The 524,832-nt window shown below is 32.3% G+C and overlaps 16 protein-coding genes, 1 long non-coding RNA gene and 2 pseudogenes across 41 annotated transcripts; 12 read left to right on the forward strand and 7 right to left on the reverse strand.

The window, feature by feature from the left end:
• The first annotated feature begins 923 nt into the window (after positions 1-923).
• LOC148629082 (ankyrin repeat domain-containing protein 13C-like) lies at positions 924-23,889 on the forward strand. The gene is made up of 13 exons (XM_088543511.1): positions 924-1,054; positions 4,350-4,391; positions 5,221-5,325; positions 5,826-5,957; positions 7,537-7,603; positions 8,776-8,920; positions 12,915-13,046; positions 13,759-13,826; positions 14,543-14,627; positions 15,288-15,437; positions 15,922-15,950; positions 17,170-17,270; positions 18,902-23,889. Exons 1-13 carry the CDS (start codon positions 925-927, stop codon positions 19,033-19,035), a joined length of 1,320 nt encoding a protein of 439 aa, XP_088399637.1. The 5' UTR covers position 924; the 3' UTR covers positions 19,036-23,889.
• Positions 23,890-25,531: 1,642 nt separating this feature from the next.
• Positions 25,532-54,427, reverse strand: LOC148629083 (uncharacterized). 3 transcript variants are annotated; one of them, XM_088543530.1, is made up of 28 exons: positions 54,325-54,427; positions 50,917-50,967; positions 50,299-50,393; positions 49,713-49,802; positions 47,436-47,554; positions 45,611-45,721; positions 45,301-45,385; positions 44,544-44,611; positions 44,119-44,172; positions 43,385-43,515; positions 42,872-43,004; positions 42,463-42,582; positions 41,201-41,356; positions 40,713-40,779; positions 39,919-40,029; positions 39,389-39,566; positions 39,143-39,257; positions 38,067-38,426; positions 33,817-37,755; positions 32,826-33,470; positions 32,478-32,531; positions 31,827-31,916; positions 30,314-30,608; positions 29,693-29,813; positions 29,226-29,329; positions 28,564-28,798; positions 28,229-28,287; positions 25,532-27,326 (listed from the first exon to the last, which is right to left on the reverse strand). In XM_088543530.1, exons 2-28 carry the CDS (start codon positions 50,961-50,963, stop codon positions 27,205-27,207), a joined length of 7,704 nt encoding a protein of 2,567 aa, XP_088399656.1. In that variant the 5' UTR covers positions 50,964-50,967; positions 54,325-54,427; the 3' UTR covers positions 25,532-27,204. The 3 variants fall into 3 exon arrangements, with proteins under 3 accessions (XP_088399656.1, XP_088399644.1, XP_088399649.1); XM_088543518.1 differs by having other exon boundaries at positions 40,710-40,779; XM_088543523.1 differs by lacking the exon at positions 54,325-54,427 and adding an exon at positions 52,550-52,628 and having other exon boundaries at positions 40,710-40,779.
• A 4,430-nt stretch (positions 54,428-58,857) lies between these two features.
• On the forward strand, positions 58,858-76,519 carry LOC148629084 (uncharacterized). Its single transcript, XM_088543535.1, has 11 exons — positions 58,858-59,202; positions 60,653-60,778; positions 61,060-61,248; positions 65,391-65,705; positions 66,006-66,219; positions 66,664-66,749; positions 67,465-67,678; positions 67,880-67,971; positions 68,311-68,601; positions 73,375-73,584; positions 75,181-76,519. The coding sequence occupies exons 1-11, from the start codon at positions 58,863-58,865 to the stop codon at positions 76,416-76,418; spliced, it is 3,315 nt and encodes a 1,104-aa protein (XP_088399661.1). The 5' UTR covers positions 58,858-58,862; the 3' UTR covers positions 76,419-76,519.
• On the reverse strand, positions 63,091-65,073 carry LOC148629085 (uncharacterized; annotated as a pseudogene).
• On the reverse strand, positions 69,711-73,313 carry LOC148629086 (uncharacterized; annotated as a pseudogene).
• A 262-nt stretch (positions 76,520-76,781) lies between the features above and the next one.
• On the reverse strand, positions 76,782-78,040 carry LOC148629087 (vesicular inhibitory amino acid transporter-like). The gene has a single exon (XM_088572732.1). It carries the CDS (start codon positions 77,991-77,993, stop codon positions 76,782-76,784), a length of 1,212 nt encoding a protein of 403 aa, XP_088428858.1. The 5' UTR covers positions 77,994-78,040.
• Positions 78,041-91,315: 13,275 nt separating this feature from the next.
• On the forward strand, positions 91,316-93,873 carry LOC148629088 (homeobox protein TGIF2LX-like). The gene is made up of 2 exons (XM_088543543.1): positions 91,316-91,480; positions 92,577-93,873. The coding sequence occupies exons 1-2, from the start codon at positions 91,453-91,455 to the stop codon at positions 93,323-93,325; spliced, it is 777 nt and encodes a 258-aa protein (XP_088399669.1). The 5' UTR covers positions 91,316-91,452; the 3' UTR covers positions 93,326-93,873.
• Positions 93,874-98,260: 4,387 nt separating this feature from the next.
• Positions 98,261-112,620, forward strand: LOC148629089 (GPI ethanolamine phosphate transferase 2, catalytic subunit-like). The gene is made up of 12 exons (XM_088543549.1): positions 98,261-98,664; positions 100,773-100,982; positions 102,126-102,311; positions 102,763-102,910; positions 103,912-104,115; positions 106,563-106,771; positions 107,146-107,403; positions 108,856-109,352; positions 109,881-110,060; positions 110,454-110,751; positions 111,827-112,023; positions 112,396-112,620. The coding sequence occupies exons 1-12, from the start codon at positions 98,314-98,316 to the stop codon at positions 112,601-112,603; spliced, it is 2,946 nt and encodes a 981-aa protein (XP_088399675.1). The 5' UTR covers positions 98,261-98,313; the 3' UTR covers positions 112,604-112,620.
• Positions 112,621-113,507: 887 nt separating this feature from the next.
• LOC148629090 (dynein axonemal heavy chain 3-like) lies at positions 113,508-210,163 on the reverse strand. Of its 10 annotated transcripts, none has more exons than XM_088543565.1 (85): positions 209,125-210,157; positions 206,109-206,204; positions 190,795-190,963; positions 186,406-186,511; positions 185,995-186,170; positions 178,527-178,685; positions 177,765-177,945; positions 177,277-177,415; positions 176,434-176,538; positions 175,859-175,989; positions 175,485-175,683; positions 174,639-174,845; positions 172,918-173,168; positions 172,401-172,605; positions 171,155-171,358; positions 170,601-170,731; positions 169,895-170,090; positions 169,312-169,506; positions 168,487-168,675; positions 167,836-167,964; positions 166,704-166,904; positions 166,224-166,363; positions 165,959-166,049; positions 165,193-165,642; positions 164,220-164,358; positions 163,532-163,730; positions 163,147-163,255; positions 162,599-162,889; positions 162,082-162,363; positions 161,125-161,289; positions 160,755-160,889; positions 160,219-160,306; positions 159,441-159,571; positions 158,692-158,792; positions 158,422-158,536; positions 157,458-157,591; positions 156,675-156,938; positions 155,683-155,700; positions 154,188-154,332; positions 149,363-149,386; positions 148,484-148,722; positions 148,006-148,155; positions 147,459-147,675; positions 146,965-147,078; positions 146,017-146,166; positions 145,496-145,675; positions 144,478-144,619; positions 143,953-144,143; positions 143,463-143,558; positions 143,022-143,213; positions 142,044-142,195; positions 141,261-141,423; positions 140,594-140,776; positions 140,156-140,314; positions 139,946-140,017; positions 139,360-139,560; positions 138,812-138,967; positions 138,367-138,462; positions 137,820-137,924; positions 137,219-137,352; positions 136,464-136,635; positions 136,130-136,216; positions 135,586-135,702; positions 135,147-135,332; positions 134,364-134,501; positions 134,035-134,139; positions 133,409-133,569; positions 132,492-132,663; positions 131,933-132,055; positions 131,452-131,629; positions 130,105-130,212; positions 127,665-127,741; positions 127,047-127,133; positions 126,541-126,747; positions 126,174-126,311; positions 125,598-125,858; positions 124,718-124,810; positions 120,360-120,458; positions 119,634-119,816; positions 119,003-119,095; positions 118,640-118,813; positions 117,298-117,312; positions 116,459-116,569; positions 115,970-116,030; positions 113,508-115,452 (listed from the first exon to the last, which is right to left on the reverse strand). In XM_088543565.1, the coding sequence occupies exons 1-85, from the start codon at positions 209,137-209,139 to the stop codon at positions 115,307-115,309; spliced, it is 12,789 nt and encodes a 4,262-aa protein (XP_088399691.1). In that variant the 5' UTR covers positions 209,140-210,157; the 3' UTR covers positions 113,508-115,306. The 10 variants fall into 10 exon arrangements, with proteins under 10 accessions (XP_088399691.1, XP_088399687.1, XP_088399683.1 ...); XM_088543561.1 differs by lacking the exon at positions 149,363-149,386 and adding an exon at positions 151,287-151,322 and having other exon boundaries at positions 130,111-130,212; XM_088543557.1 differs by lacking the exon at positions 149,363-149,386 and adding an exon at positions 151,287-151,322.
• Positions 210,164-210,400: 237 nt separating this feature from the next.
• On the reverse strand, positions 210,401-222,327 carry LOC148629091 (caspase-3-like). Its single transcript, XM_088543607.1, has 6 exons — positions 222,170-222,327; positions 221,246-221,297; positions 220,041-220,288; positions 218,707-218,885; positions 218,322-218,499; positions 210,401-216,496 (listed from the first exon to the last, which is right to left on the reverse strand). Exons 1-6 carry the CDS (start codon positions 222,183-222,185, stop codon positions 216,261-216,263), a joined length of 909 nt encoding a protein of 302 aa, XP_088399733.1. The 5' UTR covers positions 222,186-222,327; the 3' UTR covers positions 210,401-216,260.
• Positions 222,328-234,518: 12,191 nt separating this feature from the next.
• Positions 234,519-300,989, forward strand: LOC148629092 (high affinity 3',5'-cyclic-AMP phosphodiesterase 7A-like). 6 transcript variants are annotated; one of them, XM_088543613.1, is made up of 13 exons: positions 234,519-234,717; positions 249,629-249,689; positions 274,133-274,222; positions 280,357-280,499; positions 281,720-281,783; positions 283,416-283,511; positions 285,266-285,366; positions 291,480-291,611; positions 292,712-292,885; positions 293,525-293,590; positions 294,695-294,791; positions 295,882-295,962; positions 296,927-300,989. In XM_088543613.1, the coding sequence occupies exons 1-13, from the start codon at positions 234,559-234,561 to the stop codon at positions 298,045-298,047; spliced, it is 2,385 nt and encodes a 794-aa protein (XP_088399739.1). In that variant the 5' UTR covers positions 234,519-234,558; the 3' UTR covers positions 298,048-300,989. The 6 variants fall into 6 exon arrangements, with proteins under 6 accessions (XP_088399739.1, XP_088399747.1, XP_088399767.1 ...); XM_088543621.1 differs by lacking the exon at positions 234,519-234,717 and adding an exon at positions 242,244-242,840; XM_088543641.1 differs by lacking the exons at positions 234,519-234,717; positions 249,629-249,689 and adding an exon at positions 256,292-256,410.
• A 3,563-nt stretch (positions 300,990-304,552) lies between these two features.
• On the reverse strand, positions 304,553-311,414 carry LOC148629093 (myosin regulatory light polypeptide 9). 4 transcript variants are annotated; one of them, XM_088543665.1, is made up of 5 exons: positions 311,301-311,414; positions 308,575-308,765; positions 308,103-308,264; positions 307,357-307,424; positions 304,553-306,529 (listed from the first exon to the last, which is right to left on the reverse strand). In XM_088543665.1, exons 2-5 carry the CDS (start codon positions 308,756-308,758, stop codon positions 306,434-306,436), a joined length of 510 nt encoding a protein of 169 aa, XP_088399791.1. In that variant the 5' UTR covers positions 308,759-308,765; positions 311,301-311,414; the 3' UTR covers positions 304,553-306,433. The 4 variants fall into 4 exon arrangements, with proteins under 4 accessions (XP_088399791.1, XP_088399800.1, XP_088399813.1 ...); XM_088543674.1 differs by lacking the exon at positions 311,301-311,414 and adding an exon at positions 311,070-311,200; XM_088543687.1 differs by lacking the exon at positions 311,301-311,414 and adding an exon at positions 311,082-311,162.
• A 1,387-nt stretch (positions 311,415-312,801) lies between these two features.
• Positions 312,802-317,786, forward strand: LOC148629094 (mitochondrial substrate carrier family protein ucpB-like). Of its 2 annotated transcripts, none has more exons than XM_088543710.1 (6): positions 312,802-313,990; positions 314,871-315,015; positions 315,425-315,564; positions 315,824-316,035; positions 316,274-316,439; positions 316,833-317,786. In XM_088543710.1, exons 1-6 carry the CDS (start codon positions 313,927-313,929, stop codon positions 317,012-317,014), a joined length of 909 nt encoding a protein of 302 aa, XP_088399836.1. In that variant the 5' UTR covers positions 312,802-313,926; the 3' UTR covers positions 317,015-317,786. The 2 variants fall into 2 exon arrangements, with proteins under 2 accessions (XP_088399836.1, XP_088399827.1); XM_088543701.1 differs by having other exon boundaries at positions 312,810-313,990; positions 314,856-315,015.
• Positions 317,787-324,311: 6,525 nt separating this feature from the next.
• Positions 324,312-324,782, forward strand: LOC148629095 (uncharacterized). Its single transcript, XM_088572870.1, has one exon. The coding sequence runs from the start codon at positions 324,312-324,314 to the stop codon at positions 324,780-324,782; it is 471 nt and encodes a 156-aa protein (XP_088428996.1).
• Positions 324,783-328,702: 3,920 nt separating this feature from the next.
• Positions 328,703-354,156, forward strand: LOC148629096 (lipoamide acyltransferase component of branched-chain alpha-keto acid dehydrogenase complex, mitochondrial-like). The gene is made up of 11 exons (XM_088543722.1): positions 328,703-328,849; positions 335,207-335,321; positions 336,982-337,054; positions 339,601-339,782; positions 341,091-341,224; positions 341,726-341,822; positions 343,032-343,342; positions 347,935-348,012; positions 348,649-348,840; positions 349,601-349,672; positions 351,081-354,156. The coding sequence occupies exons 1-11, from the start codon at positions 328,796-328,798 to the stop codon at positions 351,246-351,248; spliced, it is 1,476 nt and encodes a 491-aa protein (XP_088399848.1). The 5' UTR covers positions 328,703-328,795; the 3' UTR covers positions 351,249-354,156.
• Positions 354,157-360,306: 6,150 nt separating this feature from the next.
• LOC148629097 (uncharacterized) lies at positions 360,307-364,765 on the forward strand. The gene is made up of 4 exons (XM_088543788.1): positions 360,307-360,357; positions 360,657-360,849; positions 361,141-361,715; positions 362,636-364,765. Exons 1-3 carry the CDS (start codon positions 360,340-360,342, stop codon positions 361,605-361,607), a joined length of 678 nt encoding a protein of 225 aa, XP_088399914.1. The 5' UTR covers positions 360,307-360,339; the 3' UTR covers positions 361,608-361,715; positions 362,636-364,765.
• A 1,380-nt stretch (positions 364,766-366,145) lies between these two features.
• On the forward strand, positions 366,146-382,002 carry LOC148629098 (low-density lipoprotein receptor-like). 3 transcript variants are annotated; one of them, XM_088543752.1, is made up of 20 exons: positions 366,146-366,522; positions 366,870-366,995; positions 368,221-368,346; positions 368,723-368,836; positions 369,042-369,158; positions 370,985-371,227; positions 371,470-371,586; positions 371,812-371,949; positions 372,355-372,375; positions 373,606-373,725; positions 374,059-374,205; positions 374,816-374,984; positions 375,231-375,455; positions 375,668-375,783; positions 375,975-376,256; positions 376,696-376,851; positions 377,426-377,515; positions 378,254-378,510; positions 379,352-379,504; positions 379,775-382,002. In XM_088543752.1, the coding sequence occupies exons 1-20, from the start codon at positions 366,450-366,452 to the stop codon at positions 379,802-379,804; spliced, it is 2,820 nt and encodes a 939-aa protein (XP_088399878.1). In that variant the 5' UTR covers positions 366,146-366,449; the 3' UTR covers positions 379,805-382,002. The 3 variants fall into 3 exon arrangements, with proteins under 3 accessions (XP_088399878.1, XP_088399859.1, XP_088399867.1); XM_088543733.1 differs by lacking the exon at positions 377,426-377,515 and having other exon boundaries at positions 366,147-366,522; XM_088543741.1 differs by lacking the exons at positions 372,355-372,375; positions 377,426-377,515 and having other exon boundaries at positions 366,147-366,522.
• Positions 382,003-382,372: 370 nt separating this feature from the next.
• LOC148629099 (uncharacterized) lies at positions 382,373-385,356 on the forward strand. The gene is made up of 2 exons (XR_015914922.1): positions 382,373-382,509; positions 383,267-385,356. It is a non-coding gene; the product is annotated as an uncharacterized LOC148629099 (long non-coding RNA).
• A 6,838-nt stretch (positions 385,357-392,194) lies between these two features.
• Positions 392,195-405,191, forward strand: LOC148629100 (phospholipid phosphatase-related protein type 5-like). 3 transcript variants are annotated; one of them, XM_088543779.1, is made up of 10 exons: positions 392,195-392,399; positions 393,539-393,750; positions 394,617-394,789; positions 395,326-395,473; positions 399,024-399,117; positions 399,713-399,899; positions 400,164-400,221; positions 400,517-400,693; positions 400,942-401,037; positions 404,901-405,191. In XM_088543779.1, the coding sequence occupies exons 3-10, from the start codon at positions 394,623-394,625 to the stop codon at positions 405,117-405,119; spliced, it is 1,146 nt and encodes a 381-aa protein (XP_088399905.1). In that variant the 5' UTR covers positions 392,195-392,399; positions 393,539-393,750; positions 394,617-394,622; the 3' UTR covers positions 405,120-405,191. The 3 variants fall into 3 exon arrangements, with proteins under 3 accessions (XP_088399905.1, XP_088399896.1, XP_088399889.1); XM_088543770.1 differs by lacking the exon at positions 393,539-393,750; XM_088543763.1 differs by lacking the exons at positions 392,195-392,399; positions 393,539-393,750 and adding an exon at positions 392,410-392,616.
• Positions 405,192-524,832: the final 119,641 nt, after the last annotated feature.

Below are 524,832 nucleotides of genomic sequence, written 5' to 3' on the forward strand. Positions count from 1 at the left end.
AAGAGGAAATCTAGCTTCAACGAAATAATCTGGAGAAATACACCCCAAAAAATGTGTTGTTAGATTATTGTGTATGAAGAGATTAAGAGTTGTTTTACAGAGTCATGAGAATTTTCAGCGGCTAAGTATATAACATAAACTTCAGAGCTTTGTTTATAAATTAGGTTTTCCGATTCCAGCTTTTGTTTTATGTGTTCACGTTTGGATTTCGACGTATTTGAATCAACTCACTGCTTGACGCTTTGGTATTTTTTTTGCCGGTATTTAGTATCTGTTAAACGAAAATCATTTAATTCTCTGAAAGTGATAAGGAAACTGCTATTAGTGGGTTATGAAAAGTTAACTAAATTTATATGCTTTCTTTATATTTTTTCTGAGGGAAACATTGTGTGGACAAACAGAGAAGAAATGTCGCCTTTGAATTCTCATATTTCAAATGATGAGCAGAATTGAACTTGAGTAACGGTCATTTTCTATAACTAAGGAATATGCACGGAGTCGACATTTGCTTAACTTGCCATAGCTCCGACTTTTTCAATGTTTACAGATATCAATATAGAATTAAGGTCTTTCAGTCAATTTACTTATTTCTCTACTTCAGTAAAAACTAGATTTGATTTTTCAAACTCTTTGATCAATCTATTGATATTCGACTATGAAATATAAAAATGGCAATTATGTTTCATAAAATACAATTTTAAATAAAATATTGTAAATTTGCCTTTTGTGCAGTTTTTTAGGGGGTGTTTAGTAACTTTAACAAGATAACAAAAAATGCCTTTAGTGTTGTAGAGTTTATGTACGACCTTAGAAGGTGTTTTCTTAAATCATCTATATCAATATGTACCACTGTATATGGCAGGTTTAGTCCACATACTATATCCGGATCTACATAGCTCTCCGACTGGACTTTGATTATTATTTATGCACTTAGTAAAGATGGCCGACTCGGAGTTCGACGGGTTTCCTTTGCATGAAAGTGTTTTTAAAGACGATATCCGACGGCTGTCGCAATTATTACGGGTCCATGATGTAGCTTTGAAAGATATTCATGGTATATAGTTGTAATATACCCTGAATCAGCTTCAGTAATGCAAGAAATGGACCGAAAAATATTTTGTTTACATCATCGTCAGCATCAGACTTGCTCTGTACTCTTTCAGTTTCATTGATTTTTTAATCATTTAAATAGTTGCATTGTTATGCCATGTTACATACAAAGTTTGATAATATTGAAAAAAATGCCTATACCATAATTTCAATTAAATGATTTTAATTCATTTTATGCATATGAAATATCATCTATATACTGCCTTACTGGTGTCTCTGTATCACGGTAGGTAATTGTTTTCAAGACTAAGGAAAAACTGGTTTCTGGATAGTGGAATTCTATTTTTTCTGAAAAAAATATTATCTTTCATTGCATTAAACTTACTATTCTGCTACAGCATCTTTAAATCTGGGTAATTGCCTGCAAAAAAAATAAGGTAAATTTATCTGCTTAAATAGATGTTCCCATTGTATCACTATATTGAAAAGAAAATTCTCTAAAATCATTTCTAAGAAAAATCTTGCAAAGACACGCTATAGGGACCCACTTCAATAATTTTTCAATGGATCATGATAACTTTGTAATCCCAATATCATCTACATTCATATAATTGATAACAATTTTCCGTACATGACCATAGAAAGATTTGAAAATGGCCAAAAATATTGCTTGGTTGCCTCCGTTCAAGGCATAAATATCAGATAAAAAAAATGCTTCAGTGCACATGATTATCTGGACTAACCAAGTTACAGTAATTGTGCATATATACCACTTTCTAGTTAATGTTTTGACCAACAGTGATGTGTGAGACTTTTTATGATATCCACTCAGCATCTGCATTATAAATTTATACTTCCTTCCAAATTGTAAATGTCGTTTCTGACAAAACAATATTTTGATTTTCATGTTTAAGACGCCCTAATATACTGTTGCTCTGTTCCTCTATACTTACTGAATTTTATCTAACACATTTTACACCTTGAATTGTTTCATAGTGTATTCCGTAAAACTTTTTGCAGACATTTCTATTTTTGTACTATGAGTCAGGTGCTTTAGTCTGAATTTCCTTAGAGCCACCTGACCTCCTGACTACCTCGTTTTTATTTGGGTACTTACACCCAAGGGCTTCTCTGGCTTCCAAAATTCTGTTGCCAGATAAATTGTCAAATTTTTTTCACCAATTTTCAGATATTGGAGCCAACATGGGTGTCCAAAAAATTATTCTTTTTTAAAAATATGACAGTAAGTTCACTGATGAGTAATCTTTGTCCATAGTTCAAAATAACTTCATTCATAACATATATGTACCCCAAATTCACCCTTGATGCATGTAAAAGCAGGTTTTCAAATCAAGAATTAGACAGGATCTAATATCATTAGTCACTTTACATGTATATAGTAAGTACTACTCCAGAAATGAGTGTTTTATTTTATCAGGGACATTATATTACTTAATTTATATAGTCCATGATTTTTAAACATGTTGACCTTTGTCCTTTGTGGTCTTTTTAAATTTATCTTAAGATATAATTATATTTTTTAGTGTTCTATAATCTTAATTCTGTTTATCTAAGGAACAAAATTTCAAGAAAACTAAAAATGAACCATGGTCTATTAATTGTGTCCCTTTTTAGCTTGCCTTGCCAAAGGCCATGTGAGCTATTGCCAACAATTGGACTCCGTCGTATATGTATGTCATCTGTCATTGTCATTAACAATTTTTCAAAACTCTTCTCTGACACTGCTTGATCAATTATAACCAAACTTTGTATGAATGTTCCTTAGGGTATTCTGTATAGAACTGTTTTGGGGATTTTTGATCTGTCAAATAACATGGCTGCCATTACTAAAAATAGACAGTAGGGGTCAGACAGAAGTTTTTCTTATATATCTCAAATAATGTTAGGTTTAGCCAAATTCTGAATAAAAGTGTTCAGGTTGATAAGATTTGTCTGTGGTCAAATTTTTGTTTTAATCCATCAAGCCATGTTGGAGTTATTGCCCTTTTTCGACATTTTTTTTCTATTTTTGATGTTATTTCTTTCAAAACTCTTCTCCTCTGACACTACTTGATCAATTATAACCAAACTTTGTATGAATGTTCCTTGGGATATTCTACATAGAACTGTAGTAGGGATTTTTGATCTGTCAAATAACATAGCTGCCATTACTAAAAATAGAACATAGGGGTCAGACAGTAGTTTTTTGCATGTATCCCAAAAAACATTAGGTTTAGCCAAATTCTGAATAAAAGTGTTCAGCATGTTGAGATCTGTCTGTGGTTAAATTTTTGTTGTAATCCATCAAGCCATGTTGGAGTTATTGCCCTTTTTCAACGTTTTTTTGCCATTTTTAATGTTATTTCTTTCAAAAATCTTCTTCTCTGACACCACTTGACCAATTGGAACCAAACTTGGTATGAATGTTCCTTGGTGTATCCTGCATAGAACTGATGTGGGGATTTTGAATCCATTGAAGAATATGGCCACCAATATCTTGAAAACTATAATAGATAGAAAGAATCTTTCAATCGCTGAAATGAACTACTAAAGTCTTGTTGAGTCAAAGTTGTTGGACAACTCCTTGTTAAATTTATTGCTCTTTTACATTCTGATTGAGTTCCAGTACTTTATTATCAAACAACTGTTACATGTAATCCCATTTAGATACATGAACAGTTCTAAAATTGATTTTTCTTTTAAATAAAATTTATCATTGCTTGATGTTGGTAGACAGGTGTTGATAGGTGTTATAATTTGTTTATCTTTATCTAAAAGGTTATTACTTGGGATTGGATTAAATGTTGATCAATGGAATAATTAATGATGATACAATGTAAGAGCAATCAAAATTATTCTTAAAGGTGTTATCAACACAGTTCTAAATAATAATAGGGATGACACAAAATTGTGTTGTATTGGCCTGGTTAAAATCCATATTGGCCTAGGCCAGTATGACATATTGGACTAGTTAGTCCATATTGGCTGAGTTATTTGTCCTTGGCTAGCCATATTGGACTTTGGCATAATGCTATAATTTTGATCGAACTTTTCTTAACTGTTGGTCATGTTGATTCATTGTCCAGGTGTGCTGTATACATTGTATGTAATGAATTCTGAATGAAAAGTTATTGATCAAACATTTTAATTGTAAATTTCACTAGTAGATTTGAATGAAACTAACATTTTCTGATTATGTAAATTCAGTTCAATAGAATTAAAAAACAGAGTCCTTACAATGATACAAACATGTATATACTACATACTGATGTATTGTTATGTTTTTTTTTTTTTTTTAGGGAACACTCCTTTACACCTTGCTGTTATGTTAGGACATAGAGGTATGTCACAATAGATTAGTCCTACGTACATGTAGTTGCTTAGTTTTATGTTATTTCCCAGAGGCAAATTTGAGATATGTTTCGTCATAAGTAGAAAATAAGGCTGTCGAAAATTGTCCTTCAGCTGTAGGGAATAAGTCTTAAAATTTCATTCTCAATGGCCCAACTGAAAAAGGGGATGTAGACCAATTCTCTAAAATTTAGGAACTCAACCAGACATTTACAAAGCTTATTCCCTGGGCTTTTGATAGCATATTCTAAAGTCACATGGATCAATAAAACTTTTAAAATCAAGCACAGGAAGAGATAGATGGTGCTGTAGTGAGTTATTCACTTTCCAGGCAATTCACTGATTATGGTTAAATTAATTTGTTTTTTTTTTTTTGAAGAATCACAATATTCATATCTGTGTTGTGCATTATTCCTGTAGCTAAAATTTCGACTATTTACATTTACAAGTAGTTTCTGATATGATACATTGTTTTAAAAAAAGTTTTGGCTATCTACATGTGTATGTAATTTTATTAAATGATACTTTTGATGTCATACTCTTTAGAGTTAAATTCATGTTGAAGTTAGTGAAAAAGTTCACAGATTGATTCAGTGATATAAATGAATTATTCACATGTATAACAGTTTCACAGTTTATATTGGTAACATTCCTTATAATTTATTTGCAATTATTTGAATCACAGATTTGGATCACTAAGTCTGGTTGTACCAAATAACCTGGTTTGCTCAAACAGAACCAACCAATAAGAAAGCTTGTTAATGATCAAATTAAATTATTTTTATTTGAAATGACTCTTTATCTTGAATTCCTCCTCAGAATGTATACACTTGTTAATTGCTCATGGAGCACCAGTTAGAGTAAAGAACACTCAAGGATGGACACCATTAGCTGAAGCTATAAGTTATGGGGATAGAAGAACAAGTAAGTTGTAATTACGATCAACATTTGTAACTGTCAGTTGTTATCACAACATTTGTAACTGTCAATAGTTATCACAATATTTGTATTAAACCGTTAGTAGTTATCACCTTATAACTGTCAGTTGTAATCACAACATTTGTAACCATCAGTAGTTATCACAGCATTTGTTACTTCAAACTAATTTATACCCCAACCCAAATAGATGCAGCTTATGTTGTCAGTGATTTTGGGTGCTGTCCGATATCAACTTGCTTCATATGATTTTGCTTTTTTTCACTTAATCAAATTTTGATCACAGAAACCTCAGCTCCCAATGGATGGATTGATTTCAAATTTGGTGTATGGCAGGCTTTTTGTAGATGGGGCATACAATGTAAGCAATTTTTAGTGCTTCCTGGTATCAACTTCCTGTATGTGTTGGGGTTTGCCTAGCACAACTTCCTGTATGTGTTAGGGTATGCCTAGCACAACTTTATGTTTTAATGTCATTTTCTTTTTAGTTGTATCTCTGTTGAGGAAGTTAAAGCAACAATCTAAAGAATCCCTAGAGGAGAGAAGGCCTGCTCTTATACAGGCTCTCAAAGATATAGGAGACTTTTATCTAGAACTTAAATGGGATTTCCATAGTTGGGGTAAGACATCCTGATTGAAACAAGTACCAAATTTTAAAAAATTGTACAGTATTTTTATACGGCAGTCTAAGACAGGACATATTATGGTGTACCATTGTACATCCAACCGTTGTCCACACTTCAGACAATAACTCAAAAACGCTTTCACCAACTGTAATGAAACTGTGGTGAATTGTTTATATCTATTGACTTAAGCTCCCTTTAGTTTTTTATAAATTTCAGATTTTTTGTTTCCATGTTATGAACTTTTTTCCTTAAAAAAAGGGGGATTTTCAAGTTTTCGGACAATAACTCAAAAACACTTTCACCAACTTTTATGAAACTTTGGTGAATTCTGCATATCTATTGACATAAGTTCGCTTTCAATTTTTATAAATTTCAGATTTTTCGTTTCCGTGTTATGAATTTTTATACTTAAAAAAGGAGAGTTTCATGTTTTCGCACAATTACTCTGAAATACTTTCACAAACTTTTATGAAACGTGAATTGTTCATGTCTATTTGAATTAAGCTCCCTTCCGATTTGTATAAAGGTCAAATTTTACGTTTCCATGTTATGAAGTTTTGTTCTTTAAAAAAGGCGGAAACGGCCAAGGAAATTTTATTCGTTGAAAAATTGTTTAAAACAGACCATTTGTAAAGATGATCGACTAATAAATTTTAAAGGTACTTGGTGACCTTGTCAGAAAAGTGTGCTTTAAAGAAGATAGAAATGTATGGGTGAAAAATCAAGACAACAAACTTAGTTAAACTTGAGGTAGCCTTGATAGTGCCAAATTTTTTGTGCATTTTTTATTTACTTTTTTTGGGGGGAGGGTATTTGACAGGGCTCACAGTATTTCTAGTTGACCATATAAATTCTATAAAAGTATAAGGACAAGTAAAAAGGGCAACAGGCGTATCATGCGCTTGAAGCGCAGCTCTTTAATTACCTGTATTTTTATCAGTAAGATTATCTTATCATTACAGTTGAATCCAACAGCTACTTCAAAAATGATAAAAGTAGGTTGTTTTTTTTTGGGAGGGGGGGGGGTCATTTATTCAACTTTTTAGCCCACCTGGCCAAAGGCCATGTGAGCTATTGCCATCACTTGGCATCCGTCGTTGTCGTCATCGTTGTTAACAATTATACAAAACTCTTGTCCTCTGAAGCTACTTCACAAATTAGAACCAAACTTGGTATAAATGTTCCTTGGGGTATCCTGCATAGAACTGATGTTCCTTATTGTAAAGCCTAAAAAAGTCTCCAGGGATAAAAGTTGTCAGATGACTCCTAATAAGAGTTACTGCCCTTGAATGGTGAAAAATTACTTGGTGAGCAATTTAGGCTCCTGGGAGCCTCTTGTTTAGTTTACATTTGAGAGTTGCCTCATTGTTCTTTTAACAGAAAGATAATAAGATAAATATGACTGTTAACTTGTTATTTCTCCAAATAGTTATTCTATTATTTAATTCAATTAATCTTTTATGTACAATATCAGGTTTTTGAAATGCATAAGTTCATTCAATGAAAATACAGAATTTTCTTAAAAGCTTTTATAAAAATACTTATTTTACTAATGTTGTATGTATGTTTGTAGTGCCTCTTGTATCAAGAATATTACCATCTGATGTGTGTAAAATACACAAGTCAGGAGCATGTCTACGGTGAGTGTAAAGTCTCTAAGAAAATATTACATTTCTTTAGGTAGATCATAATACTGAATAGTTTAGTAGATAGATTTTCCAATTTTTTCTCAAAGATGACCTTGAATTATATGTATATATTTTAAGAAATTTTATATACATGTACCAGTTTTTTAATAGTTAGCAAAACAGTGAAAATGTTAGTTTAGGTTCAGTCATCTTGAAATTAAATTTGGTTTCTCATATATATATAAAAATTTGTATAAAGAACACTCATTTGACATTCTTTCATATTTCAAAAAGAAAATTGGGGCATCATACTTGTTTTTCTTGTAATACTGAAGAACTAAAATTCCCATTTCACTCTTACAGAACATTTTCTCCCCCTGGAAAAAGGTTTTTGAAAATAATGTTCGTAATTTTACCATATATGGGTTAATGCCAAAAATCTTTTTAATCATTTAAAGATATTACTTTTACAGTATTTCAAACACTATTTGCTCAGTGAAAATACACACTTCAGTATGATTTTGCAAGATGACAGGAAAGAATGCTCTGTGTAATAGTTTTGATCTACCATAATATCCTCTGTGTACAGAATAGTGCTTTATTTTTTCCCAAAAAAATATTTTCATTTGTGCCATAAACATTATTACAGTTGTGAAAAAAAACTGTTGTACATAAAATTTGCAGATGAAGAGGGAGCTTTATCTGTTGAAAGAAATTTAAGAAACATTAAACATATTTTTGTTTCTGAGTTATTGAACTTCAACACTTTCAAATTGGGTGGTTTGTAGCACTATATTGAGAGAACACCTTATTTGAGTTGCTTTAAACTGTACTGTGTTGTTATTCATGATTGATGATCTCAAAGTCTCTATATAAATGAACATACAAATGAATTTTTTTGTTTACCTGTTAATGACAGTTCAGTTTACCTCTATGTTAGGGAAGTTCTAACGTGGGCTCTGGTTGCTGCTGTTTATTTTGAACATTTGATACTCAGTACATGTTTCTATCATTTATCTCAGACAATTATATTGCTATATATGAAAATTGAAGAGGACCTCCCAGAACTACTTATAAATACAAATGTATATATAAAATTCAAAGCTCACTAATAATGTCCAGCTCTTTATCACAGTAACCATACAGTTATAATAGGATATAAGTTAGAAAAATATGTTTTGTAGGTTAGACACAACACTAGTTGATTTTAATGGTATGCATTGGGAGAGGGGTGATATCACATTTGTATTTAATGGTGACATGCCTCCAGAGAAATGTCTAACTGTGATGGACAACAAACTTAAAGTGTATCAAAGAATAGAGTATGAGGTAAGTAATAGATCAATAAAGGTGTAGGGGCACTAGGCTATGAAGATTGCCCCAAAACATTGACTGTTCTCATAACTTAGTAAAAGATATTGATAGTAGGAAAAAGAATGTTTATGGCATTAGCTCATTGGAATGATGTTATAATGGTTCACAGTTCATATGTTGTTTAACAAAAACTGCTGAAAATTGTAAATTTTGATGTTTTTTCATGCATATTTATATCCAGCAAATTATGTCCACACCCAAGAAACAACTTCATACTTTAAGTATGATCAACTGTGTAATAATGAATGTATTCACTAAATATAAAGTTGTTTCTTGCATGTAGACACAATTTCCATGCCAAAATATGACCAGAAAATGACCAAAAAGTACAAAATTGACAATATCAGAATTTTTTATACACTTCAGGCAATTCTTTTGTAATTTTAATGCAGGAATTATCAGGAATCTTTTTGTTTTCTAATTTGTTATGGATTCAAGTCTCCAAATTCACAGTCATACAGTACAAGTAGAGTCTTATGATGATAATTGTCCGAATCCGTCATTACGTCTGTCCTGTCGCTCAATTAAGGATAATAAATATCTGTAATTTTTATCGCCCTGTTTCCTGTGGGGAGGTACCTGGCTGATCACTTCTGGTAATTAAATCTTACCTGTCTACTTCAGATTTTGGTTAATTTAATCCAGTTGTGAATAGTTCTTAAATCAATAAATCTTAACATATATGTATATATAAAGCATATGTATGCATTTTGGGTTTTTTCTTTGCACAAAATACATGATTCTATAATGTCTATGTAATTATTTTTGAATAAATACATGTAGAACGTCCAGTAATGAAACAACAATGTATTGTTTGTAAACTTTAAATTACTTCCTCATTGCTATAAATAGCTTGAAATGCACATGTGAAGTATATCATTACGTTTTTTATTCTATCTATGAGGGTATACTTACTGACTTAGGCACGGTCGCCACTGGCGAATTATAGGATATTATGTAAGTAAATAATACTGTATAATCGCCATGACAAAGGTGGAAGAATACAGAAACAAATGTTGTATAATCAAAATAAAATGTTTAAGAATTGTGTTTGTTAAATGAATAGCTAGACCTCTGCAGGCGACCGACAGTTTAAATACAGCAGCCAACTTTTTTTTTTTCAAGGATATTACTAAAATACTTAAATGCAGTTATTTCAAAAGTAAATGAGAAAAAATATCGATTTTTTTATACTATGAGCATGTAAATCAACTAGTACAAGTTATTAAGTATTATACGCTCAACCTGCAAGTGTTTCAAAAGATATTTTAGGACAAGGGGGTGAGAATGAAACTAATAGTTAAGAAAAACATGTTCTATTAAATTGTGGTAAAACCAACCTATAGAGTGATCGAGACTGCTAGGAAGAAATATTGGCCGTGCATATGAATAGAAGCTGAATTATTTTTAATGTTCATAAATTAAGAATCTTTTTGAAAAATATAATAAGCCCTTAAAAGGGCTGTTTTTGTTGCTACATTTGGTCTTCTTTAACTTAGGTCAGCTTTAGACTGGCAACTTTGAGTTGGTATTCCGGAGTTTTCAGCTTATTGTTGAAATACAGAAGGGACTGTAACATGTTATTGTTGTTGAAAGACAAATGCTCTTTTTTTAATTTATTGCTTAATTTAAAAAAATGTACATGTATTTCTTAAATTATTTATGATTAACATACTAAGTGAAATTGTCGATATTTCTAATTTTAAAAGTTGCATATAATATCAAGTAATTTCTCCGGTGAGATTATATTAATTAATTATTTATTGAATTATGGACGCTTTCATTCAGAAGTTAAAAGATATAAATTACTTTGTTGTTCTTTGATGTACGTCATTAGGCTTGTGATGTTTTTGGCTTGTTGTTTTTGCCGTAGATAATTAAAATTAATAATATTTCTAAGCTTGTTGAAGATAATAAGAAAAAAAACATCCACAATTACTTCAATGATATCTTTAAAAGAATTTAATTATATTGAACTGTTTGTAATTATCGGTCACTTTCTTATAAAAAAAGCCACAAATATCATAGATATATTAGTGTAACAATGACATCCAGAGCAGCAACACAAGAGTACAGTCACCTCCTTGTGAAGTATGATGATGCATATGGTACTTTATACACCTACAAGACTTCAACCACCACATGTACCTCCGACTCCACGAAGACTTGTAGATTCACTACCAACAACATTAACAGGAAGACCAAACCAGACACCCAGTTTGCCAGACCCAATATCAACAGTACCTGATTCACCACCCACACCAACCACTTTCAGCCGTTTTCCTATGCACCTGTTCAACGATATTCCAGCACCCATCTGTCTGACAAAAGACGACCTAAACAGATATGTATGCAGTGCCAAAAACCCTAGAGCACTCGCAATTCTTCTTCTAAAGCACTTCTTCCCAGAACTATTCACACCAGACCAGTTAAGGGTTTACTACTCCTAACGCGGGGAGGTAAACTCAGTAAAAAAACACTAGATAACACAAGAAAGGACTTTATAAGAAGATATGTGACAGCGTTCTACCCGTCAGTGAAAGAAGAAACAGCCTACTACGCCATGGTAATTGAAAAGATAAACCAGTACCTTTGCTGACCTGTGCATAAGAATTGAACAATCTTTGACCCGTTAATTGTGTATTGTAAAACCTGATGAAATAAAAAATGTTTAATTATCATGTGTTTAATGTAATACAATATTATATTCGAAACATACAAGTTTTATTTTAATTTATAGTGTATTCATTTTTCACGATAGCCCCTGTACAAATATCACATGAAACTGAAATTTTGACAGCAAATACACACAACAGATTTATATGTAGCTATATTAAATAATATTTATTATTGAAATAAGAAAAAAAAACAACAAAAAGCAAAAACAAAAAAAAACGTTTTCATGCAATAAACAATCTAGGTGACAGATAAATAAAAGTATTTATAGATTTGTATTTATAAACGTAAAAAATAAATAGAACTGGCATAATTTGCACAAGGTTGTTTTAAATTTACAAATCCAAATAAAACACATGCAGTATGTTAAAAATAGTTTCAAAAATGTCATAACAATGCGTAGGATGAACATGCTGTACTGGGAATATGTATTTAATGTAGTAACAAAAGAAAATGAACTCATACATTTAATGACAAGAACAGCATAAAAAAGAAGGTGTTAATAATCAATAAAAAGAGGTTAAACTTTTGAACATGTAAAAATGATTTGCTTCATACATGTACCTGAAAAAGAAACAAAATACATAGTATATATATATATTACAGATATTTAAACCTGGAAGCACTCAAGGGTTAATTATTCAGGTATCATCGGTAATGATTAAAGAACTATTTTATGACTATCCATACCATTGTCTGATGACCCTCCAGCTACTTACTGGCCATAAAATTGTCGGAATTTAATTTTGGACATGTCCGAATGGGACAATTGTCATCATAAGACTCTAACTATACTGTATCTTTTAACACTTCATCTTTAATTTTCAGTTGTATTTTAGACCAATGATAACCTTTTTTGCCCCTTCTCCTTTATGTTTATCATGTAATATGATATGTTTGATACATCCAAATATCGTCGCAATCATCTCATCTCCCAATGGATGGATTGATTCCTAATTTTATATAGATGGGCATAATTATGTTGTTAGCAATTTTGAGTGTTGTTCAGTATCAACTTCCTGTTTCTTGGGACTTTGCCATTCCACACTATATTGAATGATAGATTTTCGTCACAGAAATCTCGGCTCTAGATGGATTTTGGGTGTTGTCTAATATCAACTTCCTGTACAACTGGGGTATGCCTAGCACGACGTGTGCCACTTAATGTTTTTATAGGTACAGTAATGAGAATATACAGGTCTGTGTGTGGTTTCCATTGAATATTGCCATTTTTTCTGGGTAATAAAATTGTTTTCCTTGTTTTTTTTTAAAGGAATCAGAGCAGGAAATTGAGGATGAAGTAGATATACTAATGAGTAGTGATATAATGGCAGCTCAGATGTCTACCAAAAACATTACCTTTTCCAGAGCTCAGAGTGGTTGGCTGTTCAGGGAAGACAAAACTGTAAGTAGTTCAAAAGTTATCTTGAGTCCAAAGCTGTGGATGGTTTAATACTTAAAGAATGTTAAAATGGATACATGTAATAGAAATACAGTCAAATCAAATAGATACATGTAATAGATGTACAGTCAAACCAAATAGATACATGTAATAGAAATACAGGCAAACCAAATAGATACATGTAATAGAAATACAGTCAAACCAAATAGATGCATGTAATAGAAATACAGTCAAACTTGTCTAAATGACTATGATCACATAATCCCTATGTGGTGCATTCTGTGTAAAATAAACCTACATATAAAACCCACCTATCTTATATGACCTTGATTTTGCTCTCCCTTAGAAGGTGGCTTTAGATAGGTTTGTCTGTATGTTATCACCTAGATATTACTCTGCTTTGGAAGGTTGCTTTAGACAGGTTTGTGTATGTAATCAGACATATCTAGTTTTCCAGAGTATCAAATTGTTAGGTAAATGAAAAGGACAAAATGGGTAAATATAAGTTTGTAAGTAACATTATATGGTATTACTTTAGGGAAAAGAATATGGATATTTTGATGATTCCATATGAAAAAGCACAATATTTAATAAGAATCTGCATTAACAAAGATGTTATTATCAAGGGTAGTTTAATTTCATTAAAATATAATAAGTTAGATATAATTCTGAAGGGTAATACGCTATTATGAATATAGCTGAATTTTTATTACAGCAAATGATTGGAGAGTTTGAAGCTGATTTTTTCACTGTACATGGGCTTAATTTGGAGTCGAAGAAAAGGTATGCTGTTTAAATAAAATCCATTTTTTTGCTGGTTAGTATAGTCTACAATGTACATCTAGTTAACTTCCTGTGATTGTTTATTTGACATAAAGTTGTTATTAATAAAGTCACTTTGATTCAGCAAGCCATTTATTTCGCTAATTTGGTGAGGTAAAAAAAGTTATGAAATTGTCTTAAATAAGTTCCATCCATGACTTGCATATTGATTTGTTAATCAGATTTGTAGTAGCAAAATTAAATTCATATCCTGAATAGTGATGATAAGTTGGTTTACTGTATGTCACCTGTATGTGCCTGTAAAATCTGTTTTAAATACTTAATATTAACTTCAAGTTATTTCAATTCAGCATCATAAATGAGCCTCAGCAAGGTTGTTATGATGTTGAAATTAAATAACAAGAGTTGATATTTTGCTATATTCTAATTTCACAAGTTGTAAAACCTTTTTCTCTATGATTTTTTTTGGAATAGTTTATCCTTTCAAGAAGTAGATAAATCAGCCAAATCATAGAGAAGTTATTTTCTACAACCTTCTGTCTTGCAATAAGAACATTACACAATTATTAATCCCCATAAGAACATGGCAAAGTGTGGCACATTGAAATACAGGTATGATATAAAAGCAACATTTGCATATTAATGCATGCAGAACACATTAACAATTGTCAAACATTTTTATTCATTACTGATATTTTAAAATTGTTTATCAACAGACGAGAACACTTATCTCCTGAAGATATCCAAAAAAATAAAGCTATGATGGAGAGTCTAAGTAAAGGGACATGGGACAATTGTGAGGTTAGTACACAACATGACTAATCATAAGTCAGGTCAAGTGGTGTTAATTCATTTTTCTTTATTTTGTTTGTACTATTTCCCCTGATCTAATGCACCATGCATAAGGGTTTCAATGCTGTTTAGACTTTAGACATCTATTTACTTCCAGAATTGTGACAGGTTAGGTTAACTCAAACCTAAGATATGTCGAACACTTTCACCTGGTCCTTTGACTTTTATTTATTAAGGTTTAACAAATCGGTGGTTTTTTTTTTGTTTTTTTTTTTTTTTTATTAAAGACAGTTTGAGATTGCTCTTAGTGTGTTGATTTTTACACTTCCATACATCTGTATGTCACAATATGTTGTCACCTGAATAGCGATTTTCACCAAAATTGGTCAAAGGAGATCAGTTATCTGGGTATAGCAGCTGAACTTTTCATAGGCATGCAAATGTTGGTGCATAGGGTATTGTGATTGTATTCACTAAGGTTCTTTAAAGTGTCATGAAATATTATAGAAAAAGTTGTTTACATGTAACATGATAGTATTATAGTAGACCAAGCCCTTGTACAATAGAAAAGTCACGGTTCATAGTAGTATTTTTTTTAGAATTTTGAAAGACACCCTATTCTTTACCTTGCTTCATTGTCTTATTTACCTGACCATTCTTTTTTTTTAGTTTGATAGAAGACCCTCATTAGACCCTCCTCAGAAGCCAGGTGTATCATGGGTAGACTACATTTCTGCTCCAGCAGGAAAACCACCCTGTCTAGGTAGACAGTATTTATCAAAAGAAAGTCCTAAGTCTTTCAAAGCTACTGTGGCAGTGGTAGGTACATTAAATTATAACCAAAACTATGTCAGTGTGAATCTTATGGTATAAAATTACAGACTGTGTCATCTGCTAATCAACTCTAATCTTAAGATTTAAGTAAAATTATATCAAAATAATTATATATTTACTTTTCAGGCATATAAGTTCTGTTTACCCAAAATTAAGGTTATATATCTATTAAATGTGTAGAAGATAATCAATGATATATGCCTGGGCCAAAATTTGCTAAGGCATATAGTCTGTCTCGTCTGTCATTCTGTCTTTCAACAGCAAATGATTTTCCAACCTTTTATCTAAAGACTTGCATATATGGAGTTGAGTATTAATTATTTTGAACAACAACACATTTGAATGAGGTATGAATAAAATAGTACAATAGGTTATGTAACATGCGAATTGAAATTTGATCATGCCTATATTCTTTTCTTCAAAGAACTTTCTATTTACTAGTTCATAAAGAATATTTTTTGTTTTATAGAGCAAGACTTTCCCAATGACAGTTCATGCGTAAGTATAATCCTTATGATACTGAGATCTTTTAAAGTATTAAATAAGATACCATATTTTTCAGACAATATGTCAATGTGGTGTTTAGGTCGAACTGCTTATTTTGACCAAAATCGATGAAAAAAACATAGATAAGTTGAATTTGCAACATAAGTCGAGGGTAAGACGGTGCATTTATATCATAGGTGTCAGCAGCTTGTTTGTTTCACATCATATAATTCCAGCGATGTTACTTGATACTGAATTAAATTGATATTTGCATTTTTCCATTTTTTGTCAAGTGTAATTTCTCCATGAGTTCAATTATTTTTATTGAATTGCATGTCAATTGCTGTGAAGCCTTAGATCATCAGGTGTAAGAAATTGTAAACATGTCAAGCATGGGCACCCAGGTGTGAAGTTAACAGGAAGTTGGTTTGATGAATAGGTCATAATTATAAGTGGTAATTAATAAATAATATTATCTGGTATTTCGAAATACGATAAAAAAAAATCTAACCTTTAAATTTGGATGCAATTGGCCATTTAGATAACACTTTAACTGACTACAATTTAAGCCACGTGCAAATGTGTTACGACATACTGTAAATGGGTATAAATTTGCATATTAAAGGACCGATAACTCCGGAACAGTTGATAATGTCTTACCAGTAAAAAAGAGTTTTGTTAACGTGTATTCTAAAGTTTGTTTATATATTTTAACAGTTTTAAAGTTTATATGAACATCGTCATATTCATTCATAAAGGATATAGGCACTGATCAATAATCTTCGGAGTTTGATAGAGTGTTTGACTGTTTCAGTGACGGCTTTTGTTGATTGCAGTTTACCCAAAATTTTGAATGGCAGCAATCAAAAATGAAATAAACAAATCTTTTGAAATGCATTGTAAATGAATATTTTTTCTTGAAAAATGCTTTATATAAGTGGAAGTGGATGATAAGTGAAGGCTAACACTTTGCTGAAAAAAAAGTGTCGACTTATAGTCCAAAAAAATACGGTATTTATCAGCATGTGAGCTCTTATTTTACTGTTAGCTACTTGTAAGTTGATGAACAATGCAGTATTTTAACTCAAAATCTTTTTAATCACAAGGGATGATGTTGTTTATTCACATTGCTTATTTTTTTATACCAACTTAAATGTTTTTTTTGCTTTCAAGAGGAAACAGTAATTAAAGTTGATAAAATACCACACATTTTATTTTGTTTTTTTGACAGCTTACTAGATGTTTTAGAAGTAATTGCTCCATTTAAACAGTTTCAAAAGTTGAGGGATTTTATGACGTCCAAGTTACCTGAAGGATTTCCTGTTCAAATTGGTAAACACACCATTAGTTTTCACAGAATATTTTTAGCGTAGATTATATCACATATTTTCTGATAAGTCAGTGCGTCCATCAGTCCCCATTTTCTCACCCCAAGTATTTTTGCTGTGCTAACCTAACATACCAAATATTAATTGCATCCACCAACAGTACATAACCTTTTAGAATCTGCAAACCATGTCTTCTGACAAAAATAAACATCTTCTTAGTTTGGCAAATCTAGCGAGCGGGGCATCATTAGATCATTAGATTACAGACACATTTGATATACTAAAAAAAATCACTACTAACAAATGACGTGGGGGCTTCTGTGACAAACAGATGGTGTGATTTTGAAAAACTTTTTTTTATAAGATTCCTTATGAAAATCCCTGCAAAGAAAATTGACTTTATCATTTTTGTTTCAATTTCAAAAATTTTTAATTGATTTTCAAATTTGAGCTGTATTGTGTCCAAACCAGTTGTTGTGTCCATGACAAACTATAAGTCCATTTGCTTAAGTGTGTCAAAAACTAATATTGTGTCTACACTTGCCCAAACTGTTCAGGGTTCAACCACTGTGGTTGTATCATGCTGTGCTCTGGAAAACTCCATTTTTAGCTCACCTGGCCATTGGCCATGTGAGGTATTGCCATCACTTGGCATCCTTCGTTGTTGTTATCAATTATACAAAACTCTTCTCCTCTGAAACGACTTGACTAATTAGAACCAAACTTGGTATGAATGTTCCTTGGGGTATCCTGCATAGAACTAATGTGGGGATTTTTGATCCGTCAAAAAATATGGCCGCCATTACTGAAAATACAACATAGAGGTCAGACTAGTTTTTTACATATATCTCCAAACCCGTTACGTTTAGCCAGATTCTTTCAGTAGCTGAAATGATCCTTATTATTAGGACTACAGAAGTCTTCAAGGGTAAAAGTTGTCAGATGACTCCTTGTAAGAGTTGTTGCCCTTGAAAGGAGAAAAATGATCTTTTTTACAGTTTTCAGTCAGTATCTAGAAAACTATGATAGATTAAAAGAAACTTTTAATTGTTGAAATGATCCTTATGATAAGTCCTACCAAATACTTCTTGGGTCAAAATTGTTGGACAACTTCTTGTTAAATTTATTGCCTTTGAAGGGCACAATTCAACCAGGTGAGCCATTCCGGGAGCCTTTTGTTAATCATATCAGTAGTCTTAGGGTTGCATGCTCCCCTCTAGTGTAGGAGGTTCCAGGTCTGGTCCCTGGTCCAGTTACACCAAAGACATTGGAATTGGTAGTCACTGCATCAGCTCCCCTCTAGTGTAGGAGGTTGCAGGTCTGGTCCCTGGTCCAGTTACACCAAAGCATTGGAATTGGTAGTCACTGCATCAGCTCCAAGCATGTCGTATTCAAGGAGATATGGTGACAACTGGTTGGTTTGCCAGAATAATGTGTCTGAGTGGTGTGGCATGCCTACCTGTAGGCTTTTGCTTCTGTGAGCTAGTACAGTGAAAAATCTGGCTCAACATGTCAGACTAGTTCAAAGCAGGGTCTGTTTGATTGATCTTTCACTCTTATCTTGAAATGCATGAACTATATACTAAAGAATGATAAAACATTATCAACCTATCAGTTCTTCTTTTTTTTCTTTAGAAATTCCAGTGTTCCCTACAGTGACAGCTACTGTAACATTCCAGTCTTTTGGCTGGAAGGAAGATGTCAATCCTAACATATTTACAATACCAGTACATTACCGTGAAGACCCAAAAAGATTCCCAGATTTATGACTGATCTGGAAGGATATTAGCATCATCCATGTATTGAAGAGTCTTCATAGTTTACAGGATGATTTGGTTGGTTTAGAAATCCCCTTAACTAATTTAGGAAACTCAAGCACTGAATTAACTCTTATTCTGTAGAAGATTTCTTCGGTAAAAGAATAATAGATTAGCAGCTATCTAAAAACCGTGTATGATGTTTTTGTTTTTGTAGATGTTAGTAAACACTTAATGCATTTATTTATTTTATTGTAATGAATTTCTTCATACTTTCATTTCATACATACATACAGTATGTGTGTTATAAGTTCAACATGGTTGAAAGTGGATCTGACAGTGGAGTGATGAGAAATCTGTGAATGTATGTACGACATTAATGGTTTTCTGTGTTTATTTTTATCCTCTTTCTTTTGTAAAACATTGCTGCAATGGAATTAATTTCAAAATTTTAGTGGTAGTTCCCACCTGTTCAAATCTGTTGGTAATTATTGGTTGATTTTAATATAAAATGGTAATACTCTTTTAAAACTGAAAAAATATGGATATTTTAACATTTTTTCAAACTTTTTTTATTTTTTTAGAATGAATCCTTTTAAGATATTAAGTGGATTTTAAGATTGCTCTAGGTCTTTTTATCTCCCTTAGGCGAGGCAAAAAGTAGCTAAAACTATTTTTCTTTATTTTTAAATTTATTTGGTGCAGTAGTCTATCTAGTCATTTTAGTATTTGTTAAGATATTATGCCTTGTGATAAAGGACAATCTTGTATGAATTTTTAAATATCATGTCTTCTTTATTTTATCACTGCTTATTGTTGCACATTGTGAAATCTTTTAAAATCTGTATTTTACAATTTTGAAATTTTGTGTGATTTATTAAGAACTTTATTCTGGTTACATGTATCAGATTAGAACTTTTCATGTAGAATGTATGAAATTTATATTTGATTGAAATATTTACATGCTCAGTCTTGTATTTTTATATTTCCACAAAAATTTAATAATATCATATCTATCTCATTATTATCATCCAAAGACATTTGGTTGAACCCCTGCTAAAAAAGTGTAATAGTCCAATCCCAAATACATGTAGCTGACATGATGTTACAAGGCTTTCGCTTTACTAAAACAAGAAGCAACAAATGCCCATAACACTAAAACTACAAATGTATAAATTTTCTTAAAGCATAACAACAAACAATACAAACATCCATATATTTTAAAGATGAAAAAAGTATTGTGCAATTAGAATCAATTTTACACTCAGTAGGAAATGCTTCTCAATTTGTCAATTATTTCCAAAATTGGCTTAATAAAAAAAAAACAAAAGAAGGGATTAAAGTTCAATAAACAGAAGTTTTCCACAGATTTGATGGGAAAAAATCTGAATGAAATATGTCAGACTTGGGGTCATTGAAAGCTTCTTTTTAATCTGTTGTAAGCAAGCAGAATTTATGTCCCAGGTTTTCAAGTAATTTCAATATTGATTGCCTTGAGTGTGTGAAATAATGATTTGGCTTTATTATTATTGCTCACAATGTATGTATGTGTACTATAATATTTCTCACAAATTGTGTATGTGTACTCCATGTTTTTGTAGTGTACAACAGGAAATTGTTGTTATTATGGTCTTAAGTTGAGGTAAAAGTAAAACATATATGTAGCAGATTAATTTTACATACAGGTATAGAGTTTATCTTTGCCCTTCCTTTAAATAAGTAATTTACAATTGGTTTTGCTCGTTGTAAATCTTTAGTGACATTATTTATGTGGTTTTGAAATTAAATACATTGAGATGTTGGTGTGATAATGAAAGTTAGTATATAATGGTTCTAGGTCTAATAAGTTCATAGTGGTTAAAGGTAGAAGATTGGGACTGTTCTTCTCGGGTATTTTTAGTGATGCCGTAGCATTTGGATCTGTATATAGAAAATTTTGAATAAAAAACATTGGAGAAATTGACTTAGGATCATCATTTTAAATACCAATATAATTTTGTAAATTTATCAATTGTAATCTACTTAATGACTGAAAATCAAATACCAGAAACACCTTTCCAACAAGTCCTTAATAATATGCCAATCATCAGTCATAATGGGCTGTCTTCGTTCTCTGAGAGATAGATATGAAAGAGTGATTGCTATATTATTCTTGTTGCTTCATAAAATCAAATACATAATAGTAATCAGAAAATATGTCTCTATTGAATAATGGAAAGATGTTTTTGTTACATTCAAATATAAGGAATAGTGTTTGTTTAGGCATAGCACAAGTTCACCAAAAAATCAGGCAAATAAAACATTAAGGCATTAATGGAACAATAAAAGATACCTCACCATGTTTCTGTGAAAAGGGTGGATGGCAAAATGTTCAAAACTTGAAAACTACATTTAGGCTTGCTGAAATTTAAAGTTAACCTGTATTTTATGGTACTTTGCAACTAATGTGCAAAGTTTAAAAAAAAAAACATTGATCTGTTTCAAGTTATTTGGAAATCATTGACAGATGGACAGACACACAACTTTTCAGAGAGTATCATATAATACCTCACTACTTCATGTGGCAGGGAATAAAAATGATGATGAGACAATATTTTGTCCAGTTTTTTAGATAAACTTAAGATTTGTCGGGAAGACACGTTTATGATGAAAATAATGATAGGTTTGGAAACTGATCAAATTAGTTCAGATAGTTGAAATTTAAGGAAAAATATTTCTCCCCATTTTACTATAAGATCACTATGCCAATTCTTTCTCTACTATACCAACCAACTTCATTAATTTGAGTGGTTCCAAGATCACTATTGGGACATGCTGGATGTATTTGCATTTTTGAGAAAGTTGTCAAGAATATGTAATATCACCGTGTGCATGTTATCGATGACCCTATATTTTAAATATTTGAAAGTTCCTGTATATTTAAAATAACATGTTATAATTGTAAGCCTTTGGAGCCCTCATGTGAGCCATTTTTATGTAGAAGCATTTTTTTTTGTTGTTGTAAAAATTCAATTATTTAGTATTTTTCACAGAAAATATAGTAATTTTAACCAAAAATTTCCGAACATATCTTTCATTTTTATGTGAGAGGTTTTAATTTTTTCATTAGTAAGAGTCTACTTCCTAATGTGGGAGGGTTAACGAGTACGAGTTGTGGTGGGATTTCTTAATGTTTCAAAATTAACCACTGCATATTTACCCTGTATACAAATAAGATAAAAATATGACAGAACTTTTTTTAAGAACAGATGTAGAACTCCTTTGCACTCTTAGGTAAAAGGTTATGTCTGACTTGAATATCATTAAAGGCCGACGGCAATATTTAATATACACATCATACTAGGTAGTATCTACCTAGTATGGTGTTGAATTACTGTAATTGGAGTTATTACATAGACGTTTTTTTTGTTTTTTTTTGGTATTTATAAAAATTGTGGGAAAACATATACCAGTAGTATTGTTAATTTATTGATGTAATTTTAACCGTATTTAATTATGCACATGTATCTGTTGTTCCAATTCCTGTCTCGTGGTTAAAAGAAATATAATGTCATTGCTCATGTCTTATATGTAAAGGCCAGTTATAAATGAACTATTTTCAAAATGATTTGTAGAGAAAAAATATTGAAAATTGTTGAGAGACTGTCCATGTAGGAACCAGGCAGCTCCTATGGTTGGGGCACAGAGTAAATTTTATTCCACAATTATTTCATTTTTTTTTTTTTTTATCCACTGTAATGTTAAATTCTTATGATGTCAGAGAGAAGAGGGATTTTTCTGTATGTGGCAGACTATGGATGTATTTTCAAAGTTCCATAACAAACCATCTAAGTTATTATCAGGTCTAGTAGTTACAATCTTTTATTTTGAAATTTCCAGTGCTTTTTATGTAATTTGTTAAATATTAGTTTTACCATTTTAGTAAAATAAAAACAACAATCATTTTTTTTAACATTTTTTTTTAAATCTGATCTTTAAAGGTTAAAAAAAAAAAATATGGCAACTAAGTTTGGCATGTGTCACAGGCTGCCCGGGTCTTCTACGGACACCATCTTAAATCCTTTAGAGTTGAGGCTATAAAAGTATTTGTCTTGTTCTGAGACCAAAAATACATATATTGTAAAAATGAATGAAATTGTACCTTTGTACAACACAAAAAAATTGTCCAGAGGGAGGCACTCTTTTACATACTGCAATTGAACACACCCAAAAAAATCATGATGGGGTTAAAATTTTGTTTTGCTAAAAATTCTATTTTTTGCTTCCTTGTAAAGAGACAAGGGAATGTCTAAGAACAAAACAGTTACGATCAGCAATATAGTTTACTTCAGGGAGTTGTCTTCCTTTGATTAAATCACACTCATCTGATTAACTTCTTAAGATGGTTGATTTGAAAATCAACTAAGAGATTTCAGCTTTCTGTCTTTTAACTTAGATTTAAACTCAGTACCTATGAAATGTTAGAAAGTTTAAATTTCCTTATTATTTGTCGAATTAACTTTCAAAGACATTTTATCAGATATTGGTCATTCTGTCAAGAGAAAACCCAGTCTATTCTCTGAAGTTAACTATTACTCGCTGTATTAAGTAAGTCTTTGTTTCTTTAGATTTAGCTTTCCTGGTTCACACTGGATAATAACCATAATTTATCCATTCTTTCCTGTATTGGTCTGTTGTGTGGTATATGTATTATAAAATGCAAAATCAGCCTCAATATGTATGCAAAATACTATTATTGTGAACTTGATGCTGTGATATTTACAGCTTCTTTAAAAAATTCTTTAAACTGTGCCAAGTCTGTATTGAATGTATATTATTTCATCTCATCATATCATGTATATTTAATAAATTCATGTTACCAACTAATGTTCTTACCTTTTATTCTAATGAATTTTGAACTTTTCTTTTTTTTTTTTTTTTTGTATTACAACTCTGAATCTTACGTGTTATGTCTTATGCTGTATTTTAAACAACTGCAAAAACTTCAATGTTATGGCACTGTTGTTGTCTATAGATTTTTGGTTTCCATCCAATAACTTGAATACAAGTTGGTAAATCTTTATAAAATTTTGCCCTCTACTCCTTTTAAGCAATCTTGCTGGTTTACAATAAAATATTGCTGAATTGTTTCATTGTTATGTACTTGTGTAGCTGGATCTGCAAAATGTACCTCCAAACCTCTTTCAAAACTTTTAATTTCTTTACTCAAAACTGTCAAAGAGGGTCTGCAGTCCTACCACAACACTTGTTACTCCCGTAGTGGTATTAATTCAACGTGGATCCTGAACAATTCGAAAGACCTTTTGGAGACAATCAGTTCAAGATTATTATCTGAATATAACAAGATTATTATCTGAATATAACAGCATTAAAACCAATGATTTATCAACACTGTATACTTCTATTCCCCATACTCAGTAAAAATCCTGACTTAAAAACATTATACATTGTTGTTTTTTCTAAAAAAGATGGTACACCTAGATACATATATATATATAGTTCTTGGTAGAGATTCCTCATACTTTGTAAGAAATAATTTCAAATCATTTTCCAAATATACAGAAGATGTTTACAAAATGCTGGAATTTTTAATCGACAACATATTTGTCCAGTGTGGTGGACGTGTTTTCAACAAACAGTCAGCATTCCAATGGGAACAAATTGTGCTCCTTTACTTGCTGACCTATTACTTCACTCTTATGAGGCTGACTTTATAGCTGATCTGATCCAAAAAAGAATATTGTTTGGCTAGATCCTTTAATCTCAGTTTCCGCTCTATGGATGATGTATTATCTTTAAACAATCCTAATTTCGGGGATTTGATACATCGCATTTACCCCAAAGAACTTGAGATAAAGGATACTACAGACACTGTTCATATCACAACTCATACGTTATGCCAGAGCTTCCCGAAACTACGCAGACTTTTTGTATCGTGCTAGAACTCTAACAAATAGGCTTCTGGAACAGGGTAATGTTGCTACAAGATTGAAGTCATCACTACAGAAGTTTTATGGACATCATCATGAACTCGTGGATCGTTATGGTGTATCCATCTGCACCATGAAAACTGACTTATTCAACGGGTCATAGTTTTCCTTTCCTCATTTGTCTACCCTGGATTTGACTTTTTATGAGCAACTCGGCAGGTGTTTCTAGAAAAGCAGAGGATGCTTACCCTACCGGTGCACCTGGTCCCTGCTCCCAGCTTTTGGTGGAGCCCAACTTGCTTATTTGCTTTTGTTACTTTGTATGTATGGTTTTAGTTGCTTTGTTGTGAATGTCTGTTTTCCATGTCTGGTCTTTGTCCCTGGATTACATTCTTTTGATTACCACTATAACCTTGGTTCCCTTGATTACTCTTTGTTAAACTGAAGAGAAAAAAAATCTTGTAACCATTTTACAGAACTCTATTGATGTAAAATCATTATTAGACCTCTGTAATGCATCACAAATCAGACTTTTTGTCATATTCTAAACCCCTGTTAATAATGAAAACTCAATACTCTGTAGGTTAATATTTATCATCTGATATTTCACATTTACATTTATGTACATATTTACAAATTTAACAGGAGAGACTTGATATAGTGATCAAAGATGCACTGACATTAAAAAAGGGCTGAAATGAAAAGGGGCCACAACTCCTGACAGCTAAAAACATTGACCAGAAAAAATAATTGAATATTGCTTTGGTTATCATCTTGAAACCGCAAGTATGAAGGACAATTATACAAACAATTAGATATAAAGATCACTGTATCTTTCACCAGTGGAGGGTGTCATAAAATATACATTGTACAATATATACAGATAAGTAGTTATTTAGAACATTGATGATACATGTAGTATGAAAAAAACATTTATGCACATGAATATCAAACGAATAACTGATTAAACTTTAAACTGAGAGACACATGAAAGACATGCAACCAATATTATGGAAGAAAAACAACAGGTTTAAACAGAGTCTCTTCATAGTTTACTTACAAAGGTTAGACACGATTCCCTTAGAATTGTTTAAAATCATTATTTGTAAGGTTGTCATGATTAAAATTGTTTTGCCGTCAATACAAAGACTGATGGTTTCAAAGTACCCTAGTTCATAATACATAAAACAGTGGTACACACATTCAGACATTAACAAAACAAAAAATATAACAAAACCTGAGTAAACACAAGTACCTGTGAAAAAAAAAACAATCGAGTACTGAAGAATAGTGATCACCTTGAATATTAATACGTGAAAGTAAAAACAGACTTTTATATATCACGAAATATCATGGGAATTATGATACAAGGTAGAAATAACAAAACATTTAACAATCAAAGTGATTCTGGCAATACAGCTTGGAAAAAAACTCACATTTTATAGAAGGAATTGCGTACCAGTAAAGCAAATGATAACCACAACCTGTTACCAGTAGTCAATGCAAATGATTACAATTCTAATCAAAAAAGCAAAGCATAAAATCAGAATCTGCACATAGAGTTCATCATACATCAGTAAAATATAAACAAAAATAGGTATGAGTGGTAGATTCATGTTGTTAGGTAAAAAATAATTAGCATAGCTAGAAAACATAATCCAGTCACACACAAACAGTTATAAATAATCTTTATACAAGCCACTTACATTCTCAAGACACTAGTAAATACATCTCTTTATACAAAAATACATATATTAGCAAACACTCATAAATATATATGCTAGTAATATCAACAATCAAATATAAAGACTAGTTTCATTGGCTTTGAATTTATGATATATTTCCATTGTAACATAAATGAAAGTACGTGTACAAATATATACTTACTTCTTGAATAAAAAAGAAAAGGAGGCAGCATCATTTTATGGTTGTCATTAAACTTACAAAATTTATGATACCTAGAAATAAAAAAAAATTCTGAGCCCAAAATTTCATCTCTATACTTAGTACATCATACCTATTTCTTTTCAATTCTACTGGTACGAAATCACAAATAATTAACAGTTTAGATTATTTTTTACATGACAAATGGCAGTACAAATAATGTTACATATGTATAACAGAATTATGGCAGATGTATGAGTAACTCAGGAACCTTTCTGATAATATTTTATTTTTATATTTTATTTCTAATATTGATAAACTAAAAGACAAAGATAATTTGAAGCTAGAATAAGTGACAGATTGTATGTTATTGTTGTGCACACCCCTCTTCCACATCATTGGTTCTCTTCTTTGGTTTCTGTATGGGTGTTGGTTGTGTCGGTGTAAATTTAGGGTTCATCTTGTAATTATCATACCCAGTGTTCACATCTGTAAAAACATATAGCATCAGCCAAAATCTAGTTTAACACCACATCTTAAATATTATTTTTAAAATTAGTTGATTATCATTTAATGGTGGATTCACTAACACCAGTCAGTGGCATTTTTTTTTTTTTTTTTGCTTACTGAAATGTTCTTTTTTCCATATTTTGAAATTAAAAAGTTGAAAACCTAATTGTGAACATTCTGTTGCATTATCATAATGTAAAAACGCAAAATATTGCTTTTTTGTAGTTGTTTACAAAATTGTATTTAGTGTTAAAGGGTTAAGAAGTGGTTTTGTATTTAAAAAAATATAAAGTGAATGTTATGGAGAACTGAATATTTTGCCACTTAGCTGTGACCACAATATCTTTTCTTCCTCCCTGATACATAGCTGGTTTGTTGTGTACAACCAGAAGCCAATATTCAGTTAAAAGTTATTTGAATATTCTGATTTTGATCAAGAAGAATTTCACTTTAAAGCAGAAAAAATTAAATCTCCAAAAATTTTATTCATTTTTTTATAAAATGAGCTGTTTTTTGGATGAATTTTCAGTTTTTGCTTAATTTTTGTCAAAATTCCATGGCATGAACTGAAATAAAACTTTTTCAATGAAGACACAAATTTTAGTATTATGTGATTTTCAAATTAACTTGAAACCCTTCAATTTTTGTAACATTTAATATTGAGTTTTTTTCTTTGCTGATAGGTATAGTAGGTCTCCACTTCTTCTGCAGAAAGCATTGTGGGGAATATAATACATTTTCCTGTAGTTATATGTGTAATGTATACTGTGTAATTCCACTCAATGGAAGACAATAAAGAACTTTTTTAAAATTTTTATCATGAAAGTACAATCTCAAAATGCAAAATAATAGCATCAACCTAGCAAATAATCTATAATTACTTTCTAATGGTGCTCGTTGATGTTCATCAATTTGTGACCTCAATTTCTTTTCTTCCTCTCTGAAATAAATTTGTACATTAGTTTTTTTTGTTAACATTAGATCTGATGCATACCGGTCTTTTTGATGACAGCACTCTGAAAGACACTATTCTTTGATAAATACTACATTGTTTCAAATTCCATCAAACATTACCTCCGGTCTTATTATCAAGTAATAAAAAAGCTTGTCTCTGTGATGAAAATTACATAAAATTACCTTTTTTTTGTCTAAACAATTGCTGAATTACATTTTGAAATTCCTGTTCAGAGTTTGTAGCTATAAGAAACAGATTTACCTCAGTTCCAACACTTTCTTTTCTAATTCCTGATTCTCCTTCTTATCTTTTTGATATCTCTGGAGTTCAATCATCAGTTTCTCAACTTTCTTTTCGTATTTGGTGACTTTTTGGAGAAGTTTTCGATTCTCTTCTTGAAGGAGAATATTATTGAAATGATCAACAGCTCCTCCTGCACTGCTAGCTCTACCTATAGGCATGTTGTTCTCTTTCTTTATAGCATTGAAATTGGATACTGAAAAACAGGAGAAATTTAAAGATGTAGTAAACTGATAGTGGCTAAAGTAATAATATCAAATACAGTAAAAATATACTGTCGTCATAGGAAACAGGATTTGTACTTCTCTTTAAACAATAAAGAAGTGCACACTAACACTCAGTTTTATGTAATGGAAATTATATTCATTAAAAAATTCCCCATACAATTTATGATATATTAAGAGACACATACATGTATCACAGTGTGCATAAATCGATTTTTTTTCAAATCATTTCCATAAAACTTTTGATAGTTTCTATCTAAAATTCATGCCACATTTACACACTGTCTAACAGAGCATAAATTGTTACATCATCTACATGTTTATAAGTGACGAATAATATATCATGATACTGGGAAAAATCCTGGCTTCAAATGAATGAAGCATATGTAAGCTATTTACTTGTATCATCCTGACATTTCTGGTTCTCAAGTTCCCTGATCTTATCTTTGTATTCTCTGATTCTCTCTTCCAACATCTCATATGATTCCACATATGCCTTCAGTCTGAAAAAAAAAAACACCTTGTAAGTCAATTTCAAAAATTCAGTTTTTAATAGTATAAACACAAAATACATCAGGCTACAATATGACACATATATATTAAGTTAGTTTCAAAATATCAAGTGGCTGTGACAAGTACATGTAGTTGCTGAGAAAACTAACAAAAAAACAAAACAAATATGAGGTACAGAAAGACGGATGGATAGATGGATGGACAAGGGTAAAATAAAGATGGTTGAGAAGTAAACATGTACAGAAATTTTAGGTTTGATGTCAGTCGCATGTAATCATATGTACTAGAAAATGTCACAAAGAATAGCCCTTTTTTATAAATAATGAGGTCAAAATAATCTTTTAGAAGCTTACTCTCGCTGATGTTTTTCTTCATTATCTCTCACAGTGCCCTCTAAAACAAGTATTCTTAATTTTTTGTCACCAACTTCTTTCTCAGCATTAGATACTGTTCTCTTGGCCTCCTGCAGTTGATCTACAGAAAATATTCAATCACTTAAGTAAAAATAAACATCTGCACACCTTTCATACAGACATAAAAAATTGAATACTTAAAGAAACCACTCTAAGTATCAAAAGCAAATCAAAGACAAAATATCTTTTTACATTTAGAGTAAACTATCAACAGAACATGTTGGAGTGAACAGGCAGAAGACATTTTTTTTTCTTTTATCATACAAAATTTTTCAGAAAGAGGATTTAGAGAAAATCTTGAGTCTGAGGTGGTTTGATATTGGGGAAAGAACTCAATAAGTTAAATCAAGTATGAATTCATTTTGTGAAAAGTCTATGAAATAGAAACAAATACCTAACCTTCAAGTCAAAATAAAATTACATGTATTATCTTCATGAACAAAAGCTTCAGCTCATTATTAATCTGAGTTATGATGGGCAGATACCATGTATTTGGACAAATCCAAAAGACAGTATTTAAGCATACAAATTATAAACAAAAATAGTGTCATCAAAACTTACTGTAAGTCTCCGTAAACCTTTTCTTCAGCATTCTGAATTCTTCCTGAGCTTTTTCATCTTTTTTGACAAAACCTTGAGATTCCATTCCATCTATGTCCTGTTTAAGTTTATGGATTTCAACATTTCTTTGACGTATTTCATCCCTAAGTTTTGAAACTTTAGCCTCTTCATCACAGAACTGGTTGTAATATTTATCTGCATCTTCCTCTGCTTTCTTTTGTTCTTTCTCTGCTTCCTTCAGTTTATCATATAAATCATTAGACCTGTCTTTCTTTTCCAACTCTTCCTCTAATCTCTGAATATGGATCAAAACACAAGTTGAAGAAAAATCAGCTAAAATTGCCTTTTCACGACATTTCTGGTGATTTTGTGGGTATACATTGTACATGTATTTGAAGAAAAGATGGAAGAAAAATCAGTCAAAATTGGCTTTTCTTGACTTGCCGGTGTTGTTTTTTTTTGTGAATACATGTATCTGAAGAAAAGATGGTTTCCATGGCAACCACAATTTTATGATCAGATTTATACTGTTTTTCATTCCAAAGTACATATGAACAACAAACAAAATTTCAAAAAAACTGCAACCTCTGCATGCCACCTATAGTGTGAGTTTTACATGGAAAAATAATTAAAAGATAATCCTTAATCTCAGACCATTGTGAGTATTTGACAAACAATACATTTATCAATGCTGTTATACATGATAGGACATATCATTTCAAGGAATATACATGTACCATATTTCCTTAACAATCATTTCTATTTACAAAAGAAGTCAGAAAACAGAACTACATTTTATGAAGGCAAACATTGTTGCAAAATTTAAGGTAGATAATACCTAATACATGGAGCATTCTTTTATGTCATCTTGCAAAATAATTTCAATTATTTCAAATGATTTTTTTACATAAAAATTAGAATAGCAAAGTTAAAAACATTATTTTTATAAAGTCTATTTCAAGGGGAGATAATTGACGGGAAAATATTCAATTGAAATGTGGAGGAAATTTTAGTTTTTTTAATGTTGCTAGGAAAAGAGTTCGGTGACACCCAATTTTCTTTTTTGAAATATGAAAGAATGTCAGTTGAGTGTTCTTTATATAAAGTTATAAAAAAATTTTATCTACTTGTTTTTTAGAAGTTTGCAAAATACTGAATATTCCCAATGGAATCTATGTAAAATGTAGTAAAATATTGACTTTTTTAAAGCTCAATTCTCACAAAATCAAGTTCAGTGACCTATGTTTTTTTTTAAATTAAAAATCTGAAGTATGTTCATTCAGGGTCTTCCTTGAGAAAAGCTCAGAAAATTTATCTACTAGAAATATTAGGTATGATCTACCTTAAATCCCTGAAATAATTCATAAATGAACTGACAGACTTGCCAACAGCTATAATATACTCTTTCAAAAGACTTTCCTAATGTATAATAATAACAATAAACCTAATTAACTTCAATGTATCAAAACTAAGCAGTGTAATATTTTTCATATATTATTATTTCTTTTAGTACCTGAATAGAATTTTGTTGAATTTCTATCAGTTTACTATCTTTTGTGGTTCTTTCCTTCAATTTGTTGTTTTCTGTCACCAACTTCACTATCTAAAAGAAGGAATATAGTTACAGTCACAAAATTATTAAGTATACACTTACTCCATAGTTAGTGACATAGTTAAAGACTTATACAAACTTGTCTTCAGTGACCTTCTAAGCGAGAGCAAACATATGGTCACATAAGACAGGTGGTCTTTATACACAGATTAGTTTCACATAGAATACACTATATAGCATTATTTTAATCATTTAATCCTAAAGTTATTGCTGAATACAGGTGGTCACTGACAGGTTTTACTGTATCTATTGTTTATGTTATTTGTTTTGTTGATCAATAAATCATATACTGTTTCCCTTATTCCATCAAAATATCAATGAAATAAAATAACCTAACTAGTACTACAACCTGAATTTAAAAAAAAAAAAACTTTCACTTAATACTATTCTGATACAGTGACACCTTGGTCGTCTTAAGGCAAGTTTGAGTGAACAGAAATTTATATCATTTTGCTATTTTGTAGAATGATAAATGTATTATATTTTGTAGCAATGAAATAATGTATTAATGGTACTGCATCTTGTTATGTATTGTTATATAGTTCTCATTACCCTTTCTTTTGTAGCAATGTCCAAATGCTCCATTCTTTTACTAGTATTCATGCTCTGCAAACATAAAAAGTTGACAAATATATGAAATACTCAATAATACTTAATATTAATTAATTATATTAATATTACATGTACAACATAATATTACATATATACATAAACCAGTAAGTGTAAGCAATAATGTTGTTCTGTATTAATTGACACCTAACACCGTTATAACATGTTTTTCATCAATGGTTTATAAAATTCTGACTAGTTTTGGAGGAAACAAAATGTGAATTACCCAAATCAATCTATGTAAACAACTGTCTTTTGTGTCATGAATTACAAATAACAGAATCATTTTACCTCATTCATGTTTCCATTTTCCAATGATTTTAGTTTCATTTGTCTTTCCTCATAATCCTTCTGCAACTTCTCCAGTTTACCGTTTAACTCCCGAACTTCCTTCTCTGCTGAATGACACTTCTCCATTACTTCCAGCTTCTCAGACTCAGCTGTCCTAAGATCCTGTTCTATTTTATCCTTGTCTCCTTTCATCACAGAGAGGGTTTCCAGTTGTTTGTCAACTGTATCTTGTTTTTTCTGAAGTTTTTCTTTCCAGATCAGATCAATTTCAGTCAGTTTTTGTTGCAAGTCCTCATTTGATATCATATCAGTTAATGTCTGTTTAAGTGTGTCTATTTCAGAAACCAGTCCTTCACTCCTTTCCTTTTCTGCTTGAACTTGTTCCTGATACTTCTTATGCAATGTTGAAACTTCTTGCATCAACAAATCATTGTCATTTTTCAATATTTGTTCCGTTGCTTTAATGATTTCTATATCATCTTTTAAGTCAGTAATTTTCTTGTCAGCTCTGTCCTTTAACTTAGTTACCTTTGATAATTCAAATCTAACATCTTCCAATTCTGAAGCTAGTTTATCCTTTTCATTCTTTAAGTTCTGAGCCTCACTACTAAGATCTCCTAGTTTTACCTCTTGGTGTTTTGAAATCTAATATGTAACAATATCAATAATTAAATATGTCATATACACTTAACCTATACTGACTTTAATTCAACTAAAATTAAATTTACTGACCAAACAGAAATCTTATTAAGCAAACACATTAGAAACATAAGTCATAAGACCATTAGAGAAATTACATCATGATTGCAATGCAAAACAGTAAAAGTTTTATTGACAAAATTTACAACCTACAACTGCTTTCTACTACATCTTAAATGACAATTGCTACATGCTCATGTAAACCTGAATAATGTATAATAACCTTATATTTAGTATTCTAATTAGAGGTTTTAAGGTATAAAAAACTATATTGGATTCATCCTAGACTTACTTGGTAGTGTTCCTCCAATTCTTGTAACTTTTTAGACAGAGCATCATTTTCTTCCTGTAGCACTTCAGCCTTACATTCTGTCTCGTCATATTTGGATCTATCCACCATATTATCAACCTTTTTGTACATTGTGTCCATCTCCTCTTGTAAGACCTCAACTTTACATTCAGACTCTGTCAGTTTAGTCAGAACAGCTTCAAGCTCATCTGATTTCATATTTAGCTCGCTTTCTACTTGCTCACACTTTGTTTCTAGCCCAACCACTTTCTCAATTAATGACTCATTTGAGTCCTTGATTACTTGTTTTTCGACCTCCAGTGTTTCAATACTTTCTAAAAGAACATCAATTCGTGTTTTAAGTTCATCATTTTCCTCATTACCTTCAGATAACTTTGTCGATGCATCATTAGATTCTTGTAGTTTCTTAGTCAAACACTGGTTTTCCTCTTGTAGAGAATCAATTTTGCACATAAATTCCTTTACTTTAATCTTTCCTTTTTCAATTGTGTCAGATAGTTGTTGGTTCTTTTCTTTCAAAGATTCTACTTCATCCATGAAATTATTTTCATTGTACTCTGTATTTTCCACTAGTTTTCGCTCAAGATCCTTATTGGTCTCCTCGAGAATATCAATTCTGTTTTGAAGTTCCTTACTTATATCAGAGGCTTGTAGTTTGTCAACTAATTCTACTTTCTCTGCATCTAATGCTTCAATTTGACATTGTAACTCCTTTAATAAAAAAGAATCATTTCCAGTCCCTTTTTGATTCAAGTCATAATTTTGCTGTTCCAAATCTTTGATTTTCTCCTGCAGTTCATCAATTTGAGTGTGACTGTCATTAAACTGCTCAAATTTTTCAGTCAAATTCTTATTCTCCTCTTCCAAAACTTCAATTTTACATTCCAGTTCTAATATTTTAGCCTCATCACCATTCTCATTGGATTGTCTCTCATGTTCTATAATTTGATTTTGTGGTGGGTGAATCTGAGATTGACCCTCACTGTGTTCTATTTTTTTCAGCAATGTCTTATTTTCTTCCTCTAACACTTCTACTTTACACTCTAACTCAATGATTTTAACATCTTTGTCACTGTCCATATCTTCAGTGGATTTAGTTTCCAGCTCTTGAATTTTATCTTGCAGTTCTTGAACTTGTGAATGACTTTGTTCATTCTCCTGCAGTTTCTCAATTAATGCTTTATTTTCCTCTTCCAAAACATCAACTTTGCATTGTAACTCAACTAATTTAGCCTCATCCATTTCTATTGAAGAGTTTTTTTCAGGTAATTCGTGAAACTTTAATTCACGGTCTTTGAACTCCTCAAGTTTTAGAAGTAGGTTCCTATTCTCTTCCTCTAGCACTTCTACTTTACATTCAAGTTCAATAAGTTTGGTGTCACAAGAATCAACATCAGTAGTGCCCTTGTTTTCTACATCAATGATCTTATCTTGTAGTTCTTGCATCTGTGTCTTACTATCAATATATTCTTCCAACCTTTCTGACATAGTCTTATTTTCACCATCTAAAACTTCTATTTTGCTATTTAGTTCTAATACTAAGGCATTTTGCACTTCAACTTTTTCAACTAATAATTTGTTTTTCTCCATGAGCTGTCCCAACCTACTGTCTTGATCTTCATTCCCTGCTAGACTGCTAACTTCTTCAGAATTAAATTTGCTTTCATCATGTACTTCTGAGTTCCTGGACTTTTCTGAATTTTTCTCTAGCTTTTCTGATAATGCTTTGTTTTCTAATTCAAGTTCTAGAAGCTTGGTTTCAATTTTACTGTTTTCCTCAGCATTAGAATTCTCAATTAGTTTTTCCCTCAAGCTTTTGTTTTCATTTTCTAAAATATGTATCTTTTCTTCTAATCCTTGAAGTACTGGTGAAGAGCTGGATTCAGTTTGTTCCAAAAGATCTCTATTTTGTGCTTCCAATCTGTCAATTTGACATTGCAAATCTACCACTGTACCTGAACCAGAGGATTGTGGATTGTCTTGGACCTGGAGTTCTTTTTCAAGGACCTCAACTTTTGACTCTAATTCCAGACAATGTTTTTCTTTAGCTTCAAGTTTTTGAAGTGTACATTGATTGTCTTCAACTAAGAGTTTTATATTACTCTCCAGACTTTCAACCTCTGAGATGTTGTTTTCATGTACTTTTTCTAAAAGTATATTATTTTCATCCTCTAGAAGCTTAATTTGACTCTCTAGTTTTTTTAACATATCAATGCCATCATTACTTCCCATTTTCTCATTCAGCAATTTTTCTAGTTTCTGAGATAAATCATCTCTCTCAGATTCAAGTTCTTCAATTTTGTTGACATACATTTCAAATTTCTGTGCATACTCTTCATTACTCTTGGTTTGTTGACTTCCAACATCAGTAGAATTAATTTCGTCAGCAATATTTTTGTTTCCAGGTGATTGCCCACACTTCAATTCTTCATTCTCTACCTCAAGCTTAATTATCTCTCTCTCTAAGTCTTTGACTTTCCTAGAATCAGCTGATAATTTCTCAATACGTGACAAAAGACTCTCATTCTCGGCTTCAACGTCAGCCATTCTTGTCTCCAGATCCTGACAATGCTCTTTGTAGACATCAGTTAGTTCCACTTCTACACTTCTCCTATTGTTTTCTGACAAAGAGTCTGCCCGAACCTTTTCACCTAGAGTAACAAGTTGTAGTTGTAAATGTGCTATCTTCTCAAAGTTGATTCTGTTTGTATCTTGTAACTTTATAAATTCTCTCTTTATTTCATCCTTCTCAGTTTCCAGAGCTTTAATGTAGTGTTTCTCATCAGAAGAAAGTTGCTCTGTTAACTTATCAACTTTACATTGCAGTTCTTTGTTTTCATTTCTCAATTCTCCCAGTGACTGTTCAAGGCCTGAACAGTGCATCTTTAGTTTATCATCTTCTTTATCAGCTACAGATTTAATATCTGGAGCTACGTTTATTTCATCTAAAGCATCCTCCGTGACTTGATCTATTTTCTTTTCTTTCACTATCTCTTTCTCTAGACTGTTAACTTTATTTTCCATATTATTTTTGTCTCCATTTTCAGCATTACCTGTATTATCATGCCTCTCCCTAAGATCTTTGTTTTCTTCCTTTAACTCTTTTATTATGATTTCTAATTCAGTGTTTTTACTTTTTAATGAATTCATTTCCTCCTCTAATACTTGTCCTGTTTTTTCTTGTGATTTAATGGTCTCCTCTGTAACTGCCTTTAGTTTTTCTTTTAACTCAGTATTTTCAGACTCAAATTCTATCAATTTCCCTTCCAGTTCTTTCAGATCTTTTCCACAGCTGTCTAAGGTTTCATTCGACTCTGAATTTATATCCCTGGTTTCTAGTTTTTCTTTTAGCTCAGCATTTTCAATTTCCATTTCTTTCAATCTAGTCTCTAAATCTTCACAGTGTTCTTTCAATATGTCACTTAACTCATCAGCAGTGCTTCTTCTTGGTCCATGTATTTGGGCCAAACTTACAGCTTTTTCTAATTTTTCTTTCAGATCACTATTTTCCATTTCCAACTCCTTCATTCTATTTTCTAGATCTACACAATGCTCCTTCAGCACCTCACTGAGTTCATCAGCAGTGCTATGTCTAGGTCTATCTACACCTGTATGTTCTTTGAGTTTTGCATACAGCTGAAGAATCTCTTTCTCCAAGTCTGCTATTCTCATCTCCTGTTGGCTAATCATTTGTTTTGAGGAATCTAACGCAGCTGTTTTGATATCAAGTTGATCATTTGAGTCATTTGACGAAGACTTAAAATCATTAATCTCTTTTTGTAACTGTTCCTGACAAACAGCAGCATGGGAAACTTTGCCTTCTGAGTCTTTAAGGGCAGTTTGCAGAGCCTTTGTTTCATCACTGAGATTTGCAATCATGTCCTTCTGGCTTTTTAATGTCTCATCATTCTCTTCAATTTTCTAAAATACAACATATGTTTTCAATCAGATTATATACTTAAAATAATCTAAGTTTTAGTAAAATCACACTCAATATTAATTACAATGATATATTTAGTAAAACTGAACCGAAGTGTTCCATTTAGTAGTAGATCAATATAGTGTATAATCAGAAATTATTTCTTTGTTTAGTAAAATGTTGTTTTTTTTCAGACAGTAGAAGAAAATCTTATTCCATCATACTTCTTAAGTTCTCTTATATTATGGAAACAAAAATCAGCATAAATTCTTACAAATTCAATTTTCATACTTATGTGTTTCAGGAACCTTACCTCCTCTAGTTCTTGAACTTTCATGATGTACATTTCTAGGGAGGTTTCATGCTGATGTTGTAACTCTTCATTGATGTTCTTTAGATCAGATAATTCTCCAGCGAGCTTGTCCTTCTCGGACATCAATCTTTTTATTTCCACAGCATCATTGGGCTCATGATTTTCCTTTGGAGCATCAGTCTGGTGAGATCTAAGTGATGTCAGTTCATGCATGCACTCATCTACTTTTCTGGTCTGTATAGAAAGTCTGTGTTGAAGAAGAACAACTTCATCTGTCAAATCATTCTTCTCATTTTGAATCTTTTTCAAGTCAGATTTCAGCACATCAATTATCTGATTGTTTGTTGGGTTACTTTTCTCCTGTAAGTACACAGAGTGATGTCAGCATATAAACAAATAAGGTGTCAACACAGACACACTTTTCCACGAAAAACAAAATTTGGTTAAATTCTAAATTCATGACTATTAATAAAAGCATTTAAATAGGATCACTCCGTTGTCAGTCAATTTTCTACTAAAAATTATGTTCATTGGATGCACAGACTTAAATCAACACTTCTAGACAACCTTGTAAAGCTATCATTTTTTTTCCATTGTACTGTTATTTTTCTTTTTTTTTTTCATTGTCCTGTTTGAATGCATGCCCTCAATGTCTGAATTTATGTACTGTATATTATTGTTGGAAGAAGACTTCATAAGTTGGTACATTGTGTTTTATCCATTTTGTGACATTAACAAATAAAATTATTGTAAACTAAATGTAAAGCAGATACAATATACCACAAGATAACAAGAACCAAATTCTATCAAAATATAAAGCAGTCCTTTTATTAATGAAATAAGCACTTTGTACAAACAACACAATTGATATCTTGAAATATCATTTTTGTACAAACAACACAATTAATATCTTGAAATATCATTTTGAGAAATTGACTGTGAAATAAACATATGACTTATATTATTGTTCAATCCCTGAATGTTAAGATAACGAAATCTTCAAAACGAAAATACCACTACTGCACTTTAACCACTCACTGCCAATCAACAACCAATAAAAGAATTGTTTACTGTACCTTTTCCAACTCTTCCTTAACACAATCCAGTTCATGTATCATGTACGAGTGATCCTGCTGTGATAATCGACATTTCTCTTCATACATCTGTAGTAAGTCCTCATATTTATCTTGCCTATCAATAAAAATATTCAGTTGAGAAAAACTAATGAGTCAACATATACATGAGAAGTTTACAAAAAGAGGAAAACAAAATATACAATGTCTTAATATTATTACAGAAGAAATGTCAATTCATAAACTTACAAACGTCGAAACTCCTTTTCTTGTTCAAATGAATCTGTATCTGACTGAGGGGACTTGAAACTGACATGTCTTTGTCTCTGTTTTGGAAAATCCTCAAATTTCGGTGGAAACTCCATCGTAAAAAGGGAATCATCTTTTGGTAAGGACATATCAGCCAAGCTTTGTATTTCTGAAATATCTGCAATTAAAAAGGTAAATACACAAATTAATCATTTTCAAAAGATGAATCAATCAATCAATTTGTGAAAGGACTAAAGCTAGAAACCCACAGAATAGGCGCTAAACATTTGAACCCTTAAAGACATTTGATAAAAAAAGATGTCTGTTAATCAGAATGTCATATTAGTTTATAACAACTAGTAAAAATGATGTTTTAGACAACAGATGAGTAACTCTTAGGGAAATCAACTGTATTATTCTTTAAACTAAAAGGTCAACACATGTACATGTACGTTTCACTGTTCATTTCCAATACTCTCCGAAACAATTGCACTTCAAACTTTTAAATGTGAATAGAAAAAATTAAACACCTGCAAGGCCATTTTCATCTCTCCTGGATGTTACAAAAGATTTGGGAATTGGAGGTCTCTCAAAATCAACATCAATCCTCTGGCCAGACAAGTCTCTTGCAAATTTACTAGCTGAAAGTAAAAGAGGTAGTTATTGTACATGTACTAACTATATTTTTTTAGAAATACACAGCATATTCTCTATTTAGCATATCTAACCTTTTTTTGTGATAATATAAGAACTGCTTACCCTAAAAACTAGAACTACTTTACTCTAATGTCGAAATCACAATTGTAAATATAATTGTCTACCCTTGCTTTCATTGATCTTTAACAAGTATTCTCCACATTTTTATTTTTATCAGCAAAACAAAGAATTGTGAATTTTAAGAAGTGTAACTGAGATAATAATTGGTTAAATGACTTGGTGAAAGCCAGCTACTAAATGTTTATGAACTGTGTTGATTTTTTTTCAAGACAGATTCTTATATGCAAAGCTTAATTCTTGTGATAATAGTGATGTATGTTTCATTGAATCACATTAAAACTAAGTTGTCCAATTAATTGTTTTCCATATTTCACAATTTTGATTAAAGTTCAAACAACTGAGATATTTTCCTTTTTGGAAGAGTCTGAGAACCTACAACTTTTTTTCAGGCATTAATAATTAATAATATAATATCCAATCAACCTTCCTTTTTAGTTCTTGTTCCAAAAAAATGCCACAAAAATATACATCCTACTTGAAGACCATAAGTATGTTCTTTCACAATTTATAACACTAAATTGTAAAGACTGAACATACGACATACCACCTGGAAGTTCACGAGCTGCTCCTTTAGCTTTTCCTGGACACCAAGTCTCTCTCCTTCTCTTCAACTTCTGTAATGAAAAATATAAGTAATATACAATATGTACCAGTCACTACGTCTTTATGTTTATTGGATAGCATTTTATATAAATAATTCAAAAAGAAATATCATTGTAAGCATACTCATGATGTTCCCTAATTATTTTTTGTGGGAATGACAATATTAAAACATTAAAATAGCATTTGGTACAACAAGCAAATAAAAAGCTTTTTTGCTTTTCTCCTGACAAAAAAAGGCCAAATGCCACAAAATGCATGCAAAAAGTAAATACACAATAATATATATGCATGTGCTTCAAATCAGATGGGATACAGATAAAAGACTGTCTTAACTTACAAAATCTTAAATTCTAGCTTTACTGTATATAGATAATATAAAAATGTCTAATGTCTACAAATAACTCTGTTTTAATAATGGAATCTTGACAATACCTTGAAATTAGATTCTTCTTCATTCTCAGAGTTAGCCTTTATGATAAATTGTTTCAGTTTATTGATAGTTTCCTTGTGTTTTCTCTCTTGTTCCATTTTCTCCTCAAGCTTCCTTTGCATTTCTTCTTTTTGCATTACTGCATCAAAGTTCTTTAACTAAAACAAATTAAACAAATATTATAATATAGTACAGTTATCAAAGGTGGTGCACATAAAGATTATGAAACATCATTAAAAACAGGAAAACATGGTTCATTGCACACCAAATTTGTTTTATATCTAGATAAAGACTCTAAGCTTCTAGGCAATTATTTTATAATAATCTTGTATACTTTTATTTTGTCATCTCATGTGATACAGGTAAACTTGTCTTTAGGAGGTACAACTAAGGTAAGGGACATAACTCTTGAAATCAGTGATATGTTTGTATCACATTAAGCCTATCAAGCTTTCATTTAAAACAGAATGAAATCACACCAAGTTACATTGATGCTTACAGGAGATTGATGTAAGATGCTGAAACACTCAAATGATTTGTGTCCCTTACCCAAGGTCTACCTCCTTAAATATATATATTGTTGAGAAAGAAGTTAGTTAATTCTAAAACATTTACTATGTGAATGACATCAATTATCCAATTGAAACAAGTTGAGACAGATACCATTAACACAGGTTGTACTTGTTGAAAGGACAATTAAAAACCTATGAAAATGCTAATGTATGATGTTTAAATATTGTTAAATTTCATTGTGTCAATAATTGCTAGGATAAGATGTACAGTACTTCGTCATAATTGAGATTATTAAACATTGTAGGACCATTCCGAAATTATGTTGAGAATTTGTCAATCTATTCACCCAATGCAGGCTCACAACATATATGTACATCAGTTCTAAGTTTTTAAAGAATCTATATGCCATTGTAAAAAATGACATGGGGTAAAAATGCAGGAGTTATCTTATTAATAAATATGTTGGGAGAAAATCTATGCAGTTGAAAAACTATCCAATGAAATCCTGCATGTAAAATATTTTATTTTTTTGGAAATCTTAAGCATCGCACCGAATAACTGTGTTCCATTCCATTTCAATAAGAAAAAGAACAAAGAAGAATGAATCATAACCTTAGAGACAGACAGGCATATATTAACAAAGAGTAACATACTGATGTTTTTATTGACAGACATTAACAAAGAGTAACATATTGATGTTTCTGCAGCATTTAAATACTTTAGAAAAATGGAAAACATTAGAATATCAAACCTCTTCTATCTGTTTCTGCAGTATCTGAATTTCTTTTTTGCTTCTCTTCAACATAGCAGCATCAGACAAAGTTTCATTGACATGTGGAGCATTCTTAATAGTTTTGGCTCTAGATGCAAACTGCAGATATACCATAGGCATAGTTACATGTAAGTACAATTAACATTTTATAACAACATGTATACATGTATGATTGCATATGAAATGGACTTCCATGCCTTCACATATTTACAGTTATTTACTATTGTAAACACAGTCTGTTTAGTAGTGTGAATTTGTTGGATTTATTACAAACTTGTACCTCCCCCCCCAAAAAAAAGCATAATATAGAGCTTCTGTACAAGAAGTTAAGTATACTTCATCTATTGTTATGATGTTTATATCAGATCTTTTGTTAACATAAACTTACCCTGAGTGTGCTATGAGACTCTTCAATTGAAGCTGGGGTAATTGTAGCAATAATTGCAGTTTTGGAATTCCCACCAAGGGCATTCTGTAAAATTCTCGTGAGTTTGGAATCCCTGTACCCAATGTGCTGATGTCTGCAATGTTTTATAACTATTTTATAGCTACTTTTCAATACAATATTAATAGTACTTAAGTTTACACATCATTGGAAGACTGTGAAAGTACTATATTCATGGGTAACAATTACTATAGTTTATGGAGAGTAGTCATTTGTAGATGAAATTTTATCTTATGATCAAAACCTATCAAAATTACCTCCCCTCACATAAAGTACTCCTTTCACAATACAAAATTTGTTTTAAAAATGTGATACATATTCATCTAGGCAAAAAAAATACGAAAAAAGGCTACTTTCATCTGTCGGACTTAACTAGACACAATACTAACTTAACACTATTACTGAGTTTACTTATAACATAAAACTACCAAAACAATAACTAGACATAATACTAACCCAACACCATCACTGAGTTTACTGATAACAGTTCCCAACATAAACAAGCTCTTATTGATGGCACATCCCTCTTTGTATCTGTCTCCAGAATTCTCATGGGCTTTCTCTGACCCAGCCAAATCAACAAAGTTCTACAAAATTTTAGCAGAACAGTATGGAGGAAAATGAACTGTACATTTTCAATTTTTCATCTTTACTGAATAAACAAACAAAATCTAAACTACAGCATCTTATGTTACTGCTGAACAATTTATCTAATAACCACAAAAAAATACATTATACTTTCACAAAGAAATTTGTTAAAAACAAGCATAGATTAAACAAAATCCAGGCCTGGCACCACAAGTTAAAAAATACTTCAGTCTGAGAATATTTTTAACTTCCATGGTAACTTCAATCAAAGCCTATGAAATTGATGACATCACAAACAGCTAAGAATTTTCTCAGACTTAAGTAATTTTTAATATTTATGGCACTGGGGCCTTTTTTACAGCTCCATTTAATAAATTTTTCTATTCAATTGTGCCATTATAATACACAATTCAATTCAAAGGCACTAAGCCTCCATCTTTCATCGTAATTATAAGTACTAACTTTTTTACTCATTAAAACATAGAACAATAAATATGAAGTACACAAAGCATATAAACCTGAAATCACAACCTTTAAAAATTATACTATGCTTACTCTTATTTAAATACTGACAGTCAAATAATTCTACCTGGTTTACTTACTAAGTGGGAAACCATTACTGCATCTTCATCTCCCATTTCTCTGCTCTCAATAATCTGTCAAAATATTTTTTTAATTTGTATACCTCTGTGTTTTTAACAACATGGTCACATATCAGAATGAAAGGATTAAGTTTTGCTGTAAGATAATCTGTATCTTGAATTTATCAAATCTAAATGCATCTTGTAGATTCAGGTATGTTTCAAAATAAAATATGTGGACCACAAATAGGTAAAAAAAATATGTCCTCTTTGAGAAAGGTGAGACAAAATTCTTATACATATCAATCTCAACAAATTATTAACTTTACCTTGTAAATCAACACAAAAAGCCAAGACAAAACAAATTGTTTGCCTAATGCACTGTAATGGATTACTAAAGTAACCTTGTACCAGTGTAAATGACAAGTATTGTTTGAGTTACTTACCATTCTCATAATACAATGGGACCTCGAACTTCTGTCATTCTGTTTAGTTTCTGCCATATGTTTTCTATCTGTAATAACAAATGAAATACATCTAGCTCAAAATACATCTGGATACAACTATATACATGTATATTGGTACATTAAACAGACCTGATTTTAACAGGTAAACAAAAACTGCAGAAATGTCCAAACGGAAGTTGACATACAGTACAATAATGGTTAAATCTTGACTAAAAATTTGGTAAGATTGGACTATAGAAACAAATAAATACCTAACTGCATTGATGATAATATAGATGTACATGTTAGCAGTATGCAATTCAGGCAAAGCTATTTATATTTGATTAAAATAATTTACCTGCCACAATTATAGCAATGATAAGGTAAGAAATGTAACTATTTGTAAATCGACTACTTATCACCTCATTATAATTGTTCATTCAAATATACATGTACATATAGAATTTATAAAACAAGCAGTTGTTATAAAACAAGCAGTTGCACGCACTGTCGTGCTATGCGTGCTATGCATACCTCCACATGTACAGGAAGATGACATCAAAGAGAAACCATTGCATGCAACATAGACCCCCATCTATATAAAGCCACACACCAAATTTGAAATCAGTCCATCAACTGGGAGCCAAAATAATTGGGATGAAAATTCAATCAGATGAATGGACAGACGACAGGTGATTCCAAAATACCGCCCACTCATAGACTGGGGATATAAAATCAATATGTTAAATATACCAACCATTTCCAATATCCATGTAGTGTTTGACATCACCTATAGACATCACAAGTTCCTCTGATACCCCAGTAAGTAAAATGTTCTTGTCCTAAAATGTAAATAGAATAAGAATAGAATTTTGATTAATTTACATAAAAAGAGAAAAAATAATATCTTCAATAAATTCTCATACTCTTGATAGACAAAACTTGGACCTCAGATATATTGTGTAAACTTAAACTAAGAAAATTAACACTGCCAGTTGTTGATAAATCATTCATTTTAAAACACACTAAAAAGTCTAGAACAAGCTAAACAGTATTATTTTACTTACAAAATCTTCCTGTATACGTATGGGTTTGTCTTCACTGGAGAGGAGGTCAGAAACTTTCTCATTATATATTTCCATGTAGGAAATTCTTAAAAGAAATTCTTTGTCTAGTGTCTACAGAAAAGAATTTAAAATATAACTGGAATCAAGACCTTGACTGATATTGAAATATAAAATGACAACATTAAACAATTAGAATACACTGCCTAGAAATATATATATATATCTTTTATTATCTATTTGAATGTTTTCGGTTAGTATCAGTTTAAAAGTATTGACAGCATTTTATGCCAAATACGCATGTTAACAACTGGTATTTATTTTTTTCCACAGCAAACAAAAGTCATAGCATGTAACATCATTGTTAATAAGAACAATTGAAAATTAAAGAACCTTAGTAAATTTTTTCATAAGAGAGATACATGCAGAAGGACCCCAATAAAAAAAGGAATAAGAGTGCTTTTTTTAGGATTTAGACCTTTATCTTCTAACTTCTGTTACTCAGAATGGTAGTCTAAACTCCAGACTATCCAAATATCATTGTAGCAGAACAAAACATACACTTGACCTATAACTTTTTATATACCAAAAATCATGTCATAATCTGCAAGCATTTAGAAAAAAAAGTCAGAAAAACGGTTATTTCTGTGAATTTAGCTAAGTTCAAGGCCCATAATTTTGGTAAAAATCATTGGAGCAGACCAACTACAGCCTTGTCCTGCAACTTATCATGGTGAATTTAAATACTAAAAATTATGTCAATATCTGCAAGCGTTTAGAAAAAAAGTCCAAAAACTGTTATTTCTGTGAATTTTGTTAAGTTCAAGGCCTGTAATTTTGATAAAAATCATCAGAGCAAATTGAAAATTAAACTTGACCTGTAGCTTATCATGGTGAATTTATACCAAATATAATGTCAACAGCTGCAAGTATTTAGAAAAAAAGTCCAGAAAACGATTTTTTCTGTGAATTTTCCTAAGTTCACGGCCTGTAATTTCGGTAAAAATCATCAAAGCGGAACGAAACTTAAACTTGACCTATAACTTATTATGGTGATCTTATATATGAAAAATCATGTCAATATCTGCAAGGGTTTAGAAAAAGAAGTCTGGAAAATTGTTATTTCTGTGAATTTTGTTAAGTCCAAGGCCTGTAATTTTGGTAAAAATCATTGGAGCAAAACGAAACATAAACTTGACCTATAACTCATCAAGGTGAACTTATACATAAAAAATCATGTCAATATCTGCAAGGGTTTAGAAAAAAAGTCCGGAAAACTGTTATTTTTGTGAATTTTGTTAAATTCAAGGCCCATCATTTCCATAAAAAAACATTAGAGCAGAATAAAAGTTAAACTTGACCTAGAACTTATCATGGTGAACTTATATACCAAAAATCATTATCATTTTCAATATCTGCGAGTGTTTAGAAAAAAAAAGTTTGGAAAACTGAAGATGGACTGACGGACGGACAGGTCAAAAATATTATACCCTTCACAACTTCATTGCGTGGGTTATAATAACAAATGCATTGCTGAACTCAAATTAATCATAAGTGTTTATAAATGCTAAGTAGCTTAATTATCAAGAATAACCTATCAAAAAATGGAAACAAATCAGAGCTTTTTCTAAAACTTCTAATGCACTTAACAATATCAGTTACAGATATCTGTATCTTCTTGACAGCAATAAGTTTCATTTATATTTATTTATTCATTTACAAATATTAAGGAAACACGTTAACTGAAAATCACTCAGTATAAAATCAGTAATCATTAATCAGTCACATCACCTAGCAATCTAATTATAACCATAGTAATTGTACATACATGTTTCATCTGTTTGAATATTTCTTCCATAGATAATGATATAATTCCAGGATGAGCAGCAGATCCTGTCATAGTAAAAGTTTTCCCAGAGGAACTTTGCCCATAAGCAAAAATTGTCCCTGAAATAATAAAAAAAGATAAGGGACTTTATACATAATCTTTTATTGGAAGACTTATTTTGATGAAAAGGAATATATCATATAAATGCCAGTAACATTAATTCATCCCAATTTTGACAATGGTACTAACAAATTAGACTAACATTATTGTGTAAAATTATCAGATTTCAGGATGGGGTAATTGTAATTGTAATCGTTAATCAGCTGTAATTGATTACATTTCTTCAAGTACTCATTAATCAGTTAAAAAATCTGATTACATGTGATTTAATTTAACCAATTACTTTTAAAAATACCCTATAATTCTGATTACTTTACAATTACATTGTGATTACAATGGAAATATCAAAGCCTCAAATAGTATCTATGGACAATGCATTATGTCAAAAACAAAAAAAAAAACAGTTAAATGATTGTTACTCATTTAATGCTTCTTTGTGTAACTTTTTTTATTTATTTGTGAAGTTTTAATTCAAGTAAAAAATCTAATAATTATAATAAAAAAAATGTTTGTAAGAGCTATCAAAAGATGCTACACAATTGTTATAATGAATTTGATAAGAATTACAAAAGTAAAACCCAACGGTATTATGGCTATTTTCTTTTATATTGAAATATCACTAACGCATAACTGTATATGAATCAACTGCAATGGTTCTTAAAATGCAAAAGAAAGTCATATATTGTTATATTGAACTTGTACATATTTTATAGATCTATGTGGTTTAATAAATTGGTAAAGGTTGATGTTCTACTATACTTTAAAGATAATACAGTGAAACTTCTCTAAACCGGCCACCACTGGGACAAGAAAAAATGTCCAATTTTGTCAAAAATAGCAATGCATTCTAAGAGCTGTTTCCATTAATGTGTTCTATAATCCTACACCTTGTCAGTTTGTTGGTCGAGAAACTGCCAATTCCAAACTTTTATTACATTTTAAAGCTTGCATCGTTTGTAAATGATCTGACAAAATAATGTTCATGGTTTTGAAAGAATGTGTACTAAAGATCAAATGGCTATTGATGGTAATTAATTATTTGTATTGTTTTTTCAACATAGTCTAATAATTTCACCCATATATCAGACCTAGCGAAATCATTTTTCAAACTGTCGGACATTTGGTCCGGCAACCTAACAAAATCTGCTGGAACAAACAATTATCTGCCAAACTGAATTTAAATTTGCCTAAATTTGGACACCATCTTTAAACCAGTAGTTCTGGTTGAGGCGTGTCTAATAAAAAAAATATACTGGAAATCACACAAATTTTACCAGACCAGCGGCTAAAAGTACCGGTCATGTCCGACCGTCTAACAAATTTTGCCATGACTGCCCTCTATTTGGCTTGGGTAAAGGTCACATTAATTGACATTTAAAGATCGTACTATTAAATGACCCTGGTTGCCTGACGTGTACACAAATTAACAGCCAACCAGTGACAAAATGTAATGTCTGGATTAAATTTGTTGTTTAAACTACTGTCCCCTTCAATTATCATCTGTCCACTGATGAAATGCAAACTAGTCTGTGAATGAATTATTAGTTACGTAATATTACGAAATCATTTACAGTGTTGTTGACACATTTATTACAGGTGAACAATAACCGGGCGACCGGAATTGAGAGGTTGTTTTTATTTGAAATATATAACTAACACTGTGAAAAAACCTGCCGATGTATGGTTTTAGGGGACGGTCGGTCTATTGAAGACAAAACACACAGGTTTTAAGGTATATCAGCCAGGACTTTTGAAAACAGCCAGTTTGGAGGGAAGACCCATTTTCTGAGGGTCCAGTTTGGAGAAGTTTCTAGCTGTTAAAAAATTCCAAGAATTTAAAGCCTTAAGAAAAATAGAAATAACATACATAGAATGTTCCAAACCTTTCCATTCATTCATAGTTATTTGCAAATTCCTCATAACCAGACGTAATCATGAATACTTGCCAATTTAATCATTAATTTAATGAATTACTTTAATTTAATTGTACATTTGACAAAGTAATTGTACATTAATCAATTACACTGAAAGTAATCAGACCCATCTCTGTTAGATTTATCAGCAGATTTAATTATCTACATGCATGAAAACAATAACATATCCAGATATTCAGATGTTTTTAATACATGTATATGTTTAATGTTATATTGTACCAACCATGAAATCCCTGAACAGCACCAGTGATGACAGGCTTGCATATTTCATCAAAAATGTCCAATGTTGTTTTATTTTGATCAAATATTCTATCTGTAAAAACAAAAAAAATCAAAATCTTTGATAGTCTAAAAATATATGTGTGTTTGGTTACATATCAATTAATAATAATTAAAAATATGAAATTTATTTCCCAGCTGAAAAAAGAATCAACCTAGTGATTGTGAACATTTGTTTTGGCCTTACTGGAAACACATATATTCATAGAATTATGTTGTTTTATTTATGTACCATCAAAATATAACTGTTCTAACTTAGGTGCCAATTATATCTGTTTTGACGTAGCCTTTTTAAACAATCATCTTGTTTTTATTTAAATTGGTTTTAGATTATAAGAAAAAAAAGTAAGAAAACATACAGAAAATGAAATCCAAAACATCAATTAACAATTCCATATTTTTTTCTTTGAATCTATAAAAAATGTGGTATTTTCTTAACACAAAAATAAAACAAATTCAACAATACAATACAAAACATGTTTCCTCTTTATTCTATTTTTTGTTTTTGTCAATTGATCAATGGTTCTTACCAAAAGCATATGGACTGCCAACTCTTCCATTTTCCATTGGAGCCATGGTGTTGTCCCTGATTACCCAATTACTTTTACATCCTGTTTTTTGTTCCCTACAGTACATGTGAGAAGTAAACTAATGGATAGGAAATAAATTAGTCTGAATACATCTGAACATTATTACACTTCTTGAAAAAAAAATCTGCTAGACATACATTTTACAGAATGTATCTTATTTAAGTTAATTCTCATCAAAAGGTTGATCTTAACATCATGTTAACAAGATAGAAAAAAAAAAAAAAAACTGTCATAAATTATTTGACAACCTAGCTAGACTAAAGTTTCCAAAGAAGCATTCAATCAGGGCCTAATCTGGGAGGAGGACTGAACTTCTCCTTGTTTATGCTTACTTCTCCCATTTGTCTATGACAGAGAGAAGTTTTTGTAATACATTTTGTAGATTACATGGACAAAAATGTCAATACTGTTATTTTTCAGTTTACTTGAACATCTCCTTGTCATTGATGTCTGGATTAGGCCTTGCGCTCAATACTTCTAAAACATACATATTGTATCTGAATATCTTTTTTTTTATTTTTAATGCATATAATAAAAACCGTGGCACTTAAATACTACCTTGCAATCATGGGGCGAACACGTATTGCTACTTTAATGTTATCCATATTGCTGAAACAAAAGATGCAAAATAAGTAATATAATATAACAAGATGTGTCTTAATTCAATCTAACAATTATTGTATTAAACATTTGAGTAAAAATAATCTAGTCAAACAGTCATGTCTTTTATCTAAACAGGATAAATAACATAGTAACTAACATAAACTTGTTTGCAATGTGGTCCTGTATTATATACGTTATTTACACAATAAATAATAAAATCATAGAAATAAAACTAAACTCTGACACACATATTCCAATTGAAATATGAATTTACCGTAAGTCATTAACTAAAAACATTTCTAAAAAAATAATATCCCTTACATCAATTGACTGATTATTCCAATATACACTAGTGGAAATAACAAAACAGAATTTATAATATTGCACTTGGTAAAAAAAAATTGTTAAAAGGGTGTCCATGTTAAAAAAAACAAGCAGTGAGTGGCTCATAACAAAGTTTGTTTTCCAAAAATGTTCATCAATTTCCTATCGCAAATGCATCCTTTCTCAAAGTTGAATGTTGGTCTTTGATTACCTGCAATGGTTAAAAAGAAATAAATTACATAAATAGCATTGAAATTCATTGAAAAAGAGAGATAACTCTTTCATTTTGTGAAAAATTTTGTTGCTTTTCAGGGAACAGTTCAACTGTAAAATCATTTTCTGAGCCATCCATTGTTGTTTCTAAAAAAAATCTTTGTACTATTGGACATATATATGATATAAACATTACATTTGAACAAAATAATCGGTGGGATAAAGTTTACCATGTGCCACCCATATCATAGGATCTGCCTGAGTTTTACATGGACAGTCTCTTAACACTTTCTCTATTGTTCTTATTTCACTTACATACAAAAATACATTTTTAAATACAATGGAGTTAAGTTGTTTATCACTTTAAAAGTTGAAATTCATTCTAGATACATAAAATATCACTTACATCCAATTTAGTGTTTAAAAAAGAAAGCGTGATGGTGTTTCATTCATATTCAAAATATTACAAGATGATTCAACAATGTATTGATATTTGAACTGTTTTTGTCCCTGACTATACAGTGCAACAGTAATTAAAATGAGAAAAAGTTAGACAGTTGTATACCTTCAGGAAAGCATTGCATGACATTTATTGCTTTAGATGTTTTAGCACACCCAATTTCTTTGAGATTTTTTTTGCTAATATTTCAACATATTTAGACCAAGTAAGACAACAACCAATATTAACACCTAAATGTTTAGATACATGTACATCTACAGTTTCTAATACAACATTAATAAAATCCTCTAGAAAAAGTGCATCAGTAATCAGCAAATGTTGATTATGAATGAAAAACACTCAATGATTGCAGGTCATCACTTGTAAAAAAATAAGTCTTTTCTCTTAGATGTACTTTACCCTTACTATGCCAAAGAGCCTATATATAGGCTCTTCGTTCTCCCGTAATTTGCCAAGAGCCTATATATAGGCTTAGCAACTGTTGTCTACACATTCAACAAGTTAATTGTTCTGCAATAATGTAACTGACGTCACAAGTCTGAACGTCATGATGTGTGGGGTGCTTTACAGGGTAAATTTAAAATGTCTTACAAGTTTTGATCTTTTGTCAACTTGTTCTTTTCTATTGGTCAGTGAATGTTCACTTTTCATTTACTTCTCTCTTTTTTTCCTTCAGTGCAATCTATCTAAACCATCTAATACATGTATTTTGTACAGAAAAAAAAGAAATATTTGTAAAAAAAAAACTCAAAGCAATCAAAGCAACAAATAAAATAATATAAACTTTTAATTATCTAAACATACAATTTCAACGATGCATTATATACATGTATGTATTTCGATAAAATCACAGATATTTCAAAAGATGTTCACTCAAAGTTGACATCTATCGCAGCTGAAAATATGATTATGAAAATTAATTTTGTTACATGCACATTTTGTAATAGCGCAAATAGGAAAAAACAACTCGGAATACAAGTAATAATTGTAATATATAAAATTTGTTCCTTTTTTGAGAGTTTGACCTGCAGAAAGTGTCATTTCATATATGTAGTTCCACAATCTGATTAAATCAGCTGTTAGGATACGCTACATTGCCTTACGCTCCAGGGGGCGCAAGGCAATGTAGTGTATCCTAACAGCTGATTTTAATCAGATTGTGTAGTTCTGTAAGTTTGAATACATGAAAAAGACGTTAAAAGGGAGCCTGGCTCCATCATGGCTAAGTGATTTCCTTTATGTTATCAACTGAATTTTGTCAACCTTGGGGAGGGGGGGGATGGACCCTTGACCTTTTTGGTTCGATCTATGATGAGACAAAAGTTGGTAAATAAGATTTATCCAGAAAATCCCCAAGTTGAAAACACTTCTACGACTAACTATATCATATCTGTTAATGATATTTTTTTCCTTTCTTTTATATTTACGTATTTGTATGTTTGTATGTTAATGCGTACATGTACTGAGTAACTTGACTGTAAAAATTACATTCCTAAAACATCTAAGAGATTAATTCCATATGCAATGCCTTTTTTAATTTCTGCATTCGATCACCCCACCATTGTACCCTATCTTGTGACATTAGGTTATTGTCAACGTCATAAGCAAATCAGTTGAATTTGAAAATTAAAATTTTTCGTGGCAAAATCGAGGAAAAAGCCTTGAGACTCAAAGGGTTAAAAATGTTGTGTGTTAAGCAGAGAAGCAGTGACTACCATTTAATATTATTTTTGTTGTAAGATTCAGGCCAGGGATTGAACACACAACTGTAATATAGGCAAGCAAATAAAAATATCAGATTTACTGTACCTAAAATCACCACATACTAGCTATGATTAAAGAACCTTCAAACTGTCATACTACCCCTCTTATGGTGGATTGGTTCTCAACTTGTTCATATCAAGAACACTTTTTTTTTAAATGGAAAAAAAACACATCTTGTGAGAGGTTGTACTGCAATGAAAGTTACCCCAGATTATTTTGTTTATTGATCAAACACCTCTAACATCAATCAGCACTCAAATTTCAGAACTTTTCCCAACCTGCATATGTTTTGTTAGTTTTTGTACAGACAACAGGTCCAGGGGTAGTAGACCTCCCTAGCTGTTTGTCTTCATGACATAAAACAGTTTTTCATAGTGGAATACAGTTATGGTGATTAGTTTGGCGTGAACTCTTCTGTTTTGAAAACAGTGAGATCTAATCTCCGACCAGTATACATCTGTGACCAGCAAAATCCAAAATATAAAAAAAATGGGAGTGTTGTGAGTTGTACATAATTTTTCTTCATTTTCGATGGGCATTTGCCATATTTTGGGCAAACAACATTGATGACATAAGTTTGCTTGATAATGTATTACTCTTACAATCACGGGTAACGTTCAAAGGACGTCAAGATTTATATAGTACGGTATGCTTTGGTTTTCATTTTCCTTCCCAACTTCAAAATTGGTAAACTTAAAATTCTCGAAATCTAATTGGCCAGGAAATACTTCCGGTAGATATAATTTTAAAACAAAAACGGAGAAACTCAAATTATTTACCGGATATTATTATCATGGGTATTTGTGCATAACAAATACACGTTTATTAAAAAAAGTTAGCTTCGAAGTCAGTGGCGGGTCCAGGGGGTTGACATCCCTCCTAGCACCCCTTTTTTTCTGAGCAACCCGGCTGCCGCCCCTCCTTTTCAGAGTGTCTGAAAATGGAGTGCATGGAAATGTTCACCACAAAACAAAACAAAAATTGTGTTGAATTTATTAAATTGTGTCAGATTATCTGCATTGATGACTGCGAAATTAAAAGGACTCTTGAGACAGATTTACGATACTTTCTCCTTTTACAAGACACTTTGATTCGAGAAGAAAAATCAAAACGTTCTAATAATACCTTATAGTACGTTTGACTGATCTTTTGGTCCGGGATTAGGCATCAGACGGCTGGCAGACAGGTTTTTATAATATGAATAAATTTTGTTGTAAGGGTCAATAAAAAGGTGTACTGTTTCCCCAAAATGCATAAAATTAATTAAATGCATAAAACTAATTGAATTTTAGAACAAAAGGCCGGATAACAACATCTTGAATCCCTTTCATCCTCTGATGTTATATAAAATTGTAATATTTTGCATTTCGTATTGTTTTGTATATATATATTTTTTCAGCGTACCTGGAAGGGATTAGGCAGTAGGAAAGGCTAATGTAACCACTCTTCCGACAACCAAGACTCAACATATTTGCAGATATACGACATATAAACTTGATGAAATACTTGGAGTAAGTCAGGACCACTGCAGTTGTTTGAAACTATTCGTTTTTCCTTGGTGTTGCTGTAAGTTACTATATACTATATGGTTCATCCTTTTGACTAATGCCTTGAACATTTACCTGCCCGTTTGGTTATTTTGCTATTTTATACCTTTAACAACGATGAAAATGTAAAATGAATTTGAGTATTGGAATTAGAATATAAACTTAACAAGAGTAATCAAGGGAACCAAGGTTATAGTGGTAATCAAAAGAATGTAATCCAGGGACAAAGACCAGACATGGAAAACAGACATACACATCAAAGAATATAAAGCAACTAAAATCATATATACAAAGTAACAAAAGTAAATGAGCAACTCGGACTCCACTAAAAACTGGGAGCATGGACCAGGTGCGCGTCATGTAGGGTAAGCGTCCTCTGCTTTTCTAGAAACACCCGCCGAGTTGCTCATAAAAAGTCAAGTTCGGGGCAGACAAACGAGGAAATGCAAACTATGACCCGTTGAATAAATCAGTTTTCATGGTGCTGATGGATACATCATAACGATCCACGAATTCATGGTCACGACCATAAAACTTCTGTAGTGATGACTTCAATCTTGTAGCAACATAACCCTGTTCCAGAAGCCTATTTGTTAAAGTTCTAGCGCGATACAAAAAGTCTGCGTAGTTTCGGCAAGCTCTGACATAACGTATGAGTTGTGATATGAACACTCCATACGCAGGAGCCGAAGGGATGTTGCCACAGATGAAAGGAAAGTTGACAATTCCGAATGAAAAGTCATCACGTTTGTCGTAAAGTTTGGTCAATAGTTTTCCTTTAACAAGCAAACGTCTAAACTAATTTTTTAAAATAGCACAACCGGGCGCCTTTTGTGCTGGTTTGGTAGCTATTTAACTGAAAAATTCCAACGCGTTGTCTTAAACGGCTACTTTTCAAGTTGGAAACCAGTGAGAGCGGCAGGGATCCGTATTTGGTCCTCATCTATTTCGTTCTTTATAAACGATATTGTTATCGACGTCAATGCGTGTATCGAACTATTTGCCGACGACACTAATTTATATGTTATAGTAAAGACCCAGATATCGCAGCGCTTGCTTGAATATAGACATCGCAAAAAAAAAAATCCATCAATGGGCTACGCGATGGCTTGTTCGATTTAATCCTAAACAAACAGACGTGCATAATGCTGTTATTACGTAAATCCGCCCGCCATGATAGTTTTACCCCACTACAAATGAACAATTTTGATCTCCAGGAAGTGTTTAGTCACAAACACCTGGTGTTTATTTCTCTGATGACGGTTCTTGGCATGACCATATTGAGAATATCTTCCTTTAACTAGGATCAAATAATGTTCTTCGGTATCGATTGCACTTGAGAAAATGTATATTTTTGTTCATTAGACCAATTCTCGAATACAGGGATGTCGCATGGGACAATGGTTTACAAATTCTGATTAATATGTCGAAAGAGACAATTTACATCATGAAACCGGTTGGAAACAAACTGTTGATAGATGGAAACAAACAAAACAAACTCGTGATGATGTGTAAGATGTTAAACGGTGATACCCCGAGTATTTAAGTACCAAATGCGAGGTCGGACTTCCACAACTATCCCGGGCAACTATTTACGCATCAGTTACAACTTATCCGAGATACGTACAAGGAAGTCTTTTTATTTGAACTATTTCCTACCGTATACTATTATTAAAGATATGGAATGAACTCCCCGTAGCCTCTCGTAATTCGAGACCACTTAGCATTTAAATTGTGTATTAATGTATCTCAAGGGCGGATTCAGGCGGGGGCGATGCGGGCGTGCACCCCCCCCCTAAAATTTGCAAAGCATGGGTTGTCAGTGGTAGATTTACATGGCTTTAGGTTGAAATTTTAATATCTCGCTAATTTTACCACAAAAGATATCTACATTGCACTCACTCTAGAAGAATATTTCAAAAATTTAACCTCAAATTTTAACTGTGACAGGAGAAGGATTAACAAAAGCCTAGTATAGTCTTCTTTCCGAATCTTTGATATATTACTGTTGTATTAATTATAGTTGATGTATTTGTTTGAAATAAAATATGGAACACTGTACATAAGTTTCGGAGCGCAACATGACACGACCACAGCATATTTAACTCTCTTCAAATCGGGCAAGTGTGGACACAATATTAGTTTTAGACACATTTAAGCATATGGAAACTTACAGTTTGTTACGGACACAATTTGTTTGGACACAACAGCGCACAGAACTTGAAATTTAAACACAAGTGTAAAAAAGTTCAAGGGTGCCAATCAAAGCCCTATAACTAAAAAAAAACGTAAAAGATATAAATGTGATAGGAAAACGCAGGCATAAATCCAATAAAAAGAAATCAAAATTGGAAACCCCCCACCCCCCATCAAAAAGGTTGATTTTATTTTTGGTGTGGGTGACCAACTTCAGTCCCTTATAACTAGAAAACTGTAAGAGGTATCTGAAATCAGATTATAAACGCAGGTGTGGATTTTTACGAGGAATAAAAAAATCAAAATCAGACCAAAATAAAAAAAGTTTATTTTTTTGGGCGTGACCCCATTGGCCTCTCAGAACTCAAAAACCGTAAGAGATCTCTTAAATGTGATTCAAAAACACATGTGGGAATTTTCACGAGTAATAAAAATAATCAAAATAGGACAAACAAATTTAAAAAAAAATGGCATGGCACAATTTTGTACCCCTTATTACTCCAAAAAGTTAAAGATTAGTGTATTCTGTGAAAAAAAACTCCTATTTTAAAAAATAAAATTTGAAAAGGAGCACATTGACATCTGAATCGTCAAAATCGAATTAACAAGAATTTTTTCTCAAAACAAGGTGGGCTGAAAATGTGAGTTATGTCAATACAAAGATAAGACAATAGTTTACAAATGACGAAAATAAACATTACAATAAAACAAACATGGCTTGACTTGTCACATGTTTCTATATTAGCTGTTACTTAGCTAATTATTGAATGAACAAATGATTAAATCCGTGTTAATTTGATATATTCGTAATGTCTATGTGGTCGACATTTGGTGTACTCCCAGATATTGCGTTCTAAATTGGATATGCAGAATTACATTTTAACAAATTAGTTATCTGTCATAATAACTAGAGGTTTGGAAAATGGTAAGCTTTGGCTTTGGAACTAATTTTGTTTTTTTGTTTGTTTTTTTTTTTTTTTGTTTGTTTTTTTTTTTTTTTGTTTGTTTTTTGTTTCGTTTTGTTTTTGTTTTGTTTTATTTTTTTTTTCTAATGTGCACCACTTGAGCTCAGTAATTGTGCATATTTTCGCGGGTACTTATTTTCGTGAATAGTGATTTTCGCGAGCATTTAAGCTTTCGTAATGTTGGAAGATACCATATGCTAAATACTAAATATATGCAATTTCGCGCGTACTTATTTCCGCGATTCAAAGCTGATCGTAATATTCGTGAAAAAAGATACAACGCAGAAATAAGTACAACCATTTACCTAACGATCGATTGCGATTGAACAGTTTCGGTACGAATGTTTCTACATTTTTTATTCCGATCTAAACACAGTTTCCGCAAATATTGCTAATTTTTTATGTATAATTTAGGCAATCAACGAGTTACGAATGGTTCTTGTCTGTGTAGCGTTAGCAGCCGCTTCCATTCCAAAGCAAGAGAAAATAATTCCGGCAGTTCTTGGAAGTTCTGTATCTCTATCATGCTCCATACCACAGACGACACAACTTATGTGGGACAGCATTGTTCATTATAACCAAACAATAATAGCACTTGGAGGAGCCATTAAATTACAAAACAGACAAAACCAGACGAAATTTTTCATTCAGATCAGCGGGAATAATCAAACTTTGGTCATCCAGTCTCTGACCCTAAAGGATGATGGGACGTATAGGTGTGCTGACCTTCAAAACGTCAATTATAAAGAATCATTTAAAGTCAATATACTTGGTAAGTCAGATACAACAGAAAACAACATGCCTGCCGAATCTGTCAGAATCGAAATAACAACTACTCTGTTGTACAAAATATCGCATTGTAACAAAGAACAGAAATCTGTTAGACCTACACAGCCAAAAGTCATAAAATATCATCATATGTGGTAAACACATAATCATTTTATGAATATCATATAATAATTAATATATAAGAGTATGTGATAATGTCTTGCTAATATCATATGCTTGAAAAACATGTAAACTGAAACATGTGAATCATATAATTACCGTTGATTTATGTGATAATCCTGTGTTGCACTTCCTATGATTATCATACGTGTCACTTTTTGTACTTTTTTGTACTATTACCATCACTTGGCATCCGTCGTCGTCGTTAATATTTTTTTCCCAAACTCTTCTCTTCTGAAACTACTTAACCAATATGAACCAAACTTGGCATGAATGTTCCTAGGGGTATTCTGCATAGAACGGATATGGAAATTTTGTATCCATCAAACATGACCACCGTTACTAAAAAATAGAACATAGGGATCAGACAGATGTTTTTGGCATGTACCTCCAAAACCGTTAGGTTTAGCCAAATTCTGAGATAGGTTAAATTGTTCAACATGATGAGATCTATCTATGGTCAAATTTTTGTTTTAATCTGTTGCGCCATGTGTGAGTTATTGCCCTTTGTCGACGTTTTTTTCCAAATTTGTGTTTTAATTTGTTGCGCCATGTGTGAGTTATTGCCCTTTGTCGACGTTTTTTTTTTCTCTATTTTTAATGTTATTTCTTTCAAAAATCTTCTCCTCTGAAACAACAAGAACAATTAGAACCAAACTTGCTATGACTATTAGTTAGGATATTCTGCATAGACCTGATGAGGGGAAGAAACTTTCAATTGCTGAAATGATTCTTATAATAAGGCCTTCAAGATCAAAGATGTAGCACGACTCCCTGCTAGAGTAATTGCCCTTGAGAGGGTAAAAATGATGTCTTTAGCAGTTTTCAGCCAATATCTTTAACGCTATAATAGATAGAAAGAAATTTTCAATTAATGAAATGATCCTTATGATAAGTCCTACAAAGAAGATTTTTTTAGTCAAAATTGTCGCACAACTCCTTGTTAAATTTATTGACCTTGAAAGGCAAAAATTTAACAAGGTGAGTGATTCAGGCTCCTGGGCACTTCTTGTGTTTTTATTGTAATCGTGATATGTTGTGTTACGTTGTACGAGTAACCCCCAAAATTAAGAAAAATAGTTTTGTTGGCATGAAATTTTGATTTTTCAAATTCTGTCTCCAAAAATTTTCAAGTCTCGCTTCGCCCGACCTTTCACTCTGTTTACATCCGCATAACCCGCATATAATGATTATGTGTCTACAGCATATTTCATGTATGCATCTGTTTTGACCTATCTAGGTATATAAAGCTATTTTCTGTGATTAAATTACAGTTAGGCCAAAAAGAATAGATCTGCTTCCGTTACCTATCACTGGTATAGATGAAGGAAGTATTTATACACTGACATGTGAAGCAGACGGCGGAAAACCTCCACCTATCTTTGAATGGTATATCGAAGGTACGATACGGATAGATAAGAACACCGTGAACAAACATTTTAAAGATGTTAATTTATACCGCCTTAATTTTCTATAAAAAAAAAGAAAAAGAGAATATTTACTTCCTCGTATACTTTTTATTCATCTAACAAAATTAATTAACGTGCCCATTAAAGTATTAAAGTAGTTTTTTTAATATAGAAAAAGTACATAGGAACATTTCATTTGCATCCTTTAAGCTTTGGTCTAAACACCTAGTCTAGTTAAAGTGTAGATTTAGACTTCCATGTTCTATTTACAGGACCGCGTAAAAACAGGACGAAAATTTCATCGGCAGAAAGCGACACTTTTTACCCAAACGGCACCGGTTTAAGAAAAAGTCAGGCACCACTGAAGGTAGACAGGACTATTTACCAATCTAAAATTAGCTGTCTTACCGAAATAACGTACTTTTTCGTTGTCCAAAACAACATGTCTTTGGATGTAAATCGTAAGTTCGTGTAGTATTCTATGATTTAGAAATTAAGAAATTTGTTTAGATAGTCACCATGAGTGACCACAACTTGCTAGAGCAAACTTAATTGCGGCTTTTTTATATAGCACACTTTGCTATATCAGAATTTAATATTTGTAACGGGGAGCTTAGTTATAAAGTACTGAATTTAAGTCTTCGTATAGATAGCATTTTTCTGTTCTATATATTTATACATACATTTATTATGCAACTCTGTTTTAATCTTTGTTATTTTAAGGAGGTAGACCTATGGTAAGGGAAATAACTCCTGAAATCAGTGATATGTTTGTATCATATTCAATTTCACAAAAGCCTATCAAGCTTTTGTTCAAAGCAGAATGAAATCAATCCAAGTTACTTTGATACTTCCATGAGATTGATGTAAAACACTGAGTACAAACGTTCCATTGATTTGTAAGAGTTGTGTCCCTTACCCTAGGTCTACCTCCTTAATATATTGATATTATGTAATTTCTCAATCCCGACTGAGACAACAAGCAGTATTGCTCTGGTCCTCGTGGTATTATGTCTACCTTGGTGTTATGTATGGAATGCCGTAACTGCCTTATGTTAAAAACTTTCATTATATGCTACTTTGACATTATACGATGATACTTTGACATTATACGATGGTACTTTGATATTATATGATGGTACTTTGTCATTTTGTAAAGACAAAAGGAATCATGGGATATTAGAAAAAAAAAACAAAATGGAGGAATCACTCATGTTGAGTGTAGTAAAGAAGGTTGATTTGAAGCGTGCGTTTGTACATTTTGAAAGATAAAAGTTAACACCAAACATTGTGGGTATGCTTTCGAGACACGAATTAGAAGCTCTAGGAGTTTCAAATACAGCAGACATGATGAAGCTTCGAATTGAGTGTAATAAATATGGGACTATTAAACCACAGACAATTCAAGGAAGTTCCGGATCTCCTAAATTTGACATGGACAAATCTACACTTGAGAATTTACTTGATAATCGATTTTTTTTTATCTCGGATGTTGACCAGAGTTAAATGGTCATAAATAGACTTAAAATTTTATAGGAAGAGCCTACATGCAATATAGGGTCAACAAATGCATCTATTTAACACTATTCAGAATTGGTTTGCTGAACCCAGATGAATGTCATCAGGTCAGTGGTGTAGTTACCTCATACATGTAGCATTATGGACATAAATTGCGGGTTTGTGAAAAGTTCCCCTCATGAGAGTGCCCTTATTTGTTGGGAAGCACATTATTTGTACATAGACTATATTTGATTGTTTGTATTAATTAGCTTGAGTTTAAGTTGTTAAACAGTTACTTATATAAAGAGATAATTTGAATGTTTGAGTGTGCTTTTAGATCACAAGCAAAGGTGGGGTAAGCTTATATCACCACTTATCCTAACCTCAAACAACTTGACCCAATGAACTTGACTTCCATTATGTCTTTCATTTGATGAAGAGAGACGTGTTGTTTTAGTCTCTCTCGTTCTTTTCAGTGACGCTTGTCTATGCCACACCTTGTTTGTCTTTTGACCTAGACTTTAGATGCATGGCACATAAGTGTATTGCCAGAATGTGTGTCGTGACCGTCAGGTCAAATTACTGCTTTAGTGTTAACGTGTCTCAAGCATATTTCTACCTTTTTACCTAGGCTTCAGGTACTTGACTTTTACACAAATGGTAAAAACTAATAGTTGTAACTTGCTGATTGGGGCAAATATTGGTCAGTCCCCCACCTCTGTGTTATTCAAATTAATATGTCCTTCAAGTCCATACTCTAGTAATTCTGTTTCACTAAGTTGTATGCCTACCGGGTTTTGAAGTTAGCCAGATGACCACAAAATCGGAAGAGACGATTTAACCGTACGCATCCTATGACCAGCCCATGCTGTTTCCCACAGTTGAAGCCTTCTGTTTATCTCCCCTATATATATAAAATGTAGAGTTGCTAAATGCTGAAGGTTGAATGGATCTAAAATACCTTGATCTTCCATATACACTTTTTGAAAAGTTTAGGTTTCCTGCACGCACGATACCTAAACGCACGCTAAACGCTCACCAAACGCACGATAAACGAACGCTTCTAGCGTGCGTTTAAACGCATGATAGACGAAAGATGGAAAATAATAATAATAACATATAATGACGAAAGAAAAAATAGAAAATGAAATTAATGAAAATATAAAGATAAATAACAGCAAAATTTTTAAAATAAAGGTTAAATCAAGGAAATAATCAAAGTACAAAAATAAACGAACGCTGGTATCGTGCGTTTAAACGAATGCTCCTATCGTGCTTTTAAAAGAACGCTCCTATCGTGCGTTTAAACGAACAGTTCTATCGTGAGTTCATCGTGCGTTTAAACGAACGCAAAACGATGTGTAAACGCACGATAAACGATGCACGAATGCTAAAATGGAAACCTAAACGTCTCAAGGAGTGTAATAGAATAAGTTATAAAAATAACATAGGACACCCTCAAATATGTCCCTCCATAATCTCTCAATCCTTTGATTGTGGGTACGCGGGACTGTACAGTCTGCAACTGACACGTTTTCCAGTCCCTTGTTTGATCTAATCCTTAGAGGCACACCCAAGTTGGCGACACCTGACAAAAAAACAGTTAAAGACTGTCTGAGACGTGTTGTTATCACAGCATTTAAGAAACATTGTCATTCTGCTAAAACCATCAACACCACCTATTATTACGAATCACCAGCGTACAAGCTTATGGTTAGTGTCTATATGCCACAAGTGGTTAGGCGCCATTACGTTGTAAACTCGTCTGTGAAGTCTTCTCGAATTCCTTGTTTGTGCTCCAGATGAATCTTACCTAACGTTGAATAGAAGTGGGGTAAGCTTATATCACCACTTATCCTAACCTCAAACAACTTGACCCAATGAACTTGACTTCCATTATGTCTTTCATTTGATGAAGAGAGACGTGTTGTTTTAGTCTCTCTCGTTCTTTTCAGTGACGCTTGTCTATGCCACACCTTGTTTGTCTTTTGACCTAGACTTTAGATGTATGGCACATGAGTGTATTGCCAGAATGTGTGTCGCCAGCGTACAAGCTTATGGTTAGTGTCTATATGCCACAAGTGGTTAGGCGCCATTACGTTGTAAACTCGTCTGTGAAGTCTTCTCGATTTCCTTGTTTGTGCTCCAGATGCATCTTACCTAACGTTGAATAGAGTCTCTTAGACGTCATCTCTGTACTCTAATGCCTTTGGCAATTAACATATGTTAAAGCATATTTTCACCACACAGAGGAAACTCTTGAATAGTTTCACCCAATACAACATCAAGGTCATCATCGTTAAGTTCTGAAAATGTAGGTTTACTCAGATCAAACTGTACCATTCTTCGATATATTGTACGTTCAGATAGAAGTGAAAGCTTTGCAACATCCGAGATCAAAAATCTATTATTAAATAAATTCTCAAGTGTAGATTTGTCCATGTCAAATTTAGGAGATCCGGAACTTCCTTGAATTGTCTGTGGTTTAATAGTCCCATATTTAATACACTCAATTCGAAGCTTCATCATGTCTGCTGTATTTGAAACTCCTAGAGCTTCTAATTCATGTCTCGAAAGCATACCCACAATGTTTGGTGTTAACTTTTATCTTTCAAAATGTACAAACGCATACTTCAAATCAACCTTTAGTACACTCAACATGAGTGATTCCTCCATTTTGTTTTTTTTTTCTAATTTCCCATGATTCCTTTTGTCTTTACAAAATGACAAAGTACCATCATATAATATCAAGGTACCATCATATAATGTCAAAGTACCAACATATAATGTCAAAGTACCATCGTATAATGTCAAAGTACCATTATATAATGTCAAAGTACCGTCATATAATGAAAGTTTTTAACATCATGCAGTTACGGCGTTCCATAGTTGTGGTTAAGAAGTACGGCATCATATTACTTGTTTTTACATTGTAACAGTAAACGGGTATAATGCGGAACTGCTAGTAAAGTGATGTGTGCCCTTCATATTTCCACACTGTTCTCGTTGTCAAAATATACACTTGTCTTTGGCTCTATATAGCGTCTGAACATTTTAATTTTCATAAGGAACGATCACTTTAATCGATCTATTGATTTTTAAGTTTTTCCTGGAGTTCCTACTCTTAGAAACTTTGACGGAATATTCAATGATGGAGAAATGAAGACTGTGACTTGTGAAAGCCGAGGAAGTCGTCCAGCTGCTAACATTACTTGGTACATTGACAATGTCCCACAACCAAACGCCAACACCAGAGTGTACAGAGATCAGGATGATACCTTTTATGTCTCAAGCTCATTGACAAGGACATTTGATAGGTCAATGGACGGTAAAAATCTCACATGTAGAGCGATGAATGTGGTTTTACAGAGACAAAACAGGGCACCAGTAGAGACTACAGTTGTACTAAGGATTGCCTGTAAGTCGGTTACGTTATCGTTATAATTATCGACGATTAGAGGATTCATGTACTGGGGAGACGTGTATAGTTCTTTAATTAAAATGAGAGAAACCATAACCTCTCCTTTTTTATTTTTATTTTGTAAAAGCAAATTGTAACAAATTATTAAACTTTAAATAACATTTTTTATATAAAAGGGAGGGGGGGTCCAGCTTGAAACCCTCCGATCCGATACTGATTTCAGTCCTAAATAATAGCTTCCTTGTCGAAAGATAACATGTTTTTTTTTCTAATGACTGTCTTAAATATATCCTTTAGATATGCCAATTATAAATGCAATGAATGGTAGTTTGGATGTGTATGAACACAACCCCGTTATTCTACGATGTCACATAGCGGCCCTACCTATGCCAACAATCAGTGAAGTGTTTTGGCTGAAGAATGGTGTTATTGTTACACAAAATTTGAGATTGCTTTCCAATTTCTCCAAGATTGACGGAAAACTGGATTTGCTAATTCGAGATGTTAATAGGTGGGTTACAATATGACTGCATTGGAGTGATGACTCTAATAAAATGTCTTTTAGAGGACGTAGTATATTCGAACATTTATGATTCAAATCAAGCTGTGACTGAAGATCTTCATGTTTTCATATTTTGTTCATTAAAACATTACCCCACAAAACAAGCAAATACAGAATTGATTCAACATAAAACAATCTGAAAACCTGAAATAGAAAGAAGATGAAACCAAATTTTCGCCAAAAGTTAAAATTTTATGCCAACAGCGACCACATGTTCAAATACATGTATATTGCCAGAAAATATCAAATTTATTTGACGAGCTTTAAGAACAGTCAAATCGCAAGGGTTTCCATGGGTATTCTGACTGTTTCGAAGAGAGAACATATTTTCGGCAATGTTCATGTATGTTTTTATCCTGCAACCATATTTTTCTTCGATCGTATATTATATAGATTTGATATGGGTCAGTACCAATGCCAGGCATCGAATCCTCGTGGGTTAGCAAGAAGTACCCCTCCTTTGGCACTCAATGTCCTATGTGAGTATTTCAAGATATCTTTTAGCTGACATAACTGTGGAACGATACTATAAAGTGAGGGGATGACCAAATATTGCAATCATTTTTTCACATATTTAATTCAATGTGTGTAAATTTTTATTATTCATTCCGACAATCATCGACAATAGATGTTTATAAGAAACTATATACTCTACTTTTCCTACCTCTGCGGGTTTCCAAATGACAATTCGTAAAAAGTTAATTGAATTTTGTTTCAAACTTAATACAAAATACAGATATAGTACGATTTTCTGCACAGTTTGGACTTCTGGCATCTTCCTTTTGTGATTTTTCAGATAATAACACGAGAACAGATAAAAACTTATAAGCATGCCAATTTATATTCTTGCTTTGCACAATTATTTAGAATTATATATATATATATATATATATATATATATATATATATATATATATATATATATATATATATATATATATATATATATATATATATATATATATATATATATATATATATATATATATATATAAACAAATGAAGGTTGACTTTCAACACAATCCCATTTAACTCATTTACAGCCTGCCCCTATTTTGGTGAGCATGGAACGAAGGATTTGTTGTAACTTTCGAGTTGTTATGCGAATAGATTCATTGCCCAACAAGAAGATGGGGTATTATTTGATCATAGATATGATTTTTACAATCTGATTTTTTTTGTGTGGCATTTTAGACCGTCCAGTCTGTTTGATATCATCAATAGAGAAAGTAGCAGCGTCTGTTGGTCAGACTGTGACATTGACCTGTCGTGTGACTGCGAATCCGACGAACGTCACTGTTACGTGGAGATATAAAACAAGACATTCGATTATAAAAGAGAATCAACCTTCATTTACTGATCCTGGCATCGACAAGACGGCAACCAGCTCTATACGAATAAAAATACAGTGAGTTAAAAAGGGGAACATATATTTTAAGTGCTATTTTACTTAATTGCGAATGATAATTGGACGAAATTTTGACTAGTTTTAACTACAGCATCTTTGTTTAAAAAAGTACAAAACCAAAAACAGCCAATAAGTTAAAAAAAAATTACAACGTTTGCATTTTCTATAGAACAACTTAAATCACTTTCTTATTTTGTACAGGATAGACATTGATTACACTGACCTGGAATGCATTGCCACCAACAGTATAGGAGCTATGATCCAACCATGTTTGTATATGATAGTCAAACCAGGTATGGTTACTGAAATGTATTTACCTAGGATTCTACACTTTGGTAGCACTTCAAAAATATATACATGTTAAAAGCCTAAGTGAGTGATCATAACGACGAGTCAACAATTTTGGGGGTTAGATTTTAGAAAAATCTAAGTTTCATGCAAAACAAAAAAAAATCCCCAATTTTAGGAGGGTGTACGTCAGGCGCCCTCATGTGTGTAACTTATTTACGTATTTGCATTTAACTTTAACAATTATCATTTTACTGTAATGGTATTTATACTATTATCATACCCTGCTGCTTTAAATATTTAAATAATGTAAAAATGATGCAGGCCATCATTACTTGTTACAGGCCCACCAGAAATCCCAACTGGCTGTAATATAACCCTAATAGAACCAAGTGAGCTTGACATTAGATGTACCCCAGGCTTCAGTGGAGGTGGTCAACAGTACTTCATTCTTCAGAGGATAGATGGCTTCTCGTTTGTGACTATTAATACTAATGATTTTGAACCGATATTTAATGTCAGTAATCTGGGGCCAGGACAGAACTATACCTACCGTGTCTGTTCGGCATCGGATACATACAGAGGAACCATTAGCTGTGGATTTGCCCTTTCTATTAAAACCAAAGATGATGCAGGTACTGCAAATTATAATCATATGCAACAACATACACAAAAGTAATGACAATATATAGAGTACATGTATTTATTAAAACAACAAAACATGTGAACCCTTGTTCGCAGTTGCTTTGCCTACATTATAAAATATAAACAAGTGGTAAGATTCAGAATGACATAATTTGTGTTTCAGTATCCATGGAATCATCATCTTTAAAATGTGGGTTTCTTTTGATAATATTGAAAAAATTATATTAATCAATTTAGCGCAACCATGCAACAATCCAGATTAATACTGAATATATACCATCTTGGACGAATTTCTCATTCTGGATCGTTATTTCTTAGTATCTAGATTTTAAGCACAATCTAGAACCCAAGGTCGGAGTTCATATGAAGACCAGTCGCGGATCTAAAAATTCGGGCACCCCAATTACAGGGCTCAATTTTTTAAAAAGAAAAATGGGATAAAATATGCATCATATTCCCGTTATAGTGAACAGTACAATGCCAAAATACAACTTTGTTTCGAAGTTGATTAATTGTACTGCTTGCTGTGTATTAAAAAAAAACTAACCCCAAAAAAACAAAAGACATAGCATAAAAAATCATATTAAAAATTCATAAAGGGCCGGGGCACCCACCACACTTGGATCCACCTATGGAATACTAGTACGCGAGCATCCCAATAAAAGCTGAAAACTTGCTTCCTCCCATGGGTTTTACCAACTACACACAACCATGGGCATAATTGCTTTTATTGCAAAAAAAAAAATGAAAATGCATGAACGTTACGAGCGCTGTTCGTACCCGCAGCGGTAACACGACGTTACGACGTCTTGGTGGGTAATATCAGAAGAAATGTGGACGTTATTTTTCTATGACAACAAGTTATCTGATATATAATTACGAAAAAGTCACAACTATTCGTAACTAATGACCAACTGCAAAATGCAATCTAGAATAGCTTTGAAGAACAAAGTCTGATGTTTGTAATGTATTATTATACAACTGCTTTTATAAATAAATAAGCAAGAGAGCAATTATTTGTAATCCTCTTGAAATAAATAATAGTTGAAACGCTATTGTTATTGTAAGTGCGTTTTTGTATTTGTGACATATTCCCACATCCGTTCTTTTCTAGAGGCAATTTAAAATATTCAAAATAATTAAACATCATATTCAAATACACACCATTTACTGACTTGTTAAATTCCAACCGATTTCTAAGCAGATCCCTCCATTTCGTTCAGAACAGACAGTATATCAAGATGGATGTTTTCAGAAAGTTTAAGGATTCCTCGGGTAAGTTTGAACTGCGGGGAGATGTATATCACCGACGCAGAGGGAATAATAGCACGTTTTTCTATCAAAAGTTTATAAGACAGCCCAGATTTCGTTTTAAGGGGTTCGATGTATAGTCCTCGGATAACATTTGAATTTGTGTCAAAAGATGTACCTCAATCATCGATTTCACTCTTAGCTAAACTTTCCGGGCAGGAAGACGCGTGAAAAAAAGATAGTAGTCAGAATTTTCGTCGTCTGTATGTAAAGCTAACAAAGTACCATCATGAATTAAGTCAGTCATTGAATATTCTTCATCTTCTGATTAGGCATCATCCGAGCTGTTCCCAACACGTTTTATCGAGACCGATTCTTTGTCACCGATTGCATTATTTGAACAAGAAGCGTAATTACCTACTGCTCAACTGTTACATGAATAACAAGAAAGATATCTCACTTCAAGTTTTTTTGACGGTTTTGATGCGGATGCACAAACCTGGTGTAAGGATCTTATTCCCGGGATAGGTTGATAGTTTTCGTCAGAATCGCGGTTTATTGTTTCTACATATTTAAAAATACGTCTTTTACAAACGCTGGATTTCGTGTCCTTCAAATTTTTTTCGCAATAATTATAGAAGTCAAGTGCGTTCTGAACAATCGTAATTCCCCGAAGAACTGCTAAATCAACTTGATTTTTCAGGAACCCCCCCCCCCCCCACCCCCACCCCGGCGGCATCCTGTGGCCCTTTAGCGTGACTTGTTTCAAAGAAGTTACGGATGAAAAAATCATAATGATGATCGGCACATATATGGCTTAATATACCGAAACAATTACGGCTCTTGTACTGTACGGGACAACCGTCGGTGTATTCGTGTATTACTTTAACATTATAACTAATTGAATCAAGATAATCTTTGATCAGAGTTTGGACTGTACTTGATCATGTATTGATCATGTTTTTCATCCGGACGTATCACGGAAAAAGTGTTCCGTAACAATAAAAGGATCTTCAGATAAGCTTTCGATCCCATCCAACTCTAGAATTGCATGCCTATGAATAACCGAAACGTGAATTGTGACTTCCGTGCGTTGGAAGTACGTTTGTTGTAGTTCTACTTTTTCCTTACACCCTTAATTCTCAGAGTAGTCATGAATAACAATGCATTGGTTTGGAGGTAAATTCTCCTTCAGATTCTTAAGTTGCGAGTTTTGCCAAAGGGCACGGAACTGATGGCCTGCAAAATTTTCAAGGACTTTTCTGAAGTAATTGAACTTTCAAAAGGTTTTGTGCTTTTTTTTAACTAGAGTAAGCTTCTTTTTATTTTTACTTGTTATGTATTCGTAGCACTCCCATTGCACGGTATGGCTATTGGGATATTCAGTCAACTCTTTTTCGGAGAACTGCACCAAATGAACACCACAACTTGAACATTTTCTGTCGAGACATGCTTTAGTATATCACCCGTTAGACGGGATCTTTAGCACACAGAGTAGCAGTTTCTATATCAGTGAGATGTTCATATACCGGGTAATTTTCAACTTCATCGTCTGTTAGACCCGGAATAACATATCTTTTCCTAAAGTCCATGCATGATTTAAACAGAGATTTCGCTTCCACGTGGTAGCGACAGCAGCATGTTACTCTGTCTTTAGGTGTTGCTGATCTGACAAAAAAACGGCTTTAGTCAAGGTTCTCTGATTCATACTTATATCAGGATATTTTACTTTTAAGTCATTTTATCTAGTATATATACACTGTGCTTTGAAATTTGCTTTGGTGCCAGACGGACTCTCTTTATGTCATTTTATTAGGTGAAGGACGAGAATCGTTAGGGTGTAACCAGAAATCATGAACAAGTTTCTTTGTATCCTTTGATATCGCGTCACTTCTAGTCTTTTGTTGAAAATATTTAAAACAGGATTCTTCTGAGGAGAATATTTGTGTCCTAACCCTCTCCCCCCCTGAGGTACGTTTCAACGGAAGGCCAATTTTCTTGCCAATGCACTTTTTTTCTTTTTATCTTCAACATTTGTAGCACTAGTAGAAGCAGTAATTATGCTTACTGCAGTTCGTGCACCATCAGAACGAAGGCACTTGGTCTGACCTACAACTTCACGCAAGTCTTCAATTACAGCTTTGCCTAGCTCGATTTCATTCTTATCTATCGGAATAACTACTACATTAGATGTGCAAGATTTACGACAGTAGAGGACTTTGTGTTGTTTAGATAAGAGGCCATTACAGCGGTCCTACGTTTAGACGTACAAGGAAGGGCTTTCTTTAACTTCTGAACGGCGCGCGATTTTTCCATTTTATTAGAAAAAATCTTTCGTAAATCATTAATTGTTACATTTTCTTTTATTTTTTGCCTGTATGCACGTTTTCGTTTCGTTTCTCTTTCTTGTTTGTCTTTTTCATTTTGCCTTTGTTTTCGTTTTCTTACTGCAGCATTTTTTTTTTCAGATGGATTACGCTGTGTCTCATTCATTTTATTGTGGTTGTAATATTTGTTGTTTGCCTGTCTATTCCTAGCTGTTAAGTGCAAACTCATCTGGAAAAATTGACAACCACACTTACGGAACGTCGCTTTTACCGTATGTCTATTGAAAACGTGATTTTTACGGCTTTGTGACAATATGTAAGATTTGTAAAATATACTGTTGTGAGAGTAATAAGAATCAGAAATTAAAAGTCTTGGTCTTAATGAAAAGCTGAGAAAAATAACATTGAAAAAAAACAGCTTTTGTTGGAAAACGGAATCTATCGATAATATAAAAAACAAGCCGTGAACTTTGCAGAAATTGTCGTAATGCGAAAAAGAGCATGTGTGACATTTTGTAAGACTCAATTATAGTTGCCTATTTCGCAAAACTCTGTTTTTCTTTTTTCTTTTAAAATATGTTGAAATTTATGATTTTAAGTGAAATAGCATTACTTAAATGTAAATAAAATGTACCTCTATCCATATTTGATACTCCGTTTCTTTGTTTGAATTAGTGTTCTTGTTCTGTTGTGTTCTGTGGGACAGTTCGTTCTTGGTCTTTCTGAACAATTGCTGGGGGTCGACGTAACCGTGACGTCAAAATAAAACGACTTACAAAAAGGTAGAAATTTTCCATTTTTTTCCCTAAGAAAATTTTCCTTTTATTTCAAAAGTACATTTTTTTTATGTCATTTTTAATTTTTTCATGCCACTGAAAATGTTACCTGGGACAGCTGAAAAACTACGGTTTTCAACATATTTAGGAATGACTATATATGACAACGGCGCTTTATTCTGACATTTGTCCAGCTAAATATATATTGCCACACCCGTATTCTTTAAGAATAATTTATAATTCTATACATTACTTCAGGTTAATTTGTTTTGTCGCATTTTTAATGGTCGATTACGCCGCTATTTTGAAACAAGTACGAACAGCGCGCGTTAAGTCATGTATATTCATGGTATAGTTCCATCAGATCTTATGAAGCTAAATTTTTAATAATTCATTGTTACATTTAAAGGAGCTACTGACCAAGAACCGATAGCAGCAGCTAGTCCTCAGGACACGACCTTATATATCGTTGGTGGAAGTCTTGGATTTGTTTTTCTTGTTTTACTTACCGTGGTTGTTGTCGTGTGCATTGTGAAAAGGCGCCAACAGGTTGGTAAAGAAAATGAGTCAACAGGAATCGGAAACCAAGACATCACTCTGGAACCTGTTGCACGTGAAAGCACGAATGCATGCAAAAATATGGACGTTCCAAATGCAAGGAGCCTTTCTTCAATGGTTGACTGCATGATAGAAAATAACCTATATTCTGGCACGCATGCTATTATGCCACAATTAGATACTGATACTTCAAATAATGATTCTTCAGCAAAGTTTGTACATTTTAATTACAACATCACACTGCATGGGTATGATCCTAGTAAGACAATAAGAAAATCACGAAAAGTTAAAAAGAGATTGAGGAAAGAGTACAATGCATAATCTAATCTACGATATAATGCATACAATAATGATGTTCAGGGAATAGAGTTGGTCTTCCCTTGATTTGATGAAGTTTAACTGAATACTTAATATTTATAGATATTTTAATTTTTTATCAAACACAGACTTGAATACCTAGAATGATAAAAAGGTTACATCTCCTTTTCAATTATTCAGGGGATTGTTATACCAACTCTCTATCCCCTGGACATAATCATTGTACACGCTATTACTGAAGGTCTGACGACTTTAGATATTGGACAAAATATATATTTATGTTATATCTTCAACTATTTATTCAGTATCCAATGTTTGTTGTTTGTAGATCTCTTCGAGAGCACGTTTGAACAAAAGTATGGATGATGTTGTCATCAGATCAAGAAATAAAACCGAAATATTTGAGAAAGACAAATCCAAAGTTGACAATATACTAATGGCAAAACAATTAAATCAATAGCACTCTATGTTTACAGCATGTTAATTATTAACTTTTGCACAAGTACAGTTTTCTCTGTGGACACTGTAAACACTTTAAGATCTTATGTCCATATTTTTTCTCCTTTGACCTTCTTCTGTTGTAATTAGTGGTGTTTGAGATGTATGTTAATGATTTTCATGTGATTTCCAGACTAGTGGAGTATAATTGTTTTCTGTCTTGCATTTTTTTCAGTATTGTCTGACACTTATTTTGTATTGTAAAACATTTCAGTAGCGGATCCAGAAATTTTATCTGAAACGGGGAGTCCTGGCCCAGAAAAAATTATAAAAGGGGGTTTCAGGCTACTATTTTATGATTTTTGCCTTAATTTTGCACAATTTAACAGAAGTTTTCGACAAAAGGGCTCCAACCAACGGAAACCCCCTTGGATCTGCCTCTGCATTCGATAAATAGAATTTAGTTCTTGATCAAAGTACATTTATTCCAAGCTCTCTATGACATGAATTGTGTTAAATTTTGGTTTATTTGTACTTTTATTTCGAAAATAAAACCACATGTAATTGTATTGTTTTGTAGTCCGAAGAACATATTGAGAATGTTTACGTCGATGGTGAGTGGAACTTTTTTTCTTTAAGTCTATATATACTTAGTTTCCCAATACAGAGGAAAAGAGATTTTATTTACTACTTTTCCCATAATTTACTAGAAATGGATGGTTGAATCGATTTAAGTAAGATCGTAGCTTTAGCTGTGATATTTTCCTCAATTTTGTTAAAAGTTAAATTACCCAGGAGGACGAAATGGAGTTAAAATACGGTAATATTTAAAAAAAAATTGTGCACAAGTTAATTTAAAAAGTTTTCATTCATATTTTTTTAGTGACTGATGCTCACGGAGACCATCATCGGTACCATCTAAGTCCTGACAGTGAATCTAAGCAAGATCACAACATTTTACCGTCAAAATTAGAAGAAGAAGACCCTCATCATCGTCACCATCCCCATCCTCATGGTACACCACCTAAGGATACACAGCATCACGAAGTTATCTCATTCGAAATGACCGGACCAGCTACTCTGCTCACACTAAATACTGTAGCAAGCTCTAGAAATACTTTTGTTAAGGGTGGTGAAGAGTATGGAAATTCAAGCATGATCAGAAATGATGTTATTGAAGATATTTATGCAATATCAACTAAACATAGAGATTACAAACACGAAAATTTTGGCGAATCTGTAAATATGAGTCCACTTACAGCAAGCAGACTAACATTGTCCAGTGCTAACGGGAGAGATGGGCTTTGTTACAGCGAAAGCGATATTCAAAGGGCGCTAGACATGTCAACAGACGACAAAACCCTTTCAGGTGTTACAAAAACCCTTAGGAGATCGACATCGCTTATCAAATTAGAGTACAATATATCTGAAATTGATTTAAGCTCTTTCTCGGTACCACGATCTCCCATCCGTACAGATGATTCAAAACTGAAGATTTATGAAACAAAATATGAAAATCACGACAAGAGATGTAACGAAGAAGTACCAAAAACGGAAAAAGATGTGACTGTGCCTTCTTCGAACGGTGACCTTAACAAAAATAACGACTCATCCCGTAGTAAAAGTGACGACACATCTCATAGTAGCAACGAAGATGATGACGACGCGTTCGTAGTAATTGAAGATGACTCAGGAGAAGGGCATGCTGTGGGAAATTTCAGCGACAAAATATTTGTCGACACACAAAAGGCAACTTATAGCGTTGACCATAATGAGGATGATGAAGCAAAATTACGACGTCGTCGAAGTTACCATAGAGCAATCAGAACCAACAGCATATCCTCTAGAAATATAAAGAACAAGCTGAATAGCCGAGATAAAGAACTTGACAGCATTGATACAAGCTGCAGAGATGACAGCATCGACAAGTATAGCAACTATGACAAACCAAGATCCTTGCTGATGCATGACAATATAGCAGACGACAAGTCAAGGTGTACCAGCGACGACTTGGGCAAGATAAAGCCCAGACCTGTGGATAATAACTTGAACAGTCGTAATGACATAAAGACATTACAGGGTAAGGATGTTCATGGGAGCAAAGCAGATTTGTCACAGAACATTGAGGCGTACTTTTAAATCAATATTTGTTTACTAGATATACATTTTTTCCATGAACTCTGTGTTTATGTTAGCGGTTTGCCAGTGGTGTGTAATAACTTTTAACCACGATCTCTTGTGCATGCATACGAATACATCTTCAAATACCAAAATTCATTTTTAAAATAGAATAATGCATTTGATCAATTTTATTTGATTTATTTGTAGCGTTGTTGTTTTTTTCAGAGGTGTTCAAAGTGATTCAGTAGTATTTAGGATTTATAGAAAAAAAAACTGATTTTTGGTGAAGCATTTAATATTTTGTAAAGTATATTACATTGTTGCGACATATATCTTGTAAATAGACAGAGTAAGGGCGTTTCACTGATCATTGGGTCATTTTCAGCGATGATACGGTATTCTAGGATTATGAGGGTCAGGAGGGAGACCTCTAAAGGCACGAAACAGTGCACTACCAGAGTAATAAATACCAATTCCGCATATCAAAAATCCTAACGCAATTATTGTGGCATCTAACAATTTCATGTACCAAGGCAAAGACTTGCCTTTTATATGGAGATGGAAATAGCACGGCCATATCAATGATAACATTGTTCCAGTAAAACTACCAATTAAACCCATGAGTAAGGAAAAATGGGGGATGAATATTGCCATTAGCATCGTACATAATACTAGAAAGAATCGAAGTAGAACTGCCCATACTTTTAATCTTCTGTCATTATCGATACAAGCGGGAAATATCGTTTCTGGTCGCCCTTTGAAAAGTGATTCTTTGACCAGTTCGACGCTTGCAAAATACGGTAAGGGATACGATAATAATGCTTTTAGAACCAGAAATACGTTGACAGAAATTCTGAGAAAACTTGGTAGGTTATTCGTGATGAATTCGCTGGTATTGTTTCCAAATGCTAGAAAGCCTATATAGGCAAATACTGCTTTGAACAAAGCTGCAGCTAAATGAGTCCAGTGCATCATACAGGAAAATTTCTCTCGATTTATCAGACTACCTTCTAGTGTAGGTACAAAAATTTGTGATGTATAGCTGAAGACAACTACTCCAAGAGATATAGGAAATGTCCAAATATTTATGCTTACTTGAACTTCTGACCATTTCCATTCGTTGATTTTTGAAAAGCAATATATAAGAATTATAGCATTAATTATTAAATGTGCCACAGTGCACCAAAAACTTAACCACGAAACACTCTTCAGTGTCTGCAAGAATGCACACGGAAGCAAGAATGCTGTACATATCATTATCCACGACGGCAGATCTAACGGACTTTCGTTTTCGGGAAAACATCCGACCAATAGATCTCCACACAATAATATATACAGAATACACGTCATCAGTAGCTCTATCATCTGTGCTGTGTCTACTATTTTCCCACCAAATCTGGATCCAAAAACAACATTTGCCAAATCGACATAAGAAGTGTGTACTCTTACTCTGTGGCCATATCTATCTTCTTCATACAAGCACTCTACAAGGATCTTTCCGGTATGACAACAAATATATGCCACGAGAACTATTGCTAGTAAGGTCCAATATCCTCCTTGGAGTACAGCATATGGAAAGCTAACCACAAACATGCCCTACGATATGATAAAAATCACAACAAATAATGCAAAACTGTGCAGAAAATTAAACACTCCCATTAAAAAAAAATTATATGGTAGATACTACTTAATACCGATTCAGCTTTTTTAGGTTATTTTAATTAATCTAAAAAAATTGCAGAAAATTATAATCAGGAGCGCAACAGCCCGTATTTGCGTTCTTGGTTCAAAGTAGAAGTTTGTTACTGCTGATTGGCTGGATTCAGAATTTGAAAAAAAAATATAATGATCTCCGGAATATTCCCCGCTGCATCTACTAAAATATGCATTTCAGTCAGGAAATAACAGGGGCACACGATTTTAATTTTCGATTCGGTTTTTTTCGAACGCCACTAAGTTTTCAGTATTTGGCCAATCGGTAAACAAAATCCAGGGGACCAAGATTCTAGCAGAAATCAAAAGAATGTAATCCAGGGACAAAAAGACAAGACATGGAAAACAGATAAACACAACAAAGAACGTGAAATGACCAAAATAATACATACAAGTTACAAAAGTAAATGAGCAACTCGGACTCAACTAACAACTGGAAGCATGGACCAGGTGCATCGGTAGGATAAGCGTCCTCTGCTTTTCTAGAAACACCCGCCGAGTTGCTCATAAAAAGTCAAGTCCGGTGTAGACGAAAGGGGAGAGGAAAACTATGACACATTGAGCACATTAGTTTTCATAGTGCAGATAGATACACCGTAACGACCATCGAGTTCATGATGACGACCATAAAACTTCTGTAGTGATGACTCCAATCTTGTAGCAACATAACCCTGTTGCATAAGACTAATTGTAAGAAGTCTAGCGCGATACAAAAAGTCTGTGTAATAACGGCAAGCTCAGGCATAACATATGAGTTATGATATGAAAACTCCATACGCAGGTGCTGAAGGGATGTTGCCACAGATGAAAGGAAAGTTAACCATACCGAATGAAAAGTCGTCGCGTTTGTCGTATAGTTTGGTCAATAGTTTTCCTTTACCATCGATCTCAACGTGTCAGTCAAGATATGAGGCTGACTTCACAGTGTCTGTAGTATCCTTTGTCTCACGTTCTTTGGGGTAGATGCGGTGTTTAAAATCCGCGAAACTTGGATTGTTTAACGATAAGAGTGTCTTTAGGGTCAAAGGGTAAAAAGCGATACTATATCGACTGCGTCGGAAAAATTGAGATACACAATGTAAAATAGTTGAAAGTAACTACTATGAGTCAATCAATATCCAATGAAAAGCTCTGATGGTTTTGTTTATACCTGTATAGCATTAGTGATGTTCCATCCAGCCTGCCACTCGTTTATTTTATATCTCTTGCCCTCCACCTCCATGTTGTCAAACACTTTCCCGTCAGCTTCTTCCTTTGATATGTCGTATTCTGACATTTCTAACTCCATCTCGTCTTGTGATATGATGGAGTGTTTTTCTTCACTCGTGGCGCCATAAGCAGGTATGAAAGATCTGATATACCGGAAACCTCTAGGAAACATCTGTAAAATTTAATAATCAACATACATAACCGAGTCAACAATAATGTTTCGGCACCTCTGAAATATTTCCATGGTCATACATTGCAAAGTACTGTTATTTATAGGGTTAGGGAAAAAACGGTATGTCTTCACAAGTATATCTAAATAATATACTGAGTATTAAAATTTTCATTTCGCCTTATATTATTGTTAATGACTTGTGTAGGAGAAAGTAAACTGTGCTTCCGTGGTTTTATCTCCAAGACTGGACAAATTAAATCATAGTTCTTACAGGATTCTATAAGCAATAAAACTAATCACATTGAACAAGAATTTGATTAAGATTTAATTTGCATTCTCGTCCTCGATATGGAATAAGGATTGTAAATCTCATTTCCAACTTATTATGTCTGAGATTATGTGTGAGTAACGGATTCCAAACCATTCACATAGGTAAACGAGACATTTTAATTCGAATTAAATGTGATTTTAACGAGCTTATGCAATGTGATTCTCAAAGCCAAGAGTACTTTATTGCAGATAAGAGTTCTGGGGAGGCAATAGACTCCAAATATATAGAAAACTGTGAAGGAATGTCTGTTTGTACTGATAATAATGTCCAAACTGCCGTCTTTTTTAGACTCCGTCTAAATACTACCGAAACTTTTTTAAAAGTATTTATTGGGCGGTGGTCAGCTGGGCGGTGGTGGTCATAATGGCGGTCAACAAATCAAATTTAAAAGCGTATTTACGTGTACTTAGATGAAAACTTGTTCCTTTTTTTTCTGAATTGATGTGATCATGGGAATGATATTTGACTTTTTTCTCTCCTCAAACTTGATAAGTGTGTGATTCGTTGTAAGCTTAGCTTGTTGATCCTAGAGATTTTATATTATAATTTTGTTATCGTGAACTCGGTGTTTAAGGTTTTTGATTTCCCTTCAATGCATTGACCATCAACATCGTTTAAAACGACAATTGCATAAACTGCTGAGATAGATAAAAAAAATACATGTTTCATTTCGAAATTGAAAGCAGGAGAAGCAAGAGTCGATGAACAAAGGCACCACAAACCATAGACAGAAACTATTTTAAAATAGCATTCGGCAGAAAACTCGAAGAAAATAAGCTGCAAATCTATTTATACAACTGAACAACTATATAATTATGTATATAGGTGACAACTCAAAACCACATTTTCCGTGATATGCAGTCATTTACTTTGCTCAGAACTTAACTTCTGTGTGAAGGCAGCTTTTCAATTTAATTCTCTCACTCTTTGTTTAAATTCGACTGTCAATTTACGAAATCCAAAAAAAATAAACCATGCGATATAAAATGACAAATATAATTTCATTTTACAGTTATCAAAAATATTGAATTAAAATCAATTTTAACATTCTTACCTTTCAAAAGCGGGGTAGCGTCCAGTGAACTAAAAGTGAACTAATATACTGGGGTTTGATGTTTGCGTCAATAACTGGCTATCTCCTTCTCTACAGACAACTTGCATCTTCAATTTCTTTGCTTGGTTTTCAACAGAAAGACAAGAAACACGAAGTACCATCTAAGTTATACGGATGACATTTAATTATTTCATCGATTTCCTTGTGGAAAGTGCTGTAATATGGAAATTTCTCCCCAGTTAAACTGATTATTAACTGGTCTGTCTTTAATTCTGTGGTTACTGTCTTGTAATTCTTTAATATTAAATTTGTTCGTTTAAACAGATGATTCTCTATTTGTTTTTGTTGATGTGAAGTAAGGGTATTTTACAGTCAAGGCACTTATTGTGTTTTAGCAGGCTCGAAAACAAGGAATTACAAATCACCTGCCACCGCTAGATACGCATTAGGACTGGAAATAATTAGATAAATGGTACCAATTTGCTCAACATTTTCATCAGATTTGCTATATTTGTCATCTGAATCAAAGACAAAACCTGAAGTGTAAATTGAATTTTAAAAGTTAATCGTAGGGAAAATGGCCTGTTCCGACACTATGTTCTAATCAAATAAATGTTCCTCTTTACAAATCGAAAATGTAAAACTATGCGTTTCAGACAAAACTGAAACAAAAAGATCCATGCATATATTTATATGATGATAATTTAATGCTGTACTCTCCGCGCATTTAAACAAATTGTTCTCATCATTCTAAAATGTCAACGAATTTAAAAAAAACTATTTTAATTATCAAAATAATGTTACAGAATGTTTCTCTACCTATATCTTGTATATGTTAGCGCAAAAAGCAAAATCAGGCATTAAGCCTAAAGCCTAGGCAATAAGCTATTGACTAGTCAATAACCTTATTGACTGAATGTTTTAGGCTTTAAGCTTAAAGACTAGGAAATAAGCCTAATGACTGAAAAAGAGAGGCAGGCATTAGGCCTATTGCCTGGTGCATATTTTTTCTTTAATTTTGGCCTTTTAAAATAAACCAAAGCTCATGAAATTAAATTATTGACAATTGAACATTTACATTATAATACAGAAATATATAAGGCTAGTGCTTTTGTCACTTATTGTCACATGTGTTGGAAGAATGGCATCTGCTGTTACATAACTTTCCCATTTTCCTGCATTTACATCTGTTTGTGTTGCATTTTGTCGTGCAGCTACAACGTTGGAAACCCTGGCCACCGGAAATTGATTTTTATTTGCAGCCTCTCTAACACTTGGAGATGTTTCACGACTTGTATCATTCTCACTAAGCAATGTCTTTTTACACACACTGAATTCATTTGAACCGTATTTCCCTTTCAGCTCCCCGTACTTGGTGGCTATTCTACTGAGACCATTTGTAGTGCTTGTGTTGAATGAGACTTAATTTGAAATCTATTGGTAGTATAAAATGTACTAAGTAACAATTAAAATATTAGAACTAAGTACTGTCAAATATGATACTTAGTGGTGGCCTTTTTGACGTCAAGCAAATCAAGTCTTCTTCTCGCTCAAGGTTGTCTAAAACTTCCTTGAGTAATGCTGCTGACAATCCTATTGTAGCGGTTTTTCCAAACGAGGCTTCATACGGAGAGCGACCGATGCCTGTGTTTAAGGGTGAGTTCTTTTGCAACTGGACAAACTTCAAACCGACAGACCACTTTGTACTGTCATTATCTAGCAACCATGCCGAAATCATGTCGTGTATGTCTGCGTTGGACCTCTCAACACTGCCCTGAGACTGTGGATGTCGGGGTTTGCCATGTATGATAACAAGATCCGGCTACATCAGTTTTAATTCTTGTATGATTGCTGCTGCAAATTCTCGACCATTGTCACTCTGCAGAATATGAGGAGCGCCGAATAAAGTAAAGATGTCGATTAGGTTGAAAGCAACCTCTGAAGCGCGTTTTGAGGTTAAAGCCTTTAACACACAAAACTTTGTTAAATGATCTTGAAAAACCATCACAAATCTGAAATCACCATCTGGATTGGATTGAAAGTCCAAAAAATCAACTTGACACCTACTATTGAACTCACTAGAAGATAATGGCTTCACGACTATTCCTTTGGATAAATGTTTTTTCGTCAAACAACAGTTTTCACAATATGCGAGAAGCTCTATACTATCCCTCGAGACATTAGCATACCCCTCATTGACTTTCTTGAGCATTCTGTCTCTCCCCCCATGTCCAGTTTCTTTATGGGCTTTCTCCAAAACACCGAAAAGCTCTTCGAGATACGCGAACAACTTAAATCCCTGCTGATCACCTTCTGGTACTTTGGTTATTAGACGCTCAATCCCAGCCACAGAGAGAACATAAAATCTGGTAGAATAGTAATATTCAGTCGACGATTTCTTTTTAGTTGCTGCTGTCGATTCCTTTTTCAAAAGTTAAAAAATTTCATTATATTTCTCACGAGAATATATATTCCTAGTTTTCCCCTTCTCATAGCGATTTATCATTTCTGCGTTAAATTTTTCCTCAAATTGAGACATGTTGACACGACTACACAAGATGAGCAAATGAAAACCATTTAATGGAAATCAAGTGAGTAGTGAAAAGAACATTTACTAAATATTACTTGAAAACAACTCAGAACCTTATAAACTTATTCAGTTGTACATTGGTGTGTGTAGTGGCCTTTGGCAATATCTGATGTTTTCTCTATAGTTAAGGATTAACAGTATAAAAAAACTAATAATTTATATGGAAAAGAGTGGAAATGGGGAATATGTTAAAGAGACAAAAATCTTTAAAAGATTAAAATGCAATGTTTTCTTTCTTTCATTATTTATTATTGCCTAGGAAATAAGTAGATTTTGACCACTATCATTTCAGGGAATAAGCCTAAAGCCTGATTTTTTTAGGCAATTAGTAATTGACTAGTCAATAGCTTATTGACTAGGCTTTAGGTTTAATGCCTGATTTTGCTTATTGCCGCTAACATATATACATGTACTAGTAATTAAAAAGTGAAGTAACTATATATTAGATTTGCTTTGCGTTGACAAGCTTACAATTAACGTTTACACAGTTTACATTCTGTTTAGATTATGTTGGTTAACTGTAGTTGATAAACATCATGCCAAAAGAAACTATAGATCAGGGCAGGGGTTGATCAAGCATTTCAAGTGTGTTAGGGGCGTAAATATAATTAAAGGTCGTGCGAAGCGAGGAACATTTTGTGAAATGCGACCAAAACAAATCCCATTTTAAGAGGGTGGACAAACGCCGTGTTCGCCCCTTATGAATACGTGTCTGTATATAACTTGAACAACCTGGTTAACAGATAAGTTATTGACTATTCGCTTGAACCAATGACACGATTCCTCTTATCGTGATTTTCCGCTTTTAATGTCCACGATTTCACTTGTATGACTTAAAAGTGGAAGTAATAAAACCCAAGGATAGGCTTCCGGGGTGTCTGAACCCACCGTCTCTTGTAGGAATTTTTCTTTAATTTCACAAAGAATTTCAGTTAGAAATTAGTAAATAATGACCTGGAACCTCTTTCAAAATTTCTGGACCAACCCCTGATTTATTATAGCGTCCACCCTTGTAGTTTTTGACTGATATGTACATAGTTGTGACTTTCGGTGCTGTACCACTATCCGAAATCGCGATTAGTACCTATAATTATACTATAAAATAGATGCATTGTACACTTGTAATAAATTTTAGCATTCTATTAGTTAGACGTCAATTCATGACGGAGTTGCTCAAAACGCTGGCAAGTGTTAGCCGCTGGTTTAAATTGCTTATCCACAGGATAAGTCTTATCTATCGGTTTATTTCTGCACAAAATTATCCATCGGTTAAAGCTGCATTAGCTGCCAAATTTGCTCAGATTTGATTTTTATAATTTTGATACTGAATTTTGCTGATTCAATGAAATAAGTTTGTAGTAATGCAATTGAAGCAATTAATGTCAATAATACCTACAGAATATTGTGAAAACAACGTTTTTTTTTATCAGAGAAGATCGATAGGTCTGATCTAATTATTTTTCGCCATTACCTCCGAAGACTGCCGACAGGACATTAACCAGGGTTAAAAAATACTTGAACCTTGATAAAGGAATAACAATAACGGATACACAGGTACGCGCGTGTCTTGTTTTCATTTCATTTCATTTCATCTATTTCTTGATTAGTTTAAAAATAAATAATGACCATATTTGAGCCGCATTATGTCACAATACGTAAATTTTAATAGGATCCTTGCGTTATATTCGGACCTCTTTCTTTTACGGCTTGAGTCCGTCGGTCTTCAATGCCGTTGAATAACCATTTTCGCTTTGCAATCAGATTTATTATTAAAGAAGCGACCCTTACAACACATGCGCGGATTAAGGTCACCAGAGGTCACATGCATACGAACTTATCTAGGTCGATTTTTGTCTTGCATGACAATAAATATATAGCCACCGATTCCATGTATTTACTGCATTTTATGCATTTTATTTGTGGATATCAAATGAAATTGTACAAGAAAGGTACAATTTGGTAGAAATAATTTAAAGTAAATTATATTTAAAGATAAACAAAAATTTACGAAAATGACAGCTAATGCAGCTTTAAATCCAGTAAAGGCTAAAAACCACTAATTCCACTTTCCATAGGCTTCTATGCTAATTTCACAATATTCTATGGCTTCTCTGGACTTTACCTTAACTTTAACCTGCAGAGGACTATATATCAGCATGATTCTACATATGTCAGCTCACAATCCTCAGAATGTCATGTGGAGTTAGCAGACTTGCAGTGCAGTACTGGTCACCGGAAGTGAAGGGTCTATAAATAGCATGGGAAATCCCAGTGTTTTCACAAGATAGGGGTATATTTAAAAATCATTATGGAGATTAGGCTTCACATCACAAGAAGCAAAATGCACCTATAAAATGTACAGAAATGTTTTTCCTTTCAGAAACTGTTTAAATTTTTTAAATAAGATGAGAACTTTTTTCACAGCACTATGAGGAACAGGGGTAATTTCTGCGTAGGACTATTTTTGCCTACGTTCCAAATGCTCATTGGTTGAATTGGTGGTCTGTACCCTAAACCCATGGATAAAATTAGCCAGTCCTTGGTTGGATAATGAAGTAATATACAGGAGCTAAAGATGGCTCTTCGTCCAATTCATAGTATTGGCAGACAAAATAAAAAAGAAAGAGTTTATCGACATACTGACAATTTATATGATGATAATGAATTTCGGGACCGGGATAGATTTTTAGGAACTGTACATGTGAAATAGCAATAAAATCAAAGAAGAATTTTATGAAAAACTGCCCATTTCGCTGCTATTAACGATATCCACATTAGGATTCAAGTTCCTTCTGTTGAAAATGAATTAATATTTGCGGATCACAAAACAGTTTAGAGTTAATCCCCTTTTATGTGGTTTCAACCCACTGCAATACTACAAATTACTACAGTACAGCGGAATTAGATTAGTGGAATATGATATTCACAGCCTGTATCGCAGATACTATTGGGTAGCAAATTTATTTGTACTCTTTCTTTGTGTGGTTCGTCGTCAGCTTATGCCCGCAGTGATGTTTCTTTCAGACTTTCAAAGGTAAGTAAATATGTATCACACTGTTTAACGAAACATCCTGAAAACACATTGTTTTAAATGAAAATAGGTTGATCTGCCGACTTTAAATATTGCCTATTAGGGCATCAAGTTTTGATTAATAAACATTACAGGGCTCTTTAGGTCCTTACTTTTAAAGAATCAGACACCTTGGTGTATATACGGATAACAGAAAAATTGTAACAAATCCTCCTTGAAAAGATTTTTAGTACACATGATGGAAACGTCGCTATTCAAACTTGCAGAATTGAACCAAATTTAAAACGGGAATGAGTTCTATAGTCTCCATTAAAGTTTCTGCTTTGAATAATCTATAAAAAGATATAAAATGCACATTTTATTTACCACAATGACTGGCTCTGTATTCCTTGCTTCTTCCTTAATATCTTAAATAAGTAGACTATGTATTGTAATATAATGTTGTAACGGTACATGAAATGTATTTGTTTTAGATAATAACCTTTCATTTGCATCGCAAATATGTTGTAATTTTGCCCTACTACCATTGTTTGATCGTACTTTTCTGTATCATATCCAAAAACATGGGAAAATCTACAAAACAAACTAAAAACACATTTCTTCGTTCTAAATTACGATTAGTCGATTTGGTCATTACGATTATCATTTGAAATCAAAGACTGAAGTCTTAAAAGTCGCTAATCGTCAAATATTCTATAATGCGGTAAACTCTAAAATCGGGTGATTTCCGCTAAAACGTTGTTTCCTTGATATGATTGCGTACTATTTCGTTACCGTGATGACCCAAATATTTTCGATTACCCGAAACCAGATTATACAACTGCCAATGGCTATATGTAGATATCGGAGTCCCGATAATATATGTGACCTATATAGCCATATAGTCAATTGTAACCAGCCCCTATGTTTGAATCGGAAACTGGGTGATATGACATAAATTCAATGGTAACCGATCGTTTCATTTTTTAAAGTAAATTTACGGTTCCCATACTAGCAAAAAAAAAAAAAGAAAAAAAAAAAAAAAAAACACACACACACACACACGCCCACATAGACATGTGTATGATATTTTTTTTAAAGAGGTACTTTGTAGCGACCTTTGGGTCGCTTATGATATAATGACCAGGGAACCAGATAAGGAACCAAATTAAACAACTTTCAATGAATATTCATAGATATTGGGCCCTGCTAATGTATATGACCTAATATACAGTCTTGTAACGAGCCCTGTGCCTGAATCGGAAACTGGGTAATGTTCAATGCTAACCGATCATTTCATGTAAACTTCCCGTTCTCAAGCAAGAAACACACATAGAACACACGTGTATGATTTTTAAGCGGCACATTTTTATCACGTCTGAAGCTAGAACTACGACACTATAGCAGTAAACACGGCACAGATCTGCAGCATTACGGGGAGAATAAATATATAATTATGCAAATCATATGCGAATATAAAGTACTGAAATTACGAGTGCGAGAAGTCGCTAAATGATAAAAAGGGGACTTGCAATTACGATTTCCGCCGCGATTTTTTTACAGCAATTTTGAGTAACCAAGGGAAATTATTCTTCGGAAGGACACACATAGGTAAGAACTAGTTAGAGGAACAATGTAGCTGAATAACTTGGCAAAAACGAGAAAATAGACTTGAAAGATCTTAGCTGACTCTGCCATCGCCATGATGGGTTAGTCGTAATTGGCTGTTTGATGGTTTATTGTTGAGGTTTATTCCTGGGCAGCAATATTTCAGCTATATCCAGGCGATGAACATTAAATTTTGTGATAAAATGAACATGAAATGATGATGAAATGAAAACATGGGATTGGACACGAGGATAATGGGGTTGACAAATTTTGATTGCTACTGGAAATAAGGCGAGCTTGGTAGGGTCGGGCAATTAAGCCATCTGTGGCGGAGCCCAATGGTTCCTACTCCGATAGAATACAACAGTAGGGTTCTTTAATGTGCGAGGAACGTGGCATCTTTCCCAACACGTTGCACCACTACTGTTTGCGGTCAGGTTTTCCGTGTTGTGGCCTGATGACCCCAGCATGTAACATACCAGCGGTAACACATTCCACCACCTGGAGCACACAGCCCAGTTGCTCTGTGGGCAGAGCGTCCTAGGCCCCGGCCAGGGTTCTGAGCACTATTTAGTCGCCTTTTACGACAAGATTAGTGCTGCTGCAGGCCTATTCTTTTGACACCCGGACACGCACGGGGTTGTAATTGCAATTACGATCATCAGTTTAATACCAGTGATATACAAGATGTTAACATTACGAATCTGCAAAGCTGCTTTGGTTGTTCTGTGCACGTAGTTATTTGCATAAAGAGGCGGGGTTAGATTTTATTTCCAAATTAAAGGGCCCATGTGAGCCATGGTTGGTAGTTCCAACAATCACGATTTACATGTATACGGTTTTTTATTGAATGGCCATGGATAGTAAAATGTAAAATGCAAAAAAAAATCATTAAAACGGCATTTTAGTCTAATTTTTGACAATTTTATAGATCAAATACATCATGGAGGTCAAGCTCCTGTGGCACATATACACGTAGCAATCTAATTATTGGTGCATGGCTCTACTATGCAATTATGGTGAACGTGAGTGCAATATCACAAAATCTGGACAGTATTCAGGTTATGTCATGGACAAGAAAACTTATATTTCACCTCGACTGCGGCTCGGAAATATCAGTTTTCTGGTCTGTATCACTGCTCAAGCCTACAGTGTGATGTTGCCCTCAAGTTGATTCTAAGCACCCGGAGTCGGAGTGGATAGGTAATGGTGTTGAATGATTTTTCATAGGCATAAGCATATGCAGATCTAAGGGAGTTCGGGCGCCCCCTGTATTATGGTAGAAAATTCTAGTTAAGTTTATATATACTGAATCACTGGAGCAACTCCCTTCATAGACCATTCAGCGCCCCTTGTCGAAGTTACTGGATCCGCCACTGTACGTATAGCCTGGCTACCTGTACATGTATTGGTTGTAAAATGACAGGAGCAATTAAAAAATAACACTGAGGGGTTATCATTGTGTTATCAAATATTTGAAATAATCGATAAGTTTACCTATACTATCACCTGTCTTATCAGACCGCATGTTTCGTTCTCCGCTTAAACAAATAAATACTGTTGAGACAAGCGACATATGTTAAATAAGTGTTCTATCTTGTCGAAGAAGCGTTGAGGAAAATCGTACAATGGACGTTGATCTGTGAACCACTTGAATAAGGATTTATCTTTATCATCTTGATCTTTAGATATTTAAACAAAACAAAGATACTTAGTATTTATAGTGTCACTTATACATTTTGTAACTTGTCTGCTAGCATAACGGACTGGCCGTTTACTTACAATGTGCAAAACATGTATATCTGTATCTTTTGCTTAATTTAAGTTTAACAGCTACTTAATTCTTAGTCTCAAAGATATTTAAAAAGTATGACTTTAAAGGGTATATAGCAACAGCGTAATCTCTTTTTATGGGTCACTCTTGGAAGAGGCCCGCCGGGGAAGAGGCACTTTCCAATAAAAGGTGTAGGAATGGGACGCAGGAATAGGTCGTATTTTTGTGTCAAAACCGTTAAATTTAAATGCATGATGGAAATAGTATATCAAAAAAGTATATTTGTATTTCATTGTTCTATAAAGAAGCTAGGATCTATATTTTTAGTAACAGAAACGTGGTTGGGCGATTATGATGTCGCACCGGTAAAATACTATTAAAAAATCAAAAAGAACCGACGTATGTGAGATTGCTAGAACTGAGTAAACCGGAAACTTCTCACTTAATTTGGTAACAAAAAATGTGATCTGTAGTGTAGGGTTTTTGTCAAAGTGTGAAGTATTAAGTAGCAATCCACGTAAGAATCATGCAAATTGTGATCCCAGGGAGTGTATATTAGATATAAAGTCCTTGGAAAACCTAAATATTTTTAATTTTGATATTTTGTTTAAAATGTCATAGTAAACAGAAAGTAACATGTGGCTTTTCATATAACCCTTGTTCATAAGAGATAAACATTATATAGAATGTACCGTAAAATTAAAAACTAAGGGAGATAACTGTAAATGCCACTAAAACGCAATAGAACAATTGGATTTTCCATGTTGATTATCTCCTAAAACAGACAGATTGGAATGAATATTTATACATACATGTATTATCATATAGACCTACAAAGCAGCCGAATGACAAAAATAAAGATATGTAGACTTTTTTTAGGTGTATCACACCATAGAATTTGCATGATTCTTACAAAGACTGCTACTTAACTGCACAATTAAAAAAAGTACAAATAGTCGACTCCACCAATTAAAATATGGGGTAAGTGAGTAATTACAAATTTAATCAACTAGTCTAATTAAAAATCACTTACAGAGTTGCCTTTGATACTTTACAAAAGATTATATATCATTTTTGTTTTAATCCTAAATTAGGAAAACAGACATAAATATCTTAACAGTGGCTTTAATATTATAAATACCTTATCTAAACCAACAAAAAAATTAACTAAGTCGGCAATTCAGACTAATCACAGATCGCGCTAGTTAAAACAAATGGGGTTCCTTTATCCTGAAATATTCCAAAAAGCATAATTCTAAATCAATCAATTGCGTTTACATCTTTCTGCTAGTTACAAACTGTTGTTTAATCCTCCCCCTATTTTCTACACTTGTCAGTGAACGCGCATGTGTCGAAAACGACATTTGTTCCCGCACATTTTGACATTGCAGAGCCTCGATATGGCTTTTCAATATTGACCAATAAAGTAAAGCGACTTAGAGATTAAACCAATCAGATTTCATTTTACTAGTGTCGTAGTGGAACACGTGGTCGCGCGCTTGTCAAAATTACAACCACGAGGTAGGACAGGGAAGCGTTACTGACAGCGGACAACATTGTACAAAATATAGTGGAATTATTTAGCAGACATATGGATGACAGTTTAAAAATGAGAAGAGGTAAGTTCTTGTATACCTAATGAACCGTTTTCTTTTCAATTTGGGTCTTTCGCACATTGTAAATATGCTTGTTGACAAGTTGTTTGGGGTAAACATGTCAAACGAGAGCACGTGGTCGAACAACAACAAAGAAACCGTGTAAATTTCACGTTTCTAGCAATATTATTTTCTTTATAGTATACTCTAAATCATTGTTTATGATGCTGCACTTCAAACAAGACGGTGCTGATGCTTTCTTTGAACTGTCGTTTGTCGCTAATAACTATATTGACAGGTCGCCTTAAAGTTCCCGCGTTATGTCTTTTCCTTTGTTCAATTCAACACGAGTTAAATTTTTTCTTTATAATTTGTTGCAACTCTGCTAAGCTTATAAACATCTTGATTACAATATTTAGGATGTTTCTGTCGCTATCAAATTACTGAAAGAATTGTACGATAATTGTAAGCACGTGCCATGCGTTAAGTATCATTCTTTTTTGTGAATGTATAATAATATATAGAACTAGGATCAAAGGTGTATTGATATCATTCGTAACAATGTCTGATAAAAGCGTACATTTAGATTCTATTATACAAATCATTGAACTTGGATCCACAACTGCAGTTTATACAAAGCATGTCCATAGCCAAATCATATGCATGTGTACATGCATGTGGCTGACGGTCATCAGTATTTTCTTCCTTCATTAGCTTCACTAGAAAATGGTTGGTTTACCAATACCATACTTTCTGAATTCAACTGAGGCATTATACAAAAAATATTAGTTGAATCTGATTCTAAAGTCTAGACTGGCCTTCCCTTATGAAACTGCAGATTTTTAAAAATTGTTTTAATTTCATTATTTTAACCATGAAAAAAGAAAGGAATATGCAATGTAATTTGAAATATAAGCATGCATATTGTATAAGTGAAAAATGGGCAAAAAAATCCTTTATTTTTACCATTTCCCTTTAGGAAAAATATTGTTTCCTCCTTCCTGTAAATCTCTGGATCAAGAGCATAGTGCTGTTAGGACCATTTTCGATATTCTTTCTAGAAGATTATATTATTTTAAGAATTCTGAATTCAGGTATATATTTAACTTATTATTTTCAGCTAAGGATCTTAAGTTTTTGAGACCATGGGAAAATGATTATGATATAGAAGAGAAAAAGAAGTACTCAATTGGAATCCAAAATGAAAACAGAAAAAGGAGAGGAAATTTGCCAAAAGAAGCTGTTAGAGTACTGAAGGGATGGTTATATGAACACAGATACAATGCTTATCCATCTGACCAGGAAAAAGTTTATCTATCAAATGCAACTAACTTGACAGTTTTGCAAGTTTGCAATTGGTTCATTAATGCTCGTCGTAGAATTCTACCTGAAATGATTAAAAAGGATGGCCAAGATCCTATGCAGTATACCATCACCAGAAAACACAAGCAGTCACTACTTGATTGTGTTACTTTCACGTCAGATCAAGCTGGACATAATCAGGAATCAATGGAACATTCAGCATCTCCATCTAGATCGTCTGAGACTGATGGATATGTTTCAGATTTTGAAAATTCATCAAGTGACTTTTTCTCTGAATCAGAATGCTTGTCAGATCATGGAGAAAATATGCCACCTGCTAAACTACCAAGAATGAGTTGTACACTTATAGACAGTGCCTTTGACAATAAACACTGGCAAACTAGTCCAGTTGATTTATCAGTTAACAAGCCTAAGACAAACAAACAAGATTCTGACTTTAATTCATTTTTCTTGCTTGTTGATGTTGCTATTAGTAAGATGGAATCGGAAAGGAGAGAGGAGTCTTCAGGTTCAGAAGCATCCACAGTTTCTAATTCATCAGGCTGATCATCCATGTTGAATGACTTAAGATATTACCTGTCATTGCATCCTTACATTGACATTACACTCTCATTTCTCAATTTTGAATTTTTTATTCTGCTCATTATTGTTTTCCTGTTAATATCCTGCTCATTGTTCATAAGTGTGACTTGTCTATTCTTAAAACATATATTTAACCCCTTGATACTCAATTGATTACACCACAAGTGTACAAGGACACCTAAAGCCATTTAAATCTTTCTCCAGGTATATTTACCTTTTTTCAAGGTAAATCCCTTTAACAACATGTTTCCCGCTCAATTATATTTTTAGAGGCAGCAAAGCTTTGTTATTATGATGTCTTTGTTATGATTGGCTGTTTTGGGGTTCATGACCTTCTGTATAGTAAAAATGACTACAGGTAGTGATAATTGATTATTTTCTATGCAAGGTGTTACAAGGGTTTTATAGTCTATTGATTGATTACACTTGGTTTATTGTTGAAACTGCATTTAAGTCTTTGTAATTTTAATATGTTGGATATATAATCAGTAAAAATAAATTTAAACTTCTCATTGTGTTTATGCTAGAGTATGCCTTCTAACCTGCATTTGAAGTTCAAAGATGTAGTATGTAACATGGTAGTGACTGTTGTTGGTTTTGGTCTTGTAATTAACTCAATACAGATGTATATGTATACCAGCTGTTGCAGTGACTTTTGTCTTGACTGGAATCAATTTTTGACTGGGAAATGGCTGGTTATATTTATGTTTGCAACAGACTGTCTGTGAACTTGTTCAGAGATGTCTTCTCACGTGCAAATTCAAACCATTTGTTAGCGTAGACAGGCTGAAGCACATTGTGGTGTTTAACAATCAGGTTTACAAAAAAAATATTTTTTTTTAAAGGAACAAGATACATTTACATTGTGTCATGTGTTGATATTCAGTTTACTCTCAGATCTGATCAGGACAATTTGGTAATCTTGGTAGTCTGCAAACAAACAAAAATAAAATTGTTCCATTGATCACTTCCCTCAAAATGTACAATATCTGATGAAGTTTCCATCAATTGTGAAAATATGTTTATAAGTAGAGAAACAGGTTTATTTCTAAATAAATATGCATTTGCACCCAATATGCTGCGTAAACTTGTACATCAAAGTGGTTTGGTATTCATATGAAAATTAACACGCATATGCTTAAGATCTCTGCCAATATCTATGCATATTGCAAAAGGGTCGGGAACTTTAAGTAAAAGTCTAAAGTATTGTTGACTGCACGCACAAAATGAAAAGCAAGTACCTATAGACTTAATGGTATTACCATGAGTGAGTGTTTTGGCAATGATGTAATGGTGAATTCTTGAAACTCCAGACGCCGTGGTCACTGGCTTACTACAAAAGTTGAACAGAATAAATAGGATGAGCATCTGGGTTAGAGATTTATTTAAAATTTCACGTCGAGTTCATGACCATCAACAACTAGTACATCTTAATTTCTAGAGCTTTATTTGTGAAAGAACGAAGTTACTTGGTAAAACTAAGCTAAATCCTGGAAATACTAAGTTATGCACAGGTGTTTTTTTTGCTGTTGCATAGCGTTACATATGGTGCTTGTCTTCAGTACACCTCAACGTTTGATTTCCACAACCATTAAATCACAATCTCAGAGCCGCGTCTAGCTAAGAAAAGAAAAAAAAAGGGCAATTTTTACACATCAGCTCTCAGTCAGGATGGCTGTATTACAAGCGCTATGTCTCCAAATCTCAAACGAGAATAATAATTAGTTTTAAACAACACCGCACAGCGAAACAACGAGGAAAATGACTGCAGAATTTGACATGTATGCTGCACTGTTTTTATAAGCACATATCCACGGTGCATAGCCATAAAGGATTCTTTCGGATAAAAAGGTCTGGGTCATTTCCAGAATGTTGTAATTATTCGTTTGTTTTGTATATATATATGATGATGTGAGCGTTAAATGTAATTAACAGTATAAATGTCTCCCTTGAAACACAAAATTGTCAACAACTTATTTTTCACATTGATATCCGTATGCATGTAATAAATTCTAGCAAAAATGTAAATATAGTGTAGACTTGCTACAACGCTGAATAATGAATTGTGTTCATTTTACAATTGTTTGTATTCGGTATATCATTAACTGAAGGCTGCTAACAGCTTACACATATTTGGAGTTTCTCCACTTTTATGAAATTTCTTCAATGCAAGTTACTGCTTTGGAACAATAATCTCAAATCCTTCACTCGACCAGATACTAACTTTACCAGTAACTTTCTCGTCGAAGCATAACGACTTCCAACTTAATTGTGTCTATCTCATACTGAATACCATTTTTTTTTGCCATTCAAGAGATTCCGACTTTTTAAAACCGAGAAGATGCTGATCTCCATTTTTACCGTCAACACTCGATACATAACTTACGTCTGTTTTTTTTTTAATTATTAACTTAATTGCCTTTTGGATTATTGCTGGGGGATGTTCTTTAAGCAGATCCAAGTCCAGATTGCTGAAGTTGCTAACAACATTGCGATTTGGAACGGAGAAATTTACAGCAGTTTTTGTTGGATCATAGTAGCCTTTCTTCTCTGTAACAACTAACGAATTGCCCCGTTGATTTTAGACACGACATAAACCGTTGTTTCTGATGAGTAAAGCATTTGAGATGTATTGTTCAATGAGTAACATCTCCAACAATAACGCGGAGAAATTATTAGTAAGTGGAAATTTATCCTCATTAATAAGTCTGTCAGTAGCGCTCGTTGTCCCTAAAAACACAACATTTGGTATAATTTCTATAATTTTCCCTGTAACTTGTTCGTAGGAGCTCGGAATGTATAGTTTTCGTTTTCCGGTTGATAAACTTGTTTTTTGGCGCTCTCTTCAATACTCGTTCTTAACCCCAACAATCAATCAATACCCGCTGTCAGATTAAAATTTTGACCTTGCTTTGTGCAACCTATAAAATAGGCCTACAAAAGTTTAAACCGCATGTAAAAAGACTAAAGTGTTCTGTGAAAAAATCAATTTCATTATATTACTCCTCTTGTTCCATAATCTATTGATGATTTGTACTGTCGTCAGTTCCATCTCCCAAAAATAAACCCAAGACCCGAAAGAATCCTTTATGCCTATGCACCGTAATACCGAGATTTTCTTTTCAATTGTCCCACATTGTTAAAATAATACCGATCGAAAGTTTGCTGCGACCAATTACTAGTAACTCAATAGGAATAACGCAACCAGGCAATAGTTGGCACATCATTGCTCTAAATTTGGTCTTTTATAACTTAGATATTCAATGCATCTACAAAACAGTCGAAAAGTTATTTTAATTCATCCCAAAACATCTGTGTCATAAATATCTTTGACTGATTATGTAGGGAAAAAAGGGGCGAGAAAATTTCCCGCCATTTTTTCATAGTGCATAATCATGATTTCAACTAAATTTGACCTATCAGTATCTTACAAAGGTTGAGTTACTGGTACTTTGATGGTTATTTCGGGAGGGTGCATGGGGTATGAGGAAAAAATACTTGGATAATGCTATGAAATCTCTCATACACATTTTGCCTGATTCTTAGATAGAAGTACTTAAAAAATCTCTCCATAATTTAATCAGATTGTGAATAATGCTCAGGAATAATGTTACTTGCTTATGGGCAACATGCCACCTGCTCAATAGACAACATTCAAAATCTGGTGAATATCACGAAATCTGCGTGAACTCATAGACAATCAGATTCACCATCAGCTGTTCGGTAGTGATTTTTGCTGTGGAGTGGTTTTTCACACAAGTATATTTAAAAACTAGGTTGAACAACCTTATACCGCTGTGCTTACTTCCAGGTCGTTTTTCCCTCCACTAATTAATATCTCTTTTGTATGAAGCCCATTTAGCTATTTTTCGTAGACTTAAACAGATTTCTTTTTCGCGTAATAACGCGAAAACTTTGTCTTGTTTGTATGAAAGAAGAAGAAAACGTATGATTTGTCCGCATGTATTTTTCACATGAATTTTTAAATTTTTTTCTATAATTTTTATTTTCCCTTTTTTGTGTTTAAGGTCGAAATAGAGAGATTTTCCGTTCTTTATGTATCGTGGTACTTATGTTTCGTATAGACAGATGCAGTCATCTATGGAACTTTTATATCAAGAATGAAATGGAAACCACAAAAGAAAAAAGAAGCAACAAAAAAAAAAAAAAAAAAAAAAAGAAAAAAGAAAAGAAAAAGAAAAAAAACAAGCAAAACAAAACTGGGTATAGGAGCAACAATCCATTTTTGGTGTAAAAAATCATGACCCCTAAAATACCAACGACAGTAGTTAAAAGTATTTCATTCCTTTTATTAATGCCGGTAAGTGAGTGCTAGCTACCAAATATTTTTTAAGCTGTGGGATGCATTTGCAAATTACCTACCCCCCCCCCCCGATTATAATTATAGTGATCACCATGGGACTTTGATATATATACAAAAATGGCGGCCGCTAAATAGGTTCTTGCCTATGAACGATTCAAAATGTTTTCACTTTCAAGGTGAAGTTTATTCATGACCACCATGACAGCGAGGAAACTAAATGATACACATTTGAAAAAAATGAAATCTTGGTCTCCATAATACGTGTTTTTTTATAATATTAAAAAAAGGACGTTATAACGCGTAAGTTTCGCGTTATTTCACGAAAATTTCACGTCATAACAAAAAATATCTCCAGCGCCGAATCCCAAAAGGGATTGAAAAAAAAGAGCTCAATAGGCTTTCGTACTTTTGAGCTTCGCTTAACTCTGAACCGTTTTTAAATTCTATTCATAAATTTATAATAAAATACTTTTAGCGTGTTATTTTTGTAAATGATAATAACAATAAAAGAAACCCCCCAAAAAACTGAACAAGTTCTTTCTAATTGAACAAAGGGAAATAAATTGAAAATGGCGCGATCCATGATTATCGTTCTTTTCAAAGATGTCTGCGCCCATAAAAAATCAAAATGAGAAAGGGTTGCCTACTTTTTACTTTGATACTGACAACACTATTAACTTATTCAGTGTTCCTGGGAAGTTTTATATCCCCAAAGAAAACGATAATTGACAAGTCAACACTTGACGACATTGACATTCTTTTGAATCAAACTTTTTTAAAGTCTGGGTCAGTCGCTGAAACATTCAAAACGATCAGACCAGAATACAACAGGATTGTTATTATTTTAATCGATGCGCTGAGAGTGGACTTTGTAGGTGAAAAGTATATGCCATACTTACAGAACAGACTAGAAGCTTATAACGTGCTCAAGTTCACAGCCAAAGTGCAACCACCAACTGTTACCTTGCCAAGGATAAAGGTGAACAACAATAACGAAATAGATAAATAAACAATTTAATAATATTTTTATAGAGTAAATTTTATCAGAAAATTCTCTATATGGCTATTAAATAATGTATTAAATCAGAGGTAGCTTCTCCCAGTGATGTTGCCCTGTGCAGGTCCAGGTGTTAAAAGAATAGGCTTGCAGCAGCGCTAAGCTTGTCGTAAATAGTGCTCAGAACCTTAGCCGGGGGCTAGGGCGCTCTGCCCACAGAGCAACTGGGATGTGTGCCCCAGTTGGTGGAATGGGGTACCCCTGGCGTGTTACATGCTGGAGGTTGTCATGCTATAATACGGAAAACCTGTCCGCAAACCATAGTGGTGCACCGTGTTGGGAAAGATGCCACGTTCCTCGCACGTTAAAGAACCCTACTGTGGTATTCTCCCGGAGTAAGAACCATCGGGCTCCGCCATAGGAGGCTAAATTACCCGACCCTACCCACCTCTCCCTATTTCCAGTGGCAGCAATATTTCTCGATCCCATTGTCCTTGTGTCCCATCCCATTTTCATTTCATCATCTTTTCATGTTCATTTTATCGATTTCATGTTCATCGTCTGAATATAGCTGAAATATTGCTGCTCGGACGTTAAACCCCAACAAACAAACAAACAAACCGACAAACCCAGTGATGTTATTCCTTGGTTTAAAAACAGCCCCAACCCTTTATTTTTGGAAATTTTTGCCATATTGGGATATATGATATGGGGTACAAAAATTCGTCATATGCCGATTCGGAACTGAAAACCGATACTTAACTGACAAATACACACTCCCAATATTCATTAGATTACGACTTGCAGAAAAAAACATTTCCCAGAACTGAACAAAGTGTACTCCTACAATGTACATGGTTGGAATTTCGTTCCTCCATACCCCAACCTATTACTTCCGAGCGCCATATTGCATATCGCCCCTTCCACTGTTCCTTGAAATCGGCAGAATTATAGTAAATTATTTTCCATTTAAAACGTTTTATACAGTTTCTTTACCATTACACGGGAGAAGGTGACTAAACTAAAGAAAAACAATGACCTACCTGATGAGAAAATACAGCAATCCTGGAAATCTATTTTGGAAAATCTACATTTTCACTACTTTTTGCAATGATTTGTAATAGACCTTGAGGCAAAGTCCTTGCTTCACTTTATTTCCAGTTTAAAAAAATACATATGGGAAATTGCTACTGGTACAACATCAAAAGTGATATATTTATGTCTAATATTATGATAAATACTTCTTTTTCATTAGTATTTGATAGTTAAACAGTTATGAGTTTTTATAGACTTAACAATGTCCTCAAGTTCTTCTTCAATCTCTTCTCAAAATGGTTTTCATTGATGTGTTTGTATTAAAACTATAATGGCATTATGGACTTAAGAATTTTTAATTTTATCCAATGCCAGCATTAACTGCGAGATTTATAACCATTTAAAATGGTTAATATTCAATATTGGAAGTTATAGTGAATTAAGGGACTTGAGAGCTGATGTTAATCTGGTATAGCTAAAAAAGAAATTTTAGAATTTGAAATCTTTTTTATGTACATGTATCAGAAAGAGAATTCTTTGGGAAGACAAGCCATGTCTACATGCATTTAAGCTGTAAGACTTAAGTTTCCATGGAATTAATGGACATACTGAATCAGGAGACTTCTCTTTATTTCTTTGAGTGAATGAGTTATTGTATGTCTTTATACATGCAGCTGTGTATTTAATCATAAATGTTGTCTTGTAATTGCCCTAGTGGGTCTATTATTGGTACATTAGAATACTTTAAACTTTGAACTATGAAAAGGTTAAGATGGAAATGAAGTGAGTTGTATAATTAACCTTGTTAGTGAGTATTTTGATTCTAAATTCAAATGAATATTTAATTGTAAAAAGGAGTGGTGAAAGGAAGCTAATTAGCTAAATGTTGCCGCTTGATATGCTGGAAAATTAAGGGAAAGAAAAATGGCATACAAGCATTGCATTCTCCCTTTTAACACCTTGATTAAGATTTGTTGTGCAGATATACAAATACATGAAGGAAAATATGTTTTCTTTTGTTTTCTTATACCTAATTAAACTTTGTCCATTTTCAGGCTCTAACAACAGGAAGTGTACCTGGTTTTGTAGATGTTGTGCTCAACTTTGGATCATCTGCTTTATTGGAGGACAATGTGGTTTCACAAGCAAAGAGTCAAGGAAAAAAGTTGGTGTTTTACGGTGATGATACATGGCTGAGTCTGTTTCCTGAGCATTTTATTAGAAGTGACGGTACAACATCATTTTTTGTCACCGATTACACAGAGGTAGGCATTGAATTTTTTAAGTCTTGTAATGGTACAACTTCTTTTTTGTCTCTGATAACACAGGGGTAGGACTTTAATAATTAAAGTCTGGGAAGAGGGTGTATGCAGTAATATAATATTTCTATCATAACTGTTAGCACATATGTAAATATAGTTACTCAAATAAAAGACTGTCTTCTGGTATAATCTTTAAAAAGAAATGTGTAGTTTTCTAAAGAAAATATTTTAACTTTATTGTTAGTCTTTGTTTCTTGTATTTTTGTAACAATCATGATCTATGTAATATGTAGATCTATTGTTGTGCCCTTTGTATTTGGAATTTAGATTCATTCCACGTTATTTATGGTATTCACATGTCTAGTTAAGACTACTATCATACATGTCTTAGTAATTGAACAACAATCACATGGCATCAAAATCTAAGATTTTAGCCCAATATTATACTACATTATTATATTATTTTTTTTATTATTTACAAAAGATAAAAAACTGATGCAGTTAACTTGCTTTCCTCCTGGATTAAAATAATTATTCTTTTAAATCACTTTACCAAGACTGTTTGTATTGGTTGTCAATATCAGACACAAACAACAGCAATGTCACAACTCAATTATCAACTTTAACTATTACAAATGCAACACTTATTACCATTCAAAGTCGTTTTAAATTACTTTTTCACAATTTCTGGCTAAAAAAAAAACCCAAAAAAACAAAAAACAAAAATGGCACACTGTTGCATTAGGTCGGCTCGCTATCAAATTGGAATATAGTGGTGGTGTCTATATTTTAAGTTATGATAGATTTGTTTCATGTATTTGTTTTCATTTAGGCCAAATAAAATCATACCTTTGTGTCCTATTACATCATATAAAAAATGGGTCATAGGTCAGGATTTTATTTTATTTTATTACTTATTTTTTCCCAAGTTTTATAGAGAACAACATCAAAAAGATCTTATTACCCCCCTGGAATTCGTGGAAACCAAAATTGACTACCATCTGTTAAATGTTGGGTCGTTATGTTTTACTTTTTGTTGTTTGTTAACTTGAAAGTAAGTCAGTCTGGGGGTCCAGGCATGAGTTAGTCGAGTAACAGGAAACAAATGTATAATTTTATTTGGCCATTATGTTCATCACTTTGTAGGTAGATAACAATGTGACACGACATCTACAGGAAGAATTATCTGACTTAGATTTTGATATGATGATTCTGCACTATTTAGGACTGGACCATATAGGACACACGGCTGGACCATTTAGTCCACTGGTAGCACCAAAACTTGCAGAAATGGATAATATCATTAGGCTGATACATCAAGGACTGAGTAAAGTAACAATTTTATAATAACAATATATTAATATGTGAATTTTGTTAAATCAACATAGATATTGCTAAATATATAAGTAAATGCAAGAATAATATGTTTGGGTGAATCACCTTGTCTGTCTGTCCGTCCATCTATCTATCAACACTTTTTCTAATTGCAACTCCTAAACCGCTCCAGGGATTTCGATGAAATTTTACAATAAGGCTGGGCATCAATGTAGATGAACATGAATGGCATGAATGAATATAATTCCAAAGGAAAATAATTGAACTTAGGTTTATACATTGAACTCCATTTGAAGTGGGATGATATGTTCTTTGTGAGCTAGCTGTCAGTATTTCTAGTTCAAATTGCATGTTCTGAAGTATCCAATTATTATCAATAAATGAATAACTACATGAAGCACTTTGTATTTAATAATTATACAACTGACATTGTGTGACTGGTTTTTAGCTGGAGGCATCAAGTCTGGTGATAGTTTGTGGCGACCATGGTATGAGTGATCAGGGAGGTCATGGGGGAGCCACTGAGGCTGAGATCAACGTACCAGTTCTAATCTTGCCAACTGAACCAGAACATATTCATGGAAATACAAAGAAAGGTAAATGGAAGTCAGATATTACTGTTTTCCTTTATGTTTGAATGGCTCCATCTGCAGTGCAGCATTTTTTACTGAGTTGACTAATTATCTTCTTTTTGGGATGACTGTTGGCATAATGGTTAGCATTCTAGACTTTGGGCTGTGAAGCAGGTGTTGATAAAATGGAATAGGTTCAACTTTCATATATAAATAAAACACAGCAGTGAAATAACAGTAGCCCTTAACTAATGTTTAAATGAAAACCTCGGTTGGGTATTTTCACTAAACTCTTTAGATAGAACAAGGTTAAAGGGTTCCATAGTTCATAAGCTGACTGATCTTTAGATTTTATACCAGGCAAGCTTTATAAACCACAAAGTACAAATATGCATTAGAGGACTAAGCAAGTTTAATGATCTTGTTTCCACACTAAACCCTACAGCTACTGAGAAATTCTTTTGGTAATTAATGTCTTTGATCTACTGGAAACTTGGAAATTATTGTAAACAATATGACTTAGAAAAGAAAGTAGATCAAGGAATGTGTAAAAAGAAACAACAATCCTACCAAACAGTAAAAAAAAATAGCCAAAGGTGGGAGTATTGTTTGTGAGGTACCAATTTTTGTGGTTTTTGTTGGTTTGGCATATCATGAAATTTGATTCCCAATGAAAAGGAATTTTTCCATACATTTGTATGATTGAGTTATTGAACCTTGAATTCAAGAATCTATAATTCTAATCATGAGAAATTTTCTAAATACAGTCAAAATTTAAGTTGCATTTTGATCCTAAATTACAGAATTGCTGTTGAAGAATTTACAGACTCTTCAATTCAAATAAATGCAAATCTTAAACTTTGAAAGTTTCAAATAAAAATACCTAATATTATTTTGGTAAGGATAATTTTGAATGTGTGGTTGTGTATGGAATCTGAAACTATTGTAAATTTTGGTCCAAATATAAGAAATATGAAACATTTCTTCTGAACATTACAGTAACTCAGAATTTATTGTGTTTTCAGACAATGTAAAGGAGATAGATCAGATTGATTTAGCCCCTACACTAGCAGTCTTACTTGGTATACCTATACCAAAGAACAACTTAGGAACAATAGTTACAGATGTTCTGTCTGGTTATAGTATCAAACAGAAACTTACTCTGCTTCTGATTAATGGATTACAGATGGTGGAAGTGTTGAAACACAATGTGGTGGACTTTGAACTTGGTAAAATAATTATTTTGATTTTAGTTCTAGATTCCTATGCCTAAATTAAAATTTTGTTTGTTTTCCTTTTCCAACTGACATTTTGAATCATTAGTAGATCTGTAGGGAAATTATTTTACTTCATTGAGTACAATTCAGATTTGAAGTCTGTATGATAAGCAAAGACTAAAGATACTCAATTTACTTCCAAAGGAAAAATTAGAATTTTTTCATTTAAAAACAAGAATGAAATATTTGGGGTAGGTTCTGTATTTTCTGGTTAGGTAGGGAAAGGGCATACACACGCAATTTTAATTTAAGCCTTTACATAGATATCACATAGTAGTGGCACATGATATATCAATGGTATTTTAAATTTTATGTCCTCCATGACATATGCATACTCTTGTAGATATTTTAGGTGTCAAGATATTAATTGACATGGGTGTATGTGATAATTTTCAAGAAAAAAAATTGAATCATCCCTTTAAAAATGTTTTTTTATCTTCTATAGCCTTTTCACCTTAAAATTAAAATACATGTATGACATCTGTCCTCTTTTAGGCATAGTTACACATTGTAAAGACCCTATTATGGTGTGATTTGAGCAGTATGTACATATGCTCTATCAATTGAGTACAAATGTAATTAGATCACTTGTTGCTATAGGACAGGTGACAATTATCTGACTTGTCAAATTCATTGCCTTGAGGTGTATTCATTATCATTAAAAGCCAGCTTCTGATTTGATATTTATGATATAATAATTGATAGTCAGATTTGATTATTGTCTATTAAATAAAATTTTAGTTTTTAATAATATCCTTTTATTGAACAATTGTGTATGTGTCTGAGTAGAGATATGAACTGTGATACCATTTTTGTGCTATCACAACTGTCATGAAATGAAACAATGATTTAGGCATTATGACATTTAAAATTTACAACTATATGACACCTAAAATGTGTAAATGTGAACAGAGAACATGCATTGTTAAATAATGATATATTTAAAATATATCTATTTAAAAAAACAAGTACTATCTTTAAAAAAGATAGCCGACACATATCCTCGCTTTGTTAATACCCAAATCTGGTTAAGATTTTATTTGTTGAACTGTGTGATCGCTGTGCTATGTTTCGTATTTCAATTATATTATTGGTTTCAAATTCACTATTTCCAATTATCAATATATAAAAGTGATTAAAAATATTCCAGGCACCAATGCCCCAATGGAGCCTTATATTTAACGGTTGCTAATTGCATTTGTCCAATGAAATGCAAGGTTTAAAGTTACATCAGTTAGATTGCCATGGTTAAGTATCATGAATGTCATGTGATGTCAAAGCGAACGCAATACTGACTGTGTCAGGGATGAAAAAGGACAAAACATACAAATTTCCTAAAGAACGATACAAACATTTAAAAGATTTCTTGATAAAAGAATTTGTACATAATGTATATGGATGTTTTTTTAACACACCTCCAATTATACGTTTAGGTTTTTCAGTATAGGTATTTTTGTGCCCTAATGTTGATTTTGTAGGAACTTTTATATTATTTGGTTGATCTTAATAAAATTTTATAATAAGGTTTTAATTTACAAAAGGAAGAATTATATTGATTAAAGGATATATGGCCCAACTGATTTAGAATTAGGGGCAAAAAGGGAGCTATAAACAAGCTTTACATTGTATTTAACTGTATAACTCCAGTAAATGTGATACTGTTCCACAGTTTTCTATACGGCAAAGATAAGATTTGTATTAATTTTTGGGGTTAGACTTTTTAGAAATTAGGGGTCAAAAAGGGGACCAGAATTAAGCATTTTCCTGATGTCCAGACAGTAACTTGTTTATTAGTGATGAAACTCTGAAAATGTGCTACAAGATGCCTTACCAAGCAAGACTGGGATTGACTTCCGGGGTTATGACTTGAAACTTTTAATAATATTGGGGGGAAGGGGGGGCAAAAAGGGCCAGAAACAAACATTTTCCTTATGTCTGGACATTTACTTGGGTAAAAGTGAACAGACTTTTAAAAGATTTTTATAAGGTGCTGTTTTACAAAAGGAAGACTTGGATGGATTTGTGACGTGAGCGGAGTAAGAATGAGGAGTTACATGGGGGCCAGAAACAACAATTTCTTCTGATTTCTGGATTGTAACTTGAGTAAAAGGGAATGGATCTCACTGAATCTCACTGAACTAGGAGGTTTTGACTGGAACCACAAAAACGGGCCACTTCCATTCTGGTAAAGTTCTTGTCTAGTGTCAAATGTCTAATCCCAATCATAATTCAAAGCTTGAGCAATGTTGAATGGTGTGCCCATACTTGCCCTAAATGTTCAGGGTTTTGCCTCTTCGGACATAGCAAGCTACACCCTGCAAAGCGCATTATTTCATATACACATTTTTAAGGCCCATAGGTGAAACAATGAATTGAAGATTTTTATAATTGTTTTTCAGAAAAAAGTTATCAGGAGTTTATTTGGACCTGTAAGTCATTTTCCTCCTGGGTTGATAGAAATATGTCTATCCATTCTACTGATGAGCAAGGTTATAAACTTTTGAAACAGTTTGAAGGAGCTATTAAACACATGTCATCTAAGATGTCTGCCTCAGCAACAAAGTATGATGTTTATGGTCTGGGCATTTCTATACTAAATTTGTGGCTGGTAAGTTTGGTAGCATTTGGAGGGGGGGGGGTAGAGCTATGGATTTTTTTCCGGGACAAACTTTAGTTTTAAATATATGGTCAAAGCTATAAAAAGCTGAGAACACATTTTTTTTAATTTTCACACTGCTGGCAACAAATCATTTTTCTTTCCAAAATTTGGAAACAGACTATTTTTTCCAAAAAATTGCCTAGCCTCCTCCCAAAAAATAAAAGAATTTCTACCTAAACATATCCTGTTCATGTGCACAACACATTATTTTTTCATATTTGATATTTTGAAATTAAAGTTAATTCCAAAATGATCAGCAAATGAAATAATTATATATCATACTAATAAATTGTTTCTTTTCCCTATTGTTTTACTCTTGTTAGATCCTCTTTACATTGATGACATGGAGCCTAGAAGTTGAAAGTTCATGGTTCAGTATGTTGTCAGTCATATGTGTGTTTGTGACAAGTTTTATCCACCTGACCGTGTGCACCAGTGGTGTTGTCAGTGATCTAATGTGTCAGACTAGCAAGGTGGCAGTGACAGTACAGTGTGTTTTATTAGCAAGTGTAGCTGTGTTGACGAGTTGGACAGTGAAAATATTTTCCAGGTGTTCTGCAAGCATGTCTTTATTTATAGAGGTATTGTTATAGGACCATTTTTGAAAAAACTTTATTTTTGAGTTAGCACTTTATTTTCAATTATTTTTTCCTGCTGTAAATAACATGCCATAAAAAGTAGATGTAGAACTAGGGGGTATTGGAGCATCTGCAATACTCCATTGGAGGGATTTAACACATGCAAAGTTCAGGTTTTTAATTTGTACATTTATTCATGAACAAAGATACTGTGTAGTTCCCAATACAAATTGCCAACTTAGAATATAGAGCATTTTATGGAGATAACACTTTTCAGCACTATAAGTGTTGCTGTACATGTATTCACAAAATTGTTTTTATGAAACTATGAATTATTCTCATCATCTGATGCCAGTTGTGAATATGGTGCTATTGAATCTCATTTCATTTTTAGCTCACCTGGCCAAAGGCCAAATGAGCTATTGCCATCACTTGGCACTTGGCATCCTTCGTTGTCGTTGTTTACAATTTATCAAAACTCTTCTCCTCTGACACTACTTTACCAATTGAAACCAAACTTGGTATGAATATACCTTGGGGTATCTTGCATAGAACTGATTTGGGGATTTTTGATCAGTCAAAAAAACATGGCCTTTTGTTACTAAAAATAGAACTTAGGGGTCAGACATATGTTTTTTGCCTATATCTCAAAAACTGTTAGGTTTAGCTTAATTCTGATGTGGGTAAAAGTGATCAGCATGATGAGATTAATCTGTGGTGAAATTTTCATTTTAATCTGTTAAGCCATGATGGAGTTATTAGATTTAGCCAAATTCTTTCAGTAGTTGAAATGATCCTTATTATTAGGACTACAAAAGTCTTCAGGGATAAAAGTTGTCTGATGACTTCTTGTAAGAGTTATTGCCTTGAAAGGGGAAAAAAGGATGTTTTTTTTGTTTTTTTTTTATTTTTCAGCCAATATCTTGAAAACTATGATAGAAAGAAAGAAACTTTCTATTGCTGAAAGGATCCTTATGAAAAGTCGTACCAAAGTCTTCTTGAGTTAAAATTGTTGGACAACTTCTTGTTAAATTTATTGCCCTTGAAAGGCAAAATTCAAGCTGGTGAACGATTCAGGCTCTTGGGAGCCTCTTGTTGATTGTAATTAGAACCGAGAATAGAGGACCCAAGTGATATCTATTTTTCTGTATTCTGTTTAATTTCGTTCATATATGTTGTTGTATTATCCATGTATGTTGCTTTACCCTAAATGGTTTTATTTTGCAACAAAGATAACATTTCTTTTCTGGCAGGTGTTAGTAATTCTACTCAGTTTTGCAATTTTAGAATACATTATGTTGTAAATAGACATATTCTCACTTATGGATGCCATTGATAACAATAATATATTTTCCTGTTCTCCATCAACTGAAAGATTACTGACATCACAAAATAACATTACATTGTTTCTCTGATGTCAAAAGGTTATTTGTGTATTCTGTTTTATTTTTTCAGATTTTACAAAAGCAAGATTTCCTGTCATTAATTTTAATTATTGGGACAGTTTTACATACACTAAGTCTGCTATCAAGTAGTTTTGTAGAAGAAGAACACCAGACATGGTATTTCTATTCTGCAGGTGTACATGTTGTTATACTCAAAATACTGTTAGGCAAAGTTATGATGAATTGGACTCTGAAATCCCGCATTGATCAACATAGTACAAGTGGAACATATGATGAAATTGTTTTAAAGAATGAATCTGAATATGAAAAATATTCTTCAGAAAAATGTATGATAAATGGTGATTTCAGTGAAATAAAATTTTTACATACAAAAAATTACAATAAGAGCAGATTGAGGGAGGAAGATAGAAAAGAAGGAAATGCTCCAGCATTCAGACATGTTGCCATGGTGGTGATTGTGTTATTGTTATGTCGTGTGATGAGAACATGGAATCAGACAGGAAATAAATGGTTGAATGTCCCTGACACTGGTGACTGGCTGATGAGGTATACTTCATTACATATAATTACTTTTTTTTCTAAAAATGAAGACGAAATGACTTTCCTTCATTCAAAATTTGATAAAATGGTGTCCATACATACACAAAATAAGCATAGCTTGCTTTAAACATACAGTATTATGTTGTACTCATTTACATATTATCTGCATTTGAATCACGGAGGGGTAGATATATTGGGTAATAAATTGTTTTACATTTGTAGGATGTCATTTTAGAAAGTTTTTTTTTCAATCTTGTTAAAGCGTTTTTTTTTTTTTTGCAACATAATGATTTTTTTTTAATTTAAAGATTAAAGGATAGTAAAAACAATTTTACAGATATTCATTGATTACTAATCACAATAATATATTTATATATGTTCATTTCATATGAAAGGATATGCATTTCAGGGAATCCTTTCATCTCAATGTGGTCTTCTGCTGGTGATTTTTCCTCACTTCCCAGTGTGCACTTTACTTGGAAACTAATTCTTCTCATCGAACTCCCTTTCCTTATATAGTAATTGCTTTTACAGGCCTGAGAACATGACTATTTTGTCAATGTTAGTTGGTGTATCACTGATGGTTGTGTTTCTGTGTAAAATGTCTGCTATGGATATTTTGCAACAAATTCTATATGGAGTAGGCTTGTTGTTTGTTTACCAGCAGAAATCAGCCAGTGGATCTGTCATTGCCATTATGGAGTATTTCGACAAGTAAGAAATATTTCGTTTTTTTCGTTAAATATTATTATATGTAAATGAAATTGTATTCAGCAAACATGTCTAATGATATGTAAAATTACCTTAGAATATGCTTTAGTATTCTTCAATGTTTTTGATTGTAATGATTATCCACATGTAGTTAAAGGTTTTTGAGATGCTTCATAGTTCATGGTTTAAGTTAAATCATTTTCTAAAATTGAGGAAACACCTGTCATTAAAAAAAACAAAACTCTTTTCAATGACACTACAGGTAACCTTAATTAATTCTTGCAGAAGTACTTTTGTATGTATTATTCCCCTAAATGATTATGATATACATGTACTGTGTTATCAGTTTTGTCAGCTTTTGGGCTAAATTGTATGAAATCTTCCTTTACTTTTCAGGAATGGGTGTTTAGAAGCACAAGTAGTATATTTATGCATTTTAATGCTCCTCTGTACTTCCATTGTTCAGAAGGTATGTTGGAATACAGGGGAAGCCTATACAGCTGTAACAGAAATTCATACTATATATATCTTGTTGTTCCTGGTTTTATCCAGACCACATAACATAGTGTTAGTGTCAATGATGGTGTTACAAGAAATAGTTGTAGATAAATGTATCCTACCGTGGCAGGACGCAACAACACAGTGTTCTACCTTGTACTTTTTGTGGATGGGACAGGCTGCTTTCTTTTATCAGGTATATTATCGCTAAATTATTTATTTCATATTATTCTATATAAAGTGATAATTTTTACAAATCCTGAATTTCTATCGATCTACCTACTATAAGTACTGGAGTACTATTATTTGAAAAGCCACTCAGAAATATTTGGACTAAAATAGAAAAAGAACATTTATTTTCTATTCAGCTAGTGAAAAGTAAATTCTTGTGAGAATATCCCATTAAATTGGAATTACTTCGCATGAACATTTTTCACATTTCATGTGAAGACTCCACAATGTGGAATGTGATGATTTTTTTTGATTTGTGAAATAGTTTCAATTCAGGGTTAAAGATTTTTTATTATGACAGGAAATGTTGATCAGACATTTAATCAGAACCACAAAGACACAACAGTGTGTGCTATAATTTTTGAATACACATAACATAAAAAAATGATCACAAATCAGTGATGTATTCTTTCATTGGTTGATGAAGGATTTGTTTAATCATAAATTCTCACTGGCAATGAAACATCATGTGTAAATCCAGATGAGATTCAATGTATTTGCCTTATTATATACTGGATATTACATGCCAAAATCTGTATCAACTGTATTGACACTAGACTTCTGTATCATCCCAAGGGTCATTGGCCTGCAGTGTGATAATGGAAGAGGGTTGGTACTGCATGGGATATAGATTTTTCATGTATCATATATTTTAACTACTCAATAAATATGTTTACAGTTGGGGTGTGATGTATGATGAAGGAGAAAGGGTTTATACAACCACTTTTAATGTGTACACAAAAAAAGTGTATTTAAAGAGGTAGACTTAGGGTAAGGGAGACAACTCTTAAAAATCATTGTAGTCAGCATTTGACATCAATCTCATGTAAGCATCAAAGTAACTTGGATTGATTTCAAACTGTTTCAAATGAACGCTGGATAGGCTTTGGTGAAATTGAATATGATTTAAACATATCACTGATATTAATAGTTATGTCCTTTACCCTGGTCTACTAGGTAAGTGTAAATTTATGATATATTAATACAGGTTTAAACCCTATGAAGTATTATTTACTGTACTAACTTAGGATTTTTTTCAGGGGAACTCCAACAGTATATCAACAGTAGATGTTTCTGCAGGATATATTGGTCTCCATGACTACCAGCCATTACTTGTTGGCATCCTGCTAGCTATATCTACCTATGGAGGGACTATTTTCTGGATGCTTTCATGCATCAAGTATTTAATTCAGAAGTCAGTACAAGAAGACAAAGACAAGAAAATGGTACCAGAACGGTGTGTATGCTGACCTTTTTATTATTCTGATTATCGATTTCATTTTGTTTTCCTTCAAGTGAAGCAGAAGTTAACCAGTGTTCAGAACATGACCCAATAATAGTGCATATAGTTTACTATTAAATGAGTCAACTGAGATTATTGTTTGAGAAAGGATCATAAGAAAAGGAAGGCTTCACTTTACTAGTCTAATTAAAATTGAGGAGTGTTTTCTATTAACCATGAAGTTTTTCATTTTTTGTGTGGCTAAGTTATTTCTTGATAAACTGCTGGTATTTAACTTTTCTCCTGTCTTGGTTACTTCTGTATATATTGTGTAAATAAGAGTTTATACATTGTCAATTCAAGTTACCCTTCTGAACTTTTTTTTAGGTTGAAGAAGAGTATAACAGACTGTGTCAATACAATATGTCTATCTAGGGCCCTTCCTCTAGCAGTATACACAGTGTTAGTAACATTAATGAGGTATCATCTATTTGTATGGACTGTTTTCTCACCTAAACTTTTATATGAAGGAATGTTGACAGTTGTTCTATCTGTGATATCACTATTATTTCTGTTATGCAATTTTATACTTTAATAAATAAAATGATTCAGTTTTCTTGTATCATTACTTTAAAGTTATGAGAACAAATGATTATTAATGACTTTACAAAGTGTGAGTACAAAAACAATATTTTTTTTATTTACCTTGAAGGTGGTTACTACTGTACTAAATATAGTAAAACTTTTCTAAACTGAACACTAAAAATTAAAAAAAAACCTGTCTAAACTGAACACTGAAAATCAAAAACCTGTCTAAACGAGACACTTTTTGAAGTCCTATATATCAATTTAATTGTATTACATGTATTAACCTAGGTAAATTAAACACTTGTCTAAACCTAAAAAATTTAAAAGTCCAAAAGGGTTCAGTTCAGACAGGTTTTCAGATTATTCAGGGTTCATTATAGACAGGTTTTTAGATTATTCAGGGTTCAGTTTAGACAGGTTTTATGATTATTCAGAGTTCAGTTTAGACAGGTTTTTGGGTTATTCAGGGTTCAGTTTAGACAAGTTTCACTGAACTTCCTATTTTCTGTTCTTAAAATTCATTGACAACAGATGATTTAAAATTTGTATTTTGTAACATTGTTATGGTCAACCAATAAATAAATCATAGACAGTCATCTGTACCAAGACTTCAGCAGAAATCAAAAGAATATAATTTAAAGATAAAAACCAGACAGGGAAAAAAGACAGCCACAAAAAAAGAACACGAAATTACCAAAATAACATACAAAGAAACAAAAGCAAATTGGCAACTGGAACTCCACCAAAAACTGGGAGCACCGGTAGAATAAAACTCTCTATGTTGAATAATCTCATTTGCATGTATTAGACAATAACTATCTTTCTTCATCCTTATTTATATATGATTCTAAAACTTCTTATATAATATTACCAAACTTTGTTTGCTGGGGGTATAATAAAAACAGCATGAATAACTTCTACATTTATTTTAGAGTGAACAATGTTATTAAAATTTTAAATATGTAAAACAAGTCATAAACAACAATGTATTGAACCTTTATATCACAGTGGATGAATAGGGACGGTAGTAACAGGTATAAATACACAGGTATATATATATATACAATAGAAATATAAACTAGAAAAACAATGTAAAGTTTGTTTCTAAAGCAAAATATTATACAGCAGTAATACTGACAAACCAGAAAACACTACAGATACAACTTCCTAGTGCAAAAACAGGTTTCCTCAAGTAAAAAAAAAACATACAAAATATGTCTGCAGAACTTTTCCATAATAAAAAATAATTTGCTACATTAACCTTCCGTCTACAGTAAAATGTCATCATTATTTTTATTAGATATAAATCAGTTCTTCATATTCAAAGTCCTACCCAACATGCATTAAGTATAAAGCTACTGAACAATGGAATTAAAACACACTTCTAAAACCTGACCAATTATATTGATAAAACACATCATGTTGTGGTCACTAAACATTATATAAAGACAAGTGTTCATCCACATGTTAATTCCTTGTTGATTTGATGTTAACTACAATAAAAAAATACCTAAATTATATTCAATATACCACTACCTGTACCAAGTTAAATACAAACATTCTTAGGTTATGTACCTTACATTCTAAAAAAAAAATCACAATCTGCCCTCCACTGCTCATTAACAATCTCCTTTAGTATTAGCTTTGGAATGAATCACTGTGTGGGTAAACTTCCTCTATTTAAACAACTTTATCAATATACATTAAATTGTAAATTGTAAATGTCATAAAAAATCACAAACTTTCTGAACACTACATTAAAAACATTACAAAATGATTCATTTTCAAGGAAACAATAAATACAAAATCTCTACATTTTTAATAAATCACATCTTGAAAGACTTGGTTAGCCTTAATTCCATTATATTATTTACAATTATAAACCATTCATAATTACAATTCAACTAAATGCATGGTATAATTACCAACAAAGGGGATGTAACTATCACAGAAATGCTTATACAAACATTAAAAAAAAATTCTAAATTGGATGGATATAAAATTAAATGTGCAACAATTTGAAAACTGATATAAAATGTATTACACCTATACATATATCTGGTACATAAACAGTCATAAAAAGCGGAAAAAATGTTCTGCGGGGCATGATATGATCTCACAGTTCAAACCCAGATAAAAACATGTTTTTTTATGCATATTAGAAGAAAAAATTGAATTAGATTATTATTTCTGGTCTAAGTAATTTATAAAGTAGAAATGAAAAGACCTACCACTAAAACATACCCACTAAATATAACTTTCAATTAGGAAGGAAAATCTTTGAATTACAATCAAAAAGCACTATCTAAACAGAACAGCTAAATTGATACTATACATATAACAATGAAAATTCTCAGTTTATTATTTGCAACATTTACAAAAAAGCAGCACTAACATTTGCAAGAAATACTAAGTGTCACTAATTGATACCAAGGCTAATGTTCTCTATTTTTCATAACATACAATCTCATTCAAACAGACATTAAGCACAGTTAATTTATACAATAGCCAATCATACATTTAGTGTGACCTGATGGAAACTGGCCATCTGTCATCCAGCTGACACAAAAAACCACACATTGATTGATTGTATTTTCTTCAGCATGACCTAGTTGAAAATAGTTATATCCTAATCATCTAGCTGACACAACAGGGCAACACCTCCATAGATTCAGTGTTTTTAGAGTGACCTGATGGAATTGGTCATGCCCTAATCATCCAGCTGACACAACAAGGCAACACCTCGATTGATCCAATGTTCTTCTGCTTTACCTGATGGAAGCTGGATACTTAATACATAGTTGGTGGAGTGACCTGTTGTTGATAGTGTCCCTCTCCTTGCACTAGTTTTATACACTGAAACATACATGTTGAGCATGGAGACAAAAACAATAATTTTCCCTTTCCATTTTTTTTTTGCTGTTTCATAATGATATCTTTAGTAATATGAAGTTGTATGCATGCCAGGTACACACCACTGGATCAGCAACTAAATTCACTCATCTATATAAAAGCCACATCTGACATTTGAAATAAATCAGTGGTAACTGAGATTTAAGACATTAAAATTTTCTCTATCATTCCATAAAGTGAAAAATTACGAAGGTTCACAAAACAGGCTGTTGATATTGGACAGCAACTAAAATCACTTACAATGTATACTCCACCTAATTTTAAAGCTGAAAACGGAAATCGTTGAGATAAAAATTCTGACAGACAGAATGACAAAGAGGTATACAATGTGGTTCAATTATATAACTCACTCATTATATGAGGGTATAATAACAAAGCATTTGAAAAGCAGGATGTTTTTTACTGTAATATTAAGATAATCACATCAATTTCTGATGATATTATTCTGGAGTATACAAACCTGGACACAAATATGTCTGTCTCTCTTCAAACTTCGCTTTTTCTCCAGGTTTTAGCAGTATCTTAAAGTCATTAAGGAAACAAAGTACTACTATATAGACTATGTCAGCTGGGTAATCTTCTAAAGTTGCATGTTGAACCATCAACATGTATTACTATCTAGGATAATGTCTTCAGGATAAAAGCATCAAATATTCAATTTCAATTTAAAAATAGTAATTAAAAAAATTAAAACATTAAAAAAAAAATAGTTCATATAGATATTTTGCCAAATGAAAACAGAAAAAGAAATTGTTTGTTCAAAATTTTGTTTTCATGTTTTCATTAATACTGTTCAGGTTGATTATCAGGAAAAAGTTATCACACCTTGAAACTATTAATACTTTAAACCATCAAACAAATAGAATATCCATTTTCAAAAGCAGTTATAACATGAAAATCCCTCAATTAGAAGTTTGGAGTTAATAAATCAATCAGTTTGAAAGGATACAATAGGCATCAGATCATACAGAATCTTGGGTTCAGATTCTACGATAATTTTCTTGTCTCTGCACCACTTAGCTCCTTCCATATATAACCCCTTAATATAAGCACCATTAGTCTGAAATTAGAAAGTCAAGTTATAGGTCAACAATCAAGCAGTTAAAATATAGACTAGCTTGATAACCCCATTCATGATTTGATAACATGCACCTTTTGACCTACAAAATGATTTGGTTCAAAATCTTAAATATGAGTTGCACAATGGAAACATGTAATGACGATTCTGTGAAAGTTTAATTAAATTCCATTCAGTGGTGTAGGAGGGGTAACAGATAAGAGATGGATGTCCTTCTGTTTAAAGGAAGCAAGGAAGGAAGGATGGACAGATGTACAACCCTATCACTGAATACCTCCTACTTGGAATGGGGGAGGGGTGTATAAAAAATGCATTTTTTTTGCTACATTTTAAGAGCTATCCTGTTTGTTTTATTCCACTTTATACTATAGGTAAAAAATGCAATGATTTTCTCAAATTTTTTAATTTATTTTTTTTCATCTACATAAGACATTTAAAAGCTAATAAATGTACCTCTATTTTTTTACTATATAACTACTAGCTTAAAAATTTCCTTCAATGTAACTAGGCAACAAACTTAAACTTATAAAATTGCTACCACTCCATTCATTGTTCTACTGTGACATACATTTCTAACCCATACACTACAAGTTAAGGTTAGTACTGGATAAACAACCCATATCAAGTTCATGTATTATTGAAATTAATAAACAAAATGAAATGAAAATTCAGTTGCATTCCAGTAAACAGCTTATCCCATTTACAGTTACCTTGGCTGGTAAAATCTAAAATACAAGTTCACTCATTAACCTCTGACTTTGCTGTGATTAAGATTCTATCAGAAACTCTATTACAAACTTCTCTCACTAAATTAATACCTTACTTATAAATTGCCTTTAATTAACATTAGTAAGCCTAATCAGTAAGATACAAGCCCAGCTCTTTGCCAATAACTAAGAGGGTGTCCATGCAAAAACCAGGCAGGGTGGGGCACATGACAAATGTTGTTTTGAAAATTTTTTCACCCATTTCATATAAAAAATGCATCCTTTCTCAAAGTTTTTGATTACATTCAACCATTTAAGAGAAATAAATTACATACGAAGCATTGAAATTCATTGAAAAAGGGGAGATAATTCTTTAAATTGACTACGTTACGGAATATGTTAGTCAATTTTCGAGCCATTCATTGTTGATTTAAAACAAATTCATACTATTTTACAAACCACTGCATATGATATATACTGTACATTACATTGGAACAAAATTTCCAGTGGGATAAAATTTGACCTGTGCCACCTATATCATGGGATCTGCCTGATTTTTATATGGACAGCCTCTTCAATATTAAACAGTTTGCTTTTTTTAAATTGGAGACCACAGTGATAGATCACACAAAAAATCATAAGTATAAAATTGAAAGTAAGGTCTGGAAGTACAATGACAAAAATAAAGCTCTGCTGAGACACAGGATAAGCCTGTTCCTATCATATTAGTCTTAAACATTCCATAACTCTAAAATAAAAATACAGATAACAATGAAAAATGGAAGGGAAGGTCCTCACATGGAGTTTTTAAAGTAATTGTACAACATGAGGACAGACTGCAGTATGCCAATAGAAAGCCATGTGAAGGCTTCCATTATGAATGATTTTACACTACTATCTGTAAGTCAAGCTCATTGCTGCCATTCATTAAGTTATAATAGTTATGAAGTCCTACTTAAAACCTCTATTATAAATTTTCTTTGAAAACAAGTCTAAAAAATTCAACAAGTAAGAAAGAACAAATAATTATTCTAAAACTCTAATGATGAATATTTGTAAAAAGGTCTAACAACTTTATCAACTAAGTGACTAAGAGTACTAGTTATCTCAGATGAAACTAAAAAAACAATTCAATTAACAGTATACAAACCGAAAATAAAAAAAAAACCAAAGCATCGAAAATAAAATACAACTGAAGCTACACACATGTAAAATTATTCAATCTGGTTTGAAAACCAAAACAGCAATTCTTTATCATTCAAACATATTTTTTTTCTTAGTTCTTGGTGGAATCAATATTTGAGTTTTGAAATTGACAAAATTATTATAACATGTATACACTTACTGGTTTTGAATTCATTGAACTTTCAACCATGGTGACTTCAAACTCATACCCCAGATGATCAATGGGAATTTTAAACTTTCTGGCATAGTTTTGTAGTACTCCAGTGAGGAAAGACTGTGTAAAATAAAACCCTGATATCCAGAATACAAATGGAGTCCCTCCATATATCCAGTCCTACAGTAGTAAAAATAAATGTCATATTTTCCAAAGAATAAAATAATAAATTCACTCATATTCTCTAATGATGCAGTTTTAAATATTTTTTTGATAAACAAAATAATAAATACTTTGGAACTAATCAAACCACTTAATACTTATACAGTATCTTAAGGTTTGAATTAAAGAGGAAACAAGAAAATTTACCTTGAAAAATTGTAGCCTAGCTATGAGATCTGTGATGTATGAACCAAGAGGTTTCAGTGATGGATATGACTTGGAAGCCCATACAGATGGTACCTGAAATTAAATTGAAATGTCATTACTTCAGTCTTTCCTGTTTTTGCGCCAAACAGTAGATATGTCTAATAGGATATAATTGTTGCTGCAGAAATACTTACTGCCAGTAATTAGACCTTACATCCAAAACTACAAACTATCATTGATCACATTTCAATCAGGTAACTGTACAAAAATATAATTTGTCTTTTTCATGAGACTAAAAATCCCTAGTATTTAAGTTCGCACCTCCCTCATATTAGCTCATTATTTTAACACAGCACAACAAATCAGATCAATTTCATAACTGTGAATAGTTCAACAGGGACTACAACAATTATACATAGATGTAATAATTTACAAACCAAATTAATCCCCTTGAACTGTTTAGACACACATTTGTTCTCATTCAATTTAACAAATTCACTACTGTTGAATTTAGTGGATTCAATTCTTTAAAGAGAATTCTGAAATTGTTACGACTTTAATCATCATCCTATGTATGCTTATTTAAGATGCCATTTTGTGATAAGAATCATAATGATTAAAGTAAGCCCACCTTTCCAACCATCATACTGTCAAAGACATCTTCTAGATCAGCTGACATTACAACCAAGCCTTTAATGGCCTTCTTGATATCCTGCAGTGTATTTCTGACAACTTGTATAAGCCTGTTGAATCTGATTAATTCCTGTAGCAGTACGGTGTTCATTGATTCATTGTATCTCACTGGATACTTACCCTAAAAATCAACCATGAAACATTCACAATTAGCATGATTTTTTTTTAAGTCAAGGGACACTAGAGCCAAACTAATAGGTATATTGAGAGCAAGTCTCTACTTTAAACACTTGGAATTGCAAATAAACATGTTCTGAATGTGTCAAACCCTAAAGTAGAGTCATCTCACTTATTTGTGGGTTGTAATGAATATCACATACATCTTACCATCTGTATTCAAACAAATGATAAGCACTTCATCTAAACATTGATAATATAAGTATAAATGTTATACATGTACCAAAAGTCATTAAAATCCCTAAAAGTTTTACCCACTTGAACAGACAGCTGTGCATTGGCAGATTCGTGGTATTCAAGTGGCTGCATCAATACCACATTTTAATTAGAAAATTTGTTAATTTCATGCAATTGCTTTATGTAGGCCTGGAAATTTCCAAAATCTCTGGATACTTCTGGCTATAAACCATAATATGTCCAGGCACCAAAAGATAAGAACACACACACAAAAAATACCCCAAAAATTCTTATTCAACATTCTTATTACCTGTACTTCGTCTAAATTAAAATCAGGTGGAATCTTGGTCAGAATATCTGTAGATAATTCCTCAATAATTTCTTGAGATGACTTTCCTCCACCTGCAGTCTGCAAGAAGTAAGAGACAGCTTGTTGAATTTCAGTAGAGCAAATTATGGTAATACATGTAAACTCCCATTATGCTCTGTCACAGACATGTAATTAGATTTCTATATGAAGTAAGTCTTGTATTCCATATCTCTATACAATATCAATCGTGTAAAAGTGACAACATGGTGGTGTGCTACAATCCAGGAAAGAAGGAATGAGAATAAAATGGAATAAATATAGATAAACAATTCACAAAAGTTTCATGAACATTGCTACAAGCGTTTTTAAGTTGTAGTCCAAAAACAGAAAAATCACCCATTTTTATATGAATAAACTCAAAAACGAAAAATTGTAAATTTCATAAAAATCCAAATGGAGCTTTAGGCAATAAAAAGAAACAATTCATCAAAGTTTCATAAAAATTGTTGACAGCATTTTTAAACTATTATGCTAAATGCGAATGTGGGACAGATGAACTCAATATACCACAATAAATCCATTCTAAAAAAGATGAATGTATAAAATTTAAAATAACAGGTTTGTAGATTCAGTTAAAGCCATTGATTAATTATTGCTTCTTGACTAACTGCTGAATTCTATCATTTCATAAGTCAAAATGTATTCAGCTTTATACATGTTTATCTCAGTGAACCATTTTATTCTCATTCCAAGAAAAAATAACTTGTATTGCAGTGATCCACACATAGTGCATGTGACAAGAAATATGGGCTGTCAATCTAAAATCCTTTTTATATGAAACTTTTCATGACAACAACTCAAGATACTTAAAACATGTACATTAAATATAGACATTTTGAAGAAAGAGAAAACAATGTGTCAAGGAAGACAACAACCCACTTCTACATAAAGTACTTTGTATATAATGTTATTTGTACATTTAGTTTTTTTTTTGTTACTGTGGTCTTTTATGTAGTATTATTTTCATGCATGTGGACTATATTTCAATAATCATTCTGAGAGTATTGCATGGCAATACAAATTCCCCTACTGACAAAAAAGTTGAGAATAGAATGAAAATTTAGTGCATAATTTGTTAACAAATTCACCATATCACTTGCTAAGTGGGGGTATAAAAAAAGGTGGAAACTTGTCATGGTGTAATATTCACCAGACTTGAGTTGAACATCAGCAAGCATGACCAAGAAAAGTGTGGAAAACTGATTTGCTGGACTGACAGACAGATGGACAAATTGTTAACATTTTAGCAAAGCTACCGGGGTAATTAATAATCTGACAATGACAGAATTAAATTGGCAGCAAGAATCTGATACAACAGGCCTATTTGAGCTTTTACTTGTGCAAATTATTGATATTAGATGGAAACAAACATCAAATATTAAAAAGATAAGGTCACACTTAATTCTCAGATTAGGTCACACTTTATTCTCACATCTTGATCATTGCTACTTTCAGTCTCAAACTCCTGAAAATTAAACACTATTTTAGATTTATATCTTTTTACAATTTTATATGAAGCCTTGGTGCCACAATACAAAAAAAACCTTAAGTCTGATAATATTTCTTACTGTTTGTGATTGGAGTTACCATAAAAGTGGAGAATATTCTCCAAAGTATCAAAATTTTTCAAGTTTTGTGGCTCCTTGGCCATGTCAGCTATAAACATGGGAATTTCAGCATGTTTGATTTGAAGCACAAACAAAATCAAGATACATTTTTCAATTTAAAAAAGTGCAGCCATGCTCTTTTGAATTGAAGGCTCTAGGTAAAATTAGGCCCTTTACTGTTGGTATGTTTGATCAGTCAGAAAGTGGTAAGAGTATGAAAGGTCAAATTTAGAATGTTGAAAAATTTATCAACAAAAATATCCTAGATAAAATATTATGTTACTAATAATATAATTAAAAATAAATTCTTTCACTGCAACTAAAGTAAATAACTTATGAATTCCCATCTTAATTTTTTACACCACCATTCATAGACACATTGTTCTATGTTTCCAGTAAACTGTAAAATAGTTAAGAGATATAAGTTTCCAGACAGTAGGGAGATAAATAATCAACTCAAATAAATAGGCCATCCACATCTAAAAATTAATATGAAAAACAACAAATCTACAAAATTGTGCGTAAGTATACATTGTTTTAACATGCACATAAAATAAGACAGGAACATGCATATACATCATAATGTAAAGTTCATCTAATAGGATCAGATCAGGTTTAGAGCTGTAAAAAAAAACCAGAGCAAATGAATAATAAGTGGTAGATGTTTCCAACTACTTAATAGCTACTCTTACCTTAACTATCTATAATGAAAAGAAACAGCTTCATATATTACTACTATGTAGAATATGTTGAATAAATTTATTTGAACCTGATATTCTATGGGTAATAATTATAAGAAATTTTTTTATCACATTGACATGTTGATGAAGAACAACTGCAGTAACAGTACAAATGTATTCGTAGTCACAGACCAGATATATCATCTATGGTTTTTATGTCCATTCTTTGTTTTTTCATAACTCAGAAATGATCTTTTCATGTAATGTACTTCTGTTGTGTTTAAACAATTCAACTCATAAAAAATATATTTGAAAAATACATAACATCGTTTCAAACAGCATCATCAATAATGTAATTATGGATGAGTTCATAAGACAAAACACACCATCAACATAGTAGATGTTTCTGTTATCACAATCTGGTAAAAAAAGGAGAAAAAATAGAAGACAGGATTGATTTGGCATGGTTTGAATAAAGGGAAGTATTAAATGTCAAAATAATAAATATAAGACACTAAATCTGTAAAGGTATAGATGTATGGTAAGCATAGGTGTTAACCTGAAAAAATTCTAAAGCAGGAGATCTCCATCTCAAAATTTTCTAAAAGCATGAGATTTGCCAAGGTTTTGTTTTCCATACATGTTTTATGCTTAGACCTTATTTGAAAAAGGTGGGAGAGATATTTGAATGTGGCTTTATCCCCCAACAGATTTGACATGGGCATGTCAGATGAATGTTGAATTTTTTATGAAATATCAGAAGGCTCCAGCCAGCCTGGACACTTAACAACTATGGGTATGTTAGTCTGATAACTGACCAAAAAAACATGATAACATGTAAGTCCCTCCATTAGAGATATAATTTTAATAGCAGGAGTAACTCTATTGGTCAATAAATACAATAAAAAGGAGGTAAAATAATTGGAAATGTATAAAATATATGTGTTAATTTAATTCCTTCACACATCACAGACAAAATAAAAAGAAAGTAAATTAGTAATCTTATAAGTGTAAATAAAGCTATTCCAAAAAGCTGCAACAATATAGAAATATCAAAACACAACACTATCTCCCCCTTAAAGGGATCTCTATACAACACTTTCTCCACCTTAAAGGATTCTCAGTCGACCCATAGGCTCTGGGCTTAAAATATTTGCTAATTTAATTTTTTTTCTGTTTTAGACCATGTAAGAAAAAAATCCCAAAAATTGTAAGGAAGCTTGTTAAAGGATACCCCCACTCCCTATTCCAATAATCACATGGTCAATATATAAACAGTTGTCAAACAAAAAGTTGATGTTAATTCTGTCTGAAATTGAATCCCATGATTAAGCATACCCATATAAAGCTTCTTTTAAAATATCAATTTGCTGTGATAACATAAATGATTGTGGATGGACAAACAAGAATGGACACAGAGATCACTATATACTCTCCAAATGCAATGAGTATGTAAGTTAAGCATTTTTTCATTAATTTTAATTTTTTGTTATTTGGTAGAGGAGAAAAATGAGTACAGCACACACAGACACACAGACCAATAATCTATGTGTCCTGCCAAGTTTCCTTTCATACCAAATCTGCAACCAGGAAAGATCCACACAAATAAAAAACAAAGTAAAAAAAAGGAGAAGAGTGTATCAATCAGTACCTTGTCCTGTAACACACATAACATACCAGACATGCAAAATAATGGGAATAAGAAAAAAAATACAGATAAATAAATAAAGAAAATAATACATGCATATACAGAAATAAATAATATTTGGTATATATATCAAACTGTTTAAAAACAAACTCAATAAGAAAAGAATATGAGAGAATAGAATAAATATATGAGAGTCGAAAACAAAAGTTCAGAATACATTAATCAAGAAGATTTTACACATAGCAATTTCCCAGTGCAAAAGGTTAAAGGTTATTTTATTGCATCCATATGAAATTTGACTGGGAATGAAGTAATGTTAAAAATCCTTTATGATATGGTTGTTACAGTATTATTTAATCTCACCTGTCTTGGAAGTGTCAGGAGAATGCCTTCAAATAATTGCTGTGTTTCTTGCTGGTCTTTAGATATATCTGCATTTTCATGTAATCCAAAGACCTAAAGTAGATATTTGAAAATATGCAATGAGTTCTTAATGAAAAGGAAAAATTGGAAAGTAATAAAAGTCTTACATTTAAGTTTCACAAAAACATTTAAAATAAAATTTACAAGCAAACTAGAGGGTTATAAGTCTAGAGCAATAACTTTTTAACATAAATCATATTTGAGATTGTTTTCTAGTGGCAAGAAAACAGAATGTACAATTATTTGCAGTCTGTGCCAAAAACATTTTCAGCTGCTAACCCAAAAATCAAAAGTTCTGACTACTTGTCTGTCAACTCATTAATTTCTAATTTCTACTAGACTTGGTCATAGTGTTAGTGGCTAAAGGCAAAGACTGGTCATGATAATGACAAACTTTAACTTTTCTCAGTACCAAAAAATTCAAAATATTTATATGAACAATAGAACTAGTATAATCCCATAGGTAATGTTGGCAGATGTAAGTTGACAATAAAATATTGTTACAACCTTGAACCCTACAGTACATAAAGAGAATACGTATGGTGTATATGTCAGAGACAATAACCTCACCAGGATGAAAATGTCAGCCCAAGGCCACCCATTGGTCTTCAATAAACAACGAGGAAACCCTCATACCAAAGGTCATGGTGGCAGATGGCCCCAAATATAATCATTATATACAGGTACAGCAAAAGAGTAGTCCCTGTATACTCAAGTAACATAAAAATAAAACTAAAGGTGAAAACGAAACAAGACATACAGAGGCAAGAAATTCCTGACTTGGGACAGGTGCAAAAAATGTGGCCGGGTATACACATACCTCAGGGTGTTGTATGATGGGTAGTTTTCTGATGTACTCCACATAACTATTGTATGATCCTTTGGGAGGGGCAAAATACAATCCACTTGAAGAGAACTTGTAGTCATCCTCTTCAATGATTTCCTTGCTGTAGAATATTTTGAGTAGACTGAGGATTAACCTCCTGTCAAGATCATCAGTAACTCTACCTCCATAGTTACATTCTCCAGTTAAATAGGTCAAGGCTTCTAATGGAGGTTGGTCATAATCATTTACAAACATCTAAAAATATACATAAAAAGTCAATCGTTATATTTGTTTATTGATTAAGTGTACTTTAATATGATAATACTAGTATTTTATAACATTTGATAAGTTTTTTTTGTGGGAATTTTCTTGATCAGGATCTTGCTTTATACTAAATCAGAAATGATTCTTTTAAATGCTTCTTCAAGGAAGCACAATACGTCATATATTATGTTATGATGACTCTAAGCCAATAAAGCCATTACTTTTTCCTGAATCAAACCTTGGCTGATACTGATGTATGACTTATCTACTGTTACAATATGTGGCAAAAACTATGAGAAGACTAACCTCAAGTTGTCTTACAGATATCCTGAGATCAGATTCATTAAACTCATAAGGAATATTCCATCCCAGAGGTCCAAATTTTCTCCTCTCTTGAACCAAAGCATGGAAGAAACACAGCCCAAACAGCAACTTCTCAAAAACCTAGCGGTACAAACATAAAATTAATGATTTATCAAAGTTGAAATATTTAAAAAATGAAATGCATAAAGTGCACGAAATAATTTTGGAATTTACAGTTTCCTCTTCAACTCTCCATTAGTTATTTTAAAAACTATTTCAATACTTTAAATATATCTCTAGAGCAGAATGTAGCCATAAAAAATTAAAATTTCATTTCTGTTAACACATAATTACACTGAAGATGACTTACTGCAGGTTTATTGCACAAATTAAAGAAAGCGGGATCTGAGATAGGATCATTGAGGTATGATCTGAGGAGGTTAGCCCTTAAACCTTTGGGAGGTTCATTGGTCATCTTAACACCATTCTGTAAAACAGACACTGGGAACACTGGTGAGGGATAGCTGGTCAACCAAAGTCTAAATGATGGCTTTGTCCTACTAGCATCTGTAATAACCTGCAAACGGAAAATATTGATTGATTAGTATTAGAGCATTAAAACTCACAATTTACATTTACTCAAGCATATTAGCCAGCCTGTCATCCCATGTTAAATTACCTTATTTGATCCAGATCCATCAAATACTTCTGATTCAAAGAGTGTTCATTATACATGTATTAAATAATGACAGACAGACAGACAGACATGTGAGCTTCAATATTTCTGTGGAAACTTTTTGCGAAGGGGGATAAGTAACAGCAAAGTATTGAAATATATGGTTGATACAAAATTTATACAACTGAAATTATACTCACAGTCTCACATATTCTCTCTAATTCCCCAAGCCAGGAGGCAGCCAAATGACAATTCTGTAAAACTACCCAGGTTCCTGCTTCAACAGCCTATAAATAATAAAATACAACTGATCATATGAAACCAAACACATGAAACCATGACAGTTCTGGACAGAATAATTACATGGATAGCTTTTTTTTTACATTTCAATTTAGAATGACATATGATATTTGTATTATGTGTACATGAATTTTTGTGATATAACTGAATCACATTAAATATATTCATAGCCATATAAATGATATATTAAAGTATTCAAATGCCAGAAAAGTAAATTTATAATTCACAACAGTGGCAATCATTTAAGATTAACCACTACTGAACTTTGTCAAATAGTCAATACCTTAAATACCATAAAATTTTGAAATAGTGTGTTAACCTAGTCAGTATTTATTAATATGATGGTAGGCCAATTAACAATGGCTATTTCTTGAATGCAACTCACTCATTGGAGAAACAGAAACTCTAAATTCTAAAGATTTTTAGTATGAAAGGGCTAGAAATAAATTCAAATAATCCCAGCATTCTTATGTAGAATATATTATACCCAAAACATTTATTTTAACCCCTTATGTTACCTCATTGATCATTTTCTCTGCTATTGGACCCTGTCCCTGACCTAATGATATCGTCTGTAAACCTTTACTTCCTGGGGCTATAAGAAAAATCAAATCAATATACTATATTGATAATACAGTGCATTTAGAAAAAAAATAGTCTAAAAAGCAGGACCATTAAGTAAGCTTTCTAATCACTAGATTAAATCTCATTGTTTAAGTAAAAAAATAAATAAGGATAAAAATCGGTACTGACTTTCATGTTTGCTAAATGATGCATAGGGAGCTACTATCAATATTAAAAAATAAATTACTGCTGACATTATTTTTCTTATTATCAATATACATTTTTGGGGATATTGTATTCAGTACATTGGCATGCAGGTTACTGATTAGTTTGTATTGTTGGGATTTTGGTACATATAGAACAGGTACATATGGCGTGCAGTCATCATCCAATGTGATTAAGTACAAGCTGTCTTTCATTCAGATTCTTTATTTTTCAGACATGACTCTGAGCTGAAAACATAAGTGATTATAGTTCGCAGCTCTCCAAAGTGGAAAAAAAATGAAGAATTTGCAATAAAATTGTCTATTTCTGACTATAGAATAATTGTGTCCAATTTCAACAATTCTTAATATATCAAAAATTTTAGTCTAAACAATTAATATTTGGACATCTGTGGCCCTCTACGGATACTGCACTAAATTAATATTGTAATACTTTAACAATAATGATAAATACATGTAGACATGTTTCCTTTACAAAAAGTGAATTAGAACAATCTATAGACAGCTATACACTTAATGTACTGAGAATTAATACCTTCAAATCAGCACTGAAAAAGTACTTTCTTTAAGGGGGTAGACCTAGGATAAGGGACACAACTCTTACAAATCATTGGAACATTTGTATTCAGCATTTTACATCAATCATGTAAGCATCACAGTAACTTGGACTGATTTTATTCTGTTTCTAATGAAAGCTTGATAGGCTTTGGTGAAATTGAATATGATACAACCATATCACTGATTTCAAGAGTTATGTCCCTTACCCTAGATCTACCTCTTTAAGAAAGCTTATTCAAAATGTCAGTACATGTACCAGAAAATTTATTCTCCCCCTTAATCACTAAGGTAGAACAGCACACTAAGCTTTCTACTTTCACATCTAGCATGCAGTTATTTCATATATATATATACATATAAGGAACATGCAAGTTAGAGATAGCATTCATAGAATTGTTGTTTCTAAAAAACAATTTCATTCTACCATGAATAATTCATTTATCATAATATACTATACACAGTAAACCTGAATTCAATAAGGACTTTCTTTTAGTAAGTTTGAAAAAAAAAGTATTCAGTAAGTACAAGATGAATGTAAGAAAGACAAGAACACATTTTTTAACAGTCACATCTAACTCCTCATGAATGGCTCTTTAGGAAACATTTCATAAATAACTACAAGTATTCAAAAATAATCAAAGGTTATGATACCTTCCTACATTTTCTGGAATCAAACATTGAACATTAAAATCACAAAAAGATGGGATGGCAAAAGTTTAAAAAAAAAACCAACACAAGTTGGAACTGAAAATAATATTGTGCTGAAAATCAAATTATATTTATTGTACCCATTTTGAAAGATCAGTTCTCATGAAAAGGGGGATAAAAATGCCCATAACAATATACCTCAAAAACTACAAATGGGATTTTGCTGAGAATTGATTTCAATCAGTATATTAGATTTCAAAAATTGTATAAGTTTGGAAAAATAATCAGTTTTCAAGTTAATACTAGAAATGATCATCTGATGGACGGACACACCTGTCAATTAAAAGGGAGGTAACCTAACCAATATGTGTGGCAGGATATGTAAACCCTTATGTATAGTGTACAAACAATTTATTAGGTGTATTGTTCATAAAACCTAAAAACAGAAAAAGTAAACTGAAACACAAAAGTCACGGTTAATTAAAACATGCAATATTGTATTGTCAGCATTCAGCATTATAACATTTGTTTCATTTCATGTGAATTTTGTACAATCTGATGTATATGAAAATTTTGAAGAACTGAGGAAAAGAAACACTTTTCATCCCTTCAACCACTAATAATACAAACTCAATACTAAAATGTTTATTCATTTCACAGAAATTCCACTCCATGAATTTGTTACAATTTCTATTGATAAAAGAGTCTCTTAGATGATTTTATCCCAAAAATTAACTTTTCTATAACAGCAAACTATTTATTACTTAAAACTCTTGAATACATTTTTTTAATCGGTGATTAAATTTCCAAGCTTTTTAAAAAGGCAATTTTCTGTAACAATAAAATTTCCATTAACATACAGAATTGTACAAAGGCTATATATAAATATAAGTGCATTCCCCATCACTGTGTGCAGCTAACTGGCATGCATATTGGTAGATATTATATATCTACAGTGACATACTCTCACTTTCTACTTTTGGACTTAATCCAATTATTGATGTTATTATTCGCTTTTTTGACTCAGCCTTCGACAATTTGACCATTGGTTTTTCAAGCCGAGGAATAAGACCTGTTAAGGTATGTACATGTGAGTTAAGAATTGAATCAGGTGATAGATTTACCATAATATTGTACACTGAGCAAGTTGTTTATATTTACAATATGTGGTATTTAGATAAAAAGATATACACAATGTATTGTCCAAACCAGATATATTAACTCTACCTTTATTTAAGAGACCTTGTCCTACAATATTTATCATTTACATGATTAAACAATAAGTATAAAAAAATAAAGCTGTATCTTCAAGCTACCACATCTTTAATACACTTCTGCTTTTTTAAGGATTTCACAACTCTATCAAAAACACAAAGAAATTCCAAGAACCAATTCTGTGCCACCTATGTATCTTTTCAAATATTAAAATCAGACGTGAGACTTATGCATTATATATTGTATATTTTCAGGGATGATTTTACAAGGTTGTCAAACAAAGTGGAAATTGGTAAAATTGGAAATAAATATACAGTAAAAAAAAAAGAATCATAACAGTAAAATCTGGTTTTCAATAAGCTGAATTCTGCTAAAAAGCGAAAAAAAAATCATCCCTGATAAATTGATCCTATTCCAACTACAATTTTGGCTACATCAAACCTACCATCAACAGCGTTAGGAACATGATAAATTAAATCTGGCAAGGAAGAAATCATGTAATATTTCAGCAAAATAGAATAATCTTATATCAAATTATTAACATTTTCATAAACCAGTAAGTTCTAAATTTCAAACAAAGCCATTAAAGGTCATTCTAAATTTCTTTAAAATCATACTGACATAAAATAAAGAGGAAGGTTAAACCTATTCAAAAATGAAAGAACAACAAAATATATCCAGGCCAAAAACAGGTAGCTCAATTTGTTGTGTTTAAATTAAAAAAAGTTTTGGTCAATTCAATATAAATCACATAAAGTTCATTATAATCTAATTGCTTATCATTTTGAATATAATGGATAAGGACCTTTTTTAAGTGCAAAATAGCTCCTTATTATCAAATCTACAGCTGCTACAACTAGCAGGGTATTCATTGTCTATACTAGCCATATACAGAACAAAAAAACATGTATCAATATATTAAGAAATTTATACTACTACATGTATATCGAAATTATAAGCTCACACACTTTCCTATTTCAAATAAAGATATAAAAGCAACTTTATGATAACTAGAAGCTTAACACATAACTTGAATATTTTTCACACATCTAGATAAATAATTTTAACATTATTAAGGAACTAAAATAAAATATACCTTTTTCCTCAGCAAATCTGTAGAGTCCTGCCATGGGGTCAGCACCAGGTGACAGGACAAATATCAATGGTGTAAAATACTGAGAATCATTGAAGCTAAGAGATAGGTCAAAGGTAGGTGGCTCTACATATTTATGTTCCATGGTATCAACTATGAAATTCTGTATTGCAGGTACCATCTGTTGTAAAAACACATTTAAGCATTTGTACAATTTAACTCTTAACTTATAATGAAGATATCTACATTTGTATGAAAAACTAACAGACTTTCTCCTTTTAATGTTAAATTGAAATTTAAAAATGTTGACCAACATAAAAGTAAGTCCTAATAGTTTTTATGTTGACATGAAATTGTGGAAGAGAAAAATCAAATGTATTTTTTTTTCTTCATACATTTTTGAAAAAAATTTCCATGAAATATGAAGACACCAAAGTAATTCCTTATTTCACTAAGATAGAATATTTGACTTAGTTTGACCCACCTTATCAGGCCTGAGACATCTGAGAACTATTAACTTCTGTAATCTGTCCAGTTTATCCCACGGCTTTGGTAGTTCCTCTGTGTGGGGCATTGGTGAATCATAAATTTTCTTCCACTGTGTCAGCTATAATAACAAAGGTACATAGTATGAATTCATCACATCCCATGTACGAGTACAAATATATCTGTCAACAATTATAAAGTTTACTTTCTCAAAAATATAAATCCGGCCTGAGTTTCATAAAAAAAAAAAAAAAAAAAAACTCAAATTGAAGTTTTCCTCAAATCATTGAATTTTCTCTTAAGTCTTCAATTTCAAGTGATTTGATTGGCAGACATTTGAGTTGAGGAAGAATCTGAGGAAGAAACTTGAGATTCTTTATGAAACTGGTAAACCATGCATTATTTAATAGATTGGTGACAGATACTACAATGTTGTCATTTTTCGCAATTTAGTTTTCTAATAATTAGCTAAATTTGACAGCATCATTTCGTTAACATTCTTTGCAATATCCTTCTCTGTGTCTTAATGTCACTTCTATTTACTATTTGGTACATACCAAGGTTTTAAATTGATCCATAAAACCTTTAAATGCAGGTAAGTCTGAGCACCGAACAATTTCACTCCATGACTTGACAGGTAACCAAGCTGAAGCAGGATTAGGGAATGGATTTTCTAATGCCACACCACCAGTCAAAAGAAATCTCCACTCTCTATCATCAATCTTCCCTCTGTTAAACAGTAATCATACAATACACTAAATGCAAACATGATGCTGAATGCCATTTCATGCTTATAACATAAAGCTCATTTCATAATACATCAATATGTTTCTGCTTTAAACTTATGCAGAAAAAAATAAAAAAGTGCTATAGAGAAATAATGCAGACATCATCAAGTCTCAATACAAATAGATCAATATTTTATTTCAAAATGTTAGTAATAAAAATGAAATCTCATGAATTTAAGAAAAAAAAATCTTGGGACAAAGACTAACCAAGAAAAAAGATAAAACTCAATACATAAAAAAAATTTACTCAAAGAATACACACATTAACTGTGAATAACATGGGTTCACTTAAAAACTGTCAGTATGGAACAGGTAAATCAATTATATCATTCAAATATTTCAAAGAAAATTTAACACAGTTCAGAAACAAAACATATTATATAGCCTTAATATCGTTACACGCCAATGTCATACGTAAAGTAAACACCACATATTTGACATGGAGTATGATCGGCGGCGGAGTGATATCTTAATGCAAACTTTGCAAGGAGAATAACCGCCAGAGTGTTATTTTTGTAGTTATATGTTGAAATGTCTACCCTGGTTACGTAATTTGGTTGCCAACGATCTCTAAGTCAAGTTCAGTCTATAAATAGACTTCCTTGACAAAAACAAGTATTCAGAAAACATGTCACTACCTCTACATCATCCAAGTACATAAGCATTTGTTTTTTTTTCAAACTTACTCTTGTTTCTGTATTCCAATACACAGCAGGAAAGAGAACAATAACTTGTGATTCTCAAACAATGATCGACAAACATTAATGTAAATACTATAAGTAAAATGTTCATTTAGGTTCTCTATTCTTTTCTCTAAGTCTGGTGACTGCTCACTGTTCAATATTGACTGAAATAATAAAAAAAAAAATTGAAAAAATATTAAACACAAAAAGTACAGGTATGTTAGGGAAGTACACATACTTAATATTTTCTTGTGAATTTCATGTGGCTTTCACCTGTCAAAAATAATCATATAAATTTTGTGACAGGCCTCACTTAAATCAAATGAATTACGCCTTCACATAAAGTTTTCACATAAAAATCATGTGAAGTGAATTTCACATGGAATCATATCAATTTCATATACAGTAGATGTGAAACTCAATTCATGTAATCCATTGACACTATCATTAAGAAATCAAACAATTGAAGAAAAAAAAGATTCAATAATTTTTTCCTCTGTCATGAATATAAATGATTTTGCATATACTTTCTTAACTTAAAAAAGCTAAAGTGACATAGCTACATTTCAATAATGACATCAAATTGTCAATTGGCAGCACCTATGAAAAGTAAATTGTATTAAACTGACCTGTATATAGAGGTTAATGAACCAAGACAGTGAATACTGATACATGGGGTCAATATTAGCCAGATCCTGGATCACAAAGAATAAAATACTTCCATGCTTTGCAACCTATAAAACAATACATTGCCTATAAATAAATCATTACAACTCCGTGATTCTTTACATTAAATAACTGTGTTGGCCAAAAGAACCAGAAAATACTTCACTGAAAAACCTATGTTTTTATACAATAGGGAAAAACAAACATTTCTATATGTTGCATTATTCACTTTGTTAAAACCATATAAATATGTTTCTATAATATTTTTAAGTGAAATTATGAAGTGACATACAGGTTTATAACCATCCCTGACTTGGTCAATCTTGGTCTCTGTAGCAGTAGCTATTTCCTGTTTCTCTGATATCTCCTGAGACAACACTTTACTGGATGACAGAATCTGTATGGCCTTCTCATCATCTAATATGTTACCCTGGTAAGTTAATCAGAGGATGTGATGAAGAACAAATAAATACAACCATTAATCTAGTTTGGTAAAGGAAAAAAAAGGATGTTCTTGTTCCTTTGAACCATGTTATGTAAAAACTATGCTTCTGAAAGGATGTCATCATGACCAACATGACATACACATGTAATAAAAAATCTTTAAAAATAATTAAAAATCTTTTGACCAGTTTAGCAGAAGAGATAGACATACTTTTAGACTTTATACTCAAATTAAATTTTTCAACAAACAATGATGTTTACACTAAATAGTCCTTATATCTTACTTTAAGTAAGAATACTGAAAATGTAATGTCATTGGATTTGGCAATTCATAACACTATCTCCTATTTACAATAATTTGAAAGTACTTTAATTTGGGGATACCAAATTTCGTGGATTAGGAAAGTTACTCAGGTTCGTCAATTTGTGAATTCATGGTTTTGTGGTTTTCAGTACACACATGAATAAGAATCTCCTTTTCATTGGAAAATGAATTTGGTGGTCTGGCTCACCCACAAAAACCACGAAAATTGGTAGCTCATGAACAATAATACTTTCACAGTATTTTGAAAGTGAACAACTAATGGAATCATTCTTTAAAGAGAATGAATTGGAAAATAAAAACACAAACCTCTGATGTTGACAAAACTTCCAAAATCTTATCTTCTATCTCTTTCAGTTGACGTTTGTTTTTGGCACTTTCTATGATGAGCTTGTTTTTCTTGTCCTCTAGATCTGGTTTCTCTTTAGCAGCTACAATACCCAACAGCTGATCTTCTAACCCTAACAGGGTGATCATAAAGTTGATCAAAGTAACCTTCAAGTATAAATAAGAAACATAATTTCCTCACATATAATATATGGTTGACTAGGTTGTCAAGATGTCATTGTTTATAAATCTAACAAAATAAGTATTCCTTTTTCATTCTGTCAATACTGTTATATTTCTGCATAATTTTTGTGAGGTTTTCTTGTAAATGACAGAGTGCCTTCTTTTCGATCTTTTTTTTTTCATTTTCTCTTCAGCTTTTCTTAAAACAGGATTTTTTATGTGTATGTGTATTACAAACCTTAACAGAAACCTCAGGAAGATAATGTGGATTGCGTAACCTTGTTGTTATGTAAAGTTTAAAATCTTTACTGTATTCAATGATGTTGTCGCCCACTCTTATGTAATCCATGTTATTCTAAAAAATAGTAATAACTGTAATTAGAAAAATTCTTTACATCATATTTCAAAGAATCATGATAAACCAATAAGCATAAGTCTAAAAGTTTTTTTTAATCATTCATTTAATAGGTATTCTAACTTCCATACTTTAATCAAACTGAGTGACATTTACACACTTAGTTGAAGGCATTATATTTGTTGTAGTTTAATTTTGTTTTAAGGCCAAAATAAAAAATATCCTAGATTCTCATCCCCTCCTGACCCAATTTTTTCACCCTTCCCAAAACATTTCAATTTGATTTGTTTTCCCTATTTTTCAGTCAAATTGATAAAAAATAAAATTCTTCTGCTTGCCCCTAATTTTGAAAAATGTTGGATGAGAATCTAGGATTTTATTTATTATGGCATTTAGGGCCTTACTAATTTGAATTTCTAACACTAACCTGTTTGAATGTTTGTTTAAGTAGAACAGGGTCCAGGATTGGATCTAATTCTTCTCCTACATTCTCCAGTAAACATGGATTTCCAAACTGAAAATAACAGCAAGACAATGACACAAAACTAGAACATATATGTAGAATATTTGAATAAATTCATCAAAATACTTAAAACCCTGTGAGATCTACAATGAAATACTATGGTAAAATCAGGTTACAATTATTCAACAAAAATAACAATGTCACTTAAAAATCTCAACTCTGAAATATTTTGCTGAATTTAATTAACTATTCCTAAAGCAAATCAATATAACAAGATACTGGCTAAAATCCTACAAACCTGAACACAATTTTCTAGTTGTCTGCTGTAGTTAGGATCAGAGAGTTTGATGACTTCCAATTTATTTGATTTTTCCATGTTTTTGATCCACTTATTAGCCTGACCTTGTGGGTCTATCATCAGAGGCCATCGATTGGCATTCATCACTACTATTGCATTTTCTAGTGAATAACTGAAAGTAAAGCATGTCCAATTCAGTGGTGTAACCAGGGCCAAACCAATGTGGAAGCCTTTCATAGCACAGAAAAAGGAGGGATGTACTTAAGTTGGTTTCTAGCATGTTGATGCATCAGCTTGAAATACATTGTAGTTATGCAACTGGAATGCTACTTAACTTGTACAAAAATCATTGATATATTACCAACTGCTTTTGACCAAAATAAAAGCAGAAAATCAGTACAATAAATATTGAGGCTGCATTATGCAAGATGAATGAGAATGTTTTAGAGATAAGATTAACATTTTAAATTGATGGCAATGCCTGAATTTTAAGATTTAAATTTTGGCCCCTTTTGTAGCTGGTAAAGACTATACATACACAAAAAGCTTTATGCAGTAAAATGGAACATCTGTTTCATTGCTACATAACATGTATAAAAATGCAAGTTGGTGTCATGCCATCTCTTCTTCTCTTTCTTACAATATACTCAGCAGTCATAGATATTTGGTCTTTAAATACTTAGTATTTTTCAGACTTATTCAGACTAAAGAAAACAAGCCATACATTTTTTGCTAAAAATCACTTGTATACATACTTATCTACAGGTAAACCTGCTATCTGCCAGTCTCTGATCTTGACAGGGTTCCCCAATGTATTCTGTATGGAGAAGTTTTCTGACACAGGAATGTTCCTTTCTTTACACATGGTATACCACTCCTTCAGACATTCCTATACATAATACAATATAATGAAAAAATCATAGACAAAAGCACTGCAAGCTTTAGTATTAACTAAAAATGGCAACACTTTACATATTCACATAAACATAAACGTAGGCATATTCATCTTCAAATTGTTAAGTGACACTGCAATAATCTCAATATGATTAAGAAATAATTCCTGGAAACTCCATTTTATCATTGTTATACCATGGGCTGGCCATTTATGTTGCACAGTTTTACCATGAGCAATAGCAAGGGTTAAATACGACATAAATGGTCAGCCTGTGGTGAAACAATGGGTTTAGGGTTAGGGTTAGGTTTAAGACAAGTTTCTTTATATTTTTCAATAAACGCAGACTCTGTGTTGCACGGAATGTTGTTCTTGTGTTTATCACTTTTTACCATGGTTATGGTCTGATGAGCTTTGAGGCACGTCACATTAGAACAGTACTTCTATCTATAATCTAACAATACCTGTCTATAATCTAAGATAAAGGGTCCCAGGTAGGCAACAATACTGGCTGATAATAAAACATCTCCAACAATATTGTCATATGTCTCTGTTAAATCTTCTACATTCTAAAATGGACCAATTTCAATGCTTTAAAATAATGAATTGGTATGTGTAAATTGTATGCTGTCAGTGCTCTTTGATAAGGCTAGTTGGACTACTCTATAAACCAAATTATCTTGGCAGATACATTTTGTTTTATTATCTCAGCTAAAGTACAAAGCAAATTATATTGAACATGTAGGTGAATGATGACTACTATTGATAAGTGAAGACTTTTTGTTTCTTTGTCGTCTAAAATAATAAATATATATTGATGCTAAATATTATTGTTGTTTCTTCTATTAAACAAATAAGGCCCCTCAATAGGCACTGGAATTGAAAGGACATGATAAAATATCTTTCACTGTTGCCGTAACTATTTCTGTGGACTTGATTGCCACATGACCTGATAATAAGTATCACATAAAGGTTCAAAGAAGAGAAGAGATATTTAATGTAGGAAATTACCTTGGTCCATCTTTCCTTCTCACCACCCAGTCCACTTATCAACTTTTCTGCTCTGTCTATCTTAACTTTAGTGAGCTCTATGTTGGTTTCCAAGTTCTGCAAATAATAAATGTGATCATTACATGTAACTCTTCAATGATTGGTAAAAAAGATCCCTTGCACATAGACCCAAGATAATGTAATGAAATACCATTGAGTTGAAAATGAATGAATTGAACCACTCATGGTGAAGGTTACAGAAGATGGCCAAGAACAGGCAGAAGTAGAATCTCCTTGTTACTACCCCAAATTTCACTTGGGTAAAATAAGCAGTAAGTAAGTAAGTAAATAAGTAAGTTAGTAAGTACAAATAATCCCCAGCAAAACACTGATATACAATAATCTCATGGTAAAAGCAAACTTAACAAATGCAAAAAGTTTAACCAGTTCATCATGTGTATCATACCTCCTTCTCATTTTGATTACTGGCAAGATTTTCTTCTAGTTCATTAAGTTCATCAGTAACAGCCTTAAGTTCTGCCCTTTTCTGTTGAAGATTGGCCATCTGTGTGGCTAATACAGCTTCAGCTGATTCCAAACTCCTCTTCTTTGGTGCAACCACCTGGAAAGCAAAATAACTGATCAATTGTTTCCATAAAAAGCTCAAGATTACAAATTACAATTTGTTGTAAACTCCACAAACATAAAACAAGCTTTTTGGTAAAATATGCTAAAATGTCAAGTACTACTTAATGGCACTCTATTATATAATATTTTTGGATTTCTTTTAACTGAAAACTTTGTGCCAAAATCATATTTTTACAATGAGTCATAAGGTTCATTTTCAATTTCGAAATAAAAAAGGACAGGATTCACATTTAAGTGATATTAATACCATAGATGAAACACACCTCTGTTCAATGAAGTACCATATTAGTCCTTCCCCAAAAACAAAATAATCACCATCAAAAAGCTTGAACTTTAAGGTTACAAAACAAAATGCTAAAACCATACCTTAATGACTTTGTCATATTTCTCCATGGCCTTGACCCATTTACACAGACCTTCACAAGCAGAAGACACATTTTTAATGATTTGTGGATCAAAATCTGGATTGTTGATGTATTTTTGACGAATTTTGTTTATCACTGGAGGTGGAATGTTGTCCTTGTCATAATCTTTGAGCGATTCTAAAAACTTTAAATCACCAAGCATCTAAAAAATAACAGGAAGACACATTTATTACATTTCTCATAGTTGTTTTGTTCTGCTGATTTTTTACTATTCCATGCTAATATATGTAAAACATATTTCCCAAGAGGGATTAGTTTAATGGTACTCTTATAGTTTGCAGTAGAATAATTTGTAAAATTAAGTTTGTCCTGATTTCTGTTACATTTGTTTCTTTTCTTCAAATCAAACTCATTTACTTGTATATGAAACTTGGATTTAGTTTCTCCTTGACTTTAAATACAAATCGAAAACATTTCTACTCACATGACCATAACCTTATCACAACACAATACAAATGAGCCTTTTTGGTGCTCAACATCACTATGATTGTAAACTTAGAAGTATTCCATGACTTGCAATAACCTACCCTTTTGGCAGCTGGCCAGTAGTTCTCAAAAGGTTTACCATTGGAATCAACCTGCTTTTCTGGTTTGATTTGCTGAAAAGGAGAAAAAAAAACAACCTAAACTTTTCAACACAAACATGAAGATAGATAGAGGATGGAAAGAAAAACAGTATCATTAAATAGCACTGCCTCCAACCAAGGCTGTGGATATGACTGTATGAATTTACTAACCTTCATGATACATATAGATTCCATGACAAGTTTGACACCAATTGGAGGGTTGGTCATTGTTTTAACTATTGTGATATCATTCTGTTTCAGAGTATCTAAAGCTCCTATAGCAGCATTCAACAAAGGCATGGCAATATTTAGCTGTTCCTCACATTCATCCTATAAATAAATAACAATTAATTGTAGGATAACATAAAGAAAAATGTGTTCATACATATAATATTAAATAAAGCCTCCTGTGTTTTTACCATTATTTAATTTCATTTTATTTTGCATTTAAGTAAAAATTTGAATAGATTTATACTTTTTGCTTAAAAAAGTTACTTTTTATCAATATCTTTAACACATTCTATGGCCCTCCAATTAAAATGGAGGTGACAATGTATGAATAACTGTTATATGCTTTGTCAGAAATTATACTAGAAATGAATATGATACCTTGATGGCCTTGGCTTCACTGGCAGACTGACTGGCCACTTTTTCATCTTCCTCTACCCTAGCTTTTGCTTCCTCTACTCTTTCTCTTTCCTTTCCAATAATTATTAATAACTCAGCAACCTCCTCTCCCTTCTGTATCAACTCTGGCTTTAACTTAATTAACATTTCTTGTAAACTGTTCACCTGTAATAACAATAGACAAAGGTCACAAGAGTTTAATGTGAGATAACAATTAATTTTGTCAAATCAACATTCACAAAGAAGTGCAAATGCTTCTAGCTTGATATAAATCTTATCTTTGACAAAGAACTACTATATAGAACATAATTTTTGCAAGGTGCTAATTTTGGCATTTTTTAGCAGTTTGTCTAAAACGCCAAAATGCATTCCACAAAATATTTACTCTGGGCATCAGCACTCAGTGCATCAATGAGCATCCATCAAAATTAGAAACGCCTAAATTTTTTCATACACTTCTTTGGCTCAAATTGCCAAATTTTATACCCGCTATATGATATTTCACTACTATTTTATTTGAGAAATATTTTGACTGAAGTAATATCTACAGAATCTAAAGTAGTTAATGCATTGTTAATTGGACCAACATTCATGAACCACTAATTTTAAGTCAAAGAAACATTATATTAAAATAAAAGGAAATTCTGACCTGTTGCTCCGAGTAGTCCAGTTTTTGTAGCCCAACAATATATCTTTCCTTCAGTGTAAGGATCTCCATTCTCTTCTTATCTAATAAACTCTTAAATGTTTTAATCAGCTCCAGATAGGATGTAGGTGTCACATAGTTTCTTCTTCTTAGTGTTTCATAATACCTGTAAACATCATGAAATTGGTACTTTATAATCTGATACAACAGACAAAAGATTCTTTTTTTTTAATGTAAATGTAAGCAATTATCTAACTTATACTTGAAAAAAGATACATTAAATTTTCTTACATGTGGCCACAATCACTTGCTTTGTTTTAAAAATATAGACTTATTAGCTACTATAAAAGAATGATGTACTATACATTTGAGTCAGAATATATGGTTACAAATTTTAAATGAAACTTAGATGCTTTCATAAAGTAGGTGTTCGAACCGAACAAATTACTCACCATTCTAACATAGAACTGACACTTCAGCAGAAGAGTTGATTTTGCAATTACTAGTACTTCATTCATAAACTTACCACTATTGATATCTGAAAAGAAATAGCCCTGACATTCTGATGGAAGTACCATTACCAGTCGTTCTGGCATGTACCCGACACTCTGATGGAAGTTCTGACAAACCTACAACATTCCTGACATTGACCTGACAATGCCCAAAGTACTGGCACAAAACTTACCTTTTGACAAAGATGTAACACTCTCACTGAAGCACTGATACATTAAGAACCTCTCTGACATAGATCTGACACTTCGATTGAATTACCATCACATTATTTACCTTTCTGACATAGACCTGACACTCTGGTGAAAGTACTGACACATCTCAATAGTTTCGTCTCTGACCTCTGTGTCTCGTACTTTATCCTGAGACATCTCTACATACTCTAAAAACTTGTTAGCCACCAACTCCAAGGCATCTTGTGGCCATGCCTATAATATAAATAAATATATATTTGTGTACCCCTGCTTTAATTTATACTATGAACTATGAATTTTTTCAGATAACTTTTCAACCCCAAAACATTTGAAGCATTTTCAATGTAATTTCCCCAAAGCTTATTCAGCACCCAAAAGTTCTACACTCATTTTTTCATTACTTAAAGCATTTGACATGACAAGGAAGGAAAAACTCTCATTTTACTGTAAAACAACTAATATTCACGTTAGTAAACTTTCGCAAATTTTTGTCAATGGACTGATTCAAGGATACTAATTTTCGCAATATTGACATCACTCAAAATTGATATTCATGGATCTACAACTATCTTTTCAAATAAAATACAAATAAAAATGAGTTCTCTTTCTTTGTCTTGTCATGTCTTTCTATGGACATCCCTCTTACATGACGGGAACCGCCATTTACTGTATAGTTAACGTTATTGACTTTGTCTTGTCAACTGCCTATCAATGTTTATGGGTGAATGATTTTAATGCTACCAAAAATTATTTTATTGTGAATTAAAAATAAATATTTTATATACCTATCTTATGTTTTTCTCAGGTATTAAGACGAAAATTAAAATCAAAGAAAGATAACTGTATTTGATCAACCAGAAGTTGAAAATTCGATGCAAAAATTGTACACAAAACACCCAACCTGATCAATCCAATTTCCCTGACTTGTTCGTGGATATAAATTTTCGCGATTTTCACAGGCTCGCGAAAACCGCAAAAGTTTATATCACGCGAAAATTTCTTGATTTACAGTAACTAGTAAACTCTAGGTCATGACTCTAAGAGAAAAATTTAAACTTACCATAAACCAGTCAATAGTACAACAGTTTATGAGGGATGGAAACATTCTAATCCTGGCTCTGAAGGCATCTCCAATAGGACTAAAAGCTAGAACTATATGAAGATTCCTTCTTACTCTTTCTATAAACATGTTGTACATGTTTAATGGAGTCATTTCCATCTGTAAGTTTAACTGCTGGGCCTTGATTTGCATCTGAAATTGTGAAGCAGTCATGATAAACCATTTTAAATTTTAATACATATAAGAAGAGTTTAGGAAATCTGCATCCAATAAGGAAAGGTCTTTGTAAAGTTGTTAAAGGAAAGATTTTCTTCATTGATTTTTCTTTAAATTTCTATTTTCCAATAGACTTTTTCATGATCATTATTGGTACTCTAAGATACATTCAACAATAATAAAGTCCTAAATTAGATTTTTACAGTAATCTAGTAGTTTCCTTGCCTTTTCAATTATCTCCAACCTTTCTTCGTTCTCATATAGATTAGGTATATCACCTGTGTTCAGCATCATGTTCACATCCTCAAGGAACGATTCATCCTAAAACACATTTATACATTTATTAAGTAAATATGCCAAACTACTTTATTTACACATCTAATATGCTTCCTCTTGACATCACAAATGGGAGAAAAATGCCATCAGAACAAGTTTTTGGACCTTTGTTAAAAAGAATAAAGACATGCCAAGAAAATGAATAACAATATTAGAAAAAAAGACACTTAAGCCCGGTAAACACAATATGATTTGTCTTACACAACAAAAAGTACTGTGTATACATGCTAACTACTGAACTTTTTTGTCCTTGTGATATGTCATATAATTTAGAGGAGTGATCTATTTCCTATGCCATGTTATAGGTAATCTTTGTTAATAACCAACTAAATTTCATAATATGTACAGGTTAAAGTATAAAAATATATGCTTATTGTACTTTAATCTGATGATCTCCAAACAGGAACACAGTAGAAATTCCATCATCACCAGCTTTCCTTATCATCTTCCTGAGATCCTCTCTCCATTCAGATGTCATATAGTTCTTTGTTATCTCTATTTGGAAGAGTTCAAAGTCTGACATGAAGGCTGCTAGTCTGGCTGCACTCTGTCTACCACTGCCTCCAATACCTACAGCAATCAATAAGTGAAACAAAAACCTTGACGTGATCATGCAGAATACAAGTGTCTGAAAAGACTTCTTTTTCAAGTAAGTTAAAGCACAATTGACAAGAAAATATAAAAAAGTGTCTTATAGAGAATGTAATTTCATAGCATCTTATAATTTTCTGAATCCTTTCCAAGTAGCAAATTTATAATTTTTTGAAATTTTTACATTAAATTTTTAATAAGTTTAAAAATGTAAACCCAAATGGTGTGAATTTTTTTCATATTTATCTCCATGGAAACAAAGAAGGAGTAAATTACCTTCATTATACAATAAAAGTTTTGTTATGCTACCTACCAACCAGTAGACAGTGACCATTTGGTTGTTTGAGAACTCTACTGATTCTGGATATATGTTCTATAGCAAATCTAAACATGACTAAGTCCATAGGGGCCTTGCTCATCTCATAGTTATAATCTTCTAAAGATCTCTCTATTGTCTACAAAGAAAACATGAAATTTGCATGTATTGTTGTTTTAGGTAGACTCCAACTTGTACAAGAAGTAGATATTGGACAGCAACCAAATTAATTATGTAGCCTCATCTTGATAAAGCCATATACCATGTTAGATTCACCCAGTGACAGCTGAGATTATTTTTAGATGAAAATTTTCTCTATCCCTACATATTATGAAAAATGGCAAAGTTCCACAAAACAGAAAGTTGATAATAGAAAGCTACCAATACAGCTTATAATGTACACACCATCTATATACAGCAACAAACAAAATTTGATATCTATCTATCCATTGGGAGATATTGCAAGGAAATAGGGACAGGGTAATTCCAATATACCATCCACTCAATGAGTTGGAGGGGGGAGGGTATAATACATAACAAGAGGCTCCCAAGAGCTTGAATCGCTCACCTTGTTGAATTTTGCCTTTCAAGGGCAATAAATTAAACAAGTTGTCCAACAATTTTGACTCAAGAAAATTTTGATAGGATTTATCATAAGGATCATTTCAGGAAATGAAAGTCTAAATCTATCATTGTTTTCAAGTCACTGGCTGAAAACTGTAAAAAAAAACAACAAGGGCAATAACACTTATAAGAAGGTGTCTGACAAATTTTATGCCTGAAGACTTTTGTAGTCCTAAAGATAAGGATCATTTCAGCAATTGAAAGAATTTAGCTAAACCTAACAGTTTTGGAGATATAAGCAAAAAACTACTGTCTGACCCCTATGTTCTATTTTTAGTAACGGCAGCCAGGTTTTTCGACGGAGCAAAAATGGCAATCTTTTCTCACCCACCTTCCTTAAAATTTTTACAATTATCTTTTTTCTACAATAAATAAAGGATAATATTTGTACCTCTGTTAATTCCTTCAGGTCTGTGATCTCATCATAGAGTTTTTCATCTTTTGTCTTTGACAAGAAATCTCCAAAGAGGAGGCTCCTAAGATCGTCATCTGTGACTTGGTCTCCTTTCTCTTTCACCAGATGACTGAACAGGGTGGAGTACTTCTCCTTACAGTTTGTTTCAACACATGTCTGAAAATTTCAAATACCACTCAATAATGAACTCAGCCAATATAAGAACAAGAATTTATTAATGAAGGTCATAAAGATTCGAAACACAAAATTTTCTGACAAGTCACTTTAAACAGCAATTATCAGTTTATCATAATAATAATGGGGTCATAGGAATCTTCACTTTACCCCTTGGCTACGAATAAATTTGTTAGTACTTATGTTAATACCGATTCATTGCACTTAAAAATTCTAAAACAGCTACAAGAAATATACTAAGAAAAAGAAGATGTCTCAAAATCAAATATTAAAATTTTTCACTCTACACCTTTATGTAATAAAATCATTACAACAGAATTTACCTTAACCATGTGGAAGAAGAGAGCTCTGTCACTTTCATTGATAAGTCTATCATAGAAAACTCTGTAGACCTCATGTACCCATAACCTTATTATTTTATGTCCTCCCTCTGTACCCTCAGGAACTACCTCAGGCTTCAGTAACAGGACTCCCTATAAATAAACATATAACTTTAAAATTTTTCAGTACAACATTGATAATAAAAATAATTAATAGCAATCACCTATCACCCACTACAAAAATGTCATCTTCCCAACTGTTAGGATGTTATTAAAAATTATTTGAAGGTTTCATCTCATCATAGTTTCCCTATTATGCTCAGTGAAGCACATGTATCACACCATCACAATCTATCCACTACTGCAATACTATGGAAGGTTTTAATGTCAAACATTCTGCATTGACTGTCATTCTGTTTAATTGTCTCCCCAAATAAGCCATATTATTTGATATAATTAATCTTGATTAGGCTACATTGTGTCATAAAAAAAAACTTTATGTTTTGATTTAGAATCTATTCTTAGTTTGGACAAAAAATCAATTAGAAATTTTAAAATTATAAGTAATGTTCCAACTTGTGCTTGCTTGATCAATTTTGGGACAGCTTATGCTTGTTCATAAAACTGATAGGGATTCATAAAACTCCAACTGCCCTTAAGATGGTTCTTTCATGCAACTTAGTCAAAAATTTTAAATAGTTCTTAAATTCAGTGAAACTTGTCCTAACCAATCTCCTTTTGGACTTTAGAATAGGCTTCGTTCAGACAGGTGTTCAGTTTACACAAGTCAAAATTGATATAAAAGGACTTTAAAAAGTGTCTGGTTTAGACAGGTTTTTGTATTATTTATGGTTCAGTTTAAGTAGGTTTCATTGTACTACTATGTCAACAAAAAAGCATGGCATATCAAAGCAAAAACAATATGTGGTATGTTCCATTATTGTACTTTACCTGAACAACTCTTGCAAAATCTCTAAGATTGAAGACATAATGTGACCTGGATGGGGTTGGCAGGAACTTAGATATAGCATTGTTATATATCTCCATAGTACTTGTGATTATGATCTGTAAATTCAAATTTCACTTTATAACAAATGAGAAAAATTAATGTTTTCTTGATTCACTACTGAAGAATTGGCATACATTTTTTACCCAAGGTCAAAATATATGTAAATTGTGAGTGAAAGGTCCCATTTTACACATGGATAAATTCTTGAAAAACAGTGTTTAATCCAAAATTATATGAAATATATTTATTGCTTTTTTTTTCTTAGAGACTCACATTCAGTAAGTTTTCCAAAGTTAAATACTATGAAAAACTCATCTTTAACAGGAATGCTACTGCTAAAACAAGAATTTAATTCCATCTTTTATTTTTCACTTTCTTGCCTCTAATCAACAAAACATACTGATACATGAACATCAAAATTGAAAAAACAACTCACTCTAGAAAACCGTCTTAGATTTGTTTCAAATGATTTAAAATGCCAGTCAATGATTGGAGTAAATATACTCTTCATGGTTTCCTCATCAAAGGACTCTATGGCAATCACATTAAAATGTCTAAGGAAGCGAGGTGTGACATCGTTTCTTCCTCCACCAGGGGGTCCCATAGCTGACAACATGTTGATATCTACTAGTTCCAATATACTGGTGTCTTTTCTGTAAAGAATGGAACATACTGTACCATGACTGTCCTCAATTTTTTTGCGCTTACAAAATTATCTATCATTCAAATCATACTGACTAAGGAAAACTGAGACTTGGCCAGCACATTAAAAAAAAACCAATTCATCCAACCATAATTCCATTCTTAAAAATCAAATACAAAATCTGTCATAACTTATCCAGATCATTAATAACTATAAAATTACACCTGCTTCAGACAAATTGGCGATAACTGTACTTAACCTTGTTTACCATAATACTGATAAAGTAGCATTTAAATAAAAAAAAAAGCTATATTCACCCAACACTGAGTATAAAGCTTACCTATCAAACCAATATCCATGGTCTATGTACTGTCTAAGGATTTCTATGGGAGGTTGAGCTCCATACTTCTCTTTGGCAGGCATGTTAAGATCATCTACAAACACAATCAGCTTCTTACCAGGAGCAGGTCCATGTACTCCTTTCTTTCTCCTGTAATAAAAGATTATTTGAACACTTTATACCTTGATTTAAATGTACAGAAGTAGAAAAAGAAACCTTAGTAAATGCTTATTCTGCTACTTTTTATACAGATTTCTATTGATTGATTGATTGCAGTTTTATATTTAAAAACACTAACTGTATTCACTAATTTCAAAACAAGTCTTTTTATCTTAATTTGATGTCAGTAGTCATTAACTTTGTAATATCTGCAATGAAAAAGATGTGCAATGTATGCAATAGTTCTATTCTGTCACACTGTACACACTTACTTTATAAGATAATCTATATACATCCTATCCAACTTATAGAAATTTACCTATCCAACTTAGAGAAAATGATATCCTGAGTTGCATTAGCTGAAGTTTGAGCAGAGAAGTTGACATTGTTGATGATATATTTCTCCTTTGGTAGACTAAGTAGATAATTATTACTGATGGCTGATTTCCCAGTACCAGTAGGTCCAACTAATAACAAAGGTTTGTCCTTCATCAGCAATCTCTCAAGAAAATACTTCTGTCTCTCAGTCTCAACTGTGTTGATGATCAACTCATTAATCTGTAGATCAAAGGTCAAAGGTCAAATCAAGGACATGATGATACATTCTTGATATGAGGGGGAAAAATTAATGACTGAAATGCAACAGAAAGGGGGCATGTATACTAATATGTTGAAATGGATTAGTGGAAAGTGATTACTTTTTAACAAAATGAATTAATATTGAATTAAAAAAATATCTATTAGCATATTAGAATTAATAAGGAAAATTGAAGTTTCAATGAAGTAATATGTTATAAATGACACAAAATTGCTGAAACAAAACATACATGTTCATCATTACAATTATCTCATCCCATGTGCAAGTGCAGAACAGAGGATAGAATCTTAGCTCAGGAGCTCGATAGGAACATGGCTTAACATGAAAAGAGAAGCTATTTTTTACAAAGACAGATCCCCTTTGGACATATCAGCCAAACACAAGTTTGTCTTCACATGGACATAACCTATCAACCATTGGTACAGATGACCAACTATCCAACAGACTGTTTGTATAATACTTATATAAACTTTGTTTGGCTTGTAATATTCAGAGCAAGAATAGGAATGTCTAAAGACCCCATTCAAACCTGTAAATCATATGACAGATAAGACTGAGAGATGAACTTTGACCCCTTGAATTGATGTGCATGTGGCTTACCATAATCCGTAGCTCATTGTCTTTCTGTAAAACACACAAGGTGAGGTGTTAATGAAAATAAAACAAACATGTTAGTGCACAGCTGTAAACATAATATAAAGCTGTAATAGGTTTAGTACCAATTTATGCAGAATTTAGGATTTTTCATTAGTGTAAAAACTTAATACAGAGTAAATCTTAGAAAAAATACTTGTGAAAATGAAATTAAATGCTTTAGTTCATTATTAGCATTACAGCAGGTTAACTTCAGGGAATTTACTTGGTTTCCCTTTGGTGTAAATAACATTTGGTGGAATGACCGTTTCCTGCTAAAACCCCTTAAGTAGTTAACTGAAAAATTAATTAAAAAGGAGATTTGAACTTTCTATCATTTCATAGGTATCTTAATCTAAATTTGATAGAAAACTTAAATATCTTTTTCGATCATCTAGTTATCTACCTGAAGGTTGTGATTTAACCAAGGGAAGACCAATTCTATTCTCTGAAGTTAACCATTTTACTCGCTGTAATAATTACATTTCAGTGCCTTTACTTGTTTACTCAGTCTGCATATAGTGGTTCCCATTACATTACACAACACCAAACACATATATGCCATTCATCAAAATAATGACTTGCGTTTAATATCAAGTTTGGTTTTAAAACTTGAAACATTGGTTAGATATCAAAGCAAAGCATTTCGTATTAATAGTGTAAGGAGTTGTTCTATACGCCAAATTAATTAAAATGTTAACTTAAATACATAACATGTTTCCATGCCAAATTATTAAAATATTAACTTAAATACATAACATCTATATTAAACAAACAATTCAGAGCTGTTATGCTCTTATGTTTTCTATAATTAAAAATATACCACCTACCAACTACAATATTAAATGTGTAACAAATACATGTATGAGCTACAGGTGTTATAAATACTCTCTTATTCCTATTCTTAGAACCAGAAAATGATATATTGTTTTATATAACCGCTTGAATTTAATGCACTCCTTATTTCAATAAAGTGCATTTAATTTACATTAAATTAATATTCTCAAATTACCACTGTTAAATTAAAAAATATTGGAGCCAGTTCTCACCGAAGATTGGCTCTGATCTGAGCAGTATATAATAAAGTGCTGGACACACAGAGAAACATATTAATAAGATAGTTAATTGGAAAGGAGAATGATCAAAATATAATCCCATGTGCTGCAAGTACTTGGAAAAAACACTCATTTAATTTTGGCAATTAATTATCATATTAATATTCTTTACTGTGCTCCTGTTTTGAGTCACATCCAAAACTTAACCTTCTAAAGGAAAAAAAAAAATCCTTTAAAACACGACATGAACTACAATGCCGGTGTTACTTGGCATGTAAATATGTGCAATACAAATTAGATAATATTAAATAAAATTAGTTTCAAAATCTACACTACATTAGTCAGAGTTAAACGTGCATTTGACAGAGAGCTATGGTCTATTTATTCCATCATGCATTCTAAATATAGACAGTTTCCAACATGCATTCTAAATATAGACAGTTTCCAACATGCATTCTAAATATTGTCAGTTTCCATCATGCATTCAAAATATAGTCAGGTTTCATCACACATTCTAAATATGTGTAGAAACATATGCATACAATTTAACTTCTATTGTAATATCAGGCACATGCAGGGCATTGTAATGAGAATAAATTCACAGAAAAAAATTGATAGGTGTCATCAGAAAAAGACAACATGGCCACCCCTTGTATAACCAATAAGATGACCCTCCCAAAAAGTTTACAACATGAGTCTACCAGTAACAATCATCTTAATACACCGTTGAGGATTTTAGTGTGCCACCTTTTGAGCAATTTGATGGCTATGTACCTCCTACCACAACCACACACTTGTGTAATCCAAACCTGTTGTCACATAGAATTATGACCTACCGGTAATGTTGAGGAACAATCTGAGTTTAATGAAGACTAGAAAAATATACAACAATTAAATGAACAAAGATCCTTCCATTAACCTATTGCTTCATTCCGATTTCTCATCAATTATTAATATGCTACACTTTCCTGAAAGAACACTGTGCAAAATTTCAATAATATTTGTTCAATACTTTTTTTGAGTTACTAATTACAAAGTAAGTGCCCATAAGCATGACAGACAGATGGTCATTGGACCTAGACCTGGCCCCAGTGCCACAAAGTTTGAAACAATACTCAAGTCTGAGAAAATTCTTAACTGTTTGTGTCATCATCTATTTCAATTATTGTGATTGGAGTTACCATGGAAGCTATGAATATTATCACACTTAAATATTTTCAAGTTTTGTGGCGGTGGGGTCTACATTCATGGTTGGTGACACAAATAAAAACTCCAAATCCAGTTTGTTTCATGCAAATCATGCACCATGATACTTCAAACTATAAAGATACATGTGCATGTACAGCTACAACTCAGCAACATACAAAGAAAATCAGAGATGACACCTAACAAACTATGAAAGAAACACAAACAGAAGTTTTAACTATCATTAGAAACATGCTGTTACTATATAACATGCATTTCAAATGCAGTTACCATATCTTGTCCACCGAAGGCATCCTTAGGTTTCGACTAATAGAATAAATAATTTCATTTACAGATAAGCTGACTTCCTTGGTTGTTAGAAAGTCAATGTAGTATAGCCGTCTCCTTTACAAGAGGGGCTTACATTTTCCTTTAACAAATTGTCAAAGCTCAAAATGAAAATATGAATTTATTTTAGTCAAAACTATATTATGGCCAATAGTTTGCAAACTGAAAATCTCTTCTATTGGTTGAAATTTCACAGAAAAAAATTATGTAGCTTGTAAATTTGTAATCCTTTGCAACTTCAGCAAATATAAATTCTTAAACATAAAAAAATAAGAAGTCTACACTATAAATTCAATTGAATAAAATGGAATTACATAAATCATGATATTGGTTGTATCAAAATCCTTCACCTTATAAGGGATTATAGACGTTGTCATGCTAATATAATACCCATTCATATCTAATCTTCCTACCAACTTCACCCAATAGCAAGATAACATTTGACAGAATTGGAAATATATGAACATTCATATACTGATAACATAATATCAAATCTAAAATCTAAAATTTTAAAATGGAAATTTTCGCAAATCTGCTATTTCAAACAGAAACAGGATTTGGGAACATGCTGAATTGAACACCAGAGTTTTCATGGTCAATCTACAAACCAAATAAAAGACCATTCTACAATATGACCTACATTTTCGAGTTACCAGTAAATAACAGTAGTACTGCAGAACAAAAAGTTGGTGTTCAACAATCTATGTGATGAAAAAAATTGAAGAAAAATGGGAAAAATATTGATGATCAATAAAAAGACAATTGAAAGACTAAATTAGTTAAACAAGGCAATTGCAATATAAATACCCCCCAAATAGCCCCACCCCCAGTAATCATATGCAAACGGGTATAATATATCAGAACTAGGTGCTTTGTATAATTTGTAAATATGTGCTTTGTAGACAACTATTTCTCTTAGCAATAGAGATTAATGAATATTTTAGAACTATAAATTGTAAAGCAACTACCAAGATTTTGCATTTAATAGTATATATAGGCTTACGTAATAATTTGATGTTTTTAATTTACCAGTACTTCAAACAAAAATAATTAAAAATCCCAATCTTAACACAAAAATTATCAGTTACTCCTGCATTTTTAAAATCTGACAGATTACTAAATAATTATTGATCCTTAAATTACATTACTATTTTAAAAATAATAAGGCGTTCAAGTCAAAATATTTTCAAATTTAAAAAAATATATATATAAAGAATATATATATACGTAACAATATTCACCCCTTCCCACCTCAGCCTTTCTACATTACTATGTAATATTGACATGCTGATAAATCTAGAGGTTTACCTGAATGGCCTGTAAACATTAAATAAACATATAATAAGAAACAAAAAATAAAATGCAAACATAACAGTAGTTTTACTATGTCGGGGCTTGATCATTTTTCTTGGCTTCAGTATAACTTCCTTAGATAGATAGACCAGTATGTTTTTTTAACACTGACATTGTGAAGAAAGTACAAATGTAATGAGCATAGAAAAGAACCTTAGGCCTAAAATATAATACAAGTAGTTGTGTTTCCTATTACACTTTTGAAAAAAATAGGATAGGTTGTTAGGGATATTTTTTACATTGAGTCTATGCAAGAAACATACAGACTTTGATAGTGCTCATTAAAAAACGACAAAATACTTAAGGGTACACTAATTAGCTGGGGAAAAAAACATGGTGTGTAGGTTTATAGGAAACACATATCTTTTTTCATTTGGCATTAGTATCTCAAGTCAAAAGGCATAAAGCGGAGGTACTAGAATTCAAGTATTCCTTTTTTTGTGATAAATAAAATGTTTTGGATCCTTGACTTCACAAATATTAATTAATCAAATTCAACATTATTATTCAATATTAAAAAATCACTAATCAAAAATTTATGCCATGAAAGTAACAGTCCTTATCATGATAAAATGAATCAAGAGCGATTTTTATCCCTTGTATTAGTGAATTGAAGAAATTAATGAATGACAAATGACAGCCCCTAACACAGATCTGTGAAAATAAAACAAAGTTTAAAGTAATGACCTGTCCCTGAGTGACTAAAATGAAATTTAGAAGCATAAGCTTTAAAATTATTGTATACCACATCTAATAAAGCATAACTTTAAGCATTTATCAAAGCTAAGCACATCAAAATCCAATTTTCTTTGACACTTTCAACAGAAAATGACATTCATCTTCAATGTTACCTTAGCTTTATCATCAATACTGAATGCTTGAATGAGACTGCTCCACTGACACCATGCTCCGTACTGTTTCTTTATGTAGACATGATCGTACACAGTCCCTTTCTTTGGAATCAACAGGTTTCTTGCAAACTTTAAATCTTTTGGCCTGTTTGAAAACCAGTGCAGATTGTTAAATCATGTTTTATATATTAAAATTCAATACAATTTCAAACAGAATCAAATGCATAAACACCTTTGTCATTTAATAATTAAGGTAACTAGCTGAATACTGTTTAATACAACCCAAAATTTTATGTCAAAAGAGTTTAATTTAAATTTCAAATTGCTGATTAAAATTAAAAAGAATCTTCACTGATACATGATTTATTTTTTCTTATATCAAAAAGCAAAAAATTTAGTGTTACCTTGAACTTTTGGAATTGTATTGTCAAACTCTACAAACATCCAGAACAAATGTACAAAAACTGTACAAATGTCAAGAATAAATGTACAAACACTGTACAAACAAATGTACAAAAACTCAGTATGGTTTTATTGTAATTATGTCCTTTTATTAATTAAATACTGAGTATGCTTAAAAAGTATGATTTAATTTTGAAACCTGAAACACCAAGAGTGGATACTGAAAATTAAATACCAGTCCAAACACCTGTAAGTATGTAAATATAGAATAGTTAGTCCTACCCACACAGGTCACACTTCAATTATTTGTTGTATCTACAGACCATATGTCTTGTTAGTGAATAAAAACACATTCAAGCAGCCATAATGTAATTCAAAATATCAAAAAATATTTCTACCACCAGAGAAAAAAATATATTTCATGGGAGACAGATTGAGGATCAAATCAATGAAATTCTTATACATTTTATAAGATTTACTTTTACCAACCACTTTGTTTTCTTACAACATAGTAAGTTCAATGCATGGTTATTACTTTCTCATGTGATATCTCTCACAATCTTATTATAGCATATACAATAATGATGTTCTGGGGTAGAGTTGGTCAATTAATTAAATAACAATTAGGGATGAACTTCCTTAGGAAGCTGACTGGGGAGATATAAACTTAATAGATTTGATAATAATCCAGTTATCCAACCTAAGGAAGTTCACAAAATAAATGTCATTTTATGAAGAAAAGACAAACTCTATCCGCTAAACATCATCATTGTTTGTGCTGTAACAATTTAATACAGAGTACAAATAAATATTCTCTGACAATGAATTGCTGACACCAAAATGATATTAATTTCATTGGGTTTTATCATTTCAATATAACAATTTATGAAATCAATTTCTCCAAGTAAGTTATACTATCAGCATTAGCCTATAAAGGGCACACAGAAATCAGATTGGGAAAGCATGGGGAATGGGTCAAAACCGAACAATCAAACCTTTAGGATACTGCTTCATATAGAGAGGGACTCAAACAGAAGTATGATCTATTTATAGCTAGGGGGAATTCCTCAATCAACCTCACTTTAATTCTTACCTAGTCATCCCTTGAACCCTATAACATTGAGATTATAAGGTTTATACAGAGTGACAGAATATACACGTGAATAGGAAATATGCTAAAGCTGTGTATCTGTGTGTCATTTATTGTACAGCAATACAACCATTTGTACAAAATAAATAAAACAATACTGCAGTTATAAGTGCTACAGAGCTCATGTTAACATCATGTATTTGTAATGTCACTAACTTAAAAAAAAAACAAAAAAACTTGATGACCATAATGACTTAAAAATGTCACAAAACCATGTGTTACATGGGTATTTATAGTCTACTTTACTACTTCTGTATTGCTGTACAATAAATATATTATTGCATGAATATTGGGGAAATTATATCATTGCAGAATGTTGATCTCATCGTTCGAATTCTATCCAAGAGGATATTCCCCAGTATCGATGCAATAATTCTAAAATATTCATTAAATAAAACATGTGATCTTCAATTTAAGAAGGCAAAACAGCATTGATGCAGTATGTCTAGAATTTAAGCCAAACATGTGCTCGAAAACAAAATTATGAAGCTAGAAAATTCATAGCACAATTAAAGGGTAAACATTCAAAATTTTTTTTGCTTTTTTTTCTAGCACAATTTACTCCAAATTCTTTTTATCATCAAAATGAAAAAAATATTAATAGCAATGCATATGAATCTTTAATTCACAATAAAACTGTTTTTTTCTCATCTTCAAAGACTTAGAAAAAACTCCCATAAAAGACATATTTTTGCTTTCAGTCATCAAATGAATAGTTCCAGATTTTTAAAAATAAAAATCTATAATACATGTATGAAAAAAGAATGTAAAACCAAATTGAGTAAAACATTTTACCAAACATATGTCTTTAGTTAATCAAATAAAAGCATGTGAACTGAAAAAAGTGAAATAAATATAGTGCCCTGAAAAAAATAAAATACAAATATTTGTTTTTCTTTCATGGTTAATAACCACAACTCAACCACTTCACATACTTGGGATATTTTGCAGTATTGGCATCCATCTCACATAAGCCTCGGAAGAATTCATCAAACTTGAGACGTGAGTTTTGATCGAGGGTAGCACCAATAGACCAGACAACAGAGAAGAAGAAGTAACTAACAACCATGTTAGTTTTTTCCTCCATTTCCTTCCTTTCTTCCTCTGAAGCCTGAGGTTGTTGAGGTTGTCCTTCCTCATCCATTTCTTCATCTGCTTCATCAATAAAGTCATCTTCCTCCTCATCTTCACCTATGGATCTACAAAATAATATAATGTAACATTAAGGTTATTAAACTTTAGAAAAATAAAGATGACCTTTACCTTTTATCATTGACTACTGGTATATTGGTATGTAAGGTATGATTTTTCTATAACCTGAAGCAATGCTTAATTGATTTTTTAACCAAATATTTTGTTCTTTTATCACTGGGTCTACACATTTCTGAAAATAGCCAAAAGATGAAGAGAAGATGTGAAAAATCAACATTAAAACCTTTTTTTATTATTCTATAATTTGATCCCCCCCCAAACTTTCCATTCATATAAATAGTCATAATCAAATAAAAACTGATTCAAAGATTAATGATTTAAAACTAGGAATTTTTTTATGTACAAGTAAATAAAATAAAAAGAATCTTCCATTTTTGTTTTTGTTTTCATGGTAGTCATGGTTTTGTAAAACAAAAAAAAAAAAACTAGGACATGAATTTCAAATATTGCTAGAAACAGTTCCTAGACTTGTGTTCTCTATCACATAGTAATCTAAGGTTACCAACCTGACATCATCAAGCATACAGGTATATAATGTCAACATACTCTTCGTCAGATGGAGAGGATGACATGTTAGTAAACACCGGCAGTACTTTGATACAAAGTTTAAACATGGTGGCAATATCCAATCAAATAACAGCTAGCAAATACAAAATAGCAAAACAGCTAATGTTAAAATATAGCTTTAAAAAGTAGCAGCATCAAAATAAACATTGCAAAAATTAGGTGATGTATTGCATTCTAGCCTGTGATTGTAAATCTTATAAAGTCATTAGTATTTAATAAATTTCAATGTAGATTTTAACGCCAATGACCATTTTCAGTAGCAAATAAGACATCAAAATGTATATGTTAAATAAATAAATCAATAGCTGCACACACTAAAGCACTTGATATGCCCATTCCCACCTTTTTTTGGTGACTGAAGTCCCAGAACTATGAAAAGAAAGAGGACACGAAGAAAATCCTGTACCAAAAAATGATTAAAATCCCTCACAATATTTTAAATCTGGATTGATAGAACGATAGCAATATATCAACTTATGTCCATCAAAAGACAAGTGTACAAAAAAGAAGTGACAAAAGAATATGCCAAAATATTACACTTATGATCTGGTGCATTTTAAGCAATAAAATGTGATGTCTTTGTAAACAAAATGATCCTTTTTTTTTTAAATTTCATTAACAACTGCAATAAATTAAAATCTAATGTCTAGCAACAAATAAAATCTTGAATTAATAAGAGATAGATGCAACCTGTAAGAGGACGAACATGTTTTTCTATTGAAAGTAAAATAACCTGGTTTGAACTGCAATTTGAAAAAAGTTTCTGATTTGAAAAAATAAAGCTAATTAGATCCTGTATAATTTTCATGATGAGAAACGTTGACTAAAGTTTAGTACGCCAGGTAGATATCTTTATCCTCTGCAAACATAACAAGTATATCAAAACTAGCAATTCAGACTTACTTTTATGGTTTCTCTATGCTCATCATTAAGATTGGGAGGTAGATCATTCTCCATCCAAGATTTAATGAGTGGATCCCATCCTAACTGCAGGGGATCTAGGTAAATCATTCCACACCTGTAAACAGTTAACAATGAATTGATGCACAATTTTTAAACATCAGGCATAAAAAAATCATAAAAAAGAGTCCTGGGAAACATCACATAAGTTCAGATACAAAATATTGTAATTCTTCATCAACCAATTGGACATGAATTCTTGAAATTCTTTACCTGCTGACTGTAGCTGGTGAGGCCTGCTCCAAATCCTGAGCTTCAAATATCATATTCTGTTTGTTGTTCATCTGTATAATTTCACCACTCATTAAACAAAGCTGTAAAAGAACACTTTTTATACTAAACACATCAATATTCTAACTATGTAATCACAAAGTTTCATTTTGTTAATGTGTACACATTTAGAGCTAGACAATTGTGCTATGTTCACATATTTGTCCAACATATTTTTTTTATAATGAAATCCTTTCGACAGGAATTGTGTTTCAAAGATATGTAAATTGACAGACATACATGGTGGGCCAAAGTGAGTCCTACAATCCAAACCAACTTATTTAGATTGATTGATTGATTACAGTTTAAAGTCCTATGGCAGATACTTCAGACTGAGAATGATATACCAATCGCACAGACCCTGCTTTCTACTAGTATAACGCAATGAGTCAGTTTTTATTGTGCTAGCTCACAAAAGCAACAGCCTCAGGTAGGTGTGCCACCAAACTCAGACATATTATTCTGACTCCAAGGCAACCAGTCATCACTATCTCCTTAAATACTGCATGTTAGGCTTAGAAGCAATGATTACAAATTTTAAAGTTTTTGGTATAACTAAGTCCGGGAACTAATGAGGAGTTTATAATGAAGAATTCCTTTGTATTCCTATATACATTCATTTACCATATCTTTCTACTTTTTCTAGTTAATCTTTATCATGACTTCCCTGTTGTCTGAAGGGGATACTATACCTTCTTGTTATCATCCAATACAGTGTTCATGTTCTCAATCCATACAGCATCTACAGGACCATCAAATATAATCCACTTCCTGTAGTCTGTAGTATCAGCTGCATGCTCTCTGAATGTGTTAGCCAATATTCCTGACAAAAAAGGAACATATGGTGTGAAAACCAAACAAAACTTCAGCAACAAAAATCATTCTAAATTTGAAAGTTATTGTGCTAAAACATGAATACAAGATGTGAGTTTTTTTTTGCAGTTATGTACAAATGACATCCATAGGTTCCTCGTGTTATTTCTATTAATAAGTTTTCTCTATGTTGATTAAAACTCTGATATATCCAGTTAACAAACACAAAGGCATACTCCATATCATTAAGTAACCAAAAACACTTATAACACATACCCCATATATGTAATTCCACACATCAAATGTGAAATCCATCCATCTATCTGGAGCAGAGATTTTTGTACAGAAAATTTTCTCTATCAAATGATATAGTGAAAAGTGGCTAAGTCCCACGAAACAGGAAGTCGATATCCAACAACCCAAAAATGGCTCACATTGTATACCCCATAAACATAAAGCTACACACAAAATTTGAAATAGACAGATGGAATGATAGAAGGACAAGGTGATTCCAATATACCACCTACTTGTTGAGTGAGGTATAAAATATCTGAAGCAATAGAGGTTATGAAGACATGAATATTTTCATTCAGAATACCATGATCTTCTTTTCATGATGAGTTTGGATACTTGTTTTTATACATTGGTTAGACTTACCATCAAACCATTCATGAGAGACAGGATCAAATCTACCATACAATTGTCCAATGGTCACTGCCTTAGGGTTGATAATTCTAAACTTGACCTACACCAGAAAATAAACACAAAGATGTGTAGACTACCAACAAAACAAGTACATCAACTGTTTCCAAATTAAAAATAATCTACCAAATCATGGTGCATTTACGATGGTCACAGAAGGTTTTTAAACATTTCAGACATGATATTACAAAGCAAACAAAAAAGAAATCGATGATATAAAAAATAAACATATAGTAAAAAATGAAACCAGTAAAATCTGGATTTGGAAAAGAATTCCATTTTATAGGAGAAGAAAACTTATATGGTAAAACCTGTCTGACTGAACCCCAAATAAACCTAAACCTGTCGAAACAAGACATTTTTTTAAAATTCCATCATGTCAGTTTTTGAACCTGAATAAACCAAACATTGGTCCAAATGAAACAAATTCTAAATTCCAAAAGTGGTTCAGTTTAGACAGGTTTCAGTATAATATCATTACATCTGTATACCCTATACTCATCCATTTCTCCACTTTTATGCAGGTCACCTAAGGAGTCTGCCAAGACACTAAATGCACTTGTCTTCCCTCCAAGAGGATCACCAACGATCATCAAACCATGCCGTACAAGTATCATATCATAAATCTGATGGTGGAAATAAAAACAAATAATAAATAAAAGTAAATATGAAAAAAAAGTTTTTAAACATAATTTGGACAAAACTTTGTAAGATCAAACATTGTTCCTAACAATATTTAATTTTTGGTCATTAACTTTAAAAAAAAGTTCAATGTTTTAAATCCAACTACATGTAAGAAGGATTTTTTTCATTTTTCCCATTGAAATAGTGTATTTTAATGTAGTTTATCACCATAGTTACCTGTATTATTTTCTCTATAAACCATGGTACTGCCTGTAATTTTCTGGTCTTGAGATTTTCTTTCAGTCTGGTTTCTAGGTGACCATAATCAATATGAGGTAGTTCTACTTGAGGGAATAGATCAGATATTATTCCTTCAAACAATGGTATGTCATGAGACAAAAACTGAAAACAAACAAAATTTAATTTGAAATTTCCAAGTTACCTATTTTGCCTTTTTAACCTTCCATTTGTTTTTATCATCTATCTATTTCTTATTTCATATATTCAACAGATGATGAACAGAATTTGATGTGAAAAATAGCCTTTCCGAATTAGCATTAATTTTCAGTTAAGTTTTTAAACATAAATAAATACCATTTATTCTATTAAAAAACAACATTAATAGATTACAGTATACCAATAATTAAAGATAATTAAACAATTGAATGAGTAAATAGATAAAATAGCAATTTATTAGAAGTGAAGGCCTAAATAACAAACAAGATTTACATCATAGATAAATAACTGAAAAGGAATAGCCTTTAAAACAAATAGGAACAATCAACTAAACAGATGAATGAATGGATTCATGATATCCAACTGCACTTTTTTCAAGCAAGGGCTATAATATGGTGTAGGCATATACATTGCATATAGAAGCGAGCACCAAGGGATTCAACATTTTTGAACCCTCACTTTTAACTTTACAAACAGTGGCAGCTCCAGCTATATCATTTTGAGATAGAGGGTCCAATTTGGAATATGTATAAAGTCCAGAATGATAATAATTCTCCATGGATGGTGGGAATATTTTACACATAACCTGTAACATAAACGCAACAGGGTTTGTAAGACTCGTTCTATTTCATTAAGCAGGAAAATTTAAAGGAATGCATTGAAAGACAATCTCAAAATGCTATTTTCACGTGCACACATGTTGCTGTTGAGCTCATTTTGTGCTCACTATTAACCAACCTTTGGTAGATTGACATCATTTATAGACTTCAGCACCAACACTTCTTCTCGTTGTTCCGGATATTTTAATTTCAAATTTCCTGCGGCTGTCAACACAGATTTCACAGCTCTCATGCCATAATCATAATGATGTTGGGAAGACAATTGTTCTGAACACAGTTTGTAAGTATCTACAATTTTAGTGGCCATGCTACGAGCATCAACAAAACCCATGGAATAAAGTGAGATCTCCGCTATCATTGCGTAGTCAGGAATCATCATGGCAACTGTTCGGAATAACACCTAAAACAGTAATGATATAACCACGGTCCTAGAAAAAAAGCAGCTCCTACATTACAATGTAAAGATGTAAAGCAAACGAAATCAACTTTGATAGAAACAAAATTTAACTCTTATGTTTGAAAAAGCAGGGGTGTTATCTGCTATATTTTTCAGTACTCTAAATTTTGAAATTTGAATAGAAAAAAATAAAAGAAAAAATAAAAAGAAATATCTCCACTTAAAATTAATATGATACCTTTAAATTATCAGGAAGCTCAGCTCTTCCAGCATATCCAGGATTCATTGTGATAAATATAGTACATGTCCTATCTAGTGAAATCTCTGTTCCTTCAAATATAAAGGTCTTTACTTGTTCTGCCACAGCTCTCTGGATAGTCTGTACCTGCTGGGCTATCACAGACAATACCTCAAGTTCTATTCTGTTAAATTCATCAAAACAAGCCCAGGCACCTGACTGAGCTAAACCCTTGAAGAATTTACCCATTGCTTTGTAATCCAGACCATCAGAACAGTTAAACACAACACACTGCAAATATAAAAGAAATCTTATTTTATTGAAGCTTTATTGAGTACATCTTATATTCAATGAAGGGACTAAATCAAAAAAATAATTTCTGCAGGCTGTACAATAATGAAACAAAACTTTGTTTTCTCCACTTATCGTGAAAAATGATAATATACAGTATCAAAAAAATTTTACTTTTTAATGATTCATTTTTTACACCTTTTAACTAGTTCATCTTCACAAAATTCTTAATACTGTCATAATTAATATATAACTACCTGCTTGGCTACAGCTTTGGCTAGATCCTTAGAGGTTTCTGTTTTGCCAGTCCCTGCTGGTCCCTCAGGAGCACCCCCTAAGTTAAGTAACAGGGCACCCATCAGGGTTCTAAAATTAAATTTATAGAATTAAATCTAAGCTTATATGCAGGAAGAACAGTATGACCTTAAAATGCCTTGAATAGCAAGAATATAGAAAGAAAACCAAACTAAAAGCAAATTGTAATTTTTCTGCAATTAAAACAAGTTACATGTTTTTTTCACTACTCCTTTTTTTTATCTTTCTTAATGACACAATAAAGTACTCAAACTGATAACTATTTATTGAGTTGTACTGGTACTAGTATATATTAGCTTCATCACATAGTATATACAGTTTCCCTACCTATAACATCTATCTGTAAGAGGAGTAATGACTAGACGTCCTGTGTTTCCTAGGTACTCATAAGCATAGTTCACACAGGTTGTTATCATCTTAACAATAACTAATTCATCTTCTAAGTAATATCTCAGCTGACTGATCCAGGAGAAATCCTGCGGACTCTGTATCTCCTTCTCCTTCAGATTGTTTACAACATCCCTGGCTGGAAATTGTAACATATATATTTCTTGTGTTTTCTACCCATGTTAGAAGAAAGCTGATGTTTTCTTATGATAATTTATTTTCACAGATACCATTTTGATAAAAACAAATGATACATATGACTTGCCATTTTGTCAAGGTTTATAGAGAAAATTTTAAAAACTAAACATCTTTTATAAATTGTTGACTGGGAACTTAAAAACAAATACTCAAATACATAGGGTACATTTAAGATGAAGATTTAAAAAATCTCAAAGATAAAGTACTTATCAATAGCATTAAGACATGACAGTTTGCCCCTGCATGTACCTGTATATCTTACAAGTCTTTTTTTATACATTTTATATAATTTTGTCACTATGGGTAAGACTGACTAATACTTTGTGAGCCTAGTATATTTCAATATACAACTAAATATCTCATAAAACATTTTGAAAGTTCAAGCTACTAGGACAACTAACCACGAACATCTATAACACTTAGAACTAACCATGAACATCTATAACAATTAAAGCACCAAGTGTTATCCTTGCCATCGACGTAAGTTGTCCTCTTACAAGTTTGACAACTTCTTCTATCTGTCTGTTACTCTTAGCTAAATATGGCCCTAAGAAACCTCCAGTAATTGCCTATAATCATACAAAAAGAACTCACCAATATGTAAACAGAAGTACACAAGTACCATACATCAAGAAAATTAATGATAATCCACAAAAATTTGGATGAACCTAATGAAAATGGCTAGTAGATTTTTTCTTCCAGCCAAACATAGAAAAATAAAAATATATTTATGAATTTTGATTGTGATTAAATATTTAACACAAAATGTATAAAAGTCAAAAAGAAGCTTACATTAATAAAAAAAAAAATCAACAAAATTTCAATGAAAATTGCTTAAAACATTTTCAAGTTACAGTGCAATTTTTGAAAATCCCCCTTCTAATGAATAAAGTCCAAAAACCTTGAAAAGTAAAATCAGATATTTAAAACAATTGAAGATGGAGCTAACATCAATAGAAATAAACAATTTTAAGTTTGTAACAAATCCTACAAGGGTTTTTTAGTCATAATCCGAAAACAGAAAATCACCCATTTTTTTTTTTTACAATTATAGTCCCCTAATTCAAAAACAAAAAATCATAAATTCATAAAATTCCAAAAAGAGCTCACATCACTAAAAAGAAACAAGTAATCAAGGTTTCACAAAACTGATGGCAGCATTTTTGAGTTATTGTCCGAAGTGTAAACCATGGATGGACAGATGGACACTGGTATACTATAATACGTCACATCTAAAAAGACAGGTGTACCTAAACACTCATATACTGAATCAATCAGTGTTATCCAATATTTTAAAGAAACTTTCGGAAATTTTACTATTTTTCATATTAGAATGAATCATAATTTCTGCTATCAATTAATGCTGTTACATTTTCAGACATTAACAGTAATCCAACACCTACCTGAGTAACTTCAGCAGTCCAGTGTATCTGACTAGCAGCTAGAACCACCTGACCAGGCCACTCCAACACCCATTCATTCCTTGGCTTTTTGGTGTAGGCATCTACAGCCTTGGAGGACACCACTCTCAAACTCAGCTTCATAACTTCCTCCACCTGTAACAGCCATCTCTCTACCAGACCCTTGGCATCAGCTGGGATAATCACTTTATGAAAGTCTACCTTCTCTTTCTCAGCTGACTCCATGGCTGTGATAATTTTAGATTCATTGAAAGTTAATTGGTAAATGCCTTCAAAGCATTTCTTGAGATGTGGTTGTACCCTGAGGGGATCTTTAGTTTCTGACAAGATTTCCAACAGTTCATCATTAGACAGGAAGAAAAATCTTGGAAAGAACAACCTCTTCTTCTCCAGGTAGTCATTCAGTCCTTTCTGAATATCATCCAACATAGACTGAAATATGACAATAGCATTTTTTAAATTACTACAGATGAAATGTTGAAACAAGATTCCCCTATCTTCTCATTAAAGTACTCGTAATATAGAAGTTTACTTCCAGATATATTGGCAAGATACTAACTACTTAGTTCATTAGCAAGTATGAAGTAGGAAAATATGGCCTTTTTCCATCATAAAAGTCCAAATATATCACAATTTACCATGCTAATAATGAGTCTAAAATACAGGTACATTTACCATGGAGAAAACTGAAATCAAAACTCACATAAGCTTATTAAATAAAATCCTTATTTATGGAATAAAACTATACCTCTGAATGTTGAAGTTTTTCTAACATTTGATCCTGTGAAGTAACCACTAAAGCTCTACAATCCTTCACTGCATTCTCCATTATAGTTCTCCTGGAATATTATTAAAACACAATATTATCACTATACAAAGTTGATCAATGATTAAAAGCATCATCAGCTACAAAACTTTTATAGCAACTAATTCTAAATTTAAAATGGAAACTTTGCACTCAAAAACATCTAAAATAGATAAACTAGCACATGCTCCTAATAATCTCAACATACCAATGAAGATCAACTTCTTCAAACATCTTTCCTTCTAAAGGTATTTGGTTTCTAATGTCCTGTGATCCAAATATTGGTTCCAGATATAACCAGGCAGCTTGAACCTTCAACCAGGAATCCAATATATCCTTCATTCTATGCTGTAAAATATAAACATCAGCAGCATTAGATTTACATACATAGGAAGATAGAAATCCAAAAATAAATTGCAAATAAGCTGTACCAAAGCAAAAATATTAATATAAGAAGCCAAATTCATCACCAAAATTTCTACCAAGTGCAATACAAGGATGGAACCTCAATGCTTAACGGTTTAAAATTTTGAGATTCTTCAATTTTTTATACATAAGCTATGATATAACTCAAGTAAGACAGGTTTGCAATTAATATTAGAATGCCTCTTACTTGTTTTTTCTAAGTACATGTTATAATTTACATAGCTGTTGTGTTAAAAATATCAATAAATTTGTCAAATCTTACCAAAACCAGATCCCACTCATTTATTTGTGTTTCAAATGGAGCAATAAATGGTGATCCCTTCATGGTTGTTGTCTTGACGATATGATCATCTAGCAACACCTGGATTTCATCAGGCGCTGACATGATATTTATACCAGTGTCTTTGTATGGAACGAAGGCAAACAACATTGACTCCCAATCATCCTTCATCTTCTGTAATGCCTGTTGTAAAAAATATAGTTTTTTTTAAATAAAAACTTCTTAAAAAGAAAATCTTGCAATGTGTTTACTACAATATTATTCAATAAATGGCTTTTTCCAACCACTGACAGGTCATGATTGAAGGACAGGGTCACACAAAACTGTCTTATATATAGAAATATAATTATACAGGTAAATTTCAAACCACAGGTGTAGCAGCAAGTCTGACTGGTGCCACAATATTTTTTTTGGTTGGTACGGCATGCCATGCCTTATATTCTTGTACAAAATTCTAAAAAAAAATCTTAAACAAATGAGATTTTCTACTTGGTAACTAACTTTAAAAAGTTCAAACATACATATGTGTTTGTAAGTCCCATCGTACTATTTGAGATTTGGGTGCTACAATTCTACAAACACCTGTAAATGATGATCACAGAGGTTTTAAATAGTAAATGGTGATTAATGCTCTGGAAATACATGTATTATAAAGTATATCAAATGTCAGTGTTAGGAAATGACTCTCTTTCCTCTCTGTCTGTAGGTATATTATAATGAACTGTTTTGTTTTAGACATAGTTATTACACTCTTTTCTATTGAATCATTCTGATTTCTTCAATGGGGCCTAGATAGAACCAGATAGTAGTAGCTATACAATGATAACATTAAACACCAGTAGATAGTACAAATGTGACACACATGAGATCATATGAGATGATTACAAATATGATGCACATGAGATCATATGAGATGATAAAAAATGTGACACACATGAGAATCATATGAGGTGACAACAAATGTGTCACACATGAGAATCATATGAGGTGATAACAAATGTGTCATACATGAGAATCATAAGAGGTGATAACAAATGTGACACACATGAGAATCATATGAGGTGATAACAAGTCTGACACACATGATAATCATACGAGGTGATATCAACTTTACCTTCTCTAAAGCATACTCTTTGCTGGCTTGAGCACTAATAGCTTGTAACTGTTCCACATATTTGTCTAGTCCTAGTGCTAATTCTTCTTCAAGTGTTGTTTCTTCTGTTGGAGTCATGTTAAAACCAACCTACAAACATAAGTAAGGTATTAATTAAAGAAATGAACAAAATACAAAAATGACATATGATAAAGAAAGAATGGAAAAGGTTTCATAGTATTTTATAGAGTATCTATTAAAGTTTGCAAATGAATGCAATAAAAAGAATAAAATAATGATATAAACTGTGGTGTACTTAAGTTAAATACGAGTATGAATAATAATAACGTAAAAAGTAGCCACATTTAAAAGCTAAAATTAAACATAAGATATTTTTGTTAATATAAGATTGCACAGATATTCCCAAGCTTATTTTATTATCTCTCATCTAGGTTGACAGTTAGTGTTTCTCTTCTCAGTCAGTGCTATTCACCACTGATGTAGGACATCACACAGAAAATATGGGCTTCCTTTCCTTCTTTTTATCACATCAAAATTGTATTTTATTTGCATTAAGTTCCATTTTTACCTTTTTGATAAGGCTATTTTCACTTGTTTATAATTTAATAAACATAATGTCCACTTTACATTGTACACAAATGTTAATGTTACCTTTTCATTCATCATGTCCCAATGTCTTTTCTTGATACCAGGATTACAGATGGCATTGATCTTTGGCATGTTTATTCTGAAGTGTTCTAGAGAGCTTTTTATACTACGAGATGCTTGAAAAGCTCCTTTGGTAGATGCTGTGTTGAACAGCTTGGTAAGTTTGTATGATGTCTTCCACAAGTTTTGTACCTGAAATATAAGATAAAATCATTTATCCTTTCTTGGAATGATTTTTCTTCTGCCATACTTTTTAACTTAAAGATATCTTATTCAATTTATATATTGACAATTTATCAATTACAGCAATAAATTGAAAATACAAAATTCTAACACAAGTCCCATATCTACCACACAAATGCCCTGTGTTTATCTAACTTGAAAACAACTAAGATCATGGATAAAATTTATAGTAATTTCATATTTTTTTAGAAAGTTTTCTCCAAAATATACATCATTCTTACACTTCCACAATGAAAAAATCTAAATCATCAAATTTAAATACATGTTACAAGTTTGTCAGTCTTCACTAATCTCCATAGCAGTTAAAATTACTTCTTCTGAGCTCTTCCTCCACCTCACCATCACTCAAATGACTGATTCTTCTCAAAATCTATAGCATTATTTTAAATGCTAGGTCTGATCACAGCCTTACTGTCAGAACTTTGTATATATACCTCCTTACCAATAAAAGTATTCTCCCTTTTCACCCTTTAATTTATATCCACTTTCACCATTACAATAACCCTCCCTTTACCTCTAAAAGTGTCCTTCCCTCTACCTCTAAAAGTAATATTTCCTCCACCCTAAAAAGTTAGTTCCCTTTACCTCTTCTTCTACTTCCTCTGAATTAACTTTGATGACAGGGGATTTCATCCAGGCCTTGTGTTGTGCCCTGAACTTGACAGCAGTAGACCATAACTTCTCATATGGTTCCCTGGCTGCCGCTATTTCCTGTATCTCATTGTAAGGTGTCACAGAATCAAATTCTAACAACATCTCCTCTCTGTTGATTTTAGCTTTCTGAAATGGTAAAAGAATAAACTCATTGAATTAAGACTTACTCTAAATACAAAACTTTTAAAAAATATTATAGGAGAATATTTTTGAGCTTATTTACCATCCTATCAGTACATTAAGAATAAAATTTCACTCTTTTAATTAGAAAAGCTAATGGGGGAACCTTTCTACACACCCCGTACCAATCCTACAGAGTAGTTTAATTCCTAGCAGAGTCACAAAGATTAAATAACAAGGCTAATCATTAAGCCTAAGACCTACTACAGGCCTCTAATAACATGGCGCAGTGGTATATGATAGTAAAATACAAATACAGTGGTCTTATCACTTAACTACTGTTGAGGTAACCCCATACATACAAATGCCAAATGTTAGTAAGTAATACATATACCTCATCCATGAAATCCTCTATATCTTTGCCTATCTGTTGAATTTCTTTAAGGTATGTTTCATCCTCACTCATCTTGTGTTTGTTGGTATAACTTTTAACTTTAGTTGCTGTGGAGTTCAGTGTTTCTTTAAATGCTTTCTTCCTATCTTGAAGACGTTTCTTGTAAATATCACATGTCTTCTGTAGCTCATTGTCACTGAAATGCAAGGTGTATTGTAATAGTGAATTGAAAATTTTGCTAAATCAGGCATTCATTTTTTCTATTTTTTGAGTAGTTCATTAATTAATTAACGATATGGAGCAAACGTTATAATAAAGACGAAAGACAAGTACTTTAACATATGAATAAATGCATAGGTCAATGGATGATTACTAGAAATCTGTGAGCCAATACCCATGGGTGATATCCCTACATTTTTACTTTAGAATGTGGTCAAAATATAAATCAAGTCATCAAGCAGAAAAATATTATTACCGGTACATAAGCCAAAAGTCAAATCCCACATTATGAAAAATCAAAATTAAGACTGTGTCAGAATATTGAGTAATTGTGATAATAAGTTGCGGAAAAAACTGTAACAGTATGACTAACAGACGTACAGACAAGAACTAAACAATAATACTCCTCCTTTGGAGCATGGGTATAATTATAAGATTTTGAACATAAGTATTAGTAGATATGTACGATATTGGTCAGTGAACTTACCTGTTGACAATGATTGGTGCTATCCTGTCAGCCCAACTAAAGGTATTGGTGTTGTGGACAATGTCTTCTCTAGGCAGACATGTGTAAGTCAAGAGGAACATTACATTGCCCACTGCAACTTCTTGTTTGTCCTTATAAACACAATACAAATGTATTATACATACTGTATTGTGCATGTTATTTTAAATAAACATGAATTTTATTTCAACCCTCCTTGTAACAATCAATTGGACAATGTCATAAATTTCAGGGTATCAATTCCATGAGCCCCTAAAATATGTAATTATAAATGGGTGTTAGTTTTCACTCTTCCCTAGCTGTGAAAAAAATATATCCCTTCTGGGGATCGCTGACCTTCCACTTACAACAAAAATCAAGGTATATACACCAAACACACTTCATACTTTCTATCTTAACCATTTTAAGCCCCTCATCTGGCAAAAAATGACCAAAAAAAATTGGTCACAGGTCCATTTTTCAGCTTTATATTTGTTAGAATATGTAACTTATGAAGACAACCCTATCAAGCCTGCCATCTAATGCACTATATTTACCTTCAGTTGTAAGAGTTCACCACATTTGAGATTCTCTACATAATTTTTAAGTTTGACTAGTTCCTCTGTGTTGTCAGGATGTACAGATACATTGGTAAGGATTGTATTATACTGTTCACAAATGCCTGTGTTAAATGTCCGACTGGTCTCTCTAATGTTTGTTGTCATCACATCTACCAGGAAATTCACTCTATCTATCAACCACTGAAAACACAGTCAGAACTTCTGAGTCAATAGTTATATTTTACGCTTAGTTTTATTTTGTAGCTCAGTGTGATTTTTCATGAGAAATCTGATTAACCAGATTATAATGCTAAAATATCATATTAATCTATGTGAATACTTAAAAAATATGAAGTTAATGTAATCTTGATAATAAAATTTATTTGTTGGCCTTTAATTGTTTATTTCTTAAATAGTTCTAAAGCATTTTTCGTAAAAACTAATAAAAATGGGAGGCATTCCTTTTTTTACATTTTATAGCCTCCAAAAAGATGAGGTTGCTTTTTTGTTTTTCATTTTATATGGCAATGATAATGGATATTGGAGCGCTCTAAAAAAGGCAAGGAAGGGCCTGAAAATTATGTAGTTTTTGTTGGCCTTCATCAAAGTGAAAATCATGTGAGATGTTATTGTTATGTTTATCTATATTATATCTAGTTTTGAAAAAAAATAATAAATTAAGGTGTAAAGTCTGCAATTATTTGCTTTCCAAATGTGGTCTGAATTTTATATGCTTCAATCTTTTCATGTTAAGTACATATAAAATTCAGACACTATCAATGGTAGAGCATAAGAGGTAATTTATGGTGTAGAAAAAAAACCTTACAAATGATGCTTTTTTGGTCAAGATATGCTATATTTTCAAACAAGGATAGTACTTCCTGTATACAGATCTGTATATTGGAGAAAATCTTACTTTCATCTCCCACTAAAATCAACCAAATCAAGAATGATAACTCTTGCAAAGTGCCAATTTCATACACAATCTTTATAATTTCTATCTCGAAATTGCAACAGCCAAATGAAAAACTATTTATGTGATCTGTTACTGTTCCTGAATAAGAAATACAAGTATATTCTGTGGGTTTGGACATGCATGAATCATCTCCTGTCTGATTTTTATATGGACTGCTATTTAAGACTCAAGCTGGAAATTAAACATCAGAGACAGTCTAATCTGCTCTTTGATTTGTGAAATGATGTATTACACTGCAGTAAATATAAACAAATTTGATAAATATACCTCATTAATCTTTGTACAATCTAATAGAAATAAATGCATAGGTATAAGAACAGGAAGAGATGCCACTTCAGATTTCAACTTCTTCAGTTTTTCTATTTCATTGACATATTCCCTAAGTGACTTGTCTCTCTGTATAAATCTCTGTACTTTGGTTTTACTGTCATCTGACACCAGGTGGAGGTATGGTTTGTATGTTTCTTTGTATCTAAAATAAAAATAGTTTTAATCAATTAAAATATTGCAAAATATAATATTATTGAAGTAAATTATCATGCTGGCTTTAGCAAATACTGAAGAGATTTCAAATTTGGTACATCTCTGGAATTTATGTTGGTCACATGACCTAAATAGTTCAATTAAGTATAATACATTGCCTTAAAAAACATAGACAATTAAGGAATCACCTTTCTCATATTATGAAAAGCACAACTTCTAAGTGGAATGTCACAGTATTATACCAGAGCACTTTTTTGCCAATGTGGATGAGAATTCAGTTTTAAAGGGAAAAAAAACTTACTTTTCAGGACCATGACTGTTAACATTAACCATTTTCCTAATTCTTTCTTTTGCTACTTCAACAAGTTCTTCTTCAATGCGAACAGTCTTGATAAAGTTTTCTATTCCTTCTGTGTTTTGGAATAACAATGTATCTATACACGGTAACTTTGTCACACTCATTACCATTGTGTCAATAATTAAACAGAAAAAGTCACAAATATCAGGAAATGATGGTGAAAACTTGAGTCCAACATTCACTGTGTCCTCAGTCTGAAGAAAAAGAAAAATTACATTAAAGATAATAACACTTGTTCAGGTATAAAAAAATAAACAATTAAAACAATATTAGCTAAATATACAGATCCTTACACTGGATATTGTGGGTTACAGGTATATTTAATATCAAATATCACAAAGACAAAATCAAAATTTCAAAATATAAGTATCTTAATTGGATAAATATTGAGAGTATGCTTTGAAAATGCTGAGTATCTAACCTGACAGGTATTGTACCATATTCAATAATTATGTCTTCAACATGTGAAACGATTGGAAAAAAATCATATTACCAATGTTTCATCAGCAAGATTTTAGATTACTCAAATGACTTACAGCATTCTCCCTAACAAGTCATCACACCATCAATCAAATTGGGAAACAGAAAGTGTATCAATGATTACCACTACCATTACAGTGCTACCACTATCCAGTTTGATGCAATTACATGGGTTTGTAAATATGTGCAATTCATGTGACCTCACTTTCAATATCTTTTTACCTAACTTCGATCAATGCATAGACAGAAACCTACCTTGAAAACAAATTCCTTCATAACAGAGAAATCACATTAATTCATATCAATGTGTTTATGTTAGCTGGATTCCTACAACTCTAGTGGTATACAGAATAACAACAGTTTTGAAGTCAAGACAGAAAAAAATCACTGTTAGAGGCTGTCTATATAAATATCATGCAGATCCTATGATATGGGTGGCACAGGACAAATTTTATCCCATTGATTTTTTTTTTTGTTTCAATGTAATGTATATATCATATGAATGTAAAACAATATAAAATTTGTTTTAAATCAACAATGGGTGGCTCGGAAAATGTTTTTTAAGTTCCCTAACAAAGCAACTAAATTTTGCTCAAATTAAAGAGTTATTTCCCCTTCTTAAATGAATTCCAATTTATTTCTCTTTAATGGTAGCAGTTAATCAAAAACCAACATTCACCTTTGGAAAAAGGATGCATTTGTGATATGAAACGGGTCAAAACTTTTTGAAAACAAAATTTGTCATGTGCTACTCACAGCATGGTTTTTGCATGGACACCATCTTAACATGGCAAGATGTGATATTCTGTCAAGATGTTCAAAACTGACTTCTCATGTTATCATGTAAAAATGATAAAGTTGCCAGTAATATATATATTGAGTAGGAAAGAGATGGAGTTGTACTCAGCATCGAAAAGTAAATTGTATCCTCTTGTCTATTTTATACCTATTTGACTGCTTGTGTGGTTGTCTAAAAAAATTTTCCCCATTTCTTTACTAAACTATGGACATCCAGAACAAAAATAAGCATAGTTTATGATCATTTTTATCATTCTACAAGTTTAACTCAAGATTAAAATTATAAAAATAAACAAGATAAAAAAAAATAATTCCTGAACTGTCTCTTGTCTAAGAGACTCAAACTTTGTGCCTTGTATGTTCTTTATTTCCTGATCACAACTCACCATAAAGAAATGAACAACATGTGGTTTAAGAGGCAGTCCGAGGTTCTTCATGATATTATACACTCCATCATAGCTATTCCCTTCTATGTATTCCTCTACCAGATCTACCAGATCATAGATGGACTTAGTCACACAACTTCTCAGTAGGTTTGACATCAATGAAGAAACACTTCCAAAGAAATGCTCCATTTTCTCTGTTCTCAACTCCTGGAAATGTAAAAAAAAAATTGGCATGTTATGTTGAAAAAAAAGGGATGGCAAAATGTTCAAAATGGCCTTACTCGAAAACTACATTTGGGAATTTACTGAAAATCCAACTTAACCTGTATTTTATGGTACTAAACAACTGTGCACAGTTAAAAAAATTCAATGAAGCATTCTCAAGTTTAATCTTGCAACCATTGGGGATGACAAACAGACAGACAGACACACAACTTTTCAGAGGGTATCAAATAATACCTTGGCCCATGCTGTGGATAGGTATAAAAAATGATTAGGGTTTAAAACAAGAAATATTGTTTGTACTTGACCTTGTAATTCATACCTCAATATGTGTAACATATTAATGTTCTTTGAACTTTCAAATAATTCAATATTTTCAGTTAATGACTTCTGCATTGGCAAATTTTTTGGTCAAAAGCTTGTTGTATTGGCCTAAGGACAGTTAAGATTATAGAGAGAAAAAATACTTGAATTCATGCTTTTCTTCAAATGACCCCAGAAATGTCCCCAAATAACTTGTTGACATCAGAGAAACAATGTCATTTTGAATGATGGTGTCATTTCTTTGTTTTTTTTCCGTCATGGTGTCCTCAAGTGTAAATACAATGTACTTCCATTACATACCTGACTGTCTTGTGGCATCCAATCTTCTATAGCATCCCTGAGATTCTCAACAACTTCACAACACTCATGTAACCATTTCTCTTCAAACTTTTTAGCACCAAACTCACTTGAATTTTTTACATGTTTATAAAATGTTTCCATGGTTACAGGCATTTCTCTCCTTAATCCTGGAAGATCTATAAGTCTAAAATCTCCATACCTGGAATGTAAAAATATAATGATATTCAACCTTAATTAGAAGCATTTAGGTATGGTCTAATAATTTGGAAATACAGAGTCTGCCAGACAGTGGAACAATGTAAAACATGCTATATTTAGAGAAAGTATGATAATCATAGCAGCCATTAATTGAGTAGATTATCATAAAACATTACCTAGTTTCAAACTCATATAGAATTGTATACATAACAGGATGTGTAATATAGAGATCAGTCTTCATGAACTCTCTCATCTCATTCACCATGTCATGCCATGGATATCTAAAACGCCCAGCTGAATTGGATTCCTGGAAATGAAAAAAAAAAATATTTTGAAATATTTTAAAAGGTACTTAAGTAACACAGGACCAATATTACATAAAATAGATATGTAGATTGGTTGTGTAGTGTTTGTTACCATTATTTCACAATGCAGCTAACTCCAAATTTCAATCAGCTTTATGGTAGAAAAAACTTCATGAGAAGCCTCTTGGTACACAGAGTTTCCCTTGTGCCTTGTCTTATTTGTACAAAAATCTAAAAGGACAAAGGTACACTTAGTCTTGTCTGATTGTACTCTTCAAAAAGTATGAAATCTACAAACCTTAATTGACATAGGTACACCAAGTTCAGTTTATGCCAACTCGTTCTAAAATATATGATATATTGTATACAAACCTTGATAGGCATGGGTAAACAAAGTTCAGTTTATGCCTACTCGTTCTAAAATATATGATATCTTGTATACAAACCTTAATTGGCATAAGTACACCAAGTCTTTCTTGTTCTTCCTCATCCTGTAGTATATAATCTAACATCCCTTTCTTTATGGCATATCTTCTATCACCCTTCATTTCCTTTTAACAGAAAAAAATGTTCTTGTTGCATATTCCTGTTTATAAATATATTAATTTGGACCTCCTCTTACTGATACAAAATGTAAAGAATAAGATTTCTAATTTCTCTCTACTAAACCTTAAGGAAATAAATAATAGCAGCAGAGGTAAATTAAATAATTATCTTGTAAGACATAGTATATATACACTCCTAGCAGAAGTTTTTTAAATAAATTGCTATGTGTCTCAAATGTCGTCCACTATTGCTAAAGTTTAAAGAATAAAAAGATAAACATCGAAGTCCAATTACTCTCAATAATAGGATCAGGTAAATATGGTGTCAAACCATCATACAAAATTCAATAGCTGGTCTCACTGGAGTTTGGCCACCAAGTAACTGGTTGGAAAACAGTATGACCAATAGAAGGATAGACCAACACCATTATTTACACAGGCAAATGTGCCACACATGAGAATCATATGGTTTGCATCATACAATTACCATATGAATCGAGCACCATATGATAATCATATGGTTATCTTATGATAATCACATGTTTTTCACAAACATATGATTATCATATGTTTTCAAGCCCATATTATCATATGAGAATCATATGATAATCATATGACTACCACATGATAAATATATGATTTTCATATGATTATCATATGAATCAAGCACCATATGATTATCACATGTGGCACATTTGGCTGTGTAGACCTCTCTCAGGGGACCAAACTAAACCCTAAACTTACCACAAAGAAATCTTTGGCAGCTTCAGGATTATCAAGACGTAACTTTGTTGGTACAAACTTGTAAATGCCTTGAATTGTACCTTGTTCAAGAGGAGATACCATCTCATTTCCTATAGATTTGTCTATCAAGCTGTAATACCTGGAATAAATACAATTAGGAAGAATGAAAAAAAATTCAGTATGTGAAAGTTCAACCATTTCTATTTATGTTTTAGCTACCAGGTGTTTCTGTAAATAGGCTGCATTACAACCTATGTTTAATTCTTATTTAACTGAACATATATATGGAATTGAAATTCATATAATATTATATCGTATTTATCTACGATAGCTCAGTTGTAAGATATTATAATAAACCCTAAAATAGCCTAATTTTTTATTCTGATAGGTTGAGAATGGAAATTAAAGTAAAAATAACCCTCAACAAATCAATATTACGGCACCAAAGTCTAGTGCACTAAGAATATGTAGCTTGTTTACAGCTATACCTTTGTATATCTTTTTGCTCAGGTGTTGGGGGTCTGGATAGACCATGTGTAGAAAAGTAAAATGGAGGAAACTCTACTTCTAATATACTCTTGCTATATTCATCATGTAATTCATAAAATTCATTTTCTTTTGTGTCTGTTCCATCTGCTTTCTCCTTCTCTACACTGTTTTCTTTTTCTTCTTTAAAAAGAATAGTAAATAGAACGTTCATAAAAAGATGAAAAATATGTCAAAAAGAACACAAACATGAAGTAGCATCCAGTGTCATGTTAGGTATACCACCACTCAGATAGCAATCCTAAAAATCAGGAAGTTGATATCAGACATTCACTGAAGTTGGTTACTCTGTGCCCCATCTACATTAAACCACACACCATATTTGCATTCAATCCATCCATTACAAGCTGAGATAGTTGTAGCAAAATATGGACAGATGGTTCTAATAAACAACCCATTTGTTTATAATGAAGTCTAATAATTAGAATACAAACTAATATGACATAAGCAATGATGTTATTTATAAATGTCTATTAGTTTTAAGTACAAAAAATATACAATTAGCAATTTATCAAAGGAGAAAATAAAATATTGGATATGGTATTTAGAATCAACATTGCCTATGCTCTGAATCTCTGAGTTAACATCTCAGGAAAGTGAAACACTTTCTTATGATTTTTTTAACCAAATAGATTCCATTCTATTAATCCCTACTGAACTACATGCATAGTAAACATTATTTCAAATCCTAATGAGTGACATACCAGCTTCCGAAGGTCTCTCTGATATGGTGTCCATATCATGTAGATATAAACCAGACGGAGGTTTACCACTGTCAACACTCTCAGAATAAATACCAGACTTACAGATTTCTTCATCAATACTTCCATTGTGAGGGTAGTCACCATTGCTGTAATAATGACCTGAAAGAAAAAAATACGTCATTCCATCTCTCAAGCAGTAAAACACAGAATTAAATGGAGTTATTCCCCTTCTTTCAAAATTATGTGCATTGGCATAAATATCAAACAAAAAAGAATAGCTATTGCTCTCTATCAGCAACATATGTACAACCTGATATAGAAAGGAAAAATAGATAACTTAATTATGAATTCAACAATTTTGACAGCCAAAGAAAAAGTATAGCCTTTTACTGCAATGTTGGGAATTAAAAACATTTTTGCCCTTTGATACCCTTTGCACTAGTAATTGTGTCAAACCCCTATCAACTTTAATGATCTATACAACAAATCAACAACTTAATCCTGTTCAAACCATTCAAATTATTCTCTTTGTACCAACAAATAGCTGAACTTAATTCAAGTCATTTTAAACATAGATTGAACCCAAAATATAATGTGGTAATTGTACAAAACACTTTTGAACTTATTTTGGGTGCAGTTCATGGTACAGAAAAAATATAAAAAGAACTTGCTCAGATACTGCATATATGGTATAGATTTAAAAGTAACCCATGACATATGAATTATCTTAGATGTATTTAAACACATTCCATTTTACTTAAGTCAGTTTGAATAACTGAAATAACAGAACAATTCTGAACAGTTAAAAGTCAAACACTTATTCATTCATTCTTAAGAATTTTCAAATTTAATCAATTTTACTTAAGTAATTACTGATGTACATAGATTCATTTTATGGCAATACTTAATACAGTGAACTCTTTCTCAACCAAACCCTTTTTTGACTTGGTTCAGTTTAGACAGGTGTTTGGTTTAGACAGGTTTCTTGGTTTACCAAGGTTCAAAATACATTTAAATTTATGTAGACATTTTTAAAAGTGCTTGTTTTAGACAGGTTTGGGATTATTCCAGGTTTGTTTTAGACAGGTTTGGGATTATTGTTTGTATTATACAGGTTTTGAATAATTCATGGTTTGGTTCAGACAGGTTTTATTCAGGTTTAAGTTCAGACAGGTTTTATTGTGTAAAATGTAATTCTAATAGCTGAGTTCTTGGAATAAATGTAAATGACATCCTTCCTCAATTCTTTTTAAAGTGAATACTAAATCAATTTGCAAATATTTTAAGAGCTTCATTTAAATTTGTGTTTGTTTGTTGGGGTTTAACGTCCGAGCAGCAATATTTCAGCTATATTCAGACGATGAACATGAAATTAATGATAAAATGAACATGAAATGATGATGAAATGAAAAAGGGATGGGACACAAGGATAATGGGGACGACAAATTTTGATTGCCACTGGAAATAGGGAGAGGTAGGTAAGGTCAGGCAATTTAGCCTCCTGTGGCGGAGCCCTATCGTTCCTACTCCGGGAGAATACCACAGTAGGGTTTTTTAACGTGCAAGGAACGTGGCATCTTTCCCAACACGATGCACCACTATGGTTTGCGGTCAGGTTTTCTGTATTATAGCCTAACAACCCCAGCATGTAACACGCCAGGGGTACCCCATTCCACCACCTGGGGCACACATCCCAGTTGCTCTGTGGGTAGAGCGCCCTAGGCCCCGTCTAGGGTTCTCAGCACTATTTAGTCGCCTCTTACGACAAGCTTAGCGCTGCTGCAGGCCTATTCTTTTAACACCCGGACCTGCACGGGGATTTAAATTTGTGAGACACACATAATTATGCAAAGAGTTTGAAATTTGAGAAAACAGGCACTATAAAGTATAACAATGAATCATCTATAAGGATCATAACATGAAAAATACAAAGAAGCAAAATTGGGTGAAGTCTTTAATGCACAAACAAAATAAAATTTGAAATGAAAGAAATTTAACTGGTTGCTATTTTAAAAGATTAATTTTCAGAAATGTCTATCATATTTCATTCAAATATACACACAACTTGACAAAATTACCTGTAATTACATGTTTTATTGATACTTAGGTGATATGAATTATTCAAAACATAAATAAGTAGATGGGAAAATCTATACCTTCTCACACACTTATTATCAAGTAAGCCTACCCGGTTGGAGGGAATCAAAATATTTTAAACTGAATTTGAATGCTTAAATATATACCATATTATATACTTAAATGTTAAGTTTGTTGCATAAATTATGTTTTTACTATCAGTTTACACATCCTTCATTGTGGAGTAATAGGGGTATGGTTGAATGTCAATAGATCATGTCACAAAACAAGTAGCTTTGTATATTCACTACTTTTTCATTCCACCAACCACATTTATTTACTGGTTTATCAAGGGTTCTGTTTCACTGTATTTTCAAAATTAAAGCCATATAAAATAAAACCCCAACGTCAATCAATTTTGATATAATATTGAGGATAGGTCTGATTTTTTATCAGACTGTAGTGAAACAATGTCAAGGACAAACACATATACAGTCATTTGCAAAGACTGAAAATGATCACGTGTACATAATTCTTAAAATCTGAAATTAGGCCTCTTCATATTATCCTGTTAGGAAAATATCATTCCCAAAACCATTTTTTTTCATTCTGGAAAAAAGCATGCCAAAAAGTGTCTTTTTTTCATACTTTGATCACAACATGTTTTGTCAAATCGGTTTAAATTTCATTGCAAGCTTAAAATAAATCTAAGTTGAACCCACAACAACTAGAATCAAGAGGCCAGAAATTTTCTACCCCTTTAAAAATCATGTATTTACAAACACTTGAATATTAATCTGGAGACAAATGGACAAATACGGAATTGGTCATTACACCCAGTATTACGGAGATACATGGACAAGTGTGGAATGGGTCATTACAGCAAGTGTTCCAGAAATACATGGACAAGTGTGAAATGTTAATTAGACCCATTGTTCCAGAGACACATGGACAAGTATGGAATGGGTCATTACACCTAGTGTGCCAGAGATACATGGAAGAGTATGGAATGGCTCATTACATCCAGGGTTCCAGAGATACATGGACAAGTAAGGAATAGATTATTACATCCTGTGTTCCAGAGATACATGGACAAGTAAGGAATAGATCATTACACCCAGTGTTCCAGAAATACATGGACAAGTGTGGAATGGATCATTACACCCGGTGTTCTATGTTATCCTAGTAACCTCACATACCATGCCAATAAATTGGCTCATGCCAGTCAATCAACTCATACATTTATCATAACAAATGTTTATTCCTACTTTAAAATTTTCAACTCTGTCAGTTAGTTCAAATAGCTCATGTTTATTGCACCCCAAATAAATAGTGACAAAGAGTTTTGCCTTATCAGTATAATAATGTTCTTTGTTAGATATTGCCACTTCAAATTCGACATTTGTCTTTTTCAAAGAAAGAATAATTCCTTGAATTCTGAATATTAATGATATATCTGAAGTTTCTCCTTCACAGAATATCACCAATGTAAACAACTACAAGGCTGATGTTTAAATTTCTCTGTGTATTATTTCTATATCTATCAAGTTACAATTTTTATTGTTTACAAAGCATTCTTATGTAGAAATAAAGGTGATTAATATAAATTCCTTCCATAAATATCACAGTAACAGAAGGAGAAGATCTGTCTTCCATACATTTATATTACATTTTGTAAAAACTTTGTCATAGTTATGTATAGTTCTATTGACACTGTAACTATAGTGTTCTCTACACCTTTTGAAAAGGGCTGTGTAATCCAGGTAAAAAAAGGGCACTTTATTATTAATTTATAAAAGCAAATTAGAAGGCACATCATGCAAGTATTAACATTTTTTAAGGTAAAATGAAGGAAAAAGGCAGAGCACTAATAGAACCTATAAAAAAGGGCAAAAGGGGAGGGGGCAGGGTGGTGGGCGGTGTTGGCGGTTCTTGTTCTACTGAAACAATCTGTAGCCAATACTAAACTACACAGTCATTTGAATATGCATAATAACCAAAGAAAAAGAGCCAAACTGTTGTTGCAATATTGCTGACATATTTTATTTCATTTACATAAATACACTTTATCATAGATAATACTCCATTAAACATGTAAAATCATCAAAGAACAAAACTGCTGTGTAACTTTCTTTATAATTAGAGATCCCTGCTTAGAGTATAACTTACTATTCTACAAACTTGGGACACCTATTAGGTGCTGAAAGTACATGGATCAATTGTAATTAACCAAAATCAAGTAGTTTTTAAAACTTCAATCTATTCAACAATAAAACTCTATACTTCTCAATAATGTTTACACTCTTACTTTGATTAATACATTTTTAAAATCATGTAAGACACTCTCTCCTGTTATTACATTCGATCTGAAAAGCTGAGGGAAAAAAAGGTGGAACAAAGGCTTCATTGTATCTAATCTTCAGATATAAACCTAGTCAATATCGAAGGTAAATATATTTACTCATAAGTTTTTAGCCATTCTTTTATTACATTGAAAAATCCAATTTATTTTCCTAAGCATATCCAAAGATAAACATGGGTGCTCATTACTTGTTAACAAGTCCAATTTTCTATCTTTATAGAAAGGACTTTAATCCTAATGGTGAAAAAATTAACTACTTTCCCTTCAGAATGTGATAAGTACTTTTACAATAACTCCAAACTTACATGATGTTAAATCAATGCTATGATTTTCCTGTTTTCCTAACAAATAATGGGATGTTTTCCTTGCCTAATATTTAAACATAATGCCTATATAAATACATGCCATTACTATAATAATTTTCTCCAATATAAATTAATGTCAAATATAAAATCAAGTAGGAAAAGTTAAAAGTGAATAAACACTATACAATAATTAATTATGTTATTTACTTTTCTAGGTGGTGTTAATTTTCAATTCTAATTCCAGGAATTTGATTTACTGTTAGATAACAAAAATGTCAAAAACTGTCAGTCAAACTGTACTTAATTATAACAATTAAGCTATAACATTTAATCTATCTTCCATTGGTGCTAAAATATCTCTGTATTGCATACACTGCGAATATGAAAATTATGTTGTCAATTGAATTATTTTATATATTATAGAGTAATCCAGGTAGTTTTCTACTAATATGCAGCTCATGGGTCAATTTTTTGCACAAGAACTGTCTTGCAGCTACACCTAAATGCATTAATACCACCCAGATTTTAAACATCAGACTGACATCTTACTGTTAAGTTAGAATAGATGTCCATGTGATCAGACTGACATCATACCGTTCAATTAGGACAGATGTTCGTATGATAAGAAGGACATCTTAGTGTCAGTAAAGACACATGTCCTTGTAATCAGACTGACATCTTACTGTTAAGTTAGGACAGATGTCCATGTGATCAGACTGACATCTTACTGTTAATTTAGGACAGATGTCCCTGTTATCAGACTGACATCCTACTGTTCAGTTAAGACAGATGTCCGTGTGATCAGACTGACACTTTACTATTCAGTTAGGACAGATGTCTGTGCGATCAGACTGACATCTTACTGTTAATTTAGGACAGATGTCTGCATGATCAGGCTGACATCTTACTGTTAAGTGAGGACAGATGTCCATGTGATCAGACTTACATCTTACTATTAAGTTAGGACAGATGTCCACATGATAAGACTGGCATCTTACTGTTAAGTTAGGACAGATGTCCCTGTTAGCAGACTAACATCTTACTGTTAAGTGAAGACAGATGTCCGTGTGATCAGACTGACACTTTAATATTCAGTTAGGACAGATGTCTGTGTGATCAGACTGACATTTCACCGTTCAGTGAGGGCAGATGTCCTTGTGATCAGACTGACATCTTACTGTTCAGTAAGGACAGATGTCCATGTGACCAGTCTGACATCTCACTGTTCTGTGAGGACAGATGTCTATGTAATCAGACTGATATCTCACCATTCAGTTAGGACAGATATCCATGTGATCAGACTGATATCTTTCTGTTCAATGAAGACAGATGTCTTTGTGATAAGACTTGTATCTTATCGTTTGGTAAGGACAGATGTCCATGTGATCAGACTGACATTTTACTGTTCAGTTCAGACAAATGTCCATGTGACCAGACTGACATCTCACCGTTCTGTGAGGACAGATGTCTATGTGATCAGACTGACATCTCACCATTCAGTTAGGACAAATGTCTATGTGATCAGACTGATATCTTTCTGTTCAATGAAGACAGATGTCTTTGTGATAAGACTTGTATCTTATCGTATGGTAAGGACAGGTGTCCATGTGATCAGACTGACATCATACCATTCAATTATGACAGATGTTCGTATGATAAGGACATCTTAGTGTCAGTAAAGACAGATGTCCTTGTAATCATACTAACATCTTATTGTTCAGTTAGGACAGATGTGCATGTGATCAGTCTGACATCTTACTGTTCAGTTAGGACAGATGTGCATGTGATCAGTCTGACATCTTACTGTTCAGTTCGGACAAATGTCCAAGTGATCAGTCTGACATCTCACCGTTCAGTTAGGACAGATGTCTATGTGATCAGACTGACATCTCACCATTCAGTTAGGACAGATGTGCATGTGATCAGTCTGATATCTTACTGTTCAGTTCGGACAAATGTCCAAGTGATCAGTCTGACATCTAACCGTTCAGTTAGGACAGATGTCTATGTTATCAGACTGACATCATACTGTTCAATTAGGACAGATGTTCATATGATAAGAATTACATCTTAGTGTCAGTAAAGACAGATGTCCTTGTGATCAGACTGACATCTTACTGTTAAGTTAGGACAGATGTCCATGTGAACAGTCTGACATCTTACTTTTCAGTGAGGACGGATGTCCATGTGATCAGTCTGACACCTTACTGTTCAGTTAGGACAGATGTCCATGGGGTGAGACTGACATCTTAATGTTAATTTAGGACAGATGTCTGCATGATCAGTCTGACATCTTACTGTTCAGTTAGGACAGATGTCCATGTGATCAGTCTGACATCTTACTGTTCAGTTAGGACAGATGTCTGTGTGATCAGACTGACATCTTACTGTTAAGTTATGTGATCAGACTGACATCTTACTGTTCAGTTAGGATAGGTGTCCATATGACAAGACCACAATCTTAGTGTCAGTTAAGACAGATATCAGACTGATATGTTTCTGTTCAATGAAGACAGATGTCTTTGTGATAAGACTTGTATCCTATCGTTTCGTAAGGACAGATGTCCATGTGATCAGACTGACATCTTACCGTTCAGTTTGGACAAATGTCCAAGTGATCAGTCTGACATCTCACCGTTCAATTAGGACAGATGTCCATATGATTAGACTGACATCTTACTGTTAAGTTAGGAAAGATGTCCATGAGATCAAACCAAAATATTACCATTCAGGTAACTACTAGCTTCACTCTGTATTCCTGATGAGTTGATTGGTGGAAGTTTGGTGTGGTTCTGGTACCCATTACTGGTACTATAATCTGGTTTCTGTGTTACCCTAGGTGATAATCCTAATCTCTCAACTGTACCACCAAGATTATCTTCTTTTAGATACTCATGTAGACTGAAGAATAACAAACATGTCAGCTACTTGCTCAACAAAACTGTTTCTATTGTTTAATCAACTTTAAAAAAAAAATAAAATGATCAACATTTTTTTAAATGAAGAATTTATAGTAAGCAATATAAATTTTCAAGATTTGTAAGAATTGGAAATACATCATAAGGTTTAATATAATATTTGTGAATGTTTTCCTTTTTGTATATAAACTGTGTTTATTAAAACACTATTTTGTTACCTTTTGCGCCTAGGAACAGGAAGTGACTGTCTCAATCTTGGATCCTCGGGGCTGCTTGGTCTGAATGGTCGAGGGGTAAGGAAATAACTCTCCTCTGTCGTGAATGCTTAAATTGATAAGCAGAAATCAGTGATTACTTATTTAACTCTAAGAAAAGACCAACATTCATACTACTGTTGTGACATACTGAAGAACCAATACAAATGCCCTAGTCATTGGGAGATTATCACTTACATTCATAACAAATAATTAGCAGGTTATTTCTCTGCATCTTATATTTACCAATCAGGAAATCATTCAATACTGGATACAGTACATTTGAAAAAATTATTTGCTGTCTGCACCAAGAAAAATTATTAGAATTAAAAGCTTTTATTCAAAAGGTGCCATGTTAAAAGAAGCTTGTGTCAACAAACTGTGGACAATGTAAACTTTCATATTGAGACCACTATTAAAAACTTAGTTATAAAACAAATAAGCCCTATATAAAAAAAAACAAATTTTTCAAACCAGTCTTTCATCAACTGTACAAATATAACCAATAAAAATTAAACTAAGAATTTATGTCCTATATTTTTACTCTATGAATGGAATGTTGTGGATATGGATATTCATCTATAATCACAAATAAAAACTCCCTGTATGTTCTCATGTAATTAAAGAGATCAGTTTCACTTAAGGATAAACTAGGATCATAAAATTAATGTACATGTAAATTATATTGTAGTGCATGTATGATAAAAGACATAGGAATATTTGTCCATGGATTACATTAAATAGGAAAGTTACAAACTTACAAAGTAATGAACAGAAAGGAACGATTTCAACAAGGCTCGTCAATAATTTTTAACTTTTTAATAAAAGTGATTAAATATTGTTCCTAGCCTTGCTTTGTTGGTAAGGAGTAATTTGATCTATTATATTTGCTTGTTCCTTTTAACACCTGGTATATGGTAAGAAAATTAAACTAATAAATTGGGAAAAATCAAACAAATTCTCTGAAGTTAAAAGGTTCTTGACAATGGCACAAATTTTGACCAATCTATGGGGAATTTATAAATTGGAAATATTTAGTACATATTCTAATTCATAGAATTAATGTCAAGATGGTAATAATCAACCTGCATCATTGAGCAAAACACAAAATGATGTGTCCAATATTACAAAACAAATTCCTAGCTAGGGACTAAAACCAGCATCCAACATCCTGCAGCCCCTCAACTACTGGGGCAATAATTAACATATAAGGACTTTAATGAAGGTCACAAAGGAAGAACTGAAAGAGTCATATTTACTTTCCATTGATTTGTCAGAAAATCAGGCTATGTCATTGTAACTAAATCATGGGCATGTCTAGGTCTTCATGCCTGTCTAAGTCAAATTAAGCTTGAAATGGTTGTAGACTGATACAATCAAAGGTTTTAGACTGTCCCTGATCAGGGGTAAAATGAGAAGGTTCAGATCCAACCTAAGACCTGCTATAAAAAATATATAGGTACTGCTTTCGTAAATAAAAAAAGTTTTTAAGACCCACACATATACTGAAGTGCCCTTCAATTCAAATGGAGTTGTCAGTCATTATTAATCTTTATGAAAAAATCTTATCCTAATAATTATAAACACCAACTAATATATCATATCTGGGACAAGTGGCGATATCACTTTCAAGTGCAGTTTAGACAAACATATCTAAATATTAGTAGAGGGTCCTGTCCATGGAAGCATTGTTTGGTTATGTTTTTTTTATACACTCATTTTTGCTATTTAGTAGGTCCAAGTTTTCCTATTTCATAAAAAGTAAATTTATTGTTCAAATATTTGAACAGTGCTAGGACATAAAAGTATAATTACCTCTGAATGAGAAGCCAAATGATTGAAACATAATAAATTAATGGTAGTCAAAATGGGAAGCAGAAGATCAGAATATTTTTTTTCTGTATTTCACCATTTAGAATGATGTTTTGTAGTGTACAAAAAATAATTAATTAATATAATAATTAACCTTAGTAACCTTTACTCAAATACTGTTAACATTAATCTTGCTCCAATACTTAGCCATTACTGAGTAGAGAAGGGTCAATATAATAGCAAATAATACTATATTTATAAAGGATGAAGTGTAGCTGATACCAAACATGTCCCCTTTGAACATACAGTGTGGCCCTTCATATTTTACAATGATTGAAAGTAAAATTTAGAGAATGGCCTATTTCAATGAAATGCAGAATTTAAATGAGCCTTTCTTTAATATTCCTTGACAGAAATTCAGATTTCAGAGAAACATTGTCATAAATTCTGTTATAAATGGAACTTTACATGCAGGGCCTTTAATACAGACTAGTCAAATTTTGGAAATTATTGCCTAAATATATCAAAGGATTAGTATGTAGTCAGATTAACCTGATTTACATAAATATGAATGTTGATCATGGTGTAGGAAAAACTGTTTTCCTGAAACTTGTATGAAAGGTCACCAAAATTAAATCAAAATCTCATTAGAGAAGTCCATAACCTAAAATGAAGCTCAGACAACCATATATAGAGACTACTTAAATTTGAAACAACTGTTGAAAACTTTAATCTAGGTGATATAGATGATTGACCTTAATGGCCTTTAGAGTATTGTTATGGCTACTTGTGGGGTAGATATACTACAGTTAAATGACGCCCATTCACTTTGACTAGCCACAGGATAGAACTGTGTTGATAGTTGACAAATATTTATATTTACTCCATATATCAATTCAATTGACACAAACTAACTTCTTCTCTGCATTGATCTTCTAGGTATAACACAATTTTTAATTCCTTTTCAGAATTCTTTAATACTTAACTTATCAATAGGTCAAAGTCAATTGGGAGGGTTTTAAGTCATAACATGTAAAAAGAAATATTTTTATCTAGGTCTATAAATACCCAAAAGACTAGTTTCACAAGAAATATCTCCTTCGTTAATGAGTGGTTTAAGTTAATTACCTACAAGGGTAAAAATAAGATTTTTAACACATAAGTATTAGAAACAATGTTAAAATCTTAATTCATCATAGAAAGTGGAGAAATAGATTCAATTTAGAATAGGCTGAAGGAGCTTCAATTGCTCCCATGAAATCTGTAGACAACTTGGATTGTAAAAGGGCATGAAATCTCTAACAGCAATATCATCACTTCCTGCTGATTAAAATGTCACATATATTTTTAATCACTGGCATAAAATGAGAGAAATAAAATATCACCAATGCCATACATACAATGTACCTTGTAAGTGTCTAACACAAAGTTATATGGAAAATTAGTTTTACATAAATTTACACCTGAACAAAAACAAATATGACACCTCAAAATAAGCAAACAAAATCATTTTAAAAAGGACTGTAGTCAAAGAATGGCCTCAAAAAGTCAGGGCTCCTGTGTCAGTGGGACAATACAAGTGGACTTGGCAGCCCTGACATTTTCAGGATAAGAGTGGCCATGCAAGAATTTGTAACATAAAGTATATATATATATATATCGGAGTCATAAATTGATATTTGAAAAGCCCTATCATAATTTAAACCATTTCACTGAACAAAATTTGCTATTTTGTATAAGTTCCTTAAAACAGTTTTGAAATGAAATGAAATCAAATGATTTTTCATTGTCAGACGGAGCTAATATTCATATCAATTTTAATTCTTTACAAGGTAAAGGCCACTGGTCATTCAAAATATTAATATAAGCCACTTTACTTTGTGATTAAGAAGGTGTAAATGAACAGTTCAGTAAAAATACATTGTATCAGGAGTCCAAATATGATTCAAACAGTGGTGATTTTAAACTTTATTGAAACAGCGGCAAGTTTTCAATAAAAATAGTGGTGTCAATGTCCCCACATTTGTACTGACCACCTTTCATTCACCTTGGGCTTATTTCACTTTAAAAATACTGATATGGCAAACATACTAGACTATTTAAATAAAACTGGAAAGTAAAAGATCATCCATCATATAAACTTTTGTAAAAGCTTGAATTATAGTCTAAGAATAATTGAATGTAAGTGTTTGTAAGAATCAGGCAAAATGGGAAAAATCACAAACATGCATGTCAAAACCCCACTGTTCTGACAATGTAATATCACTCAACTTCAAGGATAATTTCTCTATTCGAAAAGACCATTATTTGATATCAGCATCACTGGCTTTGCACAGAAATTTTTCAAAAGAATCTTAGAAAAATGGTTTTTGACAGAGTTATCTGCCCTTGAAATGTTCAGCATAATGTGGAAAACCTTGTCTGTTTTCCTTGGTGCAAGTAGTCAAATTACACTACCAAAATGATGGTTTTTTTAAACCATGTTTTACCAACTGCCTAATTCTTACAGGGACTGACATTTAATGAAGAAATATTACTTACAGAACCTTGTGGTATCATAAATATATGATGTAGTAAGATGACGTGCCTGAGGACTGTAGTTATTCCCAATAGAATCACTGACATGACGGAAGTGTTTCTGTTCTTTAGATGGTGCTGCTTTAGTAAATGATCCCTGTTCTAAGATTTTTGGCTTTCCACTGTATGCAGGCTGCAATAGAGCAGGCATAGTAATGGTAACTAAAATGGTATATACATGTACCTTGTTCATGTATGAAGGGCAGTGTTATACAACACTTTAAATCAGAACATTCATTTCTACTCTTTTTAGTATTTTCAGTAAGGTTCATACATGTATCTTTTTTAGGTGTACTTTATGGTTCTTTTGAGTCTTACATTTTGTTCAACATGTGTTGTAATTTTGGTGTTCCCAGATTTGTCTTTTCAAAGGATTTCCTTTCATTTGCATCTTTGGTATTACTTCTTCTTATATATATTTGACAACATAAATTGAGTTAAATCAAAATATTCCAAAAGGACCATAGCAAGGTTTCTACTTGTTCCTACATCTATTTATGACATTAGGTTACCAGGTAACTTGTAGATCCAAATAACAGGTTGATTTTTTTTCTTATGATACAAGAACTACACACTGCAAATAACTCATACTAGATTCATCTTTGTAATACTTCAATCAACTACAGGCTGACAGACATACAGACAAATAAAATGTAAAACAATCAGCACAGCAAACCATTAAATATGAAGGCTCAAGAATTAATCTGAGGAAAATATACGAGACATTTCTGCACTAAGCTTCAAAATAGTGGAAAACCCAAACCCATCACTCATGGTAATAATGTAGAATATTGACTCCACAGGAAACTGCAAAATATCTTTAAGGAAATTTCTGATACTAAAAGACCATAGGAGGTCCATTATCAGTTTATATTTTATTCATAATAAATTTGTTCAATCATTCTCATAACACTTATTTCAAAGGTTTTTCCTTTTGTCACAAATTGAAAGGATATTGAAATATTAGATATAATATTGTAACTAAGATGAAAGAACAAGTTTTGCACTGTCACCTAGGTTCAATTATGATATTTTACCACAATGTAATTGATGAATGTATGAATTACATAATGAAATGTTTTTTTTCCAGATATTTCAATAAGCAAGTTCTAAATTCCATGATACATGTAATCATAAATAAATTTATATTGAGTTAAAATCTCATGATCTTTCATAAAGTAATCTATTCATACAAGAAGATTTTAATATTATACACAGTATGACTGTGAATAGAGTGACATTAAAATTCTCCCTGCAATGCAGGAGATAAAGTGAAGATATCAAAATATAAACATTTTAATTACACCAAGACAGTTCATATTGATTTCAAAAGTTCTCCAATCAATCAATAGAAATCGAACAGAAATATATGATTATCTTGGAACATGTAAACCTAAAACAAACATATTTAGTTCAAGAAAGATTTACCAGCAGATATTCTCAAGACTTATCTCACCAAAGTATAATCAACATTATTGTCGTGTCAGGTATAGGGTTCTTCGTCGATCAATCTTTAACCTAAATAACCAAAAGTGATTGAAACATTCTACATGTCCCTAGTAGCTATCCCCACACTTAAAACTTGATCATTTTGATAGCGTCCTGGACAAAATTAACTAAGTTGAAAAATTCAGATATGGTCAAGGGATATTTAATGAACATTAATGTAAACTGAAAAAATAGTACACACAAAATAACACTGTATATTGTATGATGTTTTATATTTAGTTGTTAACCGCAATTGTATAGACAACACCACCAGTTATTCCTATTTTTCTTTTTTTAAAGTTAATAACTGTATCAACTTACAGGGGTATTGATTCAAGGTTCAACTAAAATATTGGTCAATAGGAATTTTAAAATTTGCCAAAGGACCATTTTTTTTTTTTTTTCAATTTCAAAAGTCCAATTGTGAGGCTAAATTTCATTAAACATCTCTAAATGAGCATAATTTCATCACATTGTGGTAAAAAATGGTTTTTGTAATTGATTATTTGGTACTTTACCAAGGGGTCTTTCTTTTCCAATTTGTTGCTGTGTAAGTTGTCTTTTTACATCTAATTCCTATGCCCTGGATTTTTTTTTCTTCAGAAATCCTAAGATTAACACTGAACCTACCACCGTCAAAATATGGTAGTCTTACTACAGGTTGTAACAAAATGTCATTAATTAGAAAATGTCATTTTGAAATTATTTTTCTGTCTTTCCAATTGACTCATCAATAATTAATCTTGGAAGAAAAAATGAAGTTGACTAGAGCTTGTATAATTCCCTTTTTGTTATGAAAATCTGAATCAAAATAAAGCTGTTGTAGCCTGACTTCTAAAGTACATTTTTTATAAATTAGAAAACAATAGACTTTTTCTGTAGTACAAATACTTGATTGAACAAATGTACACTATAAAGTTAGAAAGGTAACAACATTACAGGAAAACATTTCAGTTTTACAACAAAGTATCATATAACTTGTGACTGTAGAATTAAAACCCATTAGAGTTAAATCCATAAAGGTCAAAAGTTGACAAAAAATTGGTGATTTATGACAATTGTCTGTATACTGGATACCATGCTACCCCAACACTATTAACCATGGTATTTTGTCATCAACACATGTATCTAGGATAAGACACAAGTACTTAAAACCTGTCAAGTATCAAATAAGGGTGTACATTAGGCCTCTTTCACATATTACATAATGTAGACAATCCTATTTGAAAATTCAAACTTGTGAAATATTCGGCAAAAGTGCCTGTCTATATCTGCAGTGACATATTGATCAAAATATGACAAGATTTTTTCCGCTGCATTTATTTGGACATGTTCCCAACTGCAAATTAGTGTAATACAATCCACATGAACCAGGTTACCTCTTTGAACTAGAGTGGAAAAAGGAGTCTAACATTATTTGGGTGACAGCTTTATTCATGTGCTAAATTTTGTACAAATATGGTTTGTTCCTATACTTGCATTACATAACATGTTATATCATAGTCCTCAAGTATTTCCAAAATACAGCAATATCACAGGATTTGATACAAATAGTCAAGAGACATCTAAACATCTAAAATAACATTTTCTTACAAACATGTGCTCAGTGTGTCACACTAGTACAGTATATGTTTGACTGATAAATCATTCTCATCCTTAAATGAATGAAATATCTGCTATTGGACGTAAAACCACAATTCTAATATGATGTGCTTCAAAGCTCTTTAGACTACAGAAATGGTAAAAAAGTGATAAACACATGACCAACATATTGTGTAACACATAGGCTGTGTCTAATCCTATTAGAATCGAAATAAATCAGGGAAACTCCATTTTATTATTGTTTTACCACAGGCTGGCCATTATGTTACTAATTAACCCCTCACGTTCACTCGGATGTAAAACAATGCGACAAAAATGGCCAGGCCTTGGTAAGACAATGATAAAATGGAGTTTCCATGATTTTTTTTAAATTAATTTAAAAAAAAAAACTTACAAGGTATAACATTAAATTGTAATATCCACACAAATAAAAAACAAACAAATGTAAATATGTTCAAATAAGCATTTTTAATAAAACCTAATTGTTGCTAAACAAATGAACTAAGTTACCATTAAAACCTGAAGTACATGTACCTCAATTCAAGATTTATTAGTACACCAGAACTTGGGAAATACACCTCTTTGCTTCAAAAAGTTGAGCATGGAATTACCTCCAAATGATAATTAAATCTCCCATTCATTTTAAAATTAGGTAATTTAAATGTGTTAATACAAGCCCATTGATTTCAAATAGTTATAATAGAAAGACAAATAATTCATGTCCAGATAAAATAGACTAAATTCTTTTCAAGTTTTTCTGCAATGCCTCTGCAATTAAAAGTGAGAAAAATAAGACCATGCACACCTTAACTCAGCTAAGTAATTCCCCAGAGTAATTATGGCTATTAAAAGAGAAAATATATTTTAACAGCTTAAACTATGCCAAGGTCCAAACAGCCTTACTGCATATAGCTACCTTACACATTCTGAAGTCATTTAAAGGGTAATTATGTGCAAAGCTCAGTTATTGAGATTCAGTATTAATTTAAATGACCTCCCCTTAGCCAATTAAATATTTACTTTTATATTCATTCTAAATTAATCTGGTCCTTCTTCCTGTTACTTGATCAAATTATTGGTCAATTTTTCAATACTAAATTCTAATCTACTTAAACCTTACAATTATATTTCTATTCCTTTCAAATATAAGAAGCTCTGAAAGTTGTTAAAGCAAATTAGCTCATGAATTTATAAAAATAAATTGACCACGTCTTAAAGTAGGGAAGAAACAGTAGAAGTGAAGTACTCTAAACATATCAATTTTCAAAATTTAGAATGTTAGTAAAAGTCAGTCCAATTCAGTGGCTTTTTAAAAAGCACCTTACACTCATTCAAAGAAGTACATGTATTCCATTATAAAGAGACTTACTAGCTTTCTTGGCAATTTATACTTGCATTTTGTCTTTCTTGTGAAAATACCAAAATTAAGTTCATTTTACACAGTCGTCTGTTAATGACAGCAATGTCATACACCAAAGAGCTGACATTTCACAATTGTTTGCCAAGTTTTACAATCATTTAGAGTTTCGCTCCAACATAACGATTGTACAACCATTTTTTGTCTTCTAGGACATTATTCAGACAATATCTCCATAACAACTACTGCTTTTTACATTGGTCTCCAATTTAACCATAAGCTAGAGATTGTAGCTGAGTAAACCATTGTCATGCTTGAAAATTGCCCAAGTTTCAGTCATCAATTAAGAATTACATTTTGGTGAAATGGTGTGTCTAAGTATAGTATTCATGATTGATGTTAAGAATAAATACAGTAAACTGCTGTTGAGGCTAAAAAAATAGCACAAAGAGCAAAATTTCTTTCATTTTTCGAATCTGATCTACATGCAAAAGATTAAGTACGGGAGAATTATATTTTTTTTCTAATTGGGTTTTCATCCATCTTTCTTAATTTGTTTGGTTCATTAAATATCTACTGTCTGACCTTTTCAAATACCTTTACATACTATTACATATTAGATTTAAAATAGTTAAATATGTACACATAGCCAAACTCATAAATCTCCACACCATTCACTCACACTACTTAAACTTATATCATGACATTGCATAAAAACTATTTTGGACCATACAATTCAATAGCCCCTACATAATGTTTAATAAGACAGCTTATCTTGTTTTAATAAATATTTTTTTCATCCAAAAAGGGGCATTAAAAATGACCTCTGAAATTCTTTAAATCAATGATAAATACATGTATTGATTCTTTACAAGTTATTAGCTGAGGTGTCTAACAACAAAACACTTCCAACGGAATGTGATGAAAAGTCTGAATGTTGTGTTATTATAAATTGGTCCTTTTGAACTGTAATATATGTGTCAACATCTGTAACTCCCAGAGTTGGAAACATTCATTTAAAAACAAACTTTAAGTCGAAAAATAGTTGAACAGGAAAAAATGTGGGACTTTTTATTAAATTTTAGAAATAAAAGTTTTTGCACAGTGCTCATAGTACATCAACTAATTGTTGGGGTTCTTTGTCTCATTAGTGTTTCCCCCAAAAAATGGTTTTTGCAATTAATTCACATGCTAATTTATTTTACATGATTTGCAAGTGAATTTCAAGTGGTTTTCTCTTGAATTATACAAATAGAAATTGTGACAGCTTTCATGTGAAATTCATGTGAATTTAGTCTTTGTGTTATTTCCATGTGAAATCTTCAAGTGAAGTTCATTGTAGGTGAACTTCACATGAAAATCATGTTAAATTCATATGAAGTTCACACGGAGCTCAATATTTACCCATACAAACCTGTAGTGCCTGTATTTTACTATAGTTCTTTGTAACATAAATTATCTACAGTAAAATCTGGCTGAACCAAACTTTTAGGACTGAATGATTTCCTTATTTCATAAATAAGCAAATCTATTTTCACAATATCAAAGTACTTTGATTGACTGATTGATTGATTGCTGTTTAACATCCCATAGCCATTCAAGGCAAGAACATTTTTTTAATCGAATAGACCCTGTTTTGTACCAGCACAATATGCTTAGCCAGATTTTAATACGTTACCTAAGAGGAATGTCACCCAATTCAAACATCTCTCTCTCTCTCTCTCTCTCTCTGATATATAGCATGCAAAAATAGAAGCAGTCACTATACCAATTTTAAAGTGTTTGGTATATTTGTAATAAAATGACTCCACCAGGATGGTATCCATGACCTCTAGCACTCTATAGACATGCATAGATCCACAAGACCACAAACAGATGGAGTTCAGGAAACTTTAAATATAACTTCTGAAGATGACTAGTTTACACAGATTTCAGGTTTATTCTGTGTTCAATTTTCACTGTAATTACAATATAAATTTAAACACCAATATTTTCTTTAAAAAATAAACTCCTTAAATGATATTACCCAGTAATGTGAACTGTTCAACAAACATTGCGCTTGAATCATATAGTCAACATAATCTTATGATAAACCCTTCTTTATTTCCATAGCAGTTGATTTTATATCTTTACAAAGTCAAGTGAACTACAAAAATGCACTTTTTGCCATAAATACTGATTAATAATCAAAGTATAATCTTTATACAAAACAAGACATCTATTATAAAACTATAATTTGATACAAAACTGTTCCATTTTTATGTATTAAATGGCCATGAAAGTGACTATTTTCAACAATTTTCAACTTAGATGGCAATTTAATTGCATATACACTTAAAAGTAAAATAAAATGAACATAAAATGTTTGCATCGCTGAAGTTAAAGGTATACTGATAGGATGTAGCCTTCATATTCCATAATTAAACAACATGATACCTAAAATGGAAGTTGTGATTTCATGAACAAATGAAACGTAGACAAAGTGAAATTATCAAGAAAACACCATCTAAGTCTGAAGCCTTATCATATAAATTTAAATTATGAAGGTGGCACTTTTGACTAGCATTATGAGGATAATATAGTTGACTCTAAAGGTCTTTCAAAACTCTATCTTACAGTGGAGTGTGAGCCCCTTTTCTGCCCAGACATCTATGACAACTTCACTTTTACCTACACCACTCAGCAAACTCAGCTCTTGTTAACCTGTTTATACTTTCTCTTAAGTTAATCTAGAATGTGAAAATCATCACATGGTGTAACTGCTAAGCATCTACCATTTAAAAATCTCTGATAGTATCCAGTAATACAGGATCTACCATATTTAACAGACTGACTAAGTAATATACTTTAATATTCATTTAAACAGGGTATGGGAAACACTATGTCATCTTACTAACAGTAAATATATAGACATATATTACAATATATATCATATATTTAGATTAAAATATACTCTTTTTTGTATATACATTATAAGTGTTTGTTTAAACCCTATATCTTTAACCCTATATTGCATACCCTATATCACACCTCTAGATCTATATCACATTCACTATATCACTCTCCTAGACCTATATCACATACCTTATATCACATCTTCACAGATCATACTTAAAATATGGTTAAAATATATGTGTTAAAATCCTTATCACATGCTGTATCAACTCTCGACCTATATCACCCTGCAGGCCTGTAGCCCTTTGGGATGATATAGGAGTCTCAGGTTGATACAGCATGCGATACAGATTTTGACATGTAATATTCAGTATATAAGACAAACAAAAAGGATCAATATTAGATGTTGATGCCAGAGAATCTACTGTAAAAGTCAATTCAAACTTCATATGTCACAACATTGAATTATTTCCCCTATCAAATACCCCTTCCCCTCCCCAAAATGGAAATTAGAGAAGCTAAGATAGAAGATAAAACTTGATTAGGGAGCTCATAACCTATATCTTATCATCATTGGAGCATCCAACGGGAAGTTCCTGGAACCCCCTTCTGTCAAAAACATTTGTTTATTTCAGGCATTATTTGGGCAAACTATAGCCAATAATATCCTGCAACCCCCTTTTTCATTATTTCTGCATCATATAAAACCATATGTAAAATGGACAATAAAAATAGGTGTGCATTTCCTTTTTACAGCAAAAACTGGCAATCAAGATCAAAAATGTTTTTTAATACAATCACATGAAATGAGGCTTGAAACTGCATCTGTAGGATAATGATAGACAATAATCTTTGATGTTGTGAGAGAGACATAGATTAGTCCCATCCATTCCATGTCATATTCATGCTTTGTTATTTCACAATCATCCAGACTCTTTTTCCTACTGCTTTCAATTATTTTAGACAACTCAAGAAAACAATGAAACCAATATGTCTGAGAAACTTAATAGTTTTTTTATTACCTAATTATTGTAATTTTATTTGTAATTACAACCCATCAATAAAATATTTACTTCAAAACATCCAATTTATCCTACATAAAATTATTTGCCTGGAAAAAAGGATGTTTAGTCAGGCAATCGAATGGCACGATAGAGTTAAGATTAGATACAAAGAATAGGATGTGAGAAACAATCTACAGAAAAAGGAAATAATCATAACAGTTGAATTTTCGTGATAGGAAATTTGATTGTTGCCTTTTGCTTTGTGAGCAAGATACGAACAAAGCTTTGAATAATCTTAAATGATAGATCTTCCAATTACGATGAATGCAGTTCTAGACCTTTCAAGTCTTAATACATGACAATTCATTCAAGAGATGCAGTTTGTTTTGTTTTAAAGTGTCATGTTAATTTAAGACCTAGCTAAAATGATCACTTTAGCACTAGCAATTCTGCCTTAAAAACAATTCTATTGCAAGTTTAAATTTAAGCATTATTTACGAGTATCTTAAACAAATGAAAAGAACTTTTCATACTTGGACGTTGTCAAACTTTTAAATGTGGTAGTGGACTGTTATTCATTGATTTAACATTTCACATCAAATTTCACAAGTTCACTTTACTTTCTTGCCTCATTAGCTAAGAATATTTACTTTTTCAGTACACACAAAGAGAGGTAATTATACAGGCAGAATCAATAAAAAAACAGTAGACCTTTAACAATGAAGTTCATTAGATTTCTTTATTCATACTTTGTAACAAAGTAGTAATTGACATGTCACTCTGTACGACATTACACATTGTAAAAATATCATTCTAAAATAGTTCAATTCTGAAATTCTTTACTTAACTGGTAATTAAGTTTATTGACAACTAAAAAATAACCAGACTGAGACTAAAAAGAACCACAAATTGAAAATTCCAAACATTGTTCTTCAATGATTTGTTGTATTCTGTTCGTGGAATTGTAACATTGTTAAGTAACAATATATTCTATAATGGGTTCACTAGCTTCCATCACAAGGGAGTTGAAAAAAACTTCATCTCAATTTGAAGTTGATGAGATGACACCAATGGAAACCCATTAATTCCATGATAAAATAAGTTGAAATAAATCTTTTTCCAGCAAAATATGAGACTATTTTTCTCAATAGGTAAACTCAACTCTAGATAATACTATAGTAAGATTTTTAATGTTTGCCAATTAGTCAATACTAAGTTGAGAACTGGTTGTACCAACAGCCTATAAGTAATTCATGACATGCATTTAATAAATATAAAAAAAAATTGCTGATTTATGGGTGTAGGTACATGTCCAGAGACAGATCTGTCTTTTCTCAAGTTAACATTACATATACATATATTCAAGTTCTAGCAATCCAAATAAGATTTTGCAAGGAGTGGACTATTCCTCTATTTTAGCATGAGATACAAACAAGTGCAAGTTGATTAAAATGACATGAGTCTAATCATCACATTTGCAAATTTTATGACCCTTGACAAATCTGCCATATAAGACAAGAAAGTAGAACATGGAATGACAAGAAAGTAGAACAGGGAATGCGTCCAAGAGACAACAACCCTACGAAACTGTAAAACAGTCATAGCAGAGTGTGATTAATCAAATGTGTACAAACTGGAATTGTAAAGTACCTTAATTATAGTTTTTTTTTTTATTAACAGGAAAGCATTTTTTACAAGAAATTGTTGAACAATAAATTTTTACTTTTTATTTAAAGATCCCACCAATGTTATCATATTACTATTGTCAATCAAGTATTCAAATAGGAGTGAACACAGACAAATGTACAAGAACAAGTACTGTCTGATCCCTTGTTCTATTTACCAGTTCATTGAATCTAATTAAATCACAACATAATTAGTTTTGAATGAGTAAATCTTTATGAATCAAAGGATCATCTTTACAAAATCATGAAAAATATTATTACATAAGAATATACAAGTGTTACGTTGTAACTTGGATATCAGTAATTAGGATTAACTTTGCCAGCCAAATCTTACTCCTGGACATTCCCAGTATTATATAAGATGTTTCTTTAAAAAAATCTAGCTTATGACCTTTGATGTAATGACCTTTTAATCCTATATTCCCTGTTAAGAAAAATAATTTAGGATTGTGGCCTATTTACAGTTTTCAGGTGTTTATTTTTAAATCTAGAGGCTTGTGAAGTGTTTTATAACAATTATTGGCATTACTCCTTGACATATACAACTCTGAAACTGAAAAATTTCCAACACCCTGTAGTCATACTGAGACACTGCACTGCAGACAAAAGAAAAACAAAAGTGTTGAAGGTCTTGACAATATGTATCACCTATAGCTCCACTTGATTATTCAGTCTTGCTGCGATTAGGGGTAAATCTTACTGTTTAGACCTTCAAAAATGAACTTTATAATACACGAGCATGACCTAAATAAAAACCTGCCACTCAAACACAAGATATGTATCACTCTCTTTAAAGGTAAATATCAATGATCATCATATTATCAAAAACACCAATGAGGCATTGCAAATGTGTTAAACAGTTGGTACATAATTTTTTTTTTAATTTCACCATCAACCAAGTAATATATGAAATAAAAGCTACTTTCAATTTTGATACTGACGATATCATGTGGAACATCTGGACGATCGTTGAGCGCGAGTGGAGATATTCCACATGATATTGTCAATATCAAAATAAAAATAACTATTATTCTGTTTATCGATAAACTAATAATTGCATTTTTGATCATTTTAATGTACTTTAAGTAAAAAAAAACATAGTAGTGCGACTACAAACTGATGGTGTGTGACGTCATTTTCTTTAAAAAAAAATCTTAAAAGGATCATCACAATCACTCCCAATGTTTTGACGGATATTTTTTTAATATTTTGTCATGAACAGATGATAGAAAAATATCTGTCAACAAGATCAAAGGAAAAAGGTACAGATTACCAATAAAGCATAATACACAGGGTTGATATTCAATAACAAACCAAATCTTTATTTCATCATCCAAAAAGACATGTATATTGTCCAATCTTTCATTCCTTTTCACAATACTTTTGAACATATAAGGTAGTTGAAGAAATTTTTTTCTGTGGGCATACAGTAGTATACCCTTACTAATACAAGGTTTAACTGGTGCACTTATGGTATACCTTATGAAATATGGACTACAATTCAGCTACAATTCAGTATAAATTTCTGTTTAAGGCTGCAATTAGAATTCAGATATGAGGATCTGTAACTGTGGTTTTAATGTAAACTTTTGTTTTTTAAATAAGTAAAGATTCAAGCAAGTAAATTCTCCTTTTATAAACACATAGACAAAAAAAGACAGGTTACTACTTTGCCCAAACTTAAATTACTCAAGGTATCCATTTACTCAGGTACTTAAACAGTTTTAAAAGTGCAAATTAAAAAAAAAAAGACAATCTACAGAAAATTCAATTTCTATTTCTGTCTGTAAATTTATGCACACCGGTACATGTACTAAACATTACATGAAGATATGATAAGAAATATTACTAAAAAATAGACACAAACCACTGTGACCCATGAAACTGTCGTGACAAATTTCAATGATTTTAAATCAATCTAAAATGTAATTCAAAGGCAAAGTTTTAATCAAGAGCAAGAAGCGTGCAGAGATGACCTGAATTATAATTCCCTATCACTAAGATTGCTTTCATAAGAGTAGGTGGAGGGTATGACATTTATTCATGAACTGAAAATCCAAAAATACATATTTAATATATATTTGAGTAAAGAACCTTTCCTCCTTTGGAATGTTTACCAAGTAATGCTATTAAAAACTACTTTGAGCTAACAAAAGGAAAGGCTTCTATGCACTTATAACTATTGTTGGTTTAAGAGATACTCTCTATACAAACATGAGAGTGTTTGAGATACCTCATTTAAATAGTTACTGGAAAGATAAATACCTATTTTTTGTCAAATGCATAGATACAATAAAAAGATATCAAAGGACACCTAGTATTATAATGAATGCAAACAGATTTCATTTATTTAGACAATATACACATGTTCAACAGAAAGTAAACTGCACTTTAGAAAAAAGTAGTGCAGTTACACATTGCACAAACCAAGTAACATGTAAAATGAAGTCTGAGTTGAAGAGGATATAATAAATTACAGGATATTGGTGTATTTTTAGTAGGCAGATCGTCACTAACTTTAAGAAGGAAATGTAAAAATAAATATATAACTCAAAATACAAAAATTAGTCTTTAAACTGTGAACAACATCTCCATCACTAATTCTGAAAAAAAATCTAAATAAATGTTACCATCTCAAGCTTAATTTGGGAGTTTGTCCTTTTTTTATTTCTTTTACATATAATGTAGACAAACAACTCTTCAAATTAGTGACAAGTTATTTCTGAAATACTGAACCGAATCTAAAAAATACATCCCTTCTAACAAGGATACAGAAATATCAAACAGAAAGGGGCATCTCTAATAACAAGAAACCAGAACTACTAAGCAAAATGTGAAATCCCTTCTAACAATGATACAAAGATACCAAGCAGAAAAATATATCCCTTCTAACAAGGATACAGAGATACATGTACCAATAAAAATATATCCCTTCTAACAATGATACAGAGATACCAAGAAGAAAGAGACATCTCTAATGAAGATAAACCAAAAATACTAAGCAAAAACATACATCCCTTCTAACAAGGAAACAGAGATACCAAGCAGAAAAATATATTCCTTCTAAAAAGGATACAGAGATACAAATCAGAAAAATACATCCCTTCTAACAAGAAACTATGAAATATACAAAGCAGAAAGATACATTCCTTCTGACAAGGAAACCACTTGGGATACAGGTTGGTCATTGGATTGTACATTTTTCTAACACTCTATGTACCTATATGTGCATGCTCAACTCCTTACTTGATGATTTTTATACACCTGATAACCATTATTTTACCATCTTCTATAAAAAAAAAAACCCTCCAAGCAGAAAGTTAGAAACAAAGTGATAACTTTTCATACAATGAAATATCTATCATAACTGTAAAATATCAAAATATATCAATATGTTCATTTGATAGAATTCTATGGATTGAGAGTATTGTAATCTAAATTTATGATGATTCATTAATCAGGGCAAAGAGTCCTTTAATTAATATTACAAAGTACTTCTATTCTGGAATAACTGTAAGTTGCAGATTCAAAGGTTACAGACCCAGCATACACACCACACACACACACACACACACACAACTCAACCCCCTATTAAAACATGAGACAATTTTTTTTTTGGCACAACAAATCTGGTCTTCTTCCACAAATTCTACCCAAAAATGTTCTAGTCTCCCTTTAATTGGCCTTTAATTCTAAATATGCCCTCTTGGATCTGCCCTTGACTGCAGCATTAATCATGGCTTCCTAGACTAATATTCAAGCTTATTACAAGTAGGATTCAAAATTATAGTACTGATGTGTATTACTGGTAGGTTTATATAGGCATTTTATCTTACTTTGTAACTGTAAACAAGGATAAGCTTGAGTTGAACAGTTTTCACATTCAATTATCAATGAACTGCAGAAACATTGTCCACAACTAAGATTCACCACAAATGGAATTCAACAATACAAACATACAAAACACAAAAAAAAATAGGTGTGAAGTCTCAACTCTTTTCAATGCAGATTTAATAAAACTTCCTTCTTCAAACTTTCCATGTCATATATTTTTTAGTACATTAACTGTCAATTTTCAATCAAAAACTATGTCACAACAATTTTGTAATGCTACGTGAGATTATTTTGGATAAATAATCACTAGGGGGTGAATAGGAAAATTTGTTTTTATTTCACACAATTAAATTGCTATTTAATATAAGTATATCTAGAAATAAATCGGTTAATGGGTTTAAATCATGAACATCTCCTAAGAGATATTTAAAGAAAGTATAAAATAAAAAGTTATTATTCAGGACTAAACCTTACTAAAGCATGTCTTCTATACATGTATCAATTTGCAATACTATGGGAAAAAATCTGAAAAATGTATAGCTGTATAAAATAATGATGCAAGAAAAAAATATTTAAAAAAAATATTATTTCAAGCTGGTTGATAAAATCTTAAGAGGATTTTGTCAAAGAAAAAAAATGTGTTTATATATTTTGATATGTATAAAAAATGTATGTTCTAACAGCAGAATAGTTGCATAATCTACTAGAAATAAATTTAACAGTTAAAATTCAAACTGAAGTTGCTATACAGTATGAACATGATAAGACTGTGATGTTCCATATATTTAATTTTAGAAAATATACCACTGCCAATAATTGTAAAGATCAACAACTTCACCATCTCTTTAAATTAAAATGTTTTGAATTGTACATAAAACATGTATGGCTGCAAGTAACATACAGCTACCATACAACTTCTTACAACAAACACTTTGCTTCAGCTTATGGTTGCATCAAACAAGAATTAAATTGGACAGTCCTAATGGAAGAAAAACCTAAAATTGAGTTTTCATCTTTTCTACTTTGAAATTTAAAATTTGACAATAGGAATTTATAAGTATGAGTATTTTGAAATGTTTAAAATACTTTGCTTCAGTGTCCATGCATGTTCATAAATATATGTCCAGCTTAAGCAACACAATTTGAAACTAATGTGAAGTGTGACACTACACCTAATATTAAAGCAGGACATTGGGCAGAGTGGTCACCAATTTCACAAAAAGGTGTAAGAGTAAAATTGATCATAAGTTATGACATCACAATATAACATAGCACTGTGACGTTAAAATTTATGATCAGTTTTACATGAAGGACTTTGTGAAATTAACTACGGAATTTAAAAATTGGAAGGAGTATGCAATGGTATACTGTTAACCATTAGGTACATACAATTTTTAAATTACTACAACTTACCTCCTTAGCACTAAGAGGTGGAAGATGAGCAATAATAGTTGGTCTATATTGTTGTTCAAATTCATTTGGCTGAGAAATAGAAATCCCATGCTGCCTCTGAAAATCACAACAGATTATAGCATTCATGGCATAAGAACTGTTTACAAGAAATGATGATGCAGTTTTCTGTCTTTTTTTTTGTTTTTTTTTATTATTGACTATTGGATTTGCCTTTTATCTTAGTTTTGCTTCCGTTTTCAAATAAAAGATATACTGAAACCAAGTTGCATGCACATAGGCAGTTAAGATTATACATATTGACATGTAGTCTTGCTTAAAGTGCACCTAACTACACATTTTAGTGGTATACTTGTACTTTGAATATAAAAAGACAATATAAAGATCACTACTAAAACAAACACTATCATCTTTCTGCAGTCAATTATTTTGAATAGTCTTTTATAAAAGCCAAAATGTTGATTAAACCTGTGAAACATATGATTATGAACCTAGAACAATAATTGTCACTCAAAAAAAGTTATCATTGAAAATTAATGTAAAGTTTCAATGTAAAACAATAGCTTGTCCTATCTTTAACGTGCCCAATTTTAAGCATGATTTCAACAAATGAATTAGAGAGCTAATTACAGTGAAGAACAATGAAGAATGTCAGTGCACTTGTGACTTTAAAACTTAAGTTTCAGACCTACACTACGACTGGGGAAACTTGTATAGTTATTAATTTAGCACTTTACATAACTGATCAATGCATGCACTGTTGCTTGCAACGCCTTTGAACTTTAAACAGACTATTTGTCATTTGATTATAAAGTAACAGTTAGCATGCTATGAAAATGTGATAATCAAACCGAAAAATTATGAAAAAGCGGTCTCTTTGAAGAAAACAGCACATTTAAAAGAATCTAAAAGTGTTCCTGCAGGACACCAGTTGCCGTAAAACTTGATGTCGTAAACAAGATGCAGCGGCTGAATGTCGTAAAACACAAAATTATCACGATAAGCAAATATACTCACAAAGTGTGATAAAGAATACTGAATGGAAGTATTTACACTATACCAAGAGGTCTATTAGCCTTATTAAAATCAACAAGCTGAGAGAGGTTAATGACAGTGTGAACAAATTATTGTCTATATATAAGCATGTTATCAGGCGCGGATCCGTAGCCCCCCCGTAAATCGATAAGAAAAAAAATGTGACCACAAATGTCACCCCGTAATATTTTTGCCTTGCTTTGCACGGCATTTAATTCAATTAACCCCCCCCCCTTAAACTCAAATCCTGGATCTGCCCCTGGTTATGGTTTTTTTACTATAAACAGCCCTTTCCTTCAAAATTCTCAACAACTAGCCCGTATAATAGAGGACTGTATAGGATTCAACTAGCCCGAAACAAGAAATGTACATATCATTTCAAGGCGAGCACTATATAGATCTAAATATGCGATCATTAAAAACAAAACGATGGTATAGACGTCTATAAGAGCAATCAAGGGAACCAAGGTTATAGGGTAATCAAAAGAATGTAGTCCAGGGACTAAGACCAGACATGGAAAACAGACATACACAACAAAGAACATAAAGTAACTAAAATCATACATACAAAGTAACAAAAGTAAATGAGCAACTCGGACTCCACTAAAAACTGGGAGCATGGACCAGGTGTACCGGTAGGGTAAGCGTCCTCTGCTTTTCTAGAAACATCCGCCGAGTTGCTCATAAAAAGTCAAGTCCGGGGTAGACAAACGAGGAAAGGAAAACTATGACCCGTTGAATAAATCAGTTTTCATGGTGCTGATGGATACACCATAAGACCATGAATTAGTCGAGTTTTTATTTAGTATATCATTTAGGGGTGTGCCCATAGATCACTGCTTACGGAGTCATTTTTCATGTAACATTTTCGACTTTGCTGTTCAGCTGTAACTTTAAGTAAGTTCAAAAGAATAAAAGTTAAAACAAACAAAAATGAATAATTATTCCTGCCAGAAACAACTGTTACATGTAAATGTATAATCCAAAAAAAAACCTTTACTTCCAAGAAATATCAGTTTAACCAATAAAGCGAAAGTTTTAGAACACAAAACAAGGATTTTTGTAGTAGACTACTATCTACTACAAACAGTTTTTGCTGGCTCAACGCTGTGATTCCATGTGCCCACTTTTATCATTACAAGAAAGATTCGTCAAATCATAAGTTTACTAAACAACTTTCTCCATCAGTTATTATTTAACACCATTCCCTTAAACGATAACGCGGTTATAAACATTTTTTATTTGTTTGTTTGTTAAATTCCGTTTCGTTTTAGTTTGTTTGTTTTTATTTCTATTTCTATATTTTCTTGTAACGAGTATGTTTTTTCTTTATGCTTCTGACAGGAATACATACGAATGATATCAAAATGTGTGTAATTCTTATTTGTTTGTCGGGCTGTTTGTATTTATCTCCAGACACTAATAGATATTATCAATTAACGTTTAACGTTGTACCGAAAACCGAAAAATTAAAAAAAAAATCATGCAGTTGATGTCGTTTATAATCTTAGAGAAAGAACAATACAATAAGACAAAACAATAATATAATATCCGTTTACTTTCTATAGATGTTTATGTGATCAATGTGACCGGAAAAGAAATTGTTTTTAATAGCAATATTATACTATATTATAACATTCGGAAATTCTACTGCATGCGATTTAAGAAAAAAAAAGAAAATCTGATAAATGTACAAGTCGTGTATATGCCTATTTTGTTCAGTGTGAATGTATACATGTACGTATGGAATAGAATGGAGCCATCTAAATCATTTAATTAAGCATAGCATCTTGATGCTACTGTGTCTGTGAATTATGTGTTATCATTACTAACCTCTAAGTTGAATCTATAATTTTCAACATTACTTTTCGAATGGGTTGTTCGAAAAAGTTAAAAGATTTATTATTTTACATCTCTTACATTAAACTATACTTAAGGCATTTAATTTTACATAAAGTATTTGATGCCCTATTTTAATTCTTACCTGTTTCAAAGGCATTTTAGATAATTTATTTATTCATTTCCATGAATAATTTCACTGTTTAAATCCACTTTTAAAACAAGACACTAATAATTCCCAACCGAAAACAAACTTTTTGTTCCATTTTTTTACGCTTTCATTTACTTCTTTTAAACTTCACTTTTGTCAAAGTTCAAAAGTGAAATTTCACAGTCTATAATAGTTCATATGCAAATAAGTTGCTTAGGTGACTGTAAACAAAATGGCGGGTAAGGTTGGGTGATCAGAGACCAAACGCTCTTCACACCTGTTTAAAAAGACAATTTGGTCATATATGGCTAATAGCACTTGTTAAAAAGGAATTAGTTGTCAACTTATTGGTTCGTCAACACACTGCTATAAAATGCCGTGGATCAAGCGAAAAGATCGATGAAGTTTAATATATCCATTAAGTAAATAGATCAACTGAAATTACTAAATTTGTCGGGAAAACAAACATTTTAAACAGTTTAAATTTTGAGCGGCTACTTTTTAAGTTACTTCTCTGGAAGAGAAAAATGTCCACAAAACTATATGCTTTAATTTGATTATTTCCACTATCAACATTTTTCGTCGAGTCTGTTTTTGACAAAGACGTATAAAAGTGGTAATATATACCAGACGCGAAATACTAGAAAAGACAATAGAACAAGGATACGCATGGAAAGGCGAAGAGACGAACCACACTCAAAAACGGCAGTGAACTATTTGTATCCCGGAATTTTTATCGTCATTTTGTTCTTCCGCCAGTCTTATTACTTGGTTTGTCCACTATACTTCACTAAGATTTTTTCTTTTTCTTTTTCTTTCTTTCTTGTCGGTTTCTTCCTGTAAACATTTTTAAGGTATACTAACTTACGGCTACGCAACGTCTACAATTTTGATAATAACGTATTTCTTAGATAATTTGTAAAATTGGTGATCCCATTCTTTATTGAAATCTGTTCAGCATTGGACATAGAGCGAATCAAAATTTGACTTGTTTTTATTTTGCTTCTTTTTGTTATTGTTTTTTGTTTTGTTTTGTTTTATTATTATTATTATTATTATTATTATTATTTTTTTTATTATTTTTTTTTTTTGTTAAGACTAACTTATAGCCACAATACTAAACAACAAATTTACTAAAGTCAAGAAAGTTCCTACCGAGTTTGTAACCTAGACAAGGGGAGATAATACTATTAGTAAAATGTTTTTTTCTTGTTAATTCTCGGTATAAGAAACAAAGTGGTCATGATATGAGAGATGAATAAAAACTTGATTAAAGCATTTCAAATATTTCAATGAAAAAAATCCCTCACAATCTTAAAAATCATGATAAGGACGTTTGCAAGATTTAAGAGTCACTAATCGAATAAATAGACGCATCTACTTGACTATTAGAATATCATACATAAACGCTGCATCAAAATAAATATACATGTACATGCAATAACAGTAATTTCTGTTAAAAAAAAGACCGGAGTCTTGAATGCTGAAGAACTCGTGTTGTCGTCAAAAAAGCAGGAGGGAATTGACTGATGATTAACAAGCTATTTGTTGCAAAAACAGTGTTTTTATACATGACAAATATGTTGTCTTGCCAGCAGACAAAGCCCAAAACAACATAGTTTTTGTCTGCAAAACGTATTACATCCATTGTTCATTATCAGAGGTAGAAGTAGAAAATAATAGCAGTGATAAGACCTATACTGCTATCACACTCTACAAAGAAGAGATTGTGGAAAACCATAAATCTGTGCTATCCTCTTTTGGCCTCTCTACCAAAGACGATGATTCTGATTTACCGTCTGTGTAATGGATTCCTTAACTCCACAAGAATCCATATAAACAATGCTACATAGCTGGATCTGCAAAGTTTACCACCAAACCTGTTTCAAAACTTTTAACTTCTATTCTCACAGTTGTAAAAAGAGGGTCTCCAGTCCTATCACGACACTTGCTACTCCCGCAGTGATATTAATTCAATGTGGATCCAAAAAAAAAATCGAAAAATCTTCTAGATACCCTCAAATCAAGATTATTATCAGAATACAATAGCATTAAAAGTTGTGATTTTTCAACTCTTTGTACTTTTACTCCCCATACTCAGTTAAAATCCCGACTCCAAATATAGTACATCGTTGTTACTCCAAAAAAGAATGTGCACATAGATACAAATATTTAGTTCTTGGTATAGAGATTCCTCATACTTTGTAAAAAATAATTCCGAATTGTCTTCCAAACAAACCGAAGATGTTTTCAAAATGCTGGAATTTTTCATCGACAACATATTTGTCCAGTGTGGTTGACGTGTTTTTCAACAAACGGTCGGCATTCCAATGGGAACAAATTGTGTTCCCCTACTTGCAGACCTATTCCTTCACTCTTAGGAGGCGGACTTTTGGCTGATCTAGTCCAAGTGAAGGAACATGGTTTAGCTAGATCCTTAAAGGAAGGAACACTTTTTAGCTAGATCCTTGAAAGGAGGAACAACTTTTAGCTAGATCATTGAAAGAAGGAACATCGTTTAGGTGGATCCTTTAATTTCAGTTTCTGCTATATGTATTATCGTTAAATGATCCTAGTTTCGGGGTTTTGATACATCGCCTCTACCCCCAAAGAACTTGAGGTAAAGGATACTACAGACACTGTGATGTGAGCTTCATATCTTGATCTACTCTTAGAGATCGATGGTAATGGAATACTATTGACCAAACTATACCACAAACGCGATGACTTTTCATTCATTTTCAAACAGAAAAAATAACAAATTTACTTTTACATCTTAACAAAGAAATCAACATCATAAATCTCGTTAACAACAGATCTTAATCTGACAAACACGCACAATAAACTGTTTCTACTATGACAGTCACTTTTCAATCTCTTGTTTAAAGAACTGACATTATCATAAAAAAGATCTCTCAAAATTATCCTGTGAAAAAAAGAGAACAATGTCTATTTCTAGTTCACAATAGTCCAATTTCATATTCCCAACTTCAACTCCATTTTTTAAACTTTTTAAGCAAAGGGAAGTAGCTTTCAGACCCAAGAGACTGGTTTACAGTCCCATTGAAGCAATGCACAGCAGTAGAATTTAATTTATAAGAGCTGGGGTACATGCTTATAAATAATTTATTTTAAACAATTTTGGTACTTACTGAAGAGAAAATAATTTAAGTTTCCAAGAAAAATGTTTACTATTCTTCCTCTCTCCAATGTGACTACCAACCTGAATATCATGTGTTGATGGGTTCTCTCCCTTTGAAAAACGCTTAAAAGCATAGTATTCCATGAATATGAAATAAGACTAGGAAATAAGCAAATAAAATCTATAGTATCTCATGTGTGCGTCACCTCAATAACAGTAAATTTCAAAAACATCAACAATTAGTACCAAAAGTCGAGCAGAATATCTTGGATGTAATATCATGATCACTATCATGTATACATAAAACAATATACAATTAAGATATGGCATAAAAATTTGGTTAATTAATAGCTGATTAACAGCAGTGTCCCTATACAATTTATTCTGTCATGAATAGAGACTTAAGTGAAAGATTAAATGTAAAATAGTGAGGATTTTAGTCCTGATTTACAAATATGTGATATCGTTCCTATTGTAAGTGTAAGCATGATCATTGGATTCTACATTCACAATGTAATTGCCTCTGCAGTGGTGGATCAAGAAATTATGAAATGGGGAACATTGCTCCAGTAATCTCCAGTGTTATCTTTATAATCTACCAAACTTTTTGGGCAAAAGGGTGGCTGGTTCAATATTTTTTTAGTTAAAAATTCCACTAAGTAGGTACCGTCCAAAACATAAAGTGATAAAAAATGGTTAGGTTCAACAAGCCATAAATGTAGAAAAGAATACTCAAATTTCTTTATAGTAAAAGGTGCATATCTTTAATATGTATATAAACACTATGCAAAATTTGAATAATAGGAAGCCCTAAGCATAACAGATGAACAGACAGAAATAGTCAAGCAACTACCTGACTTGCTTCTACTGTTGGTGACCCAAGTAAAAATATGACTATTCAAATTGAGTCGCAATACTTCTTGGGCCAAATTTGATATTTATGGACTTTTAAAACTTATCAAATCATAATTGGAAAGATGAACTTTTAAAGTATTATGATAGACAGGGGAAATGAAAAATGATTGTTATAATTAAAACATCTGTAAAAAAAATATTGGATGTCTGCCATTTTACAGTCAATTATTAAGTACCTAGGCCAATTTCCCCAATTCCTACCACAAGTACGAATTATTTTAAAATCTGTTTTCATTGAAATCCTTAAAAAAACCTTACAGTTGTTAAACACAAAGAAGTTGGTTCAGTAAGGGAAAATTTTGCCTCATAAAGAAAGTCTACATGAAGAAAATTGTATGTTGTTTCTCAAGCTCTTTAATGTGCTTTATAGTTGATTTGATTGGTTTACAGTAACAATTTGAACATATACGGTAATATATGCCTTTCAAACTTTGCTGAGATTGGGAAAATTTGTTAAAACGGCTGGAAAACACCAAATTTTGTGTAGTTTTTCACTTTTTTAACAATGGACACATGCGTGTTGGCTCTTGTGCTTCATATATTTTGTGTATAATTGTCAGTTACAACACATGTAAAAATATCTTGATTCAACTGATGTGTGGCCACTTCGGTTCCACACAAAAACCATCTTGAAAAATGCAGAAATGTTAAAGGTTTTTGTAAAAGTTACATAAATGCATACTGTTATTTCTGGAATAACGTCATAAATCTCATCAAAAACATCTCATATTCAGTGTTTGCAACTATTTTTCTATACTACTACTACTTAGAAATCAGCCTTAATAATATTTTGCCCAAATTATGAGGCCAAAAGGGGTCCTTACTGAACTTTCTCCATTATGAGAATTCAGATCGGGGATTATAACAAAAAGTAGTAAAAAAATCACTTCAACATTTCAACATTTTTTTGCTCTTTGGTTGCTTTAGATCAGTAATTTCCAAAATGGCATCTTTACAATGTAAAAATTTTTGTGTTCTTTGATTTTTAAAGAAGACAGCTGGTGCTTCGACAGTTTGGTTGATGAGGTGACTTTAGGTGAAAATTTAACTACAATGTATTTGGTAAAAAAAGCAACCATATGAACAACTTATGACACAAGTAATGTATAGTGTCTGTAGCCCATCTGACTTGATAGTCATACCATAAGTTTATTGTAAATAAATTTGATACTGACTCTGGCTTGTTCTTTTTTTTTTTAATAGATATTTTGGTTAAAATTTTATCACACTGCCATTTATTAGACTCAGTAACTGATTTGGCTTATTTTGCCTAAAGACAGTTCATAATTTAAGTTTATTTCATGTAATAACACCTACTGACCGAGTATTCACCAATCTACCAAATGTTTATTCAATATATAAATATTCAAATAGCCTAATAATAGTGATTTATGTATTTTCAAAACTCCTGTCAAAGTACTTCCTAAAAACAAAATGCTGGGGAAGTTGGCTCAAGTTCCTTTGTGTCTGCAGAATGATTAAATGACAAAAATTCCTATCAATAGTCATCACAAGTATGTTATATCATACTTGGAATTTAAAATACATCAATGTATATGTATACATGTATGAGATAAAAAAAATATGTGGACATGCACTCTACAAGGGAGATGATTTGAAAGTTAGTAACATAAATATAAACTGCATTACAACAGAAGTCTAGCTTAAATAATATCCATATTCTGAACAATGCTATTATGCATTAATCAAACAATAATCAACTTTATAAATACATTAGATTTTCAAATAGCAGAATAAAATATGTAACCTTGAATAAATTACCAAAGACACACACACACACAATATAAACAGAAAATTAGTGTCAGAAATTGATTACATTGTATTTAAAAAAAAAAATTAATATAATGATTGGTTTAGATTGGGGCTTAATACATTTGCACACTCACATTTTTATTTTACTCACTAATATAGTGGTGAAATAACAGAATGACAGTGTACTTTTACAGAATGACATTTACAGTAAAAAAGTGTACTTTTATAAGTGACCTTTAAAGAATGACAGTGCACTTTTTTTTTTTTAGGAATTTTGACTTTTTCTATTCTTTTTGCAATAATAGATAAAATGCTCTGTTGCTACAGATATCATATATTTCTGACACAAAATGAATTGAAAAAAAAAATTGAAATTGAATATTTATTTTTTATGGTAGAATATAAAAAAATTAATTATGTGTTGAAATAAACCTGGATTTCTGTTGAAAATATGAGGTTGAATCTTGGACATCATTTTGACCATTATGAAAACCCTAAAGCGAAAATGAAGAAGTCAATATCTGCTTACTATGAAGGAATTGATAAATGTAAATACATGTATCAATATTTTTAAGTTTTGTTGAAATTTTGTATGCTTGAATGATTTCATTTGATCATCTCAGTATTGAACAAAAATCGCATTTCATTGGGAACATAATTTTCATTGTTTGCATTAACCACATTAACCATGGTTAAACTGGTAATCCACAAAAAATAAATCCACCAAAAACTGCCAAAGAAAATTTAAACTATGATTAAATAACTCATAAATATTGGTAACTCCGCCCCCCAAAAAGACATGAAATTTTTTTTTCTAATTAAAAATAAACCATAGAAAGTTACATAAAATTTCTTGACAGTACAGTTTATCACAGATAACAACAGGATTATGCTGACAAAACCAAAGCATTACCGATATTCAACATTATTATCACAAATACAAGACTGAAATCAGGTTTAAAAATTTTCAAAATTTCAAATAAACCCCATAAGTTCTACTTGAGTGTAAATTTTTCTTAAAAAATTAACACAATACATTTTCTCTTGTGTCAAAAACAGATTATTTGTTTTGATAAAATCACCTTTTAAAACTTAATTAAAAATTCAATTTATTAAAAGACAATTTAAAATTTGCACGGCTTATTTGAAGTTTTCCAAAAATCTACCATACATATTATATTCAAAAGCTTCAAATGAAAAAAAAGTATTGTGAAAATCAATAGATCTTGGCAGAAAATCCCTTTGTTATACTAATTACAAAACAAAGAAACTGATGTTAAATAAAACAAAAGAATTTTGATTATCTCCCCTGTTTCAAACGTAACATCTTAGTAAGCTGTGAAACGAAGCAAGGCATTTGTACTACAGTACTGATGCTGGCTTGTTCATAGTTGGGCTTGTATGTCATTCCTACGTTCTTATTCACTGTTGTCAATACTGACAAAAAATCTTCGTTAGGTTGCATTTTCTCCATAGCCTCAGATAAATGTCGAATAAAAGGGGTTCCAATTTCTACATTCCTGAAGGCAGCATTTCCTAGAGATACAAAAATATGTGAATATACTTATATCCTGATAATAAAGAGTTATCTGGAAATAAAATAAATTAAAAAAGATAACATGAAGTTTCTCTTGTTGTGCTACATGTAAGTAAACCCTCACTTTTACAGGAAGTTGACATAAGACAGAACCCCAAATCACTTGCAATGTGTGCCCTATCCATATAAAGCCACACACCAAATTTGAAAACAGTCCATCAATAAGAAGCTGATATTTGTGATGTAAATTTTCTTTATCACTCCAAATAGTGAATAAACTATATATTTCTAGCATATCTCACATGGATGCTGTTATTTAAAACTTGATTAATGATGACATTATTACTAATTTTGTATTTAATGGATAATTCATAATATCAATACAACTATTTGACACCATCAATAATGTAAAAGTCAAGTCAATACAAAATTTTCATTTTTGAAATTTCAGTCAACAGACCATATCTGCAGGGACAAATGCATAAAATGGATATAGAATGCTAATGTAACTGTATACCAAATACTACTGACCTAGCATAAGTGGTTTATATCAAACAGACCTAATCAGAAAACTTGACATAAATATTAACCTGGAATTTGAAATTTCAGTCAATAGACCATGACAGAGGGACATACATTGTATGTATAATACAAATAAAGAAAGGTGCTATAGTGATCTTTATGCAAATGCATACCAACTATGATTGACTTAACACAATTGGATCTTATCAAACGCACCTAAATAGAAAATTTAAAATGAAAATCTGAACCTGAAATTATGAAGTCAATAGACTGTGACTGCAAGGGTATATGCATGAAACTGATAAAGAATTGTGCTAAAGTGATGCTAATGAAACTGCATAACAAATACGACTGACTTAGCACAAAAGGATCATAATAAAATATCCTAAAACTTAACATGAAAATCTTAACTTGGACGCAAAGGCCAATGCCGATGTCAGGAAAGTAATACCATAGTCTTACCTTTCTTGACAATGCCATCATACGTGAAAAAAAATGCCAAAGTCCCAAAATTTGAAAGCTGATACTGTACAGGACCCAACACAACTTACAATGTATTCCCAATAATAAAGCAACACATCAAATTTGAAATCAATCCATACATTGGGAGCTGTGACAATTGTGATTTAATTCAGATGGACAAGATGATTCCAATATACCATCCACTCATTCAGAGGGGTATAAAAACCTATATAAAGTTTTATCTAAATAAGAATTTACTCATATTTCGAAATAAAACTCTACTATAGTAATTCTGAACTTTTGTCAGTGCAAGCTTTTTTCAAAATCTGTCAGGGAAAGAAAAAAAATGCAGGTTACACAAATTTCATAAAAATATGTTTAAAGCCAACTTCTACATCCCCCAACAATATACATGTATATAAACTACAAATATTATGGTTAATTTTAATCCCTATTGTCTTGAAGGTGTACTATAAAACAACAGAACTCAACTGAAATTTTATCAAATGTTTTTAGTTTTATGATATTCTCGAGAAAGGATAGCTTTAGGCTCTGATCTATGTGGATAACGAAACAAAGGTCTCCTTATATAACTGATACACAGATACCCTTTAGTAATAAGTGGTTAAAAGTACCATGGTAAAATATGAATCGAACAATAGAGAGTGGTGAAATAATTTTAAACACTTAACTGAATGATAATTTTTCCTCCAATGAAATCTAGAAACATGAAAAATGTATCAGCAGGAAACATCCTGAAGACATTAAATTACCACTCAGTAGTAAAAAGTCATGTGAATTTATGACCACTTCTTTAGAATGGTGAAAACGCTTTAATACCTGGTTGTGTAGCATATGAAAAAAGAAAATCAGCCTCATTAGGTAAATTGATAGTCCTTGTAGGTTGCATTTGCTCCACAAACTCATTGTACTCTGCATGATCAGGACGGGCATCTGACTCGTCAGGATCAATCACTCTTGCTTCTACACCTAGAGATAGTCCCTCTCCCCTACAACACTGGAAAAGAAAATGAAGGAATAAGCGATATGGCTATTGTACAAAGAGGCAAATTGATGGGTGAAAGATATTTTCTGCAGAAATTTTTCAACCATGTTCCAATATTACTCCAATTTATCAACAAATTTCAATACATGTATATCTCTCAACTTACTGATGTTATAAGTATGGTTACTTTATGCAAATAAAAAATTTGAACAAGTATACCTGAGAAATGATCACTTTAGGCTTAAATCTAAGTGAAGTACAATTAATAGCCCCAAACTGATGAACAATCTCTGTGAAAAGTATTAAATCATCTGTAGCATAGAACCCATCTGCTGTACCATGTGATAGAATTACTAACACCAAACAATCCACTGGATTGGTTTGTAGATCTCTCTTTACTGAAAATTCAACAAATAATTATCCTGCAATCATTTTCTTCATATGAAAATACAAGGTGTCAAATTCGACTGAGCTGTATATGTGAACATGTACATTCCCCCTGTATTTTAGGCCACACCCATAATTATCCAAGATTGCTATGAAACAGGGGATTCCCCTTGCATTCACTGAGGCACAAAAGGGATAAATTATATTTAAACAAATTATACTCACCATATATATTTAAAAAAAAAAAAAACTCATCAATTTTATTTGCTTTTTCAGTGCAAGATAAAAACAATATCAAAGTATTGAGGGAAAAAACAGCATGTATTTGTACTCATGAAATGTGAAAATGCATGCTTATGCCTTCCATTTTATCCCATTCATAAGCCTTGTACAGGTTGTAATTTTCAACAACTCTCTAAAATTGTACATACATATTGTACACATGCCCACAAAATTGCTCTTCCTTTATCGGAAAAAGCAATAAAATCTGAATTGAACTTATTAACACACTTCAAGAAACATGGTACATAGCAAAATAATTAAGACAAATAAAAAGACTGTTGAATATCTTGGAACTTTCAAGGAGGAAAAGTTGACAGAAAAATTTGAGATTATCAATAAAAGCTGAAATAGGACGAGAAAAGTGCTTTTCATGGTGCAGCTAGATACGACCACAGAGATCAAACCCTGAACATCTGGGGCAAGTATCAACACACCATTCAAACTTAACTGCTAGTAGTCCTTTGTTATGTTCATTTGTATAATGTAATTAGTAATCCATGTGCTTTTAATACTGGAGTTAAATATTTCAATTCTTTGCAATACTTGTTTTGGCCGCCTTTTTGTTTCTAATTACAAAACTGTATGGATCATAATTCCTAAAATCAATACCAACCTTCCTTTTGTTATTTGGATCTAGTGGTAAAATTTTTTAAACTACTATTTAAATTACCACACAATACCAAGTGACGATGACAACAAAGATGAAAATGACAACAAGTACACTGACACAGACAGTTTCATACCATTCTATGACCACATTTTTTTTGGAGCAGGGTTTACTAAAAGAGGCATACAGGGATGAAGTTCTTCAATTAAAACTTTATGATCTTTAAAATCACAAATGCACTGTATAATTGCTTTGTTCCTTTTCATGAAAATATTACCTCTTTCAAACCATTCTATAGTATGTACTTTATTTAGATCTGTCTCAAGTTCTTGTTCAAACCCCAGTTCCATAAATCGCTGACTGATCATTGAAGCATCAATATCAGTACCCTGTCTATCTGCCAGGTAATTATTCGGGACATGGAAGTTTTTGTTGTTTAGAATAAGGGCTATACCAGACTGAACGTTATAATCTCTTTTATCAAACTCTTGCCTAGTCATCTGAGCTGTGATAGCCCCTGGAGATCTAGGCAAAAAAAAAATAAATAAAATAAATGTTAAAATACTTCTCATAAATGTACATATAAGTAGATATAAAAAAAAACAGGCTCATATGAACCTACAAGTAACAAACTTTTTGTACAAAATTAGATTCTGCATTTGATAAAATAATACCTCTTTGACTTTGTAAAGTCCACAATGCCATTTTGAGTATGGGTGAGATTTTGTGGAACATAATTTTATGCCATTTATTTTGCCTGTAATAAGTTTTTAACAGAATATAGAACAACCTATTATGATCGATAACCTTTTGTTTTCCACTAACCAATAGTAATACAATATGTTGTTAATCAGTTGATAATTCTAACTGATTGGACTAGTTTAGTAGGTTACCCTAGGTTCAAACCAATAACAATTCAGAGTTTTCATTTATGCATAGAAAAGATACAAGGTAATGTTGTATAAATTACATTCTATCAATTTCAGTTTAATCTGCATTCATGTAAATAAATGTTTTATAGCCAGTAATATAGTGAACTTCATAGGATAGAGTTGGTCTTCACTAACCATTAACAGATGAAATGTCTTATGTAATTAACTGGACGATTAATAGGAAGACTTAAACTTTCTATCATTTCATATGTATTTTAATCTTAATACCCTTGTTACTTGTCCAGTTAACTGCCAAAGTAAGTACAACGTACATCAGGTAATGGTTATTAAATCTAGAGAAGAACACATTTATTCTCTCAATCTAACTTTTAGTATATTATTCATTGTAAATCTTTCACAGGAAATTGTCCAACAAAGAATGCCCCCCCCCCCATGCACAAACAACTTTATTTAATAAAGTAATCTCAAACCAGTTTTTTGACAATGAATTAGCCCTTAAAATCCTGGTTTGGCTGAATAAAAAAAACCACAAAAATCAGAATCACACAAGGGAGATTGAATTGGAAAATATGTTTATAGTCAAATATACCTATAAATAGGATCTGCAGGTGGGTCACCAGGAATAGGACCAGCATCTCTTGCTGCAATAGAAAAATAAGTTCTAATTGAATCAGAACAATCAATTCTCTAATAAAAATGATATAAAAATCAAATAAAAACAATTTTTGTTTTTGTTACAAAGGAAACATGGACAAATTAGCAGTTGAATCATGCAGAACTAATTAAGTGTACAGACATTTGATTTAACAATGGAGGGGTGGGGCTCCTAGGAAATTTTAAACTCTTAAATGTATTCATAATGACACCAAAAGTTGAAAATTGACCTAAAAATAGAATCCAAAATGAGAATATTTCAAGCCATTATAGGATCCAAAACATGTAACAGGGCCATTATAAAAACAAATAGTTTTTAACAAAGGGGTATAATGGCTTTTAATTTACAACAAATTTGGCTCTGGACTTTGCATATTAGGAAATTGTATAAATTTTGCAAAATTGAGGAAAAAAATTGATTACATTACATTTTTCAGGTTAAACAAAAACAATAATGGCAACCAATAACCCTTGTAATTAATTCATTCCTTATATGCGTGGGTCAGCATTTACAACCATGATAACTTTTGTTCAATATTTTATAGATGAATATCCAAGCTACTTGCAAAGAAACAAAAAATTGTCCAGTTATCGAAGGCTTAATTAACATTTGGGGTAAACCCAGTTAGTATATCCTTCTATACAAGGCATGCAGTGTAAAAACCTCGGTAAAAACAAACTATTTATCATTTTTTAAGTCAAGGCAGAAAGTACCACTGGGATTCTAATATTGAAGTTTTGAAGTGTTGAAAATGCCAGTGTGTGTTTTGTTTATGTTTTTTTCGAAGTGAAAGTAGACAGCCATAGAGGCCAGTTCTCTGAAAATTTACACAACTATTAATATGTATAAAATATTCACCTGTCTTCGTGGTCATCGTAAACAAAATTTCATCTCAGCTTATGTCAAAATGATGAGAAACGTCCACAGCCGTGAACAGGGAAGAAAATTACAGGCAAATAACCGCGTAAGGTGCCTGGGGGTTACTGTGCAGTATATATACATATATATAAAAAAGAAGACATCTTATGGATTCATGTCTTATTTGAGAAAACATTATCTAATTTAAAAATGTATAAAAATCTACAGATAAGAAGGCTAGAAGAAAATCAGTTTTAACCGTATTGGTATAAAACATTTCATTTACTCGTTACTTTTTTTCTCCTGCAGGTGCCCCTTCCAGTCGGAACTATTCGGTAGCTACACCTTTCTTCAGTGAGAAAGTCTGAGTAGTTCCGCTTTATTTGATCGGAACTACTCGGGTTTTATATTATCCCTTTTAGCACAAAAAGGGATTGTTGGAAATATCCGAGGGGATGCAAAGGAAATCTTTTGTGTCAAGTTAAATTATCACTCAAAATTTATATCCATCAGGAAAAGAATTTGCTGTCCATAAGATGTTTAACTTAGCTTAAAATTACACAAACAAAGAGAATAAGTGATTCAATGAATGCATATCTTCTGTACAATTAATATCTTGGCTCGAAACCCTTCAAAATGCATACTAAATAACGTTTACAAAAACGGTATCTCAGTGAAAGTTGGGTTTGCTTAATTTTAGTAGAATTCGATTAAAAAAAATCTAGCGAAATTGGTTCATCATTTTACACACCATAAAAGCACAAAAGAAATTATTTCTATAGCCCAGGGTACTTACAATTAAAGTTTAAATAAGTGTTCAATCACAATCTACATTAACTCTCTCGATGTTCACCAATAACTCGACTCTGGGGGTGTCAGCGACTTGCACATTTTAAATGCAAGTCCCTCGTATCTTGCACTTTGCATCAATATTATTAAGATTTATTTATTTTTAGTACTATGGGAAGTGAGAGTCTGAAAAAAAGCCACAAAATCAAGTTGATAGATGAGTGAAATATTTCACCATCAGAAGATGTGTTTGGTTAAGTTATCGGTTTCACTAAAAAGTATTCATACTTTAGTTTAAACCATATTTTATTCAACACAAGGTGAAAAGGATTAGGCGGCAGGTAAGCCTGTGCAATCCCTCTCCCGGTAACAAAGGTATACAATACATATATAAAGCATAATAAATTACTTTTGCAAAATACAATAGTAATAAGTTAAGTAGACTTTATTTCATCTTTAAACAATATATATTGTAACAGGTATGGCGAGTGGTCCGTTGGATAAGATGGCTCTCGGTTTGAAATATTGCGTTTCTGTGTATACTGTAGGTATATGGATGTAGAATCTAGAACAACCCAATTAAAACTTAACGATTAATTTATAACAATAAATGCGTGTTCTATTAAGTAGGATATATAACAGAATGATGTTGACTCCTAGTGATAGCAGTTTCTGTGTCTTTAATAAAATGTACGCCTTGTGTGACTTGCTATGTTCCCCTCGTCCTAGTCCAAATGTAATACTAATGGTATTCACCAACTAAAGTTAATAGTTCCTTTGAGCAAGTCATTTAAGACAATTTAAACGACGGTAGGTGTCAATTAAGTCGTAGAAAATATTTTTATTCAAATTTTAACAGTATGTTATTTGTGTGACGGCGAGTATAGTTCCTTTTCCACATCAAACGATCCTTAAAAATGTTAACCATGCGTCCTAAAGTCCCTCCGTATTTCTTATCCACCATAAATAATGTTTGTATTTCACTCATTTCAAAGTCAGGTTCCCATTCACCATAAATAATGCTTGTATTTCACTCATTTCAAAGTCAGGTTCCCATTCACCATAAATAATGCTTGTATATCACTCATTTCAAAGTCAGGTTCCCATTAAATTCATCCGGTGGTGCTCCCATATTGGCGGAAAATGTCGTATAATATTGTAAAACGCAATAAACGTCAAACAACACTATCGGTGTGGTGGGAGATTGCATTAATGATGGTTTCTTGTAGCATTAAGTCCTTCCCATGGCTGTTTCCTTAGATTTCAATTGATGTTGACAGCAGTGCTGCCAAATGCAATCTGCCATGTTCGACGAACTTGCTCTGTATTTCTACCTTCGAAATTATTCATACGCTGGCTCATGATAATGATCACATGTAAGCAAACAAAGGAACCTTGGCTCATGATATGTCACTAATGTTATTTCATAGTTGTGCAAAGATCCCTGTGGTTCTCTTCCATGAACTCGTTCTTTTTCTATAAAACTCAAATTAATCGGCTAGCATTTCCATTGATGCTGTTGCTATGTGAAGTGGTGAAAAACGTCACTACAAATAGTCCATGGTCCCAAATATCTATAGGTTTGAAATAAATACAAATGTATTGAAATTGCTATCAATCTAGGAGTCAACATTTACATTAAACAATATCAAGATTAACATATAACTTAAACCTAGCTTGAAAACTTATGAAATGCCATCCCCAAAACCCGGAAGTGAAAGTAAACGTAAATGACGTCACTCATAAAGATTGAAGACGGTGTCATGCTGCTTGGTTAAAAATATACCATAATCAATAGTTTTGATAATAAATTAAACTTGTCAATACTCTTCAAAGGTAATGTTTTTTGTTTCACATGCATTATGACTCTTCTTAACACGGAACCCCAAAAATAATGTTTATTCGCCTAATTGCAAAGGGGCTTGGTGAGTATTTTTAGTAACTAGTCAATGGGAACCTCGGAAAAAAACTAGTTCAAACCTGATTTCTCGTCTAATGTGAAATAAAAAATACCTTCTATCGATGTCTTTTGTTTTATTTTAAACTCAATTATGTTTACATTGCGGTAATAAATAAATTTGTTTGCCAAAATCTCTTTGTCATGTGATAAAAAGAGTCTTCTAAAAATAGATAGACACGAAAAGTTTGAAACCCGGGAAAATTCGAAAAACTCAACAAATTGCAAGAGCGGCTTATTACAGCTATAAACGTAAGTATAGATAATTGAATATATGGAAATTACAATAAACGTTAAGATTTTATATAGATATACTGAATTTTCTTTTACAAAAAATCCAAGGAATTTCATTAAAAATGCGAAAAACCAGGTGTCCGCATTTACCCTACCACAAATTTTTCAATAGCTTAAATGCGGACACCGACAAAATTATTAAAAGACGTGGCGATAGACATGGGTACACAAATCTCTAAACACAAATTACCATGTTGATACGAAATAAATAAACGGTATTTTATATTGAAACAATGGAAATCGGTACACTTAACCTTGAAATAATAACAAAAACAAAATAAATGATACATCGGACCAAATACGGAACAATTTTTTACGGATTCCATAGGAACACACAAGTTAATTACCTTATTTTTAAGAATCTAAATACGACAGGGGCGGGGCGGCAATTATTTTGGGAGTACTATTGATAGGAAATAACAGTCAGTCAGTGTGTCCCCTTCTTCGAAATCCGTGATCTGAATATAGCTGAAATATTGCTGCTCGGACGTTAAACCCCAACACACACGAAATCCGTGAACCGCCACTGGGTCATGGGATTCAGTAGCTAAAATTGTGTGGCCCGGGACCAAGGGTGACGCGGCAGGGACTAAATGGTGGTGGAAGTAAACGAGATGTAGATAGCTAAGAGAGGGAAGTAAATAGGGAATGAAGGCGGAGACGAGAATATTGGGATACTTCTGTCCGCCCATCACAAGAAAAAGCACTACCTCTGAAAGTCACATGTTGAACGCTGATTGCTTGCTGTGCATGTCTTGACCTTTTAACCTTCGACATAAACCTGATAAAGTTTTGTACATTTTTTAATTTTCATGTTTTGCCTTACGTTGGCATTTTACACCAACTTTGTCGGGGGCATATAGTTTCTCGGGTTGTTCATCTTTCCGTTCGTCCGTCCGTCCGTCCATCAAACCTAGGTTAAATTTTGATTTTTAAGTTGATGATTCGGGAACCGTAAGTCGGTTTACCATGAAACTGTGTACACCTATTAATAATGGCATAGACAAGGTTTCGTCGAATATACGACAATAGGAAAAAGCAAACACATCTTGTTTTAGTAAAAAAAGGAGATTTTAATAAGCCTATACATCTTAAATCTATTTCTCTTCCTTTACAGAATATGTCAATTTCAACAAGTATAGAATTTTTTCACCGAGAAAGAGAAGTAAAAGCAAATTTATGCACTTTATTAGCCAGACTGCAAATGTCCAAGTGCTTACAAAACGAGTGGGTCTTTGACATGGACGAGATAAATTACGTAGTCAAAAAATTAACTCAACTGTCAAAACATGCATGCATCGCTAAAATATTATGCGAGCTAAAAGACAAAGATTGTCAAAATGAAATTTCCAGTATTGTCTTTGGAACCCCAGAAGAGTCAGATGAACTACAACTCATAACGGAGACTGTCTCCCAAAATTTGTTTTGATAGTACGATTAAACTGCATTATCTTTTCATAATTATGTTTATTTCATGCGCACACAGATATGTTAGAAATAAATGAGGAATAAACCCCGCCTTTCTTACTTCTAAACCATACATAAAAAATTGGCTGAAATTAGAATGGTACCTATACAAAATAAAACAACATTTATTATGACTATAAGTATTGTGTTTACATTTGAAAACACTTGGTCATTTCAAACTTAAGTTATCTTCCGGAAATATAATCCGGACGGAAGCACCAGTACTGTTTAACATTTAAAGTCCCCGTCGCCTTATGGCTCGGAAATAAAAAAAAGAAGATGTAATAAATGAAAACGATTTTTTCAAGCGATATTTTATGCCCTCGCCGTAAGCGACGGGGTATTAATTTTGTCAATATTTTCTTCTGTTCATCTGCATTCGGTAACCAAGAGTTAGACAATTAAACGATAAACTAAACATGATAAATGCTATCAACAACGTTGAACGCAATGCCTTCAACGGGTCAGTATATATGCGTGAAAAAAATGTCTATAATGCATCGATCCACAGTAAACATAAGAAAATATTTTACATTTAATTAAGTAGAGATCGTAGAACGAAACAATAATGTCATAATATAAGTATGTCATAATTGGTAAATATCATAGAATAATGAACCGACAGACGGACGGTAACGTTAAAATATCCCTGTGCAACTTCGTTGGCCCCGTGCAGGTCCGGGTGTTAAAAGAATGGGCCTGCAGCAGCGCTAAGCTCGTCGTAAAAGGCGACTAAATAGTGCTCAGAACCCTAGCCGGGGGCTAGGGCGCTCTGCCCACAGAGCAACTGGGATGTGTGCCCCAGGTGGTGGAATGGGGTACCCCTGGCGTGTTACATGCTGGGGTTGTCAGGCTATAATACGGAAAACCTGACCGCAAACTATAGTGGTGCACCGTGTTGGGAAAGATGCCACGTTTCTGTTACAGACGAAACGCAGGTTCGACGCAACTAATTTTATATGCCTGAAACTTAATGGGTTTTTTTCTGTGTCCTCCTCTTGTGAAATTAAGTTGTTTTCGAAAGGATATACAGTTTCTAACATTCCACAGAATATAGGTATAAAAGATTCACATGTGTGTCCTAACAAAGATCGCTTTCATCTAAAAAGAATAAGCACTTTAAAATGGGTATAACCATGTACCTATCGATAGGTTTGGCTGGCCTTAACACAATATAGTTATATCCCCACTCGATAGAGTTGTTGACACACTGTCACAGTTTCTCAGCTCGTGTTAATAGAAATCGTTTGATATTTAGCATGGCTCGTCATACGCGGATATTTTATAACTGCATGGTGTGGTGTAGAATATGTATCGAATAAAAAAGTCCCTATTTATATTTTTTAAATCTTATTTTCTCAACTTTCCACTTGTATTGCCACTTAACTGTCATTTGAGAAAATAATAATGTGCAAAAACCATTGGCAAACATGCTTAAAGGGTATTTCGTTAAAAGTACTTTAGTATATAACATTACCTGCGTTTTTTATATAGCAAGAGCTGTTTGAAAATAAGAGTCCGCAATTTGACGACTAGGTGTCCGTATTTGAACCCCTCTGTCCGCACTTACACGACTCTACATTCTGTTGCGTTTTAACGGTCTACGATCTACCAATCAAGAGATAATACATGAAAAACGCGGGAAATAGTCCATTTGATACCTCTTTAGCCTCTTCTGTCAAATTCACCCACAAATATGTCCGCAATTCGCCTCCAAATGTATACACATTTCCGGATTTGAAAAACCGTCTGCAAGTAGAACTTCTCCTAGTGTTTTTGGACATGTGCTTGAAGCATGTTGAATGAACTTGATTCATCCCAAAATTTAAGATTTCAATCGTCACGTTTACAGTAGCAAGGAGACCTCATGCATATTACAATATTATCAAAGAAATCGAGTTTAAGTTTCGTATAATCATAATTTAAAGTAAAAAGATAGAAGTCTCTTTGATTTTATGGTTTATAAAATCAATCTTAGTTTAATTCGAGCACTCAAAGTTTGATTAGAGTAGAAATAAACTAGTACAATATTTTCATAATGTTGCATAACATAACAAAATGGAGTGAAACTTAGGAATATGCAAATGTGTGCTTTCCCCTTATCTTGTCTTATATATATATATATGATGCAAATTAGTTCGGTTACATGTATGAACAAAAATTCGCATTTATTGAAGTTGAAATCGATATAAATATCGTGGGTTTTATTTAAAGCGATCTATAAAAAGTACATTTCTTCCAATAATTTCAATTCGACCTAAATATTCTAACTTTCCTCGATATTTGCACAATCTAGTGATGTTTTAAGAAGGCGAATATTTCAAATTTTTATATCTTCGCTTAAATTCTATATCGCCCCAGACATACTTAAAATTTGAACCAAGGTCTTTCTTGTAGTATGAATTTTATATATAAAAAAATCTGTCCTCAGTTCAAAAATGATTTTATTCCATGCAAAAACAAAAACAAACAAACAAACAAACAAACAAAACAAAACGAGGAAAAAAATCCCAAAAAACCCGATCAGTTGCCAATTTGGGTACTCAATATCTCGGGTATATGACCCACGATTCTTAGTTAATCGTATGATAACCAAGTGCAAATAAATATAAATGTCACAAGAAATTGGAACAATACACATCACACAACTAAAATGCACCCTTACTATAAGATTAGGTTCGTTGCATAATCACTGAAAAGTATATAAAGTAATGTAGTTGAATTTTAAAAACATTTTCGAATATATTGCCCATTACATTTTCGAACGTTAATTTGTATATATTGAACAGGGGGTGTCTATACATATATTAATGCGCCAATTTACAAAATAATTAATGCTGCGAATTTTAACAGATTAATAAGTGGCACCTTATACAATGTATAAAATCAGAACATTTAACTAAATCGCGGTAACAATTTAAGTGCCCAGTTTGCTTAAGTAATTCCATAAAATATCTGGGAAAAAATACAAAATACAAGGGGACATCTAGAGAAGGAGAGAAATTTATTTAATGCAAGTAAAAAGCAAATATATATAACCTCTCAGCCCCTGCATACAGAGTTTTTGTAATACAACTACACGTAATACATTTTGCCAGAAATTGTCGAAGCTACACGACTTTTATGTTGTGTCGTGCAGAGTAAACTTTCTACAAATTATCTATTGTAATAGGGTTATATATATGTTGCCACAAGACTTTAAATTCATCACTTGTCTTCGAAAGTTTTACAGTCGAAACCATGCACGAATGCATAAATTGGTTCTCCACAATGTCAACAGATTTTTTTTTTACAATTTCGTAGGTTCACTCTTTCGTCTGAACCATTATTTGACATACACGAGCATGCGGCGTGTGTTTCTAGAAAAGTAGAGCTACAACATAAATACCCTACCCATGCGCCTAGTCATATAATCTCATTTTTTAATGGAATCCGGTTTTCTTGTTAATATTCTATGATTTTGGTCAATGAAGCCACGACAGCGGATGAAATTGACCTAGGCATCACGCAAAATATTGCTTCGTTAGGCGGATATCATATTTCACAGTAGTACTCACAAGCATCCGGGATCAAGTTTCTAGGCACAGGCCATATTCAATGGAATGTAGTGAAACGTGAAATGTAAAGGCTTAAAAATAACTATAAAATAAAAATTTTATCAAAACCAGCATGCAAGAGAAATTACGCATCTTTCATTTCATTTAGAAGTCCGTGTAATAAGTTCGCACTATTTTACGACTTGTTTCTTTGGACTGTTAGATAACGTGGTGATAGTCGAAAAGTTGCCATCCATCCCATGCATATTAATTACTTACGTGACCTTAGGAGAAAAGTAATCTCACTGGTTCCCTGCAGGTCAATATCATAAGTGACCCTATATGTTTGTGAGAAACTTGTGGAACAAAAATATTACCGGGATGCCAGATTAAGGAGAAAAGTTGCTGAAGCTGAAGGGTACGCCATTCGGGAAACAGTTTTACTACTTTTTTTAAAGGTGGGTAACTTCACACAAGCATCCCCTAATGCACACGCCATTCTTTCTTCATAAATCCTGCATGAGTTGCGAAAAAGTTTTGATTATCTTTGATTAAGTTTTTTTTTCTTTTACACCGTTTGGCGTTAATCATAATTAGTACCATCGCGTCACCCTTCACCAGATGAGCATGTCAAGTTCTGAATTTTTTTTTTTTTTTTTTTGAATTATTCCAAGATGTAGATGCTAAACAGCCTTAAACAATGGTTCTTATACAGAAACGTGAAATTATTTTTTTTTGCGAAAATGTAATGCTAAATTGTGGAAATACGATGCAGCATATATGAATATAACATGTTTTGTTTTATACTATACCATTTAAATATTTGTCTACTTCTGTAAAAAATGTCTACTTCACTAGATAGTACTGTTACATGTATTTGATACTTTTGAACAAAATGTGCCATTTTTTTTTCAAATATCTTGAAAGAGAACATCAACTTAAAATCATATGCAATACTGTGAAGTACATGTATTATTTCAGTCATTCTATATTTTAAATCAGATTTCATTTATAAAATATTGTAATCATGGAAAACTTTTTAAATCATCAATGTACAATAATTGTAGTCTTCTTTGCTACAAGATTGAAGTCATCACTACAGAAGTTTTATGGTCGTCATCATGAACTCGTGGATCGTTATGGTGTATCCATCAGCACCATGAAAACTGATTTATTCAACGGGTCATAGTTTTCCTTGCCTCGTTTGTCTACCCCGGACTTGACTTGTTATGTGCAACTCGGCGGGTGTTTCTAGAAAAGCAGAGGACGCTTACCCTACCGGTGCACCTAGTCCATGCTCCCAGTTTTTAGTGGAGTCCGAGTTGCTCATTTACTTTTGTTACTTTGTATGTATGATTTTAGTTACTTTATGTTCTTTGTTGTGTATGTCTGTTTTCCATGTCTGGTCTTTGTCCTGGATTACATTCTTTTGATTACCGCTATAACCTTGATTCCCTTGATTACTCTTGCACCGTGTTACGTTATAAATAGATAAGAAACTATAATTAGCTCTTTTCTGATGCTTTGTCCTTTTTTCGCTATTTACAGCATGATTATAGTCATGTCATTAACTTAAAAAGGTTTGAACAACATCAAAAGTATAGATATTTTATGTCGTACATATGTACCAACGAACTCTTTCTTTCATATTGTTACTTGTAAATGGTATAAAAATCATTGTACATGTAACAAGCTCAGTTTCAATAATTATATTCCTATTATTATTTGTTATCTTAACACATAAACACATAACAATTAACACCCGTTGAAAAATGTGTAACATATAGTTCTCGTCTTAGTTAGTTGGTATAGACTTAATTCACCAAAAGTCTTCAGATTATGTTCATTTGGAATATTTCACACCAATGCAGTTAATTAGAACGAGACTTGCTAATTCTCTGATTTAGCCATCGAGTATACGGAATTCAAAAGTACTGAAAGACACAAGCTGTTTGAATACCCTTTTGAGTCTCTCAGGACCGTTCCTTATTGGGATTATGTTAGTAACTGTATTTAGTACTGTAGAGGTGGCAGAATCCAGCCCTTGGATAATCGGATAGAACTCAGAATATGTCTATACTACTGGTTGGGCTGCTGTGTTGATGCTCTTGTTGATTGAATGGTCATTTCATTCATATTGATGGTAATTAGACAGCAAAAAGGGAAATTGACATGGTTAGGCTGGATTCAGTAGTTGTTCAGCTACAAAAGCCTGCAATGCATTTATACGACTTAGGGATAACCCTAATTTCAAAGCTTTTTAGGCATACATGTAATAAAATTTGGTTCAATCCTATGCTAAGCAGAAGCAAATGCTTTATAGTGAAATTGGTGAAACAGAAAAAAGACATTGGAGATTGATTTAACATGTATATTTTCAAAGTGTATCATCAAATCTATGTGTCTGAAAAGTTGAAAAAGTTGTGGGTAATCTGTCCTCCATTTGTTTTGTCTAGATGTAATGACTGCTCGGTTTATAACCTTCTTTTGAAAAAAAAAGCTTTGTGTCTCACAGAGTACAAATTCAGCAAGAAATCTGTGAGCGATGGCTCCCTAGTGATACACCCGCTTTCAACCACGTTATAAGGAAAATAAACAAAGTCTTCGGCAAACAGGAAGTTGTTGTCAATTTATTTGTTTAAAATGGATCCTACCATATAGTCAAAAGAGGGAAAAAACTCATTGGTAAACAGGAAGTTGTTGTCGAATTTTCCAAAACATGGATCCCAGTATAAAGCAAAAGTACAGAAAAAAATGAGTTACAATTTCAAGTCACTGTGATGAGTAGTTGCCGAGAAAAGCGCGACAAAAATGTCAATTTCCACTGTATAAAGGCAAAGATAAAGTCCTCGATAACAGGAAGTTGTCGATTTTTCGGATAATATATCGTACCATATGGCATACCTAAGTACGAATACAATGTGCTTAAACCTCAAGCTACTGTGATGAGTAGTTGCTGAGAAAGTACGACAAAAAATCAACTTGCTAAATATAATGTTAAAATAAGCAAAGTCCTCGGTAGACAGGCATTTCTGAAAATAGCTCCCACCATATGGCATAACTACAGGAAGAATATATTAAAATTCAAAGCCGCGGTGACGAGTAGATGCTTAGAAAAGTGCTACGAAAATTTAAACTTTCAAAATATAGTAAAAATTAAACAAGAAACACAGACAATGGTAAAACTGTATACCCCCTTTGATTCGAAACAGAGGTTTAAAAATTGTTTTCCCTATTTTAATAATATACATTCCATTTTTTTTTATTTGAAATGTGAACAGAGCAAACTATGGAGGTCCCCGTTGACTCGGTACGTCAGTACTTTGATTAAGTGTATCCTGTTATCAGTTTGTGTTATTTGAAGAGTTGTTTTCTTGGTCTACACTGTTCAAAGCAGGCGGAGTGAACTTTAACTTTTAACTATTTAGTATAAAGACTGTGTAACATCCGTTAATTGGCGTCGTTGAAATTTTGTAATTAATTTTTTACACTGGATTTTGACTCGTCAAATAACAAAATATGAACATGTTTGCACGCTGACATGGAGAACTTTTGTGTACAGTCCAAACGGGAATCTTTATTAAAAGTTTATTTTTCTTTACTCAGTATTTTCGTCCGTAACTTCACGACAGTGGAAAATAAAAAAAAAGACATAAAAATGCAGTGCTCTCTTCTATTATAAATATTCACAATTACAAAGTATCAACTAACAAAATATGTATTTGTGGTCGGCAAGATCTGTTTTGTCGTTGCTTATTAACAATTTAGCAAAGAATCGGCAAAAGTGTCATATTAAAGTTCTTGACCAATTTCGTCGATACAGGAACCGAGATAGTTTTTACGTAATGTTTTCCTCACTGAACAATTGACTCGGTGATGTTTGGTAACTAAATAAACTAATACTAACCTCCGCACATAAAGAAAACAAACACACAAACAATTAAAGAGAAACAATCAACAAACGAAATTTTTAAAATGAAACACACGACATCTTCACACCAGCTTTCAGATGTAGGAGGAAATTTTGCCAATCATTTTTACGTCATCAAACAATGACATTTTTTGCTAGAATAAAAGTATCAATTAGTGACCATTACTAAAGATCCAGGCTTTATGGAAAATTCTATAGATTTTTTAATCAATATTTAACACTTATTTTCAAAGAAATTGCTAAATGTCCCTTTATGACGCTAACGACGATAATTAGTTGGTCAATTGTAGCAGTCAGTAGATGTTCATACGTAAGCATAAGGGACAGGAACCGTAACGATCGATAAGGACAGGTGCGCGGATATTTTATCTGAGTGCTTTTTTCGTCTGTTGCCGTAAACTTGTCGTAATGGAAAATGGAAGTAAGACTTGCAGACAGCGGCAAAAATAGTATATACCAAGACCAACTGATGTATTTGCCTCTTGAACTATCAGTTTCTGATTATGTCTTACGTAGAAGAGGAGCAATTTCTTTTGGATCAAGTTCAGTTTTTGCATCTCAACCAAGATTAGAAGTGAGTAGTGATCCCTACATTATTTCTCAGTCTCAGTTATTGATACATTTTCTGTCTTATAAGCCAAATTGTTCGGTATAACCCACAGCAGCAGTTTGCAAATAAAAAACTCAATATTCAACACAATAAGAGATCACCTTGCCTTGAAATCAAAATTTTCAACAAAGGGAGTTAAACTGTTTACATTGTAGGTTTTTAGAGTCTTAATTGATTCAGTTATTACTTCAATTTTACCCAGTTTAGGAATTGAGATTTATTGTCGTCTATTCCTAGCTCACTGTCTACATGTACATGTACATTTAATTTCTCATTACAAAGAACAGAATTTTGTCATTTCCCACAAAACAATTTTGGAGAAGAACTTTTATTTTTCATATTAATTGGCCAGTGAGGGCATGATACAGTACACATATTAAGCATGTAATATCCTATTACATTGAACTTGCATTTTAGCACATAACAAAGATATATACAATGACTGTTTTACCACATACGTGTAGTACAATATAGTATGAAATTGTGGGATGTCAAGTACAAAAGAGATGTGGCACTAAAAAAAATATATTCCAACCACAGCTAGCTACTTACATGTGCTTCAAGGATCAAATTGTCATATTCTTGTATCCAGAGCAGAAGGAACCACCACTGAGAACTTAACCCAGTTCAAAAGGATTAGAAGTATGAGTTCATAGGATGACCACCCCTGTAATTTCTAGTTAATGTTTCAGACCTCATACATATGATAATCTTGAAACTCAGTTCCGGAGTCATACATTTTGCTCAGGAGTTGAGATCTCAGAACAGAAGATTTTAAATTTACATTTTCTGTATCTAAATGTTGTGACTTGAGATTTGATAACAGTCTTTGCAGTCTAAATTTCAGATAAGAAGCCTCTACCCTTAATCTGAAAATAATTTTATATAGGATACACTGATTTGGAAGCAAAATTTCAGCAAGTCTGGTGCTATTTTTACAAGCATCGGCTGGTGGGCTGGTCCAATATTGAATACTCTGATAGCGCAACTATCAACTGATATAACCTTCTCTGTCTGAATTTTTAATCAATTTTCTCATCATTGGAGTGTGGTGCAAACACATAAGACATCAATAAATCATAAAAGATTTAAATTGTAACATCCATGTTGATATAATTTCATACTATATCTTTTTTTTTCTCTTTACACCCATATTATAAAGGTATTTACAGTGACATACACTTACAAGTGTATACTGTACTACAATGAACTTTCATGTTACATGTAGTTTCACCATCTGTTACCTACAAAATGGTATGGAGCATTTTATTGATATCAGATTTAATTTGCAACCCTAAAGAGGTTTGTCATTTCTAATGTTTTAAAAATGCAGAAGAAACACATTCATTGTAAATATAATAATGTGTACATGTATAGGTAATGTTCTGTTCTTAGAGTGTTGTGAGTCAGTCAACCACAGTTGAAGCTTGCATTAAAACCTTGTATTAGAAGCAACAGACATGTACATGTAGATATAGATAGTTTAAAGGCGCCTGAGTACATGTGGTAATCAAAACACCTTAAGTTAACAGAGTTTCTCATAAATATGATAAAGTAACTGCATGTACTTTTATGATCCAGGCAGGTTTGAGTACACCTAATTTTTTTCCTTGCAGAATTGTTATTGCTGAAACTTATATGTAGCAAACTTACATTGAACATGTACATATACTTGTATAGTGCTGAGAGAGGACAGTGAAGAGAGATAATTTTTGAATTGTAAGACAGGAAATAATAGCAGAAAAAATTGAAGTGCAGTTTGAGTGTATATCTTCCAATTTTCAATGATAAAATACTTATTCAGTATTCTTGACCTTCAATTTGATGTATAGGGATTGTTTCTAAGGTGGATTAAATGCATTTCAGTGTGAAAAAGTGCAAATTATTTTCAATGTATTTTCCTTTATAGGCCTGCCTATTTCTTAAATAGATCTGTTTGCACAGTTTTGTTAAATTAGTCAGTAAATCTGAGTCTTATGTGGCTGAACCCTACTAATCTAATGGAATATAATATTTACAGCATGCCCACTTATTTTTGTGTCTGGGGATTCATGCACCCCCAACCTTAGAATTAGAGGATACATAGGTTTTTTAGGGTACAAATGATCAACTTGTATGTTTTTATTTATATTATAGGGATGTTTTAATGCCAAATTGCAATGTAAATTGTAGAAAAGCCTCTTGTAATATGTTTTGTAATGTTGTTTTGTGTGGTTAATATGATAATAATAATAATGATGGAAGTTGAATAAAAACAACTTATACAATTGGACATACATGTAGATACTTAAAACAGGCAATAAAATTATTCAACATACTTAGACTAATATATCACTTCCATTTCTTATTTTTTGTTTTTGAAGTCAATACATTGTCTATTTATATAGGTCTTGGACCTACCAAATGTTACATTTACTCTGATTGAGGACCTTTCATTTAGGATGCAAAAAAAGTTTTGGACCTTCCACTCTTGAACCCCTGCATAAAAGTGGCACAAATACAGTGTTCTCCCCAGGATTTTTGGATAGCGCTGTATTCAGCATGTTTGACATGACATTAATAAATCCCGCGTCTACACATGCCACTTTGTAATTAATGTATTTTTCAAAATTGATCTACATTGTATGTATTCATTGCATATAGTGAAATAGTTCTATAGAAGTGGTAGATTATTTTTGAACATGTTTCTCCTTCTGCATGACTCTTACTGCCTTGGTAGTCTCCGGGTAGCCTGCTTTGCCATCTGCCCATGTTCACCTCAAGTTCGGGTGGTAGTGTGTTTAATCTCTGGCCAAGTCACACCTAAGGCTTTAAAATTGGTAGTCACTGCTCCTCGGTCATTGAACACCATACATGCAGTATTTAAGGGGATAAAGTGATGACTGGTTGGCTTGGAGTCAGAATGGGGTGGCATGCCTACATAGTACCTTCAGGCTGTTGTTTCCATGAGTTAGCACAATGAAGGACTTGGTTTGTCAGACTAGTACAAAGCAGGGCCTGTATCTCATTTCCCCGACCAATAATGTTGCAGCAGCTACATGTAGTACACTGTATTTCTCATACAGAACCAAAACTATAGCAGCAGTATTCCTCCTACAGGACCAATACATTAGCAACAGTACTTTTCCTTCAGCACCAGTTCTCTAGCAGCTGGACTGATATCTCTTCCAACTTAATCAGAATTGTACCTTTTAATGGATGGAACAGGATAGATCATGTTTTCTGTATCTATCATCACACAAATAGCTTTCTTTAATGAAGAATTGTTCTGATGATCAAAAGAATGCTTCTGGAGCAGACCACTGCTTATTACCGACTCAAATTAATGTTGATAATTAGGCATATTTTGCTTTAATGATTATTGCACACCTAGCATGTGTGCTTGGGTGATTTGTTGCAAAATATGAATGAAAGTAGATTTGAGATTGCCATGGTAACGTGAAGTTTTTATCAAGTAAAAGCTGTTAATTGGTATTATTTTGTTTTTCACTTTATCATCCTTGTGTAACATTAGGAGGATTCTCAGAACAAGGTATGAATTCAACCATTGATTCCTGTATGAAAGTTCAGTCATTTTTAAAAATAATACCAGTGCCAGATAAAATTCTTGATCAATTATTATAAAGCATAATCAAAATTGGAAGCATAGTTGTAAGTGAATATACATTTGTGCAGATTAGATCCATGTACATGCTATGTAAAAGGTAGTTGTGTAATTGAAAATATCTTACACAATGAAATTGATTTACCCTTTTGAAGTTTTCAGTTGGTTTTTGTGCTGTATTCTAGATGTACTTTGCACATTTAAGGGTTTATGTTTTTCAATTCTTAATTATTGCCAAGCTGAAATACAGTATTTACTTGTAATTTGTTCAGAACAATGAATAACTCAAGATTATAGTTTTTGTAAGTTTGTACATTCTTAATACAAAAAAGAGACCTAGGAGTCAATTTAAATGTGATAGAATTTGAAGATTTTTTGCCATGTTGCCTACTCATGGATAGCACCTAAAAGTTGGGTTTAAATTTTATGTTTTTCGTAATCATTTTGACTTGTCTGTTCAAATACATGTAGCATTGGTACTGAAGACCTTATCATTTAGGAAGACTTGGGTGAACTCCTTTCCTTTGCTATTTCCATTTCTGTGTCAATACTTAGATTATATTAGAGTTATATGACTTAGTCATCACAATAAACCCATAGTCTGAAGCCTGAGGCCTGTAAATATTCGGGTGGGCCTGTACAATTTCTACTTAAAGTTCAGTTATATTTATATAAATATTTTCTCAAAAATACGGTTTGGGTTTGTGGGCCAAAAAGGGGTATGAATTGCCACTTAATGTCCAGGGTCCAGGACCCTCAATTTCTGATGCAGTACCTTTGAAATATCATTTATCTTGTTCTTTGACCTACTGTAGCTCTGTTTACTTATAGAGAACCTTTCATTAAGTCCTTGACTTTTCACTGTCGAAAGAAAATTTGAACCCCTGCAAAAAGCTTACTGTGACGAAAGAAAATTTGAACCCCTGCAAAAAGCTTACTGTGACGATTGAACTTAGCTAAGTGGATGTAAACAAGGGTTGGTTACCAGTTACCAGTTCCCTCCCCATTTACTCTCTGTGTCTGTTCCCCTAATTTCCTATGAACATCCCCTAACATGTACTATCATGTGTTACTCCATAGTTTCCACCCCTGTCCACCATCTGAGATAATAGTGTTTTAAAGGATTTCATGTCAGAAAACATAACTTAACCTTTCCTGAAAGGTGGGCCTTTACAAAATAGTACACTGCCAATAATTTGTTCCTCTTATTGCTTTGGCCACTTGAAATGATTTGAATGGAGTGATGATGGAATTTGGAATGAGAAAGTCTGTATAATATAGTAATTTAATTTTAGCAATTTTGCCATATTTTTATTCAATGTATATCTGGTCCTGTACTTTTGATTTCCACCTAATTTTAGTACTAGGTATTTAGGTACCTATTTCTCATAAATATACAAACTCAGGTTTGATAAAAAGGAAAATTTTCTTTAAGCAGCTTTTAAAGATCTAGTAGAGAGTATATTGTCTTGGTGGTTGATAACATTCAAGCTGACCATTCATTGAAATATTAAGTTTAATTAAGAAGTAAGTAGGTGGCCTTGAAAATACAAGTAATTGAACTTGTCAATAGACTGACTAAGTGTTATGTACAAATTGAATGAAGTGGTTTGTTGAGTGTTAAGTTGCCAGTGATGTATGGTAAAGGTCATAGCCTCATAGGTATACAGTAAACTTAACTGAAGTTGTATAAAATAAGCACAATTTGTCAGTTATTTGATCCTTTGTTCCATTTCATTCCTCAATATCAGTGCTTTAACTAGAGGTCAATATTGGACAAGGTACATGTAGGTGTAAGTTGACCACTATATGAGGTCCCATGTGATAATGAGAGACCTGAGGGCAAAGTTCAAAACGAGAATTATGTAGCAACATTTGCCAACTTTGAGGAATAAATATTAATGGATTTTTAACTTCCATGTAGAAAAGTTAAGAAAAAATACAACAATTTTACTACTATTTTCTATGGACTGCTGTAAATGTTTTGTTAGTGCAAGATGTAGTTTTCTTGCTTATTTAAGTTTAAATATCCAGCATTGTCATTTTGATAGACAAGTAGACTTGCTATAAGTCCCTCTTATTATATATATATGACACAGAAAATTAATGTAATTAACCTCTCTGATAATGTCACTACTAATTGCTGTAAAAGAGGCTCCCTCTTTCCCATAATAATTAGTAGATTTGCTATCAGAGGGATGCATGCAATCAGTTAACTTTTTCATATATGTATGTTCTTTAATACAAATGTGTGAAGAGATGGACTTAAAGTGAGTCAAATGGACATGAAACATTGCCATATTCATGTATGACAATCTCAACTTGTCTTCAAATGTAGCAATGCCCTGATAGACCCTTACACAAACAAGGTAAGTCTGGTATTTCACAATACATGGTCCATATAATTGAAACACAATCAGTGTACTAGGATTTTTCAGAAATTGAGGTTTCCTCAGGAAAAATCCATATAAAATCAACTTTCCCATAGTCAATGACTGCTTTCCCAACAAAACAAATTCTTACAGCATATGAAGTTTTCAACTTGCTATGGGAAAGTGTAACTAAATACCTAACTTTCCCTGACCCAAATTTCACTTGCCCCAGGTAACGGGAAATAGGAATCCTAGAACACTGCACAACATAAGGGCAGGATGAACAATATCATGTAGGAATGGTGTTTATTAATGATTTCTCTCCACTTAAATGGCCATTATAACATTTAAAGTTTCCTAAATAACAAAAAATTGAAATCAGTCATCTCTTTGCAGCTAATGGAAATTGAATGCAATAATTTTCTGCCTTTCCAATCGCTGAGTTAAGCATAAGATCTGAATTCTTGACTTTAAACCATTTTAAGATTATCAATGGAGTCATGGACCATTTTAAAATGTCATTAAACATAACTTGCATTTTGGAGATACCTATTTTTTTTTCTGAGATGTGCTTGTCAAGTGAGCCACTGTTCAAATTTTTGTTTTTAAATTTGACAATGTAGGGATGTTTCATTTAACAGAATTCCATGAGAGATTTGTTAATGGAAAATGAGAAATAGACCATGCCTGTATGATTGTGTTATATTTATCAAGACTTCTTTTTTTTGTGCTAAATATGATTCAAAAGATTCACAAAACAAATTATGTGAAGAGAAGTGAAACTTGCAGAAAGTCAGACATTGCTGGGTCTGCCTCAAAGGTGAACAAAACCCTGAATACAACTGTTTCTGTGTTACTGTAAATTTTTTTTTGTGTTGTGGTGATCATTCTTATTTCAAATAATATTTACCTCAAATAATATATGTGCCTTGTGGCAAGATGAGTCTACAAAATAATGATAAGAGATCAGAAAGATGTACATACATGTAGATACTAAATTTGGAACGAACTTTTTATGAATGTCCCGACACAGATGCAAAGGGGGGGTGGGGGGGGTAACAATTTCCAAATTTGGCATATGAATTGATACTAGCATGTAAAACCATTTAAACAAAAATATCTGTCTTTGAATTGACAGTATATTTCCTCTGATATAATTTTGAGTTACTTCCCTTGACATATTGCAACAATTTGTAAATCATGTTGATTACTTCACACGTCTGTATTGATCATTTAAAAGGCAAGGTCGCTCCAAATACTTATCTACCGTAGACACTTAGTGCAGTCATCTGTTCTTCCACTTTACTTCGTTTAAATTACCCCAAATCTTGTACAACAAAAAACAATTGTTTGCTTGAATTGTTTGCCAAATTCTATTAGGAAATGAACCAAACGAAGTTAGGACAGGATAAGACATTATATAACATTCATGGTGAATCTATGATTATGAAGCATGTGATATTTTGGAATGTTGTTCTATTATTTTGTGTTAATTTATTCAGGCATCTTTTAAGGTTAAACAGTTTTGCCAGATTTTTCAATGACTTGTACCTGTTTTCTTGCTGAAGTACATCAATAACATAGTTTAAATGGGTAACTGATTGCGTCATAAGATTGAATATATGGTTACAAACGACTATGTGTTACACACTGGTTATCAATCAAAATTAAGCTGTCAATAGCAGACCTTGTTAGTCTTTGATTTTATGATAATTCTGGATTCCTTATTATCAGAGCTGTGTATAAGAGCTGGCTACAATGTGATGCTGAATAAAATATTGGGATTTTCCCACTTCAACATGTCTTAGTTGATTGAAGATGTATTCTAAATAAATTCCAATAATTTGGGAATTAACCAATTGGTATGATGTGTTGTCATGCTGGTATAGGAAGCTTCTAACAAAAGGATTTACTATTCTGCTCCATTCTATTGGATTTTGCAAAATGTTTCCATGTTCCTATGTGTATTAGACTTGGTTGTTGACTTTGTCCGAGCCATGATGCCATTTACAACTGCAATGACTTGCATACCCTCTAGAGGTCATTTGACGCAGTGGAGAGTAACAGAGGGCAACTGTAAAATTATCTACCATCAAACTGAAGAAAGTCTTGTAAGTAATTTTTACGGTTTTGTAATATAAATCCAAGGCTAGTTATGTAGATATGTAAACATTGACGATGTAACTTGTCAGTTTGACCTCTGGGAAACAAATCTTCTTCTGTATTTGAAATATTAACTGGTGGTATGTATTACATGACAGATGTTTTAGTTCAGCAAAACTTAAAAGGCTGAGTATTCATAAATTGTGTCTGTCAAAATCTATTCAAATAACAATGTTTTTTTGACTAAACCAGCATTTGTATGCTGAAGCATAGTCTTTGGTCAGTAAATAAAAATCCTGATTCAAGTTCATCAGTCCTAGTGGTCCATCTATGTATGAGTGTGTGATTGGACCAGTCATTTGAGAACTTTCATTATTAGCTTATAATTGGTCTAGCAAAGTTAAGTTATGAGGACATCATTGATCTTAATGAGCTTTTCATTGGACCAACTACATGTGTGAAAGTCATTGACTTAGTCATTTGAGAGCCATCATTAGTTCTGCTGTTTATAAACATGTCATTGGCTTAGCCATTTGTGAGCATGTCATCGGCTAAGCCATTTATGAGCACTTAATTAGCTTAAGCCATTTGTGAGCACATCATTGGCTAAGCCATTTGTGAGCATATCATTGGCTTAGCCATTTGTGAGCACGTCATTAACCCAGCCATTTGTGAGGATGTCATTAACCTAGCCATTTATAAGCATGTCATTGGCATAGCCATTTATAGTGATGTTAATGACCTACATGTAGCCATTTGTAAATACAACATTAACCCTGCTGTTAAGGAGATCACCAACAGAGCCAAGTTTAGGTTAATAACTTGATAATTGTGTTGTTTATGGATGTACAAAAAATGTAGGATTGTTACAGCTAATGATTTGACTTGAACCGTTTAGGAATTATGAGCTAAAGAGAGGCTAGAAACAAACAATTAATTGTACATTGTAAATGGATCTCATTGAAATTATACCACAAAAGGAAGACTGGGACTGACTTTAGGGGTTGTGACTTGAACCATTTAGGAATTAGGGGCTAAAATAACAAGAATTTTCATTATGTCCAGACAAAAACTTGATTAATCTCTGAAATTGTACCACAATGTGTCATACAACAAAAAGAAGGCTGGGGGTCGGTTTTGGGGGTTGTGACTTTAATTATTCAGGAATTAGGGGCCATAAAAGGGCAAAAAACAAACATTTTCATGATGTGTGGACAAGAACTTTCTTAATTGTAAATGAATCTCCTTGAAATTGTACCACAAGGTGTCATACCAAAAGAGAAAGATTGGGGATTGATTTTGGGGTTTGTAATCAAGGGAAACAAGATCCTAGTGGAAATCAAAAGAATGTAATCCAGGGACAAAGACCAGACATGAAAAACAGAAACACACAACAAAGAACATAAAATAACCAAAATTATACATACAAAGTAATGAAAGTAAATGAGCAACTCGGACTCCACTAAAAACTGGGCGCATGGACCAGGTGCACCGGTAAGTCAAGCACCCTTTGTTTTTTTCGTAACACCTGCTGAGTTGCTCATGAAAAGTCAAGTCAAGGGAGGAAAGGAAAACTTTTACAAGTTGGAAATATTTGTTCTCATGGTGCAGATGGATACACAGCAACGATCCACGAGTTCATGATGGCGACCATATAACATATGTTGTAGTGACTTATAGCAACATACCTTTGTTCCAGAAGCCTAATTGTAAGAAGTCTAGAGTGGTACAAGAAATCCGCATAGTTAAGCAAGCTGTGGGAGACAGAATTGTGATATGGAAACTTCATACGCAAGTGCTGAAGTGATATTGCCACAGATGAAAGGAAAGTTGACAATGAAAAGGCTTTGTCTTATAATTTTGTCAGTAGTTTTTCCTTAAATATCAATTTCTAATTGTCAAGATTTGAGGGTGACTTCACAGTGTTTGTAGCTTTCTTTGTTTTAAGTTCTTTGGGGTAGGTGTCATATATTAAATTCCAGAAACTAGGATATTTTAATAACACGTCATCTATATAGCTGAAACTGAGATTAAATCATCTAGCGATACAATTTTCCTTCTTTTGTATCAAATCAGCTATATAGTAAGCCTCAAAAGAGTGAAGGAATAGGTCAGCAAGTGGAGGAGCACAATTTGTTCCCATTGGAATGCTGACTGTTGAAAAACAAGTTTACCACACTGGACTAATATGTAGTCATTAAAAAATTCCAGCATTTTGAGAACATCTTCTGTATATTTGGAAGATGATTTGGAATCATTTTTTTTATGAAGTCTGAGGAATCTTTATAAAGAACTTTATACATGTATTTAGGTTTACCATCTTTTTTGGAGTAACAGCAATGTTTTTGAGTTAGGATTTTAGCTGATTATGGGAAAAAAATAAGGGGCCAGAAACAAGCTTTTCATTATGTCCAGATTTGACTATAAGTGAATTAATCACTTTGAAATTGTACCATAGGATGCCATATCATCAAAGGAAGGCTGGGATAGATTTTGTGGGTTATTACTTGAATGCTTTACAAATTAGGGGCCATAATGGGGCTAAAACAAGCATTTTAATGATGTTAGGATAGTCACTTCACTATTACTGAATTTATCTCTTTGAAATTGTAATAAAGGTGCCATACCATAAAGGGATCACTTGGATTGATTTTGGGTTTGGCCTTTTGAACTGGTTAGGATTGAGGGACAAGTAACAAGCATTTTCCTAATGTACAGATAATAACTTCAGTAAAAGTTAATGGATCTCTTTGAAATTGTTCTAGAAGTGCCATACCCTGAAGGAAGGCTGGGGGTGATTTTGAGGGTTGTGCTTACTGAGAAATAATGGGCAATTCTGATAAAATTCTTTTTTGTGTCAAATATTTAATAGCACAAAATTCCGAGTTGTATCAAACTTGAATTGTTTGTCCACACTTGTCTCATGGTTTGACCTCTGTAATGATATTTAGCTGCACCATATGAAGCATTTTGTTTATACTTCCACTGAACACAAAATTATCTGGTGATGATATGTTTTTTTTTGCAATTGTAAATGAAGAAAAAATATCAGTTATTTTTTACCAAATACTTACACAAAGTAGACACAAATAATGTCCAAATAGGAATGAGATTAAATCAACCATTTTCTATTAAATGGTGCATCAGAACATTTTGAAACTTATCCAATCATGAACCTATTGAGAATCAGCATAATATAACACATACCATTACTGCCTACAGTTAAGGGTGACTCTATCACACTCAGAAAAGAACATCACCCTCGACTTTGTCTTGGCCAATTGTGGAGGGTGATGTTCTTTTCTAGGCATGGTGATATAGTATACCATCCTGGACTGCAGGCAGTATGTGTATGGTGCTCTCTATCAAAGATGAATAAAATAGAACTCCGGGTGCGTAGCTCCCATTTATGCAAAAAATCATATGCTTGCACATTTTGTTAAAAAAAAGGACTGTAGAACGTTTCCCCACAGTATTTGTATTGCAGATTATAATTGTTCTAGACTGATTTCCTGGTTATTTACTGTTATTATCATATGGTGTAATATATGTTTGTATGATAAAAGGACCAGTCTTCAAAGTTCAGTCACAGGTAGGAATCAAAACTTGAAAATTGAAGAAGTTTGATTTTTACTTAAAAATAAAGAACAGATGAATGTGACCATGCATCGGAAATTGAAAATAATTTGTCTATGGAAGATGCTGTTGATGATCCAGGAACGACTTCTTGAGGCATCACCGAGAAGAAGGGAACATCTTTTGAGATTCTGTTTCCAGATATAGCTCTGTTATATGAAGATGAACTTTCAAAACACAAGACAAAAGTGAATTTTCTTAATCTAGAATGGGAGCCAAATTCATGTGCAAATTACCATTTTTCAAGATATTCTGTGAAATTGATCGACATAAGACACAGACCATTTTTATATTGAAAGGGGGAAGAGCAGGGATTATTTTGAAAAAGAATAAAATTATATCAAATTTGAGCAAAACAAATTTTTTTTTACTCAGCCATGGACAGAAAAAAATAATTTAATATTTACCACATTACTTAACAATGTAGATTTTCAAAAACAAATTCTAACTCAGTATAAAATCCTCCTTTAAAAAGGGTCAAATTCTAACTTAAAATACAGTACTCACTTGAATTAAATATTTTGCTTTTATTTTTTTTGCAATGAGTACCAGAGTTCTTAATTGTTGACTTCCCCCCTTTTTAAATTCATTCATTTTTGGCTCAACAGGACTATTGTTGGGAGACTTATTGTAATCAGCTTGTCCTTCCATCAATTACTAAACAGGGTCCTCATGGGTGGTCCTGGTAATCAGATAATCACTAAACACTATAAGGAAATGTTTCCCTGAAGCGAGCTATGTACTAGTAAAAGCCATTGTTTAAATCGTGCAATTGTTCATTCTTGTTTGAATGTAAGCATTCAAACATCATGGGTACCATTCAGGATATTGCATTCTCATTCGATCACTCTGCAAAGCGGATGGAGACATTCTATAGTCCACTGGAAACGGAAGAATTAACGAAAGAGGAACTTGATGAAAGGAAATAAATGAGAACATTATGTTAAACACAAAATGTGGACAAATCGAGCCAATGCTTTGCATAGATTTGTTTTATACCTTTTGTAGTGTTTTGACTACTTCTTTTACCAATCATGACGATGAAATTTGTGTTGAAATATACCAGAAATAATGAACTGTAATGAAAGCAGGAGGTTTAGGATGCTATAAAACCAGGTTTAACCCACTTTGAAATGCCTAGTCAAGACCATTGTGTTTTCCAGCTTTCTGTTTTTTGCCCTGATATTGCTATTTGTTGTACAGACTTTCCTTTTAGACTACTCCTTTTGACAACTGCCTAGATTTTATCAGTTCATTTTGTTATTACCCGTCATCACCATACTAACCAAAAGCATGGTAGGTTTTAAGTGATTTCACCAAGATATTATTACTACATCTGACTAATGGACCAATTTTGGAGGGAATCTTCATCAAATATTTCAATGACTTTATAATTTCAGTTTTGATCTTTGCATCTGTTTTTATTGACTGACTGTTTTTTGTGAATTTTTTTATCAGTGGTTGTTACTGTTTCAAACATAAGGAATTAAAGCTGTTTAAAGGAGTTCATTGAATTGATTAAAAAAAACAGCAATAACCAACTGCTTTTTTACTAAATTATTTTTAGATTATTTAATAACCATTGGAAATTTGTAGTAGTGTCGTGGTGGAAAGACCAAGACTAGCTATAGACTGTAACCCACTCAATGTCCCTATCTTCAGGCATTAGTGTATTGGTAGAGTTGTATTGATGCATCTTTGTGGTGTACTTTCACTGTACAAGTAATTCAGACATCTTTATTGTTTCTGGTCACCAGAACCTTTTACTGTTTATTTAGGACATATTTACATAAATGACAGTTTGACGTCATTTGTAGTTGTGTAGTTTATGTTTCACAGAACATAATATATATTACGTTCTAAACCTAGTACTCCAATGAAAATGTAATTTCGATGCATCCAATAGCCACTCTTGTCTTGCTTAATAAAAAAATTATCTGATGCTCTTTTCATGAATAACGTAATTTTTCTTCCATTTATAAATAATCCCCTTATTCAGATCACTTGTCATTTCATTCTATATGTCTCCTCATTCATCAAGGGGAAAATCTCTGTATTGGAATGTTTCTTTGAAAATAGATATACGATAACAGTGATGTAGAAATAGAGATTTTCATACATGCATTGTGCTTCATCAGAAGTTCTGAACAGTATTGTATTGTTCAGTGTTAGATTTACTGTATAAACTATGTGAATATATAGAATTTTAGATATATATTAATGGGATATTTGATAAGTATGGGACATTGTTGCTCATCAGAGGTAAGAACCAATAGATTGATGTGATAGAAGTGTCTTATATAATTAATATAAACACAGAGCTGTCCAATTATTTTATTAACTTCAAGGATGGCAGAAAAATCTTCATTTTTGTTCTTTAAATGTATAACTGGTAAAAAATTTTGGGTTGATTGATTTAAAAAAGAGAGAAATTTTCCTATATACATATGTATATATATGTAATGTGGTCTGCGGAGATCTGTGGTAGGTGTATTGATATTAGTTTTTGAAACTTAGATACATCATTTGAAAAAAATTATTGATTTGTTTGTTCTTTTATGCATTGTTAATGTGAGATTATGAAGTAGAATACAAAGAAATAATTTATAAAAATCAGACCTTTGAAAAGTGCATGAGATTAAATACAAAAAATAAAAGGACATTTTGGCCAAGTGACAAAAAAAAACAAAATCAGATTAATGTTTTAACAAACTGACATGATTATTCATTTCTATGCCCCAGCTGCATATTTCAAAATTAAATGCCAAGAAAAGTCTGCTGTCATCATGATATATTGTATGTTCCTTCCTATAAGCTGCTGATTAAAGTACACTCAATGAGTTTCAGAGCCCCCAGTCATAGAAGTTTGATATATTTTGTTTCAGGAAGTCTATATATAAAGACTTCAGATGTACTTAGTTCTCAATTAAAACTATATATGTTAGTATGTGCAATATTACATGCAATTTTCTATTGGATGCTAAAAAAAGGGGTTACAATGAAGATGAGAATTTTTAAAATTGTGGCGCAAAACAGTATATCATATGCTTAAGGAAAGTCTACACATTTTCTTTTTTGCATCATATACAGGGATATTACATGCACATATCTTCCGTCTTCCTGGCCATAAGAAGGCTGAACAATTTCTTTTTATTTTCAGAGACGAGGTGGAATATCATATGACAAGCAAGATGAGACTGCTATATATGTAAGAATGCTTGGTAAGTTCCATATAAGTGATAATGCTTGGTAAGTTCCATATACCTGAGAATGCTTGGTAAGTTCCATATATGTGAGAATGCTTGGTAAGTCCTATATACTTGAGAATGCTTCGTAAGTTCTATATACGTGAGAATGCTTGGTGAGATCTATATACGTGAGAATGCTTGGTAAATTCTGTATATGTGAGAATGCTTGGTGAGTTCTATATACGTGAGAATGCTTGGTAAGTTTTATATACGAGAGAATGCTTGGTGAGTTCTATATACGTGAGAATGCTTGGTAAGTTCTATATACGTAAGAATACTTCGTAAGTTCTATATACGTGAGAATGCTTGGTGAGTTATTACTTCTGTTATGACTGCTTTATACATGTATGTGGGAATACTGGTTAGGTTTAACTCTTAGGTATTATAATTAGTAATGCACAAATTCAATAAATGTATCAAAATGTATGCAATATATGTCCTTACCAATTATCCCTTTTGTCAAGGGTGTTTTTTACACATTTATCCATGCAGCATAATTATACTGGTTTTTCATTAATCATTTCTGTTGAAGAATAATGGCACATACTTTCGTTTATCATGCCTTTGTTTGGATGGTTAGTTCCATTTTCTCTTTTAATTGACTTATTGCCATACATTACGTAAATGCAGCATCTTCAGTTCAGGTGACAAGACAGTTTAGACACTGACATATGTTAAATGCTTAAGATGGCACCAGTCTTGTTATTAATGAAAATTTGTTGTGGTGGAAATTCTAGCTTTGTATAGTAAATTATTTTCATTTATTATGCATAATGCAATGACATGAATGTATTTATTTCTTGAATGACTGAAAGTGGTTGCTTTCATTAGATTAGATTCTCATCCACCAGCAACTAAAAAAATGGGGCAGGTGAGAGGATTTTAATTTTTTATTTTTTATTTTTCCAAGATTTGTAAAATCTTATTCCTGCTGACGAATTTGTTGAAGAAATCCTGGAAATGTGTACTTTTGGTTATGTTTGTGCCATACTAAAGCTTTATTTTTTAATTCCCCTTATAATATGACTAACAACAAAAACCATCCTTAGTCTGCCAAAAAATATCAGGATATTCTGTTAACATATACGTACTCGTTTTTTTTGACCGGACATATATAGTATTGTGTATAAGTAAAGTGGTGACTGATATGGACATAAAAGAAATCCAGAAATTTGAAACTCCAAAAAAAATAATAAAAAATAAAAAAAAGTGGGACAGGCCCTATTGAGTAGGAGTGGGCGGGATGAGAATCTACAAATTAACTTGATGTGGACTTATGTTACACATATTAGGAAACAGTTTGATTGTAGTAGAATTATGGTATAGTAAACCTGCTGAAATTTTTATGCTCACAGTATTAAATTGATTCTTGGATGGCTCTGTAGTATGTAATTTTTGTAGTGTAAGGATTTGATTCTTTCTCTTTGGTCTATCATGTTTTTATTTCAGTACATGTCCATTTAAGGATCAAGCAGATGGTGATACACTGAATTTTTTTCGCATTGCAAAATTTTTCTTCATTATTGAAATGCATTCAACATTTCAAAGAAAACACCTGCATTTTTTTTAGCATTTTCATTGTCCTTACTGCCTTTTTTTAATCTAAGGCTACCACTCCCATGATACTTGTACAAACAAATATCATCAATTTCCAATGACAATATTACATCATTGTGACATTGCTGGCATTACAGAATAAGGATGTTTTGAAGGTCTTGACAGAACATCAAATCTATTGTGATATTGCTGACATAACAGAATAAGGAAGTTTTGAAGGTCTCTACAGAACAGAACATCTTGCTCTTTCTGGCGCAATGTGATATTTTCTGTCTCGACTTCAAATTGCAATTATTAGGTATTTGACAGAAAAAATAGTGCTGAGATTCCAATGGAGATGAGAGGTAGTTTTTGACTAGTTATTAGGGAATATAAATACCCGGAAAATTTTACACTGCACATTTGCAAAATTTGATATGATTAAAAATTTCTTAACCATCCTAGATCTACAATTTTTATTGTGTAGGGGTTTTTCTAGTGTAACTGTTGCTACAGAAAATGCCAGTTACTTATGTTGACTTATACTTTCAATAGTCAACAACTTTCAGATTGTGCTTTAATAATGTCATTTGAATTAGGAACAATCTTGAATCATTCAGTCCTTAAGTTTTGTTACAATAAGTACGAAGTTCATAGCTTTTCATATTTCCCATGTCTTTTGTTTTAGTGACAGTAGATAAGACTACAATGACACAAGAAAAGCACCTAATTTTTTACAATGGTAAATTTATGGACATTTCAAAAGCAGATGTGTAAGCCATTATCTTTAATATCAGCTTAATAAATGTTCTTAAATACTATGATATATACATGTAATTCTAAGTAGATCTACATTATATAATACATGTTTGATATGTTTACAATGTCACAGAAGTGACCTCCTTTTTTCAAGTTCTGACTATCAGTCCGTGCACTGAGTATTGTATGTCAAAATGTAATTTAAACTGTTACCTTTTGTAATGGTATAATGTATGACCGTTATTTACTTTAGTCTGACGTAGTTTTACCATGCTATCTGCAAATTATCTTGTTTCATTCATGTATCATTTAATAAAACATTCCTGAACTTAAACACTCAGGTAATCACTAAACATGTTATTTTTCGTTTGATGCTATAACTCCAGTATGTCAGTTCAGAGTCAGTACTGTGAAAAAAAAAGACATTGAACAGAGATTTGACAAAACTATGCTAGACTTGCTGTAAGTCTCTCAGAATAAATTTTATACTGAATAAAAAAAATCATGAAGTTATTATCAAATATTTATTCACCATCTATCATCTGTACAGCAAATAGTGAATATAGTGAATAATTCGTAGATTTATATGTGCTACTTAATAAATATTAATAAATAAAGTTGTTGTAAACCAATGCTATGTGCTTACTGTAGCTTTATTAAACTTGCTGTCTTGGATAGTGGGAGGTAAATATTTATCATGCTGTCCTTTTGACTATCCTTCTCTCCCATAGTTCTTTCCCAGTTCTAATTTGCAGTTTCTCTAATATCACTGAAAGGACTTTGATGACACTTTCACACATTCTTTACCACGTGATGTCATTGTGACCTACTATTTTGTTTTCTTCATATGAATGACTTAGGATTTCCTGTATGGTATCTTTGGAGGGGAGCTGGGGATTTCCTATAAGGTCTCTTTGGAGGGGAGCTGGGGATTTCCTATAAGGTCTCTCTGAAGGGGACCTGGGGATTTCCTATATGGTCTCTTTGGAGGGGAGCTTGGGATTTCCTATAAGGTCTCTCTGAAGGGGACCTGGGGATTTCCTATAAGGGTCTCTTTAGAGGGGAGCTGGGGATTTCCTATATGGTCTCTTTGGAGTGGAGCTGGGTATCTACAAGTGAGATTTGCATATAGTTTTTTTCTTGTTTGTCTAACAAGGTTAAGTGCCCAACTTTCATTTCTATAAGATGAACAAGTCACCCACGAACTTGACATTTGAATGCCCCATATTTTACTCTCCTGTAGCAGTACATAATGATATGACCATTTGTCTGTTCATCCATCCACAATGTTTTCATTACAGGTAGTGTTCTGTACAACTACTTATCACAGCTACTTTACATTTTGTTTGATTTAGTTTCATCCTTCAGCAACATCAACTCTATTTGACGATTTTTATTATATTTTTATATTTTGATTTAGTGGTTTTACAGTTTAGGAGTGGGGGTATCCTTTATTGAGCTTTGCTTACAGTTTAGTCCAGTTTAGTTATTAAAATTAAAAAAACCCTTTTATTATTGATTCAAAAGGTGTCATAATTGTGTCTGGCATTCAGCAAACATCTTTTGACAGTTTATTTATATTTGTTCTATAGAGTTTTTTTTGTTTTTTTTACCAAGTTCATGAGCGATCCTATGTTTTTCGTCATAGGGTTTTCCAAAGTACACTTTAAATATTTGAATTTTAGACACTTATGTATTTTTATCTTATAGGTTTTGTCCAAAGCATCTCCTCACCCAAGTAAACTGTCAAAAATCTCTAAATAAATATTTGTTAAATATTTTTGAAGTTATGTTTATTTTGTCTCATAACATTACTGACTGAAGTCCAGACATAGTCTACCGGCCACTTTAATGGAATATTCATATTCTCATTTATCTCATTTAGGAAAATTAAATTATGTAGGGTGAGAGAATTTAAATTATTACAATTTTTTGTCTCTTTCAATTTTTTGTCCCCTTTTGGCAAATGCTGAAGGGGACTTAGGTTTGCACTCCGTCCGTCCGTCCGTTAGTCTGTCAGTCAGTCTGTCAGTCCGTCAGTCACACTTGGTTTTCTTGTCTTTTTTTTGTAATGCCTCATCCAATTGATTTCATATTTTGTATATAGTCTTATCATGACAAGTTACAAGTTGATTTCGAATGACATTATGGTTGAACTATTTTTGCAGAAGTTATGGCCCTTGGACATAGAAAATTTCATAAAATTTTATGTTTTCCAGACTTTTCTTTGTAATGCCTCATCCAATTGATTTCATATTTGTTAGCTAGTCTTATCATGACAAGTTACAAATTAAATTTAAATATTATTGCGGCAAAATGGTTTATATGGAACTTATGGTCCTTTGACGTAGAAAATTACATAAAATTTTGTGTTTCATCATTTTAATGCAAATTGCTGCTGTCATTCTAGAGTTATTTGCCCTTTAATTCATAATAACGAAGTTTTTTTTCAACTTTCCAGGTGATAGAAAGAGAATGTCTTTATGCAGCTATCTGTAATGCAAAAATGTTATTATCTACTGTAAAATGAAGCTCAGGTTTGATTTTGATGGAATTTGCTTTTGCTGTTCAAGAGTTATTTTCTCTTCATTGTTAAAAAATTACACCATCCATTGTTAGTTCACATACATAAAAAAAATCTCATAAAGGCAATGAGTTCAAAGGCCGAAAGGGGACACTGTATTGCATCAGCAATACTGTCAGAATGCTTGTTTTTTTTGTTTTTTTTTAAATTCAGCTGTAGTAAGTTTCTTTACTGCTTGCATACAGCCTGAAATAAACATAATACATGTGTATAGCAAATGAGGATTTGATCGGAAAAATTTTCATGGTCTTCATGATCAAAGATTCAAATTGAAAAAAAAAATTATATGAGGGATAGGTTTAGGTGAAAATAGAACTTGTAATAACAAGATGCGTAGCCTGTCTCATGTTGATTTTGCTTCAAATTAGCTGCAAATTCGTATTTCTGAAATTTGCTCTTTTTATCATTAGATTTTTTTTTGCGACCATAGACACAAAAAAAATCCAAATAAAGATGGACCTTCAGAGCTACATATTTGTAGCTAACTTCAGGACAATAACAAAACTGCATTGCCAGCAAGTCATGTGTAAAAATTTAAACCAGTTTGTGACAGACAGTATAAATGCACTTGTTGCCTTCAGATACCTAAAAAGATAATTACTTCATAATATGGTCATTAAATTTACACAATGATAGTATTGAACTGTCATCCTTGAAATGATTCGTTATCTCACCTGTACATACAGGTATTTAAATGGTTATTATGTTAATAAATAAGGCATAAAATAAATGACAGATGACTTAGAATATGTTCTGTAGTTTTATTATCTATGAAAAAATTATGTAATAATAGGAGAAGTAGAAGTTTTGCATCATTGAAAAACACTACAGACTGAGATTTTAGAACAATTACGCAAAGTGAAGTGGCAGTCATGATTACCAACAAATACTGTATAGCCAATAATTTCTGCAGGGTCCTAATTTGGGATATTGACATAGTCCGTCTAAAATTGCCAAAATAAATTTTGAAAAAAATGTTTACTATGAGTTTACGTATTTAGTGCATCACTTAGCATTGGTCAAATTATTTTTCTCAAAATCACCAAATCTTACCCTCACCAAAATAGCCACCATACTGTAATATTAAAATAGAAATGTGATGTGTCAAGTCCTAAAAATTTGGTCACTCTTATTTTTAAAGGACAAAAGTAAGATCCATTAGACTTTTAACCAGTTTGAGGTAAACTAATCCCATTATGTAATATACCTATTGTATAAATTTAATATTAATTATTTATTTTGGTGGTAAAGGGAAATGGTCATTGAGACTTGGTTTTGGTGCTGGTATTTGTAATGAAGAAATAAAATACAAAACACAGTTTATAATGCAGTATATCACCTGACATTCTCATAGAATAACTGATTCAGTGGTATTTTAACAGTACTCGCCTTTGGCCACTTGCCGAAGCCCGGGGCTAGCAAAAATTAATTCGGGCTAGTGAAATGATATGTAAACTTCTTGTTTTGGGCTAGTTGAATCCAATACAGTCCTCTATTATTCGGGCTAGTTGTTGAGAATTTTGAAGGAAAGGACTGTTTAATCTTCTGTATTGACATCATAGATAATAAAACTTCTCCCTTTACTTTACTGCTAAGGTATAGGAGTTGATAAAGTTTGTCATACATTTAAATAATGTCAAATTTTATCATGAATTGAAGTACAGTTTATCGTAACTTTTATTTAAATTTATTTGACAGTCCAACAATTATCAGCCCCTTAATAATTTAGACCTTATGGAAAATGAAATAAGTGGAATTTTCTCCCATAGAAATTTTGTCTTCTAATGTCTTCTCCAAGGGACGTTTCTAATTTGAGTAAGTATATGATATCTGTGTGTTAGAAAATGTAGTCATTTATAATTGATATTTTGGTTTCATTCTAGAAGTATTCAATATTTTCTTGATATTTAATGATTAGAAATCAAGGATACTGCAATACATTATAAAATCATAGACTTTAGTGTGATGCATTCTCTGTTTTTTCTTTCTTTAAGAAAATAATATTTGAAGTTGACTGGGGAATGCACCATATCATTTGATTTATTGCACACCTTAGTTGTTTCCAATGGACAAGATAGAATTAAACTAAACTTCTTAGTCATAACTGAAGACTTATGGTGACTTAATATCTTCAAACAATAAGTCTACCATTAAAATTCTTTGTATTTTGACTATGGTTATTATTTATGTTTGGTCTTTGATGTTTGACAAATAAAAAAAACAGGACTTTAGTTCTTCCTGCTTCATGTATTAGTATGTTAATCATTGATTAAGTTAAAATCAAATATAACATGTATCATTTAATATCAAAAACTTAATACATTTTTTTCATTTATTTTATACAGATCAAATTGTATTCTGTAACATTTTATCTAAAAAAAATCCGATTGTATGTACATGACACATGAATTTATTTGCAATCTAAAATAACATTTTCAATCATTCTATACCATTCATTCTGTTGTGTACAATATATCACAACCAAAGCTGCAAGATAATCGTGTTAGTTGGTCTACTTTATCAACTGTAATAGTTGGAAACAGATGTGTTAGAAAAATCTTCATATTGTATGACAAAATATTCAGTCAGGGTTCATCTACACCTGAAAGGACAAAATATTCAGTCAGCAGTAATCTAGGTCTGAAATTAATACATATAAGGCAGTGGTTCAATTATGAAAGGTGCCACGCCCTTCTGCTCTTTTAACTTGACCTAAAATGCCCTTATTCTTTTTCATGTTTCAGTATCATTTTTTTTCAATTAGAAGAGCCATAAATCTGACATAAGGTATTAATTACTGTCCAAACAGTGAAATGGAAAAGTAAATAATCATCCACAAGCAATCAGCTGATCAGGGTAGGATCCTGATTGGATCAATCACAATTTAATGGACAGGGAATAATTTGTTTCATGATAATTAATTTTTGCTACAGAATTCATTAGACAAATACTGTCAGTTTTTAAAACAGGTCTAAATTGTGTAATAAAATTACATGTACTCCTGTTTGTTTATCAAATTGTCAGTTACCTCCCTTACAATTTTCAAATTTTCTGTATTTTCAAAAGTACAGTATATTTGCCAAAAGTTGTGTTTGCAAAAGTTTTGAAAAATGTTATTCCTTTAAATTTGTGATGATTTTGGAAATTTGGGAGCAGCAATCTTCAATATTTCTTACATTTCCTGAAACACTATACCTAACACTATACCTCATGGTATGCAGGAAATGTAATGAAATTCTGATCCACAAGGGGACACACTCTTCACGTTGACGTACTCCCAAGCAGTTAAAGTGGGGAAATGCTCTCGGACCCACGTGGGGTCTGGGAGTAGGCCAGAGCGTCAACAGAGCAGCCCAGCCATTAGTATGACATACTCTGACTGAGTTCTTTGGTCGGGTATCCGGAAGGCTGGGCTCTGCTATCTCCAACTACTAACAGAATCCCCGTAAGGGGCGGTCGTGCAAGATCCGTAATGATAGTCAAGACTGTAAAAAACCCCAATCATCATCATACAAAGGGATGAAGATGTAATGTGTACTATCTTTTTGATTGTATGAATGTAAGTGCAGTGGTTATAAGCAATGTAAACTGTATTGATTACAAAATAAGTTAGTAGATTTTTTAACAATACTTTCAAAAACTAAACATGGAATCAAAGCTAACAACAGGAAATACTACATTACAAAAAAGTGCCCTTCTCTAACTTGAGAAAGTACCTGCCCTGCCCTTCTCAATTCCTAGCTAGAGCACTGCAAGGGATGCAGTTGTCTTCTACACCCAATAAATTCTCTTTGATACAGGACAAATATAAGGAGGATTTTTATACAACCGCAAACAATTTGCAGACTTGTAATGTTATGGTTCTGAAATTTTGATATGATTTTACTTACAACTGAAGAAAGGTTTCCATGTAATTTGGACTTTGTGGCCCCCTTCTGTTTTAGGAAAAAAGGGGTCAAAAAGAAAAAAAAGGTGTTTTATAAAAATTTTTAAAGTAAAATGTTTGTTTTTTTCCCCGATTTTAATAACACTTTTTTTATTGTGTTCCTTATTTAATTTTGCTAAGCAAATGTTTCAGCAGATTTTATGTGTTTTAGACCGTTTTCAAGTATTAGGGGTCAATGTTGGGCAATGCCCAAAAATTCAACTTTTTAATTTTTTGTATGATTTCAAAATTTTTGTTCTATTTGATTTCTTATAAAAATCTCTGCCTGCTTTATTAATCAGATTTCAGATATCTTTTCCGGTTTTTGAGTCATAAGTAGCTAATATTGTTAGCGACTTCTTGCACTCATAATTTCAGTACTGTACATTCATATATAAGATTAGTATAATTATATATTACTGCACCACCTTATACTGCTGATAGGTGCCATAAAACTGTCAATTCTAGCTTGATACAAGGTCAAAATGTACTTCTTAAATACAATAGGTGTACATGTGTTCTACTTGTGTTTTTACTTGTATGAGAGTGGGAAGTTAACATTGAAAGATGACATGATCAGTTACCATTGAACTTTCTGTAAAATAGCTGAGAAATGCCTAGTCTCTGTGTTGTTTTGATTGAAAAACATTTGGGTCATCATGAAGTCACCCAATTTTTAATAGAGCATATTGCAACTTCCCTTGAAGTTTGCTGATCTTAGCCGATTACTAAGTATTGCGTTTCATAAGTAAAGTCAGTACACATAAAACATTACAACAAAAGCTCTAACCAACATAAGCTTTGAAATGTTCTTAATTGTCGAGTAAATATTATTTTTGAAAATGGAATACACTTATTTTGCTGGTAATTTACAAATGTATGATATATCAAAAGATGTTAAATAGAAAAGAACATCAATGGATATTATAAATCAACTGATTTTGAAAATTTTTAAATTTAATTAAAAATTGTGTGCAATATAGTGCCCAAACCATTTGATATGTCAGTAATGAATTGTAAGTCCTTATGCTTAAGTATTTCAAAACCTAATATTGTGTCCACACTTTCCCCATCTGTTCAGGGTTCGACCAATGTAGTCATATCATGCTGCACTTGGTGAAGCTTTTTATTTAGGAATAACTAGTCAGAGATTTCTACATTTGTATAAGGCCTGCAACTTGAATGGGTCAGAATTGTACTTTTAGAAACAACATCCGTAATTTGGAAGTGACTGACTCAGTTGTAGAGTTGGGGTTATAGGAAGTTTCACATTTTCCCATTGATTAAGACATTACCCATAATATGATCAATAAAAACATTTGAGTAAAAGTAGCCCCGTCTCTCATAGGCAATGCCAAAAATTATATTATTTCCCATAAGTGAGTGCATGGTGCATTTGATATACAATTCCTTATTGTGTAGTATAAACTGTAGGTGTTTTTCTTCATGGAAAAGCATATCATTCACTCTTAGGTGTTCTGATATTATTTCAGCTTTAGGGAAAATGACACTGAATAGTCACTTTGACTCACTCATGTTGTCTAGTTTCCAAGCAGAACTTGATCATGAATACATGTACAAATATTGATCTGCACCCACATATTTCCAATCTGTTCTTTCTCTTGGTACAGTGTATGGTATGTCTATAATTTGTTCATAGTTGACTTAGTGCAAAATTTCCAATAGAAATTATATGTGATAAGTATCAGGTGAACAACATTGTAAAAGTTGTTTGTCAGAACCACTTGATCACCCTATAACACCAAGATACAGGTACAGAGTGACATTCATTCATTTTTATAGTTTTTCCCATTAATGAAATGTTAATTGTCAGCTCATTAATTGATGGTGCTAATTTCACAATGTCAAGATTACTGACACATTTTTTTTTAAATATGTACTTTCATAAATTTGCAATGAAAACTTGCTGAAAGATTGGAGCCAGTTATGTGAAGAAAATTTGGACATATATACAGTCAGGAAATTCTGGTCAAGTATTTGAAAGATGCAGTAGGAGGATAAAAAGGAATAGGCCTAGGGATAGCTGACTGAGTGTAGAAGTTTACAGATCTACTGACATGTGCTCAGAGTTCGATTGCAAACTTAAGTCAAATCATACCATTAACTTTCTCAAGCATAGTTTATGTTCACTGCAGCTCTAGCTGCGAAACGTAGCTCTAACTATTTTTTTGTATTTTCTTAACGTTAGATCGCAAAATCAAAAAAAAAAAAAAAAGATCAAGAGCTACGATTTCGCAGCTACTGCAGCTCAAGCAAGCCAATCTAGGAACATTGATTTCTCAAATTGTCATACTCAGTAGTGTCTACAGACAATTCTCTTCACCTATCGTAACTAAATGCATAGTTTGAAATGTTATTTGTACTTGTGAATAAAACAATTAAAAAATTAGTAGGATTTACATAAGTAGAATTTCAATCTACACCTAAAATATTAGCAGCATTAAACAGTGGTATTAAGAGTCTTAAGTACAATAGACTGTTTTTGATTTTTTACACGTGTGTGTAAGGACTAACCTTATTCATTGAGGTAACCAATAATCTTTTAAAGCTCAAAGTGTTTGAACAGACATAATAGGAACCCATTGCAATCAACTACCACCCAGATTGTTAAAGTTCCCTATATGAAAGGACTTATCTCAAAATCCTACTTCTATTACATTACTTTTCAAACTAGGTGTAATATGATATTAATCCGCAAGAAGACTTGTAACGAGAAGTTACTGTGTACTAATTGTAGCTAATTAAGTCCATATATTTGTGCTAACACTTCCTTTTGGAATATATACATTTCAATGTCATAAAAAATTCATAGGAGTACTGCAAAATATTTTGAATGGGTAAGACTATTTTATTATACTGCTTACTTTACCGACATTGTACCTGCAAATTATTTAATTTTTCTCAGTTTTTTCAGAATGTTCATTATAAATATAATGCAAGAGAAAAGCTTGGGTTTGAGGCATTGAAATAAAAATACATTCGTAAGAATCAATTTTATGAAGTCTATGAAACCATTTTAATTGATGTTTTTTTTTAAATCTTTTTAGCTCACCTTCATATAACCATACAGACCGATATCACTTTTTTACATGTTTCCAATTTTGTTGTCTTTAAAAAACCTAGTCCAACTGTAATAATACATTTAATTTCTCTTCAAGGTTATTTTGTTGTAATAATGTAGACAAAGTGGTAACTTTTATTAAATAATATATTACATTGGAAGCTTAAAATGCGTTCAAGTCATCATAACAACAGCAAATGATACCCTACCAAGTTCACCTAATTCAATCATTTTGTATATGATGAATTTTAGATTTCTCATTTAGTTTTCTCTTTGTTTTATAATGTTTCCCAGTATTGTATATTATTTTTCTCACCTGGTATTACTTCCTTTACTTCCATGAGTTAATCTCTACCCATGTTTCCCCTTTATTGTTCTTACTCAAATCAGGGCAACTAAGTTGTGTGGATTCAAGATTTCAGTTAAGGGGCCTTGTGATAAAACATTGCTGAGTTAAAAAGAGGGTTGGATTTTTTAAAAATTAGGATCAAGTGCAAAAACATTTTTCTAGGTTAGGGTTGGTCACAATCACTCCTGCTATTCCCCTTAGAAACCATTACTGTTGATTTATCAGATATGTGAAGTCTAGTATTAGTCGTTCTTGAAATATCTAAGTTTTGTCATGTCCATCTTCCTGTTTTTTTAAATAATCCTTTGATTGAGAAAAACCTCAAAAAAATTTCCTCAATATATGGGAGAGCAATCGTTATAAACCTATGAGGATTTTATATTTTGGAAAGGTTCAAGGGACCAATTTTTACGGTAATAATGTCTATAATCTGCTAATCTCATACTATATATATATGTAACAATGTTGTGATTTGTTAGATATTTGGCAAGATGACAACTATAATACTACATACATGGCCTAGAAGTGTTATGGATACAAATATAGTTTAATTAGCATCTTAATGAATAGAAAGAACATCAATTACTACCAGTGTAAGTCTGATTGTTGATTCACCTGAGTTATTAATTACCTGTACAGGTTAGCATAAGAATAATGACGACTGTCACATGCCTGTGCTGATAGTCAGCAAAGCTAGCTCCAGGACTGACATGAGGAAGGAGGGATAGATCTGTGGGACCAACCTTTGGCTAGAAATGATTCTATGGAGGAAAAAATTCATGCGACTAGTAGGACTATGAATTCTAAAAGATAATTACTTCAATAAAGATAAAAACACACAGAATTTTATTGTACAGAAAGGGTTTCATGTTACTAATCTTTGAGAGAAAGGGTCCATGGAACTGTTCTTGATTGGGAAGTGGGTCATTTATACCATTTGTTAAGAGGAATGGCTCAGACAATATGACTTCATGAAACTGTTCATAAAGATAAAGCAGTTCTAATTGGTCAGTTATAAGTTTACTGTTACATTGACTCATAGAAAAGTAACAATATCATTTTGTACTTAGTACAAGTGAAACAAGAGCAGTCATGGAGAAATAGTTTCCAGATTTTATACCTATATAAACCTTGGCTTTAAACTAGTTTTTATTGTAAACAGTTCAGCTAATCATTTCTATAGTCTTTAAACAGAAGTCAGATAATCAATGGTTCTCATAGACAGGATCTATATTTAAGTACATGTATATATACTATATTCAGGTACTTTATGATTGTAGACATGTAGCTACCTAGCCAGAAAAAGTGGTTTACTGACCTATATTTATTACATGTTAATGTATATTTGACACATTTGTACTTGTAGTTTTTTTACTACAGTTAGGTCATAGTAACTGTGAATTATGTCAGATGTATGCTATGATAGACTGTTGTCTTCCTGCTCTGTAGGGATGGGCAGGATGGGTGAATGTAAAAGTTCTGGGTCTAACAAAGATAAGGAGAAGAATATAGGAGATGGGGAAATTTGACATTTTTGTGGAGGATATAATGTTTTAGATGTGTCTGTATTTATGTCAGTCAGTGCTCTTGCTATCACTGCATCTCTAAAACTACTGAACAGAATCTCACAAAGTTTGGTACATAGTAAGGGGCCAGTATGTATTATGCATGTTACTAGGAAATTTTGTTCCCTCAAATTCTGTTGAAATTTTGCTCCCAAGATTTTTCTTTATTGCACTACTGAAGCATCTTTTCAGTGAAATTTGTCCCGTCCTTTAGTCAAAAGGGTGACCTGATTGTTTTTATTTGCATTATCATTTTATGAAAATGACCAATCTCATACTCGCTTCACCTTCAACGATAAAACAGAGGATATTTGAGTGTGCTCACTAAGTTCCTAAGAAAGCTGTTTTAAAGACAGAGTGAAACATAGGTAAGAAAACTGAAGTTGTGAAGGTGATTTGTCATGTATCAACTACTTTATATTTGTATACTCCAGACCACCTTGTAGGTCTCAGGGGAGCACCCAGAATTTAAAAATAAAAGAGAGTGATGATTGATTGGCTAAGAGTCAGAATATTGCATCAGAGTTGGGTGACATCACACAGGCTGTTGTTTCAGTAAGATAACGCAATAAAGATCCAGTTCTGGTCACACTTTGATGACGTTCAGATAAAATTTGTAGACTATTCTCGATTTTGTACTGTCATTTACAGTGGTATTCTAAATAATGTATCCACAGTTAATGGCAGTTAGGCCTTTCAATATTTCTTTAAATTGCCAAGTGCAATGCTTTTACAGTAAATAGTAATTAAATTGACATATGGTAACAATGTATTGGCATTATATTACCTGTACTTGTATATCTGTTACAAGGTCAAGGTTACTTAAATTGTCAACACATGCCTAGCACAATTTTTGGACAGTAGAAAAGTGGAGTGCATTTTATCAGTTATTGATTGTCAAATTATGCAATAAAATATCTCAATAGTTCATTGAAATGTTAAACATGATTTTTGACCTACTAGTATTTCTGTTTTGTGTGCAAAAAGGGCATAATTTAAATTGATTTGTGGTCTTTAATGCTTTAGTCTTGAGTAAGTTTTTTCTTGTTAGAATTTGCTTTCCATACTTAATACCAATACTTGAACAGAATGAAAGTAACCTTTTGAAATATGATTTGATTCAAAGATCTATGAGGTTCTAATTGTATAAGTTCTGCCTTGACACATTTGTAGATACAAGACAAAAAAAAAACTTCGGTTTGTATTTTATGGGGATATAAGCAGTCCCAGTCCAAAAAATAAAGTTTGTTGTCATTGTTTTTCTGTACAAAATGATTCATAGATAGTCAATATTTTATTTGACTGCAAACAATTTTTTTCAAAGAAGGTATATATTTACAGTCCAGGGATTCCAAATCCAATAGGGTTTTATATGTTAGAACCTTGTAAGCATAACTCATCCAAATCTGCTCAATGGAATATACATATGCAATGATGTTATATAAAAAAGGAAAGGCACCATATACAAAGGCCTATAAAAGAGTATACTTGCTAGAGAACTCCAAAGGGAGATAATCCAATTTGTAGGTTTTATACTTTACTCCATTTGAAGAAGAGGTATTTTCTTTGTGAGGTTGCTCACTACATATCTTGTTGCAAGATAGATTTATTGGAATCACCTTGTCCATCCACCTGTTTTTGTTTCTTGTAGAAGTGCTTGAAGCAAGATAGTTATTGCTTGCTGCTTGTAAGGGGTGGTATTCTAACTGATGCATTTTACATATTGTTGAAATTTGAATATATCACTCAATTAGTTCACACACAGTTCCAGTTTCAGAGAAAATTGAATCCTATGGGTTCAGTGATGAAGTCTTATCAAGCTGTGTCGAGCGAAGCATTTTGTTCTGTCAGTTGTAAGAATATTTTTTAAAAGTTAAGTTTGCTTCTTGTTAAGTAGAAGATGATTTTTGGAGGTTAATTGATCTATGTAACTAAGAATATCATGACTTACTACATTTGCATCTTAAGCTCACATGACCATGAATTTGATCTTATGACATGATGAAGGTCCTGATTGTATATAAAAGTATATCAGTTCTATCAAGTTTTTAGGAGTAAATGTGATAATATCCAACCAACATTCTGAAGTTTGAATATTAATCTTGCACCTTTTTTTATGATTTTGGTGTTCTTTAGGTAGTTTATCTCAATTTGAAATTTATGGATTGGTTCCAATAAAGTCCTATCTGTAAACTTATAGAATTGCCTAGTCAGGTTCACTGCCAGGTGATTCAGTGTTTTCTTGACTTTTTTCTATATGCTTGTAGGTATAGTAATGATTTTTGGTATGGGAGTGTTTTATGATGGGTTATACATGTCATTTTGTCTTTTTTTTCATGATTCTTGTCAAAGTTTTTGGCATTGGACTAGGTATGTTTCATAAAAAGAACACCTTTCCTAACTTTTTTGATAGCTCTCCTGGACCAAAAACCATGTGAGCTTAAGTCATCATCATATGTCTGTCCTTAATATTTAAAGAAAAACAAAACGCTTAGTTGATTGTGTCATTTTGTCATTTGCATTAGAAGGGTATTAACTTTAGACTGTGGTGATTATGCTGATACTACAACAAACATGTTTAGCCAATATCTTGAAAACTATATTTGACAAAAAAAACCACTGAATTGTTGAAATGATCCTTATTATGAGGCATGTGATAAGGCCTACTAAAGTCACCCTTAGTTCAAAATTGTAGAAAGACACTTTGCTAGAGTTAAAGCTATTGAATGGTGAACAAAGGATGTTTTTGAATAGGTTAATTTTGACCAGTTCTACTTCTTTTCCCATCCATTTTGCAGTCAACAGGAGACTTTGTATTGGTATATGTGCAATACTTTCATGATCTCATATTTTGGTAGTTTATATTATAAACATTGGTAGTTTGAAAATTTCCCAGCTATTTAGAACCTGTAGACTTTATTATTACTTAGGTATTCTAAAAACACAACCAATATACCTATTTTTTTTTTTGTAATTTCAGTCAGTATTTAGGACTTAGGTATGCAGGTTTTTTATCATTTATAAAAGTACAAGTTATTTTGTTTTTTTTGGGTGTTTTATTCACCTTGGTACATGACATTAATGAACTTCGTAGGTGGTCATCTTATTATAGCCATGTTGATGAATATCTGTAAACTCTATTATTGTTTATCTTCTGTACTCTTCAAGTTTCTGCTTTCTCATGGTCTATTAGAGTGCAGTATTGAAAACTCAAGGACAGCACAAGAATGATGGCTTTCTAATTACATAACTACATGTATGATCCTTTAGACCTAAGAGAATCAATCATTTTTTTTTTTAAATTCATGTACTTTATTGTTGAAACATCTGGAAAAGCAGTCATGTTAACTTCATATAGATTTTAAAGTAAACCTAGACAACCAAAAATATACTTTTTCAATGGGGAAAGAGAATCAGTTTATAGATATGGCATACCTGTTAACCCTCCCACATTAAGGGGAGACTCCCACAAACTTAATGACAAATTTAGAATCCCTCACATTAAAATGTAAGAATTGTGGAAGTTTTTTTTTTTAATCATTATAATTTCTTTGAAAAATACTAAAAACATGAATTTTACATAAAAAATTGCTTTTCCATTAAAATATCCTACATTAAGGGAGAATTTCCCACATGAACTGTTCAAAGGGTTAACAAGTATGATATGGTAAATTTTATTGGAAAAGAAATAACACTTAGAAGAAACAGTAAATTTTTTTTGTAAACAATGAACACCATGTTGACCTGTTTTGGTTGAAAATGAACACTTTTTATGGCAATGGAAGTCTGGGATAAGTACATAATTCACAGCCATATGTGCCACATATGCCAGTCATATGGTTCTTGATTCATATGATTATCATGTGTTAATTTTGGCTTGGAAACATATGATAATCATACATAACACATAATTATCATATCCTGCTCATTTTATATTAAAATCATATGTTGCAAAAAATATAATTCTCGTATATGGCACTTTTGGCTGCATAGTTCTATTCAGAACACTAATCATGAGTCTTGAGACTGTAGGATAGTTGATGTATGAAAAAGTATTAGGTAGTTTTAAATAGAAGCACCACATGTTTAAAGAATACATGTGGTAAGAGAAGCAGTTGTTGACAGATGTCAGTAGTTGCAACAAATTTTATGATTAAAAGACTTTCTGTGAAATCCACCACAGAAAATTTGCAGAATAACTGTACTTTTTGCTGTAGTATAAAAAGTATAGGATTATTGTAGTAGTAAATTGTTTTCTAGGACAGTGAGTTCTTGACTTGTTCCCATCCATCAAAATACAGTGACAATATGTCATACCTGGTGTCCTATAGAATTCTATATAAGATGTCTCAACCTGTTGTAATATTTCTGTCACTTCATGTAGGATAGGGAAATTCAATTCTGTCATGATTGCTTGGTTCTTATCTTTGAGATAAACCTTGATCTTCGTCTTGAATTATGGAGATTATTAACTATGAGATTTGTTATTCTGGATTGGAATATTATGATGATTCTTTTATCATTACGTATGGTAAGATGTTTATTTAAATTTTTGTTTTCATATGTATTTTTCTTGGCAATTTAGTTTTTGTATGTGAAGAATTTCAAAATTGAAATTTGTAAAGTATAGACTGAAAAAAAAGTGTTATTCGTTATATAGCTTTTGAGTGTCAAATTAGCAATAGACTATATATGTCCAGACTGTCATGTCTTACATTAAAGTATATTTACATTTGTGCTCTATTTTGTATTATACATTATCGACAAGAAGTATAACCTTGGAAAAAAATTAGTTTTACACTTACACTCTACTAAAAAATTGGACATAGTGTTAATATATATCTAGCAGTCATTTTTAGCTCACCTTGCCATAGGCCAGGTGAGCTATTGCCATCACTTGCCGTCTGTCATCGTCGTTAATAATTTCTTCAAACATCTTTTTCTCTGATACTACTGAATAGATTTGCATGAAACTTATAATGATTGTTCCTTAGAGTATCCTGGACAAAATGACGGTTTGGATTTGTGATTGGTTAAAAAACATGACAGTCGTTACTTAAAATAGAACATAGTGGTCAGACAGCAGACTTTTGCATACATTTCCAAAACCGTTAGGTTTAGCCAAATTCTGATGGGCTAAAAGTATTCAGCATGATGAGGTCTATCTGTGGTCAAATTTTTGGTAAAATCTGTTGACCCATGTAAGAGTTATTGCCCTTTTTGGACACTTTTTGCTGTTTTTTATATTATTACTTTCAAAAATCTTTTTCTCAGAAACTACTGTACAGAATTCAATGAAAGTTAGTATTTTTTGTTTTTTAGAGCATCCTTAAAAAAAAGAATGTTTGGATTTTTGATCCGTTAAAAACATGGCCACCGTTACCAAAAATAGATTATGGGGGTCAGACAGCCAATTTTTGCATGTATCTCTAAAACTTTTAGGTTTAGCTAATATCCTTCCCTTCCTGGAATGTTCCTTATTATAAGGCCTACAAAAATCTCCAAGGGATCAAAGTTGTCAGACGACTCCATGTAAGAGTTATTGCCCTTGAGAGAAGAAAAAATGACGTTTTTTTTTTTTTTTTTTTTTTTTTTTTTTTTTACAGTTTTCAGCCAATATCTTGAAAACTATGATTGATAGAATGAGACTTTTAATTGCTGAAAGGATTCTTATTATAAGGCCTTCAAAAGTCTCCAAGGATTAAAGTTGTCAGACAACTCCATGTAAGAGTTATTGCCCTTGAAAGGCAAAAAATTATGTTTTTTGGCAGTTTTCAGCCAATATCTTGAAACCTATAACAGATAGAATGAAACTTTCAGTTGATGAAGTGGTCCTTATGATAAGTTTTACCAAATTCTTCATGGAGTCAGAACTTCTTGTTAGACTTATTGCCCTTGAAAGGCAAAAATTCAACCAGGTGAGTGATTCAGGCTCCTGGGAGCCTCTTGTAACAGTACATATTCAAAATTGTTAAAAATTTTAAAAAGTTTAAAAAATTGTTTTGTCTTGTGTTTAGATATTAACACAAATGGGAATATGCATGGATGCCATGGATGTGAAGATTTAAAGAACCTTGACCAATTTTTTCAGTATTTTGTTCATAGAAAAAGTACATGAGTTAATTCTATAATTAGGGCATTTTAATACATCAAGAAAATATTAAATAAATGTTTTGCAGAATAGGGAACCCTGAGAAAATAGGTATGATTATGATTTATCTAATAAAAAAATAAAAGATATCTACTGAAATATATAAGATATATTATATCCTTTATAAGATATCTCATAAAGTTTATAAGATATCTTATATTAAAAATGATAATGATATGATATGAAATATATGAGATATCTTTTAAAGTTCATTAAATGTCTTATAAAGTTCATAAGATATCTTATATCTTTTTGTAGAGATATTTCATACACTTTATAAGATATCTTATGAAAAAAAAGATATCTTGTAAATTGTATAAAATACCGGCAAATTTGAATAAATATATATTTGCCATAATGATAGCATCAAATTTTTAAAAATTAACAACTGTACATTGAAAAATGGAAATAAATTTGTTGTTAATACTAAGAAATGACATAATTTTTTTTACCAAAAACAGTAAATGAAACATATACCATTTCTCTGCAATAGATATTTGGAATGAAGTCAGTTGAACTTGGAAACCTATAATTAGCAATATGTTTTATAAGCTTGTTGTTATTTTTTTTTTTCAACCAAAGAGTTTTACTGCCACCAAAAAGCCTTTTATCAATCATTTTATCTAATAAGATGTATTTTTACTAAAAATTGTAGTACCTAAAATCCACAAAAAATCACAAATTTTGCATTTTTAACAGGGTTCTACAGATAACATATTTGCTACAATTTTTATGGTATTGAAAACTTCACTTTCAAGATATTCATCCAACTTTCATTGTATGGAATTACAACTGATATCATTGATTTTTTTTCAATCAATGTCAATCTTCACAAACAGTTTTAATATATGATGATCAGAGTTATCATATTAACTTCTTCATACAGCTATGTTTTTCCTATTCTCAAAAATTCATGAAAGATAACTTTTGATCATTTTACTCTTTAACTTCCAAGTTTCATACAAGTGCCAATGTCCTTAGCATGACAGATTTTTATCAATCTGTAAGTACTCTTACCTTTTGATAATACCTGCATGTATCCATGCATATAGTATTATATGTTATAATTTATATGTAACATAAACATGTCATTTATCTAGGTTGTTTCCTGTATTAAATGATGCTTTGAATTAATTAGAGTGAAGCATGTACCGTTTTTCTCAATGAAAGCGGTATGAAATGTAAGTGTAGTTCATATCATAATGTATGGTAGGTTATTTTGGCAGGTGTAAAATTTGTGATTTTGAAGCAAAAAAGAATACGAAAAATTTTGGCGGAAGATAAGTAGTACACGTAGTACTTCAGCCCAGAGTAATTATTTTGGCGGCATATATTTACCTTTTTTCAGATTGACTGCTAAGATATACCCAAATAAGCACTCAGCAAACATTACCTGCTCTATGGCATTGTCTTACAGTACTTACATACATTTTTCATTTCAAAGTAAAAAAAATGTTAAACAATCAAAGGTTAAGAATATCTTTTCTAGAAGAATTTTTAGCTCACTTGGTGTCCATCGTCTTTATTGTTAGCAATTTTTCAAACATCTTCTCTTCTTGAAACTACTGAAAAGATTTGGATAAAACTTAGCATGATTGTTCTTCAAAGTTTGTGCTTCAATTTTTGATCTGTTGAAAAATTTGGCCACCATTCTTAAAAATGGAGCATAGGGGTCCAGTAGAAGTTTTTTGCATATATCTAAAACTGTTAAGTTCAGCTAAATCCTGACAGAGTAGAAGTGTTCAGCATGATGGATCTATCTTAGGTCAAATTTTGGTGAAAGTCTGTAGACCCATTTTTGAGTTATTCCCCTTCTTGGACAGTCTTTGCTGTCTTTTATGTTTTTACTTTTAAAAATCTCCCCAGAAACTACTGTATGGCATTCAATGAAAGTAGGTATGATTGTTTCTTAGGATATCTTGCACAAAATGACTATTCAGATTTTTGATCCATAGAAAAACATGGCCACCATTACTAAAAATAGAATATGGGGTGGTCAGCAGTTTTTTGCATATATCTCCAAAACCATTAGGTTTAACCAAATTCTGACATATATTAAAAGTGTTCTGCATGATGAGATTTATCTGTGGTCAAATTTTGGTGAAAATATAGTATGTTGGACGACTCCTTGTTAGAGTTATTGTCCTTGGAAGGCAAAAAATGATGTTTTTTTTTATTTTTTGTTTTTTATTACAGTTTTCAGCCAATATCTTGAAAATATTATTTTCAGTTGCTGAAATTATTCTTAGATGAGGTCTACAAAAGTCTGCTTTGGATCTAAGATGTGGGACGAGTCCTTGTTAGAGTTGGTGCCCTTGAAAGGTGAAAATGATGTTTTTAGGCAGTTTTCAGCCTATATCCTGAAAACTATAATAGGAAGAAAGTAAATTTCAATCTATGAAATGATCCTTAAGATTTGGTCCTACCTAAGCCTTCTATTGAGTCAAAATAGTTGGACAACAACTTGTTAGAGTATTGTCCTTGAAAATTGAACCAGGTGAGCAATTCAGGCTCCTGGAAGCCTCTTGTTAATGGACTTAGTTGCAGAGAGTATATTGATGACTTTACAAAATCATATGGACAAATTTTTGAAATTTTTCTGAAAAAAGTATGTAATTCATTTAACATGTATAGATTAATAAGATTGCTTTCATGATTATGTTATGACTCAGAAAGATGCAATCAGTGTGGGTCCTCCACTGTAGACCCATTGAAGTGCTAAATACTGTAGTGTTGCTGTTTGTTACGCTCGCTCCTTAGATCATTAGTAAATTCTCACCTCATAGGTACAAACCGTCAATCCTGATGTCAGTCTTCATTGATGTATAAAACTGGATTAGTTTTCATTTGATGATCTAGTATGGTCTAGTATTCGTGATGGATTCTTCATTAAGATGTTGTTATTGTTATATGTCAAGATTAGGTAGGTCTTATGTGTCATAGTCATTTTTAAAAATGTTGAGTCTTGAAATAAAGTAAGTCTTTTTTGTTGTAGCTGAGGCCATGTAAAATGTTGAGATGAAGTTGGTTGTGTTATTGTAGTTAGAGACACTGAAAAACTTGTGTTATTTGTCGTAACTCTGAAGCCGGAATAAGTAGAATACGCTTGGTCAATATCATAGTATGGGTTGATATTTTGATTTGCTCCACATTGACTTGCTGGATTAAGTACCTATTAGCTAAACATTAAAGTCCTTATTACTTTGGAAAATTAACACTGTTTTTGTTTAGATCATATTGCATTTAACAACCTATTGACCAATTAATGCTGAAATTTCACTACATACTTGTAGATGTAAGTGTTTACTACTAAAGGAATGGCAGAGTAAGTAATCAACTTCAGGGAGTTGGTCTTTCTTTGATTGAATAATATGTAAATAATGAAGATTTTGTAAAGATTTCTACGATCTTTTTTTTTTCAATCACCAAAACAACTGTCTTGTCAAGCTTACAATTGCACAAATGATACAGTGTAGAAGAAAAATATCCCAAAAATTTTTTTTGACCGGCAACACGAAGTTAAGTAGCCATTACTACATTTTCCTCAGACATACTAGCTGCAAATCCTGTTGTTCGTGAATGTTGTCTGACTTTTGCTGGCACATTGTGCCTTTATCTCTTCTTCTGTTTATTTTGGGTTGAAATTATAGGGGAAAAGTCCCAACTGTGTGCTTTATTCGGACATCGTAATCATTTACCTATTTACTTTTACTTTGCAAACCGACTTCTTGACGTCACAGCTCAACTGATCACAGTGGCGCCCATAGGCCCTGGAAATTCAAATTCCCCAATTATAAATCGCAATTAATTAGAAATTAAAAGAAAAGGAAATTCTTTCTTTTCAATCGATTTTCACGAACATTTAACAGTTCAGTTTCGATATTATGACTTGTACAATAACATAGTCTTCTCCTTTAAATATATTTTTAGCTGTAATGTTATTTGGTTATTACAATTTATACTGTTCTATTTGAACAGTCAAAATGCATTAACTGTACATTTACAAGTGATATGCAGTCAATGACTGAATATAACTGTCTGTTGTGATGTCACAATGAATATAACTGTCTGTTGTGATGTCACAATGAATATAACTCTGTTTTGATGTCACAAACTTAACACTGATTTGAAATTGCCAGGATGATATCTGGTATGAATAAATAAAGTGTTTTCTTTCTTTAAATGTTGTTTTTCTTATTTAACTTTTTTGTTGCAGTAGAAAGACAATAATAATGCACTGATGTGACTAAAACTTTGATATATGAATCTGACTTGAACCGGTGAAAATGTTCAGCACAGCCTTGCATTTTCTTCACATGATATCATTTTATGTCCAGTTAGTGCACTGTAATTGTCTATCACTACTGTTGAGTAATTGCAGAGACCTCTTTCATGTGTGGTACAGTTGACATAAATTTAAAACTCAATACCTATATTTTATATTTGTTTTTGTTTCATTTTATAGGTGATGTTCGTATGAAATCTAAACCAGATAAGACCAATGAGGGTAGAAGGAGAACATCAATTTCAGAGTCAGATATGAAACTATTGGACAGTAAGAGATTTTCTGATTATTTTGCAAACCATTTTTAATCCTGCGCATGAAATTGCGAGATATAATGTGATGCCCCTGAAAATTTGCATGTCCATCTGTCCATCCCCAGATTGTGTCCTGATGATAAATTTAGAATGGATCAATGAATTTATTTTTAAAATTTGCACAGTGTTTAGTACCATAAAATACAGGTTAATTTTCTGCAATTTTTTTCTGAGCAGTCTGAAGAAACGGTGTTTGTGTGATAGCTTGAATATTGGTTGTTATTGAAAATAATTACAACAAGGTTCCAAACCTCAAAAGAATTGGTTTTTGGGTTTGTCTCCAACCATTTTGGAATGAGGTGGAAAAAAGGGGAACCAAAAACAAGCCTTTCATTGAATTTACCTATTTAACTCCAGTAGAAGTATATTAATGTTTTTAGTTTTGTTGCCGTTAAAACCTTGTTCTATTCTACTAGATGTGTTTTCTAAGACTATTATTGCTTTTCATCATCATGGTAATTTTTTTACCGTTTAAGTATCGAAATGGTAACATTGTTGTATTTTTTCACAGTTTTCTTTTCTTATGAGATTTCAGATTGTATTAACAGTGACAAATTCCATTGAAATTAAACCATATTGTCAAGTTCTCAGCAGGTTCATTAGAAATTGCCTTGTTTTATTTTGCCTGAAATGGCTAAGATGACGTCAATAAATTGAAAGATGTCTTCTTCAGAAACTGCAGGCTTAGCCTATATATCATGTAGGAATTAATGCCACAATAGCCAGGATCAGTTTGTTATTACAGGGTTTAGTTGATATTTTCCAGTCTAGCTTTATTATACTTCTGGTTTTAAACCAAATTGATTAAAAAACAATTACAGAGCTTACAATATTCCTTTTCTCTGTCCATTTATTAGAATGATCACCATCACAAATCAGATTATTATATCAGTGTCAGTCTAGAATAATAAGATGACATTGGTGTAAAGAAAATACATTTATCACATCTTTTCAGCTTCATGCTACATGGTTTATGGCAGGGAATAGACTGGTATTGAATGTTATCTCTTCTTGGATCATAGGGATCACACCTTTTATGAAAGTGGTTTCATCTTCTGTTCTATTTATCTGGCTTTGTAATGCAGGAAGTGAAATAGATTGAAAGAAACATGACAAGGGTTAAAGAGAGAAAGAATTACTTAGAAAGCATTGAAATTTATTGAAAACGGAAGATAACTTTATTTTTGTACAAAATTTTGTTGCTTTTCCAGAACTTTTTTTCAGAAATCGTTTTCCAACCCATCCTTTGTTGCATTAAAAAAATCTTTTTACTATTTGATTGAAACAAAAAATTCACTGGGGTAAAACTTAACATGTGCCAACCATATCATAGGATCTGTCTGATTCTTACATGGGCAGCCTCTTAATATTTCTTCATTTGAACTATCTGTGTATGTTTATTGCATTTTTACCGTACCCTTCCTTACAGCTCCCTTACAGTGTCTTGTTGAGAAACTTTTGTCCTTTTTGCTAAGGATATTAAGTACAGGTAATTATTTACTCATCAACGATGTTGGGGTCTAAATGTAGAACTGTACCATATTTTATCATTTATCTATAAGTGACAATACTAAAACCATTTGAAAATTACATCTTAAGAATTTAGAGTGAGCTTTGAAATGTCTAATATCAAGTTTTTACTTCATTTTCCTGACAGTAATTGAACCAAAGTCACATCGTGGCCATTTATATTTGGTTAAATTTTCAGTGTATATCGTTGGGTTCCATATCCCTCATCATTTGTTGATGATACAACTGAAAAAGAGATAAAATGATAAATGCATTCTACAATGTGTATGTTTAACATACATGTATTACAGTTAACATAAATTTGTTGGAGGTAAAAAAAAAATGTCTTTTTTAATAGAATTTTCATAGTTTTTATGAAATCATAAGTCTGTCAAAGTATCAACTTGAAAAAAAAATGAAGTTAAAAATGTTGGTCTAATACATTTTAAGTTAAGCCAATATTTCTGGTGAATAATAAGACAAAAAAAAAATTCAGGTAGTATGGGGCCAATTTAGGTTATTATAACCCAAACTTTTTTGATGGGATGTGTTCTAAAGTCTTTTGATTTATACATTTTCAAGTTTTTATTATGAAATGTAGATCTCAAATACATTTCACTCTGAGTTATTAATGACACTGATATTCTTGCATTACATGACAGTGTCTGGTCAATATGATTGTCTCTTTAGCACTTCATTTTTGTCTGACCCCAATCCAGGTTCATTAATAAAATTTAGCCATATGTGTTAAGTTATTTAAACTTATAAAATGTATGTCTGTGTAATATAATAGTCCTGTCCTATAAAGTCTAATTATTACATTTACTCCTTGTCAGACACCTCTGCTGTTTCCATAATTGTATCAAGCTCAGAAATAGTGTCATACTAGCTCGTAATGGTCAAGTATAATAATCTGTGGTTGTATCAAGCTGCATCTACAGTGCAGTTCTTTTACTGGTAAAAACAAAACTTTATCTGTTGATAAAAGGTTCAGTCACTGTGCCTTTCATATCATAGGAACTGTCTAGTTTCTACATGGACAGTCTATTAACAGTACACATGGCATATTTATACATTTGCTTACTAAACTTTAATACAGGGACTCTTGTAGCTAATCTACCTACTAGAAGATCATTTAGGATTTACTTATCTCAGATGGTGGTCCACTTCATAAAAAAAACTTTAGTTTTAAATTAGTCGTTAGTCATGGGTCACAATACATTGTAGTGATTTTTATAACGAGGTCATTACATACCTCTAACTTCACACTTATAATTTATAGTGAAACTGTTCTTAGTCATTTGATGTAAGGGTTAAAGCCTTCTAACAATTTTACAAAAACCTGCTTTAACATGGGTTATTATACCTGTGTTTTACCTGCCAGGATATACAGTAATCCTCTTGTATGTCTGTCTGTCCACCTGTCTGTCTGCTTGTTTATTTCATCAAAATACTATCCAGAAACAAATCTTAAACTGTAGGTTACTGAATAGTATTTTAAAGAAATGCACCATTAAATCTTTTCAAACTTTACAGCACTTACAATGATGATGTTCATGGGATGGAGTGAGTGACAATATCCTTAGGTAGTTGACTGGACAATTCAGAATGATTTGAACTTTCTATCAAAATCTATTGAGTCTAAATCTCCTTATTTGTTGCTCAATCATCTACTTAAGGAAGTTCATCTGTTAATTGCTATTTAATCAATGGAGGACCATCTCAATCCCCTGAACAACATCATTGTACTTGCTGTAACACAGCAATTTGAACCATGTATTAAAGTTGATAGTGATATTGTATTTTATGGTCATCATATTTTACTTCAAATATTTGGAATGCAGGGGTATCTGTAATTGCAAGTTTAACATTTTTGTAGTTGCCTTTATAACATAGAGCCTTGGCTTAATTGCATTCACAATGCCTGAAGAAAATTATACTTTATTCCAAGGTCAAAATTTTACTTCTCCATATAGAATAAAGTAGGACAAGTGGTGAAAAGAATATTAAACAATCACACATATAACAAAATTGTTTGATTTATGATTTCATGTTACAATCTGTCATTTATATAGAGATGTACCTTTACCAAATCATTAATTATTCCTTACCACATAAAGGATTTTATTTTGTTATAAGGCTGTTTGTTTAGAGTTGTTGAATCATTATGTATCAAACTATTATTAATTAAAATAGGAAATGTTTGTACAACGGAGTCTGAGTTGACAGTTATTGAATCATGATTTGTGAAGAAATAAATTTCAATAATCTGTTCAAATCCCTATAGCTAAAGGAATTTACTCTATAGAATAGATGTAGGACCTAATGAACACAGTTGTCACTCAGAATAATGATGCATGGAAAAATCAATGGTTGTGCCAGTTAGATATGTGGCCCATGATGAAATCAGGAGATATCTTTATCACACAGCAAATTCATGCCACCACATATTGAATAATTTCAAAGGACCATTCAGTCTTGTATTATTGTCACTGACAGGAAGATCCTAGTCCTCTTATATTAAGCGCCGATTGACATTGTTACAGCTGATTTGATGAGACCACTGTTAAAGATATACTGATATTGAGACACTGCTTTTCTTCCGTTTCCTAGACCATAATTATCTTGTCAACAAAATCTTCACCCGCAGGAAATGTTACAATTTGTAAAACATAATGGCAAATTGGCTGAATTTTTCTTCTTCCATTGTAAATTATGAAAGTAATTACCGTGTTGTGTTTAGTGGGTAAGGTGAAAGTAGTACAGGGTATAAATCTCCTAGAAAATACTCTCTCACTGGTAGTTATTGAAATCTTTTCTGAGAGAAATGGAAAGCTCGACTTCTTTCCCTGTTGTATTAAGTCTGTATTCATTTTCGTTTGCATTGATGCTTGGCACTGTTCAGGACATTAATCTTCAATAACAAACCAAAAAAAACGACATTTTTAATTTATCTGGTGGTTTGGGTTTATTGGGGTTTTTAATTGTGTTTTGTTATTTTTTTGTTTTTGTTTTTAGGTTTTATGAGTTTTATATTGGTTTAGCAATTTCTGGTTCCACAAGTTGTTTAATGTTGTCTATATAATTAAAGATACTTTTTTGCTGTTATGACAGAGTGCAGGAAAGCTGCACTAGAATGGTTAGGAAAATAGAATTTTTCTTTGTCCATGAGATAAGAACCTTGCCATATCAAATCTTGTTACCTTTGAGAGTTGACAACAATAAAAATGTTCCATTGTCTAGGTAGTAGACAGTATCTTCTACTTTGTTTGATACTGGATAATTTAATTTAAGGGTTATTTGCATTGTATATTTCTCTTATTGTTTATTTATACAATGGAAATGTCCTTTTTGGTGAGGCCTATGTTTCTTTTATTTCCCAAGTGTGATTGTCAATTAGGAATTTCTTGAGAACTGTGATTCTTTTCTCACTAATGCACATTTTTTAATCTTTGAAATAAATAAGACTTATAATATCATCTTTATTATCTGTTTGGGTCTTTTGTGATGGTGAAATTATTCATACTGGTCATTGACCTTGATTTAGTTTAGTTTTCCTGTATCTCAATTTTGCAAGATGTGTAGACTGGCTACAGGAGTCACTGTATTAATGTTTAATAAGCAAATGTATAAATATACCACGTATACTGTTAATAGACTGTCCATGTAGAAACCAGACAGTTTCTATGACATGGAAGAAACATGGTAAATTTTATCTCAATTTTGTTCCAATTTAATGTTTTATCATATGTATGTCAAATAGTACAAATATTTTTTTTAAATCCACAATGGATGGCTCAGCAAATGATTTTAAAATTCCCTATGAAAGCAATAAAGTTTTGCACAAAATGAAGAGTTATCTCCACCTTTCAATGAATTTCAATGCTTTTTATTGAATTAATTTCTCTTTAACCGTTGCAGTTAATCATAAACCAACATTTAACTTGGAGAAAGAATGCATTTGTGATATGATATGGATAAAAAAAAAAAAACAACAAAATTTGGCATGTTTTTTTGCCTGGTTTTTGCGTGGACACTCTCTTAAATGTTTGCCATCTTTCTGTTGTTCCCTGTACTGCAAATTGATAGAGAATAAATATTCAAATGTGTAATGGTATAAGTTTTCAAAGAAAATTCTCTTCAGAAGGAACTATTTTTTACCTCGTGATTTTAAAGAATACACTGATAAGTTGGGAATTTTGAAAACTAGTTATTGAAAACCATATTAGTCGGGAAGAAACATGATACACCTTTATGGCTAGTTAGAAACATATTGTTATCATGCATTTGAAAAATTTAGTTTTCAACCAGACTACTGTCTCTTTCTTTCACAACTTCCTGAAACAATCAACTATGGCATATTTTTAGTTTCCTGACTATACTTCAAGTCTTATTTTATTATACTGCAAAAATGTAATACAATAAAATTTTCTTGGACTAGGAAAAGATTGCTATTTGCAAAATAAACCAAAAAAAAAAATTAATTGAAAAAACACAGAGCTACATTTAAAATGATAGGATAATCTATTATTGTTACTTATATAACAAATATAAAGATTAATATTGTAAATAATTTTACAGAACTGTCTTCAAGAGAAAATAAAAGGCAGTGGCCATCCCGGTTCCTTAGTCTCCATAAAAGAAGACAGCGACGACGACCTGCTGCAAGTCTGTCTCAGCAGAATGTCTCATTACTAGATCGAGAATATCAACGACAGGCCGAGGTATGGAATGATTATGGCTTGCAAGAAATCTGATCACTAATGAGGGTTTTTCTTATTATTAGGGGCCTGAATAGTCAGTGCTGTGCCCTACAGTTTTCACTTAGTCTGTTAGTCTGTTTGTCTATGTATCCATCAACATTTTTTTGTGATTTCAAAATCTCAAAAACTGTACAAAGTGCTGAACTGGAACTTCGTATGTTTACCAATGACCAAATACAGTTGTCAAAACTGTACATAATACATTGTAGTGAAATAATTTTTTAAAAGTTGTTTAAAGATTTGCATCATCAGCAATGGTTGAATGGGCAAATACCCCCTTTTTTAGGGGGGAGCATGCCCTTTTTAACCTTAGTCATTATTCTAGCTAGAAATTGCAAAGATTATTATAGTTGACAATTTTGTGAAAAAAATAATTTCAATGTTTTTTCATCATGCATTAATGCCTAACTCAACATAGTATAACACTTTTTTCTGATGATAAAAATTGTCACATGTGGTGTTTAATCTCTATCAGTTATATCTGTAAGGGAATGGTATATGATGCTATTTCATCATCTTCATTACTGCTAGAATACTAACAAGTGTTGGTTACTGATTCCATAGAAAAGATTCAATTCAGTTCAGCTGTCATTAATTAGGGAATCCTAGAAAGTTTACAATCAAAATATGAAGTGGAAAAACTCCTGGCTTTCAGCCTATGAAATAAATGTTGAATAATACAGTTTAATGCTAAAAATAAGTGAAGTGGCATAAAGTCTGAAACTGCTTCTATTTTTATAAGTTTTTGATAGTACAACTATCTCCTTATATGGTATTCTCTTTGTCTCATGTGGTCTTGTGTTCTAGGAGTTGTTTTAAGTTCCAAATGAAGATTAACTTTCCATGATTTAAAGTTTGCTTTATTGAACCTGACTTTTTTTTCTTCAAAAATTCAAGTTTTTATCATGACAAAGAGTAAATAGAATATAATATTTAACTTTCCCATACCAAAATTGCATTCGTCCAGGGTGACAGTAGAGTGGAAACATACTGGTTGTCCCAAGTGTCAAACACAAATTATGCTCTTTAGATCGTGAGTTTCACACACACAAAATTAAGGATTTTATGGATCATTTTCAGAAGATATGACAAAAAAATAGGATTTGTCATAAAGTAGCATTGGTATTAGTTGAAGAAACGATTTAAAAAAAAAATATATATATATACCATTTCTATTTTAGTGTCTACTTTCCAGTGTGGGTAGTTGGAACTTTGACATATTTAGCCTTGACCTTTTGACCTGTGGTAGGTATTTTATATTTAAATCTCAACACATAAAATATAGATGGAAAAATATCAGTTGTTGTCTTAGTCATTGTGTGGAACACATTTAACAGTAAAAATTCAAAAGAATGTTTGGAGAGAGTTCTGTACCACTACCTCATTCTGCCTAATGACTTTCATAGTGTATTTCACCTTTTCTCTCACTCCTTCTTGTGTATTTTTATTGTTTTTTTTATATTTTTGTTTCCATCCAAGGTGTTGTTTATCAAATTTACGATGCTAACTAATAATTTAAATTTGTTAACTTTGTTGTTCTAGAGTAACTTTATCTTGTTGAAAGTCAGTCATCATCTTTTTATTGGCATTAAATTTTGGAATAATCAATTTACAAATGCATTTTTCTAAGATTCAAACTTGAAAATAAAAAAGCCTTGATAATGTCATTAACCTAAATGTCATCTGTCAGTTGGGGACCTTCTCCTATTGGATTGTTACCCTTTTTGATGTCAGTAAATGTCTGGTTTATCGATCTTGGTGTTTTATTCTAGTTAAGTGATAATTATTTTGATTGTAACTTATTACTATAATACTGATTATGAATTCTTTGGTTAGCCTACTTCTCGAGTATGGTTTTATGTTTTCTATATAGTCACTCTTTCTTGATTGGTCTATGTTACGTACATGTATTATTTTCATCATTGTTTTGTAAAGGTCATAGTTTTTAGACATCATTTTTATGCCCATGCAACTAAAATTTGAATGCTTCAACACAGAGTGGGGGTTTATGTCTGAAATTATTATGTTAAATGTACATTTAATTGAAGTTGTAATTAGTTATGCGAATTCCACATAGAAATTTGTTCTCTATCCTCCACTGATCATCTTAATCTCCTTCTTTCTTTACACTATTATAGCCTGAGGTGCGTTTTGTGGAAATATCAGTTGTGAGATTGTACATTGAATAGTATAAGGAGATATAATTATATATTTTTGGCTTTTATCAATTCACCTTTTTATACCCCTTCTCTTTAGGAAAGGGCATATACTATTTTACGTGTGTGTATCATTCTTTAATTCTGTAAAAAAACATTTTTTCATAACAAAATTTTTAACTTCTGTAAATCACAGGCTGTTGATATTTTATACAAAGATTCATATGGGTATACTCTATCATGGAATGCCTTTTCTCACTTGTATGACATCTACTTCCTGTTTGCCAAAAAAACTTGAATTTTCCTTGTATAATGGTAACATACAAAATTTTCATCATATTTTTCTGGTCTGCTATGATATACTGTTTTTAGCTTCCTGTAGGGATGTTGTATCCTGGGATTCACACTCATAGGACTTCTACTTCCCATTTGCCAAAAAAAAAGAAACTTATATTGTGATATCACTAATTACCTGGCTGCTACTCAGAGATTTTTTGTTTTATTTGCAAAGACAGTGTAACTTGTACCATTGTTACAAAAATCCTTGGTATTATTTACACTTCTTGTTACCTAGTAACAAATAATCCATAAATGACTATACTCTGAAAGTATGTGTCACATATGTAAATTTTTAAGAACTTGCAAGGAAGTAATAAAACATTAATCTTTTTCAAGTATAACAAACAGAAAACCAAAATAATCTATAACTCTTCTATTTCAGGTCGTCCATTACTACACATAGCCCTTAATATTTTCCGACGATATGATCTCATTAACACATTCAACTTGGACATCATAAAAGTGTTTCAGGTTTTCTGTGAGTATCTTTTTTAAGTAATGGACTTCATATTCTATGATGATCCTCTGTTAGTTTCTCTAATATATCTGCTGTATATAGTCAGCTTAAACACATGTATTAATTGGTACCAGAAGATAAAAATAAGTGTTGCAGACAATTTTAGGGTTCCATTCATTTTTGTATTAGTAAAAATTCACGATTTTAAGTTTTCATTATTGCTATTACAAGCCTGTCTCAATATTTCCCATTCAAACAATAAAAACAGTTCAAGATCAAAGCAATTATAAAATTATTGTGTGCATTTATTGGTACAATAATGCCATTTGGGGTAAATTGTATAATATTTGCAATGGTGTGAGAAAATAGCTCTTTCTAAATGCTATGAATTCAATGATTTTTAGTTTTGGTTATTGTATTAAAAATCCAGTGAATTTTTTTAGCTGAAATATCCAATTTTCTGAAATATCATAAAATTCACAATTTTGAAGAAAATTTGCTAAATGATATCATGGTTAGAATTTTGTAATGCATGGGTTTGTTTGATATATACCCATAGATTGCCCCTACTATAGATACCAACACAATTTTTAACATTCTAAAACAGATCAATAAATGCATAGGCTGAAAATCTTAATGCCTCCCCATAAAGTCAGAATGCATCATTCCATGTAATATAAGGATGAGGACTTTTATTGCCATCTCAACTTAATTCCATGTATTCCATACTTATAAGCCACTGTAGTACGTCGTCTATATTGAACATAACAATATATTTTATATAGTGAAACTTGTTGAAATCAAACCCATTTGGGACTGGTGATTTTTTTTTGGTTTAGAAATTTGATTGGTTTATAAATGTTCAAAATGTATTTAAATTGATATGAAGGGATTACACAGGGAATATAGAATGGACAGGTTTCCAGTTTATTCAAGGTTTGATTTAGACAGGTTTCCATTTTATTCAGGGTTTGATTTAGACAGGTTTCCAGTTTATTCAGGGTTTAGTTTAGACAGGTGTTCATATTATTCAGGGTTTGATTTAGACAGGTTTCCAGTTTATTCAGGTTTGATTTAGACAGGTTTCCAGTTTATTCAGGTTTGATTTAGACAGGTTTCCAGTTTATTCAGGGTTTAGTTTAGACAGGTGTTCACATTATTCAGGGCTCGATTTAGACAGGTTTCCAATTTATTCAAGGTTTAGTTTAGTCAGGTGTTCACATTATTCAGGGTGTGATATAGACAGGTTTCCAGTTTATTCAGGGTTTGATTTAGTCAGGTTTCCAGTTTATTCAGGGTTTAGTTTAGACAGGTTTCCAGGTTATTCTGGGTTTAGTTTAGACAGGTGTTCACATTATTCAGTGTTTGATTTAGACAGGTTTCTAGTTTTTCTGGGTTTAGTTTAGACAAGTGTTCACATTATTCAGGGCTTGATTTAGACAGGTTTCCAGTTTATTCAGGGTTTAGTTTAGATAGGTGTTCAGATTATTCAGGGTTTGATTTAGACAGGTTTCCAGTTTATTCAGGGTTTGATTTAGTCAGGTTTCCAGTTTATTCAGGGTTTAGTTTAGACAGGTTTCCAGTTTATTCAGGGTTTGATTTAGACATGGTTTCATTGAATGACAATGCTCTACTCTGTAAGAATTGTATACAATCATCAAATCTAAAGTTTGCGGTCATTTGTCAAATAACAGTATTAACATTTACATATTGATATATACTTTCTCCTTTCATTAAAATTACTCTTATTAACATTTAGATGTTTTGTCTTCTAGCATTAATTGAAGATGGTTACCATAGTAGCAATCCTTACCACAATGGTGTTCATGCTGCAGATGTCACCCAAGCTATGCACTGTTACCTTCAGGAAAAAGAGGTAGACTTATTCTGCATGTAATGAACCAGGATATCAAAAAAGGGGACAAATATTTTTCCCATTCAAACATTAGTGTTGTAGATACACAAGTGTACTCTTCTTTTGGTTCCAAGATAACATGCCATTAGACTTTCTCAGTAAAGTGGTCAAATTAGCCATTACTTATATTGTCTATAAATGACTAAAACAGATTATTTAGTTACCCTCATACATCATTAAATCTTTACTAGTTCATGAATGTTAAGATTTCAAAATAAAAATTACAAACTGTTGACATAAAATATGATAAATGGATATTCAACAATGGTATTGTTTTGTCGTACAGATCCAGTTTTTCTCTTTCTTTGTTGCTCCAGTCTAAGGATGGTAGGAATAATACCAAATATATCTTTACACTTTTTTTGTTCACTACAAGATATGTTATAGCCACATTTTTTATTCATTGATGATTGTGTTGATGTTTTGAATTTTTTATTACTATCCTCATGCCTTCTGTGTTTTGAATTTCTGATCTGTAATGAACATTATTATGTGATTAGTTAACCTCTTTCCTTGGTTTAAAAAGTGACATTTTGATGTGGATCACATTTGTTAGAAACAGAATGTGTAGGTGTTAACTTCTGAAAATTTTAAAGTGGGAGATCTCCGTCTTAATTTTTTTTCAAAGATGGAGATTTGTAGAGGTCTTGTTTTTCGTGACATATTTTATATTTAGCAAAAGACCTTATTTGAACCTAATTCCAATTTCACTGGAACATTTTCACTCCCTCTCCTGAAAGATGACATGCAATGTTTTCCTATCAAAAACTAATTAATACTGGTATACTTCATCACAGGTTCAAGATGAATTTGTTTTGACAATAATTAAAGTAAGCTACTACAATTTAATCCCAAAAATTCAAATAAGACAGGAGAAATTTTTGAATGCCGCTTAATCTCTCGCTTTGACATAGATGTATAAGCAGGAGATTGTTGAATATTTTATAAAATATTGAGAGACTCCCGTCAAAAGTGGGAGACTTAACACATATGAGAATGAGTCCTCCTTACTTTAAAAAGATTATATTTTCATTGATAGATCATTTTCGTTGCTCTGAGGTTCCCATATTTATAACTTCACTCATACACTAACATTGTTGGCTCTTTGAGAGTAAATGTCGTTCATTATTTCCTAACTTCTACTTAAGAAGAACCATATTTTTTTGCTGTATGTGGTATGTAGATATAAACATTATTAGTAGAATGTTTTATGAGTTCTGCTAGACATTTAACTTACTCTAAGGGTAATAAGATGCTTTAGAAGAAATCTTTGGTCACATCTTTTATACCCTATGCTATGAAAGTTTGGGCATATATATGTACCTTGTCTGTCTTTTCATCTGTCCACATATCTTGTAGCTAACTTCACTCAACATTAATCCATAGATTTTTATGAAATTTTATAGGGAGGTCAGATGTCATAAAGGAAGATGGTAATTGTCTAGTGATTGCAAGGGGGGGATTATTCATCTTAAGGTTCCTTACTTGTGCATTTTAAAGTATTTTATAGGATAAGGCAGAAAATGTCAATTCATAGTTTCTTATATTAGGGGATTTATCAACTTTTTACTAATGAATTTTCTGCTGGGAACCAAATTTCATGGTTTGCCAAACTCATGATAACACAAAAATTGGAACCCAGAAAACAATAATAATCTCATAGTATGTAATTTTGACATGTTATGTTGTACTGTCTCCTCAGATCTCTCAGATTCCTAGTCCTTTATGACATGTTATATTGTACTGTCTCCTCAGATCTCTCAGATTCCTACTCCTGTATGATGTTATGTTGTACTGTCTCCTCAGATCCGTCAGATTCCTACTCCTTTATGACATGTTATGTTGTACTGTCTTCTCAGATCTCTCAGATTCCTAGTCCTTTATGACATGTTATGTTGTACTGTCTCCTCTTATCAGATCCGTCAGATTCCTACTCCTGTATGACATGATATGTTGTACTGTCTTCTCAGATCCATCAGATTCCTACTCCTTTATGACATGTTATGTTGTACTGTCTTCTCAGATCCGTCAGATTCCTACTCCTGTATGACGTTATGTTGTACTGTCTCCTCAGATCCGTCAGATTCCTACTCCTTTATGACATGTTATGTTGTACTGTCTTCTCAGATCTCTCAGATTCCTACTCCTTTATGACATGTTATGTTGTACTGTCTTCTCAGATCCGTCAGATTCCTAGTCCTTTATGACATGTTATGTTGTACTGTCTCCTTTTATCAGATCCGTCAGATTCCTACTCCTTTATGACATGTTATGTTGTACTGTCTCCTCAGATCCACCAGATTCCTACTCCTTTATGACATGTTATGTTGTACTGTCTCCTCTTATCAGATCCGTCAGATTCCTGCTCCTTTATGACATGTTATGTTGTACTGTCTCCTCAGATCTCTCAGATTCCTAGTCCTTTATGACATGTTATGTTGTACTGTCTCCTCAGATCCGTCAGATTCCTACTCCTTTATGACATGTTATGTTGTACTGTCTCCTCTTATCAGATCCGTCAGATTCCTACTCCTTTATGACCAATTTGATAAAGTCTGAAATGAGCAGGGTCACGTAAGGGTGTACTAAATGCAATATCATTTATTATCTCTTGTTCATCTAAGCATACTTATTTGGAAGAAATGAAATTTTCCACAACCATCGAATCTGATATGAGTAATTGAAAAAAATTCTCCAGAATATAAGAGGTTCAATTTGTTTATGGTAGTAGCAGGTGTGAGATGTAATTTGGATAAGACTAAACTTCCCATTTAATTCAAAATACAATTATCTTGTATAACAAAAACAATCTAATGCATTGATTGTAACAACAATGCTGGGAAATGGAAGTGTAATAGAATCACACTTGAATGAGACTAGAATGATACACCAGTAATATAGATTTCTGTTCATAGTTGTAATACAGGATTTCTCGTAATACAGGATCTCTATTTAGGAGAAATATTTTCATTTGAAACACTTTTGTCATAGCTATACTAAGATCTACTCAAAATTCAGACTACATTGTTTTATTCATAGAAGTAAGAGTCGACAAATTCAAATTATTCTTTTATCTTGCCACTTAACATTCCTGTACCAATTCATCATGGTATTCAGCCAAAAATCTCCTGTATATCATGAATTGCCTCAGGATTATTTATTTGCATTCAGAGGACAAATGAGGACCCTGTAGAAAAATCAATTGCTTTGGTATTTAGATCAATCCTGTAGATGACGTAATTTAGTTCAGATACAGTTTCAACAATAAATCATGTCTGCTCAATTAATTCTCAAGCACCTAAGGTTTGGGGCTTTCCATTTTCTCTATTTCGTTAGCCAATTATTTGTAGTTATTTCAACCCATTACAGAAATTGTCATTCTTGTTGAAACAACTATGCAGTAATATAACGTTTGGTTTTAACATACCATTATCATATTTGTTCTATATTATGCATATTGTTCTTTTTATCCATTAGTAGTGTTATGTACTCTGACATATCAAATTTTTTTTTTTTTTCTTCAACTTTCTATATTTCTTTGATAAAAAAAGAAGCCAGGTTTTCTTCAATTCCAGGAAGTTATTATTTTATTTTATTTAATTATTAGTAGTTTTTGTGGAGTTTGTTTAGATAGACTTGAGTGTGACATCATAAAAGCTGTAAAGGAACTTGGAGGTCAATCACTGCCCCTTGTTATGGTTAACCATTGTTAACCTCTTTAGTTAATGTCTCCAGAAGCTTATAAAGAAGAATCTAATCCTGAAGAAGGGTGATTTCCAGGCTATTATATGCTCATATTATATTTTTTCCCAACTTTTGCACAAAACAAAATTTGCCATCGAAATTAGGGGTTCTAGCCCCTGAAACCCTCCCCTTGGATCTACTACTGAACCATTGTCAACTTGAAGGTCTATAACGGTTAACTTCTAATGTCAATTCATCACTGCCCGTGGTTAAAGTCAACCACTATCAATCTCTAAGGTTAATTCATCACTGCCCATAGTTAAGGTCAACCACTATCAATCTCTAAAGTCAAGTCATCATGCCCATGTTTAAGGTCAACCACTATCAATCTCTAAGGTCAAGTCATCATGCCCGTGGTTATGGTCAACCACTATCAATCTCTAAGGTTAATTCATCACTGCCCATATTTAAGGTCAACCACTATCAATCTCTAAGGTCAAGTCATCATGCCCATGTTTAAGGTCAACCACTATCAATCTCTAAGGTCAATTCATCACTGCCCATATTTAAGGTCAATCACTGTCAATCTCTAAGGTCAAGTCATCACTGCCAGTAGTTATGGTCAACCTTTATCTATCTCTAAGGTTAATTCATCATGGACAGTCTTTGTCAACCTCTGGGGTTAACCATTGAACTTGAAAGTTATTTTATAGTCAATTACTTTTAACACGAAAGCTTTTTTCAGCTTTCAAGGTCATAAATAGTCAACTGTTGTGGTCAATTATACTCAATCACTATGGTCTATGTATAATAATTTTTTTTGAAGGTCATTTCCTGTTATCCTCAACAAAAAATGTTCAAAATTAAATGTTAAACTTATGGTAAATGCAAAAGTAAGAACTCAGTTTTATAAAAGTCTTCATAAACTTATTATTTTCATTTATGATTAATGTTTGTATTAAATGTCAAAGGCTTGTAAAATTAAGCACTAGATTAGTTTAATTTTGATGTGAAAGGTTATAAATCCTTGGGTTTTATATTTTATTACATAACTTTATCTTAGATTTTTAACCACATTTGCAGTATATTTGTTTTGTTTAGTTTATTTATTTTTGGATTTTAGCACTTCCATATGATGTTTGAAGTATTACATGTGTATCAAATGTACTTACAAATTTTTTGCTTGTTAGCTCACCTGGCCAAAGGCCATGTGAGCTATTGCCATCTCTTGGCGTCTGTCGTCCTCATCCTCATCCTCGTCGTCTGTCGTCGTTGTTGTTAACAATTTTTCAAAATCCTTCTCCTCTAACACTACTTGACCAATTTGAACCAAATTTGGTATAAATATTCCTTGGGTATCCTGCATAGAACTCGTGTGGGGATTTTTGATCTGTCGAAAAACATGGATGCCTTTACTAAAAATAGAATGGTGAGATCTATCTGCGGTCAAATTTTCATTTTAATCTGTTAAGCCATGTTGGAGTTATTGCCCTTTTTCTACATTTTTTTATATTTGTTTATGTTATTTCTTTCAAAAATCTTTTCTGACACTACTTAACCAATTGGAATCAAACTTTGTATGAATGTTCCTTGTGGTATCCTGCATAGAACTGATGTGGGGATTTTTGATCTGTCAAAAAACAGGTTAGGGTTAGCTAAATTCTTTCAATAGCTGAAATGATCCTTATTATTAGGACTACAAAAGTCTTCAGAGAAAGAAGTTGTCAGGTGATTCCTGGTAAGAGCTATTGCCCTTGAAAGGGGAAGAATGGCAGGTTTTTTTTTTTTACAGTTTTCAGCTAATATCTTGAAAACTTTAAATTTACTGCCATTGAATGACAAAATTGAACCAGGTGAGCAATTCAGGCTTCTGGGAGCCTCTTGTTCATTTAATTCCCATAAACATAAACCTGTTATTATTTTGAAATAGTTCCTCATAGTAATCCATGTACTGGTATCAATTAATGAACTGACTAAATAATTTCTATCAGTCAGTTGGTTTTATCTGGTATAAGTATTAGTAACTTACATACTTACATAAAGCATACCTGTTAACCCTCCCACATAAAAGTGGGGAGGGGAGTCTTCAATGAAAAATTTAGAATCTTCCAAATAAAAGTGCAAAATTTGTTGGAGGATTTTGGTTAAAATGACTATATTTTCTGTGAAAAATACTAAATGATTTTTAAAAATCTTCTTTTGCATGAAAATCTCTGACATTGCCAAAATGGGAGAATCTCCCACATGAACTGTTCCAAAGGTTTACAGGTATGCATAAAGTTTTGGTTTATATTACACCAGCATGAAAAATTACTTTGTACAAATTAACCTGTATTACTCTTTTTCACATATAACATAGTTATTATTATTCAATAAATTCTTTATTTCAGCTACAGGATTCCATTCCGCCATTTGAAATCATGACATCATTATTAGCTGCCATGGGTCATGACCTTGATCACCCTGGGGTCAACCAAACTTTTCTTATAGCCACAGCCAATCATTTAGCTGCTCTCTACAAGGTATTAAAATGATATGTTGAAAATGGAAGTGCAACAGAGGCAGAAAGCTATAATGATGTGATTATTAATTATAAAGCATATGCTATGATAGTGATGAAATTCTTACATTGAACAAGAGCACACAACTCTGTCCACTTATATATACATATCGTGAAACAATAGAAAAAATTTCAGTGTGCAAATTACAAACCTACAAAACACATGGATTAAACACAAAAACATAATGTTTGATTTCCCATAAATTTAGAGTTTGTGTTTATTTACCTCATTATAAGAAACTTTAATTATATATAATTAAATATATACAAATTGGACAATTTTATGGTAGTCATAATAAACCAAAATATGATAGCTTGCATAGATTTAAACAGTGGTTCTTATATATATAGATAGAGTGAGCAAGCTATCATATTTTTGTTTATGATGAATTAATTGTCTGATTTGTTATAAAGTTTCCATGAATGCTTTTTGTTGATTTAATTGGAGATAGGATCTTTTTAAATGGATATCCCTACCGACCAATAATGTCAGATGATGTCGGTAACAAATTACTGTGATATTTTTGTTAAACAAACAAAACAGCTATTTCAACTTATATTCAATATTCTGGAAATAGTAAAACATTGCCAGTCTTTAATAAAAAAATATAACTTCACACATTTTACTCTTGATTAAACTTTTGTCTTGATGAAAGATATATAGACAAGTTTTAAGAGCATTATTGAGGGCCTTTAACAGTTTACAGAAATATACAGGAACATTTTTAAATATGCCTTCTTCTAGGTTTTAACTTTTCATTTGCAAAATTTTACAATATTTGGCACATAGAAAATGAATTATAACATATATATCTATTACTTAGGTTAAATTTTGATTGTAAATGAACAACCTTCTTTTGCTTTTTATGTTTTTAGGTGATAAGCATTTTTGTGACTCCCTCTCAATACCCATACTCAATTCTTTCAGATTTGTTCTAGTGTTTCATGCTCTGTTGTTATGCATTTATTCCTGATAAAAAAGTAGCTGTTAATAAGAAAATAATTTAATTATGTTTTGGAAGTGATGGGAAAATTACTGATGATGTCATTTTATGTTTTCAGAATACATCAGTTTTAGAAAATCATCATTGGAGGTCATTAATAGCATTGCTTCAACAATCCGGTGTCTTCAATCATTTTAACAAAGAATTGTGGGAGCAGTTGGAATGGCAGTTAAGATCATTGATATTAGCCACAGATATTACTAGGCAACAGGAATTTCTTAATAAATTTAAGGTAAGAAATAAATATGAATGCCATATGGAAAGTATTGAAATAGAACACCAGCACATTCAAACAGCCAATAGCAAAGTCAAGAACAAAAAATATTAAAAAAAAACAAGGATGATTATGATATAAGCCAGGGGGCAGTACACCAACATTAATGACTCTTCATCATACTCCCACTTGCAAGTGGGGGTATATTAGTGAATGGGTGGACCTTCCATCTACACTTCCTCCAATTTAGCAGAGGGGTACTCGTCTCTTTTCTGTTCCTCCATCTACACTGCGGAATGGAATTAACTGAAATTTTCACAGAATTTATTTGGTTTACTGTGAGTTGATATGAAGATCATCTTCCCCATTGACTATGAATCATGTTGCTGACATTTTTCCTGCCCCATGTTAAACTCTAATATAGTAACTAGGGACAATATTTCTTTTCATTAACAGGATGGGTTACTCTGTATGATAAATAGTTTTTTTATGGTTAGTATAGTAGGGGAGGTAATGCATCATATTGTAGTATGGTTATATACATTATTCCAGTATTCTGTGATTTTTTTATACAAGTACAATTGAGAACTTGTGAGAAATCGTTGGTTTTCCAAGGATTTTTAATTTTTCAAACTTTTTATATAATTTTTTTTTCAGAAATATTTAGATGATGGTAATTTGGATTACAAAAATATCTTTGAACACAGACATTTTATGTTACAGGTAAATTATTAAATGAATGCATGATCAATAATTAAGTGGTAGGAGGGTGATCTCTTCACAAAAATGTTCTAATTAATGGCATCTATTATATCATATTGACAAATGTTTACTCAGACCAACATATAACTTGAGGTGGATAATACCTATTATACAGAGCATTTTTTCTATGTCATTTTGCAAAATCATACAGACATATATATTTTCTGTTAACTAAAAATGTTTGAAATGACGCAAAATTAATTTATTTAAATTATTTCAAATGATTTTTTATCACATAAAAATTACAATAGTAAAGTTAAAAACTTTCTTTTTTAAAGTCTCTTTCAAGGGGTTATAATTGGTTAATATTGCAAGAAAAAGAGTTTGGTGACCCCCAATTTTCTTTTTAAAATATGAAAGAATGTTAGTTAAGCATTCTTTATATAAAGTTATAGGAAATTTTATCTACCTGTTTTTTTAGAAGTTTGTGAAATGTTGAAAATTACCTACAGAATCCATATAAAATATAGTAAGATATTGCCTTTTTTAAGGCTCAATTATCTCAAAATCAAGTTTGGTGACCAATGTTTTTTACATTAAAATTCTAAAGTATGCTCATTCACGGTAATCTTTGAGAAAAAGTAGGAAATTTATATACTAGAAGTATTAGGTATGATCTACCCTAAAATGTTTTTTGTACAATCTATTGTAACATGCCTTGTGGAAAACAATATGCAGAGTGATGTCAACTTTCACTAATATCTAATCATCATTTTTATATTCTATAGGATCCATTATTTTTTCTTTGGTCTTTGATTTCTTGAAGACAGTCTTGACCTCTGATATAGTTCAAAGAATTTGTTTACTTGTGTGCTACATCTTCATGTTTAGAATTAAAAGTCAGACACCGAAAAACAAAGATTTAGACATGGAACAAATTATGCAAATACTTACAGCAACAAAAAGTGGCCAGAAAACAAAAGATTAAATTAAAAAAAATTGAACTGTATCTAATAATGGTTATCAGTAATGAAGGTTGATATACAGTGGAGACACTCACATTGATCTTCACAGTTTTAGAGGAAGACTTATTCTTTTATTTTCTAGTTAATAATAACATTTCAGATAGGTTTAAAGTGTGCAGATATATGTAATCCCTGCAGAGATTGGCCAGTCAGCAAACTATGGAGTGAACGAGTCTGTGATGAGTTCTTCAGACAAGGTATGAGAGTTCTGATTACAATTATGGATGTCTTTGAAGTTCCATCACTATTACAGAGGTGAATCTCCATGGTGTCTATGAATTTTGGCTGCAAATCAAACTCTACGGAATATGTTTCTCTCCATAGTACTTATGTCAAAATCACAAAACTCAGGATTCATGGATCATTTTAATAAAAAATACAGCCCAAATTTTGATTTTCATGAAGTAGTATTTATCGATGCCTGGCTTTATGCTTATTTTAAAATGGATAGGCATTATATTTGTCATTATTTTTCACAGAGCATCAGTGGGGTGTAACATCTTGACAAATATAGTGCCTACCTATGTTAAAATGAGCATAAAGCCAAGCATCCAGAAATTATTTCTTTTCTAACAGGATAAAGAAGTCATTTTTGTTAGTGAGGTTCCTCCTTAGGAAAAAGAATATTTGATCCTTCCAATTACTTCTCCATATCATTATTTACAATAAAGTACAATTATTTCAACTGTTTCAACAGTAATATTTTAAATACATGTATGTAATTATAATGAGAAATAACATTTATGATTAGAAACCTTATTTTCATGTAAACAAACCATCAAAATCTTCCCACAACACCACATTGTGTTACATAGATTTAGGTCTTTTGTTAATGGTGGTAATGCCACGCTAGGTTGCTAAGGTTTGTCTAACAAAATATCTACAAATCCTCTGAAACACATTTCATTCTTTGTGAATGACATTTCAATGTTGATTTACTAACATAATCATGTCCTTCAATGCTTAGCTGAAATCTGTGGCCGAAACCAATATTTTACCTGCATCATACAGCTATCAGTTAGACCAAAACATCGATATTTCTTATGTAGTACGCTAAGATCATAATAGAATAGAGGCAAGTGTTATTGACTGTATTTGCTTTTGTTTTTAGTAAATGATTACAATTGATGAATACAACGAAAAGTGAGCTGTTCATTACAATGATTGTGCAAGTGCAAACAGGGGTTTAAGCTATTAAGAGACCTCCTTTGTTTACAAAGCGAACATGTCATGCCATGTTTTGAAATTGATGTAGGGAAACTGATAACAATTTGTTTTTGATTTTAGGTGATTATGAACGTCAGTTGCAAATACCTGTAACTCCACTGTGTAATAGAACTGTTACCACAGTGGCTAAAATACAAGCTGGTATGTATTAACTTCACATTCAAGATGGATTTTCTATCCATTAAAATTTAATTGTGCTCAATAGTGACAAAAGGAAAGAAACTTTAGATACTGTACAATTATGGCAGCTCAGTGCATGTTATATCATGTTTCATGGAACACTTTGAAGTAATATTAGTATGTATAGCAATCTTTTTTTTTTTTTTGTTTCGTTTTGTTTTTTCATTTTATAAATTGAACAGAATTAGGCATATACCTGTTAGATGACCAAAGAATATTGACTCTGATTCATACAATTTTGCCATAGAAATGTAAATATAAACAGATGACATCAGCCATGCAATGTCAGTTGTAATCAAAACACTAAGCATGTAATGTGACCAATATGGCTGTCAGACATACATTGTTTAAATGGAAAATATCAAATACAAAATGTAGTGATATTTTGATTTGACCTTTAACTTGAATGTATGCATAAGAAATATCCAATGGGATAATTTTATTGAGGTTTCAAGTAAAACATATACAACTTTAATGACTTAAACTGTTAAATACCATTATTCTGTATATATTAATGCATTGAAATGTAAACAAAATGTTTTAAGAAATAAGAAAATGTTTTTGTCTGTAAATTGTCAGTTTGTTAAAAGGTTTATGTATAAGAAAGTTTGTATACAAGTAGTTATGTAGTATTTGTGAGTTGTCATGGTAAAAGAAATAGATTCAACATAATTTTTTTTTTTTTGGGGGGGGGGGGGGAGTGGCAAATAATTCCATTACTTCTTGAAAAATATGTTGGTTACTGAAAATTTTCCTTAGCTGATATTTTAACTTTTACAGAATAAAATTTGCTTTAAGTATTTGTTGAAATGTTGATATCTATCGGTGCAGTCCCGAAAAACTCATAGGAGTAGTTTAGATAAAGAAACCCTAAATTTCAGTATGTTTTCACTCATTTTTAATGTTTGATTTTGTTCTATTTTAGGCTTCATAAAGTTTGTAGTAAGTCCTCTGTTCCAAGAATGGCACAGATTTTTGCCATCACCTCTAAGTGAAAAAATGATCAGCAATATTAAACTCAATCTAGAGCAGTGGGAAATGATTCTAGTTGAGGAGAGCAAAGAAAAGGAAAAGGAAAATGCAGAGGAAGATGTAAGTGAACAGACAGAGAAATCTGATAACGATGACACTTGTGAATCCATATCAGTGCATGTCACTGATGAAGAAGATGATAAAGTGGAAGATGGCAGACTTCCTTTAACTTTTGCACATTTATTAGAGGATCAAGAAGATTTATCGTATAATAGTAGTCGTAGGGGAAGTATACGAAGTTTGTCTCCAGTTAGAGAAGAGCCTGATGCTTTGCTGTTGGAACAGAGACGTCATAGCATGCCACCATATTGTGTACAAAAGGAAATGACTAGTGTTACAGTTCGCAAAGACAATATGCCATTGACTCAATACTTGCGGAGGCGTAGCTTGCCCACCGCTATGATTCTTCATGCTACCTCATTAGAACGCCTCACAGATAAATTATCAGCATTAGCTAGTGAAAGAGTGACACTTAAAAAGAAAAGTACATCCATGGAAGAGCTGCTGACACGACCCAAAATTTCTAATCTAAGTCCCAGTTTTGAAGCTAGTAAGTTAGCTAGTGGATTATATGTATCACCTCAGCCATCAAGTCATGGGAGCATTAGGTTCATGTCTAAACGAAGGAAATCACAGCCTCAAAATTTACCTCAGTCAGAGGATGATGAAAGTGATCATGATGACTCGGGTGAATCAGATTCAGGGACAGAAGATGTTCACACATTCCCAAAGGAAGCATTGGTCAACATGACACAATTTTCTGTTCCAAGTAGATTTATAGGAAGAGAAACAACTCAATCTCATCAGTCTTTCAACTGTGTGAACAGCCTGGAACATGGGAGGGTTGTGAACGCTTTACATGAAGGGTTGAACAATATACATGATTTAAATGTTAAGGGTAACTCATCAATAGATAAAATGCCACATGTTGAGTCCACAGATTTTGATAGTGGACTGATTCCACCAGATATTACAGTTCCAAATACTGTATCACCCACTAGTCTTTCCCAGTAAAGTTAACCTCATGCTGAATCCTAGAATCATATTTATGTAACTCAGGAGAAAAAAGTCCTTGGACAAAATATACCCAGTTCATTCTTTGGTAGAGCTTTAAATTACATAGTAGTTTAATTACGTGAGGATGGACCTCCAACTTTAGAGAGGTCATACTCATATACAGTGAAAACTGTATTTCAAAACTTTTTTGGTTTAGACAGGTGTTTGGTTTAGCAAGGTTCAAAAATATATTTTAACTGATATGAAAAGACTTTAAAAAGTGTCTGGTTTTGACAGGGTTTGACGGGTTTTCAGGTAATAGATAGGTTTCCAGTTTATTCAGGGTTTGGTTTAGACTGGTTTCACTGTCTATGAGTTGGTAGTAAGAATTATGGTGAATTTCTATGTAAACGTTGGGATCTATAGGGAACCAAAGAATACTTATAGCTTTACTATGATATTACATAAAAGTGATATTCTGTTAACATTTAGTTGTGGGCTTGATCATTGGCATTGATTTTCTTTATATGCTTCTGTTTACTAACAGTTTTCTAGGATATTTTGAAACCCTAGGTTTCAACTGCTAAACTCTATATGAAAATAAGTGTTTCCACAATTTAAGTCTGCTCTCAGAACTTATCTTACAGAAATTCATTTTTTCTACTTACCAAAGGAAACTGGAGCATTATAAACAACTTTCCCACACCAAAATTGCACTTGCCCTGGATGACGGGAAATTAGAATCCTAGAACACTGAATAAAACTGTTTCTTATACCGGTACTTGATAATGAATACAATACAGTACAATGTATTGCTATTTTTATTTTTTCACCAATGTAAACCCATTTTATTTCCTTGTTCAGATGTAAGAAAAAAGTCAGCTACAGGTACTTCTGTTCAGTTAAATACATGTACATGTATTGAAATAACATACATTGTATTGTCATGATCTTTACAGCAGTGCAATATTCAAAGCACATCACCTTTATGATAATCACTGAAATTATTGTTAAGAATTTCTCCATTATGGTAAAGTTCACATTTCGTTATTTTTCAACTTCAAGATATATGATGATATTTTCATATTTTTGTACCGTAGATTTTTATTTTTCATGTAGCTTTTAATATATTTTTAACATGCTTAGTGCAAATATTAGAAAAATCTAGTCACTCCATAAAATTTGTGGTATATTCTATGTCAATTCTTAACTTCAATATTATAAACATTAAGGTGTGGTGTTTTCAGTGACTTTTAGAGAAGGTAAAGCTACTCTGGGCCTGTATTAGGCCTGAAATAGTTTAATCAATTTCATTGTTATGTGAAAAAAAAGTTTTATTTATAGTACATATATTTTGACATTTTCAGGAATAAGAAATACCAGATCATGTTTTTTTTCTTATTCTTTTTTTTTTGGAAAGGTCCAATAAGGATAGGATTCAAATTAAAAGTTCAGGATCAATGGAAATGTGTTTATGTAGCACTCCAGATAAGAATCGTGCAAAATGTGATTCATTGTTGGAAATCCTACATGTTTTTATTTTTTATATTTTGCTTAAAATGTTATAGTAAGCAGAAATTAACATAAGGCTTTTTCATTTAAACCCTGTTCATAGGAGATAAAAATTATATAGAATGTTCTGTGGAATTCAAAATTAAGGGAGATAACTCTGTAAATGACACTAAAATATGATAGAAACTGTTGAATTTGCAGTGTGAATTAACACCTAAGAGCAGATAGATTGGAGTGAATAATTATACATTTTATCATATAGACCTAAAAAACAACTCAATAAGAAAAATAAAAAAGTATAGCCTTTTTTGGGGTGTATCACATTTAACAGAATTTGCATGATTCTTGCAAAGACTGCTCTTTAAAGCCAAAGACTCATTTAAGTGAAAAAGTAATGTCCTCTTGACATGATGTAAGGTCCCAACCTCGGTAATACTAAACTCATAGGTCATGAAAAGATAAATCATAGATATCAGACACACTCTAGTATGAATGTCTGGTGAAAAATATCAGTGCTTTTGATTTTGGTTAACTTTAAGGATCCTGAAAATATTGTATATGTACATGTATGCAGTAGTTCATTGTATTGTATTTTTGATCTTTGGGAGATATTTCACCCTTCAGTGCAATCAAAAGATAATTTTCATTAATTTCTCTGATATATATATGTCAATAAATATATTGTTTATTTTGAAAATGCAATACGAAATTCAATTAAAATTGACCAGTGATTCTTTAAGGGTATATGTTGGAGTCATACATGTAGAATTAGGTTGCTTAAGAGTTCTGTACACTTTTCAATAACATATGTCACAAGTTATTTCATTTATCAACACCTAATCTAATTCATTATCTTATACTTTTAAGTTTATTTTATTATAATTTATGACAGAATTCACAGGGGTCAATAAGATTTTTATAAGTTTTGTTTGGTTACTTTGTAATAACAAACACACACACAAATTAGTTGATGTATTCTTTTTTTATTGGGTTGTTGTCTTCATGAACTAAGATTTTTTTTCAAAACAATTGTTTAGGCAATGAAACACTAGTTGGTAATTCATTTTCAGAATTGCCAGTATGTGCATGATTTACCAAAATCAAAAATGCTTTTTTTTTTTGAGGTATTATTTTTTTTACAATTTGAAACAATAAAATAACAGATTACATGCCAAATTGGCTCTTGCATAAGATTTCATCAGTATCAGTAGTTATTATTTTATATCGGTATATTTTGTGATGTCAGATTAATTCCCACCTGAATAAGTGCTTTCACAGTTGACTATGTCCAAGGACTTTGTGTAGCTTAGAAATTTTGTTCATGACTGGAAAACAATATAGAACTGCTCAATATGAGTTTTTATTCAGCTGGTGGTCTAAGGACCATAATTATATAATTTTAGTAACTTTTCCTATTTGTTGATAAGAAATATATTTATTATCTTAAATCTTGTTTGTTTTCATATCAGTCAAACAAGACATGGATTACAACATGGTCAATATACACATTACTGTTAAGAAATAATATAAAATTCACATTTATCAAAATTAATAGCAAAACAATTGCCAAAAATACAAATCAGGAGAAAAATGGGCAAGAAAAAAAACCAAAACAACAACAAAAGGAAACCAAAATTAATTGGACAAGATAGACGCCACTTAATAAGTTGAAGATATTTCCTCATTAAAATCATGTTGTTATATACTGTGAGAGTATCATTGTTTGTTGGGTACCAATTTTCATGGATTTTGTGGGTGTAGTAAACCACAAAATTTAGTTCCCAACAAAAAGGAAATTTTCCATTCATTTGTATGATAGACTTGTCAAAATAACAAATTCAAGAATCCACGATCTGATCATTTTCCCCTAAACCATGAAAATTGCCAACCAGAATAAAAGTACCGGTACTTTCACAGTAAGTGCTAGTTTATCCTTTTATTTAATTGCAGGGTTCTACTAACTTAAAAAAGATAAATGGATACATTCTTATAAGACCAGAAAAATTGTGGTTGTATTGAGCTGCTGTAGCCAGTGTCGTTCTTTTATAGACATTTGGATTTCGTTAAATATTTGTTGGTTGATTTTTATAAAATCCAAAACACAAAATGAAGAATGTTTTTGGGAGTTGTGGCCATAACCATTTTAAAATAGGGGCCAAAAAAGCTGACCAAAAACAAGGATTTCATAAAATTTAACTTGGTAACTCCAGTAAAAATATATGGATGTCTGATCGAGTTCCATAATATTCCATACCACATAAGGCAGGTATTGATATGGGGGTTAAAACCATCTAGGAATTAGGGACAAAGAAGAGACCAGAAACAAACATATTCCTAATGTCTGAACAATTAAAGGGAATGAATCTTAAATTGAACTTCATGGTGCCTTACCCTTAAGGAAAACTATGATTGATTTTGATGTTGTAAATTGAACTTAGTAAGAATTAGTGGCCATAAAAAGACAGGAAACAAGCATTCTGATATCTGGATGACAACTTGCATATAGAGGAATAGATATTTTGAAAATTGTACCAAAAGAAAAGGTTGGGATGGATTTGGAGGTCGTTACTGGAACAATTTAGAAATTAACGACCAAAAAGGACCACTTAGATTCTGGTAAAAATCTTACATAAGATGTCTAATCGCCATCAAAATTCAGAGCTGTGTCAAGATTGAATGGTGTGTCAATACATGCCAAGACTTTTCAAGGTTTAACATCTGTGGTCATATCAAGCTGTGCTTTTTGAACACTCTATTATACATTTATTTTAATTTTCCAAAAAAAAAGAGATTCATGTTCAGAATGAAAAAGGTGATGTCAAAGTCCAGTTGATTGTCCAGAATTAAGTCAAGAACATTCATCATCTACCAGAAACAGGTGACACAGAAATCTGTAAGAACATGCATACCTACATTTAATCCAAGCAAGCTGCCCAGAACTCTAAATAAAATGAAAGGCAGCATACATACTTAAATAAAAAATTACTGTGCTTAGGTTTTCTTTAGTTTTTGTATACATTGTTAGATCCAAGGGGCTGAGCATAGTTTGGTTTTATCAATATAGAAAACACATAAAATCACTACAGCACACACATCCCTATGAAGCCAGTCATCAGACCTTCTTTTTAAGTTTCTTAAACAGCCACTGGAATGTGACAGATGGAACAAAAAGTGTTGCTTAGAGCAGCATAATATAATCGTTGTGGTTGAAGCCTGAAAGGTTGGGGCAAGTGTTGACACAATATTAGTTTTTGAAACATTCAAGCATAGGGACTTACAGTTCATTATGGACACAAAAACTAGTTTGGACACAATATAGCACATAACTTGAAATATAACAAAATGTTGAAATTTGACCAAATTTTTTAAAAAAAATATAGCACATAACTTGAAATATAACAAAATGTTGAAATTTGACCAAAATTTTTTAAAAAGTCAATTTTTGGGGGTGTGGCCCCTTTGACCTCTTATAACTCAAAAACAGAAGATATCTATAATCTTATCAAAAATGCAGGCAGAAATTTTCATAAAGAAATCAATAAACAATTTCAAAATCGGATCTAAAATAAAAAAGTTTAGTACCCCTTTCACTCCAAAACAGTCAAAGATAAGCCTAAGCTGAAAAAAAATTTTCAGAACAGAATTTCAAAAGGAACAGATTGACAACTAAAAAATAAAAATCTGATCAACAATAAGCTCTTTTTATCATTCTAATGATAGCACCTATGTTCCCCCTCATTTCTAAAAGAAGTGGGCAAAAACCTCCAAAAAATATAGGACTCTCCATCTATCCCTAGGAACATTGTGTTAAAATTTCAAAAAGATTGAATAAGTTTTATTCAAGTTTTCATTAATAAAGTTCACAGATCTGAACGACAACAACAGGGTGATAACCTTAAATGGCTGAAAAAATTGTCTGCTGCCGTATAAAAATACTTCCTCCACTAAAAGAAAGATTGATTAAAATGGTTTCCTACATGAATTGTCCACCTTCCATTCCTTATTTCTAGTAAATCACAGAATACTAACATTATTTAAGTACTGATTAATTAAGTCTTCATGTTAAATTTAAACAGTATGTCTATTAGTATATCTTAATCATATCATTCATCGTTTTATTGTTTTTCTATTGTTCTTACTGCCTGATAATTTTTATCTCAGGCTACTGCTGTGATACTAGAATAAATATCAGCAATTTCCAAAGACAATGTTACTTCAAATTATTTACAAGTATAGTGTTATGACATATCTGTAGCCCATCTGTACAATTGTAAAGTGTAATTTCAAAGAGGTTCATACACTTTCACTCAACTTGTTGTCTTGAGATCAGGAAAATGTTTATGGACCCTTTTCCCACATTCCTAAAACATGGCCGTCACAACCCCAAAATTCAAGCACAGTTTTTCTCTTGTTGGTACAATATCAAAGAGATATAAATACACTAATACTACATCTATTGCCCGGACATCAGGAAAATGATTGTTTCTGGTGCCTAATTCCAAAATGGTTTGAATTACAATCATCAAAATCAATCCTAGCCTTGGGTCTTATTAGGTAAATATCTAAGTAGTTTTTACCTCTTGTTTAAGATCAGAATTTTGTCAAACATTTTATCACAATCAAAATTCAGAGCTGTATCAAGTTTGAATGTTGAGTCCATACTTGCCTCAACAGTTGTACTATGCTGCACTCTGCAGAGCATGATTTTTAACATATACCTTCAACCCATCAAACAGATAGAGGTAGTTTATCAAACTGATCATACAAGAAAGCAACTCATAATGCCAAGGCTATATACAAATTATACTAGAAGTGTAACCAATTATACTAGGTCAAGATTTGTAAAGCAAGAAGTGTATATGTGTATATGTGAATTATTGTTTTTATTGTCCATTAGAAGCATAAAAATGAGTCCAAGCATGGTGAATGCAGTGTAATTCTGGACTCTTGTAAATGGAGTTAGGGTAACTGAAAAAAGAAAATTAAAATGAACATAGATATGACACTCATGTGTGTAAAAATATTTAATTGCAGTATAAATGTTAACAAATGATGTACAAAATGTTTACAGCCATGGTCCCAAAGCAAGTTAATGGAATGAATCTGAAAACTTAACATTGAAGTTAACAAAACAACAAATTGAAGAGAACAAATTAATTAAATTAGTCATCAACCCCAACTGAAAAAAAACTTCCAGCACTTTTCAACAAGGATTTTTAACACAGCACTAAAATGATGGAAACTATCAAACTTATTTTGTTTAACTGGAATGTGATAAAACTTCTATGATAAGAATAAAAATAAAAAAGTGATTTTAGTAGGAAATATATCAAGTCATAAAATAACACATTCAAAACTCAAATATATTTGCATACTTATCTTACCATGTATAAACAATTTAAATGAAAGATATTTCATTTTTTTCAAAGAGATCAAAAGCGTAATCATCTTAATATTTGTGTATATGTGAATTATTGTTTTTATTTTTGATTATCATTGCCTGTAGGGTACAATATTGCAAGAAAATTAAAACTATTACTACTTCATATAACTACTTTAAAGGTATTATAATAATACTACAAAGAAAATGCTTGATTCAAGGTCTTAAAAAATATTTCCCATTACAGATACATGTAATGCTAATGGATATGATAAGCACCATGTACCAACTTAGGTCAACTTATACTAAAACTTTTCGAATTCCATTTCCAGAGGGGTACAGTATGTACAAACTTGAGATATAATTTCCCTGCAAAACTTTGAGAAATGCAAATACCTTCAATTGAAGATTTACAATGTTGTAGACTTATGAATATATAAAAAGCAGCATGAGACACAGAGGAGACCAGTACCGACAAATACTACACCGAAATACATAAAATGAACTAGTAAGGCTGACCCTAAATGGCCAGTAAATGCATAAATATTTGTTTTATCTAATCTAGCAATAGTCCTCATAAAAATAGCGGCAATTAATTCTTATTATAATTAAATTACAGTTATCTATGTATGTTGTATGATATACTAAATAACAGATATAATGATATAATTAGGATCAAATATACAAGTGGCAAACATACTGTCTTATATTCATTTTTTAATTATGCATCTGTACAAGTCTTAAAGTGATCTATTCAAGTAACAATAAAAAATTGGTCTCACAGAACAGTAACTTATTTTCATATAAAAGTTATGAACAAAATAAGAATAAAAACATTAGGAAACATATGAATGCACTAAAAAATAAAGAAAATTGATGTTCACAACCAGTTACCACTGACTATTGGAATGTAAATTCATATCATTTTCACCGAATAAGTGATCGAATTTAAAGGGGAAATACTTGTTAAATGCAAGTTGAAATTCAATTTCGCTAGTAGAAATTATTTCCACTATCTAAACTTTGCGAGTGGAATTCTATATGCCATATAAGTAAAGTCCTGAAATAACCCAATAAACTTAGTGAGTGATAATTTTCAGTACTTACTAAATTTAGCTAGTGGAAAAAATTCTGAAATTCAATCCCTGCTGAAAATCTAATTTTAAACTACTTAATACAGGAAACAAAATAAAACAAGTTTAACCACCAAGTTTATTTTTTGTCAAGTAGTACTGTTATGGCTGAGAAAATGATTGATCTTTTACAGTAATCCAAAACTGATTATTAAAGTTATACAAGTACACGTAGACAATTACTCTAGACTCCTCCGACACAATCCACCAATTATGAAATTAACACTGTGAGCTTAAACCCTGTTCTGACTGGTTTTCATGGTCAGCAACTTGCCTTTATATGACTATTTCTAGAATAGATAGTAAACTGGCTTCATATTTACAATATCATTAAGCTTGCCACTAATGCTTGATAAAAAAGATCACAGATCATTTCTTCTCATTCATCTTTCTTGCCATGTTTCAGTATTCTGGTAAATTCTAAATAGTCAAAGTTTCCTTTCTTTATAGGTGCCTCTCTAAACATTTCATCCACCTTAAAAGAAACAGAAATGTAAATATAGTTCATAAATAATATCATGCATCAAAGTAATTCTACATTTCAAGAACTTATGTATATATAACTACCAAATTTATCAAACAAAAAACATGTACAATAAAATCATTTGAAAGCTCTCTACAGTTAATAATCAACAAACAGAGTTAATGTTAGTTCTATAAAATTGATGATTACTATTTAAGTAGCAGTCTTTCAGACAGAAGGTGATTCATAAATGTCAAAAACCCATGGAATTCAGTTTTATTTCTGATCAGTTGCTGATCACATAACTAAGTCTTAATTTTTCATTTGGTTGTTGCGCTTTTGAGATAAAAATCATATAGATTGTACATGAAATTGGCACTTTACAAGAGGTATCATTCTTGATGTGTTTCCATTTGGTCTATTTTAGTTGGAGATGAAAATAAGATTTTCTCATAAGTGCAGATCTGAATACAGAAATGATTATTGATATGTAAAAACAGTATATATAGACTGAAAAATCATTGTTTGTTCACTGGATTTTTCTACATAATGAATCACTTTACCATTGGCAGTGTCTGAATTCCATATAGACTGGTACCTAAGACTGCTTATTCTGATTACTATCACAGAGATATTTTTCACAATTCTTATTGTAAACTAGAAAAACTGCAAGCTTGGTGATACCCCAACCCAGAAACTCCATAAGTGATTTAAGCATTCAGATTGGAAAATAAATTAAGAAATGACTAATTCTTGTCTGGTATTAGTATATACTATATGACTATTCAATCATTTTTCCTTCAAATGTACTACTTATGAAGTACTAAACAACAACTAACTTCATCATCTGTAAATCTATCTCCCATAGTTGTTAACAAATCTCTTAATCTATCTTCATTTATGTAGCCTAGAATGAGAAAAAAAAACAAATATTCTGTTATAGTTCAAAACATGCAGAAAGGAACATAATTTTAATATTAAGATGTTTCAATATTTACACTGGGTATTATAATAGTACAATACACCTAGAAGAAATTAAAACAATCACAAGTCACTACTCATTCTGATAAAGAACAAATTGATTTCTGACACACAACTCAAATGTTTGAAATTAGTGGTAGACCAAAAGACATTGTCTTGAAAAATTTCTGCAAGTCTACACTAAATTCTAGTAATTTGATATACATCCAACAGAAAATGTCATGAAAATTTGCTGCAAGTCAATGATAAAATATCATTCAAACTTTTCTAATTACCTTGTTAAAATTATACAAGTACTTTCTCAAAGAAAAGACCAAAAACAATTCTTAAAAATAGTTTTAGTAGATGGTCAAAAAGTGATATCACATGACAACATTTCCTGCAACACATAGGCTGTGTTTATTCAAAAACATGAAGAAACTAGCCATATTTGAATTGAAATAAATCATGGAAACTCTATTTGATCATTGCTTTGCCACCTACTGGCCATTTACGTTGTTATTTAACTGCAATGATAAAACAATGCCAGCCTGTCGTAAAACAAAGATAAAATGGAGTTATCGTGACTTATTTCTCATTTTAAACTCTATATTCCAAAACAGACCTGATGCATCTTGGTCAAAACAGGCGAAAGCATTCTTGATTACATCTTCTGGGTCTGTGCCATTTAACTTTTCACCAAACATAGTGAGGAACATGGTAAAGTTAATTGGTCCTGGTGCACAGTTCATCATTTCTTCTAAATACTGATCTGTTGGATTCTTTCCTAAAATATCAATGGCGTACATTTCTATTATGAATTATACCATCAACCAGCAAATTCGATACAGACTGTTTCTAATTCTCAAACACTATCCAGAAAAAAAGGCACACATTTCAACTTCAACTATTCATATATATGAATATTTATATTAATATTTAAACTATTAAAATAAACTAGATCAAATATAAAATGCTGACCAGATCTGATGGACCACTATTCCAGAGATGTCTGTTTCTACAATTTTTAACATAATTCTTACTGAACACATGCCACAAAATGAACAAATATGAGCAAGATATCATTCCATATATACCTAAAGATGCCAGCATATCATGAAGATCTTCTTTATCAATGAAGCCATCTCTGTTCTGATCAATCATATTAAATGCTTCCTTAAATTCCTGAATTTGGGCCTGATCAAACATAGCAAATACATTTGAAGTAGCACGCTGCGCCCTCTTCTTGGTAGTCTTTCCTTTTGTTTTTCTGCTGGACATCTTGATTCTAAAAAATAGATATCAAACACATGGTCAAGTCATTCATTGCTATTTAAAAGATGCATACAAGTGCTTTTGTTGCATTTACATGTTGCTTTTGAATGATTGCATTGTATTTACCATAACAAAAAACACAGTAAGCCAGATATGCCGAGACTGGATAATCTACATATATATTTGAGACAGAATATCACCTGTTTTGATCAGATCTGTTTCTTCTAGAGCGTTTTCACATTCATTTACAAAATAAAATACTACAAATGACCATTCACAAAAGTTGTTTTTAAGACAAATGTAAACTAAAAAGGACACTTGCACTACAGATGACAGCCCCTGCACCACTGGTCTCTAAATTTTATACAAAAAATTCTTGTTACTGTCATGTCATAAAATTCCAAAACTTTTATCATGGAAGTTAAAAATATCCTTGGACTATGGCATTTTTTCAATATTGTGGTGCTAGACATTGCTCATCTCAATCACATGGTACAAAATGATTTAGCAGAGTGTGGAGATCAGAAGTGGGGATACCAAACATTTGGGGAAAATTTAGTTTGAACATATAGTAAATATTAAAGAAAAATATGGTCTGGACTACCAGCTTGTATTTCCTAATATTTATCCCTGAGAAGATATTCTCATTTTCAGTGTGATATCAAACTTTAATTTGATTGGTCAATTGATGGAATTTAAATTGACCATAAGCCATTCTGAACTACCAAGTCCATATCCTAAGGTGGAAAAATTCATATTTATCAATCCTAAATACATGTATCTTCGAATATTCTCCATGGATCAAATTGAACACATTGCTCACTCTAAGGCTGGACAAATTTTCATCGTGGTGCCTGTCCTTTCATGTAGAAAATAATTGCCGAAGAAAGTATGATAAGGTTGAATGAGACATATTTAATAGCACAAGCTACAACATAGAAATTAATAATCAACAATGGTAAATCTTTCTGTCTGAACTGCCTAACTCAATTATACCAAGGTAAAGTTTTCTCTTCCCTAGGCTTGACCATACATGTAGGTCCACAGCTCTATAAAATTAAAATCACTGGTAGGTGTGGTCATTTTGTTGATACCATTAAAAAAGTTCTTAATAATTTAACCACAAGAACTTAGACAGTCAAACATCATTTTCATCTGAATCTAAATATTTTAGAGCATTTGGGAGTCGATCCATCACCCTTTCAAAACAATTAAGCAAATTATATTGCTTTTGTGTGTCAGATAAATGCAGAGATCGTTAAGACATTGTTGTATAAATTTAAGATTGTCTCCCCCCCCTCTCCAATCTTTCTCAAATTTAATTGATACTTTCTATACTTTATTAAATGAAAAGTTATCAGATTTTCTTCATTAAAAACAGTAAAAATCATTCAGCTTATTTGAATCTTATTGACTTTGCCGACAGTGATAATTGCAACTTTAACCGAACCGAGATTTGTTTACACACGCATTTCACTCCCTGGTACATTAACCCCCCGGAAATTACCAATCAAAATAATGCATTACCGTTAGAATAAACACACTTGTCAATCGTATTAATTTATGACAGATATCAGTGATTAATAAGCAAGAGTAATTGGGAAGTACAATTTGCCATGTGGGACACAAATTTGAATACATGGCGCACACCAAATGAACACATGGCCCAGCGCTATGCAAAAAGAGGTCATGGAGAACCCTGTTATCTGTTCAAAGAATAATAAAGGGAACCAAGGTTCTAGCGGTAATCATGAGAATGTAATCATGGGGCAAAGACTAGGCATGGAAAACAGACATACACAACAAAGAACATAAAGTAACTAAAATAATAGATACAAAGTAACAAAAGCAAATGAGCAACTCGAACTCCACAGATTGTTTAAAAAGAAGAATTTTTACTAACAAAGAAGATAGCTGCAACAGATTTTGAATTAGCTTTCGGGGTTCTAAGTATGTTAACCAAATGCCCATTCGAAGCTTCATCTCATTACATCTCCAAGATCTTGAAGTGCCCTGATGTTTGGAAGAGAGAATTGGTACAAACATGTTTTCAAATGACTGAAATCTTAATACAAGACTTTGGGCTTAATCCAGATGGAGAAATGATCAAAAACTTTACCTTGTTTGTGCTCACTTGAATCACTTCACCCATTTGTCTTTGACAGAGAGAAATTTTTGTAATAGATTATAGTATACAGCACAGCTTTTAATTTAAAGAATAAGATGGCAAGAGATATTTTACCGTATCTTACTAATCTGTAGTAGTTTAAAGCAAACGTCACTCAAATATGAGCAAAATGACAGTTTCAAAACCTACCGTTGGCCGTACCTTTAAGGTTTGAATTTTTTTGTGGCACAATACGTCAATAGGAAGTTCCAATTTAATGAATCAGTGCAGCGACACTCGGACCCAACCCCGGAAATGGACCGATATTGCAGTAGTTATCGAATATTGCAACGGAAAAGCACAAAAGGCCATACTTTAAGGAATCTTTATGCGTCTTGAAGGTGCTTTATAAATACATTTTATCAAATTAGTTCATATTACCTGTTATTGAAATGGAATTCGAAAAATCTTGAACTTGGGAAGGACAGGAAGTATTTTTCTGACGGATTGCGCAAACGCAGTAGAAATCAATTCAAAGTCGGTGACGACTCTGTCTTTTTCTCCGAGATTGAGAGGCGACACTTGGGGCATCTCAAATGATAGCTGCTTCATACATGTACTTGCGTAATTACCGTATCGTAGATTTGAAATTAAATTGAATTAGATGTACAGGTGTATGAAGTGTACATCTATAAGTTTATAGGCATCCATAAAAATAAATTGAGATAGTTTCCTTGCGAAAATTGGCTACTTCAAGAGTGATAGTCTACAGTTAAAAAATGACTATATATCAGCAGTGTTTAGATATTTACGGAAATAATGTAAACTCAGTGTAAACTTGAACAAGAAGTATTATTTTGGTTATTTTATGTCATTGGTTGTGCGAGTTTGTTTTCTTTTTGTATGATGTGATTGATTGTGTAATTTGACCAGTTCAATTAAGCTTATTATTTATATTAACAATACATTACATCAACTGTGTAAAAGGGACAACTTGTAAGCGGCATCAAAGGTGTATTAACGATCTATAGAGACAACAATATGTATTCATATTTATGGAATTTCTGACGCATTGTGTATATGATATATGAAAAAGCACATAGAAAAGGGGGGACGGAGAATCATCACAACATACAACAAGGTTTTCAAAATAACGCAGAAGTTACAAATTTTCTCTGACAATGACCTCATATCAATTGCGTGAAGATGTTTGTCCATATACACCGGGTACGCCCCCTATGAATCCACGCCTGTAAAAGAATATTGTATTAATATTACAGAAACTAAATAAATACAAATTATATTCTGAAACATTATTCAACATTAAAAGGGCATACGTTATTAATAAAAATCTTTCCACCGACTATAACATAGTTCTTAAATGGACGCAATTTCGCTACCGTTTTCAATGGGGATTTTTTTATTACATATGAAATAGTAATTTTGGCGATATAGTTCGTTTGTTTTGCTTATGATATTATGTTTCGTTTCGTTTCGAAGTTCGTTATTTTAAAATTGTGAGTACTTTTCAGATGTGTACATGTAATCAGTTTAGATTTGGATTTTTCCCCCATGCACCCACCCTCCCAGTTGTCATGATTGAATCATCCTCCCAAGTCAGGGTTTTGAGTCCACCCTCGCTCCATCAAACCCCTGACATCACTCATTCATATTTAGCAGGTATCGTCCAGCGCCATCTGGTGAGTTACGTGAATTTAGAACTCTAACAAATAGGCTTCTGGAACAGGGTTATGTTGCTACAAGATTGAAGTCATCACTACAAAAGTTTTATTGTCGTCATCATGAACTCGTGGATCGTTATGGTGTATCCATCAGCACCATGAAAACTGATTTATTCAACGGGTCATAGTTTTCCTTTCCTCGTTTGTCTACCCCGTACTTGACTTATGAGCAACTCGGCGGGTGTTTCTAGAAAAGCAGAGGACGCTTACCCTACCGGTGCACCTGGTCCATGCTCCCAGTTTTTAGTGGAGTCGAGTTGCTCATTTACTTTTGTTACTTTGTATGTATGATTTTAGTTTATGTTCTTTGTTGTATGTCTGTTTTCCATGTCTGGTCTTTGTCCCTGGATTACATTCTTTTGAATACCCTATAACCTTGGTTCCCTTGATGACTCTTTAACCCGGATCCAAAATCCAATCAAATCAGTCGTAATAGCAACTCTTCGATATAACTTACAAAATGGCCACATACACATAACGTCATTTTTGTCGCTAAAGACTCTAAACAGAATATACAGTTAGCATTTTTGGTCATATTGAATCAATTGTGACATCTTACAACTATCAGTTACTCGTATCATTGTTTACCTTTCCTCAGATATTTTATGTCAAATCAATTTTCAATAATTGGTGTTTCGCACCCGGAGAAGCAACCAATCGGAATTGGCTGGACGATACCCGCTAAATATGAATGAGTGATGTCAGGGGTCGAGGGAGCGAGGGTGGACTTAAAACCCTGACTTGGGAGGGTGTGATTGAATATATTGTTTATGCTCTTTTGAAATATGAATTATGTTATGTTTTAGTTTGGCGGCTTATTGATTTTTTTCTTGGCCCGCATTTAGCATATCAGTAATATTCATTTTAGTAATAGTAAATGTAAATGTAATATTGTAATTATTAGTTATTTAGCTCAATTTAACTTGTTGCTAATTTCTGGCAAACAAGATATTTAAATTTCATTGAACTATTTATGAACCATAATTAGCTTACAAAATTACAGAGATCTATTTTTTTTCTTTTTTCGGAGCGTGTTTAAAAATCCGCATTGAATATACTGTCCGTGAATAAACTATATGAAATTAATGAATTTCAAAATAGACCTTTTCCCATTCCATATAACAAGATCGGATTTATAATTTGTGTGCAGTCGTAACTTGAGTTAGAAATCCCCACTTCGAGCCTCTGAAATATACTGAGTACAAGGTAAACGCATCAATGAGCATATTGTAAATAAACTTGGCATGTCGACTGGTCAAGTTAACTAAACAAGAAGATCAGACCATGTTTCAATTTTGTTAAATGACCAGGAATTTGCGTAAATAATGAAGAATGAAGATAAATGGAGATTTGTATTGGCTGGTGCCTCTAACATGTGTGGGGCTACAGGTAGGTGCATGTAATTGGTGAAATACCGGCACTTACTACAAGAACTTGGTGTTGATATAGATGTATGCAATCGATATATTCGAGAATGATTTGGTAGTTTAGGTGTTATTAGGTGAACACATTTTCTGTAACTTAATATATAGGTAGTTCTATAATGACCTTGAATTATTTATCTTTATTTACTGTACACCCGGATCACTGTGACACTGATACTTTTCGTTTCTATCAAAATCAAATGTATGGATTCCTTACAAAATACAGGCATGATGTAGAATGGTGTTAGTTTTTTTAACACAATTTTTTTTCTAAACATAAAAAGTCGTCGATGCTCGTTTTTTTATCTGCCAGTTTAAAAAAAAACAACCATGGCGAGCGGAAGGAAAGATATATCGCTCTATCCCTCAGAATAATTTATGGAAATCGGTATCAATTTTTTTTATAAATAATATCGAAATTTAAAGCAGTACGCATATTAGTATTGCAACCCCAAAACGACATTCTAGAGTTGCTATAAAAAAAAACTGTATATAAGTAAGGTATAAACACACTACTGTGTACACTATTATGTAAAATCCTTACATATATCCTATACATGTATATTCCTCACATATGTTAATTACATAGATCAAACTAGATTGCTAACAGTAACCTGTAACATCCTTTGACACACTATGAAGTATTTGTTCCAGTTCCCATTTCAGTTTTACCGGAGATAATGTTTTACTGGTATTCTTTTCTCTCTTTTTTCGAAAGGAAGTTGGTAACAATCAAAGTTCCAGTAAAATAAAATAAGATAAATAGTTTTTTTCCCAACTTTACTGACGTCAGATTGATTTGATATATGTCTATGTGTAAATTGTTATAGTTACAAATCCCATAGATGTAATAAAAATCCGGATGCAACTGGAAAATGAGCTGACCAAGCTAAAAGGAACTGCAGTTCTAAAAGATAGATATTACGATGGTATCATCAGAGGAAGCAAGATACTTTACAAAGATGAGGGTATTAGAGGACTTTACAAAGGGCAAGTTCAATAATAATTTGATACCAGTTTGTATTCTGTAGTGTTATTGGACATCATGTCTTATTTCTTGAATGATGACACATCAGTCCAGTTTCTAAAATGAATGCTCTAAGGTTTTGTTAGAGTATCTCAGCGTCAATTTGCTTCAGTTTTTTTTATAACATCTGTGTAGTGTGATCTGCACATAAAGCTTCAAGGATTTAATTAGATTCAAGTTTGTTTCCAATTTTATTAAAACACCCGATCTTACACGTGCGAAATGGTGAGTTTGGAGAGACTTTTTAAAATTTAATAGGGTAGGTATGCAATTTTTATCTTAATCGAAACCTAGTGTTTGAGTCGTTTTAACACTTCAAATAGGAGTCTCATTAAGTTTACAGTCGTATGAACGGTTCCAGTTTCATTACAGACTGTTTCCATCATTGGTAAGAGAGGCATTGTACAGTGGGATACGATTAGGACTCTATGAGCCCATTAAAGTTATGATGGGTGCTACAGACAAAGCACATACTCCTCTCTGGAAAAAGATATGTTCTGGAGCAGTGGCAGGTATGGCTAATTATTCATTACTACATGCAGTAATGGGAGTAAAAACTTCGTCCGAAGCATTAAAATGAGTTAAAGGTCTTTCAAACTTGGTTTCTTGTTTTCTGTAAACAGTGTAAAATATGAGCGAGTACCTAACTTTTTTTTCCAAAATGACTCGAATATAAACATACGCGACTCGTAACTTGCACATGACAGATCATTACTGGTTGTATGTTTTGTTGAGAGATATCTTTTTTTTCTTATCTCATATCATATCTAGGAGTTATCGGCAGTTCTATAGCAACGCCCACAGATTTGGTCAAAGTTCGGATGCAAGCCTGCACCCATGGACGTATAGAATCAGATACAACTCCTCGGTACAGAAATACTTACAGTGCCTTTAAAGAAATCACAAGTAAAGAAGGATTGAAAGGCTTATATGTAGGAGTTGGTCCAACTGTGAAACGGGCAGCGATTTTAACTGCAACACAGGTGCGTGAAATTCAAGTCTTTTAAACGTGTAAATCTTTGCAAAATCACATTATACAAGGTATGAAATTAAAGCTTTTTCCCGGCTTATCATTTCCTTTTGTTAAAACTAATAAGTTTAGCTAACAAGTTATAAGTATAGGTTGGTTGTTTTATAGAACACCAATTTCGCATACAAAATGTTAAAAATGGTTTGATCCAACGTCCATTTGAATTGGGACATATGTTTATTCATTTAAAGATTCCTACCTATGACCACACAAAGCACACACTACTAAACCTACAGTGGATGGAAGAAGGACCACAGCTACATGTAGCGTCATCAATGGTAGCAGGATTTATGGCAGCTCTGACTACCTCACCTGTAGATGTGATAAAAACCAGAATCATGAATCAGAAATACGAACGTAAGATATGTTAGTGGAATCATGTGCACCACTTGGAAATACCAACATAAATCACTGAGGTCTATATTCATAAATGTGGAAATTTAAGTTTAGATTTAAACTGTTGTTTATATGAATACAGGCCTTAATGTTTTGAAGTAAGTTCAATCTAAATTAAAGTATGAAAGTAAGTCACACGACTTGAAACAGAAATATGTTACAAATGGTGATATTCTCCCAAAAAAATACAATACACTTACAGAACCAGAAAATTTCATGATAGCAATATATGAAGGAAAATCAGAAATGGGAACGAAAGTAAAAAAATCAGAAATGAACTGTAATCAGTTCTGATACTTACAAAACTAAAACCGAAATACTTCTTATGCATTTTCATATTTGTTTTATTTTTAGATATAAACGAAAAGATGTACTCGGGGACTTTGGACTGTTTAATGAAGACTATCCGAGCGGAGGGTGTCTTTGGACTTTATAAAGGATTTATACCCAACTGGATGAGAATAGGACCACATACAATAGTCTCTTTCTTTGTTTTTGAGCAGTTACGTCATATAATTGGAATGGATCCTGTTTGAAATATTTTATTTTGTTTTTTATCTATTCAGGATATAGTCATATCAGGGGCATTATTACAAATTAAGATGAATTGGATTTTAAATTTTTAAAATGGTATTGATTTTTGTACATGCATAGAAAATATTATGGTCCATTCATATGAAATACAAAAATAATTAAAAAAAAGTAATGATACTTAGTATAATTGTAGAAAGTGAAATGTATGAACATTCGTGTATACGGGCTTTAGTGTTTAGATTTTAGTTTTCTACAATGCCATTGTGTACTCCTGTGCAGTTATAGGAACTATACTCCATGTATTTATCTTTTTTTAAATTTTATTTTACCATGGTATTTTTATGCTTTTACTTTAATGTGTTGATATTTACACACTCCACTTTTATGCGTTTATTATTTCTTTTATATTCGTAACATGAATTGTGTTTTACTTATTGTTTTATGAGGATTTCATACAGAATCATTATTATGTTAACCTGAATTGAACAATGACTTGACCAATGCTATACACAGCTGTAGTATTTTATACAGATTAGCCAGGGAAACATCACCTGTTACTTTTACATTATGGCTTACCAAATTTGGTATGCCGTTTTTATTGAAATTCAATATTCAATATATATATATATATATATATATATATATATATATATCCATATCCGTTTTGTTTCAGTGTGTTTTTATCCTGTTACATTTTGTTATTGAGGTAATATTAAATTTTTGCTCAAACTGTTACATGTGTATATGGACTTCATTAAATGGCTTTATAAACAACAGCTATTTGTATATTTCTGTCTTTGTGACAGTTCCTTATGACAGTCTAAAGCAGTATCAAATGGTTGTCCAGAGTAGCAGGTCATAGACCGTGAACTCTGTCCCAATTATCATCGTCATTGGGACTTTTAGGTACCTGTCTATACCTCCCGTTTAAGAACAAATTTGTGACAAATTATTATTTTACAGTATCAGTCAAATTTGAATGTTTGTACAGTACCCTAATGACTGAAAATGCTCGGATTTCTGGAATTCAATTTGAACTTGTAAGTCCACCCCAGATAATACAAATAAAGAATTTAATGGGTATTGGTAATAGTAGCACAATGTATAACGGTCATGTCTGAATTGCCATATGTTTATGCTAAAACCTCTAGAGTAATTATTCTTCAGACTTCCTAGGCATTTTCAGTTATGACTTGTGACCTTTTTTATAATGATAAATCAAACATCTCAAGGTTTTCGAATGTTATTTTTTTATTTACAGTTTATACTAGAACTTTTATCATTTTGTCTTACTCATATCATGTCCTTCTATTTTCTATGTCAAAGGGCCCGACAAATATTTAGTGTTACCGAAGGCCAGAAACTATTAAGTGAACATTGTGTATTATTCCACTGTGTATTATTCACGGCAGTTTGCAATAACTCTACGTGGACTCATTTTGGTAAGAAAAGGCTCTAAATAGCTTTAAAAAAAATGGTAGATAATTTCAAGTGACAATGGTTGAAATTCAACCACGGCGTTTCAGTAGTTTCTTTCCATTCAACCTCGATAAATTAAATAATTACAATCAAAATTTTCTTACTTGAAATTCTGAATAGTCTGAAAATTAATTTGTTTAGAAATGGCTTAAAATCGTAAACGCATAGTCAGTACCGGGGGGAGAGGGTCACAAAAAACTATAATTTTCCAAGAAAGGTAGGGGGTACCAGTCACCGGAACTCTTGGATCCGCCAATGCACGTTGTAGATGAAAGATTCTGACATGACGTGGTTCAAAGCTGTTCAGAAAATACACATATACGGACACAAAGTTATCTGAAGATAATAATGAGAAAAACAAGACAGTACTACAAAAATATCAAAACACCAGCAATTAATGGATTATCTTTCCATCAATGGATCAATTCACTCAGGAAAACCAATGAAGTTGGAAAATTAGTGAAAAAAGTAATGGATACCGCAATGCGATTCTATTCACGTCGCCGAAAGAACTAGACCATACAAAAGACTCAGACGTTATGTCTAATTCAGTCTCCTAGTACAGAACGTTAGGGTAGCCATGGGGTTACTTCTCATCAAACTGTTCTAGCTTGTAGTCATTTTGATATTTTTTATTATATTCAAAGTAATTATCGAGATATCGCTCTTCCACTTGCACGGTCAGAAATTTCAGCAGCAAAACATCTACATGCATATAACGAATAACAAATACAAGTATCGGTTGGATTATTAATTTCATTAACAAAGTATTTATTTCGCTTTCTCTATAAAAATCAAGATTCAAGTTGCGATATAATTAAAATTGATATCGAAACAGATCTTACAAGAATGGATAAAATATCAATAATAAACTGTAAATTTAGATTAAAACTTGCAATACAGAAAATGTATTGTGCTCCAGAAACCGATGTTTTACTCCTCCTTTCCTGTACATGTGAGGGATAAAGGCCTTAAATTGAAAATCCTGTGTTTAAATTGTGGTATTAAAACAATTGAAATATCCTGAATTTCAAACTCTAAATAAAAGCTACGAAATAGCTCGTTTCGAAGAAACTAAAACTGATGACATCAGGAGCTAGAATCCCAGGTTATAAATTTTCTATGAAAATAAAAACCAAGTTGCAAGTAGACGTTCAGGTAAAATCATAATGGTTATAAAATGAAAATTAAGTGGATACTTACGATACCAATTGCATTCAAATGTATCAAGGAACTTTTTAAAACAGATAAATCTGGTAATATTTGGAACCGTTTACATACCTCCAGAGTACACGAAATTCTCATCTGAAGATGCCTTTTCAGAAACTGAACAGAAATCTCTTGCATTAATATCAAACAATTCTGATTACAAATTGCCTTTTTGGTGATTTTAATGCATCTAACGAAAATGACTTCATCGAAATTAAACGAAGATAATAGCCACTCCGATAGTTCATAGAAAACTCCACTCAATGTTTGAAAAATACCGGAATCCCATACCAAAGAAATCAAAGTACTCCTGTACTGAATCAATTTATATCGATTGTTTGAATTTTTACCTCAAATAAGCGTCAAATTGCAAACATGTGGAAAAGATAAAAGAAAAGAACCGGAATCGACTTCAAACGCATTTAAACATAAGACTGCTGTTGTAAATTGCTAAAATTAAAGAATTTGATTTAAATCTACCATTCGGATTACGACTGACAACCAATTTATCTAATTCACACTACATCGTAACACTGCGTCAGTTTGCGTCATACTCAGGTTCATTGTTAGTTTACAAGAATGAACATAAAACTTACCGACATCCTGCATAATTGAACTACAAACCACTAGTTTGCCTTTTTAAGTTTCTAAAATTTCAAAATTCAATATAGCGAACTTCAGGTCGAAACTGCTTATCAAATCATTCAAACTTTAGCCACAGTTTTTGAAATATGTCCTGCCCTTGTCATCTCTCATCTAGCTACAGTTTAAATCTCAGTTGATAAGCTATAACCCAGGTGTTACAAACTATTGCATAGATACTTATATAGATTATTACACATATTAATCATAACAGACTGCAGACTGGCACCATTCCTGGAAAAACTGCATTGTCAAATTTATGCCACAGTCTAAACAAAGTTCTATGTTAATTTGTCATCTCCTTCTGAATTCATGACCGAGTCGATAATCGTGCTAAAAGCATTTCAGATTCAGATGAGTAAGCAATTTGTTTTCAACCTAGTAGTTAGTTTTTAGTTCGTTTGATTCGGTGTTTTTTTTTTCCGTTCAAAGGGATATTCATGGAATAGGAATGTCTTTATAGAAAATAACCTTCCGGTGTTATGGTCTCATGCAAAGTAAGGTTCCATTTTTCTATAAACGCCGCTGTTCTGAAATGCATGAAACAGTGACGGATACATCAGGTTTGTTTCGGGAATTGGATCATCATTTTGTTTATAAATAATAACCTGTAATCCCTTCCTTTATTGGAATCAGTGCCCCCTCTTTGTAAATATTTGGATGGAATCCACCATGAACTTTCAAATGGTTCTCAGCACACCTCTTTATATTGTCCTTTCTAGGCTTGATGATTTCCTCCCCAGCTTAACACCAAATAGCTTATTATTCGTATAACGTCGATCGGATAAATGCATAGACATGAGAAAAAAGGTTTGAGCAACTATTTTTGATTGGATCGTAGTTAATTCGAACCGAATAAATCAACATACTTAGTTTGGAGTAAAAGTTGTGTATTGGTTTTGTCTATCTGCATGAATAACATGAAATTAATTCTGATATTTTAGAAATAATGGCAACGGGTACCTTAATGATTGTGTGTTGGTGGTGTTTCATCACAGGGTAGTGAAATGTGTCTAGTGCGACTGGGATCAAAATTGTAGATCTACGGTTGTCGCTGGCTAGCCTATTTGTAGGAGGAAGGGAGAGTCGAGTGCGTAAATCTTGCCCCCGCCAGTACAGAGCCTCTATACTATTAAGACTCCTTCCAACGCCTCCCCGTGGAAATGCATGTCAACTAGGATCCAGTATCTTAGGATAAGTTTGAAGGGGGTCTTGGAGTAGCAAGGACCCCAGAGATGCAGTGTGTAGGCCCACCGGCGTGTGGATATGCCCTAGCACTCATCAGCCTTGCCCCAGCTATGGGTCAAAAAGCTCCACTGCCTAATGGAAATACTTTGGATAGTCAAATGCTATGGAAGTAAATCCAGAAACAAAATCCGGGTAGATGGAACTCGCCAGCGAAAGCTTAAGTCTAAGGAAGAAAAGAACCCTACAAAAAAAATGCTGGCCCTCCGAGCCCAGGGGGTTAAGCGTATGGTTTATCACTCAACCTTGGAAAAAGATCCTGATTACAGAAACGATCACTGAAGCAAACACTATTTCTCGTCGAAGACTAGAAGATGAACAAACAAACAACTCTCGAAAACAGCAGATGACGCGAAAGCCGACGGAGCTGTTTTCAGCCAAACATACCACCAAAATAGGCACCTGTGGCCCTTTTCATAAAAAAATCGTAAGTGTAAAATTAGTCGTAAATTATGACGTCATAGTAAATCAAAGTATTGTGACCTCATAACTTACGACTAATTTTACACTTACAATTTTTTGTGAAAAGGACCACTGGCGTTGATTTCACAAAAAGTCGTAAGTGTAAAGTTGATAGTAAATAATGACGTCACAATCTACAATAGCATTGTGACGTGATGATTTACGATCAATTTCACACTTACGACTTTTTGTGAAACCGACGCCTGGAATGTAAGAACGTTGTACCAAAGTAGAAAATCTGCACAGACTTCTAAAGAAAGGGACATATATAAGATTGAGATCTTAGGATTAAGTGAGGTGAGGTAAGGTCTGACAAGTATCAACTCCAGTCACACAATTATATACTCTGGAAACACAAGCCCAGACGATCCACATGAGAAGGGAGTTGCATTCCCGATGAAAAGAAATTCTAAAAAGGCATTACTGGAGTGGAATCCCATATCATCTAGAATTATAACAGCCAGATTCAACTCTAGGTTCCAAAACACAACCATCATCCAAGTATATGCACCAACAAACGATGCTGAAGAAGATGACAAAGAGGACTTTTATCATTCCTTGCAGACCACAATAGATAAAATACCAAAAAGAGATGTAATATTACTAATGGGCGATTTAAATGCCAAGGTGGGATCAGATAGAGAAGGAAGAGAGAGAGAGCAATTGGCCCACATGGAGTAAAAAAAATGAACGAAAATGGAAAGCTTTTTGCAGACTTCTGTGCTGTCAATAACCTAGTTATAGGAGGGACTCTTTTTCCTCATAAGAACTGTCACAAACTTAAATGGGTGTCACCAGCTGGAAATGCTGCAAACCAGATTGATCATATCGCTATCTCCCAACGATGGAGATCATCTTTGCAGGATGTAAGGGTAAAAAGAGGAGCAGATATAGCATCAGACCATCATCTAGTACAAGGACATATCTATGTTAAGCTCTCAGTCATAAAAAAAGTTAGAAAGAAAACGAAAGAAATTCAATGTTGCTAAGCTGAAAGAACAAACTGTGAGAGATTCATTCCAACTTTCTCTCCAAAATAGATTTACTGCTCTAGAAGATGTAGAGACCGAGGATGATAACATCAACTTAAAATGGGAAAGAACAAAGCAGGCAGTAATAGAGACATGTCAAGAAACTCTTGGATATATACAGCACAAACGTAAAAATTGATGTCAGATAATACCTGTAGTAAGATCGAAGAAAGAAGAAAATGTAAAGAGAAACAATTGAACGCCACCACGAGACAACAAACAAGACAAGCACAAGAATTATGCAAAGAAAAGGATAAAGAGGTTAAAAAGGGCTGCAAAGATGACAAGAAAAAAACATGTGGAACAACTTGCAGAAGAAGCAGAAATCGCTTGCAGCAAAGTAGACATCAAGACTCTTTACAATATCACACGTCAACTGTGTGGCAGAACATCCAATACTGACACACCTGTAAAAGATAAGAATGGAAACACACTCACAAAACCTGAAGAACAATTGAAACGTTGGAAAGAGCATTTCGAAGAAGTCCTGAATAGACCTCCTCCTACAGATCCACCAACTGTAGAATATGGACAAGATCTGAGGATTAAGACAGGGCGAATAACTATAACAGAGGTAATCACTGCAATTAAACATCTGATAAATGGCAAACAGGCGAAATAGACAACATCCCTCCGGAAGCAATGGAAGCACTAGATTCTATCTCGATCGACAAGTTTCACCATCCTTTGAACAGAATATGAGAGGAAGAACAAATACCCGAGGACTGGAACAGAGGAATCTTGGTAAAACTTCCTAAAAAGGGAGACAGGACTATATGTGGAAACTGGAGAGGTATAACTTTGCTTTCCATCCCTGACAAAGTACTATGCCATATCATCTTACACAGAATGAAAAATGAAGTTGATAAAATATTGCGAGATGAACAAACCGGTTTCAGACAGGAAAGATCATGTACTGACCAAATTGCCAGCTTAAGAATCATTATAGAACAAACCATTGAATGGCAGACATCACTATACCTTACATGTATTAATTTTGAGAAGGCATTTGATAGTATAGACCATCAAGTACTATGGAACATTCTCAGACACTATGGTATTCCAGAGAAAACGTCAGCTCTATGAAGGATTCACTTGTCAAGTTACCCACAGTGGGAACCTAACAGATCCTTTTCCAATGTCTACAGGAGTTCGACAAGGATGTCTCCTCTCTCCTCTTCTCTTTTTGATGATCATAGATTGAGTCAGCAAAACATCTTCTAGTCAACCTATGGGAATTACGTGGACCTTACAATCATGTCCTGAAGACCTTGACTTTGCCGATGATATTTGCCAACTTTCACATCGCCACCAAGACTCGCAAGAACAGGCCTCCAACGTAGAATCAAATACCAAAAAGGTTGGACTATACATCAACCCAACAAAGACAAAATCTATGAGGATCAATGCTAAAAGCGAAAATAAAACCCAGATAAGAGGTTCTGAAACAGAAGATGTGGTACAATTTACCTATCTTGGAAGTGTCATTAGTACAACAGGAGGGACAGATGAAGACATAGTAGCAAGGAAAAAGAAAACTCAACAAGCTTTTGCTATCCTCAAGCCGGTCTGCAGGAGCAAAGTACTAAGAACATCTACAAAGATCCGAATTTTCAACTCTAATGTTAATCAGTGCTTTTATAGGGATCAGAGACATGGCGATCAACTGTTGCCTCCACCAAAACAGTACAAGTGTTCATAAACAGGTGCCTAAGAAACATCCCTGGAATAAAGTGGCCAAATAAAATTAGCAATAACAACTTATGACAAAGGACCAAACCAGAACCGGTCATGCAAACAATTACATCAAGAAAATTGAGGTGGATTGGACACACGTTGAGAAAAGGAAGTACAAATGTAACACGCCACGCCCTAGAGTGGAACCCTCAAGGCCACAGAAAAAGAGGTAGACCAAAAACACATGGAGGCGAGATTTGAATACAGAAGCCCAGAAGATTGGAAAGACCTGGGGAGAAATTAAAGTACGGGCAAAAGATAGGAGGAGATGGAAAGCCACAGTGGTCGCCCTATGTCCCCCATGGAATGAAACGGATTAAGTCAAAAAAGTATGTCGAGTACCTTAGTGATTGCATCTGAACCTTAACATGGTATGGCAATGGCACTATTTTCCTATTTTCGATCTAAATTGATGAAAACAAGTATTGGTAGGTTTAAAAAAAAAGATATGAACATTTTTCACTTAATTTCTGTAAGTGAAATACTATGTTCATTTTAAAAAGTGGAATTGGCAATAACCGAGAGCTTGGTGAATTTAAAAGCGGGAATGCTATAAATAGTCCAAAACTGTGGAATATTTTGACTTACTTGAATACAGTAAACATATATTCACACACCCTTATACATAGATTTTGATGTAGAATTAATGTCAAATGAAAACAAAGCTGCATTACGGTACTATTAAATGACAACAAGATATGTGGCTTCCAAACAAATATCGATATTGATTGAGTACGCGATTTGGAACAAAAACTCAAAATTGTTCGTTTGGAAATCAATTTAGATAAAAACAAGGTGAGTTCAGTCCTGGAGGATTTAGTTAGCATTCTTTTTAACTCTGCGGCAAAATTGTTGTGAATCTTACCAAAATAAAGGTGTTAAATAAAACCAACATGCGATGGTAATATAAAAAGTCAAAAACCTTGGTTTGATCAAGGTTGTAGATTTCTGAGATAGAATTTTAGACAATTCAAGCGTAAATTCAAATCAAACAAATCGGATGAAAAGTCCTTTATGATAAGGATAGAGATGACTGTAAACAAAGATAGCAGATAATATTCAAAATACGACTAAAACCGATCCGAGGCATTTTTTGAAAAATTCTTGCTAAAATAAGTACAAAATCAACCAAATATCGATATAAATACATGTACACTTATGACTTCTTTGAACAGCTGAACACTCATGACTGCTAATGAAGATTCGATCATGATAGCTTGAACATATTTTCAGAAGAATTTCTTATCTTAAGAGAAAATGTATAATGTCATTTTAATGCATTAAAAAATCACATTCGACTTTTCAGCCATGAAACTGGTGTGAGACCGGGTGAACATTATTTATCACCGTTTGCTTTTTAAATGAGCTAGAAGATTTTCTACAGTCCCAAAATAAAATTGGTCTAAAAACTGTATCTTTAGATATTGATACATATATAGGTATTTACATGAAGCTGTTTATTTTACTCTAAGCAGATGGTACTATATCAATGGCTGAATCTGCAGATCAACTATTGTGATATCTGGAAAAGGTAAACTTCGATAAAACAAAAGTTTTGGTATTTGGCTCGGGGAGTCCCCCCTCGTAGCCTATCATCTTTAAAAACAGTATCATTGAAATACTGAAATAATTCAACTTGCAATTTTGATGTTTCTAAGCAGAGTTTAGCAGACAAAGCAACAAAGGCAATGTATGAAGTATTTAAAATAGGAAGAAAATATAAACTAGATATAAAGCTACAAATAGATTTATTTGATAAAGTGACGAAACCAATTTTATTATACGATTGCGAGATCTGGGGTTTTTGAAAAATCGATATTTTGGAAAGGGTTAATCTAAAATTTTGTAAAGTACTTTTAAAATTAAAAAAATGTCTACTCCGAATTATATTTTATATGGTGAACTGGGTAGAAACCCAATCGAAATTGACATAAAAGTACGACTCGCATCATATTGGGCAAGACCTGTGACCGGTAAGTCTTCCAAAATTTTATATATATCATGCAAGAAATTTGGTTGATCAAGGCGATATTAACCCAAGTTTAGTTCTTTGTTTTAGAAAAATCTTGAGCGAATGTGGTTTTCCAAATGTTTGGGAGACAGAAACTTTTTAAAATAATGAAAGCCTTAAATGTGCAATCAAACATAAATTGATTGATCTGTTTATTTGAAACCGGTTGTCAACAGTGAATGATTCGACAAAGGGATTAAACCATACAATTTTCAAAACCAAATTTGATTTCGAAGATTATTTTAATTTTTCAGAATATTTTCGAAGCTAAGAAACTCTGTAGATTAAGACCTACAAATCCTTTTTTACATATCGAAACTGGTAGATAGCAAGGTATAGGACGACAAAACAGACCTTATTGTATTTGTTTATGTTCTCTATACCAACTGATTTATGAGAATAAAGATATATAGATGGGTTATTAAGCATGTTATGTTCGGTGTTTGGAATTAAAAAATGTTCTTGAAGAAATTCTTCGTGCGTGTTTCATTAACTGTATATCTCGAACCCTCAAATTTTGACCTACTTATTGAGATAGGTGACTTTATACGACAAACCCGACGACTTCTCGTCAATTTTACTTTCATCTGTGGCAACACCCCTTTTGTGTATGGAGATCATGCGTTTTGCATACCTTGTCAAAAACAAAATTTATAAGCATACTTTTTTCTCTGTGCTTAACATCCTACAATTTGGTTTAGAACTGGTAAGGGTTATACTGTTACAAGAATTAAGTCATAACTATAAAAGTAGTTTTATAGTCAATCGTCGTCATGAACGGGCATGGATCGTTATTATCATGTACCTATCTGCACCATGAGAACCGATATTTTCACCATCTAACATTTATCCTCTTTTGTCTACCTGGTCCAGAATTTGGTAAAGTCCGCGGGTTGCTCATTAACTGCTATTTCTTATTTCGTAGTAGAAAATATTACACAATTAAACACTCCTAAAAATCAGTTCAAAAAGGTCTGAATCCCTTGTTACAACAGAAATAAAAAAACTTAATATAAATCACACAAATTTGCAAACTAAGGACTACTAGTAGTTAATTGACACGCCAGTTCCAGAACAGTTTAAACCTACAAAAAGTTATGTCCCCATCGTATGTAAAATCAATCCCAATTCCTCCCACGCGGGGTTGAAAAACATGGTACATCACAAGTCAGACAATAAGGACACAACCAAAGTCATGCCAAAAACTGCTTTTAAATAAAGTGTTTTAATTTCCATGCAAAGACTCTATAACAGAATCAATGTTAATACAACAAAAATGCTGTCCTTAACGATTTGACAACAACATCATAACTATATCCTATTCAACGGTTTGAATATCAATTCCTTGTTTTGAGTAGAATATTACCGTAAAACAAACGGTGGTGGATACCCGCACGTATTATTACTTTACAAGTACATCTGTATTTGAGAATGAGTTCCTTGTATCGGTTTTAAAAAATATGAATGTTTTCATAAGCTTGTGATATCGAAAACCTTAATGTAGGAATCGCTTAAGTATAGATTCCTTTCGTTAAAATCCGAAACATTGTTACAAATACCGTCAAAATATATATATATTTAAATCATGCAATATTCCCAAAATTTTGACATTATACATCCCTAGTTTTGACTTCCAATTGGCAATTTTTTCGTTATTTTTCTACTTTTGTTTCTACTTTCATATTATTTTGGCTATTTCGTGTTTTATGTTGTATGTGTCTATTTTCTGTACTAGTGTTTTCCTTGGATTGTGATCTTCTTGATGACCGTTCGAATCCTTCCCAGTTTCCGTTTCCTGTACTATTTATAGGTTTTTTTTTTACGTCCGTGACTACCCTGTCGGGTCTCGCATTGACGATTCCGTTTCCGATGTTGGTCTAACATTTATAACATATACAAACTAGGTACCTGCTGATATTTCCATATTTTCGTTGAAAGTAGCTAGGAGTTATAGGAAACCAGAAGGAATGGCATCAGGTTTGCGAAGGTTGCGATTGGAGCATATACGACTGATAAACTGTGTACGGTGTCAATTGTGGAGCATTTATATTTCAGCATTATGTATAGTTTGTTATCTGAATATGCATTTTATGCAAATACCTAGGCGTCCTGAAATTGTGCACAGCTTTAGGTCCTACACTATAGCATAGACAAACTGTCTATATACTTATAATATAGAATTTATAGTCCGATTTCCTCTGACCCAGCGACCCTCCTCTTTTTTGTTTGGATATTGATATGTCAAGTTGGGGTCAGAATGATGTGCCAAACAAGAAGTTAAAGATTCAGCTGTACCGTGGAGTGCCACCCTTCAACCGTTTCTAAGTTACGACTTTCAAGTTAAAATCGAGCACATTACACCTACCTTGTTTGATTACTAGATCATTTTCTTGTATGCTGTTACCATATTTGCTACAAAAATTACATTTTTATTGAAATTTTGATCATTTTTCACAAGAGACCCTGCTTTGTTGACATTTTGCTCTGTTCTGAACGAAAAATAAGCTCCATCGAATTCTAGTCACTTCGACACCTGGTTAAATCGGCAACAGATATAGTCACTTCAGCACCTGTTTTTAATTGGTCTTATATGATTGATTAAAAGTACAAAATCTAGCTATATTGTAAAAATTTTGGTTAATAAATGCAAAAAAAAGAAATTGGGAAATCATATTTTCATCTTCTTCTCTGAATCCACTTGGCCCATAAAACCAAATTTAGCAGGAATAATGTCAAAAACATTTAAACGTAAAATTAAGTCAACATGATCACAAGTAAGAAGTATGATGTGCTCTTCACTGTTGGTCAATAGATTTAGAATCACTATACAAAACGACTACTGTAATTTACAGCACTATAAACATAGACACTATTGACAAGGCAAAAAGACATTGCACAAATTTGTTTAAGGCATATTGTTTCAATAATCAAAAGTCGTCACAATTCATCACAAGTCATACATGTGTATAATGTTCACTTTGCTGTGGGGCCATAGATAAAGGCACACTCCCTTAAGAGATGACTGGCAGTGTGGGAAACTATTTTTTCCCCAACTTGCCATTATGGCTAGTGGAATATTGATCTTGCTAGCCAAATAGAAATTCAACTAGCCAAATTTTTTGTTTTTTTTTTGTCTGTACTGTCATCTGTTTTCTCTTGGATCTGACCATCTTCTGCTTTCTTTTTCTTTCTTCAGTTATCTTTTCATTTGTTTTTTAAATTTATCAAAAACTTTTCCATTTTCAAATATTTGCTCCTTTTGAAGTTTTTCATATACAATAAGTACTCCATTTCTGAACTCACATTTTAAAAATAAAATTATATTTCAACAGATTCATCATTATGAAACAAGAAAATGTTTATCATTGCTTCTTGTTCATTTTTATTTTGACAATAAACAAATAATTTAAGGTAACATATCATAAATTACCAAGATAAGTTTGTTTGAATACTAATTCGAGATCAGGAACGTCAGGTAGGTTTTGGCACATCCCGTTTACCAGAAATTAAAATGGCAGATCGTAAACAATGCTTTATATCAATAAAATTGTGCATATGATGCCAAAATTCACTTGACATATTAGCTAAAGCTAAACTTCTTAACATTTAGGGAACATGTTTTAATGTATGTTGTTAAGGGATGTTTAACTAAATAACCTGTTGGCCGGTTAACTTCCCTTGGAACTCGCCAATCAAATGACTGTCGCCAATTGACGATTGTAAGCTTATGAGAACTTGCCAAATTACACATATACTCGTATTTGGCAAGCTGGCGAGTGGTGGTTTCCCACACTTACTGGTGCTGATACCCTTCTTGACGTAGCTGTTCCAAAGGGCAAATACATTACCCTGGGCTTGTCTTCTCTTCTTACTTCAAAACATCAATTAAGTTTTTATTAAATTTCATTGTATTCTTTTGTGCATATTTCAGATGATTTGTTTGTCTAAAAAAATTTCAAATATTTATTAAGAATACAAAAATTTAATTTAAGGTATATGACAAAATATTTAATAAAGTATGTGCCGAATAAACCAAAGACTGGTGCCGATTTAACCAGGTCCCCATTTGGCTACTCTCGTCTCGTGCCGCTTCACATGTATTGCGATTCAAAATGTCAACACAGCGGGGTCTGTCCTGAAAAATGATCAAACTTCGATAATGATGATACTTTGTAACACCACATATAATTGTTAAGGTTACCCAGTTTCATATATGCTTGTTGGCCTATGAATTTTCAAAATATGATAATTTTGAATATATATGAACCTCTCACCAACTTTATTTGGTACAGTTGCAATTTGGAAGAGTTACAAATGTGTAAATAAAATTAAGAAAGTATAGTGAAGTATAAATATAGTATTTATGTTCAATGTATTTGTACTTTTATTTATTTGCATCACATTATGCCTTAACTAAAGTCAAACATGACCATGGGAAAATGATACAAAAAGCAGACATTGATGCTTCTTGAGGTTATATCTATACAAGTATAACTTATGGCACACATCACATTTGTATGCCTTTTCCCCATCATGTTTCATTTGGTGGACCAGTGCAACTTGCTTGTAGGTGAAGCATTCGTTACATGTCCCACATCTGTAATTCTTTTTGCCTTCATGTACAGCTTCTTGGTGATGTCTTAAATTCTGGACTGTTGCAAAAGATATTCCACACAAAAATTTCTGGGTATGGCAGAGTAGGTCAAGGCATGTCTTCTTAGTTCTGACTGGAAGTGGAATCCTTTAGGGAAATCTTCACAACTGATAAGTGGTTCTTATATTTTCTTAAGTTGTCCTTAGTGAAAGTTTTTCCACATACTATGTTTTACATTTGCAAGCATAAATCTGCATATATTGTTTTATTTTGTTATATTTTAAATTATATCAAAAACAGACACCACATCATTTTATACACTTTAAATGGACTATAGGGATTATTTTTGGCATCCAAGTTCACCCGGGTTAATGCGATATCGTTAACACGGTGCATATCTCTAACACGGTTGAACAAAAACAAAACAAACCCGAACATGTCAGAAAATGGTAAGTTTCTGCTATTTATTCATCTTTTTTCAGGATAATTAATACGCCTATAACTCACATAGTAATGATTATTTGACCGTACATGTAGGATTGATTCAGTAACTTAAGAAAAACGACGTGTCAGACTAGGTACACCCCAAAAAAGACATGTTTTTTTCATATATTTTCATCGAGTGTGGAAGGGGAGAGGAAGGATATGACACCTCAACACCTTATGTCAGGTTGTTTTACAAAAGTTCAAAATAAGTAAATAAAAAATGAACGTATTAATTTCTTGTTTGGAATATGAATTGCAACATTATGTTCAGTAATTAGCCCCCTACAGGCTTTGGCTGCACTCGTCAGTCCGTCCCTTTGTTGGTCTGTCAGTCAGAAAAATGTTTTCTGCATTTTTTTTCTAAATGCTAGCAGATATTGAGCTGATTTTTGGTATGTGAGTCTGTCCTGATGAGTTACAGATCAAGATTAGGTTTTCTTTTTGCCTTGCTGAGTTTTGTCTGAGTTATGGATCTTGAGTTTACTGAAATTCAAGTTTTCCGCCTTTTTTTCTAAAGGCTTGCCGATTTTGGGCTGATTTTTGGTATGTGAGTCTACCTTGATGAGTTACAGGTCATGTTTACATTTTGTTCTGCTTTGCTGATTTTTTCCAAAGTTTCAAAATCAGGGTCATTTCCTCAGTTTGTCATTTATACTTCATGGTCCAAAGTAGTATTTGGGTCAGTGATATAAACAGCTGGTAGGGGTCTATGTTTCGTTTTGCAATACTCTCAGAATGCTTGTTATTCATGGAAATGACTTGACTCATTATTTGCTAAAACCATGTTATATGCATTGTTCTCCATCCCTTCTAAATACATTTATACAGCTGTTGCCCTCTTGTATATCGTGTGTACTGTTGTAAACAACTATTTCTTCATTAATCAATTTCATTTGTATGTAAAGAAATGATACTTACCAGATTTGAAATTATACCCTTTTACAGTGTTTCATACCCTGCATCCTTCTGTTCCATGTATTTATTATATATTTATGCGATGGTTATGCAAAATAAACTGGAAATTACTTGTCTATTGGTAGAATGTGAAGGACATATATATATGGTCTCAGAATAAGCTCATTTGATTTAGCTTTGTTTTGTTAAAAATAACTTTAAATCGAGTATTTTGTACCATAAACTTGTGTATCCCTTCCAAAAATCAATTATTTGTTTGTTTCTCAACCAATTCTCAACTAAACGTTAGACTGTGTGATAGTAAGAATGGGGAAACTTTCACAGACCCACGTTGGGTCTGGGAGTAGGCCAGTGTGTCAACAGAGTTGCCAAGCTGCTAGTAGAACGTACTCTGGCAGAGTTCTTTGATCAGGTATCCTGAAATCTGGGCTAACAGACATATACTAACATAAAGGCAATGCAGGATTGTCCAGTCGGGGAACATTTTTGGGAAGCAAACCACAGAGTTGACAACATGAAAGTAACTATCCTGTTGAAAACATCTTCAGATGAAAAACAAGAAAAGTTCCTAGAACACCATCTTTTTCAAGATAAGTTTTGAAGGGCACCTTGTCTCAGTGGTAGGAATTAACAGCTTTATCTTCAATACTATTTGCCACTGATTAAGACCGAAGGCCGAAAATTTAGGCTCACATTTATCAATTTGTTTTTATATTTTATTCATATTTAATTTGTATTTAGTTCCTTTTTTACCTTATAAATGTGGCTTTCGTTCACAAATTAATTATTCTTACTAACATAACACCCGTAAGGGCGGTTGTACAAGATCGGTAAGGATAGTCGAGACGGTAAAAGCCCACAATCATCATCTTAAATACTGATACCCAATACGTTGATGTACTCTCAAATTGTTAGAGTGAAGAAATGCTCTCGGACTCAACAGTGTCAAAATTTTTTTCTCTGAAACCATTTAACAAAATTAAATTAAAGGTGGCATAACTGTTCCTTAGGGTACCCTGCACAAACTGATTGTTTAAAATTTTTCATCAGTATAAAAACATGGCAATAATTACTTAAAATAGAACATAGGGGTCAAAATGCTCTTTTTGCTTTTTAGCAGAACTGTAGAAGAATCATAAAGGTGAAAGCTATTCATAAGATAAACATGTTTTTCTGAGTTGACTGGCAGTTTGGAAATTTTCTGTAAGGCGACCGTTTTCAAAATGGCTGCCAATTTACCACCAATTTACCAGTTGCTCGGATTCCAATGATTTTTGTTTTCTTTAAGGAACATGGTACAGTATAGTAAGGTGAAAGGTATTGATTAAAATTTGTTCAGGGCAAACATTTTCAAAATGGCTGCCATTTCCCTGCTAATTTGTACACTTGCTTAAATTTCAATGATATTTGGTTTATTAGTAAACAATATTGTCTTCTGAGTTGAAGTGATGATGTTCTTTTTCAGCAAATGTATGGTGGGCTAATGCCCCCTCAGACCCATCAGGATAACAGGGCATAGGGGGAGTCCTGCCCAAATTTTTTCCAGACATTTTAAAAATACTTTGAAGGCATTTCCAACATTTTACAGTGCCTTAGGTACTCAGTTGAACTTACAGCATTCATCAGTAGATGCTCTTTTTTAGCAATTTTTTGTCAAACATGGTAACAAAGCATAACACCTTTACTTGCAGTACTTAGTTAATAGGGCATGGTTTGCCAGGTGAGCGATCCAGCTCTTTGAGAGCTTCTTGTTTTCTCATTTTCTGTATTTTATAAGCAGCAAAAGAATAAATATTTACAAGTTTGAGTACTGGTAGTGACTTTAATCAGTGTCCACCTGGAAAGTTAGAGTAGAAAAACGAGACATTAAACACTAAATCAGGATCATAAGACTACATATTATTGTATTTTGACTCATTTTGTCTGTGAAAGAATTTCAATATAAATAGAATTAAAAAAAGAGTTAAAATAATATTTTGAGATGTTTTGACTACTATAGTAGGCCAGAGCAGGCATTAAATGAAGAGGTGGATGCTGCTTCCTCTATTTTTGGGCAGGAGAGGTGGATGCCACTTCCTCTACTTTCAGGCAGGAGAAGTGGATGCTGCATCCTCTATTTTCAGGCAAGAGAAGTGGATTCTGCTCCCTCTATTTTTGGGCAGGAGAGGTGGATGCCGCTTCCTCTATTTTCAGGCAGGAGAAGTGGATGCTGCTTCCTCTATTTTCAGGCAGAAGTGGATGCTGCTTCCTCTATTTTCAGGCAGAAGTGGATGCTGCTTCCTCTATTTTCAGGGAGGAGAAGTGGATGTTGCTCCCTCTATTTTAGCTTGTTGGGAGACTAATGTTGCACATACATTGATCTTTACTTGATTTTGTGTTGCAGCTATTGAAGAGACATTTCAGCTGTGTCCAGGTGCAGAGCAGACTGGTTTACAGAAAAGAAAGAAGGCCAAATGAATTCCAAAAAGCATTAAGGAGATCAATTTATACTTCCCAAGGTAAGAAGATGATTTTGTCTTTATAAATTTTAGAGATTGTCAGATGTATAAACACTTACAGTGGAAAATATGTAATACTGTAAAAGTAGAAGTTTTTGTTGGGAATTTAATTTTGTTTATTTCATGGATAGAACAAATCATTGAAAATAAAAAACCCACAAAAATGTATCTGCAAATATATACAGTGAAACTTCCCCAAATGGGACCCTTAGAAAACTGGTCTTCCCTTCAAACCCGCTGTTTTAAAAAATCACGGCTGATATACCTTAAAACGTGTGTGTTTTGTCTTCAATAGACCGGCCACCCCCTAAAACCGTACATCAGCCGGCTTTTCACAGTTTTAGTTACATATTTAAAAACAACCTCTCAATTCCGGCCGCCCGGTGATTGTTCACCTGTAACAAATGTGTGAACAAAACTGTAAATGATTACATAATATTACGCAATTAATAATTCATTCACTGACCGGTTTGCATTTCATCAGTGGACAGATGATAATTGAAGGGGACAGTAGTTTATACAACAAATTTAATCCAGACATTACATTTTGTCACCGGTTGGCTGTTACGTGGTGTGTATACACCTCAGGCAACCGGGGTCATTTAATAGTACGATCTTTATGATCTTTTAACTGTTAACTAATGTGACCTGTACCCAAGCCAAAACAACATAGGGGTGAAACTATTAGACTTTGTTGATGGTTAATTTACGAAAACAATACAAATAATTAATTTCCATCAATAGCCCTTTGATCTTTAATACACATTCTTTCAAATCCGTGAACATTATTTTGTCAGCAGTACCGTTTGTAAAATCAAATCATTTACAAACGATGCAAGATTTGAAATGTAATAAAAGGTGAAAAGTTTTGAATTGGCCTTAAACATGTCTCGACCAACAAACTGACAAGATGTAGGGTTATAGAACACATTAATGGAAACTGCTCTTAGAATGCATTGCTATTTTTCACAAAACCGGCCACCCCTATAAACCAGCCTTTTTTTCTATTCCCAGAGAGGATTCTTCCCATTTGTAGGATTGTTAGTCATGATATGTATTTGATCATGTTGTGGTGCCATTTAGATTAGACAAAATTTACAGAAGTTATGGGAATTAGTTGAATTTGTAATGCTACATTATAGGAACACTGTGGATACCACTCCCCAGAGAATACTGTATTGATTTCGTTAAAAATTATGCAGGATTGTTGGTCACAATATGTAGTTTATCATGTTGCGATGCCATTTTGATTACAAAAAAAAATACAGGAGTTCTTAGACTTTTATGCTTCAAATTTTTAGGGGCAGTCCTGTTGCACTTGGAACTAGCTCCTTGGTCATATTTGTTATCTGTTGCATAAAGTCAACGGATTCTACTTAATTCAGATATTTCATGTTATGAATTAGAAAATGAAAAAACTAAAACGGATAAAGTATATCATATACTACATGCTAGACCTTAAGATTCAAACTCCTTAGTTGAGAATTTATTTTTTTTTGTATGAGATCTTGGTGATAGTTTATATACATTGCTTTTATTTATCTTAACCTCCATTTAATCATATAAGTAGCTTCCTATTTGGTCTTTTTAACAATGCTTAATAGGCTTTTACTGTAATAAATCAGCACTTTATATAAGCTTCATTTTATTGGTATTTAAGCTTGTTTTGAGGTAGTACAGTTTAAACTTGCTGATATTGGAGAAGGAATTCGAGAAGTCCAGATTAAAGATTGGTAAGTCATTGAAATGCCTAGACAATCAATATTTTCTCAAAAACAACCCCTAAGATACATGTAGTATTGATTTTTTTTAGCTCACCTGGCCAAATGCTATGTGAGCAATTGCCAGCACTTGGCATCCATCGTCGTCTGTCTTCGTCTTGGGGTAAAAATTAAATTATATAATATTTTTCACAGAAAATGAAGTAATGTTAACAAAGAACCTCCCATAAATCTTGCATTTTTTGTGGGAGTCTATTCCTAATGTGGGAGGTTTATCAGGTATGTCTTAATTACAATTGACAATTGTCTGCATTGAGTAAACATGTATTTTTCCAACACTTGATTGCAAGCACATGAAGCAGTGTGAGCTCTATCATTATTATGTGTACTTTCTAAATTTCCCTTAAGGTTCCCCAATGTACTAACGAAAAAAAAGTCATGTGCTGGAAGTAACAAAAAGTGACTGTCCTTTTTGAGAAAATTCATCATTTCCTTCAATCAGACAAATAAAAAAATATAGGTTATGATAACGTTTCAGTAAAAACAAGTTCATCTTTTCTGATAGTTTTCAAGTCTTTTTCTAATTTGTTTTACTTATTTAAGGAAGAGAATGTTATGTTTATAAAAACTTTGGGAAACACGTGGATATATGTACCTGTATCTCCACTGTTCCACTGTTGCTGTTGTCAAGAACCTAACCTGCCTCAGAAAAAAATAAAACTCTGATTATATTATCAAAATCGAAGCATAGCTTTTCTAAGATAGGAAGGACAATCATTTTGTTGTTTCAATTTGCAGCTGTCGTCTGAATTTGTTTACGTCACATAATATGTGTAAAATACTCCCACCATCCGCAGAGAACTGTAATATTTCCGGTATCTGTACAGATTGATCTGACAGGCCAAAACTGACATGGATGTTGCTAGAGATGCCCTTAAGTGATAAAAATGTAAAGTATTGCGAAGTGCTATAAAATTATTAACCATTTTGAGAGCGAGGGGAAAGGGGACGGGATATGCTCATGTGGTTGGTATTTTGGGGAAAAAAATTGTTCAGGTTATTTGATCATTTATTGAAAAAAAAATCCCCCATTAATTAACAAGACAGATTTTCAAGTAGAAATATTGATTTTGCTTGCTGCTAACATATAAATACAAATATTGCATTTGCAAAGCAAATATTTTCATCCGGGTTGACCCCTGACCCCCCCTCTTTGTAATGTCCTTTTTTACGAGTCTCGCACAGACGGTACATGTATGGTAAAGCTCATGGTGCTTGTTAATTACACATTCCTGATAATTTAAATTAGATATTTTTTTTTCTGACAAATGGCTATGCAGTTAACATAAATCCTCTGTTCTATTTATATTATTGTGTATCAGTTATACATTCTAACATTCTATTGGTTGATATTGATCAGCTGGTATATAGAAACCTGTAGTATTGAGTACTATTTTGTGTTACTGGCAGTCATTACCAGATATTGAGAAATATTTTAATGTTATCACCCTTCTAAAAAAATTTCAGAAATATTTTAATGTTATCAGCCTTTAAAAAAATTTCAGAAATATTTTAATGTTATCACCCTTTTAAAAAACGCACAGATGACTTTGACATTGTGGTCAGACAATATTTTCAGCATGATTTTCTTTTTGATTCAAAAATACAGTTGAACTTCACTTGCCCAAACTCTAATGGCTCAAACACCTTGGATTTCAAAGTACCAAACTTTTGTCCTACAAAAACAATATAAATAACTTTGGATTTCTTGAACTTTGATGTGTTGAAGACTTGAATTCACTTATAATTCTTACAGAATTACCCTCACTAATTTAGACTTGTTAACCATTTTGTCAGCTTTGGTAATAAAAGGAGTGAAAAACTGAAGCCTTATCATTAATCCAAGTATCATTTTAGGTAATTATGGGTAATATCTGTGTAAACACTAATGAAGCACTTTTAATATATAACATAGTTCTGATTGGGGTTCAGCAATTGACCGAAGTTGGCATGATGAAAGAATCAAATAAAATGTTATGTAAACAAATTATTGACCAGTGAACTCAGACTTTGAAAGTTTTCAAAAGCAAAGACAGTATTTTTAATGTCAATCTTCTAAAAGTGAATAAACAATGTCCAAGAACTAATAAAACTCAACTTCTAATGATGAAGTTGAACTTGGACCTGCATGAAAAAAATCTGGTAGTCTTCAAACTTCAATTTCTCAAACTCCCAATAACTCGGAACACATTTGAATGGTCAACTGGAGTTAGTTGAAATCCATGAACTTGTGCTTTTCCCTAAATTACGAAAATTGATAACCACGAATGTAAGTACTTTCACAGTACTTCTTTTTTTTAAGATTTACTCAATATAAATCTTTTAGTTTGTTGTTTTTGGAATCAATTTTCTTGTTTAGAGCGAAAGTAAATATAAATTTTTTGGTACAGGTAATTCATGCTGATATTCTATTCATAAAAGACTTATTATCATTACCAAGATTTAAATCATTTGAAGATAACGTTTTTCCGAAGAAAAACATTTTTTTGATATTTTAGGTTTGTAAAGATTGGTGATCATGTCAGCCAATTTGACAGTATCTGTGAGGTACAGAGTGATAAAGCAACAGTAACAATCACCAGTAGATATAAAGGGACCATCAAAAAACTATATTATGAAATAGATGACACAGCTTTAGTTGGTACTCCTTTAGTTGACATAGAAACTGATGCAGATACTGGTTAGTAAAGGCTGCCTCCTGATTGTTTGTTCTTTCCAGTGTTTTGTTACCCAGAACTAACATTGAAATATAGAATACAGCAATTAACAAAAATAAATCCAGGACAAACACGAAAATGCAGACCCACTGTTAATAAAGAAAATTGCATAAAATTCCTGCAACTACAGGGTATCTTTTATGTGTAAAGATAGAGATTTCTGTTGTTTTTTGTATTACTGGAAAACAAATTGTGGTTGTATATTGGTGTGGCATCATTGTCCCTGTCATTGTCCATAGACACTTGGTTTTAGTCTGATAATTTAAGTATTACTGTTAAGTACTTTTATTTGTTGATATCAGTTTTCGTGGTTTTAGGGAAAAATTACCAGTTTGTTGATTCTTGAATATCATACAAACGAATGGTAAAATTTCTTTTCGTTGGGAACCAAATTTTGTGGTTTACCGAACCCACGAAAACCACGAAATTTGGTACCCCATGAACAATGATACTTTCACAATAGCTGTTTGATCATTTTTAAATTTTATAACAATGTTCCAAACCACAAAAAAGATTAGTATTGATTTTGGGCATTTATATGATCTCAACTGTTTTTGTGTTAGGGGTCAAAAGGGGCCAGAAAGAATCTGTCATAAAATTTATTGTACTACACCAGTAAAAGCATATGGATGTCTATGATATTGTTCCACAAAAGGAAAAAAAAGGATTGATTCTGGGGTTAAGACTGGATCATTTAAGAAATTAATTAATTTTGATGTCGAGACAAATTCTGGAATATAAGTGAATGGTTTTCTTTGAAATCATAGTGCCATACCCTCAAAGAAAAATGATTGATTTTGTGGGATAAAACTTGAACCTATTAGGAATAAGAGGCTAAAGGGGGCAAGGAACACATATATTTCTTTAGTCTGAACTTGAGCTGAAGTGAATAGATCTCATGTAAATTTAAGTACAAGTTGTCATACCACGAAAGAATGACTGGAATTGATTTTTGCATTTGTTCCTTGAGCCAACTTAAGAATGAGATGCCACAAAGGGACCAAAAATGAGTAATTTTTCTAATTTCTGGATGACTACTTGAGTGAAAGGTAATGAATCACTTAGAAATTGTATAATAATGTGCAAAATTCCTTAAGGAAGATTTGGATTGATTTTGTATGTCTTGACTGGAGTCATTTAGGAATAAATTGTAATCAAAATTCAAAGCTGTATCTAGTTTAAATGGTGTGTACATATTTGCCCACACTGTTCAGGTTTGTCAATGTGGTTTATCAAGCTGTGCCCTATGAAACATTTTATTTTAATTTCAGGAAGTACTAGTTCAAGTTCATCCTCCTCAGAAGAAATCTCTAGTTCCTCTGATGATGAACACTCTATGCAGAGAATTCGTGGTCGTAAAGTTTTGGCAACACCTGCAGTGCGACGTCTTGCCCTGGAAAATAAGGTAACATGTGATCAATATTTTGTTATGGTTAATAGACATGCTACTGGTAATTCATTCAGGAGTTTGATCTACTTGGTATTTTATAGGTTATGCATAATGGACATTTTCATAACAGAATTCTCAGCTTTTGTTGGAAGGAATGTTTTTTTATTTGATATATTGCTTTTGCAAGATGACTTGTAATGTGTCTCCCCTTTTAATGTTTGTTGGTCATCTATATCCTGTTAACTGATTGAATAAGTAATCTTTTAGGTGATGCATAACGGAAACTGATTCCTCAGCTTCTGCTGGAGAGGATGCTTAGATATTTGGTGTATTGCTTTTGTATGAAGACTTTTATCATGTCTTCCTCTTCCAGGTTTGACAGTAATGGTTGAGTGGGGGTATTCTTAGCAACATAAGGTTAGGATGCAACATCTTGTTGAAATATCAAGCAGATAGAAAGGGTCGAAACATTAGGAAATTATTGATATTATCACAAATTGAATTCTTCTGTTTCAGATCAAGCTGAGTGATATAGAGGGAACGGGTAAAGATGGTAGAGTTTTAAAGGAAGATGTTTTAAAATATCTAGAAGCAGTAGCTACTGGTCAACCAGGTATTTAATTGGTCTCTTTTGTAACATTAACACTGAACTGTGAAAACTGTCTAAAACAAACCACTTTCAGCCAGTATAGACAGATGTTTAGTTTTCCAAGGTTCAAAATACGTTAAGGTTGATACAATGGGACTCTAAAAAAGTGTCTGGTTTAGAGAAGTTTTTTAATAGTTTAGGGTTCTGTTTAGAGAGGTTTTTGGATTGTTCAGGGTTGTTTAAGAGGTTTTTGGATTTTTCAGGGTTCTGTTTTGAGAGGTTTTTGGATTGTTCAGGGTTCTGCTTTGAGAGGTTTTTGGATTTCCAAAGTTTTGTTTACAGTTAAGAGAGGCTTTTGGATTGCTCAGGGTTCTTTTTAGTGAGGTTGTTAAGATTGTTAAGGGTTATGTTAAGAGAGATTTTTGTATATTTAAGGGTTCTGTTTAGAGAGTTTTTGGATAGTTAAGGTGTCTGTTTTGAGAGGTTTTTGAATTGTTAAGTTTTGTTTAGGGAGGTTTCTGGATTGTTCAGGGTTCTGTTTGGAGAGGTTTTTAGATTGATTAGGGTTCTGTTTAGAGAGGTTTTAGATTTTATACGGTTCTGTTTAGAGAGGTTTTTAGATTGATTAGGATTCTGTTTTGAGAGGTTTTTGGATTGTTTAGAGTTTTGTTTAGGGAGGTTTTTGGATTGTTCAGGGTTCTGTTTAGAGAGCTTTTGGATTGTTTAGAGTTCTGTTTTGAGAGCTTTTGGATTGTTTAGAGTTCTGTTTAGAGAGGTTTTGGATTGTGTAGGGTCCTGTTTAGAGAGGTTTTGGATTGTTTAGGGTTCTGTTTTGAGAGGTTTTTAGATTGATTAGGGTTCTGTTTAGACAGGTTTGACTGTAATAGTTTCCTTTAATCTATTTGTTAAAAAACCTAACATGTACATGTATCATGATTAATTGAATGATTGATTATGGTTTAACACTCCGTGGCAGACATGTATTTAGAGTTTTTATTGTTTTTGAAAAATGTCACAAAGCTTTTGCAATTAAACAAAATTTAAAATATAATGAACAGGTTGAGCTTGATTAAAGTATAATATATAAAATGTTCTTAATTATGTCATTGTCTTCTATACTGTATTCTGCTCCCATTTATAAGTATATGAATTTATTATTAGTATTATTAGAAGCCTTTTTTGACAAATTAAAAGTAATTTGCAGAATAGAATAAAAAGCTTTTGCTATTATAGTGTCAGATTCTACTCCTGTGGCTCAGACATCAACAGCCCAAACTACAGCTCCTGTGTCCAAACCAATTCCAGCTGTGCCAACAGTTCCCGTTACACCTAGAATAACACTACCAGTGGGAGAAGACAAGACTGAGAAAATTAAAGGCATTAGGAAAGCTATGGTGAAAACTATGACTGAAGCCAATGCCATTCCTACATTTGGATATAATGATGAGTATGACATGTCAGCCCTTGTAGAACTTAGGTCTCATGTCAAGGCTATAACAGAAGAAAAAGGAGTTAAATTTTCCTACATGCCTGTTCTCATGAAGGTATATTATTAAGCTTTGGAATACGTTTTATAAGAATGTTAGGGATTGTTATATAGTATTCTAATCATCTAGTCTGTTTATCTTTCACTCTGTCAGTAAACTAATCACCCTATCTGTTTATCTTTCACTCTGTCAGTATTTTAATCATCTAGTCTGTTTATCTATCTTTCACTCTGTCAGTAATCTAATCATCTAGTCTGTTTATCTTTCACTCTGTCAGTATTCTAATCATCTAGTCTGTTTATCTATCTTTCACTCTGTCAGTATTCTAATCATCCTATCTGTTTATCTTTCACTCTGTCAGTAATCTAATCATCTAGTCTGTTTATCTATCTTTCACTCTGTCAGTTCTTTGTTAACTTGTGAATAAATTTTTATGAAACTACATTTGATAGTTTCACATCAAATGTGTAAATACAGTCGAACCACAATGTGTCGAATTTGGATGAGTCGAAATCTTGGATAACTCAAACTAATTTAATTGTCCCAATGAAAATTCCCTTACTCCAATACAATTTTACCTCGGATGTCTCGAACTTGGATGAATCGATAACTCAAGGTTATCAATCAGTCCCCTTGATAGGTCTTGGAAGTTAATTAACTCAGATGTCTGAAAGTGAATTAATTGGTATGAACACTGATTGCTTTATTACACTTCAGAATTTATCAGATATTTTGATAATAATAAGAAAATGATGATAGTTTTTCTTTGTTGGGATGATATCCGATCATTTAATTATGCCGAAAAACAGATGATAATAACTGATGTATTTTTATGGTTACGTTCATGTCCCTAGTAAATCTGAATTTTAATTGTTGTAATTTAGTGCACATGGTTTGACATCACTCTCAATATTGAGTTATTGAAAGCAACCTGTAATGTGGAAATTACATTTTCGATGTAGTAAGAAATAATTAAATAACAATTTCCCCTAAAACATTTGATGTTGCTCAGAATTTATAACATGTTTATAACACAACACACAAAAATTATCTTCTGAAGTGGTTTAGAAGACACCACATGATAAAGTGAGGAACTTGTATACATGTTTGTACAAGCAATACAACATGCGTTTGTCATTAAAAAGCAGAAACAATCACTGATCAATTCATTTCTGGATTGTACTCGACCTCGAATGACTCATACTTTGGATAACTCTTGGATAAAATTTTTGCCTGGTCCCTTCAACTTTGACTTACAAGGTTTGACTGTGTATTAGACTGAAGATAATTATTGTTTTATGTTCTTACATGTTAAAAAAATAATTTTCAAAGCTTCACTGTGAATTTCCTGGACAAATGACATCCTAATACTGTATACCAGTGCAAAGCTTGTTAAATAAGGCTTTCAAAATCATTATGTTTATGGCACGATAATTGAAGAAATTTTCACAAAATTGACTTGAATAAATAATACTGAAAATCAACACTAACTGTCAACATGGAGGCAAATTACTCATACATGTGAACAATATTCATACTCTTCTGTAGTAAATTACAAAATTGATTTTAAGGTACACATTCTGAGCTTTATTTTGTCTTCTTTTGATCAGCGTACACACAAATTATGCACTAACAATGCACAGATCTAGGTTCAGTGTTTTTGGTACTAGATAGGGAGTTGCTATCTTACCTGGAAGAGTAAGTGAGACCTATGAGATAATTCATTGGAAGGATTGAACTTGTTTTGAGTCCCAAGTTGGGTGTGTGTATTCTTTTTATTAGCTTGCTCACATTTTCTGCTCAATAGAAGAATTTTATACTGGGCATAAATTTGATACAATTTGTTGTATTTTTCCATTATTTTTATCATGGCAAATATTACCGGTATTCATTCTTTTTATTCTTCATATATTTATTAGATACAGCAATTATGAAGGCTAGAAACCACTAACTCCACTTCCCATAGGCTTCTATGCTAATTTGACAATATTCAATGGCTTCTCTGGACTTTACCTTAACTTTAACCTGCAGAGGACTATATATCAGCATGATTCTACATATGTCAGCTCACAATCCTCAGAATGGCATATGGGGTTAGCAGACTTGCAGTGCAGTATGGTCACCAGAAGTGAAGGGTCTATAAATAGCATGGGAAATCCCAGTGTTTTCACAAGATAGGGGTATATTTAGAAACCATTATGGAGATTAGGCTTCACATCACAAGAAGCAAAATGCACCTATAAAATGTACAGAAATGTTTTTTTTTCAGAAACTGTTTAATTTTTTTAAATAAGATAAGAACTTTTTTCACAGCACTATGAGGAACAGGGGTAATTTCTGCGTAGGACTATTTTTGCGTACGTTCCAAATGCTCATTGGTTGAATTTGTGGTCTGTAACCTAAAGAGTCACTTTCTGTCTTAGAAAAAATAAATAACTATACAAGTATCTTCCTATACACATACTGAATGCATTTGCAAAGTTTCAGTAAAATGTGACAAGCACTTTTTTAAATATTTGATTTTTAAATATAGGGTAACCAAGTTGAGCAAGCAAAAAAATGACAATATTCTACCATACTTAAATGCATTAAATATTTGCAAAGAACTTTTTCTGACTTTCCAAATAAAAAAAATCAATCATGACTTGTTTTTTAACAATATTAATAAAGAGATAGTCTTTAAAAGTAATCATTTTCTGAAAAATTGGTCTTTTTTTAAAAATTTATGTCTGACATGCCTCCCCTTTTTTCTTGATCACATGTCAAAAACCCGAAATCTTTAAATTTTCACAAAAATTGATGTCTTTGGCTTTAAATTTGTAAATACAGTGTTTTCACATTAAAACATGAACAGTAAAAGGCACCTAAAGCAAAAAAAGTACTCAAAAATGGATTTTCCATGTTGCCATCAGGAAATGCTTATATGTCCTTAACCGCAGTAATGAAAGTGAGTTTTTCCTCAATTCTAACCAAATTTTTGCTCAAATCTACACAAAACTTGATTTCAAGTGCTGATTACCACCATATTGAGGTAAATATAGCCCTCAAAATTTATATTTGATATTTTTACTAAATTTTCTACACTTTTTACAAGATAGGACATAAAAATCAGCCAAAAAGACCAATTTTCCATAATTTGGACCTATAACTAAAAAAAAATGCATATTTTGAAGGATTTATGTAGTGTATTCCTCTCATGGCAAAGTTTACAAGATCTTCAAGTAGTTTAAAGCTATTCCAAGAAACTTTTCATTTAGCCATGGCTTCATGTTAAGGCTAGAAACCACTAATTCCACTTCCCATAGGCTTCTATGCTAATTTGACAATATTCAGTGGCTTCTCTGGACTTTACCTTAACTTTAACCTGCAGAGGACTATAAATCAGCATGATTCTACATATGTCAGCTCACAATCCTCAGAATGGCATGTGGGGTTAGCAGAGTTGCAGTGCAGTACTGGTCACCGGAAGTGAAGGGTCTATAAATAGCATGGGAAATCCCAGTGTTTTCACAAGATAGGGGTATATTTAGAAACCATTATGGAGATTAGGCTTCACAATACAAGAAGCAAAAATAAAAATGTAAAGAAATGTTTTTCCTTTCAGAAACTGTTTAAATTTTTTAAATAAGATGAGAACTTTTTTCACAGCACTATGAGGAACAGGGGTAATTTCTGCGTAGGACTATTTTTGCGTACGTTCCAAATGCTCATTGGTTGAATTGATGGTCTGTAACCTGAATACTCGATAAAGTCAAAAATGTTTGACCTGTATCAAACATTGTGATGTCACACCCTTTCATTAGGTTAACCTTTATCACTCCCTTTTATTGCAATGCTGAATATTTACTGCACCCCTACTCAGAGTTCGGGTGTTAAAAGAATAGGCCTGCAGCAGCGCTAAGCTTGTCGTATAAGGGGATTAAATAGTGCTCAGAAACCTAGCCAGGGGCTAGGCGCTCTGCCCACAGAGCAACTGGGATGTGTGCCCCAGGTAGTGGAATGGGGTACCCCTGGCGTGTTACATGCTGGGGTTGTCAGGCTATAATACGGAAAACCTGGCCGCAAACCATAGTGGTGCACCGTGTTGGGAAAGATGTCACGTTCCTCGCACGTTAAAGAACCCTGCTGTGGTATTCGATAGGAGTAGGAACCTTTGCGCTTTGCCACAGGAGGCCAAATTGCCCGACCTTACCCATCCCCCCTTTTTCCAGTAGCAATCAAAATTTGTCGACCCTATTATCCTTGTGTCCCATCCTTTTTTTTTCATTTCATGTTCATTTTATCATCCATTTCGTGTTCATCGTCTGAATATAGCTGAAATATTGCTGCTCGGACGTTAAACACCAACAAACAAACAAACAAACCTACTCAGACTTCTGTATTTTCATTGTGAGGTTTCTCCTATTTCAGTGTATGATTACATGGCTAATCTAAATTACATACCTTATCACCTTCAATCAATATCAGCCCTCTGACCAGAGTCCCTCTTTCTGATATGGATAGAATTATATTGGGTATCTCAGGATGAAACAGCATGTGATATAGATTTTGCCACATTTTATTCTCTATATAATATATCATCTTTTATATATACATGTATGTATGAAAAAGGGTTAAATATCTTTTATTATTTTGATCATTTTTTTCAGGCTGTATCTATGTCATTGTTGGAGTACCCAATGTTAAATTCAGTTGTAGACCAAACATGTGAAAATATAACATACAAGGTATGTCTAAATTATTTTATTTTTCGAGATCTTAAATTTTGTTAATTTTTTATCTATTTATGTATTGATGCTTATAATAGGGGTAAAGTTATTAACAGAAAGCGTGAACCAAATGATTTATTTCATCACTAGATAAATCAATAAAAATAAGGAGTTTGAAGCCTGAGACATACATTTAAAGCATTCAAAACCGGCTTTTTAAACAACAGTGACAGAATGACATAACATATAATTTGACCACAGCCCAGTATATCTTTTCCATTGCTGAAAAACAGGAAATTGAGGGGCAAGTGAAATGTATTAAATTAATGGGACCATTGATATGGTGTAGGAATCCTACACATCAGCTAATATTGACACACACTTGTCAATTAATTTCCAATAAACAGTTAGGAGACAGGTAGACAGGATGTTTACACATTAATAAAACCACACAGACTGATTTATAAAGTTGACAATTTTTTTTGTCCGATATTGGAAAATGGTCGTCAGTCATTTGCAAAATTTGTCGGTCAATGACCAGCATTTTTGACCGTTTCTGGACCCTTTGTGTAGGATATAATAGTCCTGTTATTTTTGTTATGAAAATATTGTTTTTTTTTCAAATTTAACATCTGAAATCTATTGTTTTAACAGGAAGCTCACAACATAGGTATAGCTATGGACACTGCTGATGGACTTCTGGTACCTAATGTGAAAAATGTTCAGTCTTTAAGTATATTTGAGATAGCAGCTGAATTGAACAGACTTCAGTCATTAGGTTATGCGGGGAAGTTAGGAACATCAGATCTGACAGGTGGCACATTTAGTCTCTCAAACATTGGAGCTGTAAGTCTGTATTTTACAAATGTCTTTAAATGGCTTTATATGCTTAAAATTATAATGAACAAATTTCAAGACAAGATTTGTGTTCCTGAATGCTACTTATTCAATGCACTTTTCTCTATGACAGTTTAGAATTTTAGTACAGTTTGTTTTGTCATTTTTTTATCTGTTATTTTCTTTATTGGTTAAGAGGAGACACTTGATGCATCAGGCAGAACAAGAATATTCTGGATCTAAATTTAGCTGTTTATATTTTTCCCTCTTTTTGTAAGTGGGTATATGTAGTGATAAGGGTGTTCTTCCTTCCTTTACAGAGGGGTACCATCTCTTATCTGTTACTCCTCCTATACCACTGAATGGAATTGAAGAAAACTTTCACAAAATCTTAATTACAGGTTCCCATTATGTATCTCATATTTTAGATTTTGATTCAAATAAATTTGAAGATTTCACAGCAAAGCATGGGCTTTGTCATTTGTGAATATTGGGACATGGGGAACCCATATCTTATCTTTATTTACTCCTCCTATTCCACTAAGTGGAACTTAATAAAACTTTCATAGAATCTTTATTACATATTCCCATTGTGCACCTTTTACTTTAGATTGTGATCTAAATCAAGATGGAGATCAAAGGTGTATTATCGAGTGGGGAGTGGGGAGCATTGCTCACTGTTTTTCTAGTTAGTATAATCTAATTTCCATCTTTACATTATTGTCAAATTTGTTTTGGATTTTGATTCAACTTACATTTATATTTACAGATTGGTGGAACTTATGCTAGACCAGTTATATTACCTCCTGAAGTAGCAATAGGTGCTCTTGGGAAAATACAAGTAAGTAAATACAGGTACTTCTAAAATTAGGTCCTATAATGTCAATCAACATTTTTAAAAATACCCAATATAATGTATGGCAGGTTATTGTAATATTGTTAAAATCTGTGATTTTGAAGCAAAATGGTACACCAAAAATTTTAGCATTTTTAATTTTGGCAGATGATAAGTTGTGCACTATACTTAAGCCCAGAGTTAATATTTTGGGGAATTTATTTTGGCATTTTAGACAAACTGCTAAAATGATCAAAATAAGCACTCTGCAAAAATTACCCAATTATACAGTATCTACCACTGGGTTATTAGATGCAAGAACAGTTATTTCATCATATTTTGATAGAAATGATCATGTTAGATATGGTGTAGTACTTATTACACACAGAAAGGCCTTTATATTTGTGTTTTATATCTAGCTAATACTTGAAAAGAAAACAGAAAGAAAGACCCAGCTTGTGTGTAAATAAATACAACACCATAACTCCATGAATTAGTTTTTAAGTATATCTATAAGCACCTGCAAATACAGATAAGTATATCTGTCTGTACAATTGATATTCAACATCACTTGCATTGAAATACCTAAAAATGTCCTAACTGTGTTTTTAATTAAAGTTCCTGAGTAACGATTAGATATGTACAAAATTGTTCATGTTAGGACTTTTCATCAAAATGTGTATAAATAAATGATTGCATGATGACATGAAATCAACTAAATATTACAACACTAAAAAATTAGTCATTTGATAAAAAACTGGAACTTCTATTTAAAAATAAAGCTGATGACAAAATTACAATTGAAGACAAACAATTTCTTGAAAATGAGGTGTGCATGTATGTATCGGTTAAACACCTTTGGTGTACTATTTTTTATTATACAATCTTATTGCCTGAAAAACAAGGTTGGTGAATATACTTTGTTACAGCTTAACATTGAACACAAATTAGAAAAGAGTGCATAGAAAATCTTAAAGTAAGGTCAACATTGAAAAAAATATACATTTATTTTTTACAGCTCATTTAATGTATATATACAGGGAAAAGAATTTCTTCCTTTTGTCAGATGACAATTACCTAAAAAAAGGAGATTCAAACTTTTTATCACTCCATAGTTATTTAAATCTGTGTTTGGTGGGTTAAATCTTTTTGCTGATACCAAAGGCAGTTTATCAGGCCTTGGGTTCATGAAAAAATCTCAAGTTAAAAATTTCCTCAAGTCTTCAATTTCTGATTGGTCAAAATTTGAGTTTAAGGATTTTGAGCCAAATTTCAATTTGAGATGTTTTATGAAACTGGACCCAAGTGACTCATTTATTTGAAGGAAAACCAGCTATATGCCCTGAACATGATCATTATATGCATTGTAATCTCAGTACTGGTATGTTATATCTCTGTATTTTTGTGCCTTTAGGTATTACCTAGATTTGATGTCAATGGCAATGTAACAAGACAGCATATCATGTGTGTAAGCTGGTCAGCTGATCATAGAATAATTGAGGGAGCTTATATGGCTCGTTTCTCTAATTTACTCAAATCTTACATAGAAAATCCTGGATTAATTATGTTATATTTAAGATGAATACTTGTATAGAATATTTGGTATGCTTTATGTATTATTTCACAGATTTATACAAAGTTCTGTATATATAGTGGTTCTAATATCTTCATTTACTGTACTTGAAAAAAAGTTCAGATGGTAATTGAGTGTAGAGTGTATATTGAAGACGTTTTGACATTCTTCATTCAGGTGGGAATTTTTATTGTTTTTTTCTTGTTGTTTAATGGAATAGCAGAAAACTGGATTCAAGAAATGGTCATTTCTAGTTAGTTATAGAATATTAAATAAAACATGATCATCAGACATTTCAGCACCTTGACATTTTTTTCTTTAGCTTTACTATTAACCACAGACCTGATGTACTTCTATTTAAAGTGGAATTCTTCTCTAAATCTCTGAATTTTACCATTGCAATTCTTTTTTTCACTGAATGAAATTATAATTGCCAATTTATGCCCCTATTCATCCTCTTCAAATCAAGTTTATAACAAATATTATAATTTTTGTTCTTCATTGTGAAGAGGGAGCCTTGGGTGGAAGTAGAATTAGGAGCATGATATACATATATATATATATATATATATATATATTGTTCAATATACAAAATGCATGTACATGACTTAATTGCTTGGTATAATCAGTAGGTGTTTTATATAGTATGCAGAAAATTAATTAAAAATCATGGTTAAACTTTATATGCACCCTTTTTATGAAATAAATATTATTTTTAGGCATAAAAGTCCCATGTTTATTTCCTGCTACCTTCTCTATGTTTTTATGCCTACACAGGCAAAATTATTTCACATGATTTTCACTTGAACTGAGCAAATAAACTTTGTGACAGAGTTCATGTGAACTTTGTGTGAAATGAGCCTTCACATGAAATTCACACAATTTGTTTGCATGTGAATTTCATGTGAAAATTGCGTTAATTTCATGAGAAGTTCATGTGAATTTTATGTGATGCTCTATTAACATGAATTTCAGGTGAAAAATATCTAACTGTGTACCCCAAACATTTTATGGTCATTTGGCTCAAGCACTGTTAAAGTCTAGATTGTTTCCCAATTAACTCAATGTAAAATGTTTTTGAAAAATAAAATAATTTTCCTTCTTTCCTATCCTAATTTTTTCTTGCTGGTAGCAGAAAACAAGACTATTATTTTTTTTGTCTTAGTCAAACAAGTGTAGGGAAAAACATAGCTGTGATTATTTTTAAGGGGTTCCAATTGGTCAAAGGTCTGGAACTTCATTTACCTGCTTTTTTTACCTTTAACCCTTTAAATTGACACTTTTTTGTTGAATTCAAATATTTTTTTTTAAAGTGGATCATGGATGAAACGCAGAGTGATTTCTTTTGACGTGTTTGGCTTTAAAGTCCATTATCGTTTAAGATTTCTTTAAATTTATTTCTTCTGATGTTATCATTTTTCTAGCTTTCTATTGATTTAAAGAAGCAGGTTTAGAAATAATTTTCAATGATGAGAATTCTGCAACTTTTAATTGTGTACTAATTGTACTTATTCTAGAGAGTTTATGTACTATTTTCATTTTTTTTGCCATATGTGTGTTTTGAAAGTTGTTCTAGTGAGCTAATTCATTTTATTTGAAAACTTTAGTTACAACTGAGTCAGAAAGTCTATTTTTAGAAAAATATGTTTGACAGTGTTTTTAATCTAAACAGTTCATAATGAACACATACATTCTTTAGCCTTAAAAGAATGATAAATGATTTATATATAAGCCTTTGTTATGTCAGAATATGTCAAAATTAAATATCCATTCACAAACCATTTCGTTAAATTAATACATAGGTAGATTATTTAACTAGAAACTATTAACAAGAAGGTAATGAGACAGTAAAACTATGTGATTTAAAACCAATCATATACAATGCAAGGAATTTTAATAAGGAAGACTTGAGACACGTGACATCACTGCTAGTCTACCCTCTTACTTGATTTGGTATAATTTATTATTATTCTTTATAATTCTTGATTTATTACTTGTTTTAAGTATCCATCTTTACTGAAATAACTGGTCTACCGCTGATTCACAAGAACACTTAAACCAAATGTCTAGTATGATTAAATCTGGTCAGCTAGTCCACCGTGTATGGACAATTTCCATGAGTCAAAATTTCCAGAATGATTAAGTTTGTCCAGCAGGCACATCACTAACTCTGAAGGTCCCTTAGACAAAATATCCAGTATGATTAAAGCTGCTTACCTAGTCATCAAAGTGTGGACAAGTTCCATTAGACAAAATTTCAAGAATGATTAAGTGTGGTCAGCAGGCCCATCACTAATTCTGAAGGTCCCTGGGACCAAATGTACTGTATGATTAAATTTGCTTACCCGGCCCATCACTGGTTCTCAAGGTCCCTTGGACGAAATTCCAGTATGATTAAATCTGCTTAGGTGGCCCATCACAGATTCTAAAGGTCCCTTAGACCAAATGTCCAGAATGATTAAATCTGCTTAGCTAGTCCTCAATGTATGGACAAGTTCCATTAGACAAAATTTCAAGAATGATTAAGTGTGGTCAGCAGGCCCTTCATTGGTTCTTAAGGTCCCTGGCACCAAATGTCCAGTATGATTAAATCTGCTTAGCTGGCCCATCACTGATTCTCAGGGTCCCTTAGACCAAATGTTCTGTATGATTAGTCTGGTCAGCAGCTCCAGCACTGATTGACAAGGTCACTTAGACTAAATATTCAGTATGATTGAGTATCTTAATTTTTTAATATTGAATGCTTTACTTGTATACCATATTCCATATTGATGGCATATGTACATGTATTACATATATTTTTGAAAATATGTATACATTTCACTCAGTTGTTCTCAAGTCATGTATTGCTTTGTTATAATGAAGATGTGTGATATTTGATAAGAATCTCATCAAAAAAAAAAAAAAATAAAGAACATGTTTTGTCTTGTTTTCATTTACATTACCAGTGGTGTATCAATACTGCGAATTGGTGAATTTATAACACTGTATTAATTTGCAATGTAGTTTCCTCAGGAAAACTAATTGCCAGTGAGAGAAGAAATGTAGGGCTGCTCACGCCTCTTCTTTATTTCTAATTTGCCATATAGTTTTTAATCAGTGTCAATAAACCACTTGTTACATGACTGATGAAAGAAATATTACCATAAAGAATTATTGATCTATTATGATCAGACCTAAAAAGTACATGACATGGTCAAATTTAAGTTCGATACCACAGTAACAATCACGAAAACTATGGAAGTACATTGTTGCTTAACACTCCCCGCTTTCAATTAAAATTCTAAAAAAATAATTAAATTAAAAAAAAACAAGAACCTTCCTAGATGCCTTACACATACATATAGTGAAAGAGTAATCAATGGAAGCAAGGTTATAGCGGTAATCAAAAGAATGTAATCTAGGGACAAAGACCAGACATGGAAAACAGACCCACACAACAAAGAACATAGAGTAACAAATCATACATACAAAGTAACAAAAGCTAATGAGCAGCTCGGACTCCACTATAAACTGGGAGCATGCATGAACCAGGTGCACCGGTAGGGTAAGCGTCCTCTGCTTTTCTAGTAACACCCGCCGAGTTGCCAAAAAAAGTCGGGTCCGGGGTAGACGAAAGAGGAAAGGAAAACTTGCACGTTTAACAAATCAGTTTTCATGGCTCAGGTGGATTCACCGTAACGATCCACGAGTTCATGATGACGGCCATAAAACTTTTGTAGTGATGACTTCAGTCTTGTAGCATAGCAGAAAATAACTTAAGTGTTCTTCAGTGTTATGTTGTGCACTTCTATATACGAGTTCATTTAACAAGTCGATGCAACTGACCACTGTACAAATCTACGGCCAAACTTAATTCTTCGAACTCTAATATTTCAAACGGATAATTATTATTTGTTGAATAAACCACCTAATAAGAAATATACCACTTAGGAGTGTTCATTAAGAATGCTAGAATGTGTGTTGTAAGTCATAATGACATATTTCATAGATGGTGGCCATGTATTCAAGACGACCAGACTGAATGTAACGGGACGCCCCACGAAAGGGGCTAAGAAGATTCCTGCGAGGCAAGAAAAAGATGCTGAAGTGTCAAAGACATAGACAATCCAGGGACATCAGAATCAACAACGAAAATTGGAAACAGGGTCGATCTACATGCGCAATGTAACGAATAAAATAAAAAAAAGAAGCACGATCTAACATAAAAAAATTGATGAGGAAAACAGGGCATCAAAAAGGACCCCAAAACAACTTAAGTACTTGCAAAATGTAGCCCCACTAAAAATAAACCGGGAATGTCATCAGAAGCTCCGGAAGGGTTTGTCCTGCGCAGCCGTCACACTACAAATAAGCAAAATCCGGTAAGAATCTTGATGTAGCCCCGCTCCCCGACACACTTTGTTGAGGCAGATACAGACAGAGATCTCATCATTTTTAAAGTAATGTTTAGTATATCACACAACGGAATAAGCGCATATGATTCTGTTCATTCGTTGTTTTAAGTACCAGTCCACATTAAACTCAGACACTACCAATGGTCAGGTGATTCATGGCGTAGAAAACCCGCCAAACAAACGATGCTTTTTTCGGTGTATATATATGAGGCTTATGATTAATAAGCCATGTTTATGTTGATAAAACAAACTCTACACGGATTAATCACACAATTTGGGGCACTCAGCTTTCTCATATCAATCCGAGTTTTGGCCATCTTAATTAATTATTTTTGCTGATTTGGAATTTAATTAATAATTACTTAATTCCCCAAAATTCATCCATTTATCTTTGCACATTATTAACAATAAATGTTCATTCAAGTATCTCCAGACACTTCGGATATTTATTGATAACACCGAGTAGATGAAAAAATATACCATCTTCCGGCTCTTGCTATCTCAAGATATTAATTTTCAACAATCCTACCAAATAATGCTTTGCCGGCTCTTGCAGTTCTTCTACACCGAGTTGACATCATGTCTTCCGGCACTTGTAGAGTATCACATCTACACTGAGTTGACATCATGTCTTCCGGCTCTTGTAGTGTGTCGCAAACTGCACCGAGTTAAGTGTTATTCTGCTACTAGCATTGTTCAGCCGGCTCTTGGAGCCCAGCTACACAGAGTTGACATATCAATACTTGTTTTCCGGCTCTTGTGGCTTGAACTTACTGCTACACCGAGCTGAACAATGTTAGTACATTGTAGTTAAATAAATCAATGCTGAGTCTGCCCCTTACTCCAAAATCGTAGTTTAATGTTGTTTATATATTTTATACATTTTAATAGTTCTTTTATAAGTAGTTCGTATATTTCATGTATATAGTGTTTAGAAAATATAGTATTTATTTGTTTGTTTAAAGGTAGTTTAGAAAACATAATAAATGCTTAAATTGCTATCAATCTTAATTGTTATTGCCAACATAAAGCTATATTTATACATAATGGTCATCATTCGGGAATAAATACCAACAAATTCCCGACAGTTTATAAACATTTTAATCAACGAGATCGTTCAACTCTCTCTATGAAAGTTCGTATTCTTGAAAAAAATATACCATCCAACGAACAGTCCTATCTTAAGTAAAAGCTATCGCAGGGAAAGATAGGAATACTAGATACGGAGACTAGTTGGTACTGTCATACCTTACGGATGCAATGACAACATCAAAAGTATAGGAAACCTTTCGAGCCAATATAACAATAACGTAAATGTAATGAATTCATTTGACAAAAATCCAAGAGGATAATGAGTCATGGCCATCGCCACTATACCTCACCTAATATGCACTCCGTAGATGGTCTTCCTTTCATACAAAAACCTCTTGGATTTCATTACATTCGAACTTGAATCTATTCTATACCTCTCACGTTACTACATTCACTTTACATAACCATGTCATGATACTCCAGTTTCTGAACCTACCTCATCATTATACAGACTTTCCACCGTTTTTTTTTCTGAAAGACAAATAAATACTGATTATTTCATATACCTATACTTTACATATTACATCCAAAATTTTCAATTATAAAAGGCTATAGGATATGTAAGTCTCGTTCTAGTTTCATTTTCTTTACCGGAATTTCCGGCGTAGAACATATTGAAAACCGAAGACCGATCTGCGTTTTATTGTTTACTTCCGGGTACTTGAAACGCTGAATATCAGTGCAAAATCTTCTATATTTATGTTTTTTAATACCTTTATCATGTAGAAATAATATTTGTCTTTTTTTTATCGATATTTTACACAAAAAGATGTTTTGCCTTAAACACTGAGCTCTACGCTCTCTAATTGAAAATCTCCATGCTTATGAATGGTAGACTTGGACCCATTCTCGTGAAATCACGGGGTCGCATTACGAGACTAACATACCCTATTGCAGGACATCGAGATTGAGGACTTCAAGGCTAAACCACCTGACTGTTCTCTCTCCATTCAAGTATAGTCCTTACGGTCACGTCATTACGGGAGTTTTAAACACGACCGAAAACGAATCTCTCTGAAAGGTCCTATCTAAAGGTCTCAAGTACCGTGAACCACGCTTCATAAATTAGAATTACATCTTTAAAATTCTTATGGATGTCGTTGAGTACTTGAGGACTATACAAGAAAATGAATAAAACGAGAACAAAAAGACATTGATTCATTGTCAGAGTGGGTAAAGGCTGTTGTGTCATTAATTTTGAAACGTATGAAAGTTTTAAGTAGGTCAGTGAGTGTCAATGCTACACTATTTTTTAAAGACCCTGAAGTAGCAAAAACATTGTCTATTATACATGACAACCAAATATTTTGTCATGCCAACCGACGAAGCCCAAAACAACATTGTTTTGCCTGCAAAACACATTACATTCAATGTTTATTATCAGAGGTAGAAATAGAAAATAATAGCAGTAATAAGACCTATACTACTACCTCACTCTCCAAAGAAGAGATAGTGGAAAACCATAAATCTATACTATTATATACTCTTTCGGTCTCTCTACCAAAGACAATGATTGTGATCTACCGTCTGTGTATTGGATTTTTAAACTCCACAAGAATCCATACAGACAATGCTGTACATAGCTGGACCTGCAATATGCACCACCAAAACAGCTTTTAAAACTTTTAACGTCTATACTCACAGCTGTAAAAGATGGTTTCCAGTCCTACCACGACACTTATTCTCCGGAAGTGGTATTAATTCAATCTGGATCCTGAAAAATCCCAAAGATCTTCTGGAAACAATCAATTCAAAATTATAATCAAAATACAATAGCATTAAAACCTATAATTTTTCAACTTTCTATACTTCTACTCCCCATACTCAGTTAAAATCCCGACTCCAAAGCATACATTGTTATTACTCCAAAAAGAAAGCCAGTACACCTAGATACAGATATGTACATGTAGTTCTCAGTAGAGAGTCTTCATAGTTGGTTAAAAATGATTCCGAATCATCTTCCAAATATATACCGGAGATGTTTTCAAATTCCTGGAGTTTTTGATCGAAACATGTTTGTCCAGTGTGGTGGGCGTGCTTTTCAACAAACCCTCGCGATTCCAATGGGAACAAATTGTGCTCCTCTACTCGCTGACCTGTTCCTTCACTCTTATGAGACTGACTTTATAGCTGATCTATTCCAAAGGAAGGAACATCGTTTACCCAGATCCTTTGATCTCAGTTTCCGCTGTGTAGATGACGTATTATCGTTGAACAATTCTAGTTTCTGGGATTTCATACACCGCATATACCCCAAAGAACCTGAGATAAACTATACTACAGACACAGTGAACTCAGCTTCATATCTTGACTGACATTTAGAGATCGATGGCAATCGAAAAGTGTTGACCAAACTATACGACAATCGCGAAGACTTTTCATTCCGTATTGTCAACTTCCCTTTCATCTGTCGCAACATTCATTCAGCACCTGCGTATGGAGTTTTCATATCACAACTCTTACGTTATCCTTGAGCACGCTGCAAGTCTTTTTTGTACCGCGCTAGACTTCTAACAGTTATGAATCTGGAAAAAGGTTATGTGTTATGTTGCTATGAGATTGAATTCATTATGGTCGTAGGTCGTTACGGTGTATCCATCTGCACCATGAAAAATGATTTGGTTCAACGTGCCAGTTTTGCTTTCCTCTTTCACGTACCCCGAACTTGACTTTTTATTAGGAGCTCGGTGGGTATTTCTAGAAAAGCAGAAGACGCTTACCCAGAGTTTTAGGTAAGCCCACCCCCCCCCCCCCAAAAAAAAAAAAAAAAAATTCTTTACGGGATCATCGGTGAGGATCACGAAGTGACTCGAATTTGCTACGAGGGTTGGGGCATGCTACCCCAAGAAAATTTTAAAATATTTAACCTCAAATCCTGCAATCTGAGGGTATCTTGAACAATTTTTCAGCCGTTTTTAAAAATTGCAATTTTCTAAGGGAGGGCCCGGGCCCCCGCCTCCTGGATCCGCCATGTCAAAATGTTTTGTCAAAAGATATGAACAATGACTAGAAAATAGAAATGAGATGAAATAGAGCAAACATAACACTATTAGATTAAAACTTTTGGTTAAGAAAATTTAATATTATAACATAAAAATGTTCTACTGAAAAGATTGGTTTGATGAGTGCAAAACGAAAGTGAAAGTACTACTTTTCTGTCCGATCTTCATGAACTGACACTACTTTTTTCGGGAAATTAATTTTTCACATGTCCTTACAAAAGCTACATAAGTGAAAGTTTTATTGAATCAATTTACATATTTTTTTAATATCCTAAATATATGCACTTCACTATAGAAGTCTACGGGAATATTAATACAAAACTGAGGCCATTGATTTTGTTTTATTAACTCATTAACTAGAGTTATCCTTCTTTTAACCGTTTGTTATAAGTATGCATATAGTACTACGGTGAGGTAAATTCTTTACAAATCCTTAAACTGCATCAGTTGACAAAAAAAAAAAAAAAAAAAAAATATGAATTTCTTAAGGTTTTAAATGAATTTCTAACTTAAGGAAACAAATCCGACGACCACTGTTGCAACCCACTTGACAGCATTTACATTTCACTTCCTCATTCTAAGGGACACTAAATCGATCAATATCAGTCCATGTTAGATCCAATTCAAGTTCGTATCAGATATGGTTGGACTATGTGTTATGACGGCACACTATTTTGCGTCGCCCTAAGTTTTTTATTCGGTTTAATACTACAATTTAAAAAAAATATACTATATAATTCGTTGGTGGATCCTGGGGGAGCACCCTCTATCAATTTGCAAAAATGTAAATACGCGTATTTTTGTGTGTAAAATCGTTGTCAAAAATGGGTTGTCAAGGGTTTTTTTGCCTGGTGCCCCTCCTCTAGTTGATTCTCTGATACGGCACTGGTATTTATAATTTACAAATAGTTTTGTATGCCATTTAGAATCAGTACAAGACACATGACATGGATGAAGAAAATGGTTCGGATTTTGAAGGATTTCTCGTCGTGCATACACGTATTGTAGAGCATTTTGAAGAAGTACCAGTTGAAGATGTATCTCTAAGAATGGCACAAGTTCACATTCAGCTTATGGAACAAAATGAGAACGAAATAACACCGAATAATGGAAACGAAGGTATGGATAAAAACTGTAGTATGTTGGTACATGTATTTTGATTTAGAAATTAAGACGTGGTTAAGTAGTTGATAAAAGTTAACAACAAAAAGTTTAGAACAAGTACACAACATCAGACATTGTTTTGTTAAAACTTAATTATATATTTACGTACAATATTTATTTTGTATATGTGTGAAGTAAATTTCACCGAAATTACAAGTCAGTAGTAATAATAGTTTTCGCAATTAAGAGAAAAATAATCATTTATACAATTATAGTACTTGATGGTACTAATTATGTTCTATTTAGGAAACTTTGGATGTTTATCGCATGCACATGTGTCACCACAAGCTGGAGGAAAAGAAGAACGTGATTTCAAATACCAGCTTAAATATCATGACCGTCTTCCGCAAAACCCAAAATGTATTGACCCATTTCATCAACCACCGCATGACCAACTCAGGCCGAGACATCACCAACTACATCACTTATCAAGACATCACCTACCACACCATCCACCAAGATATTACCATCGAGGCTTTCCACCCCATCCAACTAGACATCACGATCCACACCATCCGCCCAGACATCATCACAGAACCCATCCATCTCATCCGCCAAGACATCATCATCCACACCACCCATCAAGGCATCCACCACTATGGCATCATGAACCGAATGGTGAAATTCTGCATCATTTTGACCACCCGCCACCCCATTTTGGACATCCACGACTATCTTTTGACCATCCACTGCCGTATCATTACCACAATTAAGATTTGCCAGATCCCCGGACCCATTTACCACTCCATGGCACATACCGCCAAGAAACCACGTAAGAAGCTATGGTGATCCTCTCCATCGACGTTTTAGTCATTATCAAGGTATACATGCTTTCAGATATTACCCACGTGCAAATAATTGAGTATTAGTGTAAGAATTTTAAATAATCAGGCAAAATGGGAAAATTCTAAAACATGCATTTAAAAAACCCACCGAGCTGACAATATAATTTCACTTAAGGATAATTTCTCTATATGAAAAGGCCACTATTGGATCTCTGCACCACTGGATTTGTTTAGAAAATTTTCAGTAGAATGTTAAAAAAATTATATTTTTGACCGAGTTGTCTACCTTTGAAATGTTCATTGTTAGTGCATTTCAAGGAAATTATATCTCAATTTTCCAACACGATATGGGAAATCTTCTCCTATTTCCTTGATTCTGATGGTGCAATTAATCTAATTACACTGTCGAATGGTGATTTTTTTTCATACCATAATTCATCTTCTGCCTGATTCTTACAGAGACTGGCACTTAATTGAACTGCAAAGTTGGTACCGTGACCTGAATTTTTTAATTGTTCGGTAGAATGAAGTTTAGAAATCCGTTAATAGGAAGTACAGAAATCAAAATAAGAACAATTAGTCCTTTATTACATAAATCTGAATGTAATTGAACAATATTTAAATTTGAAATTAATCAAAGGGGTATTTAAAAATGTCGTCTGCATGCAATGATTTTAAACAAAAAAAAAAAAAACACAATTCATTGTTTGCGAAAAATTTCGATATTTTGAATTCATTTGACTTGAATGACGTCTACTTCAATATTCAAGATTACTTTGAACTTGTTGAGTTTAATTTTTAACACCTTATAATTTTAACATATGTGTATGTTAATTAGGGCCGGGACATTTTAAACATATGCTATTTGGCTTTGGCAATTTTACATTTTTTTTTCTCATTTGCTTGGATATTATTCGTATGATTTTTTCTGTTATAAATTCTGCCTTCGTATATAGGTGTTGATAACTGATTTGGGGCTGAAAGTTAGTAGTCAGGAGAAATCCAGAGTGGATATTTATGTAGTAACTGAGTAACAGACTTGCGTAAAAATGACTGAGCCTCTGTCTGACTATTTAGGAATAGCTGTCCATAAACGGGCTAGATTACACACACCAGCTTCAAGAAGTGTTTCAGTCGACCATCTGTCCAGATGGGTCAAATGGCGAAAGGTTCTAAATGATCAACTTGTAGTGTCAACTGGTGCAGCAGTCATGCCAGTAAGAAGTTTGACGCGGCATCCGCTACATGAAGATACGATAGAGAATATTGTTACGAACTTTAGTAAACGTTGTCATCATCTCTCGAGTAAGCAGTTTGTGACACTTGGAATTCCACGTGCAAGATTTGAGACTGTTTAGCAAAATAGATTTATGCAGAACTAGCTTACATGACGGGCAAAAAGTTTTTCCTTTATATTCTATATTCGGCCATTTAGGACGCAGTTATAAGTACTTGACGTTTTTTTTTTCATTCTTTGTAATGGCTTGTATAAATTGAATAGAATATAATATTTTTCAGTGGCGGGTCCACTGGGTAGAGTGCAGGGGGTTGGCACCCCCTTTTTATTGTAAAACTTGCCATTTTCATGAGTAAATTTGATAAAAATGTCAAATTATATCCTAGCGCCCTCTTTACAAATCTAGTAATTTTGTCACCATTTTTTATTTCTGTTGTGGCTAATATACTGGTTTCCAACACTTTTTTTTTGCTTGCAGATGTTCATTTGACATTTGGTAAACTGTTTTACAATGATAATTTACAGATCAAGTTCGAACTTTCCAGTTCATTGATATCATGTTTATTAACGTATGGACCTTTGTATATTTGATCAAATTTCAATTGCCTGAGTTTTAGGACTACCCACAGGAGTTTGCTTCCACTATCAAGTGTGCAGCCCGACTACACAGGGGTTTGCTTCCACTATCAAGTGTGCAGCCCGACTACACAGGGGTTTGCTTCCACTATCAAGTGTGCAGCCCGACTACACATGGAATTGCTCCCACTATCAAATATGTCATCTTTCTGACTGAATATTGAACACAAAATTGCGTATTTTTATATAGTTGGACTGCATATGGTAGTGGGAGGACGCCCTTGTGGATAATCCTTAGTATACTGACTTAATATAGATAAGCTACAGTTACATTTTCGGTTACTATAGTGATTTATTTTACAGACGGTGTGTTCCTCATGTGTTTAGCAAATTCATAGAAAACAAACCCTGTTTTAACACCATTTTCCATAAGAAATATTGATTTGATGTTTTCAGTTATATGTGTGTAGTTAATATACTGAGTCATGAGTTAACTCGAAATTCGTAGAAATAGTCATTTTTGGAACCAAATACATGATAAGATCTACTTAAAAAAATGTTTACAAGTATTCAAAACTCATGATTAGGAAATAGGAAACCAAATCCAATATCGAGAAGTTAGACCGTGTGCGGTATATGGAGCACTGACATGAAGTGGGTCAAGGGAACCGTTATTATATATAACGGTAATCGAAAGACTGTAGTCCAGGGCCAAAGACCGGATAGGGAAAACAGACACACACAACAAAGAACATAAAATAACTAAAATAACACATGCAAAACAAAAGTAAATGATTAACTCGGACTCTACTAAAAACTGGGAGCATGGACCATGTGTACCGGTACGGTAAGCGTCCTCTGCTTTTTTAGAAACACCCGCCGAGTTGCTCATAAAAAGTCCAGGGTAGACGGAAGAGGAAAGGAAAACTATAACACGTTGAACAAAGCATTTTCCCTGTGCAGATGATGACGACCATAAAATTTCTGTAGTGATGACTTTAATCGTGTAGCAACATAACTTCTAATTGTAAGAAATCTAGCACGATACAAAAAGTCTGCGTAGTAACGGCAAACTCTGGTATAACGTATAAGGTGTGATATGAAAACTCAATACGCAGGTGCTGAAGGGATATTGCCATAAATGAAAGGAAAGTTGACAATACGGAATGAAAAGTCATCGCGTTTGTCGTATAGTATATGTGCATGAATTAGCTTTCACAAAATGGAAATGTTTATAATTTGATTGTGTATAGAATAAAAAAGATAAAAAGTTGTTCGTTGTGGCATAGGCCTGTAATGGTGACACTGTAGGGACTACAATGTCTTGCTTTTTACTTGACCTTGCCCTCTTCGTTCTTGTGGAGCATACTACTGCTACAGTCGTTTTCGATCTCGTTATGCGCTGATCTTTTTGCAGGTTATTTCAGGTCTGACCAATAATTTCCAGCTCTTTCATTCTTGGTCTTTTCCAGCTGCGCAAAGGTCGCGTACGTAATACCATCATTTTAGACTGTGTTCTTGTAGATTTCCAATTCAATAGCTCTCTAGTGATACCATTTTGTTGTTTTCCCAGGAGTCATATCCATTGCCATGTTCGTCGTTTTATCTGAATTTATGTTGTTTCCTGGCATGTATGCTCCAGAAAAGTTTTTTTTTTATTTTTCAAGTGTTTAAAATATGCATGCAACTACAATGTGTTGATCCTTAAGATAACTTTGATAGTATATGTTTATCTGCGTAGACCACATATAACTTTTACGAAGTACTTTGTCAGAATTTTCTCACAATATCTGTGCAATTTCCCCTTTTGTTTTGAACTAGAGGCCCTGGAGGGTCTGAAGTGCCAGTCATTTTGAAATCATATCTTCGCCTTAAGAATTCAGGAAATATTTCAGTTTTCCTATCCAGTGTTTATGCCAGATGAGCTTGAAATAGTCTTATAGAGTTTCAGGTTCAGAAAAAAGATTTGTAAGAGTACAATTTATACATTTATATCACTATACTATTAAAGGCGCGGATGAAGAGGTGGGTGCAGGGGGTTGCATCCCCGTTTTTATTGGAAAGTTGACATTTTCGTCTTTAAAATTGACAAAATATGCCAAATGATATCCATCGTGTGCATTTCTGTGCGAATTCACGAATTCAGAGCAGGGAAACAAAAAAAAAAAAAAAAAAAAAAACATGTTTAGAATAAAAAAAACGACCCCTTCACACAAACATAAACACAGAAACACTCTCCTCCCCCACCAATACTAACAACAATAGCCCCTACCCCCCCCCCCAATAAAAAAAAAAAACAAAACAAAACAAATACCCACAAAAACAAAAACAAAAAAAGGAAACAAACGATTACCAACTTTTGAAAGCTATTTAAAATTCTGCACGGGACCACTAAATTTTAGTCTCAAAAATCAAAAATATATTTGTTTTCATTATTTAAAAAAATATATTTTAAGTATATACAACTAAATTTTAACAACATAATGTGAAATTTCTTCTCATCTTAAAAAAAAAACAGGTTGGAAAAAATAACTATTTTTACAATTATTATATTGTTATTAAGGTCAAGAGAAATATTCCACGTGATTTGTCTAGCCAATCATCCGGTTCTGAGTTAGTTGATATCGCCTGATTTTCTCATGAATATTCATAATATATCTTCCGATCATACATTTTGCAGTTTTGTAGTTAAAGTACAGGTTGCCGAATAGAAAAGGCTCGTTTTGCCTTGAAATTTTGGATTGTTTTATCGTGAAATATATTAAACGAAAATTTTGTCAAGAGAACAAGGGAAAATTTCTTATTAAACAAACTTAGTTGACGGAACAGCCAGACATAATTTTCAAGATCCTCAGTTTGACCTCGCTGTTACAACGACTGGGAGTTCCTCCACGTTGGACGTGTGTTGTCGAAGAGGATATATTTTTCAATCATTACGCAAATAAATTCGACAAAACATGAACAGGTTATCAGCTCTTTTAGTTTCTCTACTGGCTGGTGTTATTTTTGCCGGAGTTCTAGCTGAAGAAGGTAAGAAATTGCATAAAACATGATGTGATGGTAAGTCTTGTATCATCGGCTACACCGGCCGGTCTCGATATTTTCATGTTTTAACTATTTAAAGATTTTGTGTGAAAGTGAAGTCCTTTTTTCGAGTTATTTTCTTGCATTTTGGGTAATTAGAATCGAATTTGTCTTTCGTATTTCTCTTTATCCCCGAGTGCGAGTTAGAGAATACCTTAAAGTAGAACATTACTTAAGTTAGTGGGTTTGTCCCTTGATTAGCATTTGTCGTTTAAAATAAATTGTTGGTACAGATTTTAAAGTCGGCACATTCAAATTAGGTTACTTTATATGAAAAACCCTACGGTTTTCAGGTACGGGCTGTTATGACAACACTCAGTTCAAGTGTGCGAAATCGGGCAGATGTATTGCGTTGAATTGGAGGTGTGATGGAGACCCAGACTGTGGAGGGGATGATCACTCTGATGAAGAGAATTGTGGTAAGTCCGTGATGTCAATACCTTGGTTTCCGGCATATTTATTCCGACTAACTTGCCCGATTTTTATTTTAAAACATTTTTACGGATTTTCTACGAATTTGTAGCTTGTCACTGTAATCTTATCTAGCCGTTTTATTTTTTGTATAGTTTTGTTTATTTTATTTTTCCCCATTTTAATTTCTAAAACGATATTTATTTGGAAAGGCGAATTATGTTATGGTTTGTACATGTTGCTGTGATAACTAGTGACCTCATTTCTGATTGGTTGGTCAGATCATCTGAGGTCAAATTCCTGAGAATCGGCCAATCAAATTACAGTCTTGTGGCACACCTATGGATTTTTAAAAGTATTTTAAATACCAGTTCATGACATAGTTCGGATCAAACTTAGTTAATTAAAAATGGAATTGTGCCAAAGTCCCTGTCCCAGATCCTAACTATTTTGGCAGAATGCTAAATTTAGTGTTGAAAATATATTTTGCTGGAAGAAAAGTTGTGTTACATAAGATTAAGAGTAAAGAAGTTTGTGTATTCTAAATATTTTGAATAATCTCTCCCAGAACTATTTGAATAAATCCATTTTGTGAAAAGGTACACCTGCAAAGGATTTTTATATCATTATTATAAAAATTGTTGCTCCTGTGAATATCGTATATTTAATTAATAAAATCACACTAGATAATGTTACCAGTGCCCTTTCTTGCCTATGAATGATACAAGTGATTCGGCAGACTTCCTTATTATACATGTATAGCTGTTTATACATTGAAATACTATATGACCATTTTTTTCACCATGCCTTTTTGTTTCCTGTAAAATATATGACATGTTCTTCTGTGCCTATCTGCCAAAATTTTGTAACTGGAACACTGACATTTGGCATTTTGAAATACATATGAACTAAACTGTTATGAGGAAATAAATTATTTTGAGATAAAAACTGTAATCTGATTGGTTAAAATAATTGTTATATCGCAATGGATAAAAAAATACTGACATGCCCCTATTCAGTTAAATTCAGAGCCACTTTTCTCATGTTTGAAGATAAAAATATGTTTTAAAATTAATTAATAAGAATTGGCTATGATAAAAGTTTTGTATATTGAAAAATAACATGAATTTTCCACGTGCATGTTTATTGCAGGAAGTTATTTTTCAATAGACAAAATTTTTATTATTGCCAGTTCATAAATGTTATGATGGCATATATTGATTTTCATAACAGAATCCAAGACATGTTCCCCAGATGAGTTTCAATGTTCATCTGGACAGTGCATCTTGGCAAAATGGAAGTGTGATGATGATAAAGACTGTGCTGATGGAAGTGATGAAGACCCTAAAAATTGCAGTGGTATGCACACTTTTTTGTCATAGAATCTGTCACTGCTTTATAAACTATCAATGTAAATGTAGCTTGTGAAACAATCAATAAAAATTCAGTTGATAGAAGTATGTAAAGAAATGGTCTTGTATATGTCCAATGTTGTATAATGTTTCTTGAGCCACTAACCCTTTGCCAGACTCTTTGGAAATCAGTGGTAATGTGCATTGTAAAAGTTCTTGAAATAGATGATTTGGGTTAAGTTTTAGTTGAAAAGTTTTTGGCACAGACAATCATTATATACATGTATATGAATGAGTAGTTCTAGTTGAGGTTTTATTTTGTGTCTGTGCATTACTTGATTTTGACTAAATTAAAACCATTCTTGTTATTACTTAATTTTCAGTGATTGCTTGCAAAGATGATGAATTCAAATGTAAGAATGGGTTGTGTATTCCTCTCAAATGGAAGTGTGATGGGACCAAGGATTGTGTAGGATCTGGTGAAGATGAAAATTGTGGTAGGCTGATTTTTTTTCTTATTTGAATTTCTTCAAATTATTTGTACTGTATTTTCCAATTATTAGAATCTTCTTACAACATAATTTTCTACTTTTTAGAAATGCTTGTGTAAAGCACAGTTAATTTTTATTTAAAGTCACTTCTATTATTCCTGACTATTAAATCTAAGATGCCATTCATTAATCATGTTCTCTACTATTGTAGAAGTACCAACTTGTGCTGAGGATGAAATGCGATGTGCCAATGGTAAATGTCTGACAAACAAATGGAAATGTGATGGAGAAAATGACTGTGGTGACAACAGTGATGAATTTAACTGCTGTGAGTTGCTTTTAATGTCAAATAAACTTTTTGAGATGTTTATAGAAGAACAAAGGGCTTCAGTTTTTACAAGAGCTACAGATTCAGAGTCCGGGAAAACTTGTTTTGCCCTGTCAGTCATGGGACTGGCTGATTAGATTGTCCAGTCAGTTCCACAGATATTTAGCCAGTCCGACTCATTTTCATAAATTTACTGTTACAGGGCATAATCTAGGATTCAGTGAATAGGAGAAGTGACTTCTCCCTTCCAGTAGTGATAGGGAGAAGTGAGTCTGGGATGGGGAGAAATCATACTTCATCGCTAGAATATTTCATCATATTGATATGAAGTTGTATCTTAAGAACATATATTCTAATAAATAATAAACAAATAAAATATGTTTAATACTGCAATTCCATTTTCTATACTTGCAAATGAATAAGTACATGTATGATAAGTAAATTTAATTGAATATATTATGTGATCAGATTGTCATTGAGAACTTGTGTCTTATCAAAATTTAAGAATGGTCTGCACCTTCATGTGGTCTCTTCCTGAAAAAAGAAAAAAAGATACTGTAAATCATCTCTGTTTTGACATTGTGATGGGTACATTTGTATTGTAATTGATACAAAGCACAAATCACCCTGCACGGACCTGCATGTACATGTATATTGTTTAGTGGGATTATTTTCAAATAATTGATAGTTATAATTTAAATTAATAAATGAATGACTGCATCTTGATATGGTAGTCAATTATTCAATAAATTTTCCCGACTTTTTTTATAAGTGAGTGTTAGCTAATTATCTTTATTTTGGTCTTATCAAAATAAAGTGTCACTTCAAAGTGATGTGCACTAATTCACATAACTGTGATCCAAGCTGAACCTACCAATTATCAATTTTCTTTAAAAAACATTGAAATCACTGTAAGAGTCTCTCACTGAGTAAATGAATTCAATTCAATTCAATAGTTTATTAAAGTCTCACCACATACATTCATATAAAACATGATAACAATAAGAGATAAAATGTACAAATTAAAATGCATGAGCCTTCAAAGAACACGAACTGGCAACTTTTAACTATTTTTAAAAATTCTTGGCGACTGAAATCTCCATTTTGCCGCCTAGATTGTGCCCTGCTGTTAGTGAATTAAAATTCTTTAATGACTTTATGGTATGCCAAGTTTCATTTCACTTTGTTGTATAGACTTGGTTGTGGAGTTTTTTTCTCAATCTGTTTTCAGAAAGGCTATTAATACAGGTTTATTTATTTCCCATTTTGCATGTCATTAGTTCAGTAACTTTTGTTTGTATCAATATAATTATCTGAACATCATTTATTTATTTTATTCTAATCATTCTTGAACAGCATATTTCATAATCATTGAAAAGTTTTCTGCTTCAGTCTGCCCAAAGTCAAACTCAATACCACTGTCCATTTCCCCATTTGCTGCTAAAAAGTAGCTTGTATTATTAGTCTGAACATATGGCAGTTGCTTGGCCATATGCCAGGAACAGCACTGGTAAAGTGTTGAATAGGCCACATTAGCACTGTCAGCAATCTGGTACCTGATGTTAAACCGGAAATGGAATTACGCAAATCAGTCGACATCTAATAACCAAACAAATAATCAAACTAACAAAGCACTGTCAGGTGCGTAGCTGAGGCCAAATTGAAGTGTAGGCAAAATTACGGCAAACATCGGACAACCCTGTTTTTTAACAGTCCGGACCAGCAGAACTGATGAATTTTGCAAACTCTGCAGATTTGGTTGTGATTTCACATATATGAATGTGAAATTTATTATGTTTGATTTACTGATCAATTTTTTTTTTCAGCAACTATTTGCACCTCTGATCAGTTCCAGTGTCAAGATCAAAAGTGTATTGATAAAGACTGGCATTGTGATAGTGACTTTGATTGTGATGACCATAGTGATGAAATTGAATGTAAAAAAAACTCTCGTCCAAACTCCTGTCTTGACACTGAGTGGGCTTGTCTGATAGAAGAACAATGCATTCTACAGGAATGGAAATGTGATGGTGAACTGGACTGTTTTGATGGTACCGATGAAATCAATTGTAAGTTGTTTATAGTAAATTATTATGCAGTACATGTAGTAAGTTTGTTGTCTATTTAGTGAAATTTTTGCAAGTTGTTTAATCTTTGGTAGGTTAGCCATTTACTTGGAAGTTGAGGTCTTATTTGATATGGTTATGACAGTTTGTCCATCACTGTAGTTCTGTAGAGTTCTCATTTTTTTTATTGAATTCCCATTAGTATTTAATGATATTACTGACGAAGAAATTTTTTTCGAGTACAGGTACTTACAGCTGCAGTAACGACCAGTTTAAGTGTGAATCAGGGCATTGTGTTGACCATGAAATGAGATGTGATGATGTACCAGATTGTACTGATGGTACTGATGAAGTCAATTGCAGTATGTAGCTTTATCTATTTAAAGTTAAATTACTAAGAAAAAAGTTATTGAGAGGAGCCTCATTCTTAAATTCTGTGTGTTTAAAAAGAAAAGAAAACAAAAAGTGACAAATATATAAAACCTGTTCAACAAAACAATAGACTTTTAAAGTTTTAAGAAAACACATTGAACACATACTTTGTTGTATATTAGGTCAACTGCTAATTCAATCAATTGTTTTTACAGCTGGACCAGTGGAACATTGTCCAGAAAATCAATTTGACTGCTTTGGTACTGGGAAAAAATGCATAGACTATGTTAAAACGTGTGACAGCATGAATGACTGTGGTGGATGGGAAGATGAATCAAGAAGTTTATGTGAAAGTAAATGTTTTTTTTAGAATTTTGGCTTAGCTTTGATGTTTACTCTGTTATATCTTATGCCATTAACTTAAGTAAGATTTCAGCTCTTTTTCTATATTAGGTTAATTTTTAACAAATATTGACTATTTTTAATTCCAAGTACAAAAAAAAATATTAAATCTTCATTTTCTTTTGATGTATTTTTTTTTAAGTTACATTAATTCAATGCAATTATATTTAATTTTAACATGACTTGTTTTGAATCCGTGTCAGTAGATCACTTGTAGCACAAGTATACTCTCTTTTAGATGTGTGCTCTAACAAAATACTTTTCATCATTATTAACACAAAATCATTGTCATCAGCTGAGCAGCTGAGGCTCACTGAAACAGTTGCTACATCAGTCACTCTTTCATTCATTATTAGCCAATGGGACCAATCCTGGGGGTATGTCAGTATAGTGTCTTAATCTTTCTATCTATGTCGTTGACTGCATGCTTTTGTTCATGACGAAACATTTTACTAAGTGATCCTTGATCATTACTAATATTCAAGCACGCTTTATAGACCAGAATAAAAGACACCATCTCAATTTTAATTAGTCCTTTAGTATTGATACTTACAAACATTGATGCAGTCAGAAAGAACAAATAACAGAACCATTCAAATACGGGAAAAGTGACTAACAATGAGGTGAATTTTGATCAAAGTCATGAAAGCATTTATTGGTGTATACCTTTGCACATGTATTGTGATATTCCTCAACAGTGTACTAAATATATACTTATCATACATATATAAGGGGTTAATGAAAATTAGAACCTATTGGACTCTAAACTTAAGTATTACTAAAAAAAAATAAGTAAATATATGTGTATATGGCTTCTTGGTTTTTTTTTAAAGCTGGGAAAAAGCTTTGCTAGGAATGAACACTTTCTAAAAATTTGTGAGACTTTCTTTTTGATTAAGTCTGACAGGCACTGCTGGTATTCTTTAATATTTACAATAAAAGCCTTATACTTGCATTTTAGGAGGAATGATATGCTTAGGATAAAATTTTTCATGCTACATGTATTTCTTTGTTGACAAACTTTTTTGTCCAATCAGATCTTTTGTGTATGAATGTTCTGCTAAGTTCTGAAACTGCCTTATGATTAAGGTTTGACCCTGTTAGATGTAGTCAATATTCTTGTACATGTAGTCCAAATCCATTCTTTTGACTGGCCTATTGCAATTTGCTATTTTATTTTAAAGCTAACAGCTAGTAAACAGATTTGTTTTAGTAATTTTTAAATTAATGTTTGTATACATGTATGTTTGCTTATTTATAGTTTTATATTTAATTTTTATAAATTTATCACTAAATATATTTTGGAAGATCAAAATTTTCTCTTCAAGGAACAATATTTTTATAACTTCTATATTCTGTTTGTTCAAAGTTTTTTACAAGTAAACAGCACCTTATGCAAGAAGTAAAAAACACATGCTTATGATCATGGTTAATTTAAGGTGTTCTTGAATTTCATAAAAATATAAGATATATATAAATATCATCAGCTGTGTACATTGTGTTAACACATTGTTGTCCTGCTTGCTTGCTTGCCTGGTTAATTCGTGTTATATTAAGATTTTAGCCATTTCAAACACAGACATATAAGATTTACTTTTCTTTTTCAGCAAATCCATGTGATACCAATAATGGTGGATGTGACCACATTTGTGAACCATTTGGTGGAAATAAACAAAAATGTGCATGCAACAGTGGTTATAAACTTGTGAACAGGACTCGTTGTATAAGTAAGTTCTAGGAAATACAAGCTGGTAGCCCAGACCTTATTTTGTTCAATGTTTTCTATATGTTCAAACAAATTTTAACTGAATGTTTGGTAACTCAGCTCAAAATCTAATAGCTGTGGGCTACTTGGCAACTGCTAATATTTATCCCTCGAACTAATGCTCTCTGCACTTAAAACCTTCACATTTGAAACTCTTATGCTCTCTCGACTTTAGAATTTTATTTCCTCTTGGTTTCATCTTTCTGTTGATGAACAATTCATAAAAGAAGTTAAAAGTATGTTTTCCTGAACACTTGTGTAGTAAAATGTTTCAAGAATTTACTTTTCTTTTAAGATATTGATGAATGTAAGGAAAGCCCAATTCCAGTTTGTTCACAAGTGTGTACTGATGTTAAAGGACATTACAAATGCTCTTGTGTCCAAGGTTACAGATTAGAACATATTCTTGGCAAACCTGGAAAAACAACCTGTAAAATTGAGGGTAAGATTTTATATTTTCCTTGCATTAATCTGAGTCTATGAACTTGACTAATGACCTGGCAAATTAACAACAGTGCCATTGACTTTGATCACTTTAATTACATTTTGTATCTCCAAAATGAGGTTGTTTCCAATGATGTATTTGGAAAGTTTCTCAATTTGTCAAAAAATGGCTCATAAGTAATCCCAAGTAAGAGAAACTATTTCCCCATTGGCAGTTTAAGGATAGGATATGGTGTTTTCATTCAAATGTCACCCATTGATTGTTATTGGCTAATTTTATTTACATCCTGTATAAAATTAATCATAATTTTAACTATAAATTACGGGTTTTGTAACATTCCAATATTCTCAATTGAAAAAAATGACACATTTTCCCAATTAAAAAAGGATGGGGTAGTTTTGAAAAAAAAAATAACAATAGATCACTGAGTACAACTGTATTGTTGGTCTAGTCCATGAAAATTTTGTAGTTTTTCAGTACAGTACAAATAATGACTTCTGGTCAAATGACCAAAAGTAGCCAAAACTCTTTATGATTAACATTTTTTCAACCAAGGTTTATGCTGTAGAATGCCTTAAAAAACTACTATTTCCATGAATTACTTCAGGATATAGACCATGGTTGTTGTTTGCCAATAAGAATGATGTAAGAAAGTTAGAAGTCGGAACATGGCTGATGGAGCCAGTTGTTGATGAACTGTCCAGTGCTGTGGCTGTTGATTTCTACAAGGACAAATATGTTTACTGGTCTGATATTGAGCGGTCTACAATATCTAGGTAAATTTTGTATTTGCAAGGCAGTTATGTACCCCAGTTGTAAAAATATCAGAATTTATGAGTGAACAAAATAATAACTTGCATTAAAATTTGCTAATTTATAATTGAGTTTTTTATTCAAATCTGGAGTTTACCCATTTACCCATTTTTTCTAAATAATGACAAGATTTTGCCAATATCTGCTTTTTTGTTGGAAAACCAGGTCTGAATTTCTGTGTGTAGCTTAAATATTTTGTTTACTCGCAGATCTGAAAGAAAGAATGGAACTGTGGGTAACAAATTTGATGTGATCAAAACCAACATTGACACTCCTGATGGTATTGCGATTGACTGGGTTCATGATCTGTTGTACTGGACTGATACCGGTCTTAACAGTGTAATGGTCTCAAACCTTGATGGAACTAAAATGACAACTGTTGTTGGTAATGATCTGGATGAACCAAGGGGAATTGCTGTTGATCCTAGAAATGGGTAAGCCTGAGTACTTACGTTTTTAAAAGTTTCTGAAAGTCTTCTTATAAGGCTCAAATTTTTGTAGTTCTATATCAGTCTTGATTTTTTCTTCAATAATTTTATCAGCGAGTATTGTACCTAAAAGATGTGCTCAAAATCATTGAGCAAATAGTAATGACAGATTTGTTAAAGGATGATATCTATTAAATATAATGATTTTATCCCTCTAGATATATGTACATCACTGACTGGGGAAGTAAACCTAAGATTGAAAGAATTGGACTTGATGGTTCTGACAGAAAGATCATCGCTGAAGACGTTATTTGGCCCAACAGCATTTCTATTGGTAAGTACTAAAATGCCTCAAGCCCTTTATATGAAATGTCTGAATTAAAAAAAAACAAATATGAAGCAAGATTCGTCAGTGAAAATTACATTACTTTAATAAAAAAAAAAAGCAATGTTCCAATCAGTGTTTTATGACCCTGTAGCACTGTTTTAAACTGTGAAGCTGAAATTTATCATTTTCTATTTTAGATCATGTTGATGGCAGAATATTCTGGATTGATGGCAAGACCCACACAATCAAGTCAACTGATCTTGACGGAAGTAATATCCGCACTGTAATCCATGATGCCAGACAAATTGCCCGTCCATTTTCATTGACTGTCTTTGAAGATGATATATATTGGACTGATTGGTCATCTGATTCCATTCGTAAAGCTAATAAACACACTGGAGAAGACTATCAACAAGTTGCTCTAGGACTCCATTCCCCAATGGACATCAAAATATTCCACGAGTCTATTCAAAAACCAGGTTAGAATCTAAAGAATGATAATTGAATTAAATTGGTGAAAAGCTGCCAGATTGGGTGGTTCTCTTTGAGCAGATGTGGTTATTTTGTCTAACCTGGCTTGGTGCTATTAGGTTAGCATTGCCATTGGTCTAAATTCCAAAATTCAAATAATATTAAAGGAAGTAATGTTTTGACTACGAATCAATTCTTATTATTAGGTCAGTCACACAATTAAAAATTTAAATTAAAAGGATTGTTTCGTAGTTTTGAACAGGTTATAGTCAATAAATTGGTGAAGGTAAGTTATCCAGTGTATAACCTGTTCGAAATTAGAATCTTTCCAGCATTTCTAAATGTGTTAATACTTATCTGCATCTTTCTGAATGAATATATCTCAAATTTCATTCATGAAAGAAGAGGACTGAAGTAGCTAACAATGTCTCTTCTTATGGTTTACAGGTCACAACCCATGTGCTCATCAGAATGGAGGCTGCGAATTTTTATGCTTACCAAAACCAGTTGTGACATTGACTAATACTAATGCTCCCAAGCTTACTTGTGCCTGTCCAGATGACAAGATTTTATCACACAATGGAATGAGCTGTATTGCTAAAGGTGAGTGTTTCATTCTTTGCTCTACAGGCTTAAGTGATGTATTTTTCTGTACACAGCTGAATATCTTCATTGGTTTTACATGTGTATTGCATATTAACCTTATTACTAAATACCTACTAATGCCAAATGCTCAGTTTCAAGAGTCCACAGCCTATCAAGGCACCTAATTGTCTTGAGTGTTGATTTAAGCTAAATTGGAAGATTGCAATTTGTTAAGTTTGAAGTTCTTTTGGTTTTGATTTTACTCTTTACCAGTGTAATTTGACATGGCCACATGTGTTGGAAATTAATATTTCCTAACACATGACTGTTCAAAAAAAGTTCAGGCGAATCCTTCAATATCAAGAGTGGAATACTACAGAACTTGTGTTTTAACTATAATTTGAAAAATTTATCCAAGCTGGAAGCAATATTTTACTGTTTGATACTAGATAATGATTTTATTAAACACTAAAAAAGATACAGAAACAAAAAACGGGGTTAAATTTAATGCTTCAAGTCGATGACCCATTTCAACAACCTACTCACAATTATGTACAACTTGTAATAGGAATGAACCATCTTTACCCAACAGATGCTACAGAAGCTTCAAGTATCACTTGTACTACTAGTATATCTAAATCTACTAAACCGTCTGCTAGTAGTGAAGTTTATAGTACTACTGGTGAGGAGAGCATGTTTGTTGTCTGTTGTCTGTTTAGAATAGATGTCATATTTATTTTGTTAGTCTTTTTGCAGCTAATGAAGGCATATAAAAAAACAAAGTGAATAATTTTACAAGCATATTCTGATAATTAATAACTTTTGAATCTGTGAGGTTTAATTGTATTTTTAAGAAATCCTTTTTCAGTGAAATAGTTTGTCAAAACATTGAACTAAATCTTGACTCGTGGGAGCTTTTTTTAGTTGCTTAGTGTGCAGACGTGGTGAACGTTAGTTGATTTTAATTTGATGTGAACATTTTGTGTATTTATTTGTTCTGAATTGTTTTTACAATGAAGGATCATATTTAAAGAAGATTAAAAAAAGAACATTTCTCACAAGTTAACATACAATTTTTTTCTCCTAACTACGTTTGGTTTCTTCATATTTTTTCAAACTCATTTATTAAGGTTTAGTTGTGTGTTGTAGAATTGCGCACTTGACTTTTGTATACCTAACACCATCTGGTGATGTTGGTACATATTACATTCCATGATCTGTATGCATTTTATTTGAAGAGTGTTCTTAAATATAAATGAAATGTGCTTTATTAGTGAATTAAATGCAAGGGATATCTCTTTTGATATAGTGTAATTTGATATAATAAAGTTTCTATGTTTTCTCTTACAACTCATTTTAGAAAAAAATTGAATTTTTTAATTTTGTTTAGGCATTTGTTTAAAAACTGAATTTTTTCCAGGAGGACCTACTCCTTCTACCAAAGCACCTGTACCAACAACACCCAAGCCAGTAGTCACATCAGGGGCTAAAGTAGAGACAACACAGAAACCAACAACTACAAAACCTAGTGCTGTATCAACAGATGGTCCTGGTTATCATCATGTTACTAATAAGACTGCTAACTATGAAAGTCCTAAAATCTCTGAAGAAAAGACTGGTATTGTTGCCTTCGTTGCCATTGGAATAGTGGGATTTATTGTCATATCAATAGCTATTGTAAGTAAACTATTTTATTTTAGCTCACCTGGGCTAAAAGTTAACTTCTGTCATTTACCTTTCTTAAAAAATCCAATCCTCTGAAACCACTCAGTGGTTAATTGCTGAAGTGGTCACTAGCATCCTTATGGTACTACTTTAAAAATTGTATGATAATATAGAACAAGAATAAAACATTGGTTGCCTTCACTATTTTTAGACCACAGAGGTCAAATCACCAATTTTTACATACATCTCTAAACCTTTAAGAGATATTGGAAAATAAATGTGACCTCCCTTCTTCAGCTTGAAGAGCTTAACAAAGGCCTGTTATTGTGTCAGAGTTGTTTGGCAACTACTTGTAAGGGTTAATGGCAATGAAAGGCAAAGAATTGTGTTTCTTTTTTCTTTAAGGTTTCAGCTGATATTGCAAAAACTGTTATAGATAGAAAAATGCTTTCAATTGATGAAATGATTCTTATAAGGACTACAAAAGTCTTCATTGGGTCAAAATTGTTTAACGACTCCTTGTAGAGTTATTGCCATTGAAAGGCCTAAAATGACCTTTTTTTTTGGCAGTTTCTGACCAATATTTTGAAAACTGTAAGAGATAAGGAAAAAACTCAACTAATGAAATGATCTCTCTGATAAGGCCTACATAAGTCTCCATTGAATCAAAGTTGTAGAAGGACTCTTTCCAAAGAAAAATTGGAAATAGTTAACTTTATCAAACATCTCACACTTTCATATCATAAGGGACTTTTTTGCTTGAAGAAAAAAAAAACTAACTGTGATACATCTATATAAATTGTCCGGGAAAAAAACCCCAAATATTTTCAGTTTTTATTTTACCATCCTACAGGTTGGTTGTTTTGTATACAGAAGAATGAAGAAGAGAAATATTAAGAGTATGAACTTTGACAACCCAGTTTACAGAAAAACTACTACAACAGATGATCATTCAGTTATGATTTCTCACCAGAGAGATGGTCATCATATAAAAGGAGATCAATCAGTAAGTTTTCCCTGATAAGTGGCCTGTATTCTACTGTATTTAATAGATGTTTTCATGTTCTCTAAAAGATGGTAGTGAGAGTTACAACTACATTTTACTTGTGTTTCAATTTAGAATGATACAGTTCATTAATTTTCTAAACCATGTTGACAAATGTATGCTAGTAATTCAAAATGATTGTGAAAGTTTTTTTTTCCCAATCAGAGTTTTATGTTCATTTTTGGTAATCTTTTGTAACATTGTAATGGTCTATATTTTTGTTAATTTCAGGAAATCAAACCACTTACACAAGATGTATGATAAGAAAGAACCAAATAGGATTATTCTTTAAAACTGGCTGTGGTAGTTACATTTAAGACAGACAATCTATTTCATCCTGGAATGGTCAAAATGTAACAATAGATGCTCAAAACTACATCGACCAAAAAACATTTGTAGTGAAAATCTTTGATATCATACATCTGATGGAAAACAGATCTGATACCTAATGGCATATAGATCCAAGTCCGTGCTGCTAGGTGGAGTAGAAACCCCTTAGACTCTGCCAATTGAAAATGAAATGGACTTTGAGCCCTGGGTAACTAACTTTTCATATCGTTCTAAGTCTTTGCAGACAGGCAGCTGCTTATTTTTTAGTTGTGATATTCTCCTTATCTACAGAGATCTGAAGGTCTTGGGAAATTTTGCTTTAATGAGTCTCCAAGATTACTTTTTCCAGAAACTTTTCCCTTTTAATGTAGGCATCACCAACAACTGAACTGTTTTACATATTTTTACATCAGAATTGCAAGTCCCAGCTCATTTTTTTTAAATTATGGAAGTATTTTTGAGATTATATTTCATTTTTTATTGTGAACACTAGAAGGTGATCAAGTGTTTGAATTTTCTTATTCTGTTCATTTTATTCAATGAGGATTGGTCACTGTGACAGGGTCATTCTATGTGGCATTTAGTGTGTAGATGATTGCTGTGTAAAGGATCAAATCCACAGTGTATGTCTGTAGTTGTAAAAGTGTTTGATAAATGTTGTGATTCCAATTGAGTGAATGATTTTAGAGCAAATGTTTTTCTTGAATCAACAAAATTACAAGTTCATATCATGTATAGTAAAAGTAGGTCAAAGACTCCCCATTCAACTAGTAGCTCAAAACTAATACTTGCCAAAATAGAATAATGGCTTTAGTATGCAGAGCAAAATTCTAGAGTACTAAGTTTGTTCAGGTTCATATGAATACATGTGGTAATAACAGCTACTTAATAGTTGTGCAAGTGGAAGAGTTGAGATCTTTCCTTTAAAAAGGAGATCTGCAAGACAAAACCAGTCATCTGTAGTTGTTGTATAAGTGAATGCATGTGATGAATGTTCAAGTTATTGTAAATAGTTCCATTATTTATTAAGTTTGTTTTTGTTGATTTTTTTTGTAAATATTTAAGAGTTGATGTTACCCAAGATGGATAAAGGATAATGGTGCTCATCCAGAAAACATTTTTTGATTATTGTTGATGTTGTGCTATAGATTATCTTGAATATTGTGTACAAACTTTCTGTCAGGTACTTCGATGACTACTTCAAAGAACTGCAACAATTGGCATTTGAAATCCAATTATATATAACTCCAGACCTATTGATAGTGAAACAAAGATGTTTTTCCTACAAAATAAAATCAAGTGATGAAATAGAAAAATGGTAAACAAAAACTAACAATTCCATGTGGACATGAATCTCTGCTTTTAATGAGATTAGATTGAGAACATTTTACATCTTTATTTTGTCAATGGTAGTTTTTATTTGTATGAACAATTTTTTTCAAGTTTAGATGATATCTTTGGTCAAAATCATTGGTTAATTGAAAGTATCAAGTATTCATGCTTCAGATTTAAGTGTGTTAGCCCTCCAAAGTTATCTTACATTCCAATAATAAATACTGTAAACTTCATTAAGTGCTACCTTTTATTTCTAAGTGCCAAATTGTATTGCTTGATATAACTTTTAACAATTTATTGTATACATGTGTACTTTTGTGAAATTCTTCAGTTTTTACAAAAAAAACTTGTATTGATAAAAATCTTGATTACTAGTCTTTTTTATGCTCACATTCCAGAATTTGAATCATTTTATTCCTTTGTCTTATATTCTGATATTGTCCTAATATTCTAGATCAGTTCAATATTGATTCTTTAAATATTGAATCAACTGCAACTTGTAAAAGTCAGGGAATGGATACAAGTCTCTGTACAAGTGTAGAAAAGAAAGTAACTGCATATTTATTCAAGTTTCAGCTTTGTTGGAGCTTTAAGTACGAAATTCAAATGCCTTTTTGGTATATTTTAGGTTTTTTTTCAGTATGTTGAGTGCTATTCTTGCAAGTGCATATGCCTGTTTTATTTTACATGATTAAAAGAGGAATGAGAGCATTAAGTTATGTATATATGTGACATTGTTGTAAGTGTTGCTTGTGGAAATTATTTGTATGATTAATAAAAAAAATAAAGATTTATGATTTTGTATTTTACTGAATATCTGTGGTGATCAGTGGAAGTTGTTGCTATATCCCACCCTGTCACACTATCGTTGTGTATCCTAGATAAGTTGTTCTTAAAACATAATGGAAACAAGAGTTTCCATAAGATAAACCCAATTACCTCATTACATTTTCAATAACTAGGTAGTTATAAGCATCTTAACCTATTAACCTAAAGAATGGATTGAAATTTAAAATCCTCAATACTAACACGCATTGAGGAATATGTTGTGAATTAGTTATGCGTTGCTATTGATCTCGGTGCGTCACATCAGTGGTACGATGTTAAGGTCAAATCGATATGCACGTTTCTAGATCCCCTTATTTTACTATGTAAAACGTGGTATGCGTAGGTGTAGTATTCAGAACTTTTATTCATTGATCAATTCATATAGATGTAAACCACGCATCTATGATCAATCGGACCAGATTGAAAATAATGTGGGAGAGAAACTTGCTTGCATCATATGTACAGATATTACAGTAAATATTTATAATTAGTTGTACAGCATTACTGAAACTTCAGTATATATGTTTAATTACTAAACCTTTTAGGAAATGTATTTATAATTCCTACTTTTGATAAGTAATTAAGCATAATTACTGATTTTGTCCAAATTATTTTTATCGATTTACTGATTTGATTTTAGTAAATGTGTAGAAAATCGTGAAATAATAGGTGCCCAAACGAAGTTACCGAAACCACGCTTAACAGTTCTATATTTTGTATGCATTGTTTTGTCTACGAAACTACGATTAACCGTTATGATCAGTTTTATTCATGTAGTGCCAAATTCCATATTTTTTTATACTCCTTAGATTGTTTGCAAACAAACCACAGACGTACTGTTATAAGTAGGATCTTGGCAAGTCTTCCACAATATTCAATGTTTAACCAATCAAGGAGAAAACTTTTTTGTATTAAAATACATGCTTTGGGTAATCTGGAAGGATTCCAAAAAAAAAATATATATATATATTGACAGGGACATAAAAGCCTTCAGATCAATTACAAAACATGTAAAAAAAAATGTCCAGAATGTCAATGCTCGAGCCAAGTTGAATCGCGAACTTTTACTCACCACTGCTCTAGAAAGAGGACAAGATCGCAGTATTTTTGTATCGTGACCTTTTTGTTAATGACACGTCTTTGTAACTTTGAAACGTCGTATTTGTAGTTCTGAAATAGAGCAAATCATTGTGGTATCCGTAAGACTAAATATGTATATTATTTTTTTAGAAAGACGCAATACAAACCAAAATTGATCTCGAGTGAAATATAAGAGACAACAAAATAAGTTTGAATATTGCGGAGAAAAGAGCCGAAATAGCGAAACGCAAAAAATCCACAGCGTTCAGAGATCCCTCCAAAGGTGTTCAACACACCTTTAAGTGAGCTCTAAAACGGCCGACAACAAAAGTAATGAAATCCACGACAGAACGGTGACAATTCTTCAAAATCAAACTAATGAAAGAGTTATTATACTCCTAGGTTATTTCATTAAGAAGAACTGGTATAGAGAAGGAAAACTTAGAACATAAAGCTATACAAGACCAACTTACTTAAAATCAAATTACTGAAATGTGCAGTTCCGAAGATTTTTTAGCCTCCCGACTTTCAACAAAATTCCAGGAAACTGTAGGGAATTGGTTTCTTGGACATGTATTTACATGCAAAAATTCAACATCTCGTAGAAGCTAAGTATATTTGAAATACGGAAGCACGATGTTGTGAAATGAAGACTGACACGAAAGAAATGAATACATATAACAAACTTACAGAAATTAAAACAAGAGGCCCCAAGGAGCCTGAATTGCTCATCTGGTTAAATTATGCCTTTCAAGAGCAATAAATTTAACAAATTGTCCACCAATTTTAACTCAAGAAGGCTTCAGTAGAACTTATCACAATTATCATTTTATCAATCGAAAGTTTCTATCTATCGATCATAGTTTTCAAGATATTGACTGGAAACTGTAAAAAATGTATTTTTTTCCACTTTCAAGGGCAATAACTCTCACAAGGAGTCGTTTGACAACTTTGATCCCTTGGAGACTTTTGTATGCCTTATATAATAAGAATCATTTCAGCAAATTTTTGAAGATATATGCGAAAAACTACTGTCTGACCCCTATGTTCTATTTTCAGTAACTGTGGCCATGATTCTTCGACGGAACAAAAAAAAACCAGACCAATTCAATAATACTCCAAGTAGCATTCATACCAAGTTTGGTTCCAATTGGTCAAGTAGTGTCAGAGGAAAACATTTTTGATAAAAATAACATTAAAAATAGCAAAACAAAAACTCAAAAAGGGCAATAACTCTAACATTGCTTAACGGATTAAAATGAAAATTTAACCACAGATAAATCTCATTATGCTGAACACTTTTAGCCTTGTCAGAGTTTGGCTAAACCTAACGTTTCTGGAGATATATGCAAACTACTGTCTGACCCCTATGTTCCATTTTTAGTAACGGCGGCCATGTTTTTCGATGGATCCATATTCCCCACATCATTTCTATGCAAGATATCCCAAGGAACATTCATACCAAGTTTGGTTTCAATTCGTCCAGTAGTGTCAGAGGAGAAGACTTGAATGAAATAATGTTGAAAATAGAAAAAAAAAAACTCGAAAAAGGGCAATAACTCCAACATGGCTAAACGGATTACAACGAAAATTTGATCACAGATAAATCTCATCATGCTGAACACTTTTTCATATGTCACACTTTGGCTAAATCTAACGGTTTGGAGATATTTGAGAAAAATTTCTGTCTGACCCCCTATGTTCTATTTTTAGTAACGGCGACAATGCTTTCGACGGATCATAAATTCCCACAAGCATACTATGCATAATACCCAAAAGCACATTCATTCCAAGTTTGGTTCTACTTGGTCAAGTATTTTCAGAAGAGAAGAGTTTTGAAAAATTGTTTACTACGACGACGGGTGCCAAGTGAATGCAGTATATAGCTCACTTGGCCCTTGGGAAGGTGAGCTAAAAAATAACCTGCAACATATCGTGTCAAAGTTTTTTTTCTAAATTTTTTTTTAAATATCTATCCGACCAAATCGTCAAATGGTATTTCAAAATATATGTGAGGTAAGGGTTTTAAAGATCTTGTGATTGTACACACCATAACATTACAAAATACAAAATAAGTGTGTCATTGTTAATGTATGAATTTAAGAAGTTTGATAGTCGTCCCAGAACTTGAACACCTTAACAATCTCGACATCGTATATCAGAAAGAGGATTGTATTATTTCACAATATACACGTTCTGTAGTACGAAAAAGCTGCATTTAATAAATATTATTTTGATCAGTTTTGAGTCTCTTTTCTCACTTACAGTGGTTCTTCAACTGATAATCAGTATTAACAGTACACAATCCACATGGCGTATCTTAAATATATGAAAATGAACTTAATCCTTATTACTGACTACGTCATAAAATAAATGATTTTTATACGAACGAATTAAGTCTGACATCAAATCTTCATTCAGTATAGGAAGCTGTTATTATAATACATCGTACGATCTGTCAAACATCCTACATGTCGTTTACTTCATAATAAACCACAACAACTAAGACGTCTTAAAACTGCGAATTGAATGCAAATAGAACTTTTTATCTTCTTACAAATATGTTTAGAAATAAATACACGGGATACTTCCCTTCCCCTTTTTCTGTTTCCGGCTCGGGAAGGCTTTGCTATGTAAAAACAATCAAAATATTTAACCCTAGGAATGAGTATAACTTACATAGGTAATAAGTATACGACTTAATAGAACTACAGAAGGACCCAATTACATTTTCCCCTGAAATGCTGTAGATATAGGATATATCCACACTTATCAGGTACATTGACGACAATATAAACTGTTACAAGGTATCAAGTTCATCATGTTCGCTCTGCGTGCATTCTTTACACAGGCAAATAATTTTTACGTGGAATTCATTTGTTAAACTAGCTTCACAAAAAGTTCACATGAACTTCTCATGCAATTAACGAGATTTTCACGTGAAATTTACTAGCACTAATTCCATATGAAAAATTCACCCGAATTTCACGTGAACTCTGTCAGAAAGTTCATTTGCTTAATTCGCGTGTACATCATGTGAAATTCGTGTGAAATAATTTTGCCTGTGTACTACATCATTTTGCGTATGTACGACTGCCATTTTACCTATTCTTCCAAATCCCCACTTGTGCATGTCAATGTATATCAAATTACACCGACTCATAAACTCATTGTCAAAAGCGATTACAACCCTTTTGGTTTATTTTAAAACTCCCAAGAACTTCAAATAAGTAAGTCGAATATGGTAGCTTATTTGCACAAGTGTCTGACTAATCTCAAAGAGTAATCAAGGGAACCAAGGTTATAGCGGTAATCAAAAGAATGTATTCCAGGAACAAAGACCAGACATGAAAAACAGACACACACAAGAAGAACATATAGAGTAACTAAAATCATACATACAAAGTAACAAAAGCAAATTAGCAACTCGGACTCCACTAAAAACTGGGAGCATAGACCAGGTGCACCGGTAGTGTAAGCGTCCTCTGCTTTTCTAGAAACACCCGCCGAGTTGCTCATAAAAAGACAAGTCCGGGGTAGACGAAAGAGGAAAGGAAAAACTTGACACGTTGAACAAATCAGTTTACATGGCGCAGATGGATACATCGTAACGGTCCACGAGTTAATGATGACGGAATTACGCAATAAGTCACCATTCTTGTAACTCTATCCATTCCTATGACACTTGCAGTGTCATACCGTTTTCCTTAACCATCACTCTCCGTGTTTTAGGCCGGAGTTTAAAATAGAATTGTTATTATGTAATATAAACTACTTTTGGGAATAAAGTACTCTAGATGCATAATGTTGACATCAGCAGTTCATGTACATGTATATGCGTTCAAACAGCTAAGACCCGATACAGTAGTCAAGGATATGGTAAATACTCCGAGTTAATAGAAAAACACCCATTCCAGATACTGTTCCAGCGAATGTGTATTTATCATATGATATATTTCAACCTTGAAAAAAATATTCTTGCATTTTTATGGGTGTTATTTTGAAACAAGTAAACACTTTAATTCAGGGCCAAAATATGATTATACATATTAAGTGCAACTTTTATCAAGGTCTCGTGTGCTCATCGGAGTATCACGGCATCGTGTCCGTTCGTACCAAGGTCTCGTGTGCTGCTCATGAGCTCGTAATGGGATACGAGCTGCGGTATAAGCATAATTATTGAGGGAAGCAAGGTCTTTATTAAATAGGGCAAATAATAAATCAGAGTGCGTAAAAAGGAAGATAACTCTAAAACATTTGAGGACAAATTGTGTATAAAAGGTTTATCATATTTTTAATTTTGAAACTGTTATTAAGGGATAAAACACGATTAATCCTTTCAATCTTACCAAATATATCACACAATTTTAATTTATATTTGAAAACGAATTATCTTTATCTGTATCTTTAATATTTTATGTTAAAATATGTATTTCTTCCATTTTTTTTGGAAAATATAATTATATTACAGTTTACATATAACACTTTTTATGATATTTGTCAATGCTTTGTCCTTAATTTGTTCATATGCAAAAGATCGAATAAAATACTTTTAATGATTAATCCTGTACTACTTCAGTTCTTGTTATTACGAATAAAATTAGAAATAGAAAGGCGGTGTTTCTAATATGACGTGCTTCAAAGCTCTTCAGACCACACACAACCATAGTAAAAAAGTGATAAACACATGACCAACACTTGGGCTGCTTCTATTAGAATATATGAAGAAAGTAGTCTTATTAGAATCGAAATAAGTCGCAGAAACTCCATTTTATGCTATCACTCCGGGTAAAACAATGCGACATAAATAGACAGCCCGTGGTAAAACATTGATAAAATAGAGTTTTCGTGATTTTTTCTTAAATAACTTTTGCGGACAGACAGCATATAGTTAAGTGTTGCAAAAAAATTACACGTCAGTTTTTCCTGGAAACCTCTATAATACGTCATCCCATTTTAAGATCTATAATGAGAATAGGCATGGTGTATAAATCAATACAATATCAATGATACAACCCCTTATTTACTTTATAATAAGGAATTAAGAAAATTTTAACAGTGGATGTTTAAACGTTCTTGCATTACTATTCGGGTCTCGCATTAGCGGTATTTGTTCGGTTTATTTCAATTTCGACCTTGAACTGCATTACATTTTATTAAATGTGTGCTTACTTTGCCAACAGAACCTTTTTTTGCAATTCATCCACGCTTAACATGTAGAACCCTTAGTTCAAATTTGTGACAAAATGTATAAATTCTGCCAAACTGGGTAAGGACAGTAAATTTCATTACGCTTTTCTTTGCATGATATTTTTGGCAACATGCTTCAACAACTTAATATTTGAACCATAAAAGCCTATTGCCTAAAGACATTTTTTGACAAAATATTTACTATACTCGGCGTCACATAAATAACATACTGTTAAAATTTGAATAAAAATATTTTCTACGACTTTATTGACACCAACCGTCGTTTAAATTGTCTTAAATGACTTGCTCATTCGTTTAGCCAAACAGCTTCTCAAAAACAAGTCGCTTATTAGCTTAAATCGTGCGTAACAAATCCTTACGGGAAAATCCCATACTAATATCCGCCATGTTGGTTTTTACGGGACGATTTGTTTACAAACGAAGTGCGTGAGTTCCCGTCGAACTCCGGTGACAATCGTCTGCTTGATCAACTTCTCGGTATTATACGTTGTTCGCGTAAAATAAATCCGAGATATCCGAAATAACACCGAATTGCATTCTGGGTTCTTCGGTTTTTGGACAAACCATTTAAACGTAAACAACATCTCCTAGCAACCCGATCACTGTAAACATGGCCGACTTTTTACAATGTAAATATTGCCACCTAGAATTAAAATCTGACCGGAATTTAACGATTCAATGTTTAGGGAGAAGCCGTTTGGCTAAACGAATGAGCAAGTCATTTAAGACAATTTAAACGACGGTAGGTGTCAATAAAGTCGTAGAAAATATTTTTATTCAAATTTTAACAGTATGTTATTTATGTGACGCCGACTATAGTTGTTTGTTAAAGCGCGTGACCCTTATGACCGGATAGAAAAATCACCTGCATTTACGTAGCGTACGGTATTGGTGTAATATTTGGTAACGTCGAAATCGGCAAAATTTCGACGTCTTTTTTGTATTGCGACGTACATCGTTCTATAATTGTAACTTGTAAAAAGAAATGTGCTTAATAAATTTTTTACGTAAAATAACACACACGACATGTTTTATTATTTAATTATCCGATTCGATATCATATTTTCGTACGTTTTGGTCAATTGAAATGATCAGATTACATCCAGATATGGTAAATGATTTTAAGGAAATTTTATCCTATGAGAAAAATGTTAGGAATTATGAAAACATATTTCGTGATGCGCTAAAAAAAAGCAAAACACCCTCACTAAAACAGAAAGCCAACAAACCTGCAAGCAAAATAGTCAGTACTCCCCCCCCCGGAAATCAAATCGTGGAAGCGTATAAAGTGAATTCATTTCTTTCGTATTTGGTTTTATATCTCTAATGTAGAAATTTCCGAATACATGTACTCGTTTCGGAATTCTAAGGTCTGCTGCTAAACATAAAACATTGCTAAACATTTCGAGAAAACAAAACCTTGGCAAAGCTCCCTCTTTGAGAAAATTTGAGAGCGAAATCTGCTTTTAATTATACGACGAAAAAAACTTGCGGTCGTATTATGTTTTGGCGCAGTCGTCGTGCCCTTGCCGCTTTAGAAAAAAGGGCCAAAAAGGGTAAAAATAGATGTTTTATTAAAACGTAGGTTTTTTTTTCGATTTTAATTATTCAATTTTAATGTGTTCTTTATTTAATTCGGGTAAACAAATTTACAGCAGATTTTAAGTTTTTGGACCGTTTTCAAGTTATAGGGGGTCAAAGTTGGGCAACATTTTCATATTTCTTTTCCTGTTTTCTTTTCAACATTTCTTTCATTATTTTATTAGATTCGCTAAAATCGTTTTTTTTTATTTAATTCATTACATCCACAGTCGTATTAATTCAATCTAGTGTCGTAACTTTTCAATATTTTTTATTGTTTTTAAAATTGACGTTAAAAGAGTTTTTACGTCGCAAAACAGAACATTACTTTGGAAACGTCAAAAATGCGCTTTGTGACATTTTTGTTAGACACGGTTTTACATTATATGTATAACCCATTTGTTAAGCCATAGAAAAAATGAAATGATAAAACCATAGAGGAGGATGAATACATTTTTAAGTATATGAAGAAATCGACTCAACACCATTTGCCTTTTTGAACAATTCGTTCGAATTTCGCATGGTGTACGCGTGAATAAATAAAATATACAAATTTTAGATGTTGTGACATTTTGGTTAGACACAGACAAAATGCTGCACTGAGATACATGTTCATACAAGTACCATTATTTTTAGAATATACTATCTACAGCATATATACATGTAAAACTCAAAATTTCATAGTTATTAGTTTACTCAAAGCTAACGAAAAAAGCTTTTGATAAAGACCGGGTAGCATGCAACGTGTAGAAAACGTCGGGAAAAAGGCAACGTGACTTCACAACATACGTGCGTATTTATCTACTATTAGGCAATAAAACTCATTATTTTTTAGAATAAACATTGATATTCTGAATATTTATATAGTCCTTTAAGCATGAACATACTTGAGTAAAAATACTATTCGTTGTTATATTTTACAACGGTAAGCAAGAAAGTAGCCAATGGCCAACGTCGAAAAAAATAAGATTTGTGACATAATTGAAATACGGACAAAAAGGCTTTTAACAAAAAGACTGATTGAACATTTTACATATATTTTCATTGGGGTTATGTAATAAATCGTCAATATAGTTAATACAAGTCCCGATTAAAAAAAGCTGTTCGCATAACTTCAAAAAAAAAAGTCTAACATTTTGACTTCAAATAGATTTCTTTCCATTTTTACAATGTCCACATCAAAAGGGATATATTAGTGATATTGTAATACACTTTGATCTTATCATTACGTCCTGAAAAATATGCCATCGTCTGCAGCACAAACTGCTCTTCCCCAAAAAGTTCGTTTTTATCAGAATAGGCCAAGAAACAACTTAGATATATTGGTGAAATGCGAAGCAAGCATTTCTTAATGTTACCCGTCCACATATGAAAATGGACGTTCTTGTGATCGAATAGTGATTTCCCTCAGCAATTAATGGCATCTTTCAAAGATTTATGATTATAACCCTAAAACAACAACCATTTTCGAACATTTTAATATCTATATCGCCTTTGATAACTCCACATTCTAATAGCAATATTTAAGTTTTTGTAACCAGCCCAGATTCAGTCGAATGTGACACCAACAACGTAAGCAACGTCAAACGTAAAAAAAAATTGTTAAAAATTGATAAAATTTGCATAAAAACGATACTTTCATTTTGACACGTTAATGTTGTAACAGTTCGTAAATCTTTATTATCTGGTTAAGTCATCTTTTTAACACAAAAATAAGAGTTTTTAGTCGGTCAGCTAAACTTTTTACAGTAAATAATAGGCCTGGAAACTGGTATAAACTACCATACCCCGTTTTGTAGATTAAACAATAAATATAACCTGCATAAATGTTTATTCAGGCGCCTGAACAACCAAATAAATGAGGACATCTTCCTGTTCAACTTACATGAAACTGGGTAAGACAAGAGGACGAGGATTAACTGCTATCCAAACAAGAGTTTCATGTTAACAACATATATATTACAGTTTCTTTATTTGTGTTATTTTAAATTTTTTTTTTTAAAGTATGATTTGACCAAAATCTTAGATCTCTTCTATTTGCAAATAATACTCATCTATAATTAGATATACTAATATTACTTCGTTGATTTTTTGCTATAAATGTCAATGATTGAATTAAAATTATTATTTCATGATTGATATAAGAATTTATGTCTGAATCCTATGATGAATTTGGTATGTTACATTTTTCTATATAATTTTGACTTGATCTGAATAAAACATATAAAATAAACATATTGATTGTGATGCGACTGCATTACCTCCCTTATACCTACACGACAAGCTGTTACCGTAATGCGCAATATGCGACTTCAAGGCAAACAATTTGAAATAAGTTTGTAAAGAACTTACACATAACATATGTTTGATAATCGGAAATCTTTAATATCTTTCCTCTGCACTAAACAACAAGGCATTTTCTACATAAAATTTGGATTCATTTGGCATTTATATAGTTTTCTTGGACATATTAATTGAAGATATTCTGGGGGTAAGTTTCTTTAGTACAAAAACGTTATGTTCTGACGAATGAAGTAAATACCTTAAGCATGACAGAAGTGAACGATGAATCGATTTAAATAGCTTACCTATCACTTTGAAATAACTATCACTATTTTCTACAAAATCATGAAGGACAGCGGAAAACAACTTCGGTTTTTTTGGAGACTATGTGTATAAATATGTTGCATTGTGGAACCCCATATCAGGTGATTAATTTTATTTTAATTCAATTCTATATTATTTTGTTTTTTATTGAAAAATGAAAGATGATATTATTTAAGATAAATGGTACTGTATGAATATGTTGGTTATGGTTTTATTACGTTAGATATTGACCCTACATATTTATAAGTGTGTCGCACCACCACATGAAACCAGTGCAACTACACTTGATATATAGGGTGTGGATTATCCAACTTGAAATGAAAAAAAAATGTATATATATGGGGCTTTAAGTTATTTAAGGACAATTACCGTAATTTAAACAAAAAGTATGCTATATTTTACTATGATAACCAATGACTGAAATGAATTGCGCTAATGCTGACCAGACATGTTGCTGAACTGATTTTGGTGGGTTAAGAAGGTTCAGTTCCGAAAGAGTGTGGAGACCCAATTTGTGGATATAAGTTCCAAACGTGCTTGATGGTGTTCTAAACAAGCTATAAGGACGTGCTTAATGTCCTCTGAAACTCCACATTTTTGGCATAAAGGCGATATATCTTTAACATATTTTCTTATTTGACCTGGTAGCATGGTTGTGCCCAGACTGAGTCAGTCTAGTAATTGTTTTTGCGTGGTGCCTTTTACCACTGTATAATGCTGGTTTTACATTAACATTAGGTTTTAGCTGTTTATGCCAAATGTGATTCGAATTTTGCCAGCTTGTCTGCTATTTTTGTTTAAAAATTTTGGAAATAATAGAAATAAATTCTTTTGAACTTAACCCAATTTTGACACCAATAGTAGGCTTTGATAGAGCTTGTTTTGCCAGTCTGTCGCTTATTTCATTACCCGGAATACCGACGTGTGCCGGAATCCATTCTATAATTACACTTATATTTTTCTGTTTTAGAATTTAATAGAATTTTAACAAGTCTGGTCTGCTAGATTTATTATTTTTTATAGATTGAAGAGAACTAAAAGAATCCGTGAGGATGACAGTGTTTTTGTCTTGATAATTTTGATAAATTATCCGTTTTAACACAAGCGATATTGCAGTCATTTCTATTGAATAAACGGAAATATTATCAGTGAACCGAGTAGATAATGTACATCTTTTACCAGGGATAAAGAATGCATTTGATGTTTTACCAGAAGCAGGATCCTTGAAGCCACCTGTATATATTTTTAAAAAGTTTTATTTTTCATCTATAATTTGCATAACAGCTGATTTAAGCAAATGAGGATTGTCTTTTTTGTCCACCTGTTTTTTTAATACACTCGGATGTGTTAGCCGCACCAATTATCCATGGGGATAATCGTATCGTGCTGTAACAGTTACCTTTATAGGATTTGTCATTACTTATTTACTTTCATCAAACGGGACACAATTAGGCAGAGATTGACATAGCATTTTTTTTTAATGATTATGCACATATCTGTTTTCAAGATAATTTTGTCTTAAGTTCTTGGTTACATTTTTTACATGTACATATAAACTACTATTTGAAGGAAAATAATCAGTAGATAAATAATATGTGCAATTCATAGCCTCGAACTTTTTTCAGGAAAAATATTACCCTACCACACATATTTTAATACCAAAACCTCTCAAAAGAATAGAATATTTGCTAATTGAAAATACATATTTTAAATAGATGTGAAAGGTTACGGAATAAGGTGCTCCGTGTAAGACCTATCCTTAGACAGCAGCTACTCTCAGTAAATGAATGCAAGTTTTTTTTTATCATTTTGTTCACTCATACAAGGAATTACTATCTTCAGACCCACATGACTTTTCTTTTACCCAGATGATCAAAATATTTAAAAAATGTTTACAAAAGGGGTTTACGCTATATTTAGATGCCTTTGTGACATGATATTAAAAAAATGGTCAAACAAAGGATCTTTATATGATCATACTGTAAGTATATCTTTGACTACCCGATCAGTGTGCGTATAAAACTAAAATTGAAAAAAATAATGTTATATACGTGTCAACTATGGTAACCAAGGTTTTGAAAATAAATGACTTTTTCTAAAGATTTACATGAAAATGACAGAGGGCGAAACATGTGAAAGACCAGGAGAAGATGAAAAGGACGACGAAAGTTTGTCTGAGATAGAGAGAACACAATGCACGTGTATTGTAGTCGTAACTGTTGTACTCGAGTTCACCATTTTTGCAGCTATATGTGTACTCGAATATTTTTTAAGGTAATAATTAAAGAAATATAAGAAATTTTTTACACATCTACACAATTGTCATATGAGATATAAATGAAGTCCTATCACACTTCAGGACGAAAGATACCAAACCCACCAATACCATGAATTCCAGAAGGAGCAAAATATTTTAACCGGACCGAGTGTAGATCCTAATTCAAATAACATTTAAATCCGTAGTAAAATTAAGTCAAAAGTGACTGTGGATATGTGAAAGAACATACAAAAAAAGGTTAAACATGCCTGGGAAGCACAATACAATGGTGAAAAACGACTGTTGTCAATTACAGAGATTTAGATTACTGGCGCTCCAGGTACCATATCCTGTCATTTTTCCATTCTTGAAACAGACCCGTAATTTATATTCATTGAACCAATGAACAACCGTACTGTGCACATCTGAGCGGTTTTAAAGTCATGTTAGCGTCTTCGATACATACCCTTTAATTTTTATGTATATGTATCCTGTCCACGAGCGTCTGTGATTTTAATACTTTTGAAAATGCTGATTTTACATTTTTCTTCAGATTTACGTCTATTTTTCCACTACGAAAAGTAAATTTTTCCTGCACGGACCCAGACATTAGTCTTACATCTGATGAAGATAAGCCTTTCACAGGAAACCTACCAGCTGGAGCTATATATGCCCTATCATTTGGTGTTCCAGTTATAATTGTATGTTTTTTACAATCGCAGTACAAATAAAAGTTTGTTAGGAGACTCACCCAGAAGTCTTACGCAGTTCTCTTTCACTGGTTATTTATGTTGATTATAGTGTTATGAACGCATGGTTTCAGACTATACAATGTTCAAATAATAGCGTGAAAAAAATGAACATTTAAGGAGGTAGACCTAGGGTAAAGGACACAATTCTTACTAATCACTGGAACGTTTGTATACAGCATTTTACATCAATCTCATGTAAGCATCAAAGTAACTTGGATTGATTTCATTAGTGAAATTGAATATGATACAAACATATTACTGATTTCACGAGTTATGTCCCTTACCCAAGGTCTACCTCCTTAAGTTGTCAGTTCATGGTTGTGCAACATTAGTAAGAAGGTTTTAAAAACTCACATGCACGTTACGCTTACGATTTTTATTGCGTAGATTTAGTAAGTTGTACATACATCGAAACCAAGATTTTTTAGACAATTTAGTTTTAACAGAATTTTCAATTGGACACTTTATTGCAAAGAAGAATTTATTTCGCCACAGCGTACACAGCGGCACATATGATAATGCTGAACATTATGCCAAAAGGCTTATTTCCATGTACATGTATATATTTTGTCAATCTTTTTAAAACTAATGTTCGATGTTTAGTTCTAGGTGCAATGGGTGAGTAATTACTGTGAATTGACAACACGACAAGGTGTAAGACAATCCATGACCATTGCCATTAAAGTATTTGGGTCTTTATCATATTCACACACGATTTTAATCTCTGATTCTCGTAGTACTAATGTACATGCTTATACATGATCTGCCTGGACACTTCATGGACTGTCCCATCTTCATATATTAAAACGAACATGTTGTTTTGTTCAGGATATTGTCCATCATCAACTGTTTAGACCGACAAGCAGATCCATATAAAGGATCATCTATTCTTTCTGCCACTGTCTTTAATCAATAATGGTCTTGCTGTAATAAATCTAAGCACTATTCATAATAGAGAATACATCGCTATTTTCCCTTTAAATTTAATATTATACTTCTACAACGTGCACTATCGCATCTCAATATTGAGAATTCTTCCTGATGCAATTATGCAAGTCCACATGACACCAGGTGATTTCTATATCATCGATAAAAATAGTCTTCGCGTAATATTATGAATATGAAGCCGATACTAATTATTTGAATTTCACAAGTATGAAATAGAGGACTATATAAGAAAATGGACCAAAGAAGTGAAGAGATAATCGGCACTATAGTAGCAGTACAATATTTGATGAACATAATCTGAAGTTGCTGAAACAATATCAACCCACAGTTAATTGGGTTTACAGGATCCCTTCCTGGTATCAATAATCTGACATCTGTTGAAGTATTAATCTTTATTTTAAAGATGATTTAATTAGTTGATGTCAAATCAGTAGTCATGAGTAAATATGCAGCCTGCTGATATATTTTATTTGTAAATGATAACCCCTTTACATAGACTGCAACTAAATGCCAATCCTTTTCATATATCTCTAATCATAAAAGCAGACCGATGTGGGCCCCACATCTGAACATACACATTGAACTTAAGTTTCCCATGTTTCAACCAGTTATAAAATATATTGTTGTCCCTGCAGATAATCCTGGAGATATCATCGTCATTATCTGTAAGACGAAATAACGTTGATTATTTGATAAAATAACTATGCATTGGAATTGCAATTGCATGTATACGTTAAAAGGAATTAAAGACTCCATCACAAATGGAGTCGGACTAATCATCTTCTGCTGTTTCACAAAACATGAAGATTGTTATTTTACATCTTTGAACTAGACACATAAACCCTAAAATGACCATACAGAGAGTGTTTTGTTGTTAGGCCTGCTTCTTATACATTTTGGCAGCTGTGAAAAATGACCAGATTTTATCATTACAGTATTGAACTTTTTGAAAGACAAATTATTTTTCAAGTTAAGTTATGCAAGGAAAAAAATAAACATAGCGATGGACTATTCACCTCTAATTGTCCATCTTTTTCAATGGGCAGCACAGCAGGTGACTTTTATTCATGGCCCAAATTCTTAAAAAATTAAAACTTGAGGATTTTGGGTGCTTTTGTAGTTGCTTTATGTTGTTTTATTACTACCCCTGTTTTCTTTGTCTCTTTATATTGGTATTACTAGTAATCTAGGTACTAGTAATTGTTTTATCATAATTATTATTAGAAGTATTCGGAATATTTCACACTGGAAACAGTGATTTTATATCGGTCAATAAGGCCCTAGAGAAGATCCGTGACGATTTTTGTCTGTAGGTTATACATGCATCTTTGTCTGGTAGCTTTTTTTCGTTAGTGCTTGTGTCCTTTCTAGAAATTCAGTATAATGGTTGCAATATGACTTTAGACACATAAATTCCATTCTGTGGAATAGGTTGAATTTTACACAAAAGGCAAGGTTAATTTACAATTCTGAGACCGAAGTCGTCGCGCTTGTCAGTTTTCCTTTTATATCGATTTAGAGATGGGCTTCAGTTGGTCATTGATGTTTCTTCATTTATATAGCAGAGTTTTATATGAAAACTGCCTCATATGAGTGTACAAAAATACCAGCAAATAGGGGTACATAATTAGTGTACATTTGGGACGCCCACTGTCTGTTAAAACACTAATCCATATTCATGATTTCATCATCGGTATAATGCTCGTGGTTCGTTGTTATGATTTATCGTTCACAAAGAAAGTTTTCTCTTGGCTTTCAAAGTACGCATACTTGGGTTTCCAATACTGGAAATAATATTTCAACGAGCCGAACAGACAATTCTCACTATGTATATCTGAAACGTTCAAATATGCCAATGTTACAGACAAGCGTACAAATGACACAAATAAGATCCGAATTATTTTCGGTTACCTTTCGTTTTAAGTCGATGAGCATGTTCATTATTCACTTCTGTGAGAAGAGCTTAGGTAGAACAAAAGAATTTTCCTCGCGGAAGTGTATACTACGCATGATCGACGAATGCTCATCGGATATCCTACGGTCCATTCAACCAATGAACATTTGGAAAATAGTCCTGAACTTAAATAACCGCATCTTTCTCAATGCGCTCTGAAAAATACTCATTTTATTTCTGATAGAAAAAACTATTTTTGCCCATTTCATAAGTGCAGTTATCATTTTGTGCTGTAAGGTTTCATCTCTATAAGGATTTCTTAATACTAGCATACCCTTATCTTGAGAAAACACAGATTCCCAATGCTATTCATAGATCATTCAATTTCGGTGACCAGTGCTACACTCCTAGTCTGCTAACCCCTTATGCCATTTAAAGGATCGTGAGCTCACATGTAGACCCATGCATGGTCTGCCATAGAAAATTGTGAACTTAGCATAGATGTCTATTGGAAGTTGAATTAGTGGTTTCTAATCTGTAATTTAGTTGATAACCATACCATCTAAATATCTTTATCCTTTGATTAAAAGGTAATTACTTGTTACCGTTTAATCAAAGGATAAAAAGAATCCAGTATTTTATTATGCAACATTTCAGGTAATATTGGTTGAAGTTGTGAAATGGTCGTATATCCGACAGAAAAAAGGACGAATATCAAACCAAGTCTTCAAACATATTTTGTATCAAACAGGTAACAAGATATGTTTGTTTGTTATAATATTTATTATTCATTCATATGTTGATGAAAAATAATAAGACTTCTGTGTATGTATTCATTGATGACCTTCATGCATCCATAACAGCCCGGCGGTCAAATATCTACAGATCGGCAAGGTAAACATCCGTATTTGAAATAGTTGATCGAATATGTCTTGGTTTTGAAACGTTTGGAATAAAATTGACTTATCTTCGGGTGGTTGTGCCATGACAAAAAGCCATGTTACTCTATATCTAATGTTACATTGTAGTTATACTTTTTGTTTAATGCGTAGGTTGCCACGATGTGATATTGTAGTAACGTTTTATTGTTGCGGTACTACAGCTCTATGATATGATAATGTAGGGATACTTTTGCTTTGTTAATTAAGAGAACCAATGCTTTTGATGTGAAATTTTTGCATCCCCAATAATTGTCTCAAGGCTTTATAGCACACCCTATGTCATATAGTAACTCCTGTTGATATTCTACGAAAAAAATCTTTCTTTACATACAATTTCGTAGCATAGTTTTTGTTACCTTATCACATAGTTTTTGATAAACGTGTTATCAAGACGTTATATTGTAGGTATATTTTTATTTGGGATGGTATCATTGATGATCTACATTGATGTGACAAAGCTTATGACCGGCCGGCTATCACCCAACTTTCTACAAATTTGTGGCCCCAATACGACCCTCTGTGCTAGCAAATCAAATCTAGGCGGTAATGAGTTGTGTACACAGACGGATGAAATGAAACTTAGACAGGCAAGGTAAAACATGAAAAAAATACAAACAACTCAAATGATTTCTTATTAGAAATGTAATTTCCCAAAAATGCCGTTTCGAGAAGAAATTTCACTACAAATATCATCATAATTAAAGTATCTTAAAAGATAGACAACGATGGAAGTTTTCACACAGTTATAATTATGCTATTACTTTTGACCGTAAACTACTACCAATCTTGCATCAAAAAATTGTAACAAATAATGGAGAATTAAACCTTTACAAACGAATGCGTTCATATGTTTTAGGTCATCGTTTCCAGCCATATATACCGGAATGTCGTCGTTTTCCGTCGCTTTTATCAATGTAAGTGACATTCATTTATTTATAACTTCACATAATTAATGACTCCACATAACAACTGTGCTCACGAATGATATTTGTGCTTGGAATATTTGCATAATGCTGTAGTCATACAGCATTGGTGATTATATCGTAAACATGCTTGTGGATAGATTAAGGCAGTGATATCAATGGTATAATTATAAACATAACATAATTGTTATGGTCCATAACTTGAAAAATGTCAATCTTGTAATATTGTTTAAGTTCCAAACATTGATTTTCCTTAAAATAAAAAAAAAATCTCATGGATTTTCAGATATACATAGCATGTACCTTGGGTAAACACTGCACCAGGCTTTTCCTTCCATTTGTTTGTTTGTTAATACAAATGCTGTCCGTATTGTGTGGACTTTGGGAGTATGGAAATAATCATTCTCATTGGACGGATGTTGTGGTTGGATTCCTAATGGGTACATGTTTAGCACTGTATTTGGTATGTTATATTTGTCCAGTACACCAAATCGAAGGACTATTATTTTTTTTGTTCAAAATGTAGTCAAGGTGAAAATATTTCCACAAAACAATTACAGATAGTAGCGGACATTCAGATTTTAATAATTATATGCACACGAATTTCACTTTTTTCTTTCTTCAACTTAACTTGAATAATATATATATACAAAACTTTTAGTTAAACATTGCAAACTTATATATTATGTTTGCTGACGTTTTATGTTTCAGTGTATTTTTACCCTTAAAAGATTTGAGGAGCCAGTGAGACAGGACAAGTTGATTCGATTTTTTGAACGACTTATTAAGGAACAAGACGAAGAAAACGTAAGTAATACTGTATGGTTCTTTTAAGGTAAAAAAGCTAAAGGTTCTGAAAAACACAAGTGTGGTATTTTGACTTAGGCATTACTTTCAAGAGCACAACGACACTTTAGTGGCACATGTTGACATGTTTGTATAATAAGTGTTAACGACAAATAACATAACGAAATTATTTTACCCCTACCCGAAGTTGATTTGAGGTAAAGCTCCTTTTTGCTATGAAAACATGAGAGGAAAAACGAAGGAAGAGTGAAAATCCACATAATATTTAATGTAGATGATAATCTTTATTAACCAAAGTCATATACAACTATAGGTTACACTATAATACATAAGTGCTAATAATTTTAGCTGATACTAGTAAGCAGAAGGTACTGTGTAAAATTATAACATGTCAGAACGTAACTTCAGAGCACGAAATATAAATTTACCCACTCTTTGATATTACAAGAACTCATTAACTGTATAAACTTAAACATTGATGTTTTTTTCCAATAATGTGGTTTAATAAAATACGATCTGAAACCCTGATATACTGGACATTTCAATACAAAGTGCATCTCATCCTCGATGTCATCCTTACAAAATTTACATAATCTGTTTTGTCTAGGCACTGCAGAAAACCAACCACTCTCAACAGCCAGATTATGGCTACTAAGACTTAAATGTGTAATACATTTCTTATATACATCTGGTAACGTTTTAGAAAGATAAAATTGCAGACAAAAATTGTGAACAATATATTGATAATTAGAACATTTCTTTGAAGTACTTAACAAACTGTCAAAATACTGCTTTTGACAATCAAATAGTCTTTGTTTGATCAAAAATAGAAAGTCATTACAGATTTTGTTATCTGTGAAAAAATTTTGGTTACACCAGATATCACCAAGACCAATACTGTAGAGTTCATTTTTAACAAAATACAACCAGTTTAGGTTATTGCTTGGACGTTTCTATAGCTCATCATATAGAAATGTGTAACAACTCTTCAAAACGCAGTTTGTGGTACACAATAGCTTAAACCAGTACTTGAAAATTCTACATTTTCTAGTATATAATAAAGGCAATCTCCCCAACTCATAGTATACCATTACATTATTCGTAGAACCTTTCACTTTCAAAACATTTTTACAATAGTTTAAATGAATTCGCTCTATAGCAGGTGCCTTATGTGCACCCCATATTTCACAACCATAGGATAGTACACTGTTAACATTGGTGTCAAAAAGTGATAACCGAGTTACATAGTTCAGAAATATATCCTTAGTGTTTCGTCGTAAGGCGAAAACGGACTTTTTGCCCTGCTCTGAAAGTTTCTGCTGTAACAAATTGTATTTATCAGTGTAATATAACAGTACTCCTAAATAACTAAACCTGTCTACAATTTCTAATTCCTGGTTATCAAAATACCATTTCTCATTTTCATAAATAACGCCACCAGTTCTAAACACTACAATCTTGGTTTTTGCTATATTTACACTTAATGACCATTTGGAGGTGTACAAATGTAATGTATCAAGTAGCTTTTGAAGACCCGATATGGTGTCTGAAAAAATTACCATATCATCTGCATACATGAGAAAAAATAAATTAAGTTCTTTAACCTCAATTGGAATAGAGTCACTGTTTATAAAAGCCATCTGACAATCGTTCACATATAAAGAAAAAAGTGCAGGTGAAATACTTCCTCTTGCATTAATCCAATTTCATTTCTGAAATACTCAGAATTAAAACCATCAACACTGACACAAGTACTAACGTTTGAATACATTGATTTAATCACAGAAAGAAGTTTACCTTGAATACCAGTGTTAGATAACTTGTACCACAGCATATAGCGTTGGACCGTGTCAAACGCCTTAGTATAGTCTACAAAACAACAGTATAAACGTTTTTTAGCTGACAAAGATTTAAAAACTAATGAGGTCAAGGCGAAAATAGCATCAATTGTTCCAAGACCTGGACGAAAGCCAAACTGGGCGTCCGTTATTATATCGAACGTTTCTGACCACTCTATCAACCGCTGATTCAGAACAGATGTAAACAGTTTCCCGAAATTGCTGACTAAACTAATCCCACGATAATTATTTGGATCGCTTATGTCCTCCTTCTTAAAGACTGGTATGAGGATAGCTTTTGCCCAGTCGTGTGGGAAAAGTCCTGAACGTAGAATTCCGTTAAAAACGGTGATTAATAATGGCATAAAAACTTCCTTGTATTCAATGAAGTACTCGTTGAGTATACAGTCAGGACCGTGACTTTTATCGCGTTTCAGATTTCGTATCGCCTTTATAATGTCGCTTTCAGTTATATCCCTATCAAGTTCTTCATAAATACATTCATTGTCTGTATTTATAATATAACTGTCATCACCTGTAGCATTTTCATCGGTCGAACACAAGTTTTTGAAATGGTCATAAAAAGTATGTAATAGCGATGATTGTTTATGTGATGATTTCTTCCTAAATTTACTGTAGAACAGCTTGGGATTAGTTAATCGCATCATGTCTAACATGTTCCCTTCGTTTCGCATATATTCACGTTTCAGACGCATTTCTAAAGTTTTATATTCCTTTTTAGCGTGAATTAACTTTCGATGATTAACCTCTGTTTTAGCTCTATTAAAAATGTTCAAAGAGTTAATATAAAGGTGATACAGCTCTCTAAAACGGTCCGTAAACCAAGGTTTATCAAATTCACGTCCGTTAGTTTGTCGATTCGGCTTTCGAGTTCTAGTGCTGTTTTTGAAAAACGGCGACATAATGTCATTTAACACACTGGTAAAGTCGGTCAACGAGTTGTCAAGCGATACCTGACTGTCAAAATTAATACGTTCATGATATAACTGAATCCTGTCCGAATTCAATCGCAAACACTCGGCACATTGTTGTTTGTAATTGTCATTCCATTTGAATTTATCTTGTTGTTCGTACTCGACACCCTCACGATCTTGCAAGTCATTATCACTATTATTGTCCATATTACGAAGTGTTTGAATCTGGATATGTAGGAATGCGTGGTCAGAAAAAATTGTTAAGTTAGAAACAATGTATTGACGGACCGTCGGAAATAATGACGTAGGTAAGATTAGGTAGTCTATTACACTCATTCCGTTTGCGCCACAATATGTAAAGTCATTCGCATACCCATTTATATGTCTACCATTCAGGATTCGCAAGTTTGTAGCTTTACACAGTGACAAAAGTTTTGAACCATAACAGTTCGTATTTAAATCAGGGTTTCTTCTTCCAACAAGTTCTGTGTCTTGTACGTAATTGAATATGTCACTCAGTCGGTTTCTTACTGTATGATGAACACTATCATTACGAACGAAGTCATCTAATACCCCAGTTCGACTATTCGTATCACCAACAATCATCACTTCACAAAGCAGTGTATAAAATTCAATACTATTTTCTAATTCATCAAACACATCACAATTATACTGTTTATAATAATTCGACTTAGCTGGTGGGATATACACAAAGGCAATATACACGTCTTTGTCTTCTCTAATTACACCTTTCTTAATCTTTAACCATACTATGGTATCAAAAATACAATTTTCTGAGGTTACAAAATTTACAAAACACTCTTTAATCAAAATTACTATACCACCTCCTTGAACAGATTTAGACTTTAGTCTAGGATACAAAAACATTTACAACCAGGAATATCTATAGACAGCTCTCTATCTATCCAACATTCAGTCAAAAATACAATGTCATAAGTACAAATAAGATTTAAAAAAGACTTGTTATCTAGTTTATTTGACAAACCGCCATTCACATTCCAAGCTAAAAGTTTTAGACCATTAGAACTTCTATAAACTAACACATCACCCATTATAATCTATACTACAGGCGAATCTCAGAATATATAGAAATAACAACCTACAGAGACAGAGAGATATGGTATACAATAGTCCTAGAGCAAGATGGCACAGAGCTGTGACGTCACTACAGGAAGTTAGAGCTAATGACCCTGAAACGTACAACACGTTCCAGAGAGACTTAACCAAAAGCATTGACCATTATAGAGACCGACGCAACACACTTATTGATACGACAGAGATAACATAATACTATTACACTTCTTGTTGACCGGTTAAAATTTGATTTATAAAAGGTTTAAATAAACACTTTTCTTTATAATAGGTTTTTGCGTTTATATTATTTGAATATAAAGTCTGCAATAGGACAACTTTCATTCAAATTGAAGAATTTGTTATCTGTAATTAAGAAATTATGAAAATTGGTAAAATAGTATGATATTAAATTACAAACTTTAAAAAAGCTGTCAATCAGATAGTCATGGTAACGATCTTGCACTTAGTGCACCACAACTGTGTCCAAGTACTTAAGTCGATTCTAATAGAACCAGTTTCTTCATATTTTTGAATAGACGAAGCATATGTGATGCACGAAATGTTGGTCCTGTGTTTATCACTTTTCACCAATTTAGATTGAAGATCGGAATTTATATAGCAGTCGCCAGAGCCTTTAGATTTCCAAAGATTGTTAGCATAAGAAATTATCGTACACTACCGCAGGAAACTAGTCCCATTGGCATATACCACTAAGGTTCAAATGCAGATAGTTAGGTCCACTTTATAGGTATTTTTAATTCATCATATTTTGTTTCTATGCATTTTACGCCAATAAACAAACACAATAAACAACTTTTACTGCGAACTAAATATGGCGATTAATTTGATTTGTATTAACAACGATCCAATTAAAAAATAATTAACCTCTAACCTCACCATTACCTGTTTATTTCTATGCATTTACCCGAAGAAACCAATCGTTCATTATATTATATTCAATATGTCGATATATTTAAGTTGTCTGCAAATACATTATTCTTAGACGCGTAATAAACTATTTAAATTTTAGTTAAAAATAAAATCCCTGCGAGATTATAAATAGCCATTGCTCATAGAAATGAAAAAGCCAGTTGGAAGAGTAATCAAGGGAACTAAGGTTACAGCGGTTATCAAAGGAATGTAATCCAGGGACAAAGACCAGACATGGAAAACAGACATATACAACAAAGAAAATAAAGTAACTAAAATCTTATATAAAAAGTAAAAAAAGCCAATGAGCAACTCGGACTCCACTAAAAATTGGGAGCATGGACCAGGTGCACCGGTAGGGTAAGCGTCCTCTGCTTTTCTAGAAACACCCGCCGAGTTGCTCATAAAAGTCAAGTCCGGGGTAGACAAACGAGGAAAGAAAAACTATGACCCGTCGAATAAATCAGTTTTCATGGTACAGATGGATGCACTATGACAATCCACGAGTTCATGATGACGATCATAAAACTTCTGTAGTAGATGCGATATATCGAATCCCCGAAATCAGGATTGTTTAAAGATAATACGTCATCTATATAGCGGAAGCTGAGATTAAAGGATCTAGCCAAACGATATTCTTTCTTTCGGATCAGAACAGCTATAAAACAGCCTCATAAGAGTGAAGGAATAGGCCAGCAAATAAAGGACCACAATTTGTTCCCATTGGAATGCCGACCGTTTGTTGAAAAACACGTCCACCACACTGGTCACATATGTTGTCAATTAAAAATTCCAGCATTTCGTAAACATCTTCCTCTATATATTTGAAAGACGATTTGGAATTATTTCTTACAACAAAGTATGAGGAATCTCGAGAGTTGTCTTCAGAAATTTCATGCAGGGCCTGGTAGATCCATATACTAGTATTTACAAAAAGGGGACAGTGGTTCCGATCAAGAAACTTATATAAAGAAAGAGGTTCCAGTCGGCAGGCAAGGACTAGGTACCCAGAAACGTAGCGCTTTTACATGGCACACAGGTGTCTATTCAATAACTTGTAGGAGTAATCAAGGGAACAAAGGTTATAGCGGTAATCAAAAGAATGTAATCCAGGGACAAAGACCCGACATGGAAAACAGACATACACAACAAAGAACATAGAGTAACTAAAATCATAAAGTAACACAAGCTATATAGCTTATCAACTGAGAAATATAACTACTTGAGAGGGACATGTATCTAAAATGATTGTGGCTTAAGTTTGAATGATTTGACAGACAGTTTCGACCTGGAGACCTAGTTCAGTTATGCAGTATGTTGGATGTTTTGTCTTAATTCATCTAGGTGTTCTATGTAAACCATAATCGAAACTGAATATTTTGCAAACTGGCGCACTGCATGCTAAGATACATCTCGAATTTTGTTGCGTGTTTATCAAATGCCCTTTCTAATCAGAATATTGAATTTAAAAATAAATCAAGTTCAATATTAACCATTTACAACGATAACTTGTGTTTATATACGTTTGAATTCGATCCCTGTACTCTCATTTTATTCCTGCTTTTATCCCATATTTTTGCAATTTGACGATCATTTGAGGCGTAAAAATTCAAAACGATCTATACAAATTAATTCAGTACATGAGTACTTTGATTTACCATGGCTGTGGTCTCTAGAGCTCTATCAAGGAAGTCAATGTAATGGTCACGATTTATAAACGCAAAAAATACTCAAAACCAAAAATATCAAGTTTTACATAAGAATGTCAAAAGAGCTACGTTGTTGTAGCTACCATGTTTAATACAAGAAGTGAAGTCTCAGCGTTTTTTGAGTTTTTAATTATGTGCTACTGAAAATTTCGGTAAATAATCTAACTAATATGAATGATTAGAAAATAGTAAGATAGAGGAAAGTTACAGCTATAATTAGTTATTCCTCAACTCTGGGTCCCCAACTTTCAAAAATCTTTTGTAGTCATAGGAAAAGGAAAGAGTGAAGCTGGTCAAGATTTAAGAAAGAAGCATTATTATTTAAGGCACATAGTAGGTAGGAAAAATGCTTTGTTTATCACAAAAGGAAATTATTTTTGGGGTTTTCGCATCTGTACGGAACACCGACCGTTCACGATGAACCATTAGAAAACTATGTTTTCCAATAAATTACACTGTTCTGTGGGATCTTACTAGTATTTACCGATGTATCTTAACAAAACAGAGGCCTAGAAGATACAAAAATGCTTATTTTGTGAAAAATTACACTACCTCCAACAAGAAGAACTCTTAGTCTGATGTTGTTAAAATGTTGGAATTTTTGATGAACATTTTTTGTCGGGTTTGGAGGACTAAACATTGTGTCTATCCAAATAAACTTGAAATCGAAGAAGCAGATACATCTTCTCTTCTGTTTCATAAATAGATAGAGTTGATTTTGACATCTTCTGAACTGTAGAGTAAACTTTTCAATTTATTTCGTTTACTGTCGTGCAGGTGATTTCCACATTGACTTTTTCATCAGAGCGAGGATACTTCTTCGGTAAGGTTATATTCAGCCTTTGTTGATATCACTCCAGGAATTTTATGTTCATCATCAAAATCTGATAGACCGCTATGAAGTATTTATCTCACAGATGAGACAAAACATCTTCAATTAGATTCCACGTCTAATTTAATTGTGTTGTCAACATTTTATAAATAGACCAGACAAGTCTGACCAATGGGATAGTAAATACCTCCAAGGACATATGGTCAATCAGTAGTGGCGTCGATGCAGTAGTTGGAAAATAATGATAATAAAAAACCGCTTGTAATCAATATGACAAATTTCGGTGTGTTTTAAAAACCGAACATAACATATTTCAAAATTTGTGCTTTCATCAAATGACAGCCTTTATATTAAAAATCAAGACAACGATTCTTTTTTGTATTCTGAGTAAATAACATATGTTTAAATTTTCTGATTTTTGGTAGGATACTGAAAACCAAATTATTTTCGCACACTTTATATGGTTGAAATCTAGGATGTCAATACCATTTCGAGGAAAACATTCTTTATAAGATTGTTATATTATAAAAAGACCGTTTCTGCAACAATTGTTCGCGGTTTTGTCTTGCTCGAGAAATTATCGAAAAATTAATCATTGGCGAAAATTAGGTTTACAGTAATACACCTTACTCTATAAGTGTTTCATAGTGTTTTGATGTATGTCATGGTGAAATTTAGCTCCAACTGACGAAAAATCAGGCCAATATTTTCGGTAATGATTTAAATACTTGAATGAATATTGATTTCTTATAGAACTTTTTGTGATTTTAGGCATATTTCAAAATGAAGATTGAATAGAATGTAAAAATCTTTATCCTTTCCTCGCAGAAGTAATTCATGGTGCTAAAATCAAATATATAAAAGGGAATTTGAAATACAACGACTCTCATTATCATAAAAAAAATAGAGGTTAAATATAATTTACAGTATTATAGAAATAGAACTATTGAAATATCACACCTGTTTTCTTTTTAAACTAATAGTTTTATTCTGGCAGGTTTATTTTAAGAACCTGTCACCGCAATAGTCGACCTAATTAAAATGTCAATAATGTCAATTGATGTTAAGGTTAATTCATTAATATGAACTTTTATGTAAAGTAGAGTGTCTGAGATTAAATATCGTAATGAAATGTCTTGACAAAGCTAATTTGTATCTCACGTTAAGATAAATATCATAAACTGCTTTTTTTCTGTCGAGACAAAAATGAAAATGGTTGAGTAATGTATGATCAAAAGTAGTGTGATTATTTCTTTGACAATGACAATATTAGGTTATTCCTCAACCAAAACTACATTGTATCTCTCATTCATTATGATCTTAGTGTTTTTACAAGATGGATTACGCCATAAATTCTCCCCAAAAAATCGACTTCTCTATCTATGGTTCGATTTCAATTTATATTGGATTCCTTGTGAAAATCCCTGCCTGCATTTTTATTCAGATTACATATATTTCTTATGGCTTTCGAGTTAAAAGGGGTCAAAGGGATCACACTCTAAAAAAATATTGACTTTTTAAATTTTCGTCTGATATTTTTAATTTGAATTTCATATTTTATGCAACGTGGCCTCTAAACCACTTGTTGTGTCCATAATAAATTGCAAGTCCCTATGCTTAATTATGTCAAAAACTAATATTGTGTCCACACTTGTCCCAACTGTTCAGGGTTCGACCACTGCGGATCATTTATTTTGGCTGTGAATAGTGAAAATATAATAGATGAAACTATCTATAATTTAGCATTTCCCCAAGATACAGACCTCAACTATAACAAATTTTAAAAGCCAATTACATTTCTGATTTGTGTGTTTGGATGATATGAAAAACCCGTATTACGTCTATATTGGCAAATTATAATCAATCACGTTGTGGTAAAGTACACCATTATTACGACAATCAATGTTAATTCAGTATCGGCATTGTTTTCCTAGAATAAAAATTGAGACAGAAAATTCTACAGACACATCATCAATTCTAATCAAAGTTAAGTTTTTTCCCGTTGTGTGATTCAAGGAAACATACATTGCGAATAATGAAAATAGGTGAAGATTTACCTTTTGTAAAAATATAACTTATAAATCTGTTAACCATATTAAGTATATTGATTTCCACATGTTGTGTGTATCTCAAATGCATGTCTGAATTATGGTGCTACAAGATAGACGTTTTATGGACGTCATGACATAATCGTTGATGCATCTGTACCATGAGACAAGAAGACATGACAATACTTTAAATCCAGACAGTTTACACTGACAACTAAACATTTACATTGTAATGTCAAACAGAACATTATGTGATTTTTTTTTACGTAAATAGCCAGATTGTTCATTAGCTTTACATTACATATAATTTTTTTTGCAAAAAGTGGTCTAGGAGTATATATTTTTAACACAAATTTTAATATCTAAGCTATTTTTGACTTGAAAATCGATTTATTCACCCTGTCATGGTTTCCATTTCCTCTTTCGTTTACCCCGGACATGAATTTAATAATCAAATCTAGTAAAGCAGAGGATGCTTACCCTACCAGTGCACCTGGTCCATGCTCCTATTTTTTGTCTATTTTCCGTTTTCCGTGTGTAGTCTTTTTTTCTTAAAATGTATTTTTTCATATCCACTAGAAACTTGATTTTCTTGATTGTACCAAGAATCTAAGGATTATATTGTAGGTAGTTGATTCATTAGATCTTGTGTTGTTTTTGTATCCATCAATGGTATATTCAATACATTGCAATGTAGAAGTATATATTTTCGTTTAGTTTGATGGACAATAATAATGTCATTCAGGCATTTTATTCATCAAAACGTCATTGCTAATCCAGCCGACCAGTATAACGTTATATGGTCAGGAAAAGATAATGGTATGGGCCACAATCGATTTGAAAATAATTTTTATTTCCTGATTGTATCATCAGCTAAAAGGCTATCTTTATAAAGACAATATACAAAATACCTGGAAAGTTACTGAAAAGGGGACACTCATCATTAGTTCAATGACAGATGGGTACGTATTACATCTCATGCGTTGAGGCATCGGACAAAACGTATACTTTTGAATTAACCTCGATTAAGGCAATATTAAGCGTACATCGTTTCAAAAATGTCTGTTAAAGCTTCACAAGTTAAAATGGTAGTATTCATGTACAATAATTAATAATTAATTGGTTACAAATCAGTTAAACAAATATTTTACAGAACAAATAATACTAATTGTTACACATACAAATGAACAATGAAATCAATGTTATCTATAGGCACTTTGTGACGTCACTCACTGAACATTTTGATTAAGTTAATTATCATATAAAATATTAACTTGTCATTTAACAAAGCCAAATTTCACTTTCAATTTATTACCAACATGTATCTTCTTTTCGTTGCTATGGCAGTTGATTTCTTGAGATTCATTAACTATGTATTTCTGTTTCGTTTTCGAAAGTTTACAATACTTTGCGTCCACAATCGATTTTACTAGTTCTTTCTTTTTTGGAAACACTGTTGATTGTTTTTGCTTGATGTTGTCACATTTGAGTCCAAACGAAAAGTCAGCTCCTATTTCACTAAAACTATTAGAAAAGTCAACATAGTCGTTCTCTTTAGGCACATTGACTGTAAAAAAAGAATCCATCGTGCATTCATGAATACTTTTGGCTGCCATTGTCAAGTATGAAGCAGTATCTTCAGAATCATCATGTGAAAATCCTCTTAAGGTGGACAGAGACGTGATGCACGGTGCACACCTGAACATCGTTAACAGATGTACTGACCATGTAAAACAGCTATCTTTCTCGATCAATGTTTGTTAACAAATAAATCGTGAATATGTTATCGCACTTTTAGTTCCTAAGATATATAAACAAGAATATGAAACTCCGCCTTTAGGAACCACGTGTTTCCTTCGTTTTCCACCATCAGAATCAGAATAAAATTATTGAAGTTTTATTACCTGCAATATCGATCTCCTGGAACCAGAAATGTTAAAATGAAATCACAGATTATTCCTCATAATGTCTACAAAGTACAAATCAATTGTATTAACTGAACCATCTGGTAAACAATTAAGTTAATTGGTGCTTGTACGCAAAATATTTCAGGGTAGATATTATTTGTAGGCTATGCAATCTCTCTGAGATATAAAAAAAACCCCACAATATTGTTAAAATTATGTTTGCATTTCACCAGCTTTACATCATATATGATTTCACATGTAAAACCTAATGGTCGTTTTATCAATATCGTTGCCAATAAAAGTGTCAATTTGCATATAGTTTTTTAGTGTTTCTTGGAATCTAATGAATCGTAGTATTACCTGAAAATCGATTATGTATTTTCTGATTTTTGCATAGTGGTGGTTTTGTTTGAATCTGGTGCCGTTTTTATAATTAATATTTGTAGGTGGATATTCAATCTAGACCAAACAAAATGTCGTGGGTTTTCTAATAAACCTGTTTGACTTTGTTAAGCACAATTAACTTCCTAATCATGTCGCCATTTCTTAAGTTTGATTGATTTATAAACAGGTCGACCTAATATATATATATATATATATATATATATATATATATATATATATATATGTGTGTATACAATATACCTGTATAAATGTAGCTCTGATTAATCATGAAACCTGTCTAAACCAAGCATTTTTGATCAATGTAATTTGAATATTGGTAAATCTAACATCTGTCGTAAGTGTAAGTGTGTGTAAGAATCAGGCAAAATGGGAAAAATCAGAAACATGCATGTCAAAACCCCATCGATCTGACAATGTACTTTCATTCAAGGATACTTTCTCTATTTAAAAAAGAGCATTATTTGATCTCTGCATCATTGGTATTGCTCAGAAATATTTCAATAGAATGTTAGAAAAATGAGATTTTTGTCAGTGCATTTCAATGAAATTGTAACTTAATGGTCCACCATGATATAGAAAATATTGTCTGCTTTCCTTGATTCTGATGCTGCAAATAGTCAAAGTACACTATCAAAATGATGGTTTTTTTCATACCATGTTTCACCTACTGCCTGATTCTTACAGGTACTGATACTTAATTGGGGTGTTTCAAACAGTTCTTTGAAAATAACATTTGTCGGTACAAGATAAAATAAAAGTTTCAACAAAATTACCGGACTGATAATCCCTAATCGGAGGTCATATTTAATAAGCCCCGTGCAGGTTCGGGTGTTAAAAGAATAGGCCTGCAGCAGCGCTAAGCTTGTCGTATAAGGCGACTAAATAGTGCTCATAAACCTAGCCGGGGGCTAGGCGCTCTGCCCACAGAGCAACTGGGATGTGTGCCCCAGGTGGTAGAATGGGGTACCCCCGGCGTGTTGCATGCTGGGGTTGTCAGGCTATAATACGGAAAACCTGACCGCAAACCATAGTGGTGCACCGTGTTGGGAAAGATGCCACGTTCCTCGCACGCTAAAGAACCCTACTGTGGTATTCGATAGGAGTAGGAACCTTTGCGCTCCGCCACAGGAGGCTAAATTGCCCAACCTTACCCACCCCTCCTTTTCCAGTGGCAATCAAAATTTGTCGACCCTATCATCCTTGTGACCCATCCTTTTTTTTCATTTCATGTTCATTTTATCATCCATTTCATGTTCATCGTCTGAATATAGCTGAAATATTGCTGATCGGATGTTAAACCCCAACAAACAAACACATTTAATAATATAAGTACATGTTTGTGATAAAACGATTTTCTTTTGGAGGGACTTTTTTCTTAACTCTTACGTTCACACACACACAAAATATTTTTTGACATTACCTCGATCATTCTTTTGTCACACGGAGACTGATGGTTACTTAATTATCAAATATAAAATCTTACAGTTGGTCTTACTAATGTGCGATTACCATGGCGATATATATTTACAAAAAGAATTTCTTGAATGTGACAAATATTTTGTGCCCAAGAGAGGTGTCGAAAATTTAAATGTAATATATGACGTTAGTACTGCTCCTTTCCAAAACAATGTTTATACAACTGCGATCTTATCACATGTGACCTTTAAAAAGATTTCTTTCAGAAAAGTTGATTCTGAAATTGACTAAAATTCTAAAAAGGTTCAGAGAGATTAATTCAAATAAACACATGTCAAAGCTGAAAGTTATGATCAACAGGGGAATTTGTTTTAGAAATTTACTTCGTTAATACTAGGGAACTAGAAGATGATGAAATAATTCAAATCATCACATTTCGATACCTTTTAAATAGTATTCCATAGTAAACCTTATTGTGTGTATAACAATCATTAATATCTTAATTCCATTTGAATCAAATTTGTAGGAATATTGTTGGAAATAATTGGGAAAATTCGTAGATAAAACTACACAGAAAACGCAAGATGAAGAATATGTACAACAAAGGAATCAAAATGTGATAAAACGAACAGCATGAACCCTAAAATTGAACCCTTCTGTAAATGGGATTCAATTTCGGGTGCTCTGATCTTCGTAAATCACCAACAATTCTGCTCATTGGAGGACAAAAATCTAGTGACATGACAGTTGAAGGCTGCTCATATTCAAAAATAAGTTTGGTCATGTCGACTTTGAACTATGGGTAACAAATCGTTCTCCATGTAGTTATAGCGACTGTGGCAATTATCAAGAGATGCGTAGAATATCCGTTTAGTGCATATGCCAATGATCCTAGATTTCCCAAAAAATTACAACTGAGTTCAAGATCATACAACTTTCAATTAATGATCTGTTTATTTCAAATAAATGTTTAGAATGTTGAAATTTAATTGTTGTATAGGGTATAACTATTTATATTTTGAACTAAAATCAAATTGTTTTTATCATGTTTGAAGATTGCATAAAGCTTCCCAACAGTTCTGATGAGATTATAATAGAGGATTCCATGAATCATAAAGAATTTCCGACAATAAACAATCAAGGGATGAGGGAAAGATAAAAAAGACAACGATTAATAACATAAATAATACATATAAAAGACATAATTTAGGATTCAACAAAGTCGTGAATATCACCCAAACAAATGGTTGCGTCAACCCCTGAGATATTCATTTCACAATGAAAAAGAAAGAAAGAAGTGAGAAAGAAAAGTAGAAAAGAGAAGAGACTAAATTTGGCTTACTGATGACGACTGGAACATCACAGTTTTCAAATAAAAATAAACGTTGACAAGAGTGAAATAGAACAAATAGTAATTGTTTTATCTAAATAGAATTATATATCTTTATGTTCTCTGTTAATATTTTATTTCACGAAAAAATTAACATTTGCGACATAAATTGTGACCAATTTTAGTCATCTCACTAATTGCAATATTTTTAAAAAAAATTGTTGCTGAACGAGCCAAATTATTTGGATTTCATTCATAGTCCAGTTCTTTATTCATTTCCTACGGTGGTTGGAACGATCCTAAAGCATAATGACAATAATGTATAACTGTTATCTTGTTAAAAGTAAACAATGCTTTTACAACATAACGACAAATACTAATGGTATTTTTACAAAAAGCTTTTACTTCAGGAAATCAGTACAAAAAGTATTTTGATACATCCATATTGTTATAGATTTTTCTAGTATTGTTTTCTGTACTGTAAGACTATCAATATTGTACTTTTGCGTGTCTGCGTCACTGGAAAAAGTTTAAAAAAAATAAATATTTAGACATTTGAAAGCCATGCTTTTAAAATTTTGAATGTAAGAGTATGAATTGTGGTATGCTATGGACAAAGCCGTCAGACAATCCTGGTAAAAAGGGGCTTGAACGGTTTCAGGAAAAGGAAAATGTAGAATAAAATGTAATCAAATAGTTTGTGACTTCTTTTAATTAATGCAAAAATAATGTATTACGGTTTTAAGACATTGAATAAGAAAGGGCCGAATTTTGTTATGCTGAATACACGTAATTTCTGAAAAAATTTCTGAGCAAAGCCAGTGATGCAGTGATCTTTTTTCCTGGGACACAGAAGAAGTTCAATGCTGAACGTGATACTATCCAAAAGGCTCATTTTATGTAACATTTCTTATTAAAGATATATTGAAAAATCTTGCAAAGTCTGCAAACGGTAGGAAAACATACTCATCATGCGTTAAAAATTAACCCTTACCCTACCGGTGTACCTGGTCCATGCTCCCAGGTTTTAGTGGAGTTCGAGTTGCTCATTTGCTTTTGTTACTTTGTATGTATGATTTTAGTTACTTCATGTTCTTTGTTGTGTATATCTGTTTTCCATGTCTGGTCTTTGTCTCTGGATTACATTCTTTTGATTACCGCTATAACCTTAGTTCCCTTGATTATTCTTTTTTCTAATTTCGCAAATCAAAAGACGCGATAGAAAAGCTTAAAGACTTAAATATTGTTTGATCTACCCTCTCATCCAATATATTCTGGTCTCTGGAAGCATTCTAGTGATTGCTTTTTTTTTAAACAGTACATGGCAGTTCCGGTAATATAGATTTTCCCCACACTCAAAATCTTGATATGACATAGAACATATTTTTTTCCTTTTAAGTTTTTATCTTTTAACTATGTGATATGATCAAACTACATAATAAAATCTTGAATAATTTTTCAAGTTTGTTATAAATTTATATTAAAGCATGGTGGCATGAGTTTCATTAAAAGAGTTGACTGTACATATGACTTAGAAAAGCTTTCAAAACTGATAGCAAATATTTCATAGTTCAGATCTAACAATAATATAGAAATAAACTTTTTTTCCAGAATTTATCGATGTGTAAAATCACAAAACAAATAAAATTCCGGAGGATTTAATTCCAATCCCCAACTATCTGAAGTATATTAGTATTTTTTTCTTTTAGACTTTTATTCAGTGAAATTGACACCTGAAATCAACATTGCAAATGACGGCATTCAACTGAAAACATGACAATTTCAATATTCTAAGTATTTACGAGCGACTGATAACTATATTCTTTCTTTCAAAATTATTTTATTGTATATACATTGCTGAAAAAAAATGAATAGAATAAAGCAAATAATACAGTTTTGAGCGTCTAAACGGCTTTATCTTTTGTCGAAGCGGTGGTGTCCATGTTGTTTACCATATGGAATTTACAGTGTTGTAAGACAGTCATCGCTGAGATTGTAAAAAAGTGAACATCTAATCATAATGCACGAAAAAGGAATATGCTAATTTGATTGGAATTATTATATAATTAGAGTGAAACCAAATAACTGTTGTCCAAACACAAAACATTATATATGTCTAGAACGTAGTTTTATTGTTTTGCACGCTACTGATTTTTTTTCAAGAAAATGTTAAACAAAAATATATGTCATTTATACTTAATGTTATACCCTAACTACCTAACCTTTTTTTTTAATGGTAGCAAGAAACAAAAAAAAATATTTCTTTTGCCTGACAAGGAAGCAAAGGCAATTATTTGATGGCTTGTAGCTGTTTAATGATCACACATTATCAATTGAAAGTTTACAAATAAACTTACACTGGATGCAAAATGTGCCCTACGGAACGTTTTAAAATCGTGCATCAAGTTTGTATGACATCAGAAAAGACACCTAGAAGAACATTTAGGTGAGAATTACAAGGAAATGAGATTTAACTGATTAGAGTAATTATTTTGAAGGTCAAACCTCGCTTTATTAAAACTCCCTGTGGATACGTGAAAACACCACTACGTAAAACATGACTTGTCTTTTTATAAAATTCAAATGCCACAATAAAGAAACATTAAACAAGGCATTTAGAAAGCATTTACCCATATGATATTGTTGTTCTTAAGTTCAGGGTGCACTATACAGTTACATTAAGGCGCACTGTTTCGCACACCAAGTTATCCCGGTCAAATTTTGTAAAACTTAGAATTTGAAGCTGAAATTTGGTGGATATATTGTTTAAATGTAGATAAGCATTTATACATAGACAGATATAATATATGTTATGGTAAACAGGTGTAATTTAAATGAAGAATGGTATCTGGAACGTTTCAGTCCCCTGCCGTATTAGGTTCTCTCCTCAGCAACAGATGGGTGATTTTCAAAATACCTTATTTCGCACGAACTTTTGAGAGAATGAATCGAAAAGGGTCTTATTATTTTACCCTATTTCCACCTTCTCCATGCATGCTTTCATCTTGTTATAGTGTCTACGTGCCTGATATTTTATAAAACATAGTAATTGGCTGTTAGTTTTGGAAAGACACCCCTGAGTTGTACTAAAAATCAGTAATATTTCTTTCAGTATGTTACCATGGCTACTGGATTTTATAACAATAATCACTAAATTACTTGTAAATGACTTGAACCTCCACACACCAAGGATTTCAAAAATATGCACTTTTTTATGACAAAACACTAGAAATTTCTGGTGTTTCTGCCCCAAAACAGCTTTATTTCAATAAAATGAGACCAAATTTTTAGAAATGACCTAACTGTATTGTACTACCTCAGTGCATAAAGCAAAGTCGCCGACGGCGGTAATTTCGGTAAATTCCTGTTGTGACTGTGTTATTGTGGACCTTATCTCTAAGTTACAATGGAGAACTTACCAAAAGGTAGCCAAAACGATAGTTTTTGCAAAATGATTTTATAGTCATGAAATTATTTTCGACCTATTGTTTAGAATATAATATTTTAAATTGGAATTTTTTTCATCAGTACTTGAAAAGGTCACTTAGCTAAAATTTAGGGATCACCTCATTTTTAGCTGAAGTCTAATTTTTAATTTTTTAAAAAAAAATTTTCTACCCCGGACTTGACTTTTTATGAGCAACTCGGCGGGTGTTTCTAGAAAAGCAGAGGACGCTTACCCTACCGGTGCACCTGGTCCATGCTCCCAGGTTTTAGTGGAGTCCGAGTTGCTCATTTGCATTTGTTACTTTATATGTATGATTTTAGTTACTTTGTGTTCTTTGTTGTGTATGTTGTTTTCCATATAGGGTCTTTGTCCCTGGATTGCATACTTTTGATTACCGCTATAACATTGGTTCCCTTGATCAGTCTTGAAAGTGAAAACATTGAAATCCTATTTCAAAAGCATTAAAGCCAAAATTTATTAAATTAAACAAAACACAAATGCTAAAAAAATCAGATTTTGAGCGAGCTAAAGGATGTTAACATATTTAAATGTTTTTGAGGAAAAAGAAAAAAAATCATCTCAGTCGAAATAATTTGTAAAAACTATTCCAAATTTTATGGTAGTATGTAGTATCGCAAAATCCGGGTAATAACATATTCAATCGTTCTTCAAAATCCCGGATTCTTTTCCGCCAGTTTGTTCGGCGACACACACACACACACACACACACACACACACACACACACACACACACACACACACACACACACACACACACACACACACACACACACACACACACACACACACACACACACACTGATAACAGTATTAAGCTACATGTATTGAAATGTAGTACATTATAGATATCAGCACAAATAAAATATAGATAGAATTAGATACGAAAGCCTTCAGTACCTGTAACTACGCAGTTAATCATATTCAAAATGTAAAATATAATAATTCTATCAAATTAACTGAGCGTTCTAAGTAGGTTACTGAGTGTCAATGCTACACAACTTTTCAATGATCTCAATTTATCCGAAACATAGTCTACTATACATGAAAATATATTGTTATACCAGCAGACATAGAAAAACAACAACATTGTTTTTGTCTTCAAGACGTTTTACACTCATGTTTATTATCGGAGGTAGACAATGAATATAACATCAGTAACAAGAATTATACTGCTACCATACTTTTCAAAGAATAGATGATGGAAAACCATAATCCATTCTATCCTCCTTTGGTTTGTTTGTTATCTTCTGTCCATGTCTCCACCAGAATCAATACAAAAAACGCTTCAAAGATAAATCTGCAAAATGTACTACAGAGCCTCTTTCGAAACAGTAACTATTAGCTTTCATACTAACAACTATAAAAGAGGGTTTTCAGTCTTACAGCGACTCTTGTTAGTCCCGTAGTGCTATCAATTCAATGTGGATCCTGAAAAGTCGAAAAAAATATTTTTATAACCCTCAATGCTTGATTATCATTGGAATATAATAACATGTAGTCATATGCTTTTCAACCCTATATACTACTATTTCCCATACTCAGTTGAAATCTCTTCTACAAAAATACCATTCATCGTTGTTACTTCCAAAATGATGGAACACTTAGATACAAATACGTTGCACTTAGTAAGGAGTCTCCATACTGTGTTAAAACTATTCCAAATCATCTTCTAAATATAACGGAGAAGATGTAGTCAAAATGAATAAATTGTCAAAAACTTGTTCGGTGTGGTAGACGTGTTTTTCAACAGACGGTCGGCATTCCAATGGGAACCGATTGAGTTCCACCACTTGCTGACCTATTCCTTACCACTCTTATGAGGCTGGCATAAATGATCTGATCTGATAAGGAGAAGGAACATCCTTTGATCTCAGTTGTGCAATGTAGATAATGAACTGTCTAGAAACTATCCTAGATTCGAGGATTTTATTCACTGCATCAACCCCCCCCCCCCCCAAAAAAAAACAAACAAAAATGAGATAAGGGACATAACAAACATTATGAAGTCAGCATCACATCTTGACCTACATTTTAAGATCACAAATGCTAATGACAAAAATATACGATAAAAGCGTTTACTTCTCATTCCGTAATGTTAACTTTTCTTTCATCTGTTGAAAGATCCCTTCAGAACTTTCTTATGGTCTTTTACTATCACAACTGATACGCTATGCTAGAGCTTGCCAAAACTTTTTGAACCATGCTAGACTCTTACACTTAAGCTTAACACAAAGTGATATTTCCTTTCTGACAGATTTTCTGCCAAAACGGAATGAACCTATTTGAATGGACTTTTTGCAAGAACAATCAGGTGGTTTAGCCGGACTTTTTCTCTAAAGTTAAAACCTCTGGAGGATTTTCTGAAAAAAAATCAAACAAAATAAAACAAACAAAAATACAAAAATAAAAGAAAACAAACAAAAATACAAAAACAAAACAAAACAAAAAACAAAAACAAAACAAAACAAACAAAAAAACAAAAAAAAAAAAAAACAAAAAAAAAGTCATAACAAGAATGATTTTAATATTATAAAATTGTTTCTGACTTGATTAAATAACACTATAACTAAAAAGTTGAAAACGATAGCACTTTCCGTATATCCGTTACAGGTATAGATGCAATTAATTTGGCTAACATCCTCCATTACAAAAACGTTACCAACAAAATTCCCCCATATTTCAAGGACAAATCCATACCAATTATTTCATATTCCTATACTTCACCCATCGCATCCAAAATTTTCAATTATAAAAGGCAATTGCAGAACCTCGAGATTGAGGACTTCAAGGCTAAACCACCTGACTGTTCTTGCAAAACCTCTCCATTCAAATATGGTCCTTCTGGCCACGTCGTTACGGGAGATTTAACAATCACCGAAAACGAATCTCTGCGTAATATCCTCTCTAGAGGTCCCAAGTACCGTGAACCACGCTCCACAAATTGGAATTATAACTTTAAAGTTCTTATGGATGCCGTCGAGGACTATGCAAGAAAATGGATAAAACGATAACAAGAAGACATTGATTCTCTGCCAGAGTGGTTAAAGGCCGTGAGGTCTTTAATTGTGAAACGAATGAAAGTTTTAAGAAGGTCAATGAGTGTCAAGGCTACATCAGTTTTCAAAGACCCCGATGTAGCAAAAACATTGTCTACTATACATGACAAGTATGTTGTTGTACCAGCAGACAAAGCCCAAAACAACATTGTTTTTGTCTGCAAAACGTTTTATATCCAATGTTTATTATCAGAGGTAGACATAGAAAATAATAGCAGTGATAAGACCTACACTGCTACCAATCTCTCCAAAGAAGAGATTGTGGAAAACCATAAATCTGTGCTATCCTCTTTTGGTCTCTCTACCAAGGACGATGATTGTGATTTACCGTCTATGTACTGGACTCCTAAACTTCACAAGAATCCATACAAACAACGTTTCATAGCTGGATCTGCAAAATGTACCACCAAACCTCTTTCAAAACTTTTAACTTCTATACTCACAACTGTCAAAGAGGGTCTGCAGTCCTACCACAACACTTGTTACTCCCGTAGTGGTATTAATTCAATGTGGATCCTGAAAAATTCGAAAGATCTTTTGGAGACAATCAGTTCAAGACTATTATCTGAATATAATAGCATTAAAACCTATGATTTTTCAACACTGTATACTTCTATTCCCCATACTCAGTTAAAATCCCGACTTAAAAACATTATACATCGTTGTTTTTCCAAAAAAGATGGTACACCTAGATACAAATATATAGTTCTTGGTAGAGATTCCTCATACTTTGTAAGAAATAATTCCAAATCATCTTCCAAATATACAGAGGAAGATGTTTACAAAATGCTGGAATTTTTAATCGACAACATATTTGTCCAGTGTGGTGGACGTGTTTTTCAACAAACGGTCGGCATTCCAATGGGAACAAATTGTGCTCCTTTACTTGCTGACCTATTCCTTCACTCTTATGAGGCTGACTTTATAGCTGATCTGATCAGAAAGAAAGAATATCGTTTGGCTAGATCCTTTAATCTCAGTTTCCGCTATATAGATGACGTATTATCTTTTAACAATCCTAAATTCGGGGATTTGATACATCGCATCTACCCAAAAGAACTTGAGATAAAGGATACTACAGACACTGTGAAGTCAGCCTCATATCTTGACCTACACTTAGAAATCGATGGTAAAGGAAAACTATTGACAAAACTTTACAACAAACGTGATGACTTTTCATTCAGAATTGTCAACTTTCCTTTCATCTGTGGCAACATCCCTTCGGCTCCTGCGTATAGAGTGTTCATATCACAACTCATACGTTATGCCAATGCTTGCCGAAACTACGCAGACTTTTTGTATCGCGCTAGAGCTCTAACAAATAGGCTTCTGGAACAGGGTTATGTTGCTACAAGATTGAAGTCATCACTACAGAAGTTTTATGGTCGTCATCATGAATACGTGAATTGTATTGGTGTATCCGTCAGCACCATGAAAACTGATTTATTCAACGCGTCATAGTTTTCCTTTATCGTTTGTCTACCCCGGACTTGACTTTTTATGAGCAACTCGGCGGGTGTTTCTAGAAAAGCAGAGGACGCTTACCCTACCGGTGCATCTGGTCCATGCTCCCAATTTTTAGTGGAGTCCGAGTTGCTCATTTACTTTTGTTACTTATGTATGATTTTAGTTACTTTATGTTCTTTGTTGTGTATGTCTGTTTTCCATGTCTGGTCTTTGTCCCCGGATTACATTATTTTGATTACCGCTATAACCTTGGTTCCCTTGATTACTCTTTGTATGTATGATTTTAGTTACTTTATGTTCTTTGTTGTGTTTGTCTGTTTTCCATGTCTGGTCTTTGTCCCTGGAATACATTCTTTTGATTACCGCTATAACATTGGTTCCCTTGATTACTCTTTCGTGCATTATAAAGCTAGGACATCGTTGCTTTGAGCTTATAATTCGACTGTCTTTGTGGAAATAAACGACTAAAATCCTTGAAAATCTTTCGTAACACATTTGCATGATAACAGCTGACTGTTCCTATACTTGGTTTAATTTTCTTTTTTGTGCTAGCATATATACCCAATACTGTTAGACCCGGTTTGCAATCATATGTGATATTTGTAATACATGACGGGTAGAGGGGTTTCTTAACGCCCTTGGCTATCATCTGGCTACGGACGGTGTAAAGCATTGAAGCGTTTACACACTCCCCGAGCATAGTCATACCCGTGAATGTGGGCCATGGCATATTCGGGGGAATTAGTTGTCATGTGACCAAGTTCATTCATTACATGCATTATCACGTGATTTGATGCCGATCCGTGATCTGTTCCAATTTGTAATATATTGTACAGCCCAAGCATTTGCTGAATCTTTGATCCTGCAAAATACTTTTTGGGATAAAACCAACACCTGCAAGAGCATATATAACAAAAAATATTTAATTAAAGTGCCCAGTCCCGAAAGGGATTATCCATGACCAAGAGCACACTCACGACATGTGTGTTTACAATCGAAACTAAATATAAACAACCAATATTTCTCTTTGTTTTTCCATCTAGAATAGAAAAAGATCTTTGGCTTTATTTTCTACTTTTTTTCTGAAAGACAATCGGCAGATTTTATAATTATTTTTTTTTCAAAATAACAAATAAAAACTTTCGGGTATGGGGTTTGAAGGAGGGTCGGTAGGGTGACAGGAGACATAACATATTTTTAGGCCTAATATGATGGTCTATTTATTACTCCAGCAGTGCTAGATTGATTTATTGATTGATTGTTGAGGTTTCACGCCCTTGCAGCAATATTTCATCTATATTCAGGCGATGAGCATGAAATGGATGATAAAATGAACATGATATGATGATGAAATGAAAAATGGGATAGGACACAAGGATAATGAGTGGACAAATTTTGATTGCCACTGGAAATAGGGAGAAGTGGATAGGGTCGGGCAATTTAGCCTCTTGTGACGGAGCCCTATGGTTCCTACTCTCGGATAATAATACTCACAGAAGGGTTCTTTAACGTGCGAGGAACGTGGCACCTTTCTAGAAAGTTGCACCACTATGGTTTGCGGTCAGGTTTTCCGTATTATGGCCTGACGGCCCCAGCATGTAATATGACAGGGGTACCCCATTCCACCTCCTGGAGCACACAACCTAGTTGCTCTGTGGCTAGGGTGCTGAGTACTATTTAGTCGCCTTTTACGACAAGCTGCAGCCGGAACCGCACGGGCACAGCAATGCTAGAGGTTGTCTGGCAAGTTTTTTTTGTTGTAAAACACATGACATTGAGGAATCTGTTGAGTTGGGGTAGTTCAATTAACTGCTCATTACTGCAACATGAAGTTTCGGGGACTCTACATTATCCATATAGACACTATGTACACGTAAAAAGTACAGTGTACATGTAAGTACATTCCCGATTTTCAGTTTTGCTACATGAACTCCATGAACGGACAAATCTTAATATGATTTTAATTCAATCATTTTTTGTTTTTTTGTTTATGGCTTCATGCCAATAAAGTAAAGTTTAAACATGTACATAAAAATTTAATTTTAGTCACTTTCATACTTGAACATTTATTAAAAGGGTGGGGATTTTATTAAGTATGAAGACATTAATACTACACACGTAAAAATAAGTCAGTTTTGTTAAATTGTGAATAAGATTTACAGGATTTAATGAAAAAAAGAGATTCTAAAGTTAATGACAGCGTTGTGAAGTACTGAATTTACATACGCGTTATGTTGGTTCTGACACCAAATAATACTGGCAGTGCCTCTGGATATATTTTATACAGCTGCAAGTCCGTATAACAAACGGCGATATCAGGGTAAGAATCCCAAATGTTGGAAACCACTGCAATAGTCCTGACTCGGTACATGTATTTCCAATATTAAAGGTGGGTAAAACCAGATTTTATAGCGCACTGAATCTCCCGCTTCCATCACATTTCTTTTTTTCCTGTATATTCAATAGCATAAAATATCCACCTGTCAAAATCACTAACATCAGTAAAATCCGCCCGGATTACAATCACTTGCTATGTGATTCGTGTCCTAGGCGGAGCAGGAAGTGCTTACCATTCCGGAGCACCTGATGTCCTCCGAGTTTTGGTTTTACTTTGAAGATTACATTTCCATTGCTTTCATTCTTTGTGTGATATTTTCCTAATCTTCAGTTAAAAATCATCAGTATGACTATTGCTTGTCTAGGGTATGTCAATAGTCACTTAGGACAATACAGTTCCGTACTTATCAGATGTTGTTATTTAAGTTATGGTATATGACGACATTTTATGAATTTTATAAATCGTTTTCAAATAAATAAGAATTCAACAATATAGGTACAACGTAATATAAATAGACTGACAAAAATAAATTACTCATTTCCCATTTTAATAGCATTTTTGGGTTCTGATATCTCGAAATAGTTTTAAATCGATTCATATGTGTCTGTGTAACAAGGTAAAGTTTCAACATGTTCTTGAGAAAATGTAATTTCCGACAAATATAGAAAGGATTAAGTTAAATTCATCTTTATCATGAATTCGACGAAAATGTGGATATTTGTTTTACTTTCCCCTCGCAGGTATACTTTTAATTAAAAGGCATAGAACAAACAATTTTCGTTTTCGATAGAACGTCAACAGTATATTACAATTTCAAAATTATAATAGTAAATAAACATAACTCGTTTTTATACAACTTGGGTGAATAAAATCAGAACCAACCCAAAAGGTGGTTAAATAAATGTTAAAAATCCTTAAAATAAAAATGAAAAAAAGATAAAAGAAAAACCCCAACAACGACAAAACATAACGTAACCAATAAAAAAAAGTGTATTTGTTCTAATATTTTAATGAAAATCTCAAGGTTGGAGACTCCTACAGCAGAGGGAAGATAAACATTAACTTTCTGGAGTATCACAATCGATCCGGAAAAGATGCTGAAGGAAACTGTTGTGACGGAATTACGGTACCTGGTTGTGGTCTTGGACAATGCGTTCATCTGTTCAGGGTTTGTCTTCTGGATAAACGTTCCAGGTGAGTACAAAAAGTTAAGCTTTGGACTTTCAAGACACACTTTTTGAAAGAAATTCTGTTCTTTAAATAATTATAATTAGAAAAGAAACTGAAAGATTACAATTGTAAAGGATTTGAATATATCATTTGTTAAACTCATCTTAACTTATAATGAATGTGAATGTTATCTTTTCAGTAATTACTCTGTAAATCCCCGACTTGTCCTCTTTAATTGCAGGGAACGTAACATCTGTGTACAGTCAACAGATATTGCTACAGTTGATATAAATGACATAATATTTGACAAGAGTCAACAACAAGTTATGTTTACTTTTGATACTTGGAAGGTTTGTAAAATTATTCGAATTATTGTTCACCTTATGAAGCCAACATAAGTATTTAGTTGACTATCAAATTAATTTGTAACATTAGAGATTGGCATTTCAGTATGCACTATTGCATGCTGTCATCTGTCAGAATGTCTATCAATCCCATAAGAATGCGTGGCGAAATAAGCTAAAGAATGTTCAGGACTACACTTTTTGTCAATTTAACCAATTTTACACATATTGTCGATGACAAATTCCCTCTTAGGTGCAGGCTTGATCGAACATTACATCGAGTTATCTCTAGAAAATGATTTAAAAACAATTTACGAACATGGTTTGTCTTCAAAGCGTCACAAGATACTGTTATATTTCTTCATTTTTATTGTAGGAAGCAGATATGTTATTGGAAGTGTATGATTCGAACTGAACAATGCGAGCTCAGGTGATCTGAACAAACTCTTTATTGATAACTTTACATTTACTTACAATAAGAGAAACGCTAGGTATAATCAGTCCAGTGCTGGAAGTAGAAGTTACAGTCTGATTGGAGCAAGACAAAATGATCCTACAAGGTAATGTATTGGAGTAAATGTTTTTCTGGCCAAATGAGAAAGTATTTATTCATTTTTATGTATTAAATCTGTATATCAAATAAAACCATAAACCAAACATCATTATACAAACAATTTATTTTTGGGAGTTAAATCAGATTCCATGCACCTGTCAACAGTCAGTTAATGTGTCGTTGTGTCGTTATATTACTTCTCAAGTTTGATTTTGGAGAATTGTCAACGGTTTTAATACTTTGTTGTCGGGGCCTTCCAGAGTTTAGATAATAACTATTACACTATTATTAGCACTTTTGTGGTCTCATCTTGCGAAATTATACGGACATATATATTTATAATTAATTACTAGTAATTAAATGATGTAAAAATAATATGTTAAAAATATTTTTAAAGAATGTTTTATCCCCGTGCAGGTCCGGGTGTTAAAAGAATAGGCCTGCAGCAGCACTAAGCTTGTCGTAAAAGGCGACTATATAGTGCTCAGAACCCTAGCCGGGGGCTTGGACGCTCTGCCCACAGAGCAACTGGGATGTTTGCCCCAGGTGGTGGAATGGGGTACCCCTGGCGTGTTACATGCTGGGGTTGTCAGTCTATAATACGGAAAACCTGACCGCAAACCATAGTGGTGCACCGTGTATGGAAAGATGCCACCTTTCTCGCACGTTAAAGAACCCTACTGTGGTATTCTCCCGGAGTAGGAACCATAGGGCTCCGCCACAGGAGGCTAAATTGCCCAACCCTACCCACCTCTCCCTGTTTCAAGTGGCAATCAAAATTTGTCGACCCCATTGTCCTTGTGTCCCATCCCTTTTTCATTTCATCATCATTTCATGTTCATTTTATCATCAATTTCATGTTCATCGTCTAAATATAGCTGAAATATTGCTGCTCGGACGTTAAACCCCAACAAAAAAACAAACAAACAATGTTTTACATAAAAAATTACAAATATGAACTGTAAAAATCCCTTCCCAAAGAGAGATTATTGGCGGGAAAATTTCCTTAATAGGGATCATACCACTATTCTGGTCTTCTTTACTTTCTATATTAAATTCAGCTTTTTATAAGGCTCAAAATTTTGTTTACATCAGTACAGATGGTGCTATAGGGGTATCATTATGATGGTCACCCTTTACCTTAAATTTCATAAAAATACTAACGTACCTTATGTGCCTACTAAGAAAGAGCGGTAAAATGAAAGGACAAGTGCAGAAACCACTACTTTCTTTTTGAAATTTAGCCATATCAAGGGGCCTAGAGTTTTTGTTCAGAATTGTTTTACCCTACACTGAATAAAGAAAATGAAGTTTTTAGACTATTGTTGATTCATTTAGCTTTCAGATGACACCTAGTTTGTATACCTTTACTAAACAAGGAGAATGATAGGGTGCAATATTGGGACTACTTCGTGTCATTATGAACTACTTTCTTGTATGTGCAGGCGACTGGTTTACGAAATAGTGGTATTATACATTAAGAAATGGAGTTTCAGTTTAGTTTTTGTTATTACAAGAGAAAGAGTTCGGTAATCCACAATTTTCGTTTTGAAATATGAAAGTGTGTCAGTTAATTGTTCTTTCTCAACAATCTTATCAACAAGTTTATTTATAGTACGCAAAATAGTGAAAATTCCCCACAGAATCCATATAATATGTTGTAAAAATTGTCTTTATTAAAGCATATTTATTTATCAAGTTCGGTGACCTATATTCTTTACATTGAAATAAATGTTCATTCAAGGTTTTCTTCAAGACAAACTAGGAAAATCTACCTACTAAAATATGTTAAGATATACCTTAAAAGTGTGTTTACATATATTCAATACCTTTTGGTGATCTCTGAAAATATTTACTGTTCTGTATTTAGGTTTAACACTGGTGCATTTGTTACCTTTCACCATATCCGTTTTTCTGTTTAAACAACACTTCAAACTCGGCTCATTCAGACGAAACACAAGAACTTCATTGTTATAAGTAGGGTAGATAAAATATGATATAATTCGGGGTCAGATAAGACTACTGGGTTGGTGAATGGCTATGACCAATTTTAAGAGTTGAAGTTCATCTTTGGCCTGTATAGACTCATACGAGCCTTATATTTAAAAACAATCGCCAATGAAAATTTCTTTCCTTTCATTATGGTTTTCAAGGATGATTATTTCCATTAGGTTTATAACTTCACTCAACACAACTGTTTGTAGGCATTGTCATGAAGATCTTTTCATTAAGCTAGGTTAGCATATCGACATAATTAAGAAATTATGACCTTTACTTAAGGATTTCGGATGGCAATACTACTAAGAGAAACGATGGCGACAGATACGAAATGAGCACGCGGTGAAATAACACAACCTTTGGTAAACATTTAAACTTGGCTTACAAATATTTCAGCTTGAAACTATCAGTGTCTGTAATTAGTGGCACTTCCTACTACAGACATGATTGTACTGTAAAGTGTGTACCAACAAGTCAGTGTGGAGGACATTTCACATGTGACCAACATGGGAACAAACTCTGCATGTCAGGATTGAGCGGGACAGATTGTACAAAAGAAACAGATACCCGGTAGTGAAGCAGACTGCAGTGTTTACACAGGTGCTGTGTTGGTATACAAATGATAATTCTGACACATGTTAATCAGTCTAAAGAATTACTGCAAGATAAACTCGTTCTCATTAAAAAATTAGATTATTTTTAAAGTTCATCAATAAAAATTCATGCCCAAAATGACAATTACTGTAATAACAAAACAATAAGAGGGCTTTTGTCATGTAATGGATACTCATCTAATAAGTATAAGTTGTTAAAACAGTTATTTAAAAAAAAAAAAACGTTTTTGTAAATCTTAAAAAAATGATTCTCACCGTCTCCAACATAGTATTTTTTATAAACTTAAGGTGTTGCATTATTTTCATCATTTTAACCCATTTAACTGTTTTTATATTATTTTTTTACCTAAAATATAATTTTTTGGAACTAACATTTTCTTTTAAGTTTACTGACGAAATATTTAAGAATTTGACAGTTTGTCGAGTAATCAAGTGCACCAAGGTTATAGCGGTAATCAAAAGAATGTAATCCAGGGACAAAGACCAGACATGAAAACAGACATACACAACAAAGAACATAAAGTAACTAAAATCATACATACAAAGTAAAAAAGTAAACGAGCAACTCGGACTCTACTAAAAACTGGGAGCATGGACCAGGTGCACCGGTAGGGTAAGCGTCCTCTGCTTTTTCGAGTTGCTCATAAAAAGTCAAGTCCAGGGTAGACAAACGAGAAAACGAGATCATCTAAAAAAAAGAAAACAATTATAGTATAGTATATTTCTATTTATAGAAATAAATAAATCAAGGTACTTATAATGTTGTGGTAAGAAAAGTAGTTTGCTATTTTACAGATAAAAGAGAATTTGCACCCAGCTCATGGAAAGGCATGTTTACATGTGATAAAGGACAGCACTCTTATCCTATTCTTCTCAATGTTACAAAACCAAAAGACACTACCAAAGTCCAGACTGACCTGTCTTTCAGGAATATCTCTGTTGGTGTATCAGGGATATATTCCCCGTTGGCCAGATCATTATCAATTGAAATTTTCCCCATACTGATACTTTATGATGGACTTAACTTGACTGATATTGTAATTCAAGCGAGAGAACTAAATTCTACAAACATGTTTGGGCAATTAACACTTCAAATGGGCAACAGGTGGCTAGGTGTAGACATAGAATATTTAGGCGGTGTGAACTTTAGTGTTCGACAGTAAGGAAAACAATTTGCAAAATATTGTAATGCTTAACTAACAGAATACTACTACTCTAAAAAAATCCAAATTTTGTTGTTTTACTTTTTGTGACGTTAGAAAATCTATTAACAGATTTTTTGTACGCTGGATATCTTTTTAACACTTGTGATATAATATAACTTTGCTTTCAAGGAATTCTATTTCGTTGCAAGATGAAAGTTTTGTATACTAATCAGTTTCTTACTGCTTTAACTTTTGAACAATGACTATAGAAATGCATAACAAACACTTTGTCAACAGATATTTGCTTTCCGGGATTTATTTTATTTGTTCGAAATGCGGATAAGTAAAAGTATAGTTTTAAATTTTAAAACAAAAGAGTTTTTCTGTCACCCTCAGAGTTAAAAGTGTAAAATAAATGAAAATTTAAAATTATCCGATCCATGTGATATTCATATGATATCATATCGTTTATGCAATTTTCATGTGGGAAAACATACGATAGTAATACGATATAAATATATGACAATTTGTAATGCTCGATATATACGATAAATACTTATTGTACTTTATATAAATCTCATGTATGAACTTTTGGTTGCGTAGCAAACACGTTTATATCTAAACTTAGGTTTAGCATTTTCAAGAATTTTCCCAGGTGTGTTTGCAACAGTTATGTCGAGACCAATATAAATTATAGTGAACCCATGAAGCTTGTGGCTAATGTTTATTGTAGCTTCAAAGATAAGGGGATAGTTTCAAAAAACAAATACATGGTAAACGACACCAATTCATCAATATATTAAAGATTCTTCTCGCTGCTAAAAGACACTTTTCTCTTTCCCAGCATACTTTGATGGATGTAATTTCATAGGAACTTGTCACAGATATGGAAAGATGAAACATGACTACTATTGTTGTTGTGATGATGGTGAGACAGTTTTAAATTATGATTCAATAATTGTTTAATTCTTTTTTTGACAAAGTGAATAGAAATCAGTTTATCAAGCTTGATGCAATTCTTTTTCCATTTAAACTTACTGACATCTTTAAATTTGAATCATGGCAGGTCTGCAGTCAATTTTATGTTTTTAACCCTACCATTGTTGTTTCACATACCATATTTATAGGAATAGTCGGGACAAGTTGTCCTATGAAATCCACAAAGACATCAATAACAAGGAAATCAACACCACAAACTGCAAATACTTTTTTACCAACAAAAAAAAAAACATTATACCAACCAAGTCGACGTCATTTCAAATAAAACACATGACAACTTTTCATCCGACAACGTCTCCTACAATGTCAAAGTAAAAGGTTCAACCTCCCAACCTACATGTATGTATTTTTAAACCAAATATATATACCAGGTTAAAGTTAAATCGTACTTAGAAAATGTAAAGTTAAGCAATTAATTACTCCAAAAAAACTAAGAAATTTATGTATCTACAATATACAAAGAATATATCCATATTCGTATTTTATAAGTTATATATAGGGTTTATGAAAAAATTAATTATTAATTTGATTAGCCTATAGAGCAATTATATCATACGCATTTGTTCATCAATTGACACATTTACATGTACAATTGCAACGTGATCATTTATCATAGTTCACTCCTTATTCAAGCGCAACCTGCTTTGTGATAGACATATTTTATATTGCTGTCCTTTTATGTAACGTCATAAAGCATTATATATCTCTAAATGGAGACATTGAAGTCGTTTTTGAACAATAGAAAACAGCATGAAGAGCTTTTTGTGACATAATAGGTAAGTGAACATGACGCATTAGTTTTAACAATGTAGAACATCACTGGACGAATGTGACGAAACTAATTGAAAATTTCTTATTATGTAGCTATTCTTTATGACACATTTGATACGCAATGCTTTATGCCTGAATATGTCAATCGAAATTATTCAGAAGAGGTAATGTATTAAATACAATATGCCATATATGTACATATGTATATGTTACTAGTGACCTATATTTTCGGCTAAATTGGATTTTATTTTATTAGGAAACATCAGGTCTAAATCAGAATTTTTCTCAAATTTCTTCAAATGCGTATCTGTTAACAGAAGAAAGCACAGATTCACCAAAAACATATTCTGAGAATAAAATTTAGCACAGGCTATCTAACATGAAATGTATAATTAGCTTTGGGTTCTTGCTCGATTTTTCTTCATTCGCAGCTACATTTTATTTTACGCAGATACTTCATAAAAATGCAGACCTAATACATCGACGAAGGCAACTATGTTAATTTCATGTATTTCTAATTGCAACACATTTACAGAAATACATGAGCTTTAACTCGGGAAGTTTCTTTCAAAGTGGAAAAGCAGGAATGCCATATGAATATACCAATACCGCCCAATATTAAAACTCTCTGAGAAATAACACAATCTCGTGAACAATCATAACTCCATTCAAACAAATACAAAATAGTGATAATTTTTTTTAAAAATAAGCTTGGAAATATGTAAACCTATTGGAATTTATCAACGGAAATAGGGTAGGGTTGTCTGAATAAGAGAAGGAAATGAAGGTTTGCCTAAATAAGAGGGTAAAATGAAAGTTTGTCTGAAAAAGAGGTTGAAATGTAGGATTGTCTGAATAAGGGTGTAAATGAAGGATTGTCTGAATAAGGGTGTGAAATGAAGGATTGTCTGAATATGAGAATGAAATGTAGTTTTGTCTGAATAAGAGGTTGAATGTAGGGCTGTCTGAATTAGGGGTGAAATGAAAGATTGTCTTAATATGAGAATGAAATGTAGTTTTGTCTGAATAAGAGGGTGGATGCAGGGCTGTATAAATAAGGGGGCGAAATGAAGGATTGTTTGAATATGAGAATGAAATGTTGGTTTGTCTGAATAAGAGGGTGGATGTAGAGCTGTCTAAATAAGGAGGTGAAATGAAGGATTGTTTGACTATATGAATGAAATGTTGCTTTGTCTGAATAAGACGAAGTTTGATTTACCTGTTGCAACAATGTCAGTCCTCCTAACATTCTTTTCCTTTCCTTCTAGACAAGTGCATCCGAACAGAATAACGGACAACGGTTTATTATTTTTCACTCACATAAAATAGTGTTATCGTTCATAATTTTCGGTTTTCTTACAAAAATCTGCAAATCTCTTCTTGTTCTATTTGATCGAAAAAGTGTTTTTTACTCATATAAATGAGTATCATTAGTATGTATAAAACCAACACTGAAATCTATGTAGATGGGTACAGCAATTTTGCAGGTGAGTGATTTGCGGGATTCAAATCGTGAGGAAGTTTGCAAGAAAATGGTTATATTTGTCAATGAAAGAAAGAGTAATAAAGGGAACCAAGATTCTAGCGGAATTTAAAAAGACGTAATCCAGTGACAAAAACCAGACATGGAAAAAAGACACGCAAAACAAAGAAAATAAAATAACCAAAATAATACATACAAAGTAACAAAAGTAAATGAGCAACTCGGGCTCTACTATAAACTGGAAGTATTGACTAGGTGCACCGGTAGGATAAACGTCCTCCGTTTTTCCAGAAATACATGCCGAGTCAATTCAAGTGTAGACGAAAGAGGAAAGGAAATCTATGACACGTTGAACAAAATCAGTTTTCATTGTGCAAATTGATACATCGTAACGAGCCACGAGTTCTTGATCACGATTATAAAACTTCCGTATTGATGACTTCAATCTTATAACAACATAATCCTGTTCCAGAAGCCTTTTTTGGAGTAACAATGATATATAATGTTTTTGAGTCGGGATTTTAACTGAGTATTGGGAAAGAAGTAACCTTATTGATAAAAAAAATATCGCAATTTCACTTGAACAGGCAACGGAGAGTAGACGTTTGATGTGACAGACATACAATTTTATCACTTATATTGCCTTTGATATTATTGGTTTTACTTTGATTTAGATGTAAATACATTGAAGTCTTTCAATGTGAGTTGAGTATAAATTGTGTTTCATGGATCGTATGGCATTTATCTGTGAATTTGAATGAAATTAATGTTTTTTTTAGAAGACACAACTTGAAATTCAAAATTAGTCACAATTCTGAAGTTTTGCAAATGTAAAAAAAACCGGAGCTTTTCGCTCTGCTAAGTGTGAACCTGAAATGCAGGATATATGTAAATGCTATTTACAATTCTTATTATGTAATGTTTAATAGATCATCGGTTTTTGTCGTTTTGTAGTATGTAAGGTACCTTAAGAGAATCATAATGACGAATACAACAAATCATTGATTTTTCTCTTTTAGGTGATGCATTACCGGATACGTCAAGGTACGAGGTGGTTCTCTATAAGAGATTATTTGTGTTATTACAATGACTCAGCTGAGGAAAAGTGCCTGTGATTTGTTTCTTATGTTATTTTGAATGCATTTTTATCATAAATTGTCTTGCGTTATACAAGTGGTTCCTTTTTCTATACGGGTAATGAAAAAAATGAGCAAACTGATGAAAGAGTAATCAAGGGAACCAAGGTTATAGCGGTAATCAAAAGAATGTAATCCAGGGACAAAGACCAGACATGGAAAACAGACACACACAACAAAGAACATAAAGTAACTAAAATCAGACATACAAAGTAACAAAAGTAAATGAGCAACTCGGACTCCACTAAAAAACTGGGAGCATGGACCAGGTGCACCGGTAGGGTAAGCGTCACCTGCATTTCTAGAAACACCCTCCGAGTTGCTCAAAAAAATTCAAGTCCGGGGTAGACAAACGAAGAAAGGAAAAGTATGATCCGTTGAATAAATCAGTTTTCATGGTGCAGATTGATACACCATAACAGTCCACGAGTTCGTGATGACGACCATAAAACTTCTGTAATGTTTTACAAACAACGTTTCATAGCTGGATCTGCAAAATGTACCACCAAACCTCTTTCAAAACTTTTAATTTCTATAAAAACATAGACAATAAAAATAAAAATCGTCAATAATAGGACATCTTAAAAACAAATCTAAACACATGACCTTTATATGACCAAAACAAGAATGAGAGCCGATCTATCTAAACAGTGTAACGAACATTACAAAATACAATTACATACAAAAACAAAAAATAAGAAAAACAAGACATGACACGAAAAAACATAAACACTTGGCAACATGAACTTATGATACCACTATAAATGGCCTTTCAAATGCATATTTCCATCTGAAAACTACACATTGAAACATTTTATGTATGTATTTGGTGGGATAAATTAAAACTTTCCCTCCGCAAGAAAAAGGACAAAATAAAACATGAAGCTATTCAAATTTTTTATGCAACAAAGGTGGTGTAAGACTAAACCAATATTTTAATTTTAACACAACAATGTTATAAGTTAGATTTTAACATAAATGATTTTTTAAAAAAAATTTTCAAGTAAAAAGTAATTGGATGGAAAATAATTACTTGCTGTTATTTACAGTTTATAATTACAAACCACTCAATTGAAAGACACACCCAGAAAGACACCTACAATGATTATGTCTTTTCAAAGTTAAAATTTAACAAAGTGTCAAATACTAAAGTTTCTGTAATACCCTTGTAGGTTGAAGACTCGTGCAGTAAAGATAAGATAAGCATCAATCTATTGAATTATCACAATCCCTCTGGAAAAGACATTGATGGAAACTGTTGTGACGTTATTACGATTCCTGGATGCGGCCCGGGAAAATGTGACCCGGACCACATGTTTGTAATAATAAATATTCAAACTGATAAGATCTTTTTAGAGTTTACCTTTTGGATATACACTTAAAGTATGTATCTTTTCTTCAACACGCATTGCTTTACTTTCTTCACACTTTTATTTACAAGCAATCAAAGTAACAATTCAAACTGAATCCTCTAATCCTTAGTGTAGACTCTTAGTGAATTATGTCGAATCCTCTAATCCTTAGTGTAGACTCTTAGTGAATTATATCGAATCCTCTAATCCTTAGTGTACACTCTTAGTGAATTATGTCGAATCCTCTAATCCTAAGTGTGGACTCTTAGTGAATTATGTCAGAGAGTAATCAAGGGAACCACGGTTATAGCGTGAATTATGTAGAATCCTCTAATCCTTTGTGTAGACTCTTAGTGAATTATGTCGAATCTTCTAATCCTAAGTGTAGACTTTTAGTGAATTATGTCAAATCCTTTAATCCTCTAATCCTAAGTGTAGAGTCTTAGTGAATTATGTCGAATCCTCTAATCCTTAGTGTAGACTCTTAGTGAATTATGTCGAATCCTCTAATCCTAAGTGTAGACTCTTAGTGAATTATGTCAAATCCACTAATCCTAAGTGTAGACTCTTAGTGTATTATGTCGAATCCTCTAATTCTAAGTGTAGACTCTAAGTGAATTATGTCGAATCCTCTAATCCTAAGTGTGGACTCTTAGTGAATTATGTCAGAGAGTAATCAAGGGAACCACGGTTATAGCGGTAATCAAAAGAATGTAATCCAGGGACAAAGACCAGACATGGAAAACAGACACACACAACAAAGAACATAAAGTAACTTAAATCATACATACAAAGCAACAAAAGTAAATGAGCAACTCGGACTCCACTAAAAACTGGGAGCATGGACCAGGTGCACCGGTAGGGTAAGCGTCACCTGCTTTTCTAGAAACACCCGCCGAGTTGCTCATAACAGTCAAGTCCGGGGTAGACAAACGAGGGAAGGAAAACTATGAACAGTTGAATAAATCAGTTTTCATGGTGCTGATGGATACACCATAACGATCCACGAGTTCATGATAACGACCATAAAACTTCTGTAGTGATGACTTCAATCTTGTAGCAACATAACCCTGTTCCAGAAGCCTATTTGTTAGAGCTCTAGCGACGATACAAAAAGTCTGCGTAGTTTCGGCAAGCTCTGGCCTAACGTATGAGTTGTGATATGAACACTCCATACGCAGGAGCTGATGGGATGTTGCCACAGATGAAAGGAAAGTTGACAATTCTGAATGAAAAGTCATCACGTTTGTCGTAAAGTGGTCAATATTTTTCCATTACCATCGATTTCTAAGTGTAGGTCAAGATATGAGGCTGACTTCACAGTGTCTGCAGTATCCTTTATCTCAAGTTCTTTTGGGTAGATGCGATGTATCAAATCTCCGAAATTAGGATTGTTTAAAGATAATACGTCATCTATATAGCGGAAACTGAGATTGAAGGATCTAGCCAAACGATATTCTTTCTTTCTGATCAGATCAGCTATAAAGTCAGCCCCATAAGAGTGAAGGAATAGGTCAGCAAGTAGAGGAGCACAATTTGTTCCCATTGGAATGCCGACCGTTTGTTGAAAAACACGTCCACCACAGCAATAATATTTTAAATACTTGAAAACCGTTATACATGTTTTCAGTACCATTACTTAAAAAAAAGAATTATAACTATAGTGAAAGATTTGATCAGGAGCATTTGAACAACACTTTTCTTTCCTCTTGAACCCCTTTTTTCGACTTTAAAAGTCATCCTCACCTATGAATTCAGTCTACAGATATTACTGCAGTTGACAAAAATGACATTATATTCGACAAAAGTCAAGAACAAGTTTTGTTTACCTTTTATACATAGAAGGTATGTAAAATGTACTTTGCTGTCAAAAATATATTATATTATATTATATTATATTATATTATATTATATCGACAAAATTATAAAATGGATACTGGACTAAAACATTAATTTCTTCCGCCCAATCAGACAAATACTCTATTTTTGAATAAGTGACCGTTTTCCATCAATTTGTTTTCTCATTTACAAATTTACAGCAAAACAAGTTAAGATTTCGGCCTTTGTGTATCTAAATGTGAAATAATGATGTCTGTCTTTCTTAGATATTGTTTTAGATAGACGCAAATTGTCATCGCAATTTTTTTCTGGGTTCGATATATTCTAACAATTTTACTGTTAAATACTACTGTTATTACTACTATTAACAGTTTCTACTGTTAAAATAACCTTTCAAGACACGAGGACTCGTCGTGAACAATGCTCTTCTGTTAATGATTTTGCAACACATATTTATATTGACAGTCAAAACTGTTCTATGGGGTTAACTTCCAATTCGCAACATACCAACTTCCTTGTGCCACATTTCCCAATTGCATTTTCCTATTGTCTCATTCCAAAGGAAGTGAAAAATTCACCTCATGGACACATTATTGCATCCTGTTAAACCTTTTGATGTCTAGGAATTCTATTATTGAAAACTCCTTTATTAGTTTAAGAAACAAAATTGGATATCTGCACTTATTACATTTCAAATAAATATGCACATTATTATTTACTTCGATTATTGTATAAGAAATTCGAGTAATACACGTGTACAGACAAATACTGTATATAAAGGATCTTGCTATTAATATCTGTGATACTCCTTTACAAAGAACCGCTATAGATATTTTAGTGGAAGTGTAAGATTCCAACTCAGATGATTAGAACAATGTGATATTAATAACTTTACCCTCACTTACAAGGAGAAAAACGCAAGTTATAATCAACCCAGTGCCGGAAGAAGACGTTACAATCTGGCTGTGGCAAGACATAATTACCCTACAAGGTAATAATATAGTTTAAAAGATATATATATATAAAAAGAAAATAACTAGACAAAGTAATACCCCCGCACTCCACAATTGTTTTGCCAAAAAAAAAATAATCAAAGAAGGCTATACTAGAAACATTTTGTGTCTCTGTGACAGAGATGATGCCACTGCAATGAAAGGTTTGTCCAGTGACACTTAGGAAGCGATATATATGAAAGTGACTTTTCACTGTGCTGCTAAGCTGCTAAGTTAACTTTCTACCTATACACCATAAATTTATACATGTGCAAGAAGAATATATATAAAAGAAAAATATTTTTTAAATGTCTTATATTTTAGAATAGGATTGGTTTCACAATGTATCAAATATCAAAATGAAAGTTCTTTCACACCACACAACTTGCTGCAAGTCGATTTGTGTTAATAAAATGAAAAAAAAAATGTTTCCGACTATGCACATATACATTTGCCTACAATTACATTTCAATTGTCGTTAGCCTTGTTTGAATTATTGTACAAAACCTGGAACCGCATTTGTGAAAATGAATTTCATTTACTAACCAATAAAAATTGGACTTAAAAAAAGTAATAAAACACATTGCACATATGTTTTTATATGCTTGAAAATATATGAAAACATATGTTTAGAGCCAATATAGGAAAATGCGTGTTTGTACTTTTAAAAATATATAAAATAACACGTTTTCAAAATTCGTATAAAACAATACTCATTTCGTATATGAAATCCTGCTAAAACAAATAAATACTATATGGTTTTTATTTAGTTATTTATTTTTTGTGGATCTATTCGTTAGTCAGAATCATCTGTTTTTTCATATTTCTTTATGATGATCCTAAACATATGAAAAACATGTGAGAAACATATGTTTGTCACGTGTTTTCAATACATATGAAAACCATATATTGCATTTTCCAAGGTTTTATATTAATTTGGGTAAGCGTTTTAACTTCCACTTTAAAAAAAATATTCCGTAACTCAGAAATGAAAAAAAAAATCAGTAAATTAGTGCTAGCCTTTTTGAGTTATCGTGCAAACATGCAAGAAGGACGGAATGGTGGATGGACGGTTGGACGTACGAGGGTTAAGCAACATGCCCCCTCCCACCCCGAAAATTTTAGCTGCAAGGGCATAAAAACAAAAACAAACCAAGCCGAAAACAGATAACAGGTTTTACGACACATATGATGCTCAGCAAGCACTCCAATCCTATTGGGCAATCCACAAAATTTGTTTTGTACCCCTCTCAGCTAAAGATTGCTCTGTAAATTACTAACTATACAGCTCTTTATTTTGCTGATTTAATACATATGCCAAATACATGATATATTGGTTCTGATATTCTGATATTCTGATATTCACTGTATAAAATTGTCAAAGACAGTTTGACTAAGCTTATCAGAACGATGTATATATGGCTCTCACAATGTTACGAATCAATCATTATGTTTATTCAATAGAGTTGGTTAAATATAGATATTTTCAGAATTCCAAAATACCAACACTTAACATTTGAGCTGTAAGAAATCTGAGTGTCAGTGTAAAAACCTTTCCTCTAATTTCTTATAACAACAAAATTTATAATTGAATTTTCCAAATCTTTTTTGTGTCACTAAACAAAGCAATTTTTTCTCAAGATGTCAGAATATAATTCAAATCAATCACCGAGATTCCAAAAAAAAAATAAAAATCACTTGTCAGATAATCAATATTTACAACAGATCAAGAGAGGTAAAATCGCTTGATAAAAGTATATTTGATATAAGTATCATAAGCATCGTTATTAAGCGATTTTACCTCTCTTGCTCCATATCTCGCATGTGAGTTGCTTTTGGTTCTTGGCGATTGATCTGATTAAGTAGAAACACTCAAGGAACATACGGGAATTTCGTAGACAAAACAAAGGAACTCTAGAAGGAGAACAGACTAAAATGAAGTCGTTCAGTATAAAAGAAAGGAAAACAAATTATATCCCATTCGCTCGAAGTGTTTAAATGTTACTACATATAAGAAAAAATTGGCTTATATTAGGGAAATCTAGGTGGTTGATTTGGTCAAATAGTAAAGTTAAAAGCTTTCCGCTTTGGTTAGTTTTGAGACAAAGGTTATAAAATAAAGGTAGACGTCAGTGTTCCCGCATTGTCCTTGGTTTCAAGCTTTCTCTGAATAATGTTATTTGAATTTTGTCTAGTTCTATAAAATAGTTTCTGTGTTATTGTCCAAGTATCATTTTGATACTTTAACATTCTAACTCTTTTTCAATTAAGTGCTGTTTTTGCGTTGTATGTCTCGCGTGTTTTCTATATTTGCTTCCAATTGTATGAAACATATATTCATTTGATCAGATCAAACGTTACTGTCTCTAAAATTTTCTTAGCTTATGAATTATTCTATTTATTGTGAGAGGTTAGCAGTTGTCTTTTTTAAAGTTTGAATAATGCGTTTGAAAAAAAAGTTTAATATTGTCCTTTCAGTGTAAATTTTTTCAATATTCCCTTTTTAAACAACATTTCCCCATTATTCAAATTGTCTTTTTGCAGCATACTTCGATGGATGTGATTTTAGGGGAATGTGTGTAAGATATGATAAGAGGAAACAGGACTACTATTGTTGCTGTGATGATGATAAATAAAACTATACATCGTTGAAAAAGTTTTATCTCGTTAATTAAAACATAAAATTGGTAAAAATGATTACCTAGAGGCTCACAGGAGCCTGAATCGCCCACTTAGTTCATTTTGTTGCATTTCAATGACAAAACCCAGAGTTGTCCTACAACTTTAACCAAACAGAGGCTTTTGAAGACCTTATCATAAGGATCATTCCATCAATTTAAAATACGAAAGTATTTGAAGAAAAAAGATAATGACGACGATGGACGCCAAGTGATGGCAAAAGGTAACCTGGTCCTTTTTATATGGTCATTTATTTTTTTGTAGAAATTTAGTTTGAATTGCAATTTGTATTTTTTGTACGTTAGTTTTAATTATTAGGTACAGTTGGTACAAGCTGTTCCCAAAAAATCAGTTAAGTCAACATATAAACGAACAACAGTTGATACAGGACATTGAGAACACCATATGCAACAAAAGCAAAATCATCTGTAAAAATATACCCCTTTACTATATAGAGAGCAATGTTTTATCAAATATTCCCAGGGTAATAAATTTTGATAATTCACACTGTGAAATAAATTCGGTAATATCACTCTCGGACTCTTTCCCACCAAAAAGTCACAACTTTGAAATCAATCCGCCGACCACAAAATTTGAAATTTATGTTGAAAAAAAGCAACGAATAATCGAGGAAATCTGTATAATAAATAGGATAATCAATTGGTTATCGTGAATAACCACACTATGATCACTCATGCCAAGAACCCAGTAAGATTTAACTCATGCGCGGAACAATTCCACACACTCGTTAAATCTAGGCGTTCTTCGGTACTCATATTTTGGTTATGCACTCCTTCCAAATAATTATCCTATTATTCCTTGTAAGAACAGATGTAAATTGTAAAATAGAAATAGTGTAAACGTTTTAAAACCATTGTAAAGAAGACCTTAAAATGTTTACTTATATTATGAGTGTATTGTACAGACCTAAATTAGTATGCTTATATTTTAACGCTAAAATGCAAATATTTGTTTTATTTTCGTTTGAATTCAGTATCTTCCAAGTGTTATGCGAAATAATTATTTGAATATTTTCTCATAAATCAAATGTTGACATTTAAAAATCTACTTGAATATGTTTATTGATTGACATGCTTTAATGAAACGAGTTTAATTTTCAAAGCATTTTCTCTTTTGTAGAGTAGTTAAAATAGCGTTTTTGACTATGTATACATATATATATCCACATAGTAGTATTTCATGTTATACATATCTTATTGACAAGTTGATTTTTTTCTTATTATCATGCATCATTATTTATACAGATTTGTTTAACGTGCTCCTAACAAACTCTGCGTAGCCTTCCTTCCTTGTTTAAGTGGTTGAGTTATTGCAAAGTTGAAATCTTAAAAAAATAGACGGGAGATGATTTATGCATTCTCAAATTCCACCAAATTTACTATTATGTCTCATTCAGAAAAAAAAAAAGATTAAGTGCGACCAAACCTGTCCTTATTTGTCATTCGGTAGTTGCATTTTTGAGATAAAAAAGTAAAGATTGGGTATAAAATGGGATCTCAATAAAGGTTATCGCTCTTGATTTGGTTAATGTAAGTTACAGAAAAAATATCATTTATTTAGTGCGTTTTTATGCACTTTGAATAATTTCTATCACTGGCAGTGTTTGCCTTTAATATGGATTGGCACTTATTAAGAAACAATGTTTTTAAATGATAAAATACTTTTTGGAATTCTTTTAGACGCTTTTAAGGTATACTGTTTATAGGTTGAGTGTTGATGTGATGTCACAAATATGTTGAAAACATGTAAAGGCATTCACAAAATGACGTTAAGAAATACGTTGAATTAACTTTAAAATATTTGTTGTATTTTTCTCATGAAAATCACAATCATAGTAGATTTATTTTGTTTGCAGATGGTACAAACCAGTCAACCACATAACGATGTTTCATTAAATCAATTCATGGTTTATTTTTGTTAACTAAAGCACATGAATGGAAAGGATGGAGAGTAGCAACGTGTTTAACATAACCATACAATATTTAATATGTTTGTACAAACATCGTGTTAGTATATAAATCTAATTAAGAGTATCATGAATAAATTAGGTAAATAAGGGTAACAACAAAACCAACGAACACCAATCCGATTCATAATTAATAAAAAGTACAGTTCCAGTACTTGAAAAGCTTTTGTTGATTGTACTATGTCTCAAAAATTTTTAAAAGAATGATGGTTTAGAAACTAAAGATGACTTTAAAAATTATCGACCTCTATATACGTCTTGTTTTTGCAGATATATAATAAAGCCAATTCTCTTAATTCACGCTGTAATAAGCTCTTTGATTTGAAAGTCAACAAAAGATCAATTAGGTTACTCTTTTAAGACACAAATGTATATAAATTATATGATATACTTTGGTAATGCTATTTGTTTTCTTTTTGATTTTATTTTAGTTGCAGTTAATTGATTACCCAAACCTGCGACGAAAAAAAAAAGAAAACACACAAACACTCAAATGCGATGTAATAAGTGGTTCCTGTATGTATTTTTACAATACAATTTTGTTATTCTAACACTTTTCTCTCTTAAGTTTTTTTCTCAAGCGCCTTTGGATAGATTTTTCATGACCCGTGTCGTTATATAATTAAACGGACGTTAGATTTTTATGTGGGTAGGACCATTGAAAAAAGACATAAATAATGAAATATTTTAATAATTTTAATATATTATATCTATTATATACAGGGAAGGTACAATATATCTAATATCTTGCAAGAACGATAATTTAAGGTAAAGTGTTGGTTTTTGTAAATTTGTTAATTTTACCGAATTCTTTTCTTATTTGTTTTTTTTTATACCACTCAACCTGAGGTAAAAAAAATCATATTGACTTAAAGAAGTCGATTAATCAGCATTGAAGCTGAATTTTCTAACAATTTTAATCAATCCTAGAAATATAACTAGTTTTCACATTTCTTGCCATTTCTATATCTTCCTTCTGGTAAATTACCAACTCAAACGTGAAGATTGTATATTATTTAAGTTATTGGCATCAACCTGGTATTACGGCATGTACATTGAAAACCTTTGTATTCTAGTACAGAATGAATTGTTTTAAGGAAAAAATGTAAACAGTATCGAATACATTTTTCATTCTTTGACGTTGTTTTCTCTTTTGAAAAAAAAAATCTTCCTATTCACCAACTTCCATAATCTCTTTTAAAGGGACACGTGATAGTTGTTGTAATTTTTCTGCTTGATTTGTATTTGTCAAATACACAATGGGCAGAACGTAATAACTTGATAGAAAAATAACAAGAATGTGATTGACTTCACTACATGTCAAGGTGTTACTAAATAAATCAGAAATAAATAAGATGACCTTAGAAGGAAGTTAGTTCAACACTAAAATCCTGCTTCTGTATGAAGCAAAACACTTGAATGAAAAAACGGTTGTATACGCTGTAACGCACAAGTTTTACTGTCGATGATTATATAGTAAATAAAGGATAGAAAATAAAAATAAATTTATAAGAAAGAAACATTAAAACAAAGACAAATTTAAATAAATAAATGAAGACAATAAACAAAAATAATGAAAACAAAATCATGGTTTTATTTCTTAATTTTTTCTGTTGATTGAATAGTCCATTCAGATGACCGAAATACTTGAAAATACCATATCCTTTCTATGATATTTATAGATTTCATAATCTTGTTACACTTGCTTATTTGTAGGAAATTCAGCACGGTGTTACAAAATTCCGGTATATTCGACAGAATCCGGTATAACGCGTAGACCATATAATTTAAACTCCACTAGTAAGGAACTAATTCCACAGAAGATGGTTACTTGACAATTTAAAATGAGAAGCGGAAACATACTAATTCTCAGTTGTAAAGAACATGTCAACAATCATAGATGGATAAATGCACTGTCGCAAAATTCTTCGATGTACTAAGAAAATGATTAAATATTACTCCTATGTTACAAAACAAAAAAGAACTTCTACCAAAAACTTTATACTTGTATCTAAGTGTATCATCATATTTCAGAAAGCAGCAGTGCCTTATGATTCTGAGCCTAGAATTCAATTATGGATGTGAAATTTTTGTTTAACATGTTGTAAACAAGAAAGTTAGCATGGACAAAAGAACAAATATATATACACTTATAGTGTGTGTTTTTGACCCCTGATATTAGTGCACCCGTAATTGTTTTTCCAACCAATAACTTTCAGGATTTCAACCTCACATTGCTAACGGATGATAATTGTTTGTATTTTGCGATCAATGTTTAACTGTTTGTTTGACTGTTGAATATCCAGTACGGCTGACAATCCCACTATGTTAAACTATGTAACAAAGTGCAATAAGGATAATTATATGGAAAAACTATAGTTACTGGAGTAATTTGACGTAGATATCACCAGTGTAACTTCATATACAGGCTATCGACAAAGATAGATGTACTATTCCAGCATATTTTGTTTTTTTTTATCGAATTTTGATGTTTGGGTTTGATGATTTAGGAATAGTATTTTTTAAGAGCATTGTTTTAAGTATTAACAAAACAAATATCACTGCTTAATACAACGGTCGACGGATTTCTTAATGATTGGGGCTTTGTTCTTAGTTTTGTTTTGTTTTTTCTTTTAAATAATATTGGCTATCCCTGACCAAAAATTTTTTCTTACGTTTAAAATTTGCGTTTTATGTGTATTTGTATGATCTTAACAGTGACTATTCTAGATCACTGATACAAATATGATACACTGTACCAGTATAGCCTAACAAACAAGTCATTTCGATGTGGTCTACAATAGCAAGTTATATCATGCGTCTGCAGTGGAGTCCGAGTAACTCATTTACTTTCTATACGTTGTATGTATTATTTTTGGTTATGTTCTTATTATGCGTGTTTGTTTTCCATGTCTGGTCTTTGTCCCTGGATTACATGCTTTTGATTTTCGCTAGAATCTTGTTCCTTTGATTACTCTGCAGACAACAAGATTAATCAAAGAAAATAACAGTAAAAGTATAAAATGAAATAAAAATGAAGTAATTATGCTTTTAACGCCTGTTTATATATAATTTAGTTCAAAGCATTGTTATGCTTAATTTTTTAACGTTTGCCATTTTCCTTCTTGGAATTTATTTTCTGTCATCCATTACATGTTTGTACAATTTAATTCAATGGATTTTTGATGGTTTTCAGGTAAATATTTAATCCCTTCTTCTTTTTAAGTTTTGTTATATAAAAAAAATTATATAATGGGAATGTTGTCTTTATCAATTTAAAAAAAATGTAATAGAGCTCTTGGCTAATAACGAAGCTGCATAAAAAGTTGAAATGATATTTTATAACATACAACAGGGAATGAAACTCAATTTCTTTTTAGTGTCTAAAGACAAACAATCTTCTTTCATTTTAAGTCACTGCTCTCTTAACATTATTGGTAATAAAAAAATTCTGTTGTGTTAATCAAGGAAATTCATCTTTTTCCTCAGTCTTTAATACATTTTTTCTTCTTGTTTAATTAGTAATTTTTGTTATGTTTTATAATATCAATCCAACAGCAATTTTGAGAGCGATATATTGCATGTCTTATCCATTAAATTTTTATTTCACAGAAACAAATGATTTTCTGATATTGATATTAATCAACGATATATAACAGTTGGAAAGTCTTAGTTATATTTTCAGAGTATTCATGCCTAAGACACCATATTGTATAATGATTTGGGACATTCTTTTTTTTGTTGTTTTATCTTTTTTCATAATATTAGCATAACAAAGTTCTTTTCTCACTTGAATATGTATTTCGATCTTTTTTTTTAAAGAAAATATTCTCTACATAGTCTAAACTTTTTTTTCCCTTTTTTTCGATTTGTTCAGTTTTATGTGTTGTACATGTCTTTTTTATTAAGATTATCTAAATCTATTTTTAAAAATTTGATTACATGTACAATACAATGCAACAGTCTAGCTTCAAGTTTTGGCTAAGAAACAAGTGCACAATCAGAGATGACCTGCAAGTCATTTCGATATGATCTGCAATAGCAAGACGTGACGTGTTAGCAGACAAAAAAATGTTTACATATCATTTGGTTCAAAGGAACGTTTTGATTTATTTTTAATTTGGCAGCTTCTTTATCTTGGAATACATAATTTTGTCATCAATTATGTGTTCAGTATACCTTTATTCAGAGCAATTTTAATTTAGATGGTTTGTCGGTAAATATTTCATCTTTGCTTATTTTTCTTTTTCATGTTTCCTTTTTCTCAAATTTAATGTATTGTAAAGGGATTGTAGATTCCATCAACTGTTTTCAATTTGTTTTATGTTTTTTTTTATTGACACTCAAAATATAAAGTACACGTTTACATTATTTCCATATCATTGAAAGAGTAATCAAGGGAACCAAGGTTATAGCGGTAATCAAAAGAATGCAATCCAGGGACAAAGACCAGACATGAAAAACAGACATATTCAACAAAGAATATAAAGTAATTAAAATCATATATACAAAATAACAAAAGCAAATGAGCAACTCGGACTCCACTAAAACCTGGGAGCATGGACCTCTGCTTTTCTGGAAACACCCACCGAGTTGCTCATAAAAAGTTCTGTAAATGAGTATTTAACAAATTTCCATTAGATTTTCTTTATTGGGGTACACTTTTAAAATATAAATTTAGCCCTTGACTAAGTTGTAAAAAAAATTAAAAGTTGTTGAAATGAACATATTTACAAATACAAGGAATGAAACTCAATTTCTTCATATTGACTGTTCACAAGTCAAATAACCTTCTTTTTTGTTTAAGTCACTGCTCTCTGAACATGATTGGCAATTAATATTTTCGTGTTGTTCGTCTTTTTACTCAGATTTCAATATATTTTTCGTCTTGGATTGTTTAATTAGGAATTTCGTATATCTTATATATCCATTGAAATTTATATTATATTCAAACAAATAAGTATCTGAAAAGATTATTAATCAACAATATACGACAGTTTAAAAATCTGAATTATATTTAAAATATATGTAAAAACAATAAGAAAGAAAAATTTCAATATAGATTAAGTAATGCGATGTTCTATTACGGGGTTTACACTAAAAACGTGCACTTTTATTACAGCCCTCACACAATTAGATTTTTTATAACATTTTAAATTGTTATGTTAATGTTCTGACCTAGAAAAGCTGTGCAGCTGAACAATAAAAACAATACAATTTTATCGCAAGAACAGCTGGAATTAATTTCTGTATGCGATTTGAAATCCCGTGAGTAACGTGATTTCGAAAGTTCTACGGTCGTTATCATAACCTAATCGACCGATACTAATCGACCCGTTTCCTATTTTGCAAACGTCTCCGATAAATAGTCTTCCTTTTAGTTACTTGATATTTTCATTGTGTGGACCTTCAGTATTGACATTTTTGATATGAATGAAAAAGCACTGACGTATTTGGATGTTTACATTTTATGCATGGTTTGAATATATCGTTTTGCTATTACCATTATTCTCATGCTCTCCAAGACACCACATGAATTGAAAAAAAGCACTGACGCATCAAATTCATTTTCTTTGTTTATCCCTAGTACAATATTTCAATTAAAACTATTTGCAGTTCGGAACAAGTTCATGTATTGATAATTAAGTACAGCTCTGCATAAAAAAACAGGCAGAAGCTTTTAAAAGGATGATTCATGCATTTCTTAATGCCAAATATTTTATTGCAAATCCTTCTGTAGGCTCATATTATTAGGATATGTAAGTGCCAATAAAAGTAGTCTACTGGAGATATTAAAATTTGGTTATATTCTACCACAGAAAAAGTACGTGAAAATTTCCCGCCAGAAGTGTATTTATACAGTTTCATAGATCATTTGAAGATATGATGATTCTCCACCTGTCTGGTTTTTAGGCAGAACCATATTTAAAGTTTAAAAATGGCATTGCAGTATGAAAAAAATTCTGACCCATCTTATCGAACAAGTAGAAAATTTTGATAAACAATCTATTTTTGTTTTATGTATTTCTAAACTAAAGTTAAAGTATATGTTGTCAGTTTATTACACTGAAAAAAAAATGGCTGGAAAGACGCAACATTTATTTTTAGTACGTTTATGCTTTTGTACTTAATTTTGATTATGAAAAACATGATAAATAATGCATTATTCTATGGCACCACAACTTTAAAATAATTTAAAAAAATTTCAAAAGAGCGACGGACGGGAGTGATCTCTTCATACAACATTTGTTATTGTCAATTTTAATATAACCTTTTAACATTTATGTCACTTCAAACCTGATACAACTCTAAACATACATGGTTTACGTATTCATAACATTCAAAATAATTTGTCAGGTTCTAAGAGAGAGAGATTAGAAATGCATACAAAAGTTTGATTACATGATCAATATGGAAGATGTCCACGAGTACAAATAGCCTTAGTTTAAGCAAATATCTTTCTTTTAAAAAAATGAACCATATTAACTACTATATCAACAACATATTGAACGCATCTTGAACTATTTTCTCTGCTTAATTATAGATATTATGTCTAGATTGTTTTCCATTTAAACATGACAGAGACTTATTCTTTCGTTATTGAAATGCAGTAATCGGATAAAAGATATTCAAGGACGACCAGCTTAGTCATTAGAATGACTAAATCTAACATTTGCTGGAATTGCTTTAACTAATGAATGACAAGCAGTAAAGACTCGGAATAGGCTCCTACTTAAGAATATATAAAACATTTTAGACAGCTGTAAACGCCCTGGTTCTGAAAGATAACAAAAGAGGAATGATTGGTAAAATTTTCCTCACGATTCTACAATGTAAGGGAACTTCTAGTACCATTTAAATAACATGCCTTGACTTTGAATTGCAATTAACTTGTTAGTAAAATCATTTACACACCCCTTCATACCTGAAAGAACATGATCAAACAAAGTTGGGTAGTAGAGTCAGGTATCGCAAATTCCTTTTTTCCATTAAAACACAAGAATTGCTGTAGTCTTGACAGAACACCTTGTCAGAACAAAAAGATCATTTGTCATATTATTTTGATTTAAATATGCAACACATTTCGTCTACCCCGGACTGGAACTTCTATGTGTTACTTGGTGGGTGTTTCAAGAAAGCATAGGAAGCTTACATTACCGGTGCTCCTAGTTTTCTGTGGAGCCCGATATGCTCATTTACTTTTGTTTCTTTGTACTTGTTATATTAGTTATTTCATGTTCTTTGTTGTGTGTGTCTGTTTTCCCTCTCTGGTTTTTATCCCTGGATTTTTTTCTTTTTATTTCAGCTATAAGAGTAATCAAGGGAACCAATGTTATAGCGGTAATCCAAAGAATGTAATCCAGGGACAAAGACCAGACATGGAAAACAGACATACACAACAAAGAACATAAAGTAACTAAAATTATACATACAAAGTAACAAAAGTAAATAAGCAACTCGGATTCCACTAAAAACTGGGAGCAAGGACCAGGTGCACCGGTAGGGTAAGCGTCCTCTGCTTTTCTAGAAACACCCATATGAGTTGCTCATAAAAAGTCAAGTTGTTCCGTGGTTCCATTGATTCCTTTAACTACTGCTGAATTTTTTCCAGGCTGTTGTCTAAATACCATTTAAATGGCGACAAAACGTTCCGACATACCATTACATATCGTACTGTTGGGGTCTTTGTAGCATTACATGTCTGGTCTGTAAACAGCTGTTATTTTCTACTCCGATAGAATTTGTAAGAACATGACGGTTTGATTACTAATATCCTTGTTGATTTCAAGATACTAATTTTGGAAGGATGAATGTCATTCAGACAACAGTATAGTCATATTGAAACTTTTTTGTCGATTTGTTGAGAGAGAAAAATTACCTTGTAATGATTATCAATGTGTTTACATGTAACGCTATTTTACAAAATAGCAAATTGAAGTTCAAAGCAAGTTCAAGGTGTGTCTCATTGAAGTGTGATCAGAATACTTTCACATGTAAAGTCCTTGTCTTTAGATAAATGTAAATGTCAAAATTAAAGACGTAATAATCATAAATCGGGAAAGGAATTATTAAACAGTACAACCGGTCAAAATCAAAGATAATAATAAAAAAAAAATTAACAACTATGTTTCTGACAAAGGGAGCACAAATCACTATGGTGGATTTTTTCCCTCTAGCTCTAGTTTTGTATATTTTTATTAACCCTTGTCGTGCTTAGTATTTCTCAAAGAAAGTCTGGATTTCGATATTTTGCAAACTTATTCAAATTAGTTGCACTATGGTACTAATGCTGATTGTTATACACAAATTCAAGATGGGTGGGGTGGATGGGGTGAGGAGGTGCCGGGATGATGAGTGGGCCAATGCGGTAAAATGTGTCACTCGAAAATGGTCATTTTTGTCCATTTCTGGCAATTTTTTGCTACTTGTGGGGTTCAAAAGGAGCAAGACAGGTACTAAAGCACATTCATCCTGCAGTCTGTACACCGTGAAGGCTACTGATGCCAAATAAAGTTCGTCACAGTCACAAGTGGGGGCTCAAGAGTCACCTGAAGGGTCAATCGTGTGAAGAAATGCGGATTTTTTTCCAATTTTTGGCGTCTGTTGACATAGAAATGGTGCTGACAGACATCATTCTTATTTAAATTCAGGGCAAAATAAAGCACTACAGATTAATTCTGCTCTGGTGAGTGGCCGAGAAATGAACCGTTCTCCCTTAAAAATCTCATTTTTTTTCGGCAGCGGAAACTCATGACCTCTTCTTTCAACTTTCAAGTCGTTATTATTTTTTAACAAAATCTATATCAGACAGCCCCATTTTAAAGCACAGTCACGCTGCTTGCAGATGGACACAAATTTTGCTTTCCTAAACTAAGATTTACACTGCCAGAACCAATAAAGCGGAACCAAGGCAAATCCCGAAAAGTTCCTGTTGCAGCACGACAAGGTTTAATACGTTTTTGATGCGCCTACAAAATGGATGTAAATTCATGTCCTCACTCAATGTTTAAGTCCACAAAACAAATGCCTTTATAGGATCCAATGATGATTTTTTTAAAATCACATAAATGACTTTTATAATGATAAGTTAGCTATCTGATTTAACATTAAACATGTAACCATGCAAATTAGTTCTAAATTTTATATTTAAAAATACGTTTACACTCTTCTGCAAGTCACAATTCTGAATTGAACAAAATAAAGAATCTCTTCAAAGTTAATAGCACCTGAATGATTTTTATAGATACAATTAAATGACATATCCAAATATTTAAGGACATATTTTAAATGTATTTACAACCTACAAACAATCAAATACTGAAATGTTGAAATTTAATAACTTATATTTTTTGCTCATTTGCTTTTGTTACTTTGTATATATGATGTTAGTTACTTTATGTTCTTTGTTGTGTATGTCTGTTTTCCATGTCTGGTCTTTGTCCCTGGATTGCATTCTTTTGTTTACCGCTATAACCTTGGTTCCCTTGATTACTCTTTAATATTTTAGACTATTCAAGTTTCATTTATTATGATATATGTATTATGTTTTAGTCGTGTGTTAGCCAGTCTATCTTAAAGTACATACACACAGGGCAATTAACGCAAATCAAGGACTGTAAGTTCTCGTAATAAATGTTTGTAGCCCCAGGAGTTGTTTTCTAACAGTTTGAACGATCGTGTTACTCAAAAGTCTACCTTCTCGTTGTAGTTGTGTGTCTGTGTGGACGTTGGAGGTGAATTAATTGTTTAGGTCAGTGATGTTAGAATTGTTTATTTGTTCATTTTAAGTAAGGTTGAAGAAATATTTACCACTTGACCAGAATGAATTTTTACAGCTTATTGTAAAGAACAAAGAAAACTACAAAATTACCGAACTGATGAAAAGAGGCCAATAACCAAAGTATGATCACTCGTGCCATGAACGCTTGAGAATATTTTGGTTGTTCACTCTTTCCAAATAATTATCCTATAGATATTTTCTATACTCCAAGTCATCTCAGATTGTTTGCGGTTTTTTGCGTTTATTTTTGTAATTACTCGACGGTTCCTTTTAAAAACTTGCCATTTTATTCATGTCGTTCTTTACTACGATTCCCTTACAATTATTTTTCGTTCTTACCTCCGAGATTGAAAAAAATCAAAATTAATTTTTCCTACGAGAATTTTGCACTGAATGTATTGTTTATTTGAACAATTGAAGAGCCGAAATACCATGATTTCCCGCCATATTTCTGCTCTTTACCTTCAGTAAAAGACAAAACCAGAAGTTCCGAATGAAAATGCTACAACTGGTACTTAATATGAGTCTTACCACATAAAGTAATAAATTAGCAGGGAACCAGAAATATGGCGGGAAATCATGGTATTTCAGCTCTTAAATTGTGAGATAATAGGGAACATTTCAAAATATCCATAGAAACAAGATGGCGGATAAACAATACATTCAGTGCAAAATTCTCGTAGGAAAAATAATTGTAAGGGAATCGTAGTACAGAACGACCTGAATAAAATGGCAAGTTTTTGAAAGGAACCGTCGAGTAATTACAAAAATAAACGCAAAAAAAAAACGCAAACAGTCCGAGGTGACTTGGAGTATACATCCTTTTGAATTCAATTTGGTGGTTTCGGAACATACTAACTGTCGGTTGAACATTCCTAAATGGATAGATTACTGCCGACTAAGAATTCATTGATGTATTTTAAAGATGATTCCGTATGACCCAAGAAGAATTTTCACCGAAAACTCTATATTTGTATTTGTCTTTTAATGCTAAGGTCAACGGTTTGATAGTTCACAGAGTATTTATGCTTAAGACAACATATTGTTTAACAATTTGGGCATTTTTTGTTGTTGTTGTGTGTTTCTTCCATCTTTTGTCATAATATTAGCATAATTTATTTCTCATTTAAAATATGTATTTGGATCATATTTACAAAATAGTCTCGTCATAGTCCTTTTTTTTCGTTTTATGTGGTGTACATGTTTTTTTGTATAATATAATTCTTTTTTATTTTGGTTTGATTTTGTTTATAAATTCAATAAAATACTACAGTTAATCCCCATATTTTAGCTTAGAAACTAATGCACAATCAGATAAGATCTACAAGTCATTTCGATATGAGCCGAGTATGTCACGTGACAGCAGACAACAAAACAGATCAAAGAAAATAATAATAGCGGTATGATATTGATGATATAATAATGTAAATGCATCTTTTTCTATTTTGCCATGATTTAGAACAACTAGTGTTTCTTCTGCCTTTACGATTGTTTACATATCATTAAGTTCAAAGGAATGTTATGGTTTAATTCATATTTTAGTTTGATAGTTGCTTAATATTGGAAAACATTTTTTGTCATTTATTACGTGTTTATTACATCTTTATTCAGAGCAACTTTGATGGTTTCCTGGTAAATATTTCATCTTTGCTAATTTCCATGTTTCTTTTTTTTCAAGTTCTATGTATTTTAAAGAAGTGTAGATTGTATCAACTGATTTCAATTTCTTTTATGTTTTAAAGTGACACTTTAATGTAAGGTACACATTTACTTTATTTTCATATCATTGAATTCATGTAATTGGTATACAAAACATTTCCAGTTGATTTTTTTTAATTTGGACACACGTTTTAAAACATGAATTTCGTAATAGAGCCCTTGGCTAAGATTTAAACTGTGTAAAAGTTGAAATGAACATTTTTTTACAAATTACTACAGGGAATGCAACTAAAAACATTATTGACTTTTCACAAGAAAATTAACCTTGTTTTTTTTTTATTTCAGTCAATGCTCTCTGATTATAATCGGAGATTAATATTGTCCTGTTGTGTTAATCAAGGTAATTCGTCTTTCTTCTCAGGTTTTAATATATTTTCCTGATGAACGTTTAATTAGTAATTTCATTATCTTCTGTAATAAATCCCAACAGCGATTTCGAGTGTGATATATTACATGTCTTATTCATTAAAATTTGTATTATATTGAAACAAGTAATTACATGAAATCAAAACTAATCAACAATTTGTGACAGTTTGAAAATTTGAATTATATAGTTTTTAGAATAATCAAGGAAACCAAGGTTATAGCGGTAATCAAAGGAATGTAATCCAGGGACAAAGACCAGACATGGAAAACAGACATACACAACAAAGAACATGAAGTAACTAAAATCATGCATACAAAGTTACAAAAGCGAATGAGCAACTCGGACTCCACTGAAAACAGGAAAAAAAATTAGAAAGAAAATTTCAATATAGAATGAGTTATGCGATGGCCTATTGCACGGTCCACACCAAAAATATGTACACTTTATTACAGACATTTAGATTCTGAAAACATTTTGAATACTTTCGTTGATGTTCTGAACTAGGAACGTTAAACTCCCGTACACAATTTGTATTCCAGTAAGCTGATGCCGAAAAAATTACGGTCGTTATCATAGCCATATTGGCCGATAATAGAATTTAACGCTGTACGTTTTAAATTCAATTATCGATGAAGTCTAAGTTTCTTATATTAATAAGTTAATCTAATGTAATATTCCCTTTATTCACTGCGATGTAATTCCCCCTTTCATTTTTTTCTTATTTAACCCGGAACTTTTGTGCGTCCTCTGGAATATCCTGCTCTCACAGTTGGTCCAACAATCAAATTTTCCCTAACCCAGCCAAAATTATAAGTGTTTTTTTATCTGGTTAAGATACATTTTGAGGATATATCGATTATCAAATTATGTACATTTATATAAACTATATGATAAATAGTTATAGTATCACATGCTGCTGTGTTTAAATGTATATTTTTAAGATATCCTGACCATTTGATTTTTTGTTGTACTCGAAGTATGTGTTATTCTAGTGCTATGTGATACCAGTTATTGCGGTTATAGACTATGTGCCAGTCAAATAAGGAGCCTCAGATTTCAAGTGCCAAGTCAGATCATGTGTGTTCACATCGTGATGCCTTTTCATACCAGCACATGTGTTCCGATGGTACATAAGTAATCTGCGGGTCGCTAAATGCAAGTTACTTGCGATCATTTTGATCTAAATTTATAGACATTTTAGATTATTATCTAAAGATTCATCGCATATTGAACTAATGAATTGTTGATTTGTTTAATTTTTATGTACACCAAATAAAGCTGTGACCAGACAAACATACAAACTTTTCATATTTGCCTTTATAAGATAATGAGTATTGGTTTCCAATTTTATAAATGTCTACCATAAATATTCTTCTTCTTGTTAACTTGACCCACTAAGTGTGTATCTTCTCTTCAATATTGCAGCTACTGAAATAAAAAAAAATTATATTAACGAATACACACATTTGTATTATATGCTTGGTTTTGATATATAAGGTATAACAATGATTTAAGGAAGATGTTAATCGTTTCTTGACTTTCAAATTGATTATCAAGATAGCAAAAAATGAGACGACACTTGAGTTAGGTAATTTTTATTTTTACCTTTATTTAAATGCTCTTCAAGACATCCCATACATTGAATAAATTGAACAAAGCACTGACACTTAAAATGCAAAATGTCCTAGAAATGTTTCTTAACATAAGATCTAGTACGATGTTTTGAAGTAGGACCCTGAAATGAAAAAAAAATTATATAAATAATCTTATGAAATCATTAAAGTTCTATATCTTTGTATAAGCAACATAAGTATACTCATGATCAATAATTGGTAGTTTTAATCAGTTTCTAATGAACGTTTAATCGCGCACGTATGCAATACTTGGAAAAAGTATGACCCATAATGGATCCCTGAAAACCACTTTCTGTTGTCATTAACCATTAAATACCTAGTCTGTATGTAATGCTGTATACACACGTTCCAAAGATTTGTAAGATTTGTGTCCCTTACCCTAGGTCTACCTCCTTAAGTACACACAGAAGTAATTATTTCATAACTGAAAATGAAACTACCTTAACGGGTTCTTTATCACATGACTCAACTGTGTGTTTCAAGTATAAAAAAAAACTCGGTATTACTAAATTTATTCTTTGACTTTCAACCGTAGCGATAATTATATTGTAATCAACAAATAAATTAAATACAATATTAACTTATTCCTCTGCTTAAATATATTTACAATGTCTTAAGTATTTTTCGTTTAAGCTTTAAAGGAGCTTATACTTATTTATTGGAATGCAGAAATCGGTTGATAGATACTAAAGAACGGTCGGCTTTGCCATGTGAATGACTAGAGCTTACATTTTACCGTAACTAATGAATTACAAGGGGTTTAGACTAGGAATCTTCTTTTACGGACTTCACCACCTAAATTCACAGTTTAAATAGTCTGGGTAAAAACAATTTTCTTTCATACTGTTCTTGGAGAATGAAATTTATTAAAATTCTTTCAAAATAAATCCAAATTCTTTCTGACGTAATTAGAGAAGTGACACAAAACGATGTCATAGTTGCTATACTTCAAATAGACATTCCAATCAACGCCACATTTTTATTTTCATAAATTACTTGCTCTCTTCCCCTATGAAATTGTCAAAATATACAGAAATATATGCCAGACAAAAAAAAATAACAAAAAAACAAACAAACACAAAAAAAACCAAAAAACCAAAACCAAAACAAAACAAAACAACAAAAACAACCAGCCTTCAAAAAACAACAACAAATACACAAAAAAAATGAAAACAGAAATAAAACAAAACAAAAGAAAACAAAAACAAACAAAAAAAGAGAGAAATAAAAACGATGACTAATCGAATTAATAACACACAATAATGTCAATGTACTTGATATGTACATATTTTATAAATCTTTTAGGTACACTTCGATCTCTCTCCTTTGCAGAAGCTAAAACTATTAAACTTTTGACTTTTCAACATTATATACAAGTTGACCCACAATATATTGATAACCCGTCTTAAAGAAATTTTCCACAAACTATTTAACTACAAGAATGGTAATTCTCACAAATTCTTTGTTTTAGGCTTTGATTTTCAAGGGACAATTTTCAACATATATTAAGCATTGAAATGGGCACTTATTGTGTCTCTGCAATGTATTCAAACTTTTCGGTTTTTACCCTATTGCCATTTGTTGTACGGATTTCCTCTTTTGAGTACCGCCTAGATTTTATCAATTCGGTAATTGTGTTACTTATGACTAAGTTGACAATAATCATTTTACGCTGACTTAAAATACGAAATGTCATGAATCCTGATTCGACATGAATACTTTGTTTTCAAAAGACAAAGATGTTTTACACTCTGAAGCAAATTAACTCAAATAAACTCTTAACTTTAACTGAAGGAATCGGAAAAGCTTATTCTCTATGATTTTGGTAGATAAACTTCCAAGACTACTAGATAGTTCTGATATAACTACAATTGTGTGATTGTGTCTCATTGCTTGTAAAATCTGTTTGGTCGGAAGAAAAAGCTGTGACGTTTCTTACGTTGTTTCCCGTTAACAACTGGTAGCAGATACCCAATGTAAATCGGCCAAATATTCCAAAGAATCACAGAGCAGAATGTAGTCCATGGGCTGGGAGGGTCCACCGTGCACCACCCCTCATCAACTTCATGGTCTTTTTAGGTACCTTTATACCTCCCATTACCGAATCAATTTGCCGCCAAAGAATATTCATATTATCGGAATATATTTCAGTATAAGCCTATCTTTGTACCCCACTTGGTAAGAAAATCAAGATTTTTGTGACTCAATTGTTTGAGCGTCTAAGCCTTCCCGAAACAGCAGATGTGAACAAACTAAACAATTTTAGGTATTATTATGTAGCCTAATTGCTCAGCTATACAATGGTACCAAGAAAATTGCGGTTTCACTTAGGGTTTGGGGTATAATGAAAAAAGTGTGCCCCAAACCCACCGAAAAATCGCTTAAATTGACATATTTTTCCATATGTCAAAACCTCTACAGTATTTATGCTTCAGTAAAAAATGGCTTATTTGGTATTTTCTGTTTATTTTTATAACAATTTATACTTCTGCGGTTCGTTCGAAGGATTTTGGCGATTTTGGTAGTCATTTCTCACAAATTTAAAAAAAAAATGGGATTTTCGATTTTCCCCTAAAAAGTCACATAAATTCGTCTCTTCAAGTTATTGCTCAATTAAAACGTCTCAAATTTGGTATCATTCGATACATATTTTTTGGGGCATATAAACGGTATACAATAGACATGTTGGGTACTATTGATTTAATTATCGATGTATCCAACACATCTTCTCATTTCAGGCGCGTATTTTTCAGTTTCAATGTGACGATAACAAGTTTTTTGTATAAAATGGAGAATTTTCGGAATTTTATATTTTCTTCCATTTCACCTGTAATTGGCAATTCTATTCAAATACTGTACTTCAAACAAGCTTTCGTATATTCAAGTACAATTTTACAGTGCCTCAGTTTTCTAATGAGCCCAAGTTATAAGTATTTGAACTTTTCCAAGTCCGATGAGGTGGAAAATTTCCACCCCCACCCATGAAAAAAGTACCTCAACATAAACCCAAATGTTAGTTTTAGCATATAACAGATGACGAATGGACATGTTGTTCACTATTGTTTTAATTATCGATGTATTTAACATACTTGCTCATTTCATGTGAGTAGTTTTTAGTTTCATATTACTTTAATGAGTTTTTTTCATAAAAAGGGGAATTTTTGGTATTTCATATTTTCTTCCATTTCACTGGTAATTGACAATATTTTTCTAGTACCCTATTTCAATCAAGCTTTTGCATATTCAAACGCATCTACCAGGCAATGCATACCAAGTAAAATTTCCGTGAAAACCCACAATGGGTATGTGGTAGATTAGCAGATTTTAAATGGTGTTGGATGCATGTATGCCAATCATTCATCGTAGTTGCTTATTTTTCAAAACTTTTTCCATACTTACAGCTGTCAAAGAGGGTTTGCAATCCTACCACAACACTTGTTACTTCCGTAGTGGTATTAATTCAATGTAGATCCTGAGAAATTCGAAAGATCTTTTGGAGACAATCAGTTCAAGACAATTATCAGAATAAAATAGGATTAAAACCTATGATTTTTCAACACTGTATACTACTATTCCACATACTCAGTTAAAATCCCGACTTAAAAACATTATACATCTTGTTTTTTTTTTCAAAAAAGATGGTACACCTAGATATAAATATATAGTTCTTGATAGAGAGTCCTCATACTTTGTAAGAAATAATTCCAAATCACCTTCCAAATATACAGAAGAAGTTGTTTACAAAATGCCGGAATTTTTAATTAACAACTTATTTGTCCAGTGTAGTAGACGTGTTTGTCAACAAACGGTCGGCATTCCAATGGGAACATATTGTGTTCCACTACTTGCTGACCTATTTCTTCACTCTTATGAGGCTGACTTTATAGCTGATCTGATCCGAAAGAATATCGTTTAGATCCTTTAATTTCAGTTTCCGCTATATAACTGACGTATTATCTTTAAACAATCCTAATTTTGGGGATTTGACACATTGCATCTACCCAAAAGAACTTGAGATAAAGGATACTACAGACACTGTGAAGTCAGCCTCATATCTTGACCTACACCCAGAAATTGATGGTAAAGGAAAACTATTGACCAAACTGTACCACAAACGTGATGACTTGGCAACTTTCCTTTCGTCTGTGCCAACATCCCTTCAGCACCTGCGTATGGAGTGTTCATATCACAACTCATACGTTATGCCAGAGCTAGCCGAAACTACGCAAACTTTTTGTATCGCGCTAGAACTCTAAAGTAACGAAAGCAAATGAGCAACTCGGACTCCATTAAATACTGGGAGCACGGACCAGGTGCTCCGTTAAGGCAAGTTTCACTTATTATGAAACATGTAATTATGTGGCGAAATATTAGCATCTTATTTTTGCCATTTGTAAACCTATCTTATAGTACATAAACACAGGACAATAACACAAAGCAATAACTGAGTTCTCGTGATAGCTGTTTACAGCACATGAAATTGTTTTCTAACTGTTTGTATTTTGTTACTTAAACGTCTACTTTTCGTAGCAGTTGTATCTCTATGTGGATGTATGAAGAATAATTTGTACTTCAAAAGTTAATGATCTTAAAATTGTTTATTTGTTCATTACAAGTAATGTTGATAAATATTTACATTGTACCACTCGACTTGAATGTATTCTTACTGCTTATTGTACAGAATGAAAGGAAATGACAAAATGACCGTTGATAGGCAAAAACCCCAGGCAGTAGTCATAAGAAGGAAAGAATATTTAAAACTACAACATCAAAGCAAACATCCAAGCAAACATCCAGAATATTGGAAACTTGCCTGACTGGACTGTACAGGCATTTTCAAAAGGTTCAAAGAACAGATAAAAAATATTATAAATCCAGATCAAGTATTTTCATTAATCTATTCCAAGAATTGTGGTAAAACCGTTATTTTTTAAATATTCGATGTACACGATTTTGAAGAACCTCGTTCGTGTTTCACATTCTAAGAATGGCTGACAACAGTAATGGATCATTTAGTGTAGAATTTCTGTTTCTAGGAAAATATTGATTATCACTGAATTAAAATGAACATTATCGTCAAAACCCAATCTTTAAAGTAAAAATCTTATGCAAAATAAAATGTGTTCTAAACCCAAGTACATATACCGAAATATGGAAGTGTAGGATTTTCTAATATAAGAAGGTACGTAGTTGAAGACACAGACAGAAACGAACAAAAAGATCAAGTTAAGTATAACACAAAGAAATTCAAATGTACAGAACCGAGCACTAAATCAAGTACCAATTGATCCCGACAAGAATGTATGAATAAACGTCGTATTTCTTATTGATTAAAATGTTCTCGAACCTTATGACCTTGTGGAAATACATCAGGTGGTTATTATATTTTCGCAATTGCATGGTGAATAAGGAAACATTTGTTTAAATTGATTAATTTTTTCGAAATATAAGGGATCTACTTAAGAAATATTACTGGAGTATACGAATTTAGAAGCAAGTGCAACGTGGGTACTGGTAGATACAAATTTTCTAAGTATATATATATATACAACGTCTAAGAATGTGACGGCTCTATTCGCTACACTGCTCCATCGGATCAAATTGATACAGGGAAGATATGTAAACTTATAGAAAGGTCTGAAAAATTCCCAACGATGTTAGAACTGTCAAATTTGCGATACAAATGTTTGGTCGTTCCCTCCGCGGGACTCGAACTCATACCGCTGTCACATCTATGGCAACACCGCCTGCACAAAGTCCAGTGCCCTAGACCACTCGGCCAGCTAGGCTATATAAAAATATAGCTTTCGCTGGTCGGGTCATTCCTCCTCGTAGGATTAATCTAGGGCTGTAACTTAGTACACGATGAATGGTAGTACGGGACAGTTCATTTAGATGTTATTATTCTAAGACGTTTGTATAATACTGATTTGTTTTGACTAAATGAACTGTCCCGTACAACCATACAACCATATAAAATATCTACATCACAGATGCTTCAGGATAAACTTAAATAGCTTTTTGGTTGTTTTCAAGATGTACTGAATATATTTTGGGCAAAAATGACTAAATTGGGGAAAATGATGTTCCACCCATTGCCTGATTCTTACACAGATTGTTACTTAATATTCACACAACTACTATTTTTTGTTTTCCATTATAGTCTACTTTTCACGAAGGAGGAGTATAAATGGAAACAATTACATGCTCTAAATACCAAAAATGTCGAACTGTATCAAAGTTGCTTTTAATTCAATGATTTTAGATACAAACGGATGACATTGTTTCAGAAACATATTTACTTCATGAAATATTACGTATTAAACGTAGTCAAGGTTTTGAATGAATCGATGTAAATGATCCAGAAATATTATACCTTTTTTTTTTTTATTTCAAACAGTTTTTACACGGCCTTTGCTGTTTTGGTAATTTTATACGTTTTACATCCAAAATAGCTCTAAAATACAATAACAACAGACAAAGAGAATATTTAAAAGAAAAACGGAAAAGGAGAATGATAAAAGAAAAAATGTATCGACATTAGTCAAAATCAAATTATATAGGGAAAAGTAATTTCTCTGAAAATAATATTTTGAAATTAACTCAAATCAATGTCTGAAGACGTGACTTTGCTACATGATGTTTTTCATGAACGAGTTAAACAGAAAATAAATAGTTATAATACTTTTGTTGAAAAAACCTATTAGGGAAGAAAAATCGAACGGCAAGTTGTTTGTAACATTTGGGTGTTACAACTTCAACAGTTAACAGTTGAATACTACATGTCAGGATTAGATGGGTGTATAATAAGTGGAAGGTCAATGGAGAATTATTCTAAAAAGAATGTAATAATGTAATCCATGGACAAAGACTAGACATGTAAAACAGACATACACAACAAAGAACATAAAGTAACTAATATCATACATACAAAGTAAAAAAGCAAATAAGCAACTCGGTTTCCACTAAAAAGTATCCTTCATCTCAAGTTCTTTGGGGGTAGATGCAATGTATAAAATCCCCGAAACTAGGATTGTTTAAAGATAAAACGCTATCTATATAGCAAAAACTGAGATCAAATGATCTGGCTAAACGATGTTTTTTTATTAGATCAGCTATGGAGAGTCTCTACCAAGTACATGTACTGCATAGTAAATGTTACTTGCGTTGAGTCATTTTTATAAACATATTTTAAAAATACGTAAAACACCGAGGCTTCATTCATTGCATTACATATGGTAGAACCTCTCGGTGATGGATTTGGCTTCCTCTTTCGATAGATTTGGTTATGAGTACTTCTTGTATATAACTAATATTTTGATTATGATCTTCCTTCATATTGGATTCTAATGCTGCTGATGAGAGGTTACTCCTTGAAACATGTGTACAGCATATCGAAATTTACAATATATAAAACCAGTATTTTTTTTGTATTTAGTATAGTTGGCTACCAAAACATTTTGTACTTTTGCAGAAATGCAATAACTAAAAGTTCTAAAATGTTATTACTAAAAAGAATTACTCTCAATACCACTGAAAGTATATAAAACATTTGCAACCAATGAGCTTTCATTACAAAACAGGTTTTCGACAGAAACCAAAGAAAGCATCATTCTGTGACACAAAGAGTAAACATTATAAGACAAATGTCATGTTCGTTGATTGCTTTTACTTAATTCCTTACTTTAGAACTTTTTTCTTAGCTCAGGTGGTTAATGATTCATATGAAATTACATAATATGTCAGAAGATGTCTAATTTTATTTTCTGCTACATGATCAAGGTTGATAGTTGAAGAAAATGTCCATTCCCGTTTCTCTTCATTTTCACGCATATGCTATTTCATGGTTTCTTTATCTATACTTATAAGAAAGATTGTCTAGTTTATTGAATTGTTTTACATGTGTCATGTACTATGCGTAGCATCTTCTGATAAGTTTAAAGAGTGCTATGTTCTTAATGATTAATGTACCCCATTCTAATGTTACAATTACATCATCATATACTATGAAAAGTGTGTATGTTATTCAAGTTTGCCAAAATTAATTACTAGAATTTGTATACAATGCACCGCTTTTAACGGGTCAGCTTTAAAGTAATGTTTTGTTTCTTTCGTGTATTTTTGAGGTATTGTTAAAGTATTAATTTTGTGTACTAATTTTTGCTATTTTCGTGGTGGACAGAAAAGCACAAAAAATGATTTTTTACATTATAGAGCTCTTATCATTTTTGAAACCGCGAAAATTGATATCTGAGAATATGTTCACTTGACAGAATCCGCGAAAAATAGCAACCACGAAAATTAATACGTTTACAGTATTTAGTCATTATATCAAAGACTCCTTACGTCCCCTTTAAGTGTTTTGAATTCCACAAATATGACAGATCGATGCAAGTATTTTTGTCCGTATATAAACAGAGAATACAAGTCTATATAATTTGATGATTTTTTTTCAAATTTACGTGTTAAGCCCTCGTTTCTTTTCCCTTAGTTTCTTGTTGTCGTTATGTTTATTCGTTTTCTTTGCTTTGATTTTATCATTGTGATTGCAAGGCTTCATGTTTTGCTTGAACCATTACTTCAGATAATTATCATATGAAATATTGAAATACATGATTTCTTGAAAAATAAAATGTACATTATTTTATAAAACACGAACCAGTCATTAATCATTAGGTGTAATTTTTTGTAGAATCAAGTAAATTTCGAAAAATCAGAAAATATATGTAAAAATCCCACCGATCTGACCATATAGTTTCATTCAAGAATAAAATCTGTTTTTTTTATAAGACCACCAATTTGATTCCCGCCTCATTGCATTTGTTTCAATAGACTGCAATTGACTGAGCTTTCTGCCATTGAAATGCTCATTTTACGGTTCATTTCAATGAAATTATAACTCAATGCACAAAAAAAGGTGTGGAAAATAATGTCGTTTTCCTTGATTCTGATGGTGAGTATTTTCATACCATATTTCATCCACTACCTGATTTTAAAAAACTGACACTTACAAATATGCGAAAAACAAGAACTGACATTACGCCTCCTTTGCATACAGTCGCCTCTGAAGTTAAAGCTTTGATAATTTTAATGACTTGAAAGCTATTTTGAGAAAACAATATCGGAAAAATTTAAAGGACTACTAGCACAGAAAATAACAGGAATACAGCTAACATGAAATAAAAATGCTTCACGACGGCCATAAAACCTCATATAAAATTATCCTTACGTCTAAACGAAAAGTCAGGTTTAGTTATTTCATATACGTTAGGTTTTTTGTGCTGAATCACCACAATGGAAGGCAATGATCAAAACCATCATTACGACAACGAAAACAATCAAAAATATTATTTATGTGCAGTAACAAATATCAAAGGTTCATACAGCCTGAAACAAATCAACACTTTCTAGTTTACGTTTTTTATGGTTTCAAGTTAATTGTCTACCGCCGTACATGTATTGAGATTTTATTGTTGGACTTTCCAGTATATTGACACTAGTCATGATCCTCAACAAATCATCTATCTTTGGCTTATAGTCTTCCATTGATCAACTTCACACACTGTCTGCTCTAGAATGACTCCTATATATATATACAAACCTCTCAGAATGTGACGACTCTATTCGCTACACTGCTCCATGGGATCAAACATTTGCTTACACAAAAAATGTTAATCATAGTCGATGCCAAAATGAGACACTTGTAAACGAAATTTAAAAAAAGGAAAAGTTTTTTTTTAATTATCAAAATCACAAAAAATTGTTACCTAAAATTAAAAAGAAAAAAAATCTATGTAGAAATGGTTAATATTTTTTTTTCAAAAAATTGCAAATAAAAAAAAATAATAATAAATTTTAAAGCGGAAAAAAATATCCCCATTCAAAAACCAAAGTTGTCTTGTGTGTGAATTACAACGAAAAAGGATTTATATTTATTTTTTAATACTAGGACGTACCCGTTAAGACTTTATTAAAGAAACTATTAGTTATATCATATTATAATCATGAAAGTATCATCAATTATAGTATGTATAGTATGCACAGAGAAGGCAACGATTATACTACAATACGCAATTCGTTCAACCACTGAACAGGTAATTAATGATTACTCGTTATAAAATGCACCTAAATATGTTTTTCTTCATATTAATCGAAATTATCAAATCTATATTATGAGTTATTCGGCGGGTGTTTCTAGAATAGCAGGGCACGCTTACCCTACCAGTGTACCTGGTCCATGCAACCAGTTTTTAGTGGAGTCCGGGTTGCCCATTTAGTTTTATTTCTTTGCACGTGCTATTTTGGTTGTATCATGTCTTATTTGAGTGTGTCTGTTTTAGATTTCTACTAATATTCTTTTGAATCTTGGTTCCCTTGAGTATTCTTTCACCATGTTACTTTCGAAGCTATGTTACCGACTATATTTTCTAAGAAAACATTTGAGCACATATAATTAAGAATAACATTATTATATTTAGATTTAATATGGGAAGAGAACAAATAACCGGTCAAGGCTTGTATATTTTATCTATTTACTTAAGGATTTATGTACATACAATAATAATTTCAGAATGCAGAAAGGATGAAACGATCAGCGTAAAAAATAATAATTTACCATATGACACGCGAAACAATCGTTTTTAAACATTGTCAACAATCAAAATGATGTAATATAGATTTTGGTCTTCTTTAGATGTTTTACTTCTATTTATGACGTTTTTGCGAAGGAAGGATATTAAACAGATCGCTTTCTAGCACGACATGGAACAATAATTTTGTAATAGAATTTTGATATCAGAGAATTTCTTATCATAAAGTGATTGGCTGATGCCGTATGACATTTTAAGTCTATATTTTTTGTGTCGTACAACACTATCTGAGATTTTTACGAGTATGGAATATAAAAAGCATTATATACGTCATAACTACTATATCACTAAGACGTGAACTGCTATAAATATTGTTTTGCTGTTTGACCTTGTTTATTTCCATTTATGAAACTAAGAGATGAGTTCTAATATAAACTGAAAAAACTTATAATTATTGTGTAATATAGCTGAAGAATTTCAGTACCAGTATTTTGCAAATATCTGAAAAGAGCATTTACATATTTCGAAATTTAATGAATAATGTACTTCATTTCAGAACAAACATTTAATTTGAAGCAAGAAACAGTTATTCATATAAACTATATTTTCAAAATTATGAGAAAGGACAAAAAAAAATAATAAGTTTTAGTTAATACATGTCCAAAACTAAAGAAAAAGAAAACAATGCATTTATTAGACAATCTTTTTCACAATAGAAAACAATATAGTTATATATATCGTGGTATGCTCTAAGTAACCTGGCTTGCATCAGCATAATTGGAACCAAATAGTTTGGAAGTTCAGGACTCAAAAATTAATTGTAGAATTAAAAAAGTCTGTTAGCAGCGACAAGCTTTGACATAACGTATAAGGTATAAAAACTTCAAGCACACGAGAATAAGGAATGTTGCCGCGCAAAAATAGAAAGATAACAATCGCAATTCTCGTTTCGTTAAGTTATAAGTCTTTCCCCGTCGTCAATCCTTTCCAGATGTATATATCGTAGGACTTTCTTCCGAGTACATGTCCCATCCTATCTTTCATGTTAATATTTTCACAAAGCACGGAAAGTTCAATATTCATCTAATAATTTGATTAACTCGTAGGGAATATAGTATAATATGATATTGTTGTCATATCGTTGAAGGTAACATTTTAGTATTACCATTGATTCGCCCATAGGTTGTTTTCAAAGAAACTAACACACTATTTTAAAAGGAGTTTTTGGCTTGACATGGGTTGTGTCTGTATTGTATAACTTATAATGTACCGTGAATCTAAACCCAACATGGGAAAAATTGGGATTAATATTAAATACAATGAGGGCATAACATTTGTAGGTTTAAACTGATCTGGAGCTAGCATGCCATTTAACTGCTTGTAGTCTTTTTATGCATTTGTTTAACAAATAATCCGTTTCCTTATTTATGTAATAACAAGAGACTAAAACCTTCTGGGGACCAGCTGCAGCCTGCCTTGTTGTGTCAGGGTTTCCTCGTCCTTCATTTAAGATCTATGGGTGGCTTTTAGCTGACATTTTTCATACCAGTGGGTTTGTTGCCTCTTTGACATATTCACCATATCATTCTAGTTATATCGATACATGGATGTATCATTTTCCTTAGCATAGCAACGATATGTAATGTTTCTGCATTTACATTTCAACTGCAGATATTGAAATGTAGTTTAAAGTGTTGAAAAATTAAAGGTCTTAATAAATAATCTTGAGATTTGCCAAGCCAAGAGATCTGTTTAACTGTTCTAAATATACACATATAATTCATACCACTTCGCGATACATGAGGTGTCGTAGGAAGATAGAAGGCAGCAGTTTATAAACATTTAAATAAACAGGATCATTCAATCCTCTCTATGAAATTTCTAGAACACTAACAAATAGGCTTCTGGAACAGGGTCATGTTGCTACAGAAGTTTTATGGTCGTCATCATGAACTCGTGGATCGTTATGGTGTATCCATCAGCACCATGAAAACTGATGTATTCAACGGGTCATGGTTTTCCTTTCCTTGTTTGTCTACCCCGTACTTGACTTTTCTAGAAAAGCAGAGGACGCTTACCCTACCGGTGCACCTGGTTCATGATCCCAGTTTTTAGTGGAGTCCGAGTTGCTCATTTACTTTTGTTACTTTGTATGTATGATTTTAGTTACTTTATGTTCTTTGTTGTGAATGTCTGTTTTCCATGTCTGGTCTTTGTCCCTGGATACATTCTATCGTTACCGCTATAACCTTGGTTCCCTTGATTACTCTTTCGTATTCTTGAAAAAATATGCCATCCAATGAACAGTCCTGTCCTAAGTAAAAGCTATCAACAGATAAAAGAGGAGTACTAGATACGCAGACTAGGTACTCCAATATAACAATAACATAAATATGATAAATTTATTTGACAAAAATCCAAGACAGATAAGGAGTCATAGCCATCTCCACTACACGTCACCTAAGATGCGTGATGTCTCCACCGATGGTCTTCTCCCTTTCATACATAACCCTCGTAAACCTCATCACATTCGAACTAAATTCTGTTCTATACCTCTCACCCTACTACACTCCCTTTACAAAACAAGTCCTAACACTCCTGTTTCTGAACCTACCTTATCATTTTACAGACTTGTTGCCGTCATTTTGAATATTAGTTTCCACAGATTCTTTACACCAGTTTGTGAAAAATGTCAAGACGAAGAAAATGACCATCTCTTCCACTACTTACAAAGGTATAGAAGCAATTAATTTGGCTAACATCCTCAATTATAAAAAACGTCATGTACAAATTTCCCCCGTGTTTCCAAAAAAAAAAAAAGAAGAGAAAACAATACCGATTACCTATTGCATCCAAAATTTTCAATTATAAAAGGCTATTGTAGGACCTCGAGATTCAGAACTTCAAGGCTCAACCACCTAACATTTCTTGCAAGAAACTGTCCATTCCAATATGGTCCTTTCGGTCAAGTTATTATGGGAAATTAAAACATCATCGAAAACGAATATCTTCGTAAGGTCTTTTCTAAAGGTCCCAAGTACAGTGAACCACGCTTCTTAAATTGAAATCATAACTTTAATGTTCTTCTGGATGCAGTGAAGGACTACGCCAGAAAATTGATAAACGAGAACAAGAAAACATTGATTCTCTGCTAGGGTAGGTAAAGGCTGAGGTCCTTCATTTTGAAACGTATGAGAATTTTAAGTTGGTCATTGAGTGTCAATGTTTCATCAGTTTTCAAAGTCCCAATGTAGCAAAAATATTGCCTACTATATATGACATTTATGTTATCCTACCAGCAGGCAAAGTCCAAAAAGCTGCAAAACGTATTACATTTAATGCTTATTATCAGAGATAAATGTAGAAAATAATAGCAGTAATAAGACTTATACTGCTACTACACTCTCCGAAGAAGAGATTAGTGGAAAATCATAAAACTGTGCTATTCTTTTTGGGTCTCTCTACCCTCTATATACAGGATTACTAAACTCCACAAGTATCCATACAAACAACGCTACATAGCTGGATCTGTAAAATGTACCATCAAACCTCTTAACTTATATACTTACAGCTGTCAAAGAAGGTCTCTAGTCATACCAAGACAATTGTTACTATTGTATTAATTAAATGTGGATCATGAAAAATTCAAAAGATCTTCTGGAAACCCTAAATTTAAGATTATTATCATAATACCATAGCATTCAAACCTATGATTTTTTAACTCTTTATTCTTCTATTCCCAATACTCAGTTAAAATCCCGACTCAAAAACATTATACATCGTTGTTACTCCAAATGAAGAGACTACACATAGATATAAATATATAGTTCCATGTAAGGATTGCTTTTACTTTGTAAAAAATAATTCCAAATCATCATCCAAATATTCCAAAGATGTTTTCACACTGCTAGATTTTTTGAGTAGCAACATATTTGTCAAGTGTGGTGGACGCGTTTTTTCCACAAATGGTCGGCATTCCAATGGAAACCAGTTGTGCTCCTATACTTCCTGACATTCGTTTACTCTTATGAGGCTGACTTTGTCGCCAATCTGATCCACAGTAAGAAACATCGTTCAGCTAGATCCTTCAATTTCAATGACAACTACTGGAATGGATGGTAGCCATTTCGAAAGAGACTTGATCAGTAGAACCCTATACTGGCCTTTCGGGGTAAATAAGAGGAGTTATTACATATCATATAAGTTTCCATTTAAACAACGTATTTTTGAAACGCCCATATCTTGTGATATAGTGATAGTGTAGTTTGCTGATCCAACTTTAACGTGTTGTTGGTGCGGATAGTTGTATGGTTTAGATAAACATTAAAAACTGCTAAAATGACAATTAATAGTGTCTCGGTTGAAAGTGTTCGAGTAAAGACCTTTCATGAAATAAGAGTATTTTATAACATAAACGTTACACCGACTTTTCTTCTTTATGAGAGCTTTCCTCTCTACATTATAGTAACAGGATCATTAACTGGAAAGAATAAATAACCAATATATGATCACAAGTGCCAAAGAACGTCTAGATTTAACAAGTGTGCGGACGCGCACGAGTTAAATCTTAATACATTATCGGCACGAATGGTAATATTTTGGTTATTCACGATAAACAATTGGTTATCATATTTACTATATAGATTTCCTCGATTATTCGTTGCAAGTTTATTTTACATTTTGAAATATTGATTTTGCTTACATGTTGAACATTCGGTAAATCACTGCTATCTATATAATAAATATGATTTACTAGGGAATATTGACTGAATCAAATTGTGTTTGATGGCAGTTCAAACGTAGTTCAGAAACCTGAATTTCTCCTTTTATTCACCCAAAACTATTGATGTAGCAAATACAAAAAAAAAATAATAAAAAAATTAAGCGCTGACTGTTCGTTAAATTTTTATTAAAGACGGAAAAACCTGCAGATTAAATATTTCAAAGTGAAACAACCTGATTACTCATTTCAAACATCCCCAGGTCATGCTTTTGTGGGATATTAAAATACAGTTTAGCACGCATCTCTTTGTAATGGAATAGCTTCGGAACCTTAAATCTATGAGTAACTCTTATAAAGAGAAATAATAACATCTCCTTAATCCGTAATGTTGCATTTACGATGATACCTGGGTTATACAAGAATTTTTACAAGTAAAGAAAGACTGAGATCATAAATACGAAAATTGACGACATTGTTGATATTTCATTGCATTAATCTAAATCCTAACTGGCTTTAATGACTGTCGCATTATACAATTTTATCCTTCGTGACTGAAAACATTTTTCATATCTGTATATAATACCGACGCATCAGTAGTAGGACAATTAAAATATGTCAAAATCCCAACACATGGCCCGAATGTAATAACTGAACAAATACGAGATATATACCCAATGTAACGAACTTAATAAAATACATTACACAAAAATGAAGATAAGGAAGAAAAGACGTCATACACAACAAATAAAAACTTCCAATATGAACTCCACAAAAAAATCCAACAAAAACAAACAAAAAAAAACGGGAGTGACGGAAAAGATAGGATGTTCATCATGAAACAAAACATATGATTTGATGTCAGCAAGTTGCATAATTCAGCTTATTAAATGATGCCTTGATAGTATTTCATATTTTGTCTGGTTCAATTATGACAGAGAAGATATAGATATGTACACTGCAGTATAAATTGGAATGCAGTAAGATCAAGGCTGAGTAGCACAAAAACTGACTGAACCTTTTTAAGCCTTAGAATATTCTTTACTTAGATGGAAACTCCAATCAGTCTTTAAAACTGTTAACGTCACAAAAGTTAAGAATTTTCTCAGAATCAAGATTTTTTTTTTTAGTTTTGTGGTGCTTGGGTAAGGACTTATTCTAGTTCTAAACAATGAATTCTTATTTGTCGCATTAAAACGGATTTTCAATTTCAATTAATAAGATAAATTGAGACATCTCGATCTGGTTGTGCTGAGAAAATTCTGGGGTACTCCTGACTTCCATATATTGTTGAACACAATACATGGTGTAATGATTCTGTTTAATAAATACAAACATACCAATTATACAAATTTAAAATTTCGATATGCTGTACATGTGTTTCAAGGAGTCACCTTCCATCAGCAGCATTAGCATCAAATATAAAGGAAGATCTTAATCCAAAAAAATAATTGTATACAAGATTTACTCATAACCAAAACTATCGAAATAGAAACCCGAATCCATTACCGTGTGAAATACAAGGAATGAACTCATCATATATATTGGAAATATGGATGGGCTGTACAGTTGTATCTAGGAGTAACTTCACATCGGCAACTTTGGAATCATATATATATATATATAAGAAAAGAAGATCTTAAAGCTGCATTAACTGCAGAATTTGTTCCTTTCTGTTTGTACTGAATTTTGATGATTCAATGAAATAATGTTGTAGTAATGCAATTGAAGCAATAAATGCCGACAATAGCTAGGGAATATTGTGTAAAACAACGTTTTCTTAATCAAAGACGATCGACAGCTCTGATCTTATTGTTTATCTCCACTACTTCCGAAGATTGCCGAAAGGACATTCACCTGATACTTTCATCTTGGTTAAAAAAATAACAATAACGGATACACAGGTAAGGACGTGTCTTGTTTACATTTCATTTTATCTATTTCTTGATTAGTTTTCAAATAGATAAAGACAATAACTGACCATATTTGCGTCACATTATATTACTACAATACATTAATTACAAAAGCATTCTTGCGTTATATTCGAACTTTTTTTCTTTTACGGCTTGAGTACGCTGGTCTTCCTTGCCGTTGATTAACCACTTTCGCTTTGCATAAATAATTGACCCTTACCGCAGATGTGGAAATTAAGGTCACCATAAGTAACATGCATACGAATTTATCTAAGTCGATTTTTGTCTTGCATTTTGTATGTAGCCATCAATTGAAATTATACTGGAAAAGTACAATTTAGTAGAAAACATTCAAAATAAGGCATATTTAAATAGAAAGAAAAAAATATGTAAATGGCCGCTAATGCAGCATTATTCCAAAAATTCAATGTGTACAAGAAGTAATTAAAATCAAAACTATCGAAAAGAGGTTCTACTATGTGCAATACTGGTAAATGTTTTTTGGTTTTGTTTTAATCTTTTTTTTTACTTAAGGCTTAATAAGTATAAACAAATATAATATTTTGTAATATTGTAATATTCAGCCACAGTGTCTTATTACATTCATTTAAAGAGGGGACAACAATGTAGGGGTGATTGTTAAATGTTTATTTTAATGTGTAATCTATTTTATTCTGCTTGCTACATTGTGTATCCCACTACCGACGCCTCGGAATTTGATTTTGGCGATATTTAAATTTTAAGGGATAATGTTCCCAATTAGTCATGTACAAGGTTTTTTAAACTATAACTTTACAGTCGTTTTACACGAACAAGATTCCCCTGGTAATGTTTAAGAACGTTCAAATTATAAGGCCAATATAATCAGGATATAATGCAGGGTCAGTAGGAACAATAGTTTGAAGTATAATTTGTGTTTGTTCCAAGTGTCCCGTTCTAAACTCTTTTTCAGCAATTTACATGAAAACAATACTTTTTGTATTTATCAATGGGGTTGCTTTCTTTTTTTTTGGTATATTTAGTATCTCTTATTCGTCTTTTGTGGCATTCAAAATATATTCGAGTTGTCTTGCTTGTCGAGTGAGCCATTTGCACACACATTCTATATTAAAATTATCCTTTTAAATATAAATTGGTAATAAAAGATGATGAAAGATTGACTTACTATATTGAAATATCTGATGCATTACATGACGGAATTTTTTTAAAAATAATAAACGGTCAACGTTTTAAGACAGTCTGAATATCTACTCGAGTTTTAACCCTATGTATTTATAGATTTTGAGATATTTACACGAGTTATATTGAGACATATCATACTTTACTTTATTCCCACGTTTTCATTTAATGCAAGGAAACGAATCCAAAAAATCCATTTTCTGATTTTTTTTTCAAATTTTTCCTTTTTTTTCCTTTCCTATATTATTTTTCTTCTGATTATTATTTTCTTCAATTAACTCCTTTACACTATCTGTGCGTATCTGTAAATGAAACATACTAATTGCTTTATTTTTATCGTTTTATTGTTGTTCTATTGCGTTATATTTATATATGGGTTACGGAGAGGACTCCACTAAGTTGTGAACTTGTGTTTTATCCTTTTGTTTCTATTTGAACAAAGAAATATGTTAAATAATTTACTTTGATTTTATAACTTTTCTTGCTAGTAAGAACTTAAAAATACTTCGATTAAAAACACCTATGAACTCAGACAAGTACTTTGTCTGCATCAATAAATGTTACCGCCCTCTTCTATTTGTCATTTCTTACAAAAAAGTTTGTATCACTATATTAAAAATATTTTAGCGAGATAATTTAAGGAAAGCTTTAACTTAAATATTTGTAATTGAACGGATGTCCCACTGTATTGAGTTCAAAAATGGTAATTAACTTAAAACAATATGCAAAGAAACTGACAGAAAAGGCGAAGACCATAACTCCTCATATAAAATTCCACTTGCGTCTGTTTATAAAAGTTTAGCTTATTTTCTATGATATACGACAGACATTTCGTGCCGAGTAGTCATATGTAGTGTTCCCTTACTTGCTCAAGATTAGTTAACATTTAGAACTATTGAATCATTAAGCGGCCTACACTATTTGAGTTAGTTACAATTCATATCGACAGCAAAATATATTTGGTCTACTATTTTTCCTACCTAGAGATAATAATTTTAAGCATTTGTTTTCTTCCCATGTTATTGGCATATTTCGCAAAAAATGCAATTATTCCTATCTATTAAGACATGATCTTTACTCTTTCTAATATAATTTATATCAAAATTGTTGTCTTTAAGAAGAGCATTTTGTTAATACCATTCATCATCTTTTATTAAAATAAACTTTCAGAGTTTTGTTTTAATTCAACAAACAACAATTACTTTACGACTACCTAAAATATGATTCTCAAATAACATTATTATGCTGCTAGATTGAAGTCATTATTACAGTTTCTTTATGGTGGTAATCATAACCTCTTGGATTGTTATGGTGTAAGAGAATCTTGGTTCCCTTGATTACTCTTTTAATGATATTTTTATTAAGTGTATTACATGTAGGTAATACATAACAACACTTTCGTTAACAAAAATAAATAAAGGTTTAACTACTTCCACTGAACAAAGAATAGAACAAAAAAAACCAATATCAAAAAGAAGAAGTAAACAAGTAAATATATCGATAAAATTTCAATAGTTAATATAAGGTTATGAGTCTATAGCCCTCAAAATAGCTCATTAGATATAATGATACGTATATTAGAGAGTTGGTTCAGTCGCCAACAATTTCTTTCTAAGAACAAAGCTTAAGAACGTTAACTTTATGATTACTTGTCTATAAGTTGAATGTCTTCCCAAGCTTTATTGTTATTTCAATAATGATACACACCCAATGATAACGACGTACTTACTCTCGTCCTTAATTGAATACAGTGTAATTAAGAAAATACGAAACATGCCGACCACGAACGTCAATTGCAAATCTAACTTACAATAACATAAACCAAGGAAACCAAACATACCGAAATCGTTCAGCAGGATAATTCTAAAATCGTCATCTTGAAGATCAATGACAATTTTTAAGAATTAGATCTCTATTTTGTTCTACTATTAATAGATAATAGATCCTTTCTTCAAAACACAAAAATAAAATTTTATTTTTCAAACTATTATTACAATGTATTTTCCCTGAATTTCCCCTATTGAGCCCTGCAAAGCTAAGCATCATGGGAGCTGCCTTCTCGTGTTGCATCCTTCTTCCGCTCGGCTTCTATTACAGAAAGTTGAGTTTTGGATTCAATTTTTTTAAAAATCAAATAACATCGGGGTACCGAATCATTTCAATTGAGATTTTTATAGATAATCAGGCACAGAGTGCACTAAAATATCTAGATCAATAAGATTATGGATGAATTAGGGACAGAAGTCCAAAATGCTACAGCAGAAAACTCCTCAGGCCAAGATGGCAGAAACTCTCTGAAGGAATATAAAATTCGCAAAAAGGCTCGGTATGGCGAGGTATGTTCAGAAATATTTTAACACGGGGTGTGGGGGCGGGCAGTAGACTTGACTCAAAACATAATGGGTGGTCCATGGGATATAAAAGAAAAGGCTTTGCATATAAATGCACTGGATTTAAAGCCCGCCGAATTCGCGCTTAAGTCGCTAACAACAGAAAAACGCGATATTTCACGAACATTTGAAAATGGACAATGTGACGGCCGTAGCACCTACAAACAGAATGGTAAGGACGCGATCCCCGAGTTTTGCTTGAAAGAAGTCGGAATATATGGAAATATTGTCTATAAAGTGTATAACTCTGACAGCGTCATACATTCAAGGTATCTTGAACGAAATCGCGGCCTGGGAAAGTCGCCATACGGAAAGTTCCAACAATTGGACATTGAATTGGTATATATTTCGTTAGACCAGGAATATGATGGGTCACTCGAAATAGATTTGTTTGCGGATCGCCTGAATGCACAATTGGACATACGTCATCTGGCGTCCGGATCCGTGCGCAATCCACACGCATGCGTTTTAGATAGATTGGTCGAACAAGAATCCTTATGCCTTCCCCCCATTTTGTATGATAGCTTGATGTCTAGAACGTTCGAATAGTGAAAATAACCCCTGCATGGCAATCTCAAGCTTTTTACCCAGTATTATTAAAATGTCAGTAGAAATACTTCTTCCTCCGATGACGGAGTTACTGACAAACCCGCATGGCGAATTCCACCCACTAAAAATAAACAAGACATTAAAATTAGTGGCGTGGAATGTTTCAGGGTTGGAAAATAATCAACAGGTCTTTCAGGAGACGCTCCCCAACTCCTAGTTAGCGGTTGGAGACAGGGGACCCAATCCTCGTATAACAGCTGCTGGGGAGACTAGAAATGGTGGTGTCGTGAACGGTTTCTTGATCCCGTTCAGGCCCAAGTGGAATCCGTAGTCAATTTCCTTCCTGACTTGTTTAAGTCTGGAGTATAACACTGTGAATTTATACAGATCGGCTATTTCTGCTTTTCACGTTGAGGTAGCATTCCAAAAAAAGGTAAACATCATTTGATCAAGCAGATTTTAACGGGTGATTTTAATGAACGCACTCATCTTCCAAGGTACACAAAAACTTGGGATGTTGACATAGTTTTAAAATTTATGAACTCTTTGGAATCAAACTAACAATTGAGTCTGAAAGATTTGTCAATGAAATTAACTATGCTCATAGCTTTCACTACAGCTGGAAGATCTTGTGATATTAAGAAAATTAGACATGAATCACATGGAGGTACGAATGAAATCATTTTTACTATAGTACAATTGACAAAAACTAGGAAGACAGGGTTACAACCAGTTCAAATAAAATTAAGCACCTTTACGAAGAATGAGAAGCTTGATGTTGTTCAGTGCATTTTAGTTTACATAGACAAAACGTTGAGTCTCCGCTCAAGTGATTCTAGCTAATTACTTATAAGTTTTGTTAAACATTACAAACCTGCTAAATCATGCACATTTGCGAAATGGTTAAAATGTGCCGGTTTTGACACAGACACTTTTAAACCACACTCAACAAGAGGTGCAAGTACAAGTAGAGCAAACAAATTTGATGTTTCAATAAAACAAATCATGAACACAGCAAACTGGCGTTTTGAAAAGTTTTACCACAAGCCTCTAGAAACTAAAATTAAACCATCTAGTTTTCAGTCAACAGTTCTAAAACTATAAGTATGTTTATGAATATTAACTTATCTGCATCACATGTTTGAACAACTTTCACGGTCTCAACAAAGACGTTTCCGTACACGTGCGCATTGAAGTGGGTTGGGCAGACTTTATTTGGTAATTACCTAGGAGATACACATTCACTGGGATAAAAAAATAATTCAATTTTGTTTAAGTGTCTGAGGTTAATTCTATTCTAGAAAAAATATTTATATATACATTAGTATAAGTATAGAGAGGAGTTAAGGTTATAGATTTAACTGAAATGTAGAAAAAGGATGAACAAGATAGATTCTAAAAGAGAAATCAATTATGAAAAAAACAAGCAAAAAACAAAAGTAAAAAAAGACAAAAATAAAAAGTAAAAAAAAAAAAAAACAAACCAAAAATACAAAAAAAAATAATACAAAAACAAAACAGATAACAAAACAAAACAAACAAAACAAAACAAAACAAAAAAAATCCAAAATTTCCTATTCAGTCTCCTTAAGGATGAGGAGAGGGCAACTTTCATAATGCTTAGCTTTGGAGGGCTCAATAGGAGAAATTCAGGGAGAATACATTATTATACCTTACTTACGTTTGATCATAAAATCTTAATTTTATTTCGTGCGCTAAAGCGCACTTATAAAATTTTCAATTATAGAACATTATAAGCCAAATGCCGTTCTGTCTAGTAATTTATTAATTGCTTTCACATCAATAATCTAAAAAGTGCACTATTGTTGGTTTCAGTTATTGACATGACATAAAATTACAGAGCATCTTAAGGTATTCACGGTCCGATATTTTTCTTATGAATATTGATCATGTAATTTTTGGAACCTTTGGAATGTGATGCACATGCTTCAAGATGTACATCTCGACAGCAGCATTATAACCAAATCCTGAGGTAGTAGTTTAAGATTAAGAAATAAATGATGTTTGAGTGGTATTTAATACTCCCCAAAAATCGAAATGGAAATTAGAATCCGGCTCCGATAATTTTACCCTGTCCAGAATGAAAACTTTGTGTTTAATGGGATTTGGTTTTGTGATTTTTCAACAACAAAAGATATATTCCCGGTGATATTTGGTCAACCAGCAGTGGCACTGACCAATCTGTTTCTAAATTCAAATAAATATTGCAAAAATCGGTATGCTATACACGTGATTCAAAAAGCAAGAAGAAAACTCACACTAGCTTTATATAATAGCCGACTTAATTTTTGACATTCTTTAAAATACAGAAGAGGCGTATCTGTTAATTTGATTTCGTTGTTTTTTGATAAACATTTCTAGCCGAACTTCCTATGATGAAAGCCTGAGAACCACTAACATATTTTTGGAAACAAAATTAAGGTCATTTTAAAAGGTTACATAATTACGCTGTGTTAAAACGGTAATGGTATGATTCATTGATTTAGAGATCACAAATTTTCATTTACTGCTAGAATTTATTAAACGAAGATTATTCATCAATAAACTAAAATAAGACTAACCTTATATTTTTAGACGATGCTTTGTGACGTTGGTGTTTTATTAGTACACATTAAAAGTTGAAATCAACTTCCTATGATAAAGCCATCATTCCATTAAACCTAAATTGGTTAATGCAAATGTTCTTTTTAAAGATATAAACTGCCGATTTGAGCATTTGACCTTTGTATCATTTATTTTTGTCTTGCAACACAAACAGAAAGTGTTGAAAAAACAATTTAGCTTTCGTCATTCAATTTATTTTTACATACTCGATTTCAAACTTGCCAGTAATAACGGGGTTATCTTTTTGAAAAGGAAGGATGTATTTGAGTACAATAACCAGTAAAAAATGATTTTAAATTTGAACTGCCATCGCTACCGTACATGTTTGATAAAAGATAAAACAATATATACATATTAGTAACTTTTTCCCTTGGTTATTCTGTAACAAACTATGGTTTTTTATGAAGTTAAACGTGAACATTTCAGTCAATTTGACTTGAAACCAAACAGATGCATAGTTTAAAAAGGTTTAAATCTATGATTAGACCATTTTTTGTTGAAAAATCATAGCTCAGTCTAAAACATCATAAAACGAAAATAAAATATTTTTTTAAATTAAAACGATCAATCAATCAAAATAAATAAATAAATAAATAAATAAATAAATAAATAAATAAATAAATAAATAAACAACCAAACAATATTAAACAAAACAAAACTTTCAAATAAACTAACCAAACAAAAGCAAAACAAAAAAGATACAAAAACAAAAACAAATTAACCAAAGCAAGAAAAAAAAACCAAATCAAAACAAAACAAAAAAAGAACAAAAAGGAAAAAAACAAAACAAAAAAAAAACCAAAAAAAAAACAAAAAAACGAGAAAATAGAATACTAAAAACTATAGCAGATATCTCAGCCATAGAAGAAAATTACCATACCCATATGGTATATAGTGCAATACAAAGCAAAACAAAAGTATATTGCTAATTCCGATATGCTGTATGTACACATGTTCAGGGAGTAACCTCTAACCAGCAGTATTAAAATCAAGGTACTCTTGACCATTAAATTAGGAAGCTAAATCCATCACCATAAGGTTCTATCGGGTTGAATGCAAGGAATGAACCCCCAGTGTTTAATATATTTTCAAATTTGTAATACTCACACAGTGCAAACTCATAACTGAGTGGAAATTAAAACTATCTACATTTTTAGCATTGGAACAAAAAAAGACAACAAAGAGACGGTATATCGTTCATTTTATAAAATACTTTTTTTAATAAAAAAAAAACGAGTTGTGGACTTGGAGGAAAATGAAACACATATATTTTAATTGTTATTTTTTATAAGAATTTTCCCTTGGTTAATTATTTTTCCGACCCTTGAGCAAAACATACATTCTGTAAACAACTTTAAAATATTAAAATGTTTTAAATATTAAATATATAGGATAGTTTTTCCGTGACAACTTGATAATTTGATGGCTTATTTCTTACTTTAGAGACAATAAAGTTCACATGTGAGATTTCCTTATTCCACCTGTGGGTACGATAAACATGTGACGTTTTGAAAATGAAATCTTTTATGATATCTTGTATATACTTAATTAACTACGGCAAGCGCAGAACGTTCTGAATTTTGGTATTAATAAAAAAATGAATTTAAAAGTGAGAAAAAGAATCAAACACAACAAGAATTTACAAGCTAGGAAATAACAGGTAAGATTTCAATGCTCACTATCTCGGTGTAAGGACGGTAGAGTACTTGGAATCTCACCCGAGGGTGATTGAGATTTGCTCTGTCTTGCACTTAAAGTGATTTAAATTCTTTGAATATCTTTTACGGAAAACAAAATAAAATAAACACATGATAAAATTAATACAAACGAAACAATGATGATCACATTAGAAATGTATTGACAAAACTATTAAAGGACTAATAAACGTCTTTCCCTGTCAAGTTCTAATCAGTTCGGCAGAATCTGGAAATAACAAAATTGAATACTGGCAAAATATACCGAAGTATAAGAATAAAAGGAACATTCGGAGACATCAAAACTCAAGTACACAGCTTAAACATGAAAACAGAAAATAGAGACGATCTTCATGCACAATGTTGAAACATACGGGTCATAGTTTTCCTTTACTCGTTTGTCTACCCCGGACTTGACTTTTTATGAGCAACTCGGCAAGTGGTTCTAGAAAAGTAGAGGACGCTTACCCTACCGGTGCACCTGGTCCATTCTGCCAGTTTTTAGTGGAGTCTGAGTTGTTCATTTGCTCTTGTTACTTTGTATGTATGATTTTAGTTACTTTATGTTCTTTGTTATGTATGTCTGTTTTTCATGTCTGATCTTTGTCCCTGAATTGCATTCTTTTGATTACCGCTCTAACCGTGGTTCCCTTGATTACTCTTAAATAAAATGTATGTAGAAAACTAAAGACATGGGTCACCAACACACACACACACACACACACACACACACACACACACACACACACACACACACACACACACAACTTTAACACTTGCGACATGATCTCCAACGAAATTTAGAGCAACATTATGTGCCCCGGATGTGGAGGTGTTCCGAGAAAGTACCATCTTTTTCTGTAGCAGTTGGCCTATTTTTTTTTTCAATCTTGGATAGATTCCGTGTCATATATTCCGTGATCGTTAAAAACATAGTTATAAAGCTGTCCAAGATAACACTATAACAGTCTTTATTTTCATGTTTTAGTATGTAAGAAGCTTGTATAGTTAATATCATGTTTGTAGGCGTTTGTAGGTCTTGATTGCTCTATACCTGATATAAGTTATATAAGCGATATTTGTATTAACATTTTAAGTCGTTAACGACTATGTTGGTTACTTGAACTTGTTATAGCATTATAATCGCTCATCTTATCAAGTGAACTAATTTCTTTGTAAATAAATTGAAATTCATGGGTTATTAAAGAGAAAAATATAACAAATCAATAGTCATGTATTCAGATCTACACATTGATATTTGAAATATCCTATACAAAGTTAAGTAAAGAAATAAATATTTCTTCTTTTGAGTAAGATATTAGAAATGATACTCAATTGATTTGTTAACATATTGTTGAGATACTAGTAGTTGATTGTCTTCATATCATATAATATAAGTACCAATTTTGACGTATGAACTATCATTACAATTCTAAGACATTGAACTTCTGACTTAAAGTTGTGACAATCTTGAACGTCATTTACTCGACGCCATCTGGCAGTCATTGGCGATACTGTTATATGTCAATACTACTTGACGAAACTTTTATGGTAATGTAACTGCTTAAATTATGTACATGAAATACATGTAATATCAAAATATACAGTCCTTTAGAGGATAAAATGCCAATTTATTGCATTTACCCTTATGAAAGAGGCTGCTTTAGAGAATCATATAATGCCTTATTACTCCCACTTCCATTAAGATTGAGTTTATACCATATATGAATGGTAACTGCTTGGTAATTATGTGAAGAAATCTGAAAGTGTGATGACTCGCTAATTGCATTGAACAGTGCATATCTTATTTTAGGAATGTCATATTTACTGTTATTTTAGTGGCAAAATTAGGCCGTTGTCTCATTTCATCAATATATGCTTTGTATCATCAGAATGTTTAATTGACTTTTAATCTACATGAACAAATTATTAAACTCAGATGCAAATAAGATTTTCAGTGGTGGATCTATACACTTTGAAAAGGGAGATGCCTGTCGAAGTTCCTCGGAAAAAGGGGGGTACTAGGACATGTTTTGCCATTGGTTAATTTTACGCAGTATTTCCAATAAAAGGGGGGTGACAACCTCCTGCAACCCCTCTGGATCCGCCACTGTTGTTATTCAAATTTAGGAACAAAAGTAGTACACACATATTTACAGTGCAAATAGTTCAAAGGAAAAGTTAATCAATGTTTGTTTTCAATTTTGTTGTTAGCAAATATTAAAAATACTTCAGTTTTTGCCTATGCTACAGAAATGAGTCCGGTATCGTCCTGAAGCTCTAAACATTTCATCTCACAATTGGGCAAAATATAACACACATGGCAGAAAAAATTTGAAACATATCCTAACAGAGAATATTAATCTTGCTTCTGTTGGTTAAAACGTTTAAGCGAGTTGGACGCTGAAAATATTTAAGTTTCTCATTATTCAAAAGTTACTAGTAACTTCTCGCACCATTTATTAAAAAAAAATTAAAGCATTGTTTAAATCAGTGCATTTTTAAATCATTCGTTTTTCTGCGGGCCCAAATGACACCTGTTGTCTGCCGTCTCCAGCACCTGTGTTCGAGACAAATTTAGCATATAAAGCTGCCAATGCACGGTCAATGGCAAAACAAAGCCTTGAATGAATTGTGAGTAGAGTACCTTTTTTCTTGTTTACTTTCATTTGTTTCCACTTGATTGAACAATACGTTGATCTTTAATTGACTGATCTCTTGTTGACCGAATTTTAATACTCAATTTAAATGAACTACTGATTTGAAACTACTTAGAATTTTACTTAACAGGTGGAAGATTACAATAAGGATCTGCATACCAAAGCTGTCTCTTGTCTCTTCCCATGGAGGTGTCTGTTTTAAATTTTAACATAGAAACTTTATATACATCCATTCTTTCTCCATAAAAAAATAATTTCAAAATATACGTTGATGCCTAAATTTGACATGTCAAAAGTATCTTGGCATAATAAATCACTCGAACTTAATATCAAAGCTCCAGCATAGCACAATCGATAAAAACCATCACCTCATGTGAATGAAATAACTTTGCGGCCGACTCACCGAACAGGTATACATCAAAGTACATCTGTAATAACACAAACTACTGTTAAACCTTAACATCTCTCTCCCTCAAACAGAATCTACTAAATGTAGATTATAAGCTGCAATCTGCAGATTCTAAAATTTCCTGAACAAATGCTTCCTTGTGTAAAGCCCAAGAAGATCCAATTGCTCTCGTTGAATGAGCTCGAAGTTTCAATTCTGAAGATGAATCAATATTGAGTAAGCTTCTTTAATAATTGAATAATCAGATGTGAAATGGTTTGAGAAGAAACAGCCTTGTGTGGTTCTTTAAGCACCAAACATAGATTTCCTTTCTGTTCTTTTGGAAAACTATTCCTAAATGGTTTTGTTCTGTCTTAGTAAGCCAATAAACATCTATGAGGATCCAATGAAGGATTTTCCATGAAAGCCGGTGGAAAAATCTTGGCACCACAATGTTTCTCTCTCTCCTGTTTTTCAAGACCATAACGAATGAAAGTAATACCCTGCATCTGAATTCTCATCAACTGATCATCAACTCATAGGCCCTGCAGATCGCTACATCTTCTGAAAATATTATAGCGATAAGAAAAACCGTTTCCAATGTTAATTCTTTTCATGTTTTTCATGACAATTGTTCTAAAGGTTCAAAAGGACTATTCTCAAGCCAGTTTAAATGTTATTCCGGTATCAGTTTCTTGACCGGCGGTAGTGAATTAAAAACCCCTTTTATTCATCTAATAATATGAGGGTGTTGATCCACAGGAAAATTTTAAACTGGTGGTTAGACTATTGAAAGCATAGAAAGGTACCCTTCAATCGTTCAATATTGTAGTCCTTTTTTCATAAAATAAGTAGGACAGAAAATCTGCAATATGACTTAAAGAAATCGAACCTTTTTGGGTTGCTATCAATAGTTGAAGCAATTCTGGATACCAATGTCTCCTGGGCCACTGAGGGGCTATCACTAGTACCTGACAATGGAATTGCTTCATATATTGTATCACCCGAGGTATCATGAAAACTGGTGGGTAAGAATAAGGAAACATTCCCTCCCACGAGATTGACAAAGCATAGTTAATAGGGTATTTTAATTTATCTGTATGATAAGCGGATCAAAGACGATTAAGAGACAAATAAGCCTTATTGTAATCTTCCATCAGGTAAGTAAATTATTAAAGAAATAAAATTATTGACAGCAAGTTACTCTTTGTTTATTACTATAAGTGAGGCAGAATCTGGCAGCACCTTGAACGGCAACTCAAAAGTCACTGAAGACATTTTTGAATTTTTATTTTGACTGAATAATTGATTCTGTTCTTGGAAAAATATATTCCGTTTTAACGTTAATTTCTATCATCAAGTTTTGTTTGCGTTTAAACAATCGTATGAAAGTCGAACATGCCGTTGTGATTTGTATCGTAATGCATATTTGTAAGATTGAAGTTGACAATGAGAAGCTGAAGCATTAATCTTTTACTTCCGTTCCTGCTTGCTCGTGGATTAAATCTTGCGTCAGTTGCCAAAACAATATAAACTCTTCATGAAAATCGTTTAATTGTTTGAAACTTTAGCAAAGACAACAGATTTTAACATATTAAGATTTGACTGAACATGAAAGGAAGAAACTGTTGGAGACAAATGGTGTAAAAGTTATAGGTCGACAGCAGTTACAACAGGAAAAAAGTTATTTACCCCATGACCACTTATGTAGACATTTCAACTGTTCAGACAAAATATATGTTTATATATGTAAGACTCGGATCTATGTCTGTTTCCACAAAGTCATATGAGGACGTTAATTTTTTTTGGACATTGGAAACCATCTAACATGTTCACCGTACTATCACACGATCACTTCCGCAAACGTAAATTCGATCACACAAACCTGTCCCAAACAAATCCGTTTGTGTCCGTTTTATGATGCTTTTTACCTATAGAAACGATTTTTCCTTGACAGTTTGTGACCAGTACAATGCATGATTAAAATTAATCATTTTTTTAACATAGCATTTTGTTTTCGGTATCGCCCGTCGTCGTCCGTTAACTTTCCTTAATTTACGACTACATGATAAAAACTTTTCTGATATTTTAGAAACGAAATATATCGTTCCTACGATATAGTAGAGTACCCTTTAGTTATTGAAGACTGTTGCCCCACCCCTTTTGAAATCAGAATTAAAATGGAAAATTAGGTGTTATCATCAGAATAAATCCAAACCAGTTGTTGTATCCAAGACGAGGTGTAAATCTCTTTTTTATTTTAGTGTTTCAAAAACTAATATTTCTTTAACAGTTGCTCCAAGTGAGCAGAATTCAACGTACTTTGTTCGTATTATGCTGCGCTCCGAAAAGCTCTTTGTTTTCTGAAATTTGTTCTAAGGACAGAAACCAAACATCGAACAAATATTCCATTTACTGGCGTTCAATATTTCAAATTTTGAAATGCTTCAAGTACATAGAATAATGAACGTTTGAAGATAAGCTCAACATTAAAGATTCCAAATTAACCTGCATTATACATATTACTAGCTAAATGAGTTTTTTTTTTATTAAAAGATTTTTAATGTAGGCCAAATGTTGGACATCAAAGTCGAGAAATGAACAAAAGTCGAAAATCTATTCAAAGTGTTTTAAAACAAATCATTTTAGCAGTCATCTTCATATGGGGATTTAAGAGCGCATATCTATACAACAAAGGACTTTGGCAGTTCGGCAAGATATTTTTGTCTCAATCTTTTTTAACATGTTTTTTTTTAATCTTTATTTGTTTAAATTTGAATTCTATATATAACTTCTTTATCCCTTTCTGTGACATAATTGATTTTTAAATGTCATTCTGTAATTTTCATGATACAAGAAAATGTTTATTGTGTATTTAATAATTCAGTTATAGTTTAAATTTACATGTAAACACGAAAATAGAACCTTTCAGACAAAATTATGAAAACAAAAACCAGCAAATGATGTGATGATTTTGATATGAAATATAGATTTATACATAGAGTATGGAAGTATAATGTCTAGATAATATACTGCCATTATGTACCAAAGTAGATAGTTTGAAGCCTATGGCAAAGGTCTATGACATTTTCTGGTGGCTTCCTTGGCAACAGAAAGATGGATGAAATAACAATGATGGTTGTTCTTAAGTTTCGTAACAATGGTAAATAGTGACCATTATTGGTTTTTCCAGCCTTTTTGCAAACATATCAAATTTAAATGATATTTATGAATATTTAAACAGTTGTAAAACCCTTTACTGTCTTATTTAGCTGAAGAGATCGAATGTTTTTATCTGTGTATTATTTATTATGTCTAGATCCTTTAATCTCAGTTTCCGCTATGTAGGTGATATATTATCTTTAAACAATCCTAATTTCCGGGATTTGATACATCGCATCTACCCCAAAGAACTTGAGATAAAGGATACTACAGACACTGTGAAGTCAGCCTCATATCTTGACCTACACTTAGAAATCGATGGTAAAGGAAAACTATTGACCAAAGTTTACGACGAACTTGACAACTTGACATTCAGAATAGTCTACTTTCCTTTCATGCCAGAGCTTGCCGTAACCACACAGACTTTTTGTATCGCGCTGACAATTATACAAATGTAACTGTTCTATAACCCGTTGCAAGTCTTTTTCGTTGAAGAAAGTTGCATTTATGACTCCCTTAATCTGCGTCCTCGAAAAACAATCACAAAAAGTCATTAAGTGATTACGGCACATGCAAAAAAAAAAAAAAAAAAAACAAACAAACAAAAAAAAAAAAAAAAAAAAAAACTATTTGTCCTTGTAAGATATGTATAACATAAAATATTTCTCGTCGTACATACCGATACATGTATCATTGTGAAAGAATTTCAAAATACATAATCTTAACCTTATTCTGCCTTATACGGACACAAATTATGATTGTTACCTTTTATTCTAACAAGTGCTGAAAATTAATAACCGTCCTCACATAGGGGATCACACTCAGACTATTTTGTATTCTAAGATTTATTTCAGGGGGAATATTATATTTTGTCGGGACATGTTCTATATCATTTGTAAAACCGGGTAACTTAAATATACTGTACTAACAACGAAGTTTATTTATCTCATATGAATAACATATCTATGTCGTATGGCCAGTAACATATGCAGACATAATTTTAGTGGAAATCAATGAAGCACACAACGTTTGAAATTCCATCTTTCATATTTTTTTGTATTTAATAGTTGTTTTGAATTGGCAGCAGATCTTGTATGTGTAATGTTCTGCCCTTTTCTACTTTCAAACTGAGGCATATTACTTAATTGATTGAAAGGATATTCCACCATCCCGCCGTTTTGCTTATTTTAGAGCCGTGTGAAATTTACATGTCAGTACAAAACTGGACGTTGCGACAGATTCAGTTTTCGATTTAAGGTCTGAGATATACATATTCTTGTTGCTGAATGTAACATGCAGGGTAAGCGGGCATTGAATAATTCAGACAATTTTTCAATTGTTCAAACTTAAAATAAATCAAGATACATGTTCGAAGCTAAATATTGACATCAGTTATTTACACCGTATCTTATCACTAACACAGGTTTACAGCTCCACAGCTAGATTTACGGTTTTTCTAACGCAGGTTATTGTCAAATTACGGTTATATCCTGAGAAAATGTGGGTTGGGTAAGGAAATTACTCTGAAATGAATTAGCATTCGGTGCTAAAATGATCAACCTTTCAGAGTTTTCTTGTCTCCAGATGTAAAAGTACACAGATTTTCGCACCAGACTTACAACATAGAACTGATACATTCGTAAAATGAGTTCTGTTCATTCATTTTATAATCATATGACGCTACCCATGTAATATCCGTATCACTTAGCATAACATTCCATGTATCAACATAATATAGAAACACCCACCGAATTGTTTATACTTAGTCAAGTCCGGGATACACGCAAGAGGAAAGGAAAACCATGACACGTTGAACAAATCAGTTTTCATGATGCAAATAGAGGTTCTTGTATATGTCATATGGTTCTAAACTATCAAAATTAAGGCAACATATAAGGCAATTCAGTAAAACAATCATTTTAAGTGCTATTTAAGATAATCTTCAACATTCATCACTGATCATTGATGCAACACTTTCTAAAAATTTATCTGTTGCCTGATACAACAAGTCTAATGATACAAGTACCAAACTAGTTTTATTCAAAATAAGGATATGCATGATTTTATTGCATAGAGTTGACATCAATATACAGGTAATACATTCTAAAATGTTGGTCCTCTAAAGGGACAAGTTAGCCATTTGCTGAAAAATATTTTTTTTGTTAATATTGACCATGTGATAAGGAAATTTAAAAAAAATTTCAGTCAAAACACTATGCATTTATAATAAATGGATATTTTTTTTTATTTGTGACCATAAAGAAAATTTGTTGAGGCTTGTTCTGTTCCGCAATAAAATCATCAAACAATAATCAAAATGAATGTTAGAAATTATGGCGTATTTCATGATTTTCTTGTTATTTGGTTTTCAATAGATCTGAATGGAGACATTTGTTCTTTGAATTACATTATATCAACTTTAACATACAAAGATCACAACTTTTAACCTAATTCTTAAAATATACATAAGAAAAGAACATTTTGTAAACATACCAAAGACAAAATAGCCTATTGTGCAATTTGAAGATGGCTTGACTTACGTAACTATGTATGAACAGTGAGTCAAGTGACGATTGTTACTTCTATGAAATAAATTATGTGTTTAGTTTGCAAAATAATCATACAAGGCTTAGCTCTTAGTGACGTTCACTGTTTCACACCCTTGCTCTCAAATTATTGTTGGCCTTAATACATCTTATAAAAAAGAAAATACAACGGACATAATATTTATGACATTTTTGTTCTGATTTGTTTGGTAATGGCAAAAAGAACTTTTATATTTATTGCTGAAAAGTCGATCTATACTACTTTCGTTTATCTTTTCTATTGTAGGGTTATTCTATGCACAGAGGAAGGTGTTCATATTTACAATTTATAATTATAAGTGTTTTTCGTCCACATAACACTGACAAGTGCGGCCGATGTAAATTGTGTTAAAGTCTATATCAGTACATTGTAATAATGGACATTGGACCAATTATAAGATATTTTTGTCTTTTAGTTATAGTGTTAGCAATATACCTGGTTTATGTTGCTTACCTTCATCCAGTCTACAAAACTAATGAAGGAAAAATGTCAAGGATCTAGAACAAAATTTTAGGAAGGGGATTTAAAAAAAACGGAAACTAATTTTTAGAATTAGAAAGAATTCTACAAGAGAAAAATATTGTTATTGGGAAACATATTATCACGACGGACGGTCGAAGCAAAAACTTTCAAAGAAAGCCACAATTACAAGCCTATTTTGATCATCTGATTTCCAGGAGGAACGAGATAAAACAAATATGTGAAACTGGGTTTAATGGTGGACACTCGACTTTAATGTGGAAACTAATTTTCGGTGGACAAATAGATATTGTTTCATTTGATCTTTGTCCATCTCGATCTTGTGATGTTGGAGATAAATGTATTAAGAAATTATTTTTAAACGTAAAGCTACATTTGATTTGTGGAGATTCGAGAATTAACGTGCCAAAATTTCAACTGGAAAATCCAGATATAAAATGCGATTTTATATGCATTGACGGAGGACACACGGGCTATATACCCACACAGGATTTACACAACATAGAGATACTGGCAGAGAAAGTTCATACTGTTGTTACAGACGATGCTAATTCAAAGTCACGTGTTAACTTTATAAGGACACCCGGTAAAGCATAGGGAAATGCAGTTTCTAAAAACTTGATATGTCCCATCGATGTTTTAAAAGGGCATTTGGGAAACCTACTGGATGGCCCTAATTTGAAAACGGTAGGGGCCATAAACTCAAAATTTAATGTGATCATTTCTTTAGTGGTTGGCAAAATCATAATAAAATTTCATAACAATTGATCAACCATAACTAAAGTCATCACAGGAAAACCAAGTGAATATGGACGACGATAACGCCGCTGTCAGCAGCATACCAATATACGACCACAATTTTTTTGGCGGTGACACTATTACTATATATAGGCAGATTCGGGGTTTGGCATGCTCCATTTCAAATCCTTAAAAGCATGTCATCTACTATTCCTTAGCAGCAAATTAGTAGTCAGTGCGTGTGAAAGTGATTAAAATTATATGTTTACATATACAAACTTTACTTTATTGGCATGAAGTCATAAACAAAAATGGTATAATAAAATCATATTAAGAGTTGCCAGTACATGCAGTCTGACATGTAAATGTATAGCAAATCTAAAATTCATTGAAGCTCCTCGGGAATATACTTACATGTACACTGTACTTTTAAGTGTACATAATGTCTATATGTATAATGTAGAGTCCCCGAATCTTCATGTTACAGTAATGGGCAGCTAATTGGACTACCCCAACTCAACGGATTCCTCAATGCCATGTGTTTTGCTGGAGTAATTAATAGACCATCCTATTAGACCTAAATATATGTTTTGTTTCAGGTCACCCTCCTTCAGACCCCCTACCCAAAAGTTTGAGACAAAAAGTTATGAAGTCTACCGATTATCTTTTCAGAAACAAAGTAGAAAAAAAGCCATAGATGTTTTTTTTTCTATCCTAGATGGAAAAACAAATAGAAATATTGGTTGTTTATATTAAGATTCGACTGTAAACATTCATGCCATGAGTGTGCTCTTGGTCGTGGATAATACCTTTTGGGATTCGGCACTTGAATTTAATATTTTTTGTTTTCACCACCACCGTCAAAACAAAAAAATATCTGAAGCGCCGGATCCCAAATGGGATTAGGCCATGGAGTAAGTCTATTATTATTATTATTATTATTATTATTATTATTATTATCATCATCATCATCATTTATATATTTGGTACATTGTATTCTAAGTTTGGTGTCACTATGACATATTCCATTTAAAAAAAAATTAAATAAAAGTAAATCCCTACCTACCGACCCAACAACATTTTAGAATGGTGATCGGAAACATAGCACTATTTTTTAGGCCTTGGAGATTTCTCATCAATTGACTGGCTTGCACCATTAAGGTGATCTACCTTTCTGTCTTTCATGCACTTGGAAGTGTTTATTTTATCCCAAAAAGTATTTTGCTAGGTCTAAGATTCAGTAAATATTGTAGGCTGTACAATGTACAGCGTACAGATTACATATTGCATCACTAGGTCACGGATCGACATTAAATCACGTGATAATGCATTTAATGAATTTCATGAATGAACGTGGTCACATGACAACTAATTTCCCAGAATACACCATAAACGCTTTCATGCTTTACACCGTCCTTGAGAGACCCCAAATGATAGCCAAGGGCGTTAAGAAACCCCTCTGCCCGTAATGTGTTATAAATACCACATATGAATGCAAACCGGGTATTACAGTATTGGATATATATGTTAACACGAAAACAAAAATTAAACCAAGTATAGGAGCAGTCAGCTGCTGGTCGGCGTTACTCATATCGTGCAAATGATTGGCTAGTATCGTGTTACGAAAGATTTTTTGGGAGTTTAGTAGTTTATTTGCACGTAGACAGTCGAATTATCTGCTCAAAGCAACAATGTCCTAGCTTTATAATTCACGAAATAAAGGGTGTAACGGATATACGGAAAGTGCTATCTTTTTCAACTTTATTGTTATAGTGTTATTTGAAAAGGTCAAAAATAGTTTGAACCTTCTTAGTTCTGGCAGTAAAGCATTTCAAATTATTTAGTGTGAGCACTCTATGTTGTTTGTAGGTAGAACGCAGTTTATATTTTTGATAGTTCTATAAAACAGTGCGTTAACAACATCTACATGTTACAAAGCTCTTCTGGCTTGTAAAACATGGGAGTGATAAAAATCTTTTGTCACATCAGTTGTCAAATATTGTTGTAGTCCTAATAAACGTTTTTTTTGCAAGAAAAAAATGGTTTAGGTTCCATATGTAAACATGATCCAAAATGGAAACAGAAAGACCGAGAAGTGTTTACAACCAAGAAATGTTGATCTTATCAAAGCATAATCCAATCAAGTAAGATATTCCAAATTGTACAAGTCTGTGGTATGGCATTCCAGCTGTTTATGCAAAATAACACCATTCATCTGGTCATTCTAGCCTTGACACTTAAATTATAAAGTGTTTTATTATGATTGTCCTCATGTTTCATCCCATAACAGATGGCAAATGATTACTATCAATTAATTGGCAGAATATAACAGTTCATCGAGTATTTAAATCACTTGAATAGAAAATCGTGATGATAGCATAAAAATGTGGTATTGGGGAAATCATTTATCATAGCATTTAATAGATGCGTTTGCGTTGCTTGTGTATATTATCCCTTAAGCTAGAACTTGATATTGAAATCGACAACATTGGAGTGGGTCAAAGGAGACGTGGCATAAAAACATAGCTCTATTTTTTTTTTTAAATTGCTTTGAAATCTCGACTAACTTTGCAAAAGAATTGCGTCTGGAGTTTTTTTTTTTATTGAAGATGGTTTTAAAATTCCGACGATACGAGCAGTACAATATTTTCTGTGTTCCGTAATTGGTGCTCAATTTTCAGATTAAGTCGATACATGCAAAGGTCTGTTGCTAAGTATGAGTGAATGCTACAATGAAGGGCCAGAAAGGGGAAAATGACAGTTTTCGAGCTGATTTTCAGCCCTATGAATTTCAGTCAGTTTGAGATTTACAAGAAATCTCGTTCAGAAATGAATTATTCTTAAGAGAAGTGTGGGTGTCCTAGTGATATCATGTTGATAAACAATTCGAAAAGTTTGCGCATTATGGTTATGGATTCATTGAGGGAGACCCATGCCCTACGAAAATAAATAGCTGACATAAAACAACGAAACTTAAACCCGAGTCTTCCTAAACCTGATTTTTGTACCTGTATATATACTGCAGAAAATTGCCCTGCAATAATGGTACCAGCGATTTTCGAAGATGTAATTTATTTGAGGTATGTACCCTGTTCAAATGGTGATCCAGAACTGATGATGTTACACTTCCATAAATGCAACTTGGAAGTTATTTTCAGGTTTAATTCATACATAAATCCATTCGTCTTGACTACAAAATCAGAACATTCTTGTTGAGCACTCGTTTAACATACTTATAAATAAATACATCGGGGCTTTATAAATACAAAATGTATAAAATATGAGTAAAAATATATAATTTGTGTCGCGTCTATTTTTAATAACATTCACATCTAATATCTTATGGATATCGTTTTCATTATTCTATAGTTGAACAAATGCCCGGACATTTGTATCATTCTGTGTATCTTAGGAAAATGGAATCATCGACATTCTCAGTTTACTTTGGCCCTTTTACAAAGTAATTAATTTGGTTTTGTTTAAATAAAACCAACAGATCTTAGTAGTCTGGTTTGTATTGTAAAGTACAAAACCAACGTGCTTTGAAGTAAACAAATCAAAAGAATAATTTCAAAACCGCGGGTCTTTCAATCTGACGTGGAATCTACTTAACACACTAGGGTAGAAACTTTTTGAACTATTGAATAAATTTAGTATTTGAAAGAAGGCGAAAAATGTCCTGGTAGTATTTATTGCAATAATTACATTGAATCATTTGAGGATTCACAATCCTGTAACATGTTATTGATTTTATTTTTACAAATCAGTTGAATTAAGCGGAAATCCTTACAAACATGATAAAAGTTACTTCCTTCTCCATAACATTAACCAATAACCAAGCAAAGTACATCATTATTAGTTCTCATTGAAGCGCAAATCCTTTAACAAATTTATCTTATTACTGTGCAAATAAGCTTAAAACAATAACAAAAGAAAAACAAAACAATTAAACACTGAATGGAATCCGATATACGACAGGAAAAAGATGAATATTAAATGTATTTCACCACACAGCAGTTTTCAAAACAATAAAATCGAAGAAAAACCTCTATTATTTTCTAATGACACATTTAAGGCAAAAAAAAAAACCCTTGTTTTTAAATGAAGAGATATGTATATAATCAAAAGTGCTTTTTTTTATACTTCTTCGACAAATAGTATGACAATACTCCTCATTATGAAGCATGTACATGTTGATAACCTGTAAATGATAACTACATTTATGTTTGTGCCTTTTCATCATCAGCTTAAAAGTGTTATTCGTAACTATGACAAACAGTTTTCAAGAGAAGTTTCGCATTAGCAATTAAATGGACATGTCTAGCATGAAATTTTATTAATGCTAAATTTAGTCCTTGGTCTAAGTTTTCTTTTAATCATGGTAGTGTAGATACTGGTCTGTATATTTGACTGTTCGTTTTATTACAAAAATTTAAAATAATACATAATTATTATATCCCTGCTGCGACGTTGAGTCATTAATCGAGGTATAACCATGAATTTTACCAATGGCAATTTATCATATGTAATTAATTACGATAAAGTATTTACGAATAACTTGTAAATGCAATGTTATTACTTACTATGACCTGAAAGCAGTGTCATTCAATGTTAAACTCGAGTTGCTAAAGGCTGATGGGAATGTTTGCTTAAATTGCTTAAATATTAATTGCCTGCTAAACGTATCTTTAGTTACCAACTTAGATTCAAACATTTAAGTACTTTGTAGAGAAATATTTTATCAGAACAGGGAAAAAACCTTGAAATCATCTTTTTACGAGACAATCCCTTGGATGGATATGCAGGAAATATTATTTAACTTTGAATGAAACTCTATAGATAAATGATACGGTATTGTTACATTTTCTCCGTATGAATCAAGGAAAACATCGATCGATGTCTTTACCTTGACAACAATCAATGTCTAATACTAGCCTGAGCAGATTATGGAAAATACCAGTATTTACATTATTCCGATTTACTGAGATTTATTGATCACGTGGTGTGAAGAGGTGGAGTCACTAATCCTGAAGTATATAGATCAGCATTTAGTTAAACATTAACAATACATCACAGACACACGAGAACAGCACACGAATAACTATTGAGTATATGTAAAATAGGATAACGAAGAAAAAAATTCATAATGTTTAGATGTGCACCTTGCCTTACTTCTGTGAGAGGATTTTCTAATGATGACAATGATGACACAGCGTCATATCTTACAATGGCTGCACGAGGTATACACGAATGTACACTTGACTCATACTTTACGGCAAATGTGCCAAAGGAGGCAGATAATATGGATTTCTCACATAGCTTTTCTGAAATAGGATCAGACTTTTCATTTGGACTCAAGTGTGAAAATGCAAAACGTGAATCTGAAAGGAAAGAACTAGAACGATCAAAAACAAACTTGGAAACAAAAAATGAAAAACTTTCGAAAACAAAACAGAAATATATTGTTGATGACCAGCAATTGACCCTCGAAGGGAAAACAAATAAACAGAATGTTGGAAAAAAATTGAAACTGAAGTGGCAAAGTGTGTGATGATATTTCGATTCCGTAGGTGCTTTACTATGACATTGGTTTATACTCTGAAGAGGACCAAACATTGAAACTATAAAAAGATACTTAGTCCATGTGCTTTTGGGCGTGATATTGTCGTTTTTTTTTGTCAATGCCTGGAGATGATATTGTTGTTTTTTTTTCAATACAGCATGTACAATTGACAGGACATTTTTGTCTTGCATTTTACTTGTCTTTACTGAGCTGGTTCTCAAGTAAATTGTAAGTAAAACATTTGTTGTATTTTTATACTAACTGTTTTAATAAAGAATTAAAATAATATGTATGCAGTTTTTTGATCAATTTAATTGCCAATGTAAAATCTTATATAGGCTGCAAAATTCTAAAAGCATTGCGTTATGCACTTTCAAATGAAATACAGAAATTTAACATACCAAAAAGCTAACAATTTTATCACACATTACTTGAGTGCTTATAAATACTAAAACATTTGTTAGATGTATGAAATACCTCAAAATGAATTACAATATAGTTATTCGTTACGAATGGATAGTTTATATTTGTTTGAAAAAGAAAATACTATGAGAGATGATAATTTATAAATTTCTCCAGAACACTATTCCCATATAACACGACTCAAGCCGAACAAGCTATATATTAATCATTTTATAAATATAAAAAATGTTTGTAGAAAGATTTTATAGAAAGGGGTAACACTTTTTGGATTCCTTACATCCAAACATGAAAACGAGAGAAACCAATGTTTGTGAATAAATTAAAATAAACAAGTGTTAATTTATGAGCAACTCGGCGGGTGTTTCAAGAAAAGCAGAGGATGCTTACCCTACCGGTGCACTTGATTCATGCTCTCAGTTTTTAATGGAGTCCGAGTTACTCATTTACTATTGTTATTTTGTATGTATTATTTTGGTAATGTTATGTTCCTTTTTTGTGTTTGTCTGTTTTCCATGTCTGGTCTTTGTCGCTTGATTACATCCTTTTGATTTCCACTAGAATCTTGATTTTGTCAATCCTCAAAGTAAAAAAAAAACAAAGGAAAAGGAAAGAAAACAAATTACAGAGACATCTAACACTATATTAAACCTGAAATAAAACCTAAATTGAACTAATTTTAAACATATCTAACCTGAAATAAAAATATGTATTCTATGCCAGAAACTTTTAATATATGCTGTCTGAAAAAAAAACATAAAGAAAACTAATCCATCCGAAAATTGTTACAGAGACATCTAACATCGTATCAAACCCGACACAAAAAAATTAAGTAAGATAAACCAGAAACATTAAATATATCAAACCTGAAATAAAATAGTAAATAAACTTACACTAGAATCTAACATCATACCAAACCCGACATAAAAATAAACTATTCCGGAAACGTTTAATATGTCAAACCTGAAACTAAATACAACAAAAATCTATTACATACATTAAACATCATGTCAAACGGGAAATAATAAAATAATAATAATAATAATAAAAAACAGGTAAACTTATGCTAGAATACATGAGGGTTCTTTCACACAACATTTAGTAGAAAAAAATTAATAACACTGCTAGATATTTGGACGAAATTTCGGCACTAAACAACGACGATAAAATATATATTATAATATTTATATTAAAGATATATATCCAGCAGAGCTTTCTTTGAATATTGAGAAAAAGAATGTTCATTTCTTTTGTACACGATTATTAACTAAACCCTCGAATAAGCTCATTCGGAAAGGATATATTTTTGATATTGTCAAATCGATAAGAAAGTGTTTCATTGGTATTAACATTGATTCGCTAATAGGATCCTTGCCCAAAAACAAAAACAAAAACATTGTATTGAAAGCATTTTCCGGAATGACATGGTTAATGTCCTTATTGTATGAATTATGATGTACCGAGGTTCTCAACCCCATATGTAAAAAATTGGGGCTGCTATAACACACGACATGGTCTGGAGCTGGCGTGTCAGCTAACTGATAGTAGTCCTTTGTTTATATATTTATATATCGTATGATCACTTCCTTTATTTCTGTTTTAACAAGGGACTGACCTTTTTGAACTAATTTTAGGTATGTTTAATTGTGTTATATTATGTTTTAACCTTTGACCAGATTTTGAAGGGCGATTGTGATCACGCTAAAGAACTTTAACCCTGCCGCATTTTTGCGCCTTTCCAAGGTCGGGAACTTCTGGCCTCGTATCTCTTGTTTCGTTTGGACACTCAGGTTTCTGTTTTAGTTTAAATGAGCAACAAACTCCTTCTCTGTACCTGTGTATAATTTTGTTTTGCTGACAGCAGCAGTCGGTTCCGTGGTATGAGGGTTTATTAGTCGTTCATTAAAGACCATTGGGTGGCCTTGAGCTGAAATTTTTCTTTCCGGTTGGGTTGTTGTTTTTTTTTGACATACTCACCCGATCCATTCTCTCTATATGATGGAGACTTCTAAGATCATATTAAACCTGACATACAAAATAATCAACTATGCCGAAACTATTCCACATATCAAACATGAAAAAGAACACTCACAAAATATTTCAGGGGCAACTTACAGCAAATCAAATTCATCATAAAATATAGAGAAAATAAAAAGCGTAGAATTTCCGAAAAAAAAAATTATTTACTTCTTGTATTGAACTGCATAAGAAAAGAAATTGCTGCAGCATAACTCAAAACGAAACATGAATATTTAGACAGAAGGGCTGAATCATTTTCATGGGGAATATAGACAACCCTTTTTGACCGATAAATTTAAATAAACTTATTTTCTCATTTGCAATATGACAAGTGCGGCTAACGAAGCGGTTTTTTTTCTGAATTTATAATGCAAGTGTTTTGAATTTTGTGTGATGTCTTGCTTTGTTATATATTTTTATATGTAATGGTATTCAATTATGTTGTCCACACTGCGTTTGTAATTTTTTTGTTTTTTCTTTCTAACGTTTATGCCATGTGTTTCGGGTCCGATATCTCCGAATTGTCTTCCTGGTTTGATGAGTCAGTATTTAGTCCGAGATTCATTTCTTCTTGATGTTAACACATTTATTTCAGAGTCAAGTTACTCATATTGAATTGCAATATAGTCTACTTATCGTAAAGCACAGTGAATAATTTAATGTCTGCAATACCAAAAATGTGGAACTTGTCAAATAACGACAGTGAAAACCGCACATTCATTTATAAAGATAGATATACAGGGTAGCATTCTTTAGATATTTACAAAATTTATAGATATACCATTACTGAATGTGAATATTGTTTTATAGGCGGTCCTTTGATTTTTCGTGAAATTTAATAATGTTCTGATCGAAGACAGGAAAATAAACTCAGACAGATAAAAAAAAACAAGATTAATACCACCTTCAATATGATAAATATGATACAAATCTTTTATATATTATACTTTTGTAATGATATTTGATAAGGTATGAAGAGAAAATGAATGACAAATACATAAAACGCAAATTTATAGTTGTTTAGTCATACATTGTGGAATGAACAATATCATTTCGTAATTTATGCAAGAACACGCGAAAAGAAGAAAAAAGAAGAAAAAGCCATGTCTTTATAATACTAAATAGCAGTCCATATAAAATTCAGACACTGCCTATGTTACAGGTGATTCATGGTGTAGAAAAAGAAACGGAAAAAACGATGTTTGTTTTTCGGGTCTTCCGATGCTATATTTTTATGTAACATTAGTCTTTTTATTATTTAGATCTGCACTTTTGAGGAAATCTTATATTCATATCACACAAATATCAACCAAATCGAAACAAATCAGGAAAGATAACTCTTGCAAAATGTTAATTTCATGTACAATTTTTATAAATTTTATCTAAAAAACGCAACATCCAAATGAAAAACCAAGACTAATTATGTGGTCTGTAACTGATTCTAAATAGAAAATAAAAGTCAAGTTTACAAGCATGAATCACCTCCTGTCTGCGTTTTATAAAGACTGATGCTTACATGTACATTTACTTTATGTTTTGCCATGGTTTTGTTTCAAAAGTTATTTTATAAAGGTTTAAAAAGGTAAGGCTTAGCAAACAGGTGTATCTGATTCCATCCTCTTACATTTGAAAATGGATATATGGATACAGGAAATACTTTATTGTTAATATGTTAATCTAGCCTGATTCATAATCATGAAAAGGGTTGTCGGCAACCATTCTCTATATTAAAGGTTTTTTGTTATACTGAAAGAAAAAGATCTGTCAGATTATGAGCCCTTGATTATATCATTTTAATTCATAACTAATGGTTAATACTTAGACCATTGTCACAAAAATACCATGTACAAATTATAACATGTAGATAAAGGCAGAAACATTCGAAAAAATCGTGCTTGAATAATCAAAATGAAAGATACTTATTTCATATTTTTCTTTTATGACATTCGAAAATGGTCCTAATCATAAAAACAAACAAGTCCAAGCTGGTTCAAATAATCTCGGTCGGAGTTGTCATTGGTCCGACTGGTCTCATTCTCGCTCTTGTTCTCTAGAAAAATCATTATCACTCTTTGGACATTTGTGATCCATGGTATCTCATTAAAAAGAATCACATGATTCCGTCATTACCATTTTTCTATCGAAATTATCACCTGAATCATATCAAAATATATGTAAATATATAAACCATGAAACATGTCCATTTAAACCAGGAAACCAAAGTTACTTTACTGAATGAATTTTGAAACTGTAACTTTAAAAAAAAAAAGGAAATTGTGTAGTTACACATTTTTCTCTAAAATTGCTGCATTAGATCTCTCCTCTGTTTCAACTTCATTTAATTAATCATTTATTCAACCAATTAAGTAAAAATGAAACTCGTCACTAATAAGTTGAATACTCATTTTGTAATTACATAATTATTGGAGCGATTTTTGTTTCAATAAAATCCACATACAAATTGACTTTTTTATTGAATGTGTTGAATCTGAAAAATTGAAGTATATCCAAGTATAATTAAAAAATAAAATGAAGATCTTGCCATGGCCAATACATTAATTGAGAGGTTAGATGTACTTCATTGAATTGGATGGATTTACAATGCCATGTTGCTTTTGTCAAAATGGCGCGAGATTTTCCGATCTTGGCGGAAGTTGATCAGATTGGGCTACGGGATTTCTCGAAGAAAACCAGAAATAAATTATGCAAATTAGTTGTTGCTAGGTAATGAAGTCGGCCACGACAGAAACAAATTTACAATGGAAATCTCCGTAATGAATTTTAAGAAGGCGGAGTTGCACATTCAATGAACCAAAAAAAAAAATATCAACCCAAAAAGTCGCTGGTCGATGCATTAATTTAAGATTTTTATCGTTCATTAAGCGAAAGAATTTTATTATCGAAAAGTGGGCAGATGACCCAGAGTAAAGTTAACCGGTGTTTAGCGTCATTAATCAAACAGATAGGACTAGTTGACCAGAGTTTAGATTTGTTGTACCGCTGTGACATCTATGGAAACACCGCTTGCACTAGGCTATATAAAATATAGCTTTCGCTGGCCCGGTGACTCCTCCTCGTATGATTAATCTAGGGCTGTAACTTAGTACACGATGTCACAGCGGTACGAGTTCGAGTTCCGCGAAGGGAACGACCAAAAATTTGCATCGCAAATTTGAGTTCTAACATCGTTGGGAATTTTTCAGACCTTTCTATACGTTTACATATCTTCCCTGTATCAATTTGATCCGATGGAGCAGTGTAGCGAATAGAGTCGTCACATTCTGAGACGTTTGTATAATATTGATTTGTTGTGACATGCATCATTTATTTGATCTTCTATCCTACATAATAACATCTAAAATGAACTGTCCCGTACTACCATGCATCGTGTACTAAGTTACAGCCCTAGATTAATCCTACAAGGAGGAATGACCCGGCCAACGAAAGCTATATTTTTATAAAGCCTAGCTGGCCGAGTGGTCTAGGGCGCTGGACTTTGTGCAGGCGGTGTTGCCATAGATGTCACAGCGGTACGAGTTCGAGTCCCGCGGAGGGAACGACCAAAAATTTGCATCGCAAATTTGACAGTTCTAACATCCTTGGGAATTTCTCAGACCTTTATATATATATATATATATATAGATAAAATGCTAACTTTGAAACAGTTTGTGAATCCAATGGAACTTTTATGAATTTTAGAACAGGTATATGTAATCAAATTCTGCTCACTTTCACTCATGGCTGATGTTTCACTTTCTTGCCAATATCTGACTTCAGTACTCATTTAAAATTATTACTAACCAACCGTCTATGTCTAACTTCATCAAAAGAATAAAAAGCCTTGATGTCTTTGGTTGTAATATTGGACATACAAAGTGACTTGTATTTTAAAAGTGAGCTTGGTTTACCATTAATTACCGTTGGGATAATTAGTCAGTTCGGGAAAACATATATACGTTTTGGAAGAATTGCCTTTTACCATTTATGTAAAGCATCAGAAGGCTTCAGCGTTGCAAATTCTCATTACAAATATATTAAAACTACTCGGTTCTTAAACCCGCATGGGAAGAATTGGGATTGACCTTACATACGATGGGGACATATTGTTTTTAGTTTAACTGGTCTGGAGCTTTCATGTAAGTTAACTGCTATAAGTCCTTAGTTTGTACATTTGTGTAATTCATATTCATTTTTGTTTAATTTTCCTTGTAACAAGGGACTCAGGCCTTTTTGAATTGAATTTTGCCTGTCCCAAGTCAGGAATTTCTGGCCTCTGTATCTCTTTTTCGTTTTCACCCTAAGTTCATTTTCATTTTACGTGAGCATATAGGAGCAACCTTTTCGCTGTACCTGTATTTAATGTTTTGGTCCCAGCTTCAGCCTGCCCTGTGGTGTGCGGGTTTCCTCCTTGTTCATTGAAGACCAACTTGTGGCCTTGTGCTGGCATTTTCATCCCGTTGAGGTTGTTGTCTCTTTGACATATTCACCATATCTACTTTCGTCATTTATGATGCAAACAAGAGTTAATTAAGCATCCTTAAATGATAATTTGCACAATTTATGCTTCTGCTATCCGGGAGGTTTTGTCTCTTTGAAAAGTCCGTAGTTATGTAAAAAAAAATAAACAGGCGGGGGTAATTCATCATATCTCAAGATAATCAATGAAACTTTTCAAATACATTTGTTACGTTCTAAAAACAACTATTCCTATGTTCATTTCTTTAGATCTGCTATATATCGTGAAATATTTATGACTGTAATTTTTTTCATACTTTTCTGTCCTAGGACGCAACCATTTTTTTTTATATCTCCACTCGCCAACTTTCATTTGCAGAGCTGTACTTAAATGATTTGCCGATGTTAACAATCACGGAAATAAAACTAAATTAAAAACTGAATCATGAATTCCCATTAGAGAGAAATCTGAAATTTGTGTCATTTTAGCATGTAACCGCTACTGACATTTATTGACATTCTGCAAGCATGTTTCTCTACAACAATCTATTTTCAGATCACTTTGTTATAACGCATCATTATCATTTCTCAGAGGACATGGGACACAGCTTACGCGATAACTTACTAGATATTGTAATTAATGCACTTTTTTAAGGAAGCAGTAGAACAAATTAAAGCTAATGACAGTTTAGCAGCAAAATGTAGTTGATCTCCTTGATACGATAATGACATCAAAACTCTAATTGTATATTATCTTTAACGACTAAAATCTTCACCAGAAGGAAGCTCACTTACAAATCAAAAGAGTGAAGCTATTTTTAATAAAGAATGTTTGCTGCTCGTGTTCAGCCATTTTTTTCAGATTTTCTGACTCCTCTGGATTTCTCTATTTCACAGCATTGACATTTTTTGCCCAGTGACCCCAACTTCTCTTTCTATAACTTCATTAAACACACCTTAAAATGTAATGTGAAGGTTTTTTTTATCCTTATTGTTTCCTCGGGTTTTTGATAGATAAAAACCCACCAAGACAAAACCTACGAAAAATCTAGCGAAATCCTTTTCCCGTCAAAATTTTAAATGCTTATATCTAAAAAAAAACCGATCACACTGACCCACAATTTTGTTCTTCTTATACTGTACTATTCGGTAATATATAAACAGATTTCACAACCTATTGAAATCCTTGTTATTTTTAGACTTAGTAGCGAAAACCCTTAAGCTCTTTTCACATATGTTTATTAAGTTGTATTGGAAAGGGAACGTATATCCTGCTTAACAAGATCCGCTATCATGTGGCATGAACATAACCATATTGTAATGTCATGATAATGTTCCAGTGAATGCCATAAAAATATTGGTCTGTATCAAGCTTAAATAATTTTCCAACTAAGTTATTTTAATAAGAAATACGAATCATATGACCAATGTTATTATATTTATATAAAGTAAAACCTTATAGCTGATGTCTGAACAATCATTTAATTAATGAGGCACCATAACTAGAAAAACATTACTTATTTTGAGGATATACTTTGCTTTTTGTGTTATGTTGTCTAGACTTCAATTGGATGTTTATCTAAACATCCATACATACAGTAAGTGAAAGTCTTTTTTTTCTATAACCCTCCTGTAACATTTATAATCTACATGTATCTTTTGATTATATTGCATTAAGCTGAAACTGAAACATATAATCTTATACAAAATCTATGATAGTTAATACCAGGCAACATGTAATAACTAAAACTTTATTTACTCGAGCATATTAAAGATTTTATGCGTAGGTGTCAATATAAAAAAGAAATATTTCAGATGTTAAATATTGAGTTTTTTACTTCGAAAACCATTAATTCCGACGTTAAAAATAGTGCAATAATTTATTACAATATTTCAATATAATGATAGTTATTGGTGCATCAAATTAAAGAAACATGAAATGCAGATGTGACAAGAATAGTTGTTACATTTGTCACTGCTATCATGGTACGTATATCACAAGACCAGTACCTTTTAGCGTGGGTTTTTCATGGTAAAGTTTTTTTTATCCATGCCACCTTAAGAAAATTCCTCTTTTTCTTTTTATTTCATCAAATTCTACCAATATGTACATATTGTATCGAGACAAAAGGTATTTAGTTATAAAAAATCATGTGTAATTGCGTAACGTCTATGACCCTCGCTATGTATATATGTATATAAAGACCTTTATTAATTTCATAGATCTTTTTTATGCAAGGAAAAGTACATGTGGACTCGATTGTTTGGCTAAAATTTCATGTGAACATTATCATTTACTGACGTCATAAAAATAGGTATTATTGTCTTTTCACACCCATGAATGTTAACAAATAGTGAAATGGAGGTGTATCCATAATGATAACAAATAGTGAAATGGAGGTGTATCTTTAATATTGATCACACTTAATATTTCTAGTTGATATATCTTACCAGTTTTTCTCAAAGACGACCCCGAATGAACATACTTTAGAATTTTAATGTAAAAAAAGTTAATCACTAAACTTGATGTTGAAATAATTGAGCTTATTAAAGCAACTTTTTGCGACATTTTATATGGATTCAATATTTCGCTTCTAAAAAAAAATGGACAATAAAATTTCTTATAAAAAACAGTTTACTGACATTCTTTCATATTTTAAAAACAAAAATTTAGGATAATGAACTCTTTTTCTTGCTATATATATAAAAAAAAAACGTTTTTTTCAGTAGAACATTTTCTGACTAATTATTTCCTCTTAAAAAGAGGCTTTGTAAGAGAATGTTTTTAATTTTACCATTCAAATTTTATGTAAAAACGTCATTTGCAAAGATTTTAATATATATATACCAAACCATATCATATTAAACACTATTAGTAAATACAAAATAAATTTGTCTGTATGATTTTGCAATATGACAAAAAAGTATGTTCTACCATAAGGGCATGTATGAAAGATTTTGTATTGTGATGGGTTTTTTAAGCAACACAAACCTTGCGAAATAAACCAATATGAACGCCTCTATAGGATAAATCCGACTTGCTTAAATGCTATATCATATCATGAACTTTAATAGCACTGTGTTCTATATTTTTTTTTTAAATTTTTGTCACCTTTTACACTATATAACAAACTATTTAAGGTTGTTTGGTTCTCAATAAATCAACTTTCAAATATATATCACACTGTCATATGTTAGTATACTACTCGTTCATTTTGACAAAGTCTCAACCACTTCCAGAAAACAATTACATATATAGGCTTTTTTCTACATTCATTCCTATATAATGTTTAGCCTAACCAAGCACAATATTAGTAAAGTTTAATGATAATGCTTAATATTCAATCATATTTTTACCGAAATTCAATTTTACTTAAAATTCAAAACCCCTAACCACCGAGGCTTCATTTCTTGTATTTAGATGGGTTGCAATTTTTTTAGCCCCATTGACATACTCTGGTAGATTTCGTTGGCTTCTTATTTCAAAATTTAATAACATAACAATATAATATAAAATAATATATAATATACTTATCTGAAAACTGTAAGCGAGTTCTCTATAAAGACTCCCAAAATACTAATAAAGTAGAACAAATGATATGATTCCTACAAATAGATCAAATAGAAACCGGAAATGCAAGTCAGATATTTTCATATTGTTTTATTTTAGTCTGTAATCAATGTATGAAATTTGTACTCTTTTTTTCTTTTCTTTTGTTTTTTAAGTACTCTATTCGCCACAATAATGCATGGCTTTTTAGCAATTTCTGCTGATGTTTATGAATCAAATACTGTCTAAAGGTTGTGTAGTATGTTCTTCCTACTCACTTCTCAAATTATCGCTGATCTGGTATTGTATTATTTTAGGGTGTTTGCCTAGCAGGGACAGGGCTAGTTGTATTCAACTAACAACTGACTTCCTTCATACTGCACCGCTATATTTTATCTGAAATAACAGGACTATGGCAGACTTCCTGTAACCAGGGTGTGCGTCTGCATTAAATATTTCCCTATTGTATACGTTATTTCTGAATATGTTACCTCCGATAGAACGACTTTGACCCATTCATGTTTTAGATCATCTACAAATATAAAATGTCACAGATGCCCCGTCCCAATTAAGAACTTTAAAGTCTATTTTGACAATTATTACATCTTTCTGTTGATCCAATAAACATTTCCACATTTAAGTATCTTGTTTGTCACTGTTTGACGAATACTTAACTAGGTCATTTATAAATTCAAAATTATATCGTTCAAACTCCTTTTGTTTTGTTACGTTTATCATCAATTAGACTGACTGAAAATGCAGGAGATTTTTTAACATACGCAAGTTCCGGTTGAAATTCAACGTCAAATATTGTAATAGTTTGGATAAAAAGCTGTTGTATATTAATTGAATAGAAATAAAATCATCCATGTACTGGCTTAACTAGCTGTCAGAATCATGTATGTTAAAAGGCATTGTCTTATGTTAAACATTTAATTGCCACGCCCTCACATTTAACGCTGATTAGAAAAAATACTTACAAGATTTAATTATACCAGTTTCCGGCACTGTTATTTCGTGAACGGTTTTTGCCTTCAAACTGGAAAGACTTACTGACTGGCACATCTTTTTTGGTTAAAATAATAACTATATCCCCGACAAAAATTTCCGAGTTGTTACTTTAAAATATCAAAATGATGTAACAAGTGTCGTTTTTTTTTTGCAACTTTCAAACGTTTCTTACGAAAGTTGAAGGCTTCCGGGTGGATTTCTACTGGCGAAATGCTTCGACTAACTTAATATTTTGTCAATTGTTTTTTCCATAGGCATTCATTACTAGAGTAATTAGGTTGTCGATGCATGTAGCCAACTCACACATTTTTGCTCCATTTTGCACTAATGTTTTCATATTTAGCATTTTACATAGATGTACAGCAAAAAGGTTTCGTTGTTAAATTAATTACACCTTTTATAAAAAGTAAACAAAATCAAAATTGATTTGACCAAGTTCATTTTCAGTGCCGAATTTGATTTAAACCCATTTTGTTTCAATATAAGAAGCCTGATTTTTTCAAGTGCGTTATGACGATGAATGGGTTATTTTTCTTTTCTCCAAACTTCAACAATTACAACTGTTTAACAGCATTACGTCTCTAAAACATAGATCGTACTTAAATAAAATAATCAACTTGATCTTGAACAGGAGCTTGGATCATAAACCCCAGTAGATTCTTTGTTTTCTGATAAAGAAAAATAAATCTAGCACGACTGCAAGTGCTGTGTGTTATCCTTATTAAAATCAAAATCAGAATCAAAATGTTGTACTTTAAATCAAAGTTTCGAATCCTCTGCTGTTTTAAGCTATTTTAGCAGCAAAGACAAATGATCATCCTATAAATGTGATTGCGTTTGCATGGTATGAACCTTTGGGAATAATATTATTTATCATGAAAATGCTGATCTTTCTTCAGTGTAGCATAGGCCCTTTGAGTTCCGACAACGGTATTTCATGAAGCATAAAACTGTAATAATGTTTTATCGCCTACCTATTATTTATATTAGTCTGTTATTAATATTTTATTGAGTAGCAATTTATCGGTGTAAAAGTGCTTGTTTTCCCTTTATACTTGGTGACTTTGCAAGGACTCTTAGAGAGCTAATGTCAAAAGAAAAAGATCAATATTGAAATAAAAGTAGAATGTTCCGTATACGTCTAGTCTACATGTTAAATTGCAATATTGTAATCACTGGATAGGGAATAATATGATCACTGGAAAGGAAATATTTGCTAATATGATATATCTGTTTTAAATTGTTATTGTAATGTTGGGTGTATTTGATCATAAGGTGTAACAGCTTATGCACTTCTAAAAATATAAAAACTTTATGTACATGGCCTACGAACTTTTGCGAAAACAAAGGGATTAGCCAAGCATTACCCTTTAATCGATATTGTATACTTTTCACCCAGATTGAATGAGTCACGTTGTTAGAAATACAAGACAGTATTTTATAGCAAAATGTCCGCCCTCACTCATTTAATGTTTGAATGAAGCAGTATCCATTACACCTTCGACTCGTGTTGCACGCGTAGATTACATTAAACGCTTTGTAATCAATTGGGGGTTTAACAATGTTTTATATTTTTTAAATTTTTTATTTATTTTCATTATTATTTTTTTGTATACTACATATGATAGACATTCAATGCTTCATATATTATTGAAGTCATATAAGTATCAATTAGCCCGTGTATGTTCTAAAGGTTGATAAAGATATAGTATGAAGCAGGTAACGGAAAGCTACTTGAAGTTCTATTAGTGAATGATGAATATTTTATAAATCTATTTAACCGAAATTATTTTCTCTGCCTATGTAATAAATGGATGACTGCAAACCAGTAATTGGAATTTCATATCATTATTTTGCATAAGGGATGGGAAAGTTTCTTGCAACAAAGTGGAGATTTTCATTGAGCTTATTAAACATGATTTCGGTTTGCGTTATACTTACTACCTTAGAATATCTGTATCATATCATAGAAATACTTTAAGACATGTATTATCCAAATGATAAACTAAATTATATCATTATTGAATAATATCATTCAAATCCATCAGTATAAGCCAAATTGTTTACGTTATGCTTAACTTAAAAGTATCCGAGATAAGCATTGAAATTTAAATTATGTGGTTTGTAGGATTGTAAAAGACAAATTTTTTAATCGTGGGTTGTGGAAACTTTGGGACACAATTAAAAAAAAAACAAAAAAACAAAAAAAAAACTGTAAGTTGAGAGGGAATGTAAAATACCTTCCGATTACTATTGTTATATCATAACTATGCATTATTGTATTTCCGTGGTTCTATACTAGAATAAAACCATAAAGATTTGGTGAGTTGCTGAATCCTGATAAAATATATAATAGTGCAATAAACGTTCATGAGTTCTTAATTTTTTTTTCTCATAGAAAAATAACGAACTTTAATTAAAACTTTGTATACCTCAATAATCGATGCTTTACGTAAACGACTTATCATTTTCCTCATTTAATTTGAATTCTGGGATTGACTTGTATGGAAAAAAAAAGACTAACGAAAAGGATAATCAAAGCTTATTGCGGTTAAAAAATAAAATCAGTTGCAACAAGAAAAACAGTTACATAAAAGAAAAAAACACAAAAAAAGAGAACAAAAGAATTGGAAAATGCAGCCGGCCCGATGGTGTGCGTGTTTCCTCGTCGTTCATTGAAGACCCTTGGGTGGCCTTGAGCTGTCATTTTGCATCCTGGTGGGGTTGTTGTCTCTTTGACACATTCATCATATCCATTCTCTTTATATTTGTGACCGAAAATTGTTTTGGTTTTGCAAATTTAAATTAATTACACGCTTCAACTATACTCAATGCAACGGACCTAGCATTTAACTCCCTTTATTTTCTTTCTTACTTAAAGGAAACTGAAAGAAAAGGATTAAAAAAAAATGTTAATGAATAATTCGTACGTTATTTGATCATTGCCATGAGTGTTTCAAATTCCAGACTGACTGTTTATTATAACTAAAGGAGTTAACGAAGAAGCACCCCAAGAAACCGATTTATGCTAACAATGAAAACAAGTGAGAAATTGCACGGACGTAAACATAAGAGACACGATATCATACCACAAATATCTGAAACAGAAGTCATAAAAATCCTGCAGAACATAAACATTTAGAAACAATTTCCAGTAAACCTGTAATAAAAGTTTAACATGAGAAGTATCAGATGGTTAATGAGTGTGAATCTTTGCTGTAGCATTATATTGATTGTCTATCACATCAGTGACAAGGCAAAAAAAACAAAACAAAATGAATTATGAATTATCATCACCTCTTGACAAATATGAGCTTTGTAACACAATTATCCCTCTGACCACAGACAAACCTGAGCACTGGGGAATTAATTAAGAGTTAGCTGTATGTCAAAGATCATAGTTGAATCACTTCGGTAACGTTCCTTAGTTTCTTATTATAACGTACCTGTAATGTTTACGTCAACTTTTGTAACGTCATATCAACAAGTTGAATACAGTGAACGAACACGATTGCTTTTTAATATTTATTTATCAGCGAAGTACTAACCCTGAAACTTACCTTAGCGACACTGGACTTCGATTATTAAAGTTCAAATTCATTTCATTATTTAAAACATTAAACCTTGACTTGATTTTGCTGTAATGCAGATGATGCCAGTTGATTTGATTTTTTCAGATGTTCCTTTAATATTATCTCTAATCGAATTGACATGCTTGTCAATAGAAGGACAAAGCCACATGAACACAATAGGTGTTTCATATTGTGAAAATGAGTGGACCGTACCTAGTGAATTACAGGTTTTGGTTTATTTTGTCATCTTATGCAAAATTCATGAAAACAACAGAGTAAAAGTCAGGTTATTTTTTTATTTATTGAATTATACGGCATGCCATGCCTTAATCTTTTTTCTAGATACACCGGTTTGTCTGTAGTCCTTTTTTTTCTAGACACCCGTTTGTCTGTAATCAGAGGGAAATTTGTGGTGAAATTGAGCCAATTATTGTCATAAGAAAACGATGAACCTCAATATTGATTTTTCTGTTGGTAAGCGATCGGAACAAATATATGTACATTAACAATTTATTTTGTTTTTCTAGAGTTCTATTTTCATAGAAATTGAAATTTCTGGCTCTGTCTTATACAAGAATATGTGTTATGTCTACTTAAGATGAACGATATAAACAAAATTGAAATCTCCTCATTGTGTTTGTAATCACATATATTGTTTTATATTATCAAATCCAGTGTTATTGAACACGTGCTATTGGGAGGTCGTTAACATAGACTATAAATAATAAATAATGTAATCAAGAGTCTATCCGAAAAGATTTGAGAAAAACTTAATTAAACTGAGAATACCAATTTACAAAAGCACAGATAATATATATCGAAGACATATTTTGAATCAATATTGATGATCAGATAGGGTGCACTTTACACCACTTTAAGGTTAGAGAGCATATGAAAATGTTTAATCTCTAGGGTAAATATTACTCGTTCAATCATCATTATACTTAATCTTACACAAGAATTTAGTATCGATTGAAGACATTTAGAAATAAAAATGATTCGACACTTTTTTCCTTGACTTCAAGGCAATGGTTTAAATTAATCTATTTTCTTCAATATTAATAATCTTGGAATCAAAAGAGGACAATAATGTAAAGGCTACTCAACTAAGTTTTATATGTAAGGATATATATATATATATATATATATATATACATAGGTCTGATGTTAGAACTGTCAAATTTGCGATGCAAATTTTTGGTCGTTCTCTCCGCGGGACTCGAACTTGTAACGCTGTGACATCTATGGCATCACCGCCTTCACAAAGTCCAGTGCCCTAGACCACTCGGCCAGCTAGGCTATATAAAAATATAGCTTTCGTTGGCCGGGTCATTCTTCCTCGTAGGATTAATCTAGGGCTGTAACTTAGTACACGATGTATGGTAGTACGGACAGTTCATTTGTGTGTTATTATGTAGGATGGAGGATCAAATTAATGATGCATGTCACAACAAATCAATATTATACAAACGTCTCAGAATGTGACGACTCTATTCGCTACACTGCTCCATCGGATCAAATTGATACAGGGAAGATAAAGTAAACGTAAAGAGAGGTCTATACGAGTTCTAACATCGTTGGGAATTTGTATCATATTCAATTTCACCAAAGCCTTTTAAGCTTTCATTTGAAACAGAATGAAATCAATCCAAGTTACTTTGATGCTTACATGAGGTTATTGTAAAATGCTGCATACAAACGTGCCAATTGTAATAGTTGTGTCCATTACCATAGATCTACCCCTTAACAGATATGATTGGAAACATAACAATAAACAGAAACCATGTATAAGGAAGATCGAGTCTTCAAAATTGTTTATACAACACCCACGAAGGAATATATCATCTACCGTCGAGCAAAATTTGTTAACAAGATACAAATCAAGTGCGACAACTCAAATAGAATCAATCACGTCCTCTGTCATGCAAAAGAGTGTTTTCCCGAATGTCTAATGACATCATACCAGAAGGAAACAAAGACACATTTACCTAAACCCTGAGGAGCTGTTATTGATGAAACCTGTGCTAAATAACAATGAATAAACTCGAAACTCATTATAAACATGAAGTAAAAATATTTTACAAAGAAATACAATAATACTGTCAAATGCAACATATATTTTTCTCTGGAATTTGTTAATCAAGACCATCTACAATATAAGGGTATGCGACCATTGATTTTTATTTGTTTACATACACTATTCGAGTAGCTATATTGACCTACTTCTCTCCATGATGATGTGGATACACACATTGGGTAATATAAACTTCAAGTTTTTAGCGGGGTCCGGGTTGCTCATTTACTTTTTTTATTCTTTGTGCATGTTATTTAGGTAATTTCTTTGTTGTATTTGTCTGTTTTCACTGTCGCTATCTGGTCTTTGTCCTTGGAATGTGTTCTTTTGGATTTCGCTCGAATCTCGGTACCCTTGACTGCTCTTAATAAAAAGTCTATTATACATCACTTCAGATAAAGGAATAATTGGAATAATCACAATCATAAAAGAGTATTTTGAAAGTAGTTTAGCATTATGTAACGTAACAGAAACGATCCTTTTTATTTTAAAAGTATCTAATAATTATAAAATGAAGAAGTCAAAGATCAGAGGAATGTGGATTTTCTTTGAAAATGAATTATCTATTCAATAAAAATTGAGAAAAAGGTCTTTTTATATCTTTGAAATGAAAAAAAAAGAAAAACCTTTGATTATTAAATAAAGACCTACGACCCAATCCGAGGGACCAATGATTTCAGTATAAGTACTTGACTCTTATAAGATCTTCCTCGTCATTAATTAAGTAAATCTTAAACATTATATAATAGATATAAGTATGTTCACACATTGCCTTTCATGTTTATAGATATGAATAATCGTCAATAGTAGTAGACAAATATGAATTATACAGAGCGTGTTATTGGTGAATAAGCTTGTATTTTTAATTAGACTGAGAGACAGGGGAAAACAAGTATATTTTAATTAAAACTTTAAATACTTAATGTGCTCAAGCTAATCCCAGCTAATTATGCGTGATTAATTATTTAAAATATCTTATTATATTAATGCATTTGGAAAAAGTGAGTTCTTCTTATCCACGCATGGCAATATTGATAAAGAATATTGCATTTACTCATATTTGTTCTGTATAGCTGTAAGACACATCTTTTCTGGGTCCATGCAAAAAATACCTGTAATATATATATTGCAAATTTCCCATCCGATTTGTATGAAACCAATACGGACAAATTTCATTTGTTTTTTTTCTGATATGCTAAATGAAAGCAATGAATAATTGGCTAATGAGTACTCGACTACTCGTTATAATTATTCAGTTTTCATTAAAACAGCACTAGCCGACTTTAAATCTAAAGAGTTTTGAATTGCTACATCCATGTAGGCAAACAGTTGACGAAATATGCATTCCCAAAGTATACTATTCTTTCAATGCTACAACTAGATAACAAAGAGTAATCAAGGGAACCAAGATTATAGCGGAAATCAAAAGAATGTAATCCACGGACAAAGACCAGACATGGGAAACAGACAAAAACAACAGAGAATATAAAATAACCAAAATAATATATACAAAGTCAACATAATCGAAATAATACATACAAAGTAACAAAAATAAACTCGGACTCAACTACAAACTGGCAGCATGGACAGGCGTACCTGTAAGGTAAGCGTCCTCAGCTTTTTAGAAACACCCGCCGAGTTGCTCATTACCCTGTTCCAGAAGCCTTATTATATGCAGTCTAGCACGATACAAGAAACCTGTGTAGTTCTGGCAAGCTCTGGCATAACGTATGAGTTGTAATATGAAAACTCCATGCGCAGTAGTTATACGTGTACTTACGCATAACTCTTACAAACAAACACGTTTTATTATTTTGCCCGAGTTTTTACTTTTCATACTTGCTATGTTTGTCTGTTTTACTTTATTTTACATATATTTGTCTTTTTCATTTAACAATTCAATTTAAAGAACATAGTACATAAACACAATTCTAAAAGACTAGGTTAAATTCCCGGTTAAAAATAGTAATCCTGTTCATGATGACCTAAATTACAGCATGAATAAAAAAAATCACTTAATAAGGAATAGCTGTATTCAACACCTTTACTGGTTTATTAAAACGCAAAATCGACCTGTTAATAGCATTGTCACGGTTTTGAGCGTAATAAATACTGATCACTTAATGATATGTGTTCACTATATAGTAAGAGAAGATAACCCCGAATATGTTGATAATAGGGTTCCTAAAGTACATTGTTCCTTATACGGCTGTTACCGTAGAATATTAATGTTGAGGCAGTTTTTTTTATAACATAACCGGTTACAATGTCACGTTTTTAAGCTTATAGGGGTAAAAAAGTGTTAAACGAAGCAAACAAACAAACAAACAAACATATTGAAAACAAAACGAAATACAAAACAAACAAACAAATAAGAAAAGCGAAAGAAAATAGTCGTAAAAATGTTGAATGAAACGACTTATTCTGAAATCATCAATTCTGTATAAAATTCGATGTATTTGTTTACTAACACTCAATAATTTCCTTTGGCAGGAACTAATAATTAGTTTAAGTTTTTTCTGTATAGTTTACATAACCTGTATTGTATAGCATGCATTCATTGACTTCTTAATTTCAATATTTGTCGTCCTCACTGACCTGGATAAGCATCAATTACAAAATTTGGTTTTCCAGGAAAGTCATTATTTTGCCTCTTTAGTATCAGATATAAAACGTAAATTAAGGTAGCATTAGTTACATAAGATAATGCGAGCGGCTTATATAAATGTAATTGATGTTCTGTTTTTTTTTAAGCCGATATATACCATGAATTGACTTATATAAATATTTACAGATCTAGCTATGAGATACGTTAACAAACAAAATTAGTATAACGCACCGATGATATATAATGTAGATATCGTCAGCAAATCGTTCACAATTAAAAAATATTTTTAATGGTTAAGCTGTGAACTATATAGTGTCTCTTAGCAAAGCTATTCGTCATGAAACAGTAGTTGTAGCAGCATTATACTGTACTACGAAACACAATTTGAGATAAGATTACAATAGAAGATAAAAATTTGCTCTTAACCGGACCACTGAAGTTCTGAAAAAACCTAGAATTCAATGTATATTATACATTATGTGACTTAGTTTGGAAATGATTTGTATCCGGGCTTTTTATGTCATAAAACATTCTGTTATGGCCTTTATTTATTATCTTCAGATCTTTCTGGTATTTATTTTATCTTTTTCTAATTCGAATATGAATAAGGCTTATCATAAAAAGTCCAGGATATTGAAGTTTCATTCAACATAATACTCCCCCCATTCCGAGAAAATGCGTCAATTCTAATAACATCCGGCTATTAAGATAACACAGCTTGTTATGAATATGGGTGAAATACGTATAGGATGTTCTATTGGAAAGAGAATGGAATGATTAAAAATGTAAATTTTAGACTCCGAGGTTTTGTAAGGCATGCATATCTTTAAGTAAAAGGATCATGTCCTTGGTCTACGGTACATTTGTTCGAAATAGTATTCTTTATTTATCACAATCAACAATAAGCAACTCGTATTATATTGTTAGATATATTTTTTGGACATGTATTATATACATTTCTTGAAATGGCATTTGGTTATACATAAACAGTCTGTAACATATATATACCACAGAATCCAATTATTATTAAAATGTTACATTAAACCTATAAATTATTGTCTTCCTGCAAAATTTACCTAAGAATACGCGTATCCACAATCATTGAGGCAAGTTATTCCATTTGAACGCTGTTTTTGACATACTTAGTATGTTAAGATAAGTTGAAATTATTTATCGCATAATGTAGCCTGCATAACTGTCATGACTTCAGTAGTTTTTTTATGTAAATATGATTTGAAATAGTTTTCTATTAGTTGCTGGCAAAATCTATGTATTGTTTGTCGTTTTCCACTCTGTCTAAAATTATTTTGCTTTATGTCGCAATCATTTTCACCCTATCACAATGCTTTGACAAAATATTTTTCCAACAATTCTACTTTAAACATGTTAAAACGACCTAACAATGTATTGATTTTTTATGACGGTGTCTTGTATTCTATCATACACAATGATGGTACTATGTCAATTAACTTTGATTAGACTATCGTCTTATTCTCTTAACACATTATGAATGGCTTATCAGAACCGGAAATGATTGATAGATCCACGAACCATAAATTGCGTTTATTTGCAATAAGAATATTTGTTTTTTTCGTAAGATTAGTCGAATATTTATAAAAAAATGTCTTTTTTTGTCTTTTGACGTGTATAGGTTTTTGTTTTTGTTTGTTTGTTAACTACACATTGACCATCCAACATAGCCAAATAAACTCTTGAAAATTCAACTTAATGCGGAAGAAACAGAAATCAACCGCCGGTAAAGCCACCATTTTGTTTTTTATTACTTCAACCATTATCGTTCTTACTCTAAAAAGATAGAACACCTAGAAAACGTCGTTTTTTTGGCAGAGATTCCTCTTGATTTGTGAACACGATTACAAATCATTTTCGAAATATATCGAAGAAGATGCTGTCAAATGCTGTAAACCCTGATTGACAACATATTTGTCAAGGTAGTGGACGTATTTGTCAACAAATGACTTGCATTCCAATTTGAGCAATTTGTGTTCCGCTACTCGCTTACCTATTCATTTTCTCTTATGAGACTGACTTTAAAGGTAATCTTATACAAAAGAAGGCACATCGTTTAGAAAGATCCTTTGATCTAAGTTTCCGCTATGTTGATGACGTTTTTTTTAAATATACATGGCATATACCAAAGTCTCTATCATTAGACTCTTGCACTCTTTTTAATCAACATTCTAATCCTGGTATCCTTGATTTCTCTTTCAGTATCTTGCATGAAGGTGAATTGGGAAAGTAAGGATATCTTTGTAATTTATTTTCTTGTGCTCTAATTTTGAATTATTATCATCATTTTCATCAAGTGTCACGTGATCTTCGATCTTTATCAGAATCAGTATGATTAAAAGAGTATTCTACCGATTACATAATACTCTTCAGAACGCTTATAGTTATAAAGGTAACTAATAGCTTCTTTACCTATAAAAGGTAGGTTAGTACTGATTTCATTATGTAACACGAGCTTTAAAATTAAAACTGCCTCAAAATTGGAGGACATTCTGCAATAAAACAACAAAATGGGTAGTTATTTAAGTTAAGATCGTTGTAAATCATTCCTTAAGTCAGTTGTTTACCTTAGTGATTCTGTCAGTTGATAAACAAGTCCTTATATAAACCAGAAAGGAGGTAACTCATTGATGTCAAACACCAACTGAAATTACCTTAATCAAGAAACGATTACAGACCACATAACCAATCATAGATTTTCATTCGGTTGTTGGACTTTTGAGATAAAAGTTTTTAAACTTGATTTGGTATATTTAAGTGGTAGATGAATACAATATGGATTGGTACTAAAATGACTGCTTGAGAATAACTGACAACAAAAACATTCAGTGATTCACATTGTAACGTCAATCTTTGAAGAACACATTCAAACATTCATGGAATAGAATGCAATACAATATTGAATTAACAATACAATTTCTGACAAATGAGGTTAAACCTTCAAATAAAGTACATGTGTAGTGGTGCTACTTCCCCTTTTTATTCATAGGGATTGTGTCGCAGACGTGAAAGAGAACACTCTGGTTACATGTAAACAAAAACTATTTTAATATAATCAGCGACATTTTTCATATTGCATACATATTACATGTATCGAAATTTCAAGCAAAGAGCTCGGTTGCATTACAGATAGACCTACGAGCGATCTATAACAAGAAAACCTAATGAGTACTGTTCACAACGTTACACGTAATTTTGTGTGAATGATATTTAATTCTGTTTTTTTCTAAACAAACTGTGTAATGACAGTGACGTCATCAAACATTTTTAATGATATTTAGAGTGCACCATGGGATTGAGGCTATTTCTTCATAGACTAAAAAATATAAGAGTCATTCATTCAACAAATTGTTAAAATGAGAATGAACTTTATTATATTAAATATTAGTAAAATATTGAACAAAAATTTTCAAAACCAACAAAATTTTCCTGTTCGTCGTCTCAACCACTGAGTTACCTACTTGTAACCTTTAAATTCATGCACATTTTAAAAAGTGATATAATTATTAGAAATAACAATGCAATATATAACTCATAAATAAAAAGTGTTTATAGTTAAGCTGTGGCAAATTCACGCACTCAGTTAACATGTGTGCATTTTTATTCATTCTTTTACATTTTTCCTAATCTTTTCTTTCTCTTTTCATATCATACAAAGGTATGGTCAATATAAATGTCTTAAGTTCGAGTGTTAGTTTAAACTGCGTCACGTAGCCGTTTGTTTACTGTGATCAATGTCTCGGTTGTATTTATTTCATGGCTTACTAATCAAATATATTCATTAGTATCAGTGTATGTTGCTTCAAGGTTGACAAAATTAACACATTGATGTCATGAATGTCAATAGTGCACGAAGAAATATCTCATGTGAGCGACGAAAGGCGAACTGAACTTCTGTCAATAACAATAGAAACAGTTTCAAGCTTGTATCAAAGCAATGATAAAGATGGTCGTATCATCAACAAACAATTTCAATATTTCATATTTACCACGGGAAAATCAATGTCCAGAATATTATATATTAACCTACTGGAATGATTAATTAATGCTTTATTTCTTATCCAGGAATATCAGACATCAATTTGAACATTCTGCTTATGTATATCTCGGATCAGTCATGATCCGAGATGTCCGGATCCCGTCTTTTGGACAAAATCCAAAATTCATAACAATCCATATAATCATTTTATCCAGTGTTTCCCCTATTCTGTTTTCAATGTATTAATAGTTCCTACTTTCAAATCCTATATGATTTTTCTCAAAGCAAGCACTTTTGCAAAAACTCATTTTGAAAAAATCTTATCAATTTATAAGAATTAATTATAATGTTTTTATTCGCGTATTAGAAATAATGAACAAACAACTTATGTATGCAAACATACGTGTTTTCACTTTTGTTTTGTCCTGTACGTGTGTGTGGTTTTTGTTCATGAACAAAAAAGTACTTCCAATCTTCTCATGGAAAACTCTTCAAATATTCCGGAAGCGAATGCAGTATAACTGTAATACATAACATCATTATGTACTATGTGGATCTATAGTCTAAATTTTGTAAGTTAAATTTACAACCTTATCTTCATGATTCCTAATACGTCAGAGACTTCCACATTCCACATTGTCCAATGCAGACTTATACTTTATTTTCCATTAAAGGACAAAAAGAAGTTTTGGAAAAAAAACTAAGTCATGTAAACTTTAAAAGAACGTTTTCATAGTGCATTCCACAAATATTTGTTTTCGTTTCATCGACCATCAACTATATCAAATACATAAGTTGCAGTTGTAAAAAATGACCAAAAACAAAAAACAAAACAAAACAAAACAAAAATTGTAATAGGAAAATGTAAAAAAAAAAAAAGTATACTACGTCATAAGTACACATCCTGGTGAAATATCTACCTTTTGAAATTTTTTGTCAACTATATAACTTTTCATTTTTTATTTTAGATCAAACTCATATTTGAATGTCACACACTATCAATTAATATAATTGGGACGGTACCTAATCATATATTTATATTCTACTACAACACAAGTTCATTAAGACATGCAACGAGTAATCTAAAACATATTTTTCTTGTTTTGGACGATGTCACTGCTTCGGAAAAAAACGAAAAAGTCAAAAAAAGACATGAAAACACATTAATGATCTACATCTTCTGACTGTGAACAGGCGTATGTCTGCGCTAGGTTTAAACTAGTTTTATAAGGCCTTAACAATCTTCCTTTTAATGTAAGGATAAGCCTGAACTGAAACAACAAATAAACACACCATAAAATTCATTCAGTAATGTATCCAATCTTCTTAATGGAATACATAAACATAAAAGTGGACGTAGAAAATAATAGCAGTGATAATACCTACACTGCTACCACACTCTCCAAAGAAGAGATGGTGGAAAATCATAAATATGTGCTATCCTCTGTTGGTCTCTCTACCAAGGACGATGATTGTGATTTACCGTCTATGTACTGGATTCCT

Source organism: Perna viridis, chromosome 1 (genome assembly GCF_037379345.1).
Source record: "Perna viridis isolate PV_CMFRI_1.1 ecotype Kerala chromosome 1, ASM3737934v1, whole genome shotgun sequence".
NCBI classification, from domain to species: Eukaryota; Metazoa; Mollusca; class Bivalvia; order Mytilida; family Mytilidae; genus Perna; species Perna viridis.

What these genes read in the sequence shown, in the direction of transcription:
- LOC148629095 (XM_088572870.1), top strand. Translation starts at nt 324,312, where the DNA reads ATGGGAATTACGTGGACCTTACAATCATGTCCTGAAGACCTTGACTTT.
- LOC148629083 (XM_088543518.1), bottom strand. Translation starts at nt 50,963, where the DNA reads ATGGATAACATTAAAGTAGCAATACGTGTTCGCCCCATGATTGCAAG. An exon ending in TATTCAAACAGATGAAACAT is followed by an intron (nt 45,722 to 47,435) that starts GTATGTACAATT and finishes TCTTTTCTGTAG; the next exon opens with ACACTAGACAAAGAATTTCT. An exon ending in GAAAAGGAGTTTCGACGTTT is followed by an intron (nt 39,258 to 39,388) that starts GTAAGTTTATGA and finishes TTTTATTGATAG; the next exon opens with GCAAGATAAATATGAGGACT.
- LOC148629094 (XM_088543701.1), top strand. Translation starts at nt 313,927, where the DNA reads ATGAAGAATGAAGATAAATGGAGATTTGTATTGGCTGGTGCCTCTAAC. An exon ending in CGATTTTAACTGCAACACAG is followed by an intron (nt 316,036 to 316,273) that starts GTGCGTGAAATT and finishes ATTCATTTAAAG; the next exon opens with ATTCCTACCTATGACCACAC. An exon ending in CATGAATCAGAAATACGAAC is followed by an intron (nt 316,440 to 316,832) that starts GTAAGATATGTT and finishes TTTTATTTTTAG; the next exon opens with ATATAAACGAAAAGATGTAC.
- LOC148629097 (XM_088543788.1), top strand. An exon ending in ACCGAATAATGGAAACGAAG is followed by an intron (nt 360,850 to 361,140) that starts GTATGGATAAAA and finishes TGTTCTATTTAG; the next exon opens with GAAACTTTGGATGTTTATCG.
- LOC148629096 (XM_088543722.1), top strand. Translation starts at nt 328,796, where the DNA reads ATGGCATCAGGTTTGCGAAGGTTGCGATTGGAGCATATACGACTGATA. An exon ending in AGAAACTGATGCAGATACTG is followed by an intron (nt 339,783 to 341,090) that starts GTTAGTAAAGGC and finishes TTTTAATTTCAG; the next exon opens with GAAGTACTAGTTCAAGTTCA. An exon ending in AGTAGCTACTGGTCAACCAG is followed by an intron (nt 341,823 to 343,031) that starts GTATTTAATTGG and finishes TTGCTATTATAG; the next exon opens with TGTCAGATTCTACTCCTGTG.
- LOC148629100 (XM_088543763.1), top strand. Translation starts at nt 392,578, where the DNA reads ATGTGTATAAATATGTTGCATTGTGGAACCCCATATCAG. An exon ending in ATTGTGGAACCCCATATCAG is followed by an intron (nt 392,617 to 394,616) that starts GTGATTAATTTT and finishes CTTTTTCTAAAG; the next exon opens with ATTTACATGAAAATGACAGA. An exon ending in ATGAAACTTAGACAGGCAAG is followed by an intron (nt 399,900 to 400,163) that starts GTAAAACATGAA and finishes CATATGTTTTAG; the next exon opens with GTCATCGTTTCCAGCCATAT.
- LOC148629089 (XM_088543549.1), top strand. Translation starts at nt 98,314, where the DNA reads ATGAGAAAGGGTTGCCTACTTTTTACTTTGATACTGACAACACTATTA. An exon ending in CTATACTAAATTTGTGGCTG is followed by an intron (nt 106,772 to 107,145) that starts GTAAGTTTGGTA and finishes TACTCTTGTTAG; the next exon opens with ATCCTCTTTACATTGATGAC. An exon ending in AGGCTGCTTTCTTTTATCAG is followed by an intron (nt 110,752 to 111,826) that starts GTATATTATCGC and finishes GATTTTTTTCAG; the next exon opens with GGGAACTCCAACAGTATATC.
- LOC148629098 (XM_088543752.1), top strand. Translation starts at nt 366,450, where the DNA reads ATGAACAGGTTATCAGCTCTTTTAGTTTCTCTACTGGCTGGTGTTATT. An exon ending in TGGTGAAGATGAAAATTGTG is followed by an intron (nt 368,837 to 369,041) that starts GTAGGCTGATTT and finishes CTACTATTGTAG; the next exon opens with AAGTACCAACTTGTGCTGAG. An exon ending in CAGTGATGAATTTAACTGCT is followed by an intron (nt 369,159 to 370,984) that starts GTGAGTTGCTTT and finishes TTTTTTTTTCAG; the next exon opens with CAACTATTTGCACCTCTGAT.
- LOC148629092 (XM_088543613.1), top strand. Translation starts at nt 234,559, where the DNA reads ATGGAAGTAAGACTTGCAGACAGCGGCAAAAATAGTATATACCAAGAC. An exon ending in TATATATGTAAGAATGCTTG is followed by an intron (nt 249,690 to 274,132) that starts GTAAGTTCCATA and finishes TTCATTTTATAG; the next exon opens with GTGATGTTCGTATGAAATCT. An exon ending in ACAGACATTTTATGTTACAG is followed by an intron (nt 293,591 to 294,694) that starts GTAAATTATTAA and finishes ATAACATTTCAG; the next exon opens with ATAGGTTTAAAGTGTGCAGA.
- LOC148629084 (XM_088543535.1), top strand. Translation starts at nt 58,863, where the DNA reads ATGGTTCTTGTCTGTGTAGCGTTAGCAGCCGCTTCCATTCCAAAGCAA. An exon ending in ATTTAAAGTCAATATACTTG is followed by an intron (nt 59,203 to 60,652) that starts GTAAGTCAGATA and finishes ATTAAATTACAG; the next exon opens with TTAGGCCAAAAAGAATAGAT. An exon ending in TTTGGCACTCAATGTCCTAT is followed by an intron (nt 66,750 to 67,464) that starts GTGAGTATTTCA and finishes GTGGCATTTTAG; the next exon opens with ACCGTCCAGTCTGTTTGATA.
- LOC148629090 (XM_088543557.1), bottom strand. An exon ending in GTAATCAAAATGAGAAGGAG is followed by an intron (nt 138,463 to 138,811) that starts GTATGATACACA and finishes TATTATTTGCAG; the next exon opens with AACTTGGAAACCAACATAGA. An exon ending in ATTTGTGCAATAAACCTGCA is followed by an intron (nt 126,312 to 126,540) that starts GTAAGTCATCTT and finishes TTGTACCGCTAG; the next exon opens with GTTTTTGAGAAGTTGCTGTT.
- LOC148629088 (XM_088543543.1), top strand. Translation starts at nt 91,453, where the DNA reads ATGGATGACAGTTTAAAAATGAGAAGAG. An exon ending in CAGTTTAAAAATGAGAAGAG is followed by an intron (nt 91,481 to 92,576) that starts GTAAGTTCTTGT and finishes TATTATTTTCAG; the next exon opens with CTAAGGATCTTAAGTTTTTG.
- LOC148629093 (XM_088543665.1), bottom strand. Translation starts at nt 308,758, where the DNA reads ATGTCCAGCAGAAAAACAAAAGGAAAGACTACCAAGAAGAGGGCGCAG. An exon ending in TTTTGACCAAGATGCATCAG is followed by an intron (nt 307,425 to 308,102) that starts GTCTGTTTTGGA and finishes TTCTCATTCTAG; the next exon opens with GCTACATAAATGAAGATAGA. An exon ending in ATAGATTTACAGATGATGAA is followed by an intron (nt 306,530 to 307,356) that starts GTTAGTTGTTGT and finishes GTTTCTTTTAAG; the next exon opens with GTGGATGAAATGTTTAGAGA.
- LOC148629087 (XM_088572732.1), bottom strand. Translation starts at nt 77,993, where the DNA reads ATGTTTGTGGTTAGCTTTCCATATGCTGTACTCCAAGGAGGATATTGG.
- LOC148629082 (XM_088543511.1), top strand. Translation starts at nt 925, where the DNA reads ATGCACTTAGTAAAGATGGCCGACTCGGAGTTCGACGGGTTTCCTTTG. An exon ending in TTATGGGGATAGAAGAACAA is followed by an intron (nt 5,326 to 5,825) that starts GTAAGTTGTAAT and finishes TTTTCTTTTTAG; the next exon opens with TTGTATCTCTGTTGAGGAAG. An exon ending in AGGATTTCCTGTTCAAATTG is followed by an intron (nt 17,271 to 18,901) that starts GTAAACACACCA and finishes TTTTTTCTTTAG; the next exon opens with AAATTCCAGTGTTCCCTACA.
- LOC148629091 (XM_088543607.1), bottom strand. An exon ending in TATAGAATGGTTTGAAAGAG is followed by an intron (nt 218,886 to 220,040) that starts GTAATATTTTCA and finishes TTGAATTTTCAG; the next exon opens with TAAAGAGAGATCTACAAACC. An exon ending in CTAAAGTGATCATTTCTCAG is followed by an intron (nt 218,500 to 218,706) that starts GTATACTTGTTC and finishes TTTCTTTTCCAG; the next exon opens with TGTTGTAGGGGAGAGGGACT.